Raw genomic sequence first — 576,716 nt, forward strand, 5'->3', positions numbered from 1 at the left:
TTTGTTGGGGTGCACGGGCTTTTCATTGAGGTGGCTTCTCTTGTTGCAGAGCACGGGCTCTAGGCACATGGGCTTCAGTAGTTGTGGCTTCAGTAGTCATGGCATGCGGGCTCTAGAGTGCAGGCTCAGTAGTTGTGGCACACGGGCTCAGTAGTTGTGGCTTGCAGGCTCTAGAGCGCAGGCTCGGTAGTTGTGGCGCCCAGGCTAAGTTGCTCCACGGCATGTGGGATCTTCCCGGACCAGGGCTCGAACCCATGTCCCCTGCATTGGCAGGTGGATTCTTAACCACTGCACCACCAGGAAAGCCTCCATTTATTTATTCTTGATGACTATTTGGCACAACAGTTAAGCAAGCCATTAAATGTATCATTCATGCATATGAGTGGACAGGATTTATTAATATACGAATTCACCTTCTTATTCTCATTTCACCATTCTGTCTCCAGCGCAGCCCACACATGCCCTCAAAGAGCTGCAGTGCTGGTTAGTTGCTGGCTCCTTCCGGAGACAATAGAATAAGGAAGGGGAGAGAGAGACCCATACTCCATACTGAGATATGGGCGGAAAAGCAGGGAGGGCTTAGCCAGAGAAGGCAAGTCAATCAAAACAGTAAAGAAATAGCTGAGCAAGGCAAGGGGGGAGGACAGAGGGAGGAACAGTATTTAACAAGATTAGAGGAAGAGTCTGGGGATTTGGCATGAGAGGCTCTGGGACAGCTGTGAGGTGGCAAAAACCCGAGAATTGTGGGGTGGCAAAAACCCGAGGGGATGTGGAAAGGGTTTCTGCTTATTAATTAGTTTCTGGCTTATGGATTAGTCTCTGGCTTATAAATTAGTGTACTTTAAGTCTCCTTGCATCTGGAAATGCAAGTAAAGAATAGCTTTCTTTCCTTTTTTTGTTTTTTCCTGTTTCTTTTAAAAATTTATTTTCTAAATAACTTTTTGTTGCCAGACTGTGCTTCTTTATAAGCAGTTCAGTGCAGAAATGAAACCAGGAGTTGCCCCAGGATTGTTTAGGGTTACCTAGAGAACAAATATTCAGAATTTGGTATGTATGTACCATGGCTTTCTGCAGACGATTTGAAAAAAAAAAAAAAAACAGAGGGATCATTGTTCCTTACCCCATGACCAACTTCTCATATCAGAAACTTCCTTTTTTTCCCTTCCCCAGGCACCCGAAGGAAAACAACAGCAGTTTTGGAATTTCTGCCAATGATGCTTTTTCATTACACAAACTTCTGTTAAGTGCCTGCTATGTGACAAGTAAAGACGAATGGAACCTGGCCCTAGCCTTAAGGGCTGATACTGATGAGTGAGGTGGACATATTAACAACTTGTTAAAACACTGCAGTTAGTGCCTCTATGGAGACAGAGGCAAGGCACTGTGCACTCATGGGGCAAGGAAGACCTGCCTCTGTTTGCATGGTCAGGGGAGGTTTTTGAGAGAAGCTGAGTCTGAAGGGATAAGTGGGGGTCACCAGCAGAAAAATGGAGGAAAGAATAAGGGCGTTTCTGGCAAAAGGAAGAGCATATGCCAAGATGCAGAGGAGAAAAGAGCATGGCCCCAGGAGACACCATGAAGATGGGTGTAGAACGGGTGGATGTAGGGTTGCAACAGGTTAGCTAAGAAGTTTAGGATGTAGGTGGGTGGTGTTACAGAAGGCCTCGTATGCCATGCAAAGGAATTAAGACTTGTATCCTGCAAGCAATGAGGAAGGGAGATTCTGAAAAATTATAGCAGGGCAGTGATTTGCTCACCTCTTCATTTTAGAGATGGACTTCTAGTGGGCATGGCTTAGAAGAGAGACTGAGGTAGGAGGACAAAGTAGAAAGTATTGCAGTCATCTAGGGAAAACCAAAGTATTGTTGGAATAAGACCATGGCCACGGTAATAGGAAGAGTTTGGTGGAAGAGATAATTTCATGGCGGGTATGAAGGATGAGGAACATTTTTTTTTTTGCGGCACGTGGGCCTCTCACTGCTGTGGCCTCTCCCGTTGCGGAGCACAGGCTCCGGATGTGCAGGCCCAGCGGCCATGGCTCACGGGCCCAGCCGCTCCACGGCATGTGGGATCTTCCCGGACTAGGGCACGAACCCGTGTCCCCTGCATCGGCAGGAGGACTCTCAACCACTGCGCCACCAGGGAAGCCCCATGGATGAGGAACTTTAAATCAGACATGGGGTAACAAAGACAGATGATTCTGATATTCTTATATTCCTGCTCTAGGCAACTGGTTTGCTGTATTCCTCACTCAATAAAATTCAGAAAACAGGAGAACAAGCTTTGGATAAGTCAATATGTATAATGTGGGGACTGTTGATATCAAAGAACTCCAAGGAACATCCAGCTAGGATGCTCAATAACGCAGGAGAGATAACAGACCAAAATCCTGGCCTCCCTATTACCATCGACCTCCTCTGCCCGGTAGATGTAAGAAGTACAGGTATCAGTGCCTACAAACAGGGCCACTGATGACTGCTGAAGCATTTTACAGGCTTCTGTTTTATGTATAGGCTCATGTTTAGTTACTGATGGCATGAACGGTTCATGGTGAGATGTAATTATATCTCCTAACAAATGGACACTTTAAAATGTAGCTTTTAGCTTTGAAGAGAGGTTGGTTGACATTTCCCAGCAATGGGCAGGTTAACCTACTGAGAGTTTTTTTTTTTGCGGTACACGGGCCTCTCACCATTGTGGCCTCTCCCATTGCGGAGCACAGGCTCCGGATGCGCAGGCTCAGAGGCCATGGCTCACGGGCCCAGCCGCTCCGCGGCATGTGGGATCTTCCCGGACTGGGGCACGAACCCATGTCCCCTGCATCGGCAGGCGGACTCTCAATCACTGCGCCACCAGGGAAGCCCCTACTGAGAGTTTTATAAGGGCCAGATATGGAAGAACAGATCAGAAGGCAGCAGACCAAATTCCTAGAGATTTTAGTGTCTGAAAGAGATTTCCCTATGTAGACATAAAGATAAGTACTAGCCCCTCTCTGACGGTTGAGGGAGAGAGAAGGGAGGGAGAGAGGATTTAAACCACAGAAAGGACCTGTTTGAATCCAGAGTTCATGCCAGAATCTGCCCCTAGTTTAAAATTAACCAAAGATTTGTTTCAAAAATCTTTCCAACCATTCATAATTGTGCTTCTCATTTTTCTTAGACTTGATATCATATATATTTAAATGTTCATTTAAAAGCTTCCAGTAACCTTTGGCACCAAGATTCCTGATTTGGAGGTCATCCATGTCTGATCTTCATTGGGTTGTAGGAGGTTGTGGGAATGTTATCCAATCCTCTTTCATGACTACAGTTCTATTTACTGGTGGTTCAAAAGTAGCTTCTCATTTTAAATCTTGAATCAATCCACTTTGTAATTTTTTGATGTTAGTGAGTTAACATCAGGGTCCTTTTTTTAAAATTTATTTTATTTATTTATTTTTGTCTGTGTTGGGTCTTTGCTGCGCGTGGGCTTTCTCTAGTTGTGGCGAGCGGGGGCTACTCTTGGTTACGGTGCACAGGCTTCTCATTGCGGTGGCTTCTCTCGTTGCGGAGCACGGGCTCTAGGTGCGCAGGCTTCAGTAGTTGTGGCATGCGGGCTCAGTAGTTGTGGCTCACGGGCTCTAGAGCACAGACTCAGTAGTTGTGGTGCACGGGCTTAGTTACTCCGCGGCGTGTGGGATCTTCCTGGGCCAGGGCTCGAACCCGTGTCCCCTGCATTGGCAGGAGGATTCTTAACCACTGCGCCACCAGGGAAGCCCCCAGGGTCCTTTTTGATAAAAGATTTCTAGGAAGAAATAAGCAAGCTCTGTTTATGGAACATCAAATCGAAACAAAGAGTATCCTGGGGACTGTCTCAGAACATTCCATAGAAATTAAATTCTGTACCTTCCAGGCTAATGTGATGTAGTCCTCAAGGTGGGTTAGGAAGGCTCACCTGGTGACTTCCCTGATGATAGAGTTATCCTGCATCTGCCTTAGATTTCCAACATTTCTTGTTAGTTTACTTGCTGGAGGGGTAAGGCAAGCCTGGATTGAAAAATAGAGCTGGGAATTAACTGTTGCCCAGCTTTCCAGGCACTGATTCTTGAGGAGAGGTTTCTTAATGGTGTTGCCTGGTCACAAGAAGGATTCCCCCAGCCCCACCCTCAGCCTGGGTTTAATCTGTAGCTTCCCCAAAGCACCTTGTGTTCATAGTGGGGAAGAATGACTCACAGGCTGAATAAGTTCAGAGTCCCGAGAGCATTGAGGTTTAGTGGTGAATATCCTACTATGGGGAATCGGGAAACCAAGTACTGGTCCTGCTTTGGCTGCTGACTGCGAGAGTCACTCGCCGTCTCTGAGCATCGATGTCGTCTAAAAATAATAGGAGCTAATATGTATCGAACGAATCCTGTGTTTCAGGAATGATTATTATCATTTTGTGCACCATTTCATTTCATCCTCAGAGTTCTGCTATGGGGTATGACGATAATCGCCTCCATTTTGCAGATGAGGAAATCGAGGCATGTAGAAGTTCATTTGCCCAAGTTCATAAATCAGTAATGACCGCTGGGACTCAAATACTGGTGGGCAGATTGGCCTTCAGTCTCTACCCTTATTCCTAACACTGCACCACCTCCTAAAGTGAAGGGAAAGGAAAAGAAGATGACGAGGGTTCTTTTAGCCCTGCTAGTGTGGGGTGGAGAGGGAGAGGGCTCTGTTTCTGGGGTGAGAAGATCCAGCGTTCAGCTCTACCTTGCTACTCCCCACCACTGAGAATCTTTCAGGGAATATGGCTTCACTATTAGGCCACGGGTAGCATTGCAGGACTTGGTTTAGCTCCTATGCCCCACAAGAATACTTATCAGGGCCATTCTTTTCTGAGCACGTGGGTTAAGCGAGATCTCAGTGGTAGTGGAACCTTGGAGAAATGAAGCATCGGGAATGTTGGCCACAGAGAAAAATGCTGCAGCAGGAAGCTGCAAGCTCTCAGCTCGCTGCCTTGATAGGGGCCACAGTAAATCAGGAGGTGCCGTGGAGGCTGGGGCTGGACCTCAGGGGCAGAGCCTAGCCAGGGGCTGGGGACCCCCCAAAACAACAGCAGACCAAGTTCAGGCTGAGAAGGCAAACTCTGTGGGGAAGGGGGCCGAGAGAATGAGGGAGTAAGGGGAAGGAAGGAACAGACGGCCCCAAAGGGTCTTGGAACAAAGGGGAAAAGGGGATTGTAGTCACATTGGTGTCGGTAGCCCAAGAGAAGAGGAAAGGGCTCCCGTGAGCCCTGAAATGGAAGGAGAGGGAAAGAAGTAAGCAGCTCACAGCAAGCAAGAGGAGGAAGTGGGAGATGCGCTGCTTCCTGTAGAAAGACCGATGACTGAAGACAAAGCTGGGTGGGGACTAGTCCCTGGGCTGCAGGAGCCGCTGCTACACATACACACAGCGGCTGCCGCGCCGTGGGCAGCTCCTACTACTGCGGGGCTGGGCTGGGCTGGGCTGGGCGGGCTGCGCCGGAGCTCGCCTGCACACAGCGGCTCGGAGGGAGGAGGAAAGCCACTCGTCTCGGACCAGCCTCGGGAGCCAAGGTAAAGGAAACACTTTTCGTGTTGCTCCTCGCTAAGAGAAAAATGACCCTCGCCTGCGGTTGTAAGGGCAGATTTCGAGGGGGAAGAAAGACACATTGTTCCGGGGATGGGGGGAAATGGTCAGGATGGGTTGTGTTAGCAGGGATTTTTGAGAAGGACCAAATTCGTGACACCTTGATTTGAAAAAAAATAATCCTCATTAGTGCTTAGCTTCGGTGACTCATCAGGAAAACACGCTAAATGTTAAGAAGCTGTTTGCAGTTCTCTTGGAAGGAAAGCAGAGCCCAGTGGAAATCAATTGGGGCTGTGAAGCTGTGGGCTGATCATCCGAACGTTGCAGTCTTGTTTGAGGAGTGTAAAATGTTAATTGCATTATCTTTCTTACACATTGCACTGGGGTAGCTTCTATCTTGCAGCATGAGGACTGTGATTTGGCTTTTTGTTTGTTTGTTTGGGGGGTTAAATCCTTTTGTACTCAGAATTTGCCAACAAAGGCTGGAATTGCGTATGTGAGGGGCAGTATTTACCATTAAAAAAAAAAAGGTGTCTTCCTCCCTCTGCTCTGTGCAGCTGCTTTCAGGATAACCTCAGAAACAGCTATCATTTACCAGTGGGTCTTATCCTAAAGTTGCATTCTTTCTCAAAAGAGTGTGGCGGGTTTAACTTGTCTAGACTCGGATAGCAGTGTATATATGGATTTTATGTTTATATAGATTTTATTCATCTATAGGTCAAGGTGCATATTAGCCTCAGTGATGGACAACATGTAAAAGTGTTGCCAGGTTGTTTCCTTACCTGCCTATGCTGTGGATGGACGAAATAGTGAAATCAGAACTTGATTTTTATTCTTTGATTTTCTTGAGCAATGGGTCCTCTTATTAGAGTCTGTGGCCATGGCTTGTTCATATTTGTGAATGATACATACAAGTGCAGTAAATAGGTCTAACGGATTAGAAATGAGATTGTGAGATTTCTTTGGCAGGATATGTAGGAGGGTTTAATATCCTAGCATAGCCTGATTTAAAAATTAAGCTGTGTCTCCAGCAGAAAATGTGGTTAAGCAATAAGTGATCGTTGATAAAAGGTTTTGTCTTGCATTTTTACAATGAAAGGAGATAATTTTCAAAAGAAAGAACTGATTATAGTGGAGTAAAAATAATAAAAAGGTCATATTTAGACACTCATTCTTAAAGTGTAGGTTTTAAACACTAAATATGCCATGGAAAGTGTATATGCTTCCTCATTTATCATTATTCTCAATTGTGAAGAGCTCTAGTTTTTTTTTTTTTTTTAATGTCACCTTATGAAATTGATTTGTCTTCTCAAAATTTGTGGGGTAGCAGTGCATTTTCAGAGATAAGAATCTTTAGGTACTAAAGAAAAAAATGTCAAATTTTCTGAGCATACTTATGAAACTAAACCTGTGTGATGACTAAGAGGCGAAATAGTGCTGGTATTGAAACCATGGAGCCCCTCTGACAAATCCATTGAATTTAATCAAACCTGTGGGCAAAACAAGTCACGCCACATATTCCATGGTTCCAGTTCCCGTATGTCTGGGAGACATACGGGAACTGGAACCATATGTAAAGATCATCTTCCCAGAGAGGAGATCTCGGGTGCATCTTGGATCCCGAATGCCCCTAACTGGATCTCTGTGCTCAAGCTGCCTGTCATTAAATGAAATGGAAAGTTGGGAGTCCGGGCTGTATGAATGAGGATGGGGCTCACACTCTGGTACTTACTCAGCTACGGGCTGGATTCACTAGATAATGCCAACACCCTGCTTTGTGTGAGGATGTGTAGACAATCTGCTTTACTCCTCACTGTGTTTCACAAAAGAGTCAGAAAATGAAACCTTGACTCATAGGCACAGGGGAGTCCAGAGGCCCCCTGCTCTCTTTCAGAAAACATCAAACAAGAGATGCCTATTTTCTGCACAGCCCCAAACATTCCCTTAATTATGAAATTCCAGCTTGAAGCACAACATGAATGAGTAACAGCAGATCCGTAACTACGATGGCAGGAGGTTTAAGAAAAAGACGAAAAAGTTCCTGTCCTGTAAAATGGGACTATTTTCTCTTCTTCTGGCCAAATGGAATATTAAAAGACATACTACTTTTGTCCACAGTGTTCGGAGGCTTTTGAGGGAGTCAACCAACACTGAAATTTTAATTGTGTGTGTGTGTGTGTGTGTGTTTTTCTGCCATATGGCCAACGGCAGAGTGGAAACACGACTCCTGGTTGGTCCTGGGCCTCATGGTGGGCTCGTAGTGAATGCATTTGGTCGGCTGACTTTTTTAGCCTACTTCAGAAGGCAGGCTCAACTTTTAAGTATAAAAGCTCTATAGTCAAAGCACAAAGCCTCTTCAGAGACAACTGTGGGTAGCAGAAAACAGCATGGTGGAGTGAAAAGAATGCAGGCTTCAAGAGTCAGGCAGATCTGCCTTTGAATCCTACCACTGGTTCTCACTCCTTCAGCTGGTACGTTGTTATGAACCTTGCTTTCTTCACTGTAAAAAAGGGTTAATAGTACATAATCAGGGTATTTTTTGTTATTGTTTATTTGTTGTGTTTTATTTGGTTTTTGCTTTTGCGTGTGATTTGTGAGTGCCTGCCTGGTACCTAGTAGGTACTCAGATGTCATTTTTTCTTCTGCGTCGGGAAAAGTTAGCGTATTCTTGATCTTTGCCACTATCTCAAAGATTCAGGAGACATTTTTTTTTAACTGTAGTGAAATATATATAACATAAAAGTTCCCATTTTAACTATTTGTAAGTGTGCCATTCTGTGGCATTAAGTATACTGACACTGCTGTGCAACTGTCACTACCATCCATCTCCAGAGCTTTTTCATCTTCTCAAACTGAAAATCTGTTCCCATTAAACAGTAACGCCCCATTCCCTCCTCCCCCCAGCCCCTGGCACCACCATTCTACCTTCTGTCTATGACGACTCTAGGTACCTCACGTAAGTGGAATCATACAGTATTTGTCCTTTTGTGACTGGCTTGTTTCACTTACCAAAATGTCTTCAAGGTTCATCCATGTTACGGCATATGTTGGAATTTCCTTCCTTTTTTAGGCTGAATACTATTCCATTGTATGTATATACTATAGTTTTTTATCCATGAATCTGTTGATGGACACTTGGGTCGCTTCCATGTTTTAGCTATTGTGAATAGATCATGGGTGTACAAATATCCCTGCTTTCACTTCTTTTGGGGTACCCAGAAGTGTAATTGCTGTATTATATGGTAACTGTGTTTAATTTTTTGAAGAATGGCCATACTGTTTTCCATAGCCACTACACACCATTTTCTATTCCCACAGCAGTACACGAGGGTCCCAATTTCTCCAAATCCTCACCAACATTTGTTATTTCCTGGGGTTTTTTGTTTGTTTGTTTTTGACAGTAACTATCCCAGTGGGTGTGAATTGGTATCTCTTTGTGGTTTCAATTTGCATTTCCCTGAGGATTAGTGACGTTGCATATCTTTTCACGTGCCTGTTGGCGATTTGTATGTCTCCTTTAGAGAAATGTCTATTCAAGTCCTTTACCCATTTTTTAATTGGGTTGTTTTCGAGGAGACGTTTTGAAATGGCGGCATCTCTTAACATAGTGTGTCAGAAAGATCATGATTATAATATTTGTATTCAGTCTCTTGCATACACCAGTATTATCCCTGCCCAAGTGAAATTCATCTCTCAAAAGTAACTTTTAAACGCAAGAGGAGAAAGAAAATCTGCGTAGATCCTGATAATTAGTGATATCAAGAACCTGATAGTGAAATTCAAACCCTAATTGTAGACCAGTGATCCTGCTGGTCAGGTGCAGGCCAGGCCCCCCCTGGAGGGGGCCATCACTTCAGTGTCTTTCTAGTCTCTACTCATTAGCTGCAGGAGAAAAAGTGCCCAATAGGTAGCAAGTTCAGAAAAAGGGAGGAGAAACTACATGCTAAATTGTTCTCAAACTCTTTATAATGGAGAGGATTAACCTTGGAAAGGGGCTATAGTAGTTAAACAACAATAGATTCTGAGAGAAGTTTCTACTAATGCAATGGGATTCTAGTCTAAATTTCACTTTTGAAAATAAGAATCCTGTGTTTCACTTTCCACCACAGATTTCACTCTCCATTCCAAAACCAGTGAGGCAGGGTATGGATGGGGCTGAGGTGATCTGGGCAGAAAGATTAGGGAAGACTCTTGAACAGCAGTGATACCTGAGGTTTATGGTGTGGGTGCAGATGTTGACCTTGAATGGTTTGAAGAGCTCCTGAAAAACTGTGTGTTAATTTTTTGTAATGCACTCTGTGTGTGTACTAGGAGGTTGGATAATGACCTCCAACTTTATAAAATTTGCAAATCTGTTGGTTCTGTAGTTACTGGGAAGACCCATGACTGGCTTTACTAGACCCAGGTGGGAGAGGGGAACAGAGCTGGGTTAAGACTTTGTCCCAGCCTATGACATCATGGAATTGCAGAGCTAAAAATGACCTGGGAACAAACCTAGCCTGTATCAACCCCTCCATGATGGATAATAAAATAGGACCAGAATTTGTTACCTTTCTAGAGCTGCACAGTTGATTAATACCTCACCTCCCAATTCAATTTCCATTTTACTTCCATCCACAGTAGGGCAAATGGATAGAGAAAGTCATTATACTTTGTCACTTTAAAAATTGTTTGGAAGACCATATTCTTTTGTTTAAAAAGAAGAGGGTAATGTTTAAAGTTAATATGCTATGTTTCTGTGTTCAAATTTGTTCAAATGTAAAGATGCCAATGTGGAATTGAAATTCAGATTTTCAGGTAAGAGCGTTAGAGATATATGTGGTTCCTTAAAACTCTTACGTTAAAGAAAATCAATTATAGTTAATGGGAGTCAATATTCAGACAATGTTCAGAATCTCTAGAGGACTTCCTTAAACATTAGAAAAGAGGGAGTTCAATTCTCAAACTCTAGAGATAACATGTTTCTTAGAAGTGAAGATATAAGACAGGGTCAGCCCTTTTATCTCTTGTTATACAGTCAAGCTCTTAATGGAAAGACTTAGTAAAGCCAGTCACCTGACCCTTCCTCCCTATTTCTTTGGCCTTCCCTTGTCCCCCTGCCAGTCTGGTTGTCAGGATCAGACCTTCCCATTATCCTCTGCCCCAGGCATCTGGCAATAGAGCTGAAGGAGAGGGTCTGGAAACTGGAGTGATGGGCTCTACTCCAGATTCCTTGCAACATGAGCAGGGCCATTGCTGTTCTTAGGAAATCCTTTTTTTTTTTTTTTTTAATTTCACTTTTTACTATACCCTCTGCATTTTCAATGAAAACCATTAAACCCAAGCCCCCACTCCCTTTATTCATTACAGGTGACCTCACCTCCTGTTATTTGGAGAAGGCATATATTATGGAATTCCTCAACCTCATTCTTTACCACCTCACAATTTCTCATGTCTTCATTCATTTTCTTCTCCTCCCTTCCTAGGTCAGATTAGCACAGCTTTTCTTTCAAGCCTGGACTTGGACTCTTATTTCCTTTTACTTTCTAGGGGACTATGTTCTGACAATAATTCTATCTCCTTACACATTTGGCTTCTTCTTTTTATTGGCCCTTGCCTCTTTGCCTGCAAACATGCTTAGTTTACACATATAAATTTAAACAAACCAGTTGCCAACAAAGATTCCCTTTGACTTTGGTAACCTCTACTAACTTTGTTTTCTTCCTACCTGTAGCGAAGGAAAAATAGTTTTCCCTCCACCTTTCTCAGTGCTGAGAAACCTGTAACAAAAGACAGATTGATAAGAGAAAAACAAATGGACATTTATTAACTTGTATACCTCATGTGTACATGGGAGATACCAGGGAAAAATGAGGAGCTCTCAGAAGTGGTTTAGAACTCAGGCTTAAATACCATCTTGAGCTAAAGACAAAATTAAGGAGGAGTGAAGGAGGGCAGTTATGGGGAGGCGGCCAGGAAAAGTGTGGTAAATAAGAGTAAGATTTGATATACATATTTAAGTTGGTTCCACTCCTTCTTTTCCTGGAACAGAGAGGGAGGCACCCTTACACGAGATTTCCTTTATAATGTAAATTTCCCTTACAAAAATGTAACCTCTAGTATGTTTTCATAATCTCTCCAGTGTCTCCTGTTTCCACGATAATCTACCTGAAATAATTCTTATGCCAAACAGGCATATTTTGGAGTGGCATATTCTGCCACCCTTCATGCCTCTCTGAAGGCTCCCAACATCTCCATTAACTCCAAGTTCTGCTCCCCAAATATGAGTGTTCTCAAGATTCGATTCTTCTGCCACTAAATTTCTCCCTCTTCCTTTATCAAACCCTTTTCTATGATTTCTGTCATTGTCACTGGGGTGGGGGGCAGTTCCAAATCTGATTCTCCATCCTGATCTCTCACCTACTCTAAACGTGCACATCGAGCACCCTGCAAACTTGCCAGAACATCCAACCCACTGAAACTGAGACTCCAAATCAGTGCTTGCCATTGCCTTTCCCCACTCAAAACCAGCTCCTCACCTGATTCCACGACTATTGACACCCCATTCTCAGTCCCTCAATTAGGAAAACCCAATTTCATTGTTTTCCTCACCAAACAACCAAGTTGGAGTCAGTTGCTCAGACCTTTGCATTGTCACTGGAAACATATCTTGACACCATCTAATCTTTCCCATGTTGACAGCCAGTGTCTTGTTCTAGCCCTCCTGACCTCCAGCTGGGCTGATTTGTTGTTTGTGTTCTTCCCTCTCCCTGGAAGAACTTTCCTGCTTCTCCTTCCACACTTCACCCCTGTAGTCTTGCTTCTCTGCGTAGCCAAATTCCATTCATCCTGTGAGGCTCAGTTCAAATGCTGTCTCTTCCATGAAGTCTTCCTTGGTTTCTTCCTTTCCCAATAAAAAGCAATTTTTACTTCCCCTGAAGTCTTTTGTTCTTTCATCACAGCAATTAGTGCATTCTTGTGTGTATAATGAAAATCTGCTTTTTTTTTTTTTTTTCTTTTGCAAACTCTTTGAGGACAGCAGCCACACCCAGTTTCATCTTTGTCTTCCTTACAGCACACAAATACAGCTTGGGTTTTTGTTTGTTTTCAACTTCAGTTTTATTGAAGTGTAATTGGCAAATAAAATTATAAGATATTTAAAGTGTTCATCATGGTGATTGGATATACATATATACTGTGAAAGGATTCCTCCCATCTAGTTAATTAACACATACATCACCTCACATATATTTGTGGGATTTTTGTTTTTGTTTTGTTTGTTTGTTTTTGGTGAGAACATTTGGGTTCACAAATGCAGTTTGTTTATCATTCGTTTAATGAACTTTCTTGAGTCACTTATTTTTTTATGCAGAGTGGACTAGATATTCTAGGAGCTTATAAACTACTGGGAAAACAGACAAATACTGACAGAACTACAATACAGTCAGTCTGTCCACAAGTCTTAACGGAATGTCTGCAATGTGCCATGTGTCCTTCGAGGGGCCAGGGACACTTGGATGAACAAAACAGGCCAGTTCTTTGTTTTCTTGTAAATTACCTTCTATTGAGAGAGACCTGGTAAACACATAAACAAATGGTTTACAGATCTAGCTGCACATTAGAAATCACTGAGGGGTACTTTGAAAAAACACCTATGGCCCAGCCTCAACCTAGACTAATCAGATCAGAATTAGCCAGGATCGGACCCCATTGACAGAAACAAATTACAATACAAGAAAATATCAGGTAGTGATAAGTGCTGAGGTGGATTAAAATAGAAACAGATTGAATGATAGAGATTGTGTGTATGATGGTGTGGCCATGGGAATTTTACCTTTGTTGGGTAATCCCTGAAGGCCTCTCTGAGATGACATTCACAACTCATGTGCCTTCCCTATTAGTAGTGAGGCAGACAGAGCTGCTGTGATTGGCTAGTTCAAGTGTCCTGTGAGGCCATGGTGCAGGCCCGCCTCTCTGAAAAACTGGTCTGGTCACCAGACTCCAGAAAAAGGTCTAGCTCTATTAGCAAGGAAGAAGGGGTGAATGGGTATCGGGTGTTCAACAGAATCTGCCACTATTATTGTTTCCATCCTATACATGAAGATATCAAGGCCCAAAAGGTTAAACTTATCAAAATCATACAACTTTGAGTTGAACAGTGTTTCCATGCATTCTCCTTTCAGAAAAACAAACATACACAAATACACACAAATGAAAAGCTTGCTTTAGTTGATGGTGATGATCTAGGTAGACTAGAGAAAGAGTCCTGGAAGAAAATACAAAATGGCTCCTGTGAGATGAAGCAAAGAATCACCTTCTAAACAAATGATTCCAGAAGAAATTACATCAGGTCCTAGTAAGTGATAAGAATGGCATTTAATTTAGACAACTAGCCCTGCATTTCTGCATTGTAAAATACACATATATATATAATTAAATTGAGTCTTCCTGACTCGTCATTTAAATCAATTTGATCTAAATAAAATCCACCCTGGGCCAAGAAATGAGCAAGAGAGGCCAAGGGTTCTGTTTATGATGTCTATCAGACTTAAAGGAAAACACTGTTTTGTCTAGAGAGGTATGCATTTTGTGGATTACAGCACATGTAAGAGAAGCAAGAATGCTCTCTGAAATTTCTGATTATGAGTTATTTTGAAAATAGTTTTCCACTTTCCAACTGCAGAGGCAACATGCAGTTCTATTATTGTTGCATTGTCTTCATGGTTCCTATTTTTCATTCTGATATTTCATTTCAGAGGCTAGGTTTGTGAGGCAGCAGGAGTGAAAAAGGGAAATTGCAGTGAAGCTGCCGTCATTACAGTGTTTTTACTGCTTGCCTCTAGGTGTATTTCTGTGCATTCTCATCGTAACAGATTAAGTGTTAATGGTAGGAATACCTTCTCTGTAATAAATGATCGAATGCTTCCTACTCGTATATTTGCATCTTTAAACAGGAAAGTAAAAGTTCATTTCTAAGCTTTGCCAACAGAGCTGTGTTTAAGAAGGGTATTTATCTGATCTGCACAGAACCATATGAGAAAAATTGTGAAAAAATTTACACAGAAAAAAAAAATTAACAGTCCTTTTAGTCTACTCTTTCTTTGGAGAATTGAATGGATCCTTTGCCATTATTTTTTAAACTTCATGAATGATGGCTGTGTTTAGAGAACATTACTGTATATAGGCATTAAAGTAATTTCGCTAACAGTTTTATTATTTTTTTTCCATTGGGGGAAAAGAAAACTTGATATCAAACAGTCCCCACATTTTTTTAAAATTAAACTAATACAAAATTTAAGTTAAAAAAATGAAAATTTCTAAGCAAAAAAAAAATTGATTTTTTATTATGTTTTAAAATAATCTGAAAATACTACAGTATACAAAAATAATATTCTAAGGCTTAATACACAGGAGAGCATAGTTGTTAAAGAACATTGGTTTGGAATCAGAATGTCCTGGACAAGTTGCTTAAACTATCTATGCCTCTGTTTCCTTATCTATAGATTGGGATATAATGACAATACCTACTTCACAAAATTGTCAGGGGAAAATTATATAATGTATGTAAAATGTTTATTTTACATGTCATAGTGCCTGACATATAGTAACTAACTATTCAGAATTGTAGCTATTATTAGTATAATTATTATTGTTACCACAAAGATGGAGTAGAGGATCTTTAGTTCTAGCCATGGGGTTCTCAGCCAGTTTTAGCAGAAATGATTATGGCCCAACATGAACCACAGGTGCTCAGAACTTGAAGTAAGGAATCACCTGAGGAAGCCTGCTTCCTCGGCATAGTCAGACGTCAGTGTTGTGACTTAGTTAAGTGACAGTCTCAGGCTTGCACTATTTGTTCACCAATGCATGTGATTAGGCAAAAATATTTCTGGTTTTCCTTCCCAACTCATGATAGGCTTACAGGTCTCCATCTGCTTTAGTTAGGTGTAGCCCTGTGTCTTGCATTGACCAGTGAAGTGAAAGCAGAAGTGATGTTCACCTCTAGGAGGAAGCTTATAATGACCAGAATGTGAGCGCATTCCTTGGCAATTGACAGTGGTGGAAACACAGGGACAGTGGCTGAGCTCTTAAGCCTGGGTCTTAGAATAAAGACAACACAGAGATGGTCTCTCCACTGACCTGCAATGAACACATAGTGAGAGTGAAAAATGAGTTTTTCTGTCTTAAAAGATTTGGGGGTTGTTTCCACAGTATAACCTTAGCTTATCCTGACTGATAGGCTCTGGTTATCCCTTCAAGCTCTAGAGAAAAAAGTATTATTGGTAACAATACATAAAATATGTAGCAATTTAGAGATGGTCGTTTTTTAAAATTTTTTTAAATTTAATTTTTTTTTATACAGCAGATTCTTATTAGTCATCAATTTTATACACATCAGTGTATACATGTCAGTCCCAATCACCCAATTCATCACACCACCACCCCTACTCCCCCGCCGCTTTCCCCCCTTGGTGTCCATACGTTTGTTCTCTACATCTGTGTCTCAATTTCTGCCCTGCAAACTGGTTCATCTGTACCATTTTTCTAGGTTCCACATATATGCGTTAATATACAATATTTGTTTTTCTCTTTCTGACTAACTTCACTCTGTATGACAGTCTCTAGATCCATCCACGTCTCAACAAATGACCCAATATCGTTCCTTTTTATGGCTGAGTAATATTCCATTGTATATATGTACCACATCTTCTTTATCCATTCATCTGTCAATGGGCATTTAGGTTGCTTCCATGACCTAGCTATTGTAAATAGTGCTGCAATGAACATTGGGATGTATGTGTCTTTTTGAATTATGGTTTTCTCTGGGTATATGCCCAGTAGTGGGATTGCTGGATCATATGGTAATTCTATTTTTAATTTTTTAAGGAACCTCCATACTGTTCTCCACAGTGGCTGTATCAATTTAGATTCCCACCAACAGTGCAAGAGGGTTCTCTTTTCTCCACACCCTCTCCAGCATTTGTTGTTTGTAGATTTTCTGATGATGCCCATTCTAACTGGTGTGAGGTGATACCTCATAGTAGTTTTGATGTGCATATCTCTAGTAATTAGTGATGTTGAGCAGCTTTTCGTTTGCTTCTTGGCCATCTGTAAGTCTTCTTTGGAGAAATGTCTATTTAGGTCTTCTGCCCATTTTTGGATTGGGTTGTTTGTTTTCTTTAATGTTGAGCTGCATAAGCTGTTTATATATTTTGGAGATTCATCCTTTGTCCATTGATTCGTTTGCAAATATTTTCTCCCATTCTGAGGGTTGTCTTTTCGTCTTGTTTATGGTTTCCTTTGGTGTGTAAAAGCTTTGAAGTTTCATTAGGTGCCATTTGTTTATTTTTGCTTTTATTCCCATTACTCTAGGAGGTCTAGAGCAGGTCTCTAATCCATTTTGAGTTTATTTTTGTGTATGGTGTTAGGGAGTGTTCTAATTTCATTCTTTTACATGTAGCTGTCCAGTTTTCCCAGCACCACTTATTGAAGAGACTGTCTTTTCTCCATTGTATATCCTTGCCACCTTTGTCATAGATTAGTTGACCATAGGTGCATGGGTTTATCTCTGGGCTTTCTACCTTGTTCCATTGATCTATGTTTCTGTTTTTGTGCCAGTACCATATTGTCTTGATTACTGTAGCTTTGTAGTATAGTTTGAAGTCAGGGAGTCTGATTCCTCCAGCTCCATTTTTTTCCCTCAAGACTGCTTTGGCTATTCGGGGTCTTTTGTGTCTCCATACAAATTTTAAGGTTTTTTGTTCTAGTTCTGTAAAAAATGCCATTGGTAATTTGGTAGGGATTGCATTGACTCTGTAGATTGCTTTGGGTAGTATCGTCATTTTCACAGTATTGATTCTTCCAATCCAACAACATGGTATATCTCTCCATCTGTTGGTATCATCTTTAATTTCTTTCATCAGTGTCTTATAGTTTTCTGCATACAGGTCTTTTGTCTCTCTAGGTAGGTTTATTCCTGGGTATTTTGTTCTTTTTGTTGCAATGGTAAATGGGAGTGTTTCCTTAATTTCTCTTTCAGATTTTTCATCATTAGTGTATAGGAATGCAAGAGATTTCTGTGCATTAATTTTGTATCCTGCTACTTTACCAACTTCATTGATTAGCTCTAGTAGTTTTCTGGTGACATCTTTAGGATTCTCTATGTATAGTATCATGTCATCTGCAAACAGTGACAGCTTTACTTCTTCTTTTCCAATTTGTATTCCTTTTATTTCTTTTTCTTCTCTGATTGCTGTTGCTAGGACTTCCAAAACTATGTTGAATAATAGTGGTGAGAGTGGGCAACCTGGTCTTGTTCCTGATCTTAGAGGAAATGCTTTCAGTTTTCACCATTGAGGATGATGTTTGCTGTGGGTTTGTCATATATGGCCTTTATTATTTTGAGGTAGGTTTCCTCTATGCCCACTTTCTGGAGAGTTTTTATTGTAAATGGGTGTTGAATTTTGTCAAAAGCTTTATCTGCATCTATTGAGATGATCATATGATTTTTATTCTTCAATTTGTTAATATGGTGTATCATATTGATTTGTGTATATTGAAGAATCCTTGCATCTCTGGGATAAATCCCACTTGGTCATGGTGTATGATCTTTTTAATGTGTTGTTGGATTCTGTTTGCTAGTATTTTGTTGAGGATTTTTGCCTCTATATTCATCAGTGATATTGGTCTGTAATTTTCTTTTCTTGTAGTATATTTGGTTTTGTTATCAGGGTGATGGCAGCCTCATAGAATGAGTTTGGGAGTGTTCCTTCATCTGCAATATTTTGGAAGCGTTTGAGAAGGATGGGTGTTAGCTCTTTTCTAAATGTTTGATAGAATTCACCTGTGAAGCCATCTGGTCCTGGACTTTTGTTTGTTGGAAAATTTTTAATCGCAGTCTCAATTTCATTACTTGTGATTGGTCTGTTCATATTTTCTATTTCTTCCTTGTTCAGTCTTGGAAGGTTATACCTTTCTAAGAATTTGTCCATTTCTTCCAGCTTGTCCATTTTATTGGCATAGAGTTGCTTGTAGTAGTCTCTTAGGATGCTTTGCATTTCTGCGGTGTCTGTTGTAACTTCTCCTTTTTCATTTCTAATTTTATTGATTTGAGTCCTCTCCCTTTTTTTTGATAAGTCTGGCTAATTGTTTATCAATTTTGTTTATCTTCTCAAAGAACCAGCTTTTAGTTTTATTGATCTTTGCTACTGTTTTCTTTGTTTCTATTTCATTTATTTCTTCTCTGATCTTTACGATTTCTTTCCTTCTGCTAACTTTGTGTTTTGTTTGTTCTCTTTCTCTAGTTCCTTTAGGTGTAAGGTTAGATTGTTTATTTGAGATTTTTCTTGTTTCTTGAGGTAGGCTTGTATAGCTATAACCTTCCCTATTAGAACTGCTTTTGCTGCATCCCATAGGTTTCGGATCGTTGTGTTTTCATTGTCATTTGTCTCTAAGTATTTTTTGATTTCCTCTTTGATTTCTTCAGTGATCTCTTGGTTGTTTAATAACATATTGTTTAGCCTCCATGTGTTTGTGTTTTTTACGGTTTTTGCCTGTAATTGATTTCTAATTTCATAGCTTTTTGGTCAGAAAAGATGCTTGATATGATTTCAATTTTCTTAAATTTACTGAGGCTTGATTTGTAACCCAAGATGTGATCTATCCTGGAGAATATTCTGTGCGCACTTGAGAAGAAAGTGTAATCTGCTGTTTTTGGATGGAATGTCCTATAAATATGAATTAAATCTATCTGGTCTGTAGTGTCATTTAAAGCTCCTGTTTCCTTATTTATTTTCATTTTGGATCATCTGTCCATTGGTGTAAGTGAGGTGTTAAAGTCCCCCACTATTTTTGTGTTGCTATCGATTTCCTGTTTTATAGGTGTTAGCAGTTGCCTTACTTATTGAGGTGATCCTATGTTGGATGCATGTATATTTATAATTGTTATATCTTCTTCTTGGATTGATCCCTTGATCATTATGTAGTGTTCTTCCTTGTCTCTTGTAACATTCTTTATTTTAAAGTCTATTTTATCTGATATGAGTATTGCTACTCCAGCTTTCTTTTGATTTCCATTTGCATGGAATATCTTTTTCCATCCCCTCACTTTCAGTCTGTATGTGTCGCTAGGTCTGAAGTGGGTCTCTTGTAGACAGCATATACATGGGTCTTGTTTTGTATCCATTCAGGAAGTCTGGTTCTTTTGGTTGGAACATTTAATCCATTCACGTTTAAGGCAATTATCAATATGTATGTTCCTATGACCATTTTCTTAATTGTTTTGGGTTTGTTTTTGTAGGTCCTTTTCTCCTCTTGTGTTTCCCACTTAGTGAAGTTCCTTTAGCATTTGTTGTAGAGCTGGTTTTGTGGTGCTGAATTCTCTTAGCTTTTGCTTGTCTGTAAAGCTTTTGATTTCTCCATCGAATCTGAATGAGATCCTTGCCAGGTAGAGTAATCTTGGTTGTACGTTCTTTGCTTTCATCACTTTAAGTATATCATGCCACTCCCTCCTGGCTTGTAGAGTTTCTGCTGAGAAATCAGCTGTTAACCTTATGGGAGTTCCCTTGTATATTATTTGTCATTTTTCCCTTGCTGCTTTCAATAATTTTTCTTTGTCTTTAATTTTTGCCAGTTTGATTACTATGTGTCTTGACGTGTTTCTCTTTGGGTTTATCCTGTATGGGACTCACTGCGCTTCCTGGACTTGGGTGGCTACTTCCCATGTTAGGGAAGTTTTCAATTATAATATCTTCAAATATTTTCTCTGGTCCTTTCTCTCTCTCTTCTCCTTCTGGGACCCCTATAATACGAATGTTGTTGCATTTAATGTTGTCCCAGAGGTCTCTTAGGCTGTCTTCATTTCTTTTCATTCTTTTTCTTGTTCTGTTCCGCAGCAGTGAATTCTACCATTCTGTCTTCCAGGTTACTTATCCTTTCTTCTGCCTCAGTAATTGTGCTATTGATTCCTTCTAGTGTAGTTTTCATTTCAGTTATTGTACTGTTCATCTCTGTTTGTTTGTTCTTTAATTCTTCTAGGTCTTTGTTAAACATTTCTTGCATCTTCTTGATCTTTGCCTCCATTCTTTTTCCGAGGTCCTGGGTCATCTTCACTACCACTATTCTGAATTCTTTTTCTGGAAGGTTGCCTATCTCCCCTTCATTTAGTTGTTTTTCTGGGGTTTTGTCTTGTTCCTTCATCTGGTACATAGCCCTCTGCCTTTTCATCTTGTCTATCTTTCTGTGAATGTGGTTTTTGTTCCACAGGCTGCAGGATTGTAGTTCTTCTTGCTTCTGCTGTCTGCCCTCAGCCCTGCTAGTGTTGGAGGGTCTCCTGCAGAGGCAGGGTGTGGCTGTGTCTCACCGTGAGGACAAGTACACTGGCAGCAGAAGTTCTGGGAGGTACTCCTTGTCATGAGTCCTCCCAGAGTCCTGGAGATAGTCATTTTTAATGAATTGTGTATGTGTGTATGTCTGCTTATCATATGTTGTACCATAAGTAAATATCAGGGTACTTCACATTTTAATTTATATAGATTTATATAAAATTTTTCATTTAAATTTCTTTTTTTTTTAATTAATTTATTTTTTTTGCTGAGTTGGGTCTTTGTTTCTGTGCAAGGGCTTTCTCTGGCTGTTGCAAGTGGGGACCACTCTTCATCACGGTGCGCGGGCCTCTCACTATCGCGGGCTCTCTTGTTGCAGAGCACAGGCTCCAGACGCGCAGGCTCAGTAATTGTGGCTCACGGGCCCAGCCGCTCCGCGGCATGCGGGATCTTCCCAGACCAGGGCTCGAACCCGTGTCCCCTGCATTGGCAGGCAGACTCTCAAACACTGCACCACCAGGGAAGCCCTAAATTTCTTTTAAAATAGGGTTTATTTCCATTTCATACAGAGGAAAATCAATATACCAAAATTACCAACATCTATTTTTTTTGGAGAGAGCCACCCATGATGCCCACGTCAGGACTCTGAATTCTAGGCCTGATGTGATCACTGGGTCATGGTCCCTCTCACTAAAAGCTCATCCAGAATGGTGCCTTGTGACACAAAGGATCTTCTGAGAGAAGATGAAGGACTCAGCCATGCCCATGACCTTTGTCTCCAGTAAGAAAATAGTCTTCCCTAAGTCCTATTACAATGTTCAGTTATAAACAGTGGTGCTTAGTACATAGAGGGTCTTAAATAATACGTATTGATAAATAGATGGAAGTAGTCCACAGTTCTTCCAAATATCTGGACTCTTTCATGTTTGCTTTTTAAAAATAAATCTCTTTATTTTAGACCTTAGTTTAAAAACATCTCGGCATTAAGACTTACATTTACCCTAGAATCAAGTTATATTGTTACGATCAGACAGTGTTAAGGAAAAGGAAACGCATTTTTAATTTTAAAAAAAGGACTTACATTTATTCTTTTAAAACACTTTACATATGATCGCCCATGTATGCACCGACGTAGGCTATTTTATTTGATAATTTTTACTGTTGATTTTATTTCACCTGATAATTTTATTTGGGTCCCTAAAACTACATTATGAACTACCTTAATTATTTAAATTAGAAACAGATTACTTTTCTCTAGTGTACAAACCCAAATTAATTTCATTATTAACCCGAGTTTTAAATTGATTAATCTTGGAGTGTTTAAAAAACCAAGTGGGGTTTTTTCATCCTTAAGGAGATGGGCATATTGATTTGATGACTCTCTTGCTGTCACACCAGTTGTGCTATGAAGAGCAAGACATTTGCAAGAAAACTTTGGATAGATTTTATAAACCAGCCAGAAACCTGTGTGTCTGGGGTTTCTGGGGGAACAATCTGTGAGTCATTTTAAAAAACAAACACACTCATAATCACGGTGCATGGTGTTACCATGGTAATTAGTCCTGTGGAGTTGGGTTGCTTATGTTCCTGTAAAGGGAAGAGGCGGAGAGAAACTGAGAATTCAGAGCGTTGACTATCAGCTTCAATTTGACTATCACAAGAGAGTGTAGGGTTTCTTGAAAATGTACTGGCACAGTTGTCCTGAGAGGGAATTAAAGAAACTCTGGCATCCTCCCTTTGTTACTGAATATAAGTTAGCCGTTTTACTGTTGGGTGTTGTGATTCACAGGAGAGAAAAGGGCCATTTGGCATTCTCTCAGGAAGAAGGGGGGTAGATTGGTCCTTTATCTGCTATATAATTACATATAAGTCTCTCAGATCTACCCGGTAAGTGTCTGGTGTGAAGGTGCACAGGGCTTTAGTGAGTCTCTAAAAGGTGCCAAAATGCCACTGGCATAATATTATTACAGATTTAAACGCTCCTCAGTGCATTATTCTAATACAGTTAGAGACGGGTTTTAGTGAGGCCATTGTTTCAGATCTGATCCCCAAGTAGACCAGGTCTCTTTTCTCTATTTTATGGAGTAGATATGACTCCTTTATCTTGGACAGTCATCTTATAATATAGGTCCCTGGATCACAGAGGAGACCAAGGAGGTTATGTGAACTCTGCCAAATCTGTCATCACCCCAGGGGAAAGTAAAATCAACATACGTGCTTTATTTTTTCCCCCATTTATTTATTTATTTTTTGGCTGCGTTGGGTCTTCATTGCTGCACGTGGGCTTTCTCTAGCTGTGGTGAACAGGGGCTACTCTTCATTGCTGTGCTCAGGCCTCTCATTGCAGTGGCTTCTCTTGTGGTGGAGCATGGGCTCCAGGTGCGCAGGCTTCAGTAGTTGTGGTGCGCGGGCTCAGCAGTTGTGGCTCGTGGGCTCTAGAGCACAGGCTCAGTAGCATTCGGGCTACTGTGGCATAGTGGCATAGTGGTGCACGGGCTTAGTTGCTCCACAGCATGTGAGATCTTCCTGGACCAGGGCTCAAACCTGTGTCCCCTGCATTGGCAGATAGATTCTTAACCGCTGCACCACCAGGGAAATCCCAACATACATGCTTTTTTGATGGACAGTCAACAAAGTGGAATTACTGAGGAGTGATTCATTATGATTCTGTATGGAGAACAATCAACACCCTTAAGTTAAAGGTATGAGTTAGTGCACCTACAAAACTGGTTTTTAAGAATGATTTAAGATTACTTTAAGAAGCCTAGGTATCCTCTTAAATGGATAATACATTGACTAGAGGTTTTCTTAGCGTATTCCTCATGCAGATTTTATTTCTACAACTTTTCCTTATTAAAACTATTTTTCAAAAGGCTTGAAATAAAGTACCGTGGAGTTTGATTAAAGGGTCATGCAAATGCAGGGAGTTTGTGTGTGATTTTGCCCTGGCATATGGTGTAAAAACTATTTCTTAAAACTGTGGATTTCATTTTTCCTCTCATATGTGGGAAGAAGGCACATGTTACCCAAACTTCATTCTATGCTGTCTTAATCTTTTTAAGATTAGTAAACAATACTTAACTTAAACTTTTTCTGATGGTGAAAGTAATTCATGGTGATCATTGAAAATTTGGAAAATACTTAAAGTGTAAAAAAAAATTAAGACTGACCCCTTCCATTAATTAGGTTTTTGGTTGAACCACATAGAACAGAGACCTGATTTCACAGTGGCTTACAGAAGTGAGAAGTTATTTCTCTCTCACATAATAATCCAGAGGTGTGTGGTCCAGGGCTGGTAAGGTAACTCTCCTCCACAAGATCATCCAGGTATCCAGTCTCCTTCTATCATACTGTTACATCATTCCAAGCATATTTTCCTTGCTTTATGGTCTAAAGTGGCTTCCTACCATAAGGACCTCACTATAGCCAGTAGGAAGGGAGAAAGTTGGAAAGGGGACGGCATGACCCAGAAGTTGCACCCATCACTGCTGCAGCAATCCCCTTGAACTTTGTCACATGGCCACACACCTAGCACCAAGGGAGGCTGGGAAAAGCAGTTATTCTTGACATGTATGTGCCTAGCTTAGGTTCTATCACAAGCATGGAAGAAGGGGAAAGCAGATACTGGGGCATATCTAGCAATTTCTGGTACTTCCATTTTCTATACAAAAGGGATAATACACTGTTAACATTTTGACATACCTTCTTCCAATCTTTTTTCTAGAAAAATATGTATCAGAAAGATATGTATACTATTTACTAGAAAATATTGTATGTGATATATTAGAATATTAAAAATATGAAAATGTATTCAAAAATGCATATATATATAATAGATAGATGTTAGAAAATTAGCTGAGGTCATACTCTCTATATAATGTTGTATTCTCTTTTCACATAACTTTATTCCGTGTGTATTCTTCCTCATCACTTAAATTTTTTGTATTTATTGTTTCCAAGTTCCATCGTGTGGAATTTTTCTGTTTTACTTAATGGGTTATGTTATTCATATTTAGGCTATTTCTAACACCTTGGTAATACTTCTTTGTCTATACTTTGCATTTTTTGGATCAAGTCAAGGAGTGACATCACCAAGACAATGGGTGAGAACATATTTGGAATCTTGATAAATATTGCCCAACTGCTTTCCAGAGAGATTGTGTTGATTTATGCTCTCCCAAGAACGTATGAGAGTGCTGGACTCAGAGCTCCCTTCGAGGCTTATTTTGCAAGTCCCACTAATCATTGTTATCCCTAGGGTTTATTCTCTGAAAATAGGTTGTTTTCTGCCCTTGGCTTGTTTTTGTTTCCTTTGCTGTCATTAATCATGAGATAATGGTTTTCTAATAATGTTGGCTCATTTAAAAACATATGGTCCCGTATAGTCATCTGGGAATATAATCAGTTGGGCTGAGATTTTAGCACACGTGCCAGTCTTAGGCAATGGGAGATCTCTAGAGACACTGCTGTTCATTTGGTCTCAGGACCCAACATGAATCTGATTTACACTCCCAGTCATAATGCTCTAGATGCTAAGTAACTCTTAGTTCTGAGACACAGCAAAATATGAATGGTAAAGCGTTCCCTGAGGCTTAGGCAGCTCCCTTTGAGCTGGCTGCTGGATATCTTTTCAGAAGTAAAGACAGGAACTTTCTTAGATAGGAACCACACTCACACAAGGCGGAATTAGGCCAACTCTGCCCAGCAACCCAAAGATCATGAGTGGCTAAGGGTATAGGTGTTTCTACTTCTAAACAACCTTCAGCTTTGGATGCTAACGACGTTTTTTAACCATTAACTTGTCCAACCTACCCTCTTAAAGGGTTAGATATACACGAATGGAGCCCCACCCCTGTCCCTAACACCTGGAGAAAGAGTGTATCTGGGACTTCGGTCCTGCTGGGAGCTAATCAAGTTAGGTCAGGAGGAAAGCTTGTTCTTATTCATCTCAGCGGTACACAGCCTCTGTCACCAAGAACTGTGCTTGCCCTAGGTTCCCAAGCCGACTTGGTATTTTCATGTTTTCTTTCAGGTTAGGGAAGTTCACAAAGAAAGGGACTCCTATTTTCACAAATCTGTTTCTTCAAAGAAAAAGAGTTAACAAAATGTTTGTTTCTTGGCTCAGAAAGGTAGACCTGTGAGCCCCTCTGCCCCTTGAGCTATTCAGCCATCACCACCAAACCCTATTTACAGAAACATTTATTTGCTTGTTCAGTGTTTGTGTATCATGTTATTTCTCTTTTTTTTTTTAAAAAAAAAAAACCAATACATTCTCCACTCTGCTTTCTCAACAGCCAGATCTGCCAGTGAGCTTCAGGCTTTGGGAACTGAAGAGGTAAGAATTCTGAAATATTTTCTTCTAGGATCTTAAATCTAATCAGAACTTCAAGAGTTAAAGAAAAATCTTAAGCCCAGAGATGAAAGCATTTAACATGTGATGTTGATCAAAAAGAAACATTCATAGTCTTTAGCAATGTTGACATGACTTTAGGATTTAAAGGGGAAAAAAATGGCTCTCCTTAATGATAGTTAAAAATCAGATTTCTCGGGGCTTCCCTGGTGGCGCAGTGGTTGAGAGTCCACCTGCCGATGCAGGGGACACAGGTTCGTGCCCCGGTCCAGGAAGATCCCACATGCTGCGGAGCGGCTGGGCCCGTGAGTCATGGCCGCTGAGCCTGCGCGTCCGGAGCCTGTGCTCCGCAATGGGAGAGGCCACAACAGTGAGAGGCCCGCATAACGCAAACAAAACAAAACAAAACAATCAGATTTCACCCATTTTCTTCTAAAAACCTGAGTTTGGAAGCCTTTGAGGTCACTGCCTTAACAAATTGTGTCTCTGTGGCACCGAACATGATTAATTGGTGGCAGCCATTGAGGATAGTGAAAGACAGATGTCAGAGTAGATTAGCCCAGAGAAGTGTAAACCCTGTTCTTAACAGATTGGTTGTAGACATTATAAGGGCTTTTTCAGCAGCAACAACAGTCACAATAAAAGGTCAATTTAATACTGGTGGGGTTTCTTCTTGAAGAAACTGACTTGGCTTTTGAAACTGAGTAAAGCCATTTGAATCTAGCTGTAGACTTGAAAGGTCACCATATTGCTGAGATAGGTGATAATGTGTTTTCTCTCCCCAACCGAGATGCAGTTTCCTTTAGTCCTGACATGGACTTCCCCCCATTTAATTTAATTTAATTTAATTTATTTATTTATAAATTTATTTATTTTTTGGCTGCGTTGGGTCTTCGTTGCTGCGCACGAGCTTTCTCTAGTTGCGGCGAGTGGGAGCTACTCTTCGTTGTGGTGCATGGGCTTCTCATTGCGGTGGCTTCTCTTGTTGTGGAGCACAGGCTCTAGGCACGTGGGCTTCAGTAGTTGTGGCATGAGGGCTCAGTAGTTGTGGCTCGTGGGTTCTAGAGCGCAGGCTCAGTGATTGTGGCGCATGGGCTTAGTTGCTCCACGGTGTGTGGGATCTTCCCAGACCAGGGCTCGAACCCATGTCCCCTGCATTGGCAGGTGGATTCTTAACCACTGCACCACCAGGGAAGTCCTCCCCCCCCCTTTTAAAATTAACTTCATTCTGATAAATTTCAAGCATATACCAAATAGAGAGGATAATATAATGAACTTCTATATCCCTATCACTCAGTTTTAACAATTATAACTCATGACCAGTATTGTTTCATCTATACCTCCACCCCTTCTCTTCTTTTGGCGTTAAGTACTTAATATCTTCAGGTGAGGGCTAAGCCATCCCTACACTCTACCAAATATTATTAATAATGAAGGCTTTTAAAATAAGTTTTTCATGTTCTCTGTCTGATGTTGGTGTTGATTTCTTTCATACTAATCACTGTATTTAAATGTTTCAAATCAATCCAAGCAGAGTTTCTCGGTGCGGGTTGCTGACACGTTGAATGGGGCAATTCTTCCTCGTATTCTCTGGTATCCCTGTCCTTGGCTCACAAAAGGCCAGTGGCATCTTCCAGCCATTGGGGTATCCAGAGTGCCCTAAGGAGACATTGAGAACTACTGTGTCGTTACACACCTTTAAAGAGGTTGTTTGTCATGTTACTCTTACCTACAAGCATTTTTGCTTCATGCAAAATTACTGGTTTCAGTTATGCAAAATAGTTCCTTATGTAAGTGGTCTCTGTGCTAACAAACTAAAGAAAGAAACTAAACAAAATAGACATGTAAAAGGAAATATTGTTTTGCACTGTTGGAGGGATTTTGAGCATATTTGTTCTAGTACCAAATCTATTTTTTATGTCTGTACAGAGAAGCAAATTAAACACTAGGCAAGAAATGGTCAAATATTGAGATTTAAAGCAAAATACTACTAAGGCATTATGCAAATTGAACAGCAGTGATGAAGGATGTATTCCTCTCTTGTTTGCTGCTGTAACAAATTGTAACAAACTTGATGGATTAAAACAAATCCACCAAATACGAATATGTTATCTTACAGTTCTGCAAGTTAGGTTCTGTAGAGATCTCACTGGTCTAAAGGCAAAGTACTGACAGAGCTGTGTTCCTTTCTGGAGGCTCTAGGGAAGAATTCTAGAGTCCCCTTTCTTCCATTTTCAAAGCCAGCAGCCTTCCATCTCCGTATGTCTTTCCACCATATTCATTCCTCTGAACTGAGCCAGGAAATGTTCTTTGACTTTAAAGACCCATGAGATAAGATTTGGCACACCTAGATAATACAAGATACTCTCCCCATGCCAAGGTCCTTAATTTAATCATATCTTCAAAGTCCCTTTTTCCACATAAGTTTATATATTCACAGGTTCCAGGGATTAGGGCATGGACCTATTTGGGGGCTATTATTCTGCCTACTACAAAGTAAAAGAGGTTAATTGTTCAGAAAGGTAGAAATGCCTCAGGTAGCAGAGATAGGATTATCTTACATTTCATTGTATAGAGTTGAGAAGGCTTAGGGTTCCCAAGTTGATGAAGCAAGTTCTTGTCTTGACTCTGCAAAACCTGTTTGTAAATACAGGCACTGAAGGCTTTTAGTTTTCTTGGAGTATTTGGCATTGGATCAAGTGGACAGGTTGAAGTCCAATGGCTCCTTCCTTGGCCAGACTTTCTGGTACTATGGGTGTGGCCTCTGGAGAGCGTGCTGCCTTTGGCATTTCTCCAACTCTGGAGAGTTTGCCTACAGTGTGCAGGTTCCAAGGTCTTTGAATGGCACCAAAGAAATGTGAGATTTTTATTTTATGCTGTTATGTCTGCCTGTCACATTGTGCTTTATTTATTAGGCTCTAACATGTGGAAGTTGGAGGAAAAAATAACATAATATTTTAGGACCTTACTGTAGTGGTATTTATTATAGCTAATTTCTAAGTATGGTTTAATTTCCACCATACATTAGGTAAGTCATCCCCACAAAGTAAGAAACCATTGCTCATCTAGTGAATGAAATGGATCACTGGGTTATTTTTTAAAAACCATCTCCAGGGTAGAATATAGCCAGAATTTTTAAAAATTTTATTTATATTTTATTTATTTATTTTTGGCTGCATTGGGCCTTCGTTGCTGCCCGCGGGCTTTCTCTAGTTGCGGTGAGCAGGGGCTACTCTTCGTTGCGGTGCGCGGGCTTCTCATTGCGGTGGCTTCTCTTGTGGTGGAGCACGGGCTTTAGGTGCACGGGCTTCAGTAGTTGTGGCACACGGGCTCAGTAGTTGTGGCTCGTGGGCTCTAGAACGCAGGCTCAGTAGTTGTGGCGCACAGGCTTAGTTGTTCCGCGGCATGTGGGATCTTCCCAGACTAGGGCTCGAACCCGTGTCCCCTGCGTTGGCAGGCGGATTCTCAACCACTGTGCTGCCAGGGAGGTCCCTAGCCAGAAATTTTTGTTGGAGATTTTAAATGTTGCAGCTATTTTTGTAGTGAGTCCCCTTTTTATCCACTTCAAGACAGGTCAGCAATACAGATCTGAAGGCCAAACTTAGGGCTAGCTGTAGAGTAACGAACCATCCTGATTTGTCCAAGACTGGGGGGTTACTCCTGGAGTTCTGGGTAATTTGGGACAGTTGGGCGCCTAGCTGTCTAAAAACAGCTCTAGTGGAGAGTGACTGTCATGCCGATGAATTGTGAAAATAGAAAATCTGATTGAATGAAATAATGACAGTAACCTCAAGGGTTTGGGCTAAGGGTAAGGGTGAATCTAACTCTGGAAAAATCTGTATCCACATATACATGTTTGCCCGAAACCAACTCAGAAGAACCAGCAACATTTATAAAATGTTATTAGATTTCATGGCCCACTCTTTTAATTCCCCAGTGTTACTGGCGTCTCTGATGATCACAGCTTTAATAGCTTTCTTATTGAGGTGACCACAGAACCTCATTGAATCTTTTTCAGCATGTCAGCATGTATGGAAATTACAAGTTTGCCAAAGCTGCATGGTGCTGTCTTCGTTTGAATTGTGCCTTTTGTATAACAAAATTGAACTTTTCCCCTCTAAGAGACAGCACAGAATGTTCAAGAATAGATAAGTATTAGGAATACTATCTTGATGCCCAAGGGGAGGGGATTGGAGAGGATCATGTCTTGGAGTCTTATCCAGCTCTAAGACATTGGTGCTTTCTGACTCCCAGTGGTAGAGCATGAGCTACTTACCCTGATGTAAGTAATTGGCTGCATCTGGGTGAAGATTCTTACTCAGCCCTTCCTCCATGCTTCCATAATGCTCTGCCCTGCCCTCACCCACAGCAAAGCCAGACCAGGAAAACAGGAATACAGAAGGAGCCTCATTTCTTACATTTCTGTGACCTTCATTTGGAGATTTTTATTCTCTTAGCCACTGGGACAAAGAGTTTGTAAGTGTACTTGGAAAGGCAGTACATTAGCTTCCCTAGAACAGGCTTTGACTTTGAGGAGCTGGCAATATTTTTTTTTTTTTAATGTTTGTTTACTGTCTTCTAAACTGTTCTAGTTGGTAGGTACAAGGAATTCTCTTTCAATTCTTTTTTTTTTTCTTCCAAAAAAAAGATTGAACACTATCAGTCTTGGAGGTAAGATCTGGGTTTCTGATGAGGATAGATTGGATAGATTGTGAGTTATTCTGATATTCTTGTCAATCCCTTTTTGGGGTTCCTTCCTTCTAAGACTCTCAATCCTGCCTGGTTTCATTTTGTTAAGACTAGCCTCCTTTCAGCTTTGAGCCTCAGCTGTTTTTTTTGTGTGTGTGTGTGAATCAAACAAGCTCCAGAAGAAATGAAAGGAGATGAAATCCTTATGCTGTTGTTTAAACTCAGATTCTTTTATTCCTTTCCAAAGAGAAATTACAGAGTAAATGTAAATAGGAGATCCAAATGATCCAAGCTACTCTGGTGCAGGATTTCTTTGGGGGTAATAGAAATGTCTTGGAACTAAATAGGGATGATGGCTACGTGACATCGTAAATGTACGAAATGCTGTTGAATTGTACACTTTAAAGTGGTTAATGATTAATTTCATGTTTTGTGAATTTTACCTCAAAAAAAAATGTTGAACTTCAAGAGGAAGAAAAAAAAAGACTGTTTCTCCCTATCTTCAAATTCTGGAGGAAGTCTCATCCATTTTAATACACTCATGTTTTTAAATTTCTAGACCAAAATTGTTGTTCATCCTGTCCCATTACTGGGAGAAGATATTTGGACTTAAAAGTGTCTGTCAGGCAGAACCGATCAGGAAATTCATAGAGTTAAGACACTAGTTGTTAGTATTAACATGCATAGTTTTTGTTACTGGATTATAAACTGGCCTATAATTTGCAAAGCTGATTGCAATAAAAAAATTTTTTTAAGGTTTAACAATTTAAAACACTGGACATTTTTCCACCTCTCACGGGATAGAAGTTATATCAACTAGGTTAGAAAGTTTTTTAATATCCTATAGTAGCGGACTGCAATTGGGTATGACAAAACAGGAAGAGTCCAGATGTGATAACTTTAATGAAATGTGAGCATGGTAAAAAATTTCGTATATAGAAATGTCTTTTATTAAAATATCTCCTTGGACATTCCCAAGGGCTACCACCTGATCAAAGTCTGACGGGCACTTATTTTAAGGGATGACTGCATAGGGTTTCACACATAATCATTGGTTTAATGGTGAAACTTTAAGGTTTTTAATTACTTCTAGATTTAGAGACAACTTTTTTGGCCTTTTGCAGAGATGTAACTAGGCAACCAGTATAGCACTTAACTGGTGCACAGCATCCAAACTTCATAGCCATTGCATCATTTTTTAAATGCTGTTTAAATCTGTCTTTTAGCTTTGGCATATGCTGCCATGTAACCTTTAATTTCTTAGAAGATATCGTGCAAACCCCCAGCTGTAAGATAGAATGGTTCCTAGAACCCCAGCATGCTCTGTGTGATGTTAATCAAGGTGCTTACAAGAACAGTGGTAATAGAGTCGAGAGGTAGCCCAATGTACTGTGTTTTATAATTGGGCGTTAAGAAGGTAGCTTTCAGTTTTGGTGTGTGAAGGTGTAAGAGTTTAAAACCATATCCTCAGCAGGTGGTAATGAGCATTTCTCACAATGTGATTCATGGAAAATGTACATTCACAGAGATGAGAGGTGGCCTTTATTCTAGTGAAGTTGATTTTACTTTGCTGGATAGGTGGTAACTAGAAATGCCTACTTTGATTAATAAGCCAGAATGTATTGAAAGCTTTTTAAGTGTCAGACACTATTCTAGGTATATACCATATTCCTTTTCTGTGATAACTAAGCTTTTAATTTTTTAATTAGTTTTTTTAATTATGAAAGGAATGTATATGTGAGATTTTTAAAAATTCAAGTAGTAGACACAGGAATAAATGAAAAAGAGAAGTTTCTTTCCACACATCAACTCCTAGCCCACTCCCTAGAGATAACCACTGTTAATAGTATCGTGTGTGCCCTCCAGAAATTTTCCATCTCCTGGTTAATCTGTATTGAAATGTGAGTATGAAGAGTGCCATTAAACCGTCTGTTCGTAAATTTCTCTTCTGGACCAAATCTCTTCATTTTGAGACACCATTTGATGCTTTTTTTTGAAATGTGCTTTTTTAAAACTGAAAGAGTAAAAATGTCAGAACCAAAATGATGCCAGCAGAGGGCTGGTGGTAGGGAGGGTGACAACTGAAGACTGTGACTGTGAATTCTAGCCTCTGTAAGATTTACATACAGAATGTAAGTAATAAACCTTAAGGTAGTTCTTCATCATTTTCAAAGTCATCTGGAGTACGTTATCTCCCTTCATCCTTTTGATGACCCTGTGACACAGAAGTTGTTTATTTTACAAAGGAGGAAGCTGTGGTTCCCAGAGGTTAGGTAACTTGCCCATGAACACAGCTGACGAGTGACAGGATTGGGACGAGAATCGAGTCTTTTCCAAGTTTTAGCCTTGAACCAGACCACACTGGCAACCATGAGGAAGAGAGGGGCTCAGTGACACCATTGTGGTCCCTGTAGTGGGAAGCTGGAAGTGAAGGGGAGGCTTGCAGTCTGAAGATCCAGTTAGAAGTTGTTCTGACTCTGCTCCTTGGACAAGTTGTTTAATGCAGTCCGTATGCCCTCCTCACAGTTTCCTCACCGGCTATGTCTATTCCTGTTCTGTTTGTTTGGGTGGTACTGGCCAGAGGGTTGGGGACTTGACCCAAGCTGGGGATGCCATAGTATTTCATCACCATGCTACAGGAGTTGGTCTGAAGGGTGGGCATGCAACCCAGCAAGGGACAATAGATTCTTTCTCTGGAATTTTCCAACTCAAGTTGAGGGAGGAGAGGTCCTATCCTTTCTAGTCTCAAGGTAGTAAGAATCATGTAAGGCCATGTTTCAGTCTGTTGAGAGAGTAAAGTCTGACGCACAAAGGGGGAGCAAAAGAGAGAGAGAGACAGAGCGATAAAGAGAAGGAAAGAGATAGCCCAGTGAGAATTGGAGTCCATCAATCCAGTTGATGTGAGCCAATATATTCCCATTTTTTACCTAACCTAAGTCAAGTTGCTACTAAAGGAATCCTGTGTGATATCTTCGGGCCTTAGTTTCCTCATCTGTAAAATGGGGGTTTTAATATTTTCCCTGAAGTACTGTATATCTGAACTACTGTAAAGATGAGTTGAGATAATGAATAGGAAAGTACTTTGTACATTGTAAAACACTGTACAAATGCAAGATGGTATTATTCATTAATATGTTGCATTGAACTAGGAAAAGTTGAAAGAATGAAATTACCGCTCATTTGGAAAATAGGAAGTGAGAGCTTTGCAAGAGCCATCTGGTATTGTGCCGAAGTCAATGGAAGCTGCCAGATTTTCTTTGGGTATCCCCTTTCATACACTCTTAAGTTCTAATAGGTACCCATCATAAATACAGGGATAGATCTTACCTCACTGTCTCAGGTTAATTCAATGAGTTTCCTTTTTCTATCTCCTGTCCTAATCCATGGTACACATACACACAATAACAGAAACCAAACAAAAATAAACACATCACATTAATATTTCAACATTTTAGCTTTTTCACTTAAAAGAACTTTACAGATTTATAAATGACATTTGGGCATCATCAAAGAAAATCAACCTTAAAGTGGCTATTCTATTTTTAGTACTTCATTTGGGAATGATACAGTTGAGGCGATTCTTGGGATGGGAGGTTAGCTATTTTGGGCTTAGATAGGATCAAAATCCATCTTTTACCTTAAGGGACTTACGTCTTTGATATATAAACTATAAGTAATCAAAATCTACTTGAAATTACATCTTATGCATGACACAGGAAGCATCACTTCACTTCTACAGCATTTTTCACTATATATGATAATATCTCTCAGTGAGAGAAAACAGATGGCACAGAACAAATTTGTTCTCTTTCTTAGATTTGCCATTTAGGCAGTTTTTATTGTAGCAAACATATCTTTCTTTAAATTTGATCATTAAAGCCACAAAAAAAAAGTGGTTTAAAGTCTCAATCTAAGTAGAATAGCATGTGCAAAAAGGTCAAAGTCACCATGGAAACATGGTCTGTAAGCATAAAGAAGCATGCTATAGCAACCTGAATGTCTTACATGTCTCACATTTTAAAATCTGAGAAATATATCCACCACTTTCACTGTTCTTGCAAATCTAAACCTTTGCCTTACAAAATCACCAAGGCAGGAAGGTTGAATCAGTGCTGTTTGACCACCCCGCTCCACACTTCACCTAGCCATTGTTTATCTTTGTCTGGGCTTGATATCAACCCCATGAATGTCAGTGTTTTCATATAAATTGAGGACTTGGAATAAGTTCATTTTCTGAATAAGCATGCTCTTAACCCTCAGAAAATGTCAACTGTACTGAAAACAGTTGGCATCCTCAAATCAATTAATTTTAGGAGAGCTTAATAAAGAGAATATTTACAAGGACATGAGCAGAGTATAGGGAAACTGCAAGGGAGAGTGTACCTTTTCAGGGCTCCTTTACTACCCGTAGACTGGAAAGGATGAGGGCTGGAAGAAGAGAATCCTCCTGAGTGGAGCTGTGACCTCCAGGAAAGGGCTGTAGCCAGCTTATAATGACCCTGCAGGCAGGGATGCCAGGAAACAAATACCCTGAAATGCTTCTCCTCTTTCCTTCTATCTGCTTATGCTCCCCATTGACCAAACCTAACTGGAAGACAAGGAAGCCTGCCTCTGAGTCTGTAGTTCAGTCTCCTAGGGTGTAGAGCCGGGTAGAACAGGATGGAGAATGGGTTTGGAGGGGCAAATGAAAGGTATCCAGCACAGTTAACCTTCATTGTGAATGTCTTGCATGAAAGAAATAGTACCCCTTTCTCTCCCAAATCTAGCTGTCTTATCAAAAAGAAAAAAATTGTTTTAACCAACTTTCACTTTTTCATTAATTGTATTTAATCAATTTCATGGTCCATATTATTCAAATGGACCCAAATGCGATTGGTAGCATCTGGAGAACATTCCCTTGTTTGTGGGATGAAGCACGATCTGGAGGAGGTACAGAGGTGACGAAACCACCCTCGTGCTTGTCCTGCTCAGACTTGGATGGCAACCTAGACTTGAAGTTCAAGTTTAGGGGAAGGGGTGGTAAAAAGTAATTAGATACCTCAGAGCAACTCTGAATAGTCCACATTTGTGGGCCTCCCGTAATCAAAGGAATGACTATTGTCCCAGAGAAGTACAATGTCCACTTCTGGTGGGTTGAGTAGCCAGTTTTTGGTTTTGTCCAGCTTGCTTTTAATCTCAGACAATTATTTTCACTCCTTTGACCTAGGGACCAGGATTACTTGCCTTGATCTAATCCAGATTAACTACTTTGATCCACTGAGAATGAATCAATCAATTGAATTGGATAAATCCCCATAATTAGAGAGGCATTTGTGGCAACATAAAATGATAGGCAAAAGAAAACAAACTTGGAATACCACCCTAAAGCATAAACTTCTGTGGACCAGAAAACTCCCTGACTTGGGAAATGCTGGGACCCAAGGATTCCAGAAGAGTTGGGTCTATAACAGAAACAGTGAGAGGCAGTGTGGTGTAGTGGAAAGGGCATGGACTTTGAGATCTCAGCCTGGTACTGACTGTGACCATCTTGGCAAATTTCTGTGCTTTCTCAATCTCAAATTTCCTTGTGTGTAAAAAGAGAGTAATTTAACTTGTTACAAAATTAATTGAAACCATATATGCAAAATAAAGGCAGTGTTTTCCACATATTCAAACACTTTTTTGGGGGAGGTATACTTACTTTCTAAAAAACAGTGTTTCTTTACAGCTCTATTGAGATATAATTGACATAAAATATAATGGACATACAATAAATGATATGTATATGAAGTTGACGAATATTGGCTGCATACATCCATGACAGCATAGCCACAATCAAAATAATGAACAAACCCATCCAAAGGTTTCCTCGTGCCCAGTAACAGTCTCTTCTTCCCCTTTCCCATCTTCAGACAACCACTGATCTGCTCTCTGTCAGTCTAGAAGAGTTTGCATTTTCTAGGGTTTTATGTAAATGCAGTTATATATTATGTGCTCACTTTTGTCTGGCTTCTTTTGCTCAGCAGAATTACATGGAGATGCCTCCATGTTGTACGTATCAATGTTATTCCTTTTATTACTGAGTAGTATTCTAGAATATTGGTATGCCACAATTTGTTTATCTGCTCACCTATTGCAGGATATTACTCAATTATGTTTTAATTCTGTTTCCCTTCTTCTTCCCTCACTAATAGTATAAGAAAAAAAATTTCTTGTCCGCGTTACCACAGCTGATATTTCTAGCAACAATCTCTAGGAATAGCGTGGTTTACAAGAATGGGATATAAATGCAGGTGTCACAGTAACTGTCTCTTAGTCTAGGGCTTAGGTTGAGTTTCTGAGCTGAGGGCCATTTCCTTCTGCTTTCTAGACTTTCTTTTGTTCTTTATCATTAATGATCAAGCCAAATGCCCATCGACTGACGAATGGATAAAATTATGGTATATCTATACAATGGAATATTATTTGCCATAAAAAGGAAGTACTGATTCAATACTACAATATGGATGAACCTTGAAAACATTATGCTAAGTGAAAGAAACCAGGCACAACAGGCTATGTGATATATGGTTCCATTTATTGAAATGTCCGGAACAGGAAAATCCATAGAAATAGGGAGTAGATTTATGGTTGCAGGAGCTGGGTGGAGTGGGGAGGGGAAAATGGGGAGTGACTGCTAAAAACTATGGATTTTCTTTTGGGGTGATGAAAATGCTCTGGAATTCAATAATGGTGATGGATGCAAAATTTTTTTTTTTTTTTTTTTTTGTGGTACGTGGGCCTCTCACTGTTGTGGCCTCTCCCGTTGCAGAGCACAGTCTCTGGACGCACAGGCCCAGAGGCCATGGCTCATGGGCCCAGCCGCTCCGCGGCATGTGGGATCCTCCCGGACCGGGGCACGAACCCGAGTCCCCTGCATCGGCAGACGGACTCTCAACCACTGTGCCACCAGGGAAGCCCCTGGATGCACAATTTTGAATTTTCTAAAAATCACTGTATTGTGTATACTTTAAAAGGGTAAAATTTTATGTGCATTATATTTCAATAAAGCTCATATTTAAAAAAGCAATCTGCACCTTTGCTTAGGGAAAAGCATTCAAGGACAGCAATTAATTTAATTTCCCATTTTTCATTTGCTAAAGAGAAAACTTAGAGCCTCGTTGATTATGCTGCACCTGCATTTCCAGGTCATGAGCACAAAATGGAACTTTCTAGCATGAGGAAGTAAACATGTCGCATCTGTAAATAACTCATATTTGGGGAGGTGGTTTGGCATCATATTGTTTTGGTTTACTTGAGACGATGAAGGGCCTGTAGCCACTTTAACTTTTTTGTCTTTTCCTTTCCTTTTAAAAATAATGTGCATTCAGATTGTCTAATCACTGTTTCCTCTAGCCTTAGTTAACCATCTACAGGATATCCTGTCAGTAAAGCATCTTAGCTAAATCAGATTATTTACCAAACTCCTAACAGCAGTAGACAGAACAGAGTAAAGTAGACGTCCAAATATTCAAAATAATCCTTGGGAAAGGAAAGAAGCCAGTAGCTTAGAATTAGTAGTGATTCAATTAGAGGAACAACTTTGGTTTCCAACAGCTGTGGAGGATGAGAGTAAGGACAGACTTCCTCCCTTTCTAATTTTCTTCCTTCACCTGGTGAAACACTGCCTTATATAGAAGGCTTTTAGCTGCTCCACTGCAGTGAATCAGGACCAACATTGTAATATCTGGAAACAGAGCACCATCTGGTCTACTCCCAATAAATCAGTATTTCATAGGTACTCACAATTTGTAACCGAGAAAAAGCATTTTTTCCCCCTGCTTTTGAAAATCTTACCAGCCAAGGTTTGAGTTTTGGTGTCATTTAGTTTAAATCATAAAGTGGATGAAAAGGATAACCCAGGGTGAAAGTAAAACCCATGTAACTCTACCCAGAAATGTTACCTTTGTTTTGTGCTGCAACTTAACAAATACAGTTTTCCCAAGGTGACTTGAAAAATTGTATGTCTGTGTGTGTGTTCATCTTGGATTTTTCTGTTATACTCTCTCCGGCTTCTGGTACACTACAAAAAAAATGCATGGGAGAAATTTCCACTTTACCCTGGCCCTGGAAGAACATGGCTTCCAGGGTTGTTCCTTTGAGTATTACTCTAAAATATATCCATTCATTTATATATTAAGCACTTACAATGCAAAGCATACCTGCAAGATGGTTAAGTGACTTCTCCAGTACTAGGATAGGCTTTGTAGGCACGAGCAGGCATTGCCCTAGATTCTTTCTGTGTGTGCACACGTGTGTGTGAGTGAAACATACCATACATCCAAAGAATATATGCATGTATACACACATATACACATTAAAGACTGTTAGTAAAACAAACATACATACATTCCCTGTCTTTTTTCCCTCTAGCTTTATTGATGAGTACCACTTTTTTAATATTTATTTTATTGATTGATTGATTTAAAAAATTTTTGGCTGCGATGGGCCTTAGTTCCAGCACTCGGGATATTCATTGCAGTGCGCAGACTTCTCTCTAGTTGTGGCATGCTGGCTTTCTCTCTCTAGTTGAGGTGCAGGGGCTTAGGTGTCCAGCAGCATGTGGAATCTTAGTTCCCCGACCAGGGATCGAACCTGCATCCCCTGCACTGGAAGGCGGGCGATTCCTTACCACTGGACCACCGGGGAAGCCCCATGATGAGTACCACTTTTAAAGACTCCTGTTTGCTTCTCCCAGACCCATTCCTCCTTCTGCCTCTTCCTATAAAGCTGTAATCTGGACTTTTTATTTGTCATTTTCCTGCTTTTTCTTAAATTGTTTAGTGTCACCTCTTTTGGAAATGGAATCGTACTTTATCTCTGGCTTAGATTTTTACCCAACATTTTATTTTGAGATTACCTAGGTGGATGTGTGCAGCTAAAGTTCATTCATTTTCACTGCTGTCTAGTATTAACTAGTACATCAGTATTCTTCCTCCTCTGTGTGAAATATACCATACTTTATTTATCCATTCTACCCATTTGGGGCATTTGGGTTGCTTCGAGCTTTTTGCTGTCGTGAAAATGCTGCACAGTACCCTCTGTACATGTGTCCTAGTCCTATCCAGGAGTTTTTCTAGGACATAAACTTTGGCATTCAGTTGCTAGGTCATAGAATATGCAATGCTCAACTTTATTAGGTAATGCCAAGTTGTTTGAAAGTGATTACATCAATTTACTCTTCATTAGCAGTGTAAAAGTGGTCCTCTTGCTGCACCTGTCAATACTTAATGTTCTCTGAATCTTTGTTTTTCCTAATCTTACTGCAAATTCTGAAATTTGTTTTAGGTAACAAATAATTGGTTGGGTTTTTATTTTGAACCATCTTGTTGAAAGAGACAAGGAAATAAATTGGTTTTTGTTCACTACATTCGATAAAGTTAAATGGACCATTGCTATAGATGCTGCCCCTAGATATATTTTCAGGTAATAGCCAGCCTTAGAGTCTTGTTTCTTTTCTGTTTTTTCTTTACATTTTTATTTATTAGATATGTTTAATTTGCAAAATTTTTAACAAGTAAAACAGTGCAAAGATGTATGAAGAAGTTGTTCATTTCTCCTTTCCTCCCTTACCCGCCCCCCCCCCCCCCAAGCAGGTTACCAGCGTTAATGCTTGGGGTGTATCAGTCTACATTTTTTTCATGCTCATAAATATGTAAAAATGTATGTTATATTGTGATTTATGAGACTGCCATTTTATTAGATCAAAAAGAGTTGAATATCAGCAATTTTGTACAGTTCAATCACACATATCCTATCTTTGAGGATTTTTTCAAATGTAAGCGTTCCCATGCAGCTATGTTTTCATGATAAATGTCACAGACATTCACCCAGCTCATAGGTTTGGCTGTAACTCACTCATGTTAATGAATGCATTGTGTTCACTCCACTGACCCCTGTGGAGAGAAATTAACATTGTCTCCCTTGGTTGTGCTTGTGTTTCCTGTAACTAACCTCTTCTTATATACCAGTGCTTCACTCTGGTTGAATCCCAAAAGTGGGGAAGGGGAGGGGACAAGGGGTTGAGTCAAAGGACACATGCATCTCAAATTTTAAAGTATGTTGCCAGATTCCTTTCCAAAAACGTACCAGTTCAGGCTTCCATTAGCAAGTGTGAGACGGCTTGTTTTCTATGTTGTAGTCATCATTGAGTATTGTTACTCTACTAGGTGAAAAATGGTATATTCTATTTTCATTTATATTCCCTTGAATTTTGGTGAGGTTGAGCATATTTTCACGTTTTATTGTTCTTTTGCATTTCTTCTGTGAATTGTTTTCATATCCTTTTCTCATGCCTCTTGAAGGTGATTTGACGCCTCAATTTGTAGGGAGCTCTTAGTTTATTAATGATAGTAATATTTTGTTGGTTCTACATGATACAGTTCTATATTTCCCAGTCTACTATTTGTCTTTGATTTTGTTTATATTCTCTTTTGCCATACAAACTTTTTTATATTGGGCTGGCCAAAAAGTTCATTCGGGTTTTTCTGTAAGGTATGAACTTTTGGGCCACCCCAATATTTAGTCACATATATCTATCTTTTCCTTTATGGTTTCTCTCTTAGGAAGGCTTCATCTATCCAAACCAGTATCTTTTTAACTCTTCTTCTAATATTTTGATTGATTTATTTTAAAAATACATATATTAAATTCATCTAGAATATATTTTGTATATGGTATGAGATATGAATGTAAATTTATGTTCTTTCAAATGTATAACCAGTTTGATGACACCATGTACTTTATCTGTGAATTGAGATGCTGCCTTAGTCATATATTGTTCCACATATACTTCTATCAATTTCTATACCTTGTATTATATTTCCTGAGTCTATTTTCCATTCCTGTATCAATATGATACTATCTTGATTATAGTAGTTATAGTTTAGGTTTTAGTATATAGAAAAGCAACTGAGTCCCATTTTACTCTTATTTTAAAATATTTCTTGGTGTTGTTTGGCATTTTTTCCCAATAAATTTTAAACTCATTTTGTTACAATCTAAAATCTCAGTGGAGATTCTGATTAAAACTGCATTAAAATTATATATTAGGGCTTCCCTGGTGGCGCAGTGGTTGAGAGTCCACCTGCCGATGCAGGGGACACGGGTTCATGCACCGGTCCAGGAAGATCCCACATGCCACGGAGTGGCTGCGTCCGTGAGCCATGGCCGCTAAGCCTGCACGTCCGGAGCCTGTGCTCCGCAATGGGAGAGCCACAACAGTGAGAGACCCGTATACCGAAAAAAAAAAAAAATTATATATTAATTTGGAAAGGATCAACTTTTTTACATTCAGTTTTTTCCATCCAGGAAGTCTCTCTGTTTTATATCTTGTTTTATATCTTTTAAAAACACTTTATAATGGTTTTCAAATAAATACTGAGCTTTCTTTTAAAATGTATTCCTCAGTATATAAGAGTTTTTGTTTTCTTTCGGAATTGGAAATTTGGTTAAATGGCTAGATAAAAGATAAATATAAATTGCTTTCCTTCTCTTACGGGTAAAACTTGTTCTCAGGCTAAAATACAGAAGAGTCCCTAGGTCCCGTCCCCCGGGACAGATGTGATAAGCTGACTTAAAGACTGTTAAAGAAGAGCTTTGTGGGGCTTCCCTGGTGGCGCAGTGGTTAAGAGTCCGCCTGCCAATGCAGGGGGCACGGGTTTGATCCCTGGCCCAGGAAGATCCCATATGCTGCGGAACAACTACGCCTGTGCGCCACAACTACTGAGCCTGTGCTCTAGAGCCCACAAGCCACAACTACTCAGCATATGTGCCACAACTACTGAAGCCTGCGCGCCTAGAGCCCATGCTCTGCAACAAGAGAACCCATGACAATGGGAAGCCCGCACACTGCAACGAAGAGTAGCCCCTGCTCACCACAGCTAGAGAAAGACTGCACATAGCCACAAAGACCCAACACGGCCAAAAAAGGAAAAAACTCTATGCTACTTGACCTCATTCCAACTTTGCTAACGTGGGGCAGGCGAAGGCTGCACTCTGAGCTTTGTGTCGTTAGGCATGTCATTTCTTCTCTTAGTTCTGGATTAGACATGACTTATTTAAAGGTGGGATCTTAGAAGAAACTAATTACTATATTTACATTTTAGTTTTCTTTGAAGCATAATTTTAACTGTATAGAGGCTTTTTTGAAGGTAAAACTTCAAGATATGAAATAGATGAGGAATATTACTTATTGGATAATGATTTATCACCTGTTTAAAAAATATCTATGGTGCTCCGGTATTTACTTTTAAAGACTAGAATTTACAAGTAGAAATATTTTTACCTCTTGGAAACCAATAGCCTAAGTAGCAGTGTAGACAGCCTTCTTCATATTAAACCCATTAAAATGCCAATGAAAATGTCTCAAGCAAACATCTTTAATAGCATAACCTCAGTATTCAAAAAGCAAATCAAAGAAGAATTTTCAAAATAACCCAACTAAATTTTAAATGTTGCAATTCCAAAGAACAAAATTACAAAAGAACAATAAACTTTAAAATTATCTGATACAGAACAACCTAAAAGTCTCAGAGTTCAAAAAATGTCTCAAATAGGGACTTCCCTGGTGGCACAGTGGTTAAGAATCCACCTGCCAATGCAGGGGGCACGGGTACGAGCCCTGGTCCAGGAAGATCCCACATGCCTCAGAGCAACTAAGCCCGTGCACTACAACTACTGAGCCTGCACTCTAGAGCCCGCGAGCTACAGCTACTGAGCCCATGTGCCACAACTACTGAAGTTTGCGCACCTAGAGCCCGTGCTCCGCAGCAAGAGAGGCCACCGCGCTGAGAAGCCCGCACACTGCAATGAAGAGTAACCCCTGCTCACCGCAACTAGAGAAAGCCCATGCACAGCAACAAAGACCCAACGCAGCCAAAAACAAATAAATAAGTAAATAAAAAAAAATTTGTAAAAGAAGAAAAGATGACTCAAATATACTCTAAATGATAAGAAAGAAGATATAAGGCCATGAAGCAAAAGCCATGTAGTGAAATTGCAATACCATAAATAAGGACATTTCTAGAAGTAGTGAAGAGTTTACATTGATAACTGCTAAATAGTTAATTAGGGTAGTATGCTTATTAACTACTGAATGAAATCCAAAATTAGATGGCTTAAGTAATGCGTATAAATAGTGGTGGCTCAAAATGACTCATTTCTAGAAAATTGAGCATAGTATTTTAACTTAAAAATAATAGAGTAAGTACTTGAGCCAATAAAATAAATAAATTTTGAAGAATCAACAATTTAAGATAAAAGTGTTTTCAGAATTGCTTAAAGACTTGGTCTATAAATGGAAATGAACACCCAGAGAAAGATATCAAGATATTTACTACTTATAACATCTTCAGTCTTTAGTGAGGAAGAAATTTTAAAACATCTGGAAAGAAAGTCCAGATAATATTCAAATAATGATTTCAGATGCAGCCACAATTGAGACCATGAACTCCCCAAGGAAATGAAACAACATCTGTAGCTCTTTTTAAGAAAAAAAAAAAAAAAAGATCGAGGCAAGATGTCATTCATTTGGGAAAGCGTAAAGAAAGATTTTCACATATCCCACCAACCCCAAATTGTCACTGACAGTTTGGATCCAAAACAAGAACTTCTTCATATTGTGGCTGCCTTAACTCAAGATGGGAGACTAAAAACATCAACTAGGAGGGATCAATGCTTCTGACCATATCATCCCATTTCAGAATGGGATTGTGATCTAAAGTGTAAAAGGAAGAGAGGAAGGGAACTAATATTTAGGGAGCAACTGCTGTGTATCAAGTTCTTTACTATACATTGTTTCATTTAATCTTCAAAAAACCCTAATGGTATGATCCCCTGGTTTCAGATGAAAAAACAGTCTCAGAGAAGTTAAGGAACTCCCTTTGGTAAGTAGTAGAGTTAGAATTTGAATTCATGTCTTTCTGAACCCCCAAGAAAAGTAGAAGTTTCAGAATAACAGTCCAAAAACTAAGAATTAGATAAGATAGGGAAGAGCTGAAGCCAATAACTCATATATATTTTTTACTCATATAAAAAAAGAAAAAGCCTAAGGATATGATGTTTATTATCATGGCTATAACTAGAAAACAACAGAAAAATGAATTTGATGATTGTCGACATGGTTGTGTGTGTGTTGGTGTACAGATTTAAGTGAAAATAGTTTTACTCAATGTTTTCTTCCGAACATATTTCAAAAGAAAGGAGAGGGCTTCCCTGGTGGTGCAGTGGTTGGGAGTCCGCCTGCTGATGCAGGGGACGCGGGTTCGTGCCCCGGTCCGGGAGGATCCCACATGCCGCGGAGCGGCTGGGCCCGTGAGCCGTGGCCGCTGGGCCTGCGCGTCCGGGGCCTGTGCTCCGCAGAGGGAGAGGCCACAACAGTGAGAGGCCCACGTACCGCAAAAAAAAAATAAGAAAGGAGAAAGGAGTATATATACAGTGTTTAATTAATACCAATGGCATGTATTAAGCATAAATAAGAAATAGCAAAAATAAGATGAAATAAAGAATGATAGCTGATGGTCCAAATATAACAATCGTAACAGATATAAATTTAATTATGCCACATAAAACAGATGTAGTTAAAACAAAAGATTATATATTAAAATACAAGTCAGGACTATGATACATTAATTAAGCAAATTATAAGGAAAGGGAGAATAATAATATCTGAGAATATCACAACAAAATGGATAAAGGGGGAAACCGTTAGAAACAAAAGGAAGAAGCGAATAATGATAAAATGTACAAGTGGTGATATTAGAGTGAGTTTTCTTCTTGGGGGAAAACTTCACTTCCAAGAGTGAAGGTTGACATCATAGGGTATATTCCAGGAGCCCTCAGGGCCAGGGAAAAGCTTTGGCCTTTTGAAATTTGGGAGTAAGTGTTGTATACCTCCTGGTTTACTAACACTGAGTAGAGTTGGACCATCTGGCCTAATCTGGAATGGATATAGTTGAGTCAAACCATTCATTCACTTATAGTTAGGAAATGTGTAAGTTTCCTTGGCTTGATCGTCTTGAGGAGGAAAGAGACTTCCTGAGGCCATGCAGCTGATGGCTCCTATAGCTAACAAGAATGAGGATAGATGTGGCAGGGTTATGTCACTCACAACTCCAGGGAAAGTTGTGAGCATGAAGCTGTGATGTAAAAAGGATAATGTTGGAATTGAGAGGTATCAGTTGAGCAGGTTATACAGATGGAACCAAGTTTGCAATTGAATCAGAACTCTAGTGGTCACTTCAAGAAGGAGAGATGGATTGAGAAGTTGGATGAAAAATTTATTGGGTGGGGGAATCAGTGATCAAATTTGCTTTCCAGGGACATAAGCCTGTCTGTAATATGGTCTGTATTTCCCTGAGGAGATTACCAAATAGTCTGGGGCCCTGCTCATCTTATCTCGTTTTGGGAGGGCAGGGAACTCCTTTGGTGAAAGGCTAGATGGAGCTGACTGGGGCCAGGTAGACAGAACATGTCCTTGGCCCTGCCAGGTTTGAGGCCAGGGTCCCACAGGGTTATAATAGCTACATGTCCTACAATGTATTGAAGGAATAATATTTTAAAGGAAGACCATGGGAAATATCTGCATAATAGTAATAGTCTTTCCAAGTCCTGCCTTGAAATGAGGTTGTTGGGAGGCAGGTCACTATGAAAGGAGCTCAATCCTTTGACTGTGGATTTAACACTCTGAGTGTTCTCTAGAAGATTCTTTCTCTCAGGGTATTGTTTTCCATTTATTTTGTTTTCCCTCCAAGGCCCTGGTTTCTCAAGTGAATTGTCTCTGAACTGTGGTTACCTATGTTAGAGACCACAGATTCTCGTTTATACATCTCATATTCTGAAAAATTTGGAGTGGTATTATTCCAACCTTTGAGGCTAATATTATTGCTTACAAATGATTGTGAAATATTTAAATTATACAGGAAAGGACAGAGAATTTCTTTCTTTCTTAGTGGTTCTTTTGAATGACTTGCATGAACAATTTTAAGGGTAGAAAGAGCCCTGCATTTAGGTTTTTCTGGGTCTGATGTAGACGTGTGTTGGGGTAAGTATAGGAAGGAACACCACAGACCTGGCCAGGAATAAGGATTGTCCTCAGAGTTCTTTCCTTACTTCCTCATTCCTGTTTAATAAAAGTGAAAAATACAAGAAAGTTACATGAAACAAAGCTGAAAAGATCACTCATTAAAAAAAGGAAGAGGGGACTACCCTGGCGGTCCAGTGGTTAGGACTCTGTGCTTCCACTGCAGGGGACATGGGTTCAATCCCTGGTCAGGGAACTAAGATCCCATATGCTGCGTGGCGTGGCCAAAAAACAAAGAAAGAAAAAACTGAAAATAATAGCTCTAACAAAAGCCCAATGACAAACAAAATAGCCACAAAGGACCAGGGAAAGTTCTTTGTATGAATTAAAAATAACAACAACCAAAAAATGGTAGGAGGTGCATTGAATACAAATGTTTGTTTCATTGCAGAGTCCTTCAGCTCTGTAACTTTGCAGTCCCTGCCACTACAGGGAAGAACTTCCCAGACAAGTGTTGCTAGGGCTAAGTCACTGTCCCTTGCTTTCTTCTCTTTTTATTTAAATTGAGATATAATTAATATATAACACTAGTTTTACGTGTACAACATACAACATAATGATTCAATATGTGTATATATTGCAAAATTTTCACCATGATAAGTCTAGTTTATATCCATCACCACACAGTTACAAATTTATTTTTCTTGGGATGAGAACTTTTAAGATCCACTCTTTTTTTTTTTTTCGGTACACGGGCCTCTTACTGTTGTGGCCTCTCCCGTTGCAGAGCACAGGCTCCGGACGTGCAGGCTCAGCGGCCATGGCTCACAGGCCCAGCCGCTCTGCGGCATGTGGGATCTTCCCGGACTGGGGCACAAACCCGTGTCCCCTGCATCAGCAGGCGGACTCTCAACCACTGCGCCACCAGGGAAGCCCAAGATCTACTCTTTAGCAATGTCAAGTAGGGACTTCCCTGGTGGCACAGGAATCTGCCTGCCAATGCAGGGGACAGGGTTTCAAACCCTGGTCCAGAAGGATCCCACATGCTGTGGAGCACCTAAGCCCGTGCACCACAACGACTGAGCCTGCGCTCTAGAGCCCACGAGCCACAACTACTGTGCCCACGTGCCACAACTACTGAAGCCTAGAGCCCGTGCTCCACAGCAAGAGAAGCCACCACAATAAGAAGCCCACACACCGCAACAAAGAGTAGCTCCCACTCGCTGCAACTAGAGAAGCCCGCGTACAGCAGCAAAGACCCAGCACAGCCAAAAATGAATAAATAAATAAGTTAATCAATTTATTTATTAAAAAAACTGTCAAATACACGATGCAGTATTGTTAACTGTAGTCACCATGCTATACATTACATCCCCAGGACTTATTTATCCTATTTATCCTATAACTGGAAGTTTGTACCTTTTGACCATTTTCACCCATTTCACACAGTGTCCCCCCACCCCACTGCCTGGTGACTGGCAATCACCAGTCTGTTCCATCTATGAACTTGGTGGTTGGGGGGGGGGGTTGTTTTGTTTTGTTTTTTTTGTTTTAAGATTCCACGTATAAGCCAGAGCATATGGTATTTGTCTTCTCTGTCTGACTTGTTTCAATTATGCCCTTGGGGTCCATTCATGATGGCGTAAATAGCAAGATTTCCTTCTTCTTTATGGCTGAGTAATATTCCATTGTATCCATGTGCTTGTGTGTGTGTATCACATTTTCTTTATCTCTTCACTGATGGTCATTTAGGTTGTTTGCACGTCTTTGCTATTGTAAGTAATGCTGCTATGACCATGGGGGTGCAGATATCTTTTCAAGTTGGTATTTTGTTTCCTTCAGGTAAATAGCCACAAGTGGAATTGCTGGATCATATGATACTTCTATTTTTAATTTTTTGAGGACCCTCCCCCTACCTTCTTTGGTAGTCCACTACAGCACTTAGACACTGTCAACTCTGCCTTCTAGGCTCTAGCTGTGATATCATGAGGATTTGGTGAAAATAAAATAGGTAGGGTGATCCAGACTACTAATTAAGAAAGACCTTAAGATTCTTCAGCAGCTGTGAGGAAAGATGGAAAAGAAAGAGGAGGAAGGGTAGCTGTGATAAAATCTCCATCTCTGTCAGTGCCTTGTCAGGTTTTTGGAAACCTGTCTCTACTCTAGAATCAATCTTCAAGGACTAGGTTGTTTATGAAACTTTCCTCTGTCTTGTAGCATAGTTCTGACCCTGACACCTTGCTGACAAATAAGAGTTTGCTTCTAGGCTCTTTGGGGGGAACTCACTGTTTTTCCCTCTCCCAGCACACTTCTGCCCATCAGCTCTTGCTTGGCCTTGCCTCAGCTAAGGTCCAGCCATTCTCTGGCTGAACCCACAGACTCTGAACCAGCCCCTTCCCTGGGGCTTGGGCCATGCTCAGTCCAGGCCTCAGCTGGAACTAAAGCAAGAATGGTACCAACAGTAAGGCAGGATTATTATGATTTATGACAAAATTAAGGGTAGAGAAAGGAAAATACACATCTTGGGTTTTTTTGAGGTTTCTTGTTTTGAAATTGTGGTAAAATACACATAACATAAAATTTACCATCTTAACCATTTTTAAATGTACAGTTCAGTGATATTAAGCACGTTCTCATTGTGCAATCATCACCGCCATCCACCTCCAGAACTCTCTTCATCTTGCAAAACTGAAGCTCTGTACCCATTAAACAGTAATGTTCCATGCCTCCCTGCCCCCAGCCCCTGGCAACCCCCATTCTACTTTCTTTTCTAGGAACTTGACTATCCTAGGTACCTCATATAAGAATTTATACACAGAGTATTTATACACAGTATTTGTCTTTTTGTGACTGCCTTATTTCACTTAGCATAATGTCCTCAAAATTTATCCATGTTGTAGCATGTCAGAATTTCTTTTTAAGTATGAATAACATTCCATTGTGTGTGTGTGTGTGTGTGTATCACAATTTGTTTATCCATTCATATACTGATGGACACTTGGTTTGCTTCTACTTCTTGGCTATTGTAAATAAGGCTGATATGAGCATGGGTGTACAAATATCTCTTCAAGACTCTACTTTCAATTCTTTTGGGTATATACTTAGAAGTGGAATTGCTGGATCATATGGTATATCTATTTTAAATTTTTTGTGAAACAGCCATACTGTTTTCCACAGCAGCTGTACCATTTTATATTCTCAGTAAAAGTACACAAGCAAAAGCAACTATTAGTGACACTGAGCACCCTTTCATGTACTTGTTGACCATTTCTCTATCTTCTTTGGAGAAAGGTATATTAAGTCATTTGCCCATTTCTTAGTTGGGTTGTTAGTTATTATTGAGTTATAGGAGTTCTTTATGTATTCTGGCTATTAACCCCTTATATGATTTGCAAATGTCTTCTTCCACTGTGGTGTTGCCTGTTTGCTCTGTTGATCGTGTCCTTTGCTGCACAGAAGTTTTAAATTTTGATGTAATCCAGTTTATCTATTTTTATTTTTGTTGGCAGTGGAAAATACATATTTTTTCTCTCAGATATACGGGGAGTTATAAAAATGTATTGTTTACTTGAACACATAGAAATTTTCAATAAGAACAAAAAATTAGAACTTATATGTCATATTTTATGACCATAGTACAACTCACCCAAAAATATTTGTAGTAAAAATACTATGTATAAAATAATTAGGTCATAGACAGGCAATACAAAGGGAGAAATCTGTCACTTTCAGGCTTGTTTATTCTTTGTTTCTTTCTTCTGTGGAATAAAGAAAACTGTTAATCAGATAGGAAAGAGAAGGGGGCTACCATATTTGAGAATAGGAAGAAGGGAAAAGGCAGTGACATTCTGGAGCATCTGCAAATTGGCAGGTGATTTGCATATGTTGTTTTATTAATTTCTTATAGCAGACTCTGAGAGAGGCATTGCTGTTGCCATTTCATAGGCTAAGGCTCAGTATCTTGCCTAAAGCCGCAGAGTTACAGAGCAGCAGAGCTGGGATGGGAACCCAAAGCCTGTTTTTTTCTAACCCATCACCAAGTGAACTAATAGTTAACTAATAGTTAACCAAGTTAACACTTTCAGTTGAAATGTTGACAGGACACTTTATGGACTATAACAAAATTATTTTAAAACTAATTGGTGAGAATTAATTTTCAAACTATCAAAGAAAAATAGTCAAGGATGATTTAAAACATATTAATGTCTCACAATTCAAAATGGTGTGATATAGAATTAAAAATGGAAACATAGATTGTTGTGACAAAAAAGACCTCAAGAACAAGGCTTCATATATGTAGGATTTACTATCGAATACTCTGAGTGTAAACAGTTATTGGGAAAAAGCAACTCATCATTTTATCAAGGCTGAGATTACTATAAATCCACATGTAGAAAAGGTAATAGACAGGGGTCTGACACTTACCAGTAGAAGTTTCGTTTGACCAGGGCGGGGTGTGTGTGTGTGTGTGTGTGTGTGTGTGTGTGTGTGTATGTGTGTGTGTGTGTGTGTGTGTCTGTGTGTGTGTGTGTGTGTGTGTGTGTGTGTGTCTGTGTGTGTGTGTGTCTGTGTCTGTGTGTCTGTGTGTCTGTGTGTCTGTGTGTCTGAATTTGAATGCTTCTGTGTGGGACATCGGGGCTACAGTTTGCCAGAGACTCTACATTTCCTTATAATCCTCATCTTGTCAAAATTTCATTTTTGTCCCTGCCTGGCCGCTTTGCCATTTAGGCTTGTGATTTCTGATGTGTGTTCATTCTAGGTGAGTGAGTCTCGTAAAAATGAGCAGGCATCACAGTCACCTCAGGTCTTGTTAAAACACAGATGGCTGGGCACCACCCCAGAGTTTTTGCTTCAGCAAATCTGGGATGAGGCCCAAGAATTTGCATTTCTAACAAATTCCCAAATGAAGTAAAATCCCTGGACCTGAGATAAGTACACAAATTGAGAAACTTTTCTACTTTTAAAAGGAACTTTTATATTGAAGAGTAATTTGGATTTTATTGAATCTAGTGATTAAAAAAAAATTGGGCCTTCATTTTCTACGGCTTTTTAAAAATTGCATATTCGGGCTTCCCTGGTGGCGCAGTGGTTGAGAGTCTGCCTGCCGATGCAGGAGACACGGGTTCGTGCCCCGGTCCAGGAAGATCCTACATGCCGCGGAGCAGCTAGGCCCGTGAGCCATGGCCGCTGAGCCTGCGCCTCCGGAGCTGGTGCTCCACAGCGGGAGAGGCCGCAACAGTGAGAGGCCCACGTACCGCAAAAAAAAAAAGAAAAATGAAAAATTGCATCTTCCTGGTAATGTATTTTTATTAAATTTTATAAAAGTATTGGTCCACAGGGACTGGAAATCAAAAAAAAAAAAAATGAACAAAAAACGTCTCCAGAACCACAGATAGTTTGAGAAGCACTGTCACCAGAGTTCTGACCAACTGGCATTTCCCTTGGTGGGATCACGTGGTCTGGGGTAGGCCACAGCTTGCAGGCCTAGAAACTCAATCTAGTTGATGAACCAGAGTTGATTGAAGTCACAACACAGATACACGCTGTCAGGTTCCACAAAGAACTGGAATCTGAAACCACATGCCAATGACAATTTATTAATTTACGGTGAAAAATGAAACTACAGCCTGGCTGGGTTACTCATGCTGGCCTGACCAGTGAGTCATTTCCCTGCCTGAGGAACCATCCTATAATAGGTTACTCAGTGAGCTTGAAAATGGAAAGAAGGGAGCTCGATATATGGTTTGTATGTTACTGGCATTAGGCTGGTTACCTACTGAAGACATAGGGATGTACCTGCCAGGTGTCCCACATTCCCTTGGGCAGTGCTTAGATGGGTGGATATTTACTTACAAAGCTTCCACTGCTGGTCCACCCATTTCCCCTTCCTAACTGACAGCTGATGAAATTAATTCAGTTGAGTCACTGCCATCAATCTAGTCAGATCTGTCTGGAAGTACGTAATTCTGTCTCTTTGATGATGTCTTTGCAAATCTCCATTGCAACCCATTAAATTATGATTGTCAAAGTCAATTTTGAAAAAGTTAAAAACATGAGTCTCATCCAAATACATAGTGATCACATGTCGAAGATTTAATTAACTCATTAAAGGAAATAGCAAATGAAAAAACTGACTAAAGAAGTAAATACAGTCAATGAGAGAAAGAATGCTGAAATAATGTTACCAAGTTATATATGAAACTGGTTAATATCCTATAGGGCAATAAAGAAATAACCTTTGGGGTTATTTTTTCAATCAACTAATTTGCATGTCTACCAGAAAAAAATCATTTGTAATTTATCAAGCTTCTACACGTGAATGTCTAGCTTTACAGAGTCAGGCCCTAATCAATAGTGAGTCAAAAAACTGTCCTCCTGCAGTGTCAGATGAAGCTGGATGAGTTTGTTAGACAGTGCTCTTGTGTGACATTGAAGGGTACACAGTAATCATTCTGCCTTATTTCTGAGTTTTAGAAGATTTTTCTTAACAGACTTAATAGTTTTAGTCTCAGAGAGCAATCCTGTTTCCTTCTTTCCAGGTTCTCTGGAAGAGGGTGGAGATCGTCTAGGGGAGAACAGAGAGAAACTTCTCAGTCACTTAACTTTCACTGTTCTAAGTTCTTCCCAGCCAGAGGGACTTGGCCTTAAAGAGATTTGGACCTATTGGTTGTCTGAATGCCAGAAAGAGGAACTCAGTATTCACAGTTGAATAAAAGTGATGGTGTAAATGTACCTCCTGGCATTTAAATGCTCTTGTCAGCTGACTTTGGGTTTGGTTCATTTGGGTTAGATAGTCAGCCAGTGCATGCAGAGTTCAAATGTGGAGCATTTAAGGACGATTCCAATGTGTTCCTACATCCTGCCAAGTTGACCGTCTAGAGTATTTGGGAACGTTTAGGATCTGTTATCTAAGCAGGTGTCAAATCTGCAGGAATTATATTTCTGAATAATAATTTCATGTAAAACATTTCTTATGGGGTAGCCAGGGCTAACCATCAGCTGGTACATTGTGGTAGAGCTGCATTGAGTGTTAATATACTACAGTGTTTTCATATCAGTACAGAGAAATTATCTCTTGATTAAGGTTATAAGGTATGTAATGATGTCACCCACCAGTGGCCATGGAGGTGGTAATGGACCTGGGAGGAGTGCCAGCTAGAGGCTGGTGGCTGCAGAAGCCACTGAGTGGTCTGGAAGGCAATAATGGAGGTGTGCATGGTGTCCTCCCTCTGGGCCAGGGCTGCCTAGAGTTGCAAGGGTGGCAGAGCTGGCACAGGCCCTCTGGGAGGCATTGGCATCCTGGTCTATGCCTGTTGTGAAGGGCCTGCAGTATGTTCAGCTGCAACAAAGATACCAGAGGTTGTGTGACTGTCAATATCATGGTGAAGTCATTGATGTGGTACTTCTGTGGTTTGAACAGGGGCATCACTTATCTAGGTGACAGCTACATCAACTTAAGATCACCACAACAATTTGTAAAAGTCAACAATTGATTTAGAAATTTCTAGAATATTTTGGTGAGTCATTTTCTCTATAGCATATCATTCATGAATATTTTAGGATGTAGTTAATTCAGCAACTAAAAGGAATGTTAAATATGTTTTGGTTAAATATTTTTGAGTTATTATGTTATGTATTAATATTTTATCTTGCCAGTTGTTAAATATTCTGAATATGACTCATTTCTGGCTATTTAAAAATTAAAATTATTCAACTCAACCATCAAAACTAAGGAAAAAATTAATTGAGAGGATATTGGCATTATAATAGGTAAAGATTTATTGTCTGAATTTAAATAAGTAAAGTGTTTATTCAAAGCTTAAAAGATGACACAGCCTCTAATAGTCAGATGGCTGAATTTTAATAGGAACTTTGTATAAAAGTAAAGACAGGCAGAGGGGAGGTTCCCCAAGGGCAGGGATAGTATCTGACATAAGCCTTGTGTCAGGTAGGGACTTGATAAATGTTAATTGACTAAATGAATAACTGTATCAGTATATGAAAAAGCTCTTCATCCTCACCAGTGATTAAGTAAATACAAACTAAAACAATCATGAGATACAATTTCACAGCAATTAATTTAGCAAATTAAAGGAATAAAACCAATACGGAAGAACCATTGGGGAAACAGGAAAGCTTGTCACCACTTTCTGAAAGGACTTAGTTCATTTATAGTTACTAGTAATCAGGGATGCTCACTTTCTTCACCCATTTTAGGGAGCTATCCTCAGAAAACAATGTTTTTAAAAAAATGAAAAAGTTTTCTTGAAAAATGTTTATTGTAGAGCTGTTTAAAATAGCAAAGCTTGGAAGCAATCAAAACGTCCGACAGCTCAGTGGAGTATTGTGCACTCATTTGAAATGATACACGTGAATATTACATATAGAAGTTTAGAAGAAATGTTAACTAACATGCGTATTCTGTTTGCAACCATGTTTAAAAACAAAACATCATCTATCGAATGAAAATTTGAGGGGCAGCAGAGAGCATCTAGATGGAAAGCTGTTGGGATGTAATTTTTATTAAGCTGCTTTGCTAACGAATGAACAAGAAATTTTAAAGAACCATTTACCTCCCTTATAGATTGCTAATGTAGAAATCACTACCGATCGTTCTTAGCACATTAAAGTTTAACCCCAAATTAATTTTTTCAAAACTGAAGATTGTTTTCTCTCTGCAATTTATATTGCTCCTCACAGATTCATGACAGATAAATTCGAAAGGATGGTGGGTAATAACAGTGTTCAAAAGCAGTTTCATGGTACGCAGGAATATTTCTCTGAACGAAGTATACAGTTGTTCCTCTATTTGCAAATTCCATATTTGTGAATTGGCCTACTTACTAAAATGTATTTGTAATCCCCCAATCGAAACTCAACGGCACTTTCACAGTCATTCACAGACATAAGCAGAGGAAGGAAAAGTCTGAGTTGCTCAGCGTGTATAATATGTTCCCAGCTTAGGCCAAACCAAAGCGGTGCTCTGCCTTTTTGTTTCAGCTCTCATACTTTAAACAAAGTGTTCTTTTCATGGTCTATTTAGTGCCATGTTTTTCACATTATTGTGCCCTTTTTTTTTGTTGGTGGTGATTATACTATTTAAAATGTTCCCCAAAGCATAGTGCTGACGTGCTGTCTGGCATTCCTAAGCGGAAGAAGTCCGTGATGTGCCTTATGGAGAAAATACATGTGTTAGATAAGCTTCCTTCAGTCATGAATTGTACTGTTGTTGACCCTGAGTTCAATGTGAATGAATCAACAATATATATTAGATAAGGCATCTTAATAAACAGAAACACACGTAAAACAAGGTTATGTGTTGATCGATTGACCACTAGTGTGACCAGAGGCTCCCAGGAACCTAACGCTATATTTCCCCTGGATGCAATGCTTCAGTGTTTGCTCATTGATTGTTTGTGGCAACTTAGAGAACACACTGCTGTGAATAATAAGAATTGACTGTATGTGGTTCTAGTGGAAGCATAGACTTACATGTTCACATCTGGTCAGATATCATCAGTGATATTCAAAATCTTGGGCAAGATGGAAAAAGACATCTGTTTTTAGGTTATTGTAATCTTTACTGCCCCATGGCAGTGGGCACACACCTTTCCAGACCTCCATAGCTTTTAGTTGTTTGTAGAGTTTTTCTTTTTTCTTTTCTTTGTTTTAAAAGGAGCTTAACACCACCAATGTTTATGGGGTTTTTTTTTGTTTTGTTTTGAATTTATTTATTTTATGTATTTATTTTTGGCTGTTTTGGGTCTTCGCTGCTGCACACGGACTTTCTCTAGGTGTGGAGAGCATGGGCTACTTTGTGTTGAGGTGTCCGGGCTTCTCATTGAGGTGGCCTCTCGCTGCGGAGCACGGGCTCTAGGGTGCACGGACTCCAGTAGTTGCAGCACATGGGCTCAGTAGTTGTGGCTCACGGGCCCTAGAGCGCAGGCTCAGTAGTTGTGGTGCACAGGCTTAGTTGCTCCACGGCATGTGGGATCTTCCCAGGCCAGGGCTTGAACCCGTGTCCCCTGAATTGGCAGGTGGATTCTCAACCACTGCGCCACCAGGGAAGCCCTGTAGAGTTTTTCTTATTCCCTTTTTTTCCCTCTAAGATCAACAAGAATATTTTTATTTGAGTAACATAGATCTGCATAATAAATCCTAAGGAGATGGCAAGAACCTTAGAAGATGTATCCAATATTTTTCTTTATGTCCCCATGAGATCAGAAACTGACAACTACAACCAATTCTATGGTTGGGAAGAACTCAGATAGTGACAGGGTGACTGTGACCTGACTCCTAATCAGATGGCCCATGCTGGATATAATGAAGACTCAGAGCTCAGAGAACTGTGTTCTGTTCCCACCTCTATCCACTGTCTGGTCCACAGCTCTATTCCAGCATGATCCATGTGGGTGCCTGGGCTGCCGGACTGCTGCAACTGCTCTGTGTACACCCCCCTTTTACTCTACTGTTAGGAGAGAGAGGGGGATTAAAAAAAATCACTTTTAAAGAACAACCAAACAAATCTCAAGCCTTTTGACTCATGCCTGTTCCCAAATGATGCCCAAAATCCAGGCTCTAAAAGGCTCTACCTCTGCATCCATTGTGAGATTCAGATACGATTTTCAGGGTCATATTTGTGTCTTGGCAAGTTGATTTTTTTTTTTTTAAAGAAGATGTTGGGGGTAGGAGTGTATTAATTAATTAATTTATTTTTGGCTGTGTTGGGTCTTTGTTTCTGTGAGAGGGCTTTCTCTAGTTGTGACGAGCAGGGGCCACTCTTCATTGTGGTGCGTGGGCCTCTCACTGTTGCGGCCTCTTGTTGCGGAGCACAGGCTCCAGACACACAGGCTCAGTAGTTGTGGCTCATGGGCCTAGTTGCTCCACGGCATGTGGGATCCTCCCAGACCAGAGCTCGAACCCGTGTCCCCTGCATTAGCAGGCAGATTCTCAACCACTGCGCCACCAGGGAAGCCCCTTGGCGAGTTTTTGATCAGCTTTATTTCTTTAAAAAGTTATTCTTCAGAAGGCACTTTGTACCCATTGATAATAGAAGACATCTTCAAACAGTTTCTACATCTGCCTGATTGCCCAGATAGCTGGGGACACACAGAACACCATGGTTTGGATAGACCTTGCTAGCAAATACATCTGCATCTATATGCTTTTCTTTTGCCATCTTATTTACTATCTTTCACTATAAATTCCTTGTTACATGAGTGTGAAGGGGTGCAGGGGTAGGCAGGCTGTGCTCTCTGTGATTTCTGGCACTCCATCATCCAGGGACTGGAAGTAGTTGGTCCAAAATAATTATTTACCGTTTGCTGTGGCCCCGTCTTTAGGAAACTCTGGTATTGTTTTCTAGAGATTTGAGATTCAATAATATTTCATTTTAAAGAGTTTTCTTGGCAGAACAATTTTTAACTATTTTTTACTAACACAGCTGTGGTTATCATTTCTGGGTATTTACCATATAATTGAAAACAACAGTGGGTAGGTAGCTCGAAAATAAAGATGTTAGTTATCTGGGTTAAAACTGCAATCAAATTTTCACCCTAAATTCCTCGTCTACATGGTTTAGCTGAGTTTTTCCGAACACACCTTTAGATTAAAAGTATAAAATAAAAATAAATTTAGAGAAATTGGATTCACTTAAATTACTTTTTCATTTTGAACCATAGACAAGCTCAGAAAGAAGGGAAGCCGAACTTGCCATGGAAATGGGTCACCCGTAACTACGGAGGGGGTGACATCATATACAACAGAGACCTGATACAGACACATTTTCCTTCACCTTCTAAGCCAGTACACGCAAAGGGATTATTGCTGTCACTGGTCCACTGAAGTTTCTAGAATCTTCCATATGAGGCAGAAGTTTCTACTCCCTGCCTTTCCTACACCTGGCCCTCAAAGGCCTTGCTCTGTTTCTTCTTTCCTCCCCTTTCCTTCTTTATTTTACAGTTTCATACAATTTTTTCTTACCCAGTAGGAATCATGACATTATGATGGTACATTTTATATACCATCCTTTATAATGAAACTTCTCTTCTTTTCTAAAATGTGTATTCTGTAAATGTAAATGTATGCATGGAGCATGATTTGCTTCAACCAGTGTACCAGATTTTCACATTCAGGCAGTGGGTGAAACAATTAGAATACAGTTACATTTCAGTGGAGACCAAGAATTTTTTTATCTCCCTGTAGCATTTCTAGAACAATGATTCTCAACATGTCAACTGAAAAAGTCTTCTTTTAAATAAAATTTTACAAATCTCAGTATATTATATAATAGAAGGTACACTTTTAATGTCCGTTAAGAAAGCCCTTAATTGAAGAGTGCTTTTAAATGAATTTGCATTTGATGTATCACACTGTCATCTACGTATATTTGTGAAAACGGAAGAACACATATGTGTAGAATATATTTTACGTGCAGCCTGTCGGAGAACCCCTTGCAGGACTCCATGACTTTGTTACTAAGCCACACTAGAGGCACGGGCATGACAGTTCCTGGATTGTACTCAGGCTGGTGTCCACTGCCAAGTCTCCTTGGCCCAAGCTGGCAGCGAATTGATGGTGCCTTGGGAGAGATTGGTTCTCCCTGAACATGCTGGCCATGCTTCCCAACCTCTCATTGATTTTTGAGATGGTGGTTCATACACATGTTTTTTTTCAGTTATGCAGAAACACACAATACAAGTGCAAACCATTTAAAAACAGAAAATAAAATCCATTCCTAGAACAACTTAAACAGATGCTTATGACTGGATTAAAAACCATTGAAAATAAGGGTCTTGAGTGGAAACACACCAACAATAAAAGCAGAAAAGACTACAGCAGTGAAAGCTCACTTCCCTCACTGCACTGGACATTGAGGAGAATTAAACCCACGTATGAAAGGAGTTCATTTCTTTCATCAGAGACCCTCACTTACAAGAAAATAATGGACAGCTCTTTCAGCTGTTCTGTCCTTTTCTCTTTGTTGGGAGTGTCCTCTTGTGACATTTCATTTGAATTACTGCCTGAGTCAATAAAGTAATGGTTTGAAAAGGCAGAAATCTTTTTAAAAGCACAGGATTTTAACTTGAAGTTTTGAGACCAAGTCAGTTCCAGGCTCCGGTGACCTCTCTTGGATTCAGTCCCCCTCCCCTCATCATTGTGGAGACCTCCCAAGGACAGAGCAAAATGCCCGATACTGACTTTAGTTGCCAGTCGTTACCAATTTGAGGTTGGTGCAAAGTGGGAACCAATGTGAGACTAAGTTTAGAGCATAAAGATGGTAATTTAAAAGGCTCTATGTGTAGGTTGAGAAACAGGCACTAAAAATTACATAGTTCAGGTCCTGTATTAGTTATCTATGACTACGTAACAAATTAACCCAAACACAGTGTCTTTAAACCACAAACGTTTCTTGTCTAACACTTTCTGTGAGTCAGGCATCTGGGAGTGGCTTAGCTGGGTGTGTGTGGCTCAGGTGCTCTCAGGAAGCTGCAATTAAGGTGTCAGCTGGGACTGCAGTCATCTGAGGCTTGACTGGACGGGAGCATCTGGTTCCAGGATCATTCATGTGGGTGTTGGCAGGAGGCCTCAGTTCCTCACCCCAGGGGCCTCTCTGTACAATTGCTCGTGACATGGTTTCCCCTGGAGCAAGAGATCTGGGAGAAAGAAAGCCCCAAGACTTAAGCTATAGTCGTTTAGAACCTGATTTTAGAAGTAACATATCATCATTTCTGCCACACTCTGTTGGTCTCACAAGGGTGTGAATACCAGGAGGCAGGAATTATTGCAGGCAGGTCCTCATGGAGGCTGGCTACCACAGGTCCAAATGACCAGCTTTTCTAGAAACCGTGATTGGATAGCTGCTTGATCAAGTTAATAATAATGATCTATCATATTTTGAAAACAAATTTTATATCTAGGCTTAAAATGTAAACTTGATTTTTATTATAGTTAAGTAAAATATGGTTATAAAGCCTGTAAATAATAGATAATAGTGTACAATATAGAAGTTTAAAGTTTCATGTAAACTCCTTATAACCACAGTTAATATATATTTATATATCACTATAAAAACATATTTATTCTAAAAACTACAGTTAACAATATATATTTATACAACACTCTAAACCACAGTTAATAAAATACATTTAAATATCACTATAAAATTATTTAAACTTTTTTCCCTAAATAGTATATTGTAGATCTCTTTCAATGTCAGGATATAAATTCATTCTTTTTACTAGCTGCATAATATTCTATTGAATGATTGTACCAAATAGGGTAACTGTATCAGGATTATCTAACCAGTTTTTACTGTCGGACAGTTGAGTTTTTCCCCATTTTTTGACAAAATAAGAATCGTGTTTGTACACATATCTTTGCATGCTGTTTGAGAATTCTTCAGGGTAAATTTTCAAAGTGAATTCTTGAGTAAAAAAGGTATGCGCATTAAAAATTTACTAGATATCACTGAGTTGTCTGCTAAAAATAGTGTACTTACACTCTTTCCAGCGGTGACAAAAGCACTGAAAACACCTGCCTTCTAATGTCAGCATTATTTCCCTTTGCTACTTGTTGTGATTTTGAGGAAGGCATATGGTGTTGCACTTGGCAGAGAAACCTGACAAAAAGAAGGGGAGCAAAGGTCTGCGGTGAGATCAGGGCAACCATCAGGGAGAGTGAAAAGGAGCCCGTGAGTGGCTGGTCCCCAGGTAGCAGAAGCCCTTCTGCACATAGATCCAGAGCCCAAATTTGGCTTCTCCGCTTTGCGTATGAACACTGGGGATGTGTATCCCTTAACGAGATAACTCTGATGTCTTCAGGTGTCTGTCCGTGCATCGGTGAGGGCAGTAATAGAATAGACGAGAAGATAAGGGGGTTGTAGAAAGCAGCTTCGCCAGTTCTCCCCGACAGCCTGGCACCATTCCTGCTGAAAACCTCACTGTTGCTTTGCCTGACACCTTGGACTCAAGATCCTTTAAACAGCATACAAACTGTCTGAGAAAAGTAATGCATTGATATCAGCCACTAATGTGTAAGCCGAGATTAACATTTCACATTAGTTGAAGAGGCCATTCATTCACTCATTCATGGGTTCATTCAACAGATACCGATTGGGTACCCACTGAGGGCCAGATGCTATCATAGGCCCTGGGTATATAATCGTCACCCAGAACAGGCATCAACATGGAGTCGTCAGTCTAGTGGAGGAGACGGACAGTGATCAAATAATTCCCAATATAGTTACAAACTAATTCTGTCTAGGAATGAGCCAGGACACTGGAAATCTACAGGATGAGTTGAGATCAGTAGGGGAGACTCTGCTAGGCAGGAAACAAAGCAACAAGTAGCATGCTTGCAAAGGCTTGGAGGTGGGAAGGCGTTGGGCTCTTCTGAGAAACTGTAGAAAGCCAGTGTGGCCAGCAGAAGGCATAGTCAGGGGGATGAGGCTGGAGAAGGGGCCCGGGGCCAGGTCATACAGGGCCTACATATCTGGAAATGTTCAAAGGGGCAGATAGGGAGGGGAGGGGGAAGTGATGGACATTGGGCTGGAAGGGAGAGATGTCGGCTGGGTAAGAAGGCCCCAGCAGCTCCCTTAGCCACGTCTGTCCTTCCCCTCATTGTCTACCTGGGTTTCGTGGGCAGAGCACTGTCGGGTTGGGACCTGCTCTACATTTGGCACTCACTCTAGGGGTGGAGCAGCGTTGCCAGGGCCCACCTTCCTACCCTCATGGACTTAAAAGTCCGTGCCCCACTTTGCCTTTCAGCCGCCTGGGAGGATTCCAACAAAAGTCCATCTCTGATTCTATTAATTGAATTACAGAGGAAAGGCCCTAGTGCATTCAGCAAACCTTAATCCAACTCCACGTTACCTTAGAACATTCCATGTTTTAAAAAGCCCAGCGCAGCGTGCCTCCAAAGCGGCACTTAATTGACATAATATGGGTCACCTGCCTGCATGGAATTAGCTGGCAGAGCTTCCAGAACAACCTACTTTCCCTCCCTTTGGCCTCTAGTGTTTGAACTTCTGAAGTGCGTTGCTGCCGCTGAAGTCAGTTCTGAGTCATTATTTAACAAAGAGACGTAGGGGTGAGAGCTCCTAGCTTCAGGGTTGGTCCGGTGGTGCGGTTGAGGGGTGAGAAGGGAATGTGGTCAGGCGCTTGGGAACTGGGCCAGGGGCCTGTCAGCTTCCAAGCTGCTCAGCTTCAGTTTTGCAAGCATGCAAAACAAAGAGTATCCTATGGCTTGGTGTGCTGCTTTCATGGTGTCATGCCTTTAATGTCAGGCTTTATAAAAACTGTGCCTGTGTGTGGATTTGGGATGCGGACAGTGAATGAGCAAATTCTGTTATGGGGCAGAGAAGGGAATGCTCCCCAGCCCTGGAGAATGGAATAGTCCCTGAGCATTACCTTGGTGTCCCTGTGTCCTGACCTGGGAAGCCACAGAGCTGAAAGGCTAAGAAAGTGGCCTGGGAGATCCACCATCTGAGCTCAGATCCTGGCACCACTGCTCAGGGTCCAAGCTCTTAACCGCTTTCCTGCACTGCGTCTCAGCCTTGCATACATGTTAGCTGTCGTTATTATTGGGAGAGAGGGAAGAACGGATGGGGGAAATATGGTAGAAATGGCCAGGAGAGGAAGATGAGAATGCTGAATTCCCTGTACCTTAGGCAGGACTGTGAGCCTCTCTGCTCTCCACCCCCTCACCTCTTGCCCTTTTCACCCTCTACCCCCCAATCCCTTAATTCCAGTGAGTCAGACTAAATACAGAGTGTGACCTGAGAGTGTTACACCCTCACTGAAACCTCCTGAGCCCGCTTAGGTGAGGGAGAGACTGTCACTTCCTGCTGTTGCTACAGCTGCCCAGGTTAGTGAAGGCTGCCAAGGGTCTGTCCAGGGGTACCTGCAACCATGGCCGGGGCAGAGCCCCTCTTGTGGGTTGAGTCCTGTCCGCTTTCATTACTGATGGGCTTCCTCAGACCAGAAGAAGTTCCCTGGGGGTGAAATTCTCAGAACAGAATTGTATGATTGACCAAATCTGACATTCTAGAGAAGAGTTATTCCCTGCAGGGTTACAGCCTAGATTCTTTCTTCTAACACATCAATAATTCTAATCTAAGGCCAAAGTCACCACACAGGGGAACATCATGTGAGCAGTCCTTTCTAAAATCCTTACTCCAGATACTATGCTGCAATCCATATCTCAGTTGCCTGGCTTGGTTTTGTTTCATTTCCTTGAGGTGGGAGATTGCCTAGGAAAGGCTAAAACAAATATTTAGGTAAAACTGCTAAAGTTCATTAACTCTGCTGGGAGTTAGCTTAACCTGTAATCTTATATTTTGCTTTCAGAGGGATGCTACCGCTGAAATGTTCAGACGCGGAGCCTACTGCTGTCTGCTATCTAGTTTTGAACGGTGGGTGGGGACACAGAGAAAGCAGAAGTGACAGTTGTTAAATCCAGGTGGATGGTATATGGTTTTATTCTTTCAACTTTTCTGTATGTTTCCAATTTTTAAAAATAAGTTGGAGATATCATATGATATTGCTTATATGGGGAATCTTAAAAAAAATGATACAAATGAACTTACACACAAAACAGAAATAGACTCACAGACATAGAAAACAAACTTATGGTTACCAAAGGGGAAAGGAGGGGAGGGGTAAATAGGAGTTTGGGATTAACATATGGTATGCACACTACCATATATAAAATAGATAATGAACAAGGACCTGCTGTATAGCAAAGGGAACTATATCAATATTTTTTAATAATCTATAAGGGAAAAGAAGCTGGAAAAAAAAGATATAACTGAATCACTCTGCTGTATACCTGAAACTAACACAAAATTGTAAAGCAACTATACTTCAATCTAAAAACAATAAGTTGGGGAAAAATAAACATATTAAAAAAAATAAGGTTTATGGGGAAGAGTTAAAAAACACAGTTACTATTGGTGGGGTCTGTACAGTGGAAGGGTTGGTGGCCTTTTCTCCCATGTCATCATTCACAGGACCAGCAGAGACCTGGAGAGGTTGTGTGTGGCAGGGGCAACAGAAGGAAAAGTGGTGCTCCAGATAAAGAAATAAGTCCCATGGCTGTTGATACTGCTTCAGAACTCTAAGTTACTGCGGGAGTGAAGTTTACAACCTTTAAGTTATATTTTTAACTCTAATGTTAAGATCAAGGTCCTCCCTATTTTCCCTTGAAACTGATCCAGCAACATCAACAAAAATGTTGCACATATATATGAAATATTTTTCCCTTGATGTGTTTCATTTCACATATATGAAAAATAATGAAAAGAACCTCATTAAAAATTTCTCTCTACATGGTGGGATTACAGATGCTTTTTATATTTTTCATATTACCTCTCTGAATTTTCCAGATTTTTTTCAAGTGACACATATTATTTTATAATCAGGAAAAAGTCAGTATTATATGAAAAATAAATGTCATATAGGTAGTATCTCTATGTAACTTGTTTTCTATACTTATCACTATTAACTACCACATTGAATGGGATGTATTTCTTTTATTTAGAAATTAAAGTGAGAAATTTCCAGAGTCTGCCCTATATCTTAAAAGGAGTTAATAAATAAACGTTTGATGGCTTTCTTCATACTTTTAATATTATGAGTCTTGACCACCTTAATAATTTGCCCAATTTTGAGGAGTTTTTCACATTTACTGATTTTTAACAGTGCTTTGGCCAGTACCTCCACAATTTCAACCTTACTTTCTTTAAAACTCTTGAGCGGGCTTCCCTGGTGGCGCAGTGGTTGAGAGTCCGCCTGCCGATGCGGGGGACGCAGGTTCGTGCCCCAGTCTGGGAAGATCCCATATGCCGCGGAGCGGCTGGGCCCGTGAGCCATGGCTGCTGAGCCTGCGCGTCCGGAGCCTGTGCTCCGCAACGGAAGAGGCCACAACAGTGAGAGGCCCGCGTACCGCAAAAATCAAACAAACAAACAAAACTCTGGAGCAAAAACATCTTGGCCTGGTAACTTCTCTAGATGGCAGTCAGTCTGGTCGAGGATGTTATGTGCATTGACCACTGTTTGACTTAATTGCTCAGACATTTCTCTTTCCCAAGATTATTTTCAGATCAGAATCTCCCCAGTGGTTTCCTCAATAAAGACCAATGCCAATAATTCAGTTTCTTGACAAACATATTTTCATCCGTAGGCCCATATTATGTCTACAAATAACCAAATGCTTTTTTTTTAATTTGCATGAATGAATTTTATAAAGGACTCACAAAATTCTTTCTGCCCTAATTTCAAATTTTTACCCAATTTGCCATATTTAGTAGGTCTATTTGAACCATGTTTAGGTAGGAATTTCCAGATACATGCTTAATACTGGGAGTCACTGTATTGAGTATAAAGTTCAAGGTTTTTTGTTTGCTTGCTTGTGGCCTCTCCCGTTGCGGAGCACAGGCTCTGGACGCGCAGGCTCAGCGGCCATGGCTCGTGGGCCCAGCCGTTACGCGGCATGTGGGATCTTCCCGGACCGGGGCACGAACCTGCGTCCCCCGCATCGGCAGGCAGACTCTCAACAACTGCACCACCAGGGAAGCCCACTTGTTTGCCTTTTTATATACTTTTGCAGAAGGTACTTAAGTTGTGACCATCTTCTGTTTCTTGAGGATGTAGTCGTTCCATTTTTGCTCTTCTTTGTGTCTGTCTCCACTTTTATTCCAGCTAGAGGCTGCCAGACATGGCAGCATCATTGCATAGGGGTCACTGGGCAACAAGAAATAGATATCAGACCAAGGGAAAATGGGAGAGGACTGCCATCTTGGGCAGCTTTGGTAGACCCAAAGAAACACTGACCACAGTGACTATAACTCCTGCTTAATCCTTTCTCCCTGAATCTTCTTGGAAAATCCTTCCTGCTAAGGGTGCAGAGTGAAGAAGAAATTAGAATAAATGGAAACTGTTTTGACAGGAAGTTTGGTAAATCATCTTGGGTGCTAAGCCCCATGCAACACTATCTGAGAGTAATGAGATGGCCTCAGTTTTTATCTAGTTAAAGCTTTAGAGAGATCGTGTGCGTGATGTACTTCGGGTGCTTATCACTCATTCATTCATTCGTTTGTAAGTGAAATACCTAACTGAAGGAGTTTAAGGGACCTCCTTTGCAGCCATGATCTTGTGGGTCCAGTAACAGAGAGAGATGTTACTCTTGGCCGATGAAACTTGTTGGACAGATTCCCATGGGCTAGTTAGCTTGATCACACTTTATTTGAACAATGTGTTGGTTTTTTTTTAAAGTGTAATACAGGTTCGAATAGGTCTTTAATATTGACCTGAGTCACTCACATATTCATAAGTCTTCGAAGAAACCTGAAGATAATATGATGGGGAGCTCTTTCAATAAGACAGGGGAAATGGAGAAAAGATATACATGGCTTCCTGTTGTGGCTTACTGCCTTGCCCTCTGCCATCAAGAAGGGCCAAAGAGCCTGCCACTTCATGAGTTCCCCCTTGGGTTTAACTTCAGGGGCATTTCTTTCTACTTGTGAGTTTGCTTTGCTTTTACCTTGTCAGAAAATGACGTAACCCAAAGTACTCACTGTTGTGCCTCTGCTATTCAGAAACTTTGGCCATGTTTAGCAATTGAGTATATTAATCAGTTCAGTTATCTGTTCCCTATGCTTCCTTTCATCTTTGTTCTTTTCTTAGAATAAGGGCATCACCCTTACAGGAAAAGAGCCCTATCGAGGCCATTAACTAGCTTATGGATAAGAATGGCAAATTTTGGTAGAGAAATTTATGTTCTATCTTAATGTGCCTTTGTTCCATTAATGAGAGAAAAGGAAGTGTTTGAGTGTAATAATTATGACTGATTTATAATATAATGTGTTTTGTTCCTTGTAAACTGTTACTGCCTCAAATAAAATGAAAAGAACAAAGAGCATAAATTAATTCATAAAAGACACCTAAGCTGCTCCCAAGATATGGGAGGATTTAGAGAAGCAGCAGGAAAACAAATTAAACTTGGGATAAATGGAAAATTAGGGGGAAATGGGTAAATATGATATATTAACAGCTGCCTGTTCTCTTCTGTAGTAGACTTGTCAGTATGCGGTGGGGCTCACACCACCCTTCAAGCAGACCCCAATCCTTGCCAACACCTTTCCCCAGTAAGATTAAAGTGACCTTCTATTGAAAAAAAAAACAAAACTTCTTCTATGAACGTTAGGCCCTTAAAATAATTTCTCCTGAACAAAAAAAATGATGTTTTTCCAAAATGTTTTGTGACAAAATGCTATTTTTTAAAAAAGTAGCATTGCTCTGAATTAGTTCTTTGAAAGGTGCACGTACTTAGCATGGAATAATCATTTTTGCCTACATATGTAAATTAAAGGTCATGTACTTAGAACTTTGGAAATAAATAGTATACTCTTTTCTCAGGTAGAAACACACTGCAGAATACCACCTTTGGGCTTTTTCATTCTCCTGGGAGTGTGACAGTAGGTGACAAGTGACAACAATATTTATTGTAAGAATAACCTATAATTACTGTCATTTTTCAGAGAGGGAGGCATTAGAAATACAAAGGGTATAATGGGGCTGTTATAAAAGTCAACCTTAAAGACAAATTCCTTGAGAACAGGACCTCTTCTTGTTTCTTTGTTCCCTACTTTACAACATGCTACATAGAGTAGGCACCAAATGAGTAAAGAATGATTGATTCAGTTAACAAAATCAGGCATCGTTCTGTCTACATAATCATTTTATTTCTGTTTGAAAGTTCCTTGTGTTGAGTGGTAGCTGATAGTGTCTAACCAAGGGCTAATTTTAGATAGAAAGCCATGTTTTAGATCTAGTATTATTTTAGCCAGAAGAAAATACAGAGATTGAGTGGGTGCTGGAACATCTCCATTAATTGCCCCCTGAAGATGTATGGAGTGGTTGAGAATAGTGCACCAATGGCAGAACATGGTGGGAAAATTTGCACATTGGCTTCCCACAAGGACCTATTTTGTGCTGCTATTTCATATTTCAGTCTCTAGGATACCAATGTTATAACGTCTTAAAGTACTTAAATTTCACCACCAAAATAATTCTGAAAAAAAAAAGAAATGGAAATTAATGAAATTAAACACATTCTCCTGGGAGAACAGAATTTGTAGCTGGTGCGGCGTCAGCGGTGGTCGGTAAGAGGGGAGGAAGCCAGAAGAGTGCGACCCAGGGAGACCCAGCTGCCTGCAGGGCAGTGGGGACAACGCAGGGTGCCTGGGATCACACTCGGGTTGGTGTAAGTATCCCAGGTGCCGTGTGATGGACAGAGGATGTCAGGTAGTGAATAGAGTCAGGGTTTCATCTGCCAGCTTCGATGCTGCCTTCTAATAGCATTTATTAAGATTCAGGAAGGAAGGTCTGGCCATCGGGGGTTGAGGCCTGGCAGAATGCCCAACTAAATGGTCAGGATGCAGGGAACATTACCTGGGTGCCCAGGTGTTCCCCAGTTCCCTGGCCATAAGGCTTAAGAAGCAAAATCTATTTCAGACCTTACCCATTGCTGGACATCTGATTTTATATACACTGCTAGGTTTGTCCAGGGCTGCTTGGGTACCAGGTGGGCAGAGTCTGCCGAAAGTAAAGCAGATTTTTAAAATATCTATCCATCCCAACTTATACAAAGGTATTTTCTAAAAATCAAAAATCATCTGGTAGCTGGAAAGGAGGAGGGACGGGCTAGGGAAGACTTGGCCTAACAGACTTTCCCTAAACCTTCGGTAGTCCTTAGGCATGTGAGTGCAACTTCAGCTGATCCCTCTCCCTTTCAAAATGATACCGCCTTTCTGAAATTTCTTCCATCCAAAGTGAAAACAGTCCTGGGACTTTCCTGGCGGTCCAGTGGTTAAGACTGCAGGGGGCACGGGTTTGATCCCTGGTAGGGGGAGTAAGATCCCGTATGCCGTGAGGCGAGGTAAAAAGGAAAAAAAAAAAGTGAAAACAGTCCCCCCAAATGCTCTGGAGTCAAAATACCAACAGTAAAACACTTCCCAGCAAAACCCAGCCACTGCCAGGAAGAGTGACGGAGAAGGGGTGATTTTTCCATAGATGTACTTGCTAAGCCCCAGGAGGAAAACACAAGAAAATTGCATCCCATTTGTCAGACGGCAATGATGTGATTGGTTTCCTTCGTACTGCAATCTCCTCTGGAATCTTCCTTCAGGATTCAACATCCTCTAGGGGGTTAGAGCCAGAAACTTAACCTGGTGCCCCGTTTATCAGAGCCATGTCTTTTTATTACTTAATATCCGGCAAATGGTATAAATCCTGCACATACTGATGTCCTCTAATTAAAGGTAGCTAGGATTAATCAAGGGTGTTTTCTTGTTCCCTGAAAGTAAAAATCAGGCTTTAAAACAAAAATAAAAACCATACCATTGAGCTATTTAGGCATGTTTATTTCAATCACAAAAGTAAATCTGACTCTTTATTTATTTATTTATTTATTTATTTATTTATTAACATCTTTATTGGAGTATAATTGCAGATTTTTCAGTTTCACCTGGATGAGATGAGGCTATGGGTTGAATCTAAATTTTTAAAACATCTATCCATCCCAACATACTGAAAGGTATTTTTTCTTAATTTTTAAAATTAATTTTTATTGCAGTATAGTTGCTTTACAATGTTCTGTTAGTTTCTGCTGTATAACAAAGTGAATCAGCTATACATATACATATATCCGTATATCCCCTCCCTCTTCCATCTCCCTCCCACCCTCCCTATCCCACCCCTCTAGGTGGTCACAAAGCACCGAGCTGATTTCCCTGTGTTATTCAGCTGCTTCCCACTGGCTATTTTACATTTGGTAGTAAATGCTACTCTCTCACTTCGTCCCAGCTTCCCCTTCCCCCTCCCCGTGTCCTCAAGTCCATTCTCTATGTCTGCGCCTTTATTCCTGTCCTGCCCCTAGGTTCATCAGAATCTTTTTTTTTTTTTTAGATTCCACATATATGTGTTAGCATAAGGTATATCTGTTTTTCTCTTTCTGACTTACTTCATTCTGTATGACAGACTCTAGGTCCATCCACCTCACTACAAATAACTCAATTTCATTTCTTTTTATGACTGAGTAATATTCCATTGTATATATGTGCCACATCTTCTTTATCCATTCATCTGTCAATGGACACTTAGGTTGCTTCCATGTCCTGGCTATTGTAAATAGTGCTGCAATGAACATTGTGGTACAAATGCTGGAGAGAGAAAAGGGAACCCTCTTTGATCATTTATTAATCATCAGACATGCTATATTATATTCAAAATGAACAAACAAGCCCCACTTTTCTCTCCAGAAAAGGGAAAAAGACTGAAGCTACAGGGTAATGAACCAGAAGTGATGGGGGGAAACAGCGGGGGACAGTGGGATAGGAACGATCCCCAAAGCCTGTTTATTTGACAGCGTCAAAGGCAGCTGCCAAGGTTGAGACCTAATAAGATTTAGCCACGTCATGGAGATGTAGTCGTGCACGTTGATAAAGAGCTGCACTATCTCTGCACTGCACAGAGCAGTTTTCGGCCATGGTTCCTATGTAGACATTACTCCCAAGAGAGAGCACTTTAAAAATACAAAGTTGACTTTTATCTTCATTTTAAAAAGAGAGCGGATTTTTCAGGTTCACCTGGATGAGATAAGGCTAAGGGTTGAATCTAAATTTTTAAAATAACTAATCCCAACTTACGGAAAGGTATTTTTTTAATTTTTAAAATTTTTTAAAATTAATTTTTATTGGAGTATAGTTGCTTTACAATGTTGTGTTAGTTTCTGCTGTACAGCAAATCAGAGGTATTTTCTAAAAATAAAAGAGCAACTCTTCATCTTTGACAGGGTCACCATGAGAGAGCACTTCACCTTGTGTTTTGCAGTCTCTCTTGCCAGTAATTTATGCTTTTCAAAATAAGTAAGTAAATAAAAAAATGCACTAACATATATAGCACAAAAATAAGACAGCTTTTACTTGGATTCAGCTATAGAACAGAAACTAAAGCAGAGTAGTTACTTAGGCACAAAATTAATGCTCCTGGTTTGAATCTGTTTTCTTCATTTTGAAAGTGTTAAAAGACAAGGTGTTATTTTTTGGAGACATTTTTATATATCATCATTAAGAAAATAGAAGTTAGAAAACTTTTTATAATTCAGCTAGAGTAAAAGCTTTGTTAATTTAAATTCTATTAATTCCCAGTTTGTTTTGTTTCAGGTAGTGACTGGATTGACATTTAATTTTACTTAGCAAACCTCTTCTTTGTGGATAATAATGCAAGTGATTATAATGCAGTAATGTGTAAACAAGCTTGTAAGAGTAATGTTTAAAATAGTAAAAGAATAATTTGTTTTTGAAGATCCTTAAGGTCTTTTGAAATAGCCCTTTACATATAAAGAATGAACATACCAAACACAAATTATTTTATGTGGTCTTTTCTTTTTCTTTTAAAGAAGATGTTGTGGGTAGGAGTTTATTAATTAATTAATTAATTTTGCTGTGTTGGGTCTTCGTTTCTGTGCGAGGGCTTTCTCTAGTTGTGGCAAGCGGGGGCCAGTCTTCATCGTGGTGCGCGGGCCTCTCACTATCGCGGCCTCTCTTGTTGCGGAGCACAGGCTCCAGACGCGCAGGCTCAGTAGTTGTGGCTCACGGGCTCAGCTGCTCCGCGGCATGTGGGATCCTCCCAGACCAGGGCTCGAACCCGTGTCCCCTGCATTAGCAGGCAGATTCTCAACCACTGCGCCACCAGGGAAGCCCGCTTATGTGGTCTTTTAAGCAAGTCTTCAGAGAAGCATCTAGCAGAAAACTCTGCTCACGTACTTTAAGTTACCCTGGAACTTAAAAGTAATACAGTTGACCCTTGAACAATGCGGGTTGAAACTGCATGGGTCCACTTATAAGCAGATTCTTTTCGATAGTAAATAATACAGGACTACACGATCCGTAGTTGGTTGAATCCTCGGATTCGGAGCAGCGGATACCATGTATGTGGAGGGGTGACTATAAGTTATACTTGGATTTTTCAACTGCGAGGAGTGGTGGTGCCCCCACCCCCGAGCTGTTCAAGGGTCAGCCGTACATTTCCTCCCAATATATCCCATAATTTAGATGTTTTAGACTGTTTTTTCCTTCTACTTAGTTTGATAATTGAGGTTTGACAGTATAGCCAGCCCCACTCAGTGGGTTCCTGGACCCTGAATGAAAGGTAGATTTGTAAGCCAGCTAGGCTTCTGCTGCTTGAGACTTTGGCTGTTAGAACATGTTCTGCCCTGGTAATGGATATGGTCCATTGACTGTGTAAAGGTAATGGGCACTGAAGCATAGATGTCCATTAGGCAAAATATGGAGCAGCCTAAGATTATCTTTTAACACTGTGTTGTTGAGTTTTTGATGTGAGTTCATTTAACAGATACTAATTGAGCACCTATTATGTGCCAGGTTCTAGATATTTATAGGCAAATAAAAAAGATATGGCCCCTGTCCTCATCGAGCTTACAGTCTATCTGGGGAGACAGGAAGCAAACACACAACTATATATATATATTTACAAATTATTATACAGAAGTATTTGGAAGGATAGGAACAGGCTGCCATGAGATACAGTAGGAAGACTTACTTTGGATAGAACTTATAAATGGAAGGGTCCAGGTGAACCTTAGGGATTTTGAGCTCTTAGAATAGTCTCCATTGAATGGTTCTTAGTCTCTCCTTCCCTTCCATCATTTTTAGACAATGGACGATAACAAGAATGCCCCAACCATGAATTTTTCCTGTGTTACTGCCAATATTGATCTTTCTTAACCAAGATATAATGAATTTACAGAGGCCTGATAAATTGCAATCATTGGGGTCATGGAAACATGGAAGGCAATGTGGAATCTTGAAAAGAGTACCGATCTCCTCAGGAAGACCTGAATTCTTCTAAGGGTCACGGAGCGGGGTGGGGAGAGAAGAGGACAATATTTACATATTTCATTAGGATTAGAGTGATGTTGGTTCTGCTCTGGACTTTGCCAAGAACTTGCTGTATGTCCTAAGATGAGTCTTCTAACTTCATTGAATCTCATTCTTTCTTCTATAAAATGAGAGAATTGAAATGAGATGATTTCTGAGGTCCTTTTAGATCCAAAGTCCTGAAGGACTGTATAGTATAGTGATAAAAAGTACAGACTCTGAAACCAGATTGTAAGCTTTGTCACCTACTGGCTGCATGACCTAGAGTAAGCTTCTTAACTTCTCTGCATTCATTTCCAAAAATGTAAAATGGAGGATAATATTAGTACCCACCTCATAGTGTTGTGAGAATTCAATGAATTAAAGAACTTAAAACACTGCCTGCCTCATAGTAAGTACTTAAGTGTTACTATTATTAATATCCTCTCAAAGGAAGTTACCTCCTTAAAGGATGGGACTCCAATAGAGGCAGAATGCTCAAGACACTGGAGCGAACATATAAACAGAACAGTGTGTAGGAACCAAGATTTACATTTCCACAATTCCTGTCACACTTCCCTTTGTTTCAGCATGGTTTAAAGGGGCAACTTCTTATTGCTGGAAGAGGAGCTACAACCATAGAATGCTCTATTGGATACCTACAGGGACTCTCCTCTTCCTTAGGACATAGGCAAGTAATTAAGCCTCTGGGTATGAGGTGTGTACAGGATATGAAACTAGCACTTACTTCATAATGCTCTCACACCTGCAGCCAGGACCACTAAGCAGCAGAGATAAATGCCGTGACCAAAGGTGCTGAGATGTGGATTCTCTTAAGGCAATGAGTTTTTGTTCTTTTTAAGCAACATAATGAGACCTCATAAATTAAACTTGGGAAGGAGTTTTGAAATCATGAAAAAATTTATTAAAATATTATAAGCATTACCTTCTGTCTATTGCAGAGACTCTGTTTTAAAGAAGCTAATGAAGAATTGCAGCATCATTTTCTCTTCATTCCTTCATGCATCCAAATCTCTAAAACCCTGTCATTTTTTCTTTATAGTAGTTTCCTTAGCACTTTCTTCATAAATGGTACTCCCTGGATTCAGTTGGTACCTGAATTTTTATTAAATGTTTAATTAATAAAGAATGAATTGAAGAGACAAACTAGGATAGTATGATGGGAAGAAAATTGTTTGTGAATCTTGCAAAATATAAAATGTAGCTTTTAAGAGACTTCCGGGGAGGTCCGGTGGTTACGATTGCACGCTTCCACTGTAGGGGGCACAGGTTCCATCCCTGGTTGGGAACTAAGATCGCGCATGCCGTGTGGCGTGGCAAGAAAAAAATATATATAGCTTTTTAGATAAAAAGAAAAGGAGAAAAAAGAGAAAAGAAATTAAGTCTACTTAGAGAAAACATAGTTCCCTGACATTTTTCTGGAGACCAGGACACTAGGATTCCTTCTAAATGGTCCTTGCGTAGATCGATCCCTTTCTGGGGGAGAAGACCCCAAGTGTTTGTGAGAGCCAGCACCTCTTAGCCCTGAGCACACAGCCAGACCTCACTCCCAATCATCCACCAAACCCGGGACCCTTTACTCAGAAAAGTCTCTGCTGCTTCCCACTGCCCCTCTGTCGTCCCCAGTCGTGTAGCATCTCCGTGGAGCCTCTCCCCGTCTTTGGTTTCTCCTCCCTCTCCAAAAACTGTTCAGAAGGAGCTCAGTTTTTCCTAAAGAGTAAAAAACAAAAATGTCTTTATGTGGGAGTCTGCTTAAGAAATAACCGACTCCTGTTTATAAAGGCCCCTTTCATTCTGTTTGCTGGTCTGTGCTTCCTGAGCAGCCGCGGGTGGGACGGCTCAATGGAGCCCAGTCACAGGCTGCAACTGCTGATTTCCATCCAAGGCTGCGCGGGGGAGGAGGGGGGGAGGGGGAGGAAAGGGTGCTCGTGGCCCTGTAGACGCTCTCCCAGGTCACCCAGAGCCACCAGCTCTGCCTTTAAACAGACCAAAGCACATTTCCTGAGCAGGGCGGTCCTTTCTACCAAATAACTTTCTTTATGGTTTGCCATGTACAGGGTGGTTTTATTTTTCACAAAATGCCCTTACTTAAAAATAACAACTGAGCAGAGAAAATAATAGGCATTAAGTAGAAAATGGTTGGAACCTAAGGTTTCTTTCTGTGGCAGGCCTGCAAAGTGGTACCCTGGTAAGCCAGCCTGCGGCGTTTCCTGTTGCAACCATCAGGGTGGTGCCCACGGAGAGGCGGAGCTATTCTGAGAGTTCCCTCTCGGTCTCCGGTCTTAGCTTAGAATTACATAGAAGTCATCACACAGTCCGCACCTTGAATCGGAACTGTGGAGGTAAAGAGAGGGTCGGTTTAGTGATGCACAACTTTTTCTTGAAGCTGTGAAATCAAATGGTTAGTTTCAGTTTTCCCCATGCATATACAATACATATGTATACACATTTTCATTTTTCCATTCTGAATTGGTAAATATATATATTTTGTATACATATTTAAACTATATAAATATATTTTACATTTTTATGTAAATTTTATACTATATAAATATGCAAATATTTAAAATATATATTTATATATTATGTATATATGATTTAGATTTAAATGAAAAGAAATTTGTATGTGGGACATCTTTATAAATGGAGAATGCACCATGTACCAGGATTAATATGGTAAAAGTTTCACTCTTTCTTATTTTGAAAAATTTTACGTTAAACATGGACTATAATGCAAAATGGATATGGATTTAAGACAAAAATGGGATGTAACCCTTGCTTGTGGAAGGAAAGGCTCAGATTCCCTAGGGGCATGGATTTCCTCTCCTCTCTCAGCCTCAGCAGATACCCTGAGACACTGGGCAGCAAACATCAGAAAGATTCTCTGATCAAAGATAGTTAAATCCCCCACCCCTACCTTCATTCTGTAATAGTAAATTCAGTAGCCTTCTCAGGTCTCTCTTTTTAAAAGCATTATGTCTCTTGATTTACGCTGTTGGTCCTTCACATCTTAGTTTTGCTAAGTTGAATTACTTTAAACAGCTGGCTTTCTGTTCTGATTAGCTTCACAGACCAAATCAGAAGCCGTGAGTTCCTAATGTACGGTCCCTTAACAATTTTGTGGACTAGAGCAAATCAGTTCATTCACTTGAGCCCCAGTTTCCTAAATGAAAATAGGCATGATAGCACCTGCTTTGCCATCAGAGAACAGCTATGGAGTCCAAATGACATAATGTACATGGAAGACCTCTAGTAAATGATAAAGTAAATATGTCATCCCTCTGAATCATTTTAGTTGAGATTAGTGGCACATTATCATGCTTAATAATGCATTTTACTAATGTATTAGTCAACAGATGAAGAAGAATGGTGTCGGGAGAGGTAATTTTGAAGTATTGCGTTGGCCAAAAAGTTCGTTCGGGTTTTTCCTGTAACAGGAGAAAGCAGAACTAATTTTTTGGCCCTCCCAATAGACATCTAGGAAGATCAGACCAACAGCGTTACTTCAGTGAAGGATTTCAGTATTTGAAAGTATCACAGGTCAGGGGAGAGAAGGAAGAAGAAAGAGGTGAGTAAATGCCAGAACAAAGTTCTGCTGTGTGGTTCAGCACAGGGAACTTGAGGTCAAAACAGCCCCTGATGACCCAAGTTGCTCCAAAGGAATAAGTCCATAGATGACATTTATCTTCAGTTGTTAGGCAGCCCCAAGACACAGACTGTGGAGTTCTAAGTATAGAATTTCTCAAAGCGAGGATCTGCCCAAAGTGCCAATAGGTCAACACTGGTCCCACTTAGCTTTCAAAATAAGCAATGCTCTTGTCTGGTGCAGCCTGTGTCTCCTCCCTGGTGGTCATCCTCCTCATGACAACCAGCGGTTTCTAAGCATGTGCTATGTATGGGGCACTATTCCAGCACGGTGCATGCATGACTCATCTTATTTTAACCTCACAGCAACCCGAAGAACTAGATACTTTAATATTACCATTTTACAGTTGACAAAACTGAGGCCGAGTGTTTAAGAAACTTGACCAGTTCGTATAGGGCAGAAGGTCCCACCGAATGGCAGTAGTGTAACTATAGAACTGGATGGATTCTGTGTCTCCCTGTACTTCCTCCCAACCGATGGCATAGCCATTGCAGGCCAAGTGCAGAAGACAGGAAGCTCTCGCAGTCTGCTCCTCTGAAAACCAGAGGACGTGCCCTTCTTGGGGACCTGGTGCTCAAGTTCTCTTCTTCAAGACTTGACATTGAAGCCTTAAATATACTTGGAGAGGTGAGGACAGAGTAGAGCCAGAAAGGGAAAGTCTCCAAGGAAGTGACCAGTTGTGCTTCTGTTTTCAAAGTTGAATAAGGATTTGAGAAGAACAGAGATTTAGGAAATGAAAATGTCCCTTTTTTAAAAAGTGATCTGTTAGTATTTACTGAGCTCTCAAATCTGCTCTTGGCGCTGGCTTGTTTTGCTGTCTTCCAAATCTTCTGAAATCCCTCAATTTGACATTATGTTTGCTTCTAACTCCCTGCTTCACCGAGACGCACTTAAGTTTATTTAGAGAAAAGTCATGAAGAGCAAAGCAAAATAGTGGATTTTAGATCTTAACTTTTAACAATGTCCCATCTCTTCCCTTCTAAACAAATCATAGAAATTACAGGCAAGAGTAGATCCTTATGTTAGGAAAACAACAGAGGGTTTATAGCTGTCTCTAGAGTGAGCTTTGGACTAATTTGGGGGAGGGGGTGCAGTGGGCAGAAATGTAGGCCAAAGTTTCATGTTCTAGCGCATGAACGACCCAAAATGACCATTGACACAGGAGCATGGTGGCTCCAATGCTGCTCCCTGTCAGAGATTTCTAATTTTTTGAAAGATTACTTTTGTTATCCTTCACCAACTATTATTAAGTCAATAAAAAATAGACTAACATTTATAATAGTCTAGGTATTAAAGTCACCAAAAGACAGTAATCAGTTTGAGGAAACCCTTGGATATAGGCGCCAGATGTTTATATTTCTTTATTTTCAGGCTCATTCATTTCACTCATGGCCCAATCAATAACTCAATGTGTGGGCACCTTTCATAAGCTCTTCTCCAGTCAGAAAGAGGCAGCCAGTTGGGGCAGATAACGACTGTCTGAATTGGGGCAGGTTGCCAAACGTACTTCAATGATTCCTTTTCTTGGGCTTTTAATGAAGAGAAGAGTCTTCCCTCCTGCCTGGGCTGTGCTGGCCTTCTCATTTTTTGTCCCCCCTGACCATTAGCGGTTCCATTTGGTAAGATAATTCTATCTGAGTGAATAGTCAGTCCATCAACATGGGAAATAATTTTGTCTGGAATCAAATGTCTATTGCTTATCTGGAGCTGAGGTCATGTTGAATTATGATCACCACTCTTCTTTCCTCTGATCCCTTTTCCCAATTTAATAGCATTAAAATTCCTCATATTCAGATTCTTTTCAGATTCCTCATATTCAGATTCTTTTGTAAGTCAGGGTCTCTAGTTCAATTAAGACCCAGCTGCCGTGGGATGAATAACAGTGAACTGTATCAGGCCTCTGAAGTCAGGCGGGTCGGATTCTTTGTGTCATTGGCTCAAATTGCAATTCCACTGGTTCAGTTTGTCTTGATCATGGATGTGGCCAAGGATCAAATATCAATTCATGTCCAAAGCTGGAGAAGACTGCTGGCATCTTTCTTTTCTGCTTCTGTTGTCAGCTTCTGTCACATACTTAAATTAAGCTCCTTGCCTTTCTCACTGTCACTTGGACCGTTTCGTTCACCTTTAAGTATATGACTTGGACCAATTATATACTTCTGTACTGAGCATGCCCTCAAGTGCTTTGCATTTATTAGCTAGAGAAAAATTATTATTTTTGGACTTCAATGTTTCATTATTCAAGATTGAATCATAATGTTCCTTACACAGGTATTACAAAACAAGTTTATATTAGTACTTATTTTGTTTCCAGGGGGACCCTTTATGTATCAGAGTCTCTTTTTTTTTTCCAGCTTTATTGAGATATCTCTTGATTATACTGAGATTTGAAAGGAAAGTAGTGCCGAAAATCTCTTGATTATACTGAGATTTGAAAGGAAAGTAGTGCCAGAGGGCCGGCAAGATTTCTGTTTAGTTGCCCAGTTACGTTAAATAAGGCCACCCAGATGCTGAGAAAGAATGATATGTTACTTAAAGGAAGACAATGTTTTTGAAACTACACCTTCCGGCGTTCTCAGCAAATAATGAACCGATACCCTTGTGTAACTGGATTCATAAGGTTTTGTCATGATACCAAAACACTTCATGGAAATACCAAGTCTTCTCTGAAGTCCCTGCTGGGTGTTTGGCTTTTGCCAGCCTTTGAACCATCACAGTAAACGGTAGGAACTGAACCACTGTCTCATATAATTTATGTACTCTTTTTGTTCTTACCAGACCATAACTCTAGTCACTTTTACAGACTTATATTTACAATAAGAAGCATTTTACAAGCAAGTGGGATTACTGATATTAGGGTTTTGGGGACCAAATCCCAGGGATTTCAAATGAATCTGTAATGCCAGAGTATTAATTAGACCTCTGTAAAATGAATTGGGCTCATTTGCCTAATCAGGGGTCACCTGAATGACGGCCCAGCAAGCAAACTGGCGTAGATACAGGGCTAGTTGTTGTTTCTTTTCCAGCTATTTGAAATAGCTGCTCTAATGGGGCCGTTGACCGCTTCTGTTCATCCCATTCCTGTCTACTCCCCAATGGTGGATGCAGCGCGCATCCGCAGGACCCATTTAACATTTGCCGAAGACGTGAAAAGGTGTGAGGATGCTGAGTCCCGAGTCACTCACTAAGCAGCCTTTCAGGACACACAGGCTTTCTGAAAATGAGTATCCATAAACCACAGAATTCTCTAGGAGCTCTGGCAGAATTTGTTTCTCCAAGCAAGACAAAAAGTAAAGAAAGAATACACAGGCTTTAGTCATAAATATAAGCCTTGTGTGCTACCGCCCAAAGTAATTGAGTGTGGGTGAGGTTAATGGACATCCACATGTTGCAGCTACAAGTACGTCTACCTCTCTTTTCTCTCAGTTTTGGTGTGATTTTCATGGAAATATTCTTTTTTGTTGTTTGCGGTACGCGGGCCTCTCACTGTTGTGGCCTCTCCCGTTGCGGAGCACAGGCTCCAGACACACAGGCTCAGTGGCCGTGGCTCATGGGCCCAACCGCTCTGCGGCATGTGGGATCCTCCCGGACCGGGGCACGAACCCGTGTCCCCTGCATCGGCAGGCGGACTCTCAACCACTGCGCCACCAGGGAAGCCCCTAAATATTCTTTAGGATGAGAGAAGACCAAATCCCTTGATCTTTCTATGCTTGGTAGGGTGGAAAACACAAGGAGGAGGTGAGGCTGGTTTTTTTTGTTTTTTTTTTTTAACATCTTTATTGGAGTATAATTGCTTTACAATGGTGTGTTACTTTTTGCCTTATAACAAAGTGAATCAGTTATACATATACATATATCCCCATATCTCTTCCCTCTTGCATCTCCGTCCCTCCCACCCTCCCTATCCCACCCCTCTAGGTGGTCACAAAGCCCCGAGCTGATCTCCCTGTGCTATGCGGCTGCTTCCCACTAGCTATCTATTTTACGTTTGGTAGTGTATATATGTCCATGCCGCTCTCTCACTTTGTCCCAGCTTACCCTTCCCCTCCCCGTATCCTCAAGTCCATTCGCTAGTAGGTCTGTGTCTTTATTCCCGTCTTACCCCTAGGTTCTTCATGACCTTTTTTTTTTTTTCTTAGATTCCATATATATGAGGCTGGTTTTGAGAGATGAGGCTGGCAGTAGTAATTGAAGTAGGTTGCTCTGATGCCACTTTGACAGATAAATGAAAGTTTTCATAGCAGATTTTCAGTGCCTCTGGAAAACTATTTGCTAGGATGATATTATCTGTTCTCTCCAGCCAGAAGTAAATGTGTCATCCTAGTTTTAAACTCACCAGTAATGAAAGCATTTATCTCTAGAAATTCCAGAATATGTTTCTATACAGATGACTAATCACCACCCCCGTCTGTGAAGTGGCCCATTTATCTTAGCCTCAACCTGCATGACAGTGTAAATAACCCTTAGCCAAGACAATAATGCTCTACTGGGCATGCATTTCTCTTCTGACTCTTCTGTGCGTACTTCCTTTGATGTATTTGGTTAGCACACTGTACAAATACGGTCTGAACACTTTCATTCCTCTGCAGCAGAATCAGCTTTGCTTTATTTCAGGACCACAAACTGCTTGATCAGCCCTGTCCTGTCTGTACCTTGGTGATGGGGGACACAGTAGCCATGAGCCTGACCCATCCATCACCACCATAAGCAAAATGTTCTGGATGTGAGCTCCATCCTTGTCCCTGCTTCATGGAAGAAACTAGTCATTTTCATAGGAACGACCTAGTAAGAAAAGGGATTCTATTTTCTGGGGTTTTCTAGTGAAAGTACTAGTTCTCAGAGACGTAAGAATTGGCTCGTAGTCACCATCTGTGACCTTCGTCAGGTCACCTGATCTCTTTATTTCTTCATCTGCAAATCTGGTTCTGGTTTGCCTCAGAGGTGTTTCCCCCAAACAGTGGAAAATACAATATGAGTTCTTGAAGGTAAGCTTCCACTATTGTACTTATCATTCTATATTGATGTCCTAAAATTAAATGGAACAAATAAGCCTCAGGAATGTCACCTAGAAGTTAGTATCAAATCCCCTAACCTTCAGGTAAGGGCAACGTTTAGAGTGTCCATCAGGAAACGTGCTTTAAAGCTAACTTCCTGTAATTTTTTTTTTAAGTTCCAAAATACCAAAGCTCTCAAAGCCCATCTATAAATGATCAGTAAAAGCAAACCCCCTTCTGGGAAATGACTTTTTTGGACAAAGGTATTATAGGTGCCTCATTCATTCATTCATTCTACAAATAGTTATTTAAAGCCTGCTGTGAGCCAGGCGCTGTTCTAGGCACCAGTGATTCAGCAGTGATCAAAACAGATGAATTCCCTATGCTCAAGGAGCTTATATTTTAGTAAGCAATACAAGCCATAGAAATAAATAAAGATAAAATATGTCAGATGGTGATAAGTGCTAAGAAAGAACATAAAACTGGGTAAGGGGGATGAGAGGTGTAAGAAGGAGGGGTGATTTTTCAGACAGGAAGGCCAGGGAAGGCCTCTGATAAGTTGGTATTTGAGCAGACACCTGAATAAAGTGAGGAGGTGAACTATAAGAAGAGCATTCCAGAGGGGTCAGGAGGTGCAAAGGCCCTGGGACAGGAGTAGACTCGCCATGTTCAAGAAACAGCAAGGAGACACTGTAGCTGTATTAGAGTGAAAAGATGAAAGATGAAATCAGAGACATGCCCATGGAGCTTATTATTCATCTCTTGTAGACCATGTAAAGGACTGAGCTTCTTTACTCTGAATGAGGTGGGAAGCCATTGGAGAGTTACAGGCAGAGGACTGACGTCCTTCTGACATACCTTTTATTAACAAACACTCTGGTCGCTACATGAAGAGAAGACTGAAAGGAGTGAGGGCAAAATCAGGGAAGACAGGATGATATTGAAATGTTCAAGCAGCAAATAAAGGTGGCTAAGCCAGTATGGCAGAAGTGGAAGGGAGGAGAGAGGGGTGATTCTGGATATATTTTGAAGAACAGTTCAGGGATTTGCTGGGAGATTGGAGGTCAGATGTGAAACAAAGAAGCAACAAGAATGTCCTAGAAGTTTTTAATCTGAGCAACCAGAAGAATGGAACTGCCATTGACTGCATGAGGAACACTGTGGGAGGAGCAGGTCTCGGGGGAGAAAAATTAAAAATTTGGTGTGGGGGACTTCCCTCGTGGTGCAGTGGTTGAGAGTCCACCTGCCGATGCAGGGGACACGGGTTCGTGCCCTGGTCCGGGAAGATCCCACATGCCGCGGAGCAGCTGGGCCCGTGAGCCATAGCCACTGAGCCTGCGCGTCCGGAGCCTGTGCTCCGCAGCGGGAGAGGCCACAGCAGTGGGAGGCCCGCGTGCCGCAAAAAAACCAAACCAAACCAAAACAAAAAAAGAATTTGGTTTGGGACATATCAAGCCTGAGATGCCCATTCAAGTAGAGAGATTGAGTAGGTAGCTGGATATATGAGTCTGTAGTTCAGGAGCAAAACTAGTAATTGAGATACAGATTTGAGAGGTGTAAGCAAAACAATGGTACTTAATACACTGAGGTGTAAGCAAAACAATGATACAATGATACAACCATGGGTCTGAGTGAGATTAGCAGGGCAGGGTGGCGATGGCTATTGAATGTAAACATAGAAAGTGCAAACATACTGAGACCTGGGGATTGAGGAGATGAATAAAACCAAGAAGGGAGACTGAGATGGAACTGACAGTAAAGTAAAATAAGAATCAAGAAAGACAGATTGCCTGGCGGTCCAGTGGTTAAGACTTCGCCTTCCAATGCAGGGGATGCGGGTTCGATCTCTGATCTGGGAGCTAAGATCCCACATGCCTCGCAGCCAAGAAACCAAAAAAAACCATAAAACAAGCAATATTGTAACAAATTCCAAAAAGACTTTAAAATTTTTAAAAAAGAAAGAAAATAACAAGTGTTGGCAAGGAGGTGGAGAAATTGAAACCCTTGTGCACTGCACTGGTGGTGGGAATGTAAAATAGTACATCTGCTATGGAGAACAGTATGGAGAAGCAGCCGCATAGCACAGGGAGATCAGCTCGGGGCTTTGTGACCATCTAGAGGGGTGGGATAGGGAGGGTGGGAGGGAGGGAGACGCAAGAGGGAGGAGATATGGGGACATCTGTATAACTGGTTCACTTTGTTATAAAGCAGAAACTAACACACCATTGTAAAGCAATTATACTCCAATAAAGATGTTTAAAACTAAATAAATAAATAAAAATTTAAAACTAAAGTATTGTCCCTTAAAAAAATAGGATTAACATATAATCCAGCAGTCCCACTTCTGGGCATATTGAAAGCAGGATCTTGAAGAGGTATTTGTACTTCCATGTTCATAACGGCATTATTCACAATAGCCAAGAGGTGGAAGCAACCCCAGTGTTCATCAATGGATGAATGGATAAACAAAATGTGATATAAACATACAATGATATATTACTTAGCCTTAAAACAGGTAGAAATTCCACCACATGCTGCAATATAGATGAACCTCGAGGATATTATGCTAAATGAGATAAGCTGGTCACAAAAAGACAAATACTGTATGATTTCACTTACATCGGGTGTCTAAAGTAGTCAAACTCATAGAAACAGAAAGTAAAATTGTGGTTGCCAAGGGGTAGTGGGCGGGGGAAATGAGTTCAGTGGGCATAGAGTTGCAGTTTTGCAAGATGAAAAAGTTCTAGGGATCTGTTGTACAACAATGCGAATATAGTTAACACTACTAAACTGTACACTTAAAGATGGTTACAGTGGTAGATTTTGTTCTGTGCCCTTTACCACCATTCTGAATGAATCAATCAGGAAAGAAAGGGCAGCATCCCTGAAGTCAAATGAAGAAAGTGTTTAGGAAAAGGAAGCAAAGCACTGCGTTAAACGCTGCTAGAAGGTTATAGTTGCTGAATAATGGCCTCCAAAGATATCAAGTCCTAATCCCTGGAATCTGCAAATATTAACCTTATAAGGGTAAAGAGTCTTTGCAGATGTGATTAAGTTAAGGTTCTTGACATGAAGTCATCATCCTAGATTATCCTGGTGGGTCCTAAATTCAATGATAAGTATCTTTACAAGACAGAGGCAGAGGGAGGTGACTCACAGAAGAGGAGGAGGAATTGCGACCACAGAGGCAGACATTGGGGTGATTTGGCCACAAGTCAAGGAATGCCAGCAGCCACCAGAAGCTGAAAGAGGCAAGAAATGGATTCTTTCCTGGAAAGTCCAGGGTAAATCATGGCCCTGCTTTCCACTTAGTGGCACTGATTTTGAACTTCTAGCTTCCAGAACTGGGAGAGAGTAAATTTCTGCTGTTTTAAGCCATGAAGTTGGTAGTAATTTGTTACAGCAACCATAGCAAACTAATTTGTTACAGCAACCATAGCAAACTAAGACCAAGGTCAAGTAAGATGAGGACCGAGAAATGCCCATTGGACTCGGCAAGCTGGGAGCTGGACCTGCTGGTGACCAAGACAAATGTAGTTTCTATAGAGTGGTGGGGGAAAGGCTATTTGGAGTGAGCACAGGAAGGAACTGCAGGAAGAGAAATGTATGCAGCGAGGCCAGACAAGCTTTCCAGGCCATCTGTAAGGGAAAGCCGAGAAATGGGTTTCTTGCTGGGGAGGGCGTGCAGAGTCAAGGGACAGGTTTTGTTGTTGTTGTTTTTCTTAAGATGGGAGATATTTTAGCATGTTTGTATGCTGATGGGATTGTTCCAATAAAGAGGAGAGGAAAATTGGTGATGCAGGAGAAAATGAGAAAAAAAGGGCAAGGATCAAGTCCTTTAATAGATAAGAAAATATGGGATCCCAGGCTGAAGTGAAGGGACTCCTCACCAAGACAGAGGAAACAACAGGGCACAAGCAGTTCCTCATCACAAGAGAAGAGAAGGCAGAGTTTATGAGCATAGAAGTGCACATGCACATAGGTTGGTGGGATTGGTCATGGTAGAATATGGGCGTTCTCTTCTAGGTGCTGCTCACTTTTCAGTGAAATAAGAAGTAAGGCCACCAGCTAAGAATGACGATGGAGAGAGAGAAGAGGTATTAGAGGCTCAAGGAGAAAGGAGAAGATGTGAGAAAAGTCAGTGGAAGTTGACTAAGGAAATGTGGAAGAAAAGCTGGACAGCACTAAGGACCCACTTGAAGTTAATATCTGTGAATTTGTGCTTATATGTTTACTCAACACTCTTAGCTGCTCAAGGGTAGATTGTGAGTTGGATTCAACCAGGGTTGGGGATTTTAGCAGCAGGTGTGATGGAGGGAGAAAGAGGCAGAGTTGCTGTTTGTTTAAGGGGAGTGGCCACATGATGGACTGTGGGAGATAAGCCAGGTGAGGTGGCACGCGAGGACGTGAGGGTCGTGAGAGACAGTGAAAAGGCAGCAGACTCAATGGATTGGTGTCCTGAATTCTTAGAATCAGGGTGCAGTGGGAGTAATCTGGAAAGACAGGAAATGAACATGAGAGAATGGGAAGCTTGAAACCGTTCTCTCAACCAGCTGGTCACAGGGCTTTTCTTCATATTTATCTACTTCCCTTGGACATTGAGTTTTGGAATTTGGGCTGAAACTTAACTACATTGAGAGAATCCCAGAGCTGTGGGATTTAATGGTAGAGTGACAAGAGTGAAGCTACGTTATTATCTCTTGAGCAACAAGCAAAAAAACTAGAAAGGAATCGAGCAGTCCTCCACCCCAATCCTCTCATTTTACAGAAAAGGAAACTGAGGCCCAGAGGGGTGAAAGGACTTGTTCATAATTACTCAGCCAAGTTGAAACTCGAATCCAGACCTCCAGCCTCAGAACCGACAGCTCTCTTTAATAGCCTCCACTGATCCTCACAGTTTCTTCATGAACGTCAGTTCAGTACCTTGGAGAGCTATGACTGACAGCTCATTAAGCATCCTTGTGGCTCTGCTACCTCCATGCCCCTTTGTCTTTCCCTTTAGATTTTCATCAAAAGACACCACGCATTTACTAAAACAAGATAGCTTCTAAAAAATTCCTTGGAAATCTACACAATTATCTCTTTCTCCTTCCACATAACATTAAACCTATTCTATTAAAATGTAGAGATCTGCTTAGCAAATACTATTCACTCACTAATCAAGGAACCCTTGTATCGCATTTGCTGGCTATTTAGGTTCTTTGCAAAAATAGTACAAAAAATAACTGAGGTGGAAAAATCAAGCCCAGTTCCTCAGTCTAAATCAATTAAAATGTCTCACTGCTGGGTAGTGATCACCATAGGGTATTGAAGGGTCAGGAGAGAGAGTAGGATATTATTTTTATTTCATTGACCCCTCCCACATTCTCCTAATACGGTTTCTCTAACGGTGACCACACATGGGAGGGTATGTGGGGTAGGTGGGGAATTTAGTAAGAAATCTGAACCTTAATAATGCTTCCAATTTAGGGGGTAACAAAATGTTAGAAATAAGAAACAGTGAAAAGTGCATCTAACCAGGTATCTTAAACCCAGATTTAAGTCCTTGATTCTGACACTGGGTTGTAGACACCTTTTCTAAGGCAATTCATTTAATCACTCTAGCCCTTAAGTTTTGTTTTGTTTTTATCTGTGAAGTTAGAGTCTTGGTTTAGAGGGTTTCAAATGTCTCATATTTAGCTTGTCTTTAAGGGTTAGTGGCACAAATTTGCAGAAGAGCCATTTTCTAACTTGCTCATTCCTAGAAAAATCCTCAACCCTAATTCTGAAGAGGCCTTCCTTTTTATGAGCCCCCAGGACCTGCCAAAGCTGGACCAAACTTGTTAAATAAAACATAGGGCCGCTCGGGTTCCACATGTTTATAGATATTTTCTTAACATGTGTCACCAGTGATTAAAGTGTATTAATTCAGTGGTTATAAAACAGATTTCTGTTTTGGGTAGAGGGTTCTGCAAGGTAGCTTCTGGGTCCTGCTGAACTCTGAGATTTAATAACGCCATGAACTCCATGGTATATTAAGTAAGGCGAGTTAAGTTCACAGCCTTTCCTTTCGCAGAACTGCTCTTAGTACCTGGGGACTGGTCTCAGAAGTGTTCATTCTGAGGGCAGGCTAGAAAAGGAATAAAGTGAGTGGTCAAGGTAGTTAAATAGCTCCTAAAAATAGTATCTACCGTTGAAGTGGTTTCAGGACTATGTATACACAATTGTCAAAACCTTTTATCAGCACATGAAAGAAGGGTGAATTTTAATGTGTATAAATTATACCTTGATAAATCTGACTTTAAAAAAAATAGTATCTATAAGATGACTGGTTCCCAAGTCAACATTTCAGACAGTTCCTTTCACCCTTTGGAGATGGCAAATAAATAGCTGTCCTGGGGAGAAGAGTCCCTTCTCCTGATTCTACTCCCCACCAGCCCAGGGTATTTCTGAACCAGTGTGGGCAATAGCTGTCCTTACTTTATGACAAAGTAAAAGAAAACTTGTCCCTTTCTCTTTAATTTCTTACATTTTTCTTCTATTCACTCCATATAATCAAAGGGATATTGGTACGGAAATTTATTTTATGCACCTAGGGCAGTAGTTCTAAGAACAATATTGATTAAAAGAAGAAAAAATGACTCTGTACTATGTATCAGAGCTGTGTAATAGCCTTAAAAGATGAGATATAAAATTTGACACTTGAGTAATGGGGAAACATTAAAATAACTTCATTTTCTTAAGAATGAGGGAAAGAGGGAAATGAGGGCAGAGGGAAAGGATAAATCTTGCAGAATGGATAATGAGAAAAGATCTCAGAAGGTCAGCATTTACGCAGGACCCACCAAATGATTATGTATATTAGTTAATATTATCTTCCCAGCATGATATTACACACCAAAAATAAACACTTCAAGTGGGAGAAAGGCACTTGAAAATTACTGTGAAGGTGAACTTGGTTGTCTTTCGGTGGTAGGATTATAGGAAATTTTTGTTTTCTGAATCTTTGTTTTTTTCAGCCTTCCAATAATGGCTATGTATTTCTCTTATAAGAAAAAAATACATTTAAAAAAGTGAATTGCTCCCTGCCGTCCCTGAAACTCAACTAATTAAAAGGAGATGAGCCCTCCTGGTTTATGTTCTCAGGACTGTGGGATTCTGTCTGAGATGAGTGGTCACAGATTGGTCAAGGGGCCAGTGCTACAAAGGAGTGCTCCGTATCAGACTGATGTTTACGCTTCCAAACTGCGTTTGTGTGTAACTTTGCACCTGGGAAAAGTTATTGATGATGTAGATGTTGCCCAAAACAACCAAATAATGGTGAGAGGGAAGGATGTGCACCGGTCTCAAGCTTCTCTTTTGGCCCAAGAATGTGGGGATACTTGAAGATCAGATGAGATATAGCTAAGAGTCTGGGAGGCGCCATTTCAGGGAACATACTTTGTAAGCCCATTTGCTACCAAACGAAAGCCAGTGTAAGCAACCTGTATCCAGGAGCATCTGTTTGGTGGGGCTGTGGTGAGGGGCATGGATGATGCTGCGTGCCAGGTACTCGTCCTCAGAAGCAGCAAACGTTTACTGAGGATCTACGGGGTGCTGGGGGTGCTATGGAGGACGTTCATTCTTTTAAGAGTTATTTCTTGAGCACCTACTATGAACACGACAGACGAGGTCTTTGCTCTGAGCTTACATCTAGAGGAGGAGAGAGGCTGATCATCAATAAATTAATTTGATAATTCCAGATTATTTTAATACATTGAAGAAAATAAACAGGGTGATGTGCAGGAGAATGACAGGGGCTGGACAGGGGTCCTTTAGGTAGTGTGATCAAGAGGAGACTTGGTGTTTGAATATAGGCCAGAAGGAGAAAGTAATAGCTATGGGTCGCACCACCCGGGGGCCTTGCAGCATTGCAAACAGGGGAGACAGCAAGTACAAGGGCCCCTTGATGAAACCTAGCTGAGTCTGTTTAACCAGTAAAGACAGACAGATTTAGAGCAATTTTGGAGCTAGAATAGCAGGTTTAATAAATACTTATGAGAACAATGGCTGGATAAAATAAAGATAATTAATAACACCAGTCAGCATGCTGTACTTTCTAAAGCCAGAGAAATGGCTTGCATTATTATTATTATTATTATTTGCAGTACGCGGGCCTCTCACTGCTGTGGCCTCTCCCATTGCGGAGCACAGGCTCCGGACGCGCAAGCTCAGCGGCCATGTCTCACAGGCCCAGCCACTCCGCGGCATGTGGGATCTTCCCGGACCGGAGCACGAACCTGTGTCCCCTGCATCGGCAGGCGGACTCTCAACCACTGCGCCACCAGGGAAGCCCTGGCTTGCATTATTATAGCACAGGCTCGTAGGCTGGTGTGGCCTTGAGGGGCTGAGGAGGGTGCTATAGTCGCCGAGGAACATTCCTTGGCAGAAAAGAGGCTTGAGCTGGGCTATACAATATAGATGTGTGTGAGGGACGAGAGAGATGGCAAAGCCATGGCTGCTGAGGGATGAGCTGTGTTTGGAGAACAGAGAACAGGCTGATTTGGCTGAAGATTAGGGCTGGTGATGTGGAGGAGCAGCAGGCAGGGGAGATTTTGATGGAAATTGTTGCTATGTGTGCACGGACACCTGCTGGCTTTGCATACAGGAAATTAAATTATCCTGAGGCGGAGGCAGAAGCCTGTCGGCCTCAGATACTAGGCTTGCAAGTTTAATTCTGTGACCACAGAGAACCTTTCAAACACTGTATGTGGATGTGAGCCTTTCCTTCCAGAAGATCCCAATGAAACAAAGTGCCGTCCTAGAATTATTGAGGTGGCCCACAGCGTGCTCACATCCGCCCAGTGGCCGGTTTCCTTAGAAACTTACTATGTGTAACAAGTGCACATGCTTCTGGGCCACACACACTAAACGTTCAATAAATCCTTGTTAACTAATTTTGTATCACAGTTGATTTTCAAAAAATTCAAATCTCTTTAAGGTTGTCAACACAAATTGGAAATTTCAAAATTGGAGGTAAAGACGGGTAAAGATTACCCATCCTCCCTCCTCCCCAAAAAAAGGTTCCCCCACTCTTTGGATTGTTTATTGAGTTCTTGCTTATTATTAAGGTCTTGATTAATAGTCACAGTTAGTCATAATCGTAGATTTTCCCCTTTGCCTTTCTTAGTCCCTGATTCTCTTCCCATGTTCCTTCCAGGTTACAGTGCTTAGTAGTTGCTCAATAAATGATGGTGGTCATTCTCTCTATTCATGCCTGCTCCTTGTATAGCACTCCAGAATTTACAAAACACTGTCACAAATGTTAGACACACATGTGCAGTCTGGGAGTTGTCATTCCCACTCGACAACTGAACCACTGAGTCCCAGAACGATTAAATGATTTCCCTGCTGTAAACAGCTGGGAGTATCAGCCCGGACTAGAATCCAGGTCTTCTCCTAGTACCTGTTTTTCCACTTTTGTACTATCTCTCAGTTGCATCACTGGGAATATCTCCAGACAACACAGTGATTAAAAACTAACCTGAATGGAGGACGTCCGATTCTTATTGGGGGGACTGTACTGGGGAGCGCAGCCAAGGGACTTCTGGTGTTACCATTTTGTAAACCTAAGGAGCCATCTGAGCAGTGGCGAGGCAGCTTGGGCAGGTGAGTCTTCCTGGACTCCAGGGGCTGCCTAAGGCTTGAGACCCACCAAGGATTTAGGATTAAAGCTGTGGGGTTTTTTAAAGAAATTAATTAACCGATAGGTAATTTCCTACAGAGAGGCAGAGGGCTGCTGCCTGTCAGATCTGCCTTGCCTCTTGTTGTGGAGTATTAGACATCAGTAGATTCACAGAGCCATTTCTGTGGAAACAGGCTCATTATTTTTCTTTTGTTGGAACCCTACTGATTCGTGGTCTGGGCTTCCATATTAAAAAAAAGAAAACCCAACATATGCCATATAAAATAATCATCTTGTTTCCTTGGAGTGAACAAAGCCCATCTAACATCTAAAAATGCCAGCTCGCATTTGTGGACACAAGCCATTTCCTTGTCCAAGGCTCAGATAAGAACTAAAAGCTTACATGTCATTTCTTAAGCTGCAACATGGCCTATTCACTCCTGCGGCATTTTACAAAATCCGTGAAATCCATGACTTTGAGTCAACATTTTTCCAGGGTTATGTGTTTGTCAAGGTCTTTAAAAGCAGCTAACTGAGGATCCTTCTTCCAAGAGGAAGCTGTATCTGTGGAGATGTGTTGTTTTGAAAACAACAGTTTGCTGGAAAGCGGAGAGCTGTCATTTCAATGAATGGTTTCTGGCAGCAAGTGAGACAGGGAGGCTGGTTGTGTCTTACTCTCCACCTACACAGCCTAGACGGCCCCCATGCTGATTTGAGGAAGTCAGACATCATCTTGTCTTTCTCCCGTTTGGCAAGTGGCACCATCCCAGCAAACCACATGGAAATAGTACAGAATGGATTGATTGCTCCCTTGGTTCATTCTGTTCCCACTCGGCCCCAGAGCACTTTTGGTTGGTACAGCTTCCACGTCAGCCCTCGTTCGCCTTAGCTCTCCCTGTAGCTGTACAGACAGTGAAAATTGCTATTATGTTTGTGAAAATGGCCAACCTGTACCATAGTCTCCAGGTTAGGATCAGTCTGCTGCCTCTGAAAACATGAATTGAGGTGGGCTAAAGGAAAAAATCTTTCCCTGGGGACCTTGCTTTAGAAACAGCCTTCTTGCTCACATTCTGACTTAATCTAAGTCTCCTCCAACCGGGGATGCGGTGCTTAATTCTCTAGAACTGTTGTGAGGATTAAATAGGATAATTCTTTAAAGTGCTTGGCCCAGTTCCTGACACATGGCAAGCCTTTGATTTATAAGCTAATATTCATTTTTAGTCTGAGTTCCTGGTCCTCTGCTGAAAGAACAGAGCTTTAGGCCTGGAAAATCGAGTTCTGGGAAGTGGGAAACACTCAAAGATGTGGAGGGGAGATAGGAGGAGGGGAAAGTCACTTGGAAGGCTCCTGTTTGGTTTTGTTTACAAATTCGTCACCTTAGCCAGCATGGTGGTGGTGGCTGGCTGTCTGCATCCTCTCGGGCCCGTGAGCTCCCTGAGGCTCCCTGGGGAGGATACCTTCCCGTGCCTCCTTCCCTGCTCCCCTCCCTCTTGCTATGCTCACCAGTGCCTCCTGGACTCCTGGATCATTCCACAGCCTCCGTCCTATGCAAGCCCTTCCATTCCTAAGCCTATGTGCACATACCCTACCCTACACCCTGCCTATTCCCCCAACTTGCTCTCCATCTCTCTATTTTATTCGCATCTCTCCATTTTATTCTCCATCTCTAACCTCTACACGGCTCCTCAAAGATGAGCAAAGGCAAGTGAGGAAACCACGACATTGTGACACCCAAAAGAAACCTTTGTGACGTCTCCAATTGTTGAAACACATGATTGGGAAAAAAGTGAGTGAACAAGATGAATTCCACCCCTGATGCCCTGCGCCTTGAAAGTGTTGAGGGAAAAGCAACGAGCTTCACAAATAAATCCCTTATGGATTTTAAATGTCCCTAGTGGCTGGAGAACCAAAAGGAAATTCATGTTTGCTGAGGAGTAGAGATTGCAATGTGCTATTTTGGGATTTTCAAGTCAAAATGGCCAACTGGTATTAGAGGATAATGCCTGACAAAAAAACAACCCTGAAAGCTAGCAGGCTATTTTACAATTCCTATTTGATTCACAGTGTAGCCACTGTTCATACATTTACTAGTGTTCTGACTCTGAAAGCCCTTCACAGGAAAGGATATTAAATGTCCTCCCTATATAGAATCTAATCCATTTGATGATGATGTACTTACTTGTTGCAGGATAAATTAGAGTGGGGATCAAAAAATGAGTGGCAGAATGACCAAGCTCAAACTTGGGTTGTGTGTCTGAACAGTTAACAAAGACATTTTTCCAGGTGACTAATTGTAGAAACTCTGAAGAATTCTAAATTGGAATAGTCTGGAATTAGTCCTCTAATATAAAAGCAGCTACTAACCAATCAGCTATGCTAGGGCTAACTGACAAATGAGAATAATAAAGATAGCAAGTGACTGGGAAACTAAACCTCGAATTTGTTTTCTAGACCTAGACATTGTTTGTTTTATTGCCAATGTAATCCTAACCTGGAAATATACAAAACAAATAAATCAAACCCCCTCAGCACCTACTGCAAATATCAAAATGTAGTTCAGAGAAACACACAGTTGTAATTAAAATGAAAGGCTATAGGGAAACCTGCCTGGATCCACACTTTAAAAACACCATTAAAGTATGAAAAGAATGGAATCCTCCACAATTAACCTACAGTCTCTAAGGCAAAGATCCCTCAATCAAAACATTTCTTTATCTTTGTGCCACAGAAATAAGGGGTTGTGTATTGATTCCCAACACTAAATGACAAGAAAATGTATGGTTTCTTAACAGAAAAGTTCCTCCTGAAAGAAATTAAAATACGGGATGTATTTTTAGAGAAAGAAAACTCATCTGATGGTTATAACAGGCCTGTCCCTCATTCTGGGGGATGGGGAACAAGTCTCATCAGTTGAAAATAATAAAATGTCTTCTGTTATTATTCACGGGTTGGAATTGGTGGGATAATTAGGACATTCTTCCATCAATCTCTAACACAAAAGCTCTGTGATTATTCTAGGGGTTTCTGTTGTTTGTAATTTTTTTTCCTCGCTGGCAGATATAACTCAGCATAATCTCATTCCACCAGTGCATTGCAAGAAAGAAACTATACTCTTTTTTTAAATGAACATGGACTAAGCATCCATAAAGCGTAATAATGCTAATGAGAATTATGAGCACTTACACTTATTCATCACTGGGAAGGTAATAGGGATCATAAGACATAAGTACAAAAGCCCAGTGTGTTGAACCTTTTCTTATGAGCAGATTTTTCATTCATGGCTCTATGGCTATGTTTTCAGTGTCCTTTCTCACTGAGGGTACTGTGGACCTTTTGAACAGCATGATTCATTGTTGCCTGGCATTCTGCAGGGCATTAGAGTTCCTGCCTCTGCTCGCTAAATGTCAGTAGCCCCCTAGTTATTGTCATAACTCAGTCCACCCCCGCACATTTCCAAATGGTTCCTATTGGGTGATATCTCCCCTGGCTGAGAACTACTGCCAGTGGTTCTAGTGTGGGGCTTGGAGAATAAATTGAACCCCATTTGGAATTTCCAGAGAGTAGACTTTAGAATTTTAAAATGAGATATTGGCTGTAGGATTCTGAAAGAATGAATCTGCAGCATTATACCTCCTGATTCAAATTCAGAGATGTATAACCACTCATAGTCTGTGCCATAACTTGGTTGTCAGTCTGGGCCACTGCAAAGGTAAACTCCAGGGCATCACAAAGCAGGCTAAAGACTAGGCTGATGGGGTGAGTGGTGTCCATAAATTAATCACCCTTTCTTATTAACTAAAAGGGGTTTTTTGGGTTTGTTTATTTTTAAGAGGGTTGTATCTGTATGTGTGTGTATTTTAAAGCTTTGTCTACATGATCTTTTTGGAGAATTTTACTTTTAGCTATTTCAGTTGTCAGTGTATTTAAACCATTTCCTTCCCTCTTAGAAAAATAATTTCAGCCCAATTTGGGTTACATGTAAAATGAAACAGAAACGTTAGCAAAGAGTATCTGTGCTTGCCTGTTGAAACAGCCTGTGCATCTAACAGGATTCTGTCAACACTTTATCTTGGCCCCATTATGTTCACAAGGTACAGTGCCCTCTCCTCAACAGCACTTCTCACTGCATGCAATTACTCTCAACTCAGGCAAGGGGCGGAAGGCAAAAGGTTTCCTCTTCCCCATTAAGAATCAGTGGTCTAGCATTTCTATACACTAATGATAAACAAGCTGGCAAGGAAATTAAGAACACAATTCCATTTCCGATATCATGAAAAAGAATAAAATACTTAGGAATTAACTAAGGAGGTAAAAGAATTGTACAATAAAAACTTCAAAACATTGCTGAAAGAAATTTAAGAAGACATAAATAAACAGAAAGACATCCCATGTTCATAGATTGGAAGAATTAATATTGTTAAAATATCAGTATTACTCAAAGCAATCTACAGATTCAATGTAATCTGTATTAAAATTCCAGCAATAATTTTTGCAGAAATAGAAAAATCCATCCTAAAATTTGTGTGGAAGGTCAAGGGCCCTGAATAGCCAAAAAGAATCTTGAAAAAGAACAAGTTGGAGGACTCACACTTCATAATTTCAAAACTCACTACAAAGCTACAGTAATAAAAAATTATGATACAGGCATAAAGATAGACATAGACCAATGGAATAGAGTAGAAAGCCCAGAAATAAACCCTCGCATATATAGTCAAATGATTTTCAACAACAGTGATGAGACCATTCAATAGAGAATGAACAATCTTTTCAACAACTGGTGCTGGGAAAACTAGATATCCACATGCAATAATAATAATAATAATAATAATAATAATAGAGTTGGACCCTTACCTCACACCATACACAAAAATTAACTCAAAATGGATCAAAGACATAAACATAAGAGTTAAAACTATAAAACTCTTAGAAGAAAATGTAACAGAGGAAAACTTTTTGCTATAATTACCTGCATTTCTAACAAAGATAACCACAATAAGACTAACTTGTTCACAAATTAAGTCTAATTTCAATAAACTTGGCCTGATTATTTAGTGATTAACCATAGAGACTCTTTCAAAGTTTGCTTTGCTGGAACTTTTTATAAGAAATCTCAGATTAAACTCTTAAAAGCCTCTCTAGGCTAGGAAGCGAAGCAGAGAATTTGCTGTCAGACTTTGCTTGCAGTACCTATAGATTTGGATGCATTTTTCTCTTTTTGAAATCAGCAAAATATCCTAAGGCTCCCAGACCTGCCAGGAGGTGACGTTCTTTACTCACCTGGTAAGGCTGCCAGGAACCCTGTAAACAGGGTTGGCTGATTTTTCCAAGGCGTTTTATTGGCTCCATAAAGTCAGCTTTAGTTCCTTAAAGCTTTCTGATCATATCTGAGTCTATGTTTGTCTCTCTCAAATACAACATTCCAGTCAAAGCCTTGGACCAATGTTTCCAATTGTGTCCTGTTACAAGGAAAACAGATTCTTATTGAACTTATGCAAATAATTATATTGCCATGAAAATAAGAATACTCATTGAGAGTTTCTTAATTCCTGAGGGACAAAGTAGGGAGAAAAAGTAAATGTTTCATCTTTGTCCACAGAGGTATAATTTACCAAATTGCTCTAAGTCATGGGTAGCTTAAGAGAAAAGGGAAAAATTTTTCCTTAAATCTGGAAAAACAAAACATTAAAGAACCAGCAGTGTTTCAAATGAAAAGTCATAAAAATTATAATCATCCTCTTCAGTTCATTGCATTCCATGTATAATAATGAATTCTTGTTGATCTTGGTCTTTTGTTAGCAGTTTTGTGAATCCAGTTTTCCTTAGAGTTCTATAAATCCTTACCCAGTTCAGTGGTATGATCTAAAAGTTATCAGAAGTCTGTATTCCACAGGACTTCTCAGAGTCCTTTCCATGAATTTCTCCGAAGATGAAACACATTTGCAAAAGTCATCAAAGTAAAACAAAAAGTATAAATGACAAAAGACTTTAAAATGTCCAGGATTAAAGATCTCATGAAAGCTCATTACAATGCTATTAACAAGGAAATTTAGTTATTTCTGTGACATACATTCTAAGATAATAACTAGTAATAACATTATACCTGGACATATCAGATTTCTAGGAATTTCATATAATTTCTGGAACACTTATATACCTATACAAGTATAACATAAAGCAGGCCTGTATTAACTTATAATTTGACAATGCTTCCCATGTAATTTAACATATCAAATAAGCCTAATTAGTTAAACATCTCCCTTTTTTTTAATAAGTAGAGAGAACAAACCTTTTGAGATGTTCCAGGGAACCTCTGGAAAATCCCAAGTTACTTCCAGATCAAAAGACTTCATTTAGAATTTGATTTGGGGAAGTTTGTCAAAAATATCAAAGGGTTTGGACACTTGACTAAATAAGATCACAGATAATTATGAAACAATAATTATTTAATTAAAATGATAAAAGATTTTAAAGGCAAATACAGAAGGTTACATAGTTTTAAGCAAAATTTAGCTCTTATTATTAAGGCTCACTTAGATAATCAAAGACCTGATAAAGACAACATGAAGCACAGAAAATTATTTTAGTAAAACATAAAATCTTTGCTTCCTAGGCAGATTACTTACAAGATAAAGAAAAATCTTTCACAGTCTCTTATCAGGAGCAGACCAAGAGTTCAATAAAACTTGCTCTTTTAAGCAGAAAATTAAACTTTAGTTTTACATAAGCACACTGTTGATATTAAAGCTTATTTTTAAACCCTTATATTAACAATTCGTTTTAGCCAGCTCCATTACCCAAGGTAAAAGTCTCTCTTTCTCTCTCACTTCCCAACTTTCTATTTTCATTTAGTTTGTCCTTTGTTTCTCTTTTTCCCATTGTGAAATAACAAGCCTTACTTTAAGATAAAGTTACCTTCATTTCCCTTAAGAAAAATGCATCTTCATACCTCATACCTTTTTTTTTTAACATCTTTATTGGAGTATAATTGCTTTACAATGGCGTGTTAGTTTCTGCTTTATAACAAAGTGAATCAGTTATACATATACATATGTTCCCATATCTCTTCCCTCTTGCGTCTCCCTCCCTCCCACCCTCCCTATCCCACCCCTCTAGGTGGTCACGAACCACGTAGCTGATCTCCCTGTGCTATGCAGATACTTCCCACTAGCAATCTATTTTACGTTTGGTAGTGTATATATGTCCATGCCACTCTCTCACTTTGTCACAGCTCACCATTCCACCTCCCCATATCCTCAAGTCCATGCTCTAGTAGGTCTGTGTCTTTATTCCTGTCTTATCCCTATCCCATGACCTTTTCTTTTTCTCTTAGATTCCATATATATGTGTTAGCATACGGTATTTGTTTTTCTCTTTCTGACTTACTTCACTCTGTATGACAGACTCTACGTCCATCCACCTCACTACAAATAACTCAATTTCGTTTCTTTTTATGGCTGAGTAATATTCCATTGTATATATGTGCCACATCTTCTTTATCCATTCATCTGTTGATGGACACTTAGGTTGCTTCCATGTCCTGGCTATTGTAAATAGAGCTGCAATGAACATTTTGGTACATGACTCTTTTTGAATTATGGTTTTCTCAGGGTATACGCCCAGTAGTGGGATTGCTGTGTCATATGGTAGTTCTATTTGTAGTTTTTTAAGGAACCTCCATACTGTTCTCCATAGTGGCTGTATCAATTTACATTCCCACCAACAGTGCAAGAGTGTTCCCTTTTCTCCACACCCTCTCCAGCATTTATTGTTTCTAGATTTTTTGATGATGGCCATTCTGACTGGTGTGAGATGATACCTTATTATAGCTTGGATTTGCATTTCTGTAATGATTAGTGATGTTGAGCATCATTTCATGTGTTTGTTGGCAATCTGTATATCTTCTTTGGAGAAATGTCTGTTTAGGTCTTCTGCCCATTTTTGGATTGGGTTGTTTGTTTTTTTGTTATTGAGATGCATGAGCTGCTTGTAAATTTTGGAGACTAATCCTGGTTGTCTTTTTGTCTTCTTTATGGTTTCCTTTGCTGTGCAAAAGTTTTGAAGTTTCATTAGGTCCCATTTGTTTATTTTTGTTTTTATTTCCATTTCTCTAGGAGGTGGGTCAAAAAGGATCTTGCTGTGATTTATGTCATAGAGTGTTCTGCCTATATTTTCCTCTAAGAGTTTGATAGTGTCTGGCCTTACATTTAGGTCTTTAATCCATTTTGAGTTTATTTTTGTGTGTGGTGTTAAGGAGTGTTCTAATTTCATTCTTTTACAGGTAGCTGTCCAGTTTTCCCAGCACCACTTATTGAAGAGGCTGTCTTTTCTCCACTGTATATTATTGCCTCCTTTATCAAAGATAAGGTGACCATATGTGCGTGGGTTTATCGCTGAGCTTTCTAACCTGTTCCATTGATCTATATTTCTGTTTTTGTGCCAGTACCATACTGTCTTGATTACTGTAGCTTTGTAGTATAGTCTGAAGTCAGGGAGCCTGATTCCTCTAGCTCCATTTTTCGTTCTCAAGATTGCTTTGGCTTTTCGGGGTCTTTTGTGTTTCCATACAAATTGTGAAATTTTTTGTTCTAGTTCTGTGAAAAATGCCATTGGTAGTTTGATAGGGATTGCATTGAATCTGTAGATTGCTTTGGGTAGTAGAGTCATTTTCACAATGTTGATTCATCCAATCCAAGGACATGGTATATCTCTCCATCTATTTGTATCATCTTTAATTTCTTTCATCAGTGTCTTATAATTTTCTGCATACAGGTCTTTTGTCTCCTTAGGTAGGTTTATTCCTAGATATTTTATTCTTTTTGTTGCAGTGGTAAATGGGAGTGTTTTCTTGATTTCACTTTCAGATTTTTCATCACTAGCGTATATGAAAGACAGATTTCTGTGCATTAATTTTGTATCCTGCTGCTTTACCGGATTCATTGATTACCTCTAGTAGTTTTCTGGTAGCATCTTTAGGATTCTCTATGTAGAGTATCATGTCATCTGCAAACAGTGACAGATTTACTTCTTTTATGATTTGGATTCCTTTTATTTCCTTTTCTTCTCTGATTGCTGTGGCTAAAACTTCCAAAACTATGTTGAATAAGAGTGGTGAGAGTGGGCAACCTTGTCTTCTTCCTGATCTTAGTGGAAATGGTTTCAGATTTTCACCACTGAGGACGATGGTGGGTTTGTCATATATGGCCTTTATTATGTTGAGGAAAGTTCCCTCTATGCCTACTTTCTGCAGGGTTTTTATCATAAATGGGTATTGAATTTTGTTGAAAGCTTTCTCTGCATCTATTGAGATGATCATATGGTTTTTCTCCTTCAATTTGTTAATATGGTGTATCACATTGATTGATTTGCCTATATTGAAGAATCCTTGCATTCTTGGGATAAACCCCACTTGGTCATGGTGCATGATCCTTTTAATGTGCTGTTGGATTCTGTTGTTAGTATTTTGTTGAGGATTTTTGCATCTATGTTCATCAGTGATATTGGCCTGTAGTTTTCTTTCTTTGTGACATCTTTTTCTGGTTTTGGTATCAGGGTGATGGTAGAATGAGTTTATGAGTGTTCCTCCCTCTGCTATATTTTGGAAGAGTTTGAGAAGGAGAGGTGTTAGCTCTTCTCTAAATGTTTGATAGAATTCGCCTGTGAAGCCATCTGGTCCTGGGCTTTTGTTTGTTGGAAGATTTTTAATCACAGTTTCTATTTCAGTGCTTGTGATTGGTCTGTTCATATTTTCTATTTCTTTCTGGTTCAGTCTCAGCAGGTTGTGCATTTCTAAGAATTTGTCCATTTCTTCCAGGTTGTCCATTTTATTGGCATACAGTTGCTTGTAGTAATCTCTCATGATCCTTTGTATTTCTGTACTGTCAGTTGCTACTTCTCCTTTTTCATTTCTAATTCTATTGATTTGAGTCTTCTCCCTTTTTTTCTTGATGAGTCTGGCTAATGGTTTATCAATTTTGTTTGCCTTCTCAAAGAACCAACTTTTACTTTAATTGATCTTTGCTATCATTTCCTTCATTTCTTTTTCATTTATTTCTGATCTGATCTTTATGATTTCTTTCCGTCGGCTAACTTTGGGGTTTTTTGGTCTTCTTTCTCTAATTGCTTTAGGGGAAAGGTTAGGTGGTTTATTTGAGATGTTTCCTGTTTCTTAAGGTAGGATTGTATTGCTATAAACTTCCCTCTTAGAACTGCTTTTGCTGCATCCCATAGGTTTTGGGTCATCGTGTCTCCATTGTCATTTGTTTCTAGGTATTTTTTGATATCCTCTTTGATTTCTTCAGTGATCACTTCGTTATTAACTAGTGTATTGTTTAGCCTCCATGTGTTTGTATTTTTTACAGATTTTTTCCTGTAATTGATATCTAGTCTCATAGCATTGTGGTCGGAAAAGATACTTGATATGATTTCAATTTTCTTAAATTTACCAAGGCTTGATTTGTGACCCAAGATATGATCTATCCTGGAGAATGTTCCATGAGCACTTGAGAAAAACGTGTATTCTGTTGTTTTTGGCTGGAATGCTCTATAAATATCAATTAAGTCCATCTTGTTTAACGCATTATTTAAAGCTTGTGTTTCCTTATTTATTTTCATTTTGGATGATCTGTCCATTGGTGAAAGTGGGGTGTTAAAGTCCCCTCCCATGATTGTGTTACTGTTGATTTCCCCTTTTATGGCTGTTAGTATTTGCCTTATGTATTGAGGTGCTCCTAGGTTGGGTGCATAAATATTTACAATTGTTATATCTTCTTCTTGGATTGATCCCTTTATCATTATGTAGTGTCCTTCTTTGTCTTTTGTAAAAGTCTTTATTTTAAAGTCTATTTTGTCTGATATGAAAATTGCTACCCCAGCTTTCTTCTGATTTGCATTTGCATGGAATATCTTTTTCCATCCCTCACTTTCAGTCTGTATGTGTCCCTAGGTCTGAAGTGGGTCTCTTATAGATAGCATATATACAGGTCTTGTTTTTGTATCCATTTAGCCAGTCTGTGTCTTTTGGTGGGAGCATTTAATCCATTTACATTTAAGGTAATTATTGATATGTATGTTCCTATTCCCATTTTGTTAATTGTTTTGGGTTTGTTACTGTAGGTGTTTTCCTCCTCTTGTGTTTCTTGCCTAGAGAAGTTCCTTTAGCATTTGTTGTAAAGCTGGTTTGGTGGTGCTGAACTCTCTCAGCTTTTGCTTGTCTGTAAAGGTTTTAATTTCTCTATCAAATCTGAATGAGATCCTTGCTGGGTAGAGTAATCTTGTTTGTAGGTTTTTCTCCTTCATTACTTTAAATATGTCCTGCCACTCCCTTCTGGCTTGCAGAGTTTCTGCTGAAAGATCAGCTGTTAACCTTAAGGGGATTCCCCTGTGTGTTGTTTGTTGTTTTTCCATTGCTGCTTCTAATATATTTTCTTTGTATTTAATTTTTGATAGTTTGATTAATATGTGTCTTGGTGTGTTTCTCCTTGGATTTATCCTGTATGGGACTCTCTGTGCTTCCTGGACTTGATTAACTATTTCCTTTCCCATATTAGGGAAGTTTTCAACTATAGTCTCTTCAAATATTTTCTCAGTCCCTTTCTTTTGCTCTTCTTCTTCTGGGACCCCTTCAATTCGAATGTTGGTGCATTTAATGTTGTCCCAGACGTCTCTGAGACTGTCCTCAGTTCTTTTCATTCTTTTTTCTTTATTCTGCTCTGCAGTAGATATTGCAGTAGACAATTTTATCTTCCAGGTCACTTATCCGTTCTTCTGCCTCAGTTATTCTGCTATTGATCCCTTCTAGAGTATTTTTAATTTCATTTATTGTGTTGTTCATCGTTGTTTGTTTCATCTTTAGTTCTTCTAGGTCCTTGTTAAATGTTTCTTGCATTTTGTCTATTCTATTTCCAAGATTTTGGATCATCTTTACTATCATTATTCTGAATTCTTTTTCAAGTAGACTGCCTATTTCCTCTTCATTTGTTAGGTCTGGTGGGTGTTACCTTGCTCCTTCATCTGCTGTGTGTTTTTCTGTCTTTTCATTTTGCCTATCTTACTGTGTTTGGGGTCTCCTTTTCATAGGCTGCAGGTTCGTAGTTCCCATTGTTTTTGGTGTCTGTCCCCAGTGGCTAAGGTTGGTTCAGTGGGTTGTGTAGGTTTCCTGGTGGAGGGGACTAGTGCTTGTGTTCTGGTGGATGAGGCTGGATCTTGTCTTTCTGGTGGGCAGGTCCACGTCTGGTGGTGTGTTGTGGAGTGTCTGTGGCCTTATTATGATTTTAGGCAGCCTCTCTGCTAATGGATGAAGCTGTGTCTCTCTTGCTAGTTGTTAGGCATAGGTTGCCCAGCACTGTAGCTTACTGGTCGTTGAGTGAAGCTGGGTGTTGTTGTTGAGATGGAGATCTCTGGGAGATTTTCGCCGTTTGATATTACGTGGAGCTGGGAGGTCTCTGGTGGACCAGTGTCCTGAAGTTGGCTCTCCAACCTCAGTGGCAAGCCCTGACGCCTGGCTGGAGCACCAAGAGACTGTCCTCCACACGGCTCAGAATAAAAGGGAGAAAAAATAGAAAGAAAGAGCATAAAATAAAATAAAGTTATTAAAATAAAAAAATAATTATTAAGAAGAAAATTTTAAGAAGTAAAAACAAACAAAAAACGGACGGACAGAATCCTAGGACAAATGGTGACAGCAAAGCTATACAGACAAAATCTCACACTGAAGCATACACATACACGCTCACAAGAAGAGGAAAAGGGGAAAAAATCATCTAACTTGCTCCCAAAGTCCACCTCAGTTTGGGATGATTCTTTGTCTATTCAGGTATTCCACAGATGCAGGGTACATCAAGTTGATTGTGGAGATTTAATCCGCTGCTCCTGAGGCTGCTGGGAGAGATTTCCCTTTCTCTGCTTTGTTCGCAGGGCTCCCGGGGTTCAACTTTGGATTTGGCCCCGCCTCTGCGTGTAGGTCGCCTGAGGGCGTCTGTTCTTTGCTCAGACAGGACAGGGTTAAAGGAACTGCTGATTCGGGGGCTCTGGCTCACTCAGGCCAGGGGGAGGGAAGGGTACGGATGAGGGGCGAGCCTGCAGCGGCAGAGGCCAGCGGGATGTTGCACCAGCCTGAGGCGCCGTGCGTTCTCACGGGGAAGTTGTCTCTGGATCACAGGACCCTGGCAGTGGTGGGCTGTGCAGGCTCCCAGGAGGGGCGGTGGGGATAGTGACCTGTGCTCGCACACATGCTTCTTGGTGGTGGCAGCAGCAGCCTTAGCATCTCATGTCTGTCTCTGGGGTCCGCGCCGATAGCTGCGGGTCGCGCCGTCTCTGGAGCTCCTTTAAGCAGCGCTCTTAATCCCCTCTCCTCGTGCACCAGGAAACAAAGAGGCAAGAAAAAATCTCTTGCCTTTTCGGCAGGTCCAGACGTTTTCCTGGACTCCCTTCCTTCTAGCCATGGCGCACTAGCCCCCTGCAGGCTGTGTTCACGCCGCCAACCCCAGTCCTCTCCCGGCGCTCCGACCGAAGCCCGAGCCTCAGCTCCCAGCCCCCTCCTGCCCCGGCGGGTGAGCAGACAAGCCTCTTCGGCTGGTGAGTGCTGGTCGGCACCGATCCTCTGTGCGGGAATCTCTCCGCTTTGCCCTCCGCACCCAGGTGGCTGCGCTCTCCTCCGCGGTGCCGAAGCGTCCCCGCTCCGCCACCCGCAGTCTCCGCCCTCAAAGGGGCTTCCTAGTTTGTGGAAACCTTTCCTCCTTCACAGCTCCCTCGCACTGGTGCAGGGCCTGTCCCTATTCTTTTGTCTCTGTTTATTCTTTTTTCTTGTGCCCTGCCTAGGTACGTGGGGAGTTTCTTGCCTTTTGGGAGGTCTGAGGTCTTCTGTCAGCGTTCAGTAGGTGTTCTATAGGAGTTGTTCCACATGTAGATGTATTTCTGATGTATCTGTGGGGAGGAAGGTGATCTCCGCGTCCTACTCTTCTGCCATCTTCTCCTGAATCCCCCTCATACCTTTTTTAACCCTAAACACAGCCTACTTTTCTTACACAGAAATGTTTTTCTTATTATTTTTGGTAGTTCCAATTGCATTTATTAATTAGAATTTTTAATTTGTAGAAACCTTAATTTCTAGTAAAAACCAAGAAGTAAGCAGTTGTGAATTGTATATTATACCAGCATTCTTGGATTGGCAAATTTATGAATACATTTTATAATTTCTAAAAGCATATGTTTCTTTGTATTGTAACCTTTCAATGTGGTACATAATATTTCCTAATAGACCCAAATATCTTTAGTTTCTCTGTAATCAGAAACCACAAGTGGATAAATCCATGTTCAATAATTAATGTTTCTGTGTCTTATCTTATTTGGAAATTATCTAGATATTCCATAAATTTCTATCATTTAATTTAACTTAGCAAAACTCTAAGGGTATAAGTTACCAAAGGGAGTTGGGAAACTATTTAAGTATATATCATAAAACATAATTATTATTGAAAAGTTCACTTAAAAATTTTTAGCCCACTTACATTTATTTAATTCACTTGTTCCCAACAGTCATATCTAGATCACTCATGAAAATTTCCTAAGACATCAAAGTGGCCAGCCATCATTTTGAGTTATTTTTCTTGTTTACAAATTTTGCAACAGAGATAACATGAGCTTACTTGACTAGTAAACCCAGGTAGAATAAAAGTTGCATGTCTGCATTATATTTAATGCGATAACTCTGAAGACATGTCTATTTTAATGAACTTAAACTAGCATTTATTTAGCAAGGGATATCCCACATCACATGAACTTGAAAAACATTTGAGTTAGTTTCTATGTTTCTGAGTTTTAGGAATGCTTAATTCACAAGAGCTTAAGTTTAAACCAGTTAAATAGAGCTCATTTACAAAATGATTTTGGCAATACCATACAGAGGTAGAAAAATATCACATATACATAACATAGATTTATAGACATATGTAAACACACAGACAGACACAGAGACTTTATAGCTTTTGTTCTAAAACTTTAGCCATGAATCAGGTACAATAAAATAACACTCACTAGTTTATAAATAACAGTTGAATTCAAATTATATCTCTGTAGGACAGAACAAGTTAAGCTTACTCTCTTAAATGGCTAAAGCTTTTTACTAATGTTTGTGCAGGAGACTTTTAAGATTTGTGTTTGTCCTTGACAAGTAATCTTACGAATGCTGTGGACTAGATTTAGGCCAGTGAGTTTATAGTGGTTTGTATTTTTAAAAGCCTCCCCCCTCCTTTTTTTATCTTGTGTCTCAGGCAATTGTGAGCAGTGTTCTATTTACCGCTTGAGCTGTTTGCTTTATAAATACATGATAAGATTTACATCTTCAAGGGACAGGGAAAGAATGTAGGAATTTGGGAGTATATCTATTATCAGAAGTCTAAGGTAATTACTATTTAATTTTTTCCTTCTTTTTCTTAAGTCAGGAAAATTGTACTTCCAATGTCTTGATTTTTTAATTATATCTGCAAATACCTGAAGGCAAATGGGAAAGGGTCTGAGTGGACTTTGAGCTGCTCTCAGAGCTATGCTTTTGTTTTTCTGAAGATTCAAGTTGCAAATCAAGTATTGTTGATTATAGTTCCTTTTTTTCTCCTGCAATCTGTCTTCAAAGAATTGGGTAGCTGCTTCCATCATAATGCTTAGAGGTTGACTAGTTCACCCAGGCACACTATTTTGAATTTGCCTTTTTAAATTTAGGAGAAAATTTCATATTAAGGAAGAAATTAAAAGATTTCTGTATTCTGGGGCTTCAGGGCTTAATGCAGTATCCCTTGAAAGCATTTTATAAAGGCCTTTGGATGTTCTCCTTTTTGTGAGTGTACAATTTAACCTTAGACCAATTCACCTTGGGCGGGAAAGCCTCTACCTTTGCATATCATATATAATATTTAATATATAATATAATGTAATATTTGCTAAACATCAGCCTCCAGCTGGTCCATTTCCTGACCATTTTATAGGAGGGCCTGGGAGAAATTCTGGTCATCTGTTTCCTCTGGGAGAAGGGCTGTAAATGGCCAACACTCTTTTAAATACATCTTTACATTTGGTAGGATCTTCTGAAAGTGGAGGTAAAGGGCTTTGTCATTTAAAAGGTCTGTTGCTTTCCAGGGGATATGAATTCTTTGTGGTGTTGGGTGGAGGGGTCCAGGATACATCTACAAAGGACGTTGTATAGAAAGACCTGAAGCTGGCAGAGCCTGATTATGGAGCCCTGGAAAGTAGGAGGAGTTGTAAGGAATAGCAAAGAAAGCCTTACTCTCCATCCTGGATACGTCTGTTAAATTTACTTCCCGGCTTTTGGCATTTGCATGAGTAACCTGTATACTTGAGGCCTAGAGATCAGAGTGCTCTCTATAAATCTTTTAGGGAATGGGAAGTTAAAACAGGCAGCTGGGTGTTTAAGGGGAAGGTGGAAGAGTTTGAGGAGCTAAGGGAATTTACTGAGGAGATGGGGCCAGATTTTTTAAAGGGGGAATTTATGTTGGATGTGGTCTTTAATTTTTTTTCTAAGTCAAATGTCTGTTCTTTCATCTTGTTAAGAGGGTCCCTAAGGCTAGACATTATATTCCTTTGTGTTCTCTTTTTTTTTTTTTTTTTTTTGCGGTACGCGGGCTTCTCACTGTTGTAGCCTCTCCCATTGCGGAGCACAGGCTCCGGACACGCAGGCTCAGCGGCTATGGCTCATGGGCCTACCCGCTCCGCGGCATGTGGGATCTTCCTGGACCGGGGCATGAACCCGTGTCCCCTGCATCGGCAGGCGGACTCTCAACCACTACGCCACCAGGGAAGCCCTTGTGTTCTCTTTTTAATTTGGTCTTTCCATAGGTACCAGTAAGACAGTCGTTTAGAATGAGAGCGCTCTTAAAAACTCTCTTTCTTTCAAATATTGCCAGTTCAAAGGATCCTTTGGCCATTGATGAGTAGGAACTTACATTAATCTCAATAGAGACTCAAACCAGTAAGTCTTTTTACAGTTTAACCATGGATGCAAGAGGCATCACAAAGGACAGTACAAAAGACATAGTCCTCAGAAGATCCAGAGACTTCATTCCATATTTAACCTAAGAAAGCAAAGTTTTCATAGGTAGTAAGAACGGTATAGTGCAAACAGTGTCTCTGGTCTCTCACAAGAGCATGAGGCCACTCTAGTCACAGACCTACTAATCTATGACACCAGGCAGGCATTAATAGAATGAGACTTTTCCAGCACTAGCAAGACAACGAAGGCTGAGATGACAAAGGCCCCTTATGACAAACTTCCCTGAAAGCTGGCACAGTTGGACAAAGAGAACATTGCTTGTGACTTCATGTCTTGGAATCCAGTCTATTCAACTGGCCACCAAGTGCAAGCTATTACTTGCATTCTCCGGCTAGCAGAAACCAGAGAATATTCTTACTGCTCATAGAGTTATACTTTCAGGACATAGAACAAGATGAAAGGAAAACTTCACCCAGTTTTTACATTAGAGGACCCAGAGCAAAGTTTGTCTAAATAGCTCCCAGTCTCTTGAGAACCGTGAACTCACCAGTGTGTGAAACCAGATCAGACAACAGGCTTCTAGAACCTATGCCTATGTTCTGCCCTATGGTTCTTCTCCTTATGAGAAATGACACAAAAGGCAGAGAAAAAGGAAAACAATGACCATCTCTGGGAGAAAAGGAATAAATAGATAACAAGAGTACTCACAACCTATCTTTACAAGTCGCCATACCCAAGGAACTAATTCATAAAAATATTTTCTCCTACTAATCTGAATTTAGAAAAAGAAAATGATTCTTACCCTTCTCACTTCTACAAGAGCTTGCAGGCAGAGACCTGGGAGACTGATTTGGTACGAATTCTTTCCTTCTGCCAGCACCCACCAGAGCTCCCAGGGTCTCTCAGCTGCCGCAGCCCGAGAGTGAACTGTGTATAGGCACCAAAACTGGAGAGGAGGAAAACTTTCCCCTTCTTCCATTCTTGATTCTTTGGCTTGTCTAATAATTAAATTGACATAAGATTAACAGGAGAGGGCTTCCCTGGTGGCGCAGTGGTTGAGAGTCCGCCTGCCGATGCAGGGGACACGGGTTCGTGCCCCGGTCCGGGAAGATCCCACATGCCGCGGAGTGGCTCGACCCGTGAGCCATGGCCGCTGAGCCTGTGCGTCTGGAGCCTGTGCTCCACAACGGGAGAGACCACAACAGTGAGAGGCCCGCGTACCGCCAAAAAAAAAAAAAAAAAAAAAAAAAGATTAACAGGAGAAAAACAAATTTAATTTTGTACATATACATGAGTCCATAAAGAAATGAGACTCAAAGAAGTGACCAAAGCAGGCAGCTTTTATACCTTTTAGACAGGGAAACAATACGTTTGTGAAGAATCAACAAGATGAATGGACCTGGGCTTGGGATAGCAAATTACTGAAGAAGTAACAAGGTTTGTCGATACAGCCTTCTGGGCTCTGAATTTCCTGTCTCTGGCAATAAGGATGCCTTCTACCTTCCTGGTAGAGGGAGGGTGCCTTCACACAGGAGATTTATTTCCTGCTTTCAGGGGGACAAAGAGAGTGAGGGTATTCTTCTTGCACTGGCTATTTTCTCAACTAACGTCAATTCAAAATAACCAGTATGCCATAGTGACATATCTTGGAGTGGCATATTCTTTTCTCCTTCAAAATAATGGAGCATAACATTCACAACTTTAGTTTTGGCAGTGATTTCCCAGCTCTAACACCGAAGGCATAGGCAACCAAAGAAAAAAATAGAAAAATTTGACTTCCTGAAAATTAAAAACTTTTATGCATCAAAGTACACTATCAACAGAGTGACAAGGCAATCCATGGAATGGGAGAAAATATTTGCAAACCATATATCTGATTAGAGATTGGTATCCAGAATATATAGAAAATTCCTAAAACTCAACAACAACAATCCTGATTTTAAAAGGCTTGAATAGACATTTCTCCAAAAAAAGATATCCAAATGGCCAATGAACACATGAAAAGTCATATCACTACTCATTTGGGAAATGCAAATTGAACTATAATGAGGTACCACCTCACACCCATTAGGATGGCTACTATTTTAAAAAAAGAAAAAAAAAAGAACGTGTTCATGAGGATGAAGAGAAACTGGAACCCTTGTGCACTTTTAGTGATAATGTAAAATGGTACAGCTGCTACGGAAAACAGTATTGCTGTCCCTCAAAAAATTAAAAATAGACTTACCCTATATGATCCAACAACTCCATTTCTGGGTATATACTCAAAAGAACTGAAAGCAGAGTCTTGAAGAGATATGTGTACTCCCATATTCACAGCAACATTACTCACAGTAGCTAGAACGTGAAAGCATCCCAAGTGTCCCTCAGCAGATGAATTGATAAAATATGGTGTATACATAGAATGTAATATTATTCAGCCTTAAAAAGGAAGGAAATTCTGACACATGCTACAACATGAATGAACCTTGAGGACATTATGCTAAGTGAAACAGGACAGTCATGTAAAGACAAATACTGTATGATTCCACTTCTGTGAGGTACCTAGAGTAATCAAAATCATAGAGACGGAAAGTAGAATGGTGGTTTCCCAGGCTGTGGGAGAAAGGCATGGGTGTTACTGTTTAATGGGTACAGAGTTTCAGATTTGTAAGATGAAAAGAGGGGTGTGTGTGTGTGTGTGTGTGTGTGTGTGTGTGAGTGTGTGTGATGCATTGTCCAAATGCTTCAAGCTTAGAAGATAAGCTAACTTTTTCTTATTTACCATAGTCACTTTTTAGGAAAATACATACTTCAGTAGGGCTCCAGGACCCAATCCCAGTGTGTGGAGGAGGGCAGTTCCCTTCACACCAATAAACAATCCTCTGACACCAGTTGAGTGTCCTACAATTTAACTTAATTCTTTAATTCTGACACTGCCTACCCAGGGATAGCATCAGGTTCCACAGGTTAAGGGTTGATCTTACAAGACTGCCTTCTCCTCCCCCTACCCACCAACACAATTCAGGCCCCCCATTGCAAGCCCAGGTTGTTACCTGTACTTCTGACTGACTGGCTATAAATCAGAGATTCCCATGACCTCTTCCTTGGTTTTGATTAATTTACTATTACAGAACTCAGAGAAACATTTTACATACTAGGTTACCCGTTTATTATAAAGGAATGTAACTCAGGAACAACCCGATGGGAGAGATGCAAAGGGCAAGGTATGTAGAAAGGGTGCAGAGCTCCCATACCCTCTCTGGGTGGGCCACTCTTCCAGCATCTCCACGCATTCACCAACCTGGAAGCTCTCCAAACCCTGTCCTTTTGGGTTTTTATGGAGCCTTCTTTACATACTCATGATTAATTAAATCATTGGCCACTGGCAACTGATTCAACCTTCAGCCCTTTTTTCCTTTCAGGAGGTTGGGGTTGGGGGTGAGTTCTGAAAGTTTCAACCCTCTAATCACATGGTTGGTTCTCGTGGCAAACAGCTCCCCCATCCTCAGGTTGCCTAAGGGCTTTCCAAAAGTCACCTCATTAACATAACTAAAGACCTTTATTGGTCTTACCACAGGAGATTCCAAGGGTTTTAGGAGCTCTGTGCCAAGAATAGGTCAAAGACCAAATATATATTTCTTATAAATCTCAATATCACATACTTCTTTGGAACACTGGTCTAGGACTCTACAGTTCTTTCAGTTTTCAGGAGGGGGATTTCTTCATTGCTTTTACGGGAAAGCAGCCGGATGTGAAAAAGAGGAAAATGCACTAAGTGATTCTGAAAGTGGCCCTAGATTTTGTTGGGTCCTATGGTGAAAGAAAAACATACAGGATCTTCCTAAAGCTAGAAGCACAAACCAAAGTCTTTGTCTACTTTTTTTTCTTAAGTCCATTTAGGTTTTATTTATTCTTTCCCCAGCATTTCTAATCTTACGTCCTGCCCCATCCCTCTTCTTTCCCACCTCAACATCCCACCTTTCCACTTTCCTTCTCTACCTGCACAGAGGTCTCCTTCCACTGTAGGTAGAATAAAGGCCCCCAAAGATGTCCATGTCCCCAAACCTGGAACCTGCAGATTGTTATGTTACATGGCAAAGGGAATTAAGGTTGCAAATGGAATTAAGGTTGCTAATCAGCTGACCTAAAGATACAGAGATTAACCTGTATTATCAGAGTGGACCCAGTGTGGTTACAATGGTTCCTAAAAGTGGAAGAAGGAGGCAGAGGAGAGTCAGAGAGAGAGGTGACTACCAAAGAGGTTAGAGTGATGTAGAGTGAGAAGGAGTCAACTCACCTTTGTTGGTTTTGAAGATGAAGAAAAAAGCCAAGAGCCCAGGAATGCTGGCAACCTTTAGAAGCTGTGTGAGGAAAGGAGACATTTTCCTTTAGACCTCCAGAAGGAATGAAGCCCTGCCAATATCTTGACTTTAGCCCAGTGGGATCTCTTTCAGACTTCTAACCTCCAGAACTATTAAGATACATTTATATTCTTTAAGCTACTAAATTTGTAGTAAGGTGTTACAGCAGCAATAGAAAACGCATACACTTTCCATCTCAGCCTCCTCAGGACAGCTACAGCTTTTTCCAGGGAACATTAACAGGCATTAGGACATAGACTTTCCTGGATACTCAAATAAAAATAATGGGTTATTTAATCAGTTAATGGCAGACCTGTGAGCCAACAGTAGAGAAACCCTTAATAATAGTGGCGTAAACAAGATAGGTGCTTATTTCTCTTCACATAGATGGCAGCCAATTCACAGCTGGCATGATGTCTCTACAGTATCAGTAAGGACCCAGATCCTTCCTGCTCCTCCTGGAGTGTAGCCCAGATGTTCAAGATGGAGCTCTGTGGTCAATATGACTATCTTCTAGGCCCCTTCTAGGAAGAAGGGGAGGCAAAGGGCACATCCCTTCCCTTCATGACGCTTCTGCTTATGTCTCATTGGCCAAACTTAGTCATATCAGGACACCAAGCTGCAAAGGAACCTGAGAATGCATCTTTCAGCGAAATGTCCCCAACTAAAATTCAAGGTTCTTGTGGTCTCTGTTAAAAAGAAAAAAAAAATTGTTATCACTAATGAAGAAGAGGAAAAGGGGTATTGGGAGCAAGCAGTGGTCTCTGCCACAGGTTACTATGTTATCTGGTTTAGATTCAAGGGCAGAAGAATAGCTGACCAGACTCTCAGAGGTCCCTCAGGCCCAATGAGGATTTGGAAATTCTGTGATAGTCTGTATTCTAGTGTGATAAATTCTAGTTTGGAGGAAACATGAACTTTACAGAACAGTGTCCAGAGGCCTGTAGACCAGGACTCCTTCCACTTTGGATCACTGGAAGAGTTAGGCTACTCTACTGGATAAGTCAATACTCCATCTTGGCCCTGTGAAGTTTTGCAAGGCTGGTGGATGTCCATTTGATTTGGGGGCACATAATTTCCCTGTGGGGCTAAGATGATTAGGTCCCTAACCATGCTGATGAAATCGCAGTTGTTGTTAAAGCCTCCTTTTTTGTTTGTTTGTTTGTTTTTGCATGCAGGATCCCTCCCTTGATCTTCAAGTATCTGAAAGTAGAGTTCAGAGATCTTTGTGGCTTCAAAATTCTTTCAGTCTTCCTTCCCATTTTATTGTCTCCAAACCCTTTGAAAATAAATTGAGGGAACAGGTTACTATCCTCCAATTTATACTATAAATGTTGTTGGGCTGGCTTTTGCAGTATTCTTTATAAAATAACACTATCCATGAAGGGACCTCTTTGGTTACAGAGAGTTAAATGTCAAGAAATAAGAACCAAAGAAGATAATTCATAGACTTTTGCTTTTTTGGTAATTAAAATAAAAATTGTTTCTTGATTTTCATGGATATGTAAAAACCTATGTACTGAACTTGTTATGGGTTATTTTTCTTTCTGTAGGTTTTCTATGTGTCCTCTTTCCTTTTTGAGATAGTAGCCTGATCCTACTTTATCCCTAGATAAAAATATTCCCCAAAGCTAGTAGAAGTCATGGTTTTTAATATAATATCTTCAGAACAAGATATGACTGGTGGTGACTGAAGCAGTGTTTAATGTTTCTCATTTCTTGGGTCGTGCACTCTAGTTAAATTGCAGCTCTCAGACATTCCTTCACTATTGGGTGTCAGTGACCTCCAGGGGCAAATTTACATCGACGGCCCTGAAATAGTATATGGCACCTTGACATGGAGCAAGACCTGATGAGATGTGGGGGAAATGGGCACTGAAAATAAATAGGATACTTTCTGAGATGAACAACAAGAATAAAGTGAGATGGTGGGTCAAGAAATCATTAGAAGAGAAATGAAATTGGGATAGGACTTGAAGGGATTGGGGGACAAGGATGGGAGTGGGTCTGGTAGAGCCAGAGACAAAGAAACCATCTCACCATCTGCATAGGTACAGAACTCCACTCTCTAAACATTTAAGTTCCATTCCATATTCATAAAAGTATTAAGTCTGTTGTACTTAATTTAGAATACCACTGGTCTACTCATCGATGCAAGTAACAATTTAGACATAGCAACGCCTACCCCTTGACATTATAGTTTGTTCCTGAAGAATTATGAGTAAAGTAATTGGTTGTGAATCAAGCCATATTTCAAATAGACTGTGCTGGATAAATAACACAAAAAAGCCACAAGTCCTGTTGCAGTGTCTCTGCAGTATAAGAGACTGAGGTGCTTACAGTTAACCAGAGAGTCAGCATTTGAGCCCATCAAGAGAACATTGTAAACATAGTGTTTTTAGTCCCTAGGGATTATATAATTTACCATTCCTGCCTCTGCTCACCTTTCATTCCTCATCCTCTGAGGGCACTTAACACAGTATCTAACAATGGCAGTACCCAATAAATAACAACCGTAATTATGCATACTGTCACCCTTACCATTTTGAACTTATTTCATTAATTGATATAAATTTAATAACTTGCCTTCTTAATGTGGCAGCATATCTTATCTGATTTGATGAACTTTCTTCTTTTTTTTTTCCCCCAAAGAAGGATGGAAGGGCAGAGGTAGGGAGTTGGAAAAACAAACCTCATCTTCTGGCCTGCCTGCCACTCAGACTCAGTGCTGGATAGGGGATGTAGATGGCTGGAGGAGCTTGGCCTGACTATAGCCATTTTGAGGGGATCCCCCAGCTATGATGAATCTGCACATTTGGCAGCTGGAGAATTCTCTGATGCATTTTTCCTCCTTGTTTTCTTTCCCAGTGTGTCTGAAAAACCCACCCAGCATTCCAATGGCCAGCAACAACACCGCCAGCATAGCTCAAGCCAGGAAACTGGTAGAACAGCTGAAGATGGAAGCCAACATCGATAGGATAAAGGTAAGGATGGCGTAACCTACACAGCCCAGCGAGCCTTGATTGTCAGGAGCGTGACTTGCAGCCATGTGTCATTTGGCTACTTTTCTATAGAGAGTGATAAAACCAGTGATGGTGGAAGAGAAACTTAATGGTTAGGCAGAAGTTCATTTTTCTAATGTGTCTTTGCCTCTTCTGGATTTCTCAAGAATAAAATGGTAGTATAAATTAAAACTGGTTCTCTATGTGGACGTCAAAACGAAACTTAGGCTCATGGCTGAATTCTAGTCAAGGGATTTGGAAAACCCATAAAACATAGAAATCTACCAGTTCATTTCTCTGGCCTTGTACAAGACCCCCTTCTCACTTGGGTTTAATTTTTTCTGTCCTTATGTCAGTTCTAATTTTTAGTGTCTATCTTCATGTCTAATCCTTCTATCCACCACTGCCTGTTATTTTTTTTCTTCTTTATACCTTACTGGAGTTTTTTTCTTCAGAACGCAAAAACCACATGTGGTCTCCCTGAGAAGTCAAACAGCATAGAGGTTTCATGGAACTTAATACTCCACTTCTTTCTTTCTCTCACTCCCCAGATCTAACCTGACAGCTTTGCCTTAAGTTGGACCTAACATATTAAGCCAGGACTTTAAACCTTTTGTTGGCAGATTTTCAATGTAAATTAACCCACACAGATAGCTACTGTAGGGTAGTAAAGTAAATTTATGTCAACTATCAAAGCTTCACTTTCCAGAAGACCTGAGCATTTTATGAAATGGAACTCAGCAACATATCTCATTTTACTAAAATTAGAACATTCTTTCAGATGCCTTTTTTAAACTGGAAGATTCGTCCATACCTGACTTAGCAATCTGAACAATCCAGCCATCCTTTGGAATGTGATTCTAAAACAAGGGTCAATAAATTATGGCTCACGAGCCAAGTCCAGCCCAGTGACTGTTTTTCTCAATAAAGCTTTATTAGAACACAGCCCCACCCATTCGTTTACATACTGTCTGTGGCTACTTTCACACTACAGCAGGGTAGAGTAGTTGCAGCAGAGACCCTGTGGCCCACAAAGCCTAAAATTTTTACTCTCTGGCCTTTTAGAGAAAAACTTTGCTGACCACTGGTGTATAGCAGTGATTCTCAGCCCACCTGTATATTCATATCACCCAGGGAATTTCATAAAAGGACCAATTCTAAGACCACACCGTAGACCAATTAAATTAGAGTCTATTAGGGTATGATTCAGGTAGCAGTATTTCTTTTAATTATCAGTTAATTTCAATGTATAGTTAAGGTTGGGAACCATGGTCCTATAGGAAGGGGTTTACTCCTTACAGCTCCCATCAGGTCTGGGCTAGAGCATGAAGGGAGAGCTGGTCTTCCTCCATAAGTAAACTGAGCAAATTTCCATCTGTCCTGAATCTGCTTTGTAAAATTCAAGTCCTGGTAATGGACCACAAAATGTAAACAGCTTCTTTCTTGCAATAACTTTAATTCTTTATTTATGAATATGATAAAGGGTCTTCACTATCTGTCTTGTGCTTTTTTTACCTTCCTCTTCTCCTTTTTTGCCTCTTCTTTTTTTATTTCCTTTCTTAAAAAAAGTATAATATGGCAAGTGCGCACAGTACCTGCTGAGAGGAGTGAGGTGGCCCAAAGATTGTGGCACCAAAAAGAGTCATTCGGTTCTTTGTTTGTTTTTGGTTCTGCCCATGGACCTTCTGGAAAATGCCACCTTGCCTTTTGGCGTGGCCCAACAAAGAAAAAAGTGTTTGAAAAGCACTGCTGTGTTTGGCATTTTCTGTCACTACTCAGCATCCCCAGGCCCACATCCTGAAGGAGGGTGTGATGGTGTTGGTGGTGATGAAAAGCTGACAGTGGGAAGATCAGGAAAAAACCAAACCTTTTCAGCCATAGGTCAGACCTTCATCACCTCTCACCTGAATTACTGATTGAAAGGTGCTCTTAGCTGATCTTTGCAATCCCGTCTCAACCCCATCTCCATCCCTGCCGTCGCTTACTCTCCATGTGGCCACAGACAGCTTTCTACAAGAAAACCTCATTAGGTTCCTCTCTTACTGAAGATCTTTTCATGATTCCCATCACCTGGAAAATGAAATTCAAACTCGATAGCAAAGCCCCTGCCCCACTTTTCGGCTTCATCCCCTTCCTCTCACCCACATGCTATATTGAACCATTTTTAATTCCCTTGATGGCTATTTCAAATGCCTTTAACATTCACACTCCTCCTCTCTACGTTTCTGCTTTACCAACTCCAGTGACCCCTTGAAGACTCAGTCATTATATCCTTTAAGACACTTTCCCAAACCTTCATCATTAGGTTGGATTTTTGCTATTTTTCGGTTATTCATTTATTCCTTTAACCAATAAATATTTTATTGAGAGCTTTCTAAATTGCCAGACCTTGTCAGATCTCTATAGCTCTGTAGAGGTATAGAGCTAGATGAAAAAGAAGACACGATTCTTGCTCTCAAGGATCTCCTAGTCTGGTAAGAGGTTACCCAAAAAATGAACAGGACCTATCATTAACACAAATAAGATATCCAAAAAGCATAATCACCAAATACCATGAGAAAGAGGTCAACGCCACACCCTGATTCCCTTTGAATACTGCTTCTGAAGACACCAAATAAATCACTATCTGTTCTAGAGCGACAAAGCATTAGCCTGATGAGCTGAACAATGAGTGACTGCCTTCCTACATGATCGTCACTTTCATATCTCTGAATTCCTCTTGACGTCATTAGACCTGAAATTGTTGGAAATGCAGTGGCAGCCTGTATCTCAGCATTTGTTCTGCGCATCAGAGCCAGGCAGGCATGCTGTGGTGAAGTGTCAGATTATTTTTAGTTTAGCTCTTGGGTAAAACTGCGACTGTGTTGACACTGTTGACAGCTAGCTGGTTTAGGGCTTGCCTTTTGGAGTCCCTTCCAGGCTTCTGAGTGGTCAGGCTTCTCCACCTACTTTTGGTACATGATCCCGTCAGCAAGAAGGGGCTTCTCTCTGAAGATCTCAGGTTTCTGATTTTCCAATTAGAGTAGTGACCTCTTCAAGCTATAAAGGTGGCAGTGGCTTTATGTCCATCTGGCAGAGCCTAGTACAGCTGAGGCAACAAGGAACAAGGAAAAGGAGGGCCTTCCCTGGTAGTCCAGTGGGTAAGACTCTGTGCTCCCAATGCAGGGGGCCCAGGGTCTATCCCTGGTTGGGGAACTAGATCCTGCATGCATGCCGCAACTAAGAGTCCGCATGTCACAACTAAGAAGTCCGCAGCTAAAGATCCCATGTGCCACAAGTAAGACTCAGTGCAGCCAAAATAAATAAATAAATGATTTTTTTAAAAAAAGGAACAAGGAAAAGGGGACACAGCTGACACTGGAGCTGTCAAAGGTCCCTTAAGCAGGGGGTGGCCTTATCCCTCCTGTGGCCTCCAGAATAACCTGGAAAGGCCCTAACTTGAGAGGGTCTGAATAACATATTCATTTTTAAACCTTCTTGTTTCCTATCCCTTTGCATCACAGATCCTGAGAGATTTGGACTAATGAACCCATTATCTGTTCGTAAGCCTCAGGCATATATAAATGACACTCCCAGCCTCTCTGTGTTTCTTTGTTAGCATTTCATTCAAGGAGAGAAAGGAAAGAGAAACCAAAGAGAGCTGGGAAGGGCTCTGGGGAAAGGAGCAGAGAGAGATTGTGGAAACTGTGACACTCAGATGTACAAAACAACAAGATACACTGCTGTCGAGCAAAGGCCAGTGAAAGAAAGCTTGTCCTGAGAGCGCAAGTTGAGAGAGCATGTGTAAAAGCAAAGGACAGTAGGACTTCAGTTAAATCTATTTATTCATCATTATGTTAGGACTCTGGGTTTCTAATAAGAGAAACCTAACCCAAGCTGACTTAAGCAGAAAGAAGGGATCGATTATAAAAGATACAGGGCGTCTCAGAATCTAAGAGCAGAAATGTAGTTGATTAAGCAGGGGGAGTGAGAGCTGGAAGGCCAGCGGGAACTGCAAGTGCTCTGTGATATGCCTCTGTTTCTCCCTGTATAGCTGCCTCTTTCTTTTCCTGAGAGGAATAGATTTCTCAGCTGCCTGTTCCATATGGCAGACACAAGGTGGCTGCCCATGGCTCTGAGGATCACATGTCATACTTTCAGCTCCATGAAGAAAGAGATAGATTCATGTCAACCCTTTTAGTCTCACTCCCATATTCCTAGAGTGGTATATTTGTTCTACCAAGGATGAGCCATGCAGCCTCAATCAACTGATGCTAGAATTGAACCACGTTGCACAAACATGGCTCCTAGGAACTAACCCACCCATATGGTTGGGGAGGGGACAGACAGTTAAGGAGGAGTGAGAATCATTGTAAGCTAGAAGAATGCCCTTTAACAGAGGGTGTTGTTGACATCATGAATAATGTAGATGTAAGTGCAAAAAAGCCAAGGCCAGGAGCCTGGGTGAAATGATTGCTTCTTATCTAGTTGGATGCTCTTTAAATTGCACATAAAAATGTCAAATTTATTTCTCAGTTCTCCCAAATGGTTCCAATAGACCTTTCCAACTGGCTCTTTTCACTGTCTCAAGAATATGCTATGCAGATTCCCATCTCTCTGGTTATTCTGGATCCCTCACTGAGAACACCCTTCCTCTTATTCTTTTCCTATGTCCTATAGACCTAATGTTTGTGTCCCTCCCAAAATTCATATGTTAAAATCCTAACACCCAATGGAATAGTATTTGGAGGTGGGGCCTTTGGGAAGTGATTGGGTCATGAAGGCAGAGCCCTCCGGAATGGAATTAGTGCCCTTATAAAGACTCAGAGAACTCCCTTGCCCCGTCTACCATGTGAGGTTACAGCAAGAACACGGGCATCTATGAACCAGGAAGCAAGACCCTCAACAGACACTAAATCTGCTGGCACCTTGATCTTAGACGTTACGTCCTCCAGAGCTCTGAGAAATCAATTTCTGTTGTTTACAATCCACCCATTTTTGGTATTTTATTACGGCAGCCCAGCTAGACTAGGGCATTATCCAAATCTTACTCCTCTCTTACAGGTCAGCTTAAATCCCCACTTGTTCATGAACCTCCTTTTCCATTCTGATCCTACTTACTACTCAATTTACTAAATAATTTTACCTTCATCAGATAATTTTTCAAACTAGACTACACAGTCCTCAATGTCAAAGACATTGTTGTCTACTTCTTGGTGATGAGATATGCAGGCAGTCAGAAAACATTTTTGTTAGTGGATAGCTTTAAGTTCACAGACTAAGAGTGTCATATAACAAGACATTAGGAACTATATTTCGCATGACATTTCCAATTACATTTATAGTTTGGGAAATTCCAAGCATGATGTCACGGGCCAAATAAAACTCATTGTAACAGGATAAAATTCAGTGAAATACCAACAAGAAGGGCATAAATGATCATTTTAAGACAGGTAACTTGTTTCATGTCAAATGTATGATTATAAGTAGCCAGCATTTATAGTATACCTTCTTTCGAAAACAGTTCAACATAAAAAGAACAGATCGATTTTCATAACTGACAAATATGTGTAATTATGGAACCAAATATAAACGTTTCTAATAAGTAAATCATCTTTCTGACAATTGACTCATAATACATTGGAACTGAACTTCAGGGAAAGCTGTAGTGAGAAACGAGCCAGGTAGACATCATGCTTCATTCTAGAGAGTGGACAGACATCTTAGGTTTGGGACTTTTCAAATACTTTTCCAGCATTTGAATTGAAAGTTTTAACATCTCTTCCCTAAAATGCTTGCATTCAACTTATTAGAAACAGTAAGATTCAACCTTCCTTATAGGCCAATTGGGAGTATTTTCAGGGTTAATCAAATAGGTACAGTATGTCTAGGATTTATAGAGGAAAAGGCTGTGTTCAAAGATATCCAGTCCTAATTCATTTGATTTGCTGAAAGTGGAGCAAAAAATTTAATTTGAACCCAGGCATACATTAATAATTGAGCATAAAACTTCATTTTTATGAGGGTTGATATAATTTTTAAAATTCAGTAGATATTTGTTAAGCACCAAGTATATTCTTAGCCTTGTGCATTATACCTAGGAGCTAGAGAAGCAGTACTGTTAAAGCTTGAAAATTCAAAATCCCTAGGAAATGTAGTTTTCTGAATAGCCTAGTTTTCAGGCCAGATAAAGTTCTCCCTTCTTAAAAAACATAACTATTTTGGATGATAATTTTGAATGTCTTTTCTTTATTGAGATTTATCAATTAAATATCATGTACTTTTTTGTTGTTGTTGCGGTACGCGGGCCCCCCACCGCTGTGGCCTCTCCCGTTGCGGAGCACAGGCTCCGGACGTGCAGGCTCCGGACGCTCAAGCTCCGGACGCGCAGGCTCAGCAGCCATGGCCCACGGGCCCAGCTGCTCCGCGGCATGTGGGATCCTCCCGGACCGGGGCACGAACCCGTGTCCCCTGCATCGGCAGGCGGACTCCCAACCACTGCGCCACCAGGGAAGCCCATCATGTACTTTTCTTGATGCGTGTTTTGAAAATTAATTCTTCTATTTCCTTTTTTAAAAAAATCCTATTGATGTGTATCATCAGTTTAATATCTCCTTGGAGGAACAGGGAGGGCAAGATAATTTAGAATATTCACTTTATTTTATAAATTTAAAATAGTAGATATTTATCCATACAATTATACTTTCTCTATATCACAGTCAAAGTTTGATCCTGGGTGCTTTTCACAGTCATAGTGGAGAGATCCTTTAGGCTCACCTTTGGCCACCAGCAGTGATACGGGCACCTGGTGATGTAGGACATCATGGTGATATGGTGCTTTCCATTTCTGGCATGACTAATCTTGCTGACCATTCCACCTGTTGTATTTTCAGTATAATTCCAAGGCATAGCAAAGAATACGGATGTTTCTTCTTCATTTACTAAGGATCAAACTAGATGTTTTAATTTTCCCTTACTTGAATTACATATTAATGATTCAAAGAAAAATAAAGACTTTAAAGTAGCCAGCAGCTTTTGACCTGAGTAAAAAGATCTTTCTAGACAAATATCAGGTCAATCGCTCCTAGTGTGAAAATCTTATGATCTCTTCCCAGAAGTGTGGCAGTTTCTTTTGCCTTCAGCTATCTTGCCAGGCTTGTGGCAGGCAATGTTGGAAGTTCACAATAACTTCTCATTCTAAGCCTCTGTCCCAGCGTGATCTTTCAAGTCCTTTTAAGCATCAATTTAAAGTTGTCAACCCTTGATGGCTCCATTAGTGCAGGCAACTCAACTGAAGGAGTGATTGAATGACTGATACCCTTAACACACAGGCAACTTCCCACGTGCATAGGCAGTGACGACCTATCAGTGCTTGTTGGTCTGGTGGCTTGCAAGCATTTTGCAACATTAATTTTAAGATGTGTTTCAATTTCAGGGTGTAATGAAGACAGAGCTATAGACTTACTCACCAGTTAAATTCTTGGGTCTGGTTTTTATCCTTACTGGCAACTACTTCTTCTTAAAGCTGTCAGGGCATTTGCCTAGAATGGGTTCCTATTTTTTCAGAACCTAAAATCACAATCTGGTGGCTTTTATTGGGACTGTCTAGAGGCCCCCTCCCCTTACTCCCTGGTTCTCAGCCCCAGTCTAGTTTGGTGAGGTTGCTGGGTAGCTGGGTTTCAGCAGTTGTCAATCCAGGGAGATCCTTGCTCTTATCAAAAGTAAATTCCTTCACTGCACATCAGATCTCATCTCCCTCATCAGGAACGCGCTCCAGCAGTTCACTGCCCATTCTGAATCACCAGTTTGGGTTCTCTATTTCATCCTTTCCAACAACATTCAAACATAGTGTTATTTCTCCATCTTAAATAAAATTTAAATTTCTTCTCTTGAACCTCCCGTTTCCTTCTCCAGCAACTGCCTCATTTGTTTGCTCTGCTTTGCAACGTAACTTCTTGAGAAAGTTGTCCATATTCACTGTTTCTAATATCTCTTTTCCCTTTCTTTAGAAAAAATATTTTTACTCCAGAAATAACCTCAAAGGTACAGAAGAGTTTCAAATACAAGGCAAAGAATTTTGTTTTTCCCTGAACCATTTGAGAAAAGTTGTTAACAGGTGCCCTATCACCTCTGGATACTTTAATATTTCCTACAAGTAAAAACATTCTTCTACATAATCATAATATAGTCATCATGCATAATTAACATTGATACATCACTACCTTCTACTCCTCAGACCCCATTTAAGTATTGCAAATCATCCTAATAATGTCCCTTTGAGCAAAAGAACCCAGTTCAGAATCATGGGTTGCATTTAGTTGTCCTGTCAGGCACAGTTCCGTAGACTTCCTTGACTCTTATGACCTTGACAGTTTTTAAGATTATAGGCCATTATTTTATAGAATGTCACTCAATTTAGGTTTGTCTGCTGTTTCTTTATGATTTAATTAAAGTAACAAAACATAAATAGCAGAGAACTGATGGGGTGTCCATCTCACTGCATTCTATCAGTGGCACATGATTTCAAATTGTCACTGGTGATATTAACCTTAAGTACTTGATTAAGGTGGTGTCTTCCACGTTTCTCCATGTAAAGGTGTTCTTTTTTCCTTTGTAGTTAAGAACTATTTGGAATTTGAGGGAAGGATCTTGAGGCTATATAACTATCCCATTCCTCATCAAACATTCTATTTTTTTAAATTTATTATGCACTTGTGGTTTCCTCTTTTATTGAATGCTTTATAATCTGATACTGTCATCATTAATTTTTTTATGTTTAAATTGGCACAGGCTAAATCATTGGCTACTGTGTCCTTTGAAATGTCTCCCTCATTCTTTGAGTACTTCCTTAGTTTTCAACACAAAAAATTCTCTAGGGTCCTCTTGTTATTTCCCTGGCCCAGCCCTGGAATCATTCTTTTCTCCAAGAGCACTAGTTCCCTTGAGAATGGTATTTAGAAATCAAGATCTCAATGCTAAGTGTGCTCATTGCTGAAGAGTTGCTGCTCCTGGGTCCTCTCAGTGGACAGAGCTAGAGAATTCATACACACATGCACACAAGGACATGTGTGTGCACGCACACACACACACACTTTTACATCTATATTTCTTTATCTGTACATATGTGTATAGGTAACCATGAGTTCACATCGACACTACCGGGTCCTGTCCTACACCACAGGGTTCATTCCAGCTTTCTACTTTCCATATTTGTAACTCCCCTCACTGTTGGTGAGAAACTTGGCTCCCCTTATCCTTATTTGATCAACTCCCATGTATGGAACCAAGCTCCCACTCCATAACCTCTCTGCCTGATGCAGATACCTTCACATCCCACTTGGGCTCCCATACGCCTCACCAGGCTGCCCCCTGCACAGATGCTCTCCTCACATTGCTCCAGCTCTGACAACCCATCACGGGCCCCTGACCTAGTGTAGAAACTATAATACCTTGCTTGGTCCTACCCTAAGCCTTTAAGATTGAATTGTTCATAAAGAGGAGGGAGGAGGAGGCCCATTTGCTCTACACCCATTTCACTCCACCATTCCACTGAAACTTCTCTCATCAAGGTCACCAATGACTTCAAATTGCTAAATCTAGTAGTCAGTTCTCAGTTTTCATCTCACTTGACCTATTGACATGGTTGATGATTCCTTATGCCTTGAAGCACTTTCTTCATTTGGCTCTCAGTACTCCCCACTGTCACAAGCTACTCCTTTTAAATTTCCTTTGCTGTTCCTCTTAGGCTCCCCAACTTCTTACATTGAAGTTGTTCCAGGTTCAATCCTTGTTCCTCTTTTTTCTATCTAAATGTACTCCTTTGGTGATCTTGCTCATTCCCAAGGCTTTATGTACCATCTGTATGGCCTCAAGTCCCAAATTTATGTCTCTAGTCTAAATCTTGCTTCTAACTCCAGCATTGTATATCTCATTAACAAATGTTTCAATTTCAACCTTTCTAAAACTGAATTCCCAGTCTTCCTCCCCAAATCTTCTCTCCCTGCAGCTGAAATGATGGCAACTCCATCTTTCCATTAGATCAGTCCAAAAACTTAGAGTTATCCTTAGTTCTTATTTTTTATTCACACACTATCTCTAATCCATCATAAAATCCTGTGATTCTAGATTCAAGTGCTGTTTATCCAGAATTATACTTCTCATCACCACCTCTGCTGCTATTTCTCTGTTCTGAACCACTGTCACCTCTCACTTAGATTACAGCAATAGTCTCCAGGAATCTCCACTTCTACCCTTACTCCCATAGAGTCCTATTCTCAACACAGCATCCAGAATGCTTCTTTAAAATACGTCAATGGCTCCCCATTTCTCTTACCATAAGCTTTATTGTATAAGTTTTTACTCAAAGATTGATTACCTTCTCAATTAAGCCTAACTATTGCAACCTGTCTTCCATGACCCCCACCCGTATATACACTCTTAATCCCTTTTACCCTTCTCTACTTTTCATTTTCTTATAAAACTTACTACCATCTAACATTCTCTATAGCTATTTATTATGTTTCATTTTCTTCTCTCCATCCTCCTACTCAAATACTATGTAAGCAATTCGATTACGCTGTGCATTGGTGTAGTTTGATTCATATTTTTTCATTTGGATTTTGTTGAGTTACTTAAACCTGTGGGTTTGTAGTTTTTATCAAATTTGGAAATTTTCAGTTATTAAGTCTTCAAATATTTTTTCTTTCCTCTCATCCACATACCATCTTTCTCCTCTCCTCAGAGACTCCAATTATATATATATTAGGCCACTTGAAGTTGTCTCCTAGCTCAGTGTGTTCTGGGATTTTTTTGCAGGGGGTTGTTTTTTGTATTGGGGGGGGGTTGTTGTTGTTTTCAGTCTGTTTTCTCTCTGTGCTTCACTTTGGAGAGTTCCCATTATTGTCTTCAAGTTCACTAATCTTTTCTTCTGCAATGTCTAATCAGGTGCTAATTCCATTCAGTGTGTTTTTTATCTCTAGAAATTTGATTTGGGTCATTTTAATATCTTCCATGTCTCTTTTAATCCTATTTTGCTTTCCTCTATTTTCTTGATTATATAGAAAATATTTACAATAGCTGTTTTAACAGCATCCTTATCTAGTAATTTTATCATCTACGTCAGTTCTGGGTCTTTTCCTCCTCATTATGAGATTAATCAATTTGGATTAATTTTTCTCCTCATTATGGGATAGATTTATTCCCCCTACTTATTTGTATGTCTGGATTTTTTTTTTTTTTTTTTTTTTTGGATTCCAGACATTGTGAATTTTATTTTGTGGCAAACTGAAATTTCTTGTTTCTTTAAATATTTGGGGGTTTTGTTCTGTGGTCCAATTAAGTTATTTGGAAACATTTTGATCTATTCAAGGCTTACTTTTAAACTTTGATAGGTGGGTCCACAACAGCCTTTAACCAAGGCCTACTTGGCACCACTACTGAACACACCCTTTTTAAGACTCTACTTAATCCCCTATGTGTTATGTGATCTATGTATTCTAGCCAGTAGAAACACAAACTATTCCAGCCCTGTGTGATCACCAGGGATTATTTCACTTGATCCTTTCTGAAATTCTTTGCACAGCCTCAAGAAGTTTTCTCCCACATATGTGCTGATCAGTAATTAGCTAAAGACTCAAAAGGAATCCTCTGGAGGCCTCCAGATTGCTCTCTCACTCTCTCTCACTCTCTCTCTCTCTCTCTCTCTCTCTCTCTCTTTGTTTGTGTAAGCGTGTAGCTCTTTCTTCTCTGTCACTCTCTCCTCAACTCAAGGAGGTTCATGAAATCTGTTTGGGTAGCTCCTCCCTGTGCTGTGGCCTAGAAACCATTTTCAAGCAGTACTGCTGAAACATTCTTGGGGCTTTTCTTGCCTCCCTTCTCTCAGGGATCACTGTCCTCTGCTGCCTGTTCTCTACTATTTAAAAAACATTTGTCCACATATTTTTTTTTTCAGTTTTTAAGTTAAAGCAGGAGGGTTTAATTGGTTGCTGTTCCTCCATCATCATCAGAATTGGAAGTCTAGAATACTGCATAAGTTCCACAAGGACAGGAAGCTTTGTTTATTTTGTTCCCTGATTATGCCAATCCCCCAGAACTGTGACTGGCAATTAGGTACTCAGTAAATATTAGGTGAATGGAATATTTGTTGATTAAGCTTGTATTTGAGAACTTCTTCAGCAATTATTTGAGTGTTTCCTATGTGCTGGCACTGATGACACAGTCGTGAATAAAATAGATATGATTGTTGCCTTCATAGAGCAGAATGCCAAAAGGGAAACATCAAACATCAAATAAACAAACAATGGTTGTAATTATAAATTGTAATAAATGTTTTTCTGTGAAGGAAAAGAATGGTATGCTCTGAAAGAGACTAATGATGAAAGTCATTATTGGATGAGGTAGTCAGTAAAGACTCTGCAAAGAATGCTATTTCACCCCTGAAGGAAGAGAAGGAGCCAGCCTGGTGAGGAGATGGGGAGAAGACTGTTCCAGGGAATTGTATATGTGAAGCTCTGAGGCAGAAAAGAACTTGGAACTTTCACGAACTTAGAGAGAGGAGACCTGTGTGAGAGGAAAAAAATGCTACAACATGAAATTGGAGAGATGGCAGGCCCAAAGTAAGCAGGACCCACAGGCTGTTTTTATGATGTCTTGGCTTTCCACAAAGTACAATGGGAAGCTCTTGAAAGTTTTAAATAGGGGAGTGATATGAGCCAATTTATATTTTTAAAATATCTTTCTAGCTGTAGTACAGAGAGTACTACTCCTGGCACAATTGTAAAAGTAGAGAAGTTATTTACAACTGAGATTCTTAAAATCTTTTGTGCCCCAAACCTGTTTGGCTGTCTGCCGAAGCATATGGTCTCCTTCTCAGAATAATGCTTTTAAATTACAAAGGAAACGAATTATATTAAAATATAGTTTATCAGAAAACATTTGTGGTACAGCTAAATATATATACTTCTTTATTAACTGATTATATAGGATGTAATAGTGGGTCTATACTTATAAAGCAAAAGAACATAAATAAATGTTGAGATATCTGCAGTAACTGTAATGTGATGGAAAAGATCTGATTTTTATTGGTGACTAAGTCACAGAAACTGTTAATGCTAATTGTGTTGTCTACATCTATAATGGAAAGAAATGTTAGATTTCCATTTCAGGTTAGTGAAAATAAAGATGTAATTTTTTTTAAATCATTGAACTTAACAGACCACACCCTGCATTCTATTCATGGATCCTGTCTCAGTCCATTTGAGCTACTATAACAGAATGCCATACACTAGGTGGCTTATGAACAACAGATATTTATTTCTCACAGTTCTGAGACTAGAAGTCCAAGATCAAGGTGTCAGTATATGTGGTGTCTAGTAAGGGCCTGCTTCCTGATTTGTAGAAGGCTACCTTCTCTCTGTGACCTCACATGGTTAAAGGGGCAAGGGAGCTCTCCAGGGTCTCTTTCATAAGAGTACTAATTCCATTCATGAGGGCTCTACTCTCATGACCTAGTCACCCTACAAAGGTCCCAACTCCAAACACCATCACACTGGGGATTAGATTTCAACATATGAATTGGGGGTGGGGGGGAAATAAACATTCAGTCTATAAAATATCCCTTGGAATTTTTTATTTAAGAGGTTATTTCAGTAATTGTGGGAAAAGAAGATGGAGGCTTGGACCAGGGTAGTTGCAAGAGAGGTGACAATAAGGGGACAAATTTGAGATATTTTTCTGGGAGCATCCCTATACAGTCTGCATGTACTCAATGGCTTTGGTGGGAGAGCTGGATTTGACGTGAACACAAGTCATGTCTTTCCTCAGGGTGTGCTGGCAGCTATCACCTTGGTAGGAGGTGGGGCTGGAGGTGGAGAGGCTAGGGCCAGAGCCAGGTGCGAGCCAGGGCTTCCTGTCTGCTCAGTGGCTGTTACTGCCCTAATTGGGGTGCGGGCAGGTCCCAAGTTGCTGGAGCAGAAGCTCTGAGGGTCAGGTTTGAGCTGGCTCTGTTCCCTTTAAGTGTGAACTCTCCCCTCTCCCAGCACCAGCACCCTTGGGAGCAGTGCTGGAGCAAGAGGGGCCCACTTGATCTCTCAGCGTCTGACAGGGTACAAGCTGCAGTGGTCCAGCCACAGAGTCCCAGGCTGCTTCTGATGCATTGCCTGTGCGAGTGCCAGTAATGGCTGCCCCCACCCTGCTCACACAGTGCTTCAGGTCTGAGCCACCTCTGTGTCTCTTAGCTGAGTTCTTTCTGTCATGGCAGCGCTCACTCCAGTGTGGAGCTACGACATGAAGTAAACAGGGCTGGAGCATTCACTCCTCAAGCTGGAGAGCACCAGGCAGACATGGGAAACCAGCCAGCCACCCACGCAGTTTGTCAGCCCTCTCCGCTCTGCCTCAGGAGAAATCAAGCACGCATGTGCATTCCTCACAAGCAGACAGAGTCCAGGCTTCCCACAGCCCTTGTGTTAGTCCCCCCCAGCCCTCCAATCAGCCCTCCAATTGTCTTCTCTGTGCCAGACCCCAGGACTGGAGCCTACAATAGGTAGCTCGAACCATTCACTCCCCAGGGAGGATCTCTACCCCTATAATCTCCCTTTTCTTCTGAGTTCCCTCCCTGGGCCGCAGGTCCTGACCTGATTGCTTCTCTTCCCTTCCTACCCAATTCCGTGTACATCTTTCTTTCAGCCTTGGTCGTTCAGGAGTTTTCTGCCAGTTTCCAGTTCGGTTTCAGTGAGAATTGTTCCACATTTAGGTGTGTGTTTGTTGTATTTGTCGGGGGAGGTAAGTTCCAGGTCCTCCTACTCTGCCATCTTGATCACCTCCCAAATTTGAGATATTTTTGTAGGAAGAATCAACAGGATGGAAAAGGGAGAGATTACCTAAAGTTACTGGTGAAATCTTCATGGAAGAACTAGGCCTAGGAATGTGAAACGTAAAAGAATCTGTATGCACAATGTTAGCAAGGATAGTTAGAAAGCAAGAAGATTTGCCAGGCAGACTATTGCTGTGACTCACTGAAAAGTAAGGAACAAGGATGAAGCTATGGGTTCGAAAGAAAGAGCATTCATAAAGAATAAATCAAGAACACTGAGACTCATGACTCAGGTACTCACGAGCTGTGAGAACTAGGGCAAATGTTTACCTAATGAAGCCTCAGCTTCACATATTAAAAATGAGGATAATAATAATAGCTTGTGACCCATAATGTTGTAAGGATTAAATAAAATACTGTATGTAAAGTGGTTAGCACAGTTCTGACATGTAGCAAGGGCAGATAAATATTAGCAATTGTTCTAATTGCTGCTAGGATTCTGACATTGTATTGGACCATCACCCACAGGAGATTGCAATCTAGTTGAGGAAACATGATAAAACACATGATATATTTTTAGAAGGAAATTGTTCAGAGTCAAGTGTTCAAATACAAGATATGAGCAACTCTAAGCTATTAAATTTTGCCCAGTATAGTACTTCCTGTACCATAAAAAGATTTTGAGAGTTTCTGCCACATATTTGTATGTGAGCATTGCAGATGAGTAGGGATACTGTTGGATCTCTTGTTAACAAGTAAGTTTTACATATTACTATTGTCCAGTCTCTGCTGCTTGCAGCTAAGCTCCCATTTGGCATAATAATGATTACAGCTCGAACAATTAAAACAAAACAAAACAAAAAAGAGGTAATTGAGATTCTGAAAGTCTGTTCTTTGCTTTCATTTACAGGAGCTAAGACAAGAACAGGCTGTTTCCTTTTGTTCTGTCATAATACCATTTCATAAAGATGCACAAAAAATTTCAATCAACCTTTGGAACTACCCCTGCATTTGAGTAGTTTGTATGTAGATGGCTGTGGCTTAATGGCAAAACATTAACATTCAAGTTCTTCTTCTGCTGTGTACTTTGCTATATGACATTGAACCACTCATGCAATGTACTGAGCCTAAATTTTTCATCTATAAAAGGAGGATAGGGCTTCCCTGGTGGCGCAGTGGTTGAGAGTCCGCCTGCCAATGCAGGGGACACGGGTTCGTGCCCCAGTCTGGGAAGATCCCACATGCCGCGGAGCGGCTGGGCCCGTGAGCCATGGCTGCTGAGCCTGCGCGTCCGGAGCCTGTGCTCTGCGGCAGGAGAGGCCACAGCAGTGAGAGGCCCGCATACCGCAAAAAAAAAAAAAAAAAAAAAGGAGGATAATAGTTCCTACCTCAGGATTATTTTGTAGATCAATAAAGAAAACTTAATGTCTGGAACAAAATAGAAACACAATAAAAATATTTCTATAAGCAATGTAATACCTATTAAAGAGTGAGAATTTAAGTCAAAACTTGTAACAAGAGACAAAGAAAGTCATTATATAATAACTAGGTTAATTTATTAAAAGGTTACAATAATCATAAATATATACACACCCAAAATCAGAGTACCTATTTAGCAAATATTAACCATTAGTACCATTAAGCAAATATTAACAGACCTAAAGGGAGAAATAGACAATACAGTCATAGCTGGGAACTTTAATACCTCACTTTCAACAATGGATAGATCATCCAGACAGAAAATCAATATGGAAATGTTGAACTTGAACTATACTTTAGACCAAGTTAACCTAACAAACATATACAGAACATCGCATCCAACAGCCACAGAATATACATTCTTCTTAAGTGCACATGGAACATTCTCTAGGATAGGTCAAATGATAGGTCATAAAACAAGTCTTGGCAAATTTAAGAAGCTTGAAATCATACTAAAAATCTTTTCCAATCACAATTGTATGAAACTAGAAATCAATAACAGGAGTAAAACTGAGAAGTTCACCAATATGCAGAAATTAAACAACACACTTGTGAATAATCAGCAATGGATCAAAGAAGAAATACAAAAAATAATTTTTTTAAAATCTTGAAACGAACAAAAAGAGGAAACAAAACATACCAAAATGTATGGGATGCAGCAAAAGCAGTTCTAAGAGGGAAGTTTATAGTGATAAACACCTACATTAAGAAAAAACTAAAAATGATTTCAAATAAACAACCTAACTGTATACCTCAAGGAACTAGAAAAAAATAGCTTAAGCACAAAATTACCAGAAGGAAGCAAACACAAAGAGCAGAAATAAATGAAATAGAGACCAGAAAAACAACAGAAAAAATCAGCAAACTTAAGGGCTGTGTTTTTTGAAAAGATGGAACAAAATTGACAAACCTTTAGCTAGACTAAGAAAAAAAGACTCAAATAAGTAAAATTGGAAATGAAAGAAGAGACATTACAACTGATATCACAAAAATACAAAGGATCCTGACACTACTTATGAACAATCACATGAAACAAATTGGATAACCTAAAAGACATGGGTAAGTTTTTAGAAATACATAACATACCAAGACTGAATCATTAAGAAATAAGGAATCTGGGGACTTCCCTTGTGGTGCAGTGGTTAAGAATCCACCTGCTAATGCAGGAGACATGGGTTCAAGCCCTGATCTGGGAAGATCCCACATGCCGCAGAGCAACTAATCCCGTGCGCCACAACTGCTGAGCCTGTGCTCTAGAGCCCGTGAGCCACAACTATTGAAGCCCGTGTGCGTAGAGCCCATGCTCTGCAACAAAGAGAAGCCACCACAGTGAGAAGTCCGTGCACCACAATGAAGTGTAGCTCCCACTCTCCACAACTAGAGGAAGCCCACACACAGCAATGAAGACCCAATGCAGCCAAAAATAAAAAATAAATAACTAAAATTATTTTTAAAAAAGAAAGAAATAGAAAATCTGAACAGACAAATTACTAGTAAGGAATTGAATCAGTAATCAAAAATTTCCCAATAAAGAGAATCTCAGTACCAGATGGCTTTCCTGGTGAATTCTATCAAACATTTAAAAAATTAATGCCAGTTCTTCTCAAATTCTTCCAAAAAATTGAAGAGTAGGGAACACTTCCAAACTATTTTACAAGCCAGCATTACCCTGATACCAAAGCCAGATAAGGACATTACAAGAAAAGAAAACTGTAAACCAATATCCCTGATGAATATGAATGCTAAAATTCTCAACAAAATATTAGCAAACCGAATTCAACAGCACATTAAAAGGATCATATACCACAAACGAGTGGGATTTATTCCTGTGATACAAGGATAGTGCAATGTATGCATGTCAATAAATGTGATACATCACATTTATAGAATGAAAGATAAAAATCATATGATCATCTCATTTAGATGCAGAAAGAAAATTTAACAAAATACAACACCGTTTCATGATAAAAACTCTCAACAAATTGGGTATAGAAGGAATGTACTTCAACATAATAAGGTCCATATATATATCAAGCCCACAGCTGACATCATACTCAATGGTAAAAGATTAAAAGCTTTTCCTGTAAGATCAGAAATAGGACAAGGTTACCCACTCTCATGACTCTATTTAACATAGTACTGGAAGTCCTAGCCAGAACAATCAGGGAAAAAAAAATAAAAGATATTTAAATAGAAACAAAAAAAGTAAAATTGTCTCTGTTTGTAGATGATGATTTTATATAGAGAAAACCCTAAAAATTTCACCAAAACCCCCACAAAATCCTGTTAGAGCTAATCAATGAACTCAATAAAGTAGCTGGATAAAAAATCAACATACAAAAATCAATTGTGTTTCTGTACACTAACAATGAAATAACTGAAAAAGAAATAAAATCCCATTCACAATAGCTTCAAAAATAAAATACTTAGGAATAAATTTCCTCAAGGAGTTGAAAGATCTGTACACTAAAAATTATAAGACTCTGATGAAAGAGATTAAGACATAAATAAATGGAAAGATATCCTGTGTTCATGGGTCAGAAGAATTAATTTTTTTAATTTTTTAATTTAATTTTATTTATTTTTTATACAGCAGGTTCTTATTAGTCATCAATTTTATACACATCAGTGTATACATGTCAATCCCAATTGCCCATTTCATCACACCACCACCCCCCCATGGCTTTCCCCCCTTGGTGTCCATACGTTTCTTCTCTACATCTGTAAAATGTCCATATTACCCAAAGCCATCTATATATTCAATGCAATCTCAATCAAAATTCCAATGGAAGTTTTCACAGAAATAAAAAATTAAATCATAAAAATTCATATGGAACCACAAAAGACTCCACATAGCCAAAGCAATTCTGAGAAAGAGGAATAAAGCTGGAGGCATTACACTCCCTGTTTTCAAACTATATTACAAAGCTATAGTAATAAAATCAGTATGGCATAAAAAATAGACACATGAAACAATGAAACAGAATCAAGAACCCAGAAATAAACCCTAGCATGTACCATCAACTAATATTTGACAAAGGAACCAGAGTGCTTGATGGGAAAATGATAGTCTCTTCAATAGTGGTGTTGGGAAAAATGGATAATCACATGCAGCAAAGTGAAACTGGACCCCTGCCTTATCCTACTCACAAAAGTTAACTCAAAATGGATCAAAGACTTCAATATAAGATCTGAAACTGTTAAACTCCTAGAAGAAAACATAGAGAGGGTAAGCTCCTTGACATTGATCTTGGCAATGATTTCTTGGATATGACACCAAAAGTACATGCAAGAAAAGCAAAAATAAATAAGTGCAACTACATGAAACTAAAAAGCTTCCACACATTAAAAGAAAGAGTCAACAAAATGAAAAAGCAAACTATGGAATGGGAGAAAAATGTCAAACCTTGTATCTGATAAAGGGTTAATGTAAAGAATTCATACAACTTAATAGCAAACAAGCAATCTGATTTAAAAATGGACAGGGCTTCCCTGGTGGCACAGTGGTTGAGAGTCCACCTGCTGATGCAGGGGACATGAGTTCATGCCCCGGTCCGGGAAGATCCCACATGCCGCGGAGTGGCTGGGCCCATGAGCCATGGCTGATGAGCCTGTGCATCTGGAGCCTGTGCTCTGCAACGGGAGAGGCCACAACAGTGGGAGGCCTGTGTACCACCAAAAAAAAAAAAAAAATGGACAGAGGAACTGAATAGACATTATTCCAAAGAAGATATAAATGTCCAACGAATGTGTGAAGCAATGCTCAATATCACTAATCAGGGAAGCACAAATTAAAACCACAATGAGATATCACTTTACACTTGTTAGAATGGCTATTACCAAAAAAGACGAGCAATAACAAGTGTTGGCAAGGATGTAGAGAAAAGGGAACCCTTGTGTACTACTGATGGGAACATAAATTGGTACAGCCACTATGGAAAACAGTAGAGAGGTTCCTCAAAAAATTAAAAATAGAACTATCATAGGATCTAGCAATCCTACTTCTGATATATATATATATCCAATCAACATCTCAAAGAGGTATCTGCACTTGCATATTCATGGCAGCCCTATTCACAATAGCCAAGTCATGGAAACAGCCTAAGTCCATCTGCGGATGAATAAAGAAAGAAGATGTATCATGTATTATATATTTACAGTGGAGTATTATTCAGCCATGAGAAAGAAGGATATTCTGCCATTTGGGTGGACTCGGAGGGCATTATGTTAGTGAGACACGTCAGACAGAGAAAGATGAATATCGTCACTTATATGTGGAATCTAAAAAACCTGAACTCAGAGAAACAGAGTAGAATGGTGGTTGTCAGGGGCTGGGGGTGGTGAGGGATATGGGGAGATGTCAGTCAAAGGATACAAACTTCCAGTTATAAGAAGAATAAGTTCTGGGGAGCTAATGTACAATGTGGTGACTATAGTTAACAATACTGAATTACATACTTGAAGTTGCTAAGAAAGTAACTCTTAAATGTTCTCACCACAATTAAAGAAAAAGGCAAATATGTGATGTGTTAGGGGTGTTAACTAACCATACTGTGGTAATCATTTCACAATATAGAAGTGTATCAAATGATTACACTGTATACCTTAAACTCACACAACATTATATGTGAATTATATCTCAGTGGAGCTGGAATAAAGATAAAAAAAAATTATTTACAATTTAAAAATAGTGAGACTGACTTTTACACAAATATGCTATACTGGGTTGAAGAGCATCCCCTAAAATTGATGCCCACCTAGAACCTTAGAATATGATCTTATTTGGAAGTAGGGTGTTTGTAGGTGTAATCAAGTTAAGTGGAGGTCATACTGAATTAGGGTGGGCCTAATCTGATGACTGGTGGGTAGGATATTTGGACATAGGCAAAGAGAAGAATGCCATGCGAGGACAGAGACACACAGGAGAGAATACCATGTGAAGGTGGAGGCAGAAAGTGGAATGATGCATCTACAAGCCAGGGTACTCAAAGTGCCAGCGACCACCAGACACTGATTGAGAAGCATGGAACAGATGCTTCTCCATCAGAGCCTCCAGTAGGGACCAAGCCTGCGGACACTTTGATCTCAACCTTCTAGCCTCTAGCACTGACTGAGGGAGTAATTACTGTTATTTTAAGCCACCTAGATTGGGTTTTGTTTAGCCAGAAAGAGGAAACTAACACACATATCAGTACCTATACCTCTTTATATCAGTCAGCATAGACTCGGTTTTGTTGCAGTAAAAAAAGACTCTCTCCTCCGATTCTTAGAGGCTACAATAGCAAAGATATACTTTTCATTCTTCTTCTCACCCACATGTCATCACAGATAGCTGCCACTCCACACCATGTTACCTTCAAGCAACCTCTACTTGGAATATTGCCTCTATCTGGTATGAGAAACATGGAAGATAGAGTCCAAACATTCAGAGATTTATGGGATTAGAAGATGAAATTGATTCTCATTTCCAACCTGTAAACTATAATATTGAAAAGCCTTTAAGTGACAAAGTTCTAATCAACTCAATCCTGGGACAAGGAACAAATCAAGAGTATGGCCACCATGTTTTACTAAAACCTCTGAATCAATTCAGGTGGTTTACAGTAAATGATTTCAGTCAGACAAAATGGCAGAGGCGAACTATGCATTGGTTCTTGAAGCTTCTGCCCCAAAGTGACTCACATCACTTCTACTCGTGTCTCATTGGCCAGAGCAAGTCTGATGCCATTGTACGGGTATGTATAACCCACATATAGGAGGGGCAGTAAATCTTTTCAGAAATACTGCAATCTCCCCACTCTTACAGAGGATTATCCTTTCAGTAGTCACTTTGAGAGGCTATTTTAGTAGTACAGTGATGTGGAGAATGTTTGGAGTGATTTCCAGAGCAAACGTATGAGGTCACATAAGAAATTGACTCTTGACTTTATGATTTTTGACCCCCAGTGGCATTCTCCAGATAGATCATCATCCACCTAGTCTCCAGATGTGGTTACAAATAACTTCTAGTTTACTACCCCAAATTAAATCCCCTCTCAAGTAGTGAAAATTTGCCACTGTCAAAGCTGATCAAAGGAAGGTACTCCAGAAGACTACCAACAAGGAGCTACAGAAGTGTTGTGAGAAGTGTTATGAAACAACAGCATCACTGAGATGAGATCACTGACCAGCCTCCCAGTGGGACTCCCTAAAAGGTGCAATGCTTGATTGAAGGAATATATATAATGTGTAATAAATGATAACATATTAATATCTTATCGTACATAATATATATAAAATATAAAAATGCATAACGTATAAGGTTATGTGTGTATGTATAAGTATATAATACCTCTGATGTGTTTGTTAAAAAAGGAAATCAACATGGCTTTAGGCATCCCTAACACAATTTCTGAAGCAGAGAGACACAACTACAGAATGATAATGATGGCCAGCCTATGTGGAAATCTTCCTATGTTCCAGGCACTAAATGATTTATGTGAATTACCTCACTTAATCCTTGCAGCCAGGGCTGGGACTAGGACGAGGGAAGCAACCTACCTGGGGCACAGAATTTGAGGAGACACCCACTCTCAGGGCTGGACAAATACAAGGTTGATATTTGCATGACCCTGAACGCCTCCTTCAGTGTTGTACCCTCAGAGCCTCACCTCACCCTAATCCCGGACCTGCTTGTAACAGTCCTGTAAGGTCAAGATCATCAGCTCCTTTCTTCGCAGATGAGGAAACAGAGGCTTATGGGGCATGAGTATCTTGCTTCACTTGAACCCAGGCAGTTTGGACACCCAGGCCTTAGCCTTGACTCGTTGCGCCTGCATCAATGCCTTCGTCGACGCCCCATCTCAAGTTTTGGTTGTTTTTGTCGTCTTTTCCAGGTGTCCAAGGCAGCTGCAGACTTGATGGCCTACTGTGAAGCGCATGCCAAGGAAGATCCCCTCCTGACGCCTGTTCCGGCTTCAGAGAACCCATTTAGGGAGAAGAAGTTTTTCTGTGCTATCCTTTAAGTCTTCAAGAGGAACCTGAGGAGCCTCGGGGCTCCAGGGACACTGATGTAGAGTTTTTAGCAAAGTGGGCGCCTTTCTAGTCCACAGCATTTAAAGAGAGGGAGGAGAACCATCCTGGAGACTCCAGGCTATGCATGTTTAAAGAACTGGTCCCCTTTATGAGAATGAGAGCTGATCCACACCCCCGAGTTAAGAGATCTGATGTCTGCAGAATTGCCTGGAGGAGGGGAGTATGTAAAGATAAAATCGGTGTCATTTCTTTCCTGCTATCCCTCCCAAACCTTATGTTTCTGCTTCATATTTAAAAAATAAAACAGACAGCTGTACTGAGCTCAGATATGTATGACCTTCTTGGAATGAATATTGCCTTTAGAATACCCTTTGACGAGCTGAGTCGTCCAGTGTAGGTGCGGTTCGGTTTAATGGCGTTGATATTTCGTCTTTGTGCCTTTCTTTTTCTTTTTCCCTTCTCCCCTACCCCTCCTTCCACCCCTCCCCATTAGAGTAGTAAAGAGATAAGGCTGGATTTGTCTGTAAGATTGAACTCAAAGGATGAGCGCCCAAAGGGTTTAAGGAGATGTTCCCCGTGGTTTATCCTCATGGTAATAACAACAACAACAACAAATGCCGGTTGTCTGTATTCTTTTATCACTGTTCCTAACATTTGTACATGGTAGCTTTGATTCTGCAAGTAAAAGTAGATCATGTGTTGTGACTGGTGCTTTCATATATTTGTGACAATTTTTGAGTAATACTGCATGAAAATGTCCCCATGTTACATCCATTCAGTTTTACTATAAAGTAAAGAAAAAGTTTTACTATAAACTTTAGAAAAAGAATGAAAGAGAAAGGAAGCTGGGGAGGAAAAAACTCAGTATCTTGAAAATTGAGATGACTTCAGAGCCTTAGCCATGCCTAAAATACCTCCTAGTTAACAGTGGCATCCACACCTCTTCCACATATTTTCCAGAATCCAAAGCATTTTGGTTTGATCCAGGACCCAGGACAGCACAGGGAGGGCCAAGTGACAGAGGCAAGGATTCACCCTGAGTTGGGAAGTGCTTTAATCGAAGAGTCAGAGCAAATTCCCTTTTTCCCTGAATCACAGAAACTCTAGATTGAAAGAAGCCTTTCTGTGCTGTTCTTAACGAGAAAAAACGTGGCCCTTGTTTGTTTAAGTATCAGGAGAAATAAACCCACAACTCCAGACCAGACCCACTCTCAGAACCTGGCTGCTCACGGGCTAGGGAGAAGGGGGCAGCTGCTGCCCCCAGCAGCTCCACCAGAAAGGGTTCTGGCTCTTTTTGCCCCTGAAATGACCTTTGTTTTTTACCCACCAAAATTTTCAATAGAATCTTTTCTTTGTTTTTGTTCTCTGCTTTGTTTGTTAGAGTCTTATTTACAAACTTCCTTGCAGCTCGGGCTCTCTCTTCCCAAGAAATGATGTTGAAAGTGATTTTTCTTTGTGGCTCCACCAGTAACGGGAGGTCTGGAAGTCTGTCTCATTTCTTTCTGTGTCATTCCCAGGCAGGTGTGGGCTCTCTTACAATTCCTTAGTTGCTTTGAAATCCCGAAAGACCATTTCTGGATTAATTTTATTCTCTTTCCATTCTCTTCCTCCCATTAAAAAAAAAAAAGATGGAAAGGAAGGGAAAAAAGAAGATAAAAAGATGTAATATGCCAAGGACAGATCTTGAAACAGACTTGATAAACATTCTCCTTAGCTCCTTGTATGGGCATGACGGTAAAAGAATAAATACATCCAGTTAAAACTCATGCCTGGGGAAGGGGAGGAGAATATTAAGACATTGTGAAGTGTATGAATGCACTCCTATAACCAGATACTTCTGTTCAAACCTTGGGATTTTGCTACAGTCAGTGGGACACTGAAGAAGATTTAGAGGGGAAAAACCCTGGCAGAGTATGTATTAAACTACAGTATTGTACCATTGGCTTAGTAATACTGTGGAATCAGCTAAAACCCAACCACATTTTTAAAATGAGCAGAAATATGAATTGAATATGTGGTCACATAAAAACAACTGTGAATAAAACACTCTGGTGGTGATTAAGGCGTCATTATAAGACCCTGATGCTTTTCATAATCCACGCCATTTACTTTTCTCAGAAGGACTCTATATTTTCATGTAAAGCTAGGTCTTTGGAGCAATTAAAATGTAATTAAAACTTTTAGGAATACAGCTCTGGTAATTAAAAGTTAAGGAAGTTCCAAACTTCATGTGACCTTGTTTGTCAAAGGAGAAAGAAGGCAGAAAATACACAGCCCATCTGAAATTAAATTTAAGAAAAATGTTTGACTTTTTCATAATTTCATGTGCTACAGAAGGGAATTATAATCCCAGAGTTTTTCTATGAGTTTTGACTTATTGGTATTTTTACTTGTTAAGGGGGAACTAATCTTTTGATTACTTATGCCTCTAAAGAGTTTTAATTCTTTTAGAAATTTAACAATCATTTTCACCAGCATAATTTTATCTTAAGGGGTATACTAATAGGAAAACTTAGCTTAATTATTCAAGGCCCTAATTTACATATATAATATATTGGGTAGTAATGAAAATCTGCCATGGAATTCTTTAAACAGTAATAATAAAGCTCATATTTAGAATGCAAACTCTATTAAGAAAAAAACCAATCTTGCCTCATCCTCAATATTAAATCTGTTTTCTTTTTTTTTTCTTTCCATTTTAAACCAAGTGCTATTTAAGTCAGAGTGTGTGAATAAGTACTTTGAACTGAGGCTAATTTTGCTAATAATATTTGAAAGAGACTGCTCACCAAGGAAAAGTTTTAAACCATTTCTCCATATACTCATATTTACAAAAGACATTTTGAGAAGCATGCTGTCTTAAGGGATTTTTGTACTTTTTTTTTTTAATATTTGCTTCTAGCTGCTCCTGGCAATGGTGAATTGTTACGTATACATTAATGTTTTCCCAGCCCTAGAACTGTTCACATTTTTCCTATATAAGATCTATGGAGTGTATCTTTCAAAGAGAGGGAAATACAGAAATGTTAAAGCAGAAAAACCTGAATGTGATGTGTACATTTTCATCCCCCCATGGACAATGTATTTGTTTTAATAAATGGAATTTTCAGATTCATTTCATATGCAATCGATTTTATTGTGAAAGCCCGTGGACCACCTCGCCCATCGATTCTATGGTTATTTTGAGAAGGATGATGACACGTAACAAGATAGATGAGGAAACAGGAATTCGTGACTTTTCTTTAGGGGTTTGTTAATAGAGGCACCTAAGGAGGGAACATCTCACATGAGGCTCTTTAAAAGCCTTTCTCCCTGGGGACAGTGCCTGGGGACAGAGAAAGGTGATGGGGAAGAGTCCAGGCTCTGGCAGGCTGGACTGTGAAGATACCTGAGGTGCATTCACACTTGAATATGTTATGGGTATGCCACACGGGGATTCCTCCTCTACAAAAAGAAAACATTGAACAGAAAACATGCTGTTCTCCATAAGCTGCTCATGATTTAAAAGGAGGACTAGAGAAGATAAAGGCTTAGAACTCTAGATTCACAGCTTCTTGGAGATTTCTCAGTCAAGATACCCTTCTGTATGTCCTTCAAATTATGCCAGTGAGTAACAGAGCCTGTTAGTAAGGAGATGCTGGATCTCCCAGGATTCGTGCCTGCGACAAAAGCATCTTTAAACTTCCAGGGAAGGGGCCACTTGGAGTTTGTGCATTTGTCCACTTACATCATTGTTTCTCAGACTGTGATCCCTGGATCACCTGTTTCAGAATCACCTGGAATGCCGAAGAAAAAGGCAGACATTGGGCCCCCCACTAACTCAGAATTGCTAGCAATGGTGCTTAAGACCGTGCACTCCATTGCTGGCTTTTCATCACGCCTCACGAAAGGCACAAACTAATTGACAACACGCTGGCTCTTATTCCCACAGCTGCAGGAAGTAGCTGCCCTGGAGTGAACACGTGACCCGCGACTGAGAATCTCGGCAGCTCCCAGACGTGCTACGCAGAGAGGAGGAAGCTGGTGGGTTTTAACTCTGCTCCTGTTCTGTTGAGCCCCCAGGGGAGGATTGCCTCCAGCTCTGGTTCTTTAATAAGCTGCTAACATTTTACACAGCACAATGACGTGGGAATTGGAGCTGGGTCAGCTCCAATCCACAAATTGCAAATAATTTGCCAAGGGAAATCCCTTTCCCTTCGGTTCTGCCCCAAATCTACATTCTCTTCTATTTAGAACCAGGAGACTCAGGCAGAATTTATTTTTAATGAAGGGGGTCACGGGCTCCCGGGCCTTCCTCAGTAAGAACTCCTACTGCTTCTCCATGTCCATAATAAAAGAAGCCCAGAGGCAGGGTGTACCTCCACACCAAGGTGACAGACAGATGGTGCCTGGTGACCTCAGTTCATACTGTAGGCAAGCCAGAGCCCAGCAAGCATGAGCTGGAGAACAGGAACAAGGCCCCAGAGTTCCATGTGACCTTGGCCAAGTCCTTTAACCTCTCCATGCTATAAAATGGGGACAGTGTACCTGATTCACTTGCCTCACACAGTTGTCTAAGCCAAATGAAAGAGAGTAGGTAAAGTGCATCGTGAAGAAAGAGGTGATAAAGAATCACTAGACCCTGCTTGCACAACTTTCGAAGAGAGGAAAAATCTAGATCATTCCTTCTTGCCTTTTTGACTCACTGCCTTTTCTCTCTACCCCAGGGCTCTGTGGTTCAGACCCTCAATGCCTCATGTCCACCCACTGGTGTAGCCACTCTCTCATCTCCTCCCACTCTAAGTCATGCCACTTACCCCCGAGCATTCATTAATCAGGAGTCCTCTGGAGGCAAGTGGCAGAAATCTAGCTGAAACTGGCTAATAACCGAAGAGCTCAGAAACAGATCCCCATTCAGCCTCAGCTGGATCCAGGTGCTCAGATGATGTCATCAGATGTCTCTCTCATTTCCTCGGCTCTGCTTTCTTTTGTGCTGGTTTAATTCTCAGACAGACTCTTCCCCTGCAGCAGCAGGATGGTATCTGCAGCTCCAGGCTTACATCCCACCAGTTTAGCCATCACAGAAGAAAGATAATGGCAGCTCCAGCAAAAGTCCCTGGCTGTATCCCCGAAACACTTCCTAAGACTCTTATTGGCTGGATCTGGTTCATGTGCCCACCCATCCCTGAACCTGGGCATAGAGATCACTCTGCCACACAGGCAGGACAGTGGTTCCAAGGAAATTGAAGTACTTGTACTAGAGGATCAGGGATTGAAGGTTAAAGGCAAAAATAACTGGTGCCAACCACATCCTGCCTGACGTATTGATGTAACCCAGACCTCCCCACATGCAGCCACCCAGGGTAATCTGGCTCACGGAGCTCTTATCAACCCATCAGGTCCACACGCAGCTGCCTGGCTGGCAAGGCCCTGGAGAGGCAAACCCACCTGACTATTCCTACTTTGTTTTCTAAACTCTCCTCTGATTCATCCTGTCTCCTGTAAATGTAAGATCTTCAACCCTACCTCTATGCCTTTGCCTATGATGTTACCCCCTCGGGAATGCCATTACTCAGCTCCTCAAGTAAGCAAATCTCGCTAGGTTTCAAGCCCAGTCTGAATTCCACGCTGTCTGTGAATGACTTCAGGGAATACTCATCTCTTTCCTCGCTCAGCTGCTGTTGCCCTTGTCATCGGCACCAAAAAATCTAGTATCTGACTGAGTCTGAGGCATTGTGCTAAGGTGGACACCATGGGCCCTGCCTTTGTGGAGCTCCTGGTTTAGTAGAGGAAGTATGCAAGTAGACAGTAATTATCAGTCACGGTGAGAAGTTCTAGGACACAGGAAGCCGAGGGGCAGAGGAGGGCAGAGGTGGATCGTCAGCCAGAGGAGGTGACGTTGGAGTTAATGACTTCTTTTATGAGAATCTTGTCTCCCAGGGTAAACTGTCATTTTCTAGGGAGCAGAGAACACCAGCTGAGCAGGCCTCTCTTTAATCCTCCTCGGTGTGTAGCACAGCACTTGAGGACACAGGAGGTACTCAGCAATGATCATTGATGCATTGAGCACAGGGCAAATGCCTGCAGAGAAATGGGACAAGGAAGAGGCATAACTATAAAAGCTGTCTTGTGAGCCTGAGAATGAAGCCCCGCCCCCAGCTGCCCCACCCCCCCGATGGTCAGCAGCGGGCTCTGTGCACAGAGTGATGGACCAAGTCTCAGGGTGCCTGTGGCCTCTCCTCTCTAGCTGGTGCCAGCTCCATGTCCCCACGACTTCATTCTCTTCAGCTAGCAGCCCCTTGGTCTAGAAGATACCGCCACTTCCCAACCTGGAAGTGAGATTTGGGGGCCCCTGTGGGCCCAGGGGCCAGAGGAAACACTGCTAACTGCATCGCCTTAATTTTAGCCCCAGGGAGGGGGTCCATTCCACTCTCCACTGAGAACACTTTCTCTAATTGCCCTCCACTGTGTCTACATGTGGCTTTTGAAAAAATTGAAGTATAGTTGATTTACAATGTTGTGTTGGTTTCAAGTGTAGAGCAAAGTGATTTGGTTATACATACCACACTAACCATAGTTTAAGTGTCCAGTAGCCACGTGCAGCTAGTGACCAGTGTATTGGACGGCAGAGACATAGGACATTCCCATCATTCAGGAAGTTCTATTGGCAAGTGCTACTGCAGAGCAATGGTTAGCAACTTTTTTCCACCCCACACAACTGACAGAATATGCCTTTTCCTTGTACCCAAATTTTGACAATACACACACACACATACACACACAAAGGGGAGAAAGTAAAAATACTGTAATAATCCACGATAACCATAACAACTGGCCATAGGTCATGGTAAATGATGGTATGAAAGAGACATGCTGTAGAGTATGTTCATTCCTAGAGTCCTCTAAACCGTAAACTTACCCCTGTCTCTCTCATTCAAGAAAGTGCAGTGATAATAATCGTGATGATGATGATAATAATAACAGCAGCAGCAACAGTAAAGTGAACACTTATTAAGCACTTAACTATGTGTCAAGCCTGATGCTAAACATTGCATAGACGTCATTGCATTTAATTCTCACAGTAACTCTATGACATGGATGTTACTGCTCTCGCGTAGCAAACATCTTTGTTGCCTCATGTCACATCTGGTGACCCACTTCTGATTTCAGCCATAGTGGCAGCAGAGACTCATTCTTGTCCAGAGGGGGGAGGGGGGGAGGGGAGAATGAATACCCTCAGGGACAATCCCCAACCAATGAGGGATGAGGCACCCGCCTTGCAGAGTCTGATTTAGGGGTGCGTTTTGTAGGGTTTCTCGGATAGTCTCTGGCAGGCCTGAGTCTTAATCGACCAGAATAAAAACCAGGCCAATAACACATGACCTTGGTTTTTTCCTCCGGATCTGTTTCATTTTCTTTACTCCTACATTTCTGCTTTCTGAGATCACCAGCCCCAATGAATTACCTGCATCCAAGTCCTTGATACAGGCTCTGCATTAGGGGACTCAAACGAATTCACCCCCATTTTATAGATGAGGAATTTGAAACTTAGAACGTCTGACATTTCCCCCAAGTTCCCACTGCTATTAAGTGGGAAATCGAGGACATGAACCTAAATCTGCCTTGATTCTAAAAACTTAACTCCCAATTACTAGCTTATAAATTAGAATGCAAGTGCATCAGAGGGAGGTGATTAAAAAAATTCTGAATCTGCTCTTATCTATAGAATAAGCAGAGTGTGTGTAAACTTCAAGCCTCCGAATCACTTCTCTGGAATGAAGAAATCAGTGAATTCTTTCTTGTCAATACTTAGCTTTTCTTCACTGTAGTCATTTGGTACCTAGAAAGTATTCACCTGGCACAGAAAACATATCCTGGTATCAAGAAGCCTGAGCAAGGAAAACCAAGAAGGGTGATTTTAACAGGGAAGGTCGGAGTGTTTCTTTTCCTTCAGGACTTTCGGGAGGGGAAAATCCCTTCCCTTTCTAGCAACTGCTCCCCTGCCATCTCAGAGCCCAGTAACCCTCCAAGGGTCAGAAGCAGAGTCTGAGTGGCAGTGGAGGCTTCCAGGGGTTTCACTGGAGAAAAGGGTCAGGGAAGAAGCCCAGGAAAAAGGCTCTTGCAAATGTAGCTTCAAGGTCTCACCCAGTCCATCTTTGGGAAAGGATGAGAATGGTGCTCATTTCCTTCCCCCACCCCCAACCCATTTCCTGTCCCTACTCCAAGAATACGCAGTATCCCACTCAAGCTCGGAATGCAGAATCCCAGCACAGATCAACAGGTGTTGCTGCACTGCACTGGCATCTGATGCACGCACACGGGAGGAAAAGCTTACTGCTCCAGAGCGCCTGCAAAAGCAAACTGGCACCCTAAGAAAGGGGTCAGCATGAGGTACTGGTACATCCCATCACTACTCCCACCTGCAGGTTATCTCCATTTACTTTACAACAGCAGGTCTCCAAGAGTGTTCCGGGAATTCCTAAGGGTCCCTGAGATCCTTTCAGGGGGTCTGCTAGGTCAAAATTATTTTTATAATAATACTAGGTTGTTAGTTGCCTCTTCTGCTTTCATTCATGAGTGTGTAGAGAGGAGACTTGAGAGGCTACAATGATATCGATGTCGCAACAGATCGAATGCAAACACACATGAGAATTCAGCAGCCTTCTATTAAGCTGATCACTAAAAAGATTTGCAAAATTGTAAAACAAAGCCACTCTTCTCATTATATACATTTTTCGTTTTGGACAACATAGTTATGTATGTTAACGTGTAATGGGTTTGTTATTGTTATTTTCAATGAATTAATAGATGCGTATGTTAAGAAAAATTTTCAGTTTTAATTCCTAATATGGTAAATAGAATAGATACAATCCACCTAAACCAGTCTTCATAATTCAAAGAGGTTATCAATAATTTTTAAAAGTGAAAAGGAGTCCTTAGACCATAAAGTTTGAGAAATACTGCTTTATCAATAGTTTTCTAGTCCAACCCCTTCTTTGGCAGGTGGGAAAATTTAAGCGGCATTTAAAATCATGCAGCTATTTTGTGGCAGAGTCGAGAGTAGAATTTGAGGAGAGAAGATGATTTGATTAGAAAGGGGAAGATGGAAGTGTTTTAGGTTGTTGCCTTGGATGCTGCTCAAATGTCTTCTAGGAAAACATTCCTGAATTCAATTTCACAATTAAACAGCGTGTTAGGAGATAATTTTCCATCAAAAAAAAAAAAAACGGTAGAATCATGATTCTCACACAGGTGTAAAATAAACACATATCAAAGATTTGATTTAACTCATTGTTGATAAGGAAACCAGGCAAGTGTTACAATAGGTACAAAGAAAAAGTCAAACAGCAGAGACATTTACAGATCAGGAATACTGAAATGGATTTGCAAATGGATGTAAAACTAGCCTCTTTCACAAAGAGGGAGAGAAGCGAATTGAACCTTCACTAGACAGAACATAGTTGCTTGTCTAACCAAGAGCTATTTCACAGTGCTATCAGTTATCTACAACTCACAGAGTCATACAGTAGCTCAAAGGCAAGGAAAGGGACAGAGCCCCCAGGAACTAGAACTGAATAACTCAGAGGAGTGTACTTTCCCCTGAAGCACAGGTTTTTCCTTACAACTGAGATCCCCTTGGATGCCTAGCACTGAGCTAAACTGAGTAAGAAAAAGATGAACTTGGTGTGTACCCTGCTCTCAAAAGGCTCTTACAATCCATTTCACACCAGAAAAAGTAGTTGTGGTGACCCTTGAGAATCATGTGTTTTTAATAACTTCTGAATTTTCAACAGCTCTTTGCTCAGTAATAGACATAGCAGGACCTCAAAGAGATGTTTGTTTCCTTCATCTTTCTTGGAGGCTGAATATTTCTAGATGGTCCCAGAGAGAAAAATTTACAAGGATATTCTCTCAAAGAGATATAGAAATTACAGATGGAGTTAAAAGTTTGTGTCAAGAGAGAGCTTAGAGTGGGAGTTGGCAAACTGCAGTCCATGGGATAAACCCGGCTGGGTTTTTATGGCCTATAAGCTAAAAATAATTTTTGCATTTTTAAATGGTTGAAAAAAACAAAAGAAAAATTGTGACCTGTGAAAATTATATAAAATCCAAATTTCAGGGTCCCTAAATGAGGTTTCATTAGAATACAGCCACGCCGACTCACTTTGTATTTTCTGTACCGGCTTTTGAGCTACAATAGCAGATTTGAGAAGTTGTGACAGAAACTATATGGCCTGCAAAAGTGAAAACGCGTATTAGTACCAGAAAAAGTTTGCCAGCTCTCGGTTCAGAGTGACTTTCTGCTTGAATGTTGAGAATAATTTCTCAGGAACCCAGAGTAAGTAGTTCCGAAGGACTTCAGCGTGGCATGACCTAAATGTGGCAGGTTTCAGAATTACTTGGGAGGAAATCCTGTTATTGCAGGAATCTTTAAGGAGGCAAAACCCTACTGGAGGCTTCAAATTCTCATCTGAGTACCACTTTGGGTAGGTTCTTCTGCTGGGTTTCGCGCCTTTGGCACCTCTATCACTCCGTGGCTCTTCTGGTTTATGTCCTGAGGAAGCTCTGCTTGCATTCACCGTGAATTACAATAATTAAAATTAAGTGGTGCCTCCTGTGTGGGAATTTTCCAGTCCCTGACAGGAAGACGCTTCCAAAGGATTCTTCTTTCTCAAGAGCACCCTCTGCTGGTCAGTTCTCAGAAGGCACCTTATCATCACGTTTACAGCTGCAGGTGGGTTTTGATGCCAGGAAGAAGCCAGAGGCGGGTTTTGATCTAGAGACAAAAGCATTTTGGTTACTGTCTCCATGCCTGGGCAAGTTTTTCACAGTACGTGGGCATTAGCATCTGAAGATATAGAACTTATTCATCGTTGAACTTGGTGAGGGAACAAAACTCTCGTTGAATGCAAACGAACAATCCCTAGTTAGGCAGGAGAGTACACACAGCCTTGTTGAATGAATGCCGGCTTTCAAACCACCCGTTACTATGGCAAAGCTGTGTTCATTGTTTGCCACCCTAAGGAAGGCTGATAGTGTCTTGATAAGGGAAGGGCAAGGTCTGATTTATTAAGACTTTGAGGTCTAGTTTAAGGCAGATCAGAGAGGCCTAATTAGGACGGGGAGAGGATTGTGGTATAACAGATTATTGGCGGATACAACAGGGTAAGGTGAGTCGAGGAATGCAAACTGTCTACTGATGACTTGAGACCTGCCAGAAATTTCTACAATGAAACAAAGATTTGCAACCTGCTTTTCCAAGGTAAGGGTCTCTGGACTAGTAAAGTTATGCTAATTAAAGTGATATAACGTAGACAGGAAGCTGTGGAGGTTAGGAGGGACGCTAGTTTGGGTTCTAGGTTCTGTCGACTGAACCTAAAAGTTCAGTGAATAACCTAAAAGTTAAGAATTATGTTTTACTTGGCTGACAAAACTGAGGACTTAAGCCCAGGACGCAGCCTCTCAGATAGCTCTAAGGGACTGCTCCAAAGAGGTAAGGGAGAAGCCAGGATAATTTTTTGCAACAAAGACCAGGCAGTTGGAACTTCAAAAGATTATTGTTAATATAAAAACAACCAGGGGCTTCCCTGGTGGCGCAGTGGTTGAGCGTCCACCTGCCGATGCAGGAGACACGGGTTCGTGCCCTGGTCCGGGAAGATCCCACATGCCGCGGAGTGGCTGGGCCCGTGAGCCATGGCCGCTGGGCCTGCGTGTCCGGAGCCTGTGCTCCGCAACGGGAGAGGCCACAACAGTGAGAGGCCCGTGTACCGCAAAAAAAAAAACCCAAAAAACAAAAAAACCCCAGATACCTCAAGTTAATGAATTTAGCAATTTTCTATGTATGGGAACATGTGAGAGTCTGGGCTCATTGAAATCATTCCTTTGATGTGCACCTTAGCTATGTAGGGCCACTAACCTATTCTTTCCCATCCTGAGTCCCCTCAGGGATCACTTTTGGGGGGGCTATATTGGCTTGATGACTGCCACATTCTTCATTTACTGATATGCGGGTGGCATTTTTCATTCACACTTCTTAAGATGGTCAGTGTTGTCTAAGAGGTCTAGTGTGGATGGGAGGTGGGCTTAGTGCCCTGGTGACTTCAGACAAAATGTTGGGCCCGCTCTGGACTTCCAGTTTTGTTTGGGGTGAATGGAACTGTGTTAATAACTCTTCGTGTTTGGATGTGGGCACTCTGCAGCTATAGGGGAGCTGGTGAGAGAAACCAGACTATGTCACCCCAAACTATGCCTCTCTGACATAAAAATTATTTTGAGCTGAAGGCAATTAAGAAGCAGCAAACCCAGGAAAAGCTCTCCCTTTTTTTGCCTAAAGGCAGGAAATAAATTCTCCTTTTACTGGAGATAGACTCTTATCAGCCCAGAGGTGGCACTGGAGGAATCTGCAAACAAACCTAGTTAAACTAACACTTATCCTTATTAAGGAAGATAAGGGTTGAGGGAGATAAGGACTACCTTGGCCTAGTTGAACCATCCCTAGCCCAAACTCCTTTGTCTTGTCAATTCTTCACAAATGTATTGTTTCTTTGTCTAAGAAATATAAAATCTTCCTGCTCTGGTCACTTCTTTGAGTCTTCATCCTCTTGTGAGGAATCTTACATACATGTAAAAAAATTTTTTTAATTCATATGCTTTTCTCCTGTTAATCTGCCTTTGTCAGTTTAATTTTTAGACCCATTCAGGGACCCTAAGAGGCTGAAGGAACGCTTTCTCCTTCCCAGCACCTGTCAGGAAGAGGGTTGATCTCTGTAGGCTGCTGAGTGCTGGTTTCACAGGAGTATATGCATTGGGCCCTGCGGGGGCCAGGGTGAATGAGAGACCACCCCTCTGCAGAAGGCCTGCCCTCACTGAAGAGATCCTGATGGTGCTGAGGACAGGGCCCAGGCTTGGCTGGATGCAGGGAAAAGTCAAGGAACCTGCACAGGGTTGACATGAGAGCTGGGATTCCAGGGATGGTGGGAAAGGAGAGGCTTCGGGAAGGTCTCCCAGACCAGGAGGCCAGAAAGTTCCCAGCATGTCCAGTGTGCTTGGGGATCAAGGTAGGAAAAGAAGTCTGGGGCCGGGTGCTTGAGGGCCTTATTTGCAAAGGTGTTGAAATTGACCCTGGAGGTGGTATGGAGCCCCTGAAAAAGTTTTAGCAGCGAAGTGCTAAATATGCTAGTGATTTTCCTTGTTATTTAGAATTCCACTCCAGCCTGGAAAATAGCAATAACATATTGAGGGCCTTCACTAAGAAAGTGGCTTCAGGATGGAGAGGAGGAAAGATTCAGGATGAAGAGGTAGAATCACCATGCCTTGAAGACCCCTTAAATGTGGGAGTGAGGAAGAGAGAAGGTTTTCTAGCTTGGATGATACAGTAGACTTTGGTTCCGTAAGCTGAGACGGGAAATGCAAGAGAAGAGGTGGATTCATCGCAGACAGTGCCCCTTTGGTATATGGATTATTTTGAGCTGATTGTTTTTTAAAACAGCAGACAGCAGATAAGCTCTGAAAGTAGAGTACAAGTTACCCTTTCGTATGGGAAGTTTATATTTATAAAGGAACTCTCCATTTGTTAAGGGTGTCTCCCTCTCTGTACCGGGAAGAGAAGGGTGACCCGAAATCACAAGACGCTCTTATCCATAGAGAAGGCAGGGACTTAAATCTGCGTAACAAACCACCGTGCTTTTCCTGGTCATTGCCCCCATGACTGGCCTTCCCCACACCGGTTTTTTGTTTTTAGCAAAGATGGTATTTCAGCCTGAATTCTAAGCCACCTCTTGGAGAGTTACTCAGTTTTTCCTGGGTGTCTCCCATATACGTATACACGAGGTATACCTGTGAATAAACTTGTTTGTGTTTCTCTCATTAATCAATCTCTTTCATAACGGGGCCCCAGCTGAGAATTTAGAAGGCTAGAGGGAAGAGGTTTTCTCTTTCCCCACAAAGGTGAAACGTTCAGCTTTGCAGTTGCTGGCTATGAGGTACAGAGGATAGGGCTAGCCTGGGAAATGCAGAATTAGAGCTTATCTGAGAGGTGGAGATTGGACAGACAGGTTTAGGCTTCACAGCTGAAGCTACAAAATAGCTGAAGTCAGCAAAGAAGAGAGTGCAAGTAGAGAACAGAAGTGAAAACACCCTGAAGGAAACAGTGGTACCTCTGCTGTAGTGTCAGGAGCTGAGCAAAGCCAGATCCTTACAAGGTCCTATGCTTCTCCCTCCAGGGACGGAGGCTCTTGTCAAAGGACAAGAAAGTGTCTTAGAGCATCTGTGGACATCTGGGGGCCTCCTACCACCTGCCCAGTGGTGAGAAGGCCATCAACCACATGGAGGACCAAGCTGGGTCAAAGAGGAACAAGGACTCCCACATCTCACAGGACAGAACGAGGAGGACAGAGAAGGTAATTAGTTTTTATGGAACAGAGGATGTGACCTATTTCTTCCCCTGAAGTTGATCAACTCAGTGCTTGAAAGGTTGGGAAACAATAGAAGTGGGAAGGAAATTGTACCAAAAGAAGGCGCCTCTGTGGGGATCCAGCTGTGTGAGCTGCAGGAAAAGCAGGTGTGTGCTCTCATGGTTGTTCCAGTCTCAGTTGTTGAACGGGGACAGATGAATAGCCCTGAAGGAGGCAGGGCTGAGCCAAGGCTTAGGAAAGGGTCTGAGTGAGGGACTCCCGTGTAGAAGCGGTCAGCTCATGACGGCCCAGAAATGTCTCCAACAGCTGTTCTCAATCTTGAACACATCACCTGGAGGGCTTGTCAATACACAGATTGCTAGCCTCACCCTCCGAGCTCGGATTCAGTATGTCTGGGGTGGGGCTGGAGAACGTGCATTTCTACCGAGTTCCCAGGGGATGCTGATGTTACTGGTCCAGGGATCACTCTTTGAGAACCACTGGTCTATGAGATCCCCAAAGGGTAGTGTGCATACCTTTACCCAAGATGATGGTAGACAGTATATAGAGGAATGTGACACACTGAAACAGTTGTGTATATGTTTTCGTGTGTATTTAAAAAGTACTACGTGCCTATAAAATTCATGATTTTAAGAATATTCTGGTTTAGAACAAGGCTAAAGTGGGTATAAGCAAAAAGTGAGTCAAATTTAAATAAAAATACTTAGCCAAAAAAGTAGTGTAGGTAAAGTGAGAATACAGGGTAAATCAGAAAGTGGTATGCAGATGACTAATATTTAGTAAACGTGAACATCCAAAGGAAGTGACCATACATTTATACTTACTATGTAGTTAGGGGTCAGGGTGGATATTCAAAAATTAACAAATAGAAAGGCATGGACGCTGCACAGTCAGAACAGACATGGTCCAAAGCAGTCAGTTCTGCCGTAGAAGGGACTGCAGATAAATATCAACCCGGTCAGGGCAGTTGATTGGGTCTCTGTTTTATAGATGAGAGAACTGAAGTTTCAAGAATTTGTTTCCCAAGATCACAGTCAAATTAGGAGCAAAGCTACAACCAGAGCATATAGAGCATTGCAGAGGTAAGAACAGCAGAATGTGCCCAGGATATTCACATGCAAAGCTGGACATACTCCTCTGTTAATGCTGTTCCTTCCACACAACCTCCACCCCCAGAAACAGAGGGGCTTCTTCCTTCGTGCCATGGCCCTACACTGGGCCCTCCTTCCTCTCCTATGGATGACCCAGGCCCTCCACAGGGGTCACTGGCCCATGTGTACATATGTATATACAAGTCCTGCCTATAAGTCATTTTAATTGTTTACACTTTTCAACAAATATTTCTAGAGCATTGCTGGAGCCAGGACACTGTGCTAGATGCGGATAGAAAACAATGAAACACAAACCCTACCCTCAAGGAGCTCACAGTCACTGATGGCAGCAGACTAGAAATGATTACACGGAGTCACGATGCACTGAGGGAAGTTGCACACCACCAGGTGGAAAGAGGGTGGTCCAAGGCACCCCAAAGGTGGTGACCTGACCTGGGTCGTGAAGGCCAGGAGGACTTCCCCAAGTAGAGGAAGGATACTAGGCTATTCCATGCTGAGAGGGGAGCAAGTGCAAAGGGGCAGAGAAGAGAGGTCATGGTGCACTGCGGAACCAACATTGGTTCAGTGTGGTTCAAGCACTGAGTGTGGGAGGACGTGATAGGAAATTAGCACAGCGTGTGCTTCGTGCCAGGCACTGCTGCAAGCACTGTGTACACACACGCACACACACACACACACACTCTTTGCATATCAATTCATATATACACATACATGCACAAATGAATCAATATACATGTATACATATTATTAACATATGCACATATCATACACATATATGCGACGTGTGCATTATATGTTGATACATATAAATTCATATACACATGTGTATATGTGTATCATATATGTAATATGTTGATGAATAAAGATAATTTTAATCTTCACAGCCTACCAGGTAAGTACTATTACTAATCTCATTTAAAGGACGGGAAACTGGGACTTCCCTAGTGGCGCAGTGGTTAAGAACCTGCCTGCCAATGCAGGGGGCACGGGTTCGAGCTCTGGTCCGGGAAGATCCCACATGCCTCAGAGCAACTCAGCCCGTGTGCCACAACTAGTGAGCATGCACTCTAGAGCCTGTGAGCTACAGCTACTGAGCCCTTGTGCCACAACTACTGAAGCCCGTGTGCCTAGAGACTGTGCTCTGCAACAAGAGAAGCCACTGCAATGAGAAGCCCACGCACCACAACAAAGAGTAGACCTTGCTCACTGCAATTAGAGAAAACCCGCACACAGCAACAAAGACCCAACACAGCCAAAAATAAATAAATTAATTAAAATTAATTAATTAATAATTTTAAAAAGACAGGAGACTGAGGCACAGAAAGCTTTAATAATTTTCCCAGGGAAGATAATTAGTAAGTAGAAAAAATATTAGTAGTAAAATTATTAGTAATATTCCAAAGAAAATTATTAGTAAGTGGCACAGCTGGGATCCCTGAACCCAGGCCATCAGATTATAAAACTTGAACTCTTACCCACTAGACTATACAGGACCCAGGACCAACAGAATGAGGGTGGGAAGGAGTGTAGCAGGCTTCAGACATATAGGGCCTCAGACCCCATGCTGAACGGATGGGACTTTAAGACTGCCAGCTTGAAGTGTTTTAAGCAGAGGAGAGACAGGATTCATTTATTCAGTCAGTCGGTCAATACATAATTATTAAGTGCCTACAGCATTCTGGGTACCATATACCAGACCCTGGCAATAGAGCAGCAAACAAGGTAGAAACGATCCATACAGTCAAGGGGCTTATCTGCTATCAGTGGGAACAGTCATAAAAGAAAAAGTCCACAATTAATTAACTTCTCACCATGGTGGTAAGTAAACAGAATAGCAAGTCAGTTGGATGAAAGCGTGTGGCCAGGGGCCCAGCCTGTTCCAAGGAGTTAGTGGCAGCTTTCCGGAGTAAGGGAAATGCCATCTTAGGGCTGCGTAGGCAGGAACTGGGCAAAGGGGAATGGCGGGGAAAGGTGAGAGGGAGTTCCAGGCTGGGTCAACTGGATCTGGAGCACAGAATCAGAGATTGGGGAATACGAAAGGAAAAGGAAGAGAGAGTGGGCTTTATTTTTGGAAACACTGAGTTTGAGGTGTCAAGAGGGATGGAAATGTCCAGTGGACATTGGGTACAAAGACTGTATACAAGGATCTGGGCTTCCGGAGAGAGGCCAGACCTGAGGGTATAGATCTGACAGTCGGCAAACATGGCAGTTCGAACCCTAAGAATGAATGAGATTGTCAGGGAATGTTTGAATAGAGAGAGAAAATGGCTGCAAATGGTTCCCAAGGTAGAATAGGAGGCAAATATCTGAACTCTTTGGGGCAGAAAGGAGGGGAAATCAGCCATAAACCATCAGAAGTGGGTCTTCCTACCACCAACCTCAACCCCCATCCCAGGCCTCATACTCACAAACAGCCTTACATACAGACATTGAGCTAAATTTCCACATGAGGCTACATATGCAGTCTTCTTATCTGAGAGAAAGAGAGAGAGAGAGAGAGAGTGTGTGTGTGTGTGTGTGTGTGCAAAAAGTGTTAATTTGCTGTACATTAAACATTTAATGTATACCACAATTTTTACAAGGTTTGGTGGTCCTTGATTTTAAAAACATACCTAAAACCTCAAAAACTAGAAATAGTCTGACCTCCCTCAACTTCAAAGAGGCCCTGAAAGGGTAGGCAGGGTTTTCCACATCTTTGCTATCGCTCCCAAGCTGCCTGGTTCCTTCATTGTTCCAGCTCTCCAGGGTGTTCTTTTCCAAGAACAGTCTCTCTGAGGCTGGATGAACTCCTGCCAGCAGCCCCCTTAGTAATATCCCTTTTGGATTTCTCAGTCCTCTGGAGTCCCTCCCCCGCCCCTTTTTTTAAGCTGGAAAGAGAATCAGGAATGACCAAATCTTGGGTGAACGTGAACCAAGGTGGATTCTTGAACACCAAATCTTGGGTGAACGTGAACATGTGGATTCTAATTCCAGGGCCTTTTCATGTGCTTCCTCAAGGTGACTGAGCCTTCATTCAAATTCAGTAAGACATTCAGATTGTCAAATTTCATTTGGCAATAATAAATAGACTTATGGTTTTCTTCTGTTCATCAGATTTTTCTGTGATCCTCTATAATAGAGATCTCAAGTTTTAAGGCTATATTTTTGAGAATTCTTGAGAATGAAACTAAGAGCCTGAGTTTTGTTCCCACCTCTGCCACTAATGCTATGTGAGCAACCCAGTGGATCTTTGTTTTTTGTTGTCGTCTTTTGTTTTTTAATTAATTAATTTAATTTTATTTATTTTTGGCTGCATTGGGTCTTCGTTGCTGCGCGCAGGCTTTCTCTAGTTGCGGCGAGCGGGGGCTACTCTTCGTTGCGGTGCGCGGGCTTCTCATTGCGGTGGCTTCTCTTGTTGCGGAGCACGGGCTCTAGGTGCGTGGGCTCAGTAGTTGTGGCTCACAGGCTCTAGAGCACAGGCTCAGTAGTTGTGGCACATGGGCTTAGTTGCACCACGGCATGTGGGATCTTCCCGGACCAGGGATCGAACCCATGTCCCCTGCTTTGGCAGGCAGATCTTTAACCACTGAGCCACCAGGGAAGTCCTGGTATCTTTATTTTTTTTAACTGAAGTATCAAATCAGCAAGCATGTGTTGACAGCTTACTAGATGCAAGGCTCTGTGTTAGTACCATGGGAAAGAAAGTCCTCAAGCTCAGGAAGTGGAATATCAGGCCAGGGTATAATGACACCAGTACACCATGATCATAATACAATGCCCAAAGGATGACAGTCAATCTGTGTTCCATGGGGGCTCAAAGAGCAGGAAAGATGCCTCCTAGCAGAGATGGCATTTGAAAGGACCTTGGAAGATCAGGAGGTCTTGAGAAGAAGAGCATGGTACTGAAGGCCAGGGAAGGCAGGGAGGGTGGACAGCAATGGGCACAGCATTCAAGGTGGAGGAACAGCATAAGAAAAGGCACAGAAGCAGAGAAATCTGGGAGTTGTTCAGGGCCGTGCTTACAACTGCTACTGATCTACGATGAGTTAAGTAGAGAAACTGCGAGTAAGCATTTTAAAAATTTATATAGTAATTTGAAGGAGTAATTTTCTGTTCAAACTAATACTTTTTTAAAAATTGAGCTTGTGTTTATGTCCTTTTATTTCATTTTTCATTTACTGTTAAACTCTTTTGTCTTTTACTATTGCAATCAATTGGAAATTTTAAAATTGGTCCTTTGCCACAAATAGTTTAAGAAGCACTGGGGTTCAGGGAATGTCAAGTCCCTAGCTCCATACAGTGTCGAATGTGAAGCAGAACTGGAAAAAGTAAGCTTGAAGTGGTATTTTGAGGCATATTGCAGGGGGTGGCTTTTTAAAGGTGATATAAGTCTATTGGTGGGCTCAGAGAAGGCAAGGAGACAGGAAAGGATGGGAGGAGGATCTGAAATATGTGAAATCTTCTGACTTCTAAGTGTTGGATCTAATTGTAATTTTGTAGTAGTTCAGATGAAACAAAACATATCTGAGGACCACGTGTGGGCCACTGGTTTGCAGTATGACATAGGCAGATGGGGCTGAGTTACTCAGTTAAACAGGCAGCAGCAGAGGATCAGCGCTGCAGTCCCCTGGGTCCCAGAGGCGATGGAAGTGGAGTTCTGTCACTTAGATGGTGCAAGAGCAGTGAGATGTTCCAGAACAACTGAGGGCAGTACAGCACAGAGAACCTAGAGACTTGGCTGTGGGCATAAAGGGGGCCAGCAGTGACTTGTGCACCAACAACCAAAGACTGGGCAGAAATGAGAACATCCTGGGGTACTGGGGGTGGTCTGTGAGGGCACTGATCCACCACCCACTCCTTGGCATTTCTGAATGTCCCCCAAATTTAGGCATAACCCTTGGAAACGGGATCATAATGGACTCATCATATCATAAGTTGACTGTGATTGAGCTTCTACCACAAGTGGAAAGGAGGTTCAAGCAGAAATTCGGTTCACATTTGTGAACTGTTTTATTTCACTTTCTCCAGCAATGCTTGGATTGGACAGGCTGGAACCTACTTTATTTCCCATGAGCGCTATCAAAGAGGCCCATGGTCAGAAGCAGATCTGTACTTTAAAAAAAAAAAAAAAAATCCCAGGGCTTCTCTGGTGGTGCAGTTGTTAAGAGTCCGCCTGCCAATGCAGGGGACACAGGCTCGGGCCCTGGTCCAGGAAGATCCCACATGCCGTGGAGCAACTAAGCCCATGCACCACAACTACTGAGCCTGCACTCTAGAGCCCGTGCTCCACAACAAGAGAAGCCACCGCAATGAGAAGCCCACCCACTGCAACGAAGAGTGGCCCCCGCTCGCTGCCAACTAGAGAAAGCCTGCGCACAGCAACGAAGACCCAACGGAGCCAAAAATAAATAAATAAAATTTATAAAAACAAACAAAAATCCCAAATACTTCCTGCCTGTGAGGAAAGAGTGTGAAAAAGGCAGCACTTTTAAAGACACACACTCTGCTGAACTCTGAAGACTAGGGCTGCCAGAAAGTTGGGTTCATTGGGGAAATGAGCTCAAACCCTCATTAACAATCTAAATTATTTATTCCTGCATAGTCATTAGTGGGACCAGTGAGGTCAGGTCTCAGGTTCCAACACCACCATTGGGGAGATTTCGTGATGACAGCTGGAGAGGAAAGGATGAGAGAGAATGCCGGTCCCGGAGGCTAACACCCGTGCCCAGCATGGGATGTTAGGCACTGAACATGGAATTCCCAGGAGGCTGCTGCCGCTGCTCTCATTGGCCAAAGCTAAGTAAGAATGATGCAGCAAACATGAAAAATAAAGAGAAACAGTGTTCAAGTGGGGATGAGAGTGAAGAGCAAAACTTTTCCTCTATTATTAAGCCTCAATGTAGTAGCACATTTACCATATTTTCCAGGGAGCTTTTCAAAAGAAAAAGCTTTTCCTGAGCCGAGGAGAGGAATTGGGGCCTGCATCTCACTGGAAAATAGGAAAATCTGTTTGAATTAAGAGTCAAAATGGGAGAGCTGAGAAATATGTCTTGACTGACAGGGGCTGTATTTCTCCTTTTCTATCTAATGTGCTCTTGCTGTTTAGAATGTATTTTACTATAAAGGAAAAATTATCCAAATGTCTCTCCAGCTCTTCCAGCAATGCTGAGTAATAAACAGGAGTTATGAGGGTGAATAGTTTATAGGGATGACACTCCATCATCCATAAACATGGCTGAAAAGAGGGGAAAGGGTAATTTGCAATAGCTAATCCCCTCTCATATACATGAAAATATACCAGACAGCCTGCCCTGAAATTCGCCCCTGTTCCCTAATCATTGCAGCAGCCTCCTAACAGGCCTCCCAGTTTCTTATGCGTTACCAGCTACTTTCTGTTCTCCACCCACCCGGCAGCCAGGAGGATCATAAAGCCCAAGTCGCAGCTTGTCACCCTCTGTTTAATACCATCAATGGCTTTCTTTTGCACTTAGAAGAAAATCCAGATTTCTTGTCCTCCAAGGCCCTGCTGACCTGTGTCAAAGATAAACAAAGCCAGACGCTAGTTAAAGTGGTAAGGACAGTTTTTAATCAGCAATACAGTTTGCAACAAGAAAGAGTCCACCATGAACGGAACTCAACCTGGATTTGCCAAGGAAGTGCAAGATTACAAAGCGCTAGTCAGTATAAGTGCAATTAGACTAGCTGTGTCTGTTGGCTGGCCACTATGGAAGTTAGGATACTATCTTCCAATAGAGACTGAGAGACAGAGGCCTTATCCTCAGGTCATGGCCAGAACAGACAGCAAATTTTTTGACAGCCTTGAGTTTTCTTAGGTAGGTACTTTAAGCAGGGGGGCGGGGGGCTAGGGTTATCTTAGGGATGTGGCCTTGAGCTGTTAGAAAATATGTTAGTGTTTGTTCAAGTCTTTATAGATCAAGCTTGAGACCTAGTCGAGGAGAGGGCTCCGAGGAGCCTGGCTCAAGGTAGGCTGAGAAGAGAATCTTTATCACCTGCCCTTTCCCTACCATCACTCCCTCCCCACTTAACACAAACATACCCACCACCCACCTTGCTCATGCCCTCCTCCACCCTGCTCTGTCTTCGGTTCCACAGTATCATGTCCTTCCTGCCAAAGAGATTTTTGGCTCATACTATTTTCTCTGCCTCTTTTCTCATTTGGACATCCAGTAATAGCTCATACTTTATGACTCAGCCCAAAGGTCACCACCTTCAAGAGACCTCTTCTGACTACCCTGTCTAAATCAGAGACCTTTCTGTTTGTCTCTATCTCCTTTGCCTTGTTGCTGTTTTCTGTCTCCCTGTTGGACTATAAGTTCCATGATGATAAAGATCAGATCTGTCTTTATCATCAGTATATCTCAAGTATCTAGCATGGTACAGAACAGATGCTCAATAAATATCTGGTGAATGAATGAATGAATGAATGCTCTCCACCCTCACCCAGGTCTGACTTCCTCCTAGATTGACCCACTGTGAGTTACTTGGGGTTTACCTGTCATTTGAGCACAGAATAGTTCTGCGAGACTTTGAAGTACAAGGTAGAGAATCTTGTGTTCCTGCACCAAAATAAAATTTTACATAAAATGTCCTCGTATCTGAGAGCCAGTGTAGGATTAGGGCAAGTCTGGAGGAGTTCCCCATCTCCTCCCTTCTTTGCAGCCTGCAGGCTGAGCTCCAGTGCTGTGGTTTGCAGAGAGGAATCCTGGGAAGTCTGGCTCCAACGTGAAGCCTGCATTTGGAGCCCACTTGTCAGGACAATGCCCTTTACAAGATGATCAAAGGGCCTTTGAGAAACCTGACTTCCCAACACCATAGGGAGCCCTGTAGTGGCAGCCCCTGCCCGACTCCTAGTATCCTGGAGAAAGACCAGTTCTCAGAAATTTGAAAAAAGGACGATTTAGCCCGTACTATGCTTAGTGAAATAAGTCAGACAGAGACAGACAAATATTGTATGATATCACTTAGATGTGGAATCTAAAAAAATAAACTAGTGAATATAACAAAACAGAAACAGACTCATAGAGAACAAACCAGTGGTTACCAGTGCGGAGAGGGAAGAAGGGAAAGGCAAGATAGGGGTAGGGGATTAAAAGGTACAAACTACTGTGTATAAAATAAATAAGCCACAAGGATATAGTGTACATCACAGAGAATACAGCCTATATTAAATAATAGCTATAAATGTAGTATAATCTTTAAAAAATGTGAATCACTATGTTGTACATCTGAAACATATAATATTGTAGTTCAACTATACCTCAATAAAATAATAATAATTTAAAAATATTAAAGGGGGCTTCCCTGGTGGCGCAGTGGTTGAGAGTCCACCTGCCGATGCAGGGGACACGGGTTCGTGCCCCGGTCCGGGAAGATCCCACATGCCGCGGAGCGGCTGGGCCCGTGAGCCATGGCCGCTGAGCCTGCGCGTCCGGAGCCTGTGCTCCGCAACGGGAGAGGCCACAGCAGTGAGAGGCCCGTGTACCGCAAAAAAAAAAAATTAGAAAAAAGGGAAATGACTAAGCCTTTGTGGGTGATTCAGAGTTAGCAAATCTACCTGAGGGTTCACTGGGGTGCCGAGGAGAGGAAAGAGGGAATAACAGTGTCCACAGGAGATCTGGAAAGCAGATTATTTAAATTTATATGTTAATCTATGAGATCATAAGCTCTACCTTATTCATTACCTGCTTTCAAGCATTCAGAATTGGCTCTTCTATAATGTTTAGGGGAAGCTTTGTCAAAATTCTGTCAACGCAAATGTTGATCTCCATTGCCCTGCTCCCAACGCTTCCTCTCCAAACCCTGCCTCTCCAAACCCTTTCCTCGCTGCCTTTTGGGACGTGACATATTCCCGGTTTTCTTTCTCCTTCCAACCATTTTTCTCATGAAAGTCACTTTTCTGTGACTTTCCGTCTTACTCCCACTTAACTAGGAATACCGGGTTTTCCTCGGATGCAGTCACCAGCACCCTCTATTCTTTCCGTGGTTTCTCAGGGAGCCCATCCTCACGGTTCAACTACAGCTTTACACCGACAGCTCCTCACCTGACATCTCTCGCCTGGACCACTCACTCAAGCTCACTCCTGAATCTCAGGAGTGTTCACGGGTGTAAACGAAGAAACATCATAATTCTCCCTCTGTCCTCTGAGTTCTTGGCTGAAACCCCTGTAACAACAACAACAACAAAAACAGGTTAACCAGAGAAAAGCAATCCAGTTATTAACACGCGCAGCACGCATCATGCAGGAGAACCTAAACCAAAAGTAACTCAAAATGGCAGCTTAGAATTCCAGCTTACAGAGCATTTTCGACAGAGAACAGTACATTTGTAGAGAAATAACAGGACAGAGCAGTTTTAGTCTTCCAAGGGTAGCCAACTAAGGAGGGAAGATAAATACATGGGAGGAAACTAATGGAGGAAGGTTTGTTTGCAGATTTCTCTGTTGCATCTCTGGGCTGATGAGAATCTACCTCTAGTAAAAGGAGAATTTATAACCTGCCTTTAGGCAAAAAAAGGGGAGCTTTTTCTGGGTTTGTTGCTTCTCAATTGCCTTCAGCTCAAAATAATTTTTATGTCACAGAGGTACACCTATTTGGCGGTGACATATTCTGGTTTCCTTCACATTTACATCAACCATCACCTCAAACTCAGTAGGTCCTGAACGTGATTCCTCATGTTCCCCAGCTGGGTCATTTGTACCGATGCTCCTGCTTCTATGCCTGCATCTACCATTCTTCAATTCTCTGATGTGTGACATTCCCGAGGTCACCTTTAAGCCATCCCCGGCTTATCCCATGCTGAGTCCCACCGGCTCTGGATTGTTTCTTTTGACTCTCTCTGGCCTCTGTCTTCATGTTAAGACTATTTCAATCATAAGTGACAAAACCCTAACCCAACCTGGATCAAGCACCCAAAGGAATTTATGGGCTCACATATCTGAAAAGCAAGACATTTTCAGGAATTGTCTTTTTCTACCTCTTGGCTCTGTTTTCTTTGTGTTGCTTTCATTGTCAGGCAAGCTTTTCTCCTGAGTATCAAGTATGGAAGGTGAATCCTTCATGCTCCCTGTATAGGACTAAGGAAATTCCTATTCATTCCTATTCCATTTCTACCATTAAAATTGAGATTCACTGGCCTGCTTTTTGCTTTTAATGTTAAATCATGAAATTCCAGAGCCTGACCTAAAAAAAAAAAAAAAAGGTGCAAGTCTTCATAATTAACAGAAGAGTCTCAGAAAGAGACGAAGGAGATGTTCTCTCCCAAGGAAGAATAAAGACCTCTCTGCATTTACATCTTGTTAAAAAAGATCTGATTTAATGGGGCATTAAATTGACAGCATTCATTAGAATATCAAACTTGTCTTTCTGTGTGATAGAGACTTGTTACCAACTTATTCTGTTGTCTTCGGAAGAATAATTTGAACAAAGGGGACTAGTAAAAACTGCTAAGACTTTAAAAAAATGTTGCAAGTTGTGAAAATAACCTCAAAGAGCAACCTGTATCTCTGATTTGTTGTCTGACTTGATAATGCGTTGGCCTGGTAATAATGTTGACATTGCCTCCTCTGCATTTCTGAAACCAATATGAACTCTTGCAAATATTCTAGGCTCTGTGAGCCATGTGTCTCTGTCATAGCCATTCAGCTCTACGCTTATAGCACCAGAGCAGTCAGTAAGCAAATGGGTGTGGCTGTGTTCCAATACCACTTTATTTAGGGACACAAAATTTGAATTTCATATAATTGTCATGTGTCCTGAAATATTCTTTTGATTTTTCAATTATTTAAAAATATATAAACCTTCCCCATCTCTCGTTTACACTGAGTACTCTACTAGAACTGTCTTCCCCCATTTATTCATGTGGCTAACTCCCTTACCTCCTTACATCTCTACATTTACCTTTTCAATGAGGCCTAACCTGACCATCCTGTTGAAAACTGCAAGCTGCATCGTTTCCCACTGCCTCCACTGTCCCCACCTCCCCTCCTATTCCTCTTATCTTATGACTTTCCCATAGGACTTACTGCCTTCTAAAATATGAAATAATTTACTTATTTATAATTATATTGCTCATCTTCCCTTGCCAGATGGCAAGCTCTCCGAGGGCAGAGGTTTCTGTGTAAAAGTTCACAGGTGCATCCAAAATGCCTAGAAGACTGCCTGGCACACAGACAATATTGAACAACTTTGTTGAATAATTAAACAGATGGATTAATGACCTATCAACCCCCCTGCTCAGCTATTAGATTGGAGTTCAGGTCATCCGATAATAAAAGTCGACTTCCCCTTCTTTTTTTTTTTTTTTTTTTTTTTGCGGTACGCAGGCCTCTCACTGTTGTGGCCTCTCCCGTTGCAGAGCATAGGCTCCAGATGCACAGGCTCAGCGGCCATGGCTCACGGGCCAGCCACTCTGCAGCATGTGGGATCCTCCCAGACCGGGGCACGAACCCGTGTCCCCTGCATCGGCAGGCGGACTCTCAACCACTGCGCCACCAGGGAAGCCCCTACTTCCCCTTCTTGACGTAAATACATAGAGGGCTCGGTCTTCAGAAATGGAATTGTCTAAGATTCACTTCTTGTTGGACACTTCATTCAAGGTAGGCCAAATGCAGGAAAAAAAGACAAAATGGTTTGTAAATAAAAAAGAAGTTGAATGCTTATAATCTGCTATACGTCTTTTCCAAAATTAGCTTTAACCCCTGCTCGAGTCTGGGGGTCCCTGCAGCCTTCTCTGTGTCTGAATCCTCTTCCAATCTTCTCACACCTGGTGGTGATGACCAGAGTTTCAAGTGGCTCATAACTTTGGGCCTGAAATAGACATGGTTAGGAGCAAACAACTTAGTTTTTTGCACTAAAGAGTCAATTCCAGAAAATAAAATTGAAAAGCTGCTTTCCCCCACTTTTTACCTTAGTGTGGCATGAAAGGTCTTTCTTGATCGGGTCCTTGCCTCTGTCCAAGTCTCATCAGCTGTCATTCTCTCCTACCCTCCAGCTCCCATAAGCTCTAGCCCCTCTGGGCCATGCTGCTGCTCACTCCTTCCCTTTGTACATCCTCTTCCCTCAAACAAGTTACCCTTTTGACTGCAAAAGAGTGTGTCTGTGTGTCTGTTTATTGCTTGTTTTCCCTCAAGGGCCTTTTAAACTTCATGAAAGTAGAAGCTTGGTCTGTCTTGCTCACTGTTGTCTCTCCAGTGTCTGAAAGCAGATGGGACTGGATCCGAAAGGGTGTTAAATAAAAGTTTTGATTATTACTAGAAGGCAACGAGGACCCACTAAAAGATTCTAAGCATTCAACTGTTATGGACAGGTTTTTGTTTTAGAAAATCAGTATCATTGCTGTGTGGGGGAATGGATTGGAGAAGGCAAGACTGGACCTAAGAAATCAGACAATTAGAGTAAGCAAAAATGATGAGGGCCTGATTTGAGGCAGCATCAGTGGGGTTGGGAGAAGATGAGGGATTTGAGAGAGACATGAGAGAGAACAGCAGAAATCAATGAACTAGTGGATGTTGTAACTTCAGTAAGAGGGAGTAAAGAATAAGTCCAGGTTTCTGGCTTCAAGATTCTGGCTGCTGGTGATGTCTGGAACTCTCACACAGTATTACAGTTGTATGTTTACCTGTGGGTCACTCCCAACGAGTCGTAAAGGGACCTTGCTAAAAGTCTTTGCATTAGCAGTGTTAGAAGAGCATCTATTATGTAGGAGGCATATAATAATTAAATGAATGAATGAATACACTGAAAATAGTAAACAGTTTGCATGATCAAGACGCCGAGGAAAGCAAGAGGTAACTGGCTTCTCAGTTGCTTTCTGCCTATTGTACAACTAGGAGGCTGACAATAAAGTTTATTTGAGCGTCGACGTGCCCCGACGTGGCCCCGCCTTCGCAGCCGGAGCCGCGATTGGTGGGCATTGGCCGGCGGCGGCCGTCCCTAAGCTACGATTGGCTAAGGCCGCCGTCATTTCGGAGCGCCCGGCGCCCGCCCGCCCTCTCGCCGCGTCGCCGGTGTCTGTGCCGCCCGCTCCTCCTCGCCTCTCCTCTCCCGGCCGCAGCCTGGGGGACCGGAGCGAGCAGCGGGCACCATGTTCCGACGCAAGCTGACGGCCCTCGACTACCACAACCCTGCCGGCTTCAACTGCAAAGGTGAGGAGGCGGTCCCGGGCCCGCCGCGCGTCAGTGATTCCCCCCCCCCCCGCTTCCCCGCCGCCGGGCCGCCGTTCTCTCAGCGCCGGCACCTGGGCTCCCCACCCGGACCGTCCGCGGCCTTGTCTCCCCTGGACTCCTCTCCTCCCGGCCGCTAAACACCTCTGCTTTCCGCCTTCCTTCCCCGGCTTCAGAGCCCCGCCACCCGCTCTTGCCTCGGCATCAGCACTTTCTGCACTTGCTGAACTCCAGACCCCACGCCCACCCCCCCTCGCCCGCACCCTCAGCGCTCTACAGGGAAAGTCTTCGCTTTTTGACGTAGCCCTTCAGCCCCGTGGCTTCCGGGTGATTGGGCGATACCTTGAGCACCTGTTGGGGGCCAGCACAGTGGTGGAATCCGAGGAAGATGCTGAGTAACTTGAAGACTCGTTCATTGCCCCTTGGGAACTAAGGGGTGGGGTGGGGGCAGTGGGAGCCCATCCGGCAGTTTGAGCTCAAGATAGAACGAAGTCCAGGACTGACAGTGTCGGGGCAAGCGCGTATAGGAACGAGCTAATGACAGTGTGCGAGTCGTGCAAAAAAAGTTAATAGCAGACGAGCGGGGCGGTTGAATTGTAAATACAAAGGTATTTGGTAATTCACAGCATTAAAATTGTAAGAAGTATTAACATTGCTCCCCACTACTACTCACCTACTACCCACTATTCATTTTCTTCCAGAGTTCTTGGCCTGTGGTAGACTAATAAGTTTGAAAGTGATCAAGCACACCCTGGGATGTTCAGACCATTGTATAAGTCTCAAGACTTCATAAGGGAGGCCTGAATTTGAATTCAAGCTTGAATTTTGTAATTGAAAATAATTTCCAAGCAGGATAGCAGAGTTTTGTTGATCTGTATGTAGAAGCATGTCAATTTATAGAAACTTGTTTTTCTGCTTTGCCTTTTATGTAAGAAAAAAGGTTCAGGGGTAGTAGAGCTTAGATCTGAATTTGAATCTTTGAGCCTCAGGTTTTTTCACTGGTAAAATCGGGATATTACCTACCTCGAAATGGTGTGGGAGGATTAAATGAAACAACATCTGTACTTTTTCATGAATGCGTTTAATGTGCCATAACAGTAAAAGACAATGGGAGTCAGTATCTTCTTTCTGTTTGCCATTTAATTTCTTGTACGTTATGATTGCTGTAAATTTAACCGGGCCCAGTCCTTCCTCCGCTTCCCCATAGGAACTGGAATAATAACTGACACTTAAATAGCAAAACTGTGTGCTAGACACTGTTTTGATCCTTAAATATTTTATTTAATCTTCATAACAACCCTATGAGGTAAGTCTTACTATTACTCCCCATTTTGTAACTCAAGAATCTGAGGCCTGGAAAATTTAGGTAATTAGCCCAATTTCACACAACCACTAAATGTCTGGAGTCAATTTGAATTCAGGCCAGGATATGAACATAAGTCAATCCAAAGTCTGCACTTTCAACTCCTACTTCAAGCAGCTCAAGTAACTTATAATTTTGGAGTTAAAAAAAAAAAATTCCACAAGACTGTGAAGGAAGTGTTTTACCTGTTACCTAGTGCTTCTCGTGATTTATATGGTGTTTTTATTGCAGATGAAACAGAATTTAGAAACTTTATTGTTTGGCTCGAAGACCAGAAAATCAGACACTACAAGATTGAAGACAGAGGTAATTTAAGAAACATCCACAGCAGTGACTGGCCCAAGTTCTTTGAAAAGGTAATGAATTAGAAAGTAAAATAAAACGTACAGAGAGCTTGTCTAAAAATTATATGAAGACAGGCAAGCTTAAAATTACTGTGTTCTTTTAAAATAAATAACACTAATAATGATCAGTGTTAGAAAAGCTAGACTTCAGGGATTTTACTTTTTTCTTACCATGTTTTTTTGTTTTTAAAGCAGATTATATTATCTCTTCCTACCAAACATTCAGTATTAGATAGAAATAGTATGGTGAATCATTAGGCATGAGGGTGGAGGGGAGTATAGAGTAGGCTGAGGAGAGAGGAAAGCTCATGTGCCATCAAGAGTTTGAACTTGACCCAACTGGGCAGCTACCACAGTTTTAGGTGATATGACTGGACTAGTCTTCCCACTCCTCACCTTTCCCAACCAATCCCTGGTTACTCGAAACTGTCAGCTTTAAGCTTATGTAGCTGGAGAGGAGGCGCTTATCCCCAGTACTTAGATGTGTGCCTGACATACAGTAGAGAGACCTGTTTGTTTCATGAATTTATATATTTGTGTGTGTTTATTTGTATACATATATGTGTATGTATGTAAATGAATGATATATGAATATTCATTTCTGCATTTTCTCTATAGCAAAACTTACTCTGTATTCACATCTTTTAGGGTCCTATACCTGACTAGCCCTCTGCCCATTGAAAACTAACTTTATAGACTGTTAACTAATAAAGGTAATGGAACAAGTAGACACTCAAAAAAAAGGGAAGAAATAGTTTTGTCCAGAAACACTGAGACTTCTTAAATAAACAGTGACACATATTCTCTAAATAGTAAAAATGGCAAAAATCAGAATTTTTACATTACATTAAAAATATAGCAGAGATACAGTTAGAGTATTATATTAAAATAAGACGTTATTGACACGCTTGAAAACTAAGATTATGTCTTGTTTTTGCTTATTTTTAACATACACAGTTGTCCCTTGTTACGTACAATAGAAATAATCCTGAAAAGATCTACGTGTGTTATCTTATTTTTGTGGCTGGAATAACTTTCCTGTTGACCTAGTTTAATTTTAGTAATGTTTTTGCAGAAAACAGAGTTGTTTTCAAATTAGAATAAAAATTACATTTTACAGTATCATTTACATTAAACATTTTTATTAGCTCTATTACTTTGACGAGCTCTCTTCCTTTAAGAATATGAAAAGTAATGGTCACTTCGGCAGCACATATACTAAAATTGGAGCAACAATATAGAGAGGATTAGCATGGCCACTGCACAAGGATGACACGCAAATTCGTGAAGTGTTCCATATTTTTAATTGAGTTATTTGTAGTGAGGTGGATGGACCTAGAGGCTATCATACAGAGTGAAGTAGGTCAGAAAGGGAAAAACAAATACCATATGCTAACACATATATATGGAATCTAAAAAAAAAAAAAAAAAACAGGTTCTGATGAACCTAGGGGCAGGACAGGAATAAAGACACAGATATAGAGAATGGACTTGAGGACCCGAGGAGGGGGAAGGGGAAGCTGGGACGAAGTGGGAGAGTAGCATTGACATATATACACTACCAGATGTAAAACAGATAGCTAGTGGGAAGCAGCTGCATAGCACAGGGAGATCAGCTCAGTGCTTTGTGACCACATAGAGGGGTGGGATAGGGAGGGTGGGAGGGAGATGCAAGAGGGAGGGGATATGGGGATATATGTATACGTATAGCTGATTCACTTTGTTGTACAGCAGAAACTAACACAACATTGTAAAGCAGTTATACTCCAATAAAAATGTTAAATAAAAGAATATGAAAAGTGACTAAATTTTCATTTACTGGTGTTTAGGTACCTAAGTTTCTAGTTTTATGAATTAGAGGATTGTGTAAGTTACATACTGCCTCTGACAATGGGCAAGTTTATTAACCATTCTGTGGCTCAGTATTGTTATCAATAAATGGGGATAACAGTGGTATCTATCTCATAGGAGTGGTATGTATTGTTATTGAAATATACCTATGTACCTTTTCACAGAGGTGCCTGGACCATAGCAAGTGCTATATGTTTATTAATTTCCCTGCCTCTACTACTATTATTGCTACTACTGGATTATTTTCCTTTGCCCTTCAAGAGTATTTTTGAAATTTTTGATAGGCTTCTTAAGACTTTGAAATATATTGTTAGGATTTTATATTTCTCCTATTACATCTACGATGGCCCGCTCACGTGTACAAGACAATACAGAGTTCCACATGTGGAAGGGTATTGAAGAATATGAAAAACTTTCTGATGAAAAACACCCAGAAATGACAGTAAAGTAGTATAACCTAAAGATAAATATATTGGAACTTACACAGATATTATCTTTCAAGGTGGTTTCTTTGGAATGATGATGTCATTGCCTAAAGTATATTTGGAACTTCTTTTGGAAATACTTTTAGATCAGGAGACATCTTTTGAATATCCTTAATATTGACAGTTTTTTAATACTTTGAACATGGATTTGCTTTTTGCATCATGACTAAATCTTGTGAATGAGGTGCTTTTTTTTTAAAGCAGGGGAATAAAATTTTTGATTAGAAAATAAGTGACGGCTAAAAAGTGCTGATTCATTAATTATCCCCCAAAGAATTTCCAAAAAGGAGTTCCAGAAGTTTTGAGTAATGTCATTGTTGGTGGAATTAGATTTTAAGTTCCTAAGAGACTTAGTTTAAGGACATACTCATTTGAATATGCAGCTTCTGACATTTATTCAAAACGCTTGTATGTCACATGGCTTACTCTATTCAGAAGCATTTCCACGATATGAAACCTAAGGTTTAGATAATAATTGGTTTTGTTTTGTTTGGGGTTTTTGGTATATCCTCCTTTTTAATTAAAGTCCTTTTTATTTACCTGCTCTATGTGTATTGAGACCTGGAATCAGAAAGTTTAGATTCAGCTCCCCGATTTAAGTCGTATAATTGTCAGCAAGTGTTGACCTCTAGGCTTCAGTTTTCTCATCTACAAAATGAAGTTATTCTACATCTAGGCAGTGGTGCCCTATCTGGAATCTGCAAAAGTAAAAATTTCAAAAAGCATGATGGGCCTACTTCATTTTTTTTCCCTGAGTGGTACACTTGAGTGTTTCCTTCCTTTGGGTTATATAATTGCATCAAAGATTTAGTAATGTAAATGTTATAAGAAATTCTTAGAGATCCAAACCAAGGTCTCTTTCAACTCTACCATTTTTTTATTTTGTGACTTTATAGTAATAATGAAACCAGACTTTTTATTCCCCTTACAGTATCTCAGAGATGTTAACTGTCCTTTCAAGATTCAAGATCGACCAGAAGCAATCGACTGGCTTCTTGGTTTAGCTGTTAGACTTGAATATGGAGATAATGGTATGTTTTGTGGGGAATGTCTGTTTTAAAGAGAGAGAGAGGAAAGGTGGGAAAGGAGTGTAAAAATGTAGGGAACTTGCCAGTTTGTCTTACATTGTTTTACCTTTGGTTCATTTTAAGTTTTGTACATCCTCATCTCACTTTACAGCATCTGTTTAAAAATTTACTTTTTGTAATTATTCTTCTGTATCCAGCTCCCAAATTGTCTAGGAAAGAATTTTCTTTTCTAAAATTAGAGAGTCTCCTTACTCTCATAAGATATTAAAAGCACTGGTTTCCATTGGTATTTAGATTTTTCTTTTAGAATTTGAAGGCGATGTCTTCTGAAGAAGAAGGCTAATTGAATGTCTTCTCACAATGTCACATTACTTTGGTGAATTTGCCATCTTTCAGTCTGTACCTTAGCCTTTCAAGTTCACTTGTTGCTGCTGTCCCAGAATTGATAGGATTTCAAGTGTTGGTTGCAGCAGGTAATTTCACAAGAGACTGAAATATACATCTAATGCAAATTTGCACTATAGGCCAAAATATATTTATTATTATTGTTTAATGTTATTTTATTACAGATACTTGTATCATTGGAAGGTTTTGAATGTTAGTACCTGTAGTAAAAATAGTTTTCCAATAAACTGTTTTCTCTCAGGCCATTTCAGTTTGAAAGGCCTGCTAACATCTGAATGTAAGATCTGATTATCTTACTTTACCTCCATCCCCTGCATTTATGTTGTTCTCTTTCATGGGACTGTCAGTTCCAGTCCTCTTAATGATTTACGTTTGAAGCCTTTTTAATGTCTTTGGCCTCTCCCTTTTCCTCTCATTCTGTTTCATCCTTTTTTCCCTTGTCATATCTTTCCTTCTCCATCCTCACTGCTGTCGCCCTAATTCAAGCTCTTGCCACTTTTTCCTGAGATTATTGGAATGTCTTTCATACTAATCTCCCATCTATGTCACCCTCTAGTCTCATCCACATGGCCCACCAAGCTAAGTTTTTGAAACATAAATGTTTTAGAATGCTACACTTTGTTTCCAAACGATAGTTCCTTTTACGTATTCAGAAACCATTGCTTTCCCATTTAACCCTATAGCTTTTTAAGTCATTCGCCACTTTCCATTTTGCTTATGTCTTACTTGCGCCACTAAATTGTAAGCTGATACTCAGCTTTGTTTCCTACATGGTACCTCTATTAGTTTCCTGTTGCCGCTGTAACAAATTACCACAAACTCAGTGACTTAAAAGACTGTTTATTATCTTACAGTTTTGGAGGTCAGAAGTCCAACATCTGTATTAGGACTGAAGTCAATTTGTCGACTGGGTTGGTTCCTTTTGGAGGCTCTAGGGGAAGATCCGTTTCTTTGTCTTTTCCATCTTCTAGAGGCTGCCTGCATTCTGTGACTCTGGCCCCTTTATCTTCAAATCTAGCAGAATATCATCTTCTAAACTCTGTGATTCTGCTCTCATTGTCACATCTTCTCTGACTGACCTTCCTGCCTCCCTCTTATAAGGATGCTTTGGTTACATTGGGCCCACCTAGGTAATCCAGGATAACCCCTATACCCCCAATTTCAAGGTCCTTAATTTAATCACATCCACAAAGTCCCTTTTGCCGTGTAAGATACCATATTCATAAGTTCCAGGGATTGGAATATGGACATTTTTTTGCGAGGGAGGGAGCAGTCATGATTCTCTCTGCCACGGTACCTGACATAGTTTCTTGTGTACAGTAGATGTGCTTATCAACCATAAATGCTTGGTAAATTCAATATATGAATGTTTATACATACTGGTGTGGAGCATCAACCAGGTGTTTTTTTTGCTGGTTCTTCAAACTTAAGTTTCAGATGCCTTATGGCAGAAATCTTAAGGAAAACTCAAAGACTTTTTCTTTACTATGGAACCTTTAGCAAAATATGCCTGTTCTGGTCTGAGTTGGTAGGAACTCTGTTAGTTAATTTGCAACAAAGTATTCTCCAGCTTTTCAAGTGTTTTTCAGCTATTCCCACATAAAGTTATAGTCACATCTCAGTTTATTTCTATTTTACCCTTATTTAGTCCATTTGTCCCATTTTTATAATACTTCAACTTAGGTTACCTAGGTTGTACCAAGAACAGTAGATGCCATATGATTGTGTATCCTTGTAGTTGACTGTATTACTGTTAAGTACAGTTACTTCTCAGTGATAGCATGGTCTTCTTTAATGTATTAAAAAAAACTGAGTTTGCATGAGAAACACTGCCCCTTATCGGTAGGAGGCACTGCTGTGCTTTTATGGTTTTACATTAATAAGTTGCATTCTTCTTGACTTTTAAGTTATTTAAAATTTTTATTCTTATTTGATAAAACCATTGTGAATTTTTATTGTTTGTGCCTTAACGTTTTTTAAAGCTTTTTGCTAGCTTGTCAATTAAGGTGATTAAAATCTGACTTAAATTCTTTTAAGTCTTTTGACATAATTTTAGATTTACAGAAAGATTGCAAGAATAGTAAAAAGAATTTTTCCATACTCAGATTTTGCAGATATTAACAGTTTACTTCATTTGCCTTATCCTTCTCTCTCTATATATACATACTCCTAATTTTTTCTAAACCATTTGACACTAAGTTGTAAATGATTTCTCTTTTACCCTTATGTGCATTTCCTAAAAAAAGTCATTGTCTTACATAGCTACAGTACATTTATCAAAATCAGGAAATTAACTTTAATTCTTTACTGTTATCTGTACATGAGATTCACATTTCATCATTTGTCTCAATGTTCCTTATGGCAAAAACAAGCAAACAAAAACCTCCAAAGCAGTCCTGGATCATGTGTTACATTCATTCTCCTTAGTCTCCTACAGTCTGGAATAGTTACTCAGTCGTCATGCTTCAGGACACTGACATTTATTTTGTAGAATGTCCTTCAGTTTGAGTGAGTCTGATGTTTCCTCATGATTAGATTCAGGGTTTGTAGTTTTGTTAAGAGTAACACAGAAGTGATGTTGTGTTCTTTTAAGTGCATCATATCAGGAGGCATGTGTTGGTGATATGCCTGAATACTGGTCATGTTATTCTGATCACTTGGTTAAGCTTTCTTCAGTGTAAAAATTACACATCTTGTGGAGAGATATTAGATGATTTCTGTATGCTTCTCCTCTTCAAACCTTAGCTTTAGTATACATTTGATGATTTTTGCCTGAGTCAATTATTATGTTGATTATGATGACTAGAAGGTGTTTTTCTAATTCCATCATTCCTCTGCATTTATTTTTTGCCTTTCCACTATAAGGAAGAGCTTTCCCTTCTCACCAGTTTATGTTTGTTTGTTTATTCAGATCAGTGTAGATATGTGGATTCTTATTTTACTCAGTGGGTCTTAATCCTTTTTTGTCATCGTGTATTTTGATGTTTACATTGTTCCAGGTTTGGCCAGTAGCTCCTTTAAGCTAACTCCTGTCTGATTTAAATTTTAATCCTTTTATTTTCCCTTTATTTATCCATTAGCAAATCATATAAGCACTATAGCCAAAGATGGCATTTTGGGCCTTAAGTTTGGTGAATTACTATAAATTTTTTTATTTGTAAAGTCTTTTAAAATATTATTTAGTATTTTTCAGGTAAGAGTAATAAAATCTCCTTTTGGAATTCTGCATTTTAAGTCTCCATAAAATAAGTTTAGGTTTGTATATGATGGTGTATTTGAAGTGATTTTTTTTTTTTTTTCTTTTTGCGGTATGCGGGCCTCTCACTGCTGTGGCCTCTCCCGTTGCGGAGCACAGGCTCCGGATGCGCAGGCCCAGCGGCCATGGCTCACGGGCCCAGCCACTCCACGACATGTGGGATCCTCCCGGACCAGGGCACGAACCTGTGTCCCCTGCATCGGCAGGTGGACTCTCAACCACTGTGCCACCAGGGAAGCCCTGAAGTGATTTTTTTTAGAAAGCAAGGTTTTTGGTTTTGTATACAGCATTCACAGGATTTGCGAAGAAACTTCTTAGTGTGTTTGTATTTAACCTCATGTGACCTATACTTACCCTTCTCCCATTCTTCTACCCTTACCAAGTTTGACAGGAAGCTGAAAAGCAGACTTTCTCTTCTAAAATTTAGATAGTTTTTGAAATGTTTTACTTTAAGAAATTGAAAAGATATTTGTGTCTGATAATCATTTCAGCTTAATTAAAAAGCTAGTCACATTGTCTTCTAGTAGATTTATTATAGCATTTTTTTTTTGAATGCTTGGGTTGTCTTATGCTTATAACCAGTTTGGCTCAGTTAAATTCAGTAAATAAGTAATGTTTGTTTTACCTTAAGTTGAAGCTCTGCAAATTGTATTTTTGCCTATTTTTACAGCTGAAAAATACAAGGACTTGGTACCTGATAATACAAAAAACGCTGACAATGCAGCTAAAAATGCAGAGCCATTGATCAATTTGGATGGTAAGTTTATAAATGCATAAAAATGATCATCAACATTTTTGGTTTCTTAAATGTTTTTTACTTCCTAGAATGAAGTCTGGGTTTATTTGGTTGTAGTAGATTAAGAGTGTTTCATGCAGACAACATTTGTGTTGATATTTTATTCTCTGTGCTGTTTTTTCCTGTCAGTTATAGTGTGCTTTCTCCCTCCTCTTGTAGCTGAATATCTGAAACTGAAAATGCTCTTCTTTCATCTGCTCATAGTAACTTGGGGGTTTTGATTTTATTTAATCATGGTGGTGATTGTTTGCCTTCCTGGGTGCAGAAAATATTTTTTCTAATCTAATGACAGTATGAGACAAGTGTTAAAATTTTTCATTGTTTTAAGTCCCAGATGTCTTTAAGTAATTCTTTCTCCTTTTAAAAGTATTAAGATTCTAATTACTTAGATTATAATATGTTAAATATTCTTTCACTGACTGACTGTGACCTGTAATTTATGAGTTACCCTTAATGAATTAATAAGCTGCTTGGATGCTCTAGAGCTGCTGCTTGGAGAAAAGGTTTTGGGAAAACTGTCCATTGAAGGGAATCTGTGTATTAAAATTAATAGCTTTGGGAAGAAAGGTTAATTAATAGTGTTACATAAATGGGCCTTGCAGAGAAAGTTACAGAACAAACCTCATGTGAGTTAATTTAGTCATTTATTGGATTGTTCACTTTGGTTGATTAGTAGGAAAACCATTGATCTCATCAGTTTACCTGATTTACCCCATACTGCTTTTGTCAGCAGCAATTTTAGAAATTAAAGAGATTTGTTGTTACTAGAAAATAAATTTTTTTTTAAGTTTATATGTTTACATATACGTTTGTAACTACATGCTTGCAGAGCTGTAAGTTTCCATTTTTAATCTTTTATAGTAAATAATCCTGATTTTAAGGCTGGTGTAATGGCTTTGGCTAACCTTCTTCAGATTCAGCGTCATGACGATTACCTGGTAATGCTTAAGGTCAGCTTCATTTCTTGATTCTTGACAAAAACTCTGGAAAACCTCATTTTCTAAAAATAACTGTGTTTGATATTTAAATCTACGGTAGAATGAGGAAAATGTTGGAGGAATGTGGGACATAAAGCAGATTTCTTGAATTCATTGGTTTTAGCTTACCTAACAACTAATATCAAAGAGTGTTTACTGTGTGCCTGCCACTGTGCACAGATGACTCATTCAATCCTCCCAACATTCCTAGAGGTGGATGCTAGTGTCTTTTTAAAATATGTATATGAAGAAACTGAGACTTAAAGATAATAGATAATGTTCAAGCTGACATAGAAAATGATAGTCAGGATTTTAATCTAGGCACTGGACCTTATGCTCCATTCTTTTCTTTTTTGGCCACATGGCATTTGGGATCTTAGTTCCCTGACCAGGGATCGAACCCACGCCCCCTGCATTGGAAGCAGAGTCCTAACCACTGGACCGCCAAGGACGTCCTGGTCCATTTTTTTTCCTATATCACCCCACTTCTGTTTAATCAGTCCTTTTAAATATTCATGGTCTGTATTCATTAAGATTGTGGAAAATGCCAAATTTGGTCAAAAACATACCCCCAAATCTCTTTGAGGAATGAATGTTTCTGTCCTCCAAGCCCCCCATCCTAGATAGGCCACTCAGTTCATACCTTACAGCAGGGAACCTGATGGCCTAAAAGAGGCCTCTTATTTCTCGGTGGAAAAATATACTCATGCTTCAGAAGATTTATGTTGAGTAATTTTGATAGTCTAGTGGGGGGAAGGGGAGGGGCAGGGGAGTGGTACTACCAGACTTGGAAGTTATTTTAAAAATTATTATTGATTTTATGAGAAATTAAAGAGCTTTAAATTACTTTAAACTGCTTTGCAGGAAATTGAATAATTTCACTCTACCCACAGGAGATCATAATTTATTCTCCTTTTTAGAATTGTATTTATTAAATGACAGTTGTAATATGGGAATACTGTTCTATTCCTAGATTATTACAATTCTCTTTACTGAATCTGAGTGTTAACTCAGATTTTCTCAACTCAGATTGGATGCCAAGAGACAAAAGTTGTTTTTAGTGAAATTTAGCTCTTTCAAAGGCTTGTTCCTTACTCAGGCAATTATAGAAATTGCTTTGGAACAGTTCTACGGTGGTTATGTCAGCTTTAATCATAAACTGAGTGAGAGGAGAACAGACAATGCTAGCATATTTGGGGTGCCAAAGTACAATATAAGTCAGTTATAATCAAAAGCTTTATAAAACTCTAATCCTAGCATGTTTGCCCTTTTGAGTTATTTTAAGAAGCATTCAAACAATACATGACAATATGGAAAACATCCATATTGCAGCTGTGAGAATCAATACATTAACTGGCAACTGGACTGTGTAAAATACATTTGCAGTTACTGTTAGATTGGTTTAATTCTTTTTCAAATGTAGCATTTGGTTTGTTTTTATTAAAAATAATTTTCACACTTATCTTGGGGTTGCAACTGTCATCCACTAATTAAAATTCCATTAAAAAATCTTACTTTTTATGTGTGAGCAGGTGCGTGTATGCATTTGTGTCTGCAGTGGTAAAATGCCTTGCTAATGAAAAAAATGTGTCCTTTGAAAGATCTGAAAACATTTTACTGTAATAAAGTGAAGAAAGTAGGGACAGTGTGTATGATATGCTACCCTTTGTATCAAAGGTGCATATGTGTGTGTGTGTGTGTGTGCGTGCGCGTGCACGCGCGCACACGTGCACTTGCATATATCCCTGAGTGTGCTTGTAATTTGATAGAGGCCTTGTGAGTATACACAAGGATCTGGTAGCAATAATTGTTTTCTGAAAGTATGGCTGAAGCTTGGGTAGAAAGGAGACATACTTTTTCGCCATGTGTCCTTCTTTATTTAAAAAAAAATTTTAGCACACACAAATTACCTATTCAAAAAACGTACTTGTTATGAACATCATTCCACATTATTAAATACTAGAAGTGAAAACTTTCATTACAGTAGCTATTTTTTTAATTTTTAATTTGCTGGGGAGTTTGTTAATGAATTAGGTATTTCTAATTTCATCAAATTGGGCATCCTTATTCTGTAGTCTCAGAGAAGAAAAGATAACAGACAGCCTTTAAAAAGTAAAAATACTATTTTGGGATTTCTTAGGCAATTCGCATTTTGGTCCAGGAGCGCCTGACACAGGATGCAGTTGCTAAAGCAAATCAAACGAAAGAGGTATGCTGTTTTTTTAATTTAAATAAATTTTAAATTAATTATTACTGAAAGTTTCTTTTGGTTGTCATAAGTTTGAACTTTACCTGAGAATGCTTAAGATATCAATTCTGTGTTAGAACTGCCCAGAGAAAGAATAGCTTACTTCAGTGGGATTGAATTTGATTCTGAAGCAAACTGTATCCAGTATTTTTTTTTTTTTTTTTGTGGTACGTGGGCCTCTCACTGTTGTGGCCTCTCCTGTTGCGGAGCACAGGCTCCGGATGCGCAGGCTCAGCGGCCATGGCTCACGGGCTCAGCCGCTCCACAGCATGTGGGATCTTCCTGAACTGGAGCACAAACCCATGTCCCCTGCATCGGCAGGCGGGCTCTCAACCACTGCGCCACCCGGGAAGCCCTATCCAGTCATCTTTGAGTGAAAAGTGAACTTCATGTTTATCTCACTTCATTACTTTTAAGAAGCCTCCAATAGCATATCCACAGTCTACCAGTTCAAAACCACCGCATGTGCCCAGTTAAAGTTTATTTCAAAGAACTTAACACTTGTGAAATTTACTGGGTTATTTTGACTAACTGCTAGAAAACAGGACACACCTTCTCTTTTTTAGTAATTCATTTTCTTTTCTATTTAAGTCTTTATCTTCACATTTTTGTTTCTTCAGAGAAATCTCAGTTTATTCTATTTCCTAGCATAAATCATAAAAATGTAGCTTGTTAATAAATCTAGGATATTTTTAGATGAACTGTCCTAGAAACCCAAATGCCCCTGAAGTCCTCTTGACTATGGGTCAGTACAGAGAATGTCCTCAGGGGTTAGCAGCTGCAGGTGTCTGATAATGCCCCTTCCTGCTACACAGATGAAGGTCTTGGGTACAGTCCACATTCTGGACCCTGGTCCTTCTATTGTGTCTATGTCACCCTCCAATTCCCCAATTGTCCTCTGATCCCATCTTTATCGAAGCCCAACAGTATTAAGGTTATTAATGCCGGGGCAGTGTAGTCTCCTCTGAAAGACAGTTTCTTTTAAAGTTTCTTATTGGCTTATTAATTATGTATGAATCAGGCCACTGGAAATTGGATTAAAGATCAGCTTATTTCACCCACACTATAGAACAGACAGTAAATTGTTATGGCATAAGAAAATCATTCATCATTCAGCAAAATTATGCCTTTGGTTTGGAAGGCAGTGCAAATAAGGCCATAGCCAAATCTCTTTGCTCTTGTTTGCAAAGTAAAATTCAGCTTATTTTCAATGCTCCAAATAAATCTGAACTTTAATGTCATCTCAAAAGATACTATGCTGGGCTTCCATCGTGGCGCAGTGGTTGAGAGTCCGGCTGCCAATGCTAGGGGACACGGGTTCTTGCCCCGGTCCGGGAAGATCCCACATGCCACAGAGCGGCTGGGCCCGTGAGCCATGGCCGCTGAGCCTGCGCGTCCAGAGCCTGTGCTCTGCAACGGGAGAGGCCACAACAGTGAGAGGCCCGCGTTCCGCAAAAAAAATAAAAAAGATACTATGCTATAATAATACAGTGGAAGAGTTCTATAGTTGAGTGTTCTTGTTTGCAGTCGTTCATAACTAGCATTTGGGGCATGTGGTCATCTTCAGGGGTGCCTGTTCCTAGGTGGTCTGTTGGCAGATGAAAGGAGAACAGAAACTCTGGTACCAGACTGACACAGAAAGCTACTCAAGTACAATTCTACTCTAGTTTTTTGCTAACAGAATTTTCATACCCATTTGTTTCTTCATGTGTATAATGTATTACTAGTGATTTTAAAGCATTTTGAGTCTGGGTAGATTTGCATTAATAATTAGGCAAGAAGTGAGTAGTGACAGCTTAGCATTTGTACTGTTGAAAGTATAGTGACTTTTTTTTAAAACTGGTGATGATTTTATACAGTATAATCAGCAGAAAGTCTAGACTGCCTGTCCTCGTTTTTATTTGATAGTTATTGTGAACTTTATACAGGTTGGCGCCACCATAGTCACCATCTCTGGTATATCTATGCAGGTGCTGACTGGTTAGCTAAATGGTTTAGATTCTGTTCATTTTCCTAGATGACTTCAAAGTAACTTTTAAATGAACTGTTGAAAGTTAATATAATCTGGTAAACATCATGCTTGCAGAAAAAAGCTATGTATATTTTAGATTTGGTCAATTCATAAAGGCAAATTAATGTGCTCCGAAGTAAACTTGCTTGAGGAAATTCATCTTAAAAGTAGTCCTGGGCTTCCCTGGTGGCACAGTGGTTGAGAGTCCGCCTGCCGATGCAGGGGACACAGGTTCATGCCCTGGTCTGGGAAGATCCCACATGCCGCAGAGCGGCTGGGCCCATGAGCCATGGCCGCTGAGCCTGTGCTCCGCAACGGGAAAGGCCACAACAGTGAGAGGCCCGCGTACCACACACACACACAAAAATAGTCCTATTTGCCTGGTACACTGCTGCTTACTATAACTGAAACGGTGACAGTGGCAGCCCTGCTCAACCTTCCTTCCATAGCAGTAGTGACAGCACTTCTGCAAAAAAGAGCTATTCTTTCATATGTCTGGTCTTAAAGGATTGGATGTGTTATGGGACTAGCTGCCCACTACATGTAAAGGCCATTCTTTCCTAACTAGTTGTAGTAGGAAAAAACTAACTCATAAAAAGGCAAATTTAAAGAGAAAATTCTCAGGCACCTTGCCACTGCAGCTAAAAGGGTTAAAATAATAGCTAGCTGCTTTTCAATTTGAGGTGAGAAAAATTTGAGGTGAGGTGAATAACTATACAGTCTGATTTTTGTCCTTTTTTTTCTAAAGGGCTTGCCTGTTGCTTTAGACAAGCATATTCTTGGTTTTGACACAGGAGGTAAGTAAGTGATTTTGTTTTAATTCAAACTGTTTTTAGAGACTTACTGAATATTTGGGGGAAATGAGTGAATATATGCAAACGTTATTGATTAATGCAGTGTTTCTTATGAAACAGATGCAGTTCTTAATGAAGCTGCTCAAATTCTGCGACTGCTGCATATAGAAGAGCTCAGAGAGCTACAGACAAAGATTAATGAAGCCATAGTAGCCGTTCAGGCGATTATTGCCGATCCAAAGACAGACCACAGACTGGGGAAAGTTGGAAGATGAACATTTTAGGATTTCAGCTTCTCACCTACTTAGTACAGTTGGGAACCATGTACGCTTTGGCATGTGTTTGGAAATGTCATGTCTTCAAGGGAAGAATTCCAGAAAATTGACTATGTTCTACAGGTATTTACCATCACTGCATTTTCTTTAATAAATTTGGGAAGGTGATTTTTTTGTTTTTTGACCATGTGTTACGTTTATGTATTTGTATAATTAATTAATCTGCTTCCTCCCTTGTGGTTTAGGTACATGCCACCCCCTGACTTCATTATACATATAGACAATACAGATCGTTAAGTCATAGGAAAACTTAAAATATTTTATTGGAGTAATCTAGAAAATTTGAGAACTGTTACATCTTTAATATTTATATATAAATGTAATTTCTGTGGGTAATTCTATAGAGGGACTTACAGGATCAGAAAATACAAACTGAAACATTGTAGCACCTTTTAATATAAATAGAAATGCACTTATGCAGAGGTAAAAAAAAAAAAATCTTAGAATAAGTTGGCTCTTTCCCATCAGTTCTGCATAGCCTTCTCTACGTCAAGGTTTATGATCTTTAGGATCATATTTTTATACTAATCACATGTACTTTAATTTCTTGGCCAGGAAGAATCTGTATCGATAGTCAGATTTAGGGTCTTAACGTGCTCTAATTGGTTCTTAGTTCAATTAATTTGGCCTTTTAAATATGACATAAATGTTTATTAAAAGTTGCTTTAATAAGCAACAATTAAAATTGTTACCTTTTTAATCTTGAAATAACTTTTGTTTTTAAAAATACAGTAGTAAAGATTGAGGTATAAACTTTTCACAAAATATACTTTTAGTCTTTTTGCACTGAAAATGTTCATATGTCCAGAACTTCTAATGGCCAATTGCTTTTTCACTTTCTTCACCTTTGTCCGCAGTAAATGTCCTTTAGGGTCCTGATTCCGATTGTAAACTCCCAAGTCCTTTATAATACCATATTTACTTTCTTCCTGTGGAGGGAGGGGACAGCATGTAAGTATTTTATATCCAGTTTGCCACAGCAAGTCTTTTAAAGAGGAAATATCCTAATAGACCTTTTTTTGTGTGTATAGTTTAGCTAGGTAGACTTAAGGTAGTAGAATGGTCACCCCTATGTGTTGGCCATTAGCTTTTCTAGGTCAGAGTGGCTCTCACCAGTGGCAGCAGCAGGCCAAGTGTGGTCAGTTACCAGACCTCTCTTTCTCTACCTGGCTGATCCAAAGGAGCCACCTGAGCATGTCCGTTTACCTGTTGGGCAGTAGGGGTAGACTGCAGTTATCCCGTAGAGATGAGATCGCTGCTCTGGGAGATACTCATCAGTAAACTGGCCACTGTCTCTATTTACTGATATAACACCATCCCTGGTAACAGAAAGGAAGAGTGAATTCATAGGATTTAAGGTTGGATAGAAAAAGCCAGTTTATCAGGAAGCGAAATCTCTGCCAGACTTCTAGAATACATTTTTAAAAGTCAATTTAAATCCCATAACTAAGTAAGATACCTCATGGTACCATTTAAAGGTAGTCTTCTAGTCTCTGAAGATCAGATTCAGAGTAATGTGCTTCCTTTTTGGATAGTTTATTACCAAATAGCTCTGCCCTTTTTAAGCTGCATGTGAGCAATACCATTAAATTTCTGGGTGACGTAAAAGTATGCTTTTAAAAGCAGTAACGCTTGAATGATGTTAATCTCTCTGCTAATGAAGAGAGAATAACTAAAGTTGCTTACTAACATTTGGTACAAGCGGTGTGTCCTCCAAAACTGGACAAGCCTGAAAAGGCAAACTGAGTGTGTCAGGCTCACCTTCTCCAGTCGGTGTGGTAGAAGTGATCTGCATAGCTTACAATGCTGAACGGGTAGTTGAGGTTGTTTTGAATAACACGCCGTCCAGTTCCATCAGGTAGTGTACACTCTAGTTTTTTAGTTCCTTTTAAAACATCAAAGAGGGAAAAGAGATCCTTTCATGCGATGGGAAAAAAAAGAAATCCTTTACCAAAAATAGTGGCAGGTAAATTCATTCTCAAAGGAAACAAAGGTAGAACTAGAATATTCTATCCCCATTGCAATAATACAAATTAAAAACTGTAAAATTTTCCTATTCTATTACCAGTCTTCAGTTTGTTTAAGAGCGTTATAGTTTTTAGTGGAATTTAAACTCTTAATCCTTTTTTGGAAGAAAGGATTGCATTTACAGAAATCTGGCTAAGTTTCTCCCAAAGTAGGACATTAGAGATGAAATTATATCAGTGTTAAAAAAAGTTTGTATTAGCTCTTAAATTGTTACAAACATAACATTTGGACAAATATTAATACTTGCCCTTTGTAAGCAATGTATAATAATAGCCAAGGCTGCCTTTTAACTAAAATTCTTAATATTTTTTTTAAAGACTGTATTATTTTCTAGTTAGGAATTAAAAGTTCCATTTTTCAATGTAAATTTTTTAATAGCTAAACGAGGCAAGAATCTCCAAGTTTCACATTTCTCATGGAACCCTGAGTTAAATTTCAAATACTTATTAAAAATATAAATGCAGTATAATGAAACAGCATCTTTTCAGTTGTGCTAATAATGAAATCACACAACAGAAAGAGAGAACCTTGGGAATAGGCAACCCAGATTTATTACTGAAGGAAGCCATCCTGCCACATCGCTTTGTCCTCAGCACAATAGCATACTGACTGTTAAAGTAACAGATATTTATAAATGTTATAATACTGGCAAAAAAGGAAAATAACTCCTGTTCATTTAAGCCTGTCGATTCCAACAATGGCTAATATTTATTTTTAACCTAAAAAGTGTGCCAAGTGCTCACGTGGAGGAAGGGCAAGCAGTACAAAAGTAGGTTGGACACAGTACTAGCCCTCAAGCTTACCACCTGATTCAAACATACATCCAGGACCTCAGGAAGTTCATCACAGGAGTCATTACAAAGTGCCCTCTAAAAGGAGTCGATCATTTGCTGTACTCTTATAAATGTAAGCCAGAAGTCCTAAATGGTGGGATTTGGTTTTACTGTAAAATCTGTTCGAGTGCTCACGCTTGCTGAACATGGTAGTGTTCTGTATTTGCATTCCATGAGTAGTAGTACCTGCATCTGCCCAGCAGAGCAATTTGGAGAAGGGGTCAAAGGTTAAACCATTGGGTAGTCCAATGTCTTTATTCACTAGAATTCTTCTATTTTCTCCATCTAAAGACGACGATTCAATTTTAGGAGCTTCTCGATTCCAATCTGTCCAGTACAGGTTGCTGTGGATAAATTAAATGGAGAAAGATAAACCTTCCCCAATGTATAGAACCCAAATTTCAGAACCATCTTTGAGGCTTTTCACTAAGCATTTCTGAGTCAAAAACACTTCGCTGAAAATGAAAGCTGAAGGTTATCTTTACTGATTTGAAGGTTTCTCTGGAATTTCATTTGGTAGAAGCCCCATTAAATATGACAAGAGCTTCTCAAGGTATAAAATCCTCCCTGATTCTAACAAGTCCTACTGAAACACGGACCAAGTTATATGTCCCAGTTGATGACCTTAGCAATTATCATAGACAGGAAACATTGTTCTTTTGACTGTTGCCACTGTGAAAATGAGGCCAGAGAAATAACATGCCTGGTGTCTGAGTTTTGCTTACTCACCAGCTAATGCAGTAATCTCACTGCAGGTTTAACGCTGGGATTTCCTAATGTGTTGCTGGAGGAGACCGACTTCATTCCGGTTGAAGTGCTGTCTCAGGCTTGGCCCGATTTTCTGATCCAAAGTGCCCCCCAGTCTCACTCACATACTCTGAATTCTCTGTGTATCACATCACAGGCTTAATAATTTCCTATTATCCATTAGTTTACTGTCTTATTTCCTCCTAGTAGAACATAAACTCCATGAAAGAACAGACCTTGTCTTTGCCTAAACAGTACCTGACACCTAGTAGATCCTCAGTGAATACTATTAACTTAATATATTTTGAACTTTTATGCCCATGTTCTGACCCTCGCCTACAACTGTACTTAGAGCCCAAGGGCTTCAAATGAGGATCTACAGGTAACAGAGGAGAATTAGGGAAGCCCGGCTGACCCTCGGATTGGATCCACAGCGATGGCGCGGGGGTTCACCAGGTCCGTGTGGAAGAGGGCCCTGCGCTCAGAGCCGTCCAGCCTGGCCCTCTCTATCTTATCCAGGCCGCTGTCTGTCCAGTACATCGTTCTATGAAAGTGGTCGATGGCAAGTCCTTCGGGGCTTATCAGACCTGGAATAAAACAAAGGCAGGGCTGGAGCAACTGCAGCTGTGAAAGGTGAACCTGAAGCAGAGAGCTCTGCTTATTACTATGTTTGAATAGTTGGGGGAAAAAAGTCTTGAGAGTTTCTAAGTCAAAACACACAGAGTCAATAGAGGAACAGATCCCGCGTTAGTTCTTCTGCCACCTCTAGTACCCTCTAGCCTAACAAGACCCCTCCCAGCCTGATGGCAGCAGGCATCCCCAGGGCTGGGGCCAGGCAGCATCAACTGTAGCCGCACCTTGAATTCTTACTGCAAGCCCTTTCTATTCAGAGTCCTAGCAAGAAGGTAGAGGGGAGACTTTGGCATAAAAGAGGCAAACAACTTGGACTTGGTAGAATGAAATGGAATGGGAATTGTCTTCTGTGTGAAGCTGCTGACCTGAGTTAATGATGGTCTCGGGCTCTGCTCCCGATTCCAGACGGGCGCGGCTAATTGTCCGTCCAGCAACGTCTGTCCAGTACACCATCCTCTCCCGGCAGTCGTAATCAATTCCCACGACTATGGAGCCCTTTGTGACCAAGACACCGAATTGGAAGAATTAGGATTCCTTGCATTTCCCCCGACTTCATGCTCGGCTGCCTCACTCATGCATGGCTGCAGCGAACAACCCTGCATCACATGGTTTTATGGCAGCCAAGCACAGTGGTTAGATGTGTTGGTGATGGAGGCCAACTTCCCAGGGCAGAGCCGGGCTTGGCCACTTGCTAGCTGTGTGACTTTGGTACTGAACTTCTATATGCCTTTGTCTCCTCATTTGCCACATGAAGATAACAATACCTACTTCACGTGGCTGCTATAAACAGTAATACCATAAGTGCTTATAAGATATCTTAATCAGTAATTAATATACTGTAAGCTCTCAACAAGCACTATTACTATTGGTGGTAAAAACAGAAGTGATTTCATGAAAAGATTAGCCCCTTCAGTGATTAGAGGACAAATGCTAGTCTCAGCAAAGTAAGTCTTTTAATATTTCACTGGACAAAAACTGACTCTTTCAGACGTTATCAGCACTTTTTCAAAAAGCCTTTCTAAAATTTGCCAATATATAACAAAATCTACCCTCCCCTCCCCTGTGAGATCTTTCTGCTATCTGAGGTGCAGTCACCCTTACCCCCATCTCTTCCTCTTACTCCAAGGCAATCATTTAGTTGTACTCTTGTATAAAAGAAAGTATACAACTTGATGGGTTAAGGAACTGGGGAATGGTGGTCACCTGACCTCTGGCTAGGGAGCTCTCCCCTCCTTCCTTATTACTAAATAAATGATGCAGTCTTTTTTTAAATGCCGAGTCTGTGATATTCCTTTCCAAAACTCTGCACAGAAGTTGCTTCATTCAATTTCCAATCCAGAGTCCTGCTCTGAGAAGCCTGGCAGACGTGCAGAGCCAACATGCAAGGGCCACCCAGCTATCCCTGAGGTCATGCAAGCTCCCTGCTTGCCTAACAGCCTCCTGGGGCTGTCCTGAACTTATGCCTCTGGAAGAGGAGTCAGTACAAGAAACTACAAGGCAGGATTAGTCTCCTGTGGAAGAGTGGGCAGTTTATATGGGAGGATCTGAAGGTCAAGTACAATTTTAAAATTTAAAGTCATCTGTCGTGGGCACGGGTGCATGGGCCTCCATTAACCCAGGGAATCATGGGATCCATTAACTCATGTAAATGATTTCAAGGTTTCTTGGAGGAGAAAGTCCCAGTTTAAGTAAGTTTCCACAAGATGTGCTTAGAACCCATATTCCATTTCTCTTTCAATTCCACCACCATTACCATCAACAACCCTGCCCTCATCAGAGGCAAGTTCAGACATGCAGTGAAGCCGCCTGACTTGGCTAGAATAAATAGACAGTTAGCTTGAGGTGATGACAATTTTCTCTTTTAGAGAAACTTTACAAAACAGCAGCGAGTATTTGGAAACTCATACACAACTCACATCTTGAAAACAAAAAACCCCACATTGTTTTCTGAACACCGGCTACTTCTAAACTTTTTTGGACCAGATAAGAGGTTATTCATTAACAGAAGTAAATGTAAACATGGACGCTGTATTATTCTTTCTCATAGATGAGCAAATACCTGGAGCGTGAAGTTTAGAAACAGAATTAGGCGATTTTCCATTGTAAGTGTCAGTGCCCTTCTGGTGAACTCCCTTCTCTTTGCAACATTTTAGAGAAGAAATCCCTTCTCCAAAATGGAGTGCCTTGACCATAGGGAGGCTGCTGGCTCAGGAAGCAGCCAGCATCCCCTGGGGAAAGCCCTGTCCGTTCCTTTCCACGATCACCCACGCTCCCCAAAGTTTCATCTGTGACGGAGTCAGAGAAGATAAGAGGCTGGTCGACAGAACCAAATGGGAGGGCAGAGGGCTGCAACGATGAGGCCGTCATTAGTTGGCTTCCAGGATCTCTGCAGAGATGTCTATGGCTTAAAGAGAATGCTGGGGACCTGCGTTTACCTTCTGTCACTTTCCCTTGGATCCCCACATGCCGCCTCAACACGCTGACAACTCTGAAATTCCCTTACCACACATCCGAAACCCCATGAGCCAACTGGAGAAAGCGGCCTTGGTCAGTCAGACGTGACTCCCAGCCACAGAGAGCCCCCTCCTCTTCTGTGTGTCAGGCTCCCGAAGACCGCAGCCCAGAAACCCTCCAGGATCCCCCTCCACCTCAGGCCTTGCCCAGATCTGGAAACCTGATGCAGACCCGCCCCCCGGGGGAGAAATCCACTTTACATGCAGCGACAGCAGAGTCTTGGCTGTGTCCTTCTGAAGCCTGGTACCATTGAGGGGCAAGTGGCCGATCTGCTGGCCCTGGGCATAGAGCAGGAAGGTGCCAACAGGTGGAGGGGTCACGTCGGGCCGGGGCGTGGGCCGGGCTGTGGGCGGAGCAAGTGTGGGTATACCTGCCGTGGGGAAGAGGAGGGTATGGGTAGCAGAGAGGGAAGGAAACGGGGTGGGTGGGGGGAGGGGAAGAAAAGTTACTTTCCCACATACCAGAGCCTCCAGAAACATCAAAAGTTTTCACCCTGGACAGATGTGCTCCAGATGTTCCTTAAAAGAAATTCTAATTTCTAGGGGTTTTCCCCAAAGATCAATTATGTAAATCACTGCCAATTACTGGGGAGGAAGACAACAAAACATTCCCCTCAGAACAAAGGAGAAAGTTTTCTTTTTCTTTTCTTTTCTTTCTTTTTTTTTTAAGGGAAAAACTCCAGAGCCAGTGTTGTGTCAGCTTCTCTCTGGGGCCCCAGGGTGACACGTGTCCCCTTTCACCCTGGGCTCAGAGTAGGGGAAGGGAGGAGGAACTGCATATCGAATTTAGTTCCAGATGCTCTAATTACAGAAACTGTTAATGACAAAACCAAATGTTAAATCTGAATCGGGATCTGGGGCAGACCAGGTTATAAATCAACACGGCTTATCAGCGACTTCTTCTGTTGGACCTGTTCACCCCTCATTCCCCCACCTTCACCCGCAGCTGACAGCTTTCCTTCAGGGACACCTCAGATGCTGCCCCTGGGTGCTTACATGCAGGGGTGATGCCTGGCTGGGAGCGGGTGCCTGGCACCTCTCTGCCGTCCTGGTCCACACACCAGCAGAAGTCACTCTTCCCGTGGCACTGCAGGGGCATGAAGTAGCCCAGGTCATCGCACTGGGGCACGTACTGGTCGTCCCTTGGTGTGCCACCATAGTGCTCCAGCAGGCTTTCCCTCCAGCGCTCACAGACGGTCCGGGGCCTCTGGGTGGGCTCTGAGCAGGTGGGGACAGAAAGCCTTTGATTGTGAACCAAGGACAGAATGTAGCACATGGCTTAAGATCCCCACTCCTGGCCTCCTGGCCGCCTTCCTCCTCGTGTCTGTTAACGACACCTCAGCCAAGCCCCTGGATGCTGGCCCCGAGTGCTCTAAGAAGTTCTCCACAGGAATCAGGAAAAAGGGTCGTTCTGATGCTCCTGTCTCCCTAGGCCAGAAGGATTGTCATCAAGGCCCAGCCACGTCAGGAAAGAACAAGAGGAGGTAACATCTGGGGTGCAAGGCTCGCTCAGCCTGGGAAGGGGCGTCTAACAGTCCTTGGGGACTCAGGGCCTACATGATGCTTAAAGCCAATATTTATTCTTTCTCGTTTCAAACTCCAGGACCTGCATCTGAGAGGGCTGTCTTGACATTGGCCAGCGTGTCTTAGAAAGTATTACTGAATGTCCTACTTACATGGCCTTGAGTATCTGTCCATTGGAAAACTATACTGAGTAAAAATAAAACCTACTGTAATTAGTATGTGTGAGCATAGGAGAGTTGGTGGCAAACAACTTGATACTGACTGTGAGACACTGCAGCTCTGTGAAGTCCTTTGGCCGCCCTGCTCTGGGCTTATCTCAAAGCTGAACCTTCTTCTGGAGACTCCAGCTTCCCACCATGTTGCTCTGTCCCCTCCTTTCTCCAGCTTCCTTCCCCATCCTTCCCCCTGCCCCCCATGCCCGTGCCCCCCTTCCTCACCACCATGCCTAAACTCCTGTTAGCTGCCCTTGCAGAGCAGTTTCTCTGCCTGCAGTTTTTTCCCAGACTGCTTCCACAGGGCTGCCAAGGCTCTGTCCCAAACACGGCGGTTCTCTGAGAGGACTGCTTCAGGCAGTTTAACTTGTACAGCCTCCTAAGATAGGATTACCTAAAGGAACTTAAGTAGAAGGTACTTCTTCATTAATTCCTGCAATTCATGCCTATGGTCTGTAGAATCATACAGCCAAGTACCTACTTATACCACCATGTGGATGTGTAACAGAGATCTCGGAGGAGAACAAAAACTGGGCTTTCCGCCATCAAAGCTGCTCTCCCCTAGACTTTTCCATGTCACTAGACAGCACCTCCATTCTTTCCATTGCTCAGGCCCAGTCATCCCCGACTCCCTTCTCTCACTCTCCACGTCCGATATGTCAAAAAACGTCAGCTGTATATCTTCACATCTCACCACACCCACTCCTGTCATCTTATGCCAGGATTACTACGACAGCCTTCTTACTGGTTTCCCTGCTTCCATCATCTTTCCTGCCCACCCTTCTCCACCACCCCACAGTAAACTCAACTGGCAGCCAGAAAGAGTCCCTTTAAAAAAACTCATTGCATGTCACTTCTTTGGTCAAAACCTCCAATGGCTTCAAAGAACAGTTGGAAACATTACATTTGGGCTCCAGCACCTACACTTCCCCTAGGAAAGGATGGTGAATAAAATCTTCAGAGCTCAAACCCAATGAGCACAACTCCAGGACTCACGACGTTTGTGGGAAACGGACGCCCTTCAGGCTGTCTCTATAGCTTATGACCCACAAGAAGCAACCCTCTTTTTAAAACATCTTGGAGAAGGAGAGACTGACTTCCTCACCCAGATGTGTCTCAAAGGAACCAGAGAAGGAAATGCCACTTCCTCAGACACTCATCATCCCTCACAAGGTGGGATTCCCTGGAGAAGTTCCCAACACTGCCCCAGATCCACCTAACAAACTCAGAGGATCGCTTCTCAGGGGACCACCCAACGAGGGCCATCTCTTTGTTTGGAATGCGACACACAGCACAGTCAGCTTCTGGGAAAGGGGCACCTCACGTCACCTACACGTGGGCATCCCAATCATTCCTTATTATTTCAAGCTACTTCTTGATCCAACCATGGATTTATTTCTATTTCTGGTTGGCAGGGTTTTACATATTTTTAAATTTTGGGCACAGAATGTTCTCTCTCCCTTCAAAGCTGACCCCATTATGCAGATGAGACTGGTCAGAAATGGCAGCCGAAGACAAACCAGCACCGGGAGAGAAGCTTGGCTGTGGGAAAGAGTCTGTACAAAGGAACATGTTCTTCTTTTAGTAATTAACTTTTCATTCTCTTGGCTCCCTTCTGGATCACTGTTCTTAACACATGCCTGTCTTAATAAATGTCATAGAATTCTGAACCATTCCCTTAAGGTGCCTCCCAACCATCTGATTTCTTCAAACCCCAGCTGGAGTTAGAACCAAGACTTTTTAAAGACTAGGCATGAGTGAAACAGAATTTCTCTGTATTCCTTTTCTTTTTTTTTGGACCTGCAAAATATTTTCCTGAAAACAGGGACAGAGAGGAACTAGGAGTGTCACTGTGGAAGCAAGGGTATATATACATCTAGATCAAGCATTAACACTTTCTACTTATATGAATCTTAGAACCACTAATGTCCTGGCCATCACAATTCATATTATTGAAAGGATCAAAACTGGTAGTAATTCTCCAGTTCTTACTCTCATACGTTAAAAGCCAAGACTAGTACTTATGGAACCCTTTTCAATAGTAAAAATGGATCTTTGGGGGCTTTCCTGGTTGCGCAGTGGTTGAGAGTCCGCCTGCCGATGCAGGGGACGCGGGTTCGTGCCCCAATCCGGGAAGATCCCACATGCCACGGAGCGGCTGGGCCCGTGAACCATGGCCGCTGAGCCTGCGCGTCTGGAGCCTGTGCTCCGCAACGGGAGAGGCCGCAATGGTGAGAGGCCCGCGTACCGCAAAAAAAAAAAAAAAAAAAAAAAAAGGGATCTTTGAATAGCAAGCTCATGGATATGTACAGGAATTATTTTGGCTAAAATGATATCAAACCAATTCTATGTTTTCATAATAAAGTTCTTCTGTATTAAAAGAAAAAGTTCTTCCCGTCTTTGAACAACTCAGCGAGGCGTAGAAACCTGCCTTGGCAACCTGCAGTTGGCATGAACTGTGAGCGCTTGGGAACCACACCTCACACAGGTGGGGGGTGCTCAGACGGTAACAGACAGGCTCATGCGCTGCATCTCAGATCACGCAGGCTAACAAAACGGGTTCCTGTATCTCTTCTAAAGGTGACAGGAGCAAGAGTGATTCCCCATCAACATGTGAGCCTGGCTAGAGAGGGCTGGGCTTACTTGCTTAGAGCACACTAGCTGCATCCCCCTACATGTGTCATACTTATTTTTCCCACTGATACTAAAACAGCCTTTGGACTGTTTCCTGCACTCCAGAAGTCAGAGTTAAGTGATACAAAGTTACTTGGGAAGGCAGTTTCCCTTTTGGACAAGAGGCTGGTCTGGCGAGGTCATCAAGCTCTAAGATCTCCCTAAGCTGCAGTAACAGATTTGGGCAGTGGCCTCAGCCTGACCTCCACACTCAGTTTCAACTTCTAGTCTTGTACTTGTCTAAGAGGCTGGAGTCCAACATGCATGTCACGCCTGGGTCTGTGTGTCTCTGTAAGATGAACGTGCACATAGGTGTGTGCCCACCATTCAAGTGTTCCTAGGAGGAAGGAGGCTGTGCAAGGATGATGATCAGCCCTGAGTCTGCGTGGTCTGGGCAGGGGTTATAATCTATCCCACAGTAAGCAGCGTTCTGCTGCTCTGCCCCAGGCCTGTGCTGGGACCAGGTGTCTTTCCGGACTGGCTTACCTCGTGGTCCGCAGCGAGGCGGGACGGAGCCGGGTGGGGTCCGGGTGCCAGGGACTTCTTGGCCATCGGGGTCCACGCACCAGCAGAAGCCAGTGCTGCCGTGACACTGCAGCGGCAGGAAGTGGCCCTGCTCATCGCACTGCGGGATGTGGAGCTGGGCAACAGGATGAGTGCGCTGGGCCTGGGCATCGTGCTGCTGGCGCTCACAGGGTCTCAGTCCAGAGGTGGGGTCTTCCGGGACCAGAGCAGAAGAGATACAAAGGAGGAGTAAAAGGCATTGCAACCCATCCACTTTTACCAGCCAGCCTCAAAGTCTCCTGAGGGTTTCTTTTTTTCTATAACTGGAAGACAGGATAACATGGGAAAAATAGCAAGGCGCTGGAATTTTGGAGTCCTGGGTTCTTAGTTTAGCTCTGCCACTATCTACCTAATTTCTCCCTAATTCCCGCAGTTTGCCCTGTAAGTCCTGGCTGATGATACAGTGAAACAGGCCTCTCCCCTCAGCCCTCAGGGTCCTATTGCTATTTGGGTAAAATGAAGAGCAACCCATGACTTCTGTCCAAACATCCCAAGAGACTCCAGAGAAAACAATTAAAACTGCGTTCATCCCCTGAGGTCCAGAGCTGAAGTCTGAGAAACTCCAGGTCAAGGGCAGTTGCTAGACTGCACCGTGTTGGCCAAGTTCTACTAGAACAGTCACCATGGGGGCTCACTCCCTGCTCACTACTGCATGTGCCTCCTGGTCGGTCAGCTCGATCTCAAGGCTTCATCTAAATTGTGCACTTATCAAAGCAAAGCAGATCACCAGGAGAGTTAACCAGAACTGCTACTAGGTAGGACCGTGGATGGGTCATACGTCGGGCCTCCCAGAATGCTAATAACCAGTGAACTATCAGTAAACTAGGCAGCCAGAAATAATGCAGGAAAAAATCCAGAGCCTGGAAAATCCACCAACTCAGGCCTCAGACCCGGGTAAGTCAAGAGTGGGCTGAGGTGCTGTAGAAAAACAGCATTGAAGGATCTGGGAGTTTTCTGTGCCTGATCTGGCCCCCCAGACCTTACCAGGTGTGCACTGAAATCCATCCCCATGATATCCGGGTCGGCAACGGCAGGAGAAGGAGCCAGGAGTGTTGGAGCAGGTGGCCGAGGGGTGACATCTGTTTTCTGAGCATTCGTCAACATCTGCAGTGGTCAGGGAGGGAGAGAGAGGGAGGGAAGGAAGGAAGGGCACAACTTCACTGCACACAATCTATGCCACCACATGGCTTTAGTGCGCGCGCATCAACCACGAGGGCTCCACTTCAGAAGACCTTGGGCGTGAGCAGAAACACGTCGGCACCTTAAAGACAAGCTTAACAGTCCAAAGTCGAGGGACACGTTCAGTGTAGAAATCAAACGTATACTTCACAGAGAAATATATCCTGGCACCTTTCATCTACAGTGAATTCCAGGAAGTTTTTACCTTTGAACTAGGTCCATAAACCATTCATTCCCTTCCATTGTATTCCATATAATAAATATACGTAACAATAGGTTTTTGTTTTTCCTTTCCTTATTGGCACCATCTCCCTTTAGCACTGATTTACAGACGCAAAGAACCCATTGAGGCTCCAAATCCTTCTTCAACTAAGTAAGAAGCCCATTCAGTCTTACATAGTCAGAGAGTCCTACTACCTAGAATGCCCAATTAATCAGAAATTTTCTTTACTTTCCACCTTTAGAAGAAATAGAAAAGTATCAGAAAAATATTATCAGAGATTTTGAAACAACACACAGAAAAGAAAATCTAAATTTGTCTGGCTTATCAGTACAAACAATTCAGGTCCCAACATTCTCCATATGGTACCGTGAGGATTAATTCTCCCATTTCTCAAAACTGCAACATCCTGAAACTTCAAACAAAGGCTGACTTACATTCCTTTTATTTACTGAAATCAGCACAGGCTGACAATAGCAAGACACCACCCCCGCTCCACCCTGCTGCCAAAAAATAAAGAAAGAAAAGTCTGAAAATATAACTGTGGAAACCAATGGCCAGTGGTAGAGATAAGCCATCTTCAGAGACAGGAAGTCTTCCTGAGTAAAAGAAGGATAAAGGGTGTAGATCTGATCAACACTCAACTGAAAATAAAACAGAGTAGTCGCATCTACGTTTTTAAAACGTGTGAACAGGGAAAAATGCGGGACGGGGTGATCGGTGTAAAACCTAGAGAAGAGGAGTCCCAGAAGGAGAGAACTGCATCAATTCTGTACAGCTCGTGCACAGACACACTGCACCCTGGAAGCCAGAGACTTCCAGCCCTGAATGTGACGTCAGTCAGACGTGGCTCCTCGCCCAGCCTCCGGGACCCAGGTGAAATCTCTTCTAGGGCGATCAGTGCCACCCTTGCTGTGACCATGCTTTCACTGAGCCACCTTCCCATGACTAAGGGCCTTTCCCAGGTACCAGTAAGTGGATGTGCTGGATACACAACACAGGCGTTCTGTTCAGGGGAGAGGAATCTCTGACATCGTAATTAGCAATGTAATCACTTATACTGCTTATCCTCAGGCTCAGGGAGTTTACTGCACGTAAATTAGTTTACTCTGAAGTCCAAAACCGCTGAATGCCCGACACAACCAAGTTCAATGCCACCCAGAGAGGCTCTGCCTAGATGAGCAGTGGGCCTGTCTAGTCACCTTCCTTTCACTGACAAAGGCTGGAAAGTGGTTATAAATTCATTTGCAAGGTTAGAATCAAACAAGGTTTGCTGGTTAGCTCCTCAGTTAACTGAAAATAAACCAAATAAAAATAATTACAACAACAAAAAGCTTATCTCCAATCCAATCATCATGGATTCTATAGTGTCCTATTTAATTATCGTTGAGGTTGGCCCTCTGTCTCTTCAGTAGGACAACTCAAATGCCCAGTTGGATGAAGCTGGTGCCCATCCAGATCCTTGGGACTGGAAGATGCTATAAAACCAAAGCTGTAAAAATTAACGTCGAGCCAAATGCAGGAATTTAAAGCTATTCATAATGCATATGCTAGAAGTACTTCTCATGGTAACAGGAACCCCAGGCAATGGCAGGAAGCAGGAATTCCTGAGATACAGGGCCTATTTCTAGAAACCACGGATCAGTTGCTTGTGATTATTTTTGAACTAAGAGAAAGAGGACTCCCCCAGAGGTACCGAGTTATGTTCTTAAAGACTATGGCCTAGGGATTCTGACCAGACCGGAAAGAGCAGCCATCCTCCCACAGATACCAAAGTCAAGGGGAGACAATAACTGATGAACGACCAACAGGGAGAAGGTCTCTGAAGAGACTGAAAGCATCACAAGTGAACAACAGCTGTCCCCCAAAGCTGGAGAAGTTGAAGACTCCCTGAAGCACAGTGCCCAACACCCTCTTTGGAGAACCTTGCACCGTGACAGGAAACTGGAGCCTCGCCAGCTACTCTGGGGCCTGGGTACGGAGCAGGTTACACCCCTCCTTAGGAGCGCCAATCCTGAGGAGTGTGGGGGGGAAACCCGAGCTTTCGTGTAAAGGAGAAGTCTTCCCAATTTCACAGGCGGTCAGGTGTCGAGAGAAAGCGCAGAGAGACTTTCGACCCCTTGGCAAGGGAGGAGCTTCCTGTTACACCACTGGGGACGGGGGGCTACTTAACCATCACTGTTGGGGTCTTCAAGGACTGGTAGAACACTGAGGTCAATGCAGCGAGGTTCAGGCAGAGTAGAGCCCCTTACCAGTCAGATAACGCAAGATGGCTTGTTCTCAGTGTAATTCTCCATTCTGTCCTCTACCAAGCTGCTAAGAAAACCTGTTTGGAAACTGTATTAAAAATTCTCTATTTTGAGTTCATGCTTTGGTGCTTCAACATTCTTCTCCCTGCCTTACTTCTGAGCCCACACCCAAAAGCAGCTGAAATCCCTTCAAAACAAACCCAACCCCTGGACTCGAGCTTCCCCCTCTCTACCTCCCCTGCTTTGCTTTTGAACCACCCAGTGAAATTTCCTGGCGCCAACTCAAATCGACCCGCCTCCAGACCCCAACAAAGGCTTCGACCCATGAGTTCTTGTTTCCCACCTACTCGGTCAAGAACCCGGCTGCTGGCTGTGCCCTTTGCATCCTGTGTGGCATGCAGTGACCCGCTCTCTGGGACCTGTGAGTATAATCAAGCTTCTTCTCTGCTTCTGCTGTGGCCACGCCAACTTTACTATACCTTACCCGCATCGACATGCTTCCAGTAGAAACCACGAGAGAGGACAGTGTAAGTACCTCTCCTCACAGCCCTTCTCTGGGTAATGGGCCATGTGTAACCCAGTACCTCAACTCACACGTGAGGAAAGGTCCCAGCTCAAAACACTCTGCTTTTCCACCCGGCAGGATCATCAAGACCTACAGGGACACACATGCCTGAGAAATATCCAGCTCACACCAATGCAGGGCTGAAATCAATCCCCACTGAGGGAAGCTGGAAAGATTTCATTCTAGTTGCACAGAAGTAATTCCTCTTAGTGACTCAGACTAGGCGGAGAACCCAAAGCCAAGTGCAGCCTCCCCGGGGAACCTGGTTTTTAACAAACTGGCTGGAGAAAAACCCACACACCCTTTTAATGCTAGTTTGACGGAGTGAAAACAAATGTGTGTTTCAAGTGTGCACACCTTCCACAAAATAGAGGCTTCATCTCTATTTTTCTCTTCTTTCTCTATCGCTATGGTCAGTGGGACACATGCACACTGTGACATGCCTTTAAAAATGCACACACACCCACACACGTTTATATACTTATCCTGCAAGCCTCCTTCACGATTAGCCCAGCCTGATTCATGCACAGCACAGGTATTTAGGAAAATGACAATTCATTCTCTACTACCCCACGGTCTGGAAGCTTGGACGGCAACCACAGGGTAACTATGGCAGGCAGCCTCTCAGATGGTCCCCAAAGATCCCTTCCTCCTGCTATTCAGTGTCTTATGTAATCCCCTTCCTTTGAGTAACTTGCTTCCAACCAAGACACTAAAGCAGTACTGAGGGGATGTCATTTTTGTGATCACTGCCAACCTGCTGGCAGACCCCTGCTGAAGGCTTTGATGAAGGAAGCTACTTTGTAGGAGAGGTCCGCGTGGCAAGAAGCTGAAGGTCACCTCCAGGCAACAGCCGACGGGGACCCGAGGCTCTCAGTCCGATAGTCCTTGGGGAACTGAATCCTGCCAATAACCACGTGAGGCTCTTTCCCCACCTGGGCCTTCAGGTGAGGCCCCAGGTCTGGCAGAGACCCCCTGACTAGACCCTACAGAGCATAATAATGTGTATTGTTTTAAGCTGCTATGTTTTGGGGGGAATTGGTTATGCTGCAGTAGATCACTAATACACTGGGGAAGCAATGGATGGGCTCGGCCTATTTTTAAGTTTGTGGGTTCCAGAGAGAATCTCAAAAATAGAGAACCAGAGATAAAACAGGGACAACTGAACATGGCAGAAATCAGCAAGAAGACAACAATAACAAAGAATGACAACCCTATAAAACTCCCAGCATGGAAAAGTAGCTAATGTCAGGATCCTAATATGACCCCAAAGTGTAACCCAAGTCCTACAGGACAGGCAGAAGTTAAAAGAAGGGAGAGAGAATGATTCTAGAAGGGGTTAGGACAAGAAGCAGCTCACCTACATTAACATTCTGATTTTAACAGTCATCACGTCTAAGCTGCAATAATCTCAACTTCTTTGTTTTAAACCAAAGACCTAAGGAATGAAATACTTTCAAAATACCATCTCTGCTGGCCTGAGCAGCCAGATGTTTAAACATGAAATTCTACTGACCAGATTTTTTCCTTTGTGCATTCTCGTTTCTGAGAGCCAGTAGTGTGTTAAATCGAAACGAAGGATGAGTCCCACGCGGTGGAAAGAGCAGTATTTCCACTGCGGGGCTTAGCAGAAACATGAGAAGTTTATGTGCGTCACCTGACACCCCTCCCTCCAGACCTAGAGGGTACCTCTGTCTGTACAGAGTATCTATTACACATGGAGCTCTCTGGCCGGTCAACTGGGACAAGCATCTGTGACTTACAAATCTACCTCATCCTAACTTGAAATGCACCTGAGCTCTGTCTAAACCTGGGGGTGGGACTTCCCTGGTGGCTCAGTGGTTAAGAATCCGCCTGCCAATGCAAGGGACACGGGTTTGATCCCTGGTCCGGGAAGATCCCACATGCCATGAAGCAACTAAGCCCGTGTGCCACAACTACTGAGCCTGTGCTCTAGAGCCCGTGAGCCACAACTACTGAGCTTGTGTGCCACAGCTACTGAAGCCTGCGTGCCTAGAGCCCGTGCTCCGCAACGAGAAGCCACCACAATGAGAAGCCCGCGCACCGCAACGAAGAGTAGCCCCCGCTCGCCACAACTTCAGAAAGCCCGTGTGCAGCAACGAAGACCCAACGCAACCAAAAATAAATAAAATTGATTCTTTAAAAAATAATAATAAATAAATAAACCTGAGGGTGTTTTTAGGGAGAAAAAAAAAAACTCAGGGTTGAACTGAGCCACAGCTTTGGGTCATTTCAATATAAACTATGTTTTCAAAAGTAAACCATACAGCTAAGCTTCTGTACAGCAGAAGTGGAAACATTAAAGAGCCAGGTTCAGACAATCCCGAAAAACCCCACATCTGGAAAGGAGTAGAGGGGCTGCGCTGCCCTGACACGTCTATTCTGTCAGTAATGTATGGCTTCAGGCTGCTGGTCCACTCAGCCTGTCCTGCTGAAACCAAAGTGAAAAGGAAGGAGGAGGAGAATCAAACATCTAGCAAGGAGGTCAGGGTCAAGCTATTCGATCAAGTTAAGAAGCTCCCAGGAGTTACAAGGCTGTTCTTAGCAAATCAGCTCAGTGGGCCCAGGTATACGGGGACAGAGGCAAGAAGCAATTTGATGAGAGAGGGAAAGCCTGCATTTTAGGTTTATATTCCTAAAATCAACCCTTTTCCCCCCATCCTCTCATTCCCAGTGTCTCATTTAACCATTATTTGTGTGCATTACTGACAGATGTTTCGAAGATCTTTAGTGATTATGTAGATTTACCGAATGATCTCTATTAAGGTACTGCTAATCCCAGTTTCATGAACATTTATAATCAGTGTTATGCCTAGTTTTTCAGTAACAACCTCATACATTTCTAAGTTAAATTTGAACAGTTAGTCCTGCTTTCTGGTTTAGTGATTTTATAAAGTTCAGTATGAAGTCTTAAAGACAGTTAGATTTCTGGGAGAAAAGCTTTGAGTACTTAGGTATGCATTAATATCCTTTTATATCTGTGGATTTCTTTCTTCTTCTCTCTCTCCCTCTCCCCTTCCAGAGAGAGAGAAGAAAGGGAATAAATTACACAGAAAGAGCTGTATGTATGTTTAGAGATAGCTTAAATTACCACTTCACGCAGGGGAATAGCAACTCAAAATTAGGCAGGACTGGAAGTGCTGAATTAAGCCATTAGCCAGAGAGATTGAAGGATGGAGACTTCCTCCCAGGAGGATATATGCCTTTCCCCACATCCCTCCTGGCTACACTAGCTCCAGGGAACAGAAGGCTACAAGCTGGCAGGGTCTCCCCACTGCTCCAGGCACGGCTCTTCCAAGGACCACCATACATGCTCAACAATCTGGTCCCAGGGCAATCACCCTCGGCCTCTCTTTCTGACTCAAAGGACACCTTTTCTTTCTCTTTCGGCAGTTCCACAGCGGTGTGAGTCAAAGGAAGGGAGAGGCTTCTGAGAGGCCCTGGGGATGTGCATCCAAAGCAACGTTCAGGGTCGCTGAGGCCGCCCACGGTTACTCACCGTTGCACTGGTGCCCGTCGCCGGCGTAACCAGGCAGGCAGGCGCAGCTGAACGAGCTGCCTCCGTGGTGAATGCACTGGGCCTGGCTGGCGGGAGCACAGTTATGACGGCCATCCTCACAGGGATTGGGAGGTGGGGCGATCACTGAAAAGAGAAGAAGGCAAGGATGTCCAAGAGCCCAGGCCTGCGAATGGGTGAACCCTGCACACCAACAGCATCGGGACATCTGGGGGCTTATAAGGAATGCAGGTTCTCAGGCCCCAGAGCAGAGCCAGTGAATCAGAATAGGAATTTTAACAAGATCCCTAGATGGTTTGTATGCATATTAAAATTTGAGAAGTGCTGGTCATGGTTTGTGGCTATAACACTAGGCATGAAGATCAGTCATTAAAAACTGTCCTTGATTAAAGTTTATAACTCCCCAGAGCACTGCTGCTTTGCATGCCTGCATATGTACGTACGTATGTACGTACGTACACACACACACACACACACACACACACACACACACACACACAGTCTCTGTGATCACTACTTTTTCATCTCACTGGATTAAAAAGTGGGTTGTCTCTAATATCATCTAGCTCTAACAGTGGGATGAATTTGGAATTCTAGTTCTTTTGGATCCACTCTTTGGTCAAGGATTTTTCTGGAATTCTAAAAAGGCTATATTTATTACAGACGGAGCTCTTTGACCAGTCAAGTGAGACAGGCCTCTTTGAATTACAAATCCATTTCATTCTAATTTGAGAAACATTTGACCTCTATCTAGACCTGTTGGTATTAGAGAAGTTCATAGTCTTGTTACATGATTGGGCCAAACACCAAGATACACAGCAGTCCCTACAGAGGTGAACATTCTTCCATAACTTACACCAAAAATATCTATTTAGAGAAAAACAACAACACAACAACAACAAAAACACCCAAACAAAAACAAAACCCCAACAAACAGGGCGGAACTGAGCCATAGCTTTGGGTTATTTCACTGTAAATTGTCTGTTTTCTAAAAAACCATCCAACAGAACTTCTGTATAACAGAAGTGGAAACAGTAATGAGTCCAAGAGCAAGGTTCAGCATGATTTTGGCTAAAAAGAGGCACAGTTTTGGCACTCACAGACGCAGGTGTGCCGGTCGTCTGCAAACTCATAACCACTCCGGCACTCACACCTGTAGCTTCCCAGCAAGTTGACACACACAGAGTTGGGGCCACAGCGATGGAAGCCAGTTGCACATTCATTTACATCTAAGAAGGAATAAGAACAGAAAAAGCTGCTTAAACCAAAGTCCCCACAGGTGGAAGGTCTGCAAACTCAATGTTCGCTCACCCCTAAGAGGTTTCAATGGGACCAACAGTTGGTAGACTCAACAGGGGTTGAAATGTAGGCCAAGCACCAGATGTGGATACATGTTGCAGATCGTCATAAACATAAACATTTATTTCAAGTCATTCCAGTATGAGCCCCAGGGAGATATGTTTTGAACAAATATTCTGAGAATTCTTTAAACATTTAAACAATTCTGAACATTTAGAAGAGAAACACACAAAGTAACGATTTTTCTTTTAAAATGTAAAGACATTTCCACTACTGCTTTTGAGATACAGTAAGTGAAAGAAATAGGTGAATGTCTGAAATCTGAAGGTAACCAGAAAATGCACTCTTTAATGAATGTAAAAAATACTTGATTCCGTCTTAAAATGACAACATTTGAGAATGTAAAATATCCAGGCATTACAATAGCCATTTTCAGAGTCCCAGCCAGAAATACCCACCTCCCAACTACCCTCTTAAAACTAACCAGAATCTGCTTAGTTTTTAAATAGCTGTATTTAGATGAATAGCTGCTAAACTCATTGATCCATGGAGACGACAAAGCAGACACTTGTCTTCTACGGACATAATGTTGGAGGACTCCATGAGGGAACACAGAGCATACGGCTCTTACCCACGCAACTCCGTCCATCTCCCTGGTACCCAGATGCACACTCGCAGGTGTAGTCTACACCTGTCGCCGGATGGCACTGAGCCGTGGTAGCGCATGTGTGACTCCCGTCATAGCAAGGATTCACTGGGGTGGGATCTGAGTCCCCTGCATGGGTAGAGAGAAAATAAAAAACAAAAGCACAATCTGGCTGTCATAAAGAGAACGGCACAGAAGAAAGAAGATCGGCAAGTCCTTGGAACTGGCTGTGGACCTGTCTGTCTGGGGCCCGCCTGGCGACCTTACTAAATTATTAATATCCAAAGCGAGGGCGGATCATCTGCGTCGCAGTTTTCGATTCCAGAATGGCTTCCCCTTGCCCACTCTGCAGACAACTAACCTTTTCTTGTTTACAGCAGGTTTGTGTCAGGGAATTAAAATATCCAACACATGGCATCCTTTTACTTAAAAGTGCTTTCATTCTATCTTCTCAGGATAATTCTCTGAGGCAGGCTGTCATTCCTTTTATTGGTAATTTTACCGATAAGGAAAATAAGCGAGAGACATTAGAAAAATTGCCCAAGCTCACAATGCCAGGAAGTGGTACATCAAGGACTTATACCCCAAATTTCTGCCTCCTAATTGCGCAGTCTCTCACTAAGTGCACTATTCCATGGGTCAAAATTCAATTAATGAGAAAATCTTGCTTTTTAAAAAAAAATTTATAAGACCAAATAAATAAGAATGGCTTTCACAGTATTTACTCTTTAGGATTAACCTTGCCATGACTCCGTCCATCCACTGGGTAGTGATGACTGTTAACATCTGAAATCTTCCCTAAAGATCTTTACTTCTAGATCGAGTGTAACAGTAAAGTGTATTAAGCACTTATGTGCCTAGCACTGTTCTAAACCCATACATATACCATTCCATTAAATACTCATGTCTATAACGTGAGGAAGGTATCGTCATCATCTTCATTTTACCGCAGCACAGAGAGGTCAAGTAACCTGCCCAAGGTCACACAGCCAGAAGAGGTGGATGCATCAAAAAGCTGGGCAGTCTGGCTGCAGAGCCCACCCATGCTTTCCATCATTTTGCTACAACTACCACCAAAGGAACTTCATAAAGTCATCTAATCAAAGCCAAGAGCACAGAGATGGTGGCGCTGGAGACAGCCCCAGTTGCCCAGACTGGATGAATCCGTTAACTTTGGGCACTTCCATTTACTTCTCCGATTCCTCAGGTGTAAAATGAGAATAAAAATAATGCTTATATCTGCTAGAACTGCTGAAGAAAATAAAGAAAACCCAACTCAATGTATGTGAAAGGAAACTCCACCACAGGCCAGCCCACACAGCCCCCAGTGACTGCGTTCCTTCTTCCTCACCAGCCGGGCAGAGTCCATTCTCGCTTGAAGTTTTAGCTTCGTCTCAGTCCTGAGAATTAATTCTGACCTTAGATTCAAAAGATTGCATGAGCCCCACCCAAACCTCCCAGGCTCTACCTCAAGCCATCCCTGCTCCTAATGGGGCTCCATCTAAGTCATGATAATTAGACTTCTGTCCCCGGGTTTCTGTCTCGACAGCCAGCTTGGTGCACAAGGCTACCTTGCCCTCCACAGCTGTCTCACTGCCCTAGAAACCAGCAGCTTGGCATCCCTAGACTTTGGCAGTACCACCTCCTCCTGGACCCCCTTTGCTTTCACTCTAGCTCACACACATCTCCCCACCCCCTGACCTCACGTGGGTGGGCCTCACCCACATAATTCCCAGTCTAGATCCAAGTGCTTGCTGCTGTCGCCTACCTCACAGATGGACTTCCTTCTAGTCCTCAGGATGCCTGGCCACTTCCCCAGTGCTAGCCCACCGCCCACGTTATGACTCTTCCAGTTTCCTCTATGGGTCTGATGTGAATGGGGATGCCTTGGCCGAGTCCCTGATGGGACGCCTTCACTTTCTGGTAAACTCCCATCATCGCTTTATAAGAAACACCATGTGTGGTCCCGCGGCGGAATATTCTCCTATCATTGATTCCCACATTATGGCCTGAAAATAAGGAGGGCCATGGGTTTACCCTCAGTTCACCTCAGTGACATTGGCTGGAGTAACGGAATCTTTGCAAGTAAACAGGACCAACAGTGGCTCTAGCATTTTTAAACCTGAGGAGCTGAAGTACGCCAGCAGAGGCCTCGCTCCCCAAATCACACAGACATCCATGGACGTCCCTCATCCCTCCCCGCTGGTTCTCTTGCCAGACGGGCCGGGAGCACAGCACTGGGGTTGACTTGATCGTATTGCCCAAGGTCCTGAGTCAGTCCCCTGAGTGTTGCAGTTGAGAAAGACAGGGTCGCATCCTCACTGAAGGCCCCACGTGAGACAAGAACCTGATTGCCCCCCATTATTCTCTCTCCATTTTAGGAGAAGGTTTTGTACCAATTCCTGACGTACCCAGTCAAAGGAAGAAGTGAGCTTTGAAATGTTTTCGTTTACAAACACTAGTGGCTTAGCCCTCACGTTCAGTACTTTGCAGTATCAAAACTTCACCGTGGCACACTCCAGCAGAGATTAGTGAGTATACGTAATGTCAGGAGTTTACCACCCGGTGAGGCATTAAAAGAAAAAACATGCAGCACAAAAGTTGATTGGCAAACTTGGACAGGACACACTAGCGTACCTGAAATTGAGGAGAAAGTGTGCATAATTACATCATGCTGACTTAAAACAGACTTCACTGACAGCACGGCCACATCATTTGCTGAGCCCAGAGCAAAACGAAAATGTGGGACTCTTTGTTCAAAAATTATTAAGTTTCAAGATGGTGACAGCACAGCTTTAAACCAAGTGTCAACCCTTTCTGAGCCTGAGGCCCTGTGCTCAGAATTTGGTTTCCAAACGCACTATATTCAAAACCCATCTCTAAAAATGTTTGGTTATCCATTCTCTATGGCTAGTTAGCTTTTCTCCTATTTAGTAAATAAAGAAGAGCTGTATCCTTCTTAAGACATTTTCTATTTCACCCTTACCCTCCTGAACAGCTTGACTTTCTGACAGAGGCTCTGGAACTAATTTACTCATTTAATCAAGAGGGGAAGAGTGGTTTTCCTTAAAGGAACAGTCTGTTCAGCTTCAATGCATGGCCCTTTGCCCAAAGGCTCCTCAGCTGGAGAGCTGAGCGGGAGAGCAAAGGCAGGAAGCGTTCCTGGATCCTGCCCTGTGAACCCACCAATACCAGCCAAGCCGCACGGGAAGCTCAAACTCTCGGGGAGGGCAGGGGGCTGACTGGAGGGTTGTGGAGGTTCTGGACACTCCTTCTAGAACCCGGGACGCTGAACCCGGAGCTCCCACGTCAGGTGGGGCAGCTGTGTTGTTTCACGCGCATGCCAGCCAGATAAACGCTCCCTCCAGAAAAAGGCAAAGGCTCTTGAGACGATACTGCCATGCGCTGCGAGGGGAGAGAAAAAAAAGGTGGTGTTTTGTTTTCCTTTTAATAAATTTTCTTCTTTCTTCCCCATTTTTCTCCTATTCGGGTAGAATGAACAGTATTGCTGTTTTCTGTAGGGGTGGATGAGCAGGGTTAAAACCCAAAGGGTAAATCCCCACGTTCCTTCTTTTAAAGTTTGGTCTATATTACGAGGCAGTCGCGGGGTCTGTGGAGTCGACATGGAGCCGCGGTGCCGTGAGGGGGAAACGGTGGGCTCTGGAGCTGGCGTTGGGTTCGAGTCCCAGCTCAACACTTCTAGCTGTGACCAGGCAGATGACTTCATGTCTACACCGAAGTCTCTGTAAAATGAGTAATAATTCCCTTACTGGGTAGGGCTGTGGTGGGGATTAAATGAGTTAATTCACGCAAGGTACTTAGAACAGTGCTTGGCATCAGGAAGACTGTCCTTTGCTACTACTAGCACTACTACTTATTATTATTATTATTTGACCTGGGTAGAAGGGAAAAATCATGCAACTCTAAAGGCAAATTAGCAACTTGGTACCTGCCAGTTTGCTGGCTTTCTGACCCTTTGCTACTTCTCCCTTTGGCTGTGTCTCTAGGAAAGATACACCCAGAGATCTGTCTTTTCCTTACATGATTCCAGAGTCTGAATGAGACCTTGAGGGCTGGGAGGCTCTCCTGATCTTCTTACAGATCAGACACCTACACCCAGCAAAGGGCTGAACTGGACATTCAAAGGTGAAGGTCATTTTCCCCTGGTGTTTTTGTTGAAATCTCTCCTTGAGATCTTTTCCTTCCTTCTGAGGTCCGTGTTCCTGTAAAGTCAGCTGACATTTTTATACTATTAATTCACTACCGTATAACCCCTTCTTCAGACACTCAATGGCTGCGCCCCCCAACCCAGTTTCTTAAAACCAAACCAACAAACCACACCAACAAGCTCAGGATTCCCGTTTCAAATCACCTCTACATCCTAGGGAGGACCCTGTCCTCTTACCTTAATCTCCTGTTATCATACTGCTGAAGTGACTGCTGCACATCGAGCCCAAGGAGGCTTAAGGGGCCCTCAGCTCCAGCGGTGAAGCACAGACTCTCCAGTTACAGACTCGCCTCTCTGAGGTATGGATTCTGGGCTCAGCAGTATCAATACGGAACTGAACAAGGGAAACATTCTTTCTCCTCATGTGCCTCTTCTAGGGGAAGACTGCCTACTGCTTTTGAGAATTAAAATGCTCCCTTGATCTGACAAGGTCATTTCACATCTGTAGAGTTCCCTGACTTCCCAGGCTCATCCTCTGGCTTCCCTAGAACATTTTTTAAAAATTAGCATACTTTAGTTTTTTAAAACAGGTTTAGGTTTACCAAAAAATTGAGCAGAAAGTACAGTTTCCATAGCTACCTCCTACCAATTTGCACAGTTTCCCCTGTTATTAATATCATGTATTAGTGTGGTACATTTGTTATAACTGATAAACCAATATTGATATATTGTTATTAACTAAAATCCATAGTTTACATTGGCATACACTCTTTGTGTGGTCCAGTTCTATAGGTTTTGACAAATGTATAATGATGTGTATCCACCACTATAGTATCATACAGAATAGTTTCACTGCCCTGAAAATCCCCTGTGCTCTACCTATTCATCCCTCTCTCCCTCCCCCTGAGCCCCTGGCAACCACTGATCTACTTACTGTCTCTACAGTTTTACCTTTTCTAGAAAGTCTAGAATCACACAGTACAAAGCCTTTTCAGACTGGCTTCTTTCACTTAATAATACGCACTTAAAGTTCCTCATGTCCTGTAGTTCCTTGATAGATCTAGAACATTTGTATCCAGAGCTTCAGTGGCCATGGCTCACGGGCCTAGCCACTCCACGGCACGTGGGATCTTCCCGGACCAGGGCACGAACCCGTGTCCCCTGCATCGGCAGGCGGACTCTCAACCACTGCGCCACCAGGGAAGCCCGTATCCAGATTGTTCATCAAGCTTCACAGGTGAGGCTAATGATGATTGAAGTATAAGAACCACTGTTTTTTTCCCCACAACTGTTTTTTCAAATTGATACAGTTCACATACCATGTAATTCACCCATCTAAAGTACACATTCCATGCAAATGGAAATGAAAAAACTGAAGAAACATCAAGTGCGCAATTAGTTTTTAATATAGTCACAGAGTTGTGTAACCATCAACCACAATTAATTTTAGAACATTTTAATTTTAATCCCCCCCCCAAAAGAAACCTTGTACCTTTTAGCAATCAACTCCCTATCCCACTATTATGCCTCCAACCTAGGCAACCACTAATCTACTTTCTGCCTCCGTAGATTTGCCTATCTGGATATTTCGCATAAGTAGAATCATGTAATATGTTATCCTTCATGACTCATTACCTTCACTTAGCATAATGCTTTCAAAGCTCATCCATTTTGTACCATGTAACAGTGCTTCATTCCTTTTTATGTTTTATGTTTACGTCTCCATGGCGTATCCTCTCCACATAGGTTTTCAAGATGCAGCGTCACCCATTATAGAAGAACTACTACACTTTCATGATCATACATTAATAATCATATTTTTAATCAGCTCCTTGGTCCTCTATATTATTTTACTCATATTAGCAACTAAACTAACACATACAAGTACAATAGATGCACGAGAAGTAGAAACCATCTGGACAAGCTTACCAGCCATTATCCTAATTCTAACTGCCCTGCCATCATTACAAATGCTTTACATGCTGGACTACATAACACTTCCCTTACCGTAAAGACTATAGAACACAAATGATACTGAAGCTATGATATACAGACTATGAAGAATTAAATTTTGACTCCTATATAATTCCAACATCAGACCTAAAAACAGGAGAATTACGACTAGTAGAAGTAGACAACGGAGTAGTTTTACCTACAGAAATAACAATCTGAATACTAACCTCCTCAGAAGACATTTTACACTCACGAGCTGTGCCTTTACTAGGCGTAAAAACAGAGGCAATTCCAGGATGCCTAAACCAAACAACTCTCATATCACCACGACCAGGTCTATATTACAGACAATGCTCAGAAATCTGTGGATCAAATCATAGCTTTATACCCATCGTCCTTGAACTAGTACCACTAAAATACTTTGAAAAATGATCCTCATCAATATTATAAATTCCTTAAGAAGCTAAATAGCATTCACCTTTTTAAGTTAAAGACTGGGAGTTAAAACTCCCTTTCATGATATGCCACAATTCAACACTTCAACATGATTTATTACTATTCTATTAATAATTCTAGTCCTATTTATTGCATTCCAACTAAAAATTTCAAAATATACTTATTATTCAAATCCAGCATTGATGTCTACCAAAGTACAAAAACAATCTACCCCTTGAGAAACAAAATGAATGAAAATCTATTTGCCTCTTTCATTGCCCCAACAATAATAGGACTTCCTATTGTTATCTTAATCATTATATTCCCAGGCATTTTATTCCTAACATCTAATCAACTAATTAACCATTGTATAATTTCAATTCAACAATGATTAGTTCAACTCACATTGAAACAAATAATAGCTATTCACAATCACAAAGGACAGACCTGAGCACTAATACTTAACATCACTTATTTATTCGATCAACAAATCTATTAGGACTATTACCACATTCATTTATACCTACTACACAACTCTCAATAATATTAATAGCAATTTATAATATTAGGAATATAATAATAATAATATTAGGAACAGCAGTTTCTCTATGGGCAGGAACTGTAGTTACAGGCTTTCATCACAAAACAAAAGCATGCTTAGCTCACTTTCTACCACAAGGAACACTGGTTCCTCTTATTCCTATGCTAGCAGTCATCAAAACTATTAGCTTATTCATTCAACCAACAGCTTTAGCCATACTATTAACAGCTAACATCAGAGCAGGACCCCTATTGATTCATTTAATTGGAAGAGTGACTCTAGCATTGCTGAGTATTAGCACCACCACAGCTCTCATTACATTTCCTATCCTTGTCTTACTTACTATCCTCAAATTCACCATTGCAATAATTCTAGTTTATGCATTTAGCTTACTAGCAAATCTTTACCTACATGACAATACATAATGTCCCACCAAACTCATGCATATCACATAGTAAATCCCAGTCCCTGACCCCTTACAGGAGCTCTCTCAGCCCTTCTAACAACAGCAGACCTAATTACATGATTTCACTTCAACATTATTATTAGCACTAGGCCTACTAACTAATACCTTATCAATAGATCAGTGATGACAAGACATCATCTGAGAAAGTACTTTTCAAGGCCATCATACACCAAGTGTTCAAAAAGGACTTTGATATGGAATAATCCTATTTATTATTTCAGAAGTCCTTTTTTTTTTTTTTTTTTTTACCAGTTTCTTTTTGAGCCTTCTACCACTCATGCCTTGCCCCTACACCTGAACTAGGGGGATGCTGACCACCAACAGGCATCCGTCCTCTAAATCCATCAGAAGTACTACTTCTTAATACCTCTGTATTATTAGCCTCTGGGGTATCCACTATCTGACCTCACCACAGCCTCATAGAAGGAAACTGAAAACACATACTCCAAGGTCTTCTTAACACAGTCGCCCTAGGCATTTATTTTACATTTCTACAGGCCTCAGAACATTACGAAACATCCTTTACAATTTCAGATGGGGTATACAGGTCAACTTTCTTCATAGCTACAGGATTCCACAGACTGCGTGTAACTATTGGCTCTTCCTTATCGTCTGCTTCTTACATCAATTAAAATATCACTTCACGAGGCTTCCCTGGTGGCGCAGTGGTTGAGAGTCCGCCTGCCGATGCAGGGGACACGGGTTCGTGACCCGGTCCGGGAAGGTCCCACATGCCGCAGAGCGGCTGGGCCCGTGAGCCATGGCCGCTGAGCCTGCGTGTCCGGAGCCTGTGCTCCGCAACGCGAGAGGCCCCAACAGTGAGAGGCCCGTGTACCGCAAAAACAAACAAACAAACAAAAAAACACATCACTTCACATCTAACCACCATTTCGGCTTTAAAGCCACTGCCTGATATTGACATTCTGTAGATGGAGTACGACGATTCCTTTACGTACCCATTTATTGATGAGGATCTTATTGTTTTAGTATTAAATAGTACAATTGACTTACAATCAATTGGCTTCAGTAGAATCCGAAAAAGAATAACTCTAATATTGACATTAATTACAAACATAGCACTAGCCTCACTACTTGTATTTATCACATTCTGACTTCCCCAATTAAATATTTACACAGAAGAAACAAGTCCTTATGAGTGCGGATTTGACCTTATAGGATCAGCACGTCTACATTTTTCCATACAATTTTTCCTGGTAGCCATTATATTCTCCTTTTTGACTTAGAAATTGCTCTTTTACCCCCTACCCTGAGCATCTCAGACAAATAATCTAAAAACAATACTCATTATAGCTTTATTCCTAATTTTATTACTAGCAATCAGCCTAGACTAATGAAGGAACCCAAAAAGGACTAGAATGAACTGAATATGGTAATTAAACGAAATGATTTCAACTCATTAGATTATGATTAAGTTCATAATTACCAAGTGCTTTTAGTGTATATAATTATTATAACATTTACAGTATGTCTTATAGAATTATTAATATTATAATTAATTATAATAGAATTATAATAGAATAGAATTATAATAGAATTATTAATATTATAATTAAATATTATAATTAATATCTCACTTACTATCTTCACTATCATGCCTTGAAGGCATAATATTATCACTATTCATTATAGCAACGCTGGTAATCCTAAATACACATTTTGCCCTAGCCAGCATAATACCAATTGTTCTGCTAGTGTTCTCAGCTCGAGAAGCCGCACCCGGACTATCCCTACTAGTAATAGTATCAAACACATATGGCACTGATTATGTACAAAATCTTAATCTCCTCCAATGTTAAAAGTTATTATTCCTACAATTATACTAATACTACTAACATAATTATCAAAGAACAACATAATCTGAATTAATACCACAGTCCCTAGCTTATTAGTCTCATAGCCTTTTTCTTCTGAATCAATTTAAGGACAATAGCCTCAACTTTTCACTAATTCTTTTTCCCCAGCTCATTAGCACCATTATTAATTTTAACAACATGACTCTTACCATAATTAACAGCCAGCCAATTTCACCTACCTCAAAGAATCATTAACTCGAAAAAAATTATATATTACCATGCTAATTACATGACAAATATTCCTAATTATAAAATTCACTGCCACAGAATTAATCTTATTTTATATTTTATTTGAAGCAGTACTAGTTCCAACACTTAGTATCATTACCCGATGGGGTAATCAAACAGAATGTCTTAACACAGGACTTTATTTCTTATTTTATACACTAGTAGGATCACTTCCACTCTTAGTAGCACTAATACATATTCAAAATGTCACAGGCTCACTAAATTTTCTAATACTTCAATATCGAACACAGGCAATAGCCAACTCCTGATCCAACATTTTCATATGACTAGCATGTATGATAGTCTCTCTAGTAAAAATACTCAACGGCCTTCACCTTTGATTACCTGAAGCACATGTAGAAGCCCCCATTGCAGGATCCATAGTCCTCGCAGCTGTACTACTAAAACTCAGAGGCCACGGTATATTGAGAATTACAACAATACTAAACCCACTAATAAATTTCACAACATACACTTTTCTCATACTCTCCTTATGAGGAATAATCATAACTAGTTCAATTTGTTTATGCCAAACAGATCTAAAATCACCTAGAGCGTATTCTTCCGACAGTCACGTAGCACTTGTTACTGTAGTCATTCTTATCCAAACACCTTGAAGTTATATCGGGGCCACTGCTCTAATAATTGCCCACTGCCTCACATCATCCATATTATTCTGCCTAGCAAATTCAAATTACAAACGAATTTACAGCAGAACAATGATTGTAGCCCGAGGTCTACAAACATTCCTCCCAATACCAGCATGATGACTACTAGCAAGCTTAACGAACCTAGCTCTAGCCCCTAACTATCAATCTAATTGGAGGACTCTTTGTAGTAGTAACATCCTTTCCATGATCAAATATCACCATTATCCTCATAGGAATTAACATAGTAATTACCACCTTATACTCACTATACATATTAATCATAACAAAATGAGGCAAATATACCCACCATCATTCACATGAGAAAATGCTCTCATAACCCCTTCACATTTTACGTCTCTTACTCCTATCGTTAAACCCCAAAATCATTTTAGGGCCCTTGTACTATAAATATAGTTTCAAAAAAACACTAGATTGTGCATCTAGTAACAGAAGACTAAATATTTTTATTTACTGAAAAAGTATGCAAAAATTGCTAATTCATGCTTCCATATCTAACAGTATGACTTTTTCAAACTTTTAAAGGATAGCTATCCATTGGTCTTAGGAACCAAAACATTGGTGCAACTCCAAATAAAAGTAATAAACTTATTTACCTCTTTCACACTAGTTATACTATTTATACTAACGATACCAATTATAATAACAAACACCAACATCTACAAAATAACACATATCCATCCTTTGTAAAAAAAAAAACCACTATCTCATATGCTTTTATCACCAGCTTAATTCCAACAATAATATTCATTCATACAGGTCAAGAGATAATTATCTTAAACTGACACTGAATTACTATCCAAACCCTTAAATTACCACTTAGCTTCAAAACAGACTATTTCTCAATATTTGTGCCAGTAGCATTATTTGTCACATGATCTGTTATGGAATTTTCAATGTGATACATGCACTCAGATGCTCACATTAATCAATTCTTTAAATACTCCTTTTTCTTATCACAATACTAATTCTTATCACTGTTAACAATCTTTTACAACTTTTCATTGGGTGAGAAGGAGTCGGAATTGTATCTTTTCTACTTATCAGGTGATGATATGGACAAGCAGATGCAAATACAGCCGCTCTCTAAGCAATTTTATATAATCGCATTGGAGACATTGGACTTATTATTTCAACAGCAGGATTTCTATTTAATTTAAACTCATGAGACATACAACAAATCTTTATACTTAACCAAAATCACTCAAACCTACCTCTAATAGGACTTGTGTTGGCTGCAGCTGGAAAATCCACCCAATTTGGCCTCCAGCCATTCCCTCAGCAATAGAAGGGCCTCCTCCCGTTTCAGCTCTATTCACTCAAGCACAAGAGTTATAGCAGGTATTTTCCTACTTATCTGCTTTTACCCTTTAACAGAATAAATGTACCCAAACAATAACATTATGTCTGGATAAACATAATTACATTATTTACAGCAATATGTGCTCTCACCCAAAATGACATCAAAAAAATTGTTGCCTTCTCTACTTCAAGCCAATTAGGCCTTATAATAGTAACAATCGGTATTAACCAACCTTATCTAGCATTTCTCCATGTTTGCACACATGCCTTTTTCAAGGCCATCCTGTTTATATGCTCTGGCTCCATTATTCATAGCCTACATGATGAACAAGACATTCGAAAGATAGGAGGTTTATTTAAAGCAATACCTTTTACCACAGCGGCCCTCATTATTGGAAGTCTCTCACTGACAGGAATACCGTTCCTCACAGGTTTCTACTCTAAAGAACTAATTATCGACACTGCTAACACGTTGTACACCAACGCCTGAGCCCAGCAAATAACTCTCGTCACCACATCCCTTACAGCTGTCTATGGCACTTGCATTATTTTCTTCGCACCATTAGGACAATCTCGCTTTTCTACTTTTTATTTTAATGAAAATAACCCACTGCTAATCAATTCTGTTAAACGTTTATTAGCTGTAAGTATCTTTGCTGGATTCATTACCAGCAAAATTCCCCCAATGACAATGAAAATAACCCACTGCTAATCAATTCTGTTAAACGTTTATTAGCTGTAAGTATCTTTGCTGGATTCATTACCTCCAGCAAAATTCCCCCAATGACAATCCCACAAATAACAATACCTGATTACCTGACGCTAACTGCCTTTGCTGTGCCCATCCTAGGTTTTATTCTGGCATTTGAAATCAGCCCCACTACACAAAACTTAAAATTTAAATATCCCTCAAATTTCTTCAAATTTTCCAACCTCTTAGGCATTTCCCATTATACACCGCTTCCCACCATACTTAAATTTATCAACGAGTCAAAAATCAGCATCATGTCTCCTAGATTTAATCTGACTAGAAAGCATCTTACCCAAAACGACTTCCCTTATTCAAATAAAATTTTCTATACTAGTGTCAGACCAAAAAGGCCTAATCAAACTATATTTTCTTTCATTCCTCATTACCCTTGTCCTAAGCATAATTCTATTTAATTACCATGAGTAACCTCTATAATAACCACAACACCAATAAGTAATGATCAACCAGTAACAATTACCAATTAAGAACCATAGCTATACAACACTGCAATTCCTATAGGCTCTTCACAAAAAAACCCAAAATCACCTGTATCATAAATTACCCAGAGTCCCCTAGTCCATTAAATTTAAATACAATCTCCACTTCCTCATCCTTTAAAACAAAGAATACTATTGAAAATTCTATCATCAACCCTGAAAGAAATATACCTAGAACAGTCTTATTAGAGACTCAAACTTCAGGATACTTCTCAGTGGCTATAGCTGTCATATAACCAAATACTACTAATATTCCCCCTAAATAAGTAAAAAATACTATTAAACCCCCAAGTGAACCACCAAAATTCAACACAATCCCACACCCAACACCACCACCTACAATCAATTCAAGTCCATCATAAATAGGTGAAGGTTTTGAAGAAAAGCCCACAAAACTAATTACAAAAATAGTACCTAAAATAAATACAATGTATATTATCCTTATTCTTACATGGAATCTAACCATGGCCAATGAAATGAAAAATCATCATTTTAATTCAACTATAAGAACACTAATGACCAACATCCGAAAATCACACCCATTAATAAAAATTATTAACAACGCAATTATTGACCTCCCAGCTCCATCGAACATTTCATCATGTTGAAATTTTGGTTCCCTTCTGGGCATTTTGTTTAGTTCTACAAATCTTGACAGGTTTATTCCTAGCAATACATTATACATCAGACACAATAACTACTTTTTCGTAAGTAACACGTCTGCCGAGATGTAAACTATGGATGAATTATCCGATATCTACATGCAAATTATTTGCTTATTTATTCATGTAGGACAAGGCTTATATTACGGATCCTATACCTTTTTAGAAACATGAAGCATTGGAATCATTATTTACAGTCATAGCTACAGCATTCATAGGCTATGTCTTACCCTGAGGACAAATATCATTCTGAGGGGCAACAGTTATTACTAATCTCCTTTCAGCAATTCCATATATTGGCACAAGCCCTGTCGAATGAATCTCAGGTGGATTTTCAGTAGATAAAGCAACTCTTACACGATTCTTCGCCTTCCATTTTATTCTCCCATTTATCATTGCAGCACTAGCAGCTGTCCACTTACTATTCCTTCACAAAACAGGATCTAATAACCCCACTGGAATCTCAACTGATATAGACAAAATCCCATTTCACCCCTACTGTACAATCAAAGATATCCTAGATGCCTGACTGCTAATTCTAATACTAATAATATTGGTGCTATTTTCACCCGACTTACCAGGAACTCAGACAACAACACCCCAGCAGACCTTCTCAACACACCACCTCATATCAAGCCAGAGTGATAATTTTCTATTTGCATATGCAATTCTACGATCAATTCCTAATAAATTAGGAGTAATGGCCTTAATCTTTTCAATCTTAATTCTAGCATTTATCCCAATGCTTCACACATCCAAACAACGAAGCATAACATTTCGACCTCTCAGTCAATGCGTATTTTGAGTACTAGTAGCAGACCTATTAACACTAACGTGAATTGGAGGACAACCCACAGAGCACCCCTTCATTATTATCGGACAACTAGCATCCATTCTATATTTCTTTTTAATTCTAGTACTAATGCCAGTAACTAGCATCACTGAAAATAATCTCCTAAAATGAAGAGTCTTTGTAGTATCAATATATCTATTACCCTGGTCTTGTAAACCAGAGAAGGAGAATAACACATCTCCCTAAGACTCAAGGAAGAAGCTCCAGCTCCACCATCAGCACCCAAAGCTGAAATTCTATTTAAACTATTCCCTGAAGATTTGTTATGGGACATTTACAAGATTACTAAGTACAATCTTAGTGTTAAAATAACCTCTTTTTACCATAAATTCCATGTACTTCATGCATAATGTGTATTACATTAATAAGTACATATCATACATAATACATGATATGTATAATCGTACATTATTTACCCCATGCTTATAAGCATGTACATTACATAGTACATATTATTGATTGTACACAGTACATTAAGTCAAACCAATTCTAGTCAACATACATATCATACCCACTAGATCATGAGCTCAATCAGCAAAGCTGCGTGAAACTATCAACCCCACTTAGCAGGTGTCCCTCTTCTTCCTCTGGGCCCATAACTTGTGAGGGTTTCTATTAATGAACTTTATCAGACATCTGGTTCTTGAGAACCATCTCACCTAAAAATCACCCACTCTTTCCTCTTAAATAAGACATCTCGATGGACTAATGACTAATCAGCCCATGCTTACACATAACTATGGTTTTATGCATTTGGTATTTTTAAATTTTTATAGGGATGCTGGGACTCAGCTATGGCCACGTGAGGTCTTAACACAGTCAAATAAACTGTAGCTGGACTTTAATTGAATATTATTTACCAACATCATCAACCATAAGGTGTTATTCAGTCAATGGCTACAGGACATAAGGAAATTACACACACATACATATACATACACGTTGAACAGGTAAATAACCTGTTTAACAAGCCCCCCTTACGCCCCACTAAATCCCATATTCTACATGCCCATAATGCCCTGCCAAACCCCCCAAACAAGGCAAAAACATATAAATACATAGAATTTAGTTAATTTATCCAACAAACATAAACAATGCTCAAAATAGGATATACCTAGAAAATAAACCCTGATCGTACCAATGAATTACTTAGATATCTACCATTTATATAGACAGGCATCTCCCTAGATCTATGGACCATTTTTATCAAAATTTTAATACTAAATCTAGCATAAATCATACAACTATATACATGTTATTTCACAATATAAACACAACTTGTTAATGTAGCTTAAACCCTAAAGCAAGACACTAAAAGTGCCTAGATGAATTTATCAACTCCATAAACACCGAGGTTTGGTCCCAGCCTTTCTATTAGTTTTGTTTTTTTTTTTTTTTTTTGCGGTACGCGGGCCTCTCACTGTTGTGGCCTCTCCCTTTGCGGAGCACAGGCTCCAGACGCGCAGGCTCAGCGGCCATGGCTCACGGGCCCAGCTGCTCCGCGGCATGTGGGATCTTCCCGGATTGGGGCACGAACCCGTGTCGCCTGCATTGGCAGGCGGACTCTCAACCACTGCGCCACCAGGGAAGCCCTCTATTAGTTTTTAATAAAATTACACATGCAAGCATCTGAGCCCCAGTGAGAATGCCCTCTAAATCCTTAAAAGGACCTGGCGTCAAGTACACTGAGACTAGTAGCTCCTAACACCTTGCTTAACCACACATCCACAGGAAACAGCAGTGATTAAAATTAAGCCATAAACAAAAGTTCGACTAAGTTATATTAACTAGGGTTGGTAAATTTCGAGCCAGCCACCACGATCAAACGATTAACCCAAATTAATAGAAATTCAGTGGAAAGCGTGTTAAAGAGTAACGTAAAGTTAAATTTTAATTAAGCTGTAAAAAGCCATAGCTAAAATAAAAATAGACTACGAAAGTGACTTTAGTATTTCCTAATTACACGACAGCTAAGACCCAAACTGGGATTAGACACCCCACTATGCTTAGTCCTAAACCCAAATAATTATTACAACAAAGTTATTCGCCAGAGTACTACCAGCAGCAGCTTAAAACTCAAAGGTCTTGGTAGTGCTTCACACCCCTCTACAGGAGCCTGTTCTATAATCCATAAACCCCGATAAACCTCACCAACCCTGGCTAATTCAGTCTATATGCCGTCTTCAGCAAGCCCTGAAAAGGAATAAAAGTAAGCATAATTGTACATAAAAACATTAGGTCAAGGTGTAACCTATGGAGGGAGAAGAAACAGGCTACATTTTCTATCTCAAGAATGTATTTCTCACTACACGCAGGTATTTATGGAAACTAAAAACCAAAGGAGGATTTAGTAGCAAATTAAGAATAGAGTGCTTAACTGAATAAGGACATGAAGTAAGCACACACTGCCCATCACCTTCCTCAAGTATTACGATAGCTTCCTACAATCTATTACTAAACACTAATTATATGAGAGGAGACAAGTAACAAGGTAAGCACACTGGAAAGTGTGCTTGGATAAATCAAAGCATAGCTTACATAAAAGCACCTAGTTTACCCCTAGGAGATTTCATAATTTATGAACACTTTGAACTAAATCTAGCCAACCCCCCACAAGTTTTACTAATATAAGCAAATTAAGTAAAACATTTACTCCACATTTAAAGTATAGGGGATAGAAATTTAAAATATCCTCTGGCACTACAGAGAACCTACCTTAAGGGAATGATGAAACATTAAAAGTAACAAAAAGCAGTTAACCCCTTGTACATTTTGCATAATGATTTAACTAGTAAACATTTAACAAAGAGAACTTAAGTTCAACATCCTGAAACCAGATGAGCTACTTATGAACAGTTTATTAGAACTCATCTATGTAGCAAAATAAGTAGATTTATTATAAGAAGATTTATAAGTAGAGGTGAGAAGCCTAACGTGCCTGGTGTGTCCAGGAAAAGAACCTTAGTTCAACTTTAAAAATTACCAAAAAAATTATAAATTTTAATGTACTTTTAAATGTTAATCTTAAAAGGTACACCTTTTTAGAAATGGATACAACCTTATCTAGAGAGTAAAAACAACACCATAGTTGGCTTAAAAACAGCCACCAATTAAGAAAGCGTTCAAGTCCAACACTAACTTTATCTTAATACCAATAATAATGAGCAAATCAACTCCTAGCTTTATACTGGACGAGTCTATTGACCAATAGTGGCAATAATGTTAATATGAGTAACAAGAAATATTTCTCCTTGCATAAGCTTACATCAGTAACTAATATTATATTGATAATTAACAGCACATGAGCACAATGCAACATTAAATTATTTATTTAGTAAGAGGTTAATCCAACACAGGCATGCATTCAAGAAAAGATTTTAAAAAGTAAAAGGAACTCGGCAAACATAAACCCTGCCTGTTTACCAAAAACATCACCTCTTGCATAACTAGCAGTAGAAGCACTGCCAGCCCAGTGACAACTGTTAAACGGCCATGGTATCCTGGCCATGCAAAGGTAGCATAATCATTTGTTCTCTAAGTAAGGACTTGTATGAATGGACTCACGAGGGTTTTACTGTCTCTTATTTTCAATCAGTGAAATTGACCTTCCCATGAAGAGGCGGGAATAATAAAATAAGACGAGAAGACCCTCTGCAGCTTTAATTAACCCCCCAAAAAACTAACTAAAGCACTAAGGGATAAGAAATTTTTATATGGGTTGACAATTTTTTTTTTTTTTTTTTTGCGGTACGCGGGCCTCTCATTGTTGTGGCCTCTCCCGTTGCGGAGCACAGGCTCTGGACGCGCAGCCTCAGCGGCCATGGCTCACGGGCCCAGCCGCTCCGTGGCTCGTGGGATCTTCCCGGACCGAAGCACGAACCCGTGTCCCCTGCACCGACAGGCGGACTCTCAACCACTGCGCCACCAGGGAAGCCCCCTGGGTTGACAATTTTGGTTGGAGTGAGCTCAGAGAACAAAAAAGGCTCTGAGTGATTGAAGTCTAGACTTACTAGTCAAAACATATCATTTCTTGATCCAAAAATTTATCAATGGAACACGTTAGCCTAGGGGTAACAGCTCAATCCTCTTCTAGAGTTCATATCAACAGTAGGGTTTACGATCTCAATGTTGGATCCGGACACCCCAATGGTGTAACCTCTATTAAAGGTTCATTTGTTCAATGATTAAAGTCCTAGTTGATCTAAGTTCAGACTGGAGTAATACAGGTTGGTTCGTATCTATTCTATATTTCCCTCAGTTCAAAAGGACAAGAGAAATAAGGCCCACTTTAAAAAAGCACCTGATAAACCAGTTAATGATATAATCTTAATTTAATTAATATATACAAAATATTACCCAAGTACAGGGTTTGTTAAGGTGGCAGAGCCCAGTAATTGCGTAAAAATTAAACCTTTGTAACTGGAGGTTCAAATCCTCTCCCTAACAAAATGTTTATAATTAACATCTTAATACTCGTTATCTCCATTCTCCTGAGCCATGGCATTCCTCACATTAATTGAACGAAAAATCCTAGGTTATATGCAACTTTGAAAAGGACCAAATGTCGTCGGACCACATGGACTATTACAACCTATTGCTGACACAAATTATTCATTAAAGAACCATTACGACCAGCTACATCCTCCATTTCCATATTTATTATTGCACCAATCCTAGCCCTAACCCTAGCCCTAATCATATGAATTCCTCTACCTATACCTTATCCCCTCAGTAATACAAATCTAGGGGTGTTATTTATAATAGCTAGGTCAAGCCTCGCCGTATATCCCATCTTATGATCCGGATGGGCCTCCAACTCAGAATATGTATTAATTGCAGCCCCACGAGCAGTAGCACAAACAATTTCATATGAAGTAATACTAGCAACTATTCTTCCATCAGCCCTTTAAATAAGTGGAACTTTTACTTTCTCAACCCTCATCACAACGCAAGAACATTTATGAATAATCTTCCCATCGTGACCCCTAGCTGTGATTTATCTCCTCTCTAGCAGAAACAAACCGAGCCCCCTTTGACCTAACAACAGAAGGAGAATCTGAACTCATAGCGGGTTTCAACGTAGAATATGCAGCAGGCCCATGCATTATATTTTTCTTAGAATATGCCATTATAATGAATATTTTCACAACAATCCTCTTTCTAGGAGCATTCCACAACCCCCGCATACTAGAACTATATACAACCAACTTTATTATAAAAACACTATTATTAACAGTTTTTTCCCTATGATTTTGAGCATCCTACCCTCGATTCCAATATGATCAGTTAATACATCTACTGGGAACAAACTTCCTACCACTAACACTAGCCCTATACATATGGCACGTCTCAGTACCTACTATAACATCAAGCGTCCCTCCACAAACATAAGAAATATGTCTGATAAAAGAGTTATTTTGACAGAGTAAATAATAGAGGTTTAAGCCTTCTTATTTCTAGAATCACAGGAATTGAACCTATCCTTAAGAATTCAAAGTTCTTTGTGCTACCATATTACACTATATTCTTTTTTTTTTTTTTTTTTTTTTTTTGCGGTACGCGGGCCTCTCACTGTTGTGGCCTCTCCCGTTGCGGAGCACAGACTCAGACGCGCAGGCTCAGTGGCCATGGCTCACGGGCCCAGCCGCTCCGCGTCATGTGGGATCTTCCCGGACCGGGGCACGAACCCGTGTCCCCTGCATCGGCAGGCGGACTCTCAACCACTGCGCCACCAGGGAAGCCCCTATTACACTATATTCTATACTAAGGTCAGTTAAATGAGCTATTGGCCCCATACCCCGAATATGTTGGTTTATATCCTTCCAGTACTAATAAAACTCCATCATCTTTATCATCATCCTAACAACAATTCTCTCAGGGACCATAACTGTAATAACCAGCTCTCACTGACTACTTATCTGAATCGGATTCGAAAGAAATATTAGCCATTATCCCCATCATAATAAAAAAGTTCAACCCATGAGCTACAGAAGCGCCCACTAAATATTTTCTAACACAAGCTACCGCATCAATATTACATATAATAGCTTTTATCCTTAACCTATTATATTCCGGCCAATGAACCATTACAAAAATCTTTAATCCAATAGTATCAGTAGTAATAACAATAGCCCTAACCATAAAACTAGGACTATCTCCATTCCACTTCTGAGTGCCTGAAGTTACATAAGGTATTTCATTAATAGCATGCCTAATCTTATTAACATGACAAAAACTTGCACCCTTATTAGTATTATACCAAATTTCACCATCCATTAACCTAAATTTAATACTATCCTTATCCATACTATCTATTATAATTGGAGAGTTATGACATTCTAAAAATCTATTCATCAATTGATGGGCATTTGGGTTGTTTCCACCTTTTGGCTATTATGAAGTTTTCATAAGCTTTTCTTTCTCTTGGTATATAACTAGGAGTAGAGTTACTCAAATAGTAACTTCGTGTTTAACTATTTTGAGAAACTGTTGTTTTCCAGTTACACCATTCTACATGCATACCAGCAACATGTGAGGGTTTCAGTTTCTCCACATGCCCACAAACATGTGCTATTATCCATTTTTTGACCCACCAACATGTGCTATTATCCACATGCATATAAAGTAGTATTTCATTATGGTTTTGATTTTTGCATTTTCCTGATGATGAATGACGTTGAGCATTTTTTTCATGGGCTCATTGGATGTCTTCTTTAGAGAAATACCTATCCAAATTTTTTGCCTATCTTTTAATTAGATTATTTGTCTCATTGAGTTGTAAAAGTTCATATATTCTAGATACAAGTCTCTTATTAAATATATGATTTGCAAATATTTTCTCCCATTCTGTAGGTTGTATTTCACTTTGTTAATAAAGCCCTCTGAAGCACAAAAGTTTTTATTTTTTTATTTTTATTTTTTGGCCGTGCTGTTGGCTTGCAGGATCTTAGTTCCCCAACCAGGGATTGAACCTGGACCACAGCAGCACTGAATCCTAACAACTGGACCACCAGGGAATTCCCAGAAGTTTAAAATTTTGATGATATCCTATTTATCTATTTTTTCCTTTTGTTGCTTGTACTTTTAGCATAATATCGAAGAAACCATTGCCAAATTCAGGGTCACAAAAGTTCACCCCTAAGTTTTTTCTAAAATTTTAAGTACATTAAGGCCTTTGACCCATTTTCAGTTAATTTTTGTATATGGTGTGAAGTAGAGGTCCATCTTCATTCTTTTTCTAATGAGTATTATTCAATTTTACTGCAATTCTTGTTTGTCTAGAAATAGATTTATCAATACTTCAATATTTTATAATGCTTTACAATTAGGCAAAACGCTTTCAGGTTTGCATATGCAACGTCTATATATGCAATTTCATTTAATTGAAGTATAGTTGATTTACATTATATAAGTTTCAGCTGCATAACAGTGATTCAATATTTTTATAAATCATACTCCATTTATGGCTATATTCCCTGTGCTGTACAGTATATCCTTGTAGGTTATTTATTTTATATATGGTAGTTTCTACCTCTTAATCCCCTACCCCTACCTTCTCCCTCCCCTCCATCCCTCTCCCCACTGGTAACCACTAGTTTGTTCTCTACATCTGTCTATTTCTGTTTTGTTATATTCATTTCATTCATGTTTGTTTTTTGGATTCCACATATAAGTTACAGTATACAGTATTTGTCTTTCCCTGTCTGACTTATCTTACTAAGCATAAAACCCTCCAAGTCCATCGTGTTGTTGCAAATGGCAAAATTTCACTCTTTTTCATGGCCAAATAGTATTCCTCTGTGTGTGTGTGTGTGTGTGTGTGTGTGTGTGTGTGTGTGTGTGTGTACCAAGTGTTCTTTATCCATTCATCTGTTGATTGGCACGTGGGTTCCCTTCCATATCTTGGCCATTGTAAATAATTGTGCTATTAACATTGGGGCACATGTATCTTCTCGATTTTTTTTTTTCATTTTCTTCAGATACATACCCAGGAATGGAACTGCTGGATCATATAGTAGTTCTATTTTTAGTTTTTTGAGGAACCTTCAAACTGTTTTCCACAGTGGCTGCACAGATTTACATTCCTACCAACAGTGTACAAGGGTTCCTTTATCTCCACATCCTTGTCAACACATTTATTTGTGTTCTTTTTGATGATAGCACCTCACATCTGTCAGAATGGCTATCTCATTGTGGCTTTGATTTGTATTTCCCTGATGATTAGCGATGTTGAGCATCTTTTTCATGTACCTATTGGCCATCTACATTTCCTCTTTGGAAAAATTTCTACTCAGTTCTTCTGCCCATTTTTCAATGAGTTGTTTGGGGGTATTTTATGTTGATTTGTATGAGCTATTTATATATGTTGGATATATATGTTGGATATGTTGAGTATCTTTTCATGTGCCTGTTGGCCACCTGTATGTCTATTTTGGAAAAATGTCTATTCAGGTCTTCTGTCCAATTTTTAATTGGGTTATTTAGTTTTTGGCATTGAGTTTTATGAGCTGTTTATAAATGTGTGGGTTTATTTCTGGGATCTCTATTCTGTTCCATTGATTTATGGGTATGTTTTTATAACAGTACCATACTCTTTTGATTACTGTAGTTTTGTAGTATAGTCTGAAGTCCGGGCACATGATACTTCCAGCTTTCTTCTTTTTTCTCAAGGTTGTTGTGGCTATTTGGGGTCTTCTGTGGTTCCATATAAATTTTCAGATTATTTGTTCTAATTCAGATTATCTGTTTTCATTCCTGTGAAAAAAAATGTCCTGGGTATTTTGATAGGGATTGCATTAAATCTGTAGTTTGTTTTCACTAGTATGGACATTTTAACAATATTAATTATTCCACTCCATGAACAGGCATATCTTTCCATTTCTTTGTATCATCTTCAATTTTCTTCATAAATGTCTTATACTTTTCAGAGTATGGGTCTTTCACCTCCTTGGCTAAGTTTATTCCTAAGTATTTTATTCTTTTTGATGTGACTCTAAATGGGTTTTCTTGCTTTCTCTTTCTGATAGTTCATTATTAGTGTATAGAAAAGCAAGACTTGTGCACATTCATCTTGTATCTTGCAACTATACTGAATTCATTTATTAGTCATAATAGTTTTTTGGTGGAGACTTTAGGGTTTTCTCTATATAGTGTCATGTCATCTGTAAATAGTGACAGTTTTACTTCTTCCCTTCCAATCTGGATGTCTTTTCTTTCTCTTGTCTTATTGCTGTGACCATCTTCATCCTTTTGCATGTGGATATCCAGAGTTATCCCAGAACCATTTGTTAAAAAGGCTACTCTTTCTCCTTATTGAGTTGTTTTGGCATCCTTGTCAAAAATCAATTGACTGTAAATGTGAGTGCTTATTTCTGGATTCTCACTTCTATTCCCATTGATCTGTATATCTATCCTTATTCGAGGACCACACTGTATTGATTACTCTTAAGCTTTGAAATCAGGAGGTATGATTCCTCCAACTCTGTTCCTTTTCAAGATTGTTTTGGCTCTTCTGGGTTCTTTAAATTTTTATATGAATTTTAGGATCACCTTTTCAGTTTCTGCAAAAAAGCCAGCTGATAGGATTGTGTTGAATCTATAGATCAATTTAGAAAGCACTGTCATCTTAACAATATTATGTCTTCTGCTTGTGGTTTCCAAGGGGGATGGTGGGGAGGGGAAGGGATGGATTGGGAGTTTGGGGTTAGTAGATGCAAACTATTACATTTCGAATGGATAAACAAGGTCCTACTGTATAGCACAGGGAACTATATTGAATCTCCTGGGATAAACCATAATGGAAAAGAAGAAGAATATATATATGTGTATAACTGAGTCACTTTGCTGTACAGCAGAAATTAACACAGTACTGTAAATCAACTATACTTCAATTAAAAAATAATTTAAAAAACACAATATGTCTTCTGATCCATGAACTTAAAATGTTTTTCCATTTATTTAAGCCATCTTTGTTTTCAAAAACATTTATAGATGTCAATGTAAAAGTATTGCACTTATTCCTAAAAATTTATTCCTAAATGTTTTATTCTTTTGGAAATGGAATTTTTCTTAATTTCCTTTTCAGTTTACTCATTGCTACTTTATAGAAATACAATTAATTTTTGTACACCGATCTTATATCCTGCAACCTTACTGAACTACTATTAGTTCAAATAGTTTTTTTTTTAATTAATGAATTCCTTAGTTTTTCTACAAATAAGATCATGTCAAAGGAGAACAGAGATAATTTTACTTCTTCCTTTCCAATCTAGATCGCTTTTTTTTTTCTTCATTTTCTTGCCTAACTGCCCTGGCTAGAACTTCCAGTACAGTGATAAAGTGTCAAGAGCAGGCATCTTCTTTCTGATCTTAGAGGGAAAGCAACCAGTCTTTCCTCATTAAGTATGATGCTAATTTGGTTTTTTTCACACATGCAAGTTCTATTTCACTTTGTTCTTCTAGGCACTGGCTCTTTGTCCCACCTTGATTTGGTGAAATCCTTCTCATCTTTTAAGTTTTAGCTAAAATTTCACTTCATTGGGGACATCATTCCTGAACCTTGCAACTAGGCTCACAGCACCCTGCACTTATCACAATCATAACAAATATCTGTCAGCATCAATCTCCCTCCTAACTTGGCCACACCTTGTTCACAGGTGTATCCCCAACACAGACAGCACACACAATTGGGTGTTGCAGCAAACCAGCCTCATGTACATGCTCTATTCCTGATCTTGGCAGGAACACTATTCTAAAAGTTCCATTTCTACCTCTCAAGGACAGGACCCTGCTTTAATTCATCCTTACACCCAGCACCTAACAGAGCCTGGCACTCAGTTACCCTTAGTAACCTATGTGAATCATTCTGAGGCCACTCAAAAGGCATGAAAGAAAGAAGGTTGGATGTAATTTTTGCCCAGCAATAACAAAAAAGGGAAACCATACCTTCAACAGGGCCAATCTGATTGGTCACAGCGAATCTGAGCACTTTTTCTTCATCCGTGTACAAGGCAAAGACCCGGTCCACATTCAGCTGCTGGGTGGTGGGGATGACCCGGTGTCTGGGGCCATGCCTGCATGCCTGGTAAGTGATGTTCTGGTGGAGGCGGTAGGACCGTGTTTGGTTGACGGCACCCAACGTGAGGGAGTAGGCTCTGGAACTTGTGGAGGTCACAGCTGCAATAGACATTATTCAGTCAAACGAGGACATTTACAGATACTAAATACAGAGGCTTTTTATGTGAGGTGAGTTTCTCTGCACAGTTTTTCATGTAGTTGCTGGAGCATGTCCCCTTGGGAAGTTTGAGCTTATATGGGAAACCTGCAAGGCGGTCCCAAGAACCCACATAGATGTAAAACCAAAGCACTGAGAGGCAGGAGGTATAATCGCTGCCGTCAATATTCGCAAAGAATGACTTTACTATATGCCAGCTATGCCCAGCACTCTATAAGCAGTGCCTCATTTATTCCTCACAACAGCCAGTGAGGTGGGCCCTGCCATCTTGTGTGGAGAGTCTCACAGAGGTTAGAGAGTTAATTAAGTAGTCTAAGAAGCAAAGCTGGGGGCTTCCCTGGTGGTGCGGTGGTTGAGAGTCCACCTGCCTATGCAGGGGACACGGGTTCGTGCCCCGGTCCGGGAAGAACCCACATGCCGCGGAGCGGCTAGGCCCGTGAGCCATGGCCTCTGAGCCTGCGCGTCCGGAGCCTGTGCTCTGCAACAGGAGAGGCCACAACAGTGAGAGGCCCGCGTACCGCAAAAATAAATAAATAAAATAAGAAGCAAAGCTGATATGCAGAGCCGGAACTGGAACTCAAGTTGGCCTGACTCTACCCCGCTCCCCCCAAGTTTTCAACCAATCCATCCATCAGTGCACAGAAGACTTCCAACACCTTGCACTTAAGTCTGGAGGCTTCTGGGGAAAGGGGTGGGGGTCTTTTATCTCCACCTGAGTGCAGAGTTGGGAGGCCAGGCAGTTTTCTAGCCATCAGCTACCCTGTGCCCAGGCCAGATCTCTGCTGCCCATTCACTTCCCTGTGCCTCTTGCCTGGCTTCCAGCTCTCACACCGCACGAGAAGCAAAGGCACAACTCAAAACAAACCCCTGTGCTGCAGGACAGCAACTGAGATTGGGGCAGCATCTCAAAATCAGGGGGTGTCTTACAGAACACATCACACCTTACACATATCAACCATGTAAGAGAGACAGAAAAGGGGTGATTATTCTCATTCTAAAGATGAGAAAATAAGCTCTCAGACAGTAAGTGATCTTACTCCCCACATACTTTAAACTCATCCGTAAGAATTCCTGTCTTCCGACTCCAAATCTAGTGGTAGTTTTGCAACACCGTACGGCATCTCTGATTTCAAAGCAGGCTGAACCAAGGTTACAGAACAAGTATAAATTCCAATAATCAATATTTTTCCACAGCCCAGAGACCAGGACGGTTAAAAACTGTACAAAATTATACCATCCCTCCCCAGCCCATAGACAAGGTTGTTATTATATTATCATCTGCAAATATTGGGTAGGGATGTTGATATTCTTGTGTACAACAGCCATCACTTTTCTCACACTAATAAAATAACAAGAATAATAAAAACAACACTGAGCTCATTTCATGTGTCACACACTGTTCTATAAGGACATTCCACGTAGTCACTCACATAATCCTCACAACTATCTCGTGAGATGTGCACCATCCCCATTTTACGGAGAACTGGTTGCACGTACCTGAGTCCGAGTAGTGGTAGAGCTCCTTGTAGGGAGCTATGTGGGCTGTGAAGTTTGCTGGGATGTAAGGCACCTGGCCTTGAATGTTGGTTTGAATGCTCAGATAGTTCTCTGGGTCCAGCCCCTCAGCAGTTTGAGTGATTCGAACCCTTTCCTCTCCTGGGTAGAAAGTAACTTCCATGTCATGGATAAAGGTAGCACCTGGAGAGGAAAAAAATCCAGCACAGGGATGAAAGGGGGCCTTGCATCTTCCAGCAATAATCACCAGTTCATACTTCCACTTCCCAGTTTCTCCTACTGTTGGGGATGGTGCCTAAGGAGATCTGATAACCAAGGTTAAGTACTATCAGCTGTTGATCTCACCAGTTCCCCGAACTTTCTGTTAAAGAGCATGGTTCCACTCTATCCCATCTCACACTGCTTCTCTTTGTAGGAACTTGTTTTCTGTGAAAAATAAACCCCTAGGAACATCCTTGACCCTTCTCTTTCTATGGCTGTCAGACTTAACAAAAACAATCAAAAATCCCCAGGACACCTATTTACATTTGAATATCAGATGAATAAAAAACATTTTTAGTATAAGTATGTCCCATACAATATTTGCGGCATACTTATACTAAATTATTCAATTATTGTTTATCTGAAATTCAAATGTGACTAGGTATACTGTATTTTATTTATCTACTTTTGACTCAAGGTTTTAGCAAAACTTGATTAAAAGCAAGATCTTACAAATGCCTATTGAGCTCTACGGCTGGAGGGCCAAGAACTTTTCTCTCACACTCTATGTGCAATAAAGGGGTAGTGAGGTGAGAAGCCAAGAAGTATTCTCTACACCCTTGCTATCAAAGGGTGGTCCTTAGACCAGCATTATCATCTCCTGGAAGCTTGCTAGGAAAACAGGATCACAGACCGCCCCCAGGCCCGCCACCCCCGGCCTGCTGAATCAGAACTTGCACTTTCCCGAGGCCCCAGGTGACGTGCAGGTGGGTTAAAGTCTGAGAAGCACCGTCTATACTAGTATAGATCAGAGTCATCAGGGGACAAAGAGGAAAGGCACCCCTCCCCCATGGAGTAAAATCATCTCCAGATGCCCTGGAACTACCACCTGCATCCCTCTTTGGCAGATCTGTGAGTGACAACCGAATTACATGGAGTCTGACAAAGCAGCGTCAAGGGTTCTTGAAGGTAGGAGGGCACGAATGCTCCACATGGGATCATCTTATTTCTCAGAACAACCTGGAGAACCTTTAGAAGAAATCACTGTCTTTTAAAAACAGTCCTGCAAGGCCAAACCATCCCCAACTACCTCGGGGCAGAAAAACTACACCTGTGTGGCTCTGAAACATTGCACAACTGACTACTGAATGAAAACCCAAGGCTCCACGCCGCCAAAGCCATGGTGACCTGCGGCCCTCCTCACCTGTGAGGCTGAAGCCGTTCTCCCAGCCTGGTTTTTCTAAAGCAAAGAGCCAGCCAAACAGGCCTCCGATCGGCGTGAGCGGGAGAAGGGCCTGGGCGGCGGGCTGCGGGATGTGGCCGATGGCCAGGTAGGCTCTGCCGTCGTCGCCCACCACATAAGCGTGCAGGTCCGCGTCGGTGAAGTGCACGGGCGTGTGGCCCACGCGGAGGTGCCCACTCACCTTCCCATTGACTCGATGAGGTGTCCCTGAGAGACAGCAAACCCCGTCAGCCTTGACCGTTGTCCACATGCACAGATAAAAACTATCCCACTGACAACTCCCCACACTCCACCTTCAGCCTTTTTCGCAACTCCCTAACCCAGCCGCTACCCACCTAGGTACAAAACAGACCTGCCTTTGATCTCACTTCTCCCAACCTCCCTCTCTCCTGTCCACTTGCACCCTAAGGAGCTAGCCAAAAGGGAGGAAACATTTCTGTTTAATCCTCAAGTTGGGAAATCAGCTGAAACATGTTCATTCCTCAGACTTTTATGGAGCACCTGCAAGTTGCTTAGGCTTTGATTCAAGCAGTAGAGACACAAGGTCCATAAACAGAGCTCACAGTGGCAGCTGGAAACAGCAAGCGACAGAAACAGACCCAGAGCAGCTCCCGCCCCAATCAAGCCAGCACCCCTCACCTTTGGGCAGACAGTGCTTCCCATTCCCATAAAACCTGGACTGGCAGTGGCAGCAGAAGCCCGTGGCATAGTCGGTGCAGAAGGCGTGCCGGGAACAGCGCTCGTGGTTGTGTTCGCAGGTCTCCTTGTTGGCAGTGTTGTACATGAAGACTGGAAAGTAAAACAAACTTGCATGTAAAGGACAAAGTGATTCCAGCATCATGGTTGCCAAGGTTCATCACGGACACAGCATCTGCTGTGTAATAAACAAATGGGGTTTTAATAATTAAGAGACGGAAATAACATTCAACTCAGGGGAATTAACTTGCTTTGTCTGCTGGCAAGAAGTACTGCTGACTGCTCCCATCTGGTCTCTCTGCAGAGCTGGTGAGCGAGGATGAGACTGCGCCCCTCGGTGCAGTGACAGGAAAGCCAACCAGAAGTACGTGTTAGGTTGAACTGCCATTTTCTGGGTCAAAAATGGCCAAAGGTCAGCAATTTTATACGGTTCAAACTAATATTAATGAGCTCCCGAGAGGAAGACCGAAGAGAGAAACTAACGAACACGGTCTTATGTCTAACCATTCTTTTACTTTTGGTAACCTTGAACTTGAAGAGAATAACCTATAGCTTGTCTTACTTCCCAGAAAAAAATTTTTTTTTCTGAAAGAGAAGAAGGGCATTGAAGAAAGAACACACACACACACACACACACAAACCCTAAAGAAAGTGTATAGGAGGCAGGTGGAGATGGAGGGGAAGGGAACAGGGAGCCCAGCTGTGAAAGGCTCTGTGCCTTTGCAGGGTTTCTCATGGTGGGTGTGGCCCGAGCCGGATGTCAGGGCAGCAGCGGAGAGCCTGGCCATAGTCACCATTCTCTAGGAAGCCACGTGGACCTGGCTAAGCTCAGTGCTCCAGTAGCTGTTCCTTCCAGCTCTCGCTTATTCTGCCCATTAGAAAAAAAAGAGAGTCATTTGTGCTACCAAGAAACAAAGGAACTGGAGCAGATGCTATTGTCCCTAAAGGGAAATGGCCAAGGAATTGGGGTGTGGCTGGGGGTTGCTGACAGATAAGAGAAAGCTTTGTCCGGGACACAGGGGATGATCCCAATCCCAGGCACGGCCACCAGGAGGCAAAGTGGCTGTGCACACCTCTGCCTCTGCATCCCCCGGAGCAGGAGTTGGGTGGAGACTCCAGGAGCCGCCTGAGCAAAGATGGCACAAAACTCTAGTGCTGGACTCCAGTGCTGTTGTGGGGTGCCGGCTCCCAAGGAAGACAGATACCCTGCTCCTGGGAAAAACCGGGTGGCAGTTGTGTTCCACATCTAGGTCTGAAAAGGAGGAAATGGGAAGGGGAAGAAGAAATGGAAAGATCAGTACTTACCCAGTATTCCGGGGAGAACAGAAAACAAACCAACGGTGGGGCAGGGTGGGAACGTAGCACCATAGAAGTAACAATGGAGCCAGCGTAGACTTGTATCAGCAAGTGAGAATATAACAAGGTGAACATTGAAAGAGTGCCTAATATGTGCCAGGTACTATGCCATGAACTTTATTAACTCTTTTAATTTGCACAAGAGGGAATTTTTAATCCCTGTTTTGCAGGTAAACAAGTGAGGCAAAGATTAAGGTGACTCTCCTGAAGTCACACAGGCAGTAGGTGGTGGAGTTGGGATCTGAACCTAGGAAGTCTGGCTCCAGATTCTTGACAGCTGTACTCAACCACCCTCTGGCAGAGCTCAAGGACATCGATCACGAGAGCCAGGCAAAGGATCTGCTCAGGTGACTGGAGTTAATCAACACAGGCTTCGGACAGTCAGGTTTGAGTCCTACTTTATAAATAAGGCTACATGGGAGAAGACAGCAGAGATTGTCCAGATGGCTGTCACAGCTGACAGAAAAGCACAGGTAGGAGAACTGAGTAGCAGCAGCAGTGTTAACTTCTGGACAGTATTTAACTGCTGCTTACAGATTCTTGAGAAAGAAGTGAGCTGAGGGTTGGCAGGACGGACGATCTTGACTCAAGTGGAATATCTGACTGGGAACAGGCCTACACAGCTGAGAAATTCCAGTTTGATAAAAATAGAAAATTAGGCATCACCATGAACACTTTTTTCCCCTCCCGCCTTTTTTTTTTTTTTCTGGTACGCAGCCCTCTCACTGTTGTGGCCTCCCCCGTTGCGGAGCACAGGCTCCGGACGCACAGGCTCAGCAGCCATGGCTCACGGGCCCAGCCGCTCTGCGGCATGTGGGATCTTCCCGGACCGGGGCACGAACCCGCATCCCCGGCATCGGCAGGCGGACTCTTAACAACTGCGCCACCAGGGAAGCCCCCATGAACACTTTTTAAAACAGGAAAGTGACACAAAACTCAAGGCAGAAAAACAGAATGGATAATAAAGAAGATTATAAGAGGTTGCTGTGAGAAAATGATGTATCATTATCTATACCATTGGTTTAATAAGGGGGGGGAAATTCCAGTCTGAGTAAAAAATAAATGAATGTAACTTGTCAAAATCTTGGGGTTTTCCAGCTCTGAAAAGTCACAAGTATTAAGAAGCAGCCCCTGGAGGGACTGGCACAGTTGTGAGTGTGTTCATGGCATCGGCTGCCATCAGGACTCTCCCTCCAGAACATAAGGGAAGCAGGGGCAGCAGAGGGTCCCAAGTTCTGACGTCCAACAGCAGCCTGACTCAGGTGGCTCTGCAGAAACCACAGAAATGCACCGTGTGTTTCCTCCTCTCCAAAATCAGGATGACACCCCTTCTCACACCTCATTGCCAGAAATCACATTATTTCTTGGTACTCCTGAGCACCAAGGTAAAAAGACAACCTGATGCAGGACTAAAAGGTAGTCATTTTCAGGAAATTCAGGTAAAAATAAAATCACATTAACACTGTTCTGCCCTCAAATTAAAGAAATGATGGGTTTGTATTATGTTCCGTCTATTTGTTGTTTTGTGAAGATCCCTCTTCTAAGAGAGGATTATGAAACAGGGAGAGATGAACTGGAGGAAGACTACAGATGTGTTGAGTTGGGTTAATTGAACTAAAATACTAGGAGGAGGCATGGCTTTTCTATGGGTAAAAAGAGAGGCTCAGCAGTGCAGCCAGCAACTTACAAATGCAACTGTGATAAAGTTTATAAGTTCATGGACACGCAGACCACACGTTTCTAACAAAAAATAAGTTAGGGCCCCATGAAAGGCTATTATGAGACTGAAACTATACTTACGATGGGTTAAATTAACTATTGGTAAGCTGGCTTGGAGATCTTTTTCAAGTGTGTGTGTGTGTGTGTGTGTGCGCACGTGTGTGTGTGTGTGTGGAGAGCTGCATGCCCAGGATGGGACTTACTGAGCCAAGAACACAAGCTCAGCCTTCCAGCCCACGCCAGTCACACCGGGGAAAGATGGGTGCGCTCCTAGACAGAGGAACACCGGGACCCCTTTTCTGTGCCTGCCTTCACATGCAGACGTGCACGTGTAACACTGACAATGTCAGCTTAGATGAAAGGTAAATGCCTGTTACAATTTTCTTTCATTCTTTCAGTAATTCAAACAAATACTTATCGAGCACTCCCTATGGGCCCGGCACTGGACTAGGAATTAGGGATACAGCTGAGAACAAAAGAGACAAAAACTCCTGTCTTGGAGCTTACATTCCCCCCTCTAGGCAGCAGTCAACAGACAGGTCAATTATTCAGTACGGCGGATGGTGTCAAGAACTGTGCAGAAGCTTAAAGTAAAAGAACAAGAGGGCTGGAGACAGAAGTGACTTTGCTTCTTTTAAATGACACAGCCACGGAGCGCCTGGGGAGAGGATGAGCTTTGGGCAGAGGCCTGGAAGAGGAGAGGATGAGTGAGGGTAAGAGCTCCCGTCAGGCTGGCGGGGCACGTGGGAGGGACGGGGCAGGGAGACGGGAGAAGGCAGGAGAGGTAATCCTGGCCAGTTCTCACCCGTCGGGCCTCACAGGTCAAGGGAAGGATTTGGGCTTTAGTCTGAGTGAGGGGGGGGACGCTGCTGGGGAGCAGAAGAGTGCCACGGTCTGACTTACAGGAACCTCAGGAATGAGCCGGTGCCTTGATAGTAGGAGGTCCTGGTGGAGAGGATGAGAAGAGACCAAATCTGGAGTTGTTTGAAGGTGGAGCTGCCGGGGTTTGCTGATGAATTGGATGGAGGGAGAGAAGGAGTCGGGGGAGGGTAGAGAGAGGGAAGGAGAGCAGGGTGGGGAGGACAAGCGGAGAAAGAGAGGGGTCCACGGGGATGTTCATTTCCTGGCGTGGGAACTGGAAGGCTGGGGGTGCCATTTACGGGAGCAGGTCTGTGGCAGCTCAGCTCCCGCGATGCCTTTGAGGCATCTGGGACGCTTCAGCCCGCCCCTGACACGGTCTTATACCCTCAGCACGGCACTACTCAACCATTCAGAGGGACAGCTGCGTTCCTCCCTAGGGATTCTGGGAACCACTGCATCAGAATCACCTGGGATGCCAGTTAAAAATGCAAATTCCCAGGGCACACCTTAGACCTACCAATTCAGACTCTCGATAGGCGGATCCCACGAGTCTCTACCTTAGCCACTCCTGGGGTGACTCTTACGTCCAGTGAGGAAAATGTTCAGGATATTTGCAAACTTTCCATTTCTGAGCCAGAGAATGCTGATTAATGTAGTGAATGAATTTCATCTGACCAATTAGCTCCTGGGGGTGGCTGGGATTTCAGGGAATGCTCTAGCATTCATTCCTGGCCTGGCTGAGAAGTGGAACGCTGTGCTTATGGCCCACTTAGGCCAAACCCCCAAGCGGGGCACGTGAAGATCCTTAGTGGACGGAACCGGGAGCCCAGGAGCCATCTCCCTTCCCTGAGGAAGGGGGAGAACAGGACCTAGAAATGTGACCCCACGTGTGGCTCTCTAACCAGGGAAGAAAAGCCAGGCGTCTGGCCAACGTGACTTCTCAAATTTCTATGGGAACTGCAGGTGGATTCAAAGATGCTGAATTCCGTGAAGGTGGGGGAATCAGTGTCTAAATCCCAGCTGGATGAGATGTGCAGTGAGCAGATGCAAAAACAAAGTGGCACTTTTTCTTTTTCTGTGGTCGTTTCTATGCCTCTGTACCTCACAGCTTTGAATGTGTTTTCACACACTTCTTCCTATTGTGGTGAGGAGGTGGTATCCCCTCTTTACAGATGACACCAATGAGGCCCACAGAGATTATAGGATCTTCTGGCTCTAAATCCCACGCCCCTTCCATTATACCAGCAGTACTCAACTGTGATGGGCTTCAGAATCACCAGGGGACCTGGTTTAAAAAGGCAGATTCCGGGGACTTCCCTGGTGGCCCAGTGGGTAAGACTCCGCCCTCCCAATGCAGGGAGCTTGGGCTCCATCCGCACTCAGGGAACTCGATCCCACATGCGTGCCGCAGCTGAAAAAAGATCCCGCCTACCACAACTGAAGATCCCGTGTGCCCCAACTAAGACCCGGCGCAGCCTAAATAAATAAATATTTTAAAGATAAATAAAAAGGCAGATTCTGGGTCAGAAGGTGGAGGAAGGGTGTGGAATCAGCATTTTAAACCAGGGCCACGGGAGAAATAGCCACAAGTGGATTAGAGCCAAACTTTGAGAAATATAGTTTGCATTCCACAGATTCCTCTCTCCTGAATTTTACCCACTGGGGCAGGCTGTCTTCCAGACCCTCCGGGGACCCACGCTCTGCCTCGCAGCTCCTGTCGCAGAGAGTCGAAAACGATAGGGACAAGTCGGCTGGCAGCTCGGGCCCAGCAGGAGGGCAGAGGCCGGCCAGGTTTGAATGAGCTCAGCTTGCAGCAGCTTTGTTAACTGAGGTTAGACTGTTGCTAAAGGAAACTTCACGTGAGGATTTTAAAAATCTCATTTCTTTTTCCCAGTTAATGCTTTTCACTCTTCTCCTATCCTTAAACAGAAAGAAAAATGGGGTAGGGTTATGGGGCTATGTAAGGGAAAAGAAGCAAAGGTGCTGCCAGGGTACTTGAGACTTGTCCTAATTGGGAGTTTTCCACACAAATGGAAAACTCCTCTGCACTTGTTCTGACCCATCCTTCAGTCTTCATTTCTCCAGAAACACTTAAGCGCTCGTCTTCCGCCCTGGCCCGGCCACGTGGAAGGCCAGCAGGCTCCACGGAGCAGACCGGGTTCATCATGCAAAGGGGGACGGAGGGCTTCCTGCGCGGGGCTGCCCCTGGCAGCTGAGCTGTCTTTTACTTTTAACAGCTCTTCCTGCCACCTCAAGAAAAAGGACCTACATTTTCACTGCAGGACAGATTTTTCTTAGGTTTCCCACCTCACAGAATGATAGACAAGAAAAACCACATCCAACTGTATAATGAAAAACAGTGGTATGTTTTCCCTCCAGTTTTCGTCTGTTTTGGGGGTATGTGTGTGGTACATAGTGAAGCTCGTTGGGCAAACAGTTATTAGGACCCTGTTTTTCTGTGAGGGGAGGGTTACATCCACCATCGTGAGACTAGCAGGCTCTCCCGTGCAGGTGTCTTCACAGGTATGGGGATCCTCTTGTTCACAGTCCCTCAGCAACCTGGGGGTGCACCTGGGAGAGGGGCTTTTGTGCCTGGAAGGCTGGCCTGGGCAGCAGAGCCTGCTCGAATTCATCCCAGGGTAGAAGCTGCTTGAGCACCACATTCCTGAGGCCTCTCCCAAGGCCAGAAGTAGAGCTGGACCAGAAGCTACAGGGAAATCCCTGTTCACACCCTGGGCCTGCCCTGCGTGAATGCCGTCTAAGCAGAATCAACAGGATCCCACGGTGGAGTGAGAACACGTGAGGCCTCTGAAAGCCAGGTGTCCCTCCCCCTTTCTAATTCATCATGCAGACTGAGGTCAGATTAAGCTTCCCATTGCACCCCCTGGGCAGGTTTAAAAATCTCTACGACCCCTGTGAATCAAGCTTGTCCTGCTGCCCAAAACACCGGCAGTCTCTGGCCCTAGGCATCTGGAGCCTTAGTGGCAGCTGCCTCTCACATCCCCCGCCCCCAACTCCCTCCCTCCCTCCCTCCCTCTCCATTTCCACCTCACCACCTCCACTCCTGTCACTCCTCTGTCCAGAATATGCCCCCGTTTCTCCCTCTCTAAACTGAGACTCCGACCCCGCGGCCTGGCTCGAGCCCCCCTCCTCCATGAAGACTTCCCTGATGGCACCGCAGGTGAATCTGCCCTGTGCTGTGCTACCTGGCAGCTTGCTCTAATCTTCCATGGCTTCGCCGCAGTACTGGTCTGCCTCTTACGCAGACAAATCACTCCGTATTTTCAGTCTTCAATTTCCTTCTCTGTACTGTGAGAAGGATAATAGTATCTACCCCACAGGGCAATTCTGAGGATCAACTGTGCTAGTGCAATCCAAGCAAAGTTGCCTCTCAGAGTCTGAGTGGACATTTGATAAATACCAGTGAAAACTTCCACTCGTGCCCCAGTCAGAGAAGGGCACATGGTAGGTGCTCAGGTAACTTTTGGTTTGACAAGCTTCCAGAGCTGCTTGGAGAAGTAAGACCCCTGAGACAGAGAAAGCTTGTGCATCCAATTTACTGCCGGTTCTGTGGTCTATGAAAACAGAACAAAGCAAATAATACGCTCGAGGCTAGAACTAGAGTGAAATTGGGACATTCTTGCCTGGTGTGGACATGATCTTAAAAGAATCTAGATTTCTCAATAAAAAGTCTATAAAAAGAGTTCCTAAGAGGGAAAAAAAAAATTTAAAGAGAAGGGAGAGATATTTGGGGGAGGGCTTTAAATTTTAATTTCTTGGTTTACCAAACTGACTACTATGAAGCTTCAAGGGGAAACTAAAATTTATTGGGCACGGTGCTTCCACGCCCAATTTTAATTCTCGCGACTCTTTGATGAGGTCTACGTTATCTCCATTTTATAGCTGAAGAAAATGAGAGTCAAACAGAGAAAATGTCTTATCCCAAACCACATGGCCGAGCTGGGAATCAAGCTCAACTCCAGCAAACACCAAAATCCACACTCCTCCACTGCATCAGTAGGAAAAGCTGGTCAAGATGGCTTGAGGCTGGACAGTTAGCAGGCGCTCTTTGATGTGAGTCTCTGCCACTCCGCCCACTGGCTTTCCCAGAGGGAGTCCACTTTTGCCTGATGGACCTCTGGGATGCCAATGTTTTGTTTGAAAAAACAAAGTTCACTGCCAAGAAAAACCAAGTAATTAACAATTGCACGGTTCTATACAGTCAGCTCCCCGGTATCTCCGCGGATTCGAGGAACGGCGGATCCTGTGCAATGTCAAGGATCTGCGGTTAGGGGAACCCGCAGGTGGGGGGGCCTGAGGATGCAGAACCGTGGATACGGAGGGCTGACTAAGGGGCTTGAGCATCCAGAGATTTTGGTGTCTGCGGGGGGATCCTGGAACAAATTCCCCATGGATACCGAGTCTTCCTACAGCCTGAGGTGAAACCAGAGGTTCACCTATTTTTCCCTTTCTGCTTTCAAGTTTTCAAGCTTTCCCTGTCTGCTAATACGGTGGTTGACTTTTTTTTTCTAGTTTCAAAAACTTCTAGTTAGATTTATTTTCCTAAATGTTTCATTGTATTAACCAGCTGTTTCGAAGGCGTTTTGCCATTTCTAAGATGTCAGTGGTAGACGTCATCCAGAAGCTGATAAGTATCATAGCCATGCCCCGCGAGGGTTCTCGCTGCTGCCTCTTTTTCTCTATGGCCAGTTCCCTGGACCCCTACAGCTATTCGAGCTTATCCGGCCCCTCACAGTTCAAAGCAGGATGTGCAGTCCCTTCTTCTTAACCCTTTAACAACTCACCCCAGGGATCTGCTTTCTAATATTCCAAGCTCTTCCCAGAGCAGGAAATCACAACCCACAAATGAAAAGACCACATAGGAGCACATCTTTACCTCAAAAATCTCTTTGATCAAAGTGTCTTTGATACTGGGCTTTACATTTTGTTTAGATAGACGGCACTTATGCTGCAAATTCAGGAGACTATCAGAAGGGTGTGAAGGTTCTGAAGCCTTCCAATAAACTTCACATCTTCAACTTGAGAGAAACGTGGTCCTTAGGCACAAATTAAGGCACAAGTATTTAACAAGCCCACTCTTCATTCTCTACTACCCCACCCCCATTCCCACTGCTTTAAATCCTCTATAATTAGTAACAGCAGCCACCATTTATTAAGATCCAACTAGTACAGACGCTGGCCTAAGAACTTCGTGATCTCTTTTAATCCTCTCGACAAATTTAGGAGAAACTGGAGGCTTGGGCGCTACATCAAGTGTCACCCGGACAGCGTGACAGGCAGGATTCAAACCTACACCAACGTTCTCCCTCTAATCATTACACGATGCTGCCTCAGTCACAAAACAGTTTCACCTCTCCTGAAAGAAGGGCTTCTTCAAGCAAATTCTTGCAGATCAGGACCACAGCAGAGCCACCTGGAAGACCCTCTGCTAGGTCAACCTGTTTTACCATAAAAAGTATGGGAAACAGAAAAGGTGAAGGAAAAAAAACAAAGGTCCTAAAGAATGCTTTCACCTCTGACCTCTCTCCTCCTGTCAGAGGTCAGATGAGCAGTCCCTGGAACAAATGGGATGAATCCGTGGCCAGTTTCCCATTCAGGTGTTTACATCCCTGACTGGGAAGAAAGAGCTGACATGACAAGTCTCGCCTTCAAAAGAAGGTGACATGGGCTCCGTGTCTGTATTAATTAACCGTCACCTCCCCTGGGCATTTCTCTGCTGGCCCCTCGCTCTGGTCAGTGAGTCATGAAATGAGGGCAAGGCTCCGGGGAGCTGACTAGCACAGCTGCACAGCCGTGAACCAGAAATGACAAGACACAGGTGGTTCGCAGTTTTCTCTCCCCAGGGGTCCCCTCTCCCACAGCCCACCGCCGTGTCTCTAAGCAAGGGGAGCACCGGGGTCATCCCATCACAGAGGAAGAAGCCGGAATGTTCATCCGAGCCAGCACAACTCGCTGCTTGAAACTAAAGCCTGAAGCCCTCCAGTACCGTAATGTGTGCGAAGCCTCAAAACGCTTCTTTACCTTTGCTGAACTTTCAAACTGAAATAACTTCATTCCACGTGAGAGCACAGCTGGCACGCACAACCCCAGTTCTTCCCCACGGGATTCATGAGGCCCATTTTAAAAATAAATAAATAAATAAATAAAACATTAGTAATGGTCAAGAGATTCCAAACAGAATTTGCCTGCCAAGATTTCTTTGGCAAAGGAAAGATACTCCATCTCCTGAAACAATGGGTTTTAGAAATCAGTCCCAAGCCTCTTTTTGCGAAACTCTTCCTCAACTCGCTTGAGAGAAAATTCACGACTCTCTGGAAGATCAGCATTTTTTCAATGAATTCTTTAGTACCCAGGGTTCAAACCCACTTACCCTCGGTGTTGGAACTGATGTCGTCCTCCACTCCGACCACTTGCCTCCTGCGACCCAGGGGTGGAGTGTGATCCGGCCCGGGGTAATTTGGAAGAACGGCCTCTCCTCCTGGATGGGCTGGAGGAACATCCCTGTCTGCAGGCTGTGCCCGTCCATCTGGGTAGGGAGGCGGGACTTGCTGGGAAGGATCCAGTGAACCTCCAGTCTCTGGTGGAGCAGGGACTGTGGTCCCCGGCTGTTCAGAAGACTCCACTCGGCCTTTTAAATCCGGGGCATCTATCTCCCCCTGAGGTCTCCCCTCTTTGGTTTGAGGGTTCAAGGTGGCAGAGTCTGTTTCAGGCCCATCCCTAGATGTTGGACGTGGCAAAGGGGAGGCCGGGTCAGAATCCGGCGGAGGGATCCCACCTCCTAACGGCCTCGAATCAGCTTTTGAGTGGAAGGAAACATCGGCTGTGCTGTGGCCATTCGACGCTTCCTCTGGCTCAGCAGGGGAGGGGTATTCGACGTCCTCCTCATTCTCATCATAATAATCCAAGTTGTCCTCAGTGTAGTCACCCTCCAGGGCCACAGCGCGGCTGAAGGAATGTCCCAGGGGAGCCGGAGGGTGGTCTTTGGAAAGGTCTCCTCCAACTGTCGCTGGCCTGACATTATCCAATGGGGAGGTGCTGCCGATATGAAAAGCCCACACTCCAGGAATCCCCAGGTTGCTGTGTCTAAATAAAACGGAAACAGGACTTTGTCACAAAAGTGTCCATCCACCACCTTCCCACAAAGGCGAGCGATTTATTTTAAAACTGAAGGACTATTAAGATCAGATTCAGAGTTTTCACTGGCAGGAAACCCAAATAAAACCAGACTTACACGGTAACTGAAGATCATACTGGAATTTTGATGTAAACTACCTCTTATTTAACAATGGGTTTCAAAGGCCATGTGTCTACCGAAGGCCAGACCCTCAAATCAGAATTCTGCTCTACACGTTTTATCTAAATGGCTATTTGAAAACAAATAGGGAATGTGGGAATATTTTATCCTTCCTCTACTTTTATTTTTTTAAATTTATTTTGTTTTTTCAGTATGCGGGCCTCTCCCGTTGCAGAGCACAGGCTCCGGACACGCAGGCTCAGCGGCCATGGCTCATGGGCCCAGCCGCTCCGCGGCATGTGGGATCTTCCCGGACCCGGGCACAAACCCATGTCCCCTGCATCGGCAGGTGGACTCTCAACCACTGCACCACCAGGGAAGCCCTATCCTTCCTCTACTTTTAACAAACTCAAGAAAACATATGCTTAAACATTTTTGCCAAACCCTTAAACAATATTTTTTATGTGAGAGTTAGTTACATGCCAAGTGTTAAACATTCTTCAACACAACTTGCAAGGTAGGGGCAGTGATCGTGACCGATTTTTCAGAGGAGAAAACAGGTTTAGAGAGATGAATCGTCTTAAGGTTGCACAATTAATAACTGCCAGAGCTTGGACTTGAACTCAGCACTACCACCGAAGCCCGTGTTCTGAACATCCACATTACGTCAGAAAACTAATACACTAGTCAGGGCACATCCTAATTATCTTACTCCACATTACAGAATGTTAGAGACATTTTGCGGTTTAGTCATGTGGATTAATCAACCAACTAATTCACAGAGACTGCTGAACCCATGTCCACAAATTCAAAGGAATAGAAATGCCTAAGTCTCAAAAATGTTGAGCCAATGTAGAACAAAATTAAGGGGAAAATAAGAAAGCAAGTTAATCAAACTGCCACGGGTCACAGGTGAGAGGTATCCAGAAACATCTGGAGCCAGGGAGCTCACGCGTTTCCCTCACTAGAAAAGAACACGGGCTCCATTCAGCCTTCCAAATGTCCCAGCTATCCATTACTTTAGTCAGTGATACATTCCAAAGAGGACAACCCCATACACAATTTCAAACAAATAAGAAAAAACCTGAAGGAACAAAGGGTCTGGCTGGCTTGAATACACCCATTTCTGTACTCTCTGGCATATGGCCCAAACACCAGGCTCTAAGTCTCTCATGCTGTGGGATTTCCTCAAAAGTCAGTCCATGAGAAATCAGTTAATGACTAATAAGACAACAGGAAATTCGTTGAGTCATATAAGGGCAAGAGACTTTTGCTCATTTGGGTTGGTACTCATCATATTCATGTGGATTTCTATAGCAATAATATTTTTAACACAATTCCAAGAATCAATCAATCAATCCCCACCCCCTTGCGTATTGTTGTTGTTGCCACTGCTGCTGTTGTAATTAGTTCAGGGAAACAGGAACGTAGAAAGCAAAACTGTGATCCTTTGTGCGGTATGTTATGTAGACTTGGTAGGTTCTAAGAATTAATGCCAGTGCTTTTTGGCAAGCAAGCAAGGAACCCTGAAGAAGATAAGAGAGAATTCTGAAGATCTGAGGATGTTGAGTTTATTGTCACATCAGAGGTGTTGTAGCTGTGAAATTTCTTCTTGAAGTCAGAAACAGAAAACTATAAAAGCTTAAAAGAGTAGGAAAATACAAATTATGACAGATAAAAGCTAAATAAAATGATCTTCTAATTAAATATAAATCACTACCCTAGCTTTTGTCATTGGGCATGATGAGAAAGTAGCCAGTTTGAGTTTATCCTAAAATCCAAGGTCATTTGGAAAGCTTAGCGACAGAAAGAACTTAATTTATTTCCTAGAAAGGAAAACAAGGCTACAAAATGAGACGACAGTGCCTTCCTCCCTGGGTTGTTAGGAGGATTAAGTTAGAAAATCACATAAAATGTTCAGCATGGGGCCCTGCATGTAATAAGTACTTAGTAACTACTGTCTTCCAGGAGATAGAAAAGTATAATCTCAAAAAATACAAATGTGTACATTCATATTTAAATGTGCAGAAGAGTTATGACAAACACACTATGAATTATATAATTTATGACCTCTGAGCTTATAATTATGAGACAAGTTTGAGGAAGACAACAATTCCATTGTGGTTTTTTTTTTTTTTTTTTTTGCACTACGTGGGCCCCTCACTGTTGTGGCCTCTCCCGTTGCGGAGCACAGGCTCTGGATGCGCAGGCCCAGCGGCCATGGCTCACGGGCCCAGCTGCTCCGCGGCATGTGGGATCTTCCCAGACCGGGGCACGAACCCGTGTCCTCTGCATCGGCAGGTGGACTCTCAACCACTGCGCCACCAGGGAAGCCCAACAATTCCATTGACTAGGAGAATAACTTTATTTGTTAGAGATGCATACTGAAGCATTGAGGAGTGAATGGCATGCTGTGTGTCACTTACTTTAAATTACTGATGCAAAAAAGAAAAAAAATGATGAATATGGCAAAATGTCAACAGCTTGTAAATCTAGATGACTCCCTCCACTTTTCTGCATATTTTTGAAATTTTAACTAATGAATGCTGGAGAGGGTGTGGAGAAAAAGGAACCCTCCTATACTGTTGGTGGGAATGTAAATTGATAACAGCCACTATGGAAAACAGTATGGAGGTTCCTTAAAAAACTAAAAATAGAGCTACCATATGATCCTGCAATCCCACTCACTCCTGGGCATATATTCGGAGAAAACTATAATTCAAAAAGATACATGAACCCCAATGTTCATTGCAGCACTATTTACAATAGCCAAGACATGGAACCAACATAAATGTCCATTGACAGATGAACGGATAAAGAAGATGTGGTACATATATACAATGGAATACTACTCAACCATAAAAAAGAATTAAATAATGCCATTTGCAGCAACATGGATGGACCTAGAGATTATCATACTAAGTGAAGTAAGCCAGGCAGAGAAAGACAAATATCCCATGATATCACTTATATGTGGAATATAAAAACAGTGATACAAATGAACTTGTTTACAAAATAGAAACAGACCCACAGACATAGAAAACAAACTTATGGTTACCAAAGAGGAAAGGCGGGGAGGGATAAATTAGAAGTTTGAGATTAACATATACACACTACTATATATAAAATAGATAACCAATAAGGACCTACTGTATAGCACAGGGAACTATATTTAGTATCTTGTAATACCCTATAATGGCAAAGAATTCGGAAAAAAAAAAATCTGAATCACTTTGCTGTACACCTGAAACTAATACAACATTGTAAATCAACTATACTTCAATAAAACACACACACACACACACACACACACACACACACCAGATAAATAAATAAATAAATGAATAAATGTAAAATAGAAGATTAAATTGAGGAACATTTCTATAATTTGGAGGTAGAGAACGCTTTTCTAAGAATAATACCAAGACCTGAAATCATAAAGGAAAAGGCCAATAACTTTGACAACCCTAAACTTACACCTTCTAGATCATAACTAACTTTAAAGATGAACAACTGGATAAAAATATTCACAGCATTTGAGAGCAAATATCTTTACTAGGTTTTTTCTTATTTGTTAAAGGTCTTTGTAAACACCTCAATAGAAAATAGCAAAGAAATGGCTATTAACCATATGAAGAGGTGTTCGGTTTTATTAGTAATCAAAGAAATTACAGTGAAAATATGAACATTTTACACCTATCAGATTCACAAATACTAGAAAGATTAGAAGCTTGTAGGAAACAGACACTGTTGATCACAGCCCTCCTTACTGGTGAGAATGTAAGTTGGTGCAGGGTTTCTGAAGGGCAGTTGGTTAGCATACATTAAAATGTTACAATGCATATATCCTTTCTCAGCAATTCTACTTTCAAGAATTTATGTTTAAGACAAATGAGCATCTGAGCAATGTGTATTATTTTGTTTACTGAAACGATAACTATAAAAGGAAAAACCAGAAATAAGTTAAATGTTCATCAATAAGTTATTGTCTTAATAATACAGGCTATATATGATGCCATGTTTTATAGCGTTCAAATAATAATATAACAGATATCTTACTGAAAGACACCCATAGACAGCAAGTGGGAAGATGCCATATGTATAACAAAAGAACCATTTTGGTTTTGAAAAAGGTTTTGCATAAACCTAAAATTCTGGAATGACTGTTAATAATGGTTATCACTTGAAGTAGTGAGAATGGGTAATTTTTACTTTTCACATTTCTCGGCGTTGTTTGTACTTTATTTTAGTTTTTTTTTTTGTTTGTTTGTTTGTTTTTTGCGGTACGCGGGCCTCTCATTGTTGTGGCCTCTCCCGTTGCGGAGCACAGTCTCCGGACGCACAGGCTCAGCAGCCATGGCTCACGGGCCCAGCCACTCCGCGGCATGTGGGATCTTCCCGGACCAGGGCACAAACCCGTGTCCCCTGCATCGGCAGGCGGACTCTCAACCACTGTGCCACCAGGGAAGCCCTATTTTAGTTTTTATACTAAGTACAGATTCTACTAAAGAAAAATTCCTCTGACGGTCATTTTGGCCCCATATCTTCCACTTTCAATCAAGCAACTCAGAGGTTTCTATGAAGCATGAAAGACAAAGATGAGGTAGGCATGGAGGGAGGTAAATGGAAGTGGTGTATGTGTGTACGTGTGTGCGTGCATGTGTCTGTGTGAGTTCTTAGAGGCCATTACGGCTATGGTGGGGGAACACGTCTGCTTTTTCCCTCCGGCTTTTCGGCCCTCACTGCCTCCTGTACCCTGAGGAGGTGTTAGCACTTACTCCCATGCTCTGGAACTGTTGTTTGTCTGTCGACTCTAGGAGAGTGCTGGTTGCTTGCGTACAGGGCCTGGGCCTTAGACATCTTTCTCTTTCCAGCTCTTGGCCCATGGTGAGCTCTCGATAATGCCTGAGAGGCAGAGAACCTATGGCTCCAGAGTAGAAGAGGAGGGTGGAACCAGGGGAGAGAGAATAAGGAGCTAAGTTTTCTCCAGAGTCAAGACTAAAAAGGCAACCTTGGTGGAGCTCAAAAGATGTCCGACATGAGTCATGAGAAGGGGAAAGCAGGCCAGGATTCAGCATAAAATAAGTAGTTCAGAGCTCCAGACTTGTGGTTGAATTTTGGCTTTGCCACTTCATAACTTTGAGATTATAGGCAATTTAACTTCCCTAAGCTCATGTGTCACATTGAGAAAAGAGAAGAACTTTCCCCCTGGGATTCTTGTTGAGTTTTAATTAAGAGAACTTCTGGAAAGTGTGTAGCACAATGTTGGCATACAGTAAGCTCTCAATAAATGTCAGCTCTCAGTAACCCTATTTGGTTGTAGGGCCCGCTCTCTGGTCTCTGAGTAAAGCAGATGGCATGCAAAAGTGTAAGATGTTCCAATACCCAGGAATCATGTAACGAAACTTAGAGGAGTCAAGGCAGGCCAGGTAACCAAAGTATTCTCTGTCTGCCTTCTAGACCAGTATTCATGGAAGGGATAAAAGCAGAGATTTTTTTTAGAGCCTGGAAATTATTAAATATCAACAGGTGCTAACCCAGATACTGGGCACGATGTGGACGAGCAGAGTGAGTTTATGTGATGGGACTAAGGAATGTGCTTGGTCCCAGGCATTGCATGGAAAACCCTCAGGACGATTTCAGATAATGAAGCCACTGAGAAATCCTGAGACTTCCAAAAATCTACCAATCTGTTTGTTTGGTTTTCCTTTTTTTTCCCCAAATTACACTACTCTTAACTTTTAACACCTATCTGTCCAAAAGACTAACTCACAACGTCTCCAGCTGTGAAACGATTAACCTGGAAAAACCTCAACCTGGGCAGTTGTATTACTGGGTGTTTTTATGTGGTTCCAAGGGCAATGGTTTCCATAGCAAGCCTCACTGGCTGTGCTCACACACACACACACACACACACACACACACACACACACACACACACGAGTTCTGTTTCCAGTATCTATAGCCAATAGGGCAGGAAAAATAAAAGACTGTTTATATTTTGGTCAACGTGCTCCTCCCAGGGTCTAGCCTAGTTCCTGGTTTCGATCTGATCCCTTGCTTAGAAACCACGGAGATGATATTTAATGAGTAGGGCCACTCAAGTTTAGGTGGCTCCTAAGGGTCTTTACATTCCAACAGGAAAGGGCGTAAGCCCCATGTTACTTACTGGTAGAGATTTTTCACAGACTGTTCAGTGCTAGTCAAGCTGAAATATGGTCCCTCTCGCTTCAGGTCACCGACCTCCCCTCTGCAGAAGCCCACGCGGGCTGGAAGCTCGAGCTGGACATTGTAAGATTCTTTGGGGCGGGTTCCAAAGAACTGAAGGCCATTGGCAGGATAAAGAAAGAGGGCGTAGGTGTCAGACTTATCAGATGCCAAAACTGCTTGAAAAGTATTCAGCTGTGAAAAAAAAAAAGAAAATATTCTTAATAAAACAAACAAAAAACAACAAAGAAACCCCAAAGCATTATAAATGCAAAGGGTTGTCCCCCTTCTCAGGATTTCTCTAAATTGTTTTTACACATAATATTCTTTTAAATTTCCTCTCCAAATTATAAACATAATTACATCAGCTATATTATTGTTATAATCATCTTTTATCAATTTAGATTAATAGTTGAAATATGCATAGGTAAAAAAAAACACTGGTTACAAAAAATAAAACTATTTTTTAAGGTTTCAAACTTCTTTCATCCAAACTTCTTTCAGAGCTGAGAGCAAGTAGCAAAATTAACCTGTACATTCCCACAGCCACTGCCCTAGTTTTCTGCCGTGGGCACTCATCTGGATCATTCATTCATTCATTCATTCACTCATTCACTTATTTATCAAATGCCCATTATGGGCAGGGGTGGTATGAGGCACTGGCTGATCAAAAGGCCTCCTTACTGTTCCCAAAGCCTTACTCTCTATTCTCTCCCATCCACCTTTTATTTTTATATATAAATTTATTTTATTTATTTATATTTGGCTGTGTTGGGTCTTTGCTGCTGCGCACAGGCTTTCTCTAGTTGCGGCGAGCGGGGGCTACTCTTTGTTGTAGTGTGCGGGCTTCTCATTGAGGTGGCGTCTCTTGTTGAGTGCAGAGCATGGGCTCTAGGCACATGGGCTTCAGCAGTTGCGGCACATGGGCTCAGTAGTTGTGGTGCACGGGCTTAGTTGCTCTGCGGCATGTGGGATCTTCCTGGACCAGGGCTCGAACCCATGTCCCCTGCATTGGTAGGCAGATTCTTAACCACTGCACCACCAGGGAAGCCCCCATCTACCTTTTGACACCAGCACCAGAGTTACCCTACCCTCATGTCTCAGATGAGGAAACAAAGACATAGGGGCTAAGAGATCTGCCTAAGGTCAGGCTACTAATATGCGGTGGCAGGCCGGCCAGGGTCCCTGCCCTGCACCACCAGGCTGTCCCAACCGCTCCTTGGCCGGCCATCTCAGGTGATTTATAAGCTGCAAACTCTCTTCTCAGGCTCAGATCCCCTGCATCTCCACCGATTATTTAATATTGCCCATTTGCCCCATGCACTTTGATGCTTCTGCACATTTGCTCACGTTTTCCCGTGCCTGGAAACACTCCTGACCTTCTAATGCTGCCCCTCTGAGGGGTTTTGCAATTCCCTGTAGATTTATTGCTGTTCCCTGACCCTCCACAGTATCTTAGTGTTTCAAGTTAGCACTCACCTCGTTTTGCCTGGTTAGCTGCTTCCATGTTTGTAAACTCAGTTCATTAATTCATTTGTACATTACTTCAAACAGCCAGGTGCCTATTAAGCACTCGACAGTATGCTTGGTGCAAAGAGGCCAAGGAACAAAGGACGCAGCCGCTGCCCAGGACAGTCTCAGAGCTTAGGACAGGGAAGCAGCCACGGCTGGGATTCTAGGAGAACTGCTGGAGGAGGTAGTGGAGGCCAGAAGGGAGGGTGTGGGCCCAACACCTTAAGGGCTGCGGTGGGGAGGCGTTGCAGAGGCTGCCTGTGAACATTAATAAACACTGCAGAAGCCAAAGCAGACCAGAAAGAGAGGCCAGGAGCCTGAGTTAGCCACAGACTCAGCACCCAGGTCCTTATAGAATCACTCATTAAAGTTCAACTTACTCTCGTATTTTCAACAAGACACATTTTTTTTTTTTTTTTTTTTTTTGCGGTACGCGGGCCTCTCACTGTTGTGGCCTCTCCCGCTGCGGAGCACAGGCTCCGGACATGCAGGCTCAGCGGCCATGGCTCACGGGCCCAGCCGCTCTGCGGCATGTGGGATCTTCCCGGACCGGGGCACGAACCCGTGTCCCCTGCATCGGCAGGCGGACCCCCAACCACTGCGCCACCAGGGAAGCCCCAACAAGACACATTTTTGCCTTTACCTACATGCAGCTATCTCCGCCCACCCAAATGATCAGTTAACAGTGCTTGAGTATCTTAAAAAAGATGTTATATTAAGGTCTCTGAGAACACCTCTCTCACTAAATCCCACTCCTTTTACAATTTAGCAGGCAGCAGGGGAGGTATTTATAAATACCACCACTTCCTAAATAACGTGGCTCCTAGAAACGTTATTTACTGATAAGTAGCACAGTTTCCCCATTTTGCTAGACAGACAAGATTAGGCAGAGAGAAGCACATCACATTTTACTAAATGAAACAGTAAACAAGAGGCGTGGGTCTGCATTTTGTTCTGTCCTGGGTCCTTCCCCATACGGTGGTCAAGCTCTTTCCTAGTGTTGATTCTTCTTTCCTATGTTTAATTTCAAAGTACAGTTTTGAGGGTTTGCTTACAAGACAAAGAAATTCAGGTGTTAAAATGCTTTTCCAGAAAAACACCAAAATACTATCCAAACTTTCTTTTAGATCTCCAACACAGAAAAGGTCACCTTGCTTGGCTTGGGTTTTTGCTTTTCTTTCTTTCTTTAAGTTCAGAAACTTAGTGATGGGGGGCAGGGGGCAGTGCTCATATATTTGTTACTGCTGTCGTTGTTGATTGCTTCATCCGGAAAGCCTGACTTTTCCAAAAACAAAAGGCAAGGGATGTTTTCTAGAATTTCCCAAAGCTCGGAAGCCATAACTTCTGCCAAATGTAAACAAAGGCTGTCCTGTATCATGTCTATACAGAGTATATGCTATTCAGTACATCATCGATTAATGGAGATTCAATAACTTCAGTTTTACTTTAGTCCAAAGAAAGTTCAACTAGAGAAAGAAAGGTATTTAAGGAAGGAGACAGATTCTGTTTTAAAAAGCAAAGCTTTCGGAGTTCCTGGCATTGATTGCCCACAATAAACATCAGATAGGAGGAATCCTGGTTCTAAGTCTAGAGAAATTCTATAAGATAAGGAGGTCCCATAGATTGTGAAGGAATTGAAGGGGATGGGAGGGGAGGGAAAAAGTAAACAGAGCTGTGAAGGGGAGAGTCTGGCTTTTTACTGTGGGGTCTGGGTATATAGCACTTTATTTTATTCATTCTTTCAGCCAGTCAGCAAGTTCATTTCAATGAAAATGTATTCAATGTCTTTTATATGCCATCCTGAGACAAGCACTTATTACAGGTGGCAAGCATTTATTTAATCTACTTGTCTCCACCGAAATAGGCAAATAGAAGAATTTTAAATAGAATATAGGATCCCAGAGACCGGCCAAAAACGTTTGCCTGTTTAAAAACCACCCGCATACCAAATGATCACTTTTAAAGTTCTCTCCGTTCCACAAAATTCTACATCTAATCGCTAAAGAGCCCTCTTCGTGATGTCCTGCAGGGCTCCTCCCCCAGGAGCAGGACTTGACAGGCTTCCAGACCGGAAAGGTCTTCACATTCCCGGAGAAAAGTCTTCGCAAGAACCCCACATGCTCTGTCCCTGAAGCGAAAGCCTCAGATGGGCTGCCAAACCCCACAAAAGGGTCACCAGTTCCCAACGCCCTCAGGATCCCAGGGAGGAGAGAGGGGCCGCCACGGGACGAGGAGCAGGGCCAGTGCTGCGGAGCTTCAAGATCTGCCATCCTGTTATCAGAAAGAGAGAAAAGCCAGAGCCCTCGGCAGAAATCAGGCAGCGCTGGGCTCTCCCTCCCAGGTGTGGGACGTTGCTAATCAGTGTTGACTTGAGTTGATAAATAGGAAACATGCCCCTCAATGAGCTCCTGATTTTTGCAACTGATTTAACTGATTTCAGCCATCTGGCCAAAAAATCACAGCGGTGCCACCCATGTCCCAAAGGGGTTTGCCTCGAGTGGTTTACAAAAACTACAATGAAAATTAAGAAGCAGGGTGTCTCCTACACACGTCCCAAAATTCTCTTCCCTGTCTTCTCTAGGGTCACATGCTCTCTACAGTCATAGCATCGTTGACTCCTGGCCTCCAGTGTTCGGTGTGAACAGGAATCTCTATTCCTTAGCGTATTTCTCCATCTCCCGTTACCTATAGGTCACTGTCATATGCAAGATTTTCCCGTGTTCATTTTTTTCTTCCCTAAATCCTACAGATCCTGCCAAAAAATTCAAAAATAAGTGCTCAGTACTATCACATCACTAATAGTATAACCTTCCTGACACTTAGTCTTTAGCAAAACGTCAGCATTTCTTTAACCAATTTCCATATATGTCTCTGTTCTCTATGTCTGCATGGCTATATCTCAGACAGAGGCTAAACTCTTTCAGGTAGACTGTAGACCTCCCCTCTTCTGGACCTCAGCTTCAGAGCTCAAAAAGCTACAACCATGTCCTGCTTTTCTCCCTGGATCCAACCGTCTCTGTCAATGACTATCATTCCTTGAAACAAGTCAGCATGCCTCACTCCCCATGGTGAAACCTCCATTGGGAAGTCTTCTGCTCATCTTATGTTACTGCCCCACACCTACCTTCATCCATTTCTCCAGCCTCAGCTCTCTTGGCCTTCTCCCAGGACACATCCTAGGCCAGAACAATCTGTCCTGCTGCCCCATTCTCAATATCCATTCTTTCAGCCCAACTTAATACAGGTCAACAATGCATTCCCTGTACCATACCACACAGATCTATGTAGCCCAGTTCCCTATCCCCCTTCATCCTTCAAACAACAACAAAACAACAGTCTCACCTACCCCACCCCCGAAAAAAAAAAAAAACACAGCTAAAGTAAACATATGGGCAGTATGTCTCCTGCCCATAAGTTCTTTGAAGGTCAATACCGTGACTTTGCTCTGTGAAGTACCTATGACAGTTCAAGGAGTCTCAGATTGAGTGAGTTGATAAACACCATTTGGTGATATGTTTTTAGATGCAGTAACACCTTGACATTCCTGCAATATCAGGTACCACATCCTGTCACACCCACCACGAACATCCACGGCGAGAAAGGGCAACATCTGAAATAGTTTTAAATGGTAAAGATGCCATTCCTTTGATATCTTCGTTTCCAGTAACTCTGCAACATGAAGTTAGTATGCCAAGGTTTAAGAAGGCCATGTAGAATTCACACAGTCCTTCAAGCAAAGTTGATTATTGCTTGCCAAAATCTATCTCCAAAGAATTATCAAAACGAGAACTCATGTCACAGAGCTCTTCAAAGTATTCAGAAGAAACTTCAATGTGGGTAATTACAGAAACATCCTCTCTCCAAACAGAATATCTCCTTTCTAAATGAAACAAATTCTGAAGCCAACTCAGCATATGGCAATGTCTGAAGATTGATTTTAATTAGAAAAGTAAGAGATGGATTCTACAAATCTTCCCCCACTCTGCCCCCACCATAAAAAGGCCTAGACAGAAGTTGCAATTTAGAAAAGCTTGTATTTAAAGAGTCCTTAAGTAGAAGACTTACATCACAGCATCCTTACAAGACAGAGAAATAGAGAAATAAAAGAACCAGAATCTGGTCCCATCAACCCAATGTAGGGGAACACAGATTGGCTGGGCATATGCACTTGCTAAGTCTAAGGGACCATAATGGCTACTTTAAAATGTCACCTTAGTGAATTCTCACAACAGTCCTGTAAGGTGGGCATTGCTACTTCATTTTACAGATTAGGAAACTAAGACTGAGGCTGGATCATTGCTTCCAAAGTCACTGGATAACCTTTCATAAACCACTTCTTTCAAAATGTTTTTATTGTCATTATCTTCACATCAGAAGCATTATTCCCATGCTGCAGATGAAACCGAGAAAAGTAATTAAAGTCACCTTGTCTGTATTATAATTTTCAGTTTCAAATAAGCCCTGATAAAATTGGAATACTAAAGCTCTAGTGTGACCTCATCACCCCAGAGATTCTGTGCAACTGCTCCTCTCTCCAATTCCTCTCACTCAGCTCAACGTTGTCTTTCTCTGTTGAAAAAATAAGATAAATGCAGTTGAATTCACTTAAGAGCACTGGCATACTAATTTGGAAGTAATAAGGAGTCGATAGTGTCCTTGGAAAATTTCATTCCAAATTCATTCTTCCTTTGAAAGAAATATGGTTCCAAGGACTCTTCTGGTACAAAGATCACATTGAGACAATAAAAAAAACCTCATTTATTGGAAGTCTTTGGAAAAGGTACAACTATTGTTGTGTCTACCTACATCACTTGTGCCAAGGAAATGGGTCCTGCATGAAAAGTCTGGGTAAAAGCAACAATGACAGAAACCTAAGAATCAAGAAATCTGTATTCTAAACCTGCCTTTGCCTCACTACGTACAGAATTCTAGACAATTGCCTTAACTTACTAGGTAATGGCAAAGAATAAGTCTTGCTGTACTTATCTTAAACATGCAGCATTGTTGTGGGAAGACAGCATGATAAAATGTTATTATAAGAATTAATAAGATATCCTGAATAAACAACATATATAATAATTGTCTAAGCAGTCAGTCTTTCCATTGAACCCTTACCTTCTCAATACAATCAAAAAGAGCTCTCTTTAAAAAATAAAATAACAGGGTTTCCCTGGTGGCACAGTGGTTGAGAGTCTGCCTGCCGATGCAGGGCACACGGGTTCGTGCCCCGGTCCGGGAGGATCCCACATGCTGCGGAGCGGCTGGGCCCGTGAGCCATGGCCACTGAGCCTGCGCGTCCAGAGCCTGTGCTCCGCAACGGGAGGGGCCGCAACAGTGAGAGGCCCGCGTACCGCAAAAAATAAAAAAAATAAAAAAACAACAAAAAACTTCTGTTTAAAATTCTTCAAAAGCTGCCCAATGCCAAAGAACCAAGTCCAAACTCCTAGCATAGCATGATCTGCCCCTGCTCCATGGCCTTCCCAGCCTCATGTCCCACCACCCTTCCTCTTCAGTAATAAGATACCACATGGAATGCCCCAAACACATTATACAATATAGTCCGTGGGTGATATGTCATATGCTACCTCTTCTATTGGGAATGTTCTACTCTAGTCAACTCAGATGCAAAGACAATTGCTCACTGAAACTTTCCCAGATCAGGTCCCCTAACAAGGGAGGGATAGAGTTAGTCTCCTTAAGTCAAGATGCTACTTCACTTATCATACTGAATAATAATCAATATCCCTATTAAACTATGACATCCTTAGGAGTAAAGAATGTGTCCTTTCACAGTCTCTACATGCCCTGACATACAGTAAGTGCAAAAAAGTTTGTTGGATGAATAAATCTCAACTATGTTTAAATATAAATTACTTATATACACATACATATATGAATATGTCACATATAAGATATATGTTTAGAAAAGAAGACTGGAAGAAAACACAATAAAATACTAGCAGTGGTGACCTCTGGTTAGTAAAATTATAAACGTTATCTTCTAAACTTTGTATTATAGGTATGTTAAACTTTAAATGCTTTTTAAACTTATGGACAAAAGTGAATTAATGAATGCAACATACCTTATTCATTTCTCCAACCCTCCACCTAGACCAATGCCCTGAACAAAGAAGGTGCTCAAAGTCTGTGTCTGTTCCTGTTTTATAAATAAGTTCATTTGTATCATTTTTTTTTAGATCCCACATATAAGCGATAGCATACGATATTTCTCTTTCTCTTTCTGACTTACTTCACTCAGTATGACAATCTCTAGGTCCATCCATGTTGCCGCAAATGGCATTATTTCATTCTTTTTAGTGGCTGAGTAATATTCCATTGTATAAATGACTTAGAGAACAAGCTTATGGTTACCAGGGGGGAAGGGATAATTAGGGAGTCTGAGTCTGACATGTACACACTGCTATATTTAAAATGGATAACCAACAAGGACCTACTGTACAGCACAGGGAACTCTGCTCAATGTTATGTGGCAGTCTGGATGGGAGGAGAGTTTGGGGGAGAATGGACACATCTATATGTATGGCTGAGTTGCTTTGCTGTGCACCTGAAGCTATCACAACATTGTTAATCGGCTATACTCCAATATAAAATTTAATTTTTTTTAAAAAAAGAAGGTGCTCAGTCTATTTATTTGAACTGAATGTACTCTGTTGAATTGAATAACTGAAATGTCAAACCTATGCATTAAAAGATTATGCAATAAACAAAACTAGATGTTGCCTGACCCAAAATAAAATGAATGGCAAAAATCAATTCAAATCATTTTTATTTCTAGATCTTCTTTGCTTAGTAAAGCCTTTAGGAAATATTCCTCTTACTCAGGGAGCACAGAATAAGAATGGCCACCATCTTGAATCACTCACTGAGACTGGGCAAGCTAGTTAATCTCCCTGAACCTACGGAGGATATGTGTCATCTTTCTGTAGCTAAGAATCATTTTGATGAGTTAAAATAGAGATAAACTCAAAGAGTTTCAGCCTTTAGAGTTGACATTTTAGATTCAGGTCTAATTTCATAGGAGGAAGCCCTTACCTACCCCAGGAGTGAGGCAGCTCCCCTTTTGCCAAGCCACCCTGGCGCCACCTGATGTCCATTTGGAGTACCTCAAATGTTGCTGCCAAGACTAATGACTGGGCGCTTATGCTATTTCACTTTCTCAGGTAGAGACTATACAAGGAATCAAGGGCAGTCTCCTGTAAAGTACGGAGCATGTGAACTGGTACCTGGAGGGCAATTTGGCAAAGGCTATTAAAACCTTATAAAAAATGCATCACTCTGGCCCACCAGTTCCGCTTCCTGGAATGTCAACTAGTGACATGGTACAAAGATTTAGCTTAAGAAAGAAAAAGTGCTTCACAAATTTATAATGAGAAAAATTGGAAATAACCTTGCTGACCACTGGGCACAATGAGAAATCCACCGGATGGAATATATGCAAACATTAACAGTGATGTTGTAGAAGTATATTTATTGACAGCTAAACATATTCACAATTTACTAATTGGTGAAAAAAAGTTACAAAGCCGTATGTGCAATGTGAACTCATCATTAATAGACAGTGATAGATACAGATATGGATAGGAAAAAGCTCTGGCAGATGCACACGAAACTGTTTAACAGTGGTTATCTTTGAGTGGCAGGAAAATGAATGGTTGTTCTTTTAAAAATTGCCAGCATTTCCTGATGTTTTTCCTTCACTGAACATATAATTAGAAATAATTCTTGTATATACGAGATGATTCTAAAACAATCAAACCATAAACCCCTTCTGCATCTGCACTGGGGCACTCACATCCCTTAAGCAGTTCTCCTTGCAAGAGTGACCTCTCAGACCCTCAGAGAAAGCTTGGAGAAAACAGCCTTCTTCACTTCCGAGCCACTTCAGCCCTGGTGCCGCCAAACTATGCATCAGATTTAGCGGGAGAGCAGACTCCGGAAAAATTTCAAGCCAGTCCCTGGGTTCCAGCCCAGAAGCCAAGCCCATTTCCTCGGTTGGCACAGAGGCCAAGCAAGCATCCCTGGTCGCTTACCTCTCCCGAGGGCGGGGCCCAGCGCGTGGCCTCCTCGTAGGCGCCCACCTGCTCCCAGGTAGCCAGGAAGGCGTGGGTGGGGGCGAAGTGCGCGCCGGAGCGCGGGAAGCCTGCACGCACGTAGCGGGCGGCCAGGCCCAGCACCGCCGGGGAGGTGTCCTCGCGGTAAAGGACCCGGCCCCTGCCGTGACTCGTGTCGATGTCGGCCAGGAAAGGGGCGATGGCCGGGAAGTCTGTGGGGAAATCATCGTCCACATACTGGGTCTCCCTGGGGAAGTCCTGGGTGGAGATGATGCCGTTGGTGACCACCTGGGGGACGAGCGGGACAAAAGTGTGACGGTCGCGTACGTTGCAGGAAGCCCAAGGAGGGCCACCACAGGTCCGGACGCGAGCGCCCACCCTGGCTCCGTAAAGAGGGAAGGGAACCGCCCCGGGCATGAAGTTTCCCCTTCCCCATCGGCTGGGAGCCCGATTCCTGGTTCAGGGCGACCAGCGCAACTTCAACCGGCGTCCCACCCGTCACCCCTACCCCACAAGCGCGGTGCAATAGGTCCAGGAGCCCTAAAACTCGTTCACGTTATCTTCTCATCTCCCGCACAACCCTGGAAAAAAGCTACGGGTCGGAGGAGGGAACACCCAGCTCTATAGAAGTGCACAGCCTCCTCGCTGTCCTAACTGGAAACCCCACTGGCCGGCTTAGCAATCCCACCTTCTTTTCTGCCTGGGACTCTTATGCGGCTGCGAACAATTCTTACCCCCTCCCCCCGCCCCCCTGAAGCAGGGGAAAGCAGTGGGTCCGGCAACAGCATCGCTGCAAAGCCAGGTCCCACCCCGAGGGCGCTCGGGGACAGCCGACTGTGCGGACTATTTCCTCCCTTCGGAAGGCAGGGGTTCGCTGAGAGCCGCACTACACTGACGTCTGTTCAGAAGCTGCAAGAAATCTACAGAATCCCGCACCAGGAAGAAGCTAAACTTACGTAGAGTTCGCTGAATTGGGCTTCATAGAAGCGCAGGGGAAGCGCCAGCTTCACGGCAGCCGAGCTTTCGTCGTCGCCTTCCTGCAGGAGCTGGTCCCCTCGCGACTGCCCGTAGGGGAATAGCTCGCCCGGGTGCAGCGCCGCGGCCCGGGACAGCAGCAGCAGCAGCAGCAGCAGCATCGGCGGCGGCGGCGGCAGCGCGGGCCGCCCGTCCGCCCGGTCCCCCCGCATGCTCTCTTGGCCCTGGGCTGTCCCGCGGCAGAGCGCGTCCCTGCCCCGCCAGCCAGCCCACTAGCCCCGCCGCGCTGGCCTCCAACCTGGATCCCGGCGGGGTCCCGGGCGGGGCGGGACTCCGGGCCCTCCCAGAGCGATGATTGGCTGCGGCCCTGGCCCCGGGACCAATCGCCAGTTCTGAGAAAGTTCGACAGCGGCCACCACATCTGGTTCTCGTTTAAGTTTTCTAAGGCAGTGGTCACCGGACCGGCGGGGCTGGCGGGGTGAAACATCCCGGCCAGGGGTGGTCGGAACCACTTCTCCTCCGCCTCCGCTCCCCGAGAGCTCGCGGGGTCACTCTCACCCTCCTCTCGGGGCTGCCCAGGGGTGCCGGCGACTCCTGCCTCCGGGACCAAATGGCCCACACGGTCCGAAGGCAGCAGCACTGCAGGAGATGACCTCAGCGCCAAGGGGGACCTCGCGGCAGCTTGTGCAGCTGCTGGCTGGCGCGAAGTGCCCCGCCAGGCTGGCAAGGCGAGGATGGTGCCCTGCCCTGGGGTGCCGGGCGCCCCTCGCCCTCGAGGTCTGGCTCTCGGGCCGAGAAGCAAAAGGCACTTTTGCTGTGTCGCAGCCACAGCTTCCTCGGCCTCATCGCTCCACCCAGAGACGCAGAGGAGAAGCGCGCCTTTGTATGAAGCCGGGGGGCTGACTCCTAAATTCCGTCCCCCTCCCGAAGGCCGCCTCCCGGGAGAGCTGGACCGCACGGGAGGACTGGGCCACCGGGCCGAAATGCCTGCCAGTTCGGGTCAAGAGCGTTGTTTACCTTCCCCGGGGAAAACCGCACCCGGGAAGGCCATGAAACGCGACAGTGTGTGATCAGCTCTGTTTCGGGCATGGAATGAGGCATCCGGTTTGGACACCAAGCAGAAATGGGTCAGGCGCCACGGTGGAGGGACCCCGGGTCTCTCGCCCGCTCCCCGCGGGCATGGAAGCTGCCCTTGACAGCGTCCACGGAGGTGGTAACCCGAGCTCTCCACGGGACGGGAAATCGCACAACCTCCAAACCAGCTGCGAGGGTGTTCGGGAACCCCATCTACCATAAACATCCCCGCTGCGAAGCTCCAGGAGCCCGACGAGATTTTATTACCAATTTTACTATCAAGAGCTTGATATTTCCCAGATAGGCTGTTTTCTCTCTCGGGACCCCCATGGGGTCCTTGGAAGCAAAGGTATTTAAAAAGAAGGGAAAAGCAAACCTTTGGAAATGCCTTAAGGGATGCTCAAAAAACAGATTTCTTTTTGTGGGTGTTTATTCCAGTTATACAAATCCTTACCGGCCCACAGGGACAAGCCCTGAAAACTTTGAAAAGATCAGACTGTGAGACTCACAGAATCAACACAAAATGGAAAATTGCCCCCAAAGCAGTTTGCTTCCTCAGACTGTGGAGATTTTGTATATTTGGTGTTACAAAAATGCATTTGTGTTTGCATACATGTTCTTTCTTTTGGAGACAGATATTTTCATTGTACTGAGGAGAAATTAGAAGCTCAAAGACATGAGGTGACTTGACTTGCCCAAGGTCACCTAAAGTTACTCCTTGATATGAAATCCTTCACTGGCTTTCTGTAGCTTTTGCAAATCTCTCAACTGAGAAGAATAATAGTTAACATTTATTTAGTGGTGATAAGCCATAAGTTAGTGGGTCAGGTAGACCCTACGATGGCCCCCAATGATCCCCAGTGTCTGATGTTCACTCTCTTGCATAATCTCTTCCCCTGCAGTAGTAGGCTGGCCTAGTAACTTCTAAACCAAAGAATGTGGCAATAGGGATAAGAAATCATTTCAATGATTAGGCTAAATCTGTCTTGCTAGCAGACTCTCTCTCCCTGGCTTTGATGAAGCAAGCCATTATGCTGGAAAGGCCCACATAGCAAGGAACCGAGGGCAGGCTCTGGCCAACATCCGTAAGGCACGGCCAACAATCATGTAAGTGAGCTTGGAAGTGGATCCTTCCCCAGTCATGTCTTGAGATGGCGCATTAGCTCTGGCTGACACTCTGACTACAGCCTTGTGAGAGACCCTGAAGCAGAGGACCCTCACTAAGCAGGGCTCAGATTCCAGACCCACAGGTACTTGAGAATTTAATAAAGCCGTGTTGTTTTAAGCTGTTATGGTTTGGGATAATTTGTTATGCAGCAACAGATAAGTGATAGAGCTAGACAGACACTGTGCTAAAGAAATCAAGACTTGATTTCTGGGTAAAAAAAAAAAAAAGAACAGTTACTGCTACATGGCTAGTAAGTATAAGGGCTGTGACTTGAACTCAGTTCTGTCTGATTTCTAAACCTCTGCTCTTTAGCTCTAAATCACACTGCCACAAGGCCTTCTGCAAGGCAGCTCAAGACTACCTCTTTAACTTCAGCTCTGGCCACCCCTGGCCTTTCAGCTGAGACTTTAGTTCTCAAATGCAACCTCCTATTATATGGTTTGGAACATCCCCACATGCTAGTCCCTCTACCTATAATGTTCTTTCCAATCAATCTCATCTAGCCAAAAACGTATTCAAGATTTGAATCAAAACCCTTCTCTTCAGGAAGCTTTCCTGGAAACCAGTCTAACATAGAAGCCCCTTCTCTGCTCCATGTGCCCAGCACTTGTCATTATCATATCTCCTGCCATCCCTGGTCTCCTCATAGCCCCCTCCCTACCACTACAACACTTGGAGGGAGGGGACTTGATCTCATTCAGGGCCTGCTACAACTCCAGCCTGGCTCGCTGGAAGACCCTTAAAGAAATATTTGTTGAATGAGTGAAGCCAAGCAAGGCAACCTAGGCCTAGGATCCATGTCTGCAGCTCAAATGAAACATTCTTGTCCCTACACCACCTTTCCTGCTAATCTGACCTGAGTTTTGTAATCCTCTTTACCAGGCTGCCTAGCGACTCACCTACCACTGCTCTCCAGTTTTTGTCATTCTTTCATTCATTCGTCCATTCAGCAACTATTTCCTGGGAGTTTACCACGACAAACACAACTCGGCAAGAAATAACAGAGCTCAAGATGTGACCCTTGACCTTACAGATCTCATAAGCAGTTGCAAAAACAAAGCATAAATATGGGGGGAAAAAAAGGAGCAATGCTGCAATTTAGCATGCATTTAACAGCAAAATGGGCAAAAATTGCCCTTGAACTGAGAGGCTGTCACTAGGTTTGGATCTGACGTTATCTGAATAGGAAGAAGTAGATCCAACAGGGAAGAGGCTGAAATGAGCAGTCCTGACTCCTGTCTGCATTAAAGTGGCCAAATCCTTTTTGAAATATGAAGCTTTGGACAGCTGTGCTTGAGCAGACACTCCTTTGAGCTCTTATTCTAATATTGTTTTTAAAAGACTCTATGGTACCCAAAGAGTGGTTTCTCCTTTAAAATGTCACTTCGGGTCTTGATGAAAAGAAAAAAATCTGTCATAGCTATTTCACTGGTCAAAGTAAATACTGAAAAAAATATTTCTCTTGTATCCCCAGCTCCAGAGTAGAATTTCCATGACCTGCCAGACTAGCTAAAGAGGCAGAGGCCCTTCCAGGCTGGAAGTTATAGAGGACTCCTTCTCTAGACATTTTTAGTCCTCTTGGATTGGATCTTCAGAGTAATTGCTTGAGAGGTAAGATTCTCAAGTGCAGGAGTTTTTATCCCAACCCAGGGGTGGTACCAGATGCCTGGCAAGAGTTTCCAAAGTTTTATATATATATATATATATATATACACACTTGTGGTTATATTTCTGTTATAAATACCATGACTTCAAGAATGATGACATTTCCTGTTATTTTAATCAAGAGAATGAAAACACATTTGTTCCATGGTATGGCAAATAGATTTTAGTATTCAAGGCCAAGTTCTATGTATAGCACGGACTGGTGTGTGTACATGTTTGTGTTGGAGGTGGCCTTGGCAGAAAATGTTCTGGTTCTTGTTGCACACAGTGATTCTCTACATGACTTTACTCTCCATTAAATTCCAGGCTGGGCATTCTAGCAGGTAGAGAAAATAGAGTTGTGCAAATTTGCACATCTCCACAGACTCAGGATTGATTGAAAATTATGTTAGGCCTATGAAAAACCATTCACTACTTAGAAATTCCTAGTGCTTGGGATATATTTGAAGGTCATTACAATGTGGGTGGGATGCCCTACATTTGAATGACCTCCAAATATATCCCAAGCCCTAAGTCTTCCCTTGAGTTTTTCATTTATATCCAACTCCCTGCTGAATATCCTCTTGGGATGATACTTCAGACCCACATCTAAGAGAATGAGATCCACTACTCAGAATTTCTGAGTTTTCAGTTTCAGCTAATGGCAACAGTATCCACTCCCTCTCTATTACCATTGCCCTGTTTGGGGTCCTCATTATTTCCCACCTGCTAGCTTTTGTGGCAGAAACTACAGGTTAGCTACATACCATACCTAATAACTACCACTTTTTCCCAACCTCCTCCCTTGCCCAAATCTACTACATAAGAAGGTCACTGATTTCCCAGCTTCTCTTACAGCTAGAGGTGGCCAGCTAGTGTAGTCCTAACCTGACCACCAGTAGTTTGCTCAAAGTGGTGGTCCCTGGGAGGGCTTTGACACTGGTGATTAAAGGGAAGAGTAGCATCTTTCCCTATTCTTGCGTCCTTAAAAACAGATGTGTTGTTTTGAGCTCAGACGGCCATCTTCTGGCCATGAGGTGACAACTGTGAGGACTAAAGGATAGCAGAGCAAAAAGACAACACGGATGCGAGTGTCTTAGCCAGTGAGGAACTGCCTACCTCCAGACTTAGAAAATAAACCCTGTTGGCTTAAGCACTGTTCCACACAGCAGTACCCAATCCTAACAGATACTTTGCTAAATCCTTCCTCTATGTGTATCTAAACTACAAATCTGACCATCACATATTCCTGTCTAAGACCCTCTGGTGGCTCTCCCTCACCTTTAGGGTGAATCATAATCTGGAAGGGCCCTCACGGCTTGGCCTCATCTGTCATCTCCTGCCCCTTCCTGCTTACACCTTTAGCAACACCCAACTCTTTCTAGTTCCCCGTCCACACAAGTATTTTCCTTCTGGTGTTCCTCTGGTCATGCTGTTTCTGGACTGGAACACCCTGCCCATCTCCTGATGGTCTCTCCTTCCCTTCAAGATTCAGTGCAGACATCACATCACATGGGCAGCCTCCCCAAATCTGGCAGAGAACCTCTCCTCTGCGTGGCTGTGACACCTGGGCACACTCCTGTCTTAGCTCCTCACTGAAAATACTGAAATGGCCTTTTAATGTCTGTCCCTTCATCTGGTTGTAATGGCACTCTTCTGTGTTCTTTTTTCTTATGCACTCTAATGTCTATTTCAGACTGTCTTTACCACAAGCCTGAGCACGGAAAGAGAGATAGGCCTTGACAGTCCCACCTGGCCACTAGAATGTGAACCAGCGCTCGAGGGTAGGATCGGATCTTCCTCATATTCTAAATCTCATGGGTCTAGCACAGTACCTGCTACAACCCTCTGGGCTGTTTAGTAAACCACTGTTGATTTGAAGGGGGAAAAAGTGTTGCAAAGAAATCTTTCTTAACTCCTGTACTTTTTCCCGAACAACCCACTCCCTGCTTCTTCACATATTAATTATATTCTGGATTGTTGCGGGGAAAGTAGAAATTAAAAGGTGTGGCTTTTATGTCGGTAGACAAGATTCCCACCGCTGATTATATTTGAAGGTATTCCGGTTGATGGCATTAGATGCCTATAGAAAGAATAGTGCAGAAAGGCCAATACTGCTCCCTTTCCTCCTGTGACTACCCCAAGTATAAGTTAGCATTTAATTACTATAACATCGGCATGCAGCTCCTTCCCAAAGACTTCTCTCCCTACCCAGACGGTAAGTTCCTCAAAGGTCCTGCTTTTCACTTCCTTTAAGACTCCCACAGCTGTCTAACACAATGCTGAATAAATAAGGGCTGGTCAACTTCTAATGAGTTGAGTGACTGCCCGGGAGTGATCTCAGTGTGCGCTGTCTCACTGGGTAGTGGCTGTGGCCGTGTTTCCAGAGGCTGTTGTCCTTGGCTTCATCTGTGCTACTTTCCTAGACATCCTGTGCTTCTTACCGAATTGAATCACCTTGTTTCTGCCGCATGTGACCTGCTGGCCATTGTCACTTCCTCTAGAAGTTAGTGCATGAGTCAGACCAATGCTAATAAAGCCAAAGATAACCATGGCAAGCCTTAACTGAACCTTTATAATGTACCAGGTTCTAGTTAAGGACTGGATAAGAATGATTTCATTAATCCATTGTACACGTCCATTTTGCAGATAAAGAAACTGAGGCGAGAGGGATTAAGCAACTTGACCAAAAACTAAGCCAGCAAGGGTTGAAACCAGAATTCAAACCCAGGCAGTGCAACTCTGTTAGTGTTTGTCTGTGGCCTCCAGAGCTTTTTTTTGATTTGCCACACTGAACATTGCTGTGTCAGGTACCAGGCAGAGAATCTGATCTGAAAATAACCAAAATCCACCCTCAGCAGTAGTTTCCCAGATACATCTGATATTTGAAACACAGCCTACAGGACATATATTCTCTACATTCCCTCACTGTACTAAGTTATGTCATCAGAAAACAATGCAGTAGGGTTATGTTATCTTACTGCTTCCAAAAAATACCTTGACTGAGTTAAGATTTAATTTTATGCTTTCAACTTTTATGGAAGGTCTTTATGAGAAAAATCAACTTGATAAACATTTCAGTATCTTTTTATAAAGCTACACTTAATGATACTATTTTAATGAATTTTCTCATATAAGGTTCACAAGAAAAATGCCTCCTAAAATTCAGGACCAGGAATAAGTAAGTAACTCCAGTCTAATCTGGGGGTCTCTGGGAATCAAACATTGATTAAGGGCTTCCCTGGTGGCGCAGTGGTTGAGAGTCCGCCTGCCGATGCAGGGAACACGGGTTCGTGTCCCGGTCCGGGAAGATCCCACGTGCCGCGGAGCGACTGGGCCCGTGAGCCATGGCTGCTGAGCCTGCGCGTCCGGAGCCTGTGCTCCGCAACGGGAGAGGCCACAACAGTGAGAGGCCCGTGTACCGAAAAAAAAAAAAAAAGAAAAAAACAAAACATTGATTAAACTGTACAACTCCACATAGATCACATGGTGCCAGTCACAGAACCCAAGAGTTAATCCTGAGCTCATTTCCTTTCAGGAAAGCATTTTAATTCTATAGCAATTCTCCAAGTTCACTGTGCGGAAAACGAATGTGTCACCTTTCACACCAACCCAGTCCTCCTCCTGCCTCTCATTGCTGTCAACTGTGACGCCATGTCCCCAGACACTCAAGCTGAAACCTCAGCCGCCTCTGTTTGACTTCTCGCTTTCCCTTTCCATGTACATCCAAGTACTTGACAAATGCCACAGACCACAGATTCACAGAGATCAAGATTTTGTCTTTTTTGCTCACTGGTGTATTCCCTGCCCCTAATGTAATACCTGACACATGGTAAGTGTTCCATAAATATTTACTGAACGAATAAAATTCTGTAGATTTATTTCCTGCCTCCTGTTCTCCAGTCTTTTACCCCCTTCCAATCCTCCCTGCCGTCACTCAAGTCCAGGCACTTACCACCTCTCCTTGTCATTAAACAACACTCTAATCCACCCAGTCTTAGCTCACAAGTTCCAGTCTGTCAGAGTTCAGCTGCTGTTAAGTAAGCTTCCTAAAATACCTGAATATGTGCCCTCCTTGTTCAAAGGCTTCCCTTGACTTACCATTCAAGAGGAGCATTGGATATTATTCTTACATCTGCTTGCAGTAATAACTACATGGCATGAGTGAAAAGCGGGGAGGGGGAGCAGAGGCCAGACCACGGCAGCTGGGGAGGAAGACGCTGATTAGAACTAAGCACAGGGTCAGGATGAAGACAGATAGCTTACGCACCTTTCAGGTTGTGCGAATGAAAGGAGGTTATGCAAAGCAGGTAAAAATGATAAAGCACCACAGACAGTTAATGTTTTGTCTATCAGTAATACATGTTCCTGTAGATGTCATCAAAAAAAAAAAAAGCAAAGACATGTCAGAGAAATGGATGTATCATTTTAGAAAGACTTCTGTCATAGGTTTTCATTCATTATCTTACTAGGTCATAACAATCCTTACATCAGTAGAGGAGTTTGTGGTTTACAGTGCACGATTTCACATGCATTATCTCATGCAGTTCATTCCAACATCCTGAGAGGCAAGCATTAGTATCTTCAGGGGAGACCTTGGAGAGGTCGGGAGACATGGCCAGAAGTTGCCTAGCTAGTAAATGGTAGTACATGCCCAGTGGCACTGACACTGTGGAATTTGTTTGTGGCCACGTTCTTTGCTTCTGTGTTACCTTGAACTAAAACCCTAGACTTTGCATGCCAAGGCTGGTACCTTAGTTACTCCACCAGTGCCGTCCCACTACCACCATCCGCTGCTCTATGTAGTTCTGGAGTATTATCATTCACTATATACTCTATGCAGTAGTAGCAGCAGTAGTGCTGGCAATCTACTTCAAATGTTTCATGATCCAGGCAAGCGTGCATTACTTCATTTAATCCTCATGGCAACTCTTTGAGGAAAATATTATTATTTCTTTTTACACCTGATGAATTTTTTACATTCTGATGAGGCCCAGAAAAGCAATTTAGCTAAGGATACACAACTACCAAGTACCGAGGCTGAAATTCAAACCTGGGCAGGCTACCTCAAAAGCTTGAGTATCATCATTATACCATGTGTCCTAGAATTTTAAACATCTCCATCCTTCTAAATTGTCCTTTAATAGGGTCCTTCGTCACCGCTTTGCCACTTCTTTAATTTTTATTCTATATATTCAATGAGCAGTATCCTGATGGACAGGTGAGTTCATGATTCAGGAACAGTCCTGAGCATTATGTATCCTTGAACTCCATTACTGATTTGATCTCATTGGGTTTCATATGTTTTTCTCCTCTTATTTCATAGACTCATAGCCTTTTAGAACTGGAAGGGGCCCAAGAAATCCTGTACTCCAATCCCCTTGCTTTAGTGTGACAAAGTTTCAGTCTCTCGTTCACACATCGTAGCAGGAAGAGAATCAAGTTTCAAGTTCCCAGGCTAGCAACCATGGAGCCAAAGCTCCAGCCCTTTGTGCCCCACGCAGTGCCGGCAATAAACAGAGATGATGGGAAGAAGCATCCTCTCTCAGATCAGTTCAAAGTGCTGGTGATGTACTCTGCTGAACTCTCTGGCTGTGATCTCTTCAAAGACAAGGTATACGGGAAGGACTTAATAGACCCCTGTTCCCTTGACTTCAACGTGGAAGCATTCACTTGATAGTTTCGGTTGGAAAGACCACCTTTTAGCCCTTAACTGAAGCATCTGGCAGCCACAGTAAACAGAATAACAGAATCACATAAGCGGAATGGTAGCTTCCCAATGTTATTTTCCGACGGGGCAGGGGCGGGGTGGGGGGGAAGGTGTTCTATTCCAAGAAGGGAAATAAAATGATAGGCATTTGGGGAAGGGCGCTTCCTTCAGCTGAGACTCCTGGGTAAGCCGTTCTGTGAAGTGGTGACTTCACTAAGAACATCTGGTGCATCCTAACCATTACTTAGGGTGCCATTTTAAAGACTCACTTACCTGGAATGATCTGTTTTGGCCCTTCTATTTACAACCCAAAGCCTGACTCATTAATAAGCCACGTGAATAGGACAGGCCTCATCTCTACGCTGAGCTGGGAAATGAACGCAACCAAGAAAAATTCAGCCTTCTGGCCTCAGGCCAGCAGATTTTCTTGTGTTGTTTTCTCCTTCTCCTCCTCCTTCTTTTTCCTAGTTTTTTTTAAATTGCCCTTCCATAATACACACACACTTAAAGGAAAAATGTAATTGAAAACATTGCTTTATATTTGGCAAATACCATGCTAACTGCTAAAGAGATTATTCTCACGCCGCCCACCAAAGCATTCCATTGTACATTTTGGAGCTCAGGCAGATATACACAGTTAGGTTCCATGAAACTGTCACAGGAGAGAGAACCTTGCTTACTGTGGCCCTCAAGGGCTTCTATACTCATGGTTTTAATAAAAGGAAGAAGGAGCATAGGAATTTAAGACAAGTAGGATGAAACAACGTTTTGCATCTAATTGGTGGGTGGGGGAAAGGCAACCCTCAGGCGTGAAGGGGGTTAAAGCCTTAATGGACATACATCTTCCACATCTGTATCATCCACTCCTGAAGAACTGAGCACTGACCTACACTTCACACAGTTTTCATTTATAAAGAGAGTTTGCAAGTGATGGCTCTGAACTCCCAATCTCTCCTCAAGTAGCAAGAGAATCACAGTTCATTCACACTTGGCAACTGCCTTTGTCAATTTAAAAGCAGTCTCTCTTAACTCTACCCAGAAAATTTACAGGATGAATAGAGACTTGTGAAGAAATATATATTTTTCTCATAAAACACTAATTAGATCTTTTTCTTTCAATAACATTTTTCTGTTTTAATAGCTATTTTAAAACGTACATACAGGGCTTCCCTGGTGGCGCAGTGGTTGAGAGTCCGCCTGCCAATTCAGGGGACACGGGTTCGTGCCCTGGTCCGGGAGGATCCCATATGCCGCCGAGCGTCTGGGCCCATGAGCCATGGCCGCTGAGCCTGCACGTCCGGAGCCTGTGCTCCGCAACGGGAGAGGGCACAACAGTGAGAGGCCCGCGTACCGCAAACAAACAAACAAACAAACAAAAACGTACATACAGGGGCTTCCCCGGTGGCGCAGGGGTTAAGAATCCGCCTGCAGATGCAGGGTACACGGGTTCGTGACCCGGTCCGGGAAGATCCCACATTCAGCGGAGCAACTAAGCCCGTGAGCCACAACTACTGAGCCTGCGCGTCTGGAGTCTGTGCTCCTCAACGGGAGAGGCCGCGACAGTGAGAGGCTCGCGCACCGTGATGAAGAGTGGGCCCTGCTCGCTGCAACTGGAGAAAGCCCTCGCACAGAAACGAAGACCCAACACAGCCAAAAATAAATAAATAAATAAATAAATAAATAAATTTAAAACGTACGTACAGTAAATTTCGCTTTTTTGGTGTACAGTTCTACGAGTTTCGACAAAAGCTTAGAGCTGTATGATCACTACCACAATCAAGAGACAGAAAGTTCCATCACCCTAAAACATTGCCCAGTGCATCCACTTCCCTCACCCCACCTCTCAGCCCTAGACACCACTAATCTGTTCTCCAAATGTCATATAAATGAAATCACAGAGCTATTTGAGCTGGACTTCTTTCACTTAGCATAATGCATTTCAGATTCATTTATGTTGGTACATGTACCTGTACATTATTCTTTTTTACTGCTGAGTAGTCCATTTTATGGGTGTACTGCAGTTTCTTTATCCACTCACTAGCTGAAGGACATTGAGCTGTTTCCAGATGTTGCTGATTATGAATAAAGCAGCTATAAACATTCATGTACAGGTGTTTGTGTGAAAATAAGTTTCATTCTTTTGTCCTAGGAGTGCAATTTCTGGGTCATATGCTAAGTGTCTGTTTAACTTTAAACCAAACTGTCAAACTGTTTTCCAGAGTTGTGGTACCATTTTACATTCCCATCAGCAATGTCTAAATGATACGGGTTTTCCTCATCCTTTCCAGCATTTGATGTTGCCACTATTGTTTACTTTAGCCATTGTGATAGATGTGCTGTGGTAGCTCACCGTGGTTTTAATTTGTATTTCTCTAATTATTAACAATGTTGAGCATCTTTTCATATGCTTATCTGCCATCTGTATATACAGATTTTAAAAACAGTCTTTACCTGGTTTCAAATGTGATACATGCTTGTTATAAAAAATTTAAATGTTACAGAAATATGTTATATTGAATACCAAAGTTTCCTTTAATAATTTTAGCTTCTAGTCATAGCTACTGTTAACACCTTAGTGTCTATTCCTCCATGTATATGCTAACATATACAGTATTTATAGAAGTGCAAAAATGGTGGCATTTTATACGTACTGTTTGAAAACTTGCTTTTACTCACTTAATAATAATCCTGGATAGCTTTCCACATTGTGGTGTTCAATTGCCTTGTGTTATATTTTCTAATCAAATAGAAATTTTTCTGATTTTAAGTCCAAAAAGTCACATTTTGACAATCTCGTATTTTTAAACATAATAGCAATTAGTATTTCTACTATATTGTCATAAAATTTTAAAGTTGTGCCAACTTCCTGATGAAATTATACACTGCACACTTCCCAGCTTTGAACTGAGAACTTCGTTGCAGCAATAAGGACTATTTTAAGAAGACGCAACCAGTTGAAAAAAATTATGTGGAAATATAAAACAAGGTCCGGTTAATTTCATGTTTGTGTCTTAAGAAACTTGGCATATGGGTAGCTGCTCTATCATAGGGAATAGCAAGACTACAAAGAAATTTATTACATTGTATTATTGCTTACCACAGTTTTCCATATTAAACAAACTGATTTTGGTATGTGCATTTAATTATTTCACTTAAAGGCCCTTCCTTTCTGCATCAATCACTCCTATTAACTCATAATATTCTCACGGGGGTTAAATTACTACCAGTGTCCTTTTATGAATGATTTCATAAAGAATAGATATGAAGGCAAGGGAATGTAAATGATTTATTTCTTGTGACTAAAACTGAGACCCCCATGCTTGTTTAAATTTAAGGAAATTAGGGGGAAATGCTGACAATATGATTATTCTTAAGTAGAAGAGGTTTTCTTGTTTTGGTTTTTTGGTTGTTTTTTTTTTTTTAATAGCCATAGATAGGCATATTTAATCTTAGAAGGCTATTGAGAAGTAGGAAAGAAAAAGGAAATATCAGAGACCCTAGTGGGTATTTCCTCTCTCTCCTTTCTAAGAGTATTTAATCTTTTGGTTTTCTAAGCAAATCTTTTGCAGCTGCCTAGGCTCTGTTCATGCCAAGGACCCTCTGTTTATACTAACTACACCCAAAGAATTCTTCTTACACAAGTTGTACTACTTAAGCTCTTTTGCAAGTCTCAGACTTTATCGCATACGTGGGGAAACAGAGCCATACTTTTCTTTCTCAACATTCCTTCTGGTCAAAGGAGAATGTACAGGATTTAATTCCTTAAGCATCAGTCTTAACCTAAGACTGCTTGTGACTTGCACGTATCAATGTGTGAGAAAATTCTCATAAGCCTTTGGCTAGATATACCTACCATTACCATGCAATGTGAATTTAGGGTGACAGCTCTAAGAAGGGCCCAGGAACAACCGTTTAGTCCATTTGGATTCAGGTGGTTTTCTAACCTAAACTTAAAATCAGCAAGAACCAAACAGTCTAAGAAACAGAATAACACAACTAGACCCAGTTCTCCTGGAGAAGACTGGTTCCGGATATTCATTCATAAGTTCACAACTTTTTAATTCCATGAAAAATACACTTATCTTGGACCTAGTTTTTAAAGCCCTTAAAGATGAAAGAAATTATATATCATCTTTTTATCACTGAACCCCAAATTATACAATAATTGAGCTAATTCTCAACTTTTAACATTTTTCCTGAAAGCTCAAAGGCTGTGAATAAAAGGAAGTTCCTTCTGTCCAGCTGTGTCTGTTCAATCCCCATACTTAATATTATGTAAACATTTGGATCATAAATGCCATTCACTTACATTGTCTCCATTGATGCCTGTTCAACTGTTTCAGAAGTGAGACAGTCAAAGCCAAGAAGGGTCAAGGGACACATCCAAGATCATGTAGCTGATGTGGCCGAAGGCAGACTCAATCAAGACCCTTCAATTCCTCCATATGTTTACTGAACCGCAATTGCTTTTTCCCAGATTATCCAGATCATAAAAATGGAAATACAGCCAATCATTCTGATGTTTGCTATCACCCAGATACCAGTGAATGACAGCTTTTTTTTTTTTCCATCATATAGATAAAACTTCATCTATGTCCAACCTTGCTTGGCACACATTAATCTCTCCAACCTCTTATTTATTTCCCCGTTCCTCCCTAAAAGTTCATCAGGATTCATAGACTCAGGTCTAGCCTTGGTCTAGCCACACCTCACTCACTTGTGAGCTGTGTGACCTTCACCAAATTCCTTGAGCACTCTGAGCACCTGTTTCCTCATTTTGTGAAATAAGGAAGACAACAGCAGTATCCTCAAAATAGCTGTAGGGAAAATTAGGTGAGAAAAGTCTTTAGGGCAGTGTCTGGCCAGGGTAAGTACTCTGTCTTAATGTCCCAAGAAGGCCCCCTCCAAAAATAAATCTAGGGGGTACATGAAGAGTAGAGAGACTGCGGACCTTATCATTAAATCGTGGGTGATACAAGTTAGCTCCAGGCTCCAAAATGTGTTTGATGACAATATAACAAACAAAGTAAGCTGTGGTGTGCTGGAGGCGGCTGATACCAGCAAGAGTCGATTTTATGTATTTCTTCCCAACTCCATGCTTGGTGAGGTCAAGTAGGTAGCTTGAAATCAGCCATGGTTGGGGGTATTTACACTCCAGGAAACTGGCAAGCGCTATAAAGCAGACCTCCCCTCCCCTCCCAAAGAGCCGGCTGTTGGACACTCGCCAGCATACCACAGATAGAGACCAGGATTTTAAGTCAAACAAATTGACTCTGTAATCAAACCTAAACTCTGAAGTTTACTAGTTCACCCTGGTATATAGTAGACTCAAGCCATCTGAGTCTCTGCTTCCTCACCTTTGAGTGAGGATAATAGTACTCAGTTTGGAGACTGTTGAAAAAATTAAATGAGATAAAGTATGTGAAACACTTAGAACAGGACCTAAGACCTAGCAAACATTATACATCAAAAAATAGATGAGAGTGGTTGTTATTATTGTTGTAAAGAGTCTGTCAGCCTAGGTTAGGAAAGGCTTTGTTTCATGGAAAAAATTTCTATTCAAGTTCTTTTATTGTCTCTGAGAAAATATTTAAACAAATTTGAACATCTAAACACAGGCAGTTTTAAAGCCAAAAGTCTAAGTGCTCTGAGTCTCCTCTGAGCATTTTTCAACAATGTTGGGCCCCAAGCCAGCACACGTTACAACCTTTTCAACCCACCCCAGGCTGCCTCAACAGCAGGCCTCCCCCAGAGAAAAGAATCTGATGCAACACCAGCAAGAGAATCTTCCTCCTTAGACTCTCTTAAGTTTTTCATCCTTTTTGTTTAAAAAAAAGCTAAAAACTTGAGATGCAACAGGCTTCCAAAAATTCAAATGCAGAGAGTCCAGAGAAAGGAATATTCAAAATATAAAAATCTGAGGTTCAGAGGCATGTGGATGAAGGGCCTGGGCCTGAGGTCCTCCTTGCCATACTGCAGGAAGAGCCCAGACGCCCACAGATGTCCCCTCTAGCAGGGTAAAATCAAGATTTTCTGTGGACAGCTGCCTCTTTATACCTATATAGAATTTCCCCAGCACAACAGTACTACGAGCTGTACCACCACTGTCCCATTACCATGCAAGATGAAAGACAAAGAGAACCTTAAAATTGCACTTTGTTCCACGGACAGGACTCCAAGGGGTGAAATCTTCTTCTACGGTTGCATAGCTTATTAACCAACTGTGTCTAGAGCTCAGATTGTTTTTACTTCCGTCCGAGTGCAATTTTCCCAGTCTGCAACTTTTCAAGTCCAAGACCTTAAACTTTGAGTCTCCTCCTCTGCATTGACTGTTGGAATTCTGCTTCTTCAAGCTAACCTTGAACCGAATTCCCACATGGCAATACACCTCCCCTTCCATTTTTTAGGAACACTGACCTCCTTCTGGATTCACTTCATCCCGTGCAGAGGCTGGACCCCAGGGTCTGACTCTGTAGGCCTCCCAGCATCATCAGCCTTCTCTGGATCTCTCCAGCCCTTGACTTTTCCATTCACAATCTCAGGTTGCCGGGCCTGGCTGTGGTCATACAACATTAGCTGGGTCCTAATTGCTACTCAGAACCCTTTCTTTGGTTGCTTATTCCACTATTCACCACTGAGACTGACCTAGGCTTTTCCCACTGCCCAGTGCTCCTGCCTCCCCACGACCCCCTCTCTGAAAAGCCTAGAGAAGTGAATCACAGCATACTAAGAATGAGTAGATCCATCAATGGTTATGTCGGGCTACCCTGGTGGCGCAGTGGTTGAGCGTCCACCTGCCGATGCAGGGGACGCGGGTTCGTGCCCCGGTCCGGGAAGATCGCACATGCCGCGGAGCGGCTGGGCCCGTGAGCCATGGCCGCTGAGCCTGCGCGTCTGGAGCCTGTGCTCCGCAATGGGAGAGGCCACAACAGTGAGAGGCCCGCGTACCGCAAAAAAAAAAAAAAAGGTTATGTCATTCAATGCTCTCGTTCTACAGAGAAGGAATCGAGATCACAGATGCTCAGAAATTGAGTACCTCAAGTCCCCTGGCCTACAGCTTCCCTTCAGGTAGGTAAAGTACAATACCACGAGGCGTTAGAGATTCAGATTTGCTCATAGCCCCAGCCCGGCAGATTTTAGAGACACGCCTGTTCCTCTTGACTCCCTGCCTTCAACTTGCCCTCTGACCATACCTCCTCTGCACAACTTTAAAATATCTCTATCACTTTCTCTCCTCCTTTCATTCAGCAAGTGTCAATTGAGCATATACTCTACAGTCAGCATAAAGGAGGTGCAAGAGCTAAAAAGATAAAGAGGACACACCCCATCCTCCTAAACCTACATCTCCTTCCTAGAAGAACACAGACTTCAGCCTATCCTGTTTTAAATAAGGAATTTTTCTCATCTCCCCAAATTACAATTTTTATTTATTAAATGTGTTAAATATAATTATTAAATGTCTCCTCTAACCTCTGTATCTCTTTTCTCCGTTATTAATTATGAGACTGGGTTTCTCAACCCCATGTTTTATACAAGGAACAGGTAGATTTTAGGTCTAGCTACTCTACTGGCTTAACCTGAGTTCCCCAGAAAGTAGAGCCCAGAGCTGCTTTCTATGTCCCTACTTTATTAGGGATGCACGTTCAGGGAGCAGGCACGAGAGACAAGGAGAGAGAGGCAGGAGGAAGGAGAGCCTACGGAAGGAAACTCGATAGAGTTTTGTGCCATTAAATTCAACTGATGCTTTGATACGGTCAGGACTGTCCTTATTTAAAAAGCCATGATATAAGCTGTGTGTCGGGTAGGGATGAAGGAGGATGAATTTATCCACCAGTTCCCTTCCTCTAGGTCAAAAGTTCGCCCCATGGAGCATTACTGCCTTCCGCACTTTCAGGTCTGCATGTGTGAGTACCAAACAGGGCCTGTCCCACACCTCAGCAACAGTAGGGAAGCTAAGGGGCTGGAGACAAGGGGGGTACAACATATAGAGAAGGGGGAGCCCTGGCAGGGGGCACCTGCATGAAGTTTGCCTGAGCCCACAGCAGTGCTGGTCCCCACAGGGGAGGCTTGAACAAGACCAGGTAAGGCCTGAGGCAGGTGTCTGATATGACGGCTATTGACACTGATCCTGCTCTCCGTTTCCTTATAAAGACAGGAATGACAACAGTTGCTTGCAGTTGCTTTTGACTGTTCTTTAGCCCATGGTTCTATGGCCACGAGCCTGAAAGGGCTAGGTTGAATGAGCCGAGTACGAAGCGTCCAGGTAATCATACTCACACAAAACTCATACCTTAATAGATCCCGAGGGTCAGGGTTGATAAGACTCATCTTCTAATTGATCAGATAAACACTGGAGCACTGCAAAAGAGAGATGTTCTATGTCTCCTTCTTTTTAACTTTAATTTTAATGATTAAATGCCTGCTATTAAGAATTAAAACACAGGGCTTCCCTGGTGGAGCAGTGGTTGAGGGTCCGCCTGCCGATGCAGGGGATACGGGTTCGTGCCCCGGTCCGGGAGGATCCCACATGCCGCGGAGTGTCTGGGCCCCTGAGCCATGGCCGCTGAGCCTGCGCGTCCGGAGCCTGTTGCTCTGTAATGGCAGAGGCCGCGGCAGTGAGAGGCCCGCGTACCACAGGGAAAAAAAAAAAAAGAATTAAAACACATATTCTCTATACAAAGGATATGGCTTTACTGCAATGTACTAGGAGTGGTCTTTATAGACTATTAGTCTTGCTAATAGATTTTTGCCAGAAATAATGGCTTGAGAATGAATCTTAACAAAAATGACCAACTTTGGTGTATGTTTCCAATTTTAATCAGATTCTATCCATAATTCTGAATGACAGATGTGGTTGCTCCCCCTTCTTCCTTGTTAGCAGAACCCTGATTTTGTTTTAATAGCCACCTCTCCCCCGGCAGACCCTGGGTTCTTGATGATGCCTTTTAGTCACTAAACTAACCAACTCTGGAGCTGCTCAACCTGTGGGTTTGTTAAATGGGATAATAGCTTTATTATTTGGGCCAGTTGAGCCAAGGTCTCTGCTACTTGCAGTTGAAAGTATCCTGATGCAGTAAGTCCAATTAAGTGGTTTAGCTGGAAATTCAATGTACAATTAATTTATTACTGGAGAGCAAACCAGAAAGGTACATGCTTAGAATCAGAAGGTGTATAAGAATTTTATTTAAATTTTTCTATAACTTTGGTGGGAAATGAATACTATCTTCTTTTAAAATTTTCTAATCTAAAATGATTTGTTCCATGCCACAGAAATTCAGAGTCCTGAGTCTTTCTTGCTCATCTATAAGTCAGAGTAGCTTCAAACTTGTTTCCTGAGGACGATTTTGGTTCTGCTGTGGTTCAGACAAGTCTCCTGGTCAGTCTCCCTCATTTCAATAAGAAGATCATAATTTTACCCTTGGCTCTACTGATTGCCAAGCCATTTGGCTTTGGTTTTAAAGAGCAACCCAGAATATCGCAATTCCAAGTTTTTGCTAAATATTGTAAGTTTCAACTCTCTGTGGTCCAGGACTTATCCAAAGCTCAGCTACAACAATGGAGCTTGCCAAAAAACACATAATCCATCATTCTACTAGAGATTAGAAACTTTGCCCTTGGCTCAAACAGACTGTCCAGCAACCATGGCTGTACTGTTATGCCTCTTTCCCTCTCCCAAGTCACCCATCAACCATAAAAGTACTTTTTGAAGTTATATTTTCAATCGAAGAATGTTAACGAAACAGCCATCTAAATTCTGTATTATTCATAACACTACTGAAGCAATGGCCCAGAATCTGAGTGGAGTCCTGGTCACAGAAACACAGTTTGGCAACCAAAAAGTAACTTTGAAATAATGAAAACTCTTAACATTTGTTTCTTAAATAGAGCAAAGGCAAGACAAAATTCACAGGCTATTTCTTAAAATCTCATCTGTAAGTTCACTATCTTGATTGTGGTGATAATTTCATGGGTGTCTACATATATCAAAACATCAAATAGTACACTTTAAGTATGTGCAGTTTATTGTACGTCAACTCTACCTCAATAAAGTTGTAAAAAGTAATAAATAAAGCTTCCAGAAAAAAAAACGCCACCTGTGTTCGACAATCATGTCTACAGTTCCTCCAGAGTCTCTCAACTCCCAAATCCGTAGAGAGCTCCTGATTTGTCCTGACCAGCCTACCCCTAGCCCTTCACCATCCTACTCCCTTCCCTATCAATTCTCATTATGAAACCTCAGAAGAACTGGTCTCCCAAAGGCAGGACCCTGCTTACAAAACAGGGAAGGAGGAAAAACTAATCAGCCAAAGCCCTAATTTTCTATGGGGTGGGATGGAGGTATAGGAAGGAGAGGCTAGGAATACTAATTTTTGGCAGTCCTCACAAAGAAATGTCCTATAATCATATGTGCACTGAGACAGTCCTAACCATGCAGAGTGTGGAGCTGGCCTGTGCCAGTTCTTGGAGTTGTCTTAAGAAAGGCATTCATCTGTATTGACCTGGAAACCAACAAGCTGCCATTTCTTGTGCCTTCCTGTTTTGTTACTGACGAGGCTACCTTTATGGAGTGAACACACACCAGTACATTATCCCTTAGTTTGCAACTCTTAGTGGATCAAGTCTTAAGCTTGGCCCCTGTTCCAATGTTTCAAGGCCACCTGTGCTGTTGGTCTAACTGTCAGAGAGAAACTGTGCTCTCAGCTCAGATCTGCAGTGATGTCAGTCTAGCCCAGGGCAGGAGTGCAGCACGTTAGGTCCACCATCCCACCTGGTAGCCTCCCCGTATCTCCACAATGAAACAAGGAGCCACACCCTCCAGTCTGCGAGTAGTGCCAGCATCCATGGAAGAAATGCCAACAACCAGCTGTGATTTCAAAATGAAACAATCCCTGATTAATATTTCTCAAACCTTTCGAAGGAGATATATAACCAACAGTAATGTTTCTTAAAACCATTTTGTTCTCCTTGTGCTTCTTTCATGCCTCATGGCCCCTCCAAGCCGACCTCTCCTCCAGAAACTCCTTAAAGAGTCCCTCTCCCAACTTTAGTTCACATAGACGCCTTGGCTTCCCATCCCTCTACCTTTCCTCTCAACTAGTCATCCATCCACAAAATCCAGAAAAAAAAAAAAAGTCTGCAAAGGAAGAACTGTCTTTACATGGTGGATGAGGAAAAGAAACGGAACGAACAAAGTCAAAATACTCCCTAAAGCAGGGCAGCGGGAAAGGCCAGCAGCATTCATATATTAATGCATTTGCTCCATCACAAATCCCTGTAGGGATCAGGCAGGAGACTACATCATCTGTTACATCGCTGTGTCCTCTTTCTGTGAACAACAGGGAAACATTCACAGGTCAGTGTCATGAAAAGCTGTGCTCCTACTAAACAGTAGATTCATTTTCATGGATACTGGGAATCTTCTACTGGTAGTGCTTCTGTCCCTGCACAGGTTACTAAGAAGTCTAGAGCCAAATTTACATTATAAACCTAGTAACATGCAGGGTAGTGTCTACAGTATGTAAACTTATGTGCTAATATCACATCTGGGTTTGATAGTTCCTATGCTTGTTTCTCTCATCTACCAGTTCCCTCATCTACTCATATTCTATGTAATGCTACACACGGTTTCAGATCCATTGTGGCATGAAGTGACAGAATGAATGAGAAAGCACATATCTTTCCTTCTATTGCTTCCTTTACAAGGTTACAGTTGCCTTTTCCCTTGCCTGTTTTGTTTTTTTTTAATTTGAAAATCTGCTATTTTTATTTATTTATTTAAATTTATTATTTTCCACTTAGGAAATTCTAAGGTTTTTATTCTTCCAGGTTTATTGAGATATAATCGACAGACAGCACTGTATAAGTTTAAAGTATACAGCATAACAATTTGATTTACATACATCATGAAACGATGATCACAATACGTTTAGCAAACATCCATCACCTCATATAGATACAAAATTAAAGAAACAGAAAAAAAAAATTCCTTGTCTTTTAAATCTCAGCTCCACCATACTACAAATGCATTTCTGTCCCGGGTTTCCTTCTCTCTCCCAGTGACCCAGGATCAAAAGCTAGACATCATCTTCACCTGCTCTTGTGCCTCCCCTCACAGACAGTCACTAAGCTCTGCCAGTTCTCACTGCATTGGCCCCTGCACGTCTGTTCCTTCCTTTCCAGTCTCAAGGACAGATTCTTGTTTGGGCCCTCATCACCTCATGACTGGACCACTGCGACATGTTCATAACATATGTCCGCCGCAGACCCTCTCCACTTCATATCACCCTACAAATGCTGCACCATTATTCCTATCACACCACCTGATACATATACACTCCTTTTCTTGTCTTTCCTAAATTTAAACCCCCAAATCAAATTTTACTAAAAAACTGTTAATATTCTTTTACATCTAAATTATCTTTGAGGTTTTCCAGATAGTCCCTGGGTAACCAAAAAGATCTATCCCTTCACCTTATGAAAGGAGCAATACTAAAATAATAAGCATGGTTCATGCTCTTCATACTTTAATTAGCTCTGTCAACTATACAAGTGACTGGAACCATTGTGTCAATGCCCACTTTCTAAATTCTGATGCCAAATGAACCTCTTCCTTTCTTAAGCAAAAACTAGACTGAACCCCTACTTTATACCTTTCAACCTATCCCAACCTCTTCTCACGCATTGTGCATTCAGGACAAGGTTACATTTTAAGGGTACTAAGGGTACTTATTCAAAACTAGGAGCTTATCATAAGCCCATTGCTTATGTTTTTCTCAACCCCTCATCTAAGCCTCATCCACCTTGTTTATCTGCTAGAGGCAGCCAAACAATAAGCAACACTGTAGGCCATTTGATTATCACCTATAAAATTCTTGTGTTGTCTGCTTCGTACACGTGGTTAAATGCTGCTCTGATCTAAACCCAGTAACCCTACCTTTCCTTCCTAATATAAGCAAATCTGCTCTAAGCATACCCTGTTCTGATTGGCTCATGTTGAACCCTGATGACAACCCTAACATGATATTATTTGATGATCACTACATCTGAAGAATAACCAATGCATATTTAGTGCTGTATGAATCATAGATTCTAAATATTTGGTTACCAGTAGCTTATTCTCCCCAGAGAGCTCTGACATGAGTATGCCACAATTAAGACAGGGTGAAGTTTACATTGTTCATGATTTTGCCATATCATTTTTTTAAAAAGGGCTTTTCTAACTTCTTTGGACACTCCAATAAAAAATTTTAAAAAATAAATTCAATTTAAAAAATAAATTATCTACTTATTGTAAACAATCTAACATCTAAAGGAAATCCCAGTAACTCAGACTGAAGTGCATCCTAAAAGAAAACACTCCGGCCTACTATTCTACAAAACAAATAGCCCTTATTGGTGTTACTACCATTAAAAGACAGTTGCTCAATCTGATTTCTGAATAAAATGGACTTACTCAAATATAACAATTTACTCCACTAGGAAAAAAAGATACTATTTCAAAATTTTCTCACATCCTTTCATGCCTTTCCAAGCTACATCTCCAGGCCTTTACACTTATGCACCAAAAAAACCAACCAAACAAACAAAAAAACCCAAGTGGGAGTGGAGGGTCAAATTGGCTCAGACTTTACAAAATTATGGGTGGTAAAAAATTCACCTGAGAGACTCAACAGGTCATCAAATTTTGCCCTATCTATAACTGTCATAATCCAGGGAGAACTGGATGATTTTTTTTAAATGTCACTTTACAGTTAAAATATTTAAAGCAATATTTAAAGAAGCATGTCACTGACACATCATTCCTGAAACATAAAATGAGTTATTTTATAATCAAAACTATCCCAATTTTCCATTTTAGTGGTATATGTCAAAAATGCCTATAAATTCTCATTGTGTAAAATTGTTACATAAAGCCCTGTGAGACTCAACTTGACCCTCCCTCTGACAGATTCCATTTGGAACATTCTGGTCTTGTCAGACATGATCGGGTTGCTATGTAGTCATAGGTCTAACAGATGTGAGCTGCAATTCTAAAAGGTGCTTGGCTGAATTCACCACCACATGTTACAGATTTAGGAGGCCAAGTATACTCAAACAGACTACAATGAAAGCCAGCCTTCAGACTACACAGAATAGGGCCATTTCAGGTGTTCTTAACCACAAATAGTGTTCCTAAGTTCCAACACATACATCATAGACATGTTTGCCCATAAACATACTTAGGATCTCCATCTGAATCTTCTAATCTAGACCACTGTATATCTGACCCTAGGCTCACTAAAAGGCCTCCAGAAGCTGACATTTCTGCAAGTTCTCAGCTTCCTTCCCAACCCTCGATGGATGAAAAAGGTGACATCAAGTATAGACAGTTTCCTTTTAATACATTTGGATGAACATTTATGGTTGGGTCAAAGGCCTTCTCATTGAGCTTGAAATTAATTGTTTGCCTCTTTCTTCTTTACTTCAATTCTTTTGTGTTAATTTCTTTTGCTCTCTTAACTTCTTCCTTTCCCATGAATGTCTCTGAACTAAACTTGCCTTTCTCAAAGAATTGAAGTGACCATCAAACTTTCTAAATATCACTTTTGATATACAGCCTCAAAACTCACTAAAATATATATACTTTATATATATATATATATTATATATATATAAACTCTGACACATCTATATTCTTTAATGGGATTCTAGGTCCCTACCAATTAGCTGCTGTTACTGATATTTCTCAGAAACTCAGAGGGATCCAAGGACATCAGAAAACAAGGAAACACGTGACTAATTATGCAAACTGGTCCAATTATTTTCCCAAAAAGCTACGCAGAATCATTGCATGATTTTTTTAAACTCTCCCAGGGATTTTGTCCTCCACAATTAGACCAATTAAGATCAAACTGTTATTAGTACCTATTCCCATTAAACAGAACACAATGGCTATTCTTGGGTCTGTTCCTCTTGACTAATGAAACAGCCTTTTTGTCCTTACCATACCAAAATGTGATCTATTCTTTGGACAATCTAGTCTTTCCAAGTATTCAAAGCCATTCTTTCATTTGCTCATATTTTATCAAGAGTTTTATATGACAACTTACCAAAAATTGCCCAATATAGTGGATTTCATTGTTTTACACAAGGATCCCTGAACTATAATAAAAAGCTCCATAATTTATCTTGACAATGGACTTATTATCAAGTAAAAAATTGCAAACTTGAGTTGCTCAAGAAGCTAGTATAAATTTGTTGCCTAAAATAGCTCTAAAAAATAAAACTGCCCTAGACTATTTCCTGGCCGTCCAAGATGGAGTCTGATAATACTTAATGTATTTTACTGTGCTTGGGTAAATACATCAAAAAGGACAAAACAATTAATCAAGAAAGGAGATAAAAGTCACTTGGTTAATTAAAACTGATCAAACCAATCCTTTGAGACTTACTCTCCTGATTGGATCTAGACTGACTAAAAATTGAATACAAAATCAGTTCTAATTTTTTTAAATATTTGTTATTATTCTCATACATGTTTGTCTTTCTCTGCCCTTTACTGATGACACTGCATCAAAAAGCGACTAAAGCCCTCATAGTAAACTGCTTCTTCAGGAGTTTGTTTTTACAAAATTGTGTGCTTGTTTATTGCCTCTCTCCCCCACTAGAAACATAAGTTTCATGAGAAGAGGACTATCCCCTAAGTTCCTAGATTTAATAGTACCTGGCATGTAATAGATACTCAACAAGAATTTGTTGAGCAAAGTGGTTTCCCTCCCCTGCAAAGATGGAGAAAAATATAGAAGTATTCTCAACCCTGGGAAGGGACAACCCAGTTGTCCTCTTGGTGGTGGCCACATGTATGGCTCTGACCGTTGCCATGCTGGGTGAGCCACGTTTCTCTATCAGAGAGAGACCTCGGAGGGGCTGTCAAGGCCAGGAGGGCAGAACCTTGGCTTTGTCACCCACTGTTGATTCAATTACCAAGGCTGGATCTTAGACACAAATGTGCATCTCTGGGAACCCCAAGATTTATTTGGGAAGAAAGACTAGGAGAAATAGGACTTGTAGTCAATTGCCATGAAGACTTGGACATGTGTGTTCATGGAATCACATCTGTGTCTACCAGATTTAGACACTGGGATTACACTTATATTTTCCATTTTGAATATGTATAATCGGCCTCCCTGACTCAACTGTAAATTTCTCAAGGGCAAGTATTCAGTATGAATGGGGAGTTTTATTGGTTGATGATGGAATGAGAATAACCCCTAGAGGTTTGGGGGAAGGGTAAGCTGGGACAAAGTGAGAGAGCGGCATGGACTTATATATATTAGCAAATGTAAAATAGATAGCTAGTGGGAAGCAGCCGCATAGCACAGGGAGATCAGCTCGGTGCTTTGTGACCACCTAGAGGGGTGGGATAGGGAGGGTGGGAGGGAGATGCAAGAGGGAAGAGATATGGGGATATATGTATTCATAGAGCTGATTCACTTTGTTATACAGCAGAAAGTAACACACCACTGTAAAGCAATTATACTCCAATAAAGATGTTAAAAAAAAAAAGTAGGTCAAGACCTTCCTATCTTATATATGCTCTACTCAGAAGGTCCCTGAAAATAATTTTAAACCATGTGGCATTATAAAATGCAACAATAAGGAGGTTAACTGAATAAATATAATTTAACATCCAGTATGATCTGGTGGTGGTGTCTCCTTAATTATCTTTCAGAATAGCCAAAAATAAACTTGTTTTTTTCTGCTTGTTATTCAGAGAGAGTAGCCCAAAAAGAACGTGACCAAGACTAATGGGGTGAACTTGATTTAGCTACTGACTTGTGTGATTCTGATTCTGACATTTAACTTCCTTCCAACAGTATTTCCTCATCTGTTAAACAAGGACCATATTTGTCTGTGTCTCCCAGAGCTGTTATAAAAGCTTGTATAACGTATAAAAGCATTTATAATGTAAACTATTCTATATTAGAAGTGTTTGAGCACTCCTTCAGTCAATGAATACATTTTAAGCAGTATTCATGTTGTAGGCCATTTGCTATCACTGAGAAAAACAGATAGTCCTCTATGGGGCAAATTTATGAAGATAAAAAGGTCACTGCTTTGCAAAAATATATTGAAAGCAGAGTCCTCTGCATAAAGTGGTCCTGAGGGTGAAGCCATTATTTCAGCCCAGAAATGTTCAGTTACACTTTCTGCAGGATTTCCAAAAGTGAAACAGAAACCAGCATGCTAGGATAATTCTTCAGGACTCGAGGATAATCACTCTCACAGCCCCGCTTTCTATCAATAACAGTGTCCCACATCTGTTTGTGCTTTAGAATTTACAAAGTTCTTTTAACATTATCTCATCTAATTCCTTCAAGAATCACTTAAGGAGACAGTTCTATTTCATAGATGAGGAAACCTAGATAAAGAAGCTTAGATAGGTTAAAGCACTTGGCTAATAAGTGGCACGGCCAGGCATTGAAGACCAAGCCTTCTGTTTCACATCCAGTGCTCTACAGCATCAAAGCTATTCCTTCTTCATTCTACAGTTTAAACACACCAGCTTTGGGGGCCATTTTTCATCCATCTATTTCTCCCCACTTATAATTATCTTTGTAGAACCCTCAGTCCCATGTCTTTGTAGAGTTTGGAGCTCCAAAATCCAGATACCAGCATATATATCAGCTCATGAGTCAACAGCCTTTATGGAGTGCATGGTGAGGGGATCCAAAGAACCAAAAAGCTCAGCTCCTGAGCTTGAGGGAAGCATTGTTTTCAAGCTGATAGGAATGTCCCTGTTACTCAAGCTTGCCTGTGTTTGCTTCTCTTGAGAATGTGAGTTACTGTTTAACACTACCATTTGACAAGTTCATCAGAATGTTAATGCCATACTTTCCCTCAGGACTTCCTCATTTTGTACTTGTAGTATTTCATTTTAGATCCTAAGTGCCCACTTCAACATAATCCTTTATCGTATTCATTTTTAATTCTTTTTCTGACATTCAGTGAACAACTTTCTCTTCATCCTGGGCACCTACAAATTTAGCCAATATAGGTCCAACACTTGATTTCAAGTCATGTGCGCCATCTCTCTTAGATCTTCTACTGTTGACAGAACCCCTCGCTAAGGGTGTCAAATTGTGTCAGGCTATGTCGTTAAATGCACTAGAGCACAAGTCAGCAAACTTTTTCTGTACAGGGCCAGAGAGTAAATATTTTCGGTCTTGCAGGCCATATAATCTCTGTCACAACTATTCAACTATGCCCTCATAGCACAAAAGCAGTCATTGACAATACGTAAGTAAATAGGCATGGCTGTGTTCCAACACAGCTTGATTTATGGACACTAAAGTCTGAATTTCATATAATTTTCACATGTCACAAAATATTATTTTGATTTTTTTCCTGACCATGTAAACATCTGAAAACTCTTCTTAGCTCACAGACTGTACAAAAAGCAGGCTAGGATTTGTCAAGGTTTGCTAGCCCTAATATAGAGATCAATACTTATATTAACATATTGTGAGTTAGCTAAATATATATCTGATAAAGGTTTAATACCCAAAATATATAAAGAACTCATACAGTTCAGTAGCAAAAAAAAAAAAAAAAAAAAAATCCAATTAAAAAAATGGGCCCAGGAAGTGAATAGACATTTTTCTAAAGAAGAGAAACAGATAGCCAACAGGTATATGAAAAGGTGCTCAACATCACTAAATATCAGGGAAATGCAAACCAAAACCATAATGAGATATCACCCACACCTGTTAGAATGGCTATCATCAAAAACACGAGTGATAATAAGCATTGTCAAGGATGTGGAGAAAAGGGAACCCTTGTACACTGTTGGTGGGAATGTAAATTGGTGCAGCCACTGTGGAAAGCAGTATGGAAGTTCCTCAAAAAAATTAAAAATAGAGCTACATACGATCTAGCAATTCCACTTTTGGGTATTTATCTGAAGGAAATGAAACCACCATATCCAAGAGATATCTGCACCCCGTTGGTCATTGCAGCATCATTCACAATAGCCAAGACATGGGAACAACGTAAGTGTCCATTGACAGATGAACGGATAAAGAAAATGTGGTATATATACAATATAGAATATTACTCAGCCATAAAAAAGAAGGAAATTCTGCCATTTGCAACAACATGGAGGAACTTGAGGCCATTATGCTAAGTGAAACAACTCAGAGAAAGACAAATACTGTATGATCTTACTTGTACATGGAATCTAAAAGAACCAAACTCATAGAAACAGAGAATAAACTGGTGGTTGCCAGGGGCTGGTGGTGGGGTGAGGATGGGGGAAACGAGTGAAGGTGATCAAAAGATATAAAATTCCAGGTATAAGATGAATAAATTCTGAGATGTAAAGTACAGCATGGTGACTAAAGTTAACAATACTGTATCATACCTGAAAGGGGCTAAGACAGTAGATCTTAGAAGTTCTCATCATAAGAAAACAAAATTCGTAACTATGTGAGGTGTTGGATATTAACTAAACTTATTGTGGTGATCATTTCACAGTATACACACATATCAAATCATCATGTTGTACATCTAAAACTAATACAATGTTATATGCCAGTCATATTTCAATAAAACTGGGAAAAGAAAAAAAGTCCATTATCTTCCTCATATATTATATTAATTTTATACAAAGGTATATAGCCTACTTGATATATTCTTATGAAAAGCCATTGAAATATAAGTAAATAAAAATATTTCATAAATTTTGGATGCCCATGGTAACTGAGCCTACTCTAAACAGTATCACATATACATTGATAAATATTACATAAATATATAATCACTTATGAAAGAAATGTTTAACTGCTTGCTATGAACTTAGATGAAGGACACATGAAAAAGAAAGATGCACTCACTATCCTTAACATTTTGGTGGAAGAAGCTTATATTAAATACACAAACAAATACATCTTCTTAGCTCATAGACTGAACAAAAGCAGGCTAGGATTTGGCAAGTTTTGCTAGCCCTGATGCAAAAATCAATACTTATATTAACATACTGTGAGCAAGGGGCAACTAACTATAACTTTCATGCTCCCCCCTCTCAGTTTCCTGGGCAGTAAAATCACTAGAATCAAATCCTAAAGTCCAGAGGTAGAAACTAAGAAAAATACCTTTAAATGAAATAAGTTTCAAATTCAATCTAGAAACAACTGCTCCTGTCAAGTGTGATTACAGATTGCTCTAGCTAAGTATATTCATTTATTCAAATGAGGTTTCAGATTTTCATATTTCCCCTTTCCCTCCAAACTTTGGCTTCATGAAGTGTTCAGAGAAAGAAATACATGAAAAGCTGTTTGACTCCACGTTCCCAGCAAACAGCTCCAAGCAGTGAGTGCCAGCCACTCCCCATGGTGCCCTTGGCTTGGAAGTCTGAGCAGCCACCTTGGCCTCTCCTTCCCGTCTTAGGTGATTTTAATTCAGCCTCACAGTCCAGGTTTCGTGGTACCTGTCTTCTAGTTTGGTTACACGCCTCTGTGAGTTAAAAAAATGATTCAGATTCCGGACAGTAGGCTCTGGACAAATCTTTTTCAAGAGGAATTTCAAGGTGGTAGGATGAACTGGAGAGAAGGAAAAAGAAATGGTGAAATTACCTGTGACGGAAAATGTAAAGTGGCCTCCAAGACTACCAGCCTCATTAGGACTTTGGACCTGAAAACACTACACGCTAGAAAACGAAAAATCTATATTCTGTAGATATAGCTATTTGGGGCTTTGGCTATGAGGTCTGGATCATAGACTGTTGCCTAAACTTCCTTTTTTTGCATAGCCCATTTCTAGGAATATATCCTAGCAGAAGAATCCTCAATAGAGAAAAGAGCTTTCAAGCAACAAAGATATTTATTATGACATAATTATGACAGAAAAAGAAAAACCTACATAGGTAACCATGCGGGGAAGACTAAGTTAGCTTAGCTGCACATAAAAAAGCTGGATATGAAACTGTAAGTGCAATATGATTCCCACTATTAAAAAGGATATTTGCATAGAAAACACGGGAAGAAAATATTACAAATAATAGTTACCTTGCTCTTTATACTGTTATGCACTTCATATGTACTATTTTACGTACACTGGTACAATCAGACAGAAAACATATGGAAAGGCTAGTGAGATACTGCTTAGAGAAAAGAACTGAACATAAAGTTGCGTGGAAAAAATGAGTGCAATGATTAAAAAATCAAAAATTTCTACATCAAGAGCATCAAATTTAAATACCAACAGGAGCCAAACAGGCAGCATAAAGAAATAAAAGAAACTGCACTGGGACAACTTTCAAATTGGCAAGCACCTGCTTCTTCTGAGGGGGGCTGCCTCTTCTCAGCTCCTGACATTTGGGAATGAATTTCAATTTTTCAAGAAAAATTCTAAATACGGATTTAATGTGAAATCTCTTCATTTTTGCATGTTAAAATTGAATTTAAATCATAAATATATTGCACAGGCCAAATAAAACGTGCCAGATATTTTTTTGGCCCCAAAGCTGCCCATTTGCATCTTCTGCTCTATATCTGAATACACAGAAGCACGCAAACAATCAATAGATGTTAGAGACAATCCAACCAAAATGGACCTGAAAACACGACATGTTAGAAAACAAAAAAATCTGTGTCCTGTGGATTTAGCTATTTGGGGCTTTGCTTCCATATAGTCTAAATTTTCTTTAATATGCATGGATGCTTTTATCATGAAAACATTAAAGCATTATTTTTCACTAAAGTACAGAGTTTATCGTTTTTGAAGACTTCTCAGGATCTGGAGATTCTTTTTTTTATTTCTCTCTACATTTTATAGCCATTAAATTAAGCTTTTAATTGTTCTTGTAAGGATGTTACAGATAGCACCGCCAGTCATATATACAAGACTTAAAGACACCAGCATGAAAAATGACAACTATGTAAAGTGGACAGTAAGAGACGATGTCATTTCCACGTGGCTGCCTAGTCACTCTCTCTCTCTCCCCACCCCCTTGCCTTCGTCCTACTCTAACCCAATCAGAGGAAGGACTCATGTCCCTTGAGCCTACTTTATTACAAAAGTGCAGCCCAGGAGGGGAGGAAATGGGAGGAAAGTAACTACACTTAAGAGAACTTATGATAATGCAGGGAGAGTTGACGACTTAGAAAAAGTGAAAGATTTTTACATCCTGCCCTGAATTCTTTTACTAATTCTACTTGGAAAGTTGAGCTGTTTCTCCAGACATTTAAAAAAAGGTAATGAAAAACCATCTGCAATTGTATTCAGGACAGAGCTGCAGATGTTGGAGAAAAAGAATAAAGGAAGTGAGATTTGCTCTTTTACAAATTCAAGTGCGATTAAGGGCCTTTTAATTTCCTTTATATGTTCCTTATAAGATCAAAGGGATAGTTCAAGTTTCACTTTCTGCTCAGAGGTGGCATGCCCTGTGCATGGCAGGAGTCATATTTTCATTCATTCTTTTGCCTCTCCTTGAGAATGTACCCTGTTTTCAGGCCTGCTCTAAGAGCCCCGGGGAAGCTTCCTGCTTGGCATAACAAGAAAGTGTTTGGGGAGGTGGGTTTTCAGGGACTGCAGTGGGCAGGGGGTAGTGAGACAAAGTGGCTGGGGAAGGGTTTGTATACTTCTGAACTTCTGCCAGGACTGCTTCATATTCTCTGGATTTTCCTCTGAAAGGTTACTGTGGTTTGTCACAGTGATGCGCTGGTAAACCTTTAACAACTAGTTCTCCGAGGAAAAGAGCCCTGATCTATAGCATTTGCTCATTTTGTGGTGTAAATGCTCCCACCATAGCTGATTTCACTAAATGCAGAGCCAGGAAGAGAGACGCACAACGGGCTCCTCCAGCTCACCACAAGTCTGTCTTCTGCATCATCATCAAGACAGAGAGGACGCTCAGCCTGTAAGAAGGGCCTGTTATGAAGAAACCCAGCTCTAGCCTCTGCTTTAACTACCTTTGTTTAGACACAGTCTTACTCTGGTCTTTTTTAGCTGATCACATTGTTGAACAATTTTATGTTTCTGTTATTTCTCTCTCCCTATAGTTTAGCTTTTCCATTTTACTGATTCTATTTCTTTGCCATCGTCTATTTCAGAAGGGAAACACTGAATCTGGAATTGCCCCTTCTCTGAAAAAGGTAGAGAGCTCATGTCATGGTCGACAATAAGAGGTCCTCTTGTACTCATTTTGGCAGAGCAGGTACTAAGATTGGAACGATGCAGAGATTAGCATGGCCCCTGCCCAGGGATGACATACAAAATCATGACGTATTCCGTATTTTTTTCTAGGAACCATCTATCTATATGATGGCGCCGAATGATTCAGACAGATGCTTAGGCTGAGGATGTCTTGTTTCTCCGCTTTGAGTTAACTTTGTCAGCGCTGCCACCCTCATAAGTCTCCTCAGAAATTACTGAGATGACATGGGTGGAATACGTATAGTGCTGGAAATCAGTCTGACTTCACCTCTAGCTTCCTGTGTGACCTGCTGCATATCACTTAAGCCTGTTGGGAATTTTATTTTTCCTACATTGATCCTCAAGCAATAAAAGGTTGCTCATTTCTGACTCATGGGGAAAATATAATGAATTGAAAATTCTCTCAGTTGGATCTGTCCCCTCCTCCCCAACCAAGGCTCTATAGTAAAATAACCTACAGGCCTTTGGGGATGGGAAGGTATCACCTTGTGTTGATTTGGACTCCATCAGGAAATGCAAATCCCAAGCTCATTGGCATCTGCTTAACCTTTTATAGGAAGGGCACAGGAGGAAATCCATCTTACCTGTGCTGCCTATTAGCACTTTGGTAACCTTGCATTTCATGCCCTTTATATACGCATGCCTGGACCTTTACTGTCTTCTGTATGAACGGAACCACCTCCGTCATCATCCTTGTCACCTTTGTGTTAAAGCCCATCATTTATTCCCAACCCCTGAGTGTCTACAAAATGAAATAAAAAAATTAAAGAGAAAAAAAGAGGAAAAGAAGTCCTCTCAATCCATCTAAAACAGTTGTAAGGGTCAAAATGACAATACATTGGCTTAATTTTTACTGCAAAATTAAAACATTAGGAAATATGGTTAGCAAAGGAGACAAAAAATATAAGCTAAATGAAATGAATAAAAATCACCCATAATTCTAACAACCAGATATAACCACTGTAAATAACTGGCATATATCTTTCTAGACCTAAACATGTGTTTTGTGTTTACAAAATGAGTTTCTACTGTTCATTCTGTTTGGTAACCCTCTCCTTTCTATGTCACTAAGTAGATTTTTATTGATTCACTTTTAATGATTACAGTGTATTTCATTCTATTGATATAGCTTATTTAACCAATCCCCTATAGTTGGTACTTAAGTTGTTTCTTTTTTGTTTTTATTTATTAAAATTTTTGTGTTATTTTTAATTTTTTAATTGAAGTATAGTTGCTGTACAATATTATATAAGTTACAGGTGTATGATATAGTGGTTCACAATATTTAAAGGTTATATTCCATTTATAGCTATTATAAAATATTGGCTATATTCCCCATTTTGTATATGTCCTTGTAGCTTACTTATTTTATACCTAATAGTTTGTACTTCCGAATTCCCTCCCCCATACTGCCCCTCCCCATTTCCTTCCCCACTAGTAATCATTAGTTTGTTCTCTATATCTGTGAGTCTGCTTCTTTTTTGTTATAGTCACTAGGTTGTTGTATTTTTTAGATTCCACATACAAATGATATCATACAGTATTTGTCTTTCTCTGTCTGACTTATTTCACTTAGCATAATGCCCTCCAAGTCCATCCAGGTTGCTGCATATAGCAAAATTTTGTTCTTGGATTGGAAGAATCAATACTGTTAAAATGACCATACTACCCAAGGCAATCTACAGATTCAGTGCAATCCCTATCAAAATACCGATGACTTTTTTCACAGAATTAGAACAAATAATTGTAAAATTTGTATGGAAACACAAAAGATACCGAACAGCCAAAACAATCTTGAGAAAGAAGAACACAGCTAGAGGAATCATGCTCCTTGACTTAAGTTTATACTACAAAGCTACAGTCATCAAAACAGTATGGTACTGGCACAAAAACAGACTTGTAGATCAATGAAACAGAATAGACAGCCCAGAAATAAACCCATGCACTTATGGTCAATTAATCTACAACAAAGGGGCAACAATATAGAGAAAAGACAGTCTCTTCAACAAGTGGTGCTGGGAAAACTGGACAGCTACATGTAAAAGAATGAAATTAGAACATTCTCTAATACCATATACAAAAGTAATCTCAAAATGGATTAAAGACATAAATGTAAGACCAGATACTATAAAACTCCTAGAGGAAAACATAGGCACAACCCTGTTTGACATAAATTACAGCAATAACTTTTTTAATCTGTCTCCTAAAGCAAAGGGGATGAAAGCAAAAATAAATGGGACCTAATTAAACTTAAAGGGTTTTGCACAGCAGAGGAAACCATCAACAGAATGAAAATACAACCTACTGAATGGTAGAACATATTTGCAAATGATATGACCAATAAGGGATTAATACCCAACAAATATAAACAGCTCCTACAATTCAACATCAAAACAACAACAACAACAACCTGATTGAAAAATGGGCAAAAAGAACTGAATAGACATTTCCCCAAAGAGGAAATGCAGATGGCCAACAGGTACATGAAAAGATGCTCAGCATCACTAATCAACAGGGAAATGCAAATCAAACCACAATGAGATATCACCTCACACATATCAGAATGGCTATCATGAAAAAGTACACAAATAACAAATGTTGGCAAGGATGTGGTGGGAATGTAAATTGGTGCAGCCACTGTTGACAGGGGAAGTGTAGTGGGCTGCATCTGGAGTTTAATTGAAGTGGCAAAAATACTATTACAGAAAGTGTAAACAGTGAAATAATTTGTACTTAAAATTATACCCGAGGGGAGAAGAAGAAAAGGAGACACGACCTTAACTCAGAAATGGATTTCCTTAAAAGGTGGAAGCATGCTAAAATGGGAACCTGGAAAGGTGAGGTATCGGGATCTGCTGTCAGGGATCTTGGAAATTTGAGCTTTGGGACTAAGTTTAGCTTCTTCCTGAGAGATAAATGATATCAGCTCTGCTGTTCGGATTGGGAATGTGCAACTAATAAGTCAGTTCCTGCTGCAATTCTACTATGTTTCTGACAACCCCCATCTCGGTAGCTTAGAATAACATATTTATTTCTCACTCATGGTCTGCAGGTCAGCGGCAGCTGCTCCTCTTCAGACTGAATACAGGTTTCAGGATGCAGGTCTGTCGTGCATACCTTCTTCCAGGATGCACGCTGAAGGACCACAGGCTCCTAGAGCTGGATCTAACTTGCGAAGCCCCTGAAGTTGGTGCTCGGAAATATCACGTGGACTTCTCTGTCCACATCCCATTGGCCAAAGCAAGTCACATGGCCAAACCCATGTCTGAATTATGGGTAAGTAGACTCTGCAACAGGGAAGGGGAGCATAGAGAGGAATACAATCAATTACAGCAATTCTTGAAGGTATTGTACATTAATGAAGGTGTTGCATGAACTAGCTTCCCCTGGAAGTGCTCCCAAGAAGAAAAAAGTGGACAATAAGAGGGAGGGAAAACCACAAAATGAACAGCTTGCTGTATAATTCCCTGGAGGAAGTCCCTCAACAAGCTCCTGACCACCTCTAAGTATAGGACAAGGAAAGTAGGTTGAAAGTGTGGCCCTAGGGCAGGGTGGATCCTGGTTTTGAGGGGTTGCAACTTATACATATAACTTGGGGGACTTCCTTTAAGAAAAAAATACAAAATTACAAATATAAAATTATATTTTAAAGTTTTTATTTAAAACGAGAAAATAAAGCACAAATCACGCATTTTGAAAAAATTGATAATTACCAAAAATATCCCCAAATTCAGAAAAATGATTTTTAATTGACTGATTACCTGACATACCACTATAATAGGTTTTCCTAGATTTTTTGGCTGCAAATATTTCGATAGTCTCTGACCACAATTTTGTAATATCACTTCTGTGGAAAGAATACATAGATTTAGTCACTCCTCTAGCATGAAAGCTTCTGACTCTATTCCAAACCTGTTTTTCCTCTACAGCTCTCACACTTCTGGCCTCAGGGACCCTGAGCCATGTTCATAGAATAATACCACCACTGGCCCTGGACCTTCATGCTGAATGAGTTAACACACTGGTTAGGAAGAGCATTCCTGGGAGCAACCCAAATATCTATCAACTGATGAATGAATGAACAAAATGGAGTATTATTCAGGCATGAAAAGGAATAACATACTGATTCATGCTACAACATGGATGAGCCTTGAAAACACTGTACTAAGCAAAAAATGCCAGGCACAAAAGGCACACATATTGTGTGATTCCATTTATATGAAATGTGCCGAATAAGCAAATTCAGAGACAGAAAGTCGATTAGGAGGGGATTTAGAGATTAGGAGTCAGCTGGTGGGGGGCAGGGAGAGAACAGGTAGTGAACTGATGTGGCTTCTTTCGGGAAGTGATGAAAATGTTCTAGAATTAGTTGTGATGGCTGCACCACCTTAGGAATATACTAAAATCACTGAATTGTATGCTTTAAAAGGGTCAAGTTTATGATATATAAGTTATAGCTCAATTTAAAACATTTAAGAAGAGAATTCCTGAGAGCTACTCGTATATTCAAACCACCAGAAATAACTGTACCCAGAGCACCTGCAAACTATACATCACACTGAACCCAAACTCAATGTGTGTCTTTAACACTCCTTTAGCCAGACCCGAAAATACCCCAAAATATCACATGGCTGCCATGTGATATGAAGGGATGGTGATGGAGGGAAGTCAGCATAGAAAGAGACTCTGGTTTTACTCTTGCAAATTTTACAAAACCATGTGACCAGGTGAACACATCATCAGGGCGTAAAACTATCCTTTCCCACCCAGTCACCACCCTACTTCCCTAACCCCACCCCTGTGTAGGTCACACACATTTAAGTTTTAGAAAACAGTCAAGGGGTCCTGGATCTTTTTATACAGCTTCCTGAAGGCAAACAAAGCAATGCTTTCTTTTTTTTTTGCGGTACGCGGGCCTCTCATTGTTGTGGCCTCTCCCGTTGCGGAGCACAGGCTCTGGACGCGCAGGCTCAGCAGCCATGGCTCGCGGGCCCAGCCGCTCCGCGGCATGTGGGATCCTCCGCGGCATGTGGGATCCTCCGCGGCATGTGGGATCCTCCCCGACCGGGGCACGAACCTGTGTCCCCTGCATCGGCAGGCGGACTCTCAACCACTGCGCCACCAGGGAAGCCCCAGCAATGCTTTCTTAACTAAATTATTAAATCCTATTTACACTGTATTAATACCTGAATAAACCGACATTCTTCCCCTTTAAAAAAAAATGGAGAGTTTTAAAAGGTTTCTTTTGTTGTTCAGGACCTTGCAATTTTCCCCCTTCTCCATGAAATAAGAGAGTAGCCCCTGATTAGAATCTCTCTCAACAGGGTCTGACCCTGCTCAGAGGATCAACGCCCAAATTTCATCTCACCACCAAGGTCTAATGAGACTTCCAGGGCCCTCCAAATCCTCTCTGCTCTTCTGACTCAGCCCTCAGGCTGACCCTCACCCACGTGGAATCCCCTCTCCCCAGATGTAGCCCTAAGCATGGCCTGCACCTGGCTGGCTCCCGCTCAAGCCTCTCCCCTACTCAGCTGGATTGGACTCAGGTGTCCATAAATTCTCCAGCTGAGTGGACCCGAACTGCTTCTCAGCCTAGAGGAGGAGCCCTGCCAGATGCAGGGGCTTGACATCCACTCACGTGGGGATTCTGTAATTTCAAACTCCAACGGGCAAATACGTGGAGATATTTTTCTGAGTTTCTGACTTTGAGCGGCCTATTTCCTAAAGGACAAAAAAAATTCTTTGGATGCAAACTTCTAACTTCCCACTCAGATATTAACAGGAAATCAGTTTTAAGAAAAATAAATTGTCCCTGCTTCCTAACCAGAAGTTCATGTCCTCTTCTTGTCTCACTTTTGGCAAAGGTGGGTGAATAAGCACTAATCTCAATGGCCATCGATGGGTTGGCTTCTGAGATACCTGGCTAGTTTAGCCCAAACTGAGCCTTTAATTCCAAAATGGTGTCCTAAGTACAAGTTGAAGTTTCCTCTGAGTGCCTAGAAATAATTTTGCTTAAAAACTAGATTAAGAATTTAAAGGATAAATGTTGAGGCGGTTGGATTGAAAAGGAAATCTATAGACTAGACTCATCTGAGACTGCTGAGAAGGGCAGGCACAGACTACTGGGGGTGGAGGGTACACCTGGAGGCTACACAGACTTGCAGCAGAAAGGGCTCCAGGGCAACAGACAAGGCACAGATACCATAGCAAGAGCAGGCAGGAAGCAATGATGGGGTGTCTGCCCCCAGGCTCTATCAGGTCAGAGACAGGGCAGCAGCCAATGATGACCTCAGGAGGGAGTGGTGAGTACCAACATCTAACAGACCAACCACTAAGGTGCCCTGACCTTAAGGTGGCACACCCTGTCCTTCCTCCTCCTGAAAGCAGGCCAGGAGGCAAGCTACAAGGGCAACGCTTGCCTCTTTCCCAGGCAGACCATGCAAACAGATGCAGCAGAGAATCTAACGGGAATCTCAATCACAAAGCTAAATTCACCATCAAAGAACATGAAGTATTCAAGAAAATCAACCTCCATGAGTGAGACAATGAACTAAAGCAATGGAAGAACTTATATATGATGAAACAAGGTTAATGGAATAAACAAAACTTATTAATAATCAGCACTTAAAAACTAGAACCCTATGTCCTCATTCTCAGGCCACCAATATTTTCCCTCTTCAAACTGCAATCCATTCCAAAATAGGGCACTCCCTATATAGTAGGAGCATTTTTTAAAAATAAATTTATTTTTTTATTTTTGGCTGTGTTGCGTCTTTGCTGCTGCACGCGGGCTTTTCTCTAGTTGCGGCGAGTGGGGGTTACTGTTCATTGCGGTGCACGGGCTTCTCATTGTGGTGGCTTCTCTTGGCGTGGAGCACCGGCTCTAGGCCCATGGGCTTCAGTAGATGTGGCACACGGGCTCAGTAGTTGTGGTGCATGGGTTCAGTTGCTCCGCAGCATGTGGGATCTTCCCGGATCAGGGCTCGAACCCGTGTCCCCTGCATTGGCAGGCAGATTCTTAACCACTGCACCACCAGAGAAGTCTCAGTAGGAGCATTTTTAAAATATTTCTTTATTTTCCCAAATAAAAGCTATTTGGGGGAACTAATTGCATTTGAGTGAGGAAAGGTCCACATATACGGATACCTGCTTCATTTCCTCTGCCCATTATTTTAAAGCAAAGCCAGGTATCTGGTCATTTCATCCATAAACCCCTTCTGAAGGAAGAGGTTTTCATGTGGACTTGGAGAATGGATAGCCCATAGATAGGCAGAGAGGAAGGAGTGTGGAATGAAATGAAAGTACAAGGAAAGGTTTGGACAGGAGATGAAAATTGTATGTACAGAGGCAGGAGGAAATGATTTTGGATGGATGGAAGGTTGGACACATCGGGGGGAAATAATTATGAAAAGTTTCAAATGCCAGCCTGAGGGTGTGGGTTTCTACAGAGAAGTTTTAATTAGATAATCATACAAGGTTTTAGGGGTGGTATGGGTCAAGCAGTGTTTTAATGAGAATCCTCTGGGGTGAGCGTGGGCCCAGTGGACCCAAGGAAAACAAAATGAATAGAGGGTGGAGGAGCATAGAGGGCCCCATATTATAATTCAGCCCAACAAGGGCCCAGACCACCTGGTGATGGTAGAAATGGAGAGGAGGGATGAGCTAGGATGCATTTTAAAGATTGAAAGTGCAGAATTCAGTGCCTGGCTCACCATAGTGGTTAAGGAAAGAACTAGAGATGGCTACGAGTTTCCAAGTCTGGGCAGATTGGAGACTGGAAGTGTCATTTACAAAGTTAAAGAAAATGGGAAGAAGAATCTCTTTGGGAGATTATGAGTTTTATTTTGGATTTAATAATGGGATGCCCAATTATAAATATCTGGTAGTCTGTCGGAGATGCAGGATTGGAACCTGGTGAAAGTGATACAGAAGGTTTCCATTTATTCATCTAAAATTGATAGCTGATATTAGTTTTATGTACGGAGAATGGAAAGAGAAAGAGGGAGAGAGGATGGGAAGGGAGAGGAAGGAAAAGGGAGGGGAGGAAAGAACAGGGGAAGGTAGGGGAGAGGAAAAGTGAGGGAAGGAGAGAAAAGGAGAGGAAAAGGAACAAGTCAGGAGGAGGAATCATGGCTAAGGCTGGAAAAAAAAGTAAAAGTACCAGGATAGTAAAACAATCTCATAAGTCAAAGAAGAGCGCCTTTCTAAAAAGAAAAATTTTGGTCATCAGTGAGACTCTGGTGGCTGGAAAGTCCACTGAATAGGCATGATGTCATTCAGTGTACATTCACAGCACACACAGGCCACATTCAATCTGCTGACCTCGAGGGCAGAGCACAAGGAGCATTTGTCCCCCCAGCCTTTGCCTCTGAAGAGAAGGAGAATTCTGTACTGGGAGGGTTTTAATTTTGAATCAGGCTAGTTGTTAGCTGTGTTGTGAAAAAGCTAGTTTTCAGAAAGTGAAATATTCATTCCTGCTTATGGTCACTGTAGTATGTAGATGGTGGGTAACAGGCTTGGGAGAAAAATGGGCCCCTATTTTTGTGTCAGGGATGAAGCCTGGACTCACCAGTGGAGAAGAACCAACCTAGCTTAGGAGGAATGAGTTGTATTGTGACTTGTACTGTGACTCAAACAGGGCTTACTTATGTAACTTAGGTGCCTCCTTCAGTGACTTCTGGAAAAATAAAGCTAAGACATAACCTTGTAAGACAAACTGAAGTCCTGTAAATCATATCCGTCATGGGAAATTTTGTCATGGCCTGGATTAGGTGGCATTACAAATATAAACAGAAGGGAGATAGCTCTAAGAAAAGAGAGGAATTGGGATTTGTCTGTGTATTACTAGAATCATATGCAAGAGAGGTGATTGGGTTCTAGAAAACTTGTTGGTGCCAATATAGGGAGGAATGGAACTATACAGAGGAGATTGTTAATTCATCAGGTTATTTTGTTCATTTAAATATTCTTTTAGAAATGTTCCATTTCAGACTATGCTTATTAGAGATATCTTAGATTTTATTCACCAACAATTCATGTTTTCCTTAATTTTTAAAACCTTTAATGATAGAAAATTTCAAACTTAGAAGTACAAAGAATAGTATGATGAACTCACATGTACCTATTATCCAGTTTCACCAATTTATCGGCAGTTTCTAAAAACCTATTCTCCTTTTTTTTTATCACGCCATCTTTTTTTTTTTTTTTTTCTCCTGGAGTATTTTAAAGCAAATCTCAAACCTCATATTTACTCACCTGGAAATACTTCGATATGCATCTAACTTTTACTATAAAGAAGTTTAAAAAATGGCAACCATGCCATTTTGATAATAATACAACTTAAAATAATTCCTTTATAAAACTGAATACTAAGTCCATCTTCAAATTTCCCTGATTATCTCAGATATATTTTACAGTAAGTTTGTGTAAATCAGGATCCAAACAAGGTCCATACATTGGATTTAGTTATTCTATCTTTTAAATATCTTTTATTCTCTAAAAATCAATCCCTCTATTTTCTATGCCATTATTTTTTGGAGAAACTAGCTCATTTGGCTTATAGAATATCTCATTCAAGATTTGATTTATTGCATCTTAGTGGTTTTGTTTAAAATGTTCTTTTCTTGTCTTGTTTTCTGTAAACTGATAGCTAACCTACTGGCTTGATAAGATTCAGGTGATTTTTTTAGGCAAGAATACTTCCTAGGGGGTGGTGTGTTTTTCTTATTGTAGGACATCATTATACAGTCCAGTTGTTTTACCTTTAATGATACCAAGATTGATCAGTGGCTTCAAGTGATAGCAGTCTAATATTTCCATTATGAAGTTCTTCATTGAGTTTAACCTAATTGTTTTAGCAAACATTGATAATTGTTGCCTAGATCCATTATTTTATTAGGGGTTGCAAAATGATGATTTTATAATTCCATCATTCCTTCTGCATTCACTGGTTGAATTATTCTATAAAGAACTTTTCCACATCAACAATTTGGTTACTGTGAAAGACAGTCCATACAGGAAAGGCAGAAAAAAATCCTTGATATTTCCCTTTTTAATACATTTTTTAGTAATGATTTGGTGCTCTAGCAACCTCCAAAGATGACCAATGACATATTTTTAAAATCACTATAACCTCATGAATTTTTAGTTATCTGATGTGTTCTAATTATTTTTCATGTTCAAACTGCCCCTTCTTTGGCCAGTGAGAGCCTCTTAAGGATGGCTTTTGCATCCTTTTGATGTGAGTCTCTTTGTTTTGAAACACTTCCTGTTTCTTCTTTGACATAAAACTATGTCCCGGACTCACCTTTTAATTCCTGCCCTAGACTTGGAATCAGGCATTTTCCCAAAGAGTTCTGGTTCCTCTTAGTGGGCATGGTATTTAGAGACCATAATCTGAATGCTTGTTGGGCTTATTACTACTAAATTCATTGCTTCTAGGCCTTTTTAAGAGACAAAGCAATGAAATATGTTCTTTTTAATTGATTTTAAGAGACAAAAAATGAATTCATACTGATATTTCCTATTCAAATACAAGATTATGGGATTTTTACTTAACTTCTTTGATATTATACTCATGTCAGTAATCTTACTGTTATTAGTAAAACTGATATTTTAGTATCTTTTTTTTTGCGGTACGCGGGCCTCTCACCGCTGCGGCCTCTCCCGCTGCAGAGCACAGGCTCCAGACGCGCAGGCCCAGCGGCCATGGCTCATGGGCCCAGCCGCTCTGCGGCATGTGGGATCTTCCCAGACCGGGGCACGAACCCGTGTCCCCTGCATCGGCAGGCGGACTCCCAACCACTGCACCACCAGGGAAGCCCAGTATCTCTTATTTTTGAATCAACGGCCAAGGTGCACCAGATCTTTAAGAAGATGTGAACAGTGAAAACAGAAACAATAAAAGGAATTAAAAATATATCAATGCAAAAAAAAAACCCCTATAATTAATATCCTCAGAGACATCAGAGATAATATTGCCCCCATGGAATTATTACAAAGAAATCTTAACCTGCATTAAACGTGTTGTAAACTAAAGCTAATTAGTAATGATATTAATATCATAGAAACCAAACTGTTCAGCAAGGGAGAAGTGAGATGCAAACACAAAACAAGTAAGTTAAGAAAAAACCCTGTAATCTTAAATTTAAATTGTAAATATCAGTAAGAACTCAGCTTTTCTCATTTTCAAATGTATATATTTTCTCATTGTTTACTCTGAAAAGTCCACAAAACAATGACAATTCAGTAGCAAAGAATGATGCCTCATGCCCAGATGGTGGTCTCTAAATACCATTTCCCAATAAAAAGGAACTAGGAATCCTTGGAAAAATACCACAAGGATGCAATAGCCAAATCTAGGTTATGAAAACTCTATAGAAACATTTGATCAAAGTTCTCCTACAAATAAATGTCATGAAAAAAAAAGAGGGAGGAAATAATGTGTGTTGTGTGTGGATCTTGTTTGAATCCTATGGTGTAAGAAATATATGGTCTTTGTCCACGGTTATATATTAAAAAATTACTAATTTTATTACATATGATAGTAGTAGTATTATGTGGAAAAAAAGAGACCTTACTGCTAACAATGCATTCTCAAGATTTTACAGTTGAAATGATGTATTTGGAATTTGCTCTAATACACCATCGGAAAAAAAAGTGGAGGAGACATAAGTGAAAGAAATTTGGCAAAATACTGATAAATATTGAAGCTGGATTGTGAGGATTCGACATACTTTCCTTTCTATTTTTGGTATGTTTGAAAATGACCATAATAAAAAAAGATTTTTAAAAAAAGACTTTAGGGCTTCCCTGGTGGCGCAGTGGTTGGGAGTCCGCCTGCCGATGCGGGGGACACGGGTTCGTGCCCCGGTCTGGGAGGATCCCACATGTCGCGGAGCGGCTGCCCCGTGAGCCATGGCCATTGAGCCTGCGCGTCCGGAGCCTGCGCTCCGCAGCGGGAGAGGCCACAACAGTGAGAGGCCCGCATACCGCAAAAAAAAAAAAAAAAAAAAAGACTTTATATAGAAACACTGAAGAAGACCCAAATAAATGGAGAGATATTAGGATGCTTAAAAAGTAATAAACTAATTAAGTTAATTAAAGGAGCACAGGAAGCAAGAGAGAATCCAGCCCAAATCCCATGCCTCGGGGTCCAGCAAGCAGCAGGATGTGCCTGAAATTCCCCCAAAGCTTCAGTTTACGGCCTGGACTTGACCCTTGGGCCTCCCTGGCCTAGGGCAGCAGTTCCCCTTCCCAGCCTGCTGGTGGGAGGCCCTTTATATAGTGGGCTGCACGTGCAGCCTCATAATTTGCAGAGCCCTTTTGGACACAGTGAATAGTTGGTTACATTCTCCACATTTTTATGCAGATGACATTGCACAGGGTGGAGACTAGGGACTGAGGCAGCTGATTAGGAAATCATGGAGGGCAGCTCTGGAAAACAATCTCCCTAAGGGACATCACAGGAAACCTGCATACACTCACATCCCTTTTGGTTTGTTCCTCTGCCATGGTTGCCAGCTTCAGTCCTGCTGCAGTGTCCCTTTCTCCAGCTTCCATCTTCCCCACCAGCTGTGGTTTCCCCTCACTCCCTCTGCTCCCACCCAAGGTACAGGAGGACTTCATTCCATTAAGAGAACTCCTGGTGTTTCCTGGCGGCTGGTGATGATTCATTTTTATTCCCTTGAATCTTCTCTGTGGCCAGAGCATTGTTTTCCATATCCTTCCCCCCCACCCCAGGAAAGAACAAAAGGCAATATTTGGTCTTCTGGCTGGAGACTATGCTAGATCATCACATCCCATACATGGCTTGGGCTGTGGGTCCCTCCAGCTCTTAGATTTCACAAAGCATTTTGAGATAAACTAACAAGAGGATACATTCACTTTCCGGTTGAAGTGATGTATTTATATGATTCATCTGTTCCCTAAGATTTCCAGTTACAGTCATGAAATCTGGCCTCTACCCCTAAAGCAAACCCTTGTGTTTATATAAGAAGTAACCCACACATTTTCAGAGCTGGAATCGTGCTTCCATCCCATGAGGTTGTAAACTCAGCAAGATAACATTTTCTCTGTTGCAAATCAACCATGCTTGAAAAGTTGGTACAGTTGAAATAAGTTATAAGTAAGACAGGTTTGAATAAGTTCCAATTCAAGAATTTCATTTTCTCGCTTCTACGCCAAACTGTGGCCAGATCAATGGGACTTTCAATTGTCTTTTATTTCACGTTGTGATCCCCAAAGGAACCATACCCATTTTAGAAAGGTGAAGGATACAAAACTGACTCAAGCCATCCAGAATTAGATTTGCAGCAGAAGGTAAATAAGGTTCTTGGAATCAAAGAATATTAGGGGTAGGGGCTTCCCTAGTGGCGCAGTGGTTGGGGGTCCGCCTGCCAATGCACGGGATGTGGGTTCGTGTCCCGGTCTGGGAGGGTCCCGCATGCCGCGGAGCGGCTGGGGCCCGTGAGCCGTGGCCGCTGGGCCTGCGCATCCGGAGCCTGTGCTCCGCGGCGGGAGGGGCCACAACGGTGAGAGACCCGCGTACCGCAAAAAAAAAAAAAAAAAAAAAATGTTAAGGGTAGACAGATGTTAGCCAGCATCTACCCTCTCCTTTTACAGGTGAGAAAACTAAAGTCCAAAAAGAGTCATATTTTGCCTAAGGTCACAGAAGTAGTAAGTGAAAACGGGTTCAAAACCAGGTTTACTACAAAAGACCCCAAACCCACTCTCTCCCTCATGCCAACTTCTGAAGGGTCCTCCTTACTGGGTTCCACGTTCTCACTAGTCTCTTCTCCTCCCTTCTACAGCACCCCTCCGCTCATGTCTTTCCTGGCTCAGAACTGTTATTCTTGGCCGTCCCCAATGACTTGCAGTTGTATCACGTTGCACTCCTGTGCCCTTCCCAGACCACATGTAAAAGTAGCTCTTCCCCAAGCAAGCTCTGTGCTTGCCTGTATCTTTTCCAATGCAGTTTTCTCTGACCAGAAGATTCTTCCTCTCTATCTTTACCAGGCAAAATCCTCCTCCCTTTCAGAGGACCAGTTCAGATGCTACTTCTTCCACAACTCCTTCATTAACTCTCCTAAATGAAACCTATTTCTCCCCTCTTTGTCTCCCTGCACTGTATACTGTGGACCTCGAGATTTTCGTAGATATCACATTGCATCTGATTTAATTCTGTAGTTAGTTATGAACATTCGGCTTCCTCCCACTAGTTTATGAGTTCCTGTAAGTCAAGGACCAGATCTCACTTACAGCCCCAGCAGAGTTATTTGCTCAGAGTAAACATCAAAACATTTTTATTAAAATGAATATAACAAAACAGAAACAAAATCACAGATAAAGAGAACAAGCTAGTGGTTACCAGTGGGGAAAGGAATGGAGAAAGGGGCAAGATAGGGGTAGGGGATTAAGAGGTACAAACTACCATGCATAGCACAGGAAATATAGCCAATACTTTATAACAACTTTAAATGGAGTATAATCTATAAAAATATTGAATCACTATGTTGTACACCTGAAACTAATATTGTAAATTAACTCATTCAATACACATTTTAAATTTTTAAAAAATTAAATTGGATTGAAATACATTATTTTTAGAAACCCAACAGCATTCAGACATGCAATTCTAAAGAGCGGAATTTAAGTATTTTATATACTTCTATTCCTGATGCTCTTAGGTACGCTGAAGGGCATTTTTATCTCCTATAATGTGTCTTGGATAAAAATAGGATTATTTTTCCTTTGCTATTTACTTAGATCATGCTCAGCAAAAAAGTTCAACTAAACATATATTTGTTGAACATGTAACAATTGCCAATCGTCCCTGTCTGCTATTAAAGAAAGTTACAATAGACTAATAGCTTAAGGAATTACCTTTGATTCGGAATCAGAAGACCTTGGGTCTACTTCAGACTATACCAAATTTCTATCGATGTGACCTTGGACAAATCAGTCAATCTCTATTCATCTTTCCCATCGGTAAAAAGGGCTGCTTATAAAAGGTGGGTTCTTTCGTGGACATGGATGCCACCCATCTAGCAACAAGGTTGTAGACCAATTTTGCAAACATAGAGTATGAGTTAGAGCACTGGTTCTGAAACTGTAGTCCCCAGACCATAGCATCTAGTGGGAATTTGATAGAAATTCACGTTCTCGGGCCCCACCCTAAATGGACTGAGTCAGAAACACTGGTTCCTTGGTCTGGGGAACGTTGGGCTCTGATGCTTCCTCTCCTCCAAGTGGAAGGTGGTGCTGGTCCTATAGGAGGCTGCGTTGGGGTAGTTCCTCTCTATCCTACCAGCTCATAGTTCAGGCAGTCTAGAATGATCTTGTGCATCATGTTTAAACAAGTCTGCTTACCAAAGGCACCATGGGAAAATAACATTTATCCTAACTTTCTTCACAGAGGTAAAGCTCTGTCTGAGGCTCAGAGGACATGATTGTGAAAATACCTTGAAAATTGAGAGGGACCATACAAATATAAATATTGTTAAAGCTGCCAAGTCTCTGGGGGAGTTGTATGAAGGACGAAAACAGAATAAATGGAAGAGACATGGATGACAGATTATATAAACTACTCAGCTTCTGAAGAAATCATCATTTTGATTGTATACATAGCTTTCCTCCCTTGATTTTTATCCTGCTCGTCTGTTTATACTTGAAATGCAGGCATACCAAATGGATAGAGTGAAGACACAGCAATGTAAAAGAGAGCCCAATACCCCATGACCAGTATCTGGCTACTTCACTTGCTTCTGCAAAGAGATTAAAACCTCTAGCGCCCTCTTGAGGGTTCAACTGGAAGGAGCATGGCATTTGATTGTGGAGCAAATACTGTTTCCCCCCTTTTTCCACAACTGCCTGTCACTTGAGTAAAGAATCTGAATTGTTTGCACGTAGTTCTGTTCCATCACCTAGCACAGACAAGAATCCCTCTTCAGTTTTGCCTAAGTGAGACAGATTGGGTCTTTTCCAAATGCAGAATTGCTTTGCCCTCTTAAATTTTCCCCCTCCCTCCTCTAACAAACCTCCTGTGGGAACTACTTTCCAGAGGGAGCTGTATAATAGGGAAGCTAATGACCTTGAATCATAAAGCCAGAGTTTTAGTTAGGCCTCTGCTATTTACTATATGGCTGTGGGTACATTCCATCTCTTGACCTCATTTTCCTCAGGGTAGTTGAGTGGACTGTCTGGTATTTGTTAACTACAAAACATTTACAACAGAAGGTATTGCACGGCTGTTAGCAAAGGATAGTAGCCAAGGAAAGTTATCTTGGTCAAGATCTGTTGTTTTCTAAAGAAGACAGTTTGTAGACAGAGAAGGAAGCCATGTTTATCTGCAGAAATTAAATGACAAGGGAACAAATCAAGACACCCATTTCCTTGCATGTCTATTCAAAACACGGTAGAATTAGTTATTAGTGGTTATTGGAGTCTCATATCTGCTTTTGCATTCAGTCTGTTGTGAGATACTGTTTTGGCTGAAGTACGTGAAGAAAATCCAGCCTCACACAGAGAAGGAGCTGAAAATGAGAGAAGTATTTCAGCAGCTTTTCAGATATGCTGGTGGCTGTTGATTTTTGTACTACACCAAACTGCCAAAATGATCGTTTCTTAAAGAGTAGCAACAAGATGGAATCTGAAACCATATCAATGACCTTTTTTGTACTCTGTTACACTAAAATCCACTGAGCAATCTTGTGGTTTGAATAAATCTTTTACTCACGCATAGGGTAATGGTGGTTCACTGAGTTACGCAGAACTTCAAAATTTTCACACGTTTCACTACGCAATACCAAAATTCATTAACATCACCACCAAATTCATCAGAAAAGTTTTCAAATATAGAGAATTTGTGAAGTTAACTGTGGTAGATACAAGTTTTCCAGATTTCTAATTTTCACTTGAATGCTCAAATTTTATCTTTGGCACAAATACTGATCATTGATTTCCTTAAAGGGTAAGTTCACCTTATTTTTGTGAAAGGATCTGCCAGATACTGAAGTCTGAAAAACCGTAATTTGTTTGCCAGATTTTTTTTTTGAAGTAAAAATGGTGTTCCGAAGAAAAGGGACTCTCGTTCAGGTTATGCAAGTGCTTTCCTTCAAGGTGACCTTCCTACTTTGACATTCAGTAGAACTGCTTAATGGGTATTCCCGTTTTGTCACACTGAATAATAAAAGGACATGAATCCAAGGGTCAAAATTTAATAAAATTAAGAATTTTACTGTTTGATCAAGGACATTCTTAGGTGAAACTGGTAATTAAAAAAAAAATTATTGCAAATGTGTGATGGTGAAGAATACATTGACTACTAATAGTTTGGTGCCACTATCTTGATACTTGCTAGGATGCCAGCAGTTTTAACGAACATCGTTTTTGCACCGTTGGTTCTGACATCAACCCAGGGGAAAAGGCAAATAATGCCTTGGTTTTTATCTGAAAACAGTTTACTTTATGGGCTGCCTGAAAGAGTCTCAGTGACACTCAGGAAACTGGGAACCACACTTTGAGAATCAGTGAGGTAGACAACCTTCCTGCCTCAAAGATTACACTGTAATTTCCTCTAAAACTTCTCTTGAGAGAGTTAGCCTGAAGTAGATATAGAGAGAAAGCTAGAGAAGAACCAGAGGCCTAATAGTATTGATACTTCAGTAGACCAAGAGGCTTCTGAGGAAAACTTATCCTCTTCTGCCCCCTCGAGGTACACCGTCAATAATGCAACAGATTACACAAAGGAGGAGTATGGTTTCCTTGTTGATGTGTCAGTGGCATTATTTTACAGCCACACTCCCTACATTCACATTCAAGATCTAAGTGTGTTTGAAAGGGGATGTAAAAGAAAAAAAAAAAAAATCCCTTTTAAAATCATATCAAAAAATACTTAGGAATAAACCTGACCAAGGAGGTGAAAGACTTACATGCTGAGAACTATAAAACATTAATAAAGGAAATTGAAGATGATTCAAAGAAATGGAAAGATATCCCATGCTCTTGGATTGGAAGAATTAACATTGTTAAAGTGGCCAAACTACTCAAAGCAATCTACAGATTTAATGTGATTCCCGTCAAATTACCCAAGACATTTTTCACAGAACTAGAACAAATAATCCCAAAATTTATATGGAACCATAAAAGACCCAGAATAGCCAAAGCCATCCTGAGGAAAAAGAACAAAGCAGGAGGCATAACCCTCCCAGACTTTAGACAATATTACAAAGTTACAGTAATCAAAATAGCATGGTATTGGCACAAAAACAGACATACGCACCAATGGACATGAAAAGATCCTCAACATTGCTAATTACTAGAGAAATGCAAATCAAAACTACAATGACATACTACCTCACACCAGTCAGAATGGCCATCATTAAAAAGTCTACAAATAGGGCTTCCCTGGTGGCACAGTGGTTGAGAGTCTGCCTGCTGATGCAGAGGACACGGGTTCGTGCCCTGGTCCGGGGGGATCCCACATGCCGCGGAGTGGCTAGGCCCGTAAGCCATGGCCGCTGAGCCTGCGCGTCCGGAGCCTGTGCTCCGCAATGGGAGAGGCCACAACAGTGAGAGGCCCGTGTACTGCAAAAAAAATTTTTAAAAAGTCTACAAATGACAAATGTTGGAGAGAGTGTGGAGAAAAGGGAATCCTCTTGCACTGTTGGTGGGAATGTAAATTGGTGCAGCCACTATGGAAAACAGTATGGAGGTTCCTCAAAAAACTAAAAATAGAGTTGCCATATGATCCAGCAATCCAACTCCTGGGCATACACCCAGACGAAACTATAATTCGAAGAGATACATGCACCCCTATGTTCATAGCAGCACTATTCACAATAGCCAAGACATGGAAACAACCTAAATGTCCATCGACAGATGAATGGATAAAGAAGATGTGGTACATATATACAATGGAATATTACTCTGCCATAAAAAGAATGAAATAATGCCATTTGCAGCAACATGGATGGACCTAGAGATTATCATACTGAGTGAAGTAAGTCAGAATGAGAAAGACAAATACCATATGATGTCACATATGTGGACTCTAAAATATGACACAAATGAACTTATCTACAAAACAGAGACAGACTCACAGACATAGAGAACAGACTTGTGGTTGCCAAGGGGGAGGCGGGAGGGGAGGGAATGACTGGGAGTTTGGGGTTAGTAAATGCAAACTATTATATATAGGATGGACAGACAACACAGTCCTACTGTATAGCACAGGGAACTACATTCAATATTCTGTGATAAACCACAATGGAAAAGAATATGAAAAAGAATGTATGTATGTATAACTGAATCACTTTGTTGTACAGTAGAAATTAACACAACATTGTAAATCAATATACTTCAATAATTTTTTTAAAAACCTTATCAAAAAAAGATCTAAATGTATTTAATCTTTTAGTGACTAAAACCCAGGAGAATAAATTGTTATAAATTGTTATCGTGATAAAGGCTGAGGATAGGCTCTCCGGTGAAAATAACTGGCACCCACTTAATTCTCAGGGGTCCTCCTGCCACCCCTTTTCTCCCAGTGGCCCCAAGGCTTGGCTCCCTGTGTCAATGAAAACCTTTGCTACCCACCATTGAAGAACAAATTATTATCCTAGAGTTATTCTCTCTTCTATCCCCAAAGCAAGCTTAAAAAAAAAAAAAGAGTTCTAAGGGTCTTCCTGTATAATAAGAATCGGGAGGTGGGCCAGGGATTACAAAGGCTGTCCTCTGTGCCTCATTCTGTTTCCATTAGGCTCTCATAGAGGCGGACAAAATCCACACACAGAGGTTCTAACACGGCCGTCTTCACACTTCGGGATGGAGTGGCAGATATGGATACGTGAGAGAAACCCCGAAGGCCAGGGTTACCAGAGGCGTCCATGTATCACAAGAGCTGGTGCGCAAGTGGAGCCCTGAGCGGAACTGACGGACGGGGGAGGGGACAGGACCCGGGGCTGGCGGCCCGGGCCACAGAGAGAAAAGCAGAGCCCGAGGTTTTTACTCCCCTCCCCCTCCCCTCTCCCTTCCCCTCTTGCCCAGCTCCCCCCGTGGCGAGGTGAGAGCTACTGCCAACCAAGCCTCCTGGGCAGAGGCGAGCTCCAGCCTACGCAGCTTCGAGAAAGCGAAGATAGAAAAGGGAAGAACAGCCCGGGGATTGGGTGCGGGGCGATTCGCTAGGTGGTCTCCAGGAGGCCGGTTCTGCGAGGTTATCCATTGGCAAGGAACGTAGAAGGACGTGGAAACCCAGAACTCTCTGTGAGGCTGAGTTGAGGGAGGAGGGATTAAATAACGAGCTAGAAGAGAGAGACACCCGGAGTCTTTTGTCGCGAGCCTTGAATTCAGCTCTGCCGGATTTTACGCCAACGTCTAAGGCAGAGGGTGGGATCAGGGGCCACCCCAGCTCCTCACTGCGCTCTTCCGTGCGGTCTCCAGGTGGTCCTGACGTATTCTTCTACTGCCTCTCCTGGCTCCAGCCCGCCTGGAAATGCTCTAGCAAACAACCTGCCCCTCCCTCAACCAGTCGTCTTCTCGCCGGCCTCCACTGCTCCGCAGCCTCTCAAGAGTGCCCCCTGGTGGCGCTCCCCGCTCTCACCCATCAGATCCCGTCTGAGAGGCTCCCGACCGCCTAAGGCTGCGCCACCCCTACGTTCCCCAGGCGCCCTGCACTTACTGGAGTTTTACGCGCGTCACTCACTCTACCTTGCATACCCTTGTTGGTCTGTCTATGCCAAACTGTAAGCACTGTGTGGGCGAGGACTCTGTCTACATCCCTGTTGTATTCCGGGTTCCCAGCAGTGTCTGCAGCTAGCAGGCAAACGGTGAAACCTAGGCTCCAGCTTTGACCGTGAACTCTTAGATCACCTGAGGATACATTCTTCTGAGGAATTCTTCTCCTGCTTCAAGACGTAGCTCAACATTTCGGCCTCCTTGAAGTCTTCCTTCCCTGACGTACCATCCCTACTAATACTTGGCCCTTCCTCCGTGGCTGTAGCCCCATTGTTGGTGCTGATAGTAGCATATATCCAACTGGCTTGGAAGAGATTTAGATCACTGTGTATCTTCCCCACTGGAGTTCAAGCTCCTTGAAGGCAAATGCCACTCCCAGACCTACTCCTTCATCATCTACCTCGCATAGAAGTCACTGTAAAATATGCATTAATTCCATGTTTCCCAGGAAAGAAAACCAAGTTTTTCTCTCAGAAACAAGAACACTGGTGTGACGTTAGGCAGGTTGAACTTGAGCGATATCATATAAAGCACCACTTCGGGTTGTAATTTTCAAAAAGGATTTGACCCACGAAAGATGTTTAAAGTGGATTTTGCTAAATTAATCTATTTATTCACTGACTTTCATCATAATGTCAAAGATGCATTCAGATGGAAAACACTGTTACCTCAAGCTGAAGAGGAGGCTTGGTGTAGCAGAAAACTCACAGATTTTACAATCAGACAAACTTGCGTTTGAATCCCACCTCTGCTCCTTATTCCTTGAACAAATCACTTAACCTAATAATTGTCGTCAGGCTGGCAGAGAGATCAGGCGTAGGTGGAATTATTATTATTTTTTGTAAGCAGTGAACAGACAAAAAATGTTCTGTAAGTAATAAAACACAAAATTGCAGTATACCCAAAACTTAGGGATATATTCAAGTAGCATTTATAACTAGTATACGTGGAGTACTCTTTCAATTACAAAGATGAAAAGTGAATTCAAATAGGTTAAGCAAAAGGGAGAACTATTAAATCACAAGTCAGGGGCATCCAGGTGTGTGTCCAGTTTCGGGCACATCTGACCAGAGGTTCAAGTGACCTCCTCGGAGCTCTGACTGGCTCTCCACACCTTGGGCAGGCTTTCTCCATAGCATGGGTGAAAATACCGTCAGGAACCCAGCTGCTCATCTTATGAGCTGAGCAAATCCAGAAGGAAACAGAAATGAGTCTCTGTGGCCTGGGATGAGGGACCAGGTCAGAACCCCATGGAATGCGGAAGGGCCATTTCCCAAAGCAAAGCTGGGTGGTTTTACCAGAGGAAGAGAGCAAATGCTGTCTGGGCAAAGGCGAGAGACGCACACTACAAGCAGAGTCTGAATTAACGGGGTTTCAGTTGTTCCCAACCACTTTATAAATATTGCCTCACTTAATCCTTCCACAGCACAATGACATATGTGGTGTTATTCCCATCTTACAGTCATATAAGGGGAATTGATAAGAGTAGTTTCACCATCACTCATGTTAACTACATATATATATTTTAAAAATTTTATTGGGGTATAATTGATTTACAATGTTGTGTTAGTTTCAGGTGTACAAATACACCTGAAAGTGAATCTGTTATACAAATACATATATCTACTTATTTTGGGATTCTTTTCCTACATAGGCCATTACAGAGTATTGAGTAGAGTTCCCTGTGCTATACAGTAGGTCCTTATTAGTTATCTATTTTATATATAGTAGTGTGTATGGGTTAATCCCAATCTTCCAATCTATCCCATAGTAACTTTATATTAACTTATACTATCATAGCATCTGCTTTGCTCAAAAACACTGGTGTGACGTTAGGCAGGTTGAACTTGAGTGGTATCATATAAAGCACCACTTCGGGTTGTAATTTTCAAAAAGGATTTGACCCACGAAAGATGTTTAAAGTGGATTTTGCTAAATTAATCTATTTGACATTGTGATGAAAGTCAGTGAATAAAGCATGCCCAGAATGTTCTACCTTCTTATCTCCCAAGATCTTGGAGCTCACCAACCCCTTGATGCCTTTCCTAACAAATACACCATTCATTTGAATTATGGTTATAATGACAAACACGTATTGAAGTTACTATGTGCAAGTGCTGTGCTAAACACTTTACATAGATTATCTCCTTTCATCCTCCCCACTCTCCTATGAGGAAGTCACTATTATCTCCTGGATTCAGATGAAGACAGAGAAGCACAGAAAAGTGAAGTCAATTGCCCAAGGGGGTGGGGTCAGGATTCTAGCCAGGGCTTCCCATGCAAGAGCTCGCCCTCTCGACCACTACCACGCCTGCATGTGACCCCAGGCACATTATACCATTTAGAACGCATTGCACGTACTTCTTTACACACTAGTCTCCAGCATCTAGCAGAGTCACTAAGCAAGGCAGCTGTGATGGTAGTATAAGGTAAGACAGACTTAATGTAAGTGATGGTGAACTACGTTATCACTTCCCCTTTTATGACTGCAAAATGGCAATAATAAAGCCAGGTACCACATTGTGCTGTGGAAGGATTAAACAAGGCAATATTTGTAACGTAGTTGGGATAGGGCCTGACACACAGCAAGTTATTGTTATTGTTAGTGGCAGTATCATCATCATCACCAAGCTAATCAGTTATGCTGAAGCCTGGGGATGGGAGACCTGGATAAGAAGGGCTGTCTGTGTAGAACAAGTCTCTCTTGGATCTACGACAAGAGAGACACCCAAACATCTGGTTTTCCTTTTCTGTTTCCCAAGAGAAGGTTCACCACAGCCTGGGTGCTCCAGGAGATGCTGGACGGGTGTTCCAGAAGTGCCAAACCCAAAGGTTGGGGAATCAGGTCTTGCCTGAGGAAACAGGTGAGCAATATTGTTTTCTCCTATACCTGGTCAGTGCAGTAAGCCATAGGTGAGATTTGAGGGGAAACGTCTACCAGCACAGCCCCTCGCACCTCTGTCTCCCTCACACTGTTTGAAATTCCATCCATTAGTGGCTTATGTGAGTTAGTGAGGAGGACTTCTAGAGAAGCAGGAGTTAGTTACATCTTGGAGTGGCATCATTAAGTTAGACAATCTACTTTATACAAGGATCCTTAAGCTTTTTGTGCCCTAGCAACTCTGACAGCTTAGTGAAATTTTCTTAGAATACTATTTTTAAATGCATTTTTAAAAACAGAGATTACAAAGGAAAGCAATGACACTGAAATATAGTTAAAAATAATTTTGTAAGTTTTGATACAATATATGTGCTTCTTTATTAGTTCATAGCTACCATCATTTCAAATTAGTGATAAGGGCTTATGACCTTTCAAGATGTCTGCAACAACTGTAATGTGCTATGAAAATATCTGTGCTTTCTAGGGTAAAGAATCACAGGTCCTGCTATTACTACTGGAGTGTGTTGCCTATGCTCGTAATGGAAGGAAATGCTTGATTTCAGTTTGAGGTTAATGAAAAGAAGTAAATATTTTCTTATTCAAGTTCAAAGAACTCTTAAATTTTTCTCTCCAAAGAGTCCAGATCCCTAGGTTAAAAAAAAAACAAACAAAAAGATGGTTGCTTTAAGGTCTCAAATTAAGAATTTACCTCAAGAGCCTGATGTTAAGAAAATGGGAACTTGGATGGAAAGGGGCAGAGAAAGGGAGAACCCTCAGGCCGTGGTTCTTACATTTTAGAAAGTCAAAGAAACCTGGAAAGCTTATTGATGATGGAGGTTCTCCCTTCAGAGACGGATTCAGCAGGCCTGAGGGTGGCGTCTGGGATTCCTCCCAGGGCCCTTTAGCTAGGAAATGGTTCCACTAGCATCAAACCCAGGTTTATCTGACCCCAGAGCATGGGATTCTAATTAATATGCTCCCCTACTGGAACAAGACAAGGATGCCCACTCTTGCCACTTTTATTCAACATAGTATTGGAAGTTCTAGCCACAGCTATCAGACAAGAAAAAGAAATAAAGGAATACAAATTGGAAAGGAAGAAGAAGTAAAACTGTCACTGTTTGCAGATGACATGATACTAGCTAGACACAGAAAATCCTAAAGATGCCACCAAAAAACTACTAGAGCTCATCAGTGAATTCATTAAAGTTGCAGGATACAAAATTAATGTACAGAAATCTGTTGCATTTCTATACACTAACAATGAACTATAAGGAAGAGAAATTAAGGAAATAATCACATTTACAATTGCATCAAAAAGAATAAAATACTTAGGAATAAACCTATCTAAGGACATAAATGACCTGTACTCTATAAGGAAAACTATAAGACACTGATGAAAGAAATTGAAGACAACATAAACAGTTGGAAAGTTATATCGTGTTCATGGATTGGAAGAATTAATATTGTTAAGATGACCATACTACCTGAGGAAATCTACAGATTCAATGCAATCCCTATCAAAATACCAAATGGCATTTTTCACAGAACAAGAGCAAATAATTCTAAAATGTATATAGAAACGACAAAGACCTAAATAGCCAAAACAAACTTGAGAAAGAAGAACAGAGCTGGAGGAATCATTCTCCCTGACTTCAGACTATACTGCAAAGCTGCAGTCATCAAAACAATATGGAACTGGCACAAAAAATGACACTTAGGTCAATGGAAGAGAATAGAAAGCCTAGAAACAAACCCATGCACTTATGGTCAATTAATATATGACAAAGGAAGCAAGAACATACAATGGAGAAAAGACAGTTTCTTCAATAAGTGGTGCTGGGAAAACTGGACAGCTACGTGTAAAAAATGAAATTAGAAATTTGCTAACACCCTATATAAAAATAAACTCAAAATGGATTAAGGACCTAAATGTAAGACCAGAAATCATAAAACTCCTAAAAGAAAACAGGTGGAACATTCTTTGACATAAATTAGAGCAAAACTGTTTTGGATCTGTCTCCTAAAGCAAAGGAAACAAAAGCAGAAATAAACAAATGGGACCTAATTAAGCTTAAAAGCTTTTGCACAGAAAAGGAAATTGCTGACAAAATGAAAAGACAACCTACTGAATGGGAGAAAATATTTGCAAATGACATGATCAACACAAGGTTAATATCAAAAATATATAAACAGCTCATACAATTCAACATCAAAAAAACAACCCAATTTAAAAATGGGCAGAAGACCTGAATAGACATTTTTCCAAAGAAGATACACAGATGGCCAACAGGCACATGAAAAGATGCTCAACACTGTTAATCATCAGAGAAATGCAAATCAAAACTACAATGAGATATCACCTCACACCTGTCAGAATGGCTATCATCAAAAAGACCACAAATAACAAGTGTTGGCAAAGATGTAGAGAAAAGGGAGCCCTCATACACAGTTGGTGGGAATGCAAATTGGTGCAGCCACTGTGGAAACAGTATGGAGGTTTCTCAAAAAACTAACCCAGCAATTCCTCCCCTGGTTATATATCTGAAAAAATTGAAAACACTAATGTGAAAAGATACATGCATCCCAATGTTCATAGCAGTGTTATTTATAATAGCAAAGATATGAAAACAGCCATGCGCCCCTATGTTCATAGCAGCATTATTTACAATAGCAAAGATATGAAAACAACTTATTATTTATAATAGCAAAGATATGATATCACTTATATGTAGAATCTAAAAAATAAAACAAACTAGTGAATATAACAAAAAAGAAACAGACTCACAGATATAGAGAACAAACAAGTGGTTACCAGTGGGGAGAGGGAAGGGGGGAGGGGCAAGACAGAGGTAGAGGATTAAGAGGTACAAACTACTATGTATAAAGTAAATAAGCTACAAGGATATATTGCACAGCACAGGGAATATAGCCAATATTTTATAATAACTATAAATCAAGTATAACCTTTAAATTTTTTTTATTTTTTTAAATTTTTATTGGAGTATAGTTGAACCTTTAAAAGTTGTGAATCATTATGTTGTACACCTGAAACTTATATAATATTATAAATCAACTATACCTCAATAAAAAAAATACACACACAGACACACACATACATTCCCCTACTAACCAGAGACAGGATCAGGGCCAGGATACTACCAAGGAAACCAGTGTTCCAGGATATTGAGAAAATTGTGCAAGACACGGCTAATGTGAAAGCCAGGCTTTGCATCCAGGACTCCTGATTCCTAAGCCCCGTGCTGTACCGCCAGAGGGTCATAAAAGGGAGCCCAAAATCGATTGACAGTTTTACAGCCCATTCTACGGCTGACCTGGCCCTGTCTCCTACCACTACCTCCCCCACAGGTCACAGTTGTCCTTCTATCATCAGGCAAGTAGCCCAGCTATTCCTGACCCCATTTGCCCTGCCTCAGAGAAAAACAGGCCTGAGTCTTCTCCCAGAAGACCACAGTTCTGCCTATACTCATTGCTGGCCTCTATCAAATGGATAGCAAAAGACAGAGCCTTTTGCTGGCAGAGCCTTTTAGTTTCCATCTGCTGAAATAAAAGCTCAAATCTCAGCAGAGTGTTTTCACAGGGAACATTCCTATGCCTTGCTGGGCACATTTTGAGATGCTATTACTAGGCTGTGATGGAAACTAAAGCACATTCTTCATGGGATTCCCAAGGCAGGGAATTCAGTGGCCACTGCCAGCGGGGAGTTCAACGGGTCCCATCAGTCATCTCCTGTCTCATTTCATTTCTAAGACCTTACGAGAGCTGACAGACCAACCCTGAGTTCTCCCCTCACCTCTTCTGCTTCATACCCTGGGCATTCAATCGCTGACTGTTCCTTATATGATTTATTTGAGTTGTTAATCTTTTAGCAATGTCGTTCCAAGTTATTATTTATTTTTCCCCTTGTGGAAATGAAAGGGGGTGCCAATCCCCTGCTAAGGGCAGATAAGCCTGAAATAATAACCAGGGCCACTGAAAATTCCCCACTTTCTCCGAGGTCCTCTGCAGTCTAGGAAACGAGCCTTTTAAACCTCTGGGTCTTGAAAGTATATGGCCAGAAGGAAGGGAGGGAGAACTGGGCAGCGTTTCCAGGACCCAGGATGAAGTACCCAGCTGTCCTGCTCATACCTTCGTCCTTGTGTTAAGCCTTAGATGTGGATATTGCTGGAGGATTTCTACTTAAAAGAATACATTCTTTGTCCCACCTTTTCTAATTAGACCAACAGAGACTTTCTCTAAGTTTCAAACATCATATATGGGACTAGTATTGGTAAACACAAAGATTATCTGTTAACCCTTTTCAGAGTTCTCTCTACTTCCTTGACATCAGGTTCTTAAAGTAGTGAATTCCTGCTTCCTCTGTCTTCTCACAACCCCCTCACTTCTTTCCTCACAATCCACCTCTACCTCCATCACAACAAACTGCTTCCCTGAAGAACAATCTTTTCCGATCTTCCACAGTCATCACCTCTGATTTCTGCAGCATTTGGCATGTTTGACTCTCTATTTCTTGAGGCTCCTAGGTTCCCACACTCGGCCCTGTCCGGGTTCCAATCCTTCCTTACATCTGCTACATCCCCTCTGCAGGCTTCTCCTGCCTCTCCTGCCCACCTGCCAGAATGGCCCATTTCAGTCCTGGCTTCTTTGCTTTCTTGATCTCTGCGTCTCTGAAGCCATAGCTCTGTTCAGGGGACACCTGGCAGGGAACCACAGTGATGAAGAGGAAGCTCCAAGGCCAAGCTCATAGGCCCTAGGGAGGTGGCCTCCCTTTCAGAATCACCCTCCTTGCCCAGGAGTTATGTCTGGCCCTGGGGAAATGACAGTGGCCTGGACTGGTCAGGAAAGACTATGGCTCGTAGGACAGTCCCCAGACAAGTTATCAGGCTCCTGGTGGCATCTCTGTTATTTTCACAGCAGGAATCTGCCTGGCAACCCTTAAACCAGTGGCCCTTCAGGGTCCTTCTGGATTTGCTGCCCTTCCCACCCAGAACCGTGCTACCTTGCAGCCTTTAGATATGTCTCCATCCTCCCTGACTCTCTTCCCACCCATTCATTTTATGGAGTGGAAAGGATAATGAAATAGAGGCCAGAAATCTGAGGTCTAGCTCTGGATCTACCACCAATGAACTGTTTTCATAGGCCTAAGTTTCTCATCAGTGATAGGAGAGGTGGGCCTATGTCATCTCTAAGAGCCCTTTAAAACATGGTCAGGACGCCTCATCACCTTACCCACCTTGGGAATCAGGAGCTATTAGGGCAGATCTCTGGCAGACGTTGGCTAAAGGATGATGGAATTTTGTGGCTGAAGGTCTCCCAATGGAGGAGACTGTAAAGCTGGAAGAGCACTTTTATTGGAGGGCATAAAAGCTCTATAAGCGCTTAGAAAACAAGAGAGTCTACAGTTAACCAAAAGAGCTGTGGGACCCAAAGAAAAGCTTACCCTCAGCTTTGCCAACAGTGGTGCACTGGTGGAAGCAGTGGGAACAGCTGAGCAAACATGACAATCACTTCCAAAGTTTGTACAATAATCATTTATAAGAAGGAAACAGCTCACACCCCTTGGGTCTCTGTGGGTAGAATCTAAGCCTAAGAATTTGATCCTGGATTATATTAAAAAAAACAACCGTACTTTCAAAGCTTCTGCCCGTTCTTTGTATTTTTTTCATGATAAAGTCATAGAGTAAATAATTCCTTATTTAGCTGACCCCAAAATGAATTCTTACGCTTGCAAAGTCAGGACAAAACCACATTTGGAATGGTGGGAGAGAACTACAATGCTTTACATGCATTTGGAAGTAGTTCTTAAAATAACTGGGTAGAAAGACGGAGGGAGCAATTCAAACGACATGCAGAAGAGAGTAGATTTCGTCAAAGAGATATTTTCTGGAGCTGGGAAGGTAAATCAGTAAAAAATGTCTTGCAATACTAATGTCTGTTATTCAATTCTTTCCTTCCTTGAGCTGCAATTAACCTGCGTTACCTCATTATTTTTGAAAATAGTTATAACAGGCAACAATCTATTGTGATTGGAACTTTGCGGATGTGAAGAAAGAAGGGTGGTTCCCAATGTGGAATAGGGCACTGCAAGAAAAGGCAGCTGCTGGAGAAGGGATGGTTATGAATAAGAAATAGTTGAGACTTAGGAATTAAAAGGAGGGTGAGGTTGAAGATACAGAAGAGATAGAAAAACTGGTAGAAAAGTTTCCTGAGGAGATGCAGACATTAGAACCTGTGGTGTTAAAGGAAGTATTCACGGGCTTCCCTGGTGGCGCAGTGGTTGGGAGTCCGCCTGATGATGCAGGGGACACGGGTTTGTGCCCCGGTCCGGGAGGATCCCACATGCCGCGGAGCCTGCGCGTCCAGAACCTGTGCTCCGCAATGGGAGAGGCCACAACAGTGAGAGGCCCGTGTACCGCAAAAAAAAAAAAAAAAAAAAAAGGAAGTATTCACTTCAGCAATTGGCACTACCAATCTGAACCCATCCCCATTTCCAGGCTGCCACACAGGGCACCCTATCTGGGCACTCCATTTTTCAGACTTTTCTGTTACTATCTGCTCCTCCCCGTTCCTTAGTTAAAACGCCTGTCTCGTGTCCCAGTCTCCCAAAGACTTTATTTGCTATACTCCACGTGCTGTCAAGCAGCTAAAAATAAAGTATCCTGGTACATGCTGTGCAACGTGGTAGCTACTGGCTGCAGGTAGCTCTTGAGCACTTGAAATGTAGCTAGTCTGAATTGAGATGTGTCCTAAGTGTAAAATGCACACCAAATTGTGAAATTTTGTATGAAAAAGAAGTGTACAATATCACATTATGAATATATTGACTAATGCTGAATGATAATGCCGGGGGTATGTTGGTTTAAATAAAGTATATTATTGAAATTAATTTCACCCATTTATTTTTACCTTTTTAAATGGAGCTACTAGAAAATTTAAATTATGTGTGTTGCTCACTTTATATTTCTACTGGAAAGCAGTCATCTAGACAAACGGATAGTGTACTGGACGGACTAGTAACAGTGCCTACCAGACCACAGCCCCTTCCAGGGGAAAGTGCAGAGGGGATTCTAGAGCCTGTAACCCCACACCCTCTGCCCTGGCCACTTCCTCTAACAGCTTCCAGAGGAAGAGCACATGACAGGTGATACTTTTGACTTTTTGCACACAAAAAGTACCTTTATTTTGCCCTCATGTTTGGTTAATGTTAGATAGTTAAATATCCTTTTTCACTCAGAATTTGGAAAGCATTACTGCACTGTCATTTACGCGTCAACACTGGTATTCTGAAGGTCGCTACTATTTTGATTCCCAGCTCTTGGTGTGTGATGTGTTGTTTTTTGTGGACGTCTTCCACATCTGTTTGAGGCTCTCCTCTTCATCAGTATCACGGTATTGGAGTTTGGTGCAGGCCTTTGGTGCGTGTTTGTGTGTGTGTGTTGGACATTTTACAGGCCATCTCAACCTGGAAACTTATGTCCTTCATTCTCGTATTCTTTTTATTTATTTATTTATTTTTGGCCGTGTCGGGTCTTCGTTTCTGTGCGAGGGCTTTCTCCAGTTGCGGCGAGCGGGGGCCGCTCTTCATCGCGGTGCGCGGGCCTCTCACTGTCGCGGCCTCTCTTGTTGAGGAGCATAGGCTCCAGACGCGCAGGCTCAGTAGTTGTGGCTCACGGGCCTAGTTGCTCCGCGGCATGTGGGATCTTCCCAGACCAGGGCTCGAACCCGTGTCCCCTGCATTAGAAGGCAGATTCTCAACCACTGCGCCACCAGGGAAGCCCCATTCTTGTATTCTTTGCTGGATAATTTCCTCCCCTTCATCTTCTCTGTCTTTTTTTTCCTTTGGATGTTGAAATTCCTTGATTGAACTTCTATTTTTGCATTTTTGTTTCCTATTGTCCATTTCTTTAACAGTTTATTTTCTATTCTGAAAAAAATTCCTCAGCTTTATCTTCCAACCAATCTATTGAATGTTTAATATTCAGCATATTCCCATTCTCTAATTGTTCCTTCTTATAGCAGCTATTTCTTATTTCATGGACATTTTATCTTTCTGAAGATATGAATTATAGATTGGTGGATTTTTCTAAGTTTTCTTCTGTTCTCAGCATCGCTGCATACAGATGTATATAGCAAAATAGAAACAGGCTCACAGACACAGAAAATAAAGTAGAGGTTACCAGTGGAGAGAGGGAAGGAGAGAAGGGCAAGATAAGGGTAGAATTTTCAAGATTGCCTTAAGAAGGCAACACTTTATATTGTAATTTTGAGCCTATAGAGGCCAAAAATGTTAATAGAAACCTGTCAAAATGATTGCTATGTACTGACAACATTTTCAATAGTTGAACACAAAAGATTTTTTTTTGACTTGCCTAAGCTATGAATGCTAGGTACAAAGTTCCTTCTAGAAAAACTATCAGTTTGGTGAATTTTGGCTCTGCTAGGCTGGAAATGTTACATGCAAAGGTAGTGTGAAGACTTACATTTGTTTAAATAGCTCCTTTAACAGTGAACAGTTTCTATTTCCATCTTAAATCAACAAGATGAATGAGTACATAGCATGGTAGATTGGATGAAGAAGGCTGATGGAAGTATTCCGCTCTCTTCCTAGTCACAGCTAAGATGTCTGATGCCTTACTCTGTGCTATAATTACTTTCTGAAGGCTGTGAACTGAACATCATATGCTTGTGCTTCCTAAATCATCAATAGCCTCCGTCGTGGTTGTCACGTTGTCAATGACAATTGTCTGACATTTTAATTCACGAGTTGTCCATTGTATAAATGTTTCTTCTTAGATTTACTCTGGATTTAGGTATGTGAGACCCAGAGCTTTCCTGGCAGTCGAGTAAAGTAAAAGCAGAGTTCAGCAATAATTAGCACTCACCCACCAAGTGGTCACGCGGTACCTGTCTGAGTATCTGATACAAAACTCAGAATTAGCACGCTGTACAATAACACAGAGCAGAATATAATTCAAGAACATTTTTTCTTTTTGGTAGCCTAGCAGGACCAAAATTCATCAGTTGTTTTCAGAGAAAGTAGTCAGCTTCCTGGAGTATGCTGAAGAGGACACCAAACTGATACGCCTTGAGAGGGTATCCTTTATATGATACCCGTAATAAAGAGCTTTCTACCCCTTGAATCCAGGAAAGATGCTGAAATTAGAGGGCATGCAATGAAAGCTGAGATACAGATGACAATTCAAAGAATTTTTTTAACTTTCAGAGGCAATTACATTGCTCTCGTCACATTTCTAGATGAGGATTTAAGAACATGGGTTTTTTTTGGTGATAAACCATTAAATGACTGCCTCTCAGAAAGAAAGAAAGAAAGAGAGAGAGAGAGAGAGAGAGGGAGGGAGGGAGGGAGGGATGAAGGGAGGGAGGGAGGGAGGGAGGAAGGAAAAAACGAATTAAAAGTCAGTGATATTAAGTCTGTTTCTGAAAATGTTCTTGCATCTTTTCAGGAAGTGGTTTGCTTCAATGAAAGTGTACCATCACCATCAGTCAAGTTTTAATGTGCAGGAATCAAAGAGGGGATAACTCTTTACGTTAGGCAGTTACTATCAGAAAGTGAGAGGGACTGGATGACTTAGTGAAAACATCACAATCAGCAATAGCGTACACTGGTAGACTAGTCAAAATACCACTAGTACTAGTACTATTACCAGTACTATTGCTACTGCCACTACTTCTACTTCTACTACTATTACTATTACTACTACTACTACTGTTGCTGCTGCTGCTACCACTACTACTAGTAACGCTCCTCCGCCACATCAATCTCTTCAGTATTGCGAGTGTGCAATTGTATAGTATAGTGTAGATAGTAGAGTATTGTAGAGTGCCCCCAGGGGCCACCTACAGCCCACAGTGCTGAGAAATGTGTTTCTGCACAATAGTGTCCAACTTCTAATATTTGACAGCTGATATTTTTATAGTACAATTGAAATGAAAATGAAAATTTGATAAAGTTTCACATTTCTTTTTTATCTCAGAAATTCAATAAATGATGATAATATTTGGTGTTGGCCTTGGCCTTGGATGAATACTGATTTTAACATTCAGCCATTTGGCTTCCATATGTGCTGCATATCCACTTTCCTTTTGTCCTTATGGACTTTTACTATTCCTTTACTGTCATTTTAGTGGGATTTTGAAGGGGAGCAAAAATAAATATACATTATTTTTAGGATACATCCTGGGTTTTTTTTGTGGTTTTTTTTTTGCGGTACGCGGGCCTCTCACTGCTGTGGCCTCTCCCGTTGCGGAACACAGGCTCCGGTCGCGCAGGCTCAGCGGCCATGGCTCACGGGCCCAGCCGCTCCGCGGCATGTGGGATGTTCCCGGACCAGGGCACGAACCCACGTCCCCCACACCGGCAGGCGGACTCTCAACCACTGCGCCACCAGGGAAGCCCAGAATACATCGTGTTTTTAAGCCTCATCAATTTCCTTAAGAATAAGATCATAATAACAGTTAACACATACATGTCCCAGAAACACTTCCACATGCTTTGCATGTAGTAACTCTTTTAAACTCTCAGATGAGGAACATGCCCACTCTCACTCAACTAGTAAGTGGCAGAGCCAGGACTCAGACAAAACATTTAGGCTCTGCAGCCTGTGCTTTGAAGCTTTAGGCTATACTGCTTCCTGACCGACTTTCCTTATCACATTCTTCTGCAACACCATTTTCAGGTACTATTTAGCATTCTGTTGCATGGATAAATAAAAATGTATTTAATAAATCTTCTGTAAGTGGACATCTAGACTATTTCTATTTTTCCTCTATTAAGCAATGTTGAGCTGAATCTAATTATAGCCTATCTTCGTGGCATCTGATGATTTCCTTGAAGGATGTGCATTTTCACCACAGGCCACTTAGAACTGTTAGAACATGTAGCACTACTCACCCTCCTACCTTTAGGGCAGGCCTCAAAGAAGGCCGCAGTTCCATCTTGCTTTGACATTTCTGCACTGACACCTACCAAGGTGTTAAATTTCCTGTCTTGAGGTTTCACATCCTGTCCCCTTAAATCACCCACAGTACTCCACGCTTTGGGGCTCACAGCTCAACAACGCATGCATACACACATAGAGCCCTGCGTCTCAGGCCAACAGACTTCTAATATAGCAGTGGGGGAAGGTGCGGGTAACAAACTAGGTAAATTACAGGTTCATATCACTAACTGATGCTGGCTTGAAGCATTTCTCAGCCTTCCTGGCACTTCTAGTTTTATCTCCTTCAGATGACTTTCCATTACCTGCCCTTAGACAGACACTGTCCTTTTTCTTAGGTTGAACTACAAGGGCCTGCCACTATTCAACCACTTGACCTACAAAAATGGAAATTTCACCTGGTTCCACGTAACAAGGCTGAGATGTTTATTTACCCTTTGGAGAACATGGCAACCATTTGTCATGCTGGGAAGCTGTCCGAAACCTGTGTAAATGCTTCCTATATTGGGGGAAATTTCCATCTTTTAAATCCTGGGAGACTAATATACATGAATGTGACCCAGTTTCCTCCAGTCAGTTGCAAGATTTTTGATGCAGCAGAGAACAACAGGAAGAGCCACTCTGCCTCTGATGAGAGGTGGGGACTGGCAGGGGGAGAAAACTCTAGGGTGCTTTAAAGTTCTATTACTTGACCAGGGTGGTGGTTATATGGAAGCTTGCTATGTAATAATTCTTTTATGTTTTGTGCATTTTTTGCATGTGTCATTCTTTTTTAAATTTTTATTTTATTTATTTTTTTGCGGTATGCGGGCCTCTCACTGTTGTGGCCTCTCCCGCTGCGGAGCACAGGCTCTGGACGTGCAGGCTCAGCGGCCATGGCTCACGGGCCCAGCCACTCCACGGCATGTGGGATCTTCCCGGACTGGGGCACGAACCCGTGTCCCCTGCATCGGCAGGCGGACTCTCAACCACTGCGCCACCAGGGAAGCCCCATTCTTTGTTTTTTAATAAAAGTTTTAAAAACTCAATTGTGGCAAACATAGGGGAGAGACATGGAGCTTCCAGAACGAGGCAGACAGAGGTCCTGGTAACCCGAGCCCTGCATCAGCAGTGTGAGTTGTAGGCCTCCTGTTCAGTGCACTCCAAGGGAGCAATTCCTCAGGCAATTTGGGCATAGTTCTTGACATATAGCCTCCAAGACTGTTTCTCTGGCTCTCCTAGTGTTCTGTGATCTACCAAATATCGTTTAATAAATACTCTTCCTCCTCTAACTAGCTGGAGAAAGTTCTTGCTTGTTGACTGACACAAGGAAATTCAGGTTCTTTTCAGGTCAGATCTTGACTTGACGCTAAAAATACAGTCCTCAGGGCCACCAGAATGCTAGCTTGGTGGTCCCTCCAGACACTAGGGGTTCCTCTGTTTTACAATCAGAGCATACAGCGTTGAAACCACACATAGCCTGCTCTGCTGCTTTTGAAACCATGGGTAATTCTTAGTTAAATCCATTTCACCTGTAATCTGCCTTCACTAATCAAGGTCGTTTTAATTGTTGCTACTAAAGACTTGCAGGTCCTCCAAGCAGCACACAGCCTCAACAATACAATGTTTGTCTGAGTTCTTTTCCAAGAACTTGGAGTCAGCTGTGTCTAGCTCGAGTTGAGTGGCTAGGACTGGAAAAGACCACCAACCCTCCAACTGGGCATGCACCAGTGTCCACTCAGTGACCTTTTGACATCAGAGGGCTGAAAACTCCACCCTCACATCCTGCTAAGCACCTCCATTTTTGAACATGCAGAGGCCTGTAGCTTAGTTACACCTGTGCAGAATGACGATTACTGCACCTTTTCCCTATTACCTTTCCCCAGCCCCCTCGCCTCAGACTGCCATGCTTCTTTATTCTTTATCCCATAAATACCCTGAGCCCCTTGCCTCCAGGGAAGCAGATTTGAGACTTGTTCTCCCACCTCCTGCCTTGGCTGCCTCGTGAATAAACTCTCTCTTTGCTGCAAACCTCCGTGTCTCAGCATTTTGGCTTACAAAACTAACCTGGTTCACTAATACTTTCAATTGACTATTACCTGCTCTGAAAATCATCAATTTTTCTACATCAGTCTCCACTATTTTCCCTTTCCTCGCTGTTTCCTAGAAAATACGTGTAGACACACATACACACCACCACTACCACCACCACCAGTGCAACCCAGGATACCCAGGAATGTGTAAAAGTCATGACATACTCATGCAACACTAGAAAGTAAGCTTCATGGGCAGAGATGTTGTTCTATTTTGTTCAGTGCTCCATCACAGCATTTAGAATGGTGCCCAGCACATATTAAGTACCCAATAAATATCTGTAAAACGAGAGAATACCCTGCCCTAAAATGCATTCATCTGCTAGTTCATCCAACAAAGAACAAGTGCTTACGGAGAGTACCATGCTCGTGAAGGCACTGGTCTGGGTGTCGGGGAGATGCCATGGTGATTAAGGCGCAACTCTGCCCATGAACAGTTCAGAATGAGCTGCTTATTCCAGAAACATTGCTACCAGCCCTCAGAATATATTTTGTTCCCTCTATAAGCCCACTTGGAGCTTCTCTTTAATGAAGATGTGGGACAGTGCAGATAGGAGGTTTTTGAAATCAAGAAGCAATATCTTCCCTCCGTGATCTCAGCTCCAGGCCAAGCAGGAAGGAGCAACAATGCAGAAAGGCAGATGAAATATTCAGGTATGCTGAATATTGGTCCATCCTAGTGCCCTGACTTTGACCCTGAATAAGGCAATATCAGGGTGGCGAACCGTAATCAGATCTTATCACTCACCCCAGGGGCTTTTCTCCAGAATTGGAATTAAGCCACTATCCGATCTGGCCCCTATATGATCCTTACCCTAGATGATCTGGCCTTGCTTGCCTCCCGCCACCCTGCAGTTGCCTTCTCCTCACCAACCCCACTGGCCTCCAGCACAAACTTGTCCCACCCTTGGTCTTTCCTCAATCATTCCCTCTTCTAGGGATGTTCTCTCCACTGATGTTGCTCTTACTGGTTCTTTTATTAATCACTGAAACTCAAATGTCACCTTCTTGGCCACCCAAAGATAGTCCTCCCACCATTTCTTTCACATTACCTCACTCACTGTGTGGTAATTTGGGATGCTTCCTTCCATATCTGGCATTTTTCTTGTGTTTAACATTTTTCCTCTATCCTTCTAACCCCTTCTTCTCTCCCTCCCTTTTCCCTTCTTTCCTTCCTTCTCTTTCTCTTTTTTGGTCCACCTTCTCCTCTAGATTCTTAGTTCCATGAAAGCAGGAGCTTGTGGATCCAATTCACCTGTGTGTCCCCAGTGTCTGAAACAACGCTTCACATACAACAAACATGCAATACACATTTGCTTAAAGGATACATTCATCTGCATCTTTAAAAGCTGAGGCTGACATCACTCCCTGCCAGGGTAAACTATTACCTGCCACTTGTTAAGCAATTTTGGCAGAATTTTCACAATTGCAGAGAAACCATGCTTAATAACAGCTTCCTGGGAAAAGTGTGTGTTGGTATTATGGGTTGGGTCCTCACTGGTGGAAAGAATGTGAAAACAAGAAGCGGCCCAAACAAGAAGTGGCACGAACAAGATAACAGCTAAAATTCAAGGTGATCAAGAAGTAAGTCAGCATTACATTGTTCAGAGCATCAAATGTATCCCTTGTTAATGTGAAAATTTAAAAAGTTCAATGTCCTTCACCCACAGCTCAGGGAACAATCATCGAACAAATGTGCTCCCCTCTCTAAATGTTCTCCCACGCTCTACTGCACTTAACCCTCATAGCAGCCCTATGAGAAGAGCCTATTCTTTTTTCTTTTCAAAGTCTTAATCACAGCAACTTTAATTAATTAATTTATTTTTGACTGCGTTGGGTCTTCGTTGCTGTGCACAGGCTTTCTCTAGTTGTGGCGAGTGGGGGCTACTCTTCATTGAAGTGCGTGGGCTTCTCATTGCGGTGGCTTCTCTTCTTGCAGAGCACGGTCTCTAGGCACATGGGCTTCAGTAGTTGTGGCATGTGGGCTTCAGTAGCTGTGGTACTCGGGCTCAGTAGTTGTGGCTCCAGGGCTCTAGAGCACAGGCTCAGTAGTCGTGGCGCACAGGCTTAGTTGCTCTGTGGCATGTGGGATCTTCCCAGACCAGGGCTCGAACCCATGTCCCCTGCATTGGCTGGGGGACTCTTAACCACTGCACCACCAGGGAAGTCCCTAGAAGGGCCTATTCTTTATCCCCATTTTTCAGATGAAGAAACAGCTTAGTGAAATCAGCAATTTGCTCAAAGATGGAGAGCCAAGTCTGCCTTCAGAGCAATTAAGAATCGTTAGGAGTTCAGAAATGAGCAATAATAATAATGCATGTGGGTTAAGAGGAGTCCTTGGGGACATTTTTTAAGTTGCTATTGTGTGTGTGTGTGTGTGTGTGTGTGTGTGTTTCACAGCACAACTCTAGGAAAACATTCCAAGCCAGGCCAAGGTCAGAAGATGATGACTGCTCCTAGCTCTACAGCTGACCAGCTGTGACAGTGAAAGGGTCACTGAAGATTATAGATGAGAAAGACTACAGACAATAGGAAAGAGTCTGTTTGACTCAAGATACTTTTCAGCAAAATGATGAATATAATAGCTCTTGGTGCATTCCTGGTTGATTTTCAAACATCAGCCTAATCAAACCAACAGTAGCTAAGCAAGAGGGAAAAGGAGTCTGAGATACTTACAGATGACATAAGAAACATTTCATGACTATGTGACAGAAAAATAGCTCATATTAGGAAATTTTTAACACACTGTTTGGAATACATGGTCCATTTCCATGTACGAGAGGTATGGATTCACCATGACCTGAAAAAGCACAGGCACATTTTTAAAGCCATGTACCCAATTTTGCATATGTTCTATATTTTATCTTAAAGAAAGACCCCACAAAATCCAATCAGTCTGTGCATGCCCCACATGGGAAGAAGAGCTAAAAGTGCAATAGCCCTGAGAACGCTAACAAAATTAGCCCTGCTGAGGGACTGTGCCTTTACGTTCCAAAGCTACTTAATTGTCTTCAGTCATGTTTAGAGTTAGAGTGGGTTGATGGGTTGGTTGGTGTGTTTATTAATTAAGCATAACACAAAAATGTATTTTTAGAGGCTAATTTAGGAGATTATCAAAATGGATTTCAATAGGACAAAAGTGATACTGTACTTTCATTTTAGCTATTAAAGCAATGAATTTGAATATGCTGTCAATCTCAGTTCATCCCCCAGGATTGTGTGATTTGAATTGTGTCTCACATAAAATAAATTCCATTCCTTTTTTTATTCTGTGACTTGGCAATAAATAATAGAGAAGACTTAAAAGAAACACTATTGTATTATTAAAGTTATTCTAACCGAGGCCGTTTTGCACAGAATTTTTTAAATGTTAAGTAATGTTCACACCTAGTTATAAAGGCAATGGATAGGGAGAATTCGCATTCTAATTGTTCCCAGAATGACGTGCACAACATTGAGCAGGACACACGAAAAATGACAAGAGAATATTTGTCTTGCCAGTCAGATTAGTAGAAATAGCACATCCAAAGGGTCATCACATCTAACAAAATAATGAATTAATAACTTTAGAGTTTATATTTTCTGAAAGTTTCTGCTGAAGTCAGAGAGTCATCAAAGCTTTATTCCACAGGACACTTTGTTTTCCTTCTGGCCAGGCTAAATTGGGGAGTTCTCAGGATCTTAGATTCATGGGTTGCTTTTGTGGGAGCTTAAGAAAGAGAAAAAAGAAAACATACCCTGTGCTCCCAGTACTTTTTCAATTTTTCTATTTCTTCTTAAAACCTGAGTGCTGTGTGCACGTGTGTGTGCGTGTGCACGCGTGCGTGTGGTGGTTGTGGGGTGGGTGGGATGTTCTGTTTGAAGCACAATTTGAATCCCAGATCTCGGTAAGAACTGCCTCATCTCCACCTAATCAAGATCTACAACACACTGCTTCCCTCCCCCCACTTCCCCACTCACCCAACAAACCCTCCCCCATGCACACCTCACACTGTCTGTGGTTTATCTCTTCTGACCAAAAAAGGGGGAGGAGGATGAAGAGAGAAAGATACATAAGAAATGCTACCACCATGACCATAACCACCAACCAACAGTTGATGCTTCCCCCAATCCTGGGAAGAAAGGCACCCCCAGGGGTAGAGTTTGAGAACATTATCCCTTATTATTATAGATGCAAAAGCCCTTAAAAATATTAGCAAACAGAATTTAGCAATATATAAAAATAATCTACACCATGACCAAGTTGGGTTTCTTCCAGGGATGCAAGCTAGTTTGATGTATGAAAAGCAATCAATTAACCATATTAAGAGGTTAGGGCTTCCCTGGTGGCGCAGTGGTTGAGAATCTGCCTGCCAATGCAGGAGAGACGGGTTCGAGCCCTGGTCTGGGAGGATCCCACATGCCGCGGAGCAACTGGGCCCGTGAGCCACAACTAATGAGCCTGTGCGTCTGGAGCCTGTGCTCCACAACAAGAGAGGCCGCGACAGTGAGAGGCCCGCGCACCACGATGAAGAGCGGCCCCCACTTGCCACAAATAGAGAAAGCCCTCGCACAGAAATGAGGACCCAACACAGCCAAAACTAAGTGAATAAATAAATAAATTTTTTTTAAAAAAAGAGGTTAAAGAAGAAGGAAAAAAATCACGTGATGTTATCAGTTGATGCAGAAAAATTATTTGACAAATTTAAAAATCATTTGCTCATTCATGATGTTAAGAAAAAACTCTTAGAAAAAATAGTAGAGAACTTCTTCAACTTGATAAAGAGCATCTATAAAAAATCTACAGCTAACATCATACTTAATAGTGAAAGACTGAGTGCTTTTTCCCTAAAATCAGGAACTAGGCCAGAATGCTCACTGTCATCACTCTTATTCAACATAATGCTGAATTCCTACTTAGTGCATTAAGATAAGAAAAGGAAGTGAGATGTATACAGAACAAAGAAGAAATAAAACTGTTTCTATTTGCAGATGACATATGCAGAAAATCCCAAGGAACCTACAACAACAACAACAAAACCTCCTAGAATTAATAAGTGAGTTCAGCAAGGTTGTAGGATATAAGGTAAACATATAAAAATCAATTGTATTGCTATACACGAGGAATTAACACACAGACACCAGCATGTACAATCACACACAAAAATAAAAAAAGAAGAAGAAATACTTAGGTGTAAATCTAACAAAACATGTATAAGACTTGTATGCTGAAAACTGCACAATGTTGATGAAAGATGTCAAGGGAATTCAAATAAGCAAAAAGAAATACTGCGTTCATGGATAGGAAGAGTCACTATAGTAAAGATGTCAATTCTCCCAAATTGATATTGATGTTTAATAAAATTTCTATCAAAACTCTCAAAGAGAGTTTTGTAGACATAGGCAAGATTATCTTAAAATGTATATGGTAAGGAAAATCACTAGAATAACTAAAGCAACTTTGAAAAAGAAGAATAAAGGGAGAGGAATCTGTCTATCCGAGTTCAAGTCTTACTGTATATAGCTACAGTGGTCAAGACTGTGTGGTACTGAAGGATAAAAACATAGATCAATAGAACAGAGTACAGGGGAACCTTCAAGATACCAGAGAAATAAGACCTGGAGATCACCTTCTCACCACAGATACATCAAAAATACATCTACATGTGGAACAACTCCTACAGAACACCTACTGAACGCTGGCAGAAGACCTCAGATCTCCCAAAAGGCAAGAAAATCTCCATGTAACTGGGTAGGGCAAAAGAAAAAAAAAAAAAAAAAAAAGAGATAAAGGAATCGGGATGGGACCTGTGCCTCTGGGAGGGAGCTGAGAAGGAGGAAAAGTTTCTGCACATTAGGAAGCCCCTTCACTGGGGAGGATGGGGGCAGAGCTTCAGAGCCTCAGAGGAGAGCGCAGCCACAGGGGTGCAGAAGGCAAAGTGGAGAGATTCCCACACAGAGGATTGGTGCCGACCAGCACTCACCAGCCTGAGAGGCTTGTCTGCTCACCCGCCGGGGCGGGTGGGGGCTGGGAGCTGAGGCTCAGCCTTCAGAGGTCAGACCCCAGGGAGAAGACTGGAGTTGGCTGCATGAAGACAGCCTGAAGGGGCTAGTGCACCACAGCTGAGGGAGTCTGGGAAGAAGCCTGGGTCTGCCAAAGAGGCAAGGGACCATTGTTGGGGGGTGCGCAAGGAGAGGGGCGGGCCCACCACAGGAGTTTCTTTCTCTGTGCACTCACAGATGGCAGGGAACCACCTACATGAGCTCCAGGGGTGGGCACAAGCCACGGCTGCTATCTCGGTCCCCAGAGGCAGGTACTCTACCGCTGCCATCGCTGCCACCAAGTGTCCTGTGAGCAAGTGCAAGTCACTGCCCATACCTTCCTGGGAGCCTGTGCAGCCCGCCACTGCCGACGGTCCTGTGATCCGGGCCAACTCCCCCAGGAGATCTCACAGCATGCCTCAGGCTGTTGCAACTTCCTGCCAGCTTCTGCTGCTGCAGGCACTTCCCGCACCTCCCAACTGTGACTGCCGTATCCCTCCCTCTCCCCGGCCTGAGTGAGCAAGTGAGCCCTAATCAGCTGCTGCTTTCACCCGCTCTTGCCTGGGCAAGGAGCAGACTCCTAAGAGTGGCCCACATGCAGAGGCCGGGCCAAAACCAAAGTTGAACCCCAGGGGCAGTGCAAGCAAAGAAGAAGAAGGGAAATCTCTCCATGTAGCTGTAGGAGCAGCGGATTAAATCCTCCCAATCGGCTTGGTAACCCTGCGTCGGTGGGATATCTGAATAGACAACAAGTGTTCCCACAATTGAGGTTGTGGACTTTGGGGTCAAATAAGACCAGGTCAGAGTCTGAGCTAGCCCCACAGTACCAAGAGCAGGTCCAGAGACCTACCCAGAAGTACTGAAGACGTCCCGGGTAGGCAGGGATTGGTTCACTGTGGGGGCAAGGACACTGACAGCAGAGACTACAGGAAAATATTATTATCATTATTATTTTTTTGTTTTATTTTGTTCTGTTGTTCTTTTTATATAATTCTTTTAACTTTTATTTATTTTTTCTTTTTTATGCTTTTATTTTTAATATTTTTTATACTTCTACTTTTTCATTAGATTGTGGTTTTACTTATTTTAGTTTTTTTCCTTTGTTTTAATCTTTTTTAACTATATTTTCTATTTTTACTTTACTTTTTTGTTTTGTGTTTTTCCTTTTGTTTTCTTCTTTCTTTTGTTTTTATTCTTTTTTTGGTCATTTCTGTGTTTGTTTTATGCTTTCTTTGCCTCTTTTTTAGTTTGCTTTCTGCTTTTGATTTGTTTTTGATTTTTTGTTACTTTAGTTTTTAGTGTTTGCTTTCCTTTTGGGGTTCGTCTATTTGTTTGGTTGCTCTCTTTTTTGTTTTCTCGTGTGTGTGTGTGTGTGTGTGTGTGTTTATTTGTGTGTTTTTGTCGTTTGGTTTGCTTTTACCATTAGACTTGGCGTTTTGTTTGTCTGTTTGTTTCTTTTTTTTTTTTTTTCCTTTTCTTCCACACTGTGCAGCTTGCAGGGTCTTGGTGCTCTGTTCAGGGGTCAGGCCTGAGCCTCTAAGCAGGGAGACCTGAGTCCAGAATGTTGAACCGCCAGAGAACTCCCAGCTCTAGGGAATATTAATCAACAAGAGCTCTCCCAGAGGTCTCCATCTCAACACCAAGACCTGGCTCCACCCAATGGCCAGCAAGCTCCAGTGCTGGACCCCTCACACCAGCAAGACAGGAACAAAACCCCACCCATTAGCAGACAGGTTGCCTTAAGTCATACTAAGCTCAAAGACACCCCAAAACACACCACCAGCTATGAACCTGCCCATCAGAGGGGCAGGATCCAGGGCCAACCACCAGAACGCAGGTACCAGGAAGCCTGCACAAGCCACTGGACCAACCTCACCCACTTGCAGCAGACACCAAAAAAAATGGGAACAATGACCCTGCAGCCTGGGGAGAGGAGACAACTAACACAGCATGTTAAACAAAATGAGAAGACAGAGAAATATGCTGCAGATGAAGGAGCAAGGTAAAAACCCACAAAACGAAAAAATGAAGAGGAAATAGGCAGTCTACCTGAAAAAGAATTGAGTAATGATAATAAAGATGATCCAAAATCTCAGAAATAGAATGGAGAAACTACAACAAATGTTTGACAAGGACCTAGAAGAGCTAAAGAACAAACAAACAGTGATGAACAACACAATAACTGAAATTAAAAATACTCTACAAGGGATCAATAGCAGAATAACTGAGGCAGAACAGGTAAGTGAGCTGGAAGATAGAATGGTGGAAATAACTGCCACAGAGCAGAAAAAGAAAAAAGAATGAAAAGAATTGAGGACAGTCTCAGAGACCATTGGGACAACATTAAATGCACCAACATTCGAATTATAGGGGTCCCTGAAGAAGAAGAAGGGAAAAAGAAAGAGTCTGAGAAAATATTGGAAGAGATTATAGTTGAAAACTTCCCTAATATGGGAAAGGAAATAGTCAATCAAGTCCAGGAAGCACAGAGAGTCCCATACAGGACAAATCCAAGGAGAAACATGCCGAGACACATATTAATCAAACTATCAAAAATTAAATACAAAGAAAAAGTATTAAAAGCAGCAAGGGAAAAGCAACAAATAACATACAAGGGAATCCTCATAAGGTTATGAGCTGATTTTTCAGCGTAAACTCTGCAGGACAGAAGGGAGTGGCAGGACATATTTAATGTGATGAAAGGAAAAAATCTACAACTAAGATTACTCTATCCAGCAAGGATCTCATTCAGATTCGACAGAGAAATTAAAACCTTTACAGACAAGCAAAAGCTAAGAGAATTCAGCATCACCAAACCAGCTTTACAACAAATGCAAAAGGAACTTCTCTAGGCAAGAAACACAAGAGAAGGAAAAGACCTACAATAACAAACCCAAAACAATTAAGAAAATGGTAATAGGAACACAAATATCAATAATTACTTTAAATGTAACTGGATTAAATGCTCCAACCAAAAGACATAGACTGGCTAAATGGATACAAAAACAAGACCCATATATATGCTGTCTACAAGAGACCCACTTCAGACCTAGGGACACATACAGACTGAAAGTGAGGGGATTGAAAAAGATATTCCATGCAAATGGAAATCAAAAGAAAGCTGGAGTAACAATACATGTATCAGATAAAATAGACTTTAAAAAAAAGACTGCTACAAGAGACAAGGAAGGACACTACATAATGATCATGGGATCAATCCAAGAAGAAGATATAGCATTGTAAATATATATACACCCAACATAGGAGCACTTCAATACATAAGGCAAATGCTAACAGCTATAAAAGGGGAAATCAACAGTAACACAATAATAGTGGGGGACTTTAACACCTCACTTACACCAATGGACAGATCATCCAGAAAGAAAATTAATAAGGAAACACAAGTTTTAAATGACACAATAGACCAGATAGACTTGACATTTATAGGACATTCCATCTAAAAACAGCAGAATATACTTTCTTATCAAGTGCACAGGGAATATTCTCCAGAATAAATCACAACTTGGATCACAAATCAATCCTTGGTAAACTGACGAAAATTGAAATTGTATCGAGCATCTTTTCCAACCACAATGCTCTGAGATTAGAAATCAATTACAGGTTAAAAAACTGTAAAAAACACAAACACATGGAGGCTACACAATATGCTACTAAATAACCAAGAGACCACTGAAGAAATCAAAGAGGAAAACAAAAAATACCTAGAGACAAATGACAATGAAAACACTATGACCCAAAACCTATGGGATGCAGCAAAAGCGGTTCTAAGAGGGAAGTTTATAGCAATACAATCCTACCTCAAGAAACAACAAACATCTCAAACAGTCTAACCTTACACCTAAAGGAACTAGAGAAAGAAGAACAAACAAAACCCAAAGTTAGCAGAAGGAAAGAAATCATAAAGATCAGAGCAGAAATAAATGAAATAGAAACAAAGAAAACAATAGCAAAGATCAATAAAACTAAAAGCTGGTTCTTTGAGAAGATAAACAAAATTGATAAACCACTAGCCAGACTCATCAAGAAAAAAATGGAGAAGACTCAAATCAATAGAATTAGAAATGAAAAAGGAGCAGTAACAACTGACACTGCAGAAATATAAAAATCATGAGAGATTAGTACAAGCAACTGTATGCCAATAAAATGGAAAACCTGGAAGAAATAGACAAAGTCTTAGAAAAGCACAACCTTCTGAGACTGAACCAGGAAGAAATGGAAAATATGAACACACCACTCACAAGCACTGAAATTGAGACTGTGATTAAAAATCTTCCAACAAACAAAAGCCCAGGACCAGATGGCTTCACAGGCGAACTCTATCAAACATTTAGAGAACAGCTACACCTATCCTTCTCAAAGTCTTCCGAAATATAGCAGAGGGAGGAACACTCACAAACTCATTCTACGAGGCCACCATCACCCTGATACCAAAACCAGACAAAGATGTCACAAAGAAAGAAAACTACAGGCTAATATCACTGATGAACATAGATGCAAAAATCCTCAACAAAATACTAGCAAACAGAATGCAACAGCATATTAAAAGGATCACACAACATGATCAAGTGGGGTTTATCCCAGGAATGTAAGGATTCTTCAATATACACAAATCAATCAATGTGATACACCATATTAACAGATTGAAGGAGAAAAACCATATGATCATCTCAATAGATGCAGAAAAAGCTTTTGACAAAAGTCAACACCCATTTATGATAAAAACCCTCCAGAAAGGAGGCATAGAGGGAACTTACCTCAAAATAATAAAGGCCCTATATGACAAACCCACAGCCAACAACGTTATTTTTTTTTAATTTAATTATTTTTCTTATTAGTTATCCATTTTATAATTAAGGAAACACTCCCATTTACCATTGCAACAAAAAGGATAAAATACCTAGGAATAAACCTACCTAAGGAGGCAAAAGACCTGTACTCAGAAAACTGTAAGACACTGATGAAAGAAATCAAAGATGATATAAACAGATGGAGAGATATACCATGTTCTTGGAGTGGAAGAATCAAAATTGTGAAAATGACTATACCATGCAAAGTAATCTACAGATTCAATACAATCCCTATCAAATTACCAATGGCATTTTCCCCAGAACTAGAACAAAAAATCGTAAAATCTGTATGGAGACACAAAAGACCCTGAATAGCCAAAGAACTCTTGAGAAAGAAAAACGGAGCTGGAAGAATCAGGCTCTCCAGCTTCAGACTATACTGCAAAGCCACAGTAATCAAGACAGAAAGATACTGGCACAAAAACAGAAATATAGATCAATGGAACAGGATAGAAAGCCCAGAGAGAAACCTGGGCACCTATGGTCAACTAATCTATGAAAAGGAGGCAAGAATATACAATGGAGAAAACACAGTATCTTCAATAAGTGGTGCTGGGAAAGCTCGACCACTACCTGTTAGAACACTCCCTAACACCATACACAAAAATAAACTCAAAATGGATTAAAGACCTAAATGTAAAACTGGACACTATAAAACTCTTAGAGGAAAACATAGGCAGAACACTCTTTGCCTTAAATCACAGCAAGATCTTTTTTGACCCACCTCCTAGAGAAATGAAAATAAAAACAAAAATAAACAAATGGGACCTAAGGAAACTTAAAAGCTTTTGCACAGCAAAGGAAACCATAAACAAGACGAAAAGACAACCCTCAGAATGGGAGAAAATAGTTGCAAATGAATCAACTGACAAAGGATTAATCTCCAAAATATACAAACAGCTCATGCAGCTCAACATCAAAAAAACAAACAACCCAATACAAAAATGGGTTGAAGACCTAAATAGACATTTCTCCAAAGAAGACATACAGATGGCCAAACAAACACATGAAAAGCTGCTCAACATCACTAATTATTAGAGAAATGCAAAGCAAAACTACAATGAGGTATCACCTCACACCAGTCAGAATGGCCATCATCAAAAAAACTACAAACAATAAATGCTGGAGAAGGTGTGGAGAAAAGGGAACCCTCTTGCACTGTTGGTGGGAATGTAAATTGATACAGCCACTATGGAGAACAGTATGGATGTTCCTTAAAACCTAAAAATAGAATGACCATACGACCCAGCAATCCCACTACTGAGCATATACCCAGAGAAAACCATAATTCAAAAAGACACATGCACCTCAATGTTCATTGCAGCTCTGTTTACAACAGGTCATGGAAACAACCTAAATGCCCATTGATAGACAAATGGATCAAGAAGATGTGATACATATATACAATGGAATATTACTCAGCCATAAAAAGGAATGAATTTTTTGGGGTCATTTGTATAGACGTGGATGCACCTAGAGACTGTTATACAAAGTGAAGTAAGTCAGAAAGAGAAAACAAATATTGTATATTAACGCATATATGTGGAATCTAGAGAAATGGTACAGATGAACCTGTTTACAAGGCAGAAATAGAGACACAGATGTAGAGAACAAATGTATGGACATTCAGGGGGTGAAGAGGGGGTGGGATGAATTGGGAGATTGGGGTTGACATATAAACACTAATATGTATAAAATAGATAACTAATGAGAATCTGCTGTATAGCACAGGGAACTCCACTTTGCTGTACAGTAGAAACTAACACAACATTGTAAAACAACTATACCCCAATTAAAAAAAAAGAGTAGAAAACCCAGAAATAGACCCACAAAAATGCCCAAATGATTTCTGACAAAAATGAAAAAGCAATTCAATGGAGAAAAGATAGGCTTTTCAACAAATAGCGCTTGAAGAAATTGCACATTGATAGGCAAAAACAGAACAATTACCTAAACTTCACACCTTATTCAAAAATTAACTCAAAATGGGTCATAGGCTTAAATGTTAACATGAAACTATAAAACTTTTAGGAAAAAAAAAGTAGGAGAAAATCCTTGAAATCTAGGTGTAGGCAAAGATTTCTTAATTTGACACCAAAAGCAAGATCCATAAAATGATAAATTGAACTTCATCAAAATTAAAAACTTTTATTCTAAGAAAGCTCTGTTAAGAGAATTAAAAGGCAAGCCACATCATGGGAAAAATATTTACAAACAAAGAATATATAAAGAATTCAAAACTCAACAGGAAAAAAGCAAACAATCTACGGGCGAAAGACATGAAAAGACATTTCACAAAAGAAGATAATCAGACGGAAAGTAAGTACATGAAAAGATGTTAAACATCATTAGCCATGAGGAAAATGCAAATTAAAACCACAATGAGCTATCATTAAACACCTATCAAAATGGCTAAAATAAAAAATAGTAACACCACCAAATTCTGGAAAGAATGTGGAGAAACCAAATCATTTTTGCATTACTGGTAGGAAGGCAAAATGTACAACTACTCTGGAAAACAGTGTGGCAGTTTCTTTAAAAAATAAAGCATGCCAGTAATCAAAGCAGCGTGGTATTGGCACAAAAACAGACATATAGATCAAAGGAACAGAATAGAGAGCACACAAATAAACCCATACACCTACAGTCAATTAATCTTCAAAAAAGGAGGCAGAATATACAATGGAGAAAAGATAGTCTCTTCAGCAAACAGTGTTGGAAAGCTGGACAGTCTCATATGAATCAATGAAATTAGAACACTCCCTCAAATCATATATAAAAATAAACTCAAAATGGTCTAAAGATATAAATATGACATGACCCCATAAAACTCCTACAAGAGAACATAGGCAAAACATTCTCTGACATAAATCATACCAATAGTTTTTTAGATCAGTCTCCCAAAGCAAAAGAAATAAAAGCAAAAATAAACAAATGGGACCTAGTCAAACTTAAATGCTTTTGCACAGCAAAGGAAACCATCAATAAAATGAAAAGACAACTGACAGATTGGAAGAAAATATTTGCAAATGATGTGACTGATAAGAGATTAATTTCTGACATATACAAACAGCACATACAACTCAATATCAAAAAACCAAACAACCCAGTCATTAAATGGGCAGAAGACCTAAATAGACACTTCTCCAAAGAAGACATAGAGAGAGCCAACCAGCATATGAAAAGCTCAACAACACTAACTATTAGAGAAATGCAAATCAAAACCACAATGAGATATGACCTCACACCTGTCAGAATGGCTATCACCAAAAATTCTACAAATAATAAATTTTAGAAGGGTGTGCAGAAAAGGAAACCCTCCTGAACTGTTGGTGGGAATGTAATTTGGTGCAGCCACTAAGGAAAACAGGAGGGAGGTTCCTTAAAAAACTAAAAATAGAGCTACCATATAATCCTGTAATCCCACTCCTGGGAATACATCTGGAAAAGATGAAAACTCTAATTCGAAAAGATTCACGCACCCCAATGTTCACAGCAGCACTATTTATAATAGCGAAGATATGGAAGCAAACTAAATGTCCATCAACAGATGAAAAGATAAGAAGATGTGATATATATATATATATATATACACAATGGAGTATTACTCAGCCATAAAAACAATGAAATAATGCAATTTTCAGCAACATGGATGGACCTAGAGATTATCATACTAAGTGAAGTCAGAGAAAGACAAATATTATAGCGGAGATCTTCAAGATGGTGGAAGAGTAAGACATGGAGATCACCTTCCTCCCCACAAATACATCAAAACTACATCTACATGTGGAATACCTCCTACAGATCACCTACAGAATGCTGCCAGAAGACCTCAGACGTCCCAAAAGGCAAGAAACTCCCCAGGTACCTGGGTAGGGCAAAAGAAAAAACAGAGACGAAAGAATAGGGACAGGACCTGCACCTCTGGGAGGGAGCTGTGAAGGAGGAAAGGTTTCCACACACTAGGAAGCCCCTTCGTGGTCAGAGACTGCGGGTGGCAGAGTGGGGAGTTCGGAGCCATGGAGGAGAGCACAGCAACAGGGGTGCTGAGGACAAAGCGGGGAGAGATTCCCGCACAGAGGATCGGTGCCGACCAGCACTCACCAGCCCGAGAGGCTTGTCTGCTCACCAGCCGGGGTGGGCGGGGGCTGGGAGCTGAGGCTCAGGCTTCAGTCGGATCACAGGGGGAGGACTGGGGTTGGCGGTGTGAACACAGCTTGAAGGGGGTTAGTGCACCCCAGCTAGCCGGGAGGGAGTCCAGGGAAAAGTCTGGAGCTGCCTAAGAGGCAAGAGGCTTTTTCTTCCTTCTTTGTTTCCTGGTACGCGAGGAGAGAGGATTAAAAGCGCCACTTAAAGGAGCTCCAGACACGGGCGCGACCCGCGGCTATCAGCGCGGACCCCAGAGACGGGCATGGGACGCTAAGGCTGCTGCTGCAGCCACCAAGAAGCCTGTGTGCAAGCACAGGTCACTATCCACACCTCCCCTCCCGGGAGCCTGTGCAGCCCGCCACTGCCAGGGTCCCGTGATCCAGGGACAACTTACCCGGGAGAACACACGGCGCACATCAGGCTGGTGCAACGTCCCGCCGGCCTCTGCCGCCGTAGGCTCGCCCTGCACTGCACTCCGTGCCCCTCCATCCGCCCCCACCCCCGCACTCCGTGCCCCTCCATCCGCCCCCACCCCCGCACTCTGTGCCCCTCCATCCGCCCCCACCCCCGCACTCCGTGCCCCTCCATCCGCCCCCACCCCCTGCACTCCGTGCCCCTCCCTCCCCCCCCCGGCCTGAGTGAGCCAGAGCCCCCGAATCAGCGGCTCCTTTAACCGCATCCTGTCTGAGCGAAGACCAGACGCCCTCCGGCAACCTACATGCAGAGGCAGGGCCAAATCCAAAGCTGAGCCCCTGGGAGCTGTGAGAACAAAGAAGAGAAAGGGAAATCTCTCCCAGCAGCCTCAGAAGCAGCGGATTAAAGCTCCACAATCAACTTGATGTACCCTGCAACTGTGGAATACATGAATAGACAACGAATCATCCCAAAATTGAGGTGGTGGACTTGGGGAGCAACTATATATATATATATATATTCCTATTTCTCTTTTTGTGAGTGGGTATATGTCTGTTTCTTTGTGTGATTTTGTCTGTATAGCTTTGCTTTTACCATTTGTCCTAGGGTTCTATCTGTCTTTTTTTTTTTAAGTATAGTTTTTAGTGCTTGTTATCATTGGTGGATTTGATTTTTGGTTTGGTTGCACTCTTCTTTCTTTTTTTTTCTTTTTTTATTTGTTTTTAATTTTTTTATTTTTAATAACTACTTTGTATTTTAATAACTTTATTTTATTTTTAAATTTATTTTTCTTTCTTTCTTTCTCCCTGTTCTTCTGAGCTGTGTGGCTGACAGTGTCTTGGTGCTCCAGCCAGGTGTCAGGCCAGTGCCTCTGAGGAGGGAGAGCCACGTTCAGGACATTGGTCCACCAGCGACCTCCCGGTTCCACGTAATATCAAATGGTGAAAGCTCTCCCAGAGATCTCCATCTCAACGCTAAGACCCAGTTCCACTCAATGACCAGCAAGCTACAGTGCTGGACACCCTATGCCAAACAACTAGCAAGACAGGAACACAACCTCACCCATTAGCAGAGAGGCTGCCTAAAATCATAATAGGGTCACAGAAACCCCAAAACACACCACAGGATGTGGTCCTGCCCACCAGAAAGACAAGATCCAGCCTCATCCACCAGAACACAAGCACCAGTCCCCTCCACCAGGAAGCCTACACAACCCACTGAACCAAACTTAGGCACTGGAGGTAGACATCAAAAACAACGGGATCTATGAAGCTGCAGCCTGCAAAAAGGAGACCCCAAACACAGCAAGTTAAGCAAATGAGAAGACAGAGAAACACACAGCAGATGAAGGAGCAAGGTAAAAACCCACCAGACCAAACAAATGAAGAGTCTACCTGAAAAAGGATTCAGAGTAACAATAGTAAAGATGATCCAAAATCTTGGAAATAGAATGGAGAAAATACAAGAAATGTTTAACAAGGACCTAGAAGAACTAAAGAGCAACCAAACAATTATGAACAACACAATAAATGAAATTTAAAATTCTCTAGAAGGAATCAATAGCAGAATAACTGAGGCAGAAGAACGGATAAGTGACCTGGAAGACAAAATAGTGGAATTAACTACTACAGAGCAGAATAAAGAAAAAAGAATGAAAAGAACTGAGGACAGTCTCAGAGACCTCTGGGGCAATGTTAAACACACCAACATTTGAATTATACGGGTCCCAGAAGAAAAAGAGAAAAAGAAAGGGACTGAGAAAATATTTGAAGAGATTATAGTTGAAAACTTCCCTAATATGGGAAAGGAAATTGTTAATCAAGTCCAGGAAGCACAGAGAGTCCCATACGGGATAAATCCAAGGAGAAACACGCCAAGACACATATTAATCAAACTATCAAAAATTAAATACAAAGAAAACATATTAAAAGCAGCAAGGGCAAAACAACAAATAACACACAAGGGAATCCCCATAAGGTTAACAGTTGATCTTTCAGCAGAAACTCTGCAAGCCAGAAGGGAGTTGCAGGACATATTTAAAGTGATGAAACGGAAAAACCTACAACCAAGATTACTCTACCCAGCAAGGATCTCATTCAGATTCGACGGAGAAATTAAAACCTTTACAGACAAGCAAAAACTAAGATGATTCAGCACCACCAAACCAGTTTTACAATAAATGCTAAGGGAACTTCTCTAGGCAGGAAACACAAGAGAAGGAAAAGATCTACAAAAACAAACCCAAAACAATTAAGAAAATGGTAATAGGAACATATATATCGATAATTACCTTAAATGTAAATGGATTAAATGCTCCAACCAAAAGACATAGACTGGCTGAATGGATACAAAAACAAGACCCATATATATGCTGTCTACAAGAGACCCCTTCAGACATAGGGACACATACAGGCTGAAAGTGAGGTGATGGAAAAAGATATTCCATGCAAATGGAAATCAAAAGAAAGCTGTGGTAGCAATTCTCATATCAGACAAAATAGACTTTCATATAAAGACTATTACAAGAGACAAAGAAGGACACTACATAATGATCAAGGGATCAATCCAAGAAGAAGATATAACAATTGTTAATATTTATGCATGCAACATAGGAGCACCTCAATACATAAGGCAAATACTAACAGCCATAAAAGGGGAAAGTTTCTAACTTGAACATGAGTTTCATCTTTCTTCAGGCAACCTCTGTATGAGGAAAATAATGTTTTAGCAGAGACATTATAGTTTCAAAGTTGTTAAAATTGGTTCAATATCCTGTTTCAATTCTTGTGTCAAATGTCAGAACAGATCAAACCTTTAATGTCATGAGTAACCTCTAGACTGATGAAACAGTAGATTGAATGTTGAGCCACTAAGCAGTAAACTTTAGTTTTGATACTATAGCTTTTACTCATTTGGAAGGAAAAAAAATAGCATTTTTAAATGAAAAAGTCTAATGTAAAATACGAAATATGATATTGATCATCAAAGATAAGATTTGTATACATGCATATGTTCATTAAATGTGTATGATATTTTGGTTGAAACTACCCAGAGTTATAATTTCTTAGGGTATTAAGAAGATTTTGCATCTCACACTATGCATGCTCAGACACCAAACATCTGTAGGAAGCAGGGTTCACTTTTCACTTGAAAACTCTATAGGGAATCAAGATGTTAAAGTGTTCCAACCCAGATCTTGTTAACAAGAAAAACAGGGAAGGAATCCACAACAGCTCACAAAGATAACTTTTACTGGGGTCAAATATCATGGGCTGAGCCCTGTGCTAAGTGTCTGTTTAATTTTTCGGTTTATTCAGTACTAATAAGTTTTCTATACTTTATTTTATGAGCTCTCACTCCACTTATTCTGTGATTTTTGCTGATGTCTGATTTTGTTCCAAATGTCCCAAATGTTTACTTTAGTGAGCACTTCATTTTATTTATTTACTTATTTATTATTATTATTTTTAACATCTTTATTGGAGTATAATTGCTTTACAATGGTGTGTTAGTTTCTGCTGTATAACAAAGTGAATCAGCTATACATATACATATATCCCCATATCTCCTCCCTCTTGCGTCTCCCTCCCACCCTCCCTACCCCACCCCTCTAGGTGGTCACAAAGCACTTCATTTTAACCATTGATTCCATCCAGCAGCATCTAAGAACAATAAGCTGGCAGAATCAAGCTTTTTTTTTTTTTCCTCACTTAAAGATGGGAAATGAAGTCATGATGTTTTTCCCATCACTGTGCACTGCAAAGGCCTAGAAGCAATGGTCAACCTATGGAAATGAGAACAACTATCAATATCATTTCTCACTAAAAGGAACCTGGACTCTTAAATGGTGGATTCCAGTTCTGAAGCAGGAAATACGCAAGATAAATCTGGAACATCTTGTCACTTCAGAAGAAAGGAAACAATCAAAGAATGTTAGAGACAAATTGAAAAGTTTCCTACTGGTTGAAGATGGGCCAACTAAAGCATCAAAAATAATGCAAGGTTTGAAATACATCATGTTAGATCCCACGCGTCCATAATGATACATATTTTTTAAAATCAATGGTCACCTTTGGAGATTATTAGAACACTAATTCATTAATACAAAAAATGGTAAATAAAAGGATAGAAGCGTTTATTCTGCCTTTCCTACATGAATGGAATTCCAGCTAATACAGGTAGAAGGAGTGATATAATTAAATTATCGCTCACTAATAACCCCTAATGAAATAATGGATCCTCACTGCTAAAGTTATAAGGTGGAAAGCCGATGAGGAACATTATAATAGATGAATTAGTCTAACCCACAGATCAATCTTAACATCACAAAGAGAAAGACAACCAGGCATAATTGCTTCCTGATGTGATGCAACAGGAAGTACATATAGCACCGCCTATGAACCTAAACCACAAATCCAGAATGTGGGCAATTGTACAGGACAAATGACCTGCAGGGGGAACTGGTATAGATTAAAAGAAATTTTAAGAAACTTATCAACAAAGTGCAACGTATGGACCTTGTTTGGCTCCTGATTCAAGCAAACCAACTATAAAAAGACACTCATGAGACAGTTGGTAAATTTGAACAGTGAATGGATATTAGACAATATGGAGTATAATAGATATTAAGGAAGTTAAGAATATGTTTAATATGCTTATGTTTAGGGAAAATAGCATTGTGCTTATATTAAACAAAAGGGAGCCCTTGTCTTCACAGAGATACACATTGATGTATTAATAGAAGAAATGATATATCTGAGATTTGCTTAAAATAATCTAGTGGGGTATAGAGAATGTGAAGGCAGTTTTTGCATAACATGTGGGTTTATTATACTGCTTTCTCTCTTTTTTGAATATGTTTGATATTTTCTATAATAAAAGCTTTTAAAGACAGACAAGAGAATTCCCTGGTGATCTAGTGGTTAGGACTCGGTGCTTCCACAGCCGAGTGCCCAGGTTCAATCCCTGGTCAGGGAACTAAGATCCCGCAAGCGATGAGGCCCAAAAAAAAGACAGACAGAATACTGATCCCATTCACTTCTTCTTTTGACACATACTTAAGCGTGCCCCATGTGTAAGGTTCTAAAGCTGGTGCTGGGCATACCAACAAGATAAAGACTCTGGGCATATTCCCTTCTCTTATGTATCTCACATTTATTTTTGGTAGGGGGAGAAGAATATCGCTAAATAAGGTGATAAAAACAGAGACAAAAATAAAGTGTTACAGGGACACAGACCAAGTAAGTAGTATTATGATGAGTAATGGCTTATGTGGGTGCAAAAAAGTTTCCTACGAGAGATAACATTTGAACCGGGCCATGAAAGAGCAGTAGTACTTGAAAAGTTAAATCCTGTCTTGAGACAGTCGAGGGGACATTCCAGGGAGTTTCTCTTTCTTTTTTTTTTAGTACATATAATAAAATTCATTTTTTACTGTCAGTTCTACGAATTTGACAAATGTATAAAATTATGCAACCACCATGACAATCAAGATACAGAATGGCTTTATCACCTCAAAAAAAGCATCCTCCACATTACACCTTTGTAGTCATCTCCACATTTAATCACTGAGTAGCACTGATCTCTTCATATCACAATAGTTTTGTCTTTTTCTTACTGTCATACAAATGGAATCATCCAGTGTGTAGCCTTTTGGGTCTGGCAGCTTGCACTCAGCACTGAGATTCATTAGATATTGTTGAGAATATCCATGCTTCATTCCTTTTTATTGCTGACTAATATTATATTATATGGATGTGCTACAGTGTGTCCATTCTCCAACTGATGGGCATTTGGGTTGTTTCCAGTTTTGGGCCATTGTGAATAAAGTGCTGTAAACATTCATTTACAGGTTTTGATTTGAATATAGCTTTCCATTTTACTTGGGTAACTATCTAGAAGTGAAATTGCTAGGTTGTATTGCAAGTACATGTTTAACTTTAAAAGGAACTGCCAAAGTGTTTTCCACAGTGGCTGTGCATCTTAAATATCTATGTACGAGCGTTGCTCTGCATCCTTGCCAGCTCTTGGTATAACAGTTTTGTTTGGTTTTGCCATTCTGATAGGTGGGTAGTGATATCTCTTCGTGGTTTTAATTTGCATTTCCCTAAGGATTAATGCTGTTGCGCCAAGCAGACTGTTACTATAATCACTTTTCTCTTGCTAGTTTCAAAAATCTACACTAGCTATTTCACAAGCCTCCAACTCTGCTCCATTCCCCATCTAGTCACCTAATTCTCCAAGAACATAGAACAGGTGGTTCTATGTAGAAGGAAGTCTACAGGTTTCCTCCCTCATACTTCCAAACTTTAAAAACAATTTTTTTTGGTCCCCAAATCTTTTTCAGAGAGGGTGGCATCTCTCCTTCCCAAGGCCTGTGCCCTTCCCAGCTCCATCTCTAGGGATCTCAATATTAACTTCTCTTTCTCTTTCTGTCAGTGTCTCTGCTCTCTGCCGGCTTCTTTACTATGGCCCACTCCCTCTGTGCTAGGCCGTTTTGGTCTTTGTGTCGGTGATTCTCAGACTTTTGCATACACCAGAATCACCTGGAGAACTTGTTGAAACATGACTGGGCCCCACCACCCAGGTCTGGGGTGGGGCTGAGAATATGCAGCTTTAACAAGTTGACAGGTGATGTTGATGCTGCTAGTCAGGGACTACACTCAGGGAAAGGCTGCTTTAGAGTAAGTAAGGAGGTAAGAGTTTCAAGACACCAAGAGAGAAATCAAAGGGTTTCCTTACTATGCCTTTTAACTCTACCCAAGAGAAAGCTATCTTAAACCCTCCGTTAGCAAGGTGAGAATATTTTGACTGTCTGGAAAGAAGGGTTAGGCACAGATGACTCTGCTGCAACACAAACTCCAAGAGTGATACCAAGTGGGGAGGGCTTCTGACATGGTCGCATCCAATCATAACTCCATCAACTCATCTGAGGCTGGCTCAATGGTCAGCTTCTCTCTAAAGTACCTTAAATCAGGAAAAATGAACACATCTCATGGGCATTTCCCGAGCATTTGGGTTTCTCGTCTCATTACAATATGTGTAATTTGTCTTCCAGGAAAGATGCACACAGGTCTGTGTGTGACTTACTTTAAAAGAAAAAAAAAAGAGAAATCAATGGTTACATTTTGTTCATCTCATTTGTTTTAAAAAAGAAAGGAGGAAGACAGCCTGAGGGGGCTAATGTGCCGGGACGGAGTCTGGAAAAAAGCCTGGACCAGCTGAAGAAGTAAGAGACCATTGTTTTGGGGTGCATGAGGAGAGGGGATTCCTTCCCCGTGTGCCCACAGAAGGCAGAGCACCAGCTTAAGCAAGCTCCAGAGATGGGCGCGAGCCACGGCTATCAGCTCCGACCCCAGAGACGGGCATGAATGGGCTAATGCTGCTGCCGCTGCCACCAAGAAGTCTGTGTGCGAGCACAGGTCACTACCCACACCCCCACCCCTGGGAGCCTGTGCAGCCCGCCACCGCCAGGGTCCCGGGATCCAGGACAACTTCTCTGGGAGAACACGGCGTCCTCAGGCTGTTGCAACATCATGTCGGCCTCTGCCGCCGCAGGCTCCCCTCACATTTCAAATATGACTACCATACCCCTCTCTCCCCACGGCCTGAGTGAGCCAGAGCGCCCTAATTAGCCGCTGCTTTAACCCCATCCTGTCTGGGCGGGGAACAGACACTCGAGGGTGACCTACACACAGAGGCAAGGCCAAAACCAAAGCTGAACTCCAGGAGCTGTGTGAACAAGGAAGAGAAAGGGAAATTTCTCCATGCAGCCCCAGGAGCTGTGGATTAAATCAGCTTCATGTAGCCTGCATCTGTGGAATACCTGAATAGACAACGAATCGTCCCAAAATTGAGGCCGTATACTTTGGGAGCAACTGTAGACTTGGGGTCTGTGGACTGTGACTGAGTTGTTTCTGATTTTTAAGTTTAGCTTAGTTTAGTTTATAGCACTTGTTATCATTGGTGGATTTGTTTACTTTAATAATTTTGTTTAAAGTTTTAAAAAATTTTTACTTCTTTTTTTCTTTCTTTTTTCTCCCTTTTCTTCTGAGCCGTGTGGCTGACAGGGTCTTGGTGCTCCAGGCTGCTGTCAGGCCTGAGCCTCCAGAGTGGGAGAGCCAAGTTCAGGAAACTGGACCACCAGAGACATCCCGGCCCCATGCAATATCAATCACTGAGAGCTCTCCCAGAAATCTCTGTCTCAACACTGAGACCGAGCTCCAACCAACGGCCAGCAAGCCAAAGTGCTGCAAGGCCCATGCCAAAAAACTAGCATGCCATATAATAAACAACCCCACCCATTAGCAGAGAGGCTGCCTAAAATCATACTAAGTTCACAGGCACTCCAAAACACATCACCGGATGTGGTCCTGCCCACCAGAAAAACAAGATCCATCCCTACCCAACAGAACACAGGCACCAGTCCCCTCCACCAGGAAGCCTACACAAGCCACTGAACCAACCTCACCCACTGGGGGGCAGACACCAAAATCAATGGGAACTACGAACCTGCAGCCTGTGAAATGGAGACCCCAAAAACAGGAAGTTAAGCAAAATGAGACGATAGAGAAATATGCTGCAGATGAAGGAGCAAGGTAAAAACCCACCAGACCAAACAAATGAAGAGGAAATAGGAAGTCTACCTGAAAAAGAATTCAGAGTAATGATAGTTAAGATGATCCAAAACCTTGGAAAAAGAATGGAGAAAATACAAGAAACAAGGACCTAGAAGAACTAAAGAGCAAACAAACAATAACGAACAACACACTAAATGAAATTAAAAATTCTCTAGAAGCAATCAATAGCAGAATAACTGAGGCAGAAGAACGGATAAGTGACCTGGAAGATAAAATAGTGGAAATAACTAATGCAGAGCAGAATAAAGAAAAAGAACAAAAAGAATTGAGGACAGTCTCAGAGACCACTGGGACAACATTAAATGCACCAAGGGGTCTCAGAAGAAGAAGAGCAAAAGAAAGGGACTGAGAAAATATTTGAAGAGATTATAGTTAAAAACACCCCTAATATGGGAAAGGAAATAGTCAATCAAGTCCAGGAAGCACAGAGAGTCCCATACAGGGTAAATCCAAGGAGAAACACACCAAGATACATATTTATCAAACTATCAAAAATTAATACAAAGAAAAAATATTAAAAGCAGCAAGGGAAAAGCAACAAATAGCATACAAGGGAATCCCCATAAGGTTAACAGCAGATCTTTCAGTAGAAACTCTGCAGATCAGAAGGGAGTGGCAGGACATATTTAAAATGATGAAAGGGAAAAACCTACAACCAAGATTACTCTACCCAGCAAGGATCTCATTCAGATTCGATGGAGAAATTAAAAGCACCACCAAACCAGCTTTACAACAAATGCTAAAGGAACTTCTCTAGGGAGGAAACACAAGAGAAGGAAAAGACCTACAAAACAAACCCAAAACAATTAAGAAAATGGCAATAGGAACATATATATCGATAATTATCTTAAATGTAAATGGATTAAATGCTCCAACCAAAACACATAGACTGGCTGAATGGATACAAAAACAAGACCCATATATATGCTGTCTACAAGAGACCTACTTCAGACCTAGGAACACATACAGACTGGAAGTGAGGGGATGGAAAAAGATATTCTATGCAAATGGAAATCAAAAGAAAGCTGGAGTAGCAATACTCATATCAGATAAAATAGACCTTAAAAGAAGGACTGTTACAAGAGACAAGGAAAGACACTACATAATGATCGAGGAATCAATCCAAGAAGAAGATATAACAATTGGAAATATTTATGCACCCAACATAGGAGTACCTCAATACATAAGGCAAATGCTATCAGCCATAAAAGGGGAAATCGACAGTAACACAATCATAGGAGGGGACTTTAACACCCCACTTTCACCAATGGACAGATCATCCAAAATGAAAATTAATAAGGAACACAAGCTTTAAATGACATATTACACAAGATGGGCTTAATTGATATTTATAAGACATTCCATCCAAAAACAACAGAATACACTTTCTTCTCAAGTGCTCATGGAACATCCTCCAGGATAGACCATATCTTGAGTCACAAATCAAGCCTTGGTAAATTTAAGAAAATTGAAATCAAAGCAAGTATCTTTTCTGACCACAACGCTGTGAGACTAGATACCAATTAGAGGGAAAAAAACTGTAAAAAATACAAACACATGGAGGCTAAACAATATGCTACTAAATAACCGAGAGATCACTGAAGAAATCAAAGAGGAAATCAAAAAATACCTAGAGACAAATGACAATGAAAACACTATGACCCAAAACCTATGGGATGCAGCAAAAGTAGTTCTAAGAGGGAAGTTTATAGCAATACAATCCTACCTCAAGAGATATCTCAAATAAACAACCTAAACTTACACCTAAAGCAATTAGAGAAAGAACTAAAAAACCCCAAAGTTAACTGAAGGAAAGAAATCATAAAGATCAGATCAGAAATAAATGAAAAAGAAATGAAGGAAAAAACAGCAAAGATCAATGAAACTAAAAGCTGGTTCTTTGAGAAGATAAACCATTAGCCAGACTCATCAAGAAAAAGAGGGAAAGACTCAAATCAATACAATTAGAAATGAAAAAGGAGAAGTAACAACTGACACTGCAGAAATACAAAGAATCATACAAGCAACTATATGCCAATAAAATGGACAACCTGGAAGAAATGGACAAATTCTTAGGAAGCCAACCTTCCAAGACTGAACCAGGAAGAAATAGAAAATATAAACAGACCAATCACAAGCACTGAAATTGAGACTGTGATTAAAAATCTTCCAACAAACAAAAGCCCAGGACCAGATGGCTTCACAGGCAAATTCTATCAAACATTTAGAGAAGATCTAACACCTATCCTTCTCAAACTCTTCCAAAATATAGCAGAGGGAGGAACACTCCCAAACTCATTCTACAAGACCACAAATCACCCTGATACCAAAACCAGACAAAGATGTCACAAAGAAAGAAAACAACAGGCCAATATCTCTGATGAACATACATGCAAAAGTCCTCAACAAAATACTAGCAAACAGAATCCAACAGCACATTAAAAGGATCATACACCATGATCAAGTGGAGATTAACCCAGGAATGCAAGGATTCTTCAATAAACGCAAATCAATCAATCAATGTGATACACCGTATTAACAAACAGAAGGAGAAAAATCATATGATCATCTGCAATAGATGCAGAAAAAGCTTTTGACAAAATTCAACACCCATTTATGATAAAAAAAACCCTCCAGAAAGAAGGCATAGAGGGAAGTTACCTCAACGTAATAAAGGCCATATATGACAAACCCACAGCCAACATCGTTCTCAATGGTGAAAAACTGAAACCATTTCCTCTAAGGTCAGGAACAAGACAAGGTTGTCCACTCTCACCACTATTATTCAACATAGTTCTGGAAGTTTTAGCACTGCAATCAGAGAAGAAAAGGAAATAAAATGAATCCAAATCAAAAAAGAAGTAAAACTGTCATTGTTTGCAGATAACAAGATACTACACATAGAGAATCCTGTGCTACCAGATGCTACCAGAAAAGTACTAGAGCTAATCAATGAATTTCATAAACTAGCAGGATGCAAAGTTAATGCACAGAAATCTCTTTCATTCCTATACACTAATGATGAAAAATGTGAAAGAGAAATTAAGGAAACACTCCCATTTACCACTGCAACAAAAAGAATAAAACACCTAGGAATAAACCTACCTATGGTGATGAAAGACTTCTATGCAGAAATGTATAAGACACTGATGAAAGAAATTAAATGTGATACAAACAGATGGAGAGATATTCCATGTTCTTGGATTGGAAGAATCAACATTGTGAAAATGACTATACTACACAAAGCAATCTACAGATTCAATGCAATCCCTATCAAACTACCAATGGCATTTTTCACAGAACTAAAACAAAGAATTTCACAATTTGTGTGGAAACACAAAAGACCCCTAGAAGCCAAAGCAATCTTGAGAAAGGAAAATGGAGCTGGAGGAATCAGACTCCCTGACTTCAGACTATACTACAGCTACAGTAATCAAGACAGCATGGTACTGGCACAAAAACAGAAATATAGATCAATGGAACAGGATAGAAAGCCCAGAGATAAACCCACGCACATATGGTCACCTTATCTTTGATAAAGGAGGCAAGAATATACAATGGAGAAAAGACAGCCTCTTCAATAAGTGGTGCTGGGAAAACTGGACAGCTACATGTAAAAGAATGAAATTAGAACACTCCCTAACACCATACACAAAAATAAACTCAAAATGGATTAAAGACCTAAATGTAAGGCCAGACACCATAAAACTCTTCAAGGAAAACATAGGCAGAGCACTCTATGACATAAATCACAGCAAGATCCTTTTTGACCCACCTCCTAGAGAAATGGAAACAGAAACAAAAATAAACAAATGGGACCTAATGAAACTTAAAAGCTCTACACAGCAAAGGAAACCATAAACAAGACGAAAAGACAACCCTCAGAATGGGAGAAAATAGTTGCAAATGAAGAAACTGACAAAGGATTAATCTCCAAAATATACAAGCAGCTCATGGAGCTCAATATCAAAAAAACAAACAACCCAATCCAAAAATGGGCAGAAGACCTAAATAGATATTTCTCCAAAGAAGATATACAGACTGCCAACAACACATGAAAAGATGCTCAACATCACCAATCATTAGAGAAATGCAAATCGAAACTGCAATGAGGTATCACCTCACACCAGTCAGAATGGCCATCATCAAAAAATCTACAAACAGTAAATGCTGGAGAGGGTGTGGAGAAAAGGGAACCCTCTTGCACTGTTGGTGGGAATGTAAATTGATACAGCCACTATGGAGAACAGTATGGAGGTGCCTTAAAAAACTAAAAAGGGAACTACTATATGACCCAGCAATCCCACTACTGGGCATCATATACCCTGATAAAGCCATAATTCAAAAAGAGACATGTACCACAATGTTCACTGCAGCACTATTTACAGCAGCCTGGACATGGAAGCAACCTAAATGTCCATCGACAGATGAATGGATACAGAAGATTGGCATATATATAGAATGGAATATTACTCAGCCATAAAAAGAAACGAAATTGAGTTATTTGTAATGAGGTAGATGGACCTAATCTGTCATACAGAGTGAAGTAAGTCAAGAAGAGAAAAACAAATACTGTATGCTAACACATATATATGGAATCTAAAAAAAGTGGTTCTGATGAAAATAGGGGCAAGACAAGAATAAAGATACAGATGTAGAGAATGGACTTGAGGACACAGGGAGGGGGAAGGGTAAGCTGGGACAAAGTGAGAAAGTAGCATTGACATATATACACTACCAAATGTGAAATAGATAGCTAGTGGGAAGCATCTGCATAACACAGGGAAATCAGCTCTGTACTTTGTGACCACGTAGAAGGGTGGGATAGGGAGGGTGGGAGGGAGGGGATATGGGGATATATGTATACATATAGCTGATTCACTTTGTTATATAGCAGAAACTGTATAACAGTTGTAAAGCAACATTAGAATACTCCCTAACATTGTAAAGCAATTATACGCCAATAAAGATGTTAAAAAAATTTTTTTAATAAATAAATAAATAAAAAAAGAAAGGAGAAAATAATTCTTTTCACTGTGAATATTAAGGAAGCTTCCAATCTATAAAGAGATATTTAGGCAAGGGTCTCCCAAAATAAATGTGCACAGAATTTAAAAGGTATTTTTTCCAATATTAAGCAGAAAAAGATATAACCACTTTATACCTAGATTGCTATCTTTACTGACAATTTTCTTTGAATTTTATTTTATTTATTTACTGACATTTTTATCTTGCAAATGTCATAGATATTTTTTCTAGGAGAAAAATATTTTCCATTACTTCCATAATTAATTTAGATATGGTGAGTCCCTCTCCTGGGAATAATGGGCTTTTTTCAGTGAGAAACAACACTGGCTATATCCGCAAAGGACCACCAACTGAGAAGGTACTGAGAGGTTTCTGAGATTTGAGATCAGGGCGGATTTTAATCATTCACTTTGCTACTTTGGGAACTTGTTAGTGAATTTCTCCAAAGAAGATATAGAGATTGCCAACTCATCATTGACATCAGTATATATAATTACATTTAAAAATCTTTGTTTAGCCAAGGCTAAAATCCTAATCATCATCACCCAGAGAAAAGCATAACAGACCAAGTTACAGACTAATCAATCTTGAGTTACTGAGAACGCATGCCTTACTGAGGTTGCTCTGAAGTTGATCACACTGGGAGGGGAGACCAGAGTGTCCCAAGAAGGCTACTTGGTATCACGACCTAGGCAGGGTTGGTGCAAGGAAGACCAAGCCATCAGATCTGGCTGAAAGCCAACCTGGCAGTGCTGAGAGTATTAGTGTACAAGACCAGTAATTATAAATTAAGATGTTGTGGAGAAGGATGGGGAAAATACGATTAAGTAAGGCATTTGGTATTAATCAAGGCTAAAACATAGAGCATCTTTGAATCAGAAGACAGTGGAGAGTTCCCTAATTAGACCTCTCATTGAATCAGGAGGCTCCTGTCCCAGATTCCCCACAGGTGGCTATCTAATCTGAAGACCACAAAACCAATAAAGCACAAGGAATAAGCAACAAATTCTCCTCGTGTCCCTTGAGCTTTCTAAAAAAATTATCTTGTAGATACATCAGTAACAAACATCCAGTATCCTGAGTGTGGCTGAAGAAAATCACCACACTGCACAGATTGGTGCCCCATCAAAACATCTGTCTCTAACCCTTGCTGGGCCCTCAATGCTACATGACCAGCCTTCTTATAGCCTCTTCCCTCTCTCTCTGCTACTCTCCTTGAAACCTTTCTTCAACCTCATTGCTCTTCTAACACCCTCACGTTACTCGCAGCAGATGAACTCGGCTTCCACTGTATACCATCCAATGGGGTGTATCCCAGATTCCTGAACCAGAGCAATCAAGTTTACACAATTGTATCTGGTTTCACCACCCCATCGGCATGGAGGAAGCATTTGCCTTTACAAGCCTGGCTTTTTCACCTCTGCTCTGATTTCCATTCCCTCCCGTCTCCTCAGGAGTCTTCCTTTAGACATCAGCACCTTGCTTTTGTGTCTTTAACGTGTCTTTTCTGCTAGTGTTTCCGTCAGCATTAAATATGTGCTTTGACCTTCTCATATTTAAAAAACAAATTTGACCTACATTCCACTCTACTTAGCATCATCTCTTTCCCTTCATAACAAGCCTCCTGAAAGCTTTATTTATGCCTGTTTTAACTTCCTCAAGTCTCATTTACTCTTCAATCTCCTGTGATGTGGACCCAGTCATTCCCTCCTGCCCCCAGCCACTACCACCAAAGCTGCTCTAGCAAAGCAGTTTACTGAGACTCTTCTTGTTGAATCCAATAGTCTTGCTGTTTGTAGCCCTTTTCTTATTTGACTTCCCTGCAGCACTGGTCGTTGTTAAATAATACCTCCTTTTTGAAACTCCATCCTCCAGGGCCTTGCATGATTCGACTTCCTCCTGATTTCTTTCCTATCCTTATTGTGCTTATTAAATACATGGGTCCTGATTCAAAGCAACTGTGAAAAAATTTACAACATTCATGAGACAACTGAAAATCTGAACACTACTTTTTTTTTATACAAAATACACATACTATGTATTCATATATATGTAGAAAAAATTCCAAAGGCTATGTATCAAAATATGGACAATGATTATCTCTAGGTACATCATATTATCGACATTCTTTATGCTGATGTATTTTCTATAATAAACGTATTTCGTTCATATTGCATTTGAAATAAGAAAATGTTAAAAATCATCTTTTTTTGTGAGGGAGATTGGGAGGGCTCTAAGAATAAAAAATAAAAATCAGTCAAAACGTCCTTACAAATCTTCCAAAGCCTAAGCCACAACATATCTATACTCCTCATACTCAAGTTTTAACAAATTTTGCAAACAAACTTTATGCCCTTAAACATAGAAGTCCCCATTTTAGACAAAGGCAAGCTATACGCTTTTCATTCAGGCCAAGCCCCACCAAGTCATTTCTGATGGAGCTTCTGATTCACGGGGCTGCCATACGGAGAAGATTTCCTACAGTTTGACACCAACTCTAGCACAGTCATATGCTTGTCACATACTCATTCACAACATCAGCTGAATACCTATGGTGAGCAAAGCATTACACAGGGTGTGTCACAAGTTATAGATTAATTAACACCACACAAGACTGCCTCAAGTAGTGTACAACCTCGTGGGGAAACGGCACGGACATGAGGCAGAACAAGGGGCACTAACAGAGAGGAGGGCGTATGGAGAGAACTGATCATATTTTACACTGGTATACAAATATTTTCAAACAAATACTTGGAAATGTATAGGTAAAAAATGAAGTGCTCTTTTTCACTTTTCATTCACGTTTGGACTCTGAAAGTAGTTATCTCTACAACTCATTTGCCACTAAATCGTACGCCAGGTTCTCCTATATTAGTATGTAACTTTTCATATAGGAATATTTAGTCTTTATTTGGGGGCAGATATTCTTGTGCCCCTCACTTTCCCAACGTATCAGACACAGAACAGGCACTATAAATATTTCCAAAGTGAACAAACTGAGCCGGCTCCTAGAGCCCCTCGCAGTAGCCTACCACACCGTATCGGATGAAATGTATCACGCAGATATGGCACACAGAAGCGCGGCCCAGGTTCTGCCTAACGTAGAATATTTTTCCCTTTTAAGTGCACAGTCATGAAAAGCTAGGCAAGGCAGAAACAGAGAAAAGCTCAAAGAAGAAAAATGAAGTATTTATAAGCAAAATCACTTCATATTAAGAAAGTCGAGTTTTATTTAGCATTTTATCTGAGGCGCTGGGAGTAAAGGAAGAAAATGAAGATCAATCCCACATTCAATTTTAAGGAGTCTTGCAAAAATGAAAGCACACAAACTGTAACAATCTTGAAAGCATGAAATGCCTTATGTTTACAATACACAAAAAATACTATAGGGACTTCCTATCAAAGGAGATAGTCTGGGGCTTCCCTGGTGGCGCAGTGGGGCTTCCCTGGTGGCGCAGTGGTTGAGAGTCCGATGCAGGGGACACGGGTTCGTGCCCCGGTCCAGGAAGATCCCACATGCCGCGGAGCGGCTGGGCCCGTGAGCCATGGCCGCTGAGCCTGCGCGTCCAGGGCCTGTGCTCTGCAATGGGAGAGGCCACAACAGTGAGAGGCCCGCATGCCGCAAAAAAAAAAAAAAAAGGAGATAGTCTGAGTATCTGCAAAGTCTTTCCAATCTGAAGATTCCAACACACGTTGTTCTGCTGTTTTTCGCAATTCCAACGTAGAACTCTGGACAAAACAAACAATACAAAAAGCTTTTCTAGGCCAAGGACCCTCTGAGGGAGTGTGATATTGGCCCTGAGAAACAAGTCAACTGGCCTAGTGTTGGGACCAACATAAAATGCTACCTAAAAAGCTGAAAGCCTCAGCATTTACATCTCAGACTAGATCAAAGAGATGATTCTCTTTAAACTACAATTTCATGATTATATAGAAAATCACTGTTCTTCAGACAATAAATTCATACTATACTACTAAGTATTTTAAGGTGATTTTTACCTCTTTGTATAGAAGGGGTCAAAATAATAATTAGGATTTTTTTTAATGAAAAACAAGGTTCACTCAAAGTTAATAAAATGAATCAGTGACCCAACTATATGTACCCTCAAAATAATTAATTCTACCCAGGCTGCCAAGATAAACAAATGAATAAAAACAATTAGAAGCTTATATACAAGAAGATATTTTTACAACTATAGACATCAAAAAAAAAGAAAAAGAGCTTTAGACATGTAGTATTTCCCTAGAAGAACATTTCCCTAGAAGAGCATTTGCTACAGTTATTACACAGTAAGCAAAGTAAGAACTGCAGGAAAAAACAACCTAAAAATTGGTATTAAATTTGTTTAATATCTTTAATAATTCTATTATTTGTAAATTCTTCCATAAAAGGGCATTATAGTTCTTCAGTTTACTGCAAACATATCTTTAAAAAACAAGTCAGCCCTACTGTTGAAGCTATAATACTAATTTTTAAATTATTGGCACTATACTAAAAAGCACAATGGAGAACATCTTATTGAAATAAAATGAGGATGATACTTCACTGGGGAATATAGCCAAGAGATTTTTTTCTCTCTGCATATCTACATCCAATGGTGGTGTTTTATAGGCAAATTTTAAGCAAATGCAAGTTTTTAAAAAATAATGAAAGCCATGTTTTGCTCAGGAATACTATTATACACAGATCATACAGATTGTTTTATAGCAGATACTTGTCTGCCAAATTTCAGACGGCAAAATGCTAAGCAGTGAGTTTGGTACTGTCCAGCTAGTTGTTTCTTGTCATCCTGGAGAATCTGTCAATGGGTAATGTTGAGACCGTCTTGTCACCACCATTTCTCTTCTCAGAGGTGACTCCACTGTGATAGAACATTCATATCCTTAAAATGCAAGGCCTAGAAAAAGCCTCCCACAAATCCACTGGACATCACAATGTTCTGTTTAACAAATTCTGTTGCTTCTTCTATTATATTGTTGATTTCAGGTGCTGCCTTATTTGCTCGTTTCTTAATCTGTCTTTTTGCTTTGTTTACATCTTTTTCAACTCTCTTCCAGCCGATCAGCACATAGCCACTGTGACTGGCAATCTGAAGGAGAAGAAAGCCACCACCTACTGTAGTTGCTGCAAGTTTTCTAACTTTCTGGAACAAAAATCCTGCACACCAGCCACTCACTCCACCCATCACAATCTGGGTGGCTACTGAGTATTTTTCTACCATAGGTCCGGAACTGTGGCCAAACACTCGATTCCACCAGTGGTGTCTGTCTTCTTGCATACTCAGTTAAATCCAACACTTCGTAAGAGTCATCATCTCTTTCATATTCTTGGGGACGGGTGTTCCAGGTCTCCATGATCTACTTTTTTTTTAAATAATGCAAGCTGCTCAAACCCAAGATAATGACTTTTAAGATGAGAGTACAAGATTTTTAGTTATAGAACAAAGATGGGGATAAGGGGGCTGAGACAACACCTAGCCCAACTTCCTTCCATCAGACCCATTTTATAGATTAGGAAATGGAGGCACCAAGAAGTTAACTGAATTACCCAAGAACATATAAATAGTATTCACCTCTTACCTTTTATGAACACTTCCTCTTTATGTGATTATATTAAGGAATTATTAACTCATTAAAGTATGAAAATGGTATTGTGGCTCTAGTAAAAAATCTTATTTATTGGAGGTAAGTACTGAAATATTTGTGGATAAAATAATATGATGGCTAATATATGCTTCAAAATAAGATAGAAGTGAGGTGAATGAATGAATAGGTATAGATGAAACAAGATTGACCATGAGTTGCTAATTATTGAAGTTGAGTGATCTAGGATTTCATCTTACTCCTCCATCTTCTTTTATATGTGTTTGAAATTTTCAATAATTAAACAATTTTTTAAATAAAAAACTCTATCGTGGATTTTGTTTTTGACTATGATAGACTAAATGGTACCTGTGGTAAACAAGCATAAAACTAGAAAAATATATGAAACAATCATTTCAAATGCTGGACAAGAGGCAGTGCAATATTATGATCCTGATGGAAGGGAAACAAATGATGTAAGTCGCACATCACCCTTGTTTTCTGACCAGCGATAATTTTCCTTACCATGATGCAAGGATGGGGAACCCAAACAGAGCTGGTAGTCTCACTGAGCTGAGGAAACATAGTTTAAAGTTCAAAGGTGTTGAGATGAATGGAATTTTCTCAGAAAGGAGGGAGCTTCAGAAAGATACTCTAGAAATCTGCATGAAGTTCCCCTTGTAACTTCTACTGAGTTCTTAGCTGATCTCGCACAGTCCAAGACTCCTGAAGGCCAAGCAGGAAACCATCACAGGGGTCCTGCAGCTTACACAGGGCTGAGATACATGGAGTGCTAACCAGTCGAGAGGAGAGACCCCTGGTACTCAGCTGATAGCCAAGAAAGGCCACACCTTAGTACAATGGATATGCTAGCTCTAAAATAAAGACTAGATCTGCCCTAACCAAGTTAAAAACAAGATTCAAAAGCACTATGTCAATTCACAAGTAAATTAACCGGCATCAGAACAAAATTCAACCCCATCTAAAAGAAGACAATAAAATCTAGGCACTTAACAATATACTATACATAATCCAGCATAAAATTATCAGGTAGAAAAAGATCTCTCTGTACTTTTCATTCAATTTTTCTGTAAGCTGTTCTAAAAAAACACTTGATATCGGGACATCACCAATATCAAGTGATATAGCATATGTGTAATTGGGTTTATAGGATAGAGTGAGAAAGAACTCTCTCCTATTAACTATCAACTCTATCCTAATAGCTCTATTATTTGGAGGAATAATGCCCAATTTTTTTCTTCAAATTTGATGGAAAATATCAGCACACAGCTCTAAGAAATACAACAAACAACAAGAAAGATAATCACAAAGAAAATAACACCAAGACTCATTGTAATTACATTGTTGAAAACTAATGATAAGAGAAAATATTTAAAACAGCCCAAGACGCATTACATACAGGGATCTGTGATAAGAATTATTACTGACTTGTCATCAAAACCAATGCAAATCAGGAGACAATGGAATGACATTTTTAAAAATTACTAGAGGGGGAGGAAAAGGGGACCCATCAACATTTATTAACCTGTAATTGCATATCCAGCAAATAGATCCTTTAAAAAATGAAGGTGAAATAAACACATTTTCTTACCAGGAAACCTGCACTGCAAGAAGTGTTGAAGGAAGTTTAGGATGAAGGAAAATGGCATCAGGAAGAAAACTTGGATTTATACAAAGGAATAAAGAGTACGTGAAATGGTAATATATAAAATAGAAAAATCTATTTTTGAGTCTGAAAACAGAATACATATCTGAAAAATCCAAAAGTAGATATTTTAGGTTGTCAGTATGTCAATGGCCACCGTGGCTTTCCAATTTTGTGCTTTAAAAAAATTACAGCATTGTCCTTCTGCCAAGTGAGATTACAGTGAGAAGATTGTGGTCTATGAGGAAGCAGGTTCTCACTAGACACTGAATTGACCATCACTTTGATCTTGCAAGTCCAGCCTGCAGAACTGTAAGAAATAAATTTCTGTTGTTTATAATCAAAAAAAAAATTTACAGCCTTCATTAGATTGTGTATGAAAAAAACTGGTCATGAAATATTAATACATGGCAGTTAACTAGTGCGATCTCTGTTATACAATGCTTCTCTTTTTCTGATTCCTTTGGATAACTTATTAGAATATTATATTAAAATGAAGCAGAAGTATAATAGGTTTATGTTAGCATTTAAATAATATTTTGATAATAATTTCTTCTCTTTTTATAATCTCCTATTGATTTACCTTCTATATCATTCTTCCCCACTCCCACCCCTAGCCAACCTGCTGAGTTCACTTTTCCTCATATGTACTTTCAAACTGATAATTAAAAAGAGGGTATAAAAATAGCATCAAAAAAAAAATCTAGAAAGTGCTCACTTTGGCAGCACATATACTAAAACTGGAATGATACAGAGAAGATTAGCATGGCCCCTGCCCAAGGATGACATGAAAATTCGTGAAGCATTCCATATTTTTCAAAGAAGACATACAGATGGCCAAAAAGCACATGAAAAGATGCTCAACATCACTAATTATTAGAGAAATGCAAATCAAAACTACAATGAGGTATCACCTCACACCAGTCAGAATGGTCATCATCAAAAAATCTACAAACAATATATGCTGGAGAGGGTGTGGAGAAAAGGGAACCCTCTTGCTTGGAATGTTGGTGGGAATGTAAATTGATACAGCCACTATGGAGAACAGTATGGAGGTGCCTTAAAAAACTAAAAATAGAACTACCATATGACCCAGCAATCCCACTACTGGGCATATACCCAGAGAAAACCATAATTCAAAAAGATACGTGCACCCCAATGTTCAGTGCAGCACTATTTACAATGGCCAGGATATGGAAGCAACCTAAATGTCTATCACAGAGGAATGGGTAAAGAAGATATGGTACATATATACAATGGAATATTACTCAGCCATAAAAAAGAACAAAGTAATGTCAGTTGCAGCAACATGGATGGACCTAGAGTTGTCATACTGAGTGAAGTAAGTCAGACACAGAAAGACAAATATCATGTGATATTGCTTATATGTGAAATCTCAAAAAAGGTACAATTGAACTTATTTACAAAACAGAAGTAGAGTCACAGATGTAGAAAACAAATTATGGTTACCAGGAGATGGATGGGGGAGGGATAAATTGGGAGACTGGGACTGATATACACACTACTGTATATAAAATAGATAACTAATAAGAACCTGCTGTATAGCAAAGGGAACTCTACTCAATACTGTGTGATGGCCCATATGGGAAAAGAATGTAAGAAAAAAAAAAGAGTGGTTATATGTATATGTATAGCTGATTCACTTTGCTGTATACCTGAAACTAACACAACATTGTAAATCAATTATACTCCAATAAAAAAATTTTTAAAAGGTAATTAAGGTAAAATAAGATCATATAGATGGGTCTAATTCAATAAGACTGGTGTCCTTGAAAGAAAAAATTAGGACATAGAGACACACAGAGAAAACAATCATGTGAGACACTGGGAGAAGAGTGCTATCTACAAGCCAAGGAGAGGGGCCTCAGAAGAAATCAGCCCTGCTGACACCTTGATCTTGGACTTGTAGTCTCCAGGATTGTGAGAAAACAAATTTCTGTTAAGCCATCCAGTTTGTGTATTTGTCATGGCAGCCCTAGGAAACTAATACATCCTCTAAGAAAGAAACTAATACACCCTCTAAGAAAGAAACTAATACAAGATAGTACATCAAAGAAAAAAATCTAGAAGGAAGAATCATATGTATTTCTACCTAAGTTCTTTCTGCAATTTGGGTTACAGGCATATATTTTTTAAATTGATGTAATTATGCTATAACTTTGTATCCCACTTTTTTACTTGATACTATACTATAAATAGTTTCCATTTTTTTATATACCTGTGTAATATTCCATGTTTCAGCTTTTATTCTTTTATTCATTTTTTTAAGTACTTTATTTCAGTTTGGACATTTTGGTTGAAGAGTGAATACTTTTAATGGATATCTCTGTGTTCATATGTTTTTGGTTTTATTTATTTTTGTGTGAATTGTCTGTTTCTGATATCAGACTGGTACTTGCAATATCTCTTTGCAACTGAACAATGATTCACATCGTAGAGGTTTATTTTTTTTCCCACTTTCTCCCTTTTCCCAGAGATAAACCCACGCACATATGGTCACCTTATCTTTGACAAAGGAGGCAGGAATGTACAGTGGAGAAAGGACAGCCTATTCAATAAGTGGTGCTGGGTAAACTGGACAGCTACATGTAAAAGTATGAGATTAGATCACTCCCTAACACCATACACAAAAATAAGCTCAAAATGGATTAAAGACCTAAATGTAAGGCCAGACACTATCAAACTCTTAGAGGAAAACATAGGCAGGACACTCTATGACATAAATCACAGCAAGGTCCTTTTTGACCCACCTCCTAGAGCAATGGAAATAAAAACAAAAGTAAGCAAATGGGACCTAATGAAACTTCAAAGCTTTTGTGCAGCAAAGGAAACCATAAAGAAGACCAAAAGACAACCCTCAGAATGGGAGAAAATAGTTGCAAATGAAGCAACTGACAAAGGATTAATCTCCAAAATTTATAAGCAGCTCATGCAGCTCAATAACAAAAAAGCAAACAACCCAATCCAAAAATGGGCAGAAGACCTAAATAGACATTTCTCCAAAGAAGATATACAGAGTGCCAACAAACACATGAAAGAATGCTCAACATCACTAATCATTAGAGAAATGCAAATCAAAACTACAATGAGATATCATCTCACACCAGTCAGAATGGCCATCATCAAAAAATCTAGAAACAATAAATGCTGGAGAGGGTGTGGAGAAAAGGGAACCCTCTTACACTGTTGGTGGGAATGTAAATTGATACAGCCACTGTGGAGAACAGTATGGAGGTTCCTTAAAAAACTACAAATAGAACTACCATATGACCCAGCAATCCCACTACTGGGCATATACCCTGAGAAAACCATAATTCAAAAAGAGTCATGTACCAAAATGTTCATTGCAGCTCTATTTACAATAGCCCAGAGATGGAAACAACCTAAGTGTCCATCATCGGATGAATGGATAAAGAAAATGTGGCACATATATACAATGGAATATTACTCAGCCATAAAAAGAAACGAAACTGAGCTATTTGTAATGAGGTGGATAGACCTAGAGTCTGTCATACAGAGTGAAGTAAGTCAGAAAGAGAGAGACAAATACCGTATGCTAACACATATATATGGAATTTAAGAAAAAAAATGTCATGAAAAACCTAGGGGTGAAACAGGAATAAAGACACAGACTTACTAGAGAATGGACTTGAGGCTATGGGGAGGGGGAAGGGTAAACGGTGACAAAGAGAAAGAGAGGCATGGACATATATACACTACCAAACGTAAGGTAGATAGCTAGTGGGAAGCAGCCGCATAGCACAGGGAGGTCAGCTCGGTGCTTTGTGACCGCCTGGAGGGGTGGGATAGGGAGGGTGGGAGGGAGGGAGACGCAAGCGGGAAGAGATATGGGAACATATGTATATATATAACTGATTCATTTTGTTGTGAAGCTGAAACTGACATACCATTGTAAAGCAATTATACCCCAATAAAGATGTAAAAATGAAAAAAAAAAAAAAAACTTTCTCCCTTTTCTTGCATCTCATCCCCCAAAAGTATAATCTCATCCATCCCACAGGGTCCAGTTCAGATCTTAACCTCTTCACTGAACTTTATCTGAACTTCTTCTTGGTTACTCTGTAGTGCAGGATATATAGTGATAGTCAATAAATACGTGTTGACTTAAAATGAAATTGAATCTGGGACTAGTCATTTATAACTCAATAAAAATCACTTTAATGACATTATTTTATTGGAAGTTGTGAAGGTTTGAGAAAACTGTAATAATTTAGCCATTAACTTTATTTTCCTTCTTGTGTATGCAAAAGAGTATTATATGTAAAAAAATCTATCTAAGCCCAATTCTAAATGATTTAAAATTTTAAATTAAATGAAAGCAGTGTAATATAATTTAATTGACATGATTTTTTCATAGTGGTACAAAAATAATCGTATATTTTGTAATCTATAGCATCTTGAATTCAATAAATACACACTTGAGGTCAGACATGGTGGCAAGGAGAGTATATATTCTGGCTACCTGGGAGGTTAGAGAGGAAGACCCAGGGAAAAGGAGAGGAGCACAGAAATGAGGAATTGGAAGATGTCAAAAGCAAATGTCAAAATGTCGTGTCAGGACAGTTCTGTATATTCCACAGAGTTAACACTGAATTACATACTCCTTTGCATGATTCCCTCATATTCCTTGTGTGCTGGTTCTGTCTTCCCAACCAGATCATACATTTTGCAAAGGGAAACGTGGTGTAATCTTCTCCCGTAGAGCTGGCAAAGCACTTGAGCTGCAAATCTCTGGTTGGTGTTTAGTGATTGTGCTTTGTTTCATCTAAGCATACACCCATCAGAAAGATATTTCTGTTTTGGACTCTAACCAGAAAATCAAATTATTCTTTTATTTTTCCGGTCTTATGAGTTAATATGAATCAGAATCTTATTAGTATATAAAAGATGCTATTCTTTACTTAAGACCACTCTGCTAACTAGACATCCCACTAACTGCACTCTCATGCTTGTTTATGAATATGGGAATATCACAAAAAGAAACCAACACAACTTTGCTAATGACAATATATAAACTGGTGCTAACAAAGAGGAATGGAAATCTTTAAGTTTACCCCTTAATTCTCTTATGGTATATATAATGAAAAAACCTTAGTCTTCCATCTGCCTATGTAGGGAATAACCCAGTTCTTCCTACTGTGTGTTTCTTTCCTATGTGTCTCCCTTACTAGGTCCCACAGAACACTTCACTCTGGTCACCAACCGTGTGGAGGTTTTTCCCCACATCAAGGAATTCTCCACGATACCAGCTGGGTGTTCTACAATCTAACTCAGTTCTGACACTGCCTATCTGGACTTAGCATCAGATCCCTCAGGTTAAGGGCTCAGTCCCACAAGACTGCCCCTCCTACCACACTTCAGATGCCAATCACTAGTAGGTCCCCAGGTTACCCACAACTTCTGTCTGAGTTTGCCTACAAATCAGAGGTTCCAGTGACCCCCTCCTCAGGTCTGATTAATTTACTAGAGCTCCCAGAACTCAGGGAAACACTTACTGACATTCACCAATTTCTTAAAGGATATAATAAAGGACAGATGAACAGCCAGAGGAAGAGATACATAAGGCGAGGTCTGGGAGGGTCCCAAGCAAAGGAGTTTCTGTCCCCATGGAGTTGGGGTGCATCAGCCTCCCTTATAGATGTGTTCACCAACCTGGAAGCTCTCCACACCCCATACTTTGGGGATTGTATGGAGGCTGTATTACTTAGGCATGATAGATCATTAACTCTATCTTCAGCCCTTCTTTCTTCTCAAGATATTGGAGGGTGGGGCTGAAAATTCCAGGCTTCTAATCATGGCTTGGTCTTTCTGATGGCAAGCCCTCATCCAGGAGCCATTTAGGAGCCCACTCAGAGTCACATCATTAGAACGAAAGATGCTCCTAGCAGTCTTAACACTTAGGAACTTACAAGGGTTTTAGAAGCCCTGGTCCAGGAACCAGGAGCAGAGACCAATATATATATTTTCTATTATTTCACAGTATACTGTACAGATTTATTTTTAAATTTTTTCAAATATTTTAAAAGATTTTTAAAAACTCAACACATAAATAGGGAAAAATAAATAAACAGGAGTCTGGTGGAAGAGAAAGTAGTACAGGTGAAGAAAGCAAAGAGAGGGCATGATCCTAATGTCTGGTAGTAATGGATCAAGGTTGTTTGTGGATTTGCTCACTATTGACAATTGTAACCATACTAAAACATGTTGCTTTGAACAGAATGAGATTTTGGAGGAGAGGTCAGTCCCCAGATTTCTCATGCTGATCAGCACTTTCCCAAATGATTTTCATGGAGCCCAAATTCCATAAATGTTAATAGAATAGGATTACTTCCCTGTGGTCAAATAAATCTAGGTAATACTAGGTTAGAAAAAAATTATCAAGGTTCTTTTAGTAAAGAATTTCTCAGTCTTTAATATACTCATCATAAGTCTCCAAGAGAGTGCCTGTGGTTTTTCACACACTTAATTGACGTTATGACTCTTTATCTTGAAGAATCATATGATGCTAGCATTACCCCCAAAATATTTTTTGGCAGTGGGAGACAATGGCTCAAACTCTCTTAACGGTTACCACATCCTTTTTTTGACTCACTCCCTACTTTTTGGGAAATCCTAGTCTGGAGTTTCTCTCTCCAACTGCCCTCTTGCAATTGTCAACTGGGCCATAATTGGCTGAGTTAAAAAGATGTTCATTTAGTACAAGAAGTCCTGTCAATGATCATTAACAAGGCTGGGATGAAGAAGGTTCATCTAAATGGCAAAGGCTTTAAAAGATCAAACCTTGTTGATTCATAGTCTTGGCAGTAGAAAAACACAAGGATAAATGTACCATTCTTGTGACGGATGTTGCTAATGAGGCTCTGCATAAGTGGAGGTAAAAGGGTACATGGGAAATCCATGCCTTCCACTCAATTTTACTGTGAACCTAAAATTGCTCTAAAAATAAAGTCTATTAAAAAAAAAACTGAAAAAACATAAAAACAACCATAAGGAGCATTCTGACATTGTGAAAAAGGACCGCTGGTGCTAGTAAATGTCAGATAAACAGAAGTTTTTCTTTATGGATTACTTTTAAATCATTTTAAGATTTCTATAATAACCAAGAATTTATATCATTTCGTTTATACCACTTATACTATTTTATATCATTTATCTACCTCATGACAACTTAATTATCCTAGTGACAGGATTATAAGTTAATACCAGGTCATCAGTTAGAATTTTGAATCTTGTGGTCTAAATCCTGGGTGACTTGAGAGATTAGCTAGCAGAACTATTCCAAGTCTTTAAAATATGATCCTGGGATGACGTGAAGGGGGAATTATTTAATATTTTAAGACCGATTTTAGCTATCTTGATGTGATTTTATGATGAGCATTTTATACATGTAAGCATGTTTAACATGTTACAGCAAATTCATTTCACTAACATTTGGATAAGAGAATAGAAGAATTGTTCAACAACTTCCCACACCTCTTAAATAAATAGACTTTAACTAACACCCAAACTCCTGTCATTCTTTACCTCTTCTCTTGATGTCCCTATAAGCATATTCTATCTTCTCTATCTGCAGATTTCTGAGCTAGTTTTTCTGGGCAGATTTCTGGGCGAAAGATTTAACTCTACCATTGTAATAGGTGTCTTAGCTTGACGAGAAGCTGGGACCCAGACTCCCAGGACCCAGGGATTGGGAACACCTCTCTGTGCACCTGGCCTGGGCGGGGGGAAGCTCACAAAGCTCCTCTCTTCTCCTAGTTCCTCTCCCTTTTTTCTTGCACCCCAGGGAGAATGAATGTGGATCTGGTTTGGTCGGTTGTCAGGGCACTGTTTTGACTAAGTTTTCTAATGGGTATATTCACAGGGTTTAAAAGCCATAAGATTATGCCTCTCTTTCAACTCCTTTCTCTTCTTGGCTGGAGTCCTATGCCAGGGTCTGTTCCCACACGGTAGGAAATCTACTTATCTCCCCCTGCCCCACTCTTCTATACAGCTGCTGTGGCCTCTGCCAGCTCCACGCTGGGGCAAGCACATCTGTGCTATTCCTCTCTGTGGTGCCATCTGACCAGGTGCTGGCAGGTGTCCGTCGCCCAAACATTGGAGGAATATTCAAAGATACTGAGCGCCAACAAAGACTGACACGAGTCAACTCCACAGCTGACGCTAGAGCCTCAGTTAATTGGAGACAGAGACAAGATTTGAACCCAGGCAATTTGGTTCTCAAGCCTGTATTCTTGCATACTAGAGAATTCTGTCAAGTAAGCGATCTTATCTAGGACTGTCTTCTTGGGCAGAGATGAATAGGACTGAAGAGAGGGACAATTTTATTTGTAACACTTTATATTTTGATTAAAAATATTTGAAGCAAATATGATAAAATATTAAGTTATCCATTTGGAGTTGTGAAATGTATATAAAGTTTTTTTTTCCCAAAGAAAAGAAGATGGAGGAAAGAAAGAAGAGAGGAGAAAAAGGAGAAGGATGAAAAGGGGGAGAAAAGATGGATCTCAATTTCCAGATAGAAGACAAGAAGAAATTCCTCCCAGATGTCCTGTCTATAAACTCCATCAAGCCCTTGCACCCAGCTCAGTTCCCACCTTACGGGAACTCCAGCCCAAACTCATGGTCAGCAGACTTGGTTTTGAACAACTTAATTTCTCTCTGCTTTTCAACCCTGTTCATTCTTGTTCCGTGATGCTTTGCCCTTAGAGCTTGTCATCTTCCTGGTTTCAACCTGGATCTTCCTGATGATGCCCTGTTCTCCTCCCCAGCAGTGCTGTCTCTGCTATTTCTGCCCAGTCTCCCTTCCGCAGCTTCTGTCTACCCAGGTGGGGCATCCACTCTTCTCCCACCAGGTTTGTTTTGGCTCTGAGAGGGAGTGAGATCCAGGCAGTCACCCAGGAAGAGGTACTGACTTGGGGCAGGGTTTTCCCAACACTCCCCTTTGAAGTCACCGCAAATCAGTTGGGAGGTGCTGGCTTTGAATTAAGAATTTTCATCATTGAGGAAAATCCATTTCAGAAGAACATAATTATGGCATATTTGGAATTGGATTGAGCTGTATATTTGCAAAGAGATGAGGTTATTAAATACTCTGAGAGAAAGGGAAATTTAGAACACCAGTGAATTTAGTATTTTCCTGTTTCAATGAAAGTAGACCTCTACTGAGGCTGACGTTATTTTGTAGTACTGAGAAAAAAAATACATATGATTTCTTATGTTTGTCATAATTGTCTTCAATTTAAGCAACAACATGGATTAAATAGGATTTCGTGGGTTAGGGTGGGGAGTTAATCACTCTGTTTAAAATATTCCATGGAAAATTTATTTTCAAATTCCAGAGAAGTGAATCACCAACTAATTTGTATAATGTACTTTTTACTTTTATCTTATGCCAGATGACCAGGAAAACATACAGCACAGCCCCAATTCTCAGGAAACTTATTTCTGTGTCAAAAATGGACAAAATAGAATTTTTTTAAAGTGTTTTTGAAATGAGGTTGCTTGCTTGCCTTGGGCGTTTGAAATGAAGTCTTCCTGGATTTAAATTAATCATGTTTCTAAGCAGCCAGTGTGTATGAACAGGGGCATGAACACCGGGTAGCTGAGAAATGTTAAGTATGATCTCAGCCCAAGTAAACCTTTTAAAAAGTTGTTGTTTTCAGGCATACAAAAATAAAATAGATACTACTGCAGCTCTTTGATCCCGTTTCCCTCTCTCCACCTTCAAAAGTAATCACCATCCAGAATTTGGTGTTCATCATTCCCATGCATGTTTCTACAATCCCGTAACATATGTGTGTATCCATAGACATTATATGGTATGGCTTTAACGGTTTTAAATTTGATACAAATGGTGTTATACCATATACAGTCCTCTGCGACTTTCTTTTTCCCATTCCCTTATTTGTGCAATTAAGCCATTGAGGCATTTATTGTACTGCTATACATTCCTACTATTACTACTAGTACTACTTCTATTGCTGTTGTTGCTATTAATAGATTTTACTTCTAGATCACATGGCCAATAAATTAGTATGAAGACATCATCATTTATTTATTCATTCTCCTGCTGATGGACAGCAATGTGATTTTCACCTATTTGCCATTACAAATAATGCTGCAGTGAGCATCCTCTATGTGTCTCCTTGTGCACCTGTTCAAGAGTTTCTAGGGTAGACACCTTGAAGTGAAATTGCAGCATTATAGCAAATACGCATTCTCAACTTTACTAAATTTTGCCAAATTGCTCTAGTGATAATTCTAACTTACTCTCTCCTCTCCCACCCCAGCAATGTTGATCCATATTGTCTCCACCCACTGGGATGGTCAGACTTTTTAATTTTTACCAATATGACAAGTGTGAAACGGTACCTCACTGTGGTTTTCATTTGCATTTCCTTGATTACTCTTAAGGTTAAACTCCCGTTCCTCCATGAATTGCCTGTCTATATTCTTTGCCATTTCTATATTGTGTTAACTTTTTTTTCTTTTTAGGAATCATTTACATATTAAGTACCAATTCTGTGTCCATTGCCTGCACTGTAAATACCTTATCCCAGGCTGTAGTTTAACATTTCCTCCATGCTATCTTCTGTAATACGGAATTTTGAAAAAAATCTAGTCAAATATTCCAATCTTTCATTTATGGTTTGAACTTATTTTGTCTTTTTAAAAAAATATTTTCACGCCCTAACATATAGAAATTTTCTTCAATTTTCCTCCAAAAGAGTTAAATTTTTGCCTTGGACGTCAAGGTCTAATTCAGCTTGGGTCACCTCTTGTATGTGGTGAGATGTGGAGCTCTAGTTCTATTTTTCCTCCTGTGCTTAACTATTTTCCCCAGAACCATTTCTCACATAGTCCATCTTTCTCCTGCTGATCTGTATGGACATCTCTTTTATTTATTTAGCAAGTTTTCTTACTTGCATGGGTCTGTTCCTGGACTCTCTAATCTGTTCCATATTCCATTTGTCTATCTCTGTACTTACATCACACTGTTTTAATTACTTAACGTCATTACAATTTTGATATCTGATAAGGCATGTCTCCCTGCTTATTTGTCTTAATTTTTCTTGGCCGTTTGTTCTTTTGTACAAAACTTAGAGTCAGCTTATTAAATTCCACAAAAATGGAAGTTTTATTGTATTAACATTTATTAATTCAAGATTTGTTGTATTAACATTATTAACTTGGTAAAAATAAACTTTTTCTATTTAATCTACCTATTTACAAAATAATAATAAACCTTTCCATTTATTTAGGTCTTCTTTAACATCTTGACCTCAAAGATCTGGTACATATTTTGTGATATTTGCTTCTCAGTGCTTTCTGTTTCTTAAAAATGATATTTTTATTTTAAAAAATTACATTGACCTAACTTATTGGTGTAAAGTAATGTAACTGATATTTTTTAAATAAACGTATTCATTTATTTATTTATTTTTGGCCGTGTTGGGTCGTTGTGTCTTCATTACTGTGCACGGGCTTTCTCTAGTTGCGGCGAGTGGGGGCTACTCTTCGTTGCCGTGTGCGGGCTTCTCATTGCAGTGGCTTCTCTTGTTGTGGAGCATGGGCTCTAGGTGCGTGGGCTTCAGTAGTTGTAGCATGCAGGCTCAGTAGTTGTGGCTCGAGCGTTCTAGAGTGCAGGCTCTGTAGTTGTGGCACACGGGCTTAGTTGCTCGGTGGCATGCGAGATCTTCCTGGACCAGGGCTCGAACACATGTACCCTGCATTGGCAGGCAGATTCTTAACCACTGCACCACTAGGGAAGTCCCTGTAACTAACTTTTGTATAAGGATCAGTTATCAAGTAATCTTGATGAATTCCAATAATGTGTCTCTCAATTCTCCTGGATTCTCTTTGTACAGAATTGTTTAATCTGCCATTAATGACAGCTTTTTTCCTATCTTTTTATTTCTTATATGTTTTATTTGATCAATTGATTGATTGATTGACTTATTGCAGTGGCCAGGATATCTGCTACTATGACAACAAAATAGTGGTAATGTGATAATCCCTGTTTTTTTGTTTATTGAGCTAAAAAAAAATGTGTCTAACTTTTCTCCATTTAGAAAGAAGATTACCATTAGTTTATGGTATATAGACTTCATGAAATTAGGGAAGCTCTCATTTATTCCTTCTTTCCTTAGAGTTTATTTATTTTCTTATTTATTTTAGGTGTTGAATTTTACCAAGTGTTTTTTCTATAACTATTGAAATAAACATGTGATTTTTTCTCTTTTACTGCATTGAAGTAATGAATTACATTAATAGATTTCTCAGATGTTAGACCATTCCTGCATTCTTGGGAGAAACTACTTTAACCTAATATATTTCAATATACGGTTGGGTTTGATTAACTAATAGTTTACTTATGATTTCGATGTTAATAAGTGAAAATGGGCCTGTAACTTTCTTTGCTTTTCGTTTCCTTATGCAATTTTGAAAACAAGTGTAAACCAGCCTCATGAAAAGAGCTGGGGCATGTTTTTTGAAACTACTTGCACTAAACAGCATTATCTTGCTGTTTATCTAAACCTCTGTCTATATCTATACCTATGCAACTGTTTAAGCCTGGAGCTTTTAGGGTGACTGGGGGAGATCTCTGATGACTATAATTGTAGTTACTTTAATGATTATTGGCCTGTTCAAGTTATTTTTTGTGACAATATTAGCTTTCTATTTTTCTCAGAAATTCACTTTTATAAATTTCAGATTTATTAGCATATAGTTGTTAAAAAATATTCTTTGTCATATGAATGCTACAAAGGAGGCCGGGAAATTCAGTTTTTATTCTGGGTAATCATGTGTCCAGCTAAAACATGGGCATTCTTTTTTCATCTTATGAAAAAACAAATATTAGTAGACAATTTGCAGTCATTTCCGCAGCTGCCTTGATTAGCAACATGCTCCTGGCTGATGCCAGGGCCTTAGCTTGTGCTTTCCCAGCAGGTCTAAGGGGCAAGAATGAGGGCAGACCTCAGTGCCTGTGGTGCCCGGATTGAAATTACCACTCCTGCTTTTTCTCTTCATCAGGTAACTGGGCCCCTCAGGAATCCCTACTTATCTCTTCTACCCAGAGGCTGTTCTATTTAAAAGTTCCCCCTTTTTATACTCTCCTTGGCCTCTGGGAATGGAGGGAGAGGAGGGACATTCAGGGAGTTGGATGTCTGCCTGCATATGACCAGCATTACGTCCTTACCTCCCACTTACCAGGCTATATTCCCACCAGGCTATATATGGCTTCCCATGAGGGTTTCACTCAAATTTTCCCTTTACTTTTTTTTACTTTTTTCAGCTCCGTACACCTCCCTCTCTCTCTGAGGCCCCTCCAGGGATAGGTTTGGAGGAGGAGGCCAGCAGCCTGAGCTAGTCTCCTACTTGTCAAAAACCAGAAGTGCCTTGTTTGTGTTCTAATTTGGGGGGCCTGGAGGCCTCAGAGGAAGTTATTTATGTCCCTCTGTGGGGAGAGGTACATGATGTTATCAAAGATGTTTCCCATCCTAAAAGGAAATGAGAATTCAACCAGTGGCTACAAAGGGAGATGTAAAACCTGAGATGCACAGCTTCTGAGAAGAGCCTGGACCCAGGCTGCTTCTCCTGCAGGCTAAGTCCCAATGTTGTAGGGTTGATTAGGACTTTCTGATGAGTTTGGGGGGGCCTCAAAAACAGAGTTTTGTACTTCCCTTCCCTGGGTAAACTGAGAGAAGGGCCCTAGAGGAGCCCCAAGTCCAGCCTGACTCAAGGCAATGAATTAGCAATGCTGAGTGTGGTGTCCATGTAAGTAGCCCTGACAGCAGCCCCAAAGAGGCCCCTGCACACCTGGGTGGCACAGAAGAGCCTCTGGAATTGGCACTTGCCCTGAAGAACAGAGAGCTGAGAAGGAGGAGGGCTCATGACTGCGACAAAGAGGAAGCAATGTGCGTGGAACTTGCTGACTACAAGCCAAGATGGAGTTGCAGACATCAGCAAGGGAGCCGGGTGGACACAGGACGAGGTCAAGCCCAGAGAGAGGACACCAGTGAGGGCAGAGGCTGGCCCGCTCACAGGCATCCCTCCCTCACAGTCAGGACACTGTGCAGCCCCTAGAGCCTCAGGCTACCCCCAGGAAGAAGGAAGATGGAGAATGTTAAAAGAACAGAGCAATTAGACAAAACTGATTGTTTTAAACTGGAAGGACTGAATTAAATTGAATTGGCAAGTTTAAGTTTTCTACCATTAGCAAAAACTGAATTGAGCCTACTTATGGAGATATAAGGAAAGCTCCCCCCACTTCATTTTTTTTGCACACCCAAACTGAAAAAATGAATATCATACCTGAGACAACCCTCACTTTTTTAAGATTTTTATCTTATTAGTTTAAACCTTTTTTTTTTTTACCATTTAAACCTTCTCATTCTATATGCTTTGCTCAGTTTATTGCTCACTAAATATTAGTTCATTTTTAAGCTTTTCTGCCTTTCCCCCATGTCTTCTATTTTATTATTGATTCATCTTTATTTTCCCATTTATTATTTATTAAAATCTCACTTTCTTATGTTTTTAGAGCTACATATATTTGCAATGAGCAGCAAATACTATATACATCTATAAGGTAATATCTTCAACCCACCAATTTAACACTTTTAAAAATTAAATAGTGTAAAAATATTTAAAATGGAAGACAGGCCAGGCAATTTAAGATACATCTGTATAAGCTTAAAAAGCAAGTAAAACAGTTTGACCTTTTATATTTTTATAGCCAAACTTAATATCCAATATAAAATTTAAAGTAGAGCAGCAGGGGGGTGCTGGGAAGATGGCGGAAGAGTAAGACGCGGAGATCACCTTCCTCCCCACAGATACACCAGAAATACATCTACACGTGGAACAACTCCTACAGAACACCTACTGAGTGCTGGCAGAAGACCTCAGACCTCCCAAAAGGCAAGAAACTCCCCCACGTACCTGGGTAGGGCAAAAGAAAAAAGAATAAACAGAGACAAAAGGATAGAGACGGGACCAGCACCACTGCGAGGGAGCTGTGAAGGAGGAAACGTTTCCACACACTAGGAAGCCCCTTCGCGGGTGGAGACTGCGGGTGGCGGAGTGGGGAGCTTCGGAGCCACGGAGGAGAGCGCAGCAACAGGGGTGCTGAGGACAAAGCGGGGAGAGATTCCCGCACAGAGGATCGGTGCCAACCAGCACTCACCAGCCCGAGAGGCTTGTCTGCTCACCTGCCGGGGCGGGCGGGGCTGGAAGTTGAGGCTCGGGCTTCGGTCGGATCCTAGGGAGAGGACTGAGGTTGGCGGCGTGAACACAGCCTGCAGGGGGTTAGTGCGCCACGGCCAGCCAGGAGGGAGTCCGGGGATAAGTCTGGAGCTGCCGAAGAGGCAAGAGACTTTTTCTTCCCTCTTTGTTTCCTGGTGCGCGAGGAGAGGGGTTTAAGAGCGCTGCTTAAAGGAGCTCCAGAGACGGGCGCGAGCCGCGGCTAAAAGCGCGGACGCCAGGGACGGGCGCGAGCCGCGGCTAAAAGCACGGACCCCAGAGACGGGCGGGAGACGCTAAGGCTGCTGCTGCCGCCACCAAGGGGCCTGTGTGCGAGCACAGGTCACTATCCACACCCCGCTTCCGGTGTCCGCCACTTCCAGGGTCCCGGGACCCAGGGACAACTTCCCCGGGAGAACGCACGGCGCGCCTCGGGCTGGTGTAACGTCACGCCGGCCTCTGCCGCCGCAGCCCCGCCCCGCACTCCAAGCCCCTCCCTCCCCCTGGCCTGAGTGAGCCAGAGCCCCCGAATCAGTGGCTCCTTTAACCCCATCCTGTCTGAGCAAAAAACAGACGCCCGCCAGCGACCTACACGCAGAGGCGGGGCCAAATCCAAAGCTGAGCCCCTGGGAGCTGTGAGAACAAAGAAGAGAAAGGGAAATCTCTCCCAGCAGCCTCAGAAGCAGCGGATTAAAGCTCCACAATCAACTTGATGTACCCTGCATCTGTGGAATACATGAATAGACAACGAATCATCCCAAATTGAGGAGCTGGGCTTTGAGAGCAAGATCTATGATTTTTTCCCCTTTTCCTCTTTTTGTCAATGTGTATGTGTATGCTTCTGTGTGAGAGCTTATCTATATAGCTTTGCTTCCACCATTTGTCCTAGGGTTCTATCCGTCCATTGATTTTTTTAAAAATTTTTTTCTTAATAATTAATTTTAATAACTTTATTACACTTTACCTTCTTTCTTTCTTTCTATCTTTCTTTCCTTCCTTCCTTCCTTCCTTCCTTCTCTCTTTTAGATAACAAATCATCCCAAATTGAGGAGGTGGACTTTGAGAGCAAGATTTATGATTTTTTCCCCTTTGCCTCTTTTTGTGAGGGTGTATGTGTATGCTTCTGTGTAAGATTTTGTCTGTATAGCTTTGCTTCCACCATTTGTCTTAAGGTTCTATCCGTCCCTTTTTTTTTCTAAATAATTATTTTTTAATTCGATAACTTTATTATACTTTATTTTATTTTACTGTATCTTCTTTCTGTCTGTCTTTTTTCCTTCCTTCCCTCCTTCCTTCCTTCCTTCCTCCCTCCCTCCCTCCTTTCTTTCCTTCTTGCCTTCTTTTCTTCTATCTTTCTTTCTTTCTTCCTTCCTTCCTTCCTTCCTTCCCTCCTTTCTTTCTTTCTTTCTTTCTTTCTTTCTTTCTTTCTTCCTTCCTACTTCTACTAATTCCCTCTACTTTTTCTCCCTTTTATTCTGAGCCGTGTGGATGAAAGGCGCTTGGTGCTCCAGCCAGGAGTCAGGGCTCAGCCTCTGAGGTGGGAGAGCCAACCTCAGGACACTGGTCAACAAGGGACCTCCCAGCTCTCATGATACAAAAGATCATGAGAGATTACTACAAGCAACTCTATGCCAATAAAATGGACAATCTGGAAGAAATGGACAAATTCTTAGAAATGCACAACGTGCCAAGACTGAATCCAGAAGAAATACAAAATATGAACAGACCAATCACAAGCACTGAAATTGAAACTGTGATTAAAAATCTTCCAACAAACAAAAGCCCAGGACCAGATGGCTTCACAGGCGAATTCTATCAAACATTTAGAGAAGAGCTATCACCTATCCTTCTCAAACTTTTGCAAAATATAGCAGAGGGAGGAACACTCCCAAATTCCTTCTACGAGGTCACCATCACCCTGATACCAAAACCAGACAAGGATGTCACAAAGAAAGAAAACTACAGGCCAATATCACTGATGAACATAGATGCAAAAATCCTCAACAAAATACTAGCAAACAGAATCCAAAAGCACATTAAACGGATCATACACCATGATCAAGTGGGGTTTATTCCAGGAATGCAAGGATTCTTCAATATATGCAAATCTATCAATGTGATAAACCATATTAACAAATTGAAGGAGAAAAACCATATGATCATCTCAATAGAGGCAGAGGATGCTTTTGACAAACTTCAACACCCATTTATGATAAAAACCCTGCAGAAAGTAGGCAACTTTCCTCAACATAATAAAGGCCATATATGACAAGCCCACAGCCAACATCATCCTCAATGGTGAAAAACTGAAAGCATTTCCACTAAGATCAAGAACAAGACAAGGTTGCTCACTCTCACCACTCTTATTCAACATAGTTTTAGCCACAGCAATCAAAGAAGAAAAGGAAATAAAAGGAATCAAAATAGGAAAAGAAGAAGTAAAGCTGTCACTCTTTGCAGATGACATGATACCATAGAGAATCCTAAAGATGCTACCAGAAAACTACTAGAGCTAATCAATGAATTTGGTACAGTAGCAGGATACAAAATTAATGCACAGAAATCTCTGGCATTCCTATATACTAATGATGAAAAATCTGAAAGTGAAATCAAGAAAACACTCCCATTTACTACTGCAACAAAAAGAATAAAATATCTAGGAATAAACCTACCTAAGGAGACAAAAGACCTGTATGCTGAAAATTATGACACTGATGAAAGAAATTAAAGATGATACAAATAGATGGAGAGATATACCATGCTCTTGGATTGGAAGAATCAACATTGTGAAAATGACTCTACTACCCAAAGCAATCTACAGACTGAATGCAATCCCTATCAAACTACCACTGGCATTTTTCACAGAACTAGGACAAAAAATTTCACAATTTGTATGGAAACACAAAAGACTCCGAATAGCCAAAGCAATCTTGAGAACGAAAAACGGAGCTGGAGGAATCAGGCACCCCGACTTCAGACTATACTACAAAGCTATAGTAATCAAGACAGTATGTTACTGGCACAAAAACAGAAAGATAGATCAATGGAACAGGATAGAAAGCCCACAGATAAACCCACACACATATGGACATCTTATCTTTGATAAGGGAGGCAGGAATGTACAGTGGAGAAAGGACAGCCACTTCAATAAGTGGTGCTGGCAAAACTGGACAGGTACATGTAAAAGTATGAGATTAGATCACTCCCTAGCACCATACACAAAAATAAGCTCAAAATGGATTAAAGACTTAAATGTAAGGCCAGACACTATCAAACTCTTAGAGGAAAACATAGGCAGAACACTCTATGACATAAATCACAGCAAGATCCTTTTTGACCCACCTCCTAGAGAAACGGAAATAAAAACAAAAATAAACAAATGGGACCTAATGAAACTTCAAAGCTTTTGCACAGCAAAGGAAAGCATAAACAAGACCAAAAGACAACCCTCAGAATGGGAGAAAATATTTGCAAATGAAGCAACTGACAAAGGATTAATTTCCAAAATTTACAAGCAGCTCATGCAGCTCAATAACAAAAAAGCAAAGAACCCAATCCAAAAATGGGCAGAAGACCTAAATAGACATTTCTCCAAAGAAGATATACAGAGTGCCAACAAACACATGAAAGAATGCTCAACATCATTAATCATTAGAGAAATGCAAATCGAAACTGCAATGAGGTATCACCTCACACCAGTCAGAATGGCCATGATCAAAAAATCTAGAAACAATAAATGCTGGAGAGGGTGTGGAGAAAAGGGAACCCTCTTGCACTGCTGGTGGGAATGTGAATTGGTTCAGCCACTATGGAGAACAGTATGGAGGTTCCTTAAAAAACTACAAATAGAACTACCATATGACCCAGCAATCCCACTACTGGGCATATACCCTGAGAAAACCAAAATTCAAAAAGAGTCATGTGGGACTTCCGGGAAGATGGCGGAAGAGTAAGACGCAGAGATCACCTTCCTCCCCACAGATACACCAGAAATACATCTACGTGTGGAACAACTCCTACGGAGCACCTACTGAACACTGGCAGAAGACCTCAGACCTCCCAAAAGGCAAGGAACCCCCCATGTACCTGGTTAGGGCAAAAGAAAAAAATAAACAGAGACAAAAGGATAGGGACGGGTCCTGCACCAGCGGGAGGGAGCTGTGAAGGAGCAAAAGTGTCCACACACTAGGAAGCCCCTTCGCAGGCGGAGACTGCGGGTGGCGGAGTGGGGGAGCTTCAGAGCCGCGGAGGAGAGCACAGCAACAGGGGTGCGGAGGGCAAAGCGGAGAGATTCCAGCACAGAGGATCGGGGCCGACCAGCACTCACCAGCCGAGAGGCTTGTCTGCTCGCCCGCCGGGGCGGGCAGGGCTGGGAGCTGAGGCTCCGGCTTCTGTCAGAGCGCCGGGAGAGGACTGAGGTTGGCGGTGTGAACACAGCCTGCAGGGCGTTAGTGCACCACGGCTAGCCGGGAGGGAGTCTGGGGAAAAGTCTGGACCTGCTGAAGAGGCAAGAGACTTTTTCTTCCCTCTTTGTTTCCTGGTGCGCGAGGAGAGGGGATTAAGAGCACCGCTCAAAGGAGCTCCAGGGCGTGAGCCGCGGCTAAAAGTGCGGACCCCAGAGACAGACATGAGACGCTAAGGCCGCTGCTGCCGCCACCAAGAAGCCTGTGTGCGAACACAGGTCACTGTCCACACCCCCTTCCGTGGAGCCTGTGCAGCCCGCCACTGCCAAGTTCCCGGGATCCAGGGACAACTCCCCCGGGAGAACGCACGGCGGCCTCTGCCGCCGCAGGCCCGCCCCACACTCTGTGACCCTCCCTACCCCCAGCCTGAGTGAGCCAGAGCCTCCGAATCAGCGGCTCCTTTAACCCCGTCCTGTCTGAGCAAAGAACAGACGCCCTCAGGTGACCTACACGCACAGGCGGGGCCAAATCCAAAGCTGAGCCCCTGGGAGCTGTGAGAACAAAGAAGAGAAAGGGAAATCTCTCCCAGCAGCCTCAGAAGCAGTGGATTAAAGCTCCACAATCAACTTGATGTACCCTGCATCTGTGGAATACATGAATAGACAACGAATCATCCCAAATTAAGGAGCGGTGTGGATGAAAGGCTCTTGGTGCTGCAGCCAGGAGTTAGTGCTGTGCCTCTGAGGTGGGAGAGCCAACTTCAGGACACTGATCCACAAGAGGCCTCCCAGCTGCACATAATATCAAACGGCGAAAATCTCCCAGAGATCTCCATCTCAACACCAGCACCCAGCTTCACTCAACGACCAGCAAGCTACAGTGCTGGACATCCTATGTCAAACAACGAGCAAGACAGGAACACAACCCCACCCATTAGCAGAGAGGCTGCCCCAAATCATAATAAGTCTACAGACACCGCAAAACACACCACCAGACGTGGACCTGCCCACTAGAGAGACAAGATCCAGCCTCATCCACCACGACACTGGCACTAGTCCCCTCCACCAGGAAGCCTACACAACCCACTGAACCAACCTTAGCCACTGGGGACAGACACAAAAAACAAGGGGAACTACGAACCTTCAGCCTGCAGAAAAGAGACCCCAAACACAGTAAGATAAGCAAAATGAGAAGACAGAAAAACACACAGCAGATGAAGGAGCAAGATAAAAACCCACCAGACCTAACAAATGAAGAGGAAACAGGCAGTCAACCTGAAAAAGAATTCAGAATAATGATAATAAAGATGATCCAAAATCTTGGAAATAGAATGGACAAAATGCAAGAATCAGTTAACAAGGACCTAGAAGAACTAAAGATGAAACAAACAATGATGAACAACACAATAAATGAAATGAAAAATACTCTAGATGGGATCAATCGCAGAATAACTGAGGCAGAAGAACGGATAAGTGACCTGGAAGATAAAATAGTGGAAATAACTAATGCAGAGCAGAATAAAGAAAAAAGAATGAAAAGAACTGAGGACAGTCTCAGCGACCTCTGGGACAACATTAAACGCACCAACATTCGAATTATAGGGGTTTCAAAAGAAGAAGAGAAAAAGAAAGGGACTGAGAAAATATTTGAAGAGATTATAGTTGAAAACTTCCCTAACATGGGAAAGGAAATAGTTAATCAAGTCCAGGAAGCACAGAGAGTCCCATACAGGATAAATCCAAGGAGAAATACGCCAAGACACATATGAATCAAACTGTCAAAAATTAAATACAAAGAAAGCATATTAAAAGCAGCAAGGGAAAAACAACAAATAACACACAAGGGAATCCCCATAAGGTTAACAGCTGATCTCTCAGCAGAAACTCTGCAAGCCAGAAGGGAGTGGCAGGACATATTGAAAGTGTTGAAGGGGAAAATGTTGCAACCAAGATTACTCTACCCAGCAAGGATCTCATTCAGATTTGATGGAGAAATTAAAACCTTTACAGACAAGCAAAAGCTGAGAGAGTTCAGCACCACCAAACCAGCTCTACAACAACTGCTAAAGGAACTTCTCTAGGCAAGAAACACAAGAGAAGGAAAACACCTACAATAACGAACCCAAAACAATTAAGAAAATGGGAACACACATATTGATAATTACCTTAACTGTAAATGGACTAAATGCTCCCACCAAAAGACACAGATTGGCTGAATGGATACAAAAACAAGACCCATATATATGCTGTCTACAAGAGACCCACTTCAGACCTAGAGACACATACAGACTGAAAGTAAGGGGATGGAAAAAGATATTTCATGCAAATGGAAACCAAAAGAAAGCTGGAGTAGCAGTTCTCATATCAGACAAAATAGACTTTAAAATAAAGACTATTACAAGAGACAAAGAAGGACACTACATAATGATCAAGGGATCGATCCAAGAAGAAGATATAACAATTGTAAATATTTATTCACCCAACATAGGAGCACCTCAATACATAAGGCAAATACTGACAGCCATAAAAGGGGAAATCGACAGTAACACATTCATAGTAGGGGACTTTAACACCCCACTTTCACCAATGGACAGATCATCCAAAATGAAAATAAATAAGGAAACACAAGCTTTAAATAATGCGTTAAACAAGATGGACTTAATTGATATTTATAGGACATTCCATACAAAAACAACAGAATACACATTTTTCTCAAGTGCTCATGGAACATTCTCCAGGATAGATCATATCTTGGGTCACAAATCAAGCCTTGGTAAATTTAAGAAAATTGAAATTGTATCAAGTATCTTTTCCGACCACAATGCTATGAGGCTAGATATCAATTACAGGAAAAGATCTGTAAAAAATACAAACACATGGAGGCTAAACAATACACTACTTAATAACGAAGTGATCACTGAAGAAATCAAAGAGGAAATCAAAAAATACCTAGAAACAAATGACAATGGAAACACGACGATTCAAAATCTATGGGATGCAGCAAAAGCAGTTCTAAGAGGGAAGTTTATAGCAATACAATCCTACCTTAAGAAACAGGAAACATCTCGAATAAACAACCTAACCTTGCACCTAAAGCAATTAGAGAAAGGAGAACAAAAAAACCCCAAAGTTAGCAGAAGGAAAGAAATCATAAAAATCAGATCAGAAATAAATGAAAAAGAAATGAAGGAAACGATAGCAAAGATCAATAAAACTAAAAGCTGGTTCTTTGAAAGGATAAACAGAATTGATAAACCATTAGCCAGACTCATCAAGAAAAAAAGGGAGAAGACTCAAATCAATAGAATTAGAAATGAAAAAGGAGAAGTAACAACTGACACTGCAGAAATACAAAAGATCATGAGAGATCACTACAAGCAACTCTATGCCAATAAAATGGACAACCTGGAAGAAATGGACAAATTCTTAGAAATGCACAACCTGCCAAGACTGAATCGGGAAGAAATAGAAAATATGAACAGACCAATCACAAGCACTGAAATTGAAACTGTGATTAAAAATCTTCCAACAAGCAAAAGCCCAGGATCAGATGGCTTCACAGGCGAATTCTATCAAACATTTAGAGAAGAGCTATCACCTATCCTTCTCAAACTCTTGCAAAATATAGCAGAGGGAGGAACACTCACAAACTCATTCTACGAGGCCACCATCACCCTGATACCAAAACCAGACAAGGATGTCACAAAGAAAGAAAACTACAGGCCAATATCACTGATGAACATAGATGCAAAAATCCTCAACAAAATACTAGCAAACAGAATCCAACAGCACATTAAAAGGATGATACACCATGACCAAGTGGGGTTTATCCCAGGAATGCAAGGATTCTTCAATATAGGCAAATCAATCAATGTGATACACCATATTAACAAATTGAAGAATAAAAACCATATGATAATCTCAATAGATGCAGAAAAAGCTTTTGACAAAATTCAACACCTATTTATGAGAAAAACCCTCCAGAAGGTAGGCATAGAGGGAACCTACCTCAACATAATAAAGGCCATATATGACAAACCCACAGCGAACATCGTTCTCAATGGTGAAAAACTGAAACAATTTCTCTAAGATCAGGAACAAGACTATGTTGCCCACTCTCACATGCTTATTCAACATAGTTTTGGAAGTTTTAGCCACTGAAATCAGAGAAGAAAAAGAAAAACAAGGAATCCAAATTGGAAAAGAGGACGTAAAACAGTCACTGTTTGCAGATGACCTGATACTATACATAGAGAGTCCTAAAGATGCTGTCAGAAAATTTGTAGAGCTAATCAATGAATTTGGTAATGTAGCAGGATACAATATTAATGCACAGAAATCTCTGGCATTCCTATACACTAAAGATGAAATATCTGAAAGAGAAATTAAGGAAACACTTCCATTTACCACTGCAACAAAAAGAAAATAATACTTAGGAATAAACCTACCTAAGGAGACAAAAGACTTGTATGCAGAAAACTATAAGACACTGATGAAAGAAATTAAGACAATACAAACAGATGGAGAGATATACCATGTTCTTGGATTGGAAGAATCAACATTGTGAAAATCACTATACTACTCAAAGCAATCTACAAATTAAATGTAATCCCTATCAAACTACCAATGGCATTTTCCCCAGAACTAGAACAAAAAGTTTCACAATTTGTATCGAAACACAAAGGACCCCAAATAGCCAAAGCAATCTTGAGAATGTAAAATGGAGCTGGAGGAATCAGGCTCCCTGACTTCAGACTATATTACACAGCTACAGTAATCAAAAGAGTATGGTACTTGCACAAAAACAGAAATATAGATCAATGGTACAGGATAGAATGCCCAGAGATAAACCCATGCACCATATGGCCACCTTATTTTTGATAAAGGAGGCAAGAATATACAATGGAGAAAAGACAGCCTCTTCAATAAGTGGTGCTGGGAAAACTGGACAGCTACATGTAAAGAAATGAAATTAGAACACTCCCTAACACCATACACAAAAATAAACTCAAAATGGATTAAAGACCTAAATGTAAGGCCAGACACCATAAAACTCTTCAAGGAAAACATAGGCAGAACACTCTATGACATAAATCACAGCAAGATCCTTTCCGACCCACCTCTTACAGAAATGGAAATAAAAACAAGAATAAACAAATGGGACCTAATGAAACTTAAAAGCTTTTGCAAAGCAAAGGAAACCATAAACAAGACGAAAAGACAATCCTCAGAAAGGGAGAAAATAGTTGCAAATGAAGCAACTGACAAAGGATTAATCTCCAAAATATACAAGCAGCTCATGGAGCTCAATATCAAAAAACGAAAAAACCCAATCCAAAAATGGGCAGAGGACCTAAATAGACATTTCTTCAAAGAACATATACAGATTGCCCACAAACACATGAAATGATGCTCAACATCACAAATCATTAGGGAAATGCAACTCAAAACTGCAATGAGGTATCACCTCACACCAGTCAGAAAGGCCCTTATTAAAAAATCTACAAACAATAAATGCTTGAGAGGGTGTGGAGAAAAGGGAAACCTGTTGCACTGTTGGTGGGAATGTAAACTGATACAGCCACTATGGAGAACAGTATGGAGGTTCCTTTAAAAACTAAAATTAGAACTACCATATGACCCAGCAATCCCACTATTGGGCATATACCCTGAGAAAACCATAATTCAAAAAGAGTCATGTACCACAATATTCATTGCAGCACTATTTACAATAGCTAGGACATGGAAGCAACCTAAGTGTCCATTGACAGATGAATGGATAGAGAAGATATGGCACATATATACCATGGAATATTAGCCATAAAAAGAAATGAAATTGAGTTATTTGCAGTGAGGTGGATGGACCTAGAGTCTGTCGTTCAGAGTGAAGTAAGTCAGAAGGAGAAAAACAAATACCATATGCTAACACATATATACGAAATCTAAAAAAAAAAAAAGTTCTGACGAACCTAGGGGCAAGGCAGGAATAAAGATGCAGACGTACAGAATGGACTTGAGGAGATGGGGAGGGTGATAGGTAAGATGGGACAAAGTGAGAGAGTGTCATTGACCTATATACACTACCAAATGTAAAATAGCTAGCTAGTGGGAAGCAGCCGCATAGCACAAGGTGATCAGTTCAGTGCTTTGTGACCACCTAGAGGGGTGGGCTAAAGAGGGCAGGAGGGAGATGCAAGAGGGAGGGGATATGGGATATATGTATACATATAGCTGATTCACTTTGTTATATAGCAGAAACTAACACAATATTGTAAAGCAAATATACTCCAATAAAGATGTTAAAAAAATAAAAATAAATTGTTATGTGAAATTCAAAAAAAAAAGAAACAAAAAACCAAAAACAGTGAGAGGGGGCTTCCCTGGTGGTGCAGTGGTTAAGAGTCCGCCTGCCGATGCAGGGGACACGGGTTCGTGCCCCGGTCTGGGAAGATCCCACATGCCGCGGAGCGGCTGGGCCCGTGAGCCATGGCTGCTGAGCCTGCGCATCTGGAGCCTGTGCTCCGCAACGGGAGAGGCCACAACAGTGAGAGGCCCGCATACCGCAAAAAAAAACAAAAAACAAAAAAAAAAACAGTGAGAGGGATAATTTAGTTCCATATAAATAATTTAATTTCATCTTTGTGTCTCTATATCAAAGAGTAGATTTCACAAGATTGTGTGTATTTCACTCTGCCCCTGTTATTATATGTGCATAATGTCATGGTTAAGAATATTCAAACATTGCTATTTTAATTCTATCACCTCTAGTGTCCTTTTATTTTTTCTTAATTTACATATAGTTAAATTTATTTTTTTCCGTTTTGAGTTCTTTGAGCTTTGACAAATGCCTAGAGTTGTGTAACCATAGCCTGCATCAAGTCATACCCTTCCGTTACCCCCAAAATTCCCTTGTGTTGGACTTTGTAGTCAACCCTTCCCTCTCAGTCTTTGGCAAAGACTGATCTTTCTATTCTGGCAGTATTGCCTTTTCCAGAATGTAATATAAATGGAGTAACCCAGTGGATAGCCTGTAAATCTGGCTTTCTTCCCTAGTATAATGCACTTGAGATGCATCCATGTTTTGTATGTATCAATAATCACTCCTCTTCATTGCAGAGGAGTAGTTTATCCTGCTTTTATTGCTTGAGTTAAGTGTTTATCCGTTCGTCAGTTGAAAGACTGGTTTGTTTCCAAGTTTGCTACTCTAAATATTCACATATAGGCTTTCATATGAATATATATTTTCATTTCTGGAGTAAATTTTTTTTAATTGCATTGTTTTAAAATTTTTATCCTGTAGTTTATCAGGTGAAATGCAGAAAGCTCAGACATAAAGAGGACAGCTGTGAGAATAGTTAATTAAATTTGTTCATTTTCCCCTTCGCTCTGTCCTGTGGCAACCTTTTAAAGCTCTCCATAATTGACCTCTGATTTCCTTTAGGCTTAACCCCCCTGTCTCTTTTAGAAATAGAAAACTATAAGACATATATTTTTTGTACTCAGCAGTTTTATTCCTAATAGCCAAAAAAATGGAAACACCCAAATGTCCATCAACTGATGTGTCATATCCATATATGATATGTGTCATATCCATATAACAAAATGTTATTTGGCCATTAAAAGGAATGAAGTAGGGCTTCCCTGGTGGCGCAGTGGTTGAGAGTCCGCCTGCCGATGCAGGGGACACGGGTTCGTGCCCCGGTCCGGGAAGATCCCACATGCCGCGGAGCGGCTGGGCCCGTGAGCCATGGCCGCTGAGCCTGCGTGTCCGGAGCCTGTGCTCTGCAACGGGAGAGGCCACAACAGTGAGAGGCCCGTGTACCGCAAAAAAAAAAAAAAAAAAAAAAAAAGAAAAAGAAGAAAGGAATGAAGTACTGATATATGCTACATCATGGATGAACTTTGAAGAGATTGCTAAGTGAAAGAAGCTAGTCACAAAAGGCCACATGTTCCATTTATATGAAATACCCAGAAAAGACAAATTCATAGAGCCAGAAAGCATATTAATGGTTGCCTGGAGCTGGAGGAAGGGGGGAAAGGGAGTGTCTGCTAATGAATATGGAATTCCTTTTGGGGGTGATGCAAATGTTCTGGAAGTAGATAGTAATAACGATTGCACGACCTTGAGACACATATTTTTAAATTCAGCCTCGGCTAGAAATTGTAGTTGAAGGCAAAGAACATGTCTCAATCTGCAGTTTATTGGAGAACTTCAAGAAAGTAGACCCTGTAGACAGCTGCTCTGAAGAGACAAGACTGAACCAGTCATTTTGTCTTATTCAATAAGAGTAAAAACTGGAGAGTATTTAGAAGACTTTTACTTTGAAAAACTTGTGAATGTAAATATTAAACTACATTAGTGACACCATATTGTCAGATATATACATATTCTGTAAGTTGTTTTCACATTTTTTTCTATCGAGTTATGATTGTAAGAGTTCCCTTTAAATCCTGTCTTAAGTAATTAGTGTTGTCTTACATAACCCTAATCTTGTGGCTAAGCTACCTTTAATTATTTGTTATGGAAACATTAAATTTACTCATTATATGTTCATTATAGGAAACTAAATTTGTTACAATATTGTTTTGTACCATACTAAGTTTAAATAAGCTGCTATAAGTGACTCAGATATGTAGTGACCCAAATGAGAGAAATTTATTTTTCTCTGGTAATAGTCCAGAGGTAGGCAGATAATCTAGGCAAGTAATAGACTCCATTCCATGGGGTCATTTGGGTATCTAGGCTCCTTCTCTCTTGTTGTTCCATAATCATAGAACAGGAATAGGAATCAGTAAGCTTTTTCTGCAAAGGGCCGGATGGTAATTATTTTAGGCTTTGTGGGCCATACATTCTCCATCATAACTTCTCAAGTCTTGCATTGTAGCATGAAAGCAGCCATAGACATATAAATGAGTGGGTATGGCATTATTCCAATAAAACTTTATTTACAGAAACAGATGGCAGGCCACATCTAGCCCATGGGTTAAAGTTTGATGACTCTTGTCCCAGAGTCTGATCTTCGTGTTTGAAGCTCCATTCATGCTCTGGTTTGTGGGAAGGGATAAAGAGTCAGTGAAAGGCAAGACATTACTTACAAGTGGACACATCATTTCTGCTAACATTCTATTGACCAAAACTTAGTCACATGGCCACATCCATCTAGTTCCAACTGAGGCCTGTGAATGTCTCTACCTGGGCAGTCATGTACCTAAGTAAATAGTGGGGGTTTGATTATCAAAAGAAAGAAGAGAGTGGATATTGGGGAACAATTATTAGGCTCTGTTGCTCACCTCAAGTTGTAATACACAGCTAGCACTGTGGTCTTTAATGATTTATAGCTTCTCTGAATCATTCTGGAACTTAAATCTGTGATTGTCTCTGCTTATTAGTCAGAGGTATTCAAGAACCTCTCTCTCTCCATTTTCTCCCTATGAGCACCAGCAAAATCAGAATCCCAGTCAAGCCAGAGCCTGAACAAAAACCGAAAGACTCACAGAAGTGGTCTACATTGAAAGGAGAAAGAAGATGTGCAGAGGTAAGAGACCACAGCTCCAGAAAGGAACAGAAAAAGATGGAGAAGGTTGTGGCCTTAAGACTTTCCAGTTCCCATGAGGCCTAGGTGCTTCCTGCTTTGAGTTCTGTGCATCTTCCTTGAACTCCCTTTGTGCTTGAGCCTCCTCAGGTGTCTGACAGGTAAAGTTTTTGAAAAAATGCATGTCTAAAACTGTTTTTATTCTATACTCATATTGATGGATAGTTTGGGGATGAAATTCATTTCTCCTCTGTAGGTTGAAGACATTACTCCATTTTCATCTAATTTCCAATGTTGAAGTCAAGAAGTCAAAAGCTTTAGCTTTATCCTTAGTGATCTAAAATGCCACAAGTATCTGCCTTGATGTGATCTTTTTTTCAACCATTTTGCTGGGTTCTCAGTGAACTTTTTAAATTTGAAAACTTTTATCCTTCAGTGCTGGACAATTGTATTCTTTCTCTGATAGTTTCTTCCCCTCCATTTTCTCTTGTTCTCGCTTGCTGTGGCACCTATTAGACTGATGTTGGACCTCCTGGGTTGATCTCTTATTTTGTTTTGTTTTGTCTCCTATTGTCTATCTCCTAGTCTTTTTGCTTCACTTACAATTTAAAGTTGATGGTATCCTCAATTTTAAGTTCCAACCCTTTAAATTTTTATTTGCTATCTTATTTTTAATTTCTAAAAAGCTTTTTTTGCTGTTTCTGAATATTCCATCTTTATATAGCATCTAAGTAATTTTATTATGGATAGCATACCTTCTTATTCCAAAGTATTCTGCTGCTGCATTGCCTCTGCTTCCTCTGGGAGGTTTCTCCTTGATTATTTTGCTTTTTGTCTTAGATGTTGGAGGACATCCTCAAATATCTGGATGTCCCATGGATTTCCATTTCATGCTCTCATTTTAAATAGTCCAGGTGACATTATCCCCATTATAAGAGTGGGAAGCCTGAAGCTCTCTAGGACAGCTGACCATGCAGAGGGGAGCTGAGCCTGGCACTTAGCCATCTCATTCTTAGTCCAAGCTAAGCCCACTGTATAATGAAAGCACCTGCTGAAAGTCAGTGCCCTGAAAATGTCTGCAGTGTCCCTAAGCAAGAATTAGTCTTAGGCCACTTGCTTAAAAGCTGCTCTAGAAAGAAAATTCACTCGAAGAAGGCTCTTTCTATGTTTATTCTTTCTCTAGAGGCAGCATTCATAGGACAAGAATAGATTTGTCTCTAGCAGAGAAACCCAAGGATGGCTCACAAGATGTCCTGTTTACCAGGAAATTCCTTTGGGGGGTGACCAGAGGCTGGAGTTTCTAATTGCCAGAGCAACCCAGAGTGGCTTCAGGATGGGTAGGAGAGGTTCTCTGGCTGAGATATCTCACTGTAAGTGGAGAGGAGATGGTCCAGCTTGGAGATGCAGATACTGCAGAGAAAACCCTTGTAAAGCATGGAAACTTCCTCACACTGGACAACAGGGCTATTTAGGTGGAACAAGACCAGCATATACTTTTCTTTAACATTAATAGAGATTTTCTTCTTCTCAAAGACAAAGAACCAACAATGGTAAAGCAGGAATTACCCAGACAGAAGGAATAACCCAAACCACAGTTCCATTCTCCGAATTGGCAGAGCTCAGTAAGGAGGGAGAAGTTGACTTCGTGCAAAGTTTCAGTGTTTCACCAAAAATTAAAGAGACCAGATAAAGGCAACCCAATCCAGGAGCTATGGCAGCTGAGATGAAAATAAACAAGAAAGCTTCAGGTTCTAGGAAGAAAGGATGACAACATGTCAATTTTAGGATTGTTGATTACATGGAAACCACTGAAAGCACAGATATTTTCATTCGGTGTCCAAAACACCTAGGAACAAAAACCTTTTAAAGTATGAAATTATCTCCCAGGAGAATATGATGTGAAACACGTCCATTTCCGGTTCTACAGTGCACTTGTCCATGCAACTTTCTGCCAGAGTAGGATAGACACAAATGCCCATTAGACCTCTTTGGGCTTGCTTCCAGCAGAGGAAAATGTTCTGGGTGAAATGGCATGCCAGTAAACAGCACTGGACTTGGCTTTTATTCATCCTAAAGAATTGGGGTGGGAAGTTGCTTTCGTTTCTTAGCATAAGCTACTGCCCTGGGCAGCCAAAAAGGAAATAGGAGGGCGGTGAGCTGGAAAGGGTCTCTAAGTTCTGGTCCCATTGCTGTCACTAACTAGGTCTTATTGGGCAAGTCACGTAATCACTCACAACCTGTTTCCTTATTTATAAAAGGAGACAGTTAATAGTTCAAAGCCTTTTTTCACCTCCAGTTGATCTGGGAAGCTTTGAAAGAATACAGATACCTGGGACTGAATCAGAACTTCTGGGAGTCTAGGTTTTTAAAGCTCCCCCAGTGGTTCAGATGAGACCACTCCATAGGCCAGTATTTTAGGAGTAATTCAACAAGATGTTCAAGATCCCTTCCAGTTCTAAAATTTTCTGATGGGAAGGTAGAGAAGAGAAGGTCAGGGAGAGGTGCTCTTCTGTGCCACAGAGCACCAGCATCTGCATCACCTGGGAACTTGTTAGAAATGCAGACTCCATGGGGAGGAGCTCAAGATGGCTGGAGGAGAAGGAGAGGAGCTCACCTCTCCCCCTGCAAACACATCGAAATGCAGGCTCTTGGGCCCTATTCCAGAAGTTCACTGAATTCTAATCTATACGTTAATAGGATTCCCAGTGATTCATAAATTCATAAATACATGAAAGATAGCCCTGATCTATTCTACATAATCAGGAGTGAACCTGCCTACCTATATGCCAATGGGTCGTTTTCCTGCCCAGTCTCTGTGGCTTGGCCAACCCAGGAACACAACACGAGGGAAACATGCGACTTCAGGCGGTAACTCTTACTGGGGGCCATGCTCCTCAAACAATGAGATTTTAGGACATTGCCACCTCACTATAAGTCCCCTTTCAAACTGGTCATAAATGCCTGTGAAAGCAAAAGTGAGGCCAAAGGGAGAGCTAGGCTGTGTGTGTGTATGAACATGTATGTGTGTGAATATGTGTGTTGCGTTATTCTTCCAGTTGTCAACCAGATAAAATTTCCCAGAAGAATTTCTAGAAGTGAGGTTGACAGCGTTGAGGAGAAGGAAATTTTAACTTGTGTTTGACTGCTAGTCCTTGATTATGGCGGGGGGAAATAAAATATATTGCAGCTCGCTTTCTCAGACGTTTGCCATTCTTACCCACATCCTGTCTTGAGAGTTGATCCCCAATGGAAGAAAAAAAAAAACACCTCCACACAGAAAAGACCTATTTCTGCTCTTCGGGGAGGGAGAGAAGTCTGATTGACAAAATTTGGATAAGACATGTAAAAGACAGAATTTAAAAACCAGGAAGCAGGAAGCGGGTGAGGCCAGGCGCCGGGAGGCTGCGGCGGCGGCCCCAGGAGCTGCGGATCTGTGCCTCCTGGACAAAGGCCCAGCCACCTGGTGCCACGAGCAGTCCTAGCCTGGGCGCACGGCTGGGAAGCATTCCGCGCCCCCCACCGCGACTAACAAGGTGTTTCCACAAAGCGGGCATCCGGCTCATCGCACCTAACCCAGCAACTCAAATTCACCACCCCAGAGTCCCGCCACCATATCAAAGACGAGTTTCAGCTGCTGCAAGCTCAGTACCACAGTCTGAAACTCAAATGTGACAGGCAGGCCAGCGAGAAGCTGGAGATGCAGAGTCATTATGTGACGTCAACTACAAACTGGCATTTTCCATTGGCAGTTGCCATCGACCCCTACAAGGATTAAATCATGCGCTGCTGCAGCTGCTGACTTTCAACACCCCCTGAAAGGAGTTCAGGTGGAGAGCAGAAATGAGGCACTGGGTGCTCTGGGAAAAACTGGCAGAACAGGCCTTCAGATAGTTAGATATTTTCAGGAGACAATTTTACGGGCCCAGATCCTGTATCTCCTCGTATTTAGAAAAGCACTAAAATCCTTCGCGGTGACAACTGCTCCTTGTGAGTAGCAGTAACCTTCACGAGACTAGCAGCAACCTTCTGTAAAAATATGTGCTTGATTGCCTGTATCCCCTTCACCACAATCACATGTATACTGACCTTCCCGCCTGCCTCTCTGAAGCAGTTTCTCAGAGCTCTCTGGGATGCTGTCTTCCGGGCAGCAGTCCTCATTTTGCTCCAGATAAAACTTAACTCGCAACTCTCACGTTGTCCAGCGGGCCCCTCACCGTTGTGGCCTCTCCCGTTGCGGAGTACAGGCTCCGGACGCGCAGGCTCAGCGTCCATGGCTCACGGGCCCAGCCGCTCCGCGGCATGTGGGATCTTCCCAGACCGGGGCACGAACCCGTGTGCCCTGTATCGGCAGGCGGACTTCCAACCACTGCGCCACCAGGGAAGCCCCATTTTTTTTTTTTTTTTTAAAGTCGACAGTGACGTACTACGAAATGTCCTACAGCTTGAACATGAAGACGCACAAGCAGGCTGAAATCTTCAAGAGGCTGAATGGGATATGTGCCTAGGTCCGGCCCTACATTCCCCAAGAGCAGAGGGCCAAGAAGGGCGCTGCTCCTGAGCTGAACCCCATCAGCCGACAGCAGCTCCAAGCCCACCAACTGTCCCAGCTGCGGACTCTGGCCCAGCCCCTGACCCCACTGCCTGGGAGGCTGCAGCCCCCTTCGCTGCTGGCAGCTAGCGCAGACACCTGCCTCCTCTCGCTCTCTGTGCTGGGTTCCTCGGCCCACCTCTCCAAGGAATACAAGAACGGGCATGATAGTGACACCCACCAGGAGGATGATGGCGAGAAGCTGGATTAGTGGGTGGCTGGGATGTGGAGGATGGAGTACAAAGGGGAGTCGGACACAGAGAGAGAGGAAGGTTCAGCTCAAGACAAATTATAGCTCGGGATTGGCTAAACTCTGGTCGTATTTATGGTAGCCGCCTGCTGGGGCCCTCACCCTGCTTGTGTGCTACCCGCTGGCTTTGCTCCTACCCCCGACTCCCTGCCTCCCTCTTCCTCCCCTTCAGCCTCAAAGGGTGAATACCTGCTCATATCACAGATTAGGCAAGCTGAGGCCTGGAGGTGCAAGTGAGAGGCCAGTTCAGAAGGGAGCAGAACCTCAAGAGGTCCAACACCACCTGCACTTCCCCGATTCACACACGTGTAACTGACAGTCCTCCTGCCGGCCCCTCCGGGCACAGCTGGCCTCCCACCCTGACACTGCATGCAAACACAATGCTAGCTGCCCCTCCCCGCCCTGGCCATCCCACATCTCCCCCTCCCGCCCACTCAGCCTCCACTAGTTCCCGATGCCCATGCCCACCTGGTCCTCCCCCCTCACCCACGAAAGAAACAGGGGCTGGGGACAGCAAGCTTAGCCCCCAGAGCAGGGTAGGGTGGGTGACAACCCAGAATTCCCTTTCTCCCCTTCCCGAATAAAGATGAGGATACTCTAGATAAATAAATAAGTAAATAAAATAAAAATAAAAACCAGGGGGAAAATGATTCAAAAAATCTTCCCAGACAGAAGAAAATCTATTGCTATTTTTTTCTTAAGAAAAAAGCTCCTGGGAACTTCTCTGGTGGCGCAGTGGTTAAGAATCCACCTGCCAATGCAGCGGACACAGCTTCAAGCCCTGGTCCGGGAAGATCCCGCACGCCGTGGAGCAACTAAGCCCGTGCGCCACAACTACTGAGCCTGTGCTCTAGAGCCCGCGAGTCACAACTACTGAAGCCCGCGCACCTAGAGCCTGTGCTCCGCAACAAGAGAAGCCACCACAATGAGAAGCCCGCACACCGCAATGAAGAGTAGCCCCGCTCACTGCAACTAGAGAAAGCCTGCGTGCAGCAACGAAGACCCAATGCAGCCAAAATAAAATTTAAACATTTTTAAAAAGCTCCCAGTTTCATCCTTTTATGGCATTCCACTGAAATAAAATTCTTAAGAGAAGCCCTAAGCCCCATAGGTGTTGCAAGAGTGGTGTTCATTACAGGAAACAGATGATGTCCTTTCTATGAATGCAACTATTTCTTCTGCTGCTTTGAAGATGTGCCATTTTTACTTTCTCTTCCAAGCTAAAACTGAACTGTTTATGGGAATTTTTTCATAGTTATTATTCACAGAAATTATTCCTGATATAACAGAGGAACGATGTCTATAACACGCCCGGTTTTGTAAAAGAAAGAAATCCTTGTCTAAGAAGGGTAGCACTTTTTTATCTCTATACCTATAAATCAAATCAAAATTTGGCAGTCTTGCAAATGGGCTTCCAGGTTGCCTGGCCCTAGGACTGAGGACAAGAAAAAGGTTCTGTCCAGGTCCACGCACAACCTCTACCCTCCAAATCCACCACACATATCCCTCCACTTACATTACCTCCACTTGCATTCTTGCTTCCTAAGGATAGGTGAGCCAGTGGCCATTCAAAACACTAATATTGATATAACTTTCTCAGCTCATTATCTTTGGAGATTGAACAGACTGGAAAGTTTGGAGAGGAGGTTGGAGGGGGAGGGACTGAGTTACAGGCATGAGACAGACGGCATTCTGCAGCAGACACCCTGAAGGTAGGGGTCAGCTTTGGACAGTAGAAAGGCAGCAAGATAATTTGGAGATTCGAGGGTCAAGGAATAGGGTTCATGCAAGGCAGGAGAACGCTACAGAAAGGTTAGAGAACATCAAGTTCACACTGCATTTTATCTCAGTCTTTTGATGGCTGACCCAAGCCCCTCCTCTGTATGTACATGGTAGATTGCCAACCCTATCCTAGGCCACTTTTCCTAAGTGACACTAAGCAGTGTAAGGAATAGAGATGTGAAGAAGGACCCTTACCCATGTCCTGACTTTCATAGGATCCAAGCCTCAACCTTGGCTGCATTCTCTTTTCTCATTTCAGGTTTTATTTTTTTAATAAAGAAAAATCTAAGTTCTACACTGTTAAATATGTGTTACACATATGTACGTGTTTAAACAGGAGCATTCACATCACATTGACTTGTGGAGGTCACGACTCTTCCTACCATCTCTCTAACATAGACACATCTCTCACAAACAGAATAACCAATAAAAGATTTTGCAATCTTTGAATATTTCGTGAGTCAAGAATGTCTCTACCTCTTGGGGCTGCCCATTTCACTACTTGGCAGCATTTTGAAAAGATAACATCTCTCCCCTCATATTGAATGTAAATATGCTCCCATGTAGCATTTCCTTTTTGATCCTCATTCTTCCCTCTGGCTCCAAACAATAAATTTAATTTTCATTCTATGACACAACCCTTCAGCTATCTGAAGAAGGCCATCAACTCCTCATAGGACTATCTGTCACTGGTCAATGCATTAAGCTATATTTGTTCACATGCCCAAATGAAGGAAATGATTAAATCATATAAAATTTCTCATAAAACCCTGGGCAAGCCCTCTCCTGATAAATCCAACAAGATAATGCTTGTTTACAACTCTTTGCCTTACCTTATGCCAGCTTCCTTGATTAATTGTCACAACATGTCTTGGTCAGCTTGGGCTGCTAAAATAAAAGTGTTACAGACCGGATGGCTTAAACAATAAGCAGATACTGAAACCAAATGGATACTGGTGAGAGTTCTTTTCTGGGTTTCAGGCTGCCATCTTCTCATTGTATCCTCATATGGCAGAAAGAGGGAGAGACAGCTCTTAGGGGTCTCTTCATAATGGCACTAATCCCATTCATGAGGCCTCCACCCTCATGACCTAGTTACCCCCTAAAGGCCCCACCTCCTTTTACCATTACATTGGGAGTTAGGATTTCAACATATGAATTCAAGGGGGACAAAAACACTCTGTCGATGACACCACCACAGACTTAACACTGTACTGCCTCCTTCTTGATTTGTTTCTACAAGACAACTCCACAGTTGGATTAGAACCTCTTTCATTCTTTTTCTTTTCTTTTTTCCTTCCACACCACTGTTTCATTAGGGATTTCATTAAGGTTCAATCTCTAAGGATGAGGGAGTTACTTAGGGTGCACAAAGCCTCCCCAGATCTCATAGTAAACCACCAGCTCAGGCTCTTTGGTGGGATCATGGACCCCTTCCAGGTGCAGATTAGTACAAGGATGCTGCTTTGGCTCCACACATGGGCTGGTGGGTGGGGTAATTCTCCTCCACCCAAAACATGAACCACATGAAGGCCACGAAGTTGAAGAGCTGCTTACACACGAGATTCCAAGAAGCAGGCATGGGGGACATGTGCACACAGTTCCTGATGTACACGTCCAGGTCCCAGTGACTTGGTTCAACCTCAGGTCTGGGTGGTCCCAGACACACCATGGATCCCTCACCATACCCCATGCCATCATCAGCCAGGGCTCATAATCTTCCACCCGCGTATTATACTTCGTGGCTGCGGCTGCCCATTCTTCTGAGGTCTTGGGATAGGGCCCTGGGAGCACGTCCTTTATAATGTGGGAGGCTGTCTGTGCTCCCAACGACACCACATTTCAGCCTGTCCTCTGCAGCCCTCAGTCTCCCAGGACCAACCCCCAGCCGCTGCCATCTTCATCTTCTTCCCTGGAAACTCTTTATAGACAACAGTCCTAAACCAAATGTCTATTTAAGACCCTATGGTTCAGGGGCTTCCCTGGTGGTGCAGTGGTTAAGAATCTGCCTGCCAATGCCAGGGACACAGGTTGCGGCCCTGGTCCGGGAAGATCCCACATGCCGCAGAGCAACTAAGCCCGTGTGTCACAACGATTGAGCCTGCACTCTAGAGCCTGTGAGCCACACAACTACTGAAGCCCGCATGCCTAGAACCCGTGCTTCGCAACAAGAGAAGCCACCGCAACGAGAAGCCCGCACACCACAACGAACAGTAGCCCCTGCTCGCCGCAACTAGAGAAAGCCTGCGCGCAGCAACGAAGACCCAATGTAGCCAGAACTTAATAAATTAATTAATTTAGAAAAACAAAAAAAGACCCTATGGTTCTAATTTAAGCTTGTGATTTTTTTTTTTCCCCAACAAACACATGAACGTGATTAGCAGTGCTCTCTTTCTTTTGGTGAATTAGATGGTGCACCGATCACATTATTTTTTAGACTAACGAGTCTCAACTTTGTTAGTACATTATAGTTACTTCAGGAGCTTTTAAAAATCATGACGCCCAGGCCATATTTCAGACCATCTAAGTCAGAAATTCTGGGATGGAAGTCAAGCATCAGTATTTTCAAGTACCCCCCAGATAATTCCAATGTGCCTCCAAGGTTGGAAACCATCCAGAAGGGGAAAGAAATGGAGGAAGAGCTCGACGAGAAAGGCCAGCCAATGTGAGAAACGTGAGGTTTTGGCTGATTGATTTGATGGCTGCTGGAATGAATGGTTGGTTGAGGGGAGGGAAGGCATGGTTCTTGATGTGATTTAGGGTTTAGACCTACGTTGGAAAAGATATCGAAATTCCCATTTTCAGAGCACAGAGCAGGAACATGGCTATAGAGACCTATAGAGACCCTCACCTGGGCCTGTTCAGAACCTTCCGTGGCTGGCAGGATTTCTCTCTCTGCCTCCTTTTCCCTCCACAGCCACTGCAGGTTCTTCTGATGACCTCTCCACCTGCCAGCTTCAGGTGGCTTCCATAGTTGCTCCTGCTGCTTCCCTTGAAATGGCAGTCCATGTGAAGTGCGGCTCTCAGGGTGGCAGGCAGTAGGAAGACAGGAGGGAAATTTCTGCCAGTGCTTCCCTGGTGACATCTGGCTCACACACTACAAAGGCAACTCATTCACCTACGACTTCAGAAAGTCCCTGCATTTCAACTGGCAGCTCAACTCCTCTCACAGGAAGCCTCTGCTGATCCACTTCCCAATGTATGTAACATTAATGCTTTGCACGAAGCAGAGGTGGGTCAAGAAAGGTATGCTGAATAAATAAATTTGACTGCTTTTCTTTTTTTCATAGCACTCATAACACTTAACTGAAACCTTTATGTGTAATTTCTTTCCAGTAGATCCCCAGCACCTGTCAGGTGGCTCTCAATAAACATTTGCTAAATGATGAATGAATAACTAAATACTTCTTTTGAATCTCACACAACACCCACTGTAAGACTAACTCTAGAAATATTTGGTTGATTGATGTTAATCCAAAGCAATGAAGTTACTGGAAAACTAAGACATTTCTGGAAACTGCAATGTCCTAAGTCTCCATTATTTCTCTGTTTCCAGCTCACTGGTGATATTTTGCTATTTCCTCAAATGTAAAGCAGCATCAGTAATGTGCTTTAGACTGGGCAGAGCATTAATAAAGTGAGTGTGTGTGTGAATTAAAAAAATAAATAAACCATGCAGCAGAAGAAGTTGCAGAGCACTGAATGACAGTAGTCAGTGAGGGATCGTTTCCTGCTGCTTCCTGTCCCACCGCGCATGTGCAGAAAATAAACAAGGGAAGAGACATGTTTTAAGAGATAATGACTCAGGGGACTTCCCTGGAGGTCCAGTGGTTAAGACTTCACCTTCCAATGTAGGTGGTGCGGGTTCGATCCCTGTTCGGGGAGCTAAGATCTCACATGCCTTGTGGCCAAAAAACCAAAATATAAAAAAAAAAAAAGAAGAAGAAATATTGTAACAAATTCAATAAAGACTTTAAAAAAAAAGAGAGAGATAATGATTCAGCAGTATGCTTGAAATTCTAATGACAAGTCAAGAGAAATTGATTAAAACAAAGAAAAATAAGTGTTTTAAGATATGTACATTATTGTGCAAAACTATGATTGAACTAGACTCTCTGCTGAGAATGGTGGCACTTTGGTTCCTGACATGCATGGAAAGTCCCCAAAATGTGGGATAGCTTGCATTAAAGGTTAACATTCATGTAATCCTAAAGTTAGAAAGCCCCTTAAGCAATCATCAGGAATTCATTCCCTTCCCCTCCACAGGACAAGATTCTAGAGAGAAATAAGAGAGAACCGGATGTTCCAAAACCCAGAAGAGCGTTTATCATTTTCTCTGAAAGTATGCTTCACTGCCTAGCCAGACTTACTTTTTATTTTTAATTCTTTGTTTTTGTTTAACTGAAACCCATGTTGCAATTTAAGCCTATTTCCTCATTTGATTCTCAGAAGCAATGGAAAATAACAAGTTAATTTCTTCTTCATGATACATCAAGCCAATCCTAATAACCCTAAACCATTCAACTTTTTCTTTGAAATCCATCGTCTGCAATATTTTCTTAAAATTCTGAATTAGAATTCTATTCTGAATACTAAAATCCTAAGTAGTAAATCTCAAAATACTAAAAAACGTTAAGATGCTTTTATAATAACTAATGACAAGAGAAGGGAAGCAATGAAAAGCACTGTTATATGTGCAATAAAAAAGATGTTTAAAATTATTTACAAAAAGTTAAAGTCCACAGAAGGGATTTTGCCTATTAGATAATAAAATACTCTAACAAACTACAAAAGATTAAAGCACTACAATCCCGGCAAACAGATCAACAGAATAAAGGAGAGTCCAAAAAAGAAAAAAAAATCCATTAGTGCTACCACTACTAAGCCATAAAGGTGCCCAACATGATGACATTAGTAAATTCCCCTTGGGTGTCAGTGCCACACATAAACTGTCTCCATTAAAACCTCACAACATCAGGGAAGAGGCAGAGCTAGCACTCAGCGAGCAAATCCAGACCTCTCTGCCCCCCAGCTCTGTGCTCTTAATGAAACATCGCCAGTGCCTTCATTTTGAATCAGTAATATTTACAATTGGAAAAAGGGCATTGGAGCAATTCACTAAAAAATGTGAGAAAAAGTAAAGTTAGATTACTTTCTCACATTAAAAAAAAAAAGTAGGTGGACTAAAATCTGAAATGTAAAAAAAAAAATAATAAAATGTACTATGTTAAACGTAGAACAGTCTTATAATCTTAGAGTGAAGAAGGTCCTTCCTAGAATGGCACCAAGGTTGGAAACCCAAAAGGATAACTGACGTATTTGACCACTGGTACAGAAGAAGACACTCTAAAGAAAGTTAAACAAATCTAGAAAAACTCTTGCAATGTACGTGAGACACAAAGGGTTAATATCTTTAGTTATAAAATGCACTTACAAATAAATATGAAAAATATCAACATCCCAATTAAAACTGGGAGAAGGATATGAACAGACATTTCAAAAATGAAGAAAGCTAAACTGCCAACAAACATATACAAATGTACTCAATTTACTATCAAAGATATAAGACACTGGAAATACTCCTTCTAGGGAGAAAGTGTGAGCAGACAGAGGCATCCTCATACACTGTGGATAGACACAGAAACTGGTACAAAGAAACATTTCTTTATCCAGAGAATAAAGGAGGTGAGTTAAGTAATCTCTAAGAATCTCTAGATTCTTTCCAGATCTGAAATTCTAACATTCTTTATTTCTCTGAGTTATGCCAATGCTGTATAAAGGCTTTAGCAATCAATAAAGCATATTTTATACAAATAAATTGTTAAGATATATTTCCCTCTCCAGAAATTTGAATCTATTTTGAGACTTAACGTGACCCATACAGAAAACCTAATTGCACCCAACACAAACATTTACCAAGGTATTGTATGCCAAGGATGTGGAAGCACTGGGAATACTGGAGGCAGCCAGGAGCTGGGTGGACAGAGGAAACCAAGAAGTAAATAGAAAAGGATTCTCAGGGTGAAAAGCTTTCCCAGAGCTATGGGTGTGCGAGCACATGAGACAGACACTTAAACTAGCCTCGGGGCTAAGTGGAGTTGGAAACATTCCTCATAGTCATCAGCTCCCAAAATGGATCTTAAAGGGTAAGCAAGCTTTAAACATATGAAGGGGGGATGCCTTTCCAGGGAAGAGAGCAACATACGCAAAGACAAGGGGACACTGGAGAGCACGGTGAGTCTTAGGACCTCTTAGGACAGCTAGGAGCCAGAGAGGGAAAAAACAGGTTTTTAATGTCATCATAAAAAGCCAGGATCTTATTCCTATGGTAACTGTAAACCATCAAAGTAGTACGCTGATAAGATCTGCATTTGAGAAAAAACTCACTCCAGGAGATTCCCATTTCCAGTAAGATAGCAGACTGAGATAACCAGAAAAAATTCCAGGTACAAAAACATAAAATGGGTTAAAGTTTTAAAATTAGTTTAAACGTATAGTCAAAAGTCACAAAAGACTAAGTGAAATCGTTAGATAACAAACACAAAGAGGGAACTGAAAATTCAAGTGGTGAGTGCCTCAGCTGATGCAACACTCAGTTAAAAGGGTAGGAAATTTTGTTCTATCTCAGGTACTTGAGCTTAACTGACCCCAGGTGAGGCGTGGGCCTGGGAGAAGCAGGGAGTTGGAGCGAAGACTCTTTGAAGAGCTTCCCCCTTCAGTGACCTCATCCTTTCTCACCTACTCAACAGCACTCCAGCAGTGCTTCACTTTCTGCTTACGTCCTCAATGTTTTATCCTTACTGGGTCATTCCTATCAGCACACCAATATGCTGTTATCTTGAACATCTTAAGAATCCTTTCTCTGACCTCTGTTCTCCTGCCAGCCACTCCCCCATTTCTCAGTTCCTCTGTGCAACAGGAATAATTCTCTCTTAAACCCAGGCCAATCAGGCAGCATCCACACCCTTCACTAAAATTGCTCTTGTCAAAGTCACCATGAGCTTCATCTTGCTAAACCCCTGATCCTTAGTTTACACAATCTGGCAGCATCCTTGACATAGTCGATCACTCCTTTTCTCGGGTACACTTTCTTTACTTGGTTTCAAGGACACCATATTCTCTTGGTTTTTCTTCTACTTTGCTGGCCACCGTTTCTTGGTCTCTGTTGTTCACTTTCCCTCTCTTTCACTCAGTGCTGGAGAGCCCCAGGGTTCAGTTCCCTTCCCATTTCTATCTGCACTCACAACCTTGAGCATCTCACCCAGTCTTATGGCCTTAAATACCAAGAAGCAGACACCAAGATGGGATTAGATGTGCAAGAGATTTGTATGCTGTGAAGCATAAAGAAAGCAGGAGCAGGCTGAGAGAGGCTTCAGATCATGAGGACACCCCTAAGAAAACAGAGGAGGAAGGAGGGAGGTTTGGGTAGGAAGTGTCTCAAACTGCAGCTCAGTTCCAAGAAAATTTGACCAGGCTGATGGGGAGTTCTTGACTTTCCCATTAGAGTTAGTCCATGCCCTACAGGAATGGGTCTGCCCTAGTACCCAGCTGTGCTCCATCACAGCTGGAACAGCCTCTGTGTGAACGTGGTGGTAGATACAGAGGAATTGTCAGTCAGGAACATTCCCCACAGCAGGAGATCTGGTCTGTTCCCATGGCAGCCACAGTCCACCCTTAACCTACATAGGTCTACTTTTCCAGGTAGGTTTGGGGAGCAGCTCTTCCATGGTTCCCATGGCCTCCAGTCTTAAGGGAAAACTTAGAGGAGAGGGAATTGGAGTAGTTTCCAGGGCATAACTGATACTCATCATCTCCTTCCTCCATTATCCAGTCGAAATTTCCCTTGCCCTCAGCTATCACCTTAGCAGGTCTTGGTGGCTTCCCTGGTGGTGTGACCCAAACCTTCATTCCTGAGGCATCTTCTAAGGTTGGGGTAGTTGCACGTGTCCATTCACAAGTAACAAGGAGCCTGGGAGCACCCAGAGGCTCCTTAGTGGATCATTTAGCTCCACATGTATTCCTCCTGCCCCCTTGTGTAACAGCAGCTCCACTTCCTGCCAAGATAGCGACACCTCTCCTTGCCTGCTTGGCCCTGGATACAAGAAATCCAAAGAGCTTTGACGGTGGCCGTAGTCCCTGGCAAGGGGGACCCTCTTTGGGAGACCAGGATCTCTAACCCTGCAAATCCCAGAGTTGCAGCGTCAGGAAGGACAATACCTCCCAGTGGATCCTTGGGAGTGATGGGGTGGGGGGTTCACTCATGCTTCCACTCTTTGGTTCCCCAACCCATATATTATTTCAAATGGGGACACAGTGCCATACAGAGGTCTCTGACTTAACACATACGCTGCATCCTAAAGGATAATGCCCCATCCTCTCAGTGTTGTGTCTGAGCTGATTCTTCAGCTGTGCCTTTGGACGAGTTTCAGAATTCTCTGAGGCCTGCTTCTTCTGGGAAATGTGGTTTGTGATACAAGCAACGGATTCCATGGGCATGGAATCCCATATGCTGCGTGGGATCCTATGCCTGTGGATCGGACATTCTATAAGCCCCCAAATAAGGATGCTGGCTGAGGCTTGCTCTATGGGCAGGCGAGGCAAAGCATGCCTAGAATAAGCATCTAACCCTGTGAAAACCAGTCACTGATCCTTTCAGGATAAAAGGAGCCTCACGTAATTGACTTGCCACCAGGTGGCTGATTGGTCTTCTCAGGGAATAATACCATATCCAGGTGCTCAGCACTGGTCTCTATTGCTAACAGGTCAGACTTTCAGAGGCCACAGTAGCTAAATCAGGTCAATAGCCCTCATCACGATCACTGTGGCCACTCCATTCATGTGCCCATCAGCCAGTTCTGGGGTGGCTGATTATGAAGTCTCCCTAATGCCATCTGTCTGAGCCGATTTGTCTACTTGATTGTTCAGAGTCTCTTCCATGGGGGATGCTTTCTGGTGGGCATTACATGTGACACAAAGATCATCACACTTTGTGCCTCCTCCCATCAGTCCATCCATACATCTTACACCAGATTTTCCAGTACATTTCCTGTCCAGAGAGCCAGCACATTGGCCACTGCACAGGAATTTATGTGCATCCTCACCTCAGGCCATTCCAGCACAAAGTAGATGACCAGGTGCACCTTTCACATTCCTTCCTTGGGAAGATTTTCACTCTCTAATGTCTTTCAAGGCAACTCCTGAATGTGGCTGTAATTTTCAGCTTACACAATATTCCAAGCCAACTCATTTGTAAAACAAGCTTGGGATTATGCCTCCACCTTTAGCTGCTCACAAGGATCTCTCCATATGGCCACAAGTATGAGCTGAGGCAGAAGCATTGGTGCAACTGTGGGGTGACATGGGGCTCTGGACTATCTGCTCATACAGCTTATTCATGCCCTCTGGTCCTACCTGGACTTGATCCCAGATGTACCATTGCCCTCTCACTATGCACTGCTGCTGGGCTCCTCTGAATTTAAGACTTGATGGGTTTGATGACAGGAATCTTGGTCACTTTTATTCACTGATTTATTTATAGCACCTAGAAAATGCCTGGGATATAGTAAGAGCTCTACAAATATTTATCGAGGAAATAAAGAACAGAAATGAATGTAATAGTGAACAAAGAGTTAAAAGAATTTTTTTCAAAAGTTATTTCCTTGAAAAGACTACTAAGTCAATAAAACTTTAGTAACATTTATTAATTTAAAAAGGGAGACAGTAAAATAAACAATGTTAGGAAACAAAAAATGAGACAGAGGTACAGACATGGTAGTTGAAAAAATTAATCAACCACTTCTCAGTTTTACTGCTACCATCTTTACTCTTCCAAACCACCTTTCTTGAACTGCTACTTATTTTCACTGTGTCCAGTCTGTCCCCACCCCTGGCCTATTTTCTACATAGTGACCAGAATCATCTCTTTTTTCAACTTTTTACTTTAAACTAATTTTAGACTTACAGAAAAGTTGCTGAAAATAGAAGAGTTCCTTCACCAAGCTTCTCCCCATATTACATAACCATAGTACAATTATCAAAACTAAGAAATTAACATAGGTACAATACTATTAACTAAACTGCAGACCTTATTCATATTTCACCTATTTTTCCACTAGTGATCTTTTTCTGTTCCAGGATACTATCCAGGCCCCCAAATTACATTTAATTGTTTTTTTTCCTCAGTCTGCTCCAGTCTGTGACATTTCCTTAACCTTTACATGTCTTTTATGATCTTGACACTCTTGAAGAGTACTGAGCAGTTAAAGAAGTAAATTATATCACATTCAGAGAGAGAAAGCCACTAAGAAAACTTCTATGTTTATAAATTTGAAAGCTTGGGTTTGGGAACAATTCCTATAAAAACTAGTCAAAGCAAACTCAAGAAGAAACCCTGAATAGCCTAGAGCTTTTCAAGAAAGTAAAATCTACCTCCAAAACAAAAAAAAAAGAAACAAACAAACAAACTGTAGATCTAGTCAATTTTATAGGTGAGTTCTAGTAAAACTTTAGGAAACACATACATAATCTCAACATTTCAAACTGTTCCAATGAGTCAAAAAGGGGGTCAACTCGCCCATCTCATGTTATGAGGCAAGTAAATGCTTGATACTAAACCTAGACAAGAGCAACAGGAGGAAAGAAAAATCTAGACCAACCTCCTAGTGAATAGAGAAGAATGATTCTTTCTGATTTATGTGGGTCCAAAAATATGATCACCTCAAGATATATAGGAAAAACATTTGATAAAAGATGTATAGCCTTGGGCTTCCCTGGTGGCGCAGTGGTTGAGAGTCCGCCTGCCAATGAAGGGGACATGGGTTCATGCCCCGGTCCGGGAAGATCCCACATGCCGTAGAGCGGCTGGGCCCGTAAGCCATGGCCACTGAGCCTGCACGTCTGGAGCCTGTGCTCCACAATGGGAGAGGCCACAACAGTGAGAGGCCCACGTACTGCAAAAAAAAAAAAAAAGATGTATAGCCTTTTAAAAAATCTCTTAGCAGGCTAGAAATACATGGGAATTTCCTTAACTTAATAAAGAGTATCCGCCAAAAACCTAGAGCAAACATTATACATAATGATGAATCATTAGAAATATTTCCTGTCAAAAAGAAAATAAGGCCAAGATGCTGGCTATCGCTATGTCCATTTAACACTTTACTGGCAGTCTGAGGAAAAGATAACAAGGCATACTTATTGGAAGGAAAGAAACACAACTGTCATTACACACAGATGGTATCACTGCACAAGAATTCAAGAGACTGAATGGATAAATTATTTGAAATAAGAAAGCGGGCTAATTTTAGAAATTGAGAAGCAGATCTGATTTTGTGGTTGAGTAAGAGAAAGAAGAAATAAGGATGATATCTGGTGTTCTGGCTTGGGAAAATATGTAATGTGGTACCATTTACTTAGATTGCTAATTCTACAGGAAAGTGAGCCTTGAGTCAGGGCAGAGTTATTCTAGGTGGGTAGCTTCCTGGAGAACTTATCTATAGCTCTAAAGATCACTGGAAATACAAGAAGATGGAGGAAAGTGTCGTCAGAACCTCTACTGAAGAGATTACTACAAGTAGTTGTACAGAATAGTCTGATAAGCCACTTGAGATGCGGATAAGACTCCACTCCTTGCAATGGAACATTCTAGTAAAAGTGGCAAGTCACTGGACTGACTCCTAAGGAGGGAGGTTCTGATTAGCCCCATGGGTTTTGCTTTTCTTAATGCGATATACAAGTTTGGCACCAAGCTAATTTGGTCAGGAAAATAGAAGAGAGGCTGGGGCTTGGGAACACTGACAATTCTTTCTCTGCCCTTCTCAAAAGTTCTCAGCCTCTATTCTAAATAAAGGTTGAGGATATTAGCTAGACTTATTGTGGTGGTCATTTTGCAATATACATGAATCATTAGGTTGCACCTAAAACTAATATGTTATATGTGATAAATTATACAATCAATCAATCAATATTGAAAGGGTGACATGAAGGGACAAATTAATAACTAGCTAAGAGGCTCATGTATCTCAGTCTCATGCTGGGTGGTGGAAGCGGATGAGTTCAGCTCAGTATGTGACAAGTGAAATGTGACAACTTCACATAGTTGGTTGGATAAGTGTGTCTGGAGCCTGGAAATGCATATTTGAGAATTATCAGCATATGAAAGAGAGTTGAAACAATGGGCATGGATGGATGGATCATGTAGAAAGGATACAGAGAGCGAAATGAGAAGAGACACACTCCAAGAATGGAATGCTGAGGAAGAGAAACTGAGAATATGTAGCCAGAGAAGTAGGAAGAAAACTATGGCAGTATCTTTTTTTTTTTTAATTGAAGTGCATTTGATTTGCAACATTGTGTTAGCTTCAGATGTGCAGCAAAGTGATTCAGCTATATATATTTATAAATATATATATTCTTTTCCAGATGCTTTTCCATTATATGTTACTAAAGGATATTGTATATAGTTCCCTGCTATACAGTAGGTCCTATTTGTTGTTTATCTATTTTATATATAATAGCATGTATCTGTTAATCCCAAACTCCCCCTGCCTTTTCCCCTTTGGTAACCAGCAGTTTGTTTTCTACGTCTGTGAGTCTATTTCTGTTTTATAAATAAGTTCATTTGTATCTTTTTTTAAGATTCAATATGTAAGTGATATCATATGATATATGTCTTTGTCTGACTTACTTCACTTAGTATGATCATCTCTAGGTTCATTACAGCAGTATCTCAAAAGGATCCAGGAGAAGAGGGAACATTGAAGAGAAAATGTGCATCAGTGACAAATATTTGCAGAGTGAAAAGAGCTCACTGTCAAAGCCACACAGGCAAATTCATTAAATTCGATCTACTCTTGTTGAATATGGTGATCTTAAAGCAATAAGATTTAACCCTGACAGATTCATTTCCTAACTCATTTGTTCACTCATATTTAACAAAGACCCACTGTGTGCAAGATTTGTACCATTATCTCTCTTTCCTTCTCTCATATTGAGCCAAATTCAAACTCTCTCAGTAGTTTCCTGAGATTCTGAGAACAGGCATGGACTCAATATATAAATTTTCCTTTTTTACTTGATTAATTCCTAAACAACTTCAGCTCAGCACTTCATTCTTATGTGTGTTAAAATCAAATAGCTGGGCTTCCCTGGTGGCGCAGTGGTTGAGAGTCCGCCTGCTGATGCAGGGGACACGGATTCGTGCCCCGGTCCGGGAAGATCCCACATGCCGCGGAGCGGCTGGGCCCGTGAGCTATGGCCGCTGAGCCTGCGCATCCAGAGCCTGTGCTCCGCAACGGGAGAGGCCACGACAGTGAGAGGCCCGCGTAACGCAAAAAAAAAAAAAAAAAAAAAATCAAATAGCTTTTCTGAAGTTACAACCTCCAGTTTTCTATATATTTCCCCAGTGTTTTATATTCATTAAAAACATATGAAGAATCCATGTGCTCATTCTTTTGCTTTTCCCATGCAATCTTATTTCAGAATCATATAAGCAAACTCTGCTCAGTATTCCCTTGAGATCATCTATATTCTTTGTAAAGATATTTCCACTGAATCTAATATAATGCCTTCCCCACTGGATTAGGATACCTGGCCCCATATTAATGTTTTCATGATCACCTACTACTCAACACCTACTAGGTATCCTTTTGCAATCAAAGAACTTAAAATATTGTAAGGAAGATAAATTATAGAATTATAATACAAGGCAGAAAATGCCAGGAGAATGAGCAAGAGACTATGAGATTTCATTGGAGGAGAAATTAGCTTTGGCTTGAGTGACCTGGAAGAGTTTCACAGAGAAGGTGGCATTTAAGTGGGTCTTAAAGAAGCAGAGGGATTTCAATAGGTGAAGCTGGGAGGGGCAATGGTGTAAGCAAAATCAGCAAAGCACAAAGAAAGTCCAAGAAATGATATGTACATACACCTGGTGGAAGAAAATATATCAGAGACAAGAGGGGAGAGATATAAATGCTGACAGCTAACTCAGTACTTCTTAAAGCCAGGCAGCCTGCAAAGTGCTTTACATTCTTCATACCATTGAATCCTCATACAACTCAAAAGGGCAGCTACCATTCCCACTTCTGTTTATCAGACAAGGAAACCAAGGTACAGCAGGATCCAATGACAAATAAGAAGTGCCTGAGCCAGGATTTGAACCCAGGAAGTCTAATTCCAGAGCTGCACCCTGGGCCCAACATTGCTGGAGAAGGGAGAGGGACTATAGGAGAAGTGGGCAGAGGTCCAGGAGAACACTGGGTCATGGATGTGAAGGGAGGAGTTTCAAGAAGGCAAGCGTTGTTCATAATTATAAATCTCTCAGATAATTCATAACCCTAGACTGAGAAAAAGGTTTTAAGGGGTTGATTAGTTGGCCCCAGGAGACTTCTGGAGCAATGTCAAAGGAGCCAAAACACAGAGGAGTAAAGAGGGAGTAGGTGGTAGGATTGCGAGGCAGCGACCATGAGCCTTTTTTTTTTTTTTTTTTGCGGTACGCAGGCGTCTCACTGTTGTGGCCTCTCCCGTTGCGGAGCACGGGCTCTGGATGCGCAGGCTCAGCGGCCATATCTCACGGGCCCAGCCGCTCCGCGGCATGTGGGATCTTCCGGACCGGGGCGCGAACCTGCATCCCCTGCATCGGCAGGCGGACTCTCAACCATTGCGCCACCAGGGAAGCCCCGATGAGACATTTTTTTCTAGGATTTTGATGCCCAAGCTAAGGAGCGAGAGGACAGCAGCTGGAAAAGAGTGATCAGTCTGTGATTTTGTTTTTCGGGATAATTTATGTGAAGGAACATTAGTGGAAAGTATTAGAGAGAGAAGATAACTGAAATGCCAACGTCCTTTTGGGAAATGGAGGGATAAAGAGATTAAGGATGCAGGGGAAGGCTCGGAGAGCCATAGAGATGAAGAAAGAAAACTTTTTCCCTGAGGCAAGAGGAAGGGAAGACGGGAAGGGAGGTAGTAGGGAGAGGTTGAGCAAGCCTACTTCTGATGACCCCAATCACCCTGGTGAAGTAGGAGCCAGGTCCAGTGCTGAAAGAGGTAGGTTGGGCTGGAGACAGAGACTTAAGAATTGTGGTCGTGATTGGAAACAGTCAGTGGAATGTCAACAAGAGTTGTGTTGCGGCTGGCCTGGCATAATTCACTGAGGAGGCGGGCACCTCTCCTCCCCCTGCTGTGATGCTTGCTCAGGTAAGAGCTCACCTATAACAACTCACCTCCTTTGTTCTCCCTTCCTGAATGAGACACTCCCACCACTCCAGCCCTCTACATCCTGCTTATTCCGGCTCTCTTTCTAACTCCTTCACTCATTCCTCAAACGGTCTCATTGCATAGATTTGGCTTGGTATCGCTTCTCTAGCCAGCTCTGACCTCTAGCTTCCATACTCAATTACAGCTCCTCCCTTTGAGGTCCCTGCTTTGTAGCTCATCACCTTGTCTGTCCAGCCCGAGCCCTGGAACCTTGAATGGCGTATGCTCAAGAGGCAAGCCCCAATAAAGGCTAGCATGTAGAAGGGCTGCAAACAGCTACGGTGGCCTGATTTAGAGAGCCTCTGTGCTAGGTGACCTCAGGTTGCCTTCCAGATCCCCTCTCCACACTTTTCTACCTGTCCCAGCCCCCAGAAGGGATCCTGTTTACTGTCCAGAGGTCACTCTATGGATAAAAAACAGGAGCCCTTGCCCACTGATTTCCAGTAGGGTTAGGCCAATGGAAAGGACTGGCAGCAGTTCGGGGATAAGTAGAAAAGAGAGGGCAAGGTATTTATTCCTTCGGCTCCCTCCTGTGTGGTTGCAGGCTGGCAACAGCTGCATCCCTCCACCAAAGACCACAGCTTCCCTCCAGCAGCTTCTCCTACAGCTATAACGACAACCATAACTCCATAAGCTCCAGTCTTGTAAATTCCAGTAACCACTCCTTGCCTTTTCAGGAATAAGACATGTATTGGTAGGATGTGCTTCAACATCCCTGTTATTTTCCCCTAATGTCTTGGAAAGCAGTCCATTAACCCCTCTTCAATTTTCCCGCTTAAGGATGCTGTCTTTTTCTTTTTTTTTTTAACATTTTTATTGGAATATAATTGCTTTACAATGGTGTGTTAGTTTCTGCTGTGTAACAAAGTGAATCAGGTATACATATACATATGTTCCCATATCTCCTCCCTCTTGCATCTCCCTCCCACCCTCCTTATCCCCCTCTAGGTGGTCACAAAGCACCAAGCTAATCTCTCTGTGCTATGCAGTTGCTTCCCACTAGCTATATAGTTTCCACTGGGTCGTGTATGTATGTCCACGCCAGGATGGTGTCTTTTTCTTACCACAACCTAACTGATACAGTTCCAAACCTGAATGGGTCCAATCAGCATCATTTTAAGACACATGTAGCAACCACTATGAATCCTGGAGGGATATCAGCGATAACTTAGATGATGGAGAATCTTTACCTGGATGTCCCACTGGTATCCTCAAATTTAATGTATCTAAAATCAAATCCATTGTTACCATCCCCTTATCTAAATTTGTTCCTTTTCTCCCCATTCATTCTTTAATTTATTTAAGTAATCTCTGTTTACAGAATTCTCTTCATGTGCTGGGCACTGTGCTATGCACTAGGGGTTCAAAGAGGCCCAGAACAATGTTCGATCTCTCTAGGGACTCAGTTCTATGGGGGAGACCCATCCACAGCTGTTGGGCTGCCCATAAATACTCTGATACATGCCTTTATTTTGAACAGTAGGAACTACCTGCTGGCAAAGCATAGAGGAAGAATCCGGGATGAGGCACAGGCCAGAAGACTTCTCCAAGGAAGTCCTATATCAGCTGAACGTTAAAGAATCAGTAAGCTTTCAGCAGTGGAGAGAGTCACAGGGGGAAAGAACACTCTAGGCAGAGTCAGCATGAGCAAAGAATACAGGTATGAAAGTGCCCAGCATGCTCAGGAAATGAAAAGCTCTCCTATACAGCTGGACCAGAGGGTACATGGTGAGTGAGCAGGCAGGCTGGGGTGGGGATGGCAGGGTAAGGGAAGGCAGGGAATAAGTGATAAGGTTTTTAAAAAAAAAAAGTAGGCCTGGTCAGATTAGGAAGGGTGTTCGTTGGAAAACTATTTGTAATTGTTAGGACGCCTAATGTGGTATCAAAGCTCCTCTGAAGTCTTGTACTTCTGGCCCGTCCCCCAGAACAGACGGGGCTTTCTATCTTTGCCTCAGGGAAGAGATGTAACAGTGACGGCCAGGAAACAAAGAAAGTAAGGCCTGGCTTTTGGTTTCTAATGAGGATTTTGAAATTATGTTAGAGCTTATAGCTCTGAGGAAAAATGTCTTCGAATTTCTAAAATCTTGGGCCCTAAAGGATTAAGGGTGTAGCTTTTACCATAAACTGTACTTCAGATAGAACAGTTGGAGAGTCATGTTGGCTGCCCTTAGGGCTTTTCCTTTCCCATGTCAGATGCCAGACCTACAGGTCACCGTTGGGAACAGGACTGAAGAGGCCTAATGCGAAGGAGTATTCCCACTTACAGTGACTTAGTTATCAGGGGCATATCCAGATGAAATGAAGCAGGGCACAGGGCAAGACCTCTGGATAGGGTACAGCCACATACATTAAGGAAGAAGGAAAAATCATGAAAGAGACTTTTTTTGCAGACTTCTTTCTTTCATATTTAGGTATGTCTAATTGGAAATTCATAAATTGCTGGTCTGAACTTTCATAAGTGTGCAAGTATACACGCTAGAAGCTACCAATAAATATCTCCTGAAAATAAACAATTGAAAAACGCAATAGAGGTTACAGCACCTTTCTGTTTCTGCTTCATGTCACTTACCCTAATTTACTAACTCATGGAAAATATTATATAATTGCAAAGTTGTTTGGGGTGAAATCAAGGGGTGCTTCCTTTAGTCAAAACATACTGCAAGAGTTACTTCTAAATAATACCTTTGATTTGGGGGCACAAATATCCATATAGAAAGTGATTTAAATAAGGAAAGAAGTCATTTGAACAAGCGTATGTCTATCGTGGGCCAGGCTGAAAGCACCATATTAGATGAGGCAGCCTGGTGTCTAGCTTTGGCAGAAGTTCTAACTATTTACTAGGTCTGCTACTCTCTTTGCTCCCATCATCTTGAAACCAAGAAGGTTTATAAATGTTCACTGAACATACCTGTGGGATTTTAGAGAAAATTTGCCTGTCACTCTTCAGAAAGCATCTATTCTGTACCCTGGCCCCTTTGTCTTGATACTTGCCACTCAGTACTGCTCTGAATTAATTAGACATCTAAACATCTCAGGACAATGTTTTTGTTTTGTTTTACAAAATTATTCTAAAAGTGCAGACTTGAAGCATCACAATGCCACTTTCATATTTTTTTAATGGACTGGTCCTGCTCTATTCAGTTAATTTGCCTTATAAGTTTCTTGGAATTTCAGAACTACAAGTTTTGGAAGACCGTAACCATAACTGAGGTTGCCTACTTGTTTACATTTCCATTTTCCCTAAAAGCGACAGTAATGAGAAGAGCTGAAAATGGGCGGCTACTTAGCCCACATGCATACTTTTGTATGAATTGAAAAGATCACGCTTTTTTGGGGCAGATGTAGAGCACAATAGGGAGCAGAGTTACAGGCTAGATTTCGGCCCCCATTCACTCCCTCAGACAAGGTTGCTTCAAAAAGACTTCAAACCAGCCTCAAATCAGCTCAATCCCTGATGGATTAAGGTAATTTGCCCTCGTTCTAATTATCCTCTAAAAGATACGTGAACCCTCCCTGGAGAAAGATAACTTCATTAAAGCTTCTACACTATTTTTACACAATGCTCAGCATTTAATCAAAAATTGTCAGGACCAAGAGAAAAAGAGGACTATAGAAATGTACTTACAGATGACTCAGGTATTAGAATGATCTGCCATGGACTTTAAAGTAACTGTGATTAAAATGTTCAGTAAAATACATGATAGGATAGAGAATTTCACAAAAGGACTGGAATGTATAAAAAACACAAACATAAGTTCTAGAACTCTAAAACTTTGGGTCAATATATGTAGATTGCAAATTACCAATATTAAGGACTATTAATATTAGTGGAAAAGTTGTGAAGAGAAAAGGGAGGTAAAGTATCTGGCAGATTATAGGAAGAGGGCCTTGGAATGCAGCCATGGGAAAGTAAAAGGACCTCAAATAAAGCCCTTCTGGGTCTTACCCCTGCATTTCTGACACCACATTGGAGAGACAGCTGAGCTGGCCTGAGCAGCAGTGTGCTGATGCATGCTGGAAGGAAGTTTTCAGGGGAGTGCCAAGTTTTTTTAAATCCTAGGAACAGCAAAAGAAGTTTGAAACATATACCTGAGTCGATACAGAGAACTGTTAAGAGTCCAAAACCAAATCTCTCAGGCCATGATGGGGTCCAGAAAGAGGCTGTGATCAATTCCAACCATAACACACAAAAGGATCTGAACTTTTGAATAAACAACGAGACAGGCAAAGAAAGTCTCTGTCTCAAAAGCAAGCAACTTCTCTTTCATTTCACCTACTAAGTTGTGTTTGTTTGATACTCATGTTTTTAATTTCAGAAAATCTTTTCTGAGCTATACGCAAATCTCCTTAAGTGCTGTTATTATTTTTGTTGTTATCACCATTCCCCGTCTGTGCCTCTGGTGTGTTAGAGCCTGTTTCACTTGTTTTTCCTCTCCATGAAAGCTTGGCTGTTTAGGTTTATTGTTCTTTTTCTTGGAGTTGGTCAGAGACTCAGTTTACCTACATGCCTTAAATAGTTTGCTGCTGTTCTATAGAAAGCAGCTCCCAAGAGGAAACATTTTTGTTTCTTGGTTTCCTTGACCTCTCAGGGTTAACAAGGTTTCACCCTTCTTCAATCTCCTAAGGACCCAAAGAGTCTGGGCATGCTCCCGTCAGCTGCTCTTGATCTTCCCTAGAACATCAAGGATTCCCTTGAGTCAAGATACTCCAGGCATGAATGCTTGTGGTTGCTTGCTTGGGACGTTCCTACGGTTGTTGCCAAGCTCCCATTTGGACCACAGAGAAGGGAGCACAGCTATAGCTCCCTACAACTTTGTTTTCAAGGTGACGAACCATTATCATCCTTATGTTTTGTTTTTTCCTTTTTTTTTTTTTAAAGGTAATTACCTTTTATTTCAGTACGTTTTGTATTGTTGTTTTTTCCTTTTTATAGTGAACTCATTTTAAGCCACAGATCTATTATTTTGATGGCTCATTTTTTTGTGTACCCTAAAATACAAATTTAACAGAGAAGTCTTCATTGGGTTTTTACTACTGCATTTACTGCTGATCGAATTTGCAAAGTTGGTATGCAAGATCTATTGTACAAAAAACATCTATTCAAAATATGAATATGGAATTGACTATTGCCTTGAAGCTTCTATTGGATTCTGTGGGCCTATATCACTATGTGCCATGTGGTAGAGGGATGCTTCCACAGCTTTTCTTTATTGGAACAAGTGTGAAACCTTTCTTTTACGCTGTGCCATGACGTCATAAGGCCTTGGGACCATGTGGTTATGAACAGAAACATGTGGGAACAGTACTAGGTCACACTGACTAGCCAGAATCGATTTATATAAATGTTGAAAATTATTTAAATAAAAATGTAAAATTAAGAGTTCTTACAAGCTTGTTAATCTTTGGGCTTATGAATAGGAGTCCAAGTTTGAGAAACTTGCAGTGAAGATTGCTCCCAAATTGTCTCTGTCTAGCCATGAGTCCCAGAACCTACATTCAAAAGCCTTACTAATGTTCATTTAACTGATGTGAATTGATGTGCTAACTTCTAATTTCTTTTTTTTCAATATCTTGAAAATATTAGTTACCTGGTTTTTATTCAATATTTAAGCACCAGACTTTCACAAAAGCTATAGAAGTCAATGTTTTAAAGAGTTGTATGTGAGTCCTTTCCCTTTTTTGGTGTAGTGTCCTCTCATTCATTCTATCTCTTCGCTGCCAGTTGATGTTTCAAAACATGAAAGACCTGATTTGGAAAAACAAGAGGCAGAAGAGATGATTGATTTATCTGTAGTTTCCAAAAAAAATTTTACTTTTAAATTCATTGTAAATGGTGCACAAATAAATTCCTAATTTGCTTAGTTCCGCTGTACCTACTATGTGCTGTGTGCTTCTATCAAGTGAGAAGTAGCTTAATTTTTTTCAAAATTAAAAGTCTATAATGACTTTGGTTCACTTACATTTAATATTATTGATGGTATATTTGAATTTGTATCTACCATCTCACTATTTGTTTTCATATTTTATATTTTTTCTTCTTTTTTCCCTTCTTTGGAAATAGATGAATATTTTATGTCATTCCATTTTCTTCTTTATTAATTATATATTCTCTTACTATTATTTAGCTGTTACTCTAGAGAGTATGACATGCATTATTGACTTACTATTGTATAGTGTATATTAATACTTTTACCACTTCCTAGATGATGCTAAAACCTTAAAACATTTTAACTCCATTTATCCCCATGCCTTTTGTGTTACTGTTGTCATGCATTTAGTTCTATATATATTTAAACTACACAAGGCATTACGATTGTTGTTTGTATAGTGTGTATTTATGTAGATTTACCCAAGTGTTTACTCTTTCTTTCCTGCATTTCTGTTTTTTTCTGTCTGTGATCACTTTCCTTATGCCTGAAGAATTCTCTTTATTACTTCTTTTAGAGTGAGTCCTCTGGCAATGAATTCTCTTAGATTTTCTTTGTTGAGAAATGTCTTTGTTTTGTCTCTGATTTCAGGAATATTTTCACTGGGTATAGAATTCCAGGTTGGCCCCCAGGAGTATTTCTCAAACTCCTTTCCCTGTTCCTAGGATTTGAAAAACTTGGCACTCCCCTGAAAACTTCCTTCCAGCATGCATCAGCACACTGCTGCTCAGGCAGCTCAGCTGTCTCTCCACTGTGGTGTCAGGAATGCATGTGCAAGACCCAGGAGGGCTTTGCTTGAGATTCTTTTACTTTCCCATGGCTGCATTCCAAAGGCCTCTTCCCAGCCTTTGCCAGATACTTCACCTCCCTTTATTCTGAGCAATTTTTCCATTCATCTTCAATATTAGTGACTTGAAATCCACATATACATTATCCAACATTTTCATAATTTTAGGACAGATATTAAGTAAATTGTACTAAAATTTTGTGTAAAGAAATTTGAGGTTGGGAAGGGCTTGCTATACAGTTGGCCCTTTGTATCTGCAGGTTCCCCATCTGCGAATTCAATCAACCATGATAGAAAGTATTTGGAAAAAACAAATTTTTTCCCAGAAAGTTCCAAAAAGCAAAACTTGAATTTGTCATGTACAAACAACTATTTAGATAGCATTTACACTGTATTTACAACGATTTATATAGCATTTACATTTGTATCAAGTATTATAAGATATCTAGAGATGATTTAAAATATGAAGGAGGGTGTACGTAGGTTATATGCAAGTAATGTGCCATTTTATATGAGGAACTTGAGCATCCTCGAATTTTGGTATCTGCAGGGGTCCTGGAAACAATCCTCCATGGATACCTAGGGATGACTGTATTTCAGACTACAAAACTGCATTATTATTAAGTAATCCAACTTCCCATCTGATTGATAATTTTATTAGTTAGATGAAGCTAGGTGCTATCACCAGCAAGCCTCAGAATCTCACAGGCCTGACACAGTGGTTTACTTTGCACATTTACAGTTCAGTTGGGTTTTCAGCGGGCAGCCTTCCATGTGGAATTCAGGAACCCTGGCTCCTTTAATCCCTGGGCCTCAGAGTCCTCCCCTGGATGTTCTGCATTCAGCCAGTAGGCAAAAGAAGAAAGTAACTGGAGGATCATGGGTGGCTAAATTTTCATAGGCTGAATCTGCAAGTAGCATACATCACTTCCACCTCCACTTCATGGGCCAGACCTCAGCCACCAGCCACATCCAAATTTAAGGGAGGCTGGGAAATGTCATTTAGCTGTGTGCCTGGGGAAAAGAGGAAACTGGTATAGTGAGCAGTTCATCTCTACTACAGTAATTAGTGGGAATTCAATTTAAAATCAATTTTTCCAAACCAAGCTCAAGGAGCTAAGAATTCTTTAATGGACTTTTAAGTTGTGCTCAAATTCACTCATGTATGATAAAAATTAATGTTCACTAAATTCTAAAGTGTAATTTATCCTTACTAGTGTTTTTTTTCTCTTTAACTAACTTATACAAAAATAATAAAATTAATGGCTTTTAACTAGGTTATTGTATAGAATTTTCACTTATTTGGACCATTATTCCAAAATTTACTACACTTAACATTGGAGACAGAATACTCCCTGGACTGACCCATGTGTTTCCTCTGCTTTCCTGCCTTGGGGTCACAGAGTGTGAATGCTGAGAAAGTAAAGAACTGTGCTAAAGGACGCACTACAAATTCATGCTAATTTCAGCTGTGCTCTCACTCTTGTCTGTCAACCACCATCACCATGACCACCACCCCATCACTTCCTAGTGGTGCTTTAGGGCCTTCCCCACATTGGCTCCTCCATCCTTCTCCAAATTCCTCATACCCCTGACATTCCTTACTTTCCAGACAAACTCCTCACCTCACTCTTCTTATTTAATTGTAAGTTTTTGCTCAATGGTCATCTATCCTCATTCCACGTAGGCAGGGACCATATCTTTCATGTTCACAGCCTTATTTCCAGTGATATTTAGTGAATGAATGAATGAGGCTCTCTGGGGTCAGCTCTATCTTGTACCCTACTTTTCATCTCAAAATATCTCTGTCTCCATATACACCACCTTCAGATTCTTAACTCCCATCATGGGAGAAGATCTTATCCTTCTAGGGCTCACTTCTTCACCACTATTTCCATTCCCCATATCTCTGAGTCTTGCTCCCTCAATCATCTCCTCTTCTCCAGCAGCTTTACTCTCTCCTTTGTCAGCTCTCAAAATAGGAACAATTTTCCCCCAGCTTGAAAAAGGCTTTGTTTTCCCCTCTGCTCTTTTAATTTCTTTCTTTCCTTTCACAGCCAAAACGAATTGCTGGCTCCAATGACTCATGACCCGTGCACTCCTTCATCTACAATCTGATAATTGCTCTACTCTGGGCTCTTGAAGGTCATCAGTGACTTCCTACTTGCCACATTCAATGATCTTTTCTTAGTCTTCATTTTCCTCGTTCACTCTGCAATATGTGAACTATTACATACCATGGCAGAGACTGTTGGTTGACCACCAAATATCCCATTCTCCCCTTTTCCTTACCAACACAACTCCAATTTTATTTGAAGTGGTAACATGTCCAACTAAAGGACAAAATTTCCCAGCCTTTCTTGTAGTAGAGATGGCCTTAGGAAACATAAGCTTACATGCTTGAATTCATTAGGTTAATGTCAGCTGCTGTAAAAGATAAATTCTAAATTCTCATCAGCTTAGACAATAGTACTTTCTTGCTCACATAATACTCAAAATGTATGTTCCTAGCCAGCAGAAAAACTCCTACATGGTCATTCTGGGACCCAGGTCCCTTCCATGTATTCCATCTTTTTCTAGGACCTCCAAATCCTCTACATTCAGCTAGTAGATGGAGAAAGGGGATGAAGGACAGCATGTAGGAGGCCAGAACTCAGCTATATGATGAGACATAACTGCAGAGGAGGCAAGAAAATGTAATACGTGTGACTACCCAAGAGGAGGAAATGGGTTTAGTGGGCAACTAGCTAGTCTCTGGCCTACCATTACAGTTAAGCCATTCAGTAATAGATTCGGCCCTAACCCAACCACCAGGCATGAATGGAACAGGCCATAGTCACTGCACCCTGACTGCGTACATTCTAGGGCAGAAAATCTTACTCGTTCAATCCTTTAAGCCAAAGATGAGCATTTCTTCTTTACTGTCTGCCATAAGAAGTGTATTACTCAACATTTTTTTCTCTTATTGTTGTCGTCATAAAGCATGAATTAATTTGCATTCTGCCGTAATAAGAACCATTTCTAATCACAATTAGACTTGTTCCCCTTTACAGCCGTGAAAAGTGAAGTTTGAAAACTACTGAGATAAAGAAATAGATGAGATAAGATGTACTATGAGTTTGTACTTTAAATCCCCCAAGAAAGCCAAAATTGCAAAATGTGAGTCATGTTGGTTGTTGTCAACAATAAGGCTTTTTTGCCAAGTACAAAAAAAGCACCGATGAAGTTTATAAGATACACGGGGATCACAGTGTCTTACTGCCCAGATTAATGACTCCCCTGTTAGTTTACTTCTCTCTGTAGACTGTATATCAAAGTCTTCCCCAGCATTTCCTTACCATGGTTACTAACAGATGACATTTACTGTCTACTTTGACCAGCGGTTAAAAATGGCCTGCCTATAAATTATCCTTCGTTCAGCTCAGATTATTCTCTAATAGGAAGACATTTATCTGTATTGAAATTCAAGGTGATAACAGAAACGTTTGAACCACATAAATTTTCCTCCGCTCTCTCCAACCTAATTAACAGTAATAATAGTAACTCATTCTTAAGGTTGGAAGTTTCCAACTTTTCAATTGTTTGTTCTCAACGCTCTCCTGCTAAGAATGTGTGTTATTTCAAATAACTCATCTTTCATATAAATTAGCACATGCACAGAGAAACAAGTGATTTCAAGAGCCAGTCTCCATTTTTTCCAGAGCCACATACAGGTATACAAGATAATTTTGACACCCAGACTTACATAAGCATACAACTTAAATTTGTTTGACCTGGGCTTTCTGTCTGGCAGTTGAATACAGAAGAATATTTTAGCTTCTTAGAATGTGAGATCAAAATTGTTTCTGACTCAGGATAGAGTCTTCCAGGACAAGGAAAAATAGTGTCATTGTTATTCATTCATTTAGTAAATATTTATGCAGAGCCTACCATATGCCTAGCAGCATGCGCTGGGACCTGTGGGAGAAAGTTAAATAAGACACAGGCCCTGCCCTTGAGAGATTCACACCCCAATGTGCAAACACACAACACAATATAATACATTAAATGTGATGGGGCTTTCAGAGAGCCCAAGAAAGTGGGCTTCTTAGGTTCAGGGATGAGGGTGAGGAACTTCTGGGAAGAATCTGAAGAAGTCTGTTGAAATAAAAATCCAAGGCTATGCTGAGGAAAGCAAGATTTTAAAAAGGTATGAATAAAGAAATAGCATTGGAATGCTGTGACCTAGGCGTTGGCCTAACTTGCCTGAGGTCACCAAAAAGGGGTTTAGGGAGGCTTCTTTAAACCTGAGGTAAGTGTAGGTGGAGCTTAAGGGCCCACTGCCTCTGGGTCTTAGCTGAGATGCCCACCAGTACCATCCTGGTAGTGGATGCTGGATGCAGACTAAAGGGCTTACTCCTCCAGCTACTGGCACGCAGTCCTCACTATCAGCCCCCTCTAGCTGTTGCCTTGTCTCAAAAGAATTGCTGCACTCAAGGTCATGTGCCCTTCCCTGGGCCCCCAGTGCCTGGCCCACCGAAGGTGATAAGGCCCTCACCCCCAGTTCGGGGCAACTCCGAAGACTCCTTTCAGCTTCTGAGCTACCAGTCAGGTTGGTTCGGTCCTTTTATTGAAACTATCACAGCCTACCTTCACCCTCTGCCCAATCCTGCTTCTGTTCCTTCCCTTTCACAGGTGTTCATCACCAAAGCACTCCTAATAAATATCCTACACACTAGCCTCCACCTCAGAGTCCGCTTCACAGGGAACAAACCAGCCACACCTGCCAACAACACCCCTTAGAACCACAAGCAAACTGCTAGAAAATCTCAGTAATCAGTGAACCGTCAAACCTATAATTGGGTTGACAAATGTATTATTCCACCATTTATTTATTCCCAGGTCATCACCCAAAGACAGTTTCAAAAATTCATTCTGAGCTTTAGGGTTTAAACTACAGCCAAGCTCTAATTGAGAATACGTTTTCTCCAAGATCCAAGCATACAGAGACCCTGATCCTGACACTGCGGTCAGCCAGGACACACCCACTCCCCAGACTCTCTGGAGGATTTAATTACTTGCTTTGGCAGCAAAAGATATCAAAGTGAAACTTCTTGATGGACAAGAGGTTGGGGAACCCAAAAAAGCAGAAATCGGAATGGGACAAAATGAAGAGTTTACTAAACCACCTGCAAACTTTAGCCAACAGATGCTAATATGATGTTCGTGCAGACTTGGCCACATGACATACGCAGCCAGCAGAAATGTAGGCAACTGGCGTGCTGTCTGACCCTGGGGGAGTTCTGCCTCCCCACCTCTGAGCAAATAAAGGAAATTGCAGGGTCCTTCCTTTCTCTCCCACCCTCTTGTCTTCTCTGCTCGTCTCTTCCTCCAAAGCAGAGGCCTGGGGAATCCAAAAGATCTGGATGCCATTCTAGCCTCATCACTTACTAATTATGTAAACTTGGAGAAGTTATTAAGCTGAGTCTCATTTTCCTTATCTGAAAAATGGGAGGAAAAGAAAGAAGACTTCTCGGGTGCCACTGACAGGAATAAAAATATTGACATCACTGACAGAGCCATGCAGAGTAAGTACAGCACTAAGCTTAAATTCTAGTCTCACTGTAACTGCACAGTGGAGTGAAGCCTGGAGGGAACTCCCAGAGAGTCTGATATAATTGGTTTAAGGTGTCCAGTCATCAGAAATGTACACAGCTTTCTAAGTGATTCTAAAGTGCAGCCAAGGATTGCAGCCGCTGTGGAAAACAGTTTGGGGGCTCCTTAAACAACTAAAAGTAGATATGATCCAGCAATCCCACTCCTGGGCTTATATCCAGAAAAGATGAAAACGCTAATTCAGAAAGATACATGCACCCCAATATTCATAGCAGCACTATATACAATAGCCAAGACATGGAAGCAACCTAAGTGTCCATTGACAGATGAATGGGTAAAGAAGATGTGATATATATATACAATGGAATATTACTCAGACCTAAAAAAGAATGAAATAATGCCATTGGCAGCAACATGGATGGACCTAGAGATTACCATACTAAGTGAAGTAAGTCAGACAAAGACAAATATTATATGATATCACTTATATGTGGAATATAAAAAAATGATACAAATGAACTTATATTTACAAAACAGAAATAGACTCACAGACATAGAAAAGAAACTTATGGTTAAAAAGGGGAGGTGAAGGAGGGATAAATTAGGAATTTGGGATTAACAGATACACACTACTATGTATAAAATAGATAAACAACAAGGACCTATTGTATAACACAGGGAACTATATTCGATATCTTGTAATAACCTATAATGGAAAAGAATCTGAAATATATATATATATATAAAACTATAAACGGAATCACTTTGCTGTATACCTGAAACATTGTAAATCAACAATATTTCAATTAAAAATAATAAATAAATGAATAAATAAAGTACAGCCAAGGTTGAGAATGATTGCTCCATGAAGATTATTTTCTATTTAAGGTACATAACTAGCATATGAGTTCAGTATAAGTACTCCTCCCTCCATTTCCACAGACAAGGAAACAGGTTTAGAAAGGTTAGAAGGTCGCTCAAGGGTACAGAGCTAGCAAGGGGGCAAAGCTGAGATCTGAATTCACACAGTATGACCACAAAGACCCTTCCCATCACCACCACACTGCTGTGCCACCACCTCACCCCCTGCAAGTGAAGAGTATCTAGCACGGCCGCTAGCACACAGCAGCTACCAAAATTGGTAGCTGAGTTTGTCTTTACTTTTTAGCTTTCCTCCTCTCTATTCTTTGCTCTGTACAATCCCCAGCCCAAAATATTGCTTAGAGTTCAGTAGGAGTGAGGGATGGACCCAGGAAATCCTATTCTTTCTCCTACTCTCCCCTTTCTAAAATCTGGCCATGAGCACACACTTGTTTTCTGTTTAAAAAATTTGTAGATAATTATTACGGGTACCATACTGAAAATATCACAAATCCAAGAGAAATTTTTCAACCATCCGTTCTCAAGTTTAAGTTGTTTTATTTGCCTATGTCAACGTCTAGTTCTTGTCCATGAGCATATATGGTTTTTATATTTACAAAATCATAATATAATTATATATTTAGATGTTCACATTATACCATATATATTTTTCCAGAAGATCTGTCTTATAACCCAATTAAGCAACCTGCAGATAATGAAGATAACTTTACTATGTAACTGGGCCCAAGATATTTTCATTAGAAGTTTCCCTCTAGGGGTCGGGGTGGGGGGTGGGGAACCTTAGCCTTGTTACTATGAAAACTGATATAAAAGTGTATAACCATGTAAAGGTCACATGACATGACATTTGCCTTCCCTTCTTTGCTGTATGTTCCTCAAGGCCCACACACCTCACTCCCATGCCTGGCACAAAGTAAGAGCTCAAAAAATACTTGATGTATGAACAAATGATACTTTTCTGGGCTGAACAATGAAGTTATACAGTAAGATTTCTTAGGCGGAGGGACAGGAGACTCCAAAGTTAACCATGAGAATAGGGCAGGGTGAACCAGAGCAAACAGGAAGGAAAGCAGATGGAAATCCCGTGGTGAAGGCCAGCTACTTTGGCTGGAAGGAAGCACGTGTTTTCCTGAACTGTATCCGTTCAAAGCCACCAGCCGTGAAGCATGACATATATAGACCATGTCAAGGATGGACAGCTGCCCGTTCAGTCCCTTGAGAGTTGTTTCTAAAAAGTTGTGTACATTCTCGGAATGGGTATGAAGGTCAAGACAGCTGGAACAGAAAAATAAGACTGCAAAAAATGGGAGTCGGTACACTTCAGAGAACATCCCGATACAACGTCATTCGAGGAAGATTCTTAACCTAGAGTCTATTGGGCCTCCTCCAGACAGCATAGCGAGACTTCAGGAAACTGTGAACACACTGAAATTGGTATAAATTGTGCATACGTGTGGCTGTCTGTCTAGAGAGACCTCAGATTCATCAGATTTTTGTGCCCTTTGGTTATCGGGCCTGCTACTTCTTCCTCTTCATCACCTCAAATGGAGCTCCTCTAAGTCCATCATTATTTGTTAGGGGCTGGAGGTGGGAATAAGAGGTGGTGGGAACGAGAGGTAGAAGGGAACTAAGCCCTCGGAAGACCTTCTATTAATTGAGTCAATAGATGTGAAAGGATTAGAGAGTGTTCAGCATATATAAACAGGGGCTTATAAATGTTAGCTCTCACTATTTTTATTACTCTATGCCAAAAGCCTTATGCTTTCTCAGCTTCACAATAACCCTACAAGGTCAGCATAAGTCCCATAACCTATTTATGAGGAAACGGACTCAGAGAGATTAAGTAAACTAACCCGTGGGTCACAGCTAGTGGTGGAGTTCAGAAAGATCAAATTCCAAAGCTTGGACTCTTTGTCTCCACCCCAAGACTTGAATTACTGGCCAGCTGAAAGCAGCCTCTCCGGCTACCCTTTAGGCTTTTACGTCTAAAGCCCGGTCTTACTCTCTCCCTGAGTCTGTCCATCAGAACAGGCACTGAGCCACAAAATGAACTTCTTCAAGCCAAGGCATAATCTACTTCCTTATGTAATAGGGTCCTGGTCATCCCCCCGAAATTCCACACTCAAGCCAGTTTCTTTCCCAGGGTGTCAAGTGTTAATTAAAGAAATAAGTCACGCTAAGCACAATTAACTCCCTCCACTCTATCATGCAGCCAAGTGAAAGGCCAGGAGGGCAGAAATGTTTTCTAGTAGTCACAAACCAGAGTGAAAAAGCTCCAAACTAAGTCTCCTACTTTCTGGTCTCAAAATTGCAGTTAAACATTAGCTGCTAAAACAGCCTTCCTAAAACATGATAGAATCCTGACAAAAGTATGTACTTAGTGCTTCCTATGTGTTCGCACTTTACACGTGTTATCCCTATGTTTCAAAAGAGCCAAACAAGCTGGTTAGATGTTACTTCTTGCGAGGTTAAGCAAGCCTCTCAGGGTCACACAGTGAGTAACAGAACCAGGACGTAAACCCGGGTCTGACGTCATCAGCACTCTTAATCATCTTCCTCCCACCATGTCTACACAACCACCGTGATTCACGCTACCCAACATCTCCTCTTGGTTTTCCCTGGAGCCACTTGCCTGAAATCTTGAGAGGAGAAGCCATGAAAGCAAGACAGATGGACTCTATAAACAGAAGATCCGGGTTCCAGGTCCAGCTCAAGTACTAGCTCTGTCACCTTGGGAGATGACTTAACCTTCCAAGATCTCAGTTTCCTCACCTAGGCAATGAAGCTCATTGTTCCTGTTTCAGGATCTAGAAGAGAATGGAGCTAAGGCTTAGGTGTTATGCGAAGGTTGGTTACCTTTTCCCCTCCTTAAAGCACTAATGCGAAAACTAGTGGTAGCTCTTTCTCAGCCTCCCAGCCTCTTCTCGGCCACCGCTAGAGTCCCTCCACGCCACCACCTCCTCCTCGGGCCCCTCTCCTCGCAGTGGCGGCGGCTTAATTTCCCCTCCAATTCAGTAGTTCTCTTGCCTCGCAGGAAGGACTGGTCTGGGATGCTGGGAGTCTGCCTACTTTTCCCCTCCCTCCCTCCCTTCTTCCGACTCTGGGCTTGAGGACCTGTCTCCTCAGGACCCGTCGCGTTGGGGCGGAGCTCTTCACTCGGCTGCCGGGGGTCTCTGCGAAGCCGGCGCCGGGTGCGCAGCCTGCAGTGCGTCCCGCCCCGAGGGGCGGGGTGTGACCCGAGAGTTGAGATAAGAGGCGCCTGCTGTGGTGAGCGCGCCGCCATCCGCGGAGCTTCCTTGACGGCCCAGCCTCTCTGGCGGAGCCGCGCCTGGGGCGGCCGGGGGGCTTCTCTGCACGCAGACGCCGTGGCCCCAGCCCTCCCGCAGCCTCCGCTCTGGCTCGCCGCGCCTCCCGCCATGAGGCCGCTGTTCTACCGCTGCTGCAACACCACGTCGGTGGAGAAGGGAAACTCAGCGACGATGGGCGGGTTGCTCTTCAGCACGGGCCTCCTGGGCAACCTGCTAGCCCTGGGGCTGCTGGCGCGCTCAGGGCTGCGGACGTGCCCGCGGCGCTCGCCGCGCCCGCCGCCCTCCGTCTTCTACGTGCTGGTGTGCGGCTTGACGGTCACCGACCTGCTGGGCAAGTCCCTCGTGAGCCCCTTCGTGCTGTCCGCCTACGCGCAGAACCGGAGCCTGAGGGGCCTGGCGCCCGCATCCGGCAGCTCGCTGTGCCAAACCTTCGCCTTCTTCATGTCCTTCTTCGGGCTTGCCTCGACGCTGCAGCTGCTGGCCATGGCCCTGGAGTGCTGGCTCTCCCTGGGGCATCCCTTTTTCTACCGACGGTACATAACCCCGCGCCGGGGCGCACTGGTGGCGCCTGTCGTGGGCGCCTTCTGCCTCGCTTTCTGCTCGCTGCCCTTCGCGGGCTTCGGGAAGTTCGTGCAGTACTGCCCCGGCACCTGGTGCTTCATCCAAATGGTCCACGAGGAGCGCTCGCTGTCAGTGCTGAGCTACTCAGTGCTCTACGCCAGCCTCATGCTCCTGCTGGTCCTCGCGGTCGTGCTGTGCAACCTGAGCGCCATGCGCAACCTCTACGCGATGCACCTGCGGCTGAGGCGGCTCCCGCGCTCTGGCCCCAAGGAACGAGCAGAGCTGGCCGCCGGCGAGAGGGAAGAGACCCCGCAGCCCCTGGAGGCGCTGGATCACCTCCTGCTGTTAGCCCTCATGACTGTGCTCTTCACCATGTGCTCCCTGCCTTTAATTGTGAGTCGCTTGGCGCTAAGGCTGCGGGAGACTGAAGCGCGTCGGGCCGCAGTTGCCGGGAGGGAAGGGTGGGGCGCATTGGACGCTGTGCAAGAGGAGCTGCGCCCTGAGCCAGGAGGGTTTGTTGCTGCGTTCCCCGGATCAGCTTCCCTCCACAGCCCCCAGGAGATAGAACCCAATTTGTTGAGCCAAAAAAGGTAAAGCCACAGAAATGTAGGGAAAGCCGGAGCCGGATGGTGTCCCCTTAGCCCCACAGAACCTCTCCAGTTAGCAGAACCCCCTCCTCCCTGCTTTCCTCTGGGAAGATCTCAGGGTTATTTATGCACCTCAGGACTTTGAGAAGCAGACCTTGATTCCTCCTTGGCAATACGAGTCCTTTACCACTTCTCGATGGCTACGCGAGGTTTTATTTCGTTACACCCGCCCATGATTTTAGTGGCGTCAGAAATGGGCAAATGGCACCTGGGAGTTCTCCCCGGTGTTGGCGTGGAAAGGGAGTAAGGGAAGGTGCGCTCCTGCCAAAGTGATTTGCACATGCGAGTGACTAAAAGCATAGGTTTAGGTATTTTTTAACTCGTGAGTAAACTTTGAGGAGTGGCGGATGCTGTTTCTGGTACTGCAGCTGCGGGGGATGGTGGCGGCAGAGGCGGAGAGGCTGTTTGGATTAGCAGATGTGTAGGAACGTTTCCGCTGGTGGTGTCGTTCTGACAACCTGTCTCGACAGGTTTTGTTTCTATCTTGGCAAGCGAGGTGACATGTAAAGCCATTATCTTGGGTTTCAATCACTAATGGGGGTGGTGGTGCAGATTGGATTACTTCATCGTTTTGCAGGTAATTTCCCTGCAAATTAGGTCTTGTGACCCTGGCCAAGACACCTAGGAGTGACTGAGGCTTGAGAAACCTTTTTCAGCCTTGCTCCTCTCCCTCTCCAGACCCCTTGGAGTCCCGAGACTTATGTGAATAGGAAAGTTAAGTTTCTCATGGCAGTGTAGCAGCTTGGGACATTACTTTCAAGGGTGGATGAAAGTGAAATATAGTGTGATTTTTCCCTTAAATGAAGGCCTTAATGTGTTGGGCAAAGAGCTCTCTGGGTTAGGATCAGAACTCCCCAAGATAAATAAATAAATCTCTATCTATAGAAACAGAGAGATAGAGATATAGGTATAGATATTTAGCAGTGGTTTTCAAACTTTAGCACACTCAGACTCATCAGCAGTGCTTTGAAAAGCAGAGCTGGCCGGGCCCCATTCTCCAGAGTTTCTGATGCAGACATGTTTGAAGAATTCAGCAGCCTCTTCTTCACCTGCTGATGTGGGGATCACATTTTGAGAACCACACTCTAAAGCAAGACTTAGCAATCACAGCCCACAGGCCAAATACGTCCTGCGCACTGTTTTAGTGCAGCCCTGGAGTTAAGAATAGTTTTTATAAATAAACATGTACCAGAAATTTGATGACAGGGCACATGAACTCTGAACCCCAATCAAATATGATTCCAAGAAAAAGACTCACTCTTCTCCTTAGTAGACATGTGTTACCAAAAATTGTACTCAATTATTATCACATTTTTAATTCCATCAGTTAAAATTGTAGAAATGTGTTTTCTCTCCCGTTAGTAAGTACCTACTAAATATCCACGATTTGCCTCTTGGCTCATAAAACCTAAAATGTTTGCTCTTCGGCCCTTTACAGAATATGTTTTCGGATCCTTGCTCTAGAATAAGAGCCTTGCTTACCTGTGCTGTGATAAAAGCAGAAATTAACCAAATGCCTGGACATTATGTCCTGAGTTTGAATGTTTTAGTAAGAATAATGCAGAAAGCATAATACATTGGAAAGAACATTGCATTTGACGACTCTCTAAGGAGATTTGAATAACTCACAGGGGCTTGTGAGGATTGAAGGAAATAATGGATTTGAAAATGATTTTCTAAAAAACTTGTAAAGTTTCAAAGACATGCAATGCAGACAGCATTCTTCACAGGAGGTATCATTTCTAGAAAGGATAAGGGCTTTAGCATGGGTTTGAATCAGGTCTCATCACTTATTAAGTATAAAAGCGCTTAGTTATCCTTTCTAACCTCAGTTTCCTCATCTGTGATGCAGATAACTATTCTTACTCTGTAAGGTAGTTTTGAAGATTTGAAGTGTTATATACACATACATACACACTAACCAGGTGCCTGGTGGCCTCAAAAATTATTATTACTAATTATTATTACTACTTATAACTTCCATTTATTATAATTGCCTGCTAGACATAGAAAATTAATTAAGAAATATGACCTCCAAAGATAGTATAATATTTTAAGGCAGTGGTTCTCAAACTTGTTCTAGTCTAAGGACCCTCTTTTCACTCTTAAAAATTATTAAGGGCCCAAAGATGTTTTATTTATGTGGATTATATCTATTAGTATTTACAATATTAGAAATTAAAAATAAGAAAAATTTTAGATATTATTGTAAAACAAGTTACAATGTACTTATTGCTTGTGTTTTTGCATAGGTGAAAGAGAAGTTTGAGATTTCAAAATTATTTAATGAATGATAATAAAGTGTAGTAATATTAGCAGGTAACATGGGAAAAAACATGTTAAGAGCACAGAAGCACTGAGAACAATCTCTGAAAATGCACATATGTATGTATTACCTTAGAAAGGTCTAGAAAATGCAAGAGTACACAGCACATATTCCATTAGCCATGAGAGTGATGATATCATTCATTACACATCAGGCAGCTTCTGTGAAACTCACTGTACACTTATGAGAGGATGAAAGTGAAAAAAGACAAGTAACATCTTTTTATGAAAATAGTTTTGACCACATAGACACACTGAAAGAGTATTAAAGATGCCCATTCTTTGAAAATCACTTTTCTAAGGAAAGGATTTAGTGATTGGAAAAAATAAGGCTGTATATGAAGGTGGGTAAACTTAAAAAAAAATAATCTTGCTCATCACATAAATATTGTATTTCATTAAGCTGGTGAAAAGTTTGTTGGAATATGATTTTTTAATTAAGTTTGTTATAATGCTGGATTAGAGCAAGATGTTTAGATTGAATTCTCAAATTTCCAATTTGATACGGTAAAAAGAAAGTATAGAGAATATGGGAGGAGCTTTAGTGGCAGTTTGCAGCACGTTCTTTAATGTATACGAAGTATTTTCATCAAAATTATTTTTACCTTAGAAAACCACAGTGTTTTGGAGGTTGGTCGGGAAGCAGGAATGGCTGAAAGAGGGTTTTCACGAATAGATGCAACATAGTAGTTGAGAGGTTTAGAAGCCAGGTAAAGGTATGCACAAGCTTGTGTAATCGCATATATCAGAATCCATGGAGTCAGAGAAGTGGTTAGAGGACCTCCTGCATGCATTGAGATAACTCTTGTGTGTGTGTGTGCGCGTGTGTGTGTGTGTGTGTGTGTGTGTGTGTTTCATTTTGTTGAGCAGAAAGAATGGGTGGGATGCTCCATCCATAGGAGGCTGTTAAAGTTGTGTAAGGGATGGTAGCAAGAGACTGGCCCAGGGAAAAGGGTCAGAAGTGGATTTAAAGAGCTAGAGCAGAGGATGAGGTCTAGGGTGTGGTGATGGGTGAACTGAATGGGAGAGGGCGTTGGAATCAATGTTGCTGTCCTAAGCAGGGATATCCAGCCAAGCTGTCGCTAGAGAACAGGCAACACCAACATTTTTTTGTGGACCCCTAATTTCAACAGAGGGCGCTCTTCTCACACCAGTTCTCTTTGTGTAATGACCTGCATGCGTCGAACAAGCCAGGAATACCATTGGTCATCAGAGGATTTTTCAAAAGTCTAGATTGTGTTCAAACGGATGTCTTGTGAGAATTAATAGAATATGTACTTTGATCACTGTCACAAGGGAATCAATTTGTCATACTTTTAGTAAACTCAAAAAATAAATAAAATTAAAAGGCCGTTTGTAGAATATTACATTTCTAATACAAATCAGGTGACTTGAAAGTACAAATAACCTAATAATATGCAATAGAATTGATATGGATAAATAGTGTACAGAAATAAAATTTGTCTCAATTATATAAACATCATTCAGTTACCCAGATCCCAACTAATCAAGCTTTCTCAAATAGTAAGAATTATATCTTGCTGCACTCCACTTTGAGGAGAAAGGAGCAGATAGAAAGATTAAAGTCATAAAAAGTGTTTGCTTTTTCAATCAACTCAAGTGTGTAGCCTGTTGTCATCCATTTATTCATTCATCTCAGATCTGGAACCTACAACATTCCAGGCACTGTAATTCATTGTGGGGATATAAAATGAGAGAAACATCCCATCTGCCCACAGAGCTATAATACTGGGGGTGAGAGGGAGTGACTAGGGCCAGAAAGGAGTTAGAAAAGGAAAGGATTGACTCCTAATTGATAAAATAATAATAATAGCTAATTATTGAATTATTCTTAATGCAAGGACCTGTTCTCAAGGTTGTACTCCTACTATCTCATGCAAATTTCATAACAATCCTGAAAGATAGGTGCAATTATCCCCATTGTATAGATGAGGAAACAGAGTAACTTGCCTGAAGTAACACAGCCAGTGAGGCGATTCTATCTAACCTGGATGGTCGGACTCTAAAGCTGATGAGCTCAACCACCACCTTAACCATCACCAGAGGCTTCGTGATGGGGGTAATGTTTTAGGTCAACCTGGAAAGAAACTAGGATTTGAGCATGTAATCAATGTCCACATCTGTAAAATGGAGATAATGAACATACTTACTTCACAGGACTTTCGTAAGGATGAAACAAACTTTTAAAAGTAAAACACTTAGAACGGTGCCTGAGAATATGAAGCTCTGTGTGGACATTAGCCATTATTATTACTCTTAGTATTATTAAGCAGTGATGATGGGAGAGGGCTTCCAGGTAAACTCCGTCTTCCTAAGTGCACTAGATGGGAGTATCTGAGCCTACAGAAAAGAGAATAAAAAGGTAAGGAAACAATTATGAGAACATACATCTTCTCATATCCCTGATTGCGTTGAATGGGTCTGGTCTGTGTACTTATTCATATCCCCTCCCATTAACGTTGAGTTTGCATATTTTCTGGACCATTAGAGTCCATTTTGTCCCATTATGGATTTAGAATCTTAATGAGCATGGGCGATGTAAGAGCACTGAGAAAAAGTGGCTGGCCTCCAACTGAGTGGGAGACAGTTGTAGTGCTGGTCTAGACAGCAGTGTCGGCTGAATGGCAGGAAAGGGATGAAGCAGTTTGCAGGGCTCCCAAGAGGCCAGAGAGCTCAAGGAAGAGCAAGACAATACAGGAGTGGCTGGGCACAGGTAAGTAGGCTTATCGCTCTGTGTATGTTTCTTTTTTCTTCCTAGTCTGAAAAGAGGGTGACGACCACAGAATGATAAGCATCTGTGCTAAAAATGAGTAATTTACACAAGTTGTCTTCTGTCTTTCCACTGGAATATGTCCTGTCTCTTCACGTTGATTAAACGTTTCTGTTTCAGATGGACTCACAGACATAGAAAACAAACTTATGGCTATCAAAGGAGAAATCAGGGGCAGGGATAAATAAGGGATTTGGGATTAACAGATACACACTGCTATATATAAAATAGATAGACAAGGACCTGCTGTATAGCACAGGGAACCGTATATCTTGTAATAACCTATATTGGAAAAGAATCTGAAAAAGAAAAAAAATACATTTATATGTATATACATATACATGCTGTACACCTAAAACATTGCCAATCAGCTATACTTCAATAGAAAAAAATTCAGAGAAAGAAGAAACAAGTTTCTGTTTCATGGGTGTCTCCACACATGTGACATTTCACAAGTGTGACTTATTTCTGGGCTAACTAAGAATCGAGGACAGGAAGGAGGCAGAGGAAAAAGGGAAGAGAATCAGTATCTATGGGAGTGAGGTGACTCTGTAAACGACTCAGTAGACTAGATTTGTCCCACTTCAGCTCTTCCTCTACACCGCCAGGTAGGGAGCGGGCAACTCTAGCCCTGCCACACTCACCACAGGTGGACCAGCTCCAGGGACTTAGCCAGGGGCTCCCAGGAGGACCTGGCTTCCACTGAGCCTCCCAGGTCGGCCCTGCACCTCCCTGGCTTCTCACTGGCACCCATCCACTGTGGTGGCCTTAGCTGCTTATAAATTTACCCAAATGAATACTCCAAGCCAAGCTGCCGTACTCTTACGGAAAAGTAATGTTTCCTAAGTGAAGTAAGTGAATTTGTTGCGGCCATCGACCTTCCGCTCTCCTAATTGAATGTTTTTCTTTAAAACAGTATCGTGCTTACTACGGAGCGTTTAAAGCTGTTCACGAGAAAAATGGAACTGCTGAAGAAATTGAAGACCTCCGAGCCTTACGCTTTCTCTCTGTGATCTCCATTGTGGACCCTTGGATTTTCATCATTTTCAGAACATCGGTATTTCGGATGTTTTTTCACAAGATTTTCATAAGGCCTCTTATGTTTAGAAACTGGCACAGCAATTCTTGCGGAACTAGCGTGGAATCCAGGCTGTGACGGTGTGTTAACCTCTCTGGTAAACTCAGGAATATATCACATTTTCTGGCAAAGAACCATGATCAAAAATATCTTACAAGTTATATCCTTAAAACTATGTCCCATAACAAAACATCTAAATGTATTTTCAAAACTATTCGATCGATCTTAATAATGTGTTGTCACTCTTTATTCAAGAACCAGTTCAGTGGGGTTTTTCATTTTGAGTAGCAACTACAATTTCATATATTGTAAACAATGTTAAAAGTCTTAAAGCAATGATAGTAATTATTCCATTGTTTGTACTTGGTGTCCCTAATTTTTTAAGGCGGTCTTGAGACCTCTGGGTCTTTATTTAAATTCAGTAGAAACAACACAGTTTACAATTATGTGATAGGTGTCCTTAAATTTTCTTACCCTCTTTATTTCTAGTGGAACCTGATTTGTTTATTTTGCATCACAATTGCCCCTGTTTAATTCTTTCCTTTGCCAACTGATACAAGTATAGCCTGAATTATAGATGCTCCTCTGAAAAGGGTGATAGAAAATATAACTAGGTGAGGCGTTTGGAGGGTCCTTCCCCCAGCCACCCTCTGGGAAAACGCTCACCACCTTGTGTGAAGAGGCGAAGCTGTAAATAAGTAAACGAAAGGCAAGATGTGACTATGATCTACACCCTAGAGAAGAAAAAATTCTTTTTACCCTTTGAAGTCCAGTTTCTTGTGTGTTGAGGTAGGGGTGTCAGTAGGCATGAAAATTTGGAGTGGGCTACAAAATGTTGTTTCAGTTTTTGGAACCTCCATTTTGTAGGTTTATCAAAATAATGGATTCTTTGGTGGGGAGGGATTTATGGTCTTTGGAAGACAGGGATGTATGACTTCCCAGAGAGTGTGTTTACTAAGCATGGCTGTGACACAGCCGGGCATTCAGCACAGGGACAAGCTCACTCGGGACTCAGTCAGCCTCAGCTGAGAGCAGTGACAATGACCTTAACTTCTACATGTTAGAGCCATATTCTGCCCTTGGTGGAGACCGTAAGACCTTATTGAGGTTCCTGAGAGATACGCTTTCAATCTGGAGCAGAATATGGCCCAGATGGAGCACCACCAAGCACTTTAATTGTACATAATGTTTACAAAGGTTAGCAACACTATGACCAAAAGGGAAAAGTGGGGAAAATACAGCTGCAGCTGTTAAACTAAGCAAGAGACCGTAGACCCAGCCTGCAGGGAAGAACTTTCACCTTGGGTAAAAGATGAAAGTTTTTTCATGGGGGCGTCAGAGGGGTTTCAGCATCTGTGGTGTACCTGACACACTCAGACTCTGAGCTGGACACCTGAATAGCCTGAAACCCCCATTCAGCCATCCCTTCCAAAGATCAGAGTATTTGCCTTACTTTCAGCTTAGCAGCAGCCCCATTTTTTCACCTCTGGTTTATCTCAGAGGTGGTATTGACCTGGAAATACATGTGTAATTTTTGTGTGTAGCAAAACTGTGAAATGGCCAAATTAGGAATACAGGAATTATAATCTGAGAGTATGATGTGATGAAAAATGCACTTGTTTTCAAGTTTAACTCTCGTTTGTATATTTAATTTGTCAGTACCTTTATGTGTTTCATTGTCAGAGGAAGTGCATCTGTTTCATGCTCTCCTTTTGGAAGGTGTGTTATGATCATTATCAAGATCATTTGAAAAGTTCCCAGATACATCAATAAACATAACTTTATGATATTTTGCAAAGAAAATTACTTTTCTTTAGTTTTTTTTTTTAGTTTTAGTTTAGTTTTTTTTTTTTTTTAGTTTAGTTTAGTTTTTTTATTTTGTTTTGTTTTGTTGTTTTGAGTAAAGGGCTACCAGCAGTCTTTCATTCTCTAGCAGTTTAATAGTGAGCATTTTTATAGGCTGTTCTATTAGCATATGTATTCCTTTAAACAAGTTTGCACAGGTTAATCCAAGGAGGTAGTGGTGCTTTCTGTTTAACGCAGAATGTAGATATAACATCTGGGTGAAATCCATGTTAAGTTAAAAGTCAACTCTTCAATGATCTTCATTGATTTACTCATTAGATCATTAAACATTAAATAAGTTTTAATTGACACATACCTTGGGTCAGGCAATTAGTTAGGTGTGGAGGAAAAAAATACATAAGACTTGGGCTTCCCTGGTGGCGCAGTGGTTGAGAGTCCGCCTGCCGATGCAGGGGACACGGGTTCGTGCCCCGGTCTGGGAAGATCCCATGTGCCATGGAGCGGCTGCGCCCGTGAGCCATGGCCGCTGAGCCTGTGCGTCCGGAGCCTGTGCTCCGCAACGGGAGAGGCCACAGCAGTGAGAGGCCCGCGTACCGCAAAAAAAAAAAAACCCATAAGACTTAGTTCTGGCGCATGATTTGCTCATTGTCCAGTGGGGGAGACAAGCACGTAAACAGTTACAACAGAGTATGGAAATCCCAGTGATAAATGTGCACACACAGTCCCATTACAGAAGAGGAAACCTGAACTAGGGGTGTTGTGTAGGGTTATCAGAACTTCACAGTGAGAAGATGCTAAAGTGAAATATTGAAGATGAGTAGGAATTTTGACTCCAGTTGAAAACTAAAAAATAGTCTACATCAAACTAAAATAGTCTACATAAGAGGAAATACATGTGGTTAATAAATGTAGAAAAATTCCTGTCTAATCAAAGAAATGCTAAATTAAAATCAAATTATCAAGGACCACACACAAAAATAATTATGACTGTCAATAACAGAAAGGCTGTTAGTAGATAAAAGGAACACTTGTGCTCCCCTGGTGAGTTTGTAAATTTGTCCACCTTTTCTCGATAGCAACCTGACAGTGCGTATCAGGAGCCTACAAGTGTTCTTTTCTACCATTCCAGTGACTCCACTCTAGAATTCTCTTCCAGAGGGGCTGTCACCGTTATGTGCAAAACTCTTCTTTGTAGCATTATTTATAATAGCAAAAAGATGAAAATGAAATCATCTACCTGACCGAAACGGGTTAAACAAACTCTTCAGGTATAATATAGATACACACACAAACATATATGAAAATTATGTAGCCATTAAAAAAAGACATTTTCAAATAATTTATAAAAATTGAGAAGAAAGCTTACAGTGTAATACGAGGTGATAAAAAGCATGATACAATGTATTTTAAGGTATGATCCATAATTAAATATGCATATAAAATACCTTGAAAAAATAAACCAAAGAATCAAAGTGTGAACCACAGTTATCTTTTTTGTGGACACTTTTTCCCACAATTCTTCATATTTTCCAAGTTTTAAAATAATACATCAAAATTTCTTTTATGTGAAATTCTTTTTTTAAAAGAATGAATAGAAATGGACTGAGAAGACAAGGGGGAAAGGCACGAACGGAAATCTTTCACATCTAAAGGACCAGTATGTGCAAAGCCATGCAGGAATAAAGGAGTGTGGCATGTCCAGGCTTAGTTAGTAGCTTCATTTGGCGGAAGCTTGGGAATTATGAGCAGAGGTGGCAGGAAAAGAAGCTGAAAAGAGGGGCAAGTTTCCCACCATCAGGGGTGTTTGGTGCAGGGGTGGAGGTTTGGAGCTCTCGTGGGGCCCATATACACGCTGGAGACTTTGAAGCCAGGGTGCAGTCAGAATGGAGTTTGAGGAAGGCCGTGCTGGTGGTATGAATTGGGGATGGTCAGGTGGGAGGCCTCATGTGGTTGTGCAGTCCGTGCACTAGACCAGGGCGCTGGTTAAGGAAGAGAGTGGGACTCTCTTGCGGGGCTGCTTGCCTGGAAGTGGAGTTCATCGGCTTAGAAGAAAGGGCCCCCTTTGATGATCTTTCTACTGGGAGGAGGGACAAAAAAGGCAAATATGCAGGCCCAGGAGTGCCCTGCTGCCAGGGAGGGAAAGAGGTGAGAAGGAGCTGAATTCTAGCAGTGCCAGGGAGAGGTAGGTTGCACAGCTTTTTAGTAGGTAGAGCTGATGGCGAGGATTCCAACTTATGACTCAGTTGTGCCTTTATTCTTCTTTCAATATACTCAGGAACAAGTGAGGGAAGGGAAAAATTCTGCAAAAAGTCTCTTTTTCTTTTTCTTTTTTTGCTGACGTTCCCAGTATACCTGGACAGAAGATTGCAGTTATGACTCTAATGAAGTTTCTGGGTCATCTATGGATTTTAATTATATACCACCCAGCCACGTTATTAAAGGGCCAATGATTAGGACAGTTAATTTAGTTCCAGAAGTCTATCAAAGGCTGACTGGGCTAGGTACTCCTGAAGCTTTAGGGGAGAGAAGGGATCCCACAAATAAAACCACTAGGATGATGGATCCGCTGCTCCACCAAAAAAGAAAAAGAAAAAAGGAAATACCAGCCAAAAGACCAAAAAATATGCAAAAGACTCCATTCATCATGTTTCTCTGAACTCTGATTCTCAGATCTTTTCAGTTGCAGGTGATCACTGACACCTAACTCCCCAAAGCATTTTATCTGTAATGTTCTCAAGGGAGTTAACAATATTTCCATACAGGCAGCCACCATGGATCATTGTTTCACATGCTCGTAGTACTAATGGCAGTGAGGAACGTTTGGCCCATGTAGGGAAAGATGCTCCCCCAGACATGCTGCTTCTTCATCCTCATCCAGATGCTTATTGGGCCTAAGCCTGACAGCTGTTCTGTTGTGAAAGAAAGCCAACTAAAGGGCAGTCATCACAGAATAACATTACCAGAGATTATGTCTAAAGGTGAGCTTTCATTAGGGGACTAATTATATAATTTTAGCTCAATTTAGAATAGAAATCTCCATTAAAATATGTAAAGTTATTTTTAAACTTTTGTAATTTGACCTTTTTATAAATTTTTGGAAATATATTTTATGTTTCATCTTCTTTTCCAGGCTTCAAAATATTTGAGGACTAGATATTCACCTATTTTTTTTTGTCTTTTCCCATAATGGCATGAACTGTGGAAGGGCAAAAATAGATTATAAATATATATTGATTAAAAGGTTCTCTCTCCCATGATTTCCCCAAAACATAAGTATACTCGATAAGAGGCTGCTATAACTTGGTCAGAGATTCTGCTGTATCTGAGAGGAATGTTCTTACTTCAGCATATAAGGACATTTTTCTTAGGTTACCCAAAGGCGAAAATAATAAAATGCAGGAGAAAATATTTTTGCTCCATATTTTTCCTACTGTTATAGACATTGTGGAAATTAACATGTTTCAGTTTTATCCAGGACTAGAAATTCATAATTAACAAAATTAACAGTATGAAAAGTTTCTTAGGCATTTAAAAATTGTAAAGACAACTTTGTCTTACTGGCAAAGAGAGTTTGGCGACTTCTCTTGTAATTCCTCTCAAGAGTGAGGCTGGGATTGCCGGTCTAGGTATTCCCAGTATGGCCTTCAGATGGAGGAGAGCCGAGCCTACAGGTGAGGAGTGGTATGTAATTAGGGCTTGCTTTCCCTACCTCTCCACAATTGCCTAACTTGTTGAAACAAATCAGCAGGTCTCACCTGATATCAGAAGGGTAAAAATTTCAATCTGCCAGACAATTAAAAAAAAAAAAACTGCATGTACTCAGGAGTCAGTCCAGTCTTAAAAATACTTGCAATGAATCCATCCATGCTCTGGTTACAGAGTAAATGATATCAAATACAAAGAGAAGAAGAAATGAACTTGGTTGTTTCTTTGTTTTTTCCTTTTTGCTACTTAAATCCTGACACCAGTGAGAATAAGGCTCCGGACGTGCAGGCTCAGCGGCCATGGCTCATGGGCCCAGCCGCTCCGCAGAATGTGGGATCCTCCCAGACCGGGGCACGAACCCGTGTCCCCTGCACGGACTCTCAACCACTGCGCCACCAGGGAAGCCCTATAATGATTCTTAATTCATAGAAACCTCTTACAAACCAATCAGAAACCCAGGACAAATTAGAATATAAAAATAATACAATTTAGGGCAAATGTTACCAAGTGCTGCAGTATGGGGCAAAGATCTAAAAGCAAAGCCCTAAATCAAAGATAATTAACATTCAAGATTAGCCTAGTAGTGCATTATATAGACACCTGGACAAACAATGAAGTTGATAGTTTGTACCAATTTCTTATTGGTACAAATAGGAGATGGAAACAGTAAGTGTCGCACAGCACAATTCATTGTGAATTGGGAAGACTTCTTTAATACCCCCCAATTTAAAAATCACTCAGAGTTCTCAATTATGTTAAAAAGACAAAGTGCAATGATTTACTCGTTATGATTGACACATCCAAAATAATATGACCTCCCCCCCAAACTAAAATGGGACCAAAGAGCTATCCTTCAAGTGGAAACAAATAGTAATATCAGGCAAAGTAGAATCTGGGGTAAGTTTTAATTGGTTAAATGGTTAAAAAGTTCATCTGTGGCTGTAAGATACAATCAGTAGTGAATACCTTACAGCCTTGACTCATTTTTACCAAACAACATGTCAAAAGTACAAAGGAAAAAACACTAGAAACAGGAGAAATTGAAAAATCACTAGTCATGGTTGATTTTCATGCCCACCAGCAATGAAAAATAGATCAAATGATAAAAAGACATACATTTCTATTTCTGTTATCACATCATTCAAAACTCAGATGGATTTTTATTCAATAGGCAGAGTATATTTAGCATGGTCTGTTTTTAAGCATAGACTATGACATAGTCCTGTAATTCACTTTGGGGGGGCCTTAGAAACACCTGCAGAAAGGCATACTGTGGTCCTCCAGAGTAGCTCAAACCCACGCTTAACAAGAGGCTTGGACGACTGCAAAAGATACAGTCCTTATGTGTGTGCGGGCAGAGAAAAAGGACAGTGTTTTAAACATGAACCCCATACTCAAAATCATACTGTTACCACCCTTTTGAGTCAGACCCCATCAAGGGTCCTCCTGACTCATATCACTGGAGCCAATAGAACGAGACCAAACTTGGTTCAGAAGCACAGGAAAACTTTATTCTTTGATGAAAGCACTGAGAGGTGATAGCTCCCATTCTAGAGCAGGTGCTCTCCTGGATAGGCTGTGGGCGGAGCTTCTTTATCCGGCTCTTGACAGAGGGGGAGGGGGCGAGTTCTCCAGGGGCTTAGGCAGGTGTGCTTCTTAGGCTCCAGACCGCAGTGCCTCGGGCAGCGTCTCTGCACACGGCCCGCCACTGCCATCTTGAATTGTGTCGTGTGTAGCGCTTCTGCACTGCCCAGCGAGACAGCAGAGCATTCGGGTGCATGGGTTTTGTGCTGGTAACTACTCCAACGTGTTAGGTGCAAGACCTCTGTATATGGTCCCTTATAGGCCGGCGAAACTAGACTAAGCACAAAAGAAGAGGTTAGACCTTATCACCTGGATTCCATCTTATTTTTCCTGGGGATGCCAGGAGGCTTTACTGGTGACAAGGACGGATCCTCTGTCTGTTAGCTGTTCATTTGTGATCAGCTGCTTTGTGCATGCAAACTCTGTATACTGCGAGCCAGGATGAGTATCAGTCAGGATTTTATTTGATAATAGCGATTCGCCAAAGCAGCAAAGGAGAAGTCAGCTGGTGAGTTATATCATTGTAACAGGCAGCGTCTAACAGAGCTGCCAGTGATTCCTGTCTCCTGGGGTTCATGCCTTTGTGAAATCTCTTCCCCTCCAGTGCGAGCTGGACCCAGAAACTTGCTCCTAAGGAGTGGAATACAGCAAAAAACAACTGGCACGTTACACTCCAGCTTTGGTAACAGAAAAGACTGTGGCTTTTGCCTCACGTGCTTGCTCTGATGGAAACCAGCTGCCATGCTGTGAGAGGCTCACATGGGCAAAAAACTGAGGGAGATCCCTAGCCAACAGCCTGTCCAGAGCTGGAGGCCTCAGTGCAACAACCCATGAGGAACTGAATCCTCCTACAGCCGCATGAACCTTCTTGGAAGTGGAAACTTCCGAATCCAGCCTTGAGATGGCTGCAGCCCCCGCCAACGCCTCTGCTGCGACCTTGAGAGAGACCCAGAGGACCCAGCTGAGCGGCGCTCAAAATCACTCAGAAACCGTGAGAGAAATGTTGTTTTAAGTCACTAAATTTGGGGGTAATTTTTTCTGCAGTCATAGATAACTAATGCAATCATGACTATTAAATCAATGGCTATACAAATTATACACAAATCCATAGCATACTTTGTTGATAAATACAATACATGCAACAGTTATAAGCCTTGATGTTATACTAGGCTACAAGGGAAATCTCAACAAATGTAAGAAGGCAGAAATCGAACATTCCATCTTCTCTGGTTAGGAAACACATTTTTATTTAAGTGGAAACCAAAAAAACTCTCCAATTACTTGGAAATGTTAACTTTTTTGTATCATATTAAATGGTGCATAAAACGTGCATATACTGTTTAAATAATAGTTATAAAGTGAACATTCAAGAAAACGCCATGCAGGTCAAGAAACAGAACCAGAGGTGAACGCTATCCTGATGTTGGGATAACACATGTCCTCTCTTGTGTCTTTCTCCCTAGCTTAGCACTGTCTCAGATCAGATTCCTCTCCTTCAGAGGAGAGACAGGGATTCAGGTGTGTGTGATTTGTGGAGCTCGTGCCCTCAGGAAAAAGGTGGTAAAGGACACAGGGACAGGGCAGGGACAAGAGCTAAGCAAGGATGAGGTCTCAGCTTCAGCCTGATCCCCAAGGGACCCTGGAGCCTGGAAAGCACCACTGTGTTGGTACCGCATGTCATAAGCAATCTTTGGCCTGGGTGTACTGGGGGTGGCCTTCAGGTCGGGCAATTTTCCAGAGCAGGGGCCACCTGTGAACCATTAGCAGCCAATACTCATAGGGGCTGAGGAGTGGGTGCCCTGGCCTGGAAAAAGGGATGTGGGCAGCACCCACTACGTATTATGTTTGAGATTCACCTCACTGTCTGTGTGGCTGCAGTTCATATGATATCATTGCCGAATAATATTCTATTGTATGAATATATCATATGCTGCCAATGAACATTTAGGTTGTTTCCCGATTTGTTTATTACAAACAATGCTGCTTTGGCTATTTTATCATGTATTATGTCAGACGGGTAAAAGAGTATGTCTAATACCTAGGAGGGGAATTTTGGAATTGTAGGGTATGTGTCTCTTCTACTTTATTATATTATAAAAAAATTGTTTTCCGGGCTTCCCTGGTGGTGCAGTGGTTGAGAGTCCGCCTGCCGATGCAGGGGACACGGTCCGGGAAGATCCCACATGTCGCGGAGAGGCTGGGCCCGTGAGCCATGGCTGCTGAGCCTGCACGTCTGGAGCCTGTGCTCCGCAACGGGAGAGGCCACAACAGCGAGAGGCCCGCGTACCGCAAAAAAAATTTACAATACCACCAGCATTGTTTGGTAGCATTGCTCCACTTGTATCTCTGGACTTAGCCATTCTGGTAACTTTTAATGGTATCTCACTGAGGTTTTACATCTTTATTGGAGTATAATTGCTTTACAATGGTGTGTTAGTTTCTGCTTTATAACAAAGTGAATCAGTTATACATACACATATGTTCCCATATCTCTTCCCTCTTGCGTCTCCCTCCCTCCCCTCCCTCCCTCCCTCCCTATCCCACCCCTCTAGGTGGTCACAAAGCACTGAGCTGATCTCCCTGTGCTATGCGGCTGCTTTCTCACTGAGGTTTTAATGTGTTTTCCTTTTTATTAATGATGTTGTACACCTTTTCATAGATTAATTGGTTTGGAAGTTCTCTTTTTATAAAACTTTTGTTCAAGTCTTTTGCCTAGGTTTATCATATAATGTCTTTTTTTTTCTTATTGACTTGTAGATGTCCTATCTACTGTTACTTTGTTAGTTATATGGGTTGCAAAAATATTTTCCCATTCTGTAATCTGTCTTTTCAGTCTCTCTATGGTGACTTTTAATGAACAGAAGCTTTTATTTATTGGAATCTAATTTATTAAGCTTTTCTTTTATGGTTAAGCTTTTTATGTCCTAATTGAAAATTTTTTTCCTAACATGGAATCATGAAATATTTTTCCACATTATTTTATAAAAGCTTTATAGTTTTACCTCCACTCTTGGGTGTCAATCCACCTATAATTTACTTTGTGTATGGTGTGATGTAGATATTCAATTTTATATTTTTTTACCATATAAATAACCAGTTGTCTCCAATTGAACTTCTAATCGAAAAATTCATCCTTTCCTCATTGGTATTAAATATTATCTCTGTCACATATCAGGTTTCCAAATTTGTGTCTTTTTGGAGTCTCTCTATACTATTCCATTGGCTTGTTTTCTTAGTTACTGTAATTTTACAGTACCCGGTACACTATTTCTTCTACCTAATTCTTTTTCAAGTGGACCCTGCTAATCTTAGTTATTTGTGTTTCTGTATAAAATTTAAAATAAGCTTGCCAATTTACACCAAAAACAAACAAAAAACCCGCCGGGAGTTTTACTGGAATTGCACTTGATCTATTGATCAATTTGGTATATCTCCCAGTTTACTTTTTATTAAATTATAATATACATACAGAAAAGTATAGAAACTATAAGTAGACAAATTAAACACACTAAGTAACCGGCACCCAGATCAAAAAACAGAATACCACCAGAATCTCAGGCCTCTAAAAACCCGTTTTAGCTACCATCCTCACCCACAACAGGTACTAATATCATGTATTAATTTTGTCTACTTTTGAACTTTATTGAAATAGGAAAAATAAGTCACACAGTATGTACCTGGCTTTTTTTTATTCAGCGTTATGCTTATGAAATTCATCCATGTTGTTCAGATAGCTATATTTTGTTTACTCTCAGCGTTGTAGTGTGTAGTCTTCCACAGTATGAATTTATCACAATTGGTTATTCCATTCCATTGTAGATAGACATTTGAGTTATTTCTAATTGGGGCTATTACAGATAGTAATATACATTCTTGTACACATCTTTTAGGAACGTAAGCATGCATTTCTCTTAAGGAAATAACTGGGAATGTAATTGCTAGGTCATAAGTTTTGTCTTTGGTACATACTGCAAACAGTCTTCCAAAATGGAGTGTATTAATTATACTTCCATGGCAGTGTGTGAAACTTCTAGTCGATCCACATGCTAATCAATACTTCACATACTGTCTTTCTATTTCAGTTTAGCCATTCTGGGACTGTATAGTGGTATCATGTTGTGGTGTTAATTTGCGTATTCCTGTATACACTTTTTCATGTGTTTATTGGCCTCTGGATATCCCTGTCTGTGAAGGCTCTGTTAAAGTCTTTTTCCCATTTATAAAAGGTTGTCTGCCATTTGCTTATTGATTTATGCCATCTCGTCATCCGAATCTATTAGGTTCTGAAATTTAGACAGTGTGTGGCAAAATTTTGTACAGAGAAGGAATTCTATGAAATCCAATCTATTTGTTTTCTGGAATTCACAATAAGAATTTAGATAACGAAGGATACCTGAAGCCACTGTAGGTGTTTTTCTGCTGAATCTGGTTTCTGGTGTCTCATCTCCTGATGAGCTTGACAGTATGCTAACTGCTCATATTTCTGAGATTCTCTGATGCCTAAGATGATGGTCCCTTCCTCCAGTGAGGTTTTGTATCTGCCGGGCACTTAGAGTCAGTCCAGGACGACTTTAAACCAATTCACGGCATAAAGATTTTTTGGACCAACCACGAAAGGTGAATTGCGGTTACAAACTCACAATTTCTGCCAGCATGTGGTTATAACTACCCGGAGACAGAGTTTTTCTTTTCTTTACTCCCTCTGCACAGATAAACATCAAAGGACTTTATTTTTCATGTGTCTCTTGGGGATGAGGATTAGAGAGTGACAGCAAGTTTACTTCCTTTTTTTTTTGAATTTTTGAATTTTATTTATTTTTTTATACAGCAGGTTCTTATTAGACATCAGTTTTATACACATGAGTGTATACATGTCAGTCCCAATCGCCCAATTCATCACACCACCCCCACCCCACCCCCAGGGCTTTCCCGCTTGGTGTCCATTCGTTTGTTCTCTACATCTGTGTCTCAACTTCTGCCCTGCAAACCAGTTCATGTGTACCATTTTTCTATGTTCAACATACATGCATTAATATACGATATCTGCTTTTCTCTTTCTGACTTACTTCACTCTGTATGACAGTCTCTAGATGCATCCACATCTCCACAAATGACCCAATTTCATTCCTTTTTCTGGCTGAGTAATATTCCATTGTATATATGTACCACATCTTCTTTATCCACTTGTCTGTCGATGGGCATCTAGGTTGCTTCCATGACCTGGCTATTGTAAATAGTGCTGCAATGAACATTGGGGTGCATGTGTCTTTTTGAATTATGGTTTGCTCTGGGTATATGCCCAAGAGTGGGATAGCTGGATCCTATGGTAATTCTGTTTTTAGTTTTTAAGGAACCTCCATACTGTTCTCCATAGTGGCTGTATCAGTTTACATTCCCACCAACAGTGGAAGAGGGTTCCCTTTTTTCCACATCCTCTCCAGCATTTGTTGATTGTAGATTTTCTGATGATGCCCATTCTAACTGGTGTGAAGTGATACCTCATCATAGTTTTGATTTGCATTTCTCTAACAATTAATGATGTTGAGCAGCTTTTCATGTGCCTCTTGGCCATCTGTATGTCTTCTTTGGGGAAATGTCTATTTAGGTCTTATGCCCATTTTGGGGTTGGGTTGTTTGTTTCTTTAATATTGAGCTGCATGAGCTGTTTATATATTTTGGAGATTAATCCTTTGTCCATTGATTCGTTTGCAAATATTTTCTCCCATTCTGAGGGTTGTCTTTTCGTCTTGTTTATGGTTTCCTTTGCTGTGCAAAAGCTTTTAAGTTTCTCTAGGTCCCAGTTGTTTATTTTTGTTTTTATTTCCATTACTCTAGGAGGTGGATCAAAAAAGATCTTGCTGTGATTTATGTCAAAGAGTGTTCTTCCTATGTTTTCCTCTAAGAGTTTTATAGTGTCTGGTCATATATTTTGGTCTCTGATCCATTTTGAGGTTACTTTTTTGTATGGTGTTAGGGAGTGTTCTAATTTCATTCTTTCACATGTAGCTGTCCAGTTTTTCCAGCACCACTTATTGAAGAGACTGTCTTTTCTCCATTGTATATCCTAGCCTCCTTTGTCATAGATTAATTGACCATAGGTGCGTGGGTTTATCTCTGGGCTTTCTATCTTGTTCCATTGATCTATGTTTCTCTTTTTGTGCCAGAACCATATTGTCTTGATTACTGTAGCTTTGTAGTATAGTCTGAAATCAGGGAGTCTGACTCGTCCAGCTCCGTTCTTTTCCCTCAAGACTGCTTTGGCTATTCGGGGTCTTTTGTGTCTCCACACAAATTTTAAGATTTTTTGTTCTAGTTCCATAAAAAATGCCATTGGTAATTTGGTAGGGATTTCATTGACTTTGTAGATTGCTTTGGGTAGTATGGTCATTTTCACAATATTGATTCTTCCAATCCAAGAGCATGGTATATCTCTCCATCTGTTGGTATCATCTTTGATTTCTTTCATCAGTGTCTTATAGTTTTCTGCATACAGGTCTTTTGTCTCCCTAGGTAGGTTTATTCCTAGGTATTTTATTCTTTTTGTTGCAATGTGCAATGGTAAAATGGAGTGTTTCCTTAATTTCTCTTTCAGATTTTTCATCATTAGTGTATAGGAATGCAAGAGATTTCTGTGCATTAATTTTGTATCCTGCATCTCTACCAAATTCATTGACTAGATCTAGTAGTTTTCTGATGGCATCTTTAGGATTCTCTATGTATAGTATAATGTCATCTGCAAACAGTGACAGTTTTACTTCTTCTTTTCCAATTTATATTCCTTTTATTTCTTTTTCTTCTCTGATTGCTGTGGCAAGGACTTCCAAAACTATGTTGAATAATAGAGGTGAGAGTGGACATCCTTGTCTTGTTCCTGATCTTAGAAGAAATGCTTTCAGTTTTTCACCATTGAGAATGATGTTTGCTGTGGGTTTGTCATATATGGCCTTAATTATGTTGAGATAGGTTCCCTCTGTGCCCACTTTCTGGAGAGTTTTTATCGTAAATGGATGTTGAATTTTGTCAAAAGCTTTTTCTGCATCTATTGAGATGATCATATGGTTTTCATTCTTCAATTTGTTAATATGGTGTATCACATTGATTGATTTGAGTATATTGAAGAATCCTTGCATCCCTGGGTTAAATCCCACTTGATCATGGTGTATGATCCTTTTAATGTGTTGTTGGATTCTGTTTGCTAGTATTTTATTGAGGATTCTTGCATCTATATTCATCAGTGATATTGGTCTGTAATTTTCTTTTTTTGTAGTACTTTTGTCTGGTTATGGTATCAGGGTGATGGTGGCCTCATAACATGAGTTTGGGAGTGTTCCTTCCTCTGCAATTTTTTGGAAGAGTTTGAGAAGGATGGGTTTTAGCTCTTCTCTAAATGTTTGATAGAATTCATCTGTGAAGCCATCTGGTCCTGGACTTTTTTCTGTTGGAACATTTTTAATCACAGTTTCAATTTCATTACTTATTGTTCTGTTCATATTTTCTATTTCTTCCTGGTTCAGACTTGGAAGCTTATACCTTTCTAAGAATTTGTCCATTTCTTGCAGGTTGTCCATTTTATTGGCATAGAGTTGCTTGTAGTCGTCTCTTAGGATGCTTTGTATTTCTGCGGTGTCGTAACTTCTCCTTTTTCATTTCTAATTGTGTTGATTTGAGTCCTCTCCCTCTTTTTCTTGATGAGTCTGGCTAATGGTTTATCAATTTTGTTTATCTTCTCAAAGAACCAGCTCTTAAGTTATGGATCTTTGCTATTGTTTACTTTGTTTCTACTTTATTTATTTCTGCTCTGATACTTATGATTTCTTTCCTTCTGCTAACTTTGGGTTTTGTTTGTTTTTCTTTCTCTAGTTCCTTTAGGTGTAAGGTTAGATTGTTTATTTGAGATTTTTCTTGTTTCTTGAGGTAGTCTTGTATAGCTATAAACTTCCCTCTTAGAATTGCTTTTGCTTCATCCCATAGGTTTTGGATTGTCGTGTTTTCATTGTCATTTGTCTCTAGGTATTTTTTGATTTCCTCATTGATTTCTTCAGTGATCTATTGGTTATTTAGTAACGTATTGTATAGCCTCCATGTGTTTGTGTTTTTTACGCTTTTTTCCCTGTAATTGATTTCTAATCTCATAGTGTTGTGGTCAGAAAAGATGCTTGATATGATTTCAATTTTCTTAAATTTACTGAGGCTTGATTTGCAACCCAAGATGTGATCTATCCTGGAGAATGTTCCATGCACACTTGAGAAAAAAGTGTAATCTTCTGTTTTTGGATGGAATGTCCTATACATATCAATTAAATCTATCTGGTCTATTTTGTCATTTAAAGCTTCTGTTTTCTTATTTTCATTTTGGATGATCTGTCCAATGGTGTAAGTCAGTGTTAAAGTCCCCCACTATTATTGTGTTACTGTTGATTTCCTCTTTCATAGCTGTTAGCAGAAGTGTCTTCCAGGTCACTTATCCGTTCTTCTGCCTCAGCCTTATGTATTGAGGTGCTCCTATGTTTGGTGCATGTATATTTATAATTGTTATATCTTCTTCTTGGATTGATCCCTGGATCATTATGTAGTGTCCTTCCTTGTCTCTTGTAACATTATTTATTTTCAAGTCTATTTTATATGATATGAGTATTGCTACTCCAGCTTTCTTTTGATTTCCATTTGCATGGAATATCTTTTTCTGTCCCCTCACTTTCAGTCTGTATGTGTCCCTAGGTCTGAAGTGGGTCTCTTGTAGACAGCATATGGATGGGTCTTGTTTTTGTATCCATTCAGCAAGCCTGTGTCTTTTGGTTGGAGCATTTAATCCATTCCCATTTAAGGTAATTATTGATATGTATGTTCCTATGACCATTTTCTTAATTGTTTTGGGTTTGTTTTTGTAGGTCCTTTTCTTCTCTTGTGTTTCCCACTTAGAGAAGTTCCTTTAGCATTTGTTGTAGAGCTGGTTTGGTGGTGCTGAATTCTCTTAGCTTTTGCTTGTCTGTAAAGCTTTTGATCTCTCCATCAAATCTGAATGAGAACCTTGCTGGGTAGAGTAATCTTGGTTGTAGGTTCTTCCCTTTCATCCCTTTAAGTATATCATGCCACTCCCTTCTAGCTTGTAGAGTTTCTGCTGAGAAATCAGCTGTTAACCTTATGGGAGTTCCCTTGTATGTTATTTGTCGTTTTTCCCTTGCTGCTTTCAATAATTTTTTTTTGTCTTTAATTTTTGCCAATTTGATTACTAAGTGTCTCAGTGTGTTTCTCCTTGGGTTTATCCTGTATGGGACTCTCTGCACTTCCTGGACTTGGGTGGCTATTTCCTTTCCCATGTTAGGGAAGTTTTCGACTATAATCTCTTCCAATATTTTCTCGGGTCCTTTCTCTCTCTCTTCTCCTTCTGGGGCCCCTATAATGTGAATGTTGTTGCGTTTAGTGTTATCCCAGAGGTCTTAGGCTGTCTTCATTTCTTTTCATTCTTTATTCTGTTCCGCAGCAGTGAATTCCACCATTTTGTCTTCCAGGTCACTTATCCGTTCTTCTGCCTCAGTTATTCTGCTATTGATTCCTTCTAGTGTAGTTTTCATTTCAGTTATTGTATTGTTCATCTCTGTTTGTTTGTTCTTAAATTCTTCTAGATCTTTGTTAAACATTTCTTGCATCTTCTCAATATTTGCCTCCATTCTTTTTCCAAGGTCCTGGATCATCTTCACAATCATTATTCTGAATTCTTTTTCTGGAAGGTTGCCTATCTCCACTTCGTTTAGTTGTTTTTCTGGAGTTTTATCTTGTTCCTTCATCTGGTACAGAGCCCTCTGCCTTTTCACCATGTGTATCTTTCTGTGAATGTGGTTTTTGTTTCACAGACTGAAGGATTGCAGTTCTTCTTGCTTCTGCTGTCTGCCCTCTGGTGGATGAGGCTATCTAAGAGGCTTGTGCAAGTTTCCTGATCGGAGGGACTGGTGGTGGGTAGAGCTGACTGTTGCTCTGGTGGGCAGAGCTTAGTGAAACTTTAATCCATTTGACTGCTGATGGGTGGGGCTGGGTTCCCTCCCTGTTGGTTGTTTGGCCTGAGGCAACCCAACAGTGGAATCTACCTGGGCTCTTTGGTGGGGATAATGCAAACTCTGGGAGGGCTCCGCCAAGGAGTACTTCCCAGAACTTCTGCTGCCAGTGTCCTTGTCCCCACGGTGAGCCACAGCCACCCCTCACCTCTGCTGGAGACCCTCCAACACTAGCAGGTAGGTCTGGTTCAGTCTCTGTGGGGTCACTGCTCCTTCCCCTGGGTCCTGGTGCGCACACTACTTTTTTTTTTTTTTTTTTAGTGGAGTTCAGTTTTTTTACTTTTTCTTTTTTTTTTTTTACATCTTTATTGGAGTATAATTTCTTTACAATGGTGTGTTAGTTTCTGCTTTATAACAAAGTGAATCGGTTATACATATACATATGTTCCCATATTTCTTCCCTCTTGCGTCTCCCTCCCTCCCACCCTCCCTATCCTACCCCTCCAGGCGGTCACAAAGCACCGAGCTGATCTCCCTGTGCTATGCGGCTGCTTCCCACTAGCTATCTATTTTACGTTTGGTAGTGTATATATGTCCATGCCTCTCTCTCGCTTTGTCACAGCTTACACTTCCCCCTCCCCATATCCTCAAGTTTGCACACACTACTTTATGTGTGCCTCCAAGAGTGGAGTCTCTGTTTCCCCAAGTCCTGTCAAAGTCCTGCAATCAAATCCCACTAGCTTTCAAAGTCTGATCCTCTAGGAATTCCTCCCCTCCTGTTGCCGGACCCCCAGGTTGGGAAGCCTGACATGGGGCTCAGAACCTTCCCTCCGGTGGGTGGACTTCTGTGGTATAAGTGTTCTCCAGAGTGTGAGTCACCCACCCAGCAGTTATGGGATTTGATTTTATTGTGATTGTGCCCCTCCTATCATCTCATTGTGGCTTCTCCTGTGCCTTTGGATGTGGGCTATCTTTTTTGGTGAGTTCCAGTGTCTTCCTGTCAGTGATTGTCCAGCAGCTAGTTATGATTCTGGTGTTCTCACAGGAGGGAGTGAGAGCACGTCCTTCTACTCCGCCATCTTGGTTCAGGCCAAGAGGATCACTATATTCTTCATGAACAATTTTTATTCCTTACATCAACAGACTTGACTCCAAAAGTGTTGAGAGTCATCTTAGACTCATATAAGATGGCAAAGTATATGCAGGTTTACTTCTGGTTAATTCTTTTTTTAATAAACTTATTTATTTATTTGTTTTTCACTGTGTTGGGTCTTTGTTGCTGTGCACGGGCTTTCTCTAGTTGCGGTGAGCAGGGGCTACTCTTCGTTGCAGTGCACGGGCTTCTCATTGTGGTGGATTCTCTTGGTGCAGAGCACAGGCTCTAGACATGCGGGCTTCAATTGTTGTGGTATGTGGGCTCTAGGGCACAGGCTCAGTAGTTGTGGCCCATGGGCTTAGTTCCTCCACAGCGTGTGGCATCTTCCTGGACTAGGGCTTGAACCTGTGTCCCCTGCATTGGCAGGCAGATTCTTAACCACTGCGCCACCAGGGAAGCCCACTTTTGATTCATTCCTAACCTGAGGAAATAACCCTTTGGGATCCTAGCCTTATGTGGGAAGGTTTCCTCTTAAATTCTCCACCTTTGCCACAACTAAACCTTTAATTTCCAAACTCATGTGCCCTCAGAGAACTTAAAACATATCAACCAAGTTTCCGTAGTTGGCACATGTCTTCAGAGGCAAAAGCAATGCCAGTGTTCTACTTTTCCCTACAGATTTCCATTTTCATTTGGATTTTGGCCTGAAAAATCCTTACTATCTTTTTTATGCTTTTCAGACTTTTGAAATATTTGCACAACATTTTTTAGTTGCTTTCATCTGGAGGATTAGTCTAAATAGTCTAGTCTGTTACATTACTGAAAATATGACTTCTTTTAAGTTTTCAGACTATCAGGCAACCATGGGAACAGGGAGGGAAACTCTTAAATAACTAAAATTGTTTTAGTAAATAATTAAAACAAACCGATTAATGTAAAAAAAATGTATAGGATCCTGTATTTTAGAGGGAAAGCTACAGCAACAAGTATTTTTAATATGGAAAAGGAGAAAGAGATTTATCATTTACAATTTAAGAAAAAGAACACAGTTCCTAAGCAAAATGGGATTTAAAATGATAAAGACAAATAAATGAAAGAAAGAGAAAAAATATAAACCAAAAGCTAATTCTTTGGGGGAGGGGGGAGAGGTAGGAAACAAAAAATTTTACTAATTAATTGAGAAAATAGCACAAAATAAAATTAAAGATCAAAGAGATATGACACTGATAAAAATTTGCAGTTGTAGGAAGACACTAGGCACCAGTAATTTCCAAAGTCTACTTTCCAGAGCCCCAGAGGGTAGGGCACAGGAGAGGAGCTGGCAGGAAATCAAATCAGTAGGGGGTCTAAACCTTTCTCCATCTGAGTCATCCAGAGCAGGTCCATTTATATTGATACCTAGGCGTAACAAAAAAATACCATACAGAAGAGATACAAATTGTACCAATTTCGAGGATTCTCTAGGACTTACAAGACTCACATATAGGGAGAGGCTAAAACACACAGTCAACAATGGGAAAAAGCACATGAGGTGAAGTGCAGAGAAAACCAGGCACAAGCTTCCTAGAGTCCTTGCCAGTGGGATCACACAGATGTGCTTAATTCCTCCAGCAATGAACTGTGACAACACCTATGAAGCAGTGTCCACCAGGGATGCTCATTAGGGATGTAGTGCCCAAAGTTTCTATCAGAGTTGGTCACATAGGCAGCCTCTACCTGGCACATAACAAAAATCTTAGACTTTTTGAAGGAAAACAGGTGTTCAGCATAAACTATATTTTTGCACAGTCTAAAAATATTGAAGCACCCTTATCACTTAGAGAATGATGAAAACCCTCCCAAAGTCCAAGTTCCCAGAAGCCAGCCAAGGGCCAACCATGCAAGCAGGCCTGTCTAATGATAGCAGTCTCAGGCCTGCTATATTAACACTTTTCTACACACAGAATTTTCTAAGAAGAAAGAAAGGCATCATTCTAAACTGATACTATTATGTATCTAGAAAATATAAAGGAATCATCTGATAAGCTATTAAAACAAATAAAAGTTTATAAATATGGCTTAATATAAAATATATAAAAGTCAATAACATCTTTATATAATAGAAGCAACCTATACAAAAATGAACCAAAAAAAAAAAAAAGGTCCTGTTTGCAATAGCTGATAAAACATACATAATGCCTGGGAATAATCTTAACAAGGTATGTAGTGATGTCATGAAGAAAAAATGCAAATTATATTGAAAATATAAAGTAATACTTGGAAAAATAACTAGGTGTTTATTCCAACTTATATTCCTAGTTAGGAAGACTTCATATGAAAATAACTATGTCCAAATTAATTTATAGGTTTAATGTAATGCCAATCAAAATGTCTACTCCTTTGAGTTCCTTTTCTTTTTTTTTTTTAACATCTTTATTGGAGTATAATTGCTTTACAATGGTGTGTTAGTTTCTGCTTTATAAAAAAGTGAATCAGTTGTACATATACATATAGCCCCATACCTCTTCATTCTTGCGTCTCCCTCCATCCCACCCTCCCTATCCCTCCCCTCTAGGTGGTCACAAAGCAACGAGCTGATCTACCTGTGCTGTGCAGCTGCTTCCCACTAGCTATCTATTTTACATTTGGTAGTGTATATATATATGTCCATGCCACTCTCTCACTTTGTCCACCTTACCCTTCCACCTCCCCATATCCTCAAGTCCATTCTCTAGTAGGTCTGCATCTTTATTCCCATCTTGCCCCTAGGTTCTTCATGACCTTATTTTTTTTTTAAGATTCCATATATATGTGTTAGCATAGGGTATTTGTTTTTCTTTTTCTGACTTACTTCACTCTGTATGACAGACTCTAGGTCGATCCACCTCACTACAAATAACTAATTTTGTTTCTCTTTATGGCTGAGTAATATTCCATTGTATATCTGTGCCACAACTTCTTTATCCATTCATCTGTTGATGGACACTTAGGTTGCTTCCATGTCCTGGCTATTGTAAATAGAGCTGCAATGAACACTGTGGAACATGACACTTTTTGAATTATGGTTTTCTCAGGGTATATGCCCAGTAGTGGGATTGCTGGGTCATACGGTAGCTCTATTTTTAGTTTTTTAAGGAACCTCCATACTGTTCTCCATAGTGGCTGTATCAATTTACATTTCCACCAACAGTGCAAGAGGGTTCCCTTTTCTCCACACCCTCTCCAGCATATATTGTTTGTAGATTTTTTGAAGATGGCCATTCTGACAGTTGTGAGATAATATCTCACTATAGTTTTGATTTGCATTTCTCTAATGATTAATGATGTTGAGCATTCTTTCATGTGTTTGTGGGCAATTTATATCTTCTTTGGAGAAATGTCTATTTAGGTCTTCTGCCCATTTTTGGATTGGGTTGTTTGTTGTTTTGATTTTGAGCTGCATGAGCTGCTTGTAAATTTTGGAGATTAATCCTCTGTCAGTTGCTTCATTTGCAAATATTTTCTCCCATTCTGAGGGTTGTCTTTTCGTCTTGTTTATGCTTTCCTTTGCTGTGGAAAATCTTTTAAGTTTCACTAGGTCTCATTTGTTTATTTTTATTATTCTTTCCATTTCTCTAGGAGGTGGGTCAAAAGGGATCGTGCTGTGATTTATGTCATAGAGTGTTCTGCCTATGTTTTCCTCTAAGAGTGTGCTAGTGTCTGGCCTTACATTTAGGTCTTTAATCCATTTTGAGTTTATTTTTGTGTATGGTGTTGGGAGTGTTCTAATTTCATTTTTTACACATAGCTGTCCAGTATTCCCAGCACCACTTATTGAAGAGGATGTCCTTTCTCCACTGTATATTCTTGCCTCCTTTATCAAAGATAAGGTGACCATATGTGCGTGGGTTTATCTCTGGGCTTTCTATCCTGTTCCATTGATCTATCTTTCTGTTTTTGTCCAGTACCATAGTATCTTGATTACTGTAGCTTTGTAGTATAGTCTGAAGTCAGGGATCCTGATTCCTCCAGCTCCGTTTGCCTTTCTCAAGATTGCTTTGGCTATTCGGGATTTTTTGTGTTTCCATACAAATTTTGAAATTTTTTGTTCTAGTTCTGTGAAAAATGCCACTGGTAGTTTGACAGGGATTGCATTCAATCTGTAGATTGCTTTGGGTAGTAGAGTCATTTTCACAATTTTGATTCTTCCAACCCAAGAACATGGTATATCTCTCCATCTATTTGTATCATCTTTAATTTCTTTCATCAGTGTCTTATAGTTTTCTTCCTACAGGTCTTTTGTCTCCGTAGATAGGTTTATTCCTAGGTCTTTTATTCTTTTTGTTGCAGTGGTAAATGGGAGTGTTTTGTTAATTTCACTTTCAGGTTTTTCATCATTAGTTTATAGGAATGCAAGAGATTTCTGTGCAATAATTTTGTATCCTGCTACTTTACCAAATTCATTGATTAGCTCTAGTAGTTTTCTGGTAGCATCTTTAGGATTCTCTATGTATAGTATCATGTCATCTGCAAACAGTGACAGCTTTACTTCTTCTTTTCCAATTTATATTCCTTTTATTTCTTTTTCTTCTCTGATTGCTGTGGCTAGGACTTCCAAAACTATGTTGAATAATAGAGGTGAGAGTGGGCAACCTTGTCTTGTCTCTGATCTTAGTGGAAATGGTTTCAGTTTTTCACCATTGAGGACGATGTTGGCTGTGGGTTTGTCATATATGGCCTTTATTATGTTGAGGTAAGTTCCCTCTATGTCTACTTTCTGGAGGGTTTTTATCGTAAATCGGTGTTGAATTTTGTTGAAAGCTTTCTCTGCATCTATTGAGATGATGAGATGGTCTTTCTCCTTCAATTTGTTAATATGGTGTATCACATTGATTGATTTGTGTATATTGAAGAATCCTTGCATTCCTGGGATAAACCCCACTTGATCATGGTGTATGATCCTTTTAATGTGCTGTTGGATTCTGTTTGCTAGTATTTTGTGTAGGATTTGTGCATCTATTTCATTAGTGATATTGGCCTGTAGTTTTCTTTCTTTGTGATATCTTTGTCTGGTTTTGGTATCAGGGTGATGGTGGCCTCATAGAATGAGTTTGGGAGTGTCCCTCCCTCTGCTATATTTTAGAAGAGTTTGAGAAGGATAGGTGTTTAACTCTTCTCTAAATGTTTGATAGAATTTGCCTGTGAATACATCTGGTCCTGGGCTTTTGTATGTTGGAAGATTTTTAATCACAGTTTCAATTTCAGTGCTTGCGATTTGTCTGTTTATATTTTCTATTTCTTCCTGGTTCAGTATTGGAAGGTTGTGCTTTTCTAAGAATTTGTCTATTTATTCCAGGTAGCCCATTTTATTGGCATATAGTTGCTTGTAGTAACCTCTCATCATCCTTTGTATTTCTGCAGTGTCAGTTGTTAGTTCTCCTTTTTATCTCCAATTCTATTGATTTGAGTCTACTCCCTTTTTTTCTTCATGAGTCTGGCTAATGGTTTATCAATTTTGTTTATCTTCTCAAAGAACCAGCTTTTAGTTTTATTGATCTTTGCTATTTTTTCCTTCATTTCTTTTTCATTTATTTCTGATCTGATCTTTATGATTTCTTTCCTTCTGCTATCTTTGGGGTATTCTTGTTCTTCTTTCTCTAATTGCTTTAGGTGTAAGGTTAGGTTGTTTATTTGAGATGTTTCTTCTCTCTTAAGTAGGATTGTATTGCTGTAAACTTCCCTCTTAGAACTGCTTTTGCTGCATCCCATTGGTATTGGGTCATTGTGTTTTCATTGTCATTTGTTTCTAGGTATTTTTTGATTTCCTCTTTGATTTCTTCAGTGATGTCTTTGTTGTTAAGTAGTGTATTGTTTAGCTTTCATGTGTTTGTATTTTTTACAGATTTTTTTTCCTGTAATTGATATCTAGTCTCATAGCGTTGTGGTCAGAAAGATACTTGATATGATTGCAGTTTTCTTAAATTTACCAGTGCTTGATTTGTGACCCAAGATATGATCTATCCTAGAGAATGTTCCATGAGTGCTTAAGAAGAAAGTGTATTCTGTTGTTTTTGGATGGAATGTCCGATAAATATCAATTAAGTCCATCTTGTTTAATGTATTATTATTATTTTTTTTTATGTTGGGGGTAGGAATTTATTAATTAATTAATTTATTTTTGGCTGTGTTTGGTCTTCGTTTCTGTGTGAGGGCTTTCTCCAGTTGCGGCGAGCGGGGGCCACTCTTCATCACGGTGCACGGGCCTCTCACTGTCGCGGCCTTCCGTTGCAGAACACAGGCTCCAGATGCACAGGCTCAGTAGTTGTTGCTCATGGGCCCAGTTGTTCCACGGCATGTGGGATCCTCCCAGACCAGGGCTCAAACCCGTGTCCCCTGCATTGGCACGCAGGCTCTCAACCACTGCGCCACCAGGGAAGCCCCTAATGTATTATTTAAAGCTTGTGTTTCCATATTTGTTTACATTTTGGATGATCTGTCCACTGGTGAAAGTGGAGTGTTAAAATCTCCTACTATGATTGTGTGACTGTCAATTTCCCCTTTTATGGCTGTTAGTATTTGCCTTATGTATTGAGGTGTTCCTATGTTGGGTGCATAAATATTTCCAATTGTTATATCTTCTTCTTGGATTGATCCCTTGATCATTATGTAGTGTCCTTCTTTGTCTCTTGTAATAGTCTTTGCTTTAAAGTCTACTTTGTCTGATATGAGAATTGCTACTCCAGCTTTCTTTGATTTCCATTTGCATGGAATATCTTTTTCCATCACCTCACTTTCAGTCTGTATGTGTCCCTGGGTCTGAAGTGGGTCTCTTGTAGACAGCATATATATGGGTCTTGTTTTTGTATCCATTCAGCCAGTCTATGTCTTTTGGTTGGAGCATTTAATCCATTTACATTTAAGGTAATTATTGATATGTATGTTCCTATTACCATTTTCTTAATTGTTTTGGGTTTGTTATTGTAGGTCTTTTCCTTCTCTTGTGTTTCCTGCCTAGAGAAGTTCCTTTAGCATTTGTTGTAAAGCTGGTTTTGTGGTACTGAATTGTCTCAGCTTTTGCTCATCTGTAAAGGTTTTAATTTCTCTGTCAAATCTGAATGAGATCCTTGCTGGATAGAGTAATCTTGCTTGTAGTTTTTTCCCCTTCATCACTTTAAATATGTCCTGCCACTCCCTTCTGGCTTGCAGAGTTTCTGCTGAAAGATCAGCTGTTAATCTTATGAGGATTCCCTTGTATGTTATTTGTTCCTTTTCCCTTGCTGCTTTTAATATTTTTTTCTTTGTATTTAATTTTTGATAGTTTGATTAATATGTGTCTTGGCATGTTTCTCCTTGGATTTATCCTGTATGGGACTCTCTGTGCTTCCTGGACTTGATTAACTATTTCCTTTCCCATATTAAGGAAGTTTTCAACTATAATCTCTTCTAGTATTTTCTCAGACTCTTTCTTTTTCTCTTCTTCTTCTGGCAACCCTATAATTCGAATATCGCTGTGCTTAATGTTGTTCCAGAGGTCTCTGAGACTGTCCTCAATTCTTTTCATTCTTTTTTCTTTATTGTGCTCTGCAGTAGTTATTTCCACTATTTTATCTTCCAGGTCTCTTATCCGTTCTTCTGCCTCATTTATTCTGCTGTTGATCCCTTCTAGAGAATTTTTAATTTCATTTATTGTGTTGTTCATCATTGTTTGTTTGCTCTTTAGTTCTTCTAGGTCCTTGTTAAATGTTGCTTGTATTTTCTCCATTCTATTTCCAAGATTTTGGATCATCCTTACTATCATTATTCTGAATTCTTTTTCAGGTAGACTGCCTATATCCTCTTCATTTTTTTGGTCTGGTGGGTTTTTGCCTTGCTCCTTCATCTGCTATGTGTTTCTCTGTCTTCTCATTTTGCTTAACTCACTGTGTTTGGGGTCTCCTTTTCACAGGCTGCAGGTTTGTAGTTCCCACTGCTTTTGGTGTCTGCTCCCAGTGGCTAAGATTGGTTCAGTGGGTTGTGTAGGCTTCCTGGTGGACGGGACTAGTGCCTGTGTTCTGGTGGATGAGGCTGGATCTTGTTTTTCCGGTGGCAAGTCCACATCTGGTGGTGTGTTTTGGGGTCTCTGTGGCCTTATTATGATTTTAGGTAGCCTCTCTGCTAATGGGTGGGGTTGTGTTCCTGTCTTGCTAGTTGTTTGGCATAGAGTGTCTAGCACTGTAGCTTGCTGGTTGTTGACTGGAGCTGGGTCTTGGCGTTGAGATGGAGATCTCTGGGAGATTTTCACCTCTTGATATTACTTGGAGCTGGTAGGTCTCTTGTGGACCAATGTCCTGAACTCGGCTCTCCCACCTCAGAGGCAGAGTCCTGACGCCTGGCTGGAGCACCAAAAGCCTGTCTTCCACATGGCTCAGAATAAAAGGGAGGAAAAAAAAGAAAGAAAGAACGAAAGAAGAAGATAAAATAAAATAAAAATAAATTAAATTCAAAAGTTATTAAAATAAAAAATAATTATTAAAAAAATTTTTAAGTAATAAAAAAAAGAAAGAAGAGAGCAACCAAACCAAAAGACAAATCCCCCAATGATATCAAGCGTTAAAAACTATACTTAAAAAAAAAAAAAAAACCAGACAGACAGAACCCTAGGACAAATGGTAAAAGCAAAGCTATACAGACAAAATCACACACAGAAGCGTACACATACACACTCACAAATAGAGAAAAAGGGAATATATATATATATATATATGAATATATATATATATATATATATATATATATATATATATATATATATATATATATATATATATATATATATATATCATTGCTCCCAAAGTCCAAGTCCTCAATTTGGGATGCTTCATTGTCTATTCAGGTGTTCCACAGATGCAGAATACATCAATTTGATTGTGGAGATTTAATCCGCTGCTTCTGAGGCTGCTGGGAGAAATTTCCCTTTCTCTTCCTTGTTTACACAGCTACTGGGGTTCAGCTTTGGATTTGGCCCCGCCTCTGCGTGTAGGTCACCGGAGGGCATCTGGTCTTCGCTCAGACAGGACGGGGTTAAAGGAGCAGCTGATACGGGGGCTGTGGCTCACTCAGCCCGGGGGGAGGGAGGGGTGCGGATGCGGGGCGACCCTGTGGCGTCAGAGGCCAGCATGAAGTTGCAGCAGCCTGAGGCGCGCCAGTGAGTTCTCCCGGGGGAGTTGTCCCTGGATCACGGGACCCTGGCAGTGGCGGGCTGCACAGGCTCCCAGGAGGGGAGGGGAGGATAGTGACCTGTGCTTTCACACAGGCTTCTTGGTGGCTGCGCAGCGGCCTTAGTGTCCCATGCCCGTTGCTGGGTTCCGCGCTGATGGCCACGGCTCACGCCCGTCCCTGGAGCTCCTTTGAGTGGCGCTCTTAATCCCCTCTCCTCGCGCACCAGGAAACAAAGAGGGAAGAAAAAGTCTCTTGCCTCTTAGGCAGCTCCAGACTTTTTCCTGGACTCCCTCCCCGCTAGTCGTGGCGCACTAGGCCCCTGCAGGCTGTGTTCACGCCACCAACCCCAGTCCTCTCCCTGCTCTCCAACCGAAGCCCAAGTCTCAGCTACCAGCCCTGCCCACCCCAGCGGGTGAGCAGACAAGCCTCTCGGGCTGGTGAGTGCTGGTCGGCACCGATCCTCTGTGCGAGAATCTCTCCGCTTTGGCCTCCGTACCCCTGTTGCTGTCGTCTCCTCCGTGGCTTCGAAGCTTCCCCCTCCGCCACCCACAGTCTCCACCCACGAAGGGTTTCCAGTGTGTGGAAACCTTTGCTCCTTCACAGCTCCCTCCCAGAGGTGCGGTCCCGTCCCTATTCTTTTGTCTCTGTTTTTTCTTTTGCCCTACCCAGGTACGTGGGGAGTTTCTTGCCTTTGGGGCGGTCTGAGGTCTTCTGCCAGCGTTCAGTAGGTGTTCTGTAGGAGTTGTTCCACATGTAGATGTATTTCTGATGTATTTGTGGGGAGGAAGGTGATCTCTACGTCTTACTCTTCCACCATCTTGAAGCCTGAGTTCCTTCTTTAAAAGAAGAATAATTTTTGCCTACATTGACAAAATGATCCTAAAGTTCACTTGGAGAATGAAAAGGGAAGAAAATGCTGAAAAAAATTAGTTGTGAAAAGATTAGCCCTATTCTGTTTTAATCACAAAGATATGGTAATTAAAACAATGTGATGTATGTACAAAGAAAAGTCTAGATCAACAAAGACAAGTCCAAATATAGATCTTACTATATGAATGACAAAGAATGCATCTCAAATCGATGAGGAAGAGAAAGATTAGTCAATATATGATATAGTAATAACTGTTTAACAATTTGGAACTCGTTAATCTGGGCTCTAACTTGTTTTAAGAGAAAACCAAGCATGTCTTATCTTTTTATTATTTCCAATGGCCATTATTTGACACCTAATTAAAGCCAAGATGTATTTGGCTTTGAAAAGAATTTACAGTTACAGTTTATATGCTGCTTCAATCCAAGGCCATGTGAACTTGGGTAAGTTGTTAGCTTCTGGAAGACTCAATCTCCTTCCTCCTTGCAGGATTGTGGTGAGGATTTAAAATATATGTAAAGCTCTTAGCCCAATATTTGACATATTATGGTTGCTCAACAAATGATGCCCAGTACTAACTACTAAGTGTTAGTACCACTACTCAGTGGTGGTGGTAGTGGTTGTGAAAGTAAGAGCTCACTAAGTAAGAAAATTGTAAGTCCCTCAAAATAAATAGATAAAGAACATGAACAGAGGGAATTCCCTGGCGGTCCAGTGATTAGGGCTCTCTGTGGTGAGAGAGTTCTCTCTGCGGTGAGATAGACTAGGTTCAATCCCTGGTCAGGGAACTAAGATCCTGCAAGCCGCATAGCATGGCCAAAAAAAAAAAATCAATCAATCAATAAATAAGAACATGAACCGAGACTTCTCAAAAGGGAAAATAAAACTCATAAACTTGGAAAACGGTTCAACCTCACCAAAAGCCAAAGAAGTGCAAATGAAAACAATGGGATGGCATTTTTTGGTCTACTAAGTTATCAAAACATTTTTTAAAACAGTAGCATCCAGAACTGGGAGGGTGTGCTGAAAGTGGTATTTTTGTACATTACTGATAATATGTAAACTGGTACAACCCTCTTAGGAAGTTATGTGGAAACATATACTGTCATTTCAAAAAAGATCATATTTTTGATTCAATAATTTCACAGCTGAGATTCAGTCCTGAGAACAATTCGCCAAACATGGAAATACTACATGAATAAAACTGTTAAATGTAGTTCTTATTGAATAATTGGAAACAACCTAGCTGTCCAGCAATTGGAGGAATAATTAGGATTTACTCTGTAGATATGATGATACTACATAGAAAATACAGTAAGAAAGAAAAAAGCAGGATGCAGCATTTTCTGTGTAGTATTGTACAGCAGAATAAACTGGAAGGACATATTTCAAATTAGAAACAGGAATCATACTAAAGTGGTATGATTATGGAGAATTATTAATTTTAAATTTTAAAATTATAGTTAATTAAAACTAGGTGTTCCTGACTATTTCCAAATGGGTTCTTTCTCATTTCAATGACACCAAAATTTAACTTCAAAACTCTTAAAAGCTGATTGACCTGAGTTTTTACATTGCTCCTCTAGAGGGAGCAGAAGTACTTAAAATACATCCTCACCAAACCCATCTAACTCACCATAGTCAAGAATCTTAAAACTGGAAGTGACTTCAAAGATAATCCAGTGTGTTTTCTTTAGCGTTAGGGATATACAGAAGATAATCCCTAGCTATAAATCATTCATTTTCTATTATTAGTGCTGCTTTTAAATGACACAGACTTTCTCGAATTATAGTGTATATAATTTTTTTCTTTATTTTTATTTTATTTATTTATTTATTGCGGTACGCGGGCCTCTCACTGCTGTGGCCTCTCCCGTTGCGGAGCACAGGCTCCGGACGCGCAGGCCCAACGGCCATGGCCCACGGGCGCAGCTGCTCCGCGGCATGTGGGATCCTCCCGGACCTGGGCATGAACCCGTGTCCCCTGCATCGGCAGGCGGACTCCCAACCACTGCGCCACCAGAGAAGCCCTAATTTTTTAAATTAATTTTTATTGGAGTATAGTTGCTTTACAGTGTTGTGTTAGTTTCTTTAGCAAAGTGAATCAGCTATGCACATACATATATCCTCTCTTTTTTTGAATTTCCTTCCCATTTAGGTCAACACAGAGCATTGAGTAGAGTTCCCTGTGCTATACAGTAGGTTCTTATTAGTTATCTATTTTATACATAGTATCAATAGTGTATATATGTCAATCCCAATCTCCCAATTCATCCCACACACACCCCCACCCCGGTATCCATACATTTGTTCTCTACATCTGTGTCTCTATTTATGCTTTGCAAATAAAGTCATCTATACCATTTTTCTAGATTCCACATATATGCATTAATATACGATACTGGTTTTTCTGACTTACTTCACTCTGTGTGACAGTCTCTAGGTCCATCCACATCTCTACAAATGACTCAATTTTGTTCCTTTTTATGGCTGAGTAATATTCCATTGTATATATGTACCACATCTTCTTTATCCCTTCCTCTGTTGATGAGCATTTAGGTTGCTTCCATGACCTAACTATTGTATTGTAACTGCTGCAATGAACATTGGGGTGCATGTATCTTTTGGAATTATGGTTTTCTGCTGGTATATGCCCAGGAGTGGGATTGCTGGGTCATATGGTAGTTCTATTTTTAGTTTTTTAAGGAATCTCCATAATGGCTGTTTGAATTTACATTCCCACCAACGGTGCAAGAGGGCTCCCTTTTCTCCACACCCTCTCCAGCATTTGTTGTTTGTAGATTTTCTGATGATCACCGGTGTGAGGTGATACCTCATTGTAGTTTTGAATTGCATTTCTCTAATAATTAGTGATGTTGAGCAGCTTTTCTTGTGCTTCTTGGCCACCTGTATGTCTTCTTTAGAGAAATGTTTATTTAGGTTTTCAGCCCATTTTTTGATTCGGTTGTTTGTTTTTTTGATATTGAGCTGCATGAGCTGTTTATATATTTTGGAAATTAATACCTTGTCAGTTGCTTCATTTGCAAACATTTTCTCCCATTCTGAGGGTTGTCTTTTCATCTTTTTTATGGTTTCCGTTGCTGTGCAAAACCTTTTAAGTTTCATTAGGTCCCATTTGTTTATTTTTGTTTTTATTTCCATTACTCTAGGAGGTGGGTCAAAAAAGACCTTGCTGTGATTTATGTCAAAGAGTATTCTTCCTATGTTTTCTGCTAAGAGTTTTAAGGTGTCCGGTCTTACATTTAGGTCTTTAATCCATTTTGAGCTTAGTTTTGTGTATGGTGTGAGGGAGTGTTCTAATTTCATTCTTTTACATGAAGCTGTCCAGTTTTCCCAGCACCACTTATTGAAGAGACTGCCTTTTTTCCATTGTATATTCTTGCCTCCTTTGTCATAGACTAGGTGACCATAGATATGTGGGTTAATCTCTGGGCTTTCTATCCTGTTCCATTCATCTATATTTCTGTTTTTGTTCTCTATTGGCTTTCTCTCTCTCTCTCTCTCTCTCAGTATCTTTGTATAGACACATGGATTTTTATCATTCGGTTTGATTCAAGTCTAGAAAATCTTTTGTTGTTGTTCAAATTGTTGCAACTTTGGGCTCCCTATTTTTTGAACTTAGATTTACACATAATGTTCCCTCCTCTGAGCACTATCCTAGTCCTCAATTTATGCATAATAGTATTTTTGCTAATGTTCTTCTCTGTGATTAACTTAGGCAATACTCTTTTTTTTTTAAGCGGTACGCGGGCCTCTCACTGCTGTGGCCTCTCCCGCTGCGGAGTACAGGCTCCAGACGCACAGGCTCAGCAGCCATGGCTCACGGGCCCAGCCACTCCGCGGCATGTGGGATCCTCCCAGACCGGGGCACGAATCCGTGTCCCCTGCATCGTCAGGCGGACTCTCAACCACTGCGCCACCAGGGGAAGCCCAGACAATACTCTTTATTTTATATATATATATATATAGCTGTGTGTTTTTGTCTAATATAAACAGCTTTCTGCCTTTTAATTTTCAACTTAACAATTCATGACCATAAAAAGTATTTGTCTCTGGCCTACCAAATCCGTAGTTTGTTGTCCATTTTCTTTCCAATTTTAAAATTTTTATTGCTTTTGTCTCTCCCATTGTCTTTGTCTTCATAGAGGGTAGGCAGGAGCCAGGGCATGATGGGTCTTACATGCCAAGTTGAAGAATTTAGACTTTAATCTGAAGGCAGGGCGGAAACATTGACCAGTTATAAACAGGGGAGTATAATGATCACATCTCCTTTTTGGAATGATTACTCAGGCCATAATATGAATAACTGAATGGAGGTGAACAGAACTAGAGACTGGAAAACCTGATTCAAGCGAGTCACATAAATTTTTTGGTTTCCTGGTGCATATAAAAGTTATGTTTATACTATACTAGATTCTATTAAGTGTGAAATAGTATTATGTCTAAAAAAAGTTTACATACCTTTATTTTAAAATACTTTATTGCTAAAACAATGGTAACCATCATCTGAGCCTTCAGCGAGTCATACTCTTTTTGCTGGTGGAGGATCTTGCCTTGGCGTTAATGGCTGCTGACTGATGGGGATGGTGGTTGCTGACTTTGGGGTACCTGTGGCATTTTCTCAAAGTAGGACAACAGTGAAATTTGCTGTATTGATTGACTCTTCTTTTCACAAATGATTTCTCTGTAGTAGGCAATGCTGATAGCATTTTATCCACAGTAGAAATTCTTTCAAAACTGGAGTCAGTTCCCTACAGGCTGTCATACAGAGTGAAGTAAGTGAGAAAGAGAAAAACAAATATCGTATATTAATGCATATATGTGGAATCTAGAAAAATGGTACAGATGAACCGGTTTGCAGGGCAGAAATAGAGACACAGATGTAGAGAACAAACTATGGATACCAAGGGGGGAAGTCGGGGATTGGGGGGGTGGGATGAATTGGGAGATTGAGATTGACATGTATACACTAATATGTATAAAATAGATAACTAATAAGAACCTGCTGCATAAAAAAAAATTGAAGTCAATTCTTTCAAACTCCGCTGCTGCTTTATCAACTAAGGTTATGTAATATTCTAAATCCTTTGTCGTCATTTCAACAATCTTCACTGCATCTTCACCAGGAGTAGATTACATCTCAAGAAACCACTTTCTTTACTCATCCATGCATCCTTATCCATTCAAGTTTTTTTTTTTTTTTTTTAGTTTTTATGTTATATTGGGGTATAGTTGACTAACAATGTTGTGTTAGTTTCAGGTGTACAGCAGAGTGATTCAGTTATACATATACATGTATCTATTCTTTTTCAACCTCTTTTCCCATTTAGGTTGTTACACAATAATGAGCAGAGCTCCCTGTGCTATACAGTAGGTCCTTATAGGTTATTATCATGAGATTGCAGCAATTCAGTCACATCTTCAGGCTCCACTTCTGTTTCTAGTTCTGTTGCCATTTCTACCACATCTGCAGTCACTTCCTCCACTGAAGTCTTCCTCAAAATCATCCATGAGGGTTGGAATCAACTTCTTCCAAACTTCTGCTCATGTTGATATTTTGACCTCTTCCCATGAATCACGAAGTTCTTAATGGCATTTAGAATGGTGAATCCTTTCCAGAAGGTTTTCAATTTACTTTGCCTAGATCCATCAGAGAAATCACTGTCTATGGCAGCTATAGTCTTACAGAATGTATTTCTTAAATAACTTGAAAGTCGAAATTACTCTTGATCCATGGGCTGCAGAATAGATGCTGTGTTAGCAGGCATGAAAACAACATTAACCTCCTGAACATCTCTATCAGAGTTCCTGGGTGACCAGGTGCATTGTCAGTGAGCAGTGATATTTTGAAGTGAATCTCTTTTGTGTGAGCAGTTGGTCTCAACAGTGGAGTTAAAATACTCAGTAAACCATGTTGTAAACAGATGTGCTGTCATCCGTGTTTTATTGTTCCATTTATAGAACACACAGTACATAATTCTTACAGATTCTTAAGAATTCTTAAGGGAAATCTTGATTCTTAAGGAAAATCCCTAGGATTTTCAGAATGGTAAATGAGCATTGACTTCAACCTAAAGTCGCCAGCTGCCTGAATCCCTAACAAGAGTCAGCCTGTCCTTTGAAGCTTTGAAACCAGGCATTGACTTCTCTCCAGCTATGAAAGTCCTAGATGGCATTTTCTTTCAATAGAAGGCTATTTTGTCTACACTGAAAATCATTTTTTCAGTGTAGCCACCTTCATGAATGATCTTAGCTAGATCTTCTAGCAGATCGTAGCTAGATCAGCTTCACCTTGCACTTTTATGTTATGGAGACGGCTTCTTTCCTTAAACCTCATGAACCAACCTCTGCTACCTTCAGACTTTTCTTCTGCAACTTCCTCCCCTCTCTCAGCCTTCATAGAATGGAAGAGAATCAAGGCCTTGCTCTAGATGAGGCTTGGCTTAAGGGAATGTTGTGGCTGTTTTGATTTTCTATTTAGGCCACTAAAATTTTCTCCGTATCAGCAATAAGGCTGTTTGGCTTTCTTATTGTTCATGTGTTCACTGAAGTAGCACTTTAATTTCCTTCAACAAGTTTTCCTTTTCCTTCACAATTTGCTAACTGTTTGGCACAAAAGACCTAGCTTTCAGCCTGTCTCAGCTTTTGACATGTCTTTCTCACTAAGCTTTTGACTTAAAGTGAGAGAATTGCAGCTCTTCCTTTCACTTGAACACTTACAGGCCATTGTAGGCCATTGTTATTAATTGGCCTATCAGTAGTACTGTGTCTTAGGGAATAGGGAGGCCTGAGTAGGAGAGAGATAGAGTATCAGCCTGTCCGTGGAGAAGTCCAAACATACACATTTAATCCGTTAAGTTCACCGTCTTATATGGGAGCAGTTCAGACCCACCCCAAACAATTACAGTAGTAACAGCAAAAATCACTGATCTCAGATCACTATAACAAATACAATAACAATGAAAAAGCTTGAAATATTATGAGCATTGCCAAAATGTGATACAGAGCAAATGTTGTTGGAAAAACAGTGCCAGTAGACTTGCTCGATGAAGGGTTGCCACAAACCTTCAATTTGTAAAAAAACGCAGTATCTGTGAAGTACAATAAAAGTGAAGCACCAGAAAATGAGGTTTTTACTTACACATGCCTGGGTAGCATGCTGCCTTTATCAATGCCAAGTTCCACGGCAGCTTATCTTAATTTGGATATAAACGGCCACAATTTCCCAGCTAATGTACTTTCCTACTCCTGGAAGTGATGACGCACTGTTTCTATTTGAAATCGCCAACATCCCTCCTCCTTTCTCTGGTGGAAAAATCTCCTCATCCTCCCCGCCAATTCCGCCAACCTACCTGCATCTGTGCCCACGTACACTGACTTTCATCCAGGAGGAAATGCACCTGCTCCCCTTTATGGCACCCCCCACTTGTGCCCTACTCTTCTCTTCTCAAAATTCCCAAGCTGTTTGCACTAGCAATTACTGATTTTCTCTTGTGTATCATCTTTTTCTCCTTCTCTACAGGACAATTTCCATCTGTGTACTATTACCCATTTTATAATGGGAACTCCATGACCCCTCCAGCTACCACTGAATTTCTCAGCACCCCTCATGGTTCTCCAAAACTCACCTGTATTGTGGTCTTCATTCCTGTGGTTTCTCATCGTCAGTTCTCTCCTCATTCTCTCCCCTAGTTCCTCTCTAATCAGGTTTTATCCCTGCCACTCCACCAAAAGAGCTCTTAGCAGGGTCACCAATGGAACCTCCTGCAAAAGTCAGTGGCCGGTTCTCTGCACCCATCGTGTTAGACCCCTCAGCAGCACTGGCTCAGCCCACTGCTCCCTCCTTTATTCATTCAACACATATTTACTGAGTGCTTACTCTATGCCAGGCACAGTTCTAATCCCTGGGATGATACATCAATGAATTAAAGAGACCAAGATCCCTTCCTTCTAGGAACTGAAATTCTATCAGAGGGAGCTAGTCAACAAGCAAAAAACAAAAACTAGCAAAACCATGTGTGTTAGAAGGCAATAGAGCTATGGAAAAGAGAAAACATAGAACTCAGCATGGCCTGTGGAATTTCCCTTTGACACACAGTTATCACCATAACAAAACACACCCTATGTGACAACAATATTTAATATCAAATCAAATTGTATCTATATGTCTGTATATCCCCACATAATAAAAATGAAGCACATTTTCATCTGCTATCTTTCTTAAGTCAATACTCTTCTCCCTCCTACTTCTCCTGGATGTGATATGATATTGGAGAAAAGAAAAAGTAGAAACTCAGGGGAAGGGATAATGGGGATTTGAGAGTCCTTAGTTTGTTCTACTTGCATAATATTCCATTGAACAGATATACCTAATATATTTCCATAAATATCTTTTACTTAACATGTAGGCTAGTTCCTAAAGCTAACATACAAATAATGAAAGAAACTTCCTTCTAATTACAACTTTGAGCATTTATTCTTTCAACTTCAGTTTGCTCATCTGTAAAAGGAGGATATCTCTGACCCTTCCTACAGAACTGATATAAAAAGTAATGAGGTAATGTGTACAAAGCCTTGAACAGTTTTAGGAATATAATAAGAAGTCCTTAATAAATTGTACTATTTTTATTATTGTCATCTGATTATGAACTTCATTAGAGGGACCATATTAACATTTTTCAGGACATGGCTCAATGATAAAATAGCTAACCCCCACTGAGTACTTCCTATGGGTCAGGCCCTTAGCTCAATGGCAACCTTTAAAGGTCTGAGTACTGTTATTATCCCCATATTACAGATGAGAAAACTGAGGCATATAGAGGTAAAGTAACTTGCCTAAGGACAGAACTAAAAATTTGAAATCAATGCAATCTGACTCTAGAATCCATTCTCTTAAAACTCTATTGCACTACCTCAGAATATATATGCCTCAATAAATTGTTGTTAAGTAAATAAATAAGTGGATTATAGATTTCTAGAAATGGAATTTCACATGCACATTTTAAAGCCTTTAATACATATTTCACTTACAAGGTATTCATTACACTTTTAAGTTTCTTAAAAAGTATAGAAAAATTTACATATAAAATTATCACAACTGGCTTCCCTGGTGGCACAGTGGTTGAGATTCCGCCTGCCGATGCAAGGGACACAGGTTCGTGCCCCTGTCCGGGAAGATCCCACATGCTGCGGAGCAGCTAGGCCCGTGAGCCATACCTGCTGAGCCTGAGCGTCCGGAGCCTGTGCTCCACAACGGGAGAGGCCACAACAGTGAGAGGCCCACGTACCGCAAAAAAAAAAAAAAAATCACAACTATGGGGGAAAAAGATCTGTATAGAAGAAAAATTGAAACAAACACAATAGAATTTTTTTTAACTTTATTTTTTAATACAGCAGGTTCTTATTAGTCATCCATTTTATACACATCAGTGTATACATGTCAATCCCAATCTCCCAATTCAACACACCACCCCCACGGCCCTGCCACTTTACCCCTTGATGTCCATACGTTTGTTCTCTACATCTGTGTCTCAATTTCTGCCCTGAAAACCTTCATCTGTACCATTTTTCTACGTTCCACATATACATGTTAATATACGATATTTGTTTTTCTCTTTCTGACTTACTTCCACTCTGTATGACAGACTCTAGATCCATCCACGACTCTACAAATGACTCAATTTCATTCCTTTTTGTGGCTGAGTAATATTCCATTGATCTTTGTTTCTGTTTTTGTGCCAGTACCATATTGTCTTGATTACTGTAGCTTTGTAGTATAGTCTGAAGTCAGGGAGTCTGATTCCTGCAGCTCCATTTTTTTCCCTCAAGACTGCTTTGGCTATTCGGGGTCTTTTGTGTCTCCATACACATTTTAAGATTTTTTGTTATAGTTCTGTAAAAAATGCCACGGTAATTTGATAGGGATTGCATTGAATCTGTAGGTTGCTTTGGGTAGTATAGTCATTTTCACAGTGTTGATTCTTCCCATCCAAGAGCATGGTATATCTCTCCATCTGTTGGTATGATCTTTAATTTCTTTCATCAGTGTCTTATAGTTTTCTGCATACAGGTCTTTTGTCTCCCTAGGTAGGTTTATTCCTAGGTATTTTATTCTTTTTGTTGCAATGGTAAATGGGAGTGTTTCCTTAATTTCTCTTTCAGATTTTTCATCATTAGTGTATAGGAATGCAAGAGATTTCTGTGCATTAATTTTGTATCCTGCAACTTTGCCAGATTCCTTGATTAGCTCTAGTACTTTTCTGATGGCATCTTTAGGATTTTCTATGTATAGTATCATGTCATCTGCAAACACTGACAGTTTTACTTCTTCTTTTACAATTTGTATTCCTTTTATTTCTTTTTCTTCTCTGATTGCCATGGGTAGGACTTGAAAACTATGTTGAATAACAGTGGTGAGAGCGGACATCCTTGTCTTCTTCCTGATCTTAGAGGAAATGCTTTCAGTTTTTCACCATTGAGAATGATGTTTGCTGTGGGTTTGTTGTATATGGCCTTTATTATGTTGAGGTAGGTTCCCTCTATGCCCACTTTCTTTCTGGAGAGTTTTTTTTTTTATCATAAATGGTGTTGAATTTTGTCAAAAGCTTTTTCTGCATCTATTGAGATGATCATATTGTTTTTATTCTTCAGTTTGCTAATATGGTGTAATACATTCATTGATTTGCATTTATTGAAGAATTCTTGCATTCCTGGGATAAATCCCAATTGATCATGGTGTATGATCCTTTTAATGTGTTGTTGAATTCTGTTTGCTAGTATTTTATTGAGGATTCTTGCATCTATATTCATCAGTGATATTGGTCTGTAATTTCTTTTTTTGTAGTATATTTGTCTGGTTATGGTATCAGGGTGATGGTGGCCTCATAGAATGAGTTTGGGAGTGTTCCTTCCTCTGCAATTTTTTGGAAGAGCTTGAGAAGGATGGGTGTTAGCTCGTCTCTAAATGTTTGATAGAATTCACCTGTGAAGCCATCTGGTCCTGGACTTTTGTTTGTTGGAAGATTTTTAATCACTTAATTTTAAGAAATTAAGTGATTTAAAATTTTAAGAAATTTAAAATTTTAAGAAATTGTGATTGGTCTGTTCATATTTTCTATTTCTTCCTGGTTCAGTCTTGGAAGGTTATACCTTTCTAAGAATTTGTCCATTTCTTCCAGGTTGTCCATTTTATTGGCATAGAGTTGCTTGTAGTTGTATCTTAGGATGCTTTGTATTTCTGCAGTGTCTGTTGTAACTTCTCCTTTTTCATTTCTCATTGTATTGATTTGAGTCCTCTCCCTCTTTTTCTTGATGAGTCTGGCTAATGGTTTATCAATTTTGTTAATCTTCTCAAAGAACCAGCTTTTAGTTTTATTGATCTTTGCTATTGTTTTCTTTGTTGCTATTTCATTTATTCCTGTTCTATTCTTTATGATTTCTTTCCTTCTGCTAACTTTGGGTTTTTCTTGTTTTTCTTTATCTAGTTCCTTTTATTGTAAGGTTAGATTGTTTATTTGAGGTTTTTCTTGTTTCTTGAGGTAGACTTGTATAGCTATAAACTTTCCTCTTAGAACTGCTTTTGCTGCATCCCATAGGTTTTGGATCATCGTGTTTTCATTGTCATTTTTCTGTAGGTATTTTTTAATTTCCTCTTTGATTTCTTCAGTGATCTCTTGCTTATTGAGTAATGTATTGTTTAGCCTCTATGTATTTGTGTTTTTTTACGTTTTTTTCTCTGTAATTGATTTCTAATCTCATAGTGTTGTGATCAGAAATGATGCTTGATATGATTTCAATTTTCTTAAATTTACTGATGCTTGATTTGTGACCCAAGATGTGATCTATCCTGGAGAATCTCCCATGCACACTTGAGAAGAAATTGTAATCTGTTGGTTTTGGATGGAATGTCCTATACTTATCAATTAAATCTATCTGGTCTATAGTGTCATTAAAGCTTGTGTTCCCTTATTAATTTTCTGTTTGGATGAAATGTCCCTTGGTGTAAGTCAGGTGTTAAAGTCCCCCACTATTATTGTGTTACTGTCAATTTCCTCTTTTATAGCTGTCAGCAGTTGCCTTATGTATTGAGGCGCTCCTATGTTGAGTGCATATATATTTATAATTGTTATATCTTCTTCTGGGATTCATCCCTTGATCATTTTGTAGTGTCCTTCCTTGTCTCTTGTAACATTATTTATTTTAAAGCCTATTTTATCTGATATGAGTATTGCTACTCCAGCTTTCTTTTGATTTCCATTTGCATGGAATATCTTTTTCTGTCCCCTCACTTTCAGTCTGAAGTGGGTCTCTTGTAGACAGCATATAGATGGGTCTTGTTTTTGTATCCATTCAGCAAGCCTGTGTCTTTTGGTTGGAGCATTTAATCCATTCCCGTTTAAGGTAATTATCGATATGTATGTTCCTATGACCATTTTCTTAATTGTTTTGGGTTTGTTTTTGTAGGTCCTTTTCTTCTTTTGTGTTTCCCACTTAGAGAAGTTCCTTTAGCGTTTGTTGTAGAGCTGGTTTGGTGGTGCTGAATTCTCTTAGCTTTTGCTTGTCTGTAAAGCTTTTGATCTCTCCATCAAATCTGAATGAGAACCTTGCTGGGTAGAGTAATCTTGGTTGTAGGTTCTTCCCTTTCATCCCTTTAAGTATATCATGCCACTCCCTTCTAGCTTGTAGAGTTTCTGCTGAGAAATCAGCTGTTAACCTTATGGGAGTTCCCTTGTATGTTATTTGTCATTTTTCCCTTGCTGCTTTCAATAATTTTTTTTTGTCTTTAATTTTTGCCAATTTGATTACTAAGTGTCTCAGCATGTTTCTCCTTGGGTTTATCCTGTATGGGACTCTCTGCACTTCCTGGACTTGGGTGGCTATTTCCTTTCTCATGTTAGGGAAGTTTTCGACTATAATCTCTTCAAATATTTTCTCGGGTCCTTTCTCTCTCTCTTCTCCTTCTGGGGCCCCTATAATGTGAGTGTTGTTGCGTTTAGTGTTATCCCAGAGGTCTTAGGCTGTCTTCATTTCTTTTCAACCTTTATTCTGTTCCACAGCAGTGAATCCCACCATTTTGTCTTCCAAGTCACTTATCCATTCTTCTGCCTCAGTTATTCTGCTATTGATTCCTTCTAGTGTAGTTTTCATTTCAGTTACTGTATTGTTCATCTCTGTTTGTTTGTTCTTTAATTCTTCTAGACCTTTGTTAAATATTTCTTGCATCTTCTCAATATTTGCCTCCATTCTTTTTCCAGGGTCCTGGATCATCTTCACTATCATTATTCTGAACTCTTTTTCTGGAAGTTTGCCTATCTCCACTTTGTTTAGTTGTTTTTCTGGGGTTTTATCTTGTTCCTTCATCTGGTACAAAGCCCTCTGCCTTTTCACCATGTCTATCTTTCTGTAATGTGGTTTTTGTTCTGCAACCTGCAGGATTGTAGTTCTTGCTTCTGCTGTCTGCTCTCTGGTGGATGAGGCTATCTAAGAGGCTTGTGCAAGTTTCCTGATGGGAAGAACTTGTGGTAGATAGAGCTGACTGTTGCTCTGGTGGGCAGAGCTCAGTAAATCTTTAATCTGCTTGCCTGATTATGGGTGGTGCTGGGTTCCCTCCCTGTTGGTTTTTTTGGCCTGAGGCAACCCAACACTGGTGCCTACCTGGGCTCTTTGGTGGCGCTAATGGCGGAATCTGGGAGGGCTCACGCCAAGGAGTAATTCCCAGAACTTCTGCTGCCAGTGTCCTTGTCGCCACGGTGAGACATAGCCACCCCCTGCCTCTGCAGGAGAACCTCCAACACTAGCTAGTAGGTCTGGTTCAGTCTCCTATGGGGTCTCTGCTCCTTCCTCTGGGTCCCGATGCGCACACTACTTTGTGTGTGCCCACCAAGAGTGGAGTCTCTGTTTCCCCCAGTCCTGTGGAAGTCCTGCAATCAAATACCACTAGCCTTCAAAGTCTGATTCTCTAGGAATTCCTTCTCCCGTTGCCAGACCCCCAGGTTGGGAAGCCTGATGTGGGGCTCAGAACCTTTACTCCAGTAGGTGGACTTCTGTGGTATAAGTGTTCTCCAGTCAGTGAGTCACCCACCCAGCAGTTACGGGATTTGATTTTATTGTGATTGCCCCTCCTACCATCTCAGTGTGGCTTCTCCTTTGTCTTTGGTTGTGGGGTATCCTTTTTGGTGAGTTCCAGTGTCTTCCTGTCGATGATTGTTCAGCAGTTAGTTGTGATTCTGGTGTTCTCGCAAGAGGGAATGAGAGCACGTCCTTCTACTCTGCCATCTTGAACCAATCCCACAACAGAATATTAAGAGTGGCCATTTTTGATGGATACACTCATAGGTGACTTTTTTTCTTCTATTTTTCCAAAATTTCTATAATGAGTTGTTACTTTATATAAAGAAATTGAATAACCATAGCCTTACTTTTGTGTTATATGTGCTTTTCCACCTTACAGTTGGTTCTGTTCTTAGACACAGAGCTTTCTGGTAAAAGGGAATGTCATGATTATATTAGTCTCTTTTTCCTCTATCAATCTAGAAAGGAAATTAGGATCACAGGTAATTTGCCTTCCTAGCATTATTGGAGTTACTCTTTTGAGCTAAGCCATTGTGCTAATAAGCCGTGTTGTGGGTTTACCTTTATGTTATTTCCTGCCTGAGGACAAGAGAACCATATCAACTTATGAGTTTTTGCTTGTTTGTTTGTTTGTTTTTGCCCAGTACTTCCTGATACTCCAGACCTTTCTCCCTGCTTTTAGCAGTAGCTAGGGCATTCTATGCTGACTGCCTCAGAGAAAGGACAATATAGCAGAACATAGGCATCAATTCTTTTTTTAACATCTTTATTGGAGTATAATTGCTTTACAATGGTGTGTTAGTTTCTGCTAACGTGAATCAGCTATACATATACATATATTCCCATATCCCCTCCCTCTTGTTTCTCCCTCCCACCCTCCCTATCCCACCCCTTTAGGTGGTCACAAAGCACGGAGCTGATCTCCCTGTGCTATGTGGCTGCTTCCCACTAGCTATCTATTTTACATTTGGTAGTGTATATGTCAATGCTACTGTCTCACTTCGTCCCAGCTTACCCTTCCCCCTCCCCGTGTCCTCAAGTCCATTCTCTACGTCTGCATCTTTATTCCTGTCCTGCCCTTAGGTTCTTCAGAACCATTTTTTTTTTTTAGATTCCATATATATGTGTTAGCATATGGTATTTGTTTTTCTCTTTCTGACTTACTACATTCTGTAAGACTTTATGTCCATCCACCTCACTACAAGTAACTCAATTTCATTTCCTTTTATGACTAATATTCCATTGTATATATGTGCTACATCTTCTTTATCCATTCATCTGTCGATGGACACTTAGGTTGCTTCCATGTCCTATTGTAAATAGTGCTGCAATGAACATTGTGGTACATGACTCTTTTTGAATTATGGTTTTCTCAGGGTATGTGCCCAGTAGTGGGATTGCTGAATCATATGATAGTTCTATTTTTAGTTTAAGGAACCTCCATACTGTTCTCCGTAGTTGCTGTATCAATTTACATTCCCTTTTCTCCACACCCTCTCCAGCATTTATTGTTTGTAGACTTTCTGATGATGGCACAGGCATCAATTCTTAGCTTATGACTTTTGAATGATAAGACCAGATCAGAGGAGATAAGGAAGAGCAAAGTTTCACCACTTCTCCCCCAGTAGTTCCACAGTCTGTGAAGGAGGGACGGTGAAGTTTAAGAGAACTGGGAGAGCTTAGATGTTAACACAGGGTTTCCTAGATAAGGTTGCTCTGTACCCCCAAATCTCAGGGAGGTTTGAGGGATCTGAGAGCATAGGAAACCCATGTTTCACTTCTTGGGTAGAAACAGGGCAAGCAGCAGGAAACGAGAGTTCTCTAAGCCTTATGTAGTATGGAAAAAGTGAGAATATTTCCCAGGAGCACAAAAGTCATGATGACATGAAAAGAAAGGTGACCAGATGTGATTTTAGTCTTCAAGTTCACTCTTATTCTGCCAACTGCAAGCTGCTGTAACTTTTAGTTTAGAATTTCCATTTAGTTCTTTTTTATAGTTTCCATTTCTTTACTAAGATTCTCTACCTGCCCACTCACAATTTCCTGTAGTGTTGTGAACAAACCTTGTAGTTAGTTTCTATTGACTGCTTTTTCTGTTTGTTTTTGACCTTTGGTTGACTTTTTGCTACCACTTTTGCCACCTGGTGATGATAGTGTCAGAACTGAGTTAAGCAACAACGCTAACACATACCAAGAGTCTGTTGTCAAAGCAATCACTTCAAGTGGGGCAGGGCACCATCTCATTAGAAATGGTGCCTAATGTGTGATGATTTCCAATCTTCAAATAAGGACAGTTACAAAAGCCTTGTGAAAACTGTAAGGATAGCATCTCCAGTCTTCTTGATCAGTCTCAAGAAACCAACAAGACTTTCCCACTCATTAAAGAGTAGAACTGGAAGAGAACTGAAAACATTAGCATTTAACCCCCTGCCTTCTACCAAGTAGAAAAGAGTCCTCCAATGATTAATTTTTTTCTAAGTAAAAAGCAGCTTCCTTGCATTTCATGATATAAAGATAATACATACTTGTAGAAAAATCCACCAAGACAGAAAGACATAAAGAATAAAGTACTACCAGAGAAATTACCATTAATATTTTGCTGAACATCCTTCCAGATGCTGCTCTGTGCAAATACTTATGAATATAATTTTATTTATGAATGGAATAATATACATACTTTTAACTCAAGTGGTAGAGATCATTATCAGTAAATACAGATATACATCTTCCTTTTTAATGACTGTATACTGTGTTATATAGGTGTACCAAAATTTATTAAACCAGTCCTCAATGGTAGGACATTTAGTTCTAGATTCTTGCAATGATGAACATTATTTCTGCTTTCTCTGTGTATGTGTAACATCTTTGTGTACTTGTCAGATTATGTCTCCTTGAGGCAGTATATTTCTATAACACTATTTCTGGGCTGAAGCATATTCAACCGACTTGACTCCTGGACCTATGGGGCAGTGTGGTGACTTTGTAGTATGTCAACTCAGCTAAGCAGGATTTATCTTCCAGAATCTTGCATGGTTTCAGTGTTGCATGAGCTCTGGAAGGCAACAGTGAGGCAGTGGCTGTGGTTTTCACGCTCTGAAGGACAGTGCAGGGCTCCAGGTGTGGTGGTAACTCTAGCACATTGTAGCTGATCTGCTGGCTCCCCTTGCTGGCATGAGGCAGCACCCAGCTCCTGCCAGATCTTCAGCTCCTTCAGGTCCTAAGCCAAGTGCATGTGCAGCTCCATGAAGGGTGCCAGCTTCTCCTGCAGTATATCTGCATCATCAAAGTTGGAAGTAATGAGAGACACACGCAGGTGCAGTCTGTCTTTGAAGATTACGGTTGTTCGTGAATTCCAGTTTGTCCCCACAAGTTTTAAGTCTGTTCTTGCTCTCATCATGTCCAGCTTTCTATCCTGACTGCCTCTGGCTGATCTATGGTGATTTCAGGTTCAACACTAGAACCAGAGACAGCAAACAGCCTTGCATAGACTCCCCCACCTTCTCCCGCCAACATGTAAGGTCCAAAGCAGCCCTGTCCAATAGAACTTCTGTGATGACGTGGTTCTGTTTCTCTGGTTGAATCCTGCTGACCAGTGGGGAACAGAATGTAGACAGAAAGCCAGCATGCTAGGAATGGCAGGCCGGAGGAACGAGTCCTGGAGGTACACCAGCCTGCCACCACTGACATTCTTACATGAGGAAAATAAACCCCCTGTGAGCTTGCGCTGTTGGGAATCCCATCCCCAACCTAATTCCCAAGCCAGAATCATCAAAGTGAGCTAAAATAGTCATAGACTGCAAGCAGGCTTCAGGAAGGGGTGCTCTTCAGCAGGCAATCCTTCTGAAGGCAATCCTCTCAGAGGATGACTTCCCACACCCCCTTTCCAGTTCCCTTTGCAGATCCTTCCCCAAGTGAGTATGGCCTTCCTTACAAAATATAAGTACCCATGTTGTCTGTCAAACTGGGTTTTTTGTTTTAAACATCAGCCCATTTTCATGACTCTGCATATGTGACAATGGGTAGTAAGAAACCATTTTTGTCAGCTCCAGTCTCTGAAACTGGCCACTTACCAATTCAACTTTACCAGGAACGGTTCTTTCCAGATGGGTCCTGAACGGTTAACTGAACATGAAACACATGTATGGCTGAACATTTTCTTTGGCGGCTGAGCTAGAGTAGAGAACAATGTGCAGTGGTTTCAAGCTGTGCCCACAAACACAATTCTACACAATCACAAGGAACATTTCTTTTTTTTTTTTAATGGTTATTTTAAACAAGTGGTTATCCGTTATGGTGTTGACATAAGAAAAGGCGAAATGCTGGGAACCGAATCAAAACGACAGTGCAACAGGCAGCTTGGTGTGAGCGTGTTTTGGTTCCTTGAATGCACAGGCTTGCTTTTCACTTCCTCCTAACTCTGGACCCGCCTTCTTGGTGTGTTTTCCTGAAAATGCTTTTAAAAAGAAAAGAAAAAGAACATATCGGTCTTACTGCAAGCCGTCTTTGGTGTCTGTTGTTCCCTTCTTTTTCACGTCTCACGGAACTGGGTCCTCCTAACTTCTCTACTGTTTAGTGAGTCGCTTAGCTCTCCCCGGCGTTGCCCGCCTTCTGTAAATCCTGCGCAGACCCCGCCAGTGCCCCGCACTCCCTCCCAGCCCTCTACCAGGGCTAAACTCTTCCCAGCGGTGGTCAGGCAGCCTGCGGACATCCAGCAAGCCGAGCAGCGGAGAACGAGGACCGCTGCTCCCACCGTCCACCCTCTCGCCTCGCCCAGCGCGCACTCCGCCCCCGCGCTCCGGAGAGACTTGCAGTGTGACGCGCCCACCTCCCTTCGGCTCGCGGGCTCTCGCTCTGGGACAGCCGCCACCCCCGGGAGACGTGGAAGCGGCGGCGGCGGCGGCGGCGGCGGCGGCGGCGGCTCCCTGGGCGCGGGCCGGCCCAGGAGCGTGGAGCGCCGCATGGATGCGGCAGCAGAGCGGCTTCTCCGCGAGCCTTGGGAGACCCGGGCAGAGCCCGCCCTCTGTGCGCGCTGGGGGCCGGCAGGGGGCTCTGGATTTCGGTCCCTCCCCTTTCCCTGGGTGTCTCGGAGCACTCCGGCTCTCAGACCCTCCTCCAGCCAGGTGCAGGCCGGCGGGAGAGGAGGACGCATCTCTTCTTCCGGCGCCCCACCATGGGCAATACCTCCAATGACTCCTGGCCAGAGAACTGCGATACTCGACAGTGGCTCCCCTCCGGCGAAAGCCCAGCCATCAGCTCCGTGATGTTCTCGGCCGGGGTGCTGGGGAACCTCATCGCGCTGGCGCTGCTGGTGCGCCGCTGGCTGGGGGACTCGGGGCGCAGCGCCGGCCGCGGGAACTCCATCTCGCTGTTCCACGTGCTGGTGACAGAGTTGGTGTTCACCGATCTGCTCGGGACCTGCCTCATCAGCCCTGTGGTGCTGGCTTCGTATGCGCGGAACCAGACCCTGGTGGCCCTGGAGCCCCAGAGGCGCGTGTGCACCTACTTTGCCTTCTCCATGACCTTCTTCAGCCTGGCCACCATGCTCATGCTCTTCGCCATGGCCCTGGAGCGCTACCTAGCCATCGGACACCCCTACTTCTACCAGCGCTGGGTCACATGCCGTGGTGGCCTGGCTGTGCTGCCCGCCATCTACACAGTCTCCCTGCTCTTTTGCTCCCTGCCGCTGCTGGACCACCGGCAGTACGCCCAGTACTGCCCTGGGACGTGGTGCTTCATCGGGCATGAGCAGACCACGTACCTGCGGCTTTACGCCACCTTGCTGCTACTGCTCATCATCGCAGTGCTCGCCTGCAACTTCAGTGTCATCCTCAACCTCATCCACATGCATCGCCGGGGCAGGAGAAGCCGCTCCGGACCCTCCTTGGGCAGCAGCCGGGGCGGCCCTGGCAGCCACAGGAAAGGGGAAAGGGTATCCATGGCGGAGGAGACGGACCATCTCATTCTCCTGGCTATCATGACCATCACCTTTGCCGTCTGCTCCTTGCCTTTCACGGTGAGTCGCTCCCTTCATTTCCACAGAGGAACCGGGCAGCCTTCTCACACTCTCCCCTCTTACTCCCACCCTTTCCACGACCACACACATTTTGCAACTTGTAAAATTATGGCCTCATTTGTAAAGGGTCTATAGCCTTCCCCTCTCACTTCTCACCTTTGCCCCACTTCCTACTTCCCTAACCCCAGCAAACAGGGCATCTCTATGCTACTGCTTCTCATTTACCAACACAGTCCCCCTGAAAGGGAGTCCTGGCTCTCCACTAAGCCAGCGCAGACTGCCACCCTAGAGCCCGAAGCCACTGTACAAGGCCAGTCTGGCTTAGTACCTGACGAAGAAGCAGCCCCTTCCACCTTTGGGTAGTTGTCAGTTACAACCTGACTTCCCTGAGCTGTAGTTCGCCTCCCGGTGCCCCCCATCCACTGGTGCTAGTTCTCCAGGCTCTGCCTTCTGTTTCTCCCAGAGCAAAATGTAATACTCAACCCATAGCCTTCCATTGAGAATGGTCCCAGGTGAGAAGGGTCCATGTTGCCAGAAGTCCAGAGCATTCATTGTCTTAAAAGTTCAACAAAACCTAGCTTACAGATTTCCCAAACTACATATTGGGAGTATAACTCTTTGTTGCCATGAAAGTTCATAATATGTTCATAATGATAATTAGAAGAAAGGCTGCTTGCTTGGAGGAACCCCTTGCCTAGGTTCTGGGCTGGGTGCTGCCCTGGTTGGGGGCAACATCAGTGGTTAGTTCCGTGATGCTGTGAGTTTGAGCCTCCTAAGGTGTAATGTGGGTAGCAGAGCCTGGGATGTATCCGAGCATGTGCTGGCCTCTTACAGAGAAATGAGAGCTCAGTTTTAGCAGCTCCGCTTCCTAATCTTCAGAAGCACAAGACTGACCCTACAGGGAATAAACAGTTGGCAGTGACTCTCACCTGACACAGTCTTGGAGAAAAGAAAAAGATAAATGATGCTGCCATTGGTCAGTGTGACCTGTAGAAGTCACTTTATCCTACTTCCCGCCTCCCTCACTGCTTTAGATTATCTTCATAAACTCATCCATAGGTGTGGGAGAGGACACAGGATCCTAAAAGCCTAGATATGACCCTCCCACATACACAAATTAACTCCCTTTCTTACCTATGTTCTCTCCTGCCTGGTCCCCACTGTCTTCACACTTCTGCCCCATCTTCTGTCAGGGTAGAAGCTGCTCTGAATCAATAAGTTACACTTTGAGAGGAATGAGATGGAGTACGTAAAAGATGCCCTTTTATAAAATGAAGTAGGATGTGGGAGGCTGCATCTCCCATTCACCCTGAGCTGGGGAGTTTGCAACAGAAATGCTGTGAGGTAGAAACCAACATGGCTTCCACAAGTTTGTTTTGTTTTACTGATAGAACTGGTAGAACTACATTAGGAGCTAAATTAACTTTTTGGCGTTGGGACTAGGATGCAGAACATACATGTATCTGTGAGAGAAAGCATTTCAAGTTCCACTAAACAACTTAGAATTTAACATGAGAGACATAAACCATTTCTGAATTGGGGGGGTACCTGTTTTGGACTGGTGGGAATCAGGATGTCAGTCCTTAGAGTTTTATCTATCATTTGTGAGTGTGTACGTATAAAAATACCTTCCACTCTCAGCTACTTAAAATAGCTTGGGAACAGGCTCAGAGGTGACCACACACTTGTGAAAAGGATTGTTATTCCCTTTGAGGAGGAGAGCAGGAGGAAAAGGTCTCCCCCTTGATCATGACTGATCCGCAGCATAAACTGTATTTTTTTAAATAAAAGCAGTTGATTTTCGATAGGTTCCCCAGTTTTCAAGTAAATTTGCCTTTTGCCATGAGAATTCCATCATTGCCATATGTTGATTTTCAGATACACCCACGCAAACACACACACTCGTTTCCTTTACTATTAAGCCAGGGGCAACTCCAGAGTTGCCAAATGGAAGAACTAGAAGGCTGGTTAGAAAGGGTGGGGACGTAGGAAGTTTGCTTTGAAGCTGAGTTTTTATCTGAGTGCCTGTTTATGGCTTTGGGGGGCCAGATGTAGATTATGAGGAGGCTTAGCTCCTTCAAGCCACTCCTTGGCATTGACAGTATCAGCAAATATTATCTAGGGTCTCTTCTGCGTGTATGCATGGCAAAGAGTCCCAGACAAAGAGTGGAAAAAATGCCTAGTGTTAATGTAATCTAGAAAGTGGGCTACGCTGACTTCTTGCCTTGGGGCTAACATGACACATTTTCCAGATGAACTACAGATAACCCAGTAGGTGCAAAACAGATATTTGAACTGTACCCTAAATGGGAAGTACCAAGTCATCTCTCAATAGGGAAGTTTACTTTGACCATTGACTAATTTTATTTTATCACTAGATTATTGATACTTGTCAGTATCTTTCATTTACACGGCACTTTAAGCATTATGAAATGCTACACTATCCAGAATTTAGTTACTTCTTGGAAGGCTTATCTGACAATTCAAATCTCAAAGCTACTGAATGGTGCATTACATTCTGCTATTTCAGAATGCTTGGCATGTGTCCCTGGGTGGTGCTTTTCCCCCATGTCCTTTTATTCTACTTGGCCCACACTAAAATTCTGGTCAGAAATGGCCTACACCAATCTCCCGCCCAAGGCAGGAATCATTTCCATATATCCTAACCCAGGCTCTGATAGAAAAGGCAAGGGCTCTGGTTGCCTTCAGTAATTCTCCTGTTCTTCTATAATAGCACACGCAGCCCAATAGAAATACAGCATGAACCACAAATGCAAGCCACATAAAAATTTCAAATTTTCTTGTAGCCACATGACAAAAAGTAAAAAGAAACAATTGAAATTAATTATTAGTAGATTTTATTTAACCCAGTATATCTAAAATATTATCGAGGCAAAATGTATCAATGTAAAATAATTATTAATGAACTATTCCAACTAATTTTCTTCCTGTGTCCCAGAAAATACTAGTAATCTACCCTGTCTCTGCCTCTTTCTAACTCGGGATAACAGAACTGCTTTCTGTGGCCCTCAAAGTGGGCCATGCCACCGGCCCAGCAAGGAGAGCTCACAGCTGTGTACCCAGTGGGACAACAGCCTAATCACTCCAGGAATGAGGAGAGGGGAGTGGGGAATTGAGGAAACCTGAACTGCTAAGGAATGTCAGCCATTGTCCCAAGGTGTGGGCAGGTTACAATTACTGCTTCCTCCAAGAATGCCAGCCTAGGACTTTCAAAGTTTGGGAATTGAAACTCAAAATATTAAATGCCCAGCACGCTGTATTGAAGTCAAGTTCAACTTCAAATGTCATTATTATCAACATCAAAATGGCTAACATTTTTTTTTAAACATCTTTATTGGAGTATAATTGCTTTACAATGGTGTGTTAGTTTCTGCTTTATAACAAAGTGAATCAGCTATACATACACATATATCCCCATATCTCCTCCCTCTTGCGTCTCCCTCCCACCCTCCCTATCCCACCCCTCTAGGTGGTCACAAAGCACCGAGCTGATCTCCCTGTGCTATGCGGCTGCTTCCCACTAGCTATCTATTTTCCATTTGGTAGTGTATATATATGTCCATGCCACTCTCTCACTTTGTCCCAGCTTACCCTTCCCCCTCCCCGTGTCCTGAAGTGCGTTCTCCATGTTTGCGTCTTTATTCCTGTCCTGAATGGCTAACATTTTTGAGTGCTAATTTTTTACATACTTCAATCCATTATCTTCACAACAATCTGTCAAATAGGTAGCATTTTTACTCCCATTTTACAAATGAGGCAAATAACTTACCCTGGGTCCCGCAGCTAGTGAGTGAGCGCTGAAGCCAGGATTCAAAGCCAGGCAGCTTAAGCACAGAGCCTGTGCTTTTAATCACAATACTGTCGGAAAGTACTCATTTCAGGGGTAACATATGAGAAGATTAATCCAAGATTTATAAGAGAATTGTGAAGATGTTATAAATATCTTGCCCACTTTGTCTCTTAATTTCAACTTTTAGCTTTAAAAATACAATGGCAAAGACCTTTTTCTCCTTATCAGATCAAGGGGCCTGAGCTGGGGCCAAGGGTACAGTTTCTTTTTTCTTCTGCACTGACCTATGCATTAAAAGGCTGAGTCTGAGATTTTAGGAGATCGGCTAGTGTAAATGCGGGTCTAAATTAAGAAATAATCAGATTACCCCTCACATAAAATTTTCTGTTGATACACATAAGATATAACTGATTTTTTTAAAAAGCATTATTTTGTCGATCCAATATAAAGTCATGCGTAGGACCAACAACATATTCCAAACTGTTTATGCACTAAAGGAATATTGCGTAAATTAATACATTCCTCATGTTAATCAGCTTTGTCATCATTTCACAGTGATAAATAGAAACTTTCTTCCTGAAATGAAACAGGACACAGGAAATATATCAGACCTCCATTCTTGACTCAGATACTGTTTGTCTTTTAATTTCCAACCCATATCTAGCCGTTTTCTCACTACTTTACTAATAATTGTGAATAACTTCTGGTCATTTTAAACTGTTTTCCCCATGTCATTAGGATAAAGTGCTTATGCATTTTATTCAGTTCTAAAATTTCAAGAGTGAACCATTGACCCATTGTAAAATGTCTTCATCTTTAGAAATTCTTTAGGGCTATAATTTCTAGGTTACTCTGATTAGTGGAAATCTGATCTTTGAAATACAGAGCAAACTCAAGAGTACTGGAGTTTCCCATTCATTCCTGGTACTCTTTATGTAAAATGTAACATGAATGGGGGTTGTAAAACTGATTTGAAATTTGTCAATTACATACATGCACAGTATCACAATTCTAGTAGGGATGAAAGAGAAATTCAGAAATCTCTGCATAACCAAAACAAACTTTGTCTGGTGATATTTTGAGTTAATATCCATGTACTACTGGAAGGCCCTTTATTATTCATACATCATCAATGATGTGTTTGGGGATTGTTGAAAGAGTTTTAACACACCTTACCTTTTAAGAGAAAGTTCTTCCATATGAGTGTTTTCACTTGACACCTTTTCCTTTGCCATTTGATATTATGAAATTGTGGTTGTAAATAATGACATAATTACACTGATTTTTAAAAATTTAGACAGCAAGAACTATGGTCCTTTTCCCTAAAGAGAAGTGGTGCGTTATGTCTACACCCTTGGTCAAGGTGAACATCTCTGCCTGCCATCTAGCTGTGGAAAGCGTGGAAGAAAGAAAAGACCCAAAGAAAACCAAGTAGCTACTTAGATATAGCCATGGTTTTAAAATCTATAAACAGGAGAAATAATACCCATAAATCTTTGTGACACATTTGGAAAAAAGTCTCCTACAAACCCATAATCAGTCAGTGGTGAATTTCATGTGAGACTTTACGTCAGAGGCTTTTTATATAGATGGTGGCAGAGTGTGTAGTGGCTAAGAGGAAAGTCTGGGTCCTGCTACTATAATTGCATGGCTCCCCTCCTTACCTGCGGTGTGATTTGGGACAGGACAACTAATTGTCTGAGCCTTGATCTCCTCCTTACTAAAATGGGAGTAATAACACTTTACAGATTTGTATAAAGATTAAACACAACAAGACACAAATTGCTTAGCACCATGCCTGGCATACAGGTGTTCAGTAAATATTAGCTACTCTTTCCATAGGATTCCGTTTCCAAAGGAAAATCATTTGATATTAATGACCAGGAACTGAATTCTGGAAGCTCCGTGTCATTTGTTTGATTGGCCAGGCCTAAGTGGGTCTTTTGTTTTTAAGTGTGATAAATGAATCATTTTAAACTATTTCAATTTTGGGGTAAGGGTCTAAAGCAGTGGGTCTCAACTTTGCCTGCATATTAGGATCACCTGGGGGGCTTTAAAAGCCCTGACACCTGGGTTACAGCCCAGGCTAATTAAATCAGAGTCTCTGAGAGAGGGAGCAAGCTATCAGAGTAGTTTTATTTCTTTATTTAAAATTTTTTTTCCATCAGAATATTTTTAATTATCCACAGGTGATTTCAGTGCACAGCCAAATACATTTCTCATTTACTCTAAAATTCTGAACCCACTATGTAGTCACATTAAAGGTAGGAAAGTAGCTGAAAGAAACGGTGCCAGGTCAGTGCCAAGATAAAGTTTTCCATGGAGGTGGCAAGGATTCTATGGAAGACAACAGAATACTAATTTTCCTCTGTGCCGCTTTCCATGTATCACAACAAGCTCTGTATTCTTAGCAAAGCCCTATAGAGAGAGTCTGTCCTAAGGAATTAAAACTCACTAGGCTGGTTTACATTAGTCCTTGGTATTTTTCTCATAGCAGATTTACTTGTAGTATGTGCAAAAGCATGTATAAATTCTACCAGCCTCTGAAGCTGAAGTCCAGAATATCACCGAAACATTATTAATTAATTGACTTCTATCCATTGTGTCAGCCTTTAATTAAAATCCAGGATCAGCTGGAGGGAGAGGGAATGAGGAGTTAGTGTTTAATGGGTACAGAGTTTCAGTTTAGGAAGTTGTAAAAAGTTCTGGAGATGGATGGTGGTGATGGTTGCTGTTCCCTGTTCTTTTTATATCATGGTCAGTCAAGTGCAGCCACAAGAGGAGACAGGAGATGCTCCAGGAAACAGTTTATCAAACTCACAGGTCAAAAACAGGAAGCACTGCGTAACGTGCCGGGCCACATGAGGAAGTACCAGTGCAGGTCAGGAGGAAAAAGAAGCAGGAGCTGGGGAGAGCCTGTGCCACGGACTTTACTGGAGTTTCTGAGGGAAAGACAAGGCAGAGTAGGGGAAACAGTTTAGGACTGGCTATTTTGAAGCATTTCGACAGGCTCTAAGCTATACGAGTAGCCCCTAGTCGCCCCGTACCAGGCCTTGGAATGATGAAAGCTGCCTCCGTGGGGTAAAGGGCCACACAGCGGAGCTCTGCATTGGTTAGTTTGCATATCAAGCGATTGCTTCTGGGTAAGCCCTTGGCTATCTCTAAGCATTGGCTAGCCCTGGAAGGGGCAGTCTCTCCCCAGCCAGAAAGTTTTTATGATGTCAAAACATCACAATATACAGAAAATAAAAATACAAACAGTACAGTTGCACAACAATGTGAATGTACTTAATGACACTTGAAAATGGTTAAAATGGTAAATTCTATTCTATGTATTATCTAAATTAAAAAGAAAAAACCCAGGGTCCACAAGATTGAAAATGGTGAACTCTAGACAAAAGCCAAGAACGGAAGGAAAAAAAATGGAGAGGTAGAAGACAAAACTTACATCAAGAACTTCAAGGTTCTCTGAAGTATGTCTCTTTTCCAAGCATAAAAGAGGAAATTATCTCTACAACATATTGGCCAGCTCCTAAAATGCAAATTTTAAGCATTTCTAAAAATTACTCAGCATAGTTGATGAAAAGGAAAGGAAACAAATAGTACAGAATTGCTTCATCCTCTAAAACCATTTTTCACTTCTCATTGGTCTGTCACACTCTAAAGAGATCAGGAACTATGGTTTGGGTTATTTGCCACAGAAAACCTGACTCATCTTCATGTGTGACCCATGACACTAGAGGCTGAGCCCTCTCTACATGGCCCACTAGACAATCCAGTATTATATTCTTTGGCAAAATTAGATCTAAACTCAGCTACAGACTTTTTCTACAACAGAATGCTCAGTTTGTGTGTGTGTGTGTGTGTGTGTGTGTGTGTGTGTGTGTGGTGACTAATATATTTTAATCTATCGGGTTTATGTACACTATTATCCTGAATTCCTAAACTTCAAAATCGCTCCTTAAATACACCATATAAGTACTATCAATTTCTCATTCAAAATAGTTTAGCTGACAAGAAAAGTATTGCTCCCTTGCATATCCCCACCTAACTTTCCTCTTCTCTGTATACTCAGGGACATCCACCATCAGTTCTTTCTTTCTTTTTTTCCTTTACTCATCTGCCAAGTCTTTTCTCCATTCCCTTAAGCCAAGATTCTCTGGCATAAACACCTATGGCTGCCAAACCTTCCTGATACTGTCCTAACATAAGCAACCCGAAGATGACTACTCTTCTCCCTCCCTGCAATTTGCTTTGTATATCCAGTTGCCAGATGCCTGCAGAGTAAGTAGTGGGGGGAAAAGGAAACAAACCATTCCTTCTTCTGGCAAGGGAGAGTGGAGGAAAGAAGGAATAGCTCTCTAACTCACCAGCTGCCTTTGGTAAGAAAGTCCCAGGAGCTCTATAAACAACTGGTTTCAAACGACTAGGTGTGATTTACATGTTTCTCTCTTTTCTGTAAGCCATGTGGAAATGTTTGATCTTTATCAAGCATGTACTGGTCCATTCTCTGCAATCTGACCAAAAAGTTGTGTTGTTCCCTAAATATCTAAGAAATCGGATGAGAGCTGGTATACTGCTTTGAGGACATTGGCCAATGCGTAAAGATGTGTCAGTGGCCAATGCGTAAAGATGTGTCAGTGGCCAATGCATAAAGACGTGTCAGCTTTCCGGTGTTTAGGACTTTGTTCTGAAGACCTTTGGTCTAACATAGGCAACCTGGATGTAGCACACAGTGAGCACTGCTCTGGTGTCAAGGGACTTGGAATTTGTGTCCTGAGTCGGCCACTAACCAGCCCTGGGAACTTGGGCAAGACCCTCACCTTCTCTGCACCGTGGTGTCCTCACTGGTAAAATGGAGATAATAAAGACTAACGTTGGGGGGACACTTATTAAGTGAGCAGTTTTCAGTAGCTGACCCGGATGATTTCCTCTCATCCTGCCAACAACTCCAAGAATAGGTATTGTTATCGTTATCACCCATTTTAAAGATGCAGAAATGAAGGCACAAAGAGGTTAGTTTTCTTACTTATGGTCCCAAAGCTATCTGTGGAGCCAGGATTCAAACCCAGGCAGCCCAACGGTCAGAACACAGGCTCTGTTGTGTGCCCTCTCACTGAATTGTCGTAATGAAGCCAGATTCAGCTTTTGGAAGTAAATGCAACATGTTATTATTAACTCACTTCCTCATCTGTCAGAAAGAGACAATACTTATGTTTCAGAGTGTCTGTAAGGCATAAACATGTGCAAGAGGAGTGAGATTTTGCTACCTCTCTCTCACCACTACGACCACACACAAAACACGTTTTGCTTTTCAGTCTTAAGAAATTGCATATGGTCTAAGCCTGTCCACTGCTACAATGTAAAACTAACATCCTTTTCCCCTTTTGCTTCTTACAGATTTTTGCATATATGAATGAAACCTCTTCCCGGAAAGAAAAGTGGGACCTCCAAGCTCTTAGATTTTTATCAATTAATTCAATAATTGACCCTTGGGTCTTTGCCATCCTGAGGCCTCCTGTTCTGAGACTAATGCGTTCAGTCCTCTGTTGTCGGGTTTCATTAAGAACACAAGATGCAACACAAACTTCCTGTTCTGCACAGTCAAATGCCCGTAAATAGGTTGACCTTTGAGGATGGTAGTTAAGAAGTGCTTAGTGAGCCAGCATCTGGAAGATCATTTTGAAATGGTTCCTTGGAGAAATGGAGAAAAGTTAGTTTATAAATACAATGAAGCTACCCTAATAAAACAGAGCAAACAAACATTTCAACAGTGGTTTGGGCTACAGACGTGCTGACAAGGCACTTCGTGGAAGGTATCAGAAGGCTCTATAAAACCTACCGTCAAAGAGCACGTTCCATGGCCTTTAGAGGAACAACCAATTGCATTTAAGATCCAGTGCCTTTCGATTTAAGCTTTCCTGTTGAATGAGAAGCCATGTAGTTTTGTAATTTGTTTAAAACCCTAAATAGTTACTGTGTTTTCTATTTTAATCTTCTAGGCTAGTACCATTGTAAACATACAGTGTACATTCAGACCAGATAAAACTTCTCACGTATTCTCTAGGGAGTGGATATGTGCAAGCAACCAAGCCCGGTGTCTTGTGATCGTCCTTTCTTTGGACAATGAATCTGAAAACCATAGGTACTTTGTACTGTATGTTTGTGTATGTGGGAGTGCTCTCTTTTTACAACAGTATAACTCAGTATTACTGAGTAGGCTCTGCTCGTTAATGTCAGCTTTTTCACCATCCACAAGAAGCTGTGTGTCAGTGTCAGGTTATTTATTTTATAACGTCTGCCGTGCTAATAGTGACCAAAAAGGCTGGGAATTTTCTTCTCAACAATAAATAGTAGACTATTAAGAGAGGTAATTCTGATTAATACTCTTCATTCTATTTCCAGGGAATCGTATACGTGGCTATGTCTGAAGCCAGATATTAGGATCAAAAACGGAAAAATCTGGTCAGATCTTCAGAAACACTGGAACTCTTTTAATGCTGATGTTGAGGACATAACTAACATCTACTTTATAGGATGGTTGTATTGTAGCAAAATTCATCTGGGAAATACGGCTTGACTCGTACTTAATAGGAAATCATGTAACAGTGAGTCATATCTTAATATATTTCTAAATCTAAACGTTTGGCATTATGTAAACTCGGCATAAGATATTTCAGTGAATTTGCACTGTTTAATCATATCTTATTTACAGTGTAAACTCATCTGAAATGTTACAAAAATAAACTATAAAACAAAAAATTGAAAATGGGATAGTATGTGATGAATTCCCCCCAAACAACAATTTATAATTAGTGTAGATATAATAATTTTTAAAATGAGATAAAAGTGGAAAATTTTCATTTAATTTGGCAGGTTTTTAAAGTGTGGTTGTATTACAGATTAGAGTTTGAAATATTCAATACAGTACTTGGTATTAGAGGATTTTTTTTCCCTTATAGCATGATCTTTGAAATAGTGGACACCTTATTTTTTTGCAGTGAGTGTTACTACAGCATAGTTGTAATAAAAAACCAAAAAAGAATGTTAGTCTCATTGAGTTGCTTACGCAAAACTATTTCCTATAAGTAGTTATCAGACTAGATGATCACTTAGGAGTGATTCCAGACCTATCTAGAAATCAGTGTATTTTGACACAATCTATGTCAAATCGTCCCTTATTTTAAAAAGAATAAATGAATGGTTTGCTTTCCTACTAATTTAAACAAACCAGGCAAAGTTTAACTTAGCTAAAATCTGGACATTTAAATAAATCTTCCCTGTCCACCAAGTATTCTAGAGTTAAGAAATTGTTCTAAATAGGATTAACTAGCCTCATGGGTAATTCCTAAACATAAAATTCTAAAGTTACTTTGAATCTGGAATATTAATTTCCTTTATCTGATGACTTTTTTCCCCTCCAAATGAAAATGTTAAGTACAATCATTCACCGTACCTCACCACCCCCCAAAATTCTCGAATAATGCCTGAGAACTTAAAAACACAAACTTGGACATAATATCACTACTGGGAACAAAATTTTCACTCTGTGAAAATGAGTTTAAGTCATTAAGAACTGATAGATTTCCAGCACTTTGATTCCTAGTATACTCCTGTTCCTTGCACTGTGTTAAATGACTAAATCCTGTTATTTCATCTGCACTGATATTTACATAGAAGGAATTGAAAGTTAAAGTCCTATGTAATAGTAAACTGCTTACTATTAATGGAAATTTCAAGGTAATAGAAAAAATTACTGATATTGGATATGTAAATATTTTTTAAAATATTTTTAAAAATCACGTCACATCAGACGTACCTGTTTAAGTTTACTGACTCATTTTCAAGTAAAATAAAAAACACAGAATTTAGCCTGGTATATCAGAGAACTGAATTGTGATGAAAAAAGACCTAGATTTTATTCTTTGCCCCTAACAGTGAGTGGAATGAAAAGGGAGAAAGAAACTATAGTGGATGTTCAACTCAGAATGCCAGCCCTAACTTTAGGTGTCCAGAAATGGGATAGGCCAAAGCAGTCTATCCTAAGCCGAATTTCCTGGGTGGTTCACTGTGGCCCCAGGTCATCTTTCCCAAGAGAAAACTGGGAAACTCTGGTACTAAACTGTGGCCTTGAATCGCTAAAGATCCTGATAGGGCCTGAGTTTGCTTAGAAACTATAGAAAGCCTCCCAAAGACTTGAATCTCAAAGTGGTCTGGACCCATGACGACCCAGAGCCAGAGCAAGGCTCTAGAAACAGCACCAACCCAAAACTGCCATGCTGGCGGAGGCTGTGAGCCCTGGGCAGGTGGAGGGAGAATCCGATCCACAACACTATGTTCTCGGTGTAATTCAGTTCAACTGTTGGTGCCCCCCCTGCCGGCTCCCATCAGTGCACTTTGAAAGACAGACTGCCCTCTTGCTATCGTAATGTCAGCTCTGCTTTGAACCAAGAAGAAACCAACATGTTCAAGTTTAGAATTCGATGCCTTTGAAAGGCAGGGGAAGACAATTAGCTCACACTTAAGATGAGGGTTTTTTTTTTACTTCACTTAGCCAAATCTAGTGGTTTAAGCCAAAAGTAATGGTTTTCTGAATTTGGGGAAAGCCCCTGTTTGAGTCCTTCACAGAGAAACAGTCTTCCCTGCAAATTTAATGTGTGTGGACTTGGCAATACCTACTCATGATGACCATCTTCTGCCTTTATGAAACACAACTCCATTGGAATTTCTCTCTGATTGCACGTTTAAAACATACCTATAATCATTATACTAACAGCATTATCATTGATTTTTTTTTAATTTACAAAGCATTTGATCACCTGCAATACACACTATGGAAATAAATGTCATTTTAGCAATTCACAGAAGCTATAGTCTAATTTATACATGGGAACAAGGCCATGTATTGGGCATTAATTTTATTTCAGAAAGTTACTTTATTTTCTGGTAGGTTTTATGATTTTTATTGTAAGTAAATTTTCTTGAATTATATTTTTGTATTTCCTATAAAATGTATGTACAATTAAAGGTCAGTTTGGGTGGTTTAATTCTGTGATCTGTGTGTTTCATTTTTTAAAATATGCCAAGTCAAACAGATCAGTAATGATTCCAGCAGAAAGAGCTGGCACATTGAAAAGGGTAATTGAGGACTGTTGACTGAAAGGAATATTTACAGAGGGAAGAGCAGGGTTAAGGGAATCAACAAGGGATGGTGGAGGAGCCCTTGGAAGCTGCTGTCACTCCCAGGCCTGAAGGAACAAGGGAGGAGCCCTGAAAGCTGTGTCCCACCCAACAGAAGCTGTGGCCTTAAGTAGGGAAGCATAGCTGCTGCCGAACCACAGGGAGGGAGGGAAGGGACTACCTTCCTGGAAGATCTTCCTGCTCTTCTGCCTGTTCCTCCCATTGGCCAAACCCAACTATAATCCAGAGAGTAAGGGGAACCTGGGTAATGCAGTCCATGAAGACCACAGTACAGGTGGAGAGTAGACTTAGAGGAGCAGATGAAGGATATCCAGCATAAGGAGATTAAAAATATGTTCTCCTTTTTAAAATTACACCAACAGCTCTGTGGTGACCTAAATGGGAAGGAAATCCAAAAAAAAAAAAAAAGGGGGATATATGTATAGCTGATTCACTTTGCTGTAGAGCAGAAACTAACACAACATTGTAAAGCAACTATACTCCAATAAAAATTTTTTAAAATAAAATAAAATTACACCAACACAAAAACTGAAAACACAGAATGGGCAGCCTTTCTTTCTGCCTTCTACTCCAAATAGATATCCTCTAGCAAGCTTGGGAAATAAGCATCAGCCCCACGTGTATGGAAAGGGGTAAAATACTGTAGATTCCCTTATCAAAATATTTATCCTAGACCCTGTTCCCTTGACGCTCAGCATTTACATTTATCCCACCCTGGAGGCAGTTTATATGATTGGAGGAGAGAAAGGAGATCGGACTGAAGCATCTTTCTGCTTTCCCTGCCCACAGCAGTACAGAGTAATAGCTCTTCCTAAGCAGAAGAAAGGGTGATAGTCACGTATACTGGTCTAGCAATCAACCGAAACTTACTTTTAAGAAGGACCACAGGAGTGAGAAAAATCTAGAAAAATATCATTTAGTGCTGAGGGTAGGCCATATCCCCAAACTTAACATAAGCTGGGATGCATCTACACAGCTATTGTAGAGAAAGAGTATATATAGCAATTCAGCAATGCTGCATAGTTTAAAATGCTGGTAAAAATATCAAGAAAAAGCAGATTTTAACAAAATGGGAAAAGATTGGACAAAGCAAGTCTCCTAAGGCCATCTGTCCATGTTGCCCTTACTGCTACCACAGGATTTGTCTTTACTCCCTCTTTAGTCTCCTCCCTTTATCCCTTTCTGGAGCATACTTTTCCTTGCAGACTAACCCCTTTTCCCCTTCTACCAGGTCCTATCGTCTTTGATGCACACACTCAAACTTTCCCCTTTCAGCAAACTCTAGATTTATCCAGGGGACATTAAAGATGTGTGACACTGCCGGTTGTGTTCTCAGACAAGTTATTTAAACTCTCTGACTTTCAGTTTCCTCATCTATAAAGATAATAAAATTATCCACCCATGTAATTATTGTAATTATTTTGAGGATTAAATGAGTAAGTACATACAAGACATTCAGCACAGTGCCTGGACGCAGTAAATGCAAATAAGGTTAGGGATTAGTACTTTCTCAGATGCCTGGTTCAATGGCCCCTCTGACCTCTTCACACACATCTGACTCAGATTGCTCATTCTTAGTGCCGCTCGTGGAGCTGGGGTCGTGGCATCTATTAACTCTGGGCAACTCTCAAGAATGAAGACGATAATAAGTATGCGGGATGAGTTCGTATTTCAGAGAATGCAATGAAAATTGGCACAATGGGACAATGTAGAGGACCCAGAGTCCCAGGTAGAATGTAGAGTTCTAGGTGCAGAAGCACCCCAGACTTCTCTAGGCAAAACTTTCCTGCTTTCTTCAACTGTCCCTTATGTGACACCCTACCATTTTGGTGCCCTCTTCCAGATCTTATCCAAGTTACCAATGTCCATCTTAATATGTTGGGCCAGAACTAAACATCAAGAAATAATTCTAAACCAGTCTTTCCAGGACTTAGTGTTGATGTGTCAGTTGCTGGCTTGATCTGGACATTATCTTTCCATTAATGTAACCTGAGATTACAAAGCTCTGTGAGCAACTGGGTTATACCTTTATATCGTTCAAAAAATGGAAGAAGCACCAGCTTTCTACTTTACAGAGAGGAAAAGTGGGCATGCAGAAGGGAAGTGAGTTGCTCACTAAGGACGTCCTCGTAAGATACCCTTATGATTATGGCTGTGGCGATGACCTTGCTGCCTGAGACCACACAGTCATTTGGTTTCTCATTAGTCATTAGCCTGTGAGTTCTTGGGTTGAATCTGTAGACTAGTGATGGGGAGCTTCGAACTTATCAGTCAAGCCTGGTCTGTTGTGTTGACAACTTGGACCTTGAGATGATGTGGAACTAGGTGCCAGTGCTGGACCCCAAAGAATAATTTTTTCCTTGAAAACGGAACTCACTACTTTTAGTTATCAAATGATATTTTTGCTAGAATTAACGGACCAATGCCCACCTCAGCCCTAAGAGTGTTCCTGATCTGTCATGATAAATGAAACATTCAAACATTCAACAGCTGCACAATTAAACCTTTGAAGACATAGCTGAGATTATCTTTCAGCTCTTAAAAAACTCAACATGTACACATTGTTAAGAGCTTAGAGGAACAAGACAAAAGCCATACACCTTTAAAAACTCAACATTAACTTTTTATGCTTTTAAAAGTAAATGTCCTCAAGTTATTTGTAAAATGAAAGACATGATAACCAAAACACGCCAGGCTGAGTACTGTGGTGTACTACTCTTTGACCTGTAAAAATGAATCTTTCTGGTGTGAGTAGGTGTTCCGATAAAAGCAGAGCAAGCTTAACTATAAACTAGAGATCCTCATTCTCTTTACTACCTATTATGGTGACTAGCGAGTCAGACGCCCACTTCTGAGACGAAACACTAGCTCAGATGTTCACATTTTCTTGTGAAACGCCAGTTTGGAAAACCAAGGAAGGTGGGGAGAGTCAGATTCCTGTCTACCTTCTACGAATTTCTTCTGTGTTCTCAATTAAGTTATGGTGAACCACAGTGGCTGCAAAGAAATACTAAGCGAGGAAGCACAATTATCCTGTGTTATCAGTATTAAAACCTTTTAAAAATAATGTCTTGCCTTTAGTTTATCTTACTCGAGCATGTTAAAATGCTATTTAAATACTATTTAAAATGTTTCATAATAGGAATTTTGGATTAAGAGACAAAACACATGGGGAAAAGAACCCGATCACATTTTTTAAAATATAAATTTATTTATTTATTTATTTTTGCTTGCGTTGGGTCTTCGTTGCTGTGCGCGGGCTTTCTCTAGTTGCAGCAAGTGGGGGCTACTCTTCATTGCGGTGCACGGGCTTCTCATTGCGGTGGCTTCTCTTGTTGCAGAGCACGGGCTCTAGGCACGCGGGCTCAGTAGTTGTGGCTCGCGGGCTTAGTGGCTCTGCAGCATGTGGGATCTTCCCGGACCAGGGATCGAACCTGTGTGCCCTGCATTGGCAGGCGGATTCTTTTGTTGTTGTTGTTGATGTTGTTTGTTTGTTTGTTTTTTGCGGTACGCGGGCCTCTCACTGTTGTGGCGTCTCCCGTTGCGGAGCACAGGCTCTGGACGCGCAGGCTCGGCGGCCATGGCTCACGGGCCCAGCCACTCCGCGGCATGTGGGAATCTTCCCGGACCAGGGCACGAACCCGCGTCCCCTGCATCGGCAGGCGGACTCTCAACCACTGCGCCACCAGGGAAGCCTGGCAGGCGGATTCTTAACCACTGTGCCACCAGGGAAGTCCTTGATCACTGTTTTTTAAACCAACACCCCGAAAAGTTCATTAAGAATGGTGAAACTGGGATTGGAATACAGACATCTGATGGATGAGATCTTCCCTCTGCACGATGTGTCCCTACTCCTGAGGTCCCTCCCCCACCTCTCTGCCCTGCTCCTAACTCCAGCCACCCAGCCCACGTACTGTGCCTGGTGCACACCAGCAGGCTCCCGTTTCAGGATCATTGCCCTGGCTGTTGTCTCTGCCTGGAATAAATGCTCTTCCCCCAGTCAGCCACAGCCCACTTCTTCACTTCCTCACCTCCCTCAAAATGTTACTCTAGTGACGCCTTCTCAGTGAGGCCTTCACTGACCCCCTTCCTAAAATTCCCCCCCCCCACCTTACACACCCCCTCCCCTTTCCCACACTCTATCACGTTCCAACGTGAGTGACCTTAAACATACCTCAAAGTTGACATATTTATAACATTCATGGTCTGTGTCCTTGCACTAGAATCTGAGGTCCAGGAGGGAGAGATTGTTGTCTGTTTTGTTTTGACGTCTAATGTTATAGTATCTTACAGCGGCGGCCAGATGTCCCATACACTTGCAATTGTATCTTACAGATTCCAGGGTCTTCTTCTATTTTAAAAATTTACTCAGTATATTATTCTTCGGATATTTTGAAAATGATTCAATGCTATGTACTGAGTGTTTTATGTATATTCATTTAATCTTCAAAATGATGCAGTAAGGTAGATATTGTCCCCATTTTTTCAGATGACAAAACAGATGTCAAAGTTAAGCAACTAATTCAAAATCATATAGCTTTAAAAGGAAAGTAAAAAAAAATATATTAAACCATTTTCTGATCTCAAGCCCAGGGATCATTCTACGGATCCCACAGAAATGGAGATCTGTAATGGACCTCTGTTTCTGACTATATTCCACTGGAATGAAAACTCCATGGGCCATGGACCTTGTCATTTTTATCACCACCATATTTGCAGTACCTAGGATACTGTCTGGTATGTTATAGGTATATATATATATATATATATATATGTAAACATATATATACATGTAAACACACACATATTTGTTGAAAGAACTAAAGAGTGAATGAAAGGCTAATGTCAAGGACACAATCTCTATTCATCTCTGAAAGACTCAAAATAGTTCAACTTCCTTCTTCTCTTTTTCTTCCCCTCCTCTCTGAACAACTCAATCCCAAGCCCATTAGGTAGGGTAGAGGAAGGTTGGCTTCTGCAGCTGGGGGATGTGTGAGCCTAAGCAGGGTCGTGGAGCCCATGCACGGAGGCTGGTGTGGCGTGTCAGAGCCCAGGCAGGGGGAGGATGCATCCACAAGGGGGTGGGGCGGTGTGGGATGCGGAGCCCTAGTGGACTGGGGAGAGCGTCCCCACAGAAAGGCAGCCTGGCATGGGGTATCAGATCCCCAAGGGGGTGAGGAGATTATCCACACAGGGAGAGTGAGGCAGTGTGGGGTATCAGATCCCCAAGGGGGTGAGGAAGCTATCTGCTGATGCACAGGGGTGAACTGGTTCAGGAGGACAGACCTGAGTGGGAGGCGAGGGCATCCTTGTAAAGGGATGGCCCCAGGACGGGCTTAGGAGCTGAGCAGAATGAGAAGGGCATGCACCTGTAGGGGCAGCCTGGTGTGAGCTGTCAGAGTCCAAGCAGAGTGAGGATGGTGTCCACATGGGGCAGCTGGGAGCTCAGATTGGGGAGTGAGAGCTTGAGCCCAAGATAGAGGTGTAGGGAGGGGTGATGGCAGGGATGAGAGACTGGCTACTAACAGAGGGATTTATCAAACAAGCAAATACATTAAGGATAATGGAAACCAGGCTTGTCACTGTTGGAGAAATATAAACAGAAAAGTTAGAATGAACTCTGTAGTGCTGGATTGGAATTGGGGGTATTGGTATTAACTCATATTTTTCAATCTATAAAGATAAATATAGAACTAAATACATATGTAAATGTGCTTGTGTTTTCTCTGTCTCGTCCACTGAGAGAAACTGGGATTCCTTGCGCTATAGCAATGAGCACACCTAGCACAAGGATCTTGATTTCTAAATGCCACTTTCCTCTAGAAGGAACCAGGGCTCCTTGGAGAAATGTCTGATTCCAGACCTGGGGCAGAGAAAGTGTGAGATGACCCAGGGACATCTTATTGTACGAGAAAAAAGGAAGCGCTCAAGGAGTGAGGGGCCATAAGAGGTTCCAAAGGAACCTGTGGTTCCAAAGGAAAGAGAATGTCTTTGGAGACACACACCGAAGTATTCAGCAGGTGATGATGCATCACCTCTGAAACCTAATCTCAAATAATTTAAGGGAAAAAAGTTATGTGTACTGTACTTCCAATGTTTCCGTGAGCTTATAATTGTTTCAACATTTAAAAAATTAAAAAATAAAACAGCAGGCACACTGTGCAAGAGGAAGAAAACAAAAAATGTCATATTTGTTGTACATAGGGAGGCATTAACAAGGGTAAACTAAAATCAGAATTTAATTTCTATCACTCTGATTCATTTTTCCTCATAGATTCTGTTTTTCTGCTGTGAGTAATTATCAGTGAAATGAAAACAAGAACTAATACTAATGATACTGAATGTTAATGATAGCTGTCTTACTGGCTGGTGAACGCTGTGGTCCATAAAGCTGCTCTTTGTAAGAGTTTTTATCTTGACCTTTCCAACCTGTTCACCAGCAAGTCAGGCTAAGCACTAGTATAATGCTAATGGTTTGGCTTAAAGAATTTATATACCTATCATCATGTTCCCATTAGAAAAAAAAAGAAACCACACATTTGCAGTTATGAACAGTTATTTAAATTTACATGAGTTATTTTGGAGGGAAATACGATTATTTCAGCATCGACTTAATGACAATTTTAGATATTTAAAAAAGTGATTAAAAGAAAACATGGTTTATCCACCAGAGGTCCAATCCCATATTGTGATTATTTGAACTGTGGGCTTTCCCAGCATCCTCAGAATCACTAGTTTATCCTTATCTATAGGGTAGCCCTCCTTCATCCTTCTTGTTTCTCGATTCAACCTGCACAAGTGCAACAAGGTTTGAAATCTCACAAATGGAGACTAATTATTCTTAAAGATGAATTTCCACAAGACCTTTTCCTCATGGGAAATCTGTCTTCTCACTTTTCCTGTCAATCATAAATCTCTGCTCAAAAGCATAGAAGGGTTCTGTTTACTCTAGGGACTATGTAACAGGATACCCAGGTGAGGGAGGAGGTTGTCAGGAAATTAGTCAGAAGTGCTGCCTTGTTCTGTTTAGCACTCATATCCTTCCCTGCCCGCCCTCCACGCTGCCACCAGCGCATTGCCCTAGGAGACTGAATTGCACAATGGTTGGTATAAAGTTTGGACTTTGAAGTTAGACCACATTTCAAACCCTGCCTTTGCCCCTTACTGTGTAACCTTGAACAAGTTACTAAGAGACTTTCTAAGCCTCTTTTCTCACCTCTATCATGAGGTACTTGCCCATCTCACAGAATTTCTGAAAGAATCAAAGGATATGTCACATAAAATACTTAAAGCAATGTCTAACACACGGTACATGCTTTAAAAAATGCTGGTGGTTTTTATCATGAGTGATGTTTTAAATGATCATGTTATTAAGATCCCATATTTATCGTGTATTGAGTTCCAACCCCCTGCTGTTCAAAGATTTCTTATCATAAGAGGTGCGCGTGCGCGCACACACACACACACACACACACACACACACACACACACGCAGACCGCCAGCACCACCAACCCTACCACCAGTGCCAGCACACCAACTTCATCCTATTTGTGGCCACCTAATGACTTTGACAGATGTTACCAACAAGACTGAGGATGACTGGGGACCCTGACAGAGGTGATGTAGCTGGTTGGAACTACATCTGTGTTCACAGCAAAGAATCACCGAAGAAGTAGTGACTTGAGCACCTGTCCCACCCAGACATTTGGAGGCGTTCATGCACTTCTTTCCCCAGACTGTCTCATTTCATTCAAATATCACTTCCACAGCCAAGTCTTTTTTGACTTATATAAAATAACCCTATAAAATATTCCCATCACTCTTTTCCCCCTCCCTGCAGTCTATTCATTTTTCTTTACCACCCTTTTCACCCTTCTCAGTACCTAGCATTAGTGTGTGTGTGTGTGTGTGTGTGTGTGTGTGTGTGTGCACTTATTGTCTTTCTCTCCAAGTAGAAAAAAATCTCCATGATGGCAGGATCTTCATCCTTTTTGTTTACCATTAAAACAATATCTCATGTAGCAGGGGGTTCAATAAATATTAAGTTAATGAATGAATCTAACTGTCAGCTAGCAGTTTAGGCACAAAGGACCCTAATTTTTAATTGAGGCCAAAGATCTTTGGAAAAATAAAATATTCCCATGTTTGCTACAGAGAGATTTACAAGGAAAAGAAGACAACTTTAGCACAATTCATGCAAAAAGACAAAACAAAGCCAAAGAGCCCTGAAAGTAGCCTTCACTACGTAGCTCTTAATACACATTTGTAAAAGCATATCTTTCTGTATTATTTCTTTTCTGTTTATTTTCATGATTGGGGTTTCTCTTCTCATGAAAGATGTTTCCAGGAATAGAACCCCACTCTATAACATTGCACCTATAGAACCTAGGAGTCCAACCTGTGACTATGGTCCAGAACCAGTTCGTTCCTAAGTCGCCAGTTTCCTAACGTCATTGGCCCCTATCATTCTGAGGGTGAGAACCAAGCTCCTTAGCAGATGAGCACGGATGGCTGGGTCCGCTCGCTCCCTGCTCTTACCTCATGCACCCCCTGGCTCCTGTCTCAGTGCTGAGGTGCTTCTGGTTTCACTTCTCCATGCCTGGTCTCACCTTGTCCCTGAGTCTGCAGTGCCTCTATCTCCCTGTCCTGGTACACACCTGTCTTTTTTTTTTTTTTTTTTTTGCGGTACACGGGCCTCTCACTGTTGTGGCCTCTCCCGTTGCGGAGCACAGGCTCCGGACGCGCAGGCTCAGCGGCCATGGCTCACAGGCCCAGCCGCTCAACGGCATGTGGGATCTTCCCAGACTGGGGCACGAACCTGTGTCCCCTGCATCAGCAGGCAGACTCTCAACCACTGCGCCACCAGGGAAGCCCTAAAATGTTTTCTTTTACATTACTAAAAGGAATTCATCCCATTCCATGTCAACTATAGCTTGTGAGATCCTAATTATGGTAATACACGTCTCACTAATACTTGTGGAATTGTATCATGACCCAAATCCAAATCTGCAAAAGAAAATGAATACAGATAGAAAACATATACCTCAGACTAGTTGTTTGTTCCCCTGAAAATAATCTTACAAACAGTACCCAACTTTTAAGAAAAAAAACAAAAACCACTTAACCCCAATTCAGTCAGATGAATCTTTGTGAACCAGTTGTATCATCTTTTAACTCAGCAATAACTTTAAATAAGGAACCCACAGAATTATATATTCCAGGAAAATTTTCAGAGTGTAAGTTATATCTCACAAATAATGGCGTTAACTATTATTTTACATGAAGTTTTCTCAGGGAAAAACATAAAATAAAACTGATATCTGATAGGCATTTGTGTTTCTTATGCCAAAGAACAATACCCCAGGAGTTAAAACTAGAAACTATGGTTTGAATTTCTTATGAATTCAAGATAAGACCTCAAAATAGTGACATAAATAATGAACTAGGTCAAATACCATATACAAAAAAGTTTTTAGTAGGCTTCCACTTTAAATCTTTATCCAAAAGTTTTGTTTGTTACTCAGACTATTTATTTGGAGAGAAGAATTCTTTTTTTTTTATGTTGTTTTTTTTTTTAAACATCTTTATTGGGGTATAATTGCTTTACAATGGTGTGTTAGTTTCTGCTTTATAACAAAGTGAATCAGTTATACATATACATATGTTCCCATATCTCTTCCCTCTTGCGTCTCCCTCCCTCCCACCCTCCCTATCCCACCCCTCCAGGCGGTCACAAAGCACCAAGCCGATATCCCTGTGCCATGTGGCTGCTTCCCACTAGCTATCTACCTTACGTTTGGTAGTGTATATATGTCCATGCCTCTCTCTCGCCCTGTCACAGCTCACCCTTCCCCCTCCCCATATCCTCAAGTCCATTCTCCAGTAGGTCTGTGTCTTTATTCCTGTCTTACCCCTAGGTTCTTCATGACATTTTGTTTCCCTTAAATTCCATATATATGTGTTAGCATACGGTATTTGTCTTTCTCTTTCTGACTTACTTCACTCTGTGTGACAGACTCTAGATCTATCCACCTCATTACAAATAGCTCAATTTCATTTCTTTTTATGGCTGAGTAATATTCCATTGTATATATGTGCCACATCTTCTTTTTCCATTCTTCTGATGATGGGCACTTAGGTTGTTTCCATCTCTGGGCTATTGTAAATAGAGCTGCAATGAATATTTTGGTACATGACTCTTTTTGAATTTGGGTTTTCTCAGGGTATATGCCCAGTAGTGGGATTGCTGGGTCATATGGTAGTCCTATTTGTAGTTTTATAAGGAACCTCCATACTGTTCTCCATAGTGGCTGAACCAATTCACATTCCCACCAGCAGTGCAAGAGTGTTCCCTTTTCTCCACACCCTCTCCGGCATTTATTGTTTCTAGATTTTTTTTTAACATCTTTATTGGGGTATAATTGCTTTACAATGGTGTGTTAGTTTCTGCTTTATAACAAAATGAATCAGTTATACATATACATATGTTCCCATATCTCTTCCCTCTTGTGTCTCCCTCCCTCCCACCCTCCCTATCCCACCCCTCCAGGCGGTCACAAAGCACCAAGCCGATATCCCTGTGCCATGTGGCTGCTTCCCACTAGCTATCTACCTTACGTTTGGTAGTGTATATATGTCCATGCCTCTCTCTCGCCCTGTCACAGCTCACCCTTCTCCCTCCCCATATCCTCAAGTCCATTCTCCAGTAGGTCTGTGTCTTTATTCCTGTCTTACCCCTAGGTTCTTCATGACATTTTTTTTTCTTAAATTCCATATATATGTGTTAGCATACGGTATTTGTCTTTCTCTTTCTGACTTACTTCACTCTGTATGACAGACTTGGAGAGAAGAATTCTTAACCAAGAATTAGGACTAACATAGACATTTAACTTTGACTGAAACAGTAACAGAAAAGAGAAATTAGGAAAGACACACATAAGAAAAGAGCCTCTGCTTTCTTCATGAAGAGATCATTATGACTGTATATCTTGTTTCCAAACATCAGTAAATAAAAAATGTTCACTGAGAGGATTCTTCTCTGGAAATGCAGGTGTTGATTAAAAGGATTCTTCTTTAGACTTTTATTTGGAAAGTCCTGTGAAAATCAAAGATACTCATGGGAATACTGTTTTTATTTTTTTGTATCCATTGTACTTCCAAAAGGATTTGATGGCTCTAGAAAATATAATGGATAACATCCAATGTTGGAACACAAGAAATATTTTTCAGAAGAACCCTTAAAAGACTTTTATTAAAAATTTTAAAATTTGGCCCAGTGAAGGCATTCTGTATACTGTCAAGAAGATGTAATATACGTAAGATACTTTCTGATTATCTAGCAAGACAACATTGTGGTGACTTTTTATTCTCAGTGTAGTTAAGCTTTAACCGTTTCCCACAGTTCCCTTCTCTGCATGGCTCTGGGGTCAGGCTGCTCACAAGAGAACTTTTTGCCAGATTTGGAAGGCAGAAGTGAAGCAGCAGCCACGTTTAAGCTTAGAATGTTGCTGTTAGGTCAGGTACAATTGCAGTTCATGCAATTGCTGTGGGTTTGCCAGTTCACTTTGTTGGCATGGGAAAGGAGTGGTTGGGCCCCTAGTTTCCCACCTCCTCCCAGATCTCCTTGGGACAGCAGCTGGGCCCACAGTGCCTCCAACAAGGGGCTGGATTTCCTTATTCAGCTTGTTCAAATCCTGGGCCAAGCTCACATGCTGCTCTGGAGGGCACAGGTCTTCTGCAGGTCACTCACATCATTGAGGAGATGTGGGAGTCCCATAAAAGGTATCCTAGATATCTAGTCTAGATCTCCTCAACTGATGAAAGAGATCCTAAAAAAAGATAATACTCAGGCTTCCCTGGTGGCACAGTGGCTGGGAGTCTGCCTGCCGATGCAGGGGACACGGGTTTGTGCCCCGGTCTGGGAAGATCCCACATGCCGTGGAGCGGCTGGGCCCGTGATCCATGGCCGCTGAGCCTGCGCGTCCGGAGTCTGTGCTCCACAATGGGAGAGGCCACAACAGTGAGAGGCCCGTGTACCGCAAAAAAAAAAAAAAAGATAATACTCTTATTAAGATTTATCTAGCTTCTAGCTCCCTTTGGGAATATTTTTAACTTGATACCATAATCAAGGTTTGTAAGGGTGAGTCTACGAACTTTCCCAAGGAGGCTGTCTCTTGGGCCAAGGAAAACTAGTACAAAGATGGAGGCTCATTCTAGAGAGATCTTTGTAGAACTGACAGTGTAAAGAGGTATCTTGTCTCCATGGTTTGGACAGGCTATCCCCAGAACAGTACAGGTTGTTTCATTATTCAAAATAGAGGAAAACATATATAACTACACAGTCAGTTGACCAGAATAAGAAGGAAATACTGTCACTGCCTTACTCTATTATTGGCTTGGAAGCCTAAGCAATGGAGTTAGACAAGAAACAGAAACAACAAGTATGAGAACTAAAGAGGAAGACACATTGTTTGTAAATAATGAGTGTCTATATGGAAAATCCAAGAGGCACTTTAGACAGATTATTAGAATAATTTTTTTAAAGTTCAGCAAGTTTTCTGGGAAGAATAGATTAATTTGGAAAAACCTATAGTGTTCGTATACACAAACAATGACAAATGAGAAAATAGAGTTTTAAAAAATTAAATATATAATATTAAATGTAAATTATATATCATTTTTAAAAATGAACAACAAAAACTACAAAGTACCTCAGAATAAATCTATCAAAAGATGTGAAAGACTTGTATGGAGATAATTATAATACTTAAGTGAAAGATATAAAAGACTGACTAAATGTAAAGTTATATTATGGTCATGAGTGGGAAGACTCAATAATGTACAGGTATCAATTCTCACCAAATTTATCTATAAATTTCATGCAATTCCAATCAATACTTTTTGTGGTATTTGTGGGTGTGTGAAAACCATAGTGAGATACCACTCACACGCACTAGAATGGCAATCAAAATAATTTTTTTAATGGAAAATAACAAGTGTTTGTGAAGATGTGGAGAAATTAGATCCCTCATACATTGCTGGTAGGAATGTAAAATGGTGCAGCTATTGTGGAAGACATTTTGGGAGTCCCACAAAAAGCTAAACATAGAATTCCCATATGACCCAGCAATTCCATTCCTAGGAATATACCCCAAAACTTGAAAACAGAGACTCAAACAGATAATTGTATGTCAGTGTTCATAGCAGCACTATTCACAATAGCTGAACCATGGAAACAGTCCAAATGCTCATTATCTGATGAATGAATAAGCATAATGCGGTATATCCGTACAAATCAATGTTATTCAGCCATGGAAAGGAATGAAGTACTGATACCTGCTACAACATGGATGAACCTCATGCTAAGCGAAATGTGCCAGTCACAACAGGCCACATATTGTATCGTTCCATTCACATGAAATATCCAGAGTGGGCAAAGTAGGTCAGAAAGACAGAAAGCAGATTAGTGGTTACCAGGGCCTGGATTGGGGCAGAACAGGGAGTCACTGCTTAATGGGTGTGGGGTCCCTTTTAGAGTCATAAAAATATACTGGAACTAGATAACAATGATGATTTCTCATCATTGTAAATGTACTAAATGTCACTAGTGGTAACTTTTATGCTGTGTGTCTTTTATCACAATAAAAAACACAAATGATAGATTGTATACATTAAAATGTAATAATCCTATACATTTAAAGACTCCATAAGTAATGTGAAAAGAGAAACCACAAACCCTAAAAGACCTTTGCCACTCATGCAGCCCAAAAGGATAATCTATCAAGAATATTAAAAAGAACTTGTGTAGATCTACAAGGAAATACAAATAATACAATGGGAAAAAGAGCAAGGACATGGTCAGGCAATGTATAGAAGAGAGAACCTAAATGGCAAAAAAAATATATGAAAAATATTTGGCCCCATCAGTAATTAGGAAAATGCAAATGAAAACACATTTTGCACCCTATCGGACAAGTAATACTTTAAAAGACTGATAATACCTTGTATTAGTGATGATGTAAGGAAATGGCATCTCTAACGCATGGTCAATAATGCACATTGGAGTAACTCTGGAGGCTAATTTGGCAATAGCCGATAAAGGTAAAAGTCTGTATATGGTATGTACCAACTAGCAATTCCACTTCTAGAAATATACCATAGAGAACATTGTTTGGGAACAAGGAGATGTGTACATATATGCTCACAGGAGCATTCTTTATTATTGTCAAAAGGAGGCGGGGAGGAAACAGCTTTAAATAAGTGGACAAATAAACTGTGGACTACCCCTACATCAATTAGAATGAATGAATAAACTAGATCTAAATGCTTACCTATGGGTAGGTCTCAAAAACAAAGTTGAGTGAAAAAAGACAAATTTCAAACTGATTTTTAGGATAAACTGATACTTGTGTTAAATTTTTAAACATACAAAGTGAACCAAATGTTGCTATCAATGCAGACATCTGTAGTGAAAGTACAAAATCTTAGAAGGAAAGAACACCCAGTAACTTTCTTATGGTGTTTCTCTCTGGGGATGGAAGGGAGGAAATAGGATGGCACAAAAGGGATATTGTCTCTAATTCTAATGTCTTACAAAATCTGCAGCAAATAAAACACATTGTTAATAAGTGTTAATTCTGAATAGGGGGCACCAACATCTTTATTACTTTCCGTGCTTTCTGTGAGTCTGAAATTGTTCAGAATAAAATAACCAATAGTCTATTAATATGGAGAAATAACGTAAGAAGCAACTCTGCAAAGACTAAGTACGTAAACGTATAAATTTTGTCACAGTGAGAAAATCAACTAAATAAGTGTGTGTATGTGTGTGTGTGTGTGTGTGAGAGAGAGAGAGAGAGAGAGAGAGAGAGAGAGAGAGAGAGATGATCCAAGCAAAGCAAGCAGCCAGGTTGTTATTTTGCAGGAGAAGCCGCATAATGACAACTTTAATGATACTCCCTAGTCAGAGGTCAGAGATCCCTGGACAGTGCCACGCCCAGACACTTGTCCATTTGCCCAGGACAATGTGTGCTGCTATTGACTCAGGGCAATTCCTGTTTCTCTCCCAGAGAAGGCAGCCAAACGACAAATCCAGAACAAAAGCTATCACCCATTCCTGGTTCTCCCACTATTTTTCATAGACCCAAGTTTCATTTAGTTGCTCATTGACTTGAATCTGATATGGGACATAATGTCATTGGTTTGATCAGACATAGTTTTTTAGATTACCTTAGCTATCATAATTACAACTGGGAAAAAAAGTGATCTCCAGCTCATTGACTTTTGAGGCTATGTCCTGACACCAGCTCATGTTTTCTGAAGAATAACGAATGGAAAATGTTACCACCACTTATTTAACAGATTTGCTATTGGTTTTCTGGGCTTTATATTCTGAGTCGCCATTCAAACAGTCTTTCAGAAACGACAGCTTCTTGGCAGAGAGGCTAAGAGGCTCAGCGGTCCCACAATTGAGATCTCTGTGTTGCCGTGCTGCATCCGGATTGCTGCCTGCTCAGCCCGTAGGAATGCCTGATTTACATGCTACGTTTTGGAACTAATAAACACTCCTCCCTAATGCTGGGCTAACTGGCAGAAGCCCTGACTTAGCGTTCTTGAGCTTTTTGAACCTTACCACAGGAGGTAAGACAGGGAATTCTGTTCCTAAGAATCACTGCAACTTTATAAATATTGTGTGTCAGTAAATGTGACATTAAAATGGGATTTCTATTTGGTTGCACTGGTGGCTGTTATTTGTTTTTGGTTTTTCGGGTTTTGTTAACATCTTCATTGGAGTATAATTGCTTTACAATGGTGTGTTATTTTCTGCTGTATAACAAAGTGAATCAGCTATACGTATACATACATCCCCATATCCCCTCCCTCTTGGGTCTCCCCCCCACCCTCCCTATCCCACCCCTCTAAGTGGTCACAAAGCACCGAGCTGATCTCCCTATGCTACGCGGCTGCTTCCCACTAGCTATCTATTTTACGTTTGGTAGTGTATATATGTCCGTGCCACTCTCTCACTTCGTCCCAGCTTACCCTTCCCCCTCCCCGTGTCCTCAAGTCCATTCTCTACGTCTGCGGGTGACTGTTATTTGCACAGCAGCCTTTCTGAAATAAGGAGGGTGTCCTTACGCATTAAGCAGAATACAAGATAAAATTCGTAATCTTTTTCCTTCATCTCATCATCCAGATTTTTCTAGAACACAACCTTCCCTTTGAGAATGTAAACTTCTTGGCAGCAGGGACTTGGAGCTACTTATTTAGCACGAGACCTGGCACCTAGTTGGTATCTGTAGAGAATAGTGCAGACATCAGATGACCCCATGGATCATGGTTTGCCTTAGCTAACCCAAACACAGGAAGCATGTCCTACCCTCTGCCCTTAGAAGACTGAATAAGAAAACAACAAAAAAGAACTAAAAATACTAGGATTCAAATCATCCTCAATCAAGAGAACATATGAAGAATCATAAGCGCAACGATTGTGATTTTGGGAAAAAAACATCTAACACTAAAATCTCTAATGATAAATAGCTCATGAATAATTCATCTATGTCTAAAGGACAATTCTTTATATTGAAGGACAAGGACAAGATATTCATTTTTATGCATATACATACACATACTTACAAAACAGGAAATATTTTCATTTATAATCCTAAAGCTTCTAATTTTTAGGGTGGATGGACCTCGGTACCTAAGGGAGACTTTCTTTGCTAATCAGTGTGATGGCTTGAGTGTGTAAATTTGGGTATAAGCAAGGTGGCAGAGTTGAACGGTTCTGTCTAATTGCAGAGAGAGAAATTTGCAATCTGAAGGAGGTCAGCACACAGCAGAAATACTTTTGAAAAAGAGCCTGAGACACTGGGTGTGCTACATAAAAGAAAGATCAGAGAGAGAAAACTCTTGTGAAGATGTGGCCAAAGACCAGGAAGGGCCTTTGGGAGACAATTGTCTCATTGGTGTTTAAGCTGTTTGCTATGGGATTTATGACATGAAATGCCTCCCCCATCTCCTGAACGAAGTCTTCAGTTTACATTGCTCCTTAATGCTTTTCTGTGTGACTGAATTCTATTCAAGGATCTAAGAGATGTGCTGAGTTCTGTTTCTGGATTTACATGGAGCAAAAGAAAGACAGGACATACAGACAAAGGAAGGAAAGAATGACAGTTCAGCTGACTCCCTGTTAGTCCCTCTCGGGTGTCTCTTAAACATCTCAGACTTAACATGGTCAAAGCGGAACCCTATTCTTCCACTCCAGCCCTGTTCCTTCCGCAGGCTTCCCCATGTTATTAAATTGCACAGCATCCACTGTGCTGCTCAGGCCAAAATCTTCTTTCATTCCTCATTTTTTCTCACTCCCTACCTGTAATCCATCAGCAAGTACTTCCAGGTCCACCCCACTAATATACCCCAAATCCATCCACTCTGGCACCGTTGGCCCCATCTCCTATCTCTCTCAGGAACTACTTCTAACTGGTCCCCTTACTTCTGCTTTTGTCAACCACACTCACCCTGCACTGGCTCATGGTCTCTTCACAGAACATCCACAGTGACCCTTAGTACTAAAAATCAGATCACATTCCTCCCATATTTAAAGCTCTCCAATATTTATCCATCCCACTGAGAATACAGTTCTCCTTCACCATGGCCTACAGAGCACTCCGTGCTCTGACGCTGCCCCTCGGGCCACATCTTACTCCTCTTCCATTTCGGTTCCATCTCAGCAGTACTAGCATTACTTTTATTTCTCAAATACCTTTGCCACAAGAGCATTCCCTTTTCCTAGCGTGTTCTTCCTCTAGATCCTTGCTTGGCTAGCTCCTTTTTCTTATAAGATCTCATCTCAGGTGTCACTTCCTCAAGAAATGGTTCCCCGTTCTAATGCAGCTGTTCTTCTGCTAGAAAATCCGATCATATGACGCTGCTTTCACAAAACATACAAAGAGGCTCTTGGGAGTGTGAGAGTAAGGCCTCAGCCTCCTTCCCTTGTAAGCCCTCGGAGCATGCATGACTTCTGCAGGTATAACAATTGGTTATTTTCAAATGTATTCTTACTAGGATGGAATGAGACCTGCCATACATACTATAGCTCTCTCCCTCACCAAAAAGTGAGCTTCACGTTGGTAGAGTTGCCAGGTAAAATACAGGACATTGGGCTTCCCTGGTGGTGCAGTGGTTGAGAGTCTGCCTGCCGATGCAGGGGACACGGGCTCGTGCCCCGGTCCGGGAAGATCCCACATGCCACGGAGCGGCTGGGTCCGTGAGCCATGGCTGCTGAGCCTGCGCATCCGGAGCCTGTGCTCCGCAACGGGAGAGGCCACAACAGTGAGAGGCCCGTGTACAGCAAAAAAAAAAAAAAAAAAAAAAAAAAAATACAGGACATTGATTAATTTGAACTTCCAATAAACAATAAATATTTTTTTACCGGAAGTTCAAACTTAAGAGTCCTATATTTTTATTTGCTACCATCTACATGCTGGGCACCGAACAGTGGCCTGAGGTCAGGAGGAGGCTTTGCAACAGACAGAGCTGGGATCAAATCTTCACTCTTGGATATAGTATGGAAGCAACCTTGAGCAAGTTACTTAACTCATTGAGCTTCAATTTCCTCATCTATAAACAAACCCGCCTCACAGAGTGTTCATGAGGCTCTAATGAGGTAGGCTTTGTGAGAGCACTTAGCAGAGTGCCAGGGGGCTGGATAAATAGGAAACCTGCAAAACACATTAATCTGCCTTCCTACTCTTCTGGTACTTCAGGTCTGATCTCTGGCTGAGATGCTGAAAGCCAATTTTTGTCTAAGATAATTAGAATCAGCCTTGAGGGCAATTGAATGAAGGAAATATCAATTATCTGTTGCCACAGTAATGCTGTGTCACAACGTGAAACCTCAGTGGCATTCAACAGTAACATCTATTCTTGCTCATGAGTCTAGGGGTTGGCTCAGCAATTATGCTAATCTGAGCTGGGCTAGTGGGGGCGCTTAGGTATCTGTGGTCAGCACTTAGGTGGGGTGGGGACTGGCTGGTTAGGATGGCCTCCGCTGGGATGACTTGGCTCTGTGCCGCGTGGCCTCTCATCTTCCAGTAGGCTGGCCTGGGCCTGCTCTTAGGACAAGGGTAAGGCTCCAAGAGAAGAAGCAGAAATATACAAGTACTTCTACAAGACCATTTGCATTGCTTGCTATTGTCCCATCGGCCAAAGCAAGACATGTGGCCAAGGTCAGATCTGGTTAGAAGGACACTACCAAAAGGTATAGAGAGAGGCATGAAACCATTAGTGGGATCAATCTGCAATACCCCCAACACATGGAATTTGTAAAATAAAATTTCAGATTTAGGAAGTCAGTAAATGAAGGCGTTAACAATGTAGTAGGTACCTGATTGAGGTGTCTGCTCTGCTTCTCTTCTCCGGGAGCTGCCCAGCCCACCCGTGGGGGTGGTTTCTTGGCAGCCTTGCTTATTCTGTGTGACCCTACACCCTGGTTTTGGCTGACCATCCAGAGTGGGAGCCTCTGACCCCAGCCAACCGGATCACATTCTCTTTCTAGAATTTGGAAATGGAACCAAGAGGGTTGAGTCAGAATCTGTGTGCGACACGTAAGCTTGGGTGCTCTGGGGAGGCCGTGTTTTGCCACATGAACTGAGGAGCAGGAAAACACAGCCATTCTCTCAGCCAGTAGACAATGAATTAAATGAAGTAAAAGCTGTATTAATGTCCTGTTGATGCTGTAACAAATTACCACAAACTTAGTGGCTTAAAGAAGCAAATTTCTTAGTTTACAATTCTGGAGATCAGAAGTCTGAAATGGGTTGGCAGGGCTGCCGTCCTTCTGGAGGCTCTGGGAGAAATTCCATTTCCTTGCCTTTTCCGTGTGCTTCTAGAGGTTACCTGCATTCCTTGACTTATGGTTGCATCACTATAACCTATGCTTCCATTGTCACATCTTCTTCTCTGACCCCCGGCCTCCCTCTTTTAAAGACCCTTGTGATTAAACTGTGTCCACCTGGATAATCCAGAACAATCTCCCCATCTCAAGATCTTTAACTTAATCATATCACCAAAGTCCCTTTTGCCATGTAAAATAGCATTTTCACGGGTTCCAGGAATTAGGACATCTCTGGGGGTCATTACTCTGCGTACTATAAATGCTCATGGAGGAACAGAGATGGAAGGAAAAGAAAAGGTTCCAATAGCCTTCTGCTTCTGGACCAAGTCAAGGCGTTCCGGTATTCCTGCCTCCTGTTTCATGACACACTCTTACATCCTTTTAAGGAGACTTTTGGGTGATAGCTCCCTGGAGGCTCTGTTGAGAAGAATCCTGAAAGCTTATTGAAATACATGATCAATTAACAATGTCTGACACCGGTATCAAACCAGAGAGTTATATTTGTTTATTTGATACACACACACACACACACACACTCATCATCCTTGTTCTGTATTAGAAATTATAGAGTTGGCATGGCTGAGTGTAAAGAATATTTTTTCTTATCAAACTGGGGCTTAAACTATGAAAATTTAAATCCTTGTTAGTGGTATCAGAACCTGAATTAAGGGATATCACCTTCATGACTGCCTGTAACATGTACCACGTAACTTGGGGGGTGTGGGTAGGCTGCATGTTACCAAGTACCAGATACCTAGCACTTAGAAGACCAAAAAAAAAAAAACAGCGTGGTGTTTTTTCTACCCAATACCTTTCCCTTTGAACAAAGTAACTTTTCAGGGACTGCTCACAAGCCCGCATCAAACGTCCATCACATTCTCTTTCCTCTTCCTAAGCGGCGTGGCCACAGCCAGGAGGCCATCTGCATCACCATGCAAAACACTTTTCCTTGTCAGAGCACTTTCTCATAGGAGAAGGGCATTGGTTTCAGGAACTCCAAGTTTTATTTCTGTCCGTTTTGTTTAGTACCATGTGCCAGGAGCTCACTTATGCCTGGATCCTTGGCCTGGCTTTTATAGGAAATTCTCCCCTGAGTGACACTTAATAACTTCACTAATCACTCATTCCAGTGTTCTCAGTGACTTCCCAGAGCTGAAATTACACTGTCACATCCACACCACACAGGAAGAAAGATAAGATGAGCCTGTCGTGCTCCAGAATTTATGAGGTGGGCGGGGGGGGGGGTTGGGGGGGGAGGGCGGGTATTGCTCTATTTTTTTAAGTGGCCTCAAGAATTGAAACTGTCTCTCAGAATCAGCGAGAACACTCAGAAGAAGAGGAAACAGACCAAATACCTTTACAAAAGAGACTCCTTTCTGTTAACTCCCGCTGTAATGTTCTCTTTTCCTGAAGAATTCTTTCCTCTCTGAAGGTTCAAGGAGGCAGATGTGATTTAATCCCCCACTGGAGTTCTTAAACCCTGCAGAATGAGTGTTTACAAAGCAGGATATTTTACTAGATGTTGTAAAAGAGATGTCTGTGTGTCTGTTTTGCCAAGAAATTAAAATCCAGTCTTTGCTGAGGAGCATAAATATCCTTGGCAGAATCTAAGGGCTCAGTAGCAAAGATGAAAGTAATTGTTCCCTTCAGCCAATTGCTCACACTTACTGCAAAACATCTGTCTTCCCCCGTGGTGTGTTTTCTCCCCTCATGCAGTCGGCTCTGGGAATTATCATCCTCTGGCTCTTGGAAGGCCCGGGAGGGAGACATTGATGTGTAATGCTCTGAGCCACGGAATTACATCTCTCTGCAGTTCCAGGAGCACAGAGGTCCAATGAGTGACCTGAGACATTTCATCTCTCAGCAATCTGATATGTTCTCCTCTGGTAATGAGCAGTTTTAAAGAAAGACATTTATATTTTAACTATGTCATTCCTTTTACTGCTTTAAAATCTGATTTGATTTTCTTCAGCTCTCTGGGTTTCATCTAAATGTCGGTAAGCTGAATAGATTGTCAACACTTGGACTGATGATCAGTTATCAGGAGATTTCTCAGCTTTACATTCAATGAAGCAACTCAGGCACTGTTTATGTGAACACTGGTGCTTTTAAGATTTTTTCCTTACCCCCTTTACATGTCCTTAAAGACTATCACAACCACAATGGCTTGATTCCGAGCAAAACCTCTTTGTTCTTCCTTTTCCTGTGACATACGCTCAAAACCAAACAGTTATCAGAAAACTAGAATTTACATACATCCAAATTTAAAATCAGTTCTTTTTAAACTAGTTAGAATATGTTCCGTGATTTAAAGGTCAAAAAATATCTAGCATTTCAGCAAAAACTTGAATCATCACCAGTAACTAAAATTAGAGAATATTACTTGGCAGTTAATTCAGTTTATATACTTGACAATACTGCAGCTGTATTTCTTTTTAAAATAGCCTCTTAAGCTTTTAAAAGTCACTCAATTGCTGATTTGTTTAGAACCACAGTTGTTTGTGTACTTATCTCACTTTTCTTCTGAATGTGGGTTCTGAGGGTGAGACACCTCAAAGCATTGCATGGGGAAACCAAACACCATTTCTGTCCTTCAGAAGCTTAGGCAATTGCAAGGGATGGGATCCCCAGCCCAAAGAGCTGTCCTCATCCTCTAATGGCCAGACTCTTTTCTTTCTTCTTCACTTACTGCTACCCTTGCTAAAAACGTCAACATTTCTTTTTATTCATTATTCAGTTTTTGTCAAAAGCTTCTACTAAAAGAGCAATCACCCCAGATCCTTTTTGAAAAGGAGTAATGTAATATAAATCACTCCTTTAAATCATAGTAATATACAGTAGGTTATTACTTAGAATGCTTAGGGCTGGGAGGTGGAGTAGAAAGAGGAAAGAAGGAAGTCTCTCCCAAAAGAATGATTAAAATAGGCTATTTGGCTTCGTTGTGACACTGTAGTTCACACTTTAAATAAATATTGCAGATTTTAGGTTATAAATTGGGTTTTTTAAAAAAATAATTAATTTTATTTTTGGCTGTGTTCGGTCTTCGTTGCTGTGCACAGGTTTTCTCTAGTTGTGGCGAGCGGGGACTACTCTTTGTTGCGGTGCGCGGGCTTCTCCTTGAGGTGACTTCTCTTGTTGCGGAGCACGGGCTCTAGGTGCGCGGGCTCAGTAGTTGTGGCTCGTGGGCTCTAGAGCACAGGCTCAGTAGTTGTGGCACACGGGCTTAGTGGCTCCACTGCATGTGGTATCTTCCCGGACCAGGGATGGAGCCCGTGTCCCCTGCAACCGCAGGCAGATTCTTAACCTCTATGCCACCAGGGAAGTCCCTAAATTAGTTTTAAAAGTCAAACATCCTGGGGAAACATTTTTAGTACATTAGTAATATTATTACTGATATCTTTTCCTCGCAAAACTACCAATAAAGTGATATGAAGTGTCATGGTTCTGCCCATTTTTTTGTCTTACAAGTAGTTATACAAACACAAGATTTCTTTTAATAAACCAAGCAAGTCAAGTTTATTCCAGGAGAAAGAAAAAGTAAAATAGAAACAAGTTGAAATCTATGACTAAGATTTTTCAGATGAAAAACCACCAAAGAGTAATTACCTTCTTTCTTTAGCAAACTTAATATACCAAAACTTGGATTTATACAAATGATACCTAGAAAATATTTCTTCTTTGTTAACACGAAGTAAAATTCTTTAAGCATCCTATTTTTCTAGTTCTATTAAGCAATTTATAAATATACCTTTAGCATTAAATGTGTTGTTAATGGGAAACAGCCTCCTTTATAAGTAAAACACAAATCTTCCAAGATTTTAGCAGAAGATAAAAGTCCGCAGGAAGTCATATAGGTTTTCTCCATGTTAATTCCCACTGAAGCTCTGACTCAAGAAGAGACGCACACACACCCACCCTCATTCTTTAGTTCCCCTTGACCCAGTCGAAATCGATTTAGTATTGTCTTTTATACTTATAAACACATATACTCATACTGCTTTTGATTTTGCTGTTGTGGCGAGAACATAGGAAATAATTATGGAAAATCCAAACTCAAAAAATAGGCACATTTTTAAAGCATGTATTTGTGATCCTAAAATAACCTCCCTCTGGCCCTAAAGGACTGGTAGAACTTTGCAGACACTTTGCCCAGCTTGTTTCTCCTCTAGTTCCCCACGTTTCTCAAGTTTGCCAAAAAGTCCTGGGAATTATACCCATAAGAACCAATCTAAAATGACTTATCTTAGACAACGATTTTGACATTTTCCTTGCCTTAAATTTTCTTCACCCCCAGATTCTCCACTTAAGCCTAGTTTCCCATATGAGGGACACAAATGATTTACAGGGACATGATGATTAGAATAATGAATTGACTACCACTTTCTAGCCCAGGTTACTGGCTCTCTTCACTTTTGTAGACAGCACACCAAATATAAACCCAGCTGTGTTATTCCCCAACTGGACAACAGTCATTGCTTACACACAAGAGTGTGGCTTGCTCCACACACTGGCAATGGAAGTCATGGAATTCAGGGACTCAGGTTGCCCCGGTCTCCATAAAACCATCCTACATGGAGGACAAAGCCCCTCAAAACTGCAGGAACAAACCACATGGAATACTTGAACTAAAGGAGCCATAGAACTAACCATTTGAGCAGCAAAGGGGGTGGGTTGGGGAGGGTTATTAGGAAATAAATCTTCGGATGAATAGCCCATCGAGAACTGGGATTTGACTACGTGTTGTTTATGACCCAATGTGGAATGTTACCAAATTCCATTCATGGAATTTTATTCATATCTGAAACATAAACTAGGGAAAAGAATTCAACAGCAACAACGAAATGGCAACAAACTCTCAGTAATTAGAATAGGTTCTGTATTTCCACTTTCTGTAGAAAAACTACAGTTCAAGAGTAATAGTTTCTTATAAACTGATTAACTCAGTATCCCAGTGAGCAAAGCAGAAACCAAAAATTGGTGAGTTTCCATTTTTTTCAGATGGTTTCCCTTTTCTTTTCATTGCTGTCATGCAATAGTTCATTGCTCTTCCTAAGGAAAAATGTGTTTTGCCAGTAAAGATGTCTTAAGGAGGCTGGTCTTTTTACAGATCAGTGTCCTGATCTTCCCAGACTTGCCGCAAACAAAATTCCTCTCACAGGAACTTCCCCCATAAGCATCCCAACCCACTGCCCTTAAATTCTGATGGGCAACTCCATCCTAGATATTCACATTATCTGACCTCCAGAATTATCTTCCGTAAAGTATATATGGATAAAAACCAAGATTTTCAGTGTACAAATGTGGCATTTCTGAATGACTTTTTCTTCTTCAATGGCTTGTGATATTAACATCTTAAATGATCTTCCATGAGAAAACTTTCTATCCAGTTAGTTATCCAAGTGTCTCTTACCAGGAGTGGAATAGAAAAGAGCCTGAAGTGGGTAAGATTTTTGTCATCTCAGCATGAACCTTCAGTACATTAAAACTAAATTACGATGATTCCATAACTTCTCTTGGCCCTAAGAATCATTCTGCTCAGTGATGAAAAGAGAGAGAGAGAAGCACGCTCTGAACAAATGTTGGCGCAAGAGGAACAGGCATGAAATATTTGGGCTCTACATGGGCTTTTATTTCTCAGGAGCCCACATTCTTGTTGGGCCCGTTTCTTAGATTGCAAGATTCCTTAGGAAAAACAGCTCTATCGTAAGCCAGATACTAATTAATGGCAAAGAATTATATTCTTGCAATAATCATCCAGGGAATTCTTTGGGGTTTATTTGTTTATTTTTGTTTTCTTTTCTTTTTGAAAGGTGTTAAATATGCCAGGAAGTACTGTGCTTTGATGCTCATGATACAGTCCTTTTATTTTCACCAGGGGCGTTTTTGCATGCATAGGACAGAGTCCCTCACCAGGTGACAAAAGCAGCTTGGCTGTGTATTGTAGAAGTGAAGTACCTCTTCAGCCATTTTTCACAAAGTATGCTGCTTCTGGACCTTTCCTCAGGACAAGCCTCTACTCTTTATTAGGCCAATAAAAACTTACAGCCCTGGAGTCTTCTCCCCCTCAAACGTGTGACTTTGAGTGTATCCACAGGCCAAGAAGAAAATGTGAAATACTGACACCCAGACCCACCAGTCTGTTCCTGCCTTTAGTACAGGCGTGCTCAGGCACAGATGGGCTTGATGAAGCAGACTTCTGCCAGGAGACCTGTTTCACCACTTGTATTTATTTGGAGCACCTGAACCTTGACTTCCATAATTGAGGCTTCCGAGAACTGTTATTCTAACAAAACACCTGATGTCTATGGCGTACTCATAACATGCCAGGCATTTAAGTAGACTTGGCTCCTTTCATCTTCACCACATTCCTAAGGGGTAGGTTCCTTATCTTACGGATGAGGAAGCAGAAGCTCAGAGAAGTTCGGAAAGTTGCTCAAGGTCATCCAGCTGAGCAATTAGTAGAGACGGGCTTAAAATGTAAGCAGTTTGAGTCCAGAGCCTGTACCACCTTTTGGGAAGTAGTTTACCTCTTGAAATGAAAGAATGTAAAGAACATTTAAATAACTAAACAAACAAATAATGACAACAACAATGCCTTTACAAGTTCCTTTACTCAGAGCTGTTTATGAAAATCATAGAAGAATTAGTTGAGAATGACTGGGGTTAGTTTAAAATATCCCATAAACTGTATAAAAATGTACAATGAGGTTCTTACATAAACTTACAATTTCTCCTCTCTAAGGAGTTAATGAAAACCCTTCATCAGGTGGGGTTAGGAGAATCACCTTTCTTCTTGTCCAGTCGAAATGCTTCCCTCACTGTTCACTCTCCCGGAGTCTGCTTATCGCACAGTGTCCTTGCCCCAAGGCGATTTGGAATTGCTCAAAGTTGACCTTAAGCACCAAACCATTATTAATAGATTACTGAGAAGGTTTGCACAGTGCCTGCTGTAGACCTTTTTCTTTTTTTTAACTCAGTGAATGGTTTCTCTTTATCATTCTCATCCCCTCCCCTCTCCATTCGCACAATCCTGTAACATTTTATTTATACCTGTTCCAAGAGCTCTACATCTTACATCTGTTTCTGTACTGTGTTCTACCCTCTGCGGCAATATAAGAATTATTTCATTTTGCTTCTTGGGGCGTGAAGTGTGGTTTCCTGACAGAGATCTCCAGCTGACACTGTTGGTGGGTGCCCTAACCTACCCTCTCAGCCTTCACCTCACTGATGACTGAGAACACCTGTGATTCAGGTGTTCTCAAGCTTGCAGGCTGAGCCAGAAGTGTCAGAATTGGTGACCCTGAGAGCAGTACTCAATCCACTGGTAGATGGGAAATTGGAAGATAAAAACTTCCTCACTCCTGGTTAGTAAAGCTCTGAGGCAAATTCTACCTCATCTCCCAGGGTTCCCCAGGTGCCATGAAAATCCATGTAATACTTTCAAACATACCCCTAGGCAGAGCAGTCCGGGTGACTTCTGTTCAGTCATTTCACGTGTAGGCTCAGTGGGAACTAGAGAAGCTGGCCGAGGTGAGCTGGTGCCAATGTGATTAAAGCACCAGATTATAAAGATTATAATCGTGGATTCTATACAGTATTGGCAAGCATGTGAGAAAACAGGCATTCTCATGTAACCTTTGTTGGAGTGAGAAATGATATAATTCTCGGAAGGCAATTTGGCAACACTCTGAATGTGTGCATACACTGTGGCTCAGAAATTCCCCTTTTAGGAATTGATTCTGCAAAGATACTTACCCATGCATGTCTAGAAACTTTCATCGTAGCATCTTTATAGTAGCAAAAACAATGTCCCTCAAAAGGACACAGAAAAGTTGTGGTGCATTCATATAAGGGAATACTTCATAGCCTTAAAGAAATGAGATGAATCTGTGTATATTGGGGTAGAACACCTCCAAGATATACAGTTAATAAAATGAAAAGGCAAATTACAAAATATTGTCCCTTTCTGTTTTAAAAAATTATATACAAGTAAGCCAGATCATATCGAAAGACATATTATTTTCTGGATAGGAAGACTAAATGTGAAAAAGATACCAGTTTTAGGTTATTTAATAAACGGAATGCCATCCCGATAAAAAAAAATAACATCGGATTTCTTTTCCGGAGCTAGATAAATGAATTCTAAACTTTATGCTAAAAAATAAATAAATAAACCAGCAAGGAGAGCCAGAAGAGCAAGAGCCTGAAAAGGATGAGCAATATGGGGGGTGCGAAACACAACCCCTATCAAATATTAAAACATATTATAAAAGCCTCTATAATTCAACTGTATGGTACTGGTGCATGAAAAGACAGACCAATGGAACAATAGAAAGTACAAAAATAGAGCCCAATTGATATGGAAATGTAATAGATGATATAGATGGCATTTCAAATCAGGGGAGAAAAGATGGACTTTAAAATATTCTTTTTAATGAAAAACTTTTTGACTTAGAAATTTTAGAATGAATAGCCATGTAAACAAAGGTAAAATTGGATCCATATTTCATACCATATACCAGCATACATTCTAAATGGATCAAGGGTCTAAAAGTACAAAAATAACCCATATTAGTATTAAAGGAAAACATGAGTGAATTCATTTAAAACTTCAGAGTAAGGAAAATCTTCCTATCTAGGACTCAATATCCAGACACAATAGGATAAAAAAAGCCTTCACATGGCAAAATCTTCATAAGCTAAGGCAAAAGACAAAGGACAAATTGGGGAAAGTGTTTGTGATGTTTATCATGGAGCTAATCTCTGTAATATATAGACCTATAGTCTATATTATAGACTGAGAAAAAAAGACTGGCAACCTGGGTGGAGGAATGAGGATACAGACCTCCAGTTATAAGATGATCCAGGTACAGCATGATGACTATAGTTAACAATACTATAGTATGTTCTTGGAAGTTGCTAAGCAAGTAGATCTTAAATGTTTTCACAACAACAACAAAACAGTAATTATGTGAGGTGATGGAGGTGTTAACTAATCTTATTATACTAGTCATTTTGCAATATATATGTGTGTCAGATCATCACCTTGTACATCTTAAACTTACACAATGTTATATGTCAATTATATCTCAGTAAAACTGAGGGGAAAATGATTGACAACCTGATAGAAAATTTGGAAGAGCCATGAATAGATAATTTCTAGAAAAATAAAAACATATGACCTTTAAACATAGGAAAAAATTTCAACCTCACTTACACTAAGAAAAATTAAAATACGAGATAAAAAAATAAAGCAATTATACTCCAATAAAGATGTAAAAACTATTTTTTAATAAATAAATAAAAAGAGGAGATATGGGGATATATGTATATATATAGCTGATTCACTTTGTTATAAAGCAGAAACTAACACACCATTGTAAAGCAATTATATTCTAATAAAGATGTTAAAAATAATACAATGAGATATTATTTCTCTACCAACAGATTGACAAAAATCCAAACTCCTACAATTTCCTCTGTTGTGGAGGAACTGGAACTCTTATACATTGTTGGTGGGAATGCATAATTGTGCAACCCCTGAAGAGGGGCATTTAGCAATAACTAGAAAAATGATGTGTATTTACCCTTGACCCGGTCATCCCACTTTTAGAAATGTATCCCAAAGGAAAAAATTATATATACACAATTTATTTATTGCAACATTATTTATAATAGCAGAAGATTGGAACCAACTCAAATGTCCATCAATGGGATACTGGTTTAAAAAAAAACAAAATGCCTCCACACAGTTGAATCTATGCAGCTATAAAAAATAATTAAGGCAGTACTTGATTTATTGATACAGAATGATGTTCAGAACGTATTATTAAGTTATTATTTTAAAAAGCAAAGTGAAGAATAGTGTGTTAATATCCTATATTTTAGGTAACAAAGGGGAATACATACATACATATATATGTCCTTATATTTTCACAGCATAAACACTAAAAGTTTAAATCAAAAATTAATAAAAATTGTTACACATAGAAGAGGTAGGAAACAGAATGGAAGGATCAGGGATGGAGGCAATATTTCTCTTAAGATACCTTGTTATAGTTTGCCCAGGAGACATGTACTTCTTTTAACTCATTCAAACAATAAAAGTAAGTCAAAATGAAAAGAGAAATCTCTATAGACTGAAAGCAAATTGGAATAAATGAAAATAATTGTATGTCATATTGGTAACATAACTTCACAGAGAAAGGCAAAACTTCAAGTAACTTCAGAACACAGTTGTTTGACCACATATAATTGATGGGATATAGTCAGTAACTGCAAATAAGTTTCAGCATCATTTATTAGTTTTGTTAGTAACAGTAATATTCATATTGTTCTTACTGTTATTTTGAAACTTTTATATATGGCAGGATAAAATAAATAAGCAATAATGTTATAGGGAAAAAACATTTTTAGGTTAAAAATAGATACTAGAATAAAATCAAACAATTTAAGTAAGAATTCTGTAATCATATTTTTACTGGAAATATCAGTATGACCTCATAATTTTTAAAGTATATTTTCTGTCTCTGACCACTGAAAAATCCAATAACAATGATCATTTGCAATACTTAGAGTTAGATCTCTAAATACCATCCCCACTCCCAGAAAAAAACCCACAAACACCAAAGAGGATTCTTGGAGGAATGACTAAGTTTTGCAGAGAAAAAAAGACAGAGAGAGGAAGGAAGGAAGGAAGGAAGGGAATGTGTAACATGACCCTGAGCATTCTGTTGTGCCAGAAAGTAATGAAGTGTTTTAAAGATGAACACAGTCAATTCTAAAGAATGACGGAGCCAGCTTGAATGTGTTCTCCACAGTCAACTTGCGAATCAAAAAGAATCAAGACTAACTGACTGAAATCATACTAAATATTTAAAAATCCAAGAATTTGTAAAATACTCAAAAAAGCCCTCAAAAAATAATCTGTGTCCATTGAAATTAGCTTGTACATGAACTCTCTTTCTACAATGGTAATGAAAGCGGAAGAATTGGCACATTTATTGTGTCTTTCCTACACAAGTTCTATTTCTAAATATCCACATAGCTGTAATAGATGCCAGAAAGTACCACGTTACTGAATGTTTAGAGCTGCTAAGTGTATAAAGGAATGATAAAATCCAAAAACATCTATTCTATGATCCCTAATGAAGTAATTGATTCAGGCTATGGTCATCAACAAATGCTAAAACTCTAGAAGAAAGGTCAATGGGAACTAGATATTTGCAGGGTGCCAAGCATTGATTACTTATTTGTTATAAGGAGGAAAGAAAAACTTTATATTGGAGAGACTAGGCTGTTACCTTCACCACACAGATAAATCTTGCCAACACTAAGAGTGGGACAATTAGCTATGGTGACACTCCTCAGCTGCTGCAATCTGAAGGATGTGGCATCACCTATGAAATAGTCTTGTCAAAAAGTCAATCCTGGGCTTCCCTTGTGGTGCAGTGGTTGAGAGTCTGCCTACCGATGCAGGGGACACGGGTTCGTGCCCCGGTCAGGGAAGATCCCACATGCCGCGGAGCGGCTGGGCCTGTGAGCCGTGGCCGCTGAGCCTGCACGTCCGGAGCCCTGTGCTCCGCAATGGGAGAGGCCACAACAGTGAGAGGCCCGTGTACCGCAAAAAAAAAAAGTCCTGTAAAAAAGAATGAAATAATGCCATTTGCAGCGACATGGATGGACGTAGAGATTATCATACTAAGTAAGTCAGACAGAGAAAGACAAATATCATAAAATATCACTTATATGTAGAATCTAAAAAATGATATAAATTAACTATTTTACAAAACAGAAATAGTCTCACAGATATAGAAAACAAATTTATGCTTGCCAAAGGGCATAATGGGGTGATGAGGAGGGGGCGATAAATTAGAAGTTTGGGATTAACATATAAACACTACTATGTATAAAACAGATAAACAACAGGGACCTACTGTATAGCGCAGGGAACTATATTCAATGTCTTATAATAACTTATAATGGAAAGAATCTGAAAAAGAATATACATACATACATACATACATATGTATATATATAACTGAATCACTTTGCTGTATACCAGGAGCTAACACAACATTGTAAATTAACTATACTTCAATTTTTAAAAATGGTTAAAAAAAAGTCAATCCTGAATCTAAGCAACTGTAGAAAGAATTTTCTTACAGTTGTAGAAAGGCAATCAGAAAAATTGAAAGCACACTGAATATTAGATGGAAGGATTGTTCTCAATTTTGTTATGTGCAATTAGGAAAATGAACTTTTTGTGTGGAGCTGTATTTCGCATTTATACTGTACTGTAGTATTTAGGGATGAAGTGTCATGACATCTAGGATTTGCTTTAAATGCTTCAGCAAAGCAAAGTATAGATTAAAAAAAAGATGAAATACGGCAAAATGTTAATCACTATTTACACTCACAGAGAAGTATTTGCATAAAGAGTTCATTATAATCAGCTATTTTATGAATATATTTTCAAAACTTTTTGAAAACATTTAAAAGGGACAACTTGTAAAAACTAAAATTTTAGGACATTCCACTTTTATTCTTAAAATATACATATACAATTTTCTGTGTATAAACAAAGTTTGCTTTCACTCAGTCATTCATTAATCGTGGTGCTGCTCACCATGTTGGGAACATCGTCCAGGCCCTCATGGGAGCCTACATTAGAGATGAGGAAGCAAACATTAAACTAATTGTGAAATTAATTATTTAACTGCAGCTGTGATGAGACCTCAAAGGAGAAGCCTAGGCTGTGAGTAGACATCTAATACCAGGACATCTGGCCTTGGCCGGGGAAGTGATGGCCAGGCCAAATGCAAGAGAAATGTATTTTTCCCAAATGCAATAGAATCCTGGGAGCTCATGAAGAGAAACAGCTGAATTATTGGCAGCAAGAGAGGACTTGAAGGTTTGGGGCTGGAGCCAGCTTCAGGTGTGGAGAGTCAGTCAGGCGTGGACAGAATCTCTAGGGACACACACACGCACGCACGTGCACACACACACACACACACACACACGCCTTGTCATGCGTTAATCTGGCAGGAAAACGGAGTCCTTATCAAGATGGGCCAAACAGAGGTGGTGAGGCAGGGAGAGAAGCTGGTTAGGGACCCCCTGCCGGAGTCAGCAGTGCTCCATTTGCTGATCGAGAGAGCTGAGGGCCAGCTGGGAAAAGCTGGGAAAGACCAGGGCCAGGGAAATTAGGCAGGGCTCACCCAAGCACACATAAACTTGGATAAAAGATCAGACTCAAGTTTATTTACAAACAACAGTGCATTGCTTGAATTCCCCAAATTAACACTCCTAGAAGAGTATTAACTAGAAGTCCTTCCAGATTGCAAACTTGTCTTGGAGCAATAATAAAATATCTTGCCTCTTCTGTCCAAAAGAAGAGATTGGATTGTCCCTTGGCTTTGGCTAGGCAAATGTATCCTCCTTGGAAAAAGCCTTTCTGTTTCCTTATCTTTTAAAGGTGGAATAACAGTAGTGAGTCTAAAAGAGCCTGTACCTATGGCTTAATCCTTTTTTTATTATGAAATATGTTAAGTGCATGTGAAGTGCAGCGTATTATTATACAATGATACCTTACCTACCACTCAGAATTTTAAAAGTTTAACATACGATTAATATATTTGCTAGTTAAGAATAAAACATGACACATACAGTTGAAGTCCCTTTTATATCCTTCCCTGAAGCTATTCTCCTTCCCTCCTGGAAGCAACTACTTTCCTGAGTTTACTATATATAAATGAAAAGTTAACTTCATATATATGAAAAGCATATGTATGTGAAATATATACAAATATATGTATATGAAAAGTATACATCCACAAATAACACACAGTATGGTTTTGTGCATCTTAAACAAATTTTACAATAAGTTATCCAAGTCTTATCACACTATAAAATATCAGCCTGCAACATGTTTTTGTCACTTAATATTGTTTTTTCAAGATTCATAATATAGATCTAGTTTATTCAGTTTAACTATTGGTCATATTCCATCATGAGAATACTCTATAATTTGTTCATCCGTTTCACCTACTGGTGGGCATTTTAAAACTGTAAACTGGGGCTTCCCTGGTGGCGCAGTGGTTGAGAGTCCGCCTGCCGATGCAGGGGACACGGATTCGTGTCCCGGTCTGGGAAGATCCCACATGCCGCGGAGCGGCTGGGCCCGTGAGCCATGGCCGCTGAGCCTCCGCGTCCGGAGCCTGCGCTCCGCGACGGGAGAGGCCACAGCAGTGAGAGGCCCGCGTACCGCAAAAAAAAAAAAAAAAAAAAAAACTGTAAACTTTCAAATATTATAGATCATACTGCTGCAGTGAACTTCCTTGTGCATTACTTTAGGTATACATGTGCAATTTTCTCTAAGATTTACACCAAGAAGTGGAATTTTTGTTTCTAGCTTTTAATCTAAATATGACTCTAGCATCCTTAGGTGAAGAATCTATCCTCAAACTGCTTTGACCTTGGGGGTGACAGAGAGATTCAGCAAGACTAAGGATTGTTGATGGATTATATCATCTTGTGGAATGATTAATATACATTTATTTATAGGACATTAGGACATTGCTTCCTTGCTTGCTTTATTAATTATAATTTTGTTAATCAGTTAATGATTATATATATATAGTTACATATTATAATTTACCTACCATAAATAACTTCCAATTTTATTGGTATATACTCCCTTCAACCCAAGGTATTTAGTTAAACAAATCTTAGTTCCCCCGGGGAAATCTTAGGATAACATCTTCTCATCTTTCATAACCCAAGGACTGTTCTTCTATCAAACTGCAAATAAATTCACTAGTTTTCTTATTTTACATTAATAAGGACTGCTCGATCCAAGTGTTGGATCTTTAGAAGATAACTGATGTTACCATACTGTGTTTATCTAACTTCCAGCTGTAAACCAAGAATCTTAATATTTTAGCTATCCTGTGATTTCTTCAAGGAAACCCGCTTAAATAACATCACTGATCTAGAACCCAGCAGAGATAACCTATATGACCTAAACTTCTGAATTACTAAACATGATTTTAATTATTAACATATTAAATATTAATATAAACTGTTAACATATTAAAGCATTTCATTCCAACTATTTATATGTGCAATCATACATTACCTAGAAAGATATGAGAGAAAAGAAAATAATCCAATGTTAAGAGCAAAGTAAATCAATGATAAGTGCAGATTATGAATCGATGAAGAGTTCTCTAATGACTATTCATAGCTAAATTTGTTTTGCTTTTTGTTGTTGTCTCATTTTCCATCCACGAAAGAGATAATGCTATGACTTTCATTCACATTTGCTCGGGGAAAATGTGAGAACTGATACATAACTTTAGTTAAACTCATTAAATTGTTGGATTTATTGAGTTGATTTAACTCAGTTAAAATAAATCAGGTTATCTCAACATAGACCACCATTAGATGGTATTATCTGGCAAAAAAATACATACGAGCTTAACTTCAGCCGAACGTAGTGGGAATAAGTATAATGTGTTTTCCATTCCTGTCTTCATAGATATCCTCTAAACTTTAGATGACCTGACGTCATTCCAGAATGGGCCAGAAGCCTTAGATTCTCCCCCATTCAAAGTTGTACTGCTGAAGCTGGATCAGAAGGAAGCAGCCCACAATTTGTGTATCAGCACCAGTAACTATTAAATCGAATAAGCAAGTTCTGAAGGTCATAGTGAGATGAGATGAGGAAAACTTATTCAGCCTTATGGATACTTTTATTTTCTATGAAGATGATCTGTGCTTCTTGAACATTTCATAAACACAAAGGTACAGTGCCATAAATAATCATATAAGCCAGGTATCACATTTCATTCAGAGAGAAACAAATGCTTACCTTTTCTGAGAAGAAAGCGTATGTTTCCAGGCATTCCCTAATGATGCTGTTTATGTGTGATCAGTTTTGAGGGGCAAGATTGCATTTACGAGAAAATTTTGTTGCTAATTTACACTTAGACTGAATCCACCAGTTGAGAGCCTCTCACCTGGGCAAATGCAGAGACAAAGAGCTTCCCTTCCTACCATCTCCATGTATAGGACAGCCTCAGAGACTGAAGTCCAGACCCAATAATAGCTAACGGTTTTTAGCATTTACTGTGTGCCAAGTACTGTTTTATGTGCTTTTAAAGTATTAAGTCATCGAATCGTCACATAACCACATGGGTTAGAAGCTATTATGATCCCCATTTTACAGGTGAGGAATTTGAGACACAGATAAAGTAACTTATCCAAGTTGCACAGCTCCGGAGCTAGTGCTCTCAAGCACTCGACCACACTGCATATTTTACACAGCTCCAGTAGAGCCAATCAGCTACACACTTGCTGCGGTCCAAAGCCCTCAGGGAGACCGGATCTCTTCGGGAGCCATTCTAGGCTTTGGGACCCACTGCCCAGACCCAAAATCCAAAGGGAAAGATGAAAACAAAATAAAACAAAACTAAGAGTTAGACCTGCCATTCATTTTGAGGTGGCCGTCAGAAAGTCCTGGAGACTCTTCAAATCAAAGTCAGTTTGGAGCTTCCTGTTTTTTTCTCAAGATTGGAATTTCATAAACCCCATAAACAGTTCTTCAAATGCTAATAGTTGTACTACCAAAAAGTGAGGGGAGATCTCCTGGTCAAATAAATTTGGAAAAAAATAACATTCTACTGAAGATTCACAATGAATCATAATGAATATGAATATATATTGAAGGCTCATAGAAATCCTTCGATAAAGAAACTTGTTTAATTTTGTTTAAGCTAGTATTTCCCGAAGTTGTTTTCCTTAACATTTCCATGGAGCTTCATATGGGACCGGTGCTCTAAGAATGAGGTTGGCCAGCGGCCCCTTAAGCCTGGTGTAGGAAGATGTAGATAGATCCTCTCTGGTCTGCCATGCCTTGAAAACATTCCACAAGAACCCTTACAGCCTCTGCATCACCCCTCCTCCCAGCCTAGCCTTAGGAAAGCTTTCTCCTCTGAGAACTTTAGCAGGACCTGGGTTCTGAGGTTGGTGCTCTGTACCCCCAGGCCGAGGCTTAGCTTCCTAAGTCTCCTTGGTCTTTTCTCTCAACAGCTTGATGTGTGGCCCTGAGCAACTTGAGAATGAGACATTCAGATCTAATCCCAAAATCAGGGAGCCAAGACATTTTGTTTGGATTTTTGGAAGATATTTGGCAATTTTCCATAGAAGTGGTTCCTCAATAAGCAATGAATCATAAACATCCATTACGGACAGGAGCAACTGTGTATTAATAGACCAGACACACACTGTCCTTATAACCTTTTCTCCAAAGTGGAGCTAAATTGAATTAAGTTTGTTTCCACAGTAAACTACTCAGCATTTTTTAAGGGTATGAGAAACCTGGAAATTACAAGGCAAGCCACAAATGAATTGCTGTTCAGTAAAGTCACACAACTAATAGAACGTTAATTTACCCTGTGACCAAACGTGGCATCTAGTTCTCAGCGTATCAAAGAACACCAAGCCAGGCAGTGACCACTTTACAGGTATCTACTGCTCCACCCAACCAAGGGTCTCAGAACATTTAAAAAGTGTCAACGGATTAGGATTTTCATTTTACTGGAGCAGAACAATACATAGGCTAGTGAAGTTGTTTTATGACATCCCCATCATCGTCTCCTTTTTCAGTTGCTAGGGAAAGTGGGAATTAGGACTGTTTTTTTCTTAACCACTTAATTGAGGTATGATTGACATAGAAACCGCTACACGTACTTAATGTGTACAATGTGATGAGTTTGGAAATAAGTATACATCCATGAAACATCACCACAATCTATTCCATAAACATATCTATCGCCTCCAAAAGTTTTCTCCCACCTCCTTTATCATTATCGTTATTATTATTTTTTATTTGCATGTGTATGATAAGAATGCTTAACATAAGTTCTACCCTCTTAGCAAATTTTTAAGAATACAAGACAGTATTATTACCTTTAGGCACTACACTGTGTAGTAGATCTCTAGGACTTATTCATCTTGCATAACTGAAACTTAGTACCCTTTGACTAATACCTCCCCATTATCCTCTCCCCCAGCCCCTGGTAACCACCATGCCACTCTCAGCTCCTCTGGATTTGACTATTTTAGGTTCCTCATGTAAGTGGCATCATGTAATATTTGTCCTTCTGTGTCTGGCTTATTTCAGGTAGCATAATATCCTCTAGGTCCATCTATAGTGTCACAAATGGCAGGATTTCCTTCTTTTTAAAGGCTGAATAATATTCCACTGTATGTGTATACCACATTTTCTTTGTGCCTCTGTTGATAGACATTTAAGTTGATTCCACATCTTGGCTATTGTGAATAATGCTGCAATGAACATAGGAATGCAGATATCTCTTCAAGATCCTGATTTTAATTCCTTTGGATATATACCCAAAAGTGGGGTTACTGGATCATATTATACTTGCTAAGGTGCTATCCATGAAAATCATGAAGATGGTTAATGTCATTCTGTGTTTAAGTTATAATTTTCACAAGAAATACATGAAACTTCTCATTAGATTTTTACAACAATGACCTAAAACTATTATTATAACAAGTGAAATCTGCACAGTGGGAAGGGGGGTAGCTATGTGACATTGGCCAGATTTGTTTCTATGGCTTTAGTTTCCTCATATTAAAAGAGAGACTTGAAAGTCATTAAGCTTCTTTTAAACTCTGAAATTCTATGAATATACTATAACCTGTTATGAGAGTGGAAATGATCCATTATGTAGAATTACATAATTTATATTGAACTTTTCCTGTGGGTTTGCCTTAATTCCTCAAAGAAATGGCTGTAACTGACATTTCCTGTACCTCTTCATAGAGTGTCTGGTACCATGTCTGTTTTCTTCTATACTATGCCTCCATGCCTAGCACAGGCTCTGGTGTTCAATAAATACTTGTTGACCAGCTGACACAGAAGACAACTCTGCCTTTACTATGCCACTAAAGCTTCTCACCCAGAGTCTACTAACCTCTTAGTGTCCAAGCCGAATGGCCTTCTCTTGATCCTTATTCTTCTTGACCTCTCTGTAACTTGGGACACTGTGAGATTGAATCTTCTGCCTTTCTCTTAGCCTTCTCAAGGAGTTGGACCACCAATCGCTCCTTTAAAGGAAAATAACCCTTTCTGAAGAAGTTGGCTTGACAACCACTTGTTATAGCATCTGAACTCTCACCCTCCACTTTGACCCTCATGTGATCTCCTAATCCTGTGTACCTGGCTTGGAGTTCAGTCTTCTGAATTATTTGGACCAGAGCTGCCTGCACTACAGGCAAGGAAAGGTCCAGGTTCTTGGCTAGAAAATGAAGTAATAATAGCGAGGAATTGACTCAGGAATTCACCAACAACATGACTGGCCCAACATGATAGCAGAGTCAGTAGGGGAACTACAACCGGAACAAAGTCTGAAAATCAGAAAACTCTGCATGATATCAGGTACTTAGTCCCATAAAGCAAAAGTAGCAGGGATGCTTAGAAGCAGTGATGGCAAGGCAGCCGCCAGGGCCTGCTTGTTGGCCTAGTCCATCTGTAAGGCATATCAATCTCTTTGGGCTCTTCATAAACGCAAGTCATTGAATGTGTACACATAGAGTAGGGGAAAGGAAGGCAGCTTTTCATGCTTAGTGGATTCTTTAGATTTTATACTTCCTCGTGATCAAGGAAAAGGACAAAGTTGGTCTCTTTCATTTTACAATAGCACTTATTAGGTACCAGGTGCTGTATATGCACTATTCCATTTAATTCTCCCAACAACCATATGAAGTAGGCAACATTCTTCCAATTTTTCAGGAAAGTGAGTCTTAGTATGGTTTATTACATGCTCAGACTCGCTGGAATTTGGATCCAAGTCCTCCATACCCTTAACTACCCTCTTACAGTGCCTCTCAGCATTCAATAGATAAGTGCTAGACACTTTATTGGACCTATGGAGGGTAAAACCATGAATTAGACATAGTTCCTGTACTCAAGGAGTTTATGTTTTAATGGGATAAATAGGATCCAATCAAATAGGTATCATACAAAGCAGAATTGAGTGCCATAGGAAATTAAAACAACTACAGCAATTGGAGACAGAGTGAATAGTATGAGTACAGGTATCAGAGAAGAAGAGCACAAGATGGACACAGGAATGTTCACTAATGCAGGACTGCTAGGGAGGATGAAGCTTGAAAGGAGGTAGGAGAAGATGCAGTCAGAATGGAAGTTTGAGATGGATAATGAAGAACTTTAAATTTCCAGCCTAGATTTGATTGTATTCATTCCAGAGAACAATCGATGTTTTCAAGCAGGAGGGTGCTTTCGATAAAGAAGTCTAGAAGTGGTCTGCAGTGAGGATTGAAAGTGGATCAGCGTGAGTGAGAAAGAATATTAAGGAGGTTGGAAACTATGGAGGCCAAGAACTCCAGCCAAGAGGGAGAGAACTGAATTAGAGAGGGACAGAGGGACTAGGGAAAAGGGGACGAATGGGGGGAAGTGAGATTAACAAAAGTTGGTAAACAAATAAATGTGGGGAATAAGTGAGAAAAGAAGTAAAAATGACTCTAAGATTTTCACCCTGGATGATTAGAAAAATGATGGTGTCAGCGTCAGAAATGATAATGGAGCTCAGAAAGGAACTGAGGAGGAAGAGTCCTTAAAGGGAAAGTGATGAATACAATACCAACATGGACATGTTCACAAGGAGTTCAAGGGCAAACACCAGGTAGGAATTGAAAGTGCAGGACAGATGATCAGAAGATCAGTCAGGGCTGGATAGAGAAATGGCTGTGTCCCACACATGAAGAATTGAAGCCATGCCAGAACCATGGGAAAGGAATCTTTCATTCATTCAGTTAACTTTTATTGAGCCCTTATTCTATGCCAAACACTGTCTGAGGTCTTAGGGACATAATGGTAACAGAAGTCTTGCCTTCATGGAATTTATTTTCTAGAATGTAAACCAAAGAGAAGAAGATCAAAGGTGGAGCCTTAGAGAACATTTACTCTTAGAAGATGGAAGAGGAAGAAAAACAAGGCAGGGAACAGACAGAATTCTATGTCTCAGATATTGAAAGAGGAGAAATTTCAAGAAAGAGTGGAAATATTGCAGAGAATTACTTTGTTATAATAATTCCATAAACATTCATCAAGTGCCTTGAACCTACTAAACATAGAACAGAAGACCAGAAAAGAGTCTACACTTGAGGAGCTTACATTCCAGTAAAAGCCTGCAAAGGCAAACAAATTAAAGATAATTATTCATTGTCATAAGTGTCATAAAGAAACAAACAGGATGAAGAAGTGAGGAGAAGCTGAAGAGGGAGAAGTCTTTATAGGCTGCCAGGTGAGACCTCTTAAAGAAGTGACATTTGAACTGAGACCTGAGAATGATTACCTATTACAGAGTCATGGAAAGAATGTTCTAGGTAGAAAGAACAACAAAGGCAAAAGTGTGAAGTCGTCAGAGGAGCAGAAAGGAAGCCAGTGTGGCCGGAGCCTACTGAACAGGAAGAGGACTGGTATGAAATGAGGCTGGACAAACAACTGCCGGCGGGCAGCAGAGAGTTTGTTCTGTGACAGAGAAGATAAGGAAAGGGCCAGATTTGGACTGAAAATAAATAGAATTTGTTGAGAGATTAGTTATGGGAGAGGAAGGAAAGGGGAAATCAAAGCTCCTCCGCTAGAGTAATCAGGTGGATCCTGGTGCCATTTCTTTTGATGTGAAAGACTGGGAGAAAAATACATTAGAGCAATAGAGAGCTCCATTTAGGATATATAAAATTCAAGATACCTGTGTGACTATTACTTGGATTGCCAAATAATGGGTTTGGGCAATAAGGAGGCTATTTTTTTCTAATTGGAGATGTGGTCCATGGTAGTTCTGAGGTAATACCCTTAAAAACACTTACCTTCTAGCTCCAGAAGAAAGTCTCTGTGAAGAGTCTAATTGGTGTGATTTGGGCTCAGCGCCCAAGTACAAATAGACTCCTATGACTGGATCTTACCTGTCACATTCCCATTCTTCTTGCTGGTGGGCAATAGGGCCAGAGAAAGTATGCAGGGTCCGTTACCGGAAAGAAGGTGAAAGGATTTGCCACACAGACAACAAACATAACCGCCAAAGGCAGAAGAGTTGGCTCTACTCCTGCCCATATGGCAAATTTTTTTCTGGTGTCTTCTCTGCTAAAATATCACAACAATTTGTTTTATTAGAGACAAAAGTCACACTGCAAAATGGTAGCTGTACGTGAGCATCTTTGGCAAAGTAGGCTGACTTTGATGCTACAGCCAATTGGCCATCCCGAAGTGATTCCTACTAAGAGACAGAAAGGCTGAAAAATAAGTTGCCAGCTTGATCTAAGTGTTCATTCATTTCCTCATTAAACAAGTAATTAATAGTTAGTACTTAATATGTGCCAGGAGATGTGGGGTATATATAGATGTACAAGACAAAGCCTTTAATCCTGTGGAGGAGACTAGATATGAACATAAACAGTAATGCAGTAGAGAATGGGTTAAATGCCATTTGAAACCAAGTCCACTATAGGAACCTAGCCATCATAATTTAAGGAGGATGTGGTACTTATGTAGAGGAAAAGAAATATGAGAGAAGAGGTTTTGCCAAAGTGTGGAGATAAGAAGGACAAGGTGGGATAGGAGAATGGTCAAAATATCTGGTGAACTAGATGCTAAATTTGTATTACAAAGTAGTAAGATATAGGGGTTGAATGGTAGGTTGGGGCAAGATGATAGAAGGCCTTGAATGCCAGGCTTGTAGGACTGGACTTGATAGGATCCCTCCCTGGGCTTGAGTGGAGGAATTACAGGATCGAAGCAGGTTTGCTTGGTGGTGAGTTGGGGAATCATTAGAGGTGGGGTGACAGGGAAGACTCGAGAGGTCACCACACCCTCTGTGCATAAGTGACGGAGCTGAGCTTGGGAGAAGATGGTAGCACTAGAGGAAAAAAGATGGATGGAAGTATGAAGAAGTATTTGACTGGACTGGAGGATGGGAGGTAGGGAGAGTTTCAAACAGGAAGGAAAAGAGAAATGAGCTAAAAGTGACTGAGGTTTTGGGATTAATGAAAAGGAAAAAGGAAGTTTTGCTTCAGAAACAGGAAGGTCTGGGGGTTTGGGGAAGACATGGTTTGTTGATTTCAGACCTAATGTATTGAGTCTGAGGCACCAGGTGGACAGCCTGGAGTAGTTTTTCATCAGTGGGTTGGGCACGTGCAATTGGGACCAGGAAAGCCACTGGACTGGAGACAAATCTTCGGTTGCCATTGGCTGACAGGTGAGCGCTGAAGATGTGACAGCCAGGGCAGAAAGTGTTTGGGAAGGGCTGAGGTCAGAACCTTGGGTAACACAATTAGGAATCTGGTAGTGACAGGAGTCAGAGCAGAGTCTGGGGAGGTCAGAGAGTGAAAGAGAAAATATGCTTGTGACGGAAGCCAAAGAATGATCCACCAAGTCTTTTGTGATGATTAACCTGATTTCAGAGAAGCAGTTACCTTGCAGCAAATTGAAAACACATCTTTCATCCTTACTCAACCCCCAGGGGCAGATCCTTAGGCTGAGGACAGATTTGTATGCAAACAGTGCTACCAGTTAAGTGAGATTTGTCACTCTAATTTGAACAGGCACTTGTCACATGAGTTAGACTAATAATCTCCTGGTTTCTCGGAGAGAGAAGGCCTTGACCCCATAGACAACATCTGGACTGCTTTGAGGCTTCCTTCTCGACTATATTCAGGAGTGGAGCTGGAGTTGGAGGACAGGGAGCCAAGAAACTTGACATTCAAAGAGAGGAAGTTCACCCAGAGGCAGATTGGAGGGCTGGATTATTCAGGGAAGAGGAGGATTTGTAGTAGGGGAATTAGAAAACCACATCTAGAAGACATTTTTTTTCTCTGTTGTGTTTTATTAGAAGGGGAAGAATAGGAATGAAAATTAAAAGGGGAACTAATATATGAAAAAAGCGATGTTATCAGATATTTGGGTTAATAAACTCTATTCCCTCATTCAGAAACTTGAGTATTACATTATATTGCCCGCTTTTAAAAATAACAGTAAGTCACTTATTTCTAAAAAGAAAAAAAAAAAAGTAATGCATTGTTGAAACTAAAAAGTGTGGAAACACGCACACAAAAAAAGTGCAAAGAAAAAAATCAGATTACCTCTAACCCTAATCCAGAGAAACTCCTGTTAAATGTTGATGTATAAAATTCCATTTGGAATTGGACAATTAGGCTTTTTACAATTTTTTTTACTATTATAAACAATATTATGATGAATACCCTTATACATTCATTTTGAATACTTATTTTAATAATTTATTAACATAAATCCATTTAAGTAGAGTTTTTGGGTAAAAGCTTTTGATAAATACTGCCAAATTTCTCTTCAAATAACTACACAAATTTGCTCCTCCACCATCAATGTAACAGAATGTCTATTTTTCCCCACATTCTCATCAAATCTTTTATATTAATTTGGATTTAACTAAATACATAGCTGGGTTGAATTTTTTTCCCAAACATTATTGACCATTGGTATTTCTTGTTTTTGTTTGTTTCATTTTTTATTTTTTTGTTTCTTTTCTTTTTTTAAAATTTTTATTGGAGTAGACTTACAATGTTGTGTTAGTTTCAGGTGCACAGTAAAGTGAATTAGTTATACCTAAATATATAACTACATATAATATATATACATATATAACTACATATATACATATATGACATATATAACAACATATAATACATGTATATGTTATACATATATATACATATATATATCTATTCTTTCAGAGATTCTTTTCCCATATAGGTTATTACAGAATATAGAGTAGGGTTCCCTGTGCTATACAGTAGGTCCTTATTAGTTATCTATTTTATATATAGTAGTGGTATATGTTAATCCCAGTCTCCTAATTTGTCCCTTCCCCCCACATTTCCTCTTTGGTAACCATAAGTTTGATTTTGAGATCTGTAAGTCTGTTTCTGTTTTGTAAATAACTTCATTTGTCTTATTTTTATTAGATTCCACATGTAAGTGATATCGTATGATATTTGTCTTTCTCTGTCTGACTTACTTCACTTAGTATGATAATCTCTAGGTCCATCTGTGCTGCCACAAATGGCGTTATTTCATTCTTTTTTATGGTTGAGTAATATTCCATTGTATATATGTACCACATCTTCTTTATCCATTCATCTGTCGATGGACATTTAAGTTGCTTCCATGTCTTGGCTATTGTAAATAGTGCTGCAATGAACACTGGGGTGCATGTATCTTTTTGAATTACGGTTTTCTCCAGATATATGCCCAGGAATGGGATTACCAGGTCATATGTTAGTTCTATATTTAGATTTTTAAGTAAACTCCATACTGTTCTCCATAATGGTTGTACCAAATTACATTCCCACCAACAGTGTAGGAGGGTTCCCTTTTCTCCACACCCTCTCCAGCATTTATTGCTTGTAGATTTTTTGATGATGGCCATTCTGATTGGTATGAGGTGATACTTCATTGTAGTCTTGATTTGCATTTCTCTAATAATTAGTGATATTGAGCATCTTTTCATGTGCTTTTTGGCCATCTGTAGGTATTTCTTCTTTTGTGAATTGCTTGTGTATGTCTTTTTCCCATTTTTCTTTTGAGATGTTCATCTTTTTCTTAATTTTTAAGAGTTTTTTATATAATAAGGATATCCATTCTTTATCTGTCACATACATTGCAATGTTTTATTCACTACTTTCTATCTTCTGGTGTTGGAATTAATTTCACAGTTTTCTAAATGCATAGGAACATTTAAAATTTTTAAATATATATAGTCACATATGTCAATATTTATGGTTCTTGCTATGCATGTTATACTGAGAAAAGTCTTCCCCACCACAAGGCTGAGAAATATTCACCTACATTTTCTTAATGTTCTTTAGTTGTATTATATGTATGTATATATATTTTATATATAACATTTTGATCCATGTGGGTTTTATTTTTGTATTTTGTAATTTTGTATGTGAATAGTTAATCAGTCATCCTCGTACATTTGACAAACTTTGTTCTGGGGAACTTTGTTCAGAGAGATGCAATTGGTGCTGTGAAAAATGGTTCCTAAGATCAATAAAGTTTGGACCCAGTTGCATACTACAATATAATGCCTCCTTTAGGAATTAATAATAATAACCACTAGCAATTTAATAAGGAATCCTAATTAACCTCAACTCGGGGCTTTATAAATATATTTGAGCATGGAACACTCTCTTTGCCACTCAACTACTAAATTCAAACAAATATTTGTTGCATGACTATTTTCAAACATATAGAATTATAGGGATTTAAAGGTGAACAAGATATAATCTTTATCCTCAAAAAGCATAAAACCAAACGGGAATTATAGTTTAATAGGGACTGTTTTAGAGGGCAGAATAGGATACTCCCTGTTAGAAGCAGACAAAACCTTTAGGGCTCGGCAACTGAACTTGTACGAGGGCAGGGGAACGCGAAAGGTCAGACGAGAGTCCCAGTGACTGGCAGATGGTGCCGTGTTGAACCTGGCCTTGCTCAACTTGGACTGACGGTGGCACACCTAACAGGGGGCAACAGAAGCTGTACAACTAAAGTTTAGGTGAGAAGAGCAGAGATACAGATTTGAAGACATCAGTATAGAGGAGATATATAAAGCTCTTAGGGTAGATTAATACCATGAGAGAGAAGAGCAGAGAACCACCGCATGAATCCTGGGGTACGGCTACATTTAGGGAGCAGCAAGGAGAGCTAGGAAAGCAAAAACATGATGGCATCAGAGAGGAAGATGGAGAATCTTGGATAAATTTAGAAGTCCTTGGAATAGATTTGTTTTATAGTATCATTCTGAGATATTTTACAAAAAATTAATTGGTAATTTCCTGAATGAGAGGCTTGGGACAGAGGGTGAAGGGACGTGCTCAGGGGACCATAATAAATCAGCAGTCCACCACACATGAGCTACAGCTGGAAATGAAGAAGTTGAGATAGGAAAGAAAATGGAAATTACATACAAGAACTACATCATTTAAAAATGCAAAGAGTTTAAAATACATGGCTATAATTTTAAAATCATCACAACTATATATTGGCCTTTCTGCTTTAGGAAAGGAGAAAACAGACTAGTGGCAGAAAGAATGGTGGTGGTGGGCACTCCATGAACTGGGGCCGTCTGAGTTTAAGGGGCAACTCTTCAGTTTTGAAGAGTGGTGAGTGTGCAGGAGAGTTTACCAGTAATGAGTAAAACCACGGGAACCTCTGAAAGTGTTGACAGGGTCACCAAATGTTAAGGTTTGTGAGAAACGTTTGGTAAACCATAGGCAAAGGAGTCCCAGGTTCTGATGTGGGAATGGGATACTCATTTGGCTCACAAGTAAAAATCGCTTCAGCTTGAAATTGTTCTTCTCACGGCTTCCATAAGTGCATCTTCTCTTGTCTCCTTTCTCTTCGATTGCTGTTCTTTGACTCCTCTTTCTCTTCCCCTTTCCTTAAATTCCACATTCATGGACATGGTCCCCTAATTCCAAGTCTCACCTCCTCTATCTGTAGAATCAATTACTTAAACTATTTTCAGAAGGTATTTTCATCTTAGCCTGTCTCTGTTCAGTGTCTCTTCTTTGTGCACAAACAAAACCAACCTCCTCATCCCTCTACTCTTAATGATCACCATCTGTAGAAGCATTTCCCAAGGGTGGGAGGGGGGGCTCAGGCAGGGCCAGTGCTGAGAAATGACACTGGTACTGGCTGAGGCTATGGATTCAACCCAAGAAGTCTAACTCCTGACTTAGTATTTTAAAAGTCTGGGCAGGGAGAGAGGAACACAGTGTTCAGAAGAGGCAAATGTTTCGGGCAGCTCTAAGAGGTGGAGTTGGGTGTAAAGCAAAACGGATGGATACAGTAAGCAGGTGTGGCCAGGGAAGCCAGGACTTCCATCTGCTAGAAAGTGACCTGGTCACTTTGACCCGATCATTCTGCCAGACTAGTCCCCTCCTCCCTCCCTTACATGCCGTTCCTGCTTCCTGCTAGTCCTCTCCTGGAATGCCCTTTCTGTTGGGTTTCCCTCTGCACACCCTGTCTAGTCCAGGAAAACCCCCTCTGGTCTCCATTACATTCGCTTTCCGTGACCACCCATCACACTTACAGTATTTCACGACTCACGTAAATACGTAACCACACTACTTTGTATGGTTACTCAGCAGTTTCATGCTTATTCCTCCCTTTCAGCGAAGGCTCCTCAAAGTCAGGGACCAGGTACGGTGTTTTGTTAGTCCTCCTTCCCATCCTCCACCATACCTTCATAACGCTGACCACATGAAAGGAATTCAGTGAATACTTGTTTACTCAAATTCCATAATTGTGGGAAACCTTCTCAGTGACCTTTGAATGAATAAGTTCTCAATCTTTAACTTTGTATTTGTCACACAATGGAGATCTATTGTTTTAAACTGTATCCAGAACTTCTGTTTACAAAGTACGGTTTCAGTTATGTCATGCAGACCAAAAAAAAAAAAAAAAAACTGTTGGCTTCCGGAAAACATTTTTTATAACATTATTATTGGCAACTCATGCTGACACGGAACTACTTCTTTACTGTGGCTGAACTTTGAACACAGATTCATGTTCTCCGAGTTTCTTTTGGAGTCAACTTTTCTCTCATGCGAACTTCCTAAGGTTTCCAGCTAAATCTCTCAGTATGAAGCAGAAATGGCCATGTGTACAGAAAAATGATCTAGCTAAAAGTCCAATATCTGTGTTCATTTTACTGCTTTTAGTTAAAATGTTCTGCAGGTGGCAAGTCCAGAATTTCCAAATGTCCGCCATACGCATAAGCCCAAGCAAATCAAACAAGTTTCAGTTGTACCTGGGTAACACTATGGTCTACCTTCTGTCTTACTACTTGGGCTTGCAGTGGGACCAGTAGCAGACAAATATAATTTCTCATTTCCCAGGCCAGAGTCATTCCAGAACCCACCCAGAATTCTGTACATGCCAATGACTGCCCCATCTTCCCAATGTCTTTGAAAACCTCATCAAGGATCTTTCTTTTCTAAATGATGATAAATTCTCATATTCTAATCTAGTAAAGTTATTCAAGTTTCTTGTATTTAAATTTTGTCTTCCAATTAGATTTCAAACAGTAAGTAAATAAACCATATTTAACATTCCTTTGTACCTCCTACAACTGATTCCAGTACTTTGAAACCCATAACTTAAAAATTTTAACTGATTCATGATCAAGTCAACAAAAGCTTAAGTGGCTTTTTCCATCAGAGATTGCAGGTATTTTTTGGTATTCTGTGTTTAGAGGATGTGACCATCCTTTATTTATAAATTTTACTCATAAATATTTATCCTATATTTAGTTACAGGGTCATTCTGACTAAAAAAATTGTTAATAGAAAGCTAGAATATATCAATACTTTCTAATGTATATGTTTAATTTTTCAAATATATTTTTTTATTGAACTTTAACTTTTGTCACAGGCCTAGTTCCATCTTAGACAGCTTTTCTCCTTAAACCACTGCAAAGCCAACTGGACACTATATACAAAGCATCCTCACTGATAACTTCTAGGGTTTACAAATAAGGTAGTACTTCTACCCCATGTCTGATAATTAAGTCCATAATGCTTAGCAACATAGACAATGATCTTGAAGACTGTTCACATAAAGAAGCTAGGACACCTACTGATCCCTACTGCCCAGATCTTCAGTGTACTCCAGGTTCCTTCATCTCCCCAGGGCACAGATAGCCAGTGGGATTCCATTCAATGTTGTGTACACCACCGAGCTGGCTTGGTCCTACATCCCACCTCCCTCCCTCCCTCTCTCTCTCTCTCTCTGTATCATTTCTCTCTCTCTTTTTTTTACTTCCTTCTTTTCTTCTCTTCTCTCCTCCCCTCCCCTCTGCTCTTCCCTCCCCTCCATACCTCTCCCTTTTCCTCCCCTTTCCTACCTCCTCTCTCTTTCTCTTCCTTCTTTATTTCATTCATCAAGCATCTATTAACATTTATGATATGTGGGGCCCTGTATTGGCCAGTAGACGCATTATGTTAGAGCTTATGGTCAAATAAAGAGGTGAATATTCATAGAATGATCACAAATTGTGATGAGCTCTATGAACTCTCCCCTTCTCTCCCCTCAAACGCACACCTCCTTGGTCCCCGTCACCTGGTTTGAGGCTGGCCTCATCTGCCACACCCTCACCTGGACTTGGTCTCTGTAGGCTTCTCCATCTCTGTTTCTTCTTGCTGATAATTTTTTATTAAGCATCTCCTTAGTGGAACACATCAAAATGCTTGCTCATTAAAGAAAGTTTCCATTGTTGCCAATGTACTTACTATACTCTTCTAAGGCAGAAAAGTATATTTTATTCATATTTTTAATATGTAAGGAATGATTCAAATCAGTTTTATTTGATAAAGCTTAATGTTGGCAAGGGTGTGGAAAAAATGGAAATTCGAATTCAATGTCACTGACACTGTAGAATTTGGGGGATTCGTCAGCAGTATCTACCAAAATTTTAAATGTCCATGCTTCTTGCCCCAGCAGATCCTCTTCCAGGACATACTTACACGAGTTGTACAGAGAATTATGTAGAAGAATGTTCACTGCTTCTGTTATAATAAAAATCTAAAACAACCAAAAGGCCCATCACTATGGGATTTGAGAACTAAACAACGGTTCAGTCAGGTACAGGGATACTTGCTACCAATAAAAACAATGAGATAAATCAGTGTGGACTGACATGGAAAGGTGAAAAAAATCAAGCTATAGAACAATATAATAGTGCAAGCCCATTTCTGAAGAAAATCATAAAGAGCAATTCTGAAAGAATATGTGAATAGTAGTCATCTCTGGATGGTTGGAAGATCTGGGAACTTCCTTTTCCTGATGGATCACCACTGTAATGTTTGAACTGTTACAGTGAGCATGCCTTATTTTGTTAAATAAATAATCATGGCTACATGATAGTTTTATAGATTAATTTACAGTGGAGTTTTCCCCCTTATTCCCTCCCCTTTATTTGAGCAGTGTCTGTCCATTTCCTCAAGGAATATAACAAAAAATAAAAATAGCTTTTCCAGTCTTTCTGGCTGTTGTGTTCCAAAAGCACAAACCCTTAGGGGAAGGGAATTTGTATGTGCATAAACAAAACGTCTTATTGAGCAGCAAGGGGAAGGCAGAGTCTCACAAACACAGGAAAAGTTGCCACCTAATGGAGGAGCGGAGGGAGAGGGTGGGAGAGCAGAAATAACCTGCACGCTGTTCTCAGTAGCTGGTGTGTAGGGCAGGAGACCGGGGTAAAAATGGTAAGATTCCAGAAAAGAAATGTCTGTGTCTAGGCCAGGAGTTACAACTTAGATGCTTACAGGGGCTAGATAAGTGACATCAGTGAGGGAAGCACAAATGGTTGTAAAAAACCAGTGAGGAGTGGTGGGCTATGGCATCTTGGGTTGAAAAGGCTCACCTAGAAGGGCAGCTGTGACCCAGGGTCTGCTGACAGCTGCCCAGCATGAGTAGGGGCCCAGCGTTGCCTTCCGATTTTTCAAATCCAAAGTTACAAACTCTTAATTTTTAATTGGCTCAATTGCATAGGTCAAACTAACTGTATACCCGTCTTAGTCCTTCTATGCTGCTATAACAAAAATGCCATAGACTAGGGCAACAGACAGAAACAGAACAACAGAAATTTATGTCTCACAATTCTAGAAGCTGGGAAGTCTAAGATCTAGGCACCAGAAGATTCAGTGTCTGGTGAGGGCCTGCTTCCTTGTTCAGAACCATCTTTTCACTGTGCCCTCACATGGTGGAAGGGGTGAGGGAGCTCCCTGGGGTCTCTTTTATAGAAGCACTAATCCTACTCCTGAGGGCTCTACCCTCATGACCTAAGCACCCCCCAAATGTCCCACCTTGTGGGTTAGGATTTCGACATATGAATTGGGAGGGGGAAGGAGCATAAACATTCAGTCCACTGCAGTATCTGTGTTTGGTTAAACTCAACCAACAGGCCACACATGGGTGAAATGATGGAAGAAAAAGAAGCAGCCTCTCAAAATTCCTGTGCTCCAAGCATGGGCCAAGCATCAGGGGCTGTGGGCATCTCTCTCCACAGGTGCCAGATAGACCAGGGCCACGTGCTCCTTCCCACCTGCAGTGCCCCTTTTAAGCACTCAAACCATAGATATTGGATTCAAGAAGATGTGAGGAGACGGGAAACCCAAGGGGACCTGTTGTTATCCTTTTTATCTGCCAGTACGGGTGAAGGGAGACAGAGTCAGAAGTGAAATTGAGAAAAAAACTGAAGAAGAAGAATTATTAATACTATAGATGATTTTTCCTAATCCTTGCAGGAAAAGCAGAGGTGCTCTGCCCAGCCCCCCAGGGACCCACTTCTCCAGAACCACAGCTGCGTGAGCTCCTCCCCTGCACGCCCAGCAGGCAGGGGTCTTTGCCTCACTGCTCCTGATCTCTCTTCCTTCCACCATCTCCACAGGTGTTTCCTTCCCTCCCCACAGCCAGGAGGAAGCCCCCCTGCCCCATCTTCCACCACGGTCACTAGGGCATATGTGAAAGTCAGGCCCGTGTAAGTAAGAGGCTGAGAGTAAGTGGCACTTTTGTTTCTGGGAGAAATATGAGTTTTTGGAATCCCCTGTTGGAACCTGGAACAAACAGAAACAACATAATCCGAAGGGATTTCTCTGCTGCTGGGAATATTATAGTTCAGGCCTACTAAGTCATGATGTGAAGACTGGCCAGGAAAACTAAATCAACACTTGACTAAAAAAAGACTACTGGGGAGAGGCATTTTAAACTCCACCTACCTACAATCAAACTCATGGTTCTCTTCACCACTTTTCTCTCTTACATCTCTACTTTCTCTCCCATCGAGTCTCACAGCTTCAGGTCACACCTCTACACAGGTGAGTCAAGTGCAACTTGTCTGAGCACCAGACACACACTGTCCACGGCCTTGGACACATCCCATCCTGGGATGTCCAGAAGGTCTCCCAGAGACCTATGGAAATGTTAGTAAGCAATTCCCTAGAATTGGGGGGGTGGAAGGGTGGATGAGGAAAGAGGGGACCAACATGAAAAATGCCCTCCCCTTGCTCCAGGAAAATAGGGGTGTGGATCCTAAGGCCAGGGCACTCAGCTTGGCTTCCAAAGCACCTGCTGAATTTCAACCCCTGGGGTGACATTCTTCCTCCCATCTTCCCTTTTTCTGTCACTGTTTTTTCAGTCACTAAGGCCTGACATCTCCCAATCAGCTTAGATGTCAATTCTTCCATAAAGTCTTTCTTTCTTTTTTTTTTTTTTGAGGTACGTGGGCCTCTCACTGTTGTGGCCTCTCCCGTTGCGGAGCACAGGCTCCGGACGCGCAGGCTCAGCGGCCATGGCTCACGGGCCCAGCCACTCCGCGGTATGTGGGATCTTCCTGGACCGGGGCACGAACCCGTGTCCCCTGCATCGGCAGGCGGACTCTCAACCACTGCGCCACCAGGGAAGCCGGCACTTAGACTTTTAAAAATCAAAAGTCAGAAAGGGAAGTGTCCCGCCAGCCAGCCACTTCTGCATTCTGCCCCCTCTAAGGCAGGGTCAGAACCTGCCTCCCTACTTAAATGAAGGAAGATAAAGAATAAAATACAGGAAGAAAAACAACAACTTGTATCTCAGGAAATTTCTCAGCCATTTGTGTCTCATCCTTGTCCTCTACTCCTGGCACCCTTGTGGTGAATAATGCCCCCTACCCTGCCAAAGGTGTCCACATCTTCATCCCTGGACCTGTGAATATGCTACCTTACATCCTAAAAGGGCCTTTGCAGATGTGACTCAATGAAGGATCATGAGATGGGGAGATTATCCTGGATTATCTGGGGGAACCTGATGTGCTCAATCACAAGATACCGATTAAGACGGAGGCAGGAGGGTCAGAGTCAGATAGCGAAGACGTAAGGATGGAAGCAGAGGTCAGAGAAGAAAGGCACGACACTGCTGGCTTTGAATATGGAGGAAGGGGCAGTGATCCAGGGAATGCAGGCAGCCTCTAGAATCTGCAAAAGGCAAGAAAATGGGTCCTCCCTTAGACTCTCCAGAAAGGACACAGGCTTACCAACACCTTGATTTTAGCCCAGTGAAACCAGGTTTGAACTTCTGACCGCCAGAACAGTTAAGATGATCCAATTGTGTTGCTTTAAGCTTCTGAATTTGTTGTAGTCTGTTACAGCAGCAAGAGGTACCTGATAGACACCTGAGGACAGGGACTATATATGCATCCTGTGTAGGACCTTATGAAGTGTCTTGCACAGAGTACTTGAAAAATGTTTATACAAGTGAATTCTCTGCCTCTGATAAATAGAGGCCTAAGAAATTGAAAGATAGCCTACTGGACTTAAAATATGGTTTGGTCTACAGGAGTCCGGCAGGATCATGTTTTGGTTTAAAAATGTACTGTCCAGGTTTTTGCCCTTGTTCTTTGCTCCGTTCCCACTGCCTATACTGAGGGCTCTCTTTGCGCACTGCTCTGAGTGTGTGGGTGACGCGGCTGGAAAGAGGAAGACCCTTTTCAGCACCTGGCTTTTGATCACCCGGGGAGACACCACTTAGCTACAAGACTGGCACTGAAGGAAAAAGGAGTTTTTGAAATCTTACACACACACACACACACACACACACACACACACACACACACATTCCTTTTAAATATTAAGAGCCACAACCTGTCCAAATTAGAGCATGGAATTTTTACCATGAACCATGGAGCAGAAAAAATGTATAATTATGTAAGAGCAGTTTCCACCAAAAAGAGAGGCATTCCACGTCCAGGAAGGCAAGAGAGATTCCTAGACTCTGAGACTCCAGGCTCAGCTGCAGTAGGTCTCTGAGAAATGCCAGTGCCTTGCACTCTGCCTCTCTGGGCCCAGCCAGGAACAGGGTAGGGAGAACAGGGGGAACTACAGGTAAGTTTGGGAGATTCCCGGAGCAGAAAGGACAGTTGAGACAAAGCAGGTGCAGGTAACATGGCCCTGAGGGCAGCAGGCAAAGCTACAGACGTGGGCAACAGACGCCAGGTATGTTGATGGGACCAGACCAGGTGATGTCCTTCAGCTCGACAAGGGGTGACATGTGGTGCCTGTACCCTGCCCCAGTGCCAGATGTTACAGAAGCACCCTTGCCCCATCCTCATCCTTCACGTGAGGGGGCACACTCAGACTCTTGCCTCAGCGTTTAATCCAAAGAGGCTGCTTGATCAAGTGACCCTGATTTGATAGTATTCACTCTTCCCATCTTTGGCAGAATTGAGCGCTGCAGAGCGAAGTCATTTCAGTCATGAAGAGACATGAACAATTATATCTCCTCACATCAAAAATTTGTACCCTGGTGAAAATTTATACCGACCAATAACTTTAAGCAGAGCTGAAGTGGAAACTTTTACTGGAGTGACACCCAACCTTTGTTATTTAAGATTTGTTTTTATCCACCAAAGTTTAAAGAAAATAATTCCATTTTATGGCTTAATACTTAAAGCATTTTTTCCTTTCTTAAGAAAAAAAGATTTTACAGTAGTTCTACTATGGTTTTCTCTAAGGCCAAGGTAAAATTAGATTTTACAGATCAATTCTACTTTTCATGTATACATTTTATCATAGGAGTCTTTCTCCCTTTTTCAAACGTAAGTGGATCATTAAAAGCCCCGACCTGGAAACATCCTTGTTATAGAGGGAAGATAAGAATCTGGATCCACTCAGGGAAAGACATCCACAATCATTTTTTTATGGCGTATCAGCGTAACGTAGTGGAAAAGTCACAAGTCCAGGAGTCAGTCAACATGGTCTCTTGGCTCTCAGTATAGGAGTCTAGTTAGCCTCTGGGTGGGAGTTCCATCAACTCATTCGTACCCTGTTTCCTTTTCCCCTATTTGTCAAATGAGGAAGCTGGAAAAGATGATCTCCAAGGCAGTGCTTCTCACGCTTTAATGTATGGATTTTGTCAACGTGTGCAGATCTCGGGGCGGGCCTGACATTCTGCCTCTAACCAGCTCCCAGGTCAGGCTGATGGTGCCCAACCTCAAACCACACTTTGAGTATCAAGGCTACAAGGACAACCCAGATCTGAAGTTTTCTGTCTCATTAACTCATGGAAGCATTCAGAGTACTGCCATTTGTTCCCATTTTCTAAAATACATTTTGATCAGCTGGAAAAGGCCCATATTGTTCAACTTTTAAGTGAATTAGGGATGGGGATCACTGTGAAGGATTGCAGGTCACTAAAAACAAATACACAAACACACATCTTTTCTTCTCTAGCCCAGTATTTCTAGCCCCTATAGCTGCACATTAGTACCACCTGGGGTGCTTTCCAAAACTCCCAGTGCCTGCCCACCCCTACCCCCCAACCCCCTACTTACCAATGCACCAGAATACAATTTAATTGGTCTGGGGAGGGGCCCAGTGATCAGGTATTTCTCAAAAGCTCTGCTTCTCTTGTGATTCTACTGTGCAGCACAGAAGGAGAGCCACTGCAGGCCAGTTTCTCCAACTCTGAGGCACTCCAGGTATGGCCAAGTTGTTTTTATGCTCCCCGCAGCTGTTAGCCATTAACTCCGAGCGTTCTCATGGAAAGCTTGGTTAGATGATACAACTCACATAAACATTTCTCTTATGAACTTGTAATTCAATAAGAGTTCTCAGCAAGGGAGATGATGCAGAGAACCTAGTTTTCTTTGGTCCTTTTTAGAAAAAAACAGGCAATTATCAAATCATCGTGCATCCTGGGGCTCTAGGAAGTACACGGGCTTTAAAGGAGATTTTGTCCATTTTCTCCTTCGCAAGGCTCCACGTTAACCAGCCAAGTTGGCAGAAGCTGGCAGAGGCAGTAAAAGTTCCTGAAGGTTCAGATGTCAACAGAACAATCCCTCCCCAGAGAACAAGTGTTTCTGGAAGGTCGCAGTGGTTAAAAAGCCAGACTGTCACTTGGAATCCTGGCTCCATCATTTTCTAACTATAGGTCCCTGGGCAATTTTCTTAATACCTGAGTTTCCTTATGGATAAAAATGTGATGGCGATTAGGTTATGAAGATTAAAATAAGTTAATGTGTATGCAGGGCTTTTTTGTACAATGCATGTTATATAGTCATTATTATTACTATCACATAGCCCATGAGATTAGAAGTGAGATATTACTCTTTCCCCCCTTTAAAATTACATTATAGCATTGCCTCAGCAAGACTAGAGCACCTGTGTCTTTGTTTAGAGAACAACTGGAAAGAGGAGTGTGGTGACTGGCAGGGCTGGGAAAGTCAGTCTTAGAGCCAGAAAGGTAAATTGAGGCTGGGTGGTGGCAGACCTTATGGGCTAGGCCGGAGGATCTAGATTAATCTCGTCAGCAATAGAGAGCCATTCGAAATGTTTGAACCAGAGAAAGATGTGACCGTCTTTCTGTATTAAAACAGACCAGTGCATAGTTCAAATGGGGTATGCAAGTATCTCGCCTCTTCTTGAGCTGCTAGAGTTTTTCTGCCCTTCTTCTACAAGTGGTGCTACCACAAGATTTGCATTTGCAATCTGTGGTTTTCCTGAAGCAGAGAAGGGCCTTCAATCCACTGACATTTCGGTGTCTGCCCAAGAGGATGAACGTTGAATAAAACCTTGAAGCCCCAATGGACATTCTGACAACTCCCACCCAGCTACAGCCCTGGAATAATTTTATTTTTCCCTTAAATCTTAAAGCAGGTAGTTGTATCATCTAAGGCACTTTGGAGATTTTCATTCCAGCCTTTGCCCTGCCCGCCCCCCCACCCTGTGCCCAGCAAAACCCAAAGTAAAAAGCAATGTAACTGGGAACAATGTCGTGGACCCTCCTGGAGCAGCTGGGGCCCTCCAGATACTATGGGAAAATCACGTAATGGAGAGGAATTGCTAGTCTGCTTTCAAGTAGCTCAGGGGGTTAAGGTCAAGGAGTTTACAACAGAGACTTGGGGCTTGGCCAGATATAATGCAGAATGTGAAAATGCTTACAGGCTGAGAAGTTTGCCCAAATCATCTCCCATAGGTTAAAACCAGAGTTTGTAAAGTTAGGTAGCTTGACTCCAGCCTTCTATTTAAGAAAAAGAAAAAACACTCTTAAATAAAATAAATATATTCCTTCCAACTCAGAAGTGGGAGGTATTTGGGAAGTGGAGCTGAAGTGATGTAACTTCTAAACCTAGTTCTTTCCTGATTTGGGTTATTTAACTCTTAAAATCTCTGTTCTCCCCCCAGATAAGTGGTAATATCAAATTCTCAATCACCTAGATGTGTAGAAGTTCAATAAATGCTTGTTGAGTGCCTACCATGTGCTAGCCCCTGTGTTTTTTGGTTTGTTTTTCTTAAGATTTTTTTTGATGTGGACCATTTTTAAATTCTTAATTATATTTGTTTCAATATTGCTTCTGTTTCATGTTTTCGTTTTTTGGCCGTGAGGCATGTGGGATCTTAGCTCCCCGACCAGGGATCGAACCCGCACCCCCTGCACTGGAAAGCAAAGTCTTAACCACTGGACCGCCAGGGAAGTCCCAAGCCCCTGTGTTTTATTCAATCAGTTCTCATCGTAACGCTATTGACCCGGAAATATCATTAATCCCATTTAGCAGATAAGGATCCTGAAGCATAGAGAGGTTAATTACTTGCCCAAAGCCACAGAGCTTGAAAGTGGCAGAGCCAAGATTCAAACTTGGAATCTAGAGTCGGTGTGGCTGCAATAAAATGCAGTCACCGCCCTGAACAAGCTGAGAGCCTAGTGGGGAAAAATTGAGTGCATGCAGACATGTTTACAACCCAGGTGTCTCTGCAGAAAATCAAGAAGACAAGAATGTTGAGGGAGAGAGAAGACCTGGTTGCCAGGGTCAGAGAGGCTTCTGAGAAGAGTGGGGTGGGAAATGGGGCTGAAAAAGTGAGGGCGTCTATTTTACCGGGCAGGGAGTGAAGACACTCTAGGCGGAGGAAAGGAGTGTGAACAAGAGCATGAAATATCAGGCACATTTGGAGACTGGCCCTACTGTGCTTTAGTAAAGAAGCGTGGCAGAGGCTGGAGAGACAGACTCCACAGAAGCTGAGAGAGGTAGTGAGGGTCCTAATCAGCTAATAGTTGGAGCAAGAGAAAGTAGGAGACAGGACTGAGGAAGAATGTCGAGAATTTGCCTACCCTTTAAGACTGGGTTAATTCAGCATTGTTTGGGGGATGTCTAGCCTGATATCTGACAATAAGACTTTAAAGACGCGTTTGTTGAATGAATAAAGGGGAGAAAGTGTCAAAAAGAACCAAAGATGGGAGAGGAAGTAGACTAGGTATAAATAATTCAATACATACCACGAAAGAACTTTGAGGCTTCGCACATGAGTAAATGGTGGGTCTGTGAACTTAAATGGAGAAGTCAAGGAAACAAACTGGTTTGGAGGAATGCCAGTCTACCCCACAATGTTCCGGGAAAGGTCAAGTCAAACGAGGTGAGTACGGTGCTTCTGTAGCTCTATCTGAAGTATACGTGTCTGCATTCATTTATTCACTAAACATTCTTGAGCATTCTTTGTGCCATATAGTCACTCAACAAATATTTTATGAACATCTATAACCTATATTATATAGATGAATATAACAGAATACTTGCCTGAGAAACTCACTATCTAGTGGTTGAGCTAGAAATGAAATAGAGTAATCATAGTAGTAGCCAATGTGTATTGAATATTCACGGTATGCCAGGCAAATGTACTTTGTGTATTGACTCATCCTTTCTATACCTCCGAACAGTCTTCTGAGGCCTATCTGTGGTAGGTAGAAAAATAGCAACCTCACAGGTGCCTATTTCCTAATCCCCCGAACCTGTGAATATGTTATACAATAAAGGAGAGTTAAGCAGGAGATAGAATTAAGGTTGCTAATCAACTGACAATGAGATGGGGAGAGTAGCCTGATTCCCCAGGTGAGCCCAGTGTAATCACAGGGGCCTTTCAATTAAGTTGAAGAGAGGCTGGGAGGCAGAGTTGAAAGGAGGTGAGACAGTGGAAGGAATGCTGGCAGCCTCAAGAAGCTAGAAAAAGCAAAGAAACAGATTTTCCCTTAGTACCTCCAGAAGGAACCAGGCCTGCTGACATACTGACATTAGCCCAGTGTAAAAGACCTATTTTGGACTTCGGATCTCCAGAAATGTAAGATGATACATTTTTGTTTCTTTAAGCCACTAAGTTTATGGTACTTTGTTACAGTAGCAATAGAAAATTAATATGCTATTCTAAATTTCTTATTTAATAAAAATGTATGCATTTATTTTAGTGATGAGACAAGAGAGGCACAGAAGTATTGGGTTACTTGTCCAAATTTTGACTACTTACCCTTGATCTTTCTTGGGAGTTTCCTGGTTTTTCTCCTACCCGTCTGGCCACTTTTTCCTCAGGCTCTTTGCAGGACGAATTCCTTTACTCCTATCCAATCTCCAAATGGTAGTATTTGTCAAGAATTTCTCCTAATTGCTCTTTCTCTTTATTTTTGAATTCTTTTTCCTAGGTGATCTCATCTAATCCCAGAGTTTTAAATACTTTCTATAACCTGATTCCTCCCTAAGTAATATTCCTAATTGAGACCCCTCCTCTAAGCTTTACACTTGTAAGCTTGTCATCTCTCCATTCGACATCATTTGGGGGCGTAGGATAGCATACAAACATTTCAAACCCAACATGTTCAAAACAGAATCAATACCTCCCACAAAACCAGTTCCCCACCCGCCACATTCAGTTACGTTTGGCTTAAGTCAAAAAGATGAGTCAAGGGGCTTCCCTGGTGGCGCAGTTGTTGAGAGTCCGGCTACCGATGCAGGGGATGCGGGTTCGTGCCCCGGTCCAGGAAAATCCCACATGCCGCACAGCGCCTGGGCCCGTGAGCCATGGTCGCTGAGCCTGCGCGTCCGGAGCCTGTGCTCCGCAACGGGAGAGGCCACAACAGTGAGAGGCCCGCATACCGATGAGTCAAGCTTCATTTCTCTTTCCCTCAACCTCCGTGTTCATCCCACCAGCAAGCCATCCACTTTTGTCTGCCTTCACTACTACCAACCTCATCCAAGCTACCATCATTTTTCACCCCAGCATCATAATCACTTCCCTTCAGCCTCTGCTTCTAACCTTATTCCTCCGTGGATCTATTTTCCTCACCACAATGAGAATGTCCTTCTTAGGCAGTAAGTCAGATCTTGTCATGTCCTAGCTTAACGCCCTTAAATGGCTTCCACTGGACTAGAATAAGATCCCAACTCCTTTGCAATGACTGGTGAAGCCCTGCCCAATCCAGCTGGTGCCTATCTCGCCTGCTACCACTGCCCCTCGATCATTCACCTTTTTCCATTCACAAGGGGATTCTCTCAGCTGCTCAACCCCTGAAGTTCTTTCCTGCCTCATGGTCTTTACATCTGTGGCTTCCCGTTGGTGGGGTGCATGTGCATACATACGCATACACACACTCACGCACACGCACGCACACACACCACACACGCCTTTCGTCTATTACTCGTTCTTCAATTTTCAGCTTAACTCCTTCCTCCTCAGAAAGGCCAACACCTACCATGCTATCTAAAGCACTTTTACTCTGCCCCTCAATCCCTCTCCAACCTGATACTCTATCCCAGCCCCCATGTGTTTCCTTTTAGGACTTATTACAACTTGCAGTTCTTCGTCACTTTGGTTACTTCTTTGGGGTTTCTTTTTTTCCCCCCTCCAACTATATAAGAGGTTTTTCAGAGCGGAAGATGACTTTTGTCTTCCCAGAAGACAAACCCTCTACTTTTCTTTATGAGGCAGATAGCAACCCCAAACCACGGACAGGTTGGGACCTGCACGAGGGTTTCTTTATTTGGAGTGTTTCTTTATTTGGAGTGGGGGGCTTTCTAGAAAGTAAGTTGCATAAGGGCAGAAACTGTCTTTGGTTACCAGTGTAACTTCAGAGTACTATGCCTGACACATAGTAGGTGCTGAGTAAATATTTGTTGAATGTTGAATAAATACTGTACGTACACAGTAATGTTTAAAATGGTACTGATACTCCCCATATCATTATCCAAGGGCGCTACAACTACCTAAGTAGTGAATTTGAATTTAAAATCATAGCCAGTTGAATTTACATTTTATAATATCCTTTTTTATTCCATTGATTGTGCTTATCTATATATTAAATCAACTATGCATTTAAAAATTTCATGTTATGACAAACTTGATATTTTTTTGACCTCATGACTTTTTGTACCAGTTAGCTTCTTTTGACGTTTTTTCTTCACTTGTTGTAAAACCACATGGTGCAGATTCAGAGAAAGGAAATGTATATTTAGAACAGAACAGACCAGCACACAGCATCACATATTTTTCCCCAAAACTGGAGGTACTAAAGAGAAGTTTTTGGGCCATATGTGATTTATAGGAAATCCCCAATAAGAAATAAACATAGGATATAAATATATATATAATATATATATATAAATAAATATAAACATTTCTTCAGATTATGAATAGCAAATACTAATTCCTCTCAAATGGGTATTTGAAGATGAGCTAAAATGTAGTAGCAGGTAAATGAAACAATGTTGATATGTTTAACCTCAAATAAGGCTCTGTTGAAATCATTAGTCAGAAAGTAACCTACTCCTTTGCATAATATCTGCAGAATAAGAAACACCTTCATCCTTCTTCCACCCTTCATTAAGGCAACATATATCCGATGCCCCCAAAGAGGACAGAGATGTGGGGTATGTAAGTCTGAGGGATTACCGTTCAATCAGTAAATTTTTATTTTGAGGCTACAGCATGCTAGGTGCTTTTGAAAATAGCATGATGAATGAATCACAATACCTGATTTTATATAGGTTACAGTCTGGTTGGAAAACCAGGCAAAATATGCAAAGAGGCTGCAACACATCAGGACCAGAGATTTTACAAGACAGTATAGTCAGCCGCAGGGCCCACCTGTACTACTGCCATTTTATTTGAGACTGGAGCATCCTCAGATTTTGGTTATCTGTGTGGGTCCTGGAGCCAACCGCCCACAGATAGGGAGGCATGACTGTACTAAATGACCACACATGTGCCCTCAAGAGACAGACACGGCGTCAAATTTTGACTCTGAGTCTTCACAGGCTGCGCAACTTCTGTCAAGCTACACAACCTTGGAAGGTCGGTCCCTCCTCTGTTAGAAGAGGATTTCAGAGACATACTCATGCCTCATAGGGTTATGAGGATAAAAACTGAGATCATCTGTGTGGAGCGTTTGGCACTGAGCATGGCACAAATTAAGCATTCGTGAAACATTAGCTATTGTTATGATTATTTTAGTCTTGAAAGTTATATGAGTAGTTGCTTATATAAAGGGAGATGGAGAAAAGCCTTTGTTGGAGAGTATTATATGCAAACAGTGATATTTGTTGTAAAGCATTTATCATAAACTTACTTAACACCACTGGGACAAATCTCACTGTGATTTTTGCCGGAAGTTTGTGAATTTGAGGTGGCACCTTCTGGAGTCAGAAGGCCCTTTTCCTCTTCTAAGATGACTTTCTTATAATTAGATGCTGCCACAGGCAAGAGATAGAGGGATCTTGTTTATGATCACATGACCTAATATAAGAATGTAATTAATTATTCAACAAAAATGTATTTATTTTGAAGGATACAAAATAATATCACATATAGTCATAGTCCTGGTACTTTAAAAGAGCATATATATATCCATTATATATATAATTTATATATATATCCATTATATATATAATTTATATATATCCATTATATATATAATTTATATATATATATAATTTGGTTAGTCAAACAGTCAAAGAGGAGTATTTATTCTACGAGTGATGGGAAACCCCTGAAAGCCCCTGAAAGATAATTCTTCTTTTTCGTTTTTTTAAATTTTTCTTTTTTAAGTCAAATGTATATTGAGGTGTAATTTATGTACAAGAAAATGTATCCTTCGTAGGTGTGCCATTCGATGAGTTTTAACGTGTTCTGAGCACACAACCACAACCGCAGCTGAGATACAGCACACTTCCATCTCTCTAAAACCTTTCCTTGTGCCCCTTTGTAGTTATCCCCTCCCTCACTCTCAGACCCTGTTAACCACTGATAGGATTTTTGATCATATAATCTTGCCTTTTCCGGAATGGCATATGAACGGAATCAGACAGTGTCTAGGCTTTTGTGTCTACCTTCTTTCACTTAGTATAATGCATCTGAGATTCTTCCCTGTCTTTACACGTCTCAGTGCATAGTTTATGTTTCATTCCTGAGAGTTACTCCACTGTGGATGTACCATGAGTTTTCTATCCAGACATTTAGATTGTTTCTAGCTTTTCGCCATTAGGGATAGAGCTATTATAAACATTCACCTGCAGCTCTTTGTGTAGACAGATGTTTCATTTCTCTTGAGGAAATATCTAGGAGTGGGATTGCTAGTTCTTATGGTAAGGATATGTTTAATTTTATAAGAAACTACCAAATTGTCTTCTAACATGTCTGTGCCATTTTGCATATGACCAGCAGTGTTTGAGAGTTCCAACTGCTGCATATCTTTGCCAGCCCTTGACATTGTGAAGTTTTGTTGTTTGTTTTAGTAGTTACATAGTGGCATTCATTGTGACTTGAGTTTGCATATCCCTAACGGTTAATGAGGTTGAGCATATTTTCAAGTGCTTATTTACCATCCATACCTCTTATATGAAAGAGAATCTGTTCAAATCTTCTGCCCATTTTGTTAATGGGTTGTTTGTCTTATTATTGGGTTATAAGAGTTCCTCATGATCTAGATGTAAGACCTTTATCCAAGATGTATTTTGCAAATATATTCTTCCAGTCTGTGGCTTGTCTTTTCATTTTCTTAACAATGTCTTTTAAAAAGAGAAAGGTTTTAATTTTGGTAAAATCCAATTTATCAATCTTTATTTTATGGTTCAAGCTTTTTACATCCTGAGAAATCTTTGTTCAACCCATGGTTACAAAGATTTTCTCCTATATTTTAAGTTTATTGTTTTAGATTTTATGTTTGGTCTCTGATCCATCACTGTAGGGTTTTGACCAGAGTTATACAAAATTTCATTTCTGTTTCTAAAAAATAACTGACTATAATACAGAGAACAGAGAGCAAAGCACCAAGAGCAGTAGTTCAGAGGCTTGTTGGAAGGAAATTGCAGTAATCCAAATGAGAGATTTCTTTTAAAAGCTGCTGGTGATAAAAGTGGTAAGAGGTAGTCTGAAGGAAGATATATTTTAAAATTAGAACCAAGAAAACTTGCTATGGAAAGAGGAAAAGAAGAATGATGGATTACTCCAAAGTTTTTGATCTGAGCAACTGAGTAAGGTTTTGCCATTTTCTAAGTTAAAAGACTGGAAGAGTGAAAATAAAGAGTTGCATTTTGGACTTATAAAATTTGAGATGTCTGTTGGACATCCAAGTGTAAGTGAGGCTTCCATGGACGTCTGCTTTGTGCCTTCTTGCATTTCTTTCCCCTTCTTCTGGTAAGAGCCTGGCTGCCCTGTCTTCCTTTGGGGGCCAGCCCTCACACATGTCAGGCCATGACATTCCAGAGGGGTTGACTCCAGCCCTAGGACTGGGCATGTGACTCAGAGTATCACAACTCCTGGCCACATTGCTCTGTCTGAAGATGATGCAATTAGGACCCATCAAATGTCTGCTGGCACAGTTGAGAATCATTCTCTTTTCTGCTGGCTTGCTGAGAGCAAAGGATGCCTGGTTAGTATACATCTCACCACCACTAGCAGAAAGCCTTGATGAGAAATCAGAACTCAGAAGAAAGAGGAGCACCAAGGTGAGAGTTCAAGTCTACATGTTAGAGTTTGGGCTCTTGGGTCCAACAACTCTTAAATCTTATCCTTCAAAATTTCATTTATGTTAACCATTTTTATTTGTGCCAGTTTGAGTTGGGGTTTCTGTCACTTGCAACTCATAAAGTCCCAAATAATAAATATCTCAAATTTTTCCACTGAAATAGCTCTAATGGCAAAGAAAAATAAATATAACTCAGTGGTAAACTGATAGTTCAGAGAGGGCCAAAACTTGCATAAGATATCTTTAAAATCTCCCGTTTCATCTTTAAATTTAATGTGAATTTTACATTACTTTCCAAATTACTTTGGGTTTCATACCAATAAAAAAGAATGCCCTCCATCTTCAAACAAAAAGTGATATTTTATAAAAGTGCAACATTTCTTCCCTGTAACTCTGTTTACCCTATTTTGAAATTGGCTCATGACCCTAAGAGAGCTAGAACTCGTCATAGGAATTGCATGGAGGGGATTCAGATCGAGAGAATGTTCAGTTCAATGTAAAGGATGAATTTGGAGGACAAGAGCTGGATGTGAATCCTGGTTATATACTTGCCAGGTGACTTTAAGAAAGTTTCAGTTTCCACATCAAAAAACAGGCCTTCATATTTTCTCTCTCTCACACTCATAGGCTTTCATTGTCAACCTTGGCAAACCCTTCCTACTTCACCTGGTTACTGCAAGGACAAGTCTAATGGTGAGAGAATGCTCATTCTCCTTGAAAGGAGATCCTTGGGAGTCGGCATACCCTAAGAACTCATCATCACTCTTAGAACTGGAAGTATGATTGGTTACAAATGACTCTACGTTCGAAAACATAATTTAAAACCATTTGCAAATTAATGGAATATCTTCAATATACTTTCTTGACATTTACAAAACATTTGGCAAGGTTTCTTATGGTATTTTTATGAACAGAATAATGAAAGCTAACATTACTGCTTAGGTGGAGGTGCAGCTCATTGAATAATACATTGAAAATATCGATTACCGGTTCTGAAAAGAGTTCACTTAACTGCACGCCACAAGGCAGTCTCTGTCCTTGCCCCTGTCAGGTGCAACGTTTTCTCTTAGTAATATGTGAGAACATTACATATAATTGATTAACAGAAACAACAGGTTCAAAATGATCCTGACAGGCCTAGAGTATTGTACAGAAACGTTTAAAATAATAATCAGTTTAAACAAATGTTAACTGTTCAGTTCATCCTTTAAGCAATTCTTGTTCAATAGGTCTGAGTATATAGTTAATTATAAGTACAAAATTATTTGGGGAAAAGTGGTTGCCTTTCAGTAACTTAGCTTTGGGTAGAAATAGGAGTATAATACCCAGAACTCAAGAAGTAAGAGATCCCACATCACTCAGCACTGAGGAGATAATATTTTGTGTTATACTCTGGAGAAAGATGTAGGAAAAAACTTTACTATGTCCTGGAAGAAGTGAGCTAATGTAGGGGAGCTGGAAAACACTGAGGTTGGAAGGGGTTCTGGGATGTGTACCCAGATGAGGGCCGAGACTGCAGGGAGGCGTGGTCTTTATTTCTTCCAGGCCGCCACAGAGCAGAGGCTGCAGGCTTCCTCCCTCTACTTGAGAGACTGCGGCCAGGAGGGAAAGGGGGCAGGTGAGGTAGGCTCTAGCTCAGGATGAGAAAGAACCAACAACCACAGAGCGGACTCTGCCATGGCAAACCCTCTGTCACAGGCTGGTCTTCAACGAAGACTTCACACTCTTCCCCAGGGACCCTGAAGAAGGGCGGCTGTGTTCATCTGGTCACGCTGGACTAGATCAACTCCATGGTGTCTTCCAAACCTAAGTTTATGTAATTTATTTACAAATTATTAAGACAAGAAGGTAAATTAGAATGACACCAGCCCATTACAATGTCCCTATTTTTACAAACACAGGGCAAGGTAGGAGATGCCCCTGGGCGCCTTGTTGTCTCACTGTTTAACTTTGGTAGCAATTGTTTTGCTTCAGTCACTATTGCAACCAGACTGGAATTTCTATCTGGTTTTACTGTGTTCGTGTAGTGGTGAAGGGCATGAGCTCTGAGACAGAGATTGAATTTTGGTTTTACCAGCGTAGATTTGAGGGGTGTTATTTCACCTTTAAGCCTCAGTTTCCAATCTGTAAACTGGGAATGATAATGGACCTGCTCACGGGGTAGTTGCGAGGATCTAATGAGATACTGCATGCAAAGAACTTGAGTGGTGCCCACAACATAGCAAACCCTCAGTAAATGTTACCTGTGATTATATGGTTGGCAGTAATAAACCATACCTTCCTTTGCAATGTATCTCTTGGATTTTACCTTCAACTTTACTCTGCCCTATTTTAGGGGCTGAGTTTGTTTTGGAATTATACTGCTGCTTTGGGAATAGTAGAATTTGCAAATGTGAAATGGGGCTTCTTAAACAGATGATAAAGGGCAGCATCGTGCAGTGGTGAGCGCGGGAGCCTGGTTCCGGTCCTCCATTCGGACCAGCTCTGGGACTGGACAAACCACTTATGCTCAGCATCGGTAAAATGAGAGGGTTACATGGAATGCTCTTCATGCTCTTTCCGGGCTAAAATGGGCTAAAGTGTTTCATCCTCAGTGGAGCCATGGGCGGAAAACAATAATAAATCATGAGGACAGACAGAAGGAATGGGAAAACCGAAAAGCCTAAACACTGACTATTTAAAGTAGTCTGTGAACCAAAGTACCCCTTTATGCTTCACTGTGCAAGCAATGGTCCTTGGGTGCTATATAAAACAAGGCAACAACAATGTATTCTAACTGTAAATTACTAAAATTGCCCTAAATTTTAATAAGGGTGTACCTCATTCAACTGAGGGGAAGTTAAAGGGGACGCCTGCCAGGCATCGCCACAATAATCCCATGTCCCTCGTTATAGGCCTCCATGCTATGGAAAGGGGTCACAGCCAAATGAGATAGAAAATGGCCTGCTATATATCCCCAGTGTGCTGTTTATTTGATTTGCACTAAAATTCTATAGATTACAGGATCAAGAACAGATGGAATTAAAAGAATCCTTTTACTGCCTGACAGCCACCTGAAGCTTTACTCTAAGCCGGGTCCACAGGCTCTGTGTATTAGATAGAGGCCTCAGAGGCTCTCTGGGTATTACCTAGAGGCCCCAGTAATCAAGTGCACACGTTTCACTTCCCCCTCCCTCCTCCTCCCTTCTACTCCCTTCCCCCAATTTATCTAGCACCTCCATTGTAAGTGCACTGTGTATTCAAAGAATAAGATGCAATTCAGGTTTCAAGGAATTGACAGTGTTATAGAAGAAACAGACACATAAATTGACAATTTAGCATAAGGAAATAAGTGCCGTGCAGAAAGGTGTTCAGAGGATGGAAGGCTTAGAGGAGGCTTGTCTAGCCCAGAGCAGGAGTGGGAGAGGTGGGAGGCAACATAAATGATAAAGAAGATTATTGAGGGATGGTGGGTACGGACTCATAAAAGCTTAATAGGAATTAGCCAGGTAAATAAATGGAGTAGGGAGGAGTGGGCATTCCAAGCAGAGGGAAGAACATGAAACGAGGCAGCAGGAAACAGCACAGTAACTATCAAATGCGCTATAAGCAGCTCCATGTTGCAGACTCACAAAGTGCAGGCCAGAATGTGGGAAGACAGGCAAAAGAGCTTGGCGTGGCCTGAAGTAAGAAGGTCCATTTGTGTGATGCTAAGTCGCCTAGACTAGTGGTTCTCAGTGTGGTCCATGAGCCAGCAGTATCAACATCACCTGGGAATTTATTGGACATGTAAATTCTCAGGTCCTATTCTGAACCTACCGAACTAGGAACTCTGGAGGTGGGTCCAGCAATTAATGTTCCCACAGGTGATTCTGATGTACACTACATTTTGAAAAACACTCACCTAGACTTTAACCTATAGTAGTAACAGAACTTTTGAAGACTGTTAAGAAGAGTGAGATGCACAGATGCAGTTTTTAAATATTTTAAAAAATATTATATTGACGTATATTTGATTTACAATATTGTGTTAGTTTCAGGTGTACAGCAAAGTGATTCAGTTATACATATGTGTATATCTATTTTTTTTCAAATTCTTTTTCCATTTAGGTTATTATAGACTACTGAGTAAGAGTTCCCCACGTTATACAGTAGGTCCTTGTTAGTTATCTATTTTAAATATAGTACTGTGTATATGTTAATCCCAAACTTCTAATTTATCCCTCACCCCCACCTTTCCCCTTTGGTAACCATGAATTTGTTTTCTAAGTCTTTGAGTCTGTTTCTGTTTTGTAAATAAGTTCATTTGTACCATTTTTTTAGATTCCACATATAAGCAATATCATATGATATTCATCTTTCTCTGTCTGACTTACTTCACTTAGCACGATAATCTCTAGGTCCATCCATGTTGCTACAAATGGCATTATTTCATTCTTTTTTATGGCTGAGTAATATTCCATTGTATATATGTACCACATCTTCTTTATCCATTCATCTGTCAATAGACATTTAGGTTGCTTCCATGTCTTGCCTATTGTAAATAGTGCTGCAATGAACATTGGGGTGCATGCATCTTTTTGACTTATGGTTTTCTCCAGGTATATGCCTAGGAGTGGGGTTGCTGGATCATATGGTAGCTCTATTTTTACTTTTTTAAGGAACCTCCATACTGTTTTCCATAGCGCCTGTACCAATTTACATTCCCACCAACAGTGTAGGAGGGTTCCCTTTTCTCCACACCCTCTCCAGCATTTATTGTTTGTAGACTTTTTGATGATGGCCATTCTGACTGGTGTGAGGTGATATCTCATTGTAGTTTTGATTTGCGTTTCTCTAATAATTAGCGATGTTGAACATATTATCATGTGCCTCTTGGCTATCTGTATGTCTTCTTTGCAGAAATGTCTATTTAGGTCTTCTGCCCAGTTTTGGATGGGGTTGTTTCTTTGATATTGAGCTGCATGAGCTGTTTGTATATTTTGGTGATTAATCCCTTGTCAGTCGCATCATTTACAAATATTTCCTCCCACTCTGTGGGTTGTCTTTTCTTTTTGTTTATGGTGTCCTTTGCTGTGCAAAAGCTTTTAAGTTTCATTAGGTCCCATTTGCTTATTTTTGTTTTTATTTCCATTACTCTAGGAGGTGGATCCTAAAAGATTGCTGTGATTTATGTCAAAGAGTGTTCTGCCTATGTTTTCCTCTAAGAGTTTTATGGTATACGGCCTTACATTTAGGTCTTTAAACCATTTTGAATTTATTTTTGTGTATGGTGTTAGGGAGTATTCTAATTCCATTCTTTTACATGGAGCTGTCCAGTTTTCCCATCACCACTTATTGAAGAGACTGTCTTTTCTCCATTTTTGTTTATTTTGGCCTCCTTTGTCATAGATTAGGTGACCATAGGTGTGTGGTTTATCTCTGGGCTTTCTATCCTGTTCCATTGATCTGTATTTCTGTTTTTGTGCCAGAACCATATTATTTTGGTTACACAGATGCATTTTAAGTCTCTGCTCAGGTTCCTACTTGTCCTCAAAATCCCCATCCCCTTCAATAGCAAAACCAATATGATGACCTTCTAGCTCAGAGAAATCTTAAGACTTCATGGTTTGCTGGGCCATGCAACATTGGATAGCAGGGTCCCAGCTCATCAGATATTTCTGGAAGCCCACTTCTGTTCCAAGGTGCATCTTCTCCTATTATTCCTACCCAAACAATGCGACTAAATGGAGAGGATTCTGACACCGTTTCTAGCTGGTTCTAGC

General features: G+C 41.1%; 5 protein-coding genes, 3 non-coding genes and 3 pseudogenes across 11 annotated transcripts; 9 read left to right on the forward strand and 2 right to left on the reverse strand.

Moving 5' to 3' along the window:
• Nucleotides 1-5,095: 5,095 nt before the first annotated feature.
• Nucleotides 5,096-142,929, forward strand: GNG2 (G protein subunit gamma 2). 2 transcript variants are annotated; one of them, XM_030854972.3, is made up of 4 exons: nt 5,115-5,557; nt 26,167-26,207; nt 116,400-116,515; nt 139,676-142,929. In XM_030854972.3, the coding sequence occupies exons 3-4, from the start codon at nt 116,429-116,431 to the stop codon at nt 139,802-139,804; spliced, it is 216 nt and encodes a 71-aa protein (XP_030710832.1). In that variant the 5' UTR covers nt 5,115-5,557; nt 26,167-26,207; nt 116,400-116,428; the 3' UTR covers nt 139,805-142,929. The 2 variants fall into 2 exon arrangements, with proteins under 2 accessions (XP_030710833.1, XP_030710832.1); XM_030854973.3 differs by lacking the exon at nt 26,167-26,207 and having other exon boundaries at nt 5,096-5,557.
• Nucleotides 142,930-168,295: 25,366 nt separating this feature from the next.
• RTRAF (RNA transcription, translation and transport factor) lies at nt 168,296-184,491 on the forward strand. The gene is made up of 8 exons (XM_030854971.3): nt 168,296-168,461; nt 170,074-170,198; nt 173,454-173,553; nt 177,882-177,968; nt 178,869-178,957; nt 181,125-181,193; nt 183,992-184,040; nt 184,158-184,491. Exons 1-8 carry the CDS (start codon nt 168,401-168,403, stop codon nt 184,310-184,312), a joined length of 735 nt encoding a protein of 244 aa, XP_030710831.1. The 5' UTR covers nt 168,296-168,400; the 3' UTR covers nt 184,313-184,491.
• On the forward strand, nt 171,381-171,490 carry LOC115852491 (U6 spliceosomal RNA). Its single transcript, XR_004039170.1, has one exon. It is a non-coding gene; the product is annotated as a U6 spliceosomal RNA (small nuclear RNA).
• Nucleotides 184,492-184,621: 130 nt separating the features above from the next.
• On the reverse strand, nt 184,622-263,278 carry NID2 (nidogen 2). Of its 2 annotated transcripts, XM_030854969.2 has the most exons (21): nt 263,020-263,278; nt 262,043-262,351; nt 252,442-252,674; nt 245,409-246,121; nt 235,025-235,174; nt 234,347-234,592; nt 232,924-233,124; nt 231,138-231,368; nt 205,781-205,924; nt 204,951-205,079; nt 203,833-203,976; nt 197,084-197,203; nt 196,022-196,252; nt 192,123-192,344; nt 191,328-191,497; nt 188,979-189,108; nt 188,396-188,567; nt 187,420-187,577; nt 186,134-186,257; nt 185,579-185,691; nt 184,622-185,301 (listed from the first exon to the last, which is right to left on the reverse strand). In XM_030854969.2, exons 1-21 carry the CDS (start codon nt 263,248-263,250, stop codon nt 185,291-185,293), a joined length of 4,182 nt encoding a protein of 1,393 aa, XP_030710829.1. In that variant the 5' UTR covers nt 263,251-263,278; the 3' UTR covers nt 184,622-185,290. The 2 variants fall into 2 exon arrangements, with proteins under 2 accessions (XP_030710829.1, XP_060150799.1); XM_060294816.1 differs by having other exon boundaries at nt 184,622-185,691.
• LOC138842559 (ATP synthase subunit a-like) lies at nt 212,599-213,317 on the forward strand (annotated as a pseudogene).
• A 9,113-nt stretch (nt 263,279-272,391) lies between the features above and the next one.
• LOC115852087 (TLE family member 5 pseudogene) lies at nt 272,392-402,882 on the forward strand (annotated as a pseudogene).
• Nucleotides 295,808-295,911, forward strand: LOC115852493 (U6 spliceosomal RNA). The gene has a single exon (XR_004039172.1). It is a non-coding gene; the product is annotated as a U6 spliceosomal RNA (small nuclear RNA).
• Nucleotides 369,571-369,677, forward strand: LOC115852482 (U6 spliceosomal RNA). Its single transcript, XR_004039161.1, has one exon. It is a non-coding gene; the product is annotated as a U6 spliceosomal RNA (small nuclear RNA).
• Nucleotides 402,883-406,059: 3,177 nt separating the features above from the next.
• Nucleotides 406,060-407,788, reverse strand: LOC115852088 (NADH dehydrogenase [ubiquinone] 1 beta subcomplex subunit 8, mitochondrial pseudogene; annotated as a pseudogene).
• Nucleotides 407,789-436,559: 28,771 nt separating this feature from the next.
• On the forward strand, nt 436,560-443,986 carry PTGDR (prostaglandin D2 receptor). 2 transcript variants are annotated; one of them, XM_030854975.2, is made up of 2 exons: nt 436,560-437,405; nt 443,692-443,986. In XM_030854975.2, the coding sequence occupies exons 1-2, from the start codon at nt 436,560-436,562 to the stop codon at nt 443,929-443,931; spliced, it is 1,086 nt and encodes a 361-aa protein (XP_030710835.1). In that variant the 3' UTR covers nt 443,932-443,986. The 2 variants fall into 2 exon arrangements, with proteins under 2 accessions (XP_030710835.1, XP_030710834.1); XM_030854974.2 differs by having other exon boundaries at nt 436,560-437,602; nt 443,692-443,837.
• Nucleotides 443,987-491,321: 47,335 nt separating this feature from the next.
• PTGER2 (prostaglandin E receptor 2) lies at nt 491,322-504,880 on the forward strand. The gene is made up of 2 exons (XM_030854977.2): nt 491,322-492,164; nt 501,376-504,880. The coding sequence occupies exons 1-2, from the start codon at nt 491,322-491,324 to the stop codon at nt 501,595-501,597; spliced, it is 1,065 nt and encodes a 354-aa protein (XP_030710837.1). The 3' UTR covers nt 501,598-504,880.
• The last annotated feature ends 71,836 nt before the right edge of the window (nt 504,881-576,716 follow it).

This window comes from Globicephala melas, chromosome 2 (assembly GCF_963455315.2).
Source record: "Globicephala melas chromosome 2, mGloMel1.2, whole genome shotgun sequence".
In the NCBI taxonomy this organism is placed as follows: domain Eukaryota; kingdom Metazoa; phylum Chordata; class Mammalia; order Artiodactyla; family Delphinidae; genus Globicephala; species Globicephala melas.

Bases quoted from the DNA above. Each gene is read 5' to 3' on its own strand.
- NID2 (XM_060294816.1), bottom strand. From the start codon at position 263,250: ATGCGGGGGGACCGGGCGGACGGGCGGCCCGCGCTGCCGCCGCCGCCG. The intron at 252,675-262,042 runs GTAAGCGACCAG...TTTTTTTCACAG, and splicing joins GGGCCCCGCCCTCGGGAGAG to CTGAATACTTTTCAAGCAGT. The intron at 231,369-232,923 runs GTACGTGCAACC...TGTCTATTGCAG, and splicing joins CTACCACTACTCGGACTCAG to CTGTGACCTCCACAAGTTCC.
- PTGDR (XM_030854974.2), top strand. From the start codon at position 436,560: ATGAGGCCGCTGTTCTACCGCTGCTGCAACACCACGTCGGTGGAGAAG. The intron at 437,603-443,691 runs GTAAAGCCACAG...TCTTTAAAACAG, and splicing joins AATTTGTTGAGCCAAAAAAG to TATCGTGCTTACTACGGAGC.
- PTGER2 (XM_030854977.2), top strand. From the start codon at position 491,322: ATGGGCAATACCTCCAATGACTCCTGGCCAGAGAACTGCGATACTCGA. The intron at 492,165-501,375 runs GTGAGTCGCTCC...TGCTTCTTACAG, and splicing joins TCTGCTCCTTGCCTTTCACG to ATTTTTGCATATATGAATGA.
- GNG2 (XM_030854973.3), top strand. From the start codon at position 116,429: ATGGCCAGCAACAACACCGCCAGCATAGCTCAAGCCAGGAAACTGGTA. The intron at 116,516-139,675 runs GTAAGGATGGCG...CGTCTTTTCCAG, and splicing joins CCAACATCGATAGGATAAAG to GTGTCCAAGGCAGCTGCAGA.
- RTRAF (XM_030854971.3), top strand. From the start codon at position 168,401: ATGTTCCGACGCAAGCTGACGGCCCTCGACTACCACAACCCTGCCGGC. The intron at 177,969-178,868 runs GTAAGTTTATAA...AATCTTTTATAG, and splicing joins GCCATTGATCAATTTGGATG to TAAATAATCCTGATTTTAAG. The intron at 181,194-183,991 runs GTATGCTGTTTT...TTTTTTCTAAAG, and splicing joins AAGCAAATCAAACGAAAGAG to GGCTTGCCTGTTGCTTTAGA.